General features: G+C 34.4%; 25 protein-coding genes and 4 long non-coding RNA genes across 51 annotated transcripts; 15 read left to right on the top strand and 14 right to left on the bottom strand.

The window, feature by feature from the left end:
- The first annotated feature begins 8,168 nt into the window (after positions 1-8,168).
- On the top strand, positions 8,169-9,940 carry LOC113516463 (mediator of RNA polymerase II transcription subunit 27). Its single transcript, XM_026900880.3, has one exon. It carries the CDS (start codon positions 8,411-8,413, stop codon positions 9,308-9,310), a length of 900 nt encoding a protein of 299 aa, XP_026756681.1. The 5' UTR covers positions 8,169-8,410; the 3' UTR covers positions 9,311-9,940.
- Positions 9,941-10,087: 147 nt separating this feature from the next.
- LOC113516458 (RCC1-like G exchanging factor-like protein) lies at positions 10,088-14,689 on the bottom strand. The gene is made up of 7 exons (XM_026900875.3): positions 14,465-14,689; positions 14,148-14,323; positions 13,286-13,477; positions 12,157-12,359; positions 11,840-12,012; positions 11,266-11,430; positions 10,088-10,452 (listed from the first exon to the last, which is right to left on the bottom strand). The coding sequence occupies exons 1-7, from the start codon at positions 14,589-14,591 to the stop codon at positions 10,115-10,117; spliced, it is 1,374 nt and encodes a 457-aa protein (XP_026756676.2). The 5' UTR covers positions 14,592-14,689; the 3' UTR covers positions 10,088-10,114.
- A 1,001-nt stretch (positions 14,690-15,690) lies between these two features.
- On the bottom strand, positions 15,691-19,644 carry LOC113516460 (centromere/kinetochore protein zw10 homolog). Its single transcript, XM_052894259.1, has 5 exons — positions 18,135-19,644; positions 17,510-17,716; positions 16,478-16,607; positions 16,113-16,254; positions 15,691-15,965 (listed from the first exon to the last, which is right to left on the bottom strand). The coding sequence occupies exons 1-5, from the start codon at positions 19,642-19,644 to the stop codon at positions 15,750-15,752; spliced, it is 2,205 nt and encodes a 734-aa protein (XP_052750219.1). The 3' UTR covers positions 15,691-15,749.
- A 1-nt stretch (position 19,645) lies between these two features.
- On the bottom strand, positions 19,646-20,207 carry LOC113516459 (protein POLR1D-like). Its single transcript, XM_026900876.3, has 2 exons — positions 19,981-20,207; positions 19,646-19,904 (listed from the first exon to the last, which is right to left on the bottom strand). Exons 1-2 carry the CDS (start codon positions 20,046-20,048, stop codon positions 19,646-19,648), a joined length of 327 nt encoding a protein of 108 aa, XP_026756677.1. The 5' UTR covers positions 20,049-20,207.
- A 185-nt stretch (positions 20,208-20,392) lies between these two features.
- Positions 20,393-22,318, top strand: LOC113516464 (translocon-associated protein subunit beta). The gene is made up of 3 exons (XM_026900882.3): positions 20,393-20,547; positions 20,698-21,074; positions 21,805-22,318. The coding sequence occupies exons 2-3, from the start codon at positions 20,703-20,705 to the stop codon at positions 22,003-22,005; spliced, it is 573 nt and encodes a 190-aa protein (XP_026756683.1). The 5' UTR covers positions 20,393-20,547; positions 20,698-20,702; the 3' UTR covers positions 22,006-22,318.
- Positions 22,319-23,726: 1,408 nt separating this feature from the next.
- Positions 23,727-32,909, bottom strand: LOC113516468 (CSC1-like protein 2). The gene has a single exon (XM_026900888.3). The coding sequence runs from the start codon at positions 32,659-32,661 to the stop codon at positions 30,427-30,429; it is 2,235 nt and encodes a 744-aa protein (XP_026756689.1). The 5' UTR covers positions 32,662-32,909; the 3' UTR covers positions 23,727-30,426.
- Positions 32,910-34,859: 1,950 nt separating this feature from the next.
- LOC128200533 (uncharacterized) lies at positions 34,860-38,502 on the top strand. The gene is made up of 2 exons (XM_052894247.1): positions 34,860-35,913; positions 36,438-38,502. Exon 2 carries the CDS (start codon positions 36,443-36,445, stop codon positions 38,312-38,314), a length of 1,872 nt encoding a protein of 623 aa, XP_052750207.1. The 5' UTR covers positions 34,860-35,913; positions 36,438-36,442; the 3' UTR covers positions 38,315-38,502.
- Positions 38,503-38,693: 191 nt separating this feature from the next.
- On the top strand, positions 38,694-45,132 carry LOC113516461 (scm-like with four MBT domains protein 2). The gene is made up of 7 exons (XM_052894246.1): positions 38,694-39,042; positions 40,657-41,067; positions 41,149-41,271; positions 41,570-41,698; positions 42,047-42,915; positions 43,243-43,418; positions 43,824-45,132. Exons 1-7 carry the CDS (start codon positions 38,968-38,970, stop codon positions 44,660-44,662), a joined length of 2,622 nt encoding a protein of 873 aa, XP_052750206.1. The 5' UTR covers positions 38,694-38,967; the 3' UTR covers positions 44,663-45,132.
- Positions 44,772-47,321, bottom strand: LOC113516467 (uncharacterized). Its single transcript, XM_052894248.1, has 2 exons — positions 47,153-47,321; positions 44,772-45,925 (listed from the first exon to the last, which is right to left on the bottom strand). Exon 2 carries the CDS (start codon positions 45,918-45,920, stop codon positions 44,772-44,774), a length of 1,149 nt encoding a protein of 382 aa, XP_052750208.1. The 5' UTR covers positions 45,921-45,925; positions 47,153-47,321.
- Positions 47,322-54,022: 6,701 nt separating this feature from the next.
- Positions 54,023-114,746, top strand: LOC113516451 (neuroglian). Of its 4 annotated transcripts, none has more exons than XR_008252763.1 (17): positions 54,023-54,168; positions 54,551-54,636; positions 57,286-57,412; positions 65,925-66,539; positions 69,273-69,463; positions 76,810-77,091; positions 91,630-91,771; positions 94,231-94,358; positions 95,194-95,475; positions 96,718-96,940; positions 101,060-101,204; positions 102,189-102,350; positions 102,440-103,406; positions 104,349-104,556; positions 106,313-106,410; positions 107,921-108,713; positions 109,824-114,746. XR_008252763.1 is itself a non-coding variant. In XM_052894279.1 (16 exons), exons 2-16 carry the CDS (start codon positions 54,579-54,581, stop codon positions 109,931-109,933), a joined length of 3,738 nt encoding a protein of 1,245 aa, XP_052750239.1. In that variant the 5' UTR covers positions 54,023-54,168; positions 54,551-54,578; the 3' UTR covers positions 109,934-114,746. The 4 variants fall into 4 exon arrangements, 2 of the variants coding, with proteins under 2 accessions (XP_052750239.1, XP_052750240.1); XR_008252764.1 differs by having other exon boundaries at positions 54,044-54,275; XM_052894279.1 differs by lacking the exon at positions 107,921-108,713.
- A 5,237-nt stretch (positions 114,747-119,983) lies between these two features.
- On the top strand, positions 119,984-149,011 carry LOC113509459 (protein shifted). 2 transcript variants are annotated; one of them, XM_052894277.1, is made up of 8 exons: positions 119,984-120,175; positions 133,388-133,566; positions 135,146-135,385; positions 136,009-136,173; positions 143,111-143,311; positions 146,515-146,610; positions 147,937-148,140; positions 148,770-149,011. In XM_052894277.1, the coding sequence occupies exons 2-8, from the start codon at positions 133,404-133,406 to the stop codon at positions 148,811-148,813; spliced, it is 1,113 nt and encodes a 370-aa protein (XP_052750237.1). In that variant the 5' UTR covers positions 119,984-120,175; positions 133,388-133,403; the 3' UTR covers positions 148,814-149,011. The 2 variants fall into 2 exon arrangements, with proteins under 2 accessions (XP_052750237.1, XP_052750238.1); XM_052894278.1 differs by having other exon boundaries at positions 119,985-120,175; positions 136,009-136,152.
- LOC113513089 (5-demethoxyubiquinone hydroxylase, mitochondrial) lies at positions 144,309-149,965 on the bottom strand. The gene is made up of 4 exons (XM_031913222.2): positions 149,806-149,965; positions 146,392-146,474; positions 145,255-145,483; positions 144,309-144,652 (listed from the first exon to the last, which is right to left on the bottom strand). Exons 2-4 carry the CDS (start codon positions 146,461-146,463, stop codon positions 144,375-144,377), a joined length of 579 nt encoding a protein of 192 aa, XP_031769082.2. The 5' UTR covers positions 146,464-146,474; positions 149,806-149,965; the 3' UTR covers positions 144,309-144,374.
- An 18-nt stretch (positions 149,966-149,983) lies between these two features.
- On the top strand, positions 149,984-173,597 carry LOC113513855 (DNA-binding protein Ewg). Of its 12 annotated transcripts, none has more exons than XM_052894266.1 (14): positions 149,984-150,104; positions 153,996-154,169; positions 155,232-155,397; positions 156,528-156,652; positions 157,531-157,704; positions 159,328-159,490; positions 160,132-160,244; positions 160,709-160,825; positions 161,814-161,987; positions 162,978-163,100; positions 164,245-164,389; positions 164,524-164,639; positions 169,627-169,764; positions 171,441-173,597. In XM_052894266.1, exons 2-14 carry the CDS (start codon positions 154,071-154,073, stop codon positions 171,483-171,485), a joined length of 1,698 nt encoding a protein of 565 aa, XP_052750226.1. In that variant the 5' UTR covers positions 149,984-150,104; positions 153,996-154,070; the 3' UTR covers positions 171,486-173,597. The 12 variants fall into 12 exon arrangements, with proteins under 12 accessions (XP_052750226.1, XP_052750235.1, XP_052750232.1 ...); XM_052894275.1 differs by lacking the exon at positions 149,984-150,104 and adding an exon at positions 150,324-150,462 and having other exon boundaries at positions 155,244-155,397; positions 159,352-159,490; positions 171,444-173,597; XM_052894272.1 differs by lacking the exon at positions 149,984-150,104 and adding an exon at positions 150,324-150,462 and having other exon boundaries at positions 155,244-155,397; positions 159,352-159,490.
- A 1,943-nt stretch (positions 173,598-175,540) lies between these two features.
- LOC113516456 (cytochrome c oxidase subunit 5A, mitochondrial) lies at positions 175,541-177,126 on the bottom strand. The gene is made up of 2 exons (XM_026900872.3): positions 176,921-177,126; positions 175,541-176,028 (listed from the first exon to the last, which is right to left on the bottom strand). Exons 1-2 carry the CDS (start codon positions 177,055-177,057, stop codon positions 175,707-175,709), a joined length of 459 nt encoding a protein of 152 aa, XP_026756673.1. The 5' UTR covers positions 177,058-177,126; the 3' UTR covers positions 175,541-175,706.
- Positions 177,127-178,296: 1,170 nt separating this feature from the next.
- On the bottom strand, positions 178,297-181,427 carry LOC113516455 (bifunctional arginine demethylase and lysyl-hydroxylase PSR). Its single transcript, XM_026900871.3, has 3 exons — positions 181,223-181,427; positions 179,320-180,023; positions 178,297-178,898 (listed from the first exon to the last, which is right to left on the bottom strand). The coding sequence occupies exons 1-3, from the start codon at positions 181,293-181,295 to the stop codon at positions 178,512-178,514; spliced, it is 1,164 nt and encodes a 387-aa protein (XP_026756672.1). The 5' UTR covers positions 181,296-181,427; the 3' UTR covers positions 178,297-178,511.
- A 565-nt stretch (positions 181,428-181,992) lies between these two features.
- On the top strand, positions 181,993-264,525 carry LOC113516450 (kinesin-like protein Klp10A). Of its 5 annotated transcripts, XM_052894283.1 has the most exons (16): positions 181,993-182,420; positions 215,004-215,197; positions 217,023-217,130; positions 224,381-224,417; positions 241,192-241,358; positions 244,229-244,417; positions 245,414-245,593; positions 247,015-247,160; positions 248,141-248,252; positions 249,108-249,242; positions 249,586-249,741; positions 250,054-250,207; positions 251,349-251,574; positions 252,628-252,760; positions 254,238-254,412; positions 258,873-264,525. In XM_052894283.1, the coding sequence occupies exons 1-16, from the start codon at positions 182,360-182,362 to the stop codon at positions 259,013-259,015; spliced, it is 2,316 nt and encodes a 771-aa protein (XP_052750243.1). In that variant the 5' UTR covers positions 181,993-182,359; the 3' UTR covers positions 259,016-264,525. The 5 variants fall into 5 exon arrangements, with proteins under 5 accessions (XP_052750243.1, XP_052750244.1, XP_052750246.1 ...); XM_052894284.1 differs by lacking the exon at positions 217,023-217,130 and having other exon boundaries at positions 181,994-182,420; XM_052894286.1 differs by lacking the exons at positions 181,993-182,420; positions 215,004-215,197; positions 217,023-217,130 and adding an exon at positions 216,241-216,958.
- LOC128200535 (uncharacterized) lies at positions 184,237-188,840 on the top strand. The gene is made up of 2 exons (XR_008252765.1): positions 184,237-186,926; positions 187,756-188,840. It is a non-coding gene; the product is annotated as an uncharacterized LOC128200535 (long non-coding RNA).
- On the bottom strand, positions 207,354-216,103 carry LOC128200536 (uncharacterized). The gene is made up of 3 exons (XR_008252766.1): positions 215,939-216,103; positions 215,723-215,825; positions 207,354-207,428 (listed from the first exon to the last, which is right to left on the bottom strand). It is a non-coding gene; the product is annotated as an uncharacterized LOC128200536 (long non-coding RNA).
- A 692-nt stretch (positions 264,526-265,217) lies between the features above and the next one.
- Positions 265,218-271,309, bottom strand: LOC113516462 (protein adenylyltransferase Fic). The gene is made up of 3 exons (XM_026900879.3): positions 270,138-271,309; positions 269,592-269,789; positions 265,218-268,620 (listed from the first exon to the last, which is right to left on the bottom strand). The coding sequence occupies exons 1-3, from the start codon at positions 271,163-271,165 to the stop codon at positions 268,491-268,493; spliced, it is 1,356 nt and encodes a 451-aa protein (XP_026756680.2). The 5' UTR covers positions 271,166-271,309; the 3' UTR covers positions 265,218-268,490.
- Positions 271,310-277,703: 6,394 nt separating this feature from the next.
- LOC113516449 (transmembrane protein 205) lies at positions 277,704-328,189 on the bottom strand. Its single transcript, XM_052894264.1, has 5 exons — positions 327,875-328,189; positions 296,982-297,151; positions 290,785-290,948; positions 286,002-286,124; positions 277,704-281,365 (listed from the first exon to the last, which is right to left on the bottom strand). The coding sequence occupies exons 1-5, from the start codon at positions 328,120-328,122 to the stop codon at positions 281,204-281,206; spliced, it is 867 nt and encodes a 288-aa protein (XP_052750224.1). The 5' UTR covers positions 328,123-328,189; the 3' UTR covers positions 277,704-281,203.
- Positions 328,190-342,430: 14,241 nt separating this feature from the next.
- On the top strand, positions 342,431-354,181 carry LOC128200534 (uncharacterized). Its single transcript, XR_008252762.1, has 2 exons — positions 342,431-342,597; positions 353,918-354,181. It is a non-coding gene; the product is annotated as an uncharacterized LOC128200534 (long non-coding RNA).
- Positions 354,182-357,509: 3,328 nt separating this feature from the next.
- LOC113510573 (uncharacterized) lies at positions 357,510-359,442 on the top strand. The gene has a single exon (XM_026894027.3). It carries the CDS (start codon positions 357,608-357,610, stop codon positions 359,249-359,251), a length of 1,644 nt encoding a protein of 547 aa, XP_026749828.2. The 5' UTR covers positions 357,510-357,607; the 3' UTR covers positions 359,252-359,442.
- A 24,547-nt stretch (positions 359,443-383,989) lies between these two features.
- LOC113519522 (zinc transporter 2-like) lies at positions 383,990-419,707 on the top strand. Of its 4 annotated transcripts, none has more exons than XM_052894189.1 (10): positions 383,990-384,137; positions 408,272-408,438; positions 409,686-409,790; positions 410,397-410,517; positions 412,391-412,570; positions 414,070-414,163; positions 414,853-415,020; positions 415,584-415,715; positions 416,709-416,817; positions 419,430-419,707. In XM_052894189.1, exons 1-10 carry the CDS (start codon positions 384,052-384,054, stop codon positions 419,573-419,575), a joined length of 1,308 nt encoding a protein of 435 aa, XP_052750149.1. In that variant the 5' UTR covers positions 383,990-384,051; the 3' UTR covers positions 419,576-419,707. The 4 variants fall into 4 exon arrangements, with proteins under 4 accessions (XP_052750149.1, XP_052750148.1, XP_052750147.1 ...); XM_052894188.1 differs by lacking the exon at positions 383,990-384,137 and adding an exon at positions 389,334-389,734 and having other exon boundaries at positions 414,856-415,020; XM_052894187.1 differs by lacking the exon at positions 383,990-384,137 and adding an exon at positions 389,338-389,734.
- LOC128200520 (uncharacterized) lies at positions 390,861-393,252 on the bottom strand. Its single transcript, XR_008252747.1, has 2 exons — positions 393,100-393,252; positions 390,861-391,116 (listed from the first exon to the last, which is right to left on the bottom strand). It is a non-coding gene; the product is annotated as an uncharacterized LOC128200520 (long non-coding RNA).
- Positions 419,708-423,939: 4,232 nt separating the features above from the next.
- On the bottom strand, positions 423,940-437,208 carry LOC113519593 (myrosinase 1-like). The gene is made up of 9 exons (XM_052894186.1): positions 437,077-437,208; positions 432,282-432,385; positions 431,330-431,522; positions 429,800-429,971; positions 428,985-429,192; positions 427,707-427,801; positions 426,684-426,986; positions 425,559-425,800; positions 423,940-424,434 (listed from the first exon to the last, which is right to left on the bottom strand). The coding sequence occupies exons 1-9, from the start codon at positions 437,121-437,123 to the stop codon at positions 424,281-424,283; spliced, it is 1,518 nt and encodes a 505-aa protein (XP_052750146.1). The 5' UTR covers positions 437,124-437,208; the 3' UTR covers positions 423,940-424,280.
- A 2,442-nt stretch (positions 437,209-439,650) lies between these two features.
- On the top strand, positions 439,651-440,507 carry LOC113513899 (protein lethal(2)essential for life-like). Its single transcript, XM_026897883.3, has one exon. The coding sequence runs from the start codon at positions 439,754-439,756 to the stop codon at positions 440,375-440,377; it is 624 nt and encodes a 207-aa protein (XP_026753684.2). The 5' UTR covers positions 439,651-439,753; the 3' UTR covers positions 440,378-440,507.
- A 5,456-nt stretch (positions 440,508-445,963) lies between these two features.
- LOC113520001 (protein lethal(2)essential for life-like) lies at positions 445,964-446,771 on the top strand. Its single transcript, XM_026905260.3, has one exon. It carries the CDS (start codon positions 446,117-446,119, stop codon positions 446,642-446,644), a length of 528 nt encoding a protein of 175 aa, XP_026761061.2. The 5' UTR covers positions 445,964-446,116; the 3' UTR covers positions 446,645-446,771.
- A 5,051-nt stretch (positions 446,772-451,822) lies between these two features.
- On the top strand, positions 451,823-452,606 carry LOC113516465 (uncharacterized). Its single transcript, XM_026900884.3, has one exon. It carries the CDS (start codon positions 451,860-451,862, stop codon positions 452,562-452,564), a length of 705 nt encoding a protein of 234 aa, XP_026756685.1. The 5' UTR covers positions 451,823-451,859; the 3' UTR covers positions 452,565-452,606.
- A 4,121-nt stretch (positions 452,607-456,727) lies between these two features.
- Positions 456,728-457,602, bottom strand: LOC113516466 (uncharacterized). Its single transcript, XM_026900885.3, has one exon. It carries the CDS (start codon positions 457,522-457,524, stop codon positions 456,829-456,831), a length of 696 nt encoding a protein of 231 aa, XP_026756686.2. The 5' UTR covers positions 457,525-457,602; the 3' UTR covers positions 456,728-456,828.
- Between the last annotated feature and the right edge of the window lie 3,999 nt (positions 457,603-461,601).

The following is a 461,601-nucleotide window of genomic DNA, read 5'->3' as shown; positions in this document are numbered from 1 at the left end:
AAAATGAGGAAATTCTCAATTTGAGTGTTCCTGTTTTCACATTTTCCTTATGAATATTCTTTCCGAATATTTTTTATCGCAAATTTAAAAAGATAAGTATTTTTAAATTTTTCCAAGAAAAATTATGAATGCACAAATAATTCATTCAGTCTGGCAGTAAGAATTTTTAAATATTTGGAATATTGGATTATAAAAATTAAATTAATTAATAACTAAATAAAAAGTCGATTGCTTGGGTACCTCTGTCCCATTCGTATTTCAACCGTGAAGCAGCTGTGTCTACACGGCTGTGTTTCGGTTTGAAGGGTGGGATATGGCGTGAATTTACTGGGTATAGAGGAATAACATCTGAGTCCTCAGGAATGGCAACGCATGAGGGGTATCATGGGCGAAACAGTATACTCTGATATGTCCATAGTACTGCTCATGTCTATAGGCGACGGTTACCACTTTCCATCAGGTGGACCGTCAGCTTGTTTGCCATTCTATGTTGTATAAAAAAAAACAATGCAGGTGGCTCTATTTTAGCTGGCCTATATTCATCAGTGGACATAATACTTGAGATGATGATGATGAGTTAAGTTTAGCAAAGTTGACCAAACTTTGCTTAACTTAACTCATTTTCTCAACTCAAGTTAGGCTGTAATTTGATTAGCTTAATCAAGTTTATGCAAGTTTGATAAAACTCAAATGAATTTGCTCAGTATAGTCAAATTTGACCACGTTTGCCTAAATTTGATTTTAATCTCTTCCTACTGCAACAACTTTACAAAGGTATCATGTCCATCCATATACCATACGATATACCATATTTTTTTATCAAACACCATAATATTATATATAAAAATCTTAATTTTTTGATCAACAAAACCAAAGTAATGTAGTAAAAAAAATGATACCCAAATAAAAATGTAAATATGTAATCTATATACACTATGTAATAAAAAAAGTAAATTCGATGATCATAAATGTCCAAAATAATAAACAAATAAATTAAGTAGTTAAAAAAATTTCAACCGAATATTTTACAATTTAAAAGTATCAATGTATATGTTTTTTTTATAATGGGTGATAATGGAATGGTATTCCCACCCGCGCTATCGGTATACACCGGCGTGGCACCAGTGAAGAATGATAGATGAGGGTGAAGCAGGTCAGTTAGCCCATCGTGACGAATTCAACAAGAATTGTTCACGATGGTTTCCAGGGGGAACCACGTGGAGGTCGACCTAAAAGGGCATATTGCTAGCAATAGGGCTGTCAAACTTCATTGCTAACAATCCCTTTCCCCCCTCAATGTATACGTTGTCAAGGACTAACACTTTTGAATTGTACCGTACCAAACAAATGTGTGGCATTTTGGTACCCTCTGCTCCAACCTCTTCTCGACCAGTTTCCTATCTATATAGACCCCTTCGTAAACGAGAGAAAGGGGATTATTAGTAATGAGGCTGTTAGACCCTAACAGCCTCATTGTGGGGGAGGAGCGTCATTGCTAGCAATATACCCTATCAGGTCGACCTCCACGTGGTTCCACCTGGAGGCCATCGTTGTTATTTCGTGTAGAATTCAACACGACAGGCTACTTACTGACCTGGAAACCACAGTGGTTAATAATTGCTGAATTTGTCACTATAGACCAATTAACCTGCTTCGCCTCACTTATCATCCCTCACTGGTGTCCCGCTAGCGTATATCCCGTACCGATAGCACAGAAAGGGTAAGAAATAGCCCCTTCATGTACTACAAGATCGTTTTTTATACTGTGGTTATAATAGTATGATTGACATAGCATAGGCTATGTCAATCATGGCCTTAATTCATAGATTAAGGATAGCATGAATAGATCTGTAGAGAATCTATTTGTCGAAAGCGCGGGAAACGTTTAAAAAAGCGGGAGTGTTTTTTGATCTTCTTTAAATTAATTTTATTTTTAATTATATAAGGATTAGTCTTATTTATATATTGTGTATTAGATTGTATATATAATTGTATATTTTGTAGTAATAGTGTTTGTTGCTGTAAATATTGGTAAGTAAATTACCTATATTAATTAGACATTATGGATCCACCTATAGACCCTGGGGGACAACCCCCAGGTGTCTGCAAATATAACTATCCCATTTAATAATAGTTTTGATATATTGGGTGAATCTAGTATGGACACAGATGGTTCTAGCGTTGCAAGTTCTAAACGTAAGCGAGTACGTGGCGAACGTCGCATTTGCAAACATTGCAATAAAAAACGAAGGAGGCACACCAAAGGTCTCGAATCTAAAATTAAAGATAGTGATTGTCAATGTATTGAGGATGAGAATCAAACTCTAGTATCAATACCAGTTGTAAATAATACCGAGTCTGTTAAACCTGCTTCTCCACCCAGTACTTTAAGTAGAACTTTGTACAATGCCGAGGATGTAGCTCCTTATGTCGTTCATGTACAAAAAAAATGAAATACATCCTAATGATAACACTACATTACATCCTATTGCATTTGGTCGCTTTTTACACACTAATAAGATAAATAATATAGTGAATGGTAGCCTCAAAAGAATAGGAAGAAACCGTTTATCGCTTTCTTTCTCAAATTTTGAAAATGCAAATGCATTTTTAAATAATAGTCACTTAGAAACACATAATTTTAAGGCATTTATACCTTCTTTCCATGTAACCCGTATGGGAATTGTGAGGGGTATTCCTAAAGATTGGACAGAAGAGGAAGTAATCCAAAATATATCAGTACCTATAGGTTGTGGGAGAATTCTAAAAACCAGAAGAATTAAGAAAAAGACCATTAATGAAGGACAACCAAGTTTTATTAATACTGAAACCATTGTTATTACTTTTGATGGACAAATATTACCAAAAAGAGTATTTATGTTTTACACATCATTAACTGTAGATTTGTACATTTACCCCACTATCCAATGCTATAACTGCTGTAGGTTCGGACATGTCAAGATGCAGTGTCGTTCAAATCCTCGGTGTTATAAATGCAGGCTAAATCATACAGGTGATAAATGTGAAGTAGATGAGGAAAATGTTTCTTGTATCTTGTGTAATGGTTCTCATTCAGCAATTAGTAAGAAATGTCCTGAATATGCACGTCAGAAAGCCATTAAAGAAACAATGGCCCACAGTTGTGTTTCTTATGCTGAAGCATCAAAATTTCATCCTCCCACTTCTAAACTATATTCAGATGTATTAACATCATCATCTCCGTCCAATAAATCTCATTTTCAATCTTCTTTCCTCAAAGAGAAATCATCATTACCACATATTCAATCATCACATAAAAAAACAGTTACACTTAAACCACGCTCTCCTCAAAAAGCACAACAAGGATATGATCGTTCTGCCCATGAAGCCATAGTTAAGGAATATAATATTCCTGCTCCCTCTAATGGTTGTGCATTATCATCAAATAATATTGACAATAATCAATCCATCTTTGATATTATTCTCATGCTTATTAAAGTGTTATCGCAATCGAAAATGATACAAACAACTTTACCACCGTCCAACGATGCCATTTACAATGTATTTTCTCAATTATTAACTTCTCACAATGGATTACAAAGTCCTAATAATTCAGTGGAACTGTCGTAGCATAACAAACAAGAAATCAGACTTATTTTATTTGATTAATAAATATAATCCTTTTATAATAGCTCTCCAAGAGACTTGGTTAAAGCCAGGATATCCTTTTAGGATTTCAGGCTTTACAAGTCTCCGTGATGATAGAGCTGACGGATATGGCGGTGTTGCCATATTGGTCAAAAACTCCCTTCCTTTTTCTTCTTTTTCGCTTCCTGTATATAGCGGCATTAATGCAGCTGCTATAATTATAAATGGTATCTGTTTTGTTACTTTATATATTCCTGATCCTACATGCCAAATATATTCACAACTAGAACAATTATTTTCAATTTTACCTAAACCTTTTCTCGTAATGGGCGATTTTAATGCTCAACACCAATCGTGGGGCAGTTCTACTTCTAATTTTTATGGTGGAAAACTCCTGACGATAATTGACACTTACAACTTATGTATTATTAACTCAGATGTACCAACACGTAGAACTGCACCGAATGAAGGGTTTAGTGCTCCTGACATTTCAATATGTTCTTCTGATTTAGCTTCTTCACTGTCGTGGTATCCTCATTCCTCTACTTTCGGAAGCGATCACTTTCCCCTCATTCTTTCTTTTCCAATTTCCATTCCCTCAAGTCGAAAGAGTGGTCCTCGGCTTAAATATAATTTATCAAATGTAGACTGGAATATTTACAAACAATATTTAGATAATAAAATATCGGAGTTACCTATTGTTTACCATGGAAATGAACATCAATGTTGTAATGACTTGATGATAAATATGAAGGAGGTTGCTGATTTATTATTTCCTGTTAAAAATAGTGCTTCAGGGAAAATTCCCTCGCCACCTTGGTGGGACAAAGATTGTACGGAAGCAATTAAAAATCGTAAAGAGGCTGAAAAAAATTATAATAATTACATGACACCAGAAAATTTTGAAATTTACACCGCAGTTTCACGTTCTACTCGAAAACTACTGAAAAAAAAGAAATTAGAAGGCTGGAGAAGATTTTGTTCTTCTATCTGTCCAGAAGTTAATTCATCAGTCGTTTGGAATAATATTAAAAGATTCAGATCTGCCTTTAGTGATCATACATCACGTTCTGCACTCGATTTAACTTTAGCGAATAAATTTTTAGATCGCCTTGCTCCTAGTTATGTGCCGGAATGCCTTTACAATATTTCTCTATCCGTCTCTGACGAATTATTCGAACTTGACTCTCCTTTTACTCTAGTAGAACTTAAAGGTGTTCTAGCTTCTATTAAAGACTCTGCACCGGGAGAAGACGGTATACCGTATTCCTTTTTTAAAAATGCTAGCGATGCGACATTAATTTACTTTTTAAATATAATTAATTCCATAATTATTTCGGGAAATATACCTACTTCATGGAAGTCTCAGATTATTATACCATTTCTAAAGCCTCATAAACCACCTTCTGAACCATCTTCATACCGTCCTGTTGCACTTTCCTCTGTCTTACTAAAGCTAGCTGAACATTTAGTGAAAAACCGTCTAGAATGGTTTTTAGAAAGTAATAACTTACTATCCCCGAACCAGTTTGGTTTTAGGAAAGGTAAGAGCACCTTAGATAATGTGAGCATTCTTATTTCAGATATTCATATAGCTTTCTCACAAAATTTGTCAATCCTCTCAGCCTTTTTAGATATAAATTCTGCCTATGATAATGTAATAATTTCTATTTTAAAAACTAAATTACAAGCTCTAAATGTACCGGTAATGCTTTCTAATTTCATTATTAATATTTTATCAGAAAGAACAATATATATGAATTTAGATGAAGATACCAAATTATCTAGAACAGTATGGAAAGGCCTTCCACAAGGATCTGTTCTCAGTCCAATCTTATTTAACATATACACATACGATCTAGAATTATTCCTTGATAAATCCGTCAAAATTTTACAATATGCTGATGATCTTTTATTATATTTTATTGCGAAGTCCATAGAATCTGCTTCTGCCAAATTATCTGATTCATTAGATTTGTTAAAAACGTGGTTAGATGCAAATGGTCTTAATCTTTCTGTAACCAAGAGTAGTGTAGTTTTGTTTTCAAGAATGAGATCACCGCAACAAATTAAGGTGCTTTATGATAACTCATACATTCCTATAAAGACTGAAATTAAATTTTTAGGTATTGTGCTAGATAATAAATTAACAGGTCTGTCCCACTGTAATTATATTTCTACGAAATGTGAGCGTAACCTCAACATTCTTAGGTGCCTTGCTGGAGTTTGGTGGGGAGCACATCCCGTTTCACTAAAACTTGCTTATAATGGTCTTATAAGGAGTGTCATTGATTATGGAACTTTTTTGTTAGCTCCAGGAAGTTCATTTGCTTTTAAGAAATTGGATTTAATTCAATCAAAGGCCTTGAGGATTATCTCTGGAGCAATGAAATCAAGTCCAATCAATGCTTTACAGCTCGAAGTCGGTGATCCACCTTTGGTTTTAAGAAGACAATATCTATCTGATCGCTTCTTTTTTCGTTGTTTACAATTATCTGATCATCCGCTTATTCAAAAGTTATCTCAACTACATATCTTTATTTCGTCTTCATCTTATTGGAAACATAAAAAACCTCCATGTTTAATACAAAGTTATGAAAAATATAAATCCATAGAATCTCCCACTTTTACATCGTCCTGTTTTCCCATTTATAAATGCTCATATCAATCTTTAGTTTTATCTCCTAATATTAAATATGATTTTGGGTTATTAAAAAATGATTCAGAATTGAATGCCAAATTTATGTTTATAACTGACATTGAATGGAATGAATGGCACTACATCTTTACTGATGCATCAAAACCAGACAATAGCGGTTGTGTAGGTGTGGGTGTGTTTCATTCACAATTTAATATCGTTCAAAAAATTAAACTTCCACCGGAGTCTTCAGTTTTTACCGGGGAATGTTATGGTATTTTAAAAGCTGTAGAATATATACTTTTAATGAAATTACATAAGGCAATAGTTTTCACTGACTCTATGAGCTCTTTGCAAGCTCTAGCCAAATATCCGTTTAAATCAAAACCAGTTTATCCCATTATTTGTGACATAAGACAAAGTCTTTATCTTTGCATGTTGAGAGGGTATTCCGTTTCTTTTGCCTGGTTACCAGGACACAGTGGTATTAGCGGCAATGACAAAGCTGACCTTATTGCAAGAGAGGCTGTAACTTGTGGTGATATGTATCCGTATCATAATTACTGTAGTGACCTAGCTTGTCTCCCAAAAATATATTTAAGGTATGCCTGGAAGGAATATTGGGAAAAAACAAGTACAATAAAAGGAAGATTTTATCGCCTTATACAACCCGATATTCCTTTCAAACCATGGTTTTGTAAATTAAAGCTTGGAAAGTCCGCAACAACTATTATAACTCGTATGCGTCTAGGTCACGTATGCACACCTTCTCATTTATACAAGCTTGGTATTGTACAAAGTTCGTCGTGTAATTGCGGTGCTGAAGTGGCAGACTTGAATCATATATTCTTCTCATGTTCTAAATTTGACCACACCTCCCTTTTTAATCATCTCCGATCCATCCGTGTTCCATTCCCAACTTCTATTCTTACTCTACTTTCTTCCAATGATCCTATTATCTATAAAATACTATCTTCATATATATATGATAACAATATTAAGATTTAGTTATATTACATGAATACATTTATAGTTGCATCAATTGCTTTTCCTATATATTTATAAGTATATTCTCATATGTACAAGTATATCCTTCATATCCTATAAATATCCTAGACCTAATCCTTATCCTTTCTAAATTCGTTTGTGTTAGATATTTTTATTACTATTATCGTTTCCCCGTTTTGTACTTGGCAAAATACCCTAATATCGGGGTGAACGCCACAAAAAAGAAAAAAAAAAAAAATCTATTTGTCACTGTCAGTATCAATTGTTAATTGAATACATATGTATACATAAACTCAATGTTGCTTTCAAAAATTTCCCTTCATTTTAGTAAATATTTAAATTATGGTCTATACAAAAAACGTAACAAAAAAAAATAATTTAATCGTTTATTGAATTAAATTGATAACATTGTTGCACCTATAATTAAAATTAAATATTTAAATATACCCAAATTCAAGTACATAAACGAAGTATTACAAAATTTTATATTTAGTCTTAAACGATATAAAATATCAATTTAAAGTTTATATTAATCTTCTATTGTATTATGTATAGTATACTGCATTTTTGTTAAATATATTTTTTTTATGAAAAATAAGAAATCTTGTTACAATAAGAAAGAAAGAAAGAAAACATTGCAAACAACAAATACAATAGTAAACAAACTTTACATTTGTTATTACCAACGTGACCGCCACTCAGCAATAACGCATTAACGGATAAAAAAGTTATCTCAAAATGGAGATTTAATTAATCTCTGAATAGATAATAAATACATAATATTTACATAATATTTACGGTACTTCGAAATTACCTAACAAAAATTATTTTATCCAACTTTTGAAACGTCTTTACTCTGGGATAAATATTATTAGAATCAAGGAACAATAGAATTAAAGTTGGCAACACTAACATAAACTTCAGTACTGCAAAAACTGCAGTTATTATATTCTTTGCTGCTTGTTTATCTGCAAACTGCAACTCTAATGCAAGCTTGTCGAGAAAAACAAATCTCTATCTCAAATTTTGTTTCGTCTTTGTAGAAATTTATTGCTAAGTTAGAATTTGTTTAATTTACAAATGGGCATTGTGTTTTATAACCTACAGCAACAACATAAAAAAAGGTGATTATTCAAAATGAATCAAACAATAAACGTAGATCAACTGAATTCTGCGCTTACTTCTCTCAGGACCCTTCGCTTAAGCGTCAGCCATGTTTTCGAAACGTTAGCAAATGGCCTCCGCGCTGACCACGGAGAAGACGGCAAGGAAAAGTTTCTTCTTGAGCTCCAGGAGCTCCTTACTAATGTTAATATCAATCTACGTGATTTGGAACAAACTGTCACCGGCCTCCCGATACCTACAGCGCCATTCAACTTGGGAAACACGACTTATCTAAGCCAAGAAACTACTCAAGAGCGGCAGGGATTATATACTCAATTAGTAAACAGTTACAAATGGACTGACAAAATACACGAGTACAGTTCCTTCGCCCACTCGTTACTGAGTCAGAATTCTTTAAAGCGGTCATATATCAACTCTGGAAGTACGAAAAGACGCGGCAAGTTACAGAGTACTCACAATGTATCGCCGCTGCAAGTGGACAATGTTATCAACAACATTGATAGATCATACAATGACATGAAAATCACAATTTCCCGTCCGTATGCTAGCAATGCTGTTGTACAGATAAATTTGAGCCATGTACTGAAGGCTGTGGTCGCTTTCAAGGGATTATTGATGGAGTGGGTTATGGTGAGAGGTTACAATGAGACACTGGAGCTGTGGACAGAGTCAAGGCACCATGTGTTCAGGAAAGTCACAGAGAATGCCCATGCAGCAATGTTACACTTTTATTCACCAACACTCCCCGAGCTGGCTGTCCGATCATTCATGACATGGCTACACAGTTATGTGAACCTATTTAGTGAACCTTGCAAGAAATGTGGGTGCCACCTACACCACACATCATTGTTGCCTCCCGCCTGGAGGGATTTCCGTACATTAGAACCATTTCATGACGAGTGCAAGCAATAGTCAATGTGGTATTGAATGGGCAAGTGCCATATATTCACAATGACACTATCTCCTTCAATAAAGTTAACATATACAAAGATATTATTATTTTTAACAGTATATTTCCATTATGAATTAATATTCTATATATTTTTTCTAATTAGTTTAAACATTTTTCTTATTTAAGAGTTTCCTCTTATTGGTGCAGCTAAATCTTGATTTCTTTTCCAGCCAGCTCTGTTCCAGGCCATATCTTTGGCCTCTCTATACAACGTGACACCTGTGAATTTACAGGGTGCAGAGGAGTTACATGTGAGTCTTCAAAAATGGTAACATATGAGGGTATCATGGACGAAACAGTATACTCTGTTATATCCATGGTACTGCTCATATCTATAGGTGACAGTTACTACTTTCCATCAGGTGGACTGTCAGCCTGTTTGCCATTCTAAGTTGCATAAAAAAAATACTACTGTTTCCTGTATTGGTCCCATATATATATTTCTGGGTCTTTCCCTTCCTCTTTTGCCCTATTTTTTTCTTCTAGTATGCTCTTTAAAGTTGTTGTATTAGTTGTAAAGTTGTGTTAATACCTAACAAGACAGTAACATAGTAATTTATACCAATTAAAATAAATTTATATAAAATTTATGTCTTTATTTAACAATATATCTACCTGAATATAATTAACTATCACATTATAAAATATACAACTTAAAAAAAAGCAAAAATCTATTCAGAACAACTTTTCTTCTAAATTTTGTACATATGTATGTAACTCCAGTCTTAACAAATAATTATATACAAATAGCACTGATTATAATCTCAAGTAAATGGTTTACACATAGCTATAGTATGATCAACACTGCATGTCACATTCAAGACGTGAGCTCCTATTGATACCCTCAGGGGAAAATGTTGATCTTTTGCATGTCCAAGGCCGAGGCATCCATGTCTATTCCTCCCCCAAGTGTATAGATCTCCGGTATTTGTTATCGCAGCTAAATGACCAATCCCACATGCGACACTTTCAACAACACATTCAGGGTTGAATTCATTCCGCCCAAATAGAGCTGGTGGAATTTGTTTTGGGCTGGCTGTGTGCTGAACATTAGGTCCTAGACCTAGTAAGCCAAAACCCCATACAAAAACGTCACCGTTTTCTGAAAAATTTCATTAATTGTAAGTTCATTTAGTTTAGTTACAAAGAATTGTTATAAAATATCAAAACTTAACCCTTCCTTGTATACTGGCAGAAATTTCCATCATAACATTGAATGCCTAAAACTTATATATAAGATCAAGTTCACTTTAAGTTGATTGTGTCTGGATAATTTTTTAAGGTCCATTGTAGAAAAAAAAAACATAGCTGTCAAATTTATTATTTTAACCATTTTTTTCTTTAATTTTAAACATGAATTATATCACTGATTATATGACGTTGATTTTACCAATAAAAAAATCATGCAAAGAAGGGTTAATTTGGTGAGAAATCATATATACATTCAAACTGTGTAAGTACCTATATGTTTTAAATATATGACGAGATTTTTCTAATTTTTTATATTATATAATTATTTATTTTTTAATATTATTTGTGTATTTCTCTATACGACACTAAAAATTAAGTATAAAAATATACATTTCAATATTTGTACACATTGTTTTCTAAAATATAAATTATAATAAACTGTTTACCACTGCTTTGTTTGCATGATTTATAGGGGATAGATTTTCTATGTCAACACTCATATACATATCTAGGAGACATATAGAAAAATTTAAATATATACTGATTATTATAATAATAATAATAAAAAGAGGCGACTCACTCCCGGGAAAGATGCAGAAACCGGTGCTCTTATATACTGCCCGCATTGTATGCCGGTTTCTCTCCCTGGGGTCCAGGTTAGTTTACAATCTCCTCTCCTTAAGTGGGGAGATATAAATTAAAAAAAAAATAGATTAATACAAACCATTAACTATCAAACAAAAGGATCCCCCAGCTGCTATGTCCATAATCTTTCCCAATCCTTTAGTAAAATTGACTAGGGCATATGACATATTGACTTGTTGCTGTTTTGTATTCATTGGCACTTGGCCATATTCAGAGTTCCCCCAACCAAATAGTTCACCTTTATCTACAAATATAAAATATATAAAACATAATTAATCAATAATATTTCACGTTACATTATATACATAGAACATTAAGCCTCAAAAACTAGTCAAATTTTTGTCAGCCATATAGTTGTTAAATTAGCTGACTCATTTTTTTTACCAGTGTTCTAGATACTTACGCATAAAATGAATTTTGACGTATTATTTAAAAAATTATAAAATGGATGTTTACACATTAAAAAGAAACAGAAATTATAAGAGAAGATAAATACAGGAGTTCTAAAGGAATCACTCATAACTATTTATCACGCAAAATTGTAAAAAGGTAAAAATAGAATTTTCCAAAGCGGTTTAGAATTAAAGAAGTTATGAGGTACGAAAAATAAAAAGTTCTTTTTGAAGTTGGTTAAAAATATTTAAAATACCTACCATTCAAAGCTAATACACAGTCGACAGTGGACGCGACTTTCACGATCTTTTCACTTGTTATGTCCCCTTTTACTGGTGCAGGTATACCCTGGTTTTCATATGTGCCAATACCTGTCTGCCCATCAGCACCCCAACCACATGCATACACTTTCCCAGATTCTGTTATAAATAGGCTAAAAATATAAAAGATATATATCATAAAACAACTCCAATTCATGACGTCATAGTCAAGAATTTCTATGCCGACTTTATTAGTTCATATTGTAAAAGAAACCTTACAAGTTACTAATTAAAAGTTTTTTTCTCACTACACTTACGTATGGTCTTGTCCACAGCATATACCGGTGATATTTTCTTTTCCCAGTCTCCTTATATTATGGGACGCCATGCTACCCCTGTATTCCTCATTGGGATTAATCTTCCTACCACACTGTCCATATGCATTATTACCTAATGTATAAACACCTTCATTGTCCGTCAATATTGCTGTATGTGCACGGCCTGCACTTAAACCAACAATCTACAAATTATTATAAATTATTTTATTTAAAAAAAATGTAAATTCAATATTAACAAAATTAATACAGAGACATGCATAGTGCTATATTATAATTTTTTTTTAATTTTTAATAATAAAAAAATGTAGAGCATTACATTATTAAATGAGGTAATTTAATAATGTAATTCTCTACATTTTTTTATTATTAAAAATAAAGAAAATATATTCTACTCTAACGATCTAGCCTGACTTCGCACAGGTAAATAGCATGTTGGAACATAATATATAACCGTTACTGATAATATAGTTTTCTATAGATGAAAGAATTTTTAAAATTAGTTGAGTAGTTTCTAAGTTTATCTATTACAATCAAATCTTTCCTCTTTATATTAGTATAGATGTTCAATAGCTATGTTGCACAACAGTAGTTAGTCTTGTCCTCTAGACACAAAGGGCTCCTCCAGTATTTTCGATTTTTTCCTATCCATTGCTGACCTGAGCCACAATGCACCCAAAACACTTTTAATTACATCTGACCACTTTTTGTGTACCTTGTGTCTCATTTTTCTTTTATACCACAAGATGGCAAACAAGCATACAGCATGTCTGATGATACAGTCACTGTGACCTATGGACACCTACGGGTGTCATGTACGCATCGCCAACCCTGAAGAAACTTTCATATACCCTTTTTAAAGAAACCCATACTGTATTTCCTAGTGTAAACCTCGGTAGAGATCTCATTCCACAGCCTAAGTGTTCACAGTAGTAAATTTCTTTGAACCCTGTTAGAATGAATTCCCTATAGATAGTAAACAGTGCGTCATATAGTATATGTCTCATATAGTGAGTTGATAATACAGCTTAAATCACATCATAGTTTTAGCAAGATTTTTAAGATGTAGCTATTTATTAAATAATGATATTAAAATTCAATAGAATTACACCTTAGTCTCCAATGATTTGTATGGAATATAAATAGGTGCTGGACTAAGTAACAGCTCTAATGGGTGACCAATGCGGGGTGCATGGTATCCTATCTGTGAGTCTGTGTTGATCCCTGTACCAAACACCTTGTGCTGCTCATTTGTCTTGATTGCTATCACTGTGAAACCATACCCACAAGCTACTTGAGTCACCTGCAATCAAATAATATAATGTATCTATTTAGTTTTTTTTCTGGTTATTTTTTTAATATTGGCAAAGGACTAGTATTGCCCATTATGCCATTAACAAACAGGAAATGAGATAGAATATTAAAAAGGAATACTAAGGATTTTGGTATTAGTAGTTTGACGTTATAATGTCGAATAAAAGAAGCTATGGAATTATAGATAAATTTTTACTAGTCTTACAATGCAAAGCTGTGGTATTAAAAATAATAAAGTAGATTTTGAAATCAACATTTAACTATAACAGTATTGTTACTATTAATTAATTACTACTGAATGACAATATAATATTAAATAGTATTAACAGTGTTACATCATTGGGAGACCGACAGATGTACAAGCACCATCCCAAAGACAAAGCTTAAGTTGCCTTCCCTTCTTATGAGTTTGTGCCTCATAAAATAAATGCCTTTATTGATTGTGTTAATAAATACTTATTTAATAAATATTTACATTTCACTGCTTATAATACATAAAACAAGCAAATACCTAAATTGAGCATGATTTTAATGACTTATACAGTATGAATGTTAAGAATATGCCTCTAACTCCATTGTCAATGTTTTTGTTCAAATCATTTGCTATGATTTGAACAAATAATATACTATTTAATAAAAGAAAGTTTAGAAAATCATACATCAAATCTTTCTGCAATACTGGATCTCATAGGGTGCCATGCCAACGAGAAGTCATTTTTGTAAGCTTTCTTGCCTCGTTTACCCCTTGGTAAATGTACACCGAGTGCACCGGTTTCCGCCAGTCCCCACACATATACGCGCCGGTCTGAACTTTTGCTCAGTGGATACTGGAATACTAAATTAAGAAAAAGGTTATAAAACTAATTTGTAAATTAACATAGAATTATTTTAAATAATAATAGACAATAATCATACTAGATGGCTAATTTATGTAATTAAAACCATTTTTAATGAAACAATGAAGATAATTATTTACTTGGCAACTGCTCTTCTTCACTTGGATCGTGCATTTTCTTCTTGGTAGTAGCATAGCGGCGATTTATTCTTGTAATACTACTTAATTTGATATTTCTTTGGCATAGAACTTTTATAATAGAATTCATTTTAATTTGTAGAAAAAATATTTTAGCATTTTTTATAACTTAAACTTTTGAAATTTCGAGGTTATCGTCGATTATTGACATTGACAATCTTTATGACTGATTGATAGAAAAATGACTGACATTTAATTTTTTTTTTATCCATTTATGGAATCGACGATATCGATCCAAATTTATGTACTCTTTCATAAATACTCCCTGTTATAAAGAAGGGTCCAGGTTTAGTATATAAGCATACAAAAATCGATACTATCTTCTGTTACTAACTAGGTGTTCATTCTAGTATTTTCTAAAAACATTATTTTAGATTAACATTATACTACGTCAATGACATATTATTATATATATACTGAGGGTCTACCATGAAATGTTTTCCGAAATTTCGGAGTCAAACGAAACAGAAATTTGATGTTAAAATTACATAATACATGCCGTTTGGAAATATTGAAAATGTTAAAATATTGTTCCTTTTAACTTTTATGATAGGATGTATGACGAACGAAATGTTAAACTCCATTTATTGATCCAATTTTGGTATAAACAAAAACACGAAATTGAGTCCGAAATTTCGGATTTTCATTTCATGGTAGACCCACTGTTATTTACTTATGTTCTATTATGTTCATAATTATGTTACAAATTGACAATAATTATTATTTAATCTTATTTTTCGTAGTAATAAAATACCAATTAAACCTTAGTATGTAGTACATTATACCAAGACTATATATTAAACCAAGATATGCCTTTTTTGTCAGCTTTTTATGCGACTTAGAATAACAAATTGATGGCCCAAGTGATGAAAAGTGGTAACCATCATCTATAAACATGAACAGCGCCATGGACAATAGAGTATGCCGTGTCACCTATGGTACCCTTCACAAGTTGCTATTTGAAGCGTGGGCATGAAATTTCATTAAGATATACCCACCCTTAAAACCGAACATAGATATGCAAACACAAGTATTTAACGGCAGAAACACGAATGAGATGTTAGTACCCATGCAGACGACTTTTATACAAAATGTTCCTCTGGTATGTCTCTTAATCTTGCTAAATTTAATCACGTACATAACAAAGGATTTAAATAATAAAACTCAAGAACCATTGAACACAATTATTATTATAATAAGAACAGCGAACGACTATTTAAAACTCGAATTATTTTATTTTTATCAGCAAGTTTGCTCGAAACTGTGTATTCTGGAATAGCGCTTTTATAAGGTTTCTTAGCTCTTCTGTTCTGAAATGTATAGCAAGAGGTCCTGTGCCATCTTTCCAGTGATTCTCTATGTCTTTGAGTGACCCGCCAAGAACAAATATCAATTCTTGCAATTTAATCCATGACTTCACATATTTTTCGACATCTGAGGGATTCTGCAATTGAAAATTAATATATATTTAGTATTGAAATAAAAGGATACAATATATAAAAGTAAATATTATTTTATAATTCTGTCAATTAAAATCAATAAAATTCATACCTACATTTAGAAATACAATAGTAACAATAATATTTGGTACCTGGAACAGTTGCGGTGCTTTCTGTACAACGAGCGTGTAAATTTCAGTAAGCTGTGTTGCCATCTCCATAGAAATGTCTTCAACTGTGCACACGCGATGTATCAGCTCATCAACAAACATGTTAACCAATGTTGCCATAAGTCTATAAAATAAAAAAATATTAGTTCTAAACTTTTTTTTATAATAAATAATCAGATTAACTGCTGCTATAGCCACATTAAAAATTTTATAATATATATTTAGTTTTAAATTACATGTCCTTTTGAGTATTAAAATATGTAGATGAAATTTATGGCGTTTGCACTTTGTCTACCTACTTTACATTTAGTTAATACAAATTTAAAAAAATATAAAAAAAAAAATACCTTGTAAAAACATTGTTAGGAAACACTCCAATCCACACATTTTTCAACAGATGCAATTGTCTCAAACACTGTCTTATAGCTGCCTCTGCATTCTCACTGAGCACATCTTTCACAACAATGCAGTTTAGATCTGAAAATGATTTATATTTGATTTATAGATGAACAATCAACACTACAGATATTACAGAATAAACAGGATGAAAAAGTAGTCATTAGTTATACATAAATATATTAATTGCAATGTGGTCCCGGCATAGAATGGGCCATTGCTTATTTCCCATGGATGTCGTAAGAGGCAACTAAGGGAACTTTAAGGCCGAGAGATGTGCAGCAGCATTCTTAAAGCAAAGCCTAACTGCGGTTGTCAAACCTCTTATCAAGGTAATTACCAGCAAAACCCTCTTTATGAAAAGTTAAACTAAGAATATACATATATAGCGCTAGGGAATATATTAGGAAACAAATTTCATAAACAAAATATTTCTATACTAAACAGCTAGATGCAGCATGTTAATATGGAAGGTAGCTTTGTTACTTTTTTACCCATATTTCTTTGATGTTCAGTTTCAATGATAGAACACTTCCTTCAAAGGTTGCTAACAATTGCGATTTCACCTTGTTGTCTATAATACGCCTCTGCATTGCGTATTTTGTTTAGAGGTAGCATTGTTACACAATAATGTATGAAGCAGGGCATGCTGTGTTTGCATGGCTGTGTTTCAGTTTGAAGGGTGGGATATGGCAATGAATTTACAGAGTACAGAGGAATAACACCTGAGCCATCAGGAATGGCAATGCATTGAAGTTATCATAGGCGAAATAGTATACTCTGTTATGTCCATGATACTGCTCATGTCTATAGGCAATGGTTACCACTTTCCATCAGGTGAGCTGTCAGCTTGTTTGCCATTCTAAGTTGCATAAAAAAAATGCTGTTTCACATTCTCATCACAGAAAGAAGTAAAACTGTGACATTGATAATACAATAGACTTTATATTGACAGTAGGATAATTTACTTGTTATACACACACCTGAAGAACGAATGTTGTCTAATATCTGTTTGCGTTGTTGTTGCATGTGCATGGTTAGGTGCTTGTAACCGAGGTCCCTGAGCTTATGAACCAAGTCAACAAAGCTGATAGGGTAGTCAAGCTCGCGGCCTTCCATCAGAATCAACCACTTGTCCCCAAATGTTTGCAAATTATGTGCTAGGTACATGCAATTGTTGTGGAATAGAGCTGGAACAAAAACAAGATTTTTTTTATAAAAAATTATATATATATATATATATATATATATATATATATATATATATATATATATATATAACAAATGTAGAGTCATTTGTTTGTTTATAAGAAATTGAAACTTATAAAAGTCTAATAGTAAAAATAACATGTTAACCTAACTTTTTTACAAAATTTTGTGTTTTTAATATTGCTATACTAATTACTATGTTACCAATCTCATTACTCAATTTACCCACAATAGAATAATAATCAAATAAGCTTTATTGCTTTTAAAGCATACAAACATGTTTAGAAAAGCAAAATAAAATTCCATTGTTTCTGCCTACCCTAATGGGAGACAGGCGTGACAGATATGTATGTATGTAAATAAAACTACAACTATGTGAGTTAAGTAATTAATACATACCAACATACTGTGGAATCGTTTGTAAATAATTTTCATGGTGATAAGGGACCACAGCATCATACAATTCAAAAACGAGTCTTGTTGTATTATAGAGCTTCTTACATACTACATCTGAACATTGAACAGCTTGCTCCATCATCATATACACCAAATCTAACAATTCCTGAGCTGTCTTTGATATCATGCATCTTGGGAAATAGAATAGACTCACTGGAATGGTTTCATCAAGGATTTTCAGAGCCCCCTCCACATTGTCATCAAAAGTGTCACTTGGCCCTTCATCTGATTCTGGTATGCTCTCTACACCAATAGACATAGTAACACTCAAATCCTTAAACATTATAGTCCGAGCAGTTTCCAAAAAGTACTGGCAGGACTTACTAGCAAACAATACATCAATGTTATTTACATAATGAAGTATAGAGAACTTGTCATCGGGAAAGAACTTGACTACTGTAAGAAAACGCTGAAAATCTTCAATTTCAACAGTTATTTTACCATAACTTTGAAGTTCATTAATATTATTAGGTATTGTGTCTATTAGACAATCCTTCACTATGACATCACTGAACGGTTGACATATTTCTTTGCCCAGCATTCTCATTATTGAGCATTCTCTATTGAACTTCACATTCAATTTGTTACTGAGATAATGGAATAATAACCGAAGGTTTGCTATAACTGCATCATATTCCGGTTTAAAATCCTGCTTATAGTTTATTGTGACAGTCATCAACTCCTCTGTTTCAGCAAAAACTGTACAATCATTATGAATAATAGGTATAAGGACATCCTTTAATAGGAACTGTGAAAATTCTGATACCTTTTCCTTCAACTTTTTGCTTCTATCTAGTGCATTTAATACATCAATAACAATCATAGAATCATCTAAGTTTAGTGTTATAATGACTACAGTTTTCTTTATGCCTGGCTTAACTATATAACTTACTAATCGGTCCCATTCTCCATATAAATCATGCAGCAAACTATCCAATATTAATTGAGCTGTATGTTTAGTGTTTGCGTACAAATCTAAATGTTTAAATCCTTCTGCAGGCATTTCAACATACTGCACCAAGTCATACACAGCCTCCACGGCCCGTGTGAAACTCTGTGCCTCACGCCCATCATCAAACTCTTTAACATACTTTCCACATTGCACTACATCATAAATTATATCTATGGCAAAATTCACACTTTGCAATTCTTTGGCAAGTTGGTCATGGTTCTCTATAGATTGTAATATCTCAGCCATTGTTTCCTGCTCAATCTCTTGTCTACACAATTCCATTTCATCCACTAATGTTTTGCTCTCTGCGCACAGCTCTTTTCCCTCATCCAATATTGATGCTATATCATAATCACTAGAACTCAAAAAAGATCTCATATCATTCTTTAAATGTTCTATTTCTTTAATTACTAATGGAATCTTATCAGTAGGCTTCCAGTTATTTGAATCATTGCTGTCAAAAATATTTTTTATAACATCATCAACATTATAGTCTGCCATTTTAATATCTATTTTTTGGTCTGTCTTTTTTTATAGAAGGCTCAGGGTACCTGTCACGTTTAGGTGATCTGTTATAGGGTTGCTTGCGGCTGTTTCTTGAACTATGGTACTTGTTAGAATTTACAGCATGCCTGAGCGTATTAACGAGGAATCGTTTATTCGTTTTTTGTTGTGGCACTTTAACCCAACCGGAGGGGCCAACTATTTCAGCTCTGGCAGCTCCTTGCACTGCTTCCCGCATTAGCTCCTCGACGGCTAGTCTGAAAGTTCGTTTTTCCCCGTTAATTAGTAAAATAAATAGAAAGTAACAGTCAATTTCAAAATAAAATACCGTACTTCTCTAGAGCTTCGTCGTCTAATGTTTCTGTATCAGGTTTTTTGGTGTCATCTTCTTTCTCTGTCATAGTTTAATGTAATACTTTATTCACTAATGTTACTTCGATAGACAACTACTTATAAAATTCAATAAATAATCAAGAATCTAAATAGAAATACATTTTCGCAAATCAAATCCAGCCCACGAACACGAAAACAAACATGTACGTTTGACAACCAAACAACTGCGTTCTGACAAGTATTAAAAATAATGAGTTTCTTTTCCATAACAGTCTTTTTCTTTATATTATATTGTTTAATTTTTACATTTAATAATTAATTTACTTTCAAATTCATTTCTGTATTTTATAAAATTACGGTAGTAAGTGACTTTTGAAAACCATCTTTCAAGAAATATTTGTAAGAAACGCATCGTTAACATTTTGTATTTCGAATTGTGGCAATTTTTTGAACGCGTGGAGTGAAATGTCAGCCACGTAAAAAGATCCGTCATTGACGAGATCAAATACTTAGTTACTATTTTTCCTTTCTCGTCTTTAAAAACTTTTATAATACTAAAACTAAAAGGTTCTTTTATTTTTAAATACACGATATTAAATTAGCTCTCATTTCTATTGTATATCATTTATTAATTTTCTTGATTTCATTCAAATTATGGCATAATTTACACTCGAATGTCGGTGTTGCGTGTACTAATTTTTATATAAAATATTTCAGACAGAATGGCTGCAAAATTATTATCCCTGATTCTAATCATCGTGGCTGCAGTAGTAGCGGACGATGAACCTACAGTGGCGAAGCTGTTGGTGTCAAAACAAGTGCTAAATAAATATTTAGTTGAAAATATGGACATTTTGGTGAAGTACACGCTATACAACGTCGGCAGTGCACCAGCGGTGGATGTGAAATTGGTAGACAACGGCTTCCATCCCGAAGTGTTCACAGTGGTGGGTGGGCAGCTAACCGCGCAGATCGACAGGATACCGCCACAAACCAATGTCTCGCATGTAGTCACAGTCAGGTCTAACAGATATGGTTACTTTAACTTTACCTCCGCTGAAGTAACATACAAAGCTACCGAAGATGCCACTGAGGTAAGTTTGTAAAATAAAATTGCAATATTATTAAACTAATAATACTAACTAGTGATCGACCCCAGCTTCACATGGATAAATAAAAAAATAAATTTTACATAAACTTTTAATAGGCAAATATTTATTACCTTAGGTTACATTACTGTAATGTGCATAGGGATCTCTTATTCCTAACTTTTAAATAATGTATAGCTTCTATTTATTTTTTTCTATATCACTATAGGTGAGAGAATTTTAAAACAATGTTTTTGATTCTATCCATTTCAACTAATCAATCTTTCCTCTTTATAATATTAGTATTGATGGTTGCACTACTAATTCATTTGATCTGTCAATCAATCTGGTTCACACTGAATTTCTGCACCCCTAGTACTCCAAGCTTAAGATAAGCTTACAAAAAATACATATTAATTAAATAAATAAATTGAATAATTAAAATACTGATATTTTTTTATTAGTACTAGTTTTTAATATTAGTTAAATGTTAATCCTTCCTAATATTATAAATGTAAAAGTGAGTTTGTTACTCTATAGCACCTTAATTGCTATACCAATAATTTTAAAATTTGGCATAGGTATACATACTGTATGGAATGGATTAGGATATAGGCTACTTTTACAGTCAGAAAACATATCTCAGTTACATGAACAAAGTCATGGGTGAAAGCTAGTCCTTAATAAAATATATATATGCTTGGTAAAATTAATTGAATCATTTATCCCTTTTCAGGTTGTGTACTCCATCAGCAGTTCTCCAGGAGAGGGAGCTATTGTTGCATTCAAAGACTACGATCGCAAATTCTCATCTCATATCCTGGACTGGGGTGCATTTGCAGTTATGACACTGCCATCCCTTGCGATCCCCTTCTTCCTCTGGTACTCCTCCAAAAGCAAATATGAAAAATTATCTAAACCTAAGAAAACTCATTAGTTAATATTCAATTAGTTAAGTAGACCATTGCTAATGTTATGTGTATTAAATGTACGCTTCTATTTCTTAAAATATATTTTTTTATATATTTTAAAAATATATATAAACCATGGCAAAATAAAATGGAAAATATGTCTGACATATAAGATATATAAGTAACATAGAATTTGAATTGTATTTGTATTAATTCAATATTTTTTGGTATTTTGTATACACATAACATTAGCCATGTAATTTCCACATTAATAAGTTATATGTTCATTTTTGTTATTAATAATTTATATGAACAATCAATAAAAAAGACTACTTTTTATATTGACTTTGTTGTTCACCTTAGACATCCACTATTCAAAAATATAGTTTTCTCCTCGCCATTCTATAGCTATAAAGGTTACCATTCCATTACTATCCATTAAAAAAGTTGTTAGTGTTGATCGGTTTCGAATTCACGACCTTGGATCTTCAAGTAAAAGTACCAATAAACCACGATGCTCTTTGAAATTTTTTTTTTTTTTTTATTATGCTGAACTAGGTGTAACCTTCCAGAAGTATATGTCACTGGTTATTTGATTACAATTATTGTGTTTAATTTCGCTACCATTAGTACATGTGTGACTCCCAACACTGAAAATTGACCTCCACTATTACTACCAGAAGTTCTACAACCATCCATATTAGCTTTCAATCACAGACTGCCATTTAATTTTTTTTTTTTCAAAAATACAGTATATGATGCAGTAAACAATTAGGATTACGGTTATGTACGCATGTCTGTAAACACGAAGGTGAAAAATACCTAAATATACGTATCTATCAGTAGAAAGTATGTGCTCATAATGATATTTTTATTTTTGGCCACAATACTGAAATTGGGAATATTTTTTTTATATAACACAGGAGGCAAAGAAGCAATCGGCTCACCTAATGGTGATTACCTTCACTCAGCACTCGCCACACAGGAATAATCGCAGATATGCTGCTAGCATTTTAAAATAAGTTTTTTTTCTTAAAAATTATGATTTCGAATCGGTTCGAAAATATGTTGCTGGATGTTGATTCCAAAGAATGGTTGTGCGTGTAAGAAAATGCCTTGAAAATGTATAGTGGAAAACCGCCCAAATATGTGGAATGGAACTTTATGGCTAATTGAATGATGGTGAAATTCAGCAGCAGGTATCAATCTGAACAATTTCTTAGATATTTTATTCGTTATTGCACATATTTTTATACCACGAAAATGGCAAACAAGCATACAGCCCGTCTGATGGTCCCTATGGACGCCTGCAGCACTAGAAGTGCGTGTTGCCGACCCTGAATAGACCTTAATATACTCTTTTTAAAGAAACGGGAAAATCTCGGCAGACCTTCATCCTCACCTATCACGCTTACTGGGGATATTATTACATTTTCACCAATAAAAACAATGCATTTGAGGTCGTTACTCCATCCAGTGAGGGGTCATCCTACACTGCGTTTGCCCGTACGGAGCGCTACTCAAGAATCTTTCTTCTCCTTTCATTGTCGGTTCTTTGAGTTATGTGACTAGTCCATTGCCACTTCAGTTTGTTTATCCTTAGGACTATGTCAGTTACGACAACAATGTTAACGCCAAAAACTATTTTACAAATTACGCGACAACTTAACATTGTCACCTGATACATTCATGAATTTCCACATTTTTCCTGTTTACGACGCAGAGGCGAATAAATATAAAGACAGTATTTTACAAAACAATTTATTAAAACATATTTTAGTTAAAAGCTTATTTACATATAATACTAAATACAAAATGTATATTGCAACAAAAATACAACTGTAGAATTGTTTTGCACATTAATGCAGTAATGTACATTTGAATTAGTAGGGATTTCTTTGATTTCGTGTAAGTACCCAGTAGTGAATGACTACAAAGTTACTCAAGCTTATTTATCACTATAATCTTTGTGTAAACATCAAAAGTTTAGAGTTAAATAAGAGAGGTATTTGTTCCAAAAAAAGAGCTATTTCAATCAAGACAAAATAATAACAATAATAATTCTTTATTTGGAACAAAAACATTGGTTACAATTAATATAAAACTAGCACAGGAATAAACCCTGTCGACTATACGAGTAAAATGAACGCCAAATGAAGTTATGCCAAGAATGGCAGAGAGAAAAAATATTCTTTGATATATTTGCTATATACATTGTAGTAAACAAACGGTTAAAGCAAGCAAAAGTGCATCATATTACATTCAAATCTAAATTATCAAATCAAAGTTTTGTTCACATTTCAAAACATAACATTTTGTCCTTTCTCTTAAAAGGGTACAAAGATAAAATGCACCTGGCCACTTTAATATATTAAACTGTGCTAATCTTGTTAGTAAATTGCAATTTAACTACATTGAAAAAAGCTACAAATTAACAGGAAATGACAACTATTTATAATTTACGAGTGCCTAATACAATATACTTTAAATTTCTTTCTATAATTTTACAACTCTTCCCACATCACGTAATATTAGGTACATCAATTCGTGATTCCGTCATTTCATGACAAAAATATGATATAGACATTAATTCTAATAATTAGAATAAATATAGTTACAACATAGGTAGCAAACAATGTTATTAACTCAATGTTATTATTATATAAATTGTTTTTAGTCACTATTAAAAAGCTTGACAATGACCAAGAACTAAACTCAAACTTTTGTCTTTTACATTAATACTTTTTTAACATAAACTTTATCAATACTGGATAATTTCAGATAATAAGATCAAGACAGGATCTTTTACGACTTTATGATTAGATAGACATGCGAGTAATTAATATAAAAATAATTTTCAGGTACCTTGTCACAATAATAATGTCTTGGTATATTTGATTGAAAAAAATATTTCACATTTTCACTAGCATTATTGTGGCAAAGCTCTAACACGTGTCTTGGATAATTCGTTGTATTTGGCCGCAATAAAAATGAACACTTTCATCCAGAAAGCTTTATTATTCTCTATTACTTACATCTTTATTAAATAATGACTAAGCCATCTTTATATTTTAGATATAACTTATTACATAATTTGAATACCGCCAATAATACAGACCACAGTATGTGATTACGCATTCACCGCCACAAGACCCAACAGAGCGAGACCCAGAACGAGTTTGGTGTACAATTACAAGGTTTAGTTTTAGGTTTTAGTCATTTAATTAAATAAACTAAAAATAAAGAATAAATGTATTTAATAAAATTGTCAATAACCTATCAAACTGTGTATGTTTTTGGGGGTAGTCTGGTAGCAGTCTTGACCTGCTTCACCATCTCAAAAAAAATTACTTGTTCTTGAAACGCCGAGCATGCTTTTTAAATGTGTTTATCTTAGGCTAAGATAATTTTGTAAGTATATGTTTGTTCTCATTTTATTATAATATGGTATAATTATGGTAAGATTGGTAAAATCGCCAAGCTCAAGTCACGATTGGCTCTCCTAATCCTTTTTAGAAGCTATCTTGACTCTCAGCGGTACTAATATTGGTATTTAGTAAGTTAATTTTCATTAGCATTATATAATGTAATAATTCACATTTGTCTCTGTTGGTCAAAACAGAAAAGTTAAGTTCTCAATTTCAATCGATTTTAACAGAAAAGAAAAAAGATGTCCCATATCGATTCGTTTACTCTTGTGTAAATTATGCAATATTCTTTACCAATTCTGGCCCAATATTAGTGATTTACTTAGTATTTTATGATTAGACGCTTGGTAATTATCAATTGACTAGTTTTTAACCCCGACATTGTCCGCGTGACCGAAATAAATGATAGCTATGTCATTCTACATCTCGAACACCATGTGTGTACTTTATGACGAATAGTTGAACAAAACAAAAAACAAACTCTTATTGTTAAAAGTTTTATAAGTAGCATATATTTCATTGCAAAAATAACCTAATTGGCTTACGTACTTCGAGTATTCTCTACAGAAATATATGTAAATCTATTAATTATTTTGACAATAAAAGACAAAACTATTTCCGTATTCATAGTATTATTAAAATATATTCTGATCCTGTGAATGACAAAATTTCGTAACTGTCCGAGTTTGAACCTGCATTATGCAGAGGTCAATAGCCCCTAATATTCCATATTTTAATTACACTTAAATACCTATTCATATATAATACATTATGTATATTATACAATAGTAAAAATATTATCTCAACAGGACATCCAAGTAAACATTAAATTTGAGAAAATATTTGTTGATAACCAATCCACATTTACTAAGCATTAAAATGGTGACAAATTAGATCTATTACGGTAGTATGAGTAATCGGCCATCGAACACTGATGCACTTATTTGCCTATGTGATTAAATAACCACAATAAAGTTGACAGTCTCACATATTTGTGGAGACCTCAATTTGAGACAAATATAACGTCAACCTTTAAAAAGATAGATAAGTGATATATTAAAGACAAAAAAATCTTCGACGACTGATATTTCAGACACAATAGATGTGCTAATTGGGAATGACTAATATTCTCTGTTTGCTCAATCGATATGAAAATTGTTTAGATGGGGCAGAGGACATTGATTTAATAATTATAGATAGTTATTTATAATTGACCATCAGTTTTTTTAGAAGTCTCTTTTATCTCTTTCATTGTATAACCATAATTTCTTATCATGAGATTAAACGACCATTTATCCATCAGATAACGTTATATTTAATTCCTAATGATGAAAATAATGCAATAATTCCAATTTTACAACAGCTAGTCGTAACGCAACCAAAATTAATTCAAACTTACATTAGGTAGACAGATTAGGTACCAGAGGGACTTTGTACAAAAGTCGTTTGCTTGGGCATCTCTGTGCCATTCGTGTTTATACCGTGAAGCAGTTGTGTTTACATGGTTGTGTTTCGGTTTGAAGGGATTTTTTGGATGATAATGGAATTGTAACCCCTTCTGCGGTATCAGTATACGCTGACGGGGCACGAGTAAGTTTAAAGGGTAAGATATGGCAGTAAATTTACAGGGTACAGAGGAACAACACCTAAGTCCTCAGGAATGGTAACGCATGGGGGGTGTCATGGGCGATACAGTATACTCTGTTATGTCCATGGTACTGCTCATGTCTAAAGGCGACTTTCCATCAAGTGGGCCGTCAGCTTGTTTGCCATTCTAAGTTGCATCCAAATAGCAGAATAACTAATATCAGATAAATTCACGGAAAAAAAATGTTAAAAGCTGAAATGATATTAATCGACTGTTAGGCGGTACGAGTGTCATCATCATGTGTAGCTAGTTAGACATATGTGTATAAACAAATAAATTTGGTCAATTTATTCCACTTTAAGCCTTATCTACATGAATACCACACTTGAAAAACACAACAGACAGGCTATCATGTGTTTGTTAAACATCTTTCAATGTGGACACAACTTGGATAAAAATCAATCTCGAAGTTAGGACATTAACCCTTAATGTAAGACTAACAAAATGTTCATATACGTAAAGTTATAAAAATAGAACATTGAATCAATACTAACAGCGTGGAATAAATTTGAGTAACGAAAATTAATGTCATGTAAATATTATGTACTCATTATTAAGGTAGGATATCTAAGCAGGACAATGGGGGGAAGGGATTGTTAGTAATGCGAACTACCAGTCCTATTGCTAGCAATATACCCTGTCACGTCGACTTCCACGTGGTCCCCCTGAAAACCATAATCCTGAACTCCATGTGTATTCATCACGATGGGCTAACTGATCTGCCCTTTTATCCTCACCTATTATCCCTTACCGATGCCCCGCCAATGTATATCGATAGCGCAGACTTTTAGCGGTTACCTTTTCATTATTCATTAAAAAACGGGACAATGGTCTGCCTGCCTACGTAACGTATGGACGCAACACTAGTTATTACAGTAGCGCAGATTCATCTTCACAATTTCACAACACAAAACATTTGTGTTGTGAAACTATGAAAACGAATGTACATATGGATGAAAAATAATTATCAATGTGAAAAATTACGTTTCACAACTTGGGAATTTATTGTTCTACCGTTCTGTTTCTGTGCCCAGACATAAATAATTAATAGGTACTTTTTACAACGCTCAAACCACAAATGATAATAATGTAAATTACATAACAAACAACACCACAACCCAAATATTTGATCGAATTCATAGCTCTCTATAATTATGTTTCCTGATTAGAAGATAAAAGTCCAGGGCTACAAACCATATAAGGTCACATGCCCGATATCGTTTGAAATTTTACTTCACAAAAAAATATTACATAAATCCTATCGAATGCGCAATAAATTATCGAAATCGATTCAAAATTGGCGAAGATATTGCGTAGCGTACAAAATTGAGAACAGGATGTTTTGAACAGGAGGAAACTTATTGAAGTTTCTAGAAATAGAATTGAGGGCTAATGGAATTTAACATAGTACACAAACAAAGCCTCTAGTCTCTAGTCTATGCAGACCCTTTAGAGAAGCATCTGCTTTATCAATAAATATGGCTACATCGTGACCTAATCACATTCCGATATTTAACATTATGTATGCACAACAAGTAAATGAAACAATGTATCTACCTATTAACGTAATAAATTATGCGGAGTAGAGTATTTGCATTAATAACATTATTCGCTATATTAACTAATTAATGACAGCCCGCAGCAAGATCTCGTTTCGTAAATTTTGCTAAATAATAAAAAATATAATAAAACAAAACTATATAGGCGAATAAATAATACGAAAAAATAATGGTACTATCACAAAGAGAATAGCGGCTGCGATGTTTGGAGTTATTACGGCCGAATAGCGTTCACTTGTGTAAGAACTGGAGTATTTTCTAGTTGATTTTATAATCACTACCTCGTTGTAAATCAGACATTAATGATTTCAATATGCGCCGTAGCACGTTTTATATAGCAATAGGTGTAACGAGAGCTAAAGAATTCACCATAGTCATACAACCATGACATAATTGGTTAGGCTCGTGCCATCCCATCATGCCTTGTGAAGTTGTGCCCATAACCGGTTTCATGTTTAGATCAATAAGTTCATGATATAATCACACGCGCAAAAAACATAAATACGAATGTAATCAAAATCCAATCGCCAGTGGTATGAAGTCTTATAAAATAACACCTAATTCAATAAAATACATCAACGTTATTAGTCAGCAAACAGTTCAGAGTCCGTTTAAAATCCTACCAGAAGAAAGAACCAATGTCCGACAAGCTAATTAAAACTAACTTCAACTAAAAATATGATTATTTAACTAATATGACTAAATAAAATTACTATGTTAAAAAAAGTTTTCAAACATGTAAACTAAGGCATCTGTAATATTTCTGAAGGGCAAATAAAATTCCTATTTGTTTTACGATGATAATGTTGTATCAGAACTTGCGCTCACTAAACAAAACAATTGTTAGGCAAAAGTTTAATAAAACATGAAAAAGCGCTTGTCGTCTCGCGAGCAATTTTGTATAAGATCCTTACGAAGTTTATGACGACAATAGTTTTGATGTTGCAACGAATAAAACTGAATAGTAAGAGTATGTAACGAGCTAAAGTGTTATAACATTTTAATATTATGAGAATAAAACGAATTAGACTAGAAAAGATGTTTTGATCGCGTATCCTTCATATTAACTGGTATTTCTTTTGAACTCTATAATAATGAATATCTAATATACAGCCCATTAACTTGGAGAACTACTTTGCGTCTATCTGAACTGAGTTGATCTTGAGTGTATAACGGTTATTGAATATCACTAACCACTGAATGTATTGAACTAGAAATTTCCAGATTCCTTACGTTTGATAATTCTGTTACTGACGACAACATATCTGGTGGTCTACCATGAAATGAAATTCCGAAATTTCGGGCTCAATTTCGTGTTTTTGTTCATATCAAAATCGACCCAGTAAATGAAGCTTAACATTTCGTTCATCATAAATCCTTTTCTAATAGTCGAAAGGAACGATATTTTAACTTTTTTAATAATTTTAAACAGCATGTATTATGTAATTTTAACATCAAATTTCTGTTTCGTTCGTTCCCGAAATTTCGGAAAATACTTCATGGTAGGCCCTCTGATCTAATGGGAAAACGTAATTCGTAAAATTCCAATCATCGGCCGCAATTATAGCTATCTAATATGAAAATATTGCATACATTATTATATTATTTACATTAATAAAACTACACTGTCGTCCATTATCACACAACAAAGTAACATAATGCTGTACATAATGACACTATAGATATATTAGATTATTTAGAGATACGAAGGCACCGTCGATACGGGGCTAACTGTAATCTTTTCGGTAGATGAAAAAATCACATTATAATGTTAATAATTGTTAGGTACCTAGATGTTATTTGTTGTCATCTTTATATATTTATTGTGTCTGGATTATAAGTGTGTTGACTTACAGGTGAAGATGCGCCATAGTCAGGGGTGGAAGGAGTCGAAATTGGCGTCGTGTCTATTGGCTTATTAAGAACAGGTGCCACGTATTCAGGGAATCTTATACTAGACTCCTCTTGCAGGGGCGCTGGGGGCGTGCAACTAGGGAACGGACTGAGTAACAAAAAGGTGCCAAACGCGACGATAGATGCCATTATCAATATTATAGTGCGTGCTTCAAAACCTGACCTCAATCCCGCCCAAGCAGCCATGTTCACTAGAAGAAGTAAGACAGATATGCGAATAAGTCGCACTGCGGTCGCATGGATTCGGCCTCCCCCAACACCACTCATATCAGAAGGACCATAAGCGAAATACAAGTTGTGTTTATCTCCTATATGTTTGAAAATTAGATAGATTAACCCAAATGGTGAAATCAATGGACACGCAAGACTATAAACCATTGCTATAGAGAAAATCGCTATACTCCATGCATAATGTACTCCAAATGGGAACTCGTATAAAATAGCTTTTTTCACATAACTCTTCTCCGCCTTTGACTTTGATTGTAACAAATACCAAACATAAAGGAAAAGTTCCGGAAAACGGATCAATTCTAAAGATGTACCAATAAAACCCGAGGTTATGACATAGTTAACGAAAAATGCCCCTTTGTTAGGATAAAAGACACAGTCCCACCGCATAGTATCGTTTTCGTGGTGTAATGTCCAACGTATGAAAGCGTCGGCACTGGCCAGTCCAAGTGAAGGCAAAATTAAGGTCATAAGAAGCAAAAATGAAACTGTCTTAGTCATAATAGAATAGTTTTGCTGAGACCTTGTCCAATGAGAAAGAAATTTATCAGAAAACGACACTATGGCTGGCATCACCGCTGCCATAGTCCATAGAAGCAAGGTGGGGAGGAAGTCAAACATTATGGAGCTAACTCTATCTGTATTTTCAGGTTTAACAACTACAGTATTAAAAAGATTAACAATAATCGCTGGAGTTGTTAGAAAGAACAGTACAATGAACAAGAAAAAATTAACACAAATGGCTCTTATATACCAAACACCAGGCTGGACGCTTAAATTCTCCCAAATAATGTCTGCTGGGTTTGTGGCATGAGTTAACACCCAACCACGGTGCAAGCTGAAATTATTGATAACATGCTCGGCTAATTGATAAGATGGCAAAGTCAAAAAAGCAATACTTAGAGGGTCATTGAGGACCAGTGCACGATTTCTCTTGGCTTCATCCTTCAGTCTCTTCTCTTCAGCTGTATAATAATCCAAACCATCTGCTTCAGGTCCGCACCACTTTGGTCTAACTGTGATACGCTTCCCTGTCTTTTTAAAATATGTATCACAGTAAACAAGTGCTTCTGTTACCATCTCCTTCTTTTCCTGTACTTCATTCAGTTTATTGATATTGTAAGCGAGTCGCAGATCAACAATTTGTATGTGAGGGAAGTTATGAGCAAAGTAAGCCCTTATTGTTGATTCATTTCTATCAGCCCTCGATATGTTTGTTATCATTATTGTACCTGTTAGTGATTTGGGTACAGGCTTGCGGCCAGTGCAGCGTCTCATTATTAAAACAGATACAGGTAAAAATAAGATACTTATCAGAGTATGAACCCACAACCAATCAGAACCTCCATTCAAGTTGGACAGTGTAGTACTTGCGAACGTTGAATTACTTCCCATATTCATTCCTTGATAATTGATGGGTAGAATAATACCTATAGAAAATATTGTAACAATGAACATGAGAGTTATCAAATGTCTCTGGAAGGACAGATAGTGCACCGCATCCGGGCCGCATTTAGCGAGAACTTGTTCGCGGGTCAGGCTAAACACAGCAGGGAGCCACGTAAAAAAGCCCTCATCAATATTGGTCGATTCATCGTTGCTTCTCCTCCTATCGACGAGAGCGTCACCGTCTCCGCCGCGGTAATAAAACAAATTTGTCCAACGACTTTTTGTCCGCTGTACAAGCGCCATTCGCCCATAGTTCCATGCTGTTCGTCGCAAAATAGTAAACAGAACGATCAAGCATAACCACGATATCAAGTTGAGTATCAAAGTCTGAGGTATACCGTTATAAACGTCTGTGATAATGACGCTGTGTGATGTGTTCACCAACATACAGTTGTCCTGATCAGGTGTTGCATTGTTCCATGTTGATATTTCGTTGAAATAGCTAAAATGAGACATTGTCAATATCGCAACACAATCACTCGAGCACGAAGAGAAAGTATTCACATAATGAACATTCAACAAAACACTGGTTTTTGCAACAGTTCACGAAAATTAATAACAACCACAATTTTCTAACAAATGAAAAAAATAAGGACTAACACCAGCAGTTAGCCATCTGGAAACGAAATTTTATTGTTATGAGACAGAAAATAAACTCAATCACAGTACGGAATGACGTATTGACTCGTCGTGTGAGAATGAGACAGTATGATGAGACTCCGCCCCTTGAATATTTACCTACTCTATGATTGCAATTAGGGCTAGAACAAGGAATTACTGTTCCGAAATCTTTGAATTAGGCGAAAATTGGATGACATTCGCTGTCGACATTTATTATAAAAAAAAGCGACCACAGATTAGAGCAATTGCGAAATCTTTGGATTAGAGAGACTAGAAAGCGATTAGTGAGCGAAAGTTAGTGCTGCTTCTACAGAATGATTTAGAAACAAATAAGTACGTACTATCTAAGGTGCTATCAGAAATTTCAACGATTTTTTCACTTAATCGCATATGACCCTCTTTATGAGAAAAATGTACAAACATACATGTCTCCCATGTCTATGAATGAATACACTTTTTATAAAAGTCCTTAATTTAACCTGTTTAGTAATCAGAGGTTAACAGATAAAATTAAAGGCACTCTAGAATCGGGCCCATTCGTCAACTTGTTATATATATATATATATATATATATATTATGGAACAAATTTTCAGCGTTTAAGTTTTTTTTAGGGTATTGATGTTAAATGAGAGCATAATTCTTCACCTTGCAAATGACATATCATTTTTATAATTGACATTTGTCGTTTTAGTAAAATCAATGCATATGTGCGCTGTCAAGGGTTGAGACGATTTGGTTGCTCGCGAGTGTATATTCATAACTCCTTAGCCTATCAAAATCCACACATTTCCTATGTATAATATGGTTGCTCTTTTCTTCTTATACAAATATAATTCAAAAATTAAAAAGAGGATGAAAGATACACAATCAGTTGATATTTTTCTCAATTCATAGCAGGGTAATGTGTAGAAAACGTTTGATATATCAATTATTTGTCAATGACAAATTTTATATTACTAGATTATATATTCGACATAGTTTACGTAGAAAGTATGCAAGCAGGTTGTATCTAAATTTGGCAGGGTTATACGGCCGTATAACATTTTCTAACACTAGGCTGCTATGAATTGATATTTTTATCACGTCATGTAATTCCTTGTTCTTATTTTAAAACTTAGATATAAAAAAATGAATAATAAAAGAAATACCATGAAAACGAATGCGACTAAACGAAATTTTATGTGATTAATAATATTATTTTCTATATAAACAGAAACAGAAAAACAAAACATCTAAAATTTAAAAATAATTAGTTGCAATAGCTTAAAATTCTACAATATTCGATGCACAGATATGATAATGTATTATTATTTAATTATATGTCTATGATTTGTTATCTAACTTTTTTTAACGAAGTGCAAACCTAAGATCAGGGATAGTACGACGTTAAATGGAACTTATTAATAAAAACATTAAAAGATAACGAAAAAACATGTATTAACAATTTAGCTAGTAAAAAAGAAAGTAGAAATTATAACTACAAGACTACTATGCTATTAGGAATAATGTTCATAGCTTATTATAAGCTATGATATATACAGATGGGCAAAGCACCGGGTTTAAACCCGGTGCTTTGGTAAAAACCCAATAAACACCCATAAACTCCCATAATCACCCAAAAAAATAGGTTTTTACGTATTTTTTTGAAAATATGTAAGTAATACCAATAAATTATTTTTATAAATTGTATTGATCAATTCTACAATATTAAATAAAACGTTAACTAATAATATTTCAGGAAATTTTAAAAATCTATATATAATAAAATGAAAGTAATTAATTTTCAGTGTTTTCATGTTGCAGTTGATCAACATGTTGGCCTTTTGCTTCCCGTAGATACTTTAAAATTTCTTCATAACACCTCGTTCGCACACATGGCCGTATATATTTAAATTCTTGAGCCACTAACAGTCCGAAATACTCATTTCTTTTATCCTCTTCTCCATAAATTAAGCATTTAGAACAGTTTGTTTCTTCTTTCAGTAAATTTTCTTTTACTTTATCCTCGTTTTTTTCTTTGTTGCGACGACGCTGGGTAAATCATCTGGACACTGGGTCTCACTATCGCCAAATATATTTGGAGATCGGCTTCGGCTACGGCTTGGCAGACATTTTTTTCTTTCTACAATTTTAAATTAAATTTATTAGAATAAATGCTTCGAACACACGCGATCTAAGTACCTTTTGTGTTTATTATACCTTACCTACCTAGGTATAAAAAGAGTACTTACGTAGATTTTCTTTTATTAACTGTTTTATACGAAGATCTTGATCTCTCAAATTAGCATCCATTTTACTTCCAGTGATTATCAACTAAATTAATAATCCACAAAGTATTAAATAACGTTTTTATGAAATATTTAGCACAAAAACAATACCCTTTAAATATCGATCGTCAGTAACTGTGGCTGACTTACCTATATTCTAGCAAGCAGGACTGCCAGATGTGAAGGGGAAATCCCCAATAAATTGTTGCATGTGACTGATGATGTGAGCATGTTCGTTTCATAATAAAAATGTTGCCAGGTAACCAAAAAGTCGTATGTTTTTGTGCGAATTACGATCATAATCTTTACGATCGTACATTAAAAAATAGACAAATAATAGTATGAGTACGATTTAAATCGTATATCTGTCAACCCTGCTAGCAAGACAGCGACAAAATCACGTTGCATAACAATGTAGCCCAAGCTTATATCTTATGAAATATACGGAAGAGATACGGACTTAGAAAAAACAGAAATGTTGTTCTTTGTGGAAGTCATTGATGAAATTCTATGTATTTTAGCCCGCAAACTTTCTTCAAACAAAAACAGTGCCATCTAGTATCGAGTTCTGTAATTATCTCTTTGTTTATGGATTTGAAGTAAGACCGCCACGCATGCAATACATTATGACTGGGGATTCCCCTATTCGTCGACGCTGAATATGAGGCGACGACAATCACTGTCAAACGTGTTCACTATTACTCTGACTCTGGTAACGTGACTTCCTGGTAACGTGTTAGGTAGGAAAAGCAGTAAAAAAGTGCATATTAAGGGAGCAGATTTGAAATAATATTTATACTTAACAAGAAATAATTAAAGGTAAGTGGATTTTTGAATGATACAATTATATCATGATCACTTAACAATTTTAACTTAAAATTAGATGTATTATTACAAGCTTTTATTTAGCTTGCGTTATGTAAATAAAAGTATGTAGGTATGTTCGTATGTTGATGCAATTATCCTCAATCCTCAACCGACTGGGATAAAATTTTCCATACACGTTTATTTTGGATGATAGTGCATAGTTAGCTGAGAGTCGTCATTGGATAATAATGGTGGATAGCCTAAGATGTGTACTAGATATTTATTTTTAACATAATATGCGTAAGTACCTAATCGAATTAAAGAAGTTGCTGAGAAAAATACAGAACAATACGATAATAAACTAGCGTCTGCGTTTAATCCTCCGAGGAGATGTAATTTTACAAAGGTTTTTTGTATTTATTTTATTATTTTTTTAATAAATTTATTGTAAATAACAAGAAATAATCATTGTAAAAAAATAGGCACTCTATTGTTGAATTTTCGTCAGACCAACTAATCATCGTTCATTTTTTTAGGTTCAATGGGGAGACCTAAAGATTTACGCATATGGGAGCACTACCGTACTTTACCAAACAAGTCTGTTTCTTGCAAGCTTTGTAATAAGGTCTACAAATTCAGTAATGCTGCCAAAATGCTTCAACATCTTATCACTTGTCCAAAATCTCCAGAAACATTAAAAGACTCTATGAAACTTATAAAAGATAGCTCGTCCAAAACCAAAATGTCTGGACTGTCAGAGATAGAGACAAATGATTCTTTTATAAGCCCCTCGTCGTCTGCTAACACTACAATAAATGCTGAGTTTCAAGACACCGATGATCATATAAAAACAGAATTAGCGAGAGCTATATTTGTAACAGGGACGCCATTATCGATGGTGCAACATCCTTTATGGATACAATTTTTCGAAAAATTGCAACCAAAATTTAAAATACCTTCACGTAAAGCTTTAGCGACAAAATACTTAGATAAAATATATAGAGAAATGCGTTTTGAGTTAAATGAGGAACTAAATGCTTGTAGTTACTTACACCTTCAGTGCGATGGCTGGTCTAATTTAAGAAATGAAGGAATAATAAACTTTCTTATATCAAAACCTCAACCTGCATACGTTAAAAGTTTGAATACAGAAAGTAATCCTCACACTAGTGAATACCTTAGCCAAGAAGTTGAAAAAGTAATGAAAGTGTATGGAGCAAATAAGTTTCTTGTACTTATTGGCGATAACGCTAGAAATATACAAAAGGCATTCGAATTAACAAAACTCAAATATCCACATGTTGTTCCTCTCGGTTGCTGTGCACATATCCTTAACTTGTTGTGCCAAGATATTGTAAAGATACAAGAAGTAACTGTGTTTATTATGCAAGCCATAAATATAATAAAAACTGTTAAAAGGAGTCAACGATTAAGTTCCTTGTTGATAAAATCAAGGCAGGGTGAAGATTCTACACAAACACTAAAATTGCCTTGTGCTACAAGATGGGGAAGTCATGTTACTTCGTTAAAAAGTTTGAAAGCAAATAAGATAGCTTTGCAAATATTAACAGTTAGAGAAGATGTGGTAATTTCAAGAGATATTAAAGATTTAATTCTAAGTGATGATTTCTGGACGAAGACAGGGGAATGTATAAGTATTTTGGAACCAGTCACTGAAAGCATATTTTACTTAGAGAGCGACCAGAATCGTTTGCATCGCACATACATTACATTTAGAGATGTACAAGCTAAGATACGTTTTGCATTAAATGAGATTTCGACATTGAGCGAAGAAAGCAAACAGCAGATTCTAACATCAGTATCTTCAAGATGCAATATGGCAATGAGGCCAATACATTTTGCAGCATATATTCTAGACCCCAGGACTCTAGGAGTCGAACTTACTCAAGAGGAAGAACTTAAGGGTATGGAGTTTATCTACAATTTAAGCCAACACTTAAGTTTGTCAAATGTAATGGCAGATTTGGCGTGTTATAAAGCTAAAGAAAACTTTTGGGCCAGAGGATTTGTATGGAGCTCATTAGATAGCATTGAGCCCCTAATATGGTGGAAAGGTATTTGTGGTTCCACTGAGTTAAGCAAAGTAGCGATTCGTATTCTATCAGCTCCCTGTACTTCGGCAGCCACTGAGCGTTCCTTTAGTATCCAAGGCTACATACATAATAACAAAAGAAATCGACTTACAACTGAAAGAACTGAAAAAATTTCATTCATTTGTTATAACTGGAATCTTAAACATAAAGCTGAATGCGAGGACATTCAGTTTAATGAAGAAAATACCTTAGAAGCTTTCATTGAGCAAGTAAATGAACATAACAGTTTAGACGAAATAGAGCCTATCGAACCTATACAATTCATCGCTTGTAATAACTCTGAATCTGACAGTGATTGACTGTAGTTTTACATTTTACTTTCATCTCTTTCTTAATAAACTCAAAATCAAATTAAAAGTTTTTTATTCTGTAGGCTGCATAATAATATTGTCTATGTCCAGTATAGTGGACGTCTTGCGGCTGAGATGACGATGATGAAGTACAAAATCATAAACACCCAAAAATTTGGGTGTTTATGGGGTTTAAACCCAATAAACCCAAAACACCCGGTTTTTACCCACCAGACTTTAAACCCACCCAGGTGGATTGCCCATCTCTAATGATATATGTTAATGTTTTCTATTAGCGACTATCAACTGCGATGATAAAATCTTATTATACTTTGATATCTAAGCAAATCCATTTATTCACTAATTTTACTTTGTATATGCTATACGATTATAGGGTTTAAGACCGTGTTGTTGTTTACTACATACCAAATACCTACTTAAGGAAAGTAGTATAAATTATAAAACAATAAGTGCGAAGAAGATAAATAAATACATTCTTAGGTTTGCTAAAGAGAGATAGATTACTATTGAAATTGAATTTCATAAAGTAGAAAAGTTCATTCAGCCAGCTGAGAGCTTCATGACCGTTTCATTTCTATTTAATTGTTGTGTTATGTGCTATTTATAATTTTTCTTGATGAACTTAAACACTATTTTGTATAATGGTGGAGTTTGACTGGAGTATTTTTTTGGAAGCTAATAAGTGCATTGCCGTCCCAGAGGAATTATTTTCTCATGTAAGTTTATCGTGTATCAATTGTTAAATAATAAATACCTAATATAGTTAATGCAAAAAAGTATTAATTGTTATTTCATTAAATTAGTCATCCAATACTTTATTTTTAAAATGCGTAAATAACTTTTCAAATTAATATTTAAATAATATATATTATTATATAGATAATAGAATAGAAAATAAAAATATTCCCACGCTACCTGTTACCTGTCTACTTTAGGAGCTTTGTTAAAATATACTAAAATGATAAATGAACTTTTCTTGATTTTATTTTTATTTAGTTCATCTATAAGTAAAAATCGTTGTTTTTTAATATTAATCAATAATCAAGGAGGATTAGATTTAAATATAATTCAGAAAAATAGGTTTCTGCAATAGAAAGATGTAAATTTCTAAATAAATAATTATATTTAATTGTTTGTCCATTTATATAAGTTTATAACTTACAATAGAATTGAGTATATTAATAAGCCATCATTATAACTTCATCACTGTACTTATTTCAAAAGTTGATAGCTATTTTGTATTAAATTATTAAGAATAGAATAGAATAAACTTTAATTGAGACAAAATTATGCTTATTAAAATAAAAATATGGAATAGATGCAAGAGCAGACCCTATTGCTTCCAAACTTCACCTTTTATACTATACTTGTCCCAGGTATAGTGCAAAAGGTGCATGTTCAACACCACCTTTTTATTGTTACCTTCATTATTAAAATTTAATTTTAAAATTTTAATAATATTTCTAATGAATTGTAGTGAACCTGGTTAATATATCAATAAATTTTAGATAATATATTAATTATTATATAAATAAATATTTGTCCTTTTGGGCATCAGTATATTTTGTTATTCTCATTATTTTTAAAAGTAAGAATGTTTTGATTTTTTTATATTTTTCTCAATTTTAATGTTCTCCTATCCATTGCTATTTTCCAAATATCTTAGTTTGTTAGGGTCAAATCCATTATTACTATGCATATGTATTATGTGGAGCAAGGTAGAAGTCAGGTCCCCAGTAGCAGATTTAATGATCAAGATTATTTATAGCAGCTCTAGCATATATATGATTATTTCTTGTAATTATTTATATTTATAATAAGTTTACTATTGTAATCTTTTGGAGGAAACAGTAAAAAGTATCTATCTATCTATCTATATTAATTATTATTAATTTAAGGAGATTAAAAGAAAGTACTAGACTTTTTAATAATATCACCATCTAGTTAGAGAGCTAACTAGGAGTGTAATAAATAAAAATAAAAAATTATCAATGATTTTTATTTGCGAAGAAATTTATAAAAATAAAGGGGTTTGGTAAAGGTAAGGGGACAACAAAGTTTGTGGGGTCAGCTAATATGTTTATAGACATCATCTGGTGTTCCCAAAGAATGGATATTGGGATGAATGTCCTAATATGGATAATAAAAGAAACAGATTTTTATATTAAGTTTTTATACAAAGAGGTATCGAACAAACAAAATATTTTCACAATTTTATTATTAGTAAGGATAAGGGATTCGTCTCATCTTAATTTTGTCATAATAGAAATAGTTTTTTTTGTGTTTTGTGGAACAAAAAGAATTGAAGAAAACTTTATCTGCGTTTGCAGGTGGAAGCAAGTCTTAACAATGGCATTAGACAAGGCATGCTGCTTGAAGTATGCCATAAAACGAATCCAGACATATACTGGATTGCTAAAATTACTATGGTTTGTGGACACCTCTTGAGGATCAAGTTTATAGGGGCTGACAGTGATTTTTGGTGTGATATATCTGGCACTAAGGTGCACCCTCTTGGTTGGTGTGGGAAGTATGATGAGTTAATAGAACCACCTGATGATATAAATGAAAGGTATGGAGATACCATCATAGACATAATGAAGAAAGTACTAATGGGTGGACAATCGGTGTCAATAGAAGCTTTAAATAACAAGGGGTTGTCACCTATTGATAGAATTATATCAGGGATGAAGGTGGAAGTGCAAAATATTCTGGATCCATACAAATATTGGATTGCAACAGTGAGTTTCATCATATTTTTATATTAATATTTGCAAGTGAAAATGAATTTTGTTAATACAAAAAGTAAATATATTTCCCAGGTATCTGAGAATGTGGGAGGGCGGCTTTTACTACGCTATGACGGTGCGGATGATGATCAGCAAGATTTCTGGATATTCTTCTCAAATCCGCGCTTGTGTAATTTTGGATTCGTCACTAATAAGGTAACCTTCTTTATAGACTTCTAATCTTTTTTTTATAACACAAGTGATAAATGTATGTGCGGCTCACCTGATTGTGAGTACTGCTGCCTATGAGCACTCACAACACCGGAGGTATTACATGTGTGCTACCAGTCTTTTAAAAAGAAATATGCGTTAATAGTCATACTTTGCATTAGACAACGACTGCGTAAATGTAAGACAATGTGGTTATTATGGTAACTCTTGAGTTTTAAAATTCTGAGTTAAATACTCTGTCAAACATTGTTCAAAAATTGATTATATTAAAATTTGTTTCAAGGGTTCGCCGTGGCAATTCAAATATCCAGGGAAAGTGAACAAGTTTTCATGCAAGAATAAACTCAGTACTCAATTGAGGCAGAGTGCTGAAGAATCCATTAAAGAGCCAACACCTGCTGATTTATTTCAGGTAATATAAACAAAATTAAAACCAAATAACTAATCTACAAGAGCACACTCTCTCCATTCCAATTCAAATCGTCTTAATCAAATATACTTGTTTACAAGCACTTTTAAATCATAACTTTTTTATGTATGCAGAGTTCGAAAACTTGTAATCTATTGAGAAGAACCTGCAAGAAACTCGACAGTTATTCTTTTAAATCCCTGTTAACATTATGTGTATTGATTGGCTTTAAAAATTGTAAAAGCATTATTTTTACAAAACTAAGGCACTTCGAATCATTCCCATAATAAAAAAAAAATAACAATCATATTATTATACATATTTTATTATTTTAGACATTATCTTTTACAGCCTACTCCCAGCTTAGAAGTGCACAACTTTGTCACAGGAATGAAATTAGAGGCTCTAAGCCCTCAGGACATGAAATCAATAAGGCCAGCCACTGTGACCAAAGTATTTAATAACTTTCACTTTCTAGTCATCATTGATGACCATCTTGAAGATTATGAAGAATCAAAAATGGCTTGGCTTTGTGATTCTATGCATCCATACATATACCCCATAGGTTGGGCTGAAAAGCACAACATTACATTCAAAACACCAAAAATTTGGAAAGAAGGCCCTTTCGATTGGGATGAATATCTGTCTATGACCTCGTCAGTGCCAGCTCCGGATTACTGTTTCGGGAACAAGACACCATTGAAAGGAATTGAAGTGAACATGATGTTGGAAGCTGTTAATCCGCAGAACCACGCAGAAATACATGTAGCTACAGTGGGGTCAATTGTAGAACACATGGTGTGTGTGGAACTTCTACCTATTGGGGAGAAAGTATGGTATGCACATGACAGCGACCTTCTCTTTCCCGTGGGTTGGTGTGATAGTAACAATTATGAACTCCACATCCCTGATACATCTACCAATAAAGAGTCACCAAAACTAGCAGAAGAAGTGAGGAATGTTAAAGAAGATATGAAATCGTCAGAGGAGTGGTGTGATAGGATTTTTTTCAATTACAAATGTTATTCTGGCCCATCAATCAGTAGGAACAAACTGTCTCAGCTACCAAAACATGTCGGTCCTGGGCCTTTATCTTTAGTTTTGAAAGAAGTATTAAACAAAATTATATCAGCATCTTATAAGCCAGCTAAGTTGCTTAAAGACTGGGAGACTGAGGAAGCTCCTGAAGAAGGCATGAGACTAGAAATGTTGAGGGCTAAGTAAGTATTCTTTTTTATGCTCTTCTTTTTTTTTCAATACTACATATAATTTGTATCTTTATTGTTTTTAAGTGGGACAGTATGAAGACATTTAGAATGCAATAATATGTAAACTTCCAATACAAAATCTACTGCTGAAAAATATTATTTTTTTATATGTGTGTGTATGTGTTTTACATGACAACACAAACATAATGATAGCAACAATTTTAAATGTAATATACAACTTACTTTAATTATTATTTAACTTGGAACTCGTGTTTTAGTTCTAGCAATCTGGTTTTGCGCAAGAACATATGTTACGATATTTAATTTTTTTTTTTTCAGATTAAAAACTTCCACTTATCATGCTTATGTTCCAATAGCAACGACTGCAGACCAAGTTATGTCGTTTTGCCGGGAAATGTGTATTAAGATGCAAGCATGCCCTTGTCTCTTTGGGCCAGTGGAATACCTCGAACACTGTCCACAGAACTGCCAGCAAGTTGATAAATCCATATTTCGTGAGTAATTTCCTCATTATGTTTTCATATAAGTAATGTATTACATACATTATTACTAAATCACTTTATTTTTTAAAATTTGACTATTATACTTATATATACTTAATACTTATAATTATTTTTCTTAATGTTTTATTCTGTTAATTTTCTTAATTATACAATACCTAGTTGTACAATAATTAGTCCATTACCCTAAGGTTGTCTTGAAAAGATTGCTCTCGGCAATAAGACCGCCTTACTGTACTTATACAATTGTATCGTTATATTTATTAATTGTCTTGCTTATTTCCTATATTGTATAATGTAAATAAAGTATACTAATTCATTCATTCATTATTTGGACTTCTGATTAAGTAATAGTATTTAATTTAAAAAATGGAAATTTGAATATTGAAAATATTTCAGATAATGGCACTGAGCGACGTGGTAGACCGAAAGGCACCTTTAGCAGTAAGAAAAAAAAGAAAAAGTCCACTCCTGAAAAGAGAGAAAAAGAACAGCAAATGAGTCAAGATATAACAAAAGATGGGGAATATATCGAAAGCGAGCACAGTGCTGGTTCCACGCCACCATCTGAGCCAGGAACAAGGCCAAATTCACCAGAGAGTGGAATCGAATATAAAAGAAGTAAACGTAAAAGGCAAGAACAAAAAAATACATATCCTAAAATGGAAATGAAAACGAGAGGTGCGAAACTACCAAATTTCGCATTACAGATGAAAGAAGCTCATTGGAACAAAAAAGATGTAGAGACAATGTACAATAATACCTGTGTAACAAAAAAACAAAACTCGCCAGATAGCGACACGGAAAATGATACTAACGAAAGCAGCTCTAATTCAAGAGATGCTAAAAATATTTCCGATGTATCAGATTCTGAAGAGCCGGAATTAAAAAAATTGAAATTTACTTCTTATGATCCTCTACCATCCGATAATAAAATGTTTGAAAAAGACACTTCCTTGCCGTGGATGAAAGATAAGCTCAAACTGTCTCCTAATCCATTGGAGTGGTCTGTTGATGATGTTTACTCATATTTAATTAATACAGATGATTGCAAACTAATAGCTAAAAAGATGAAAGAAGAAGAAATTGATGGTGAAGCCTTCATAATGCTCGATTTAGCAACCATACAAGACTTTTTGCATATGAAAAAAGAATTTGCTTTGCAGTTGTGCAAACATATTACAATGATTAGATGGTACTATATAGTCAATTATGAAGATAATGATGAATCTTTATGAATTTGTTCCTGAATATTTTATTTTTGTCTAGTCCATAATAAAATACTTGTTATTAATCAATTTTATTGTAATGTATTGTACATAGAATTTCACTACATTTTATAAATATTCAAACAAATGTATTCTTTCGGAATCTTTTACAAATGTAACTACAAATTTTAGCCATGAACGACTTATTGTGTTCCATGTTTTTGCTGCAAGTAAAATCTTCATCTAAATGTATATTTTTCTTAGCAAATGATACTTTTACGGGTATTTCTCTTTCTGGTAGGTCTTGCTGTAATTTAACGTATTTCTCTAATTCAATTTTCTTAGCTCCTACTTTTTTCATATTCTCTGCAGATGCTACATGGTATTCTGAACGTTCTTGGCCATTTGGATGTTTAATATTAATTTCGGATAATAAATTTCGGTCATTCATTTTAATCTGAACAAACGGTATACCACTTAATAAATAAATATTAAAATTTTCTTCTTTTTTATTACAAGATTTTACTTTAGAATTATTTTCGTCAAGAGTAGAATCGGTGAGATAATTTTCATTTTTAAATGCCTCTACTATAGAATGTGGACTCTCTAAAACTCTTCCGTTTTCGATCGAGTCTAAGCTTATTTCGCCAGACCCGTTATTAGAATTTGTTTGCTTATGTTCAGTTTCTAATTTGAAATTTTTATTAGACAGGGAGGATTCGGAAGATACAATATGATGTATCATATCCTTTATGAAGTCTTCCATCTCCGTAATTTGCTCAGTTTGGTTTTTTGCTAAAATTTCATGAAATTTCTTTTTATAAAGTTCGAAATCACGCATATTTGTTTTAAAATTGTCAAAAATTTCTTGGACTGTTATTTTGAAAAGTTTTATGTTAGATTCGAGGGTACTTGTTGAGCTTTCATCCGTTTGTAGTTCTTGTGATATGTTACTATAGACTTTCTTTTCAATTCTCTCTAATTCTGAATTAGTTAATGAGACTCGATCATTGTCTCCAGTTTCTAAGTCCTTCACAAAATTGGCGTCCAAATTAATAAATTCTTTGACTGGAATCTCGTCGTGATCATAACGTTTGTAATATTTTTTAAACTTGTTTATAGAATTTTGAGGAAAGCTCAAACCAGACTTGCTGTATTCAGCATTTGATAGATGCTTATTCTGAGCTAATTCAATATCAGATTTCCACGAACTTTCCAACTGAAATAGATCCTTGGGTGATTCTGTTCCATAGAAACTACAACTCATTTTTAATTGCGGGTCTTGCATGTTACCTGCCAGAATTAGATTTTTGTATATTTAGTCTAAAATACTATTTTTTTAATGGGTGTAAATGGAATGGTAACCTCGCTTTCGTTATCGTAACACGCTGGCAGTGCACCATAGATAGGTGAAGCTGAATGCAGATTATTTGGCCCGTCATGAATTCAATAAGAATTATCCGCGATAGTTTCAAGAAGGAACCAATGTAGGGGTCGCCCTGATATAATGATAGGGCTGTTAGACCTCATTGATAACGGTAATTATGCTTTAATAGGTTTTTTTTTAAATAGAATCACACCTGTGTTATTGTTATACATTGCCGGGGCACCAGTGTGTGATGATGGGTGAGATTGAAAGCAGGTCAGATGGTGCATATTGCTAAGAATAAGACTGTTATACCCCGCATTCATTATCGATCGATCGATATATACTGGGGTACCAGTGAATAATGATAGGTGAGGATAAAATTGTTCATTTGACTCGTCATGACAAATTTCCCAGAAATTAACTACGGTATTTTCCAGGCCGGACAACATGGAGGTCGACCTGATTGAGTAAGTACATTGCTAGCAATAGAGCTGTTAGTTCTCATTACTACGAATCCCTCCCACCTTCCCCAATACCTCGCATTTTTATATACTAGATAATAGGATGGTAATTCCATTTGCACTAGTGAGACATAATAGACACACAATGGTAAACAGAGGGAACCGCGTGGAGGTCGATCCGACAGGTTTTGTGGGAAGTGACGTCCCCATTACTTGCAATCCTTCTTCCCTACAGCACCTACTATCCCTGTAGTCTATTACCTGTATTGGTGCAAAAATGGCATATTCTCTAACTAGACTGGACATTAAGCTTTAGCTTTACTATTATTTATTATTATTATTTTTACTATAATACTTTAGCTTTAGCTATAGCCTTAGTTATACTAATCTAATAGTTATAATAATAATAGTCAGGACATAGGGGGAAAGGGATTATTAGCAATGGAGTTTGACAGCCTCATTGCTAGCAATATGCTCTATTAGGTCGACCTCCACGTAATTCCCCCTGGAAACCATCGTGAACAATTCATGTTGAATTTGTCACGATGGGCTAACTGACCTGCTTCAACCTCATCTATCATCCTTCACTAGTGCCCCGCCGGTGTATACCGATAACGCGGGCGGGGGTTACCATTCCATTATCATCCATTAAAGAATAGTCAGGACATCAAATAAAGACGAGATACCCACCTATTAAAAAATATATAAACAAAAATATTACATTACGCGTTTCATAAATGCCAAATTGTTTATGTGACAGATCTGTAATAAAAAATTTTATTATTACAGACTCGAAAAAAAGTATTTCATATAGAATATTGGAATATTCTTATATAGATTAAAAATTACTATCTACTAATTTAAATACAATGCTACGAGTAGATATCGGTACTAAATTTAACAAAAAAATAAATAAATAAAAAAATGCTGTGAATATTTATTAGGTAAAATTTCGTTTGACGTTACTAAAATATCAACTGGGCGATTAAGAGTCGTCAAGTAAACTTTGTCGGGAAATATTATAGGAATGAGGACATAAAATTTTTAAAAATGTTCAAGTGGGGCATGGCACAAAAAAGGTTGGAAAACACTGGTATAGAGTGATTTGTATTCTGATATTACTATTGTACCCGTCTAAATAGCATTCCAAATTCCAAATCATTTGTAATTTTTTTTTTTAATATTAAAATAGTTATAGATCTATCTGTATTTCTGTATACCTATCTGTAGTATAAAATAGAATGCATACGCTGACTTTTCTGTAGTCCTAAAAAGACACCAAGCAGTAGCAATAGGAATTAATATTCCTGATACTCAGTTTTTGCATGATAGAATCTGAAATGAGGATATCCACAGAACGAAAATGACCGATATAGCCTGAAAGATTTATTTATTTATTTATTCAATAAAAATAATAACAACATTATAACAGCAAAAGCCAAATCAATGTTATAAATCTAGTGTGCTAACATACAAAGTTCTAATAAATGTATTTAAGCCGACTCTAGATATTTCTGATAAGTAAGTTAAAGTGGTAATGACCTGATACCTCAAATACCTTGAAGGACCTCGGTTATACCGATGGGAAAGAAAAGTTCTTGAATGGTGACCCTGTATAACTAAACGCAGTGCAAGACGATTCCCACTAGATAGAGCAACGACCTCAAATGGATTGTCAGTGGACGCAAATGGCCCGGAACGGTTCCTTATTGCAGTCCATGGTGGAGGCCTTTGTTCAGTACTAGACGGTTAACAGTAATTAGTGACAGTGTCGTAACCCAATGGTGTCCTACCACGAATTCCCCTATCCCCTAATATAATAATATTCCGATCAAACTGTCTATGATAACCCCTCCAAACGTTGCCTCCAAGAGATCGCTTTTAGCGATAAGGCCCTGCATTGTTCTCTCACTGTGGTTATTTCTTGTAATTATTCGTATCTATAATAAGTTATAAGAAGGGAAAAAATGTTGGGGCACTTGACACGATACGACGAACTTATGAACATTATAATAGAAGGTAAGATAAAAGGAAGGAGTTGGTGTCGTGTCGTATCAAGAGGTGAAGAGACTCGCTGAATATCGTAGTGAGTGGTAAGAGCTCCATCGACAAGAGCGCAGCTCTTAAATAGGATAGATAGATAGATAATAAGTACCTAGTGTAATCTTTTGGAGGTATCTATTTATTCTATGGACCACAGAAATCTTCGAATGTAACCAACACCAAAACATTTTTTTGTGCCTTAATTCAAAATTCTTACAGACCACCTATGATGTACACTGATAACAAGCCTAAATAATCCCAATAACATCAGTGGCTCAACTTTCACGTTGCATTCAAATATATTATACTCAGCGAAATGTGAACGTATCAAGTGTTATGTTGACCGCAATATCTAATACGGATTATGGATAATTAAGGATTAATGGTCGTAAGCACGTTTTTTATTTTATGTTGTCTCTTTTAATGTCATTTAATTATCACTAGCGTTTACCTGCGGCTTCTTTCGCGTGACCAGATTATGTTTACAGATCGGGATAAAAAGTAGTCGATATTTTTCTCCATCTCATATAATAGGTAAGTATATTAAGGGCGGGGGGGGGGGGGAATGATACAGCAATGTATATATTAGTTACAATATCTATATATTGGTCCAATAACGAATATGTTAAAAACCTGATAATAAAAAAAAATACATTTTTTTGATTATCAGGGATCCCAGGGAGAGAAACCGGCGTACAATGCGGGCAGAAATTAAGAGCACCGCTTTCTGCATCTTTCCCGGAAGTGAGCCGCTTCGGAATCCCAACCGTCTGAGATGTTGTTCCAGACTAGTATATATATATACGAGATAAGATCGTTTACTGATAAACGATTGAAATGATTTAGGTGGACGTCACCCCCCACAGAATGTGCTTTCGGTAATTCTTCGTCTTAACCACCTGATCCTGTATGGCGCACACAAAACCCTCGGTCTCTCCGAAAAGATCACCGAATTGTAGCCAGTGCACGGATGTCTTCGCGTTGACGTACGGCCCGTGAAGGGCTTTGAAGAACCTTCCGTGCAACTCTTTCTCTTTCTATACGGCCTCCCGCTGAGAGGTACCCAGGACTTCAAGTTTTTGCCAGTCCTCTTTAGCCAGAGAAAGAGGGGTAAATCCTTTGTCATATTCTATGATTATTTTTATTATTTAACTCTTTATTGCACCATAAATAATAATCTTATCGCTAGGGCAATCTCTTACAGACAACCTTTGGTTAAAGGAGAACAAATAGAAGTGGGTAGGTGGCGCAAGAGTAAATTTATAATTTTTCATGCATATAATACAAAAACCTGTATATATATATATATATATATATATATATATATATATATATATATATATATATATATATATATATATATATATATATATATATATATATATATATATATATATATATATACGGTTTTTGTATTATATGCATGAAAAATTATAAATTTACTCTTGCGCCACCTACCCACTTCTATTTGTTCTCCTTTAACCAAAGGTTGTCTGTAAGAGATTGCCCTAGCGATAAGATTATTATTTATGGTGCAATAAAGAGTTAAATAATAAAAATAATCATAGAATATGACAAAGGATTTACCCCTCTTTCTCTGGCTAAAGAGGACTGGCAAAAACTTGAAGTCCTGGGTACCTCTCAGCGGGAGGCCGTATAGAAAGAGAAAGAGTTGCACGGAAGGTTCTTCAAAGCCCTTCACGGGCCGTACGTCAACGCGAAGACATCCGTGCACTGGCTACAATTCGGTGATCTTTTCGGAGAGACCGAGGGTTTTGTGTGCGCCATACAGGATCAGGTGGTTAAGACGAAGAATTACCGAAAGCACATTCTGTGGGGGGTGACGTCCACCTAAATCATTTCAATCGTTTATCAGTAAACGATCTTATCTCGTATATATATATACTAGTCTGGAACAACATCTCAGACGGTTGGGATTCCGAAGCGGCTCACTTCCGGGAAAGATGCAGAAAGCGGTGCTCTTAATTTCTGCCCGCATTGTACGCCGGTTTCTCTCCTGGGATCCCTGATAATCAAAAAAATGTATTTTTTTTTATTATCAGGTTTTTAACATATTCGTTATTGGACCAATATATAGATATTGTAACTAATATATACATTGCTGTATCATTCCCCCCCCCCCCCGCCCTTAATATACTTACCTATTATATGAGATGGAGAAAAATATCGACTACTTTTTATCCCGATCTGTAAACATAATCTGGTCACGCGAAAGAAGCCGCAGGTAAACGCTAGTGATAATTAAATGACATTAAAAGAGACAACATAAAATAAAAAACGTGCTTACGACCATTAATCCTTAATTATCCATAATCCGTATTAGATATTGCGGTCAACATAACACTTGATACGTTCACATTTCGCTGAGTATAATATATTTGAATGCAACGTGAAAGTTGAGCCACTGATGTTATTGGGATTATTTAGGCTTGTTATCAGTGTACATCATAGGTGGTCTGTAAGAATTTTGAATTAAGGCACAAAAAAATGTTTTGGTGTTGGTTACATTCGAAGATTTCTGTGGTCCATAGAATAAATAGATACCTCCAAAAGATTACACTAGGTACTTATTATCTATCTATCTATCCTATTTAAGAGCTGCGCTCTTGTCGATGGAGCTCTTACCACTCACTACGATATTCAGCGAGTCTCTTCACCTCTTGATACGACACGACACCAACTCCTTCCTTTTATCTTACCTTCTATTATAATGTTCATAAGTTCGTCGTATCGTGTCAAGTGCCCCAACATTTTTTCCCTTCTTATAACTTATTATAGATACGAATAATTACAAGAAATAACCACAGTGAGAGAACAATGCAGGGCCTTATCGCTAAAAGCGATCTCTTGGAGGCAACGTTTGGAGGGGTTATCATAGACAGTTTGATCGGAATATTATTATATTAGGGGATAGGGGAATTCGTGGTAGGACACCATTGGGTTACGACACTGTCACTAATTACTGTTAACCGTCTAGTACTGAACAAAGGCCTCCACCATGGACTGCAATAAGGAACCGTTCCGGGCCATTTGCGTCCACTGACAATCCATTTGAGGTCGTTGCTCTATCTAGTGGGAATCGTCTTGCACTGCGTTTAGTTATACAGGGTCACCATTCAAGAACTTTTCTTTCCCATCGGTATAACCGAGGTCCTTCAAGGTATTTGAGGTATCAGGTCATTACCACTTTAACTTACTTATCAGAAATATCTAGAGTCGGCTTAAATACATTTATTAGAACTTTGTATGTTAGCACACTAGATTTATAACATTGATTTGGCTTTTGCTGTTATAATGTTGTTATTATTTTTATTGAATAAATAAATAAATAAATCTTTCAGGCTATATCGGTCATTTTCGTTCTGTGGATATCCTCATTTCAGATTCTATCATGCAAAAACTGAGTATCAGGAATATTAATTCCTATTGCTACTGCTTGGTGTCTTTTTAGGACTACAGAAAAGTCAGCGTATGCATTCTATTTTATACTACAGATAGGTATACAGAAATACAGATAGATCTATAACTATTTTAATATTAAAAAAAAAATTACAAATGATTTGGAATTTGGAATGCTATTTAGACGGGTACAATAGTAATATCAGAATACAAATCACTCTATACCAGTGTTTTCCAACCTTTTTTGTGCCATGCCCCACTTGAACATTTTTAAAAATTTTATGTCCTCATTCCTATAATATTTCCCGACAAAGTTTACTTGACGACTCTTAATCGCCCAGTTGATATTTTAGTAACGTCAAACGAAATTTTACCTAATAAATATTCACAGCATTTTTTTATTTATTTATTTTTTTGTTAAATTTAGTACCGATATCTACTCGTAGCATTGTATTTAAATTAGTAGATAGTAATTTTTAATCTATATAAGAATATTCCAATATTCTATATGAAATACTTTTTTTCGAGTCTGTAATAATAAAATTTTTTATTACAGATCTGTCACATAAACAATTTGGCATTTATGAAACGCGTAATGTAATATTTTTGTTTATATATTTTTTAATAGGTGGGTATCTCGTCTTTATTTGATGTCCTGACTATTCTTTAATGGATGATAATGGAATGGTAACCCCCGCCCGCGTTATCGGTATACACCGGCGGGGCACTAGTGAAGGATGATAGATGAGGTTGAAGCAGGTCAGTTAGCCCATCGTGACAAATTCAACATGAATTGTTCACGATGGTTTCCAGGGGGAATTACGTGGAGGTCGACCTAATAGAGATTATTTTTATTATTTAACTCTTTATTGCACCATAAATAATAATCTTATCGCTAGGGCAATCTCTTACAGACAACCTTTGGTTAAAGGAGAACAAATAGAAGTGGGTAGGTGGCGCAAGAGTAAATTTATAATTTTTCATGCATATAATACAAAAACCTGTATATATATATATATATATATATATATATATATATATATATATATATATATATATATATATATATATATATAAATACATACATAGCACACACAAGGAAATATGATAAATCTAGTAAAAAAAAATAATAAAACAGTCTCCTCTACATTATCTCGTATGTGTATTGGTCATGTATGTCCTCCCGTTCATTTAGCAGAACTTCATAATATTTGAGATTGTGGTAAAGATGTGGCCGATCTAGATCATATTTTCTTTTTCTACTCCTTATATGATCATTTCTTATTCATTAAATCTCTCATTTCATTAAAAATTCCTTTTCCTACATCCATTCTGTGCTTGTTAGCTCCTTTTGACTATTTGATCTATAACTGTTTAGATTCCTTCATCAAACATTAAACTATAACTAATCGCTAATACCAAATTCCTTATTGTTCTTTTTTGATATCCCGTCTCGTTTTCTGTTAGTGTTTGTGGCATAATGGTCAATAACTGCCCTTTGCCACATTATAACAAAAAAAAAGAAAAATGAAAGTAAAAAAAAAAAAAAGATAAAAATCGACGGGACACTAAGTAATTCGTTATTTTAAAATGGAACAAAATAGACGCACAGTGTAAGTTATAGTAGTAGTTTTTATATTGTGATACAAGTGTAATTAACTTAAGTAATGAACGTGTACATTTAAAAAACATATGCAAAGATTTCGTATGTAGAAAGGACTATATGTTTTTAAAAGTTTTTACAGCTCTGTTGGAGTTATTTGTCTTTCTAACATAGATAAAGGTTAATCATTTGTATTCTCTATCTATGAATACGAACATGATTCAAGCCACTCACTTTCTATCAAATCTAAGTTATAGTGTTTATACAGACCAAAAAAGTATTAGATACCCTCAATATTCTAGTCGGTTTCGGCGTTAAATACTTAACAAATGTATTCCTTTCATGAAATTTCTTAACTATGGATACCGGCTTTATTTTTTTTAGTAATATTTGTCTATGATAAAATATGAGTGAGAGAAAAATATACTTTAATTGATGTTAGAAAGAAATAAAATTATGTCATGGACAGATTAGGTCATAGAATCGAACCGAATTCTAGTCTATGCCACGCCAGTCATTGAACCGTCAATTGCTGAACGAACGAACGACAGCGAAACTCAGAGGCCCCGCCTTTAAACCCGTGAATTTTATTATTTTAGTTGGTTTTGTCGCGATGTTATAATTATAAATAGGAATTTAGGTAATATTCAGTGATGTTTTAAAAATTCCTGCTATTAATTATGTTATAATGGTAGTGTTACAGTTAATCAAATGCAATTATTGATTTACCGTCTACATTAACAAATAGTGAGTGTGTGCGGTATAGTAGCGTTATTTTCATATGAATTTAAATAATTTTAAATGGTTTAGGGTTATATTATAATTTGTTCAACCACTATGCAAGTTTTTGTGTTATAACAAGACAGCAATTTAGTGATTTCTAAGATACTATTTTTAGTGGGTGTTGTCATTGTGGCAAGCTTTATTCGGATTAGGTCATCAAGTGCCGTGAACATGTGTGCCGGAGAAATGTTTTTCGTATAGTTTAGTTAATTAAGTTCGCTTGTTTCGTTTCTCGATAGATATACCAGACAGGAGACTGTCAGCATCATGGGTACCATCAAACTTTTAAGTGTTCTCGCGGTTATATCTCAAGCGGCCGCTCTATGTGAGTATTATTTACTTTCTAATAATTTAAATAGGCTTTAAGATATTAATAAACACTTTTTAATAGATTTTAACTATGTCTTATTTAATATATCATGTTTATGATGGCTGTTTATAAAAATTTTATATTGTTTATATTAGTTTCATATACCTGTTTGTCACAACAATACTGTTTGTGTCGATTGTTGGGATAATTCTGAATTCATAAAGTTGTCAATATTAAAAATGAAATATTTTTTATTATATTATTGTTGTACTTTTAATAAAATTTTAGTTTAAAAGTATGATTATATCATATTCAATAATTAATAAAAATTCTAATAAGATTGGTTGTACTACTTTTAATAGTATTTTAATACTATGTAGTTTGCGTAATAATCTATTTATATATATTTGTATTATTCTTAGTGTTAATTATTATGTTATAATAATCTACTTTTTATCTTATTGGATTGCTAGACTTCAATAACTTTAGGTCCATTTAATATAATTAGATTAAATAATCTTTTAACATCCCACTGTAATGTGTGGGTTTGTCATTGACCATTTACCATGCTGCCTGAATGGCATCATATTCTTTATACCAAGTCCTATCAAACCTGCTTTCATTCCCAGTAGTGATAATTTTATTTCCAGTTTTCACTGGTTTATTGTATTGCCTCTTCAGTAGGTATCCCTGAAAGTTTATAAAAAATTGCTTACAAATAAAAATGTTAATCGAACATAACATTTACCACAACAACAGTATGTTTTCTGTTGTTATGATATTATAATATAGAATCCAAATATTTCCATGAGTCATTTCTGGTTAAAAATGAAAAGCGATTTTGTTAGCTTACTATTAAATTTGTAATATTTTCTATAGATATCACCAGTGGGGTTGATTCTGAAATGACATTTATAAATTTATCTGTTTATTTAATTTTTATAAATTAACAGAGTTATTCTGTTAAAGATCACTAAGAAATAAAAATATTTCTGATTCAAATGTATTATGAAGTTAGGTCATATTGGTCCTTAGAATAATGATTCCAGTATAATATCGTTTCTAAACTTTACTGTTAGTGATAGAGAATGATTCTGAATCTACTGATATTGACTATGCCAGTCATTTGATATTCAACTTATATGATGAAGTAGGAATCATCTCCTCCAGATGCTGTAAAAGACATATCATGATATCAATCTTTAACTGTCTACTATTGCCAGTAGTTGCCACGCTTGGCAAGTAGATTAATCACCACAGTTAGTTTTTAAAAAATACATTTCATTTCATTTATTTATTTCATAACAATCATACAATTGTGTTTGAAATAAGTTACAATATTTTATAAACTAAAAATTAAAGAAATAAACAATAAGGTCAATTAAAAAATAATACAAATATAAAAAAAAATGATTTATTGATGATGATGATCATTAAAAGACTTATTAGTGACACAAAAATTATATTAAATTTTCTCGAAAATTAATTGAACAGTAGAACATAAATTAGTTGTTATAGTAATAATATGTAATAAATCCTTAATAAATTATCCTACTACAATGTCCAGTAAAATCTAAACTCGCCAGTCATTAGACACAATTACAGGATCGTGAATTCAATAAGACTGTTAGATTTGAAACTAGATTACTAATTGACAATATTATTTCGGCCTTGTCCCACTCATTGATATTTTGATATCATGATGCATTCATACAAGATCTTTACCTATGACCTATTTGGATTGTTTGGACATGTATATTATATGAAATTTTTAGATTAATATAAATCAATGATGTTGAAATAAGTTTTGTAAGGCCATACTAAGGTTTCTTCGGGATTGACTACTTTTGGTATTACTATGTTCATATGTTCTTGTAACCATTTATTATCAGTTGAGCTATTATGTTTATTAACCACCTTTATGGTACAAAATATTAAATTAATTTACTACTAGGAAGTAGAAGCTTAATAGTGAATGATTTACTCTGGTATCTCTGAAAAATTACTTCAAGTTAGACATATCATCTAATAAAGATTTATTTCTATTAGTATTTGTCAAAAGTAATTCTCCTTGTTAGCAATTGCTAAGAAAGTAGATAATATTAGGAGATATCCAATTTTACCTATGCTTTAAAAACTTTGTATCCGCTGATGATAGATTGATTGTAGATTGTTATTATTAAACCAAAATTATTGTGTAATATTTTTGTATGTATATTTAAAAATGTACCATTGTATAAGTAATAATAAGTGTAAAATTAAACACTAAGTGATTTTTTTATATGTTAATACACATAATTAACTATAATTTTTTTTTTTAATACACACATTGCTTATTTAAAAAAAAGTATATGTAATAGAATTTAATGAAAATGAAAACAAGCAAATAACTGAATTAACCAAAAGAGAGACAATAGTAGTACAGATAAAATATCAATTAATTGATATAATGTTTCGAATTATTACTACATAATTTCATTTAGAGCGTGTTTCTATCATAATTATAACAAAACTTCTTTATTTTTTCTTATTAAGTTCAATTAAAAGGAGCTAATAATGTAAATATTAATTCTGCTAATTGTCACATATACATTCATCCAACAATATTTAAAATCCTCTATGATCATTGTATTAAGATAATAATCGTAAGAAACCTGTCAACAGTGACGTCGCCCCCCAAGATAGTGAAGCAGCCCACACAAGAGGAACTACTCTTCCAAGTGGCGCTGCCAGGAGAGGTGGACAAGCCTTTCATTATCGAGTGCGAAGCTGAAGGGGAGCCGGCGCCTAAGTGAGTTATTTTGTATCAATTTCATACTCGTAGCATTATATTTCATGTTTAAGTTAGGGTGATGTGGTAGGCAGAGAGAGGAGGCGAAGTAGTAAACGTTACATACTTTTCTTAATTAATTTTATTCTTTTATAAGTTATATATAAATATGTGTAACAAGCAAAGATACTTTCGCAGTTATAGAATGTTTTAAGTGACATCCAAATAGTTTGCAGGTTGTTTTTAGCAAATGACACCAGTTCAAACTCAGCGCGAGAATAATATAGTACTGTAATAATTTAAGAGCTTATAAACTTTTTCTTGTTTTGTTTCTTCTTACATAACTATGTTTCCTGTATATTTTTGAGTGACTTTTAAATGACGAAGATTCTTAATTTTTCTTATATTTTTTTTTTTTGCGACCATATTACTTGATTTCGTTGTCAAATCAAAATCGATTGTGATAGTTCTTTTTGCAGTGAATAGGGTTTATTCCGGTATTAGTCCTATTTTAATTTTGTGACGACAGTAGTCGCCCTCTTCTATTTGTGGTGTAAACACTGCTTGTTGTGAAGTTTAGATTATAAGTGTTCCCACGTTCTAAATTTAAATACTATTTATATTTTAATCGGGTAACTATTTATTGATCAACTAGATAAAGCATTCGACACTACGCCCGCGGCGTCTACCGGCAAGTGTTTGTAAATGGAGTCTAATCCGCTTACCGTTCACATGGGGCTGCTAAACCATATCTTAGACAGTATGAAAAGATTCTAATACACTAATGTGTTTAAATACAATTTAAATACATAAAATACAATAGTAAACTGCAACAAAAGGGTAGAACTACGGCCTAAGCACGTTCTCTTCCTAATAATACTTATTCTGTGAAAATGTTTCACGTGTGGCTATTTTAAGTTTTTAGTTACCATTCGGACCATTTATTCGTATCATACTTATTTTTCATAAAATAGGATCGTCAGTCGCCGTTTATAGGCTTATACGAATCTAGTTTTTATCTGCTTTTTTGTTGAAGTTTCTTGTGATACCTATTTCTTGATAGATTTTTACTAGCTAAATTAAATATCTTTGGTGAATTGATACCTTTTTGAGTGTTTGTGTCAATTGATAAATATAATTATTACGGAGCGGTGGACTGTGATGAGGTGATGAAATGATGTAGACACTGAATTTAGTAGCGAAACAAATGTAATTAAACAGCAAGCAAGGAACAGAGCAATATGATATATGTCAAAAAATATAAAATTGAAACTACAAATAATAAGAACATTCTAAAAGTAAATGTATATAAAAAAGTATAATAATGTCTAAAGAGTTTGCATCGGTCGGTCACCACTAAATAATCTTTACTAATTGTTGACGATTGTAACCTTTTTGGTTTATTTTAATAGCCATATATTTGTATTTTATCTCACTAACCTTCTTTTGTTTTTTTTTATTCTATAATTTTCTATCAAATGTACGGAAGCAATTTATTATTAAAAGACAATTATTGATTTATTATTCACCATAAAACTGGGAAATCCATCATACTCCCCAACACTAATATTATAAATGCAAAGTGATTTTGTTAATTTGCTACTATGTAGCGCTTTTACGGCTCAATCAATCATTATGTAATTCAGTGTAAACGTATTACATGGGATGGAGAAGATTTACACTGCTTTTTATCCCTGTTAGTAAACATTATATCCCGGTCACGCGGACGAAGTCGCGGGTAAAAGCTAGTAAATTGATGACTGTAATAAAATGCAATAAAAAGTTTATATCTGGATAAAACGTCATATTTTAAAATAAACCACACTTCGTAAACAAAACTTCGTAAAAAGGAGGTTCCCAATTAGTTTGTATTTTTTGTTTATTACTTAATAACTCGTTCGTTTATAAACAGATTTAGAAAACTCTTTTTTTTATCTCCAAGGATATACTTACAGGATTGGTTTTGTAGTTTAAAATTGTTAGATCAAAATCACTTCCTTCTTTTTCAAATTCGGTTGAATATTACAGACGAATCGAGAACTTCCTTTATGGAGTCGCACCATTGTGCATACCAATAATTTAAGCCAATATCGATATAGCTGGATGACATAATTCAAGACATAATTAGTCGTAATATGGGTCGCGGACGCCTGCGACGGACGGTCGTCGCGTCTATAAGATCGATCGCATAACCACGAGTAGGCAGTGGACGGGCATTGTGCTTACCCGACTGTGGCGAAGCCAGAAAAAATGTCTGATCCCAGACTGCTTAACTATATGAACTTATGACGATAGTTGTGGGTAATTAAAATAATGCAAAATATATTAGATCATTGCGTAGCCAGTCATAAACTGACGCCAGCCAAGGTCTACTGCACTGGGTGAAGTGATGTCACTTCATGAATTTAATTTTATCTCTTACATACATATACATATATACATATCTGTCACACCTGTCTTCCATTAGGGTAGCCAGAAACAATGGAATGCCAAATGCTTCGATTCAAACAAATCCTCTTTCGCTTTTTCCACATTCATCAATCCTTTCATACACGCTCGCCGGTTACGGGTACTTTTAATTTGGCCCTTCTTCAGCACGTCGTCTATATGGTCGACATACGTCCGTCTACAGCGGCTCCTACCGACATCTCCATTCATTCTTGCTTGATAAATCTCTTTCGTAATTCTTCTTTCATCCATCCTTATCAAATGGCCAAACCAACGCAACATTCCTTTTTCGATTGTTGTTACTACATCGTCATTTTATCTCTTGTATTGATATATTGTGCTACATGCCCCTAGTCGCCTCTTACGAGACACTCCGGGGATAAAACGCAGTGGTGGTATTATATTCTTGTCGTGTCACCCACTAAAGAATAAGTAGTATATTACTATCGAGACTGTAGATGAAACGTGTAATGGAATATGAGTTGGAAGTGTAGAAATCACTACAACTGTCTACCATTTTCCATTTTCGTAGTGTTTGGAATTGCTGACATAATATTATATAAAGCAGGGGTGGGCAAATGTTTTGATAGTCGGGCCACATTGCAGATGAAAATTTGATCTCGGGCCAGTTTTTTTTTTTTCTAATTTTAAGTTTATTTTTGCTGAGGATATCAATTAATGAATTTTAAAACCAACATTTTTAAATCAAAATATTTATTAAGCTCCGAAAAGATCGGTTGTCCTGGCGTAAAAATTTTGACTCCCACCGGCCCTGATAATGTGTATAAGTATTGCTTAATATTTTATCTAAAATTTTTTATGCACCAATTTATGTTAGACAAAAACTAATATTTGTGTTAACTAATAATAATATATACAATGCTTCAGGGGCCAGACAAAATTCTACCGCGGGCCGGATTCGGCCCGCGGGTCGCCATTTACCCAGGTCTGATATAAAGGATGTTAAATAAAAAAAGAACCGAAAAGACCCAATATTATTTTTGTTTGAGATAAGATTTTATAACTCAGAACATTGTTAAAAGGCTTACACGAGTATCGACATACATTTTGGAGATTCGCAAACCCTTATATGTTATCGACCTAAAAAGTAATATATAAAAAAATAATGAAACATGACTTAAAATATACCTTTTGCTGTAGACATATTTAGTTTCAAATAGGTGTGTTGTCTTAGACATACGTCGGAGAAAGGGAAACTCAGGTTTCAATGCCCAACGATGTATTGACCTGCCTAGGCGAGGTTTTCTCCATTGCAGTAATAAATTCGCAGCCTTCTTGTATATTTGTAGTCGAGATTCCAATAATATTACTTTCGACGGTTCCGTAGCGAAATTGTAAATTATAAATACTTTATTGCCTAATGAAGGTTTTGTTTTTATTTAATGGATGAAAATGGGATGGTAGACCCGCTTGCGCTATCGGTATACGTTGACGGGTTCACTAGTGAAGGATGATAAGTGAGGATGAAAAGGCAGGTCTGTTAGCTTTGTTGAGTTCACTTGGAATAGAACACGATCGTTTCCAGGGAGAACCGCGGAAAGGTCGACCTGACAAGGCGTATTGATAGCAATGGGGCCACTAATCCCCATTATTAACAATCCCTTCTCCCCCCACCTAATAGAGTTTAGGTACACGTATTATGCTAAATCTGACGAAATGACTCATTCTTGTATGTATTCGTGAGCTTTAATTTTATTATAAGAATTGGCTATTCGAAGTAACATTCGAATGAATACCAAATTTAATATTTGTATCTTTAATAAATAATTTAATTCATATTCCAAAAGTTATTTGATTTTTTTTTATTTTATTTTATCTTTATTTGGTCTCCTAGCAATTGTTACACTGATAAGATTTAATATTAAAATTACTGTCTATTTATATTTAGTGTACAATCATTTTATAGGAAACACAGCATGCTAATTAACAAAAACAATAATATAGTATAACAATTTCTTGAGGTATTTGACATTGGTATGGTTTTCTAGATTCAATAGATGATTCATCCTATCAATTAGCAGATAAGAAACAATTCGATAATTCGACATCTGTTTATTTAAATTCTATTCAATATTGCAATGGTGATAATGACTGCTTGTTTCTGATATATCAAGTGAAAACAATAAGGATATTACTTCCTTCTAAAAACATCAAACTTCTTAAAAACATATTTTAGTTACTGAACTATTTTGTCTCTTTCTTTTGTAATAAATTCTCAGTTTGAATGAGAGTGACAAAACAGTGTAATAGTTAAAATAGGTTTTATATTTATATAAATAAAGGCATGATAGTCGGTAGAAATTACGCCCAAATAAACATTTACTATTGTTTTCAAATATAATCATAACATATTAAACTAGATATATTTTTAAATATGTAACACCACATTTTATCAATGTGTTTTTTTTTCCAAACACATTGGACTAAATAAATACAGAATCATATAAATATATACATATCGTCATCTTAAAAAATATCGCGATTCTAGGTCGAACTCGCTCAAAGGTCAAAGACATGATATCATCTCTCTCACATAAGCGACGCATACAAGTTAAGATTCTGTAAGCTTTTGTTATGCTGATAAATAAGTTAATAATAACTGTTTTTTTTTTTCGTTTTCAAATAATGTGTAATGTTAATTAAAGAAAAATGGTTTATGACAATAAGGTACGTCTAGAAGAAGAAGGTTCTGCGAATACCTAATTCTGATCAGATTTTGATAATTATTTATTTTTACAATCTATAACGTTTACTTTCTTCTTGGTCCTGTTTGTGAAGAAAAAAAAAACTATTTGTAAGCATACAAATTAGCGTTCTAAGTTAAAAATAGCAGTCTAATGTATCTACGAAATACCATTCATAAGTAGGTACATGTGGAAAGCACATATACATATTTTTGTTACAGTGTCACTGTTTGTCTGCGAAGCGAAATCTATTTGTAGACATATGAATCCGTGTTCTAAGTTAAAAAAAATAAGAGTGTAATGTGTCGAAACACCATTTATAAGTAGGTATGTGTGGAAAGCACACATAAATATTATTGTTGCAAACAGCGTCGCTGTTTTTCTGTAGGATAAAATACATTTGTAGTGTTGCATAAATACAAGCAATGGAAATATCATGTTTGAAAGACTAACATCTCTAAAAATAAACAAGATAAAAAATACGATATGAAAGCTTTATAGTTCCCAGGGTCACTAGATATGAGGTAGCTGTCAAGTACTCGCTCGGTGACGTCGTAAGGCCGTCAAGTTTAGCTTAGCTCCTAATAATGAATTCAACACCAAATTCATGTGTGATTTAACGGGCCCATACAAAAATTTATAATTGTATATTTACGACATCTTAGACGGAGTTGAAAATCACGTTGTTGCAATTATGGTGATAAATATATTATACCTGCCCTTAAGGCAATAATTTACCATAAACATAGATAGTTGGCTGGTCTCAGTGCGGTTATATTAAGTGCGATAGGCTGGCAACATTGCTTTTTTTTTTTTTTTTTCTATATGATTACCAAACCCATATAGCAATCATTTACCGCAATAATAGTGTAGTCTATAATTATGTTAGATTTGAACTGTGAATAGTATTAGTCAGTAACATTGTTTTTTTTTTTTATAATGATATATATGGTATAGAGATCCAAATGTTACATCAATTTCAGATATACGCCTTTCGAAAATGGAATTTTAATAATGTATTATTTCTTTTCAATTTTTATATATTCATATTTTTTAGTATATTAAAGAGACGTGAATTTTCTAAGAATTTCGTTTTGTAAATATAGAGATTTCAATACGGGCCTAACGCAGAAGCGAACCTTATTGATATGTAAAACAAGGCTCTCTAGATATTCCTCTAACCATTTCGCTATTTTCCTACGTTAAGTTGGCTAGAAGACATCTCTGACAGATATTAACCTAGCCTTTCTAATAAGTTCTATATATTTCCCTGAATATATTTTTCGCAAATACAATAAAGAAATACATGAAAATAATCATCAAAATCGGTTAAGAATTGGCGAAAACGTTACGTAATACACAAAAAAATACGAGTACAGGCAATTCGAATAGCTCCTCCTTTTTGAAATGCAGATTCATTTGTCATATTGTTGTTTCAATGTTGCCGATTAGAATGAATTATTCATATTTATATGAATCAGCTTTGATGACTGCATAGTGTTATCTACTAAAGTGACTCAAAAGCTAGCTATGTTTTTCTCTCATGCATTTGGGGATACCATCATCGTAATTGCTTTGTCCTTTCCCATTTATTTGGGGTCCGTTATGTGGGGATTGTGTATTCTTCTGTCAACTATCATTTCCGAGCTCACTTCTCTTTTATGCATATCATCTTTCACACAGTCCATCCACCTTTTATTCTTTAATATATATTTCTGAGCCTAAATTGTAATATACATCAGAAGTCAATTTAAATCTCCCTAAATTACGAACGTGCTTGAACTAAAAGATGTACTCGCATGACTGAGATATAGGCTTTTGATACTTGATTGCCTGCACGGTAACTAGACTGGTGTGAAAATTGATACACCTCGATAAGTTTTACTCCCGTGTTGCATCTACGAGTATATAAATTTTCTGGCGATTTTCTTTGCGGCTGCAACGATTTTTCTTTGTAGAGCAAACAATTGCTTGTTGCGATGAATATTTACTTGCATACACGATTCCGAGATCTAAATCTGAATATTTTCATAGTTATTTTTCTTATAAATATATCGTTGTTCATGGATGTATTTTATCACGTTTGAAGTCATTGTTTTTTTGCGGAGTAAAATATATACTGCTATAATAAAACGGTAGTTTGTTTGTATGAACACCCTGTAATACCTAGCTATAGCATATTAGCATTTAATTGTCCACTGCTGAACATGGGGCTCCCCCATAAAGGGGTTTTGCTAGTAGTTGTCACGTAGTAGTAGTGATGTTTTAAGAGACGCTGCTGCTCATCCCTCGTCCTTTATATTCCCTTGGTCATTCGAAAGAATGGGTGATCTATTCTAGGCTGGACTACACGGCAATTTCGGCGCTTAACCAGTCATATTTAAAAATTTCATTTTGCATTGATAGCTTATCTCTCGAAGAATGTTGTTAGACTATTCGACGTCACGTGATCACAAGCGAAGCAGCGGTATACGGTTACTTATAATTCCATCAATTAGCTGAAAGACTTACATTATTTACTAGTAGTAGATTGAAATAAATATGACCTATCAGCGCGGTACGCATGAATCACAACTGGTGATTTCATTAACAGCAGGTCCTCGTGTCTATTTATGTCGAATTAATGAGTTCGATTGCTACCAGGAAATAGTGGACAGCTTCTTAGATTTATTCATTCAAAGAGGTTTAGTTAATACTATAATTTAGCTTGATGATTAATTTTGTAACCTGAATTCTCTTATCAGTCAACTAGCTGTAGACCTCTGCTTTGTTCGCATGCGTCGACATGAAAAGCTTTATATGTGCTAATCCATTCCATCGACGTACCAAATTTCATACTCACCTGTTCAGCCATCTTATCGTAACTAATTAACAAACGTCCGAAGAAATTGAAAGACACCTAATGTACGTGTACTAAAGTATAGTTAAGTTGCTGCATCCTTAAAACAGTTATAAGTCGAATCAGCGCTTACCTATGCCGGTTTTAAATGCGCGTTCCGGTTTTGTTTCCTATAGACATCTACACCTAAAACTTACTTAGATAAACTATAATTTCATTAGGTATATCTTAAGTGGTCAGCTGTAGAGTACAGTAACCCCGAGTTTTTTATGACAGTGAACTGGTAACCCCGCCTGCGCCATTGATATGTGCTTATGGGGTACCAATGAGAGATGATAGACGAGGATGAAGTCAGATCAGTTGATCCAACATGATAGATTCACCAGAAATTATTCACAATGATTTCCAGGTCAAGAAATTCAATCTATCTGAGTTGCCCCCTAGTCTTCTCTTCTTTCACTCTAGATATCATGTATGTAATAATAATAATTAGTAAAAAAAAAATGCGTTTCTAATTCTATTTTCTGTTTTGTCCAAACAGATACCGGTGGATCAAGAATGGCAAGCCTTTCGAGTACTCAAGTTACGACAATCGTATATCGCAGCAACCAGGCCGCGGTACTCTCGTGGTCAGTAAGCCCAGGGACGAGGACCTCGGCCAGTACCAGTGCTTCGCCGAGAACGAATGGGGAACGGCCACGTCGAACAGTGTGTTTGTGAGGAAAGCGGAACTGAACTCGTTCAAGGAGACAGACGGCCAGCAAATCATCACGGCTGAAGAGGGCAAGCCGTTCAAGTTGACGTGCGAGCCCCCGGACGGTCACCCGAGCCCGAAAGTGTACTGGATGTTACAAGGCGACCAGGGACAACTGAAGACGATCAACAACTCGCGCATGACCCTGGACCCAGAAGGGAATCTCTGGTTCTCGAACGTGACGCGTAATGATGCTAGCGGCAACTACGCTTACACGTGTGCAGCTAAGTCAATCTTCAGGAATGAGTACAAATTAGGCAATAAAGTGTATTTGGAGGTGAAACCCACCGGCATATCGCCGGCACTCAACAAACACGAGCCAGTACGCCAGTACACGACCAGGAGGAACGAGAGGGGCCTGAAGGGGAAACGAGTGGAACTATACTGCATTTACGGTGGCACGTAAGTGTTGTTTATTTCTTTTTATACGGGATGGGGTGGGGAGATTGAGGGTTTGATAGGTAATGATGGAATGGTAACCCCGCCTGCGCTATTTGGTATAAGCTGGCGGGGCATCAGTGAGGATGTTAGGGGAAGCAAGTCAGTTACCCCATCGTGATGAAGACACCTGGAATTCAGCACGATGGTTTCCCGTGGTGTTCGACCTGACTGGTAGTCCGCGTTACTAACTATACCTTATTCATTAATCCAGATTTTTAATTCAAAATTTGAAACTAGTATTTCAGTCACTGTACTAATGAGTCATCTCAAACAGTTCAGTAAATTCCCATTATCCAGTTAAATACAAATGAATCACTATATTGTCTATTGTTATAATTAATATTAATTATAACAACAATTATAATAATAGACATAATTTGGTGTATATATAATTAATAAAGCTTGCGTCTCATGTATAAATTACATACCTAGTATATAGTATCCTACGGTTTCGTCCATTTGAATTGGTATGTAAAGTGGGTGTCGTATGTGCTAAGTTTTTTTTTTTTTTTTTTATTGGATGAAAATGGAATGGTAACCCCGCCTGCGCTAACGGGATACGCTGGCGGGGCACCAGTGAAGGGTGATTGATGAAAATGAAAACAGGCCAGTTAGCCCATCATGATCAATTCATCAAGAATTAATCATGATAGTTTCCAGAGGGAACCGCGAGGAGGTCGACCTGGTTGGGTATATTGCTAGTAATGGGATTCTCAGTCTCCATTACTAATAATCCCTTTCCCCCCGTATGTGCTAAGTTAGCTATCTACCCAATTTTATTCAATTTAATTCATTCACGTTTTTTTTTAAATTTATTTATTTATTTATTATATCCACTGGGTGAGCCTTACAGTCTTCCAATACGCTCACCCAGGAATGCATGAGTACAATAACATATAAAAAGGAATATTACACAAAAATAACAAAAAATAATTTAAAAAAGATTTAACTGAAACAAAAAACGTCTGAACACAAATACTCTGTGGTCACTCGACAAAACTTTAGCAAATTGGAGTTTGTAGTTTAGTAGTTTCAATGCAAGATATAATGGAATGGTTACCCCAATTAATATTATAAATGCAAAAGTTTGTAACAATGGACGCTAAGTTAGCTACCTACCCGTTTACAAATGGGGGAGGGGTTTGTTAATAATGCGGTGGTAGTCCTATTGCTAGCAATATACTCTATCAGGTCGACCTCCACGCGGTCCCTCCCGGAAACCATCTTACTGAATTCCATGTATAATCATCACAATGAGCTGACTGACCTGCCTTTTCATGTTCACCTATCATCCCTCACCGGTGCCCTGCTAGTGTATACCGACAGCTCAGACGGCGTTACCATTCCATTATCATCCATAAAAAGATTCAAACGGTATGCCCCGCGCGTTATAATATTATGTTTTGATGTCTATGGTATGGATTCATTATAGGCGATGGTTCCCATCAGGCGGGCCATCTGTTTGTTGATACTATAAATAGTATTATTTACAAAAACATGTCTACGTAACTGAATTTCTGTCATACATATTTTCGTCCTATATTTTTTTTTCTTGAAGCCCAAGATAGACATTGATCTTATTATGTGTATCAACACTAGTGAGTTCAATTCTCGTGAGAATAATACCTACGGCTTATACTGTCACAATAACAGCCATTATTGTATATAATATGGCGAGAGTGTGCCTACAAGTGAGATATGGCAGTGAATTTACAGTGTACAGAGGAATAACACCTGAATCATCAGGAATAGCATGGGGGGTATCATGGGCGAAACAGTATACTCTTATGTCCATGGTACTGCTCATGTCTATACCGCGACGGTTATCACTTTCCATCAGGTGGGCCGTCAGCTTGTTTGCCATTCTAAGTTGTATAAAAAATGACTATAAGATCTATAGACAAATAAACAAATTCTATTTCTGTTCTATATCTACGGTGCACTCTTTGAACTTTTTTTATAACTTGGAATGACAAGCTGATGGCCCATCTTATAGAAATTAGTGATCGTCGCCAATAGTCCTATTTTTTTTAATGCATAATGGTAACCCCGCCAGCGCTATCGTGTATATACTGGCGAGGCACCAGTGAGGGGTGATTCATGAGAATGAAAAGCCAGTTAGTCCAATGTGACCAATAGAACGATAAATTAGTCACCGTGGTTTCCAGGGGGAACCGCGTGGAGTTCGACCCGGTAGGGTAGACCTACAGTCGTGAATGGACGTGATAAAATACCCTGTAACAACCATGATACCCATCTTGTGTTGCCATACTGGTTGGCGAAAGGACTAAAGTTTAATCCCTAAAAAAATGAAATAGGTTTTTAATTCTAGTATAATTTATTTATCAAAGTATTTAGAATGCGATGTATTTTTTTTTTAATTTCGTATTCCATAGGGTTTACTTCCGTGTTAGTCCCATATAATTTTCAATTTAATAAAAACATTTAAATTGGGACGTCTGTCACGTCAACTATCTTTACACTGGAATCTTTACTCGCAATAATTGGCAAGTTCCTACCACGATTATTCATTTGTACTGAACGTGCCTAAATTTCGATCCTATTGCAATAGTTATTCCCGGTCACGACGTAACTGATGAAATACGGCTACGACTTAAGAGGAAACATCTCGCCTCGCTTAAATTAAGCTATTAGGTAATATTTGTATAATACAATAGTGTTTTCCCCTTTTAGGCCTCTTCCTCTAATAGTGTGGAAGAAAGACGGTAGCCCCATACTGTCATCGCAGAGCATAACGCAAGACAACTACGGCAAAACGCTAGTCATCAAGTCGCCCCGGTACGAAGACCAGGGCACCTACACCTGCGAGGTCAGCAACGGGGTCGGCTCGGCACAGTCGTACTCCATCAATCTGAACATCGAAGGTGAGTTTTATTATCATTATAATACACCTGAATCAAAACAGATGGCAGAGGGTCTACCATGAAATGGTTTCCGAAATTTCGGGATCGAACTAAACACTTTGATGTTAAAATTACATAATATATACTGTTTAAAAAGTTAAAATATCGTTCTTTTGGACTATTATGGTAGGATTTATGACGAACGAAATGTTAAGCTCTATTTACTGGGCCCATTTCAGTATGAACAAAAATACGAAATTGAGTCTGAGAATTCGGAATTTCATTTCAAGGTAGACTCCCAGACTCCCTACACTTGTATCAAGTAGTGAGGATGGGACGCCAACACTATTGTACCCTTAATTAAAAAAAAATTAAAGTGCAGTTTCGAAAGACATTATCACCGTATTTTGTCATGACGACAACCCATAAGGTCCATATCATAAGGCTCCCTTTTGAATGATATAATATGAGTGATTAATAAAATAATAAATAAATAAATATAGCGATATTGAACACATTTCTCCATAAGAGGTAGATTCAGGGTATGAGTTTTCTATTGCCACGTTTATATTTTGTTTTTCTAATATTATTTTCCGTCAAGCAACAAAGGAATGTTTGGAAATGAATGGAATAAATATTTCCAATAATGAAGTACCGTGTTCGTGATTCACTGTTCATCCCAAAGGTTGACTGGTAGAGAATGCTACTAGCATTAAATCCACCTTTTGTTCCATATTTTCTTTTGTTCAATAAACTTATTTAAATAAATAAAATAAATTATTTTTAGAATACTCGTAAGATTTTCTGATTTATAAATTGGATTAAAAACATTGTTCAAAATTGTTGTCTAATGCAGTCGAGTGACGATAGAATATTCTCAGAATCCTCGTAAAATGTTGTAAGCACGTTTAAAGTATGGAAATAGCTAGGATTCACTCGTTTGGCTTTAAAAAAAGATGTAACAATACTTTTGTGTGAAGATATATTTTGTTGTTAGAGAAAGTAGTTTGAAAAATGTATGGACGTCAAAGTCGGGACACTAAAGGGCGCACACTTCCGCAATCTGCCGCCAATGTATTCGTTAATTAACACACAACACGGGACGGGTATTTGTGTAACCTAAAACGTGATCGTTTACGTTACGTTTTGCTAACCAGTGACGCGCCGAAGCACGTTCAGTATCCAAACGAAGGTACAATGCCTCGTGCCAAATAAAGGGTCAGGCTTAAATGGAGGCGGCCCGGTTTTGGGCAGTCGCTTCCTTGGAAGCCTGTTGTAATCTATATTATATATATTGTCACGGTATATTTATGTGATATATAGGTACATGTCTATGGGCGATGGTTGTCACTTTCCATCAGGCGGGCTGTCGGCTTGTTTATTCAGTCTGAAGGACAGTCTATATTACCTCGAAGGTCGCTTATTTAAAACTTTGAGGTGTGTCTGTACATTCATTTATTTGTATAATAATATTTTATAACGTATTTAGGATTGTACTCCATAAAAAATGACTTGTATTGTGTTCAAAACTACTGAACCGATTTTGATAAAATTTCTAGTGGATCAATCTGTAAAAGTATATCCTTTCAGATTAAAAAAGGTTTTCTAAATCGGTTTAAATCTGACAGAGTCAGAGGTAACAAACAAAAAAAAAAATTAAAAATACATTACATGAACGTTACGAGATAAAATATTTTTTGTCTTTTTTTTTATACAACTTAGAATGGCAAATAAGCTGACGACCATCTGATGGAAAGTGGTAACCGTCGCCTATAGACATGAGCAGTACCATGGACATAACAGAATATACTGTTTTGCCCATGATACCCCCCATGCGTTGCCATTCCTGAGGACTCAGATGTTATTCCTCCGTACCCTGTAAATTCACGCCATATCTCTTCAAATCGAAACACAGCCATGCAGACACAAGTGCTTCACGGTTGAAATACGAATAGGACAGAGGTACCCAAGCAATCGACTTTTGTACAAAGTCTCCCTCTGGTATGTCTGTCCGCCATTTAAGAAAAATGTTAAGGCACGTTACATGGGAAAGGATTAAAAATTTTCAAAAATTGCATTAATACTTGAACGCACCTTTAGTCCTCAGGAACGGTAATGCATGAGATGTACCAGGGTGTCATAAATGTTATGTTCATTGTGCTGTAGGGAATAAGAGACTAACGGATAATTATTGCTTTCTATTAGGTGGGCCGATAGATTCTTTGCCATTTTAAATTGTATAAAAACATATATTGGACATATGTTTCTATGGAGAATTATTCAGTTTTAGTAGATATTAGAATATACTCATACAGAATGATAGTAAATTCTCTTGTATTAACCCAAAGGCTTAAAATATACAACTGCAAATACTTGTACCAGGTTATGATATCTCGAGCTATTTAGAGACGTCCCAGCGCAGTCATTCAATAAACCCTCGTTTATAATGGACGCTAGTTCTCGTGAACAGCGTCACAATCCCAGGACAATGTCGACGAAAACGCGTGCACGCGACGCGCATCAAACATTGCGCTACACTACAGTCCAGTGACGTCATACATTTGTCACGCACGCCAATATCTCGGTCACCCAGTTCTCACATTAATTGAGATATCACAATATATTTTTGGGTTATGTTTACCGGGGGGATGATGCGGTCGTTCGGACACGTTTACACAATAAATAATATTCGATTATGTAAATTCAAGCTGTAGAAATGACTATGTAAATAGGTTAGGGTGCGCTCGTTGTAAAGATATCGAAAATATTGCGATACTCTCCAAAAGGGTGGGTTTATACCCTAATAGCATTAAGATCTCCATTAAATATGGAATTTTAAAGAAACGTTTTTATATAAATTTAATTAATGTCTCAATTATGAAGTTGTAACTCTCTTAAGTGTGAGGACTTTTAATGAAGTATATTTGTCTAATATCATCATCATCATCATTATCATCATCTCAGTCATTACCTGTCCACTGCTGAACGTAGGTCACTCCCATAGATTGTCATAAGGAACGGCCCTGAGCCACCTGCATATTGTAATGTGATTGAGGATGTGTATATATGTATGTTTATCAGACGAAAAACGGTCAAGTTCTCATGTCAAACCGTATATTATTAAAATATACAGAGAAAAAGTATTATATATATATATCTCTCAAAAAGACTATTAAATACAAATATATAAAAAAAGCCTGGCTGGGCTATGTTGCTAGCAACATAATGGGTAGGGCAGAAACATCTAAAATTAAATATTTTGTGGTCTCTGTATAATCATCTCAAAGTATAACTTTTATATAAGTTTCATCTCCATCCCGTGAGCTTTTTCTGATTAATGGACACTCCCACGAGTGTTAAAATTTCAGTATCATTTCTCCTTTCGGCAACACGGGAAATCATTCCAAACATATGCGCCGTTTAATTTATTATTGTACATACAGCGTACTATGCAGCTATATATGGAGCCCAAAAATGCTACCTCAATAACCATTTGCATAGGAGGCTATGATTAAATTTGTTTATATATGCATTCAGTCGATTGACTTGAAAGTACTATCATTTAAAAATATGTTTACACATACTTTACACATCCCTCATTACATTTTTTAAAAATTTCAAATTAAAAAGGTTTTTATCTGTTTTCTTTTTTTTTATTGTGTGTATATTAATGCGCGTTCTAAATTTAAATATTTTCAATCCAATGTGTTTATCATGAAGTAAAAAAAAATTGTGTCTATGCTACATTACGTTGTTTAACAATGTGTTTTGGCGCTGTTTCTTTTTTTTTTAACAAATGTACATATAAAAAAAATATTACAAGCAATTTAATAGCGTAAAACATAACTGATTATCTATTAACACATTCAGAATTGAGACTGTTGACAATAAAATTTTTAAAAATTATAAATATAAAAAAGAATAGACATAGATATCTTTATAGTAAATTCCCGTCTTATAGGTAGGTATTTACAAAGGGATTGGATCACGTTGCAATTACCATTTGTGAATCTTGTTGGAAGCCGTGACGCGCCGGGAAATCCTTGTAGGGGAATATATTGCAACTTGTAGACATTGGGTAGTCTCGCATCCCGTGTTTACGTCTTATACGATACAGTGTGTGAATCGATCAGTAGGGTGAAGTTTTATATAGCAAAATCATCATTTCAGTCATGTAATGAGATCATTAGATAGGATCGTGAGCAATCGGCACCCATATCTAAAAGTGTTAAACTAAGTACGAGTAATTACTATTTGTATATATTTTTTTTCTTATACGCCACGTAATTTAGGAATTAGTTCACTGTTTATGAGATATTCTATTCATAAATGTGGTATACAAAAGAATCATCGTCATCTTCCTTCCCTTATGCTGGCCAGATACATGCGGGCAGCGGCCGGCAAAAGTTGTATGAAAATCCATATCTGTCGTGTTTTGCGGCCAGATAAATTACTATGTAAACTCATATCTGTCCTGTAATTTAAAAATGGAATGACCTTTTACTTCGAAACATGGCTACCAAGGAGGTAATTAATAAAAGGTTTTATTTAAATTTCGAACTGGCTTGCAAATAGAAAGCTGTTTATTGAAAAAAAAAAACAAAGGAACATTATGGCGCGTGAAAAATTGTTATTGTTCGTTATTCGTCATTGAACTTAAAAAGTAAAATTGTGTTTTTGATTTCCGCTCATTGTTTGAGAAAAGTACTATACAAACCTTGGCCACAACTAGGCATCGACGGAATCACGTATGTGTGCCTCGGCTACGCCTCGGCCCACATTTGTACGTTCGTCCATCAATGTCTCAGTTGCTGGCCGCTGCAGTAATGTACTATTCCCTTCCATTCTTCTCAAAAGAACAATAGAACACAAACAAGGAATATGGAAGAAAATACAAAAAAAAAAACAATTTAAAATAAAATCTATAAAATTACGAGATACATAAATCACAATAGTTATTATTGAACAAATGTTGTAAATAAATAGAAAATAATAACATTAATTTGCGGTTGTGGTGTGGTGGTCACAATTTATAAGATAAATGGTTGTGCATTAATATACATATGTTGCTCATTATATACATGTACTTCGTATATGGACAATGTAACTATTTATTTATAGAATGAAATATGCTCATACAGAGGAGGTAAAATAATTATCATGTTTTGTTATGGATGATAATGGATTGGTAGCGGCGCCTGCGTTAATGATAAACGCTGTAGGGCCACCAGTAAGGGATGGTAGGTGAGAATGATAAGGCAGATCAGATAGCCCACCGTGATGAATATACCTCGAATTCATCACGATGGTTTCTAGGGGGTACTACTTGGAGGTCGATATAACAGAGTATATTGGGGCGGGGGGAAGGGATTGTTAGTAATGGGGACTACCAGTCACATTGCTAGCAATATATCCTATCAGATCGACCTCAAAGTGATCTCTCTAGAAACCATCTTGTTGAATCTCAGGTGTATTCATCACGATGGGCTAATTGAGCTGTTTTTCCATCCTCATCTATCATCCCTCACTAATGTGGGGGAGGGATTGTTAGTTAGTAGTGCGGACTACCAGTCCCATTGTTAACAATATACATAGTCAGGTCGACCTCCAAGTAGTCTCCCCTGGAAACCATCGTGCTAAATCCCAGGTGTATTCATCACAATGGACTAACTGACCTGTCTTTCCATCCTCACCTATCATCCCTCATTGGTACCCCGCCAGCATATACCGTTAGCGTGGGATGGGTTTCCATTCCATTATCATCCATTATAATAACCCGCATGACAAGCATTTTATAGATTTGTGCCTTCACATTGTGTATGATCGCCGTGTAGGCCCATAGAATGGTCTGCCCCTTTTTCATGGGTGTCGTAAGAGACGACTAAGGGAGGGTGAGAGATGGGCAGCAACGCCCCTCTTGCAACATCTCTAAAAGCCTAACTACGGTTGCCAAGCGTGGCAATTATTGGCAAAACTCCCCTTATGAGGAAGGCCTACCTTCAGCAGTGGACAGTTAATGGCTGAATACAAGTACATACTAATAAATCTTTATAATTATTCTTTTATAAACACCGCCCAGTGTCCCAGGCTGTCTGTTTTATTGACAAATTAATCGATTTTTTTATGGTAACTAGTACAATTTCCACTATGGACGTTTCGAAGCTCGGCGGTCACTGTTATTTAGGTCAATTATGTGGGTTGAACGAAGCAATAATAATTACATATATGCCACTTCTGTGTGATAGTACAGTTTGTTTTTACAGGTAGTAAATAATTTTGGCACATGTAGGTGTATGTAATTACTCGTGTAACATGAGCAGTGCTTTAAATAAACAAATGGTAAAATAAATAAAAAAGACTCAACTCATTTTACACTTTACAAAAATGAGCAATACCACATGACGATCAAAATTTTTAACCACTTATCAAACTTAGTAAAACCCCTCCAGGACAATAACATTGAAAAAGAGGTTTTTTTTTTATACAACTTAGAATGGCAAACAAGCTGACGGCCCACCTGAGGGAAAGTGGTAACCGTCGCCTATAGACATGAGCAGTACCATAAACATAACAGAATATACTGTTTCTCCCATGATACCCAACATGCGTTGCCATTTCTGAGGACTCAGGTGTTATTCCTCTGTACCCAGTAAATTTACGCCATATCCCACCCTTCAAACCGAAACACAGCCATGCAAACACAACTGCTTCATGGATGACTTCTGACATTCCGTGAATGAAAAGGAGTGGTCAAATGGTGATATGTTTTCTTCCGTTACCGCACGTGGAAAATATAATATGTAGATGATAACTTCACGCTTTTGTCCTTTAGTGTGGGCAGAAAAGCGGCTCGGATGTTCCTATATATCTGTACTAATGTAACTAAACGAAAGACTTGGTTGAAAGGCGCTAATCTCTGAAACTGCGGGGAAAGGGGTTGTTAGCAATGGAGTTTGACAACCCCATTACTAGCAACATGCCCTTTTGGGTCGACTTTCATGTGGTTCCCCCTGGAAACCATCGTGAACAATTCTTATTGAATTCGTCACGATGGGCGATGAACGGGCTGATGGGCTTATTGAATTCGTAACTGATCTGCTTCATCCTCACCTATCATCCTTCACTGGTGCCCCGCCGGTGTATACCGATAGCGCGTGTAGGATTACCATTCCATTATCATCCATTAAAAAAAATCTCTGAAACTACCATTTGGATTTGAAAAATTCTTTTTGCATCTGATAGCTCATTTTTTTAGGAAGGCTATAGGTTATTCAATATCACAATACAACCAATACCGGCAAAGCCGCGAGATACAGCTAGTGTAATATAAATTTAGAATATATTTTAATTCTGAAATATGTTTACAGCGGCACCGTTCTTCACCGTGGAGCCTGAGATCCAGAACAAAGCTGAAGGTGAAACAGCTGAGATCAGATGTGAGGCCGGCGGCACCCCTGCGCCGCAGATCACGTGGATCCACAACGGAGTGCCGATCGATCAAACGCCGGGCAACCCCCGGCGGCGGGTCAGCAACGACGGCAAGTTCATCATCATCACCGACCTGGTGAAGAAGGACACTGGCAACTACGGCTGTAACGCGACCAACTCGATCGGATACGTATACAAGGATATCTACGTGAACGTGCAATGTGAGTATTCCTTTTAATTTATTAGTCTTGAGGAAAATTGCAATGTTTCTAGTTCTAGAGTCAAGATCCTGTTCAAGTCTGTAGATGACGATTACTACTTTCCATATGGTAGGCCGATTATATGCTATTTTAAATCGTACAATATTTTTTTATTTATTTATTCTTTATTGTACACAAAAAATTACAACATATAATATATATAAAATAAAGATGTACAACAGGCGAGCTTAACTATGTAAGAGTTCTCTTCCAGCAAACCCTGAGTGGAAAGGAGTATTAATTACTAGCGGGCAGTATCATATCATAATCATATTTATTATATGGTAATTAATTAAGAAAGACAGAAAAAAAATTATGTAAATAATTGATGTTATAAAAAAGATATGTGGGAAACTATGGATACCACAAGGTATTCTGTGACATCCATGGCGATTACTTTTTATACTTTTTGTCAGGTGCGTGTGACATTATGTGACATTCACTGTTATACTAAAAACATAATAATAATTATTCTTAATGACATTTATCAAATGGTTTAACATAATTTAACCGCTTTAATTAAAATAACAATGTAGCTATAGAGGGTCACAGTGGAAATAGACATTTTTAGAACCAATAAAATATATATTAACAAATATATTTGGTACGTACAGATGCAAGTCAAAAAAGAAAATTTGAAGAAAACTTAATACAGTATAAAAATAATATCCACATATAGATGTGACTAGACTTAAATTTACATGTTGATTACAAAGAAGTTTCAATAGACAAATTATCAAATTTCAATAAACAGAAAAACATCTTTACAAACTTTTACATTTATAATATTAACAGGACAGTAGGATACATGGGTACTTGTGTTAAAATAGTCAGAAACCATAAATAACTGATGTTTTCTCGTTCGTGAATGTAGACGATCTGGGCGCTAACCATATTATGATACCGACTGACCATAGACAAGTAGACAGACCGAGCAACAACGTGCCGGGAGACCATCGACTGATTACCTGTGTAATCCCGTTAAGGAATTACAACAACCAGTTTTGTGCTTAGCAGCGGAGACGACATGATTTGTGTACTAGTTTTTATTCAAGGTTCTGTCTTAATTGACTTTGAGATTAGTTCTACTGTGGGAATATTGCAAATTTAACTATTCAGGTTATGAACCGCTCAGATCTGTTAATTTTAGTGTTTTATTTTTTATTTTTTATTCGATGTCAAAGGAAAGACTTTTTGGTATATTTCGCGGCTCACAAATTACCAAAACCATAGACAAGCATAGTAGACACGTTTGCGTGTAAAATTATTACTGCGCTATTAAATTTTAATTCATGAATTTTTTTTTATACAACTTAGAATGGCAATCAAGCTGACGGCCCACCTGATGGAAAGTGGTAACCGTCGCCTATAGACATGAGCAGTACCATGGACATAACAGAGTATACTGTTTCGCCCATGATACCCCCTGGCAACGCATGGGGGACGCATTCCTGAGGACTCAGATGTTATTCCTCTGTACCCTGTAAATTCACGCCATATCCCACCCTTCAAACCGAAACACAGCCATGCAAACACAACTGCTTCACGGTAGAAACACGAATGGGACAGAGGTACCCAAGCAATCGACTTTTGTACAAAGTCTTCCTCTGGTCTAAATCACAAATGAACTTTATATTCAAAATTTTAAGTTTTTAATGTTATAAATAAAAATTGTACATCAGCTGTGTATTGATACGTCAAACATACATCTAAACTAATATTATAAATGTAAAAATTAGTTTGAATGTTACCTTACAGCGCCTTAACGCTAAAATAAATGTAATATTAGATTTTAGCAGAGGGAGACTGTACAAAAGTCGTTTGCTTAGACACCTCTGTCCCATTCGTGTTTCTACCGTGAAGCAGTTGTGTTTGCATGGCTGTGTTTCGGTTTGAAGGGTGGAATATGGCAGTGAATTTACAGGGTAACACCTGAGTTCTCGGGAATGGCAACGTATGGGGGGGGGGGATCATGTGTGAAACAGTATATCTACTTTGTTATGTCCATGGGTACTGCTCATGTCTATATAAATGCATAAAAAAATGTAATTGTGTTATGAAACCCCTAGGTTCCGCGAAACCCACTTTAGGAATTGCTAGGCTACAGTAATCACTTACAATCAGGTGGGTCGTATGCTTATTTGCAATCTCAGAAGTATAAAAAAAACAAAGGAACACTCATTTTTATGTTTATAATAATAGTAAGAATATACGGCGACTTCCTATACATTATATAAATAGTTCTTAATGCATATATTTTTTTTTACGAAGCTCATTACGAATGCAATGGACATAAAGTTATTTCCGAGTCATTTGTGATTTTACGACCACTCGTTGTATTTGTAAATTCAGGTCGTGGCGTAGGCGATGAAAAAAATTGAGGCGTAAGCTGACAGGCTATTACTAGCTACCGGGCTATATAAAGCCATGTTCTACGCCTGGCTGTATGAATTAGCTCTGCGTTTCTCTCTTCTCTCAAAAAAAATTGAGATTTTTCACTGCCATATTCCACCATTCAAATCAAATTGAAACAACCATGCAAGCACAACTGCTTGGCGGAAACACGCGTAACTAGACGATGGCTATACGTACACGTGGGAGATATTTAAGAAAAAAAAATATGATGGGTCTTAATAATATAATATTTAAAAAAAAATTGTGTGTGTCTATGTGTATGTTTGATCCGGCGTCACGCAGATATTGCTGCACTAAATTGAATGAGGTTTACATAGTTGTGTTTCTGAAGTTATAGTCTTGACATGTTATTTAGAAATTGTAAATTTAATTGGTTTTACTACTTATTAAATTTGCACGTACGAAGTAACGGGCATAAAGCTGGTATTTTATTTAAAATCGGGTCTATTTGCTGGCCTTCAGAGATAGATAGATAGATAGATAAACACTTTATTTGTGTCATCTATGACACACATAAATTTACAGCTAAAGTCAAATAAATTACATAATCTATACTTATTAATAAATCTGTAGAGAGGTCAATTCTGTACATGAAATATATTTCCAAAATAACTATCAGGGAGTGATTAGTGATCGATACTGATGCCAAAAATGCAATCAGTAAAATTTTTGTCTGTCTGTCTGTATGTTCGTTATAGAAACAAAAACTACTCGACGGATTTTAACGAAACTTGGTACAATTCTTCTTCATACTCCTAGGCAGGTTATAGTAAACTTTTCATTACGTTACGATCAATAGGAGCAGAGTAGTGAAGGGAAATGTTAAAAATGTCCACCCGTGCGACGTCGGGACGGGCCGTTAGTTATAAAATAAAACACAAAAGTTAAAATGCAAAATGTTTTCGCCATGTGATTCGCAGTGACCCAAATAGGCCACAGCTCAGAGATAGTTTTGCTTAAAAGCAAATACTGATCTTCTGCTGCAGCTTGAAGTTGGGTTACGCAGACGTGCAACGAACTCAGAGTATCCCAGTATAACTAGATCAATGTACAGAAAAAAATTGTATTATTTATTTATTTATTGAATTCATCAATAGAGTGAGCTTTACAGTTTCCCGATACGCTCAGCCAGGAAAGCATCAGTACAATAACACATAATTATGTATAATTAAAAAGAAATAATAATAATAAAATTTAAGAGACTGTACAGACTGTACTGTGTGTGTTCATTACATTTGCTACCGTTTGATATTTTATTCTAAATAAATAAATAAATAAATAACATACCATTAGAAGAGGGATAGAAGTCACTTTCTGTCACATTCAGTTCTTATTGGGTAAAATCGATACGTGTCTTATGGACAGTTCTGCAATATGTGCGATATTTTAATATTTTCTAGTAAATATCTTCACGTCCGCAAATGTGGAACTCGTGTTAATATAGGCAGTTACATATTGCACGTCTCAAGGCCATGTATTTATTTTTCTAAACTATTCTGTTATTGTTTGATATTGAATATTTGTTCAGAAATTATTTTAATGATGTCATTTAACAAAGTGACTACAATACGGTATTGTCACGCGATCGTAACTTGGTATTACTCTGTTTCTAATTGAATTTCTAATATATTGTACGTACATTACAAAATATTGATTATTTAATAAGCGCAGAATATTATAACAGTCCAAGAAGTATATCAATAGGTTATTAACTTTTACTCGCTACTTTATCCCTGTGATCGGGATATATTGATTTGACCCGGATAAATAGGAGCTCTTCTCTATCTCAATTACTACTTGTTATATCTGTGGTCCTGTCATAAAATAGGCCATCTTTCCCGTTGGTCTCGTAAGAGGCGACTAAGAGAAGGCGAGAAATGTGCAGCTGCGTCCCTCTTAAAACATCTCTAAAGCCTAACTGCGGTTGTCAATCCGTCTGCCAAGCGTGGCAACTACTAACAATACCCCCCAAGTGAGGGATTATGTTCAGCAATGGGGTAATAAGGGGTTTAAACGACGAAAGTGACAGTCTCAATGGTCGCGTACTGCGCGGTTTCAGAGATGTTTCCTCCCACGAACACTCAGGTTGTGGAATGAGCTCCCTGCCGAGGTTTTCCCAAGAGACTACAACATGGGGTTCTTCAAAAGGGCGGTAAAGAGGTTTCTTCAGGGTCGGCAACGCACGCGTAATACCTCTAATATTGCAAGTGTTCATAGGCTACGGTAACCACTTACCATCAGGTGGGCCGTATGCTTTTTTGCCACCTCAGCGATATAAAAAAAAAGTCTCGAGGTATAAAATCTTTTTATGCCATTATCATCATCATATCAGCCGTTATCTGTTCACTGCTGAATGTAGGCCTCCCCCGTAGATTGTCATAAGGAACGGTCAGGAGCCACTTGCATTCATTCACTTTCCATCTGTCACTCCATGTAGTGGGCGATCGTCTTATACTTCATTTAAACATACGTGGTCGCCACTCACTCAAAACCTTTTTTTCCCATCAGTAGTCGATTCTTGGAGCTGTTACCACCTTATTGCCATTTCAGAGCTTGCTTATTCTTCGGTATTGTTTTCTACCAAAGTCTAGCTAATATCAAGCAGCCTGCTTGCTTTGGATGCTGTGTTTTAAGGATGAGATATGGCATTAAAGTTACTGAGTACTGTTACTCAAGATCTTGCACAAATAATAGTCATGTTTCAAACCTGCTACTATTTTATAAGCTTTGCTTTCTAAATAAACCACAATTTCTTTCATTGCTCACTCGAACGTCGCTGCGCTACAATAGTAAGCTTTCATTAGAGAAGCAACTCTGACCATAACTGTCACTTATAATTTGACCGTCACACCAATGGGGATGGCCACGAGGCTATAAGTGAGGGACATGATAAATAAGTTTAACATATGTCGTAGACAAACGCAGTCTTATGCCTTACAAAATTGAGTTAGGAATGTATTGTAGTTCAACAATTAGCTATATTTAGCAGCACTCGGCAATTGTTCCGTTCGAAAGTAGAAATAGTTTCTTGGAGCCATATAGACACTGAAGTGGTCACGATCATTTGTTTCTGTAGTTGTAAATGTTTCTTTTTTTTTACATTATTTTTTTTTTTAATAATAAAAGGGTATATTCTGTTTTTGTTTATGTTCCAAAGCATATTTTAAAGTAAATGACTATTTATATGACAATAATCGATGGATTTGAAAAAAAATTATTATTGTGAAGTGCATAGTTGTCAACCGCAGTTAGGCTTTGGAGATGTTTTAATGGAACTCTGCTGTCCGTCCTTCGACTGTTAATTTCCCTTAGTCTCCTTATACGATATCCACGGAAAAGAAGTGGGCCGTTCTATACTCTTTCCCTTTGTATATACGGTAAACTACGTTAAATTTAACTTTAAATTACTAAGTAATACTTGAAAGTAAATGTATCGAGAGTCAAATATAAATTAAAAATTGTTGTTTCTTGTTTATTCAGTTTCCTATAAAGGTATACAATTTAGTTACATGACAGCTAGCTACCATGAAATAGTAGTGTTTATTAGACATCCAGCATTAGAGACCGTTACGCGTTACCTTGACCCGGTTATCCCGGAGACGCGCGCGCCTGCCGACTAAACTGACTGCCCGCTCGAGCCTTATTTATTTGATTTATAGCCTGTGTGACGAAGCCAGGAAATTAATTTATTTCCACTGATAAAACATTCTTACGTTTATTTTCCTTAGATTCGCATGTTATGAAAAATTTTTATCGGGTTTGCGAGACGCGAAACGCTAGGAACGAGAGAGCCCCGCAGTACTCAGAAAATCCTTATCTCGTCATTACTGATACCTATATTTAATTATATCGTGGAAGTAATAACAGTATAAAATAAATATGCCTCCATTGATTGCCAAATTTCACAAGCTTTTTGTAAAGTAGCAATAATTAAGATTGTGTTTCACAAAAAAAATTACTTTAATTATGGTAATACCCAGTTATTTTGAATTCAAAACTAAACTACTGAATTAATTTTGATAAAATTTCTATAAAACTCACCTGTAAATATATCTTTTCAGACATAAAATAATTTTCCAAGTCGGTTTACAACTGACGGAGTTATGAGGTAACAGACATAACAAAAACTACAACCAAATTGAAAATTTTCTTTTTGAAATCTATTGAAAACTATATTAATTATGATGTTTTATATATATATATATATATATATATATATATATATATATATATATATATATATATATATATATATATACAATTTGCATAATAAGTAACACTTATTACATTAAAAAAATTAAAACAAAAATATTAAAAATATATTAAGACCACTTTCTTCGATTCTTACTTGCCGTGTCCAACCAAAGTACTCAATAATGTTTACTTTATTAATACATATATTGTAACATTATCGCTGCAATATATGCAAATAAACAGATATTAAATAAAATCGAATAAACTTCACAATGCGAAATTTACTTCGGATTTTGTGTTAAGTTTTTAATAATAATTCGTTTCGGTCGCGTGTTTCCATCACGTAAATTGAACGACACGGATTTCCAAATCCTTTCGGCGCCATTATGCGAACAGTGACGCTCGCATTATTAATTTATTAAAACTCCTTTGTTAGTACGTGCCCGACACGTTTACGCTTTCAATTTAACATAGTGATTCTTATAAAAGACCTATTCTTCATGTAACGATTTAAATAAAGTACATACATAGTAGCTACTCGTATATGTGCTGATACTCTGGCTGCATCCCAAGATTTTATAGGACACATTTATACTTTATAACGGTATATATACGCTTGAATAGCAGTAATATTAGGTTATCAGGCCAAGAGTCGACTGCGATTACAAATAAACTCCCTGCATATAATCCAATGCGGGTACATGAATACCTAGTCGCGTTTACAGAAATACATATTCATGTTCTTTTGCACATGCACTTAAAGTACAGTTATAATTTACCAGAGGGAGACTTTGTACAAAAGTTTTTTGCTTGGATACCTCTGTCCTATTCGTGTTTCTACTGTGAAGCAGTTGTGTTTGCATGGCTGTTTCAGTTTGAAGGGTTGGATATGGCAGTGAATTTATAGGGTATAGAGGAATGACACCTGAGTTCTCAGGAATGGCAACACATGTGGGGTATCATGAGCGAAATAGTATACTCTGTTATGTTCGTGGTACTTCTAATGTCTAGGCGACGGTTACCACTTTCACAATCAGTTTGTTTGTCATTCTATGATATATGTAATTTCTTTTGTATGTAGTGCTAGGTGTATCCTGTCGCTTTACCTGCGTGAATTACTAGCTACATAAAATATCCTGTGTGCCAACTTAGAATATAACCTACGCGTTCCCAAATTTTATTCCAATCCGTTCAATAGTTTGCGTGAAATAGTAACAAGCATCCATCTAATACATCTATTCTAACAAACTTTCACATTTATAATATCAATAGGATTACAATAAATTGTTGATTCCTGTAAATAAAAATAAATAATATAAATACTAAAACTGTTGAATCATGAACAATTTATATCAGCGATTTCGAACTATAGCGGCCAGATTTCATAATACAGAGTCAAATAGGAAACTCGAACTCCATTGTGGAAACAATACGCCCGGATCTCACTAGAAATCGTCAATATCACTTCTGGTTAAATTGACAATTTGGTCGGTACAGATTGTGCAACACTTTTTATATTGTCAATTACCATGGTCGCAACGGTGGGGTGGTGAGAGATATCCGCGGGTTGACACCCGCGGATATCTCTCACCACCCCACCGTTGCGAATCAAAATGTCTACACGAAATTGTAGCCGCCATAAAAAAATAAACAGCTGCCCGCCCCCACAGTCGACCGCACTATTGCGTGTTTTCACAATGTAACTTTACCTGGCCTATAGAATGTAGGTATCTACCCCAACAAAGAGGGTGGGAGCGCCACGAGTTTGGGCTTACCGAATTTCCAAGTTCGATAACCTCCGCTTGACTCATCCTAGACGGAGATCGTACCTAATTCATTATTTTATTTGCCCACTCTCCAGTCTGCGCCCCCTTATTTGATACCCGTCACGAATCGGGGGTGGTTAAGGATCCCAGTAGGATGTTTCGGGTAAACGTAATATTGGGTGGTGGACGTGATTGTATGCGAATGTATGGTATTGCTAATGGATCCCCAAAAATCTTACTGCCACTTGATATTCTTCACTTTGATATAGGTACGTTTATATTTTATTATACACAGAAGCAGTCCCGTCGTTGTAATTCAGAGAATAATATCTTTATTGTATCGCTTCTGAATAATTCTATTGATACTGGAGGCTGTTGGTACTTGATGGTGTTTGGAATTCATCCTTTGAGTCATTTATATAATTATAAGTATTTTTACATTAAATTGTTTTACAAATCTTTAAATCATATAAAAAAAAACAAAAAAAACATTAAGCACTTATTGCCCGCATATGTCTGTATCTCCGTTTATTTTTTCTGAATAATGCAGTGGGCTATGATACGAATTTTACTGTTTTTTTATATTATTTTACGAAAGGGTAGAGTCCTTTTTAATTTTGGGTACGTCCGAAATATTCTCTTTTATTTTCGAGAACTCATTTGTGATATATTCTTATTTTCATAATTCTAAACTTATGAAAGGAGACGTTTTATATTTTTTTTTTGTTTAGCTCAAAATGTAATCATTGTACAATATCTCAAAATATTGAAAAAAAAAACCATGACAATTATCAAAAAATTATATAAAATATTTTTTTTCTACTTAGTTGAACATTATATTTATGAAAATAAGGCTTTAAGACAGTAGCTCTCAAAAGTAAGGTGACGTGTCACGGACGTAACCCAATTTCAAATTTTATTCGAACAATTTTACTACTTCCGTCAGAATTCAATAATGAATTTAACTGTTACATTCATATATTATTTCTATAGCCATTGAAATGCTAGTTCATTCAGGGTCGATGAGTATCTATTATGCTTTAATCCATACAGTATATAAAAGATATTATGGTGACTGTTAATCTCGAAAATCGCTGAAAGAAAATAGATACGGTTTCCAGTACTGATTTTTTATTGGGACATATTTAAGGGTTAAGGTGTGAAGGTGCTAAGGCCATTTTACTAATCTCTATATAGCATAGAACAAAGTCGCTTTCCGCCGTCTGTACGCTTAGATCTTTTAAACTACGCAACAAATTTGATTAACAAATTGTGGTTTTATCAATAGATAGAGTGGTTCAAAAGGAAGGGTCATACGTATAGTTTAATATTTTTTATTTTTATTTTTATATCAACCTTTAAGTGTTCACTGTTGAACATAAGTCTCCCACTTGGGGGGTTTTGTCAGTAGTTGCCTCGCTTGGTAGGCGGGTTTGCAACCGCAGTCAGGCTTTACAGATGTTTTAAGAGGGATGCTACTGCTCATCCTTCGCCCCCCTAAGTCGACTCTTACGACACCCACGGGTTAGGAAGATGTGGCCTATTCTACACCGGGACCACACGGCCTATAGTTATAGTTTAATATTGTTTTTTGTTAATTTGACGATAATTGATATATGGCGATAATTGTTCAAGACGTCGAAAGAAATCGACTACGAGCTTTCATTGAAAACGCTACGTAATCCTTTTGAGATCTCTGTTATAGGTCTGCAAAAAATTCGTGATGGTATTTAGCTATCATTTAAGGATAGTATACTATACCCATCTAATTAATACTCAACGCAACAAATTGATGAAAAAAATAATGTAAACCTATATATACTACTACATAAATTCATAAACGTGAAAGTTTGTTTATTTCTTACTTCTTATCGTCTTAAAGGCTCTGATTCATCACTACATAGTATAAAACAAAGTCGCTGTCTGTCCGTCCTTATGTATGCTTAAATCTTTAAAATTACGCAACAGATTTTGAAGCGGTTTCTTTTAGTAAATAGAATGGTTCAAGAAGAAGGTTTATATGTATAATACATGCATAATATAGTAGAGAAACACTGATAATTTTAGAGGTTTCTAATATGATGTGATGCAATGTGCACCCGTCCGAAGCCTGGGCGAGTCGCTAGTTCACTATAAATTATCATGAAATATGATAACGTAGTATTTGACTTGGAGAAGAACGTAGGTTATTTTTAACCCGGTGAATCAATATATCCAGGTCACAAAGTCAGAGGATGTTAGTTCTAAATTTACCTATTATTTGTTATACGTAATAATTCTATGCGTATAAAATTATAGACAGAAATTACATTAATGGATGCCCCATATTTGCCTTTACAAACGATGGACCAAAGTACAAAATGCCAATTGAATACGTTCAATTGTAAATTTGTTAAAATCTATCAGCCTAATTAACTTTCTCTTTTAAGACGTGGGTTGATTCCTCAATCGGTACACGTTCAATCAATATGTCCCACATCGAACATCTCAATCAGTAGGCATTAAGTAAAAAATAACTTTCGTTGCTCATGTGGTTTAAGTATGATTGCCTTATTGTAACTAATAAACCGCCAGGGGCTAAGAAACTTATTTGTCTTCAGAGATTTCTATTTGTATTAAAGAATTTAAAATATTAAAAGAAAACATCTCAGAGGGGGGAGACTTTGTACAAAAGACGTTTGCTTGGGCACTTCTGTCCTGTTCGTGTTTCTACCGTGAAGCAGTTGTGTTTGCATAGCTGTGTTTCGGTTCGAAGGGTGGGATATGGCAGTGAATTTATAGGGTGTAGAGGAATAACAGCTGAGTCCTCAGAAATGACAACGCATGGAGGATATTATGGGCGAAACAGTATACTCTGTTATGTCCATGGTACTGCTCATGTCTATAGGCGACGGTTACCACTTTCCATCAGGTGGGTCGTCATTTTGTTTGCCATATAAATATGTAGAATTAAAAATGTTAAAAAGATATTGTATCTTCCTTTTGGGTCTCTTATTGTTAGGTGGAGAATACCAAATCTATTTTGTAAAACAAATAATAGAACATATTTTAAATATACTATTGGGACTTAACGTAATGAAAAATTTACAGATAAATAATACCTACATACCTGCATCTTTATTGCCGTTTCATGTATATAAAATAGTGTATTTATAAAATGTGCAATCAACGCGAAAATTTAAAATCATTTAAAATCAACGGAGAACAATGATACAATTAGATGAACGGATGCAATTAGATGCATTTTTCAAAAATAATATAGGGAAAATTATTTTTAAATTAGATTGAGAAATTTTTGAGTTATCAATTACAAACAAACAATCACGTGTTTCCTTTTCACAACATTAGATAATTAATAATGCCAACCCTACTTTGCCTGCGTGAATCTATTCTACAAATGTCACTCTTAGATGTAAATCTCATTCAGAAATTGTACTAATAAAGTTTATAACATGTAATTCAGTTGTGTCCGTAATTTTACAGCTACAAGCATGTGCTCGTATCGTCGCTCACACGTCCTCAGATCTTTATATTCATGTACTAAAATAAAATTATGAATGTGTTTGAAGTTAATATACTAAGCTAGAGGGTAGGGTGAAGGGTCAACGTTCTCATATGATAAAATTCGGGAGCGCACCAGACTGACACCGTCCCGTTGGCGGGTCATCACCGGTTATGTAATTTTAGCTCCATTTTATTCAATGATCTTTAACTTTAATTTCACTTTGTATTTATTAAATATACTAGCTTTATGCCTGCTACTTCGTACGTGTGGTTTTAGAAGTAAAAAAAAACTAATGAAACCATTTTTAGAAGACGTATCAAGATAAAACTATGTATAGTAAATTGTTGTTATCTTTCAAAATAATTATTTAATTTTTAAATTTTTTTTTAAATCCAAGCACCACTATTTACTATCTGTTCAGCGTAACGGTTGACTGGTAGAGAATGCCATCGGGTATAAAATAGACATATTTTAATGTGTCCAAAAGTATAAATAAATAATAACCGTATTTTAAGTTAGACCTTTAGGAACGCATCTGTGAACCGCATCCAATTTGGAGCAGTAGTTTTTGAGTGATGTCGTAACAAACATACAGACAGACAAAATTTCAAAAAAATATTGTTTTACTCTCTATTGATCTTATTAAGATCCTCATATTAACTTTTTAATATTTCTCATGTCTTCTTCATCAGACGTTGTTTAGTTGCAATTTTATTATTCAATTAAAATAAAGATAATACACACATACATACAAACACACACACAAACACACATTACTTTTCTTAATTTTTAAAATTCCTAAAGTTAATTCTTAATATTTAAATACATTCTATTGTATGTTTCATTACCATAGATTAGTTGACAGAGTGCAAGTAGTCTAGTACTCTATTGGGCACATCCTCGCTCCATTGAGGTGGTACGTTTTCACACGCCTACTCAACAATCTACACAAAATGCCTGACGGATATGATTGTTTGTCGTATTTGTTTTTGACGTGTAGGACGCCGTACTGTACTGTGTAGTATACATTAAATTGATTTATACTATTTATACACGCAACAAATCTGTTTACGTTCGAAAGCGATTATATTAATGCACAAGCAATTAATACTATATGGACGTTGAAAAAAAGCAAGCCGTAAATCAGATTGATGATATAAATGAATCGTCTTATAAAAACTATAAATTATAAACGTTATAAGTTTTATCTATTGTTACATTTTTTTTTTAATAAAAAAATTTGCTCATCTACGGAAGTGAAGTCGCTTTAGTTCGATGACATAAATGAATCTTCTTATAAAAAACTAAAAATTATAAACATATTGTTACTTTTATTTATTATTTATTGCATTTTATTTTGAAATTAAGAATTTACTTCGAAAGAAGAAGACTAAAGATTTAATAATTTAAGATAGGTATTTTTATGGTTTATGTATTTATAAATATTATTGAATTTGAAAATTCAGTTATATATTGACCTGACTAGTTAAACATCATGCGGGCATGGATAGACAACATTTATTATCCTTTAATATTGAATGTATATTTATTCGTTTATATGTGTAATTTTAGTATGTATGTATATCAATAATTACTAGTACCGCATTCGAGTATTGTAACACTTCCCTATGGTTGACTGGGAGAGAATGCTTCTAGCATTAAGTCCACCACGTACATATATTTGTACTAATGAATAAATAAATAAACGTAGTCTAAAACGTGCCTTTTTTCTGATTCTTTTTAAATGAATAGGTAATATGTATAGATGATTATTCTCTCTGTAATAAATAGAGCTTGCATCAATTGAATAAATTGTAGAAACGAATAAATATATAAATATTTGGCCTAATAATACGTTGAGCTATTCATCTCATTGACCTAATTTTAGGTCTAACTAGGATAACTTGGCAAGTCTGTCTAGACAACTAAATAGGTAAGTATAGGCTGGGTACAAGAGGGAAGGTCAACACTCTAGTAATTTAAATTATACAGAGTTTAACCCGCTTAGTGTACCTGTTAACTGAACTGTTTTGCTCATTACATATAGTAAAAAATCCTGCAAATATTATAAATGTGAAGTTTTGTAAAGATGTTTTTTTTACTTTATTAAATGTTGCTATATAAATCGATTATAATCTCTCTGTATTTAATATAATATTTTTATTTTACGCGAGCAAAGCTACAAGTTACATACAACTAGTATAAAAACAATTGTTAAACCTTTCATACAAAATGCCCGGTCACTTGATAAATGCTGTATGAAATTAATAGATACTATTTTCACATTTTGTCGCATCTAAATTAAGAAAATGTTCGAAAACGCAATGCTGTTATTGTTCAAAGATTGAACTCGCAACCATTGTAATTTACAGCGGTGTTTTAAACCGCTATACAACCGTCATCATCATCACATCAGCCATTGATAAACATAAGTCTCCCCCTTGGGGTGTTTTGCTAGTAGTTGCCACGTTTTGGCAGCCGGGTTGACAACTGCAGTAAAGTTTGGTGATGTTTTTAATGGAAGCTACTGTCCATCTCTCGATCATTAATTAGACCTCCATGGTCGTCGATATTTATACCATATATGTATATACACTAAAAGATTGTTTACATTGGCAGCGCTCCCGCCGGAGATCAAGGAGGCACCAGAGAACGTGACCAAGGTGGATGGCTCCACGGCGGTGCTCAAGTGCCGCGTGTTCGGCGCGCCCAAACCCATCGTGAAGTGGATGAGGGACGACGTCGACATCACCGGGGGAAAGTGAGTATTGCCGCCCACAGGAGATGTATTTTTATATCAAAGGTTTTTTTTTTAATGGGCCGTGATGGAACAGTAACCCCGCTTGAGAGGGATGATAAATGAAAATTAAAATGCTTGTCAGGCCCATAGTGATGAATACACCGGGAACTCAACACGATGGTTTCCAAGGTGGACCATGTAGGTGTCGTCCTAAATATTAATCCGCATAGTAACAATCCCTTCCTCCTTTTACCACAAATGAACGCCTACGACCCTAGAGATCTTACGTGTGCGTTGACGACCCTGAAGAGACCTTAATATGCCCTTTCTGAAAAACCCCATACTGTAGTCTCTAGCTAGGGAGTTAATTTATTAAATTAATTTATCTCGATTGTATTTTCCATATAAAACGATTTATTCTTCTTTTATAATTCATTATACTCATTTATTCTCTATAATATTTTATACTCATTTATTCATTCATTTACTATATAAAGATTTTAGAATGATAACATATTCACGATAGTTTTTGATATATTCTTAATTGATGGAAAATTAAATTTGTATCATTTAATATATTTCATATATATATTTTATATATATATATTTTATATATATATATATATATATATATATATATATATATATATATATCCATCAGTATTATACGACTATACCGATATGTATGTATGTGTAAGATTCTGTTTACCTCCATAAACGGTATTTATTATAACGCTGGCCAACTGGCTCGATATAGGGTTTTATAAGTAACTTTCTTTCACTAGAACACAACTAAAGGTGTATTGCACACACCTTATCAATATGATGATTATTCTTATTTACGTTTTTCGATACCCTTGTTTGTTTAACCTTAAATAACTGAGCTTGTTTTATAAAGCCTATAAATAAAATTTGTACCATCACGCTGCCCTATCAAGACTCAATGATTATTAATTTATTTTCTATTAAAAGGTTATTTTATTATTAATATATGTTTTAATTTTAGACCTTTCGATTTAGGATTGGCCTTTCCAGGTGCTCTTTACGGGTCATTTCACATTCGTAAATTTAACCTTAGTCAACTATCTACGAGTATTGTTAATATTAGATTTACAGTTGTATGTCGAATATTTTCAACCGACTTTTAAAAAAGAGGCACAGTTTCAGTTCTACACGTATCTATGGAATGAGCTCCCTGTCGAGAGTCCTTTTACCAAGAGACTACAGCATAGGGTTCTTCAATAAAGGGGTTCATAGGCTACGGTAATTACTTACCGTAGCCCATGAACCCCTTTATTGGGCCTTTATTTACGTTGGGCCGTATACTTTTTTGCCACTTCACTAGTATAAAAAAATCTGTATTTTACTACATATCTTTGCTAATTGTGAACTGATTTTAAAAGCTTTTTTTATTTAGAGACTTAAAATGTCATAGGACCCTATATTAAACATAACATTCTTTAAAAATATAATATTGCAATTTACAGTCATAAAATTAAAAACTGAACTTTTTTTATGCAACTTAGAATGGCAAACAAGCTGACGGCCCACCTGATGGAAAGTAGCAACCTTCACCTATAGGCATGAGCAGTACCATGGACATAATAGAATATACTGTTTCGCCCATGATACCCCCCATACGTTACCATTCCTGAGGACTCGGGTATTATTTCTCAGTACCCTGTAAATTCACTGCCATATTCCACCCTTTAAACAGAAACATTGAATCACGAATGGGACACAGGTACCGAAGCCAACGACTGTTGTACAAAGTTTGCTTCTGGTAAACATAAATATTATTAATAACAAATACCAGGAATTTAGTAACAGGCAGGTCACTTATAGCGTTGTGAGAATTGAAAATGCACCTGGATTCTCTTATCTGCCTTGTTTATAGGAATTATGTTATCAAAGGTATCCCTTTATATACGGATAAGCGACCGTGTAGTTTAAATTTATATAAAAATAAATATAACAATATTTGACACTGATGTGGTGGGAATTCCCTTAAAACCAAATAACAGTAATAATAACCAGTGTAGTATTTAAACGTAGTTATACTATTTTCCTGATGAATCTTCAAATATGAGGGCGAAATCTGCCAAAATGTAAACAAAAAGTTTGGTTGGATACTGCAACGAGTATAATGAATGATATTGGTATGGTAACCCCGCTTGCGCTAACGGGATACACTGGCGGAGCTCCAGTGAAGGGTGATAGATGAGAATGAAAATAAGCCAGTTAGCCGATCATGATGAATTCATCAGGAATTAACCATAATAGTTTCCAGCCAGAACCGCGAGGAGGTCAACCTGTTTGGGTATATTGCTAGCAATGGGATTCTCAGCCTCCATTACTAACAATTCCTTTCCCCCCTGATCTGACAGTGTTAATTGCTAGCAGTGAGACAGGTAGTCCGCATTACTAACAATCCCTCCTATCCCCCACTGCATCGAATTTTAAAAAATGTTAATGTTCAGGTACAACATCACATCGGAGGGCGATCTCGTCATACCAGACCTGTCATTCACCGACGTGGGCACCTACCAGTGCTACGCCAAGAACAAGTTCGGGGAGAAGTCCGCGTTCGGCTCGCTCACTGTTAAGAGTAAGTTGAGAGTGTGTATAGAAACTGGTCTTAGCTGTGTAGGTCCCGGCATAGAATAGGCCACCCTTTCCTTTCCCGTGGAAATCGTAAGAGGCGACTAAAGGAGCTTATGGTGGAGGAATGGGCAACAGCGTCATTCTTAAAACATCACTAAAAGCCCAACCGCGGTAGCCAACCCGCCTGCCAAGCGTGGCAACTACTGGCAACACCCCCCCCTTATGGGGGAGGTTATGTCCAGCAGTGGACAGTTAACGACTAATACAACAACAGAAACTGGGCAGCAACGTGTCGGTGTACAAGGCGTTCTTATTAGTTACTGGTACTTTGATACTGAAGTGCTACTTCCTTTAAGTAGGAGGTTAGTTTTTAACACGATTATATTTTTTTTATGGTTTTTATTTTTTATGCTTTACTTCCCAAAGAGGGTTAACGTCAGGCAGACGGCCTGATTTACATCAACAACTATAAAAACTATAAAAAGCATATTTCATCGACCCCAAATAATAATTGGGATAAGGGTAGGAATTAGATGATTATTACAGAGTGGTGGACTGTGATGAGATGATGAAATGATATAGACACGGAATATCGTAGCGAAAAAATGTATTGCAAGAAAGAGTCAATAAGTCAAAAAAATATAAAATTGAAATTACAAATAATAAGAACATTCTAAAAGTAAACGTGTATAAAAAAGTGTAATAATATCTATAGAGTGCATCGGCCGGTCGCCAATAATGATGATAAATGATTTTTTATACTTTAAATTTTTTTATAGTTTCACACTGACTTTATTGAATTTTTTTTTTTATATACAAATATAAAATTATAATTACAGAGCACACGGTAATAACGGACGAGCCGGAACACTACGAGGTGGCCGCCGGCTCCCCGGCCACGTTCCGCTGCAACGCGAACGCCGACGACTCGCTCAACCTGGAGATCATCTGGCTGAACGACGGCCAGCCGATCGACTTCGAGAACCAGCCGCGCTTCCGCATGACCAACGACTACTCGCTCCTAATATCCGACACCATCGAGCTCGACTCCGGCGAGTACACCTGCATCGCCAGGACGGAGATCGACGAGGCGCGTGCGCAGGCCACGCTCACCGTGCAAGGTATTTATTTTTTTTTATTAAAAAAAATGCCAACAGCTAGAAAATTTCATTATTAAAAAAAGAATTAAAAACCAAAAGCCAATTACAGATTTTGACAAATAAAAATAAGATTTATGCTAATACACATGACATCTAACATTTACAATGAACTATATGAAACTTAGAATCTAAACCTACAATGATTTCATACCACGCCACTTACTAGTGAATTTTATTGGTTGTCATATCATGTACGTTTAAAAGTAAAAAACAGCCTCATACGTACATTTATGTCACGCCTATCTCCCATTGGGATAAGGGAAACGTCAAATGTTTTTATCCAAACATATCGCTTTCACTTCCTCCATATCCATCAGACTATTTATGCAATTTCGCCGGTTAAGTGTACTTTTAATCTGGCCCTTCTTCAAAACATCGCCACATTTAGTCGAGATACGTCTGTCTAAAGCGACTCTTATCGATGTCCCCACTCATTGCCCGATAAGTTTGAAATAAATTTTCATTTATTCATATTTTTTTTATTTTATTATTTTTCTTTCATTTATCCACCAGACCAATTAAAAATCCCCTTTTCAATTTTTGTAATTAAACCTCTTCATACAGTTATTATATATTATTACATTATTATTTTGTGGTATTTTATAATATATTTATGATACTGTTATCATGAACTAAAACGCCCAATGATACAGTGCTCAATCTAGCAGTTTTGTAGCTTTGGACTTTTTGTTTTAATAAAGAATAATGAAATGATAACCCCGCCTGCGCTATCGATATACACTGTCGGGGCACCAGTGGGGGATGATTGCTGAGGATGAAAAGACAGGTCACTTAGCCCATCGTGATGAACTCAACGATAAATTAGTCACGATAACTTCCAGTGGAAACCGCGTGGTGGTCCACCTGATAGGCTATATTAGTAGCAACGGGAACTAACCTCCTCATTACTAACAAACCTCTTTCCCCATGGACTAAAATAAAAATGTATTATGCCTTCCCGGTATAGAATAGAATAGGCTTCCTATCCCGTGGGTGTCGTAAGAGGCGACTAAGGGAGGACGAGGGATGGGCAGCGGCGTCCCTCTTAAAACATCTGTAAAACCTGACTGCGGTTGCCAATCCGCCTTCCAAGTGTAGCAACTACGGGCAAAACCCCCCAAGGGGGAGGCTAATGTTCAGCAGTGGACAGTTAACGGCTGAAATGATGATGATGATACGAGTGAGATGAGTGTTGGTGTGCAGACAAGCCGAACCCGCCGGCGCTGGACGGCATCTCGTGCAGCCAGCGGCAGGCCACGCTGCGCTGGCACTCGATGGGCGACAACCGCGCGCCCATCCTGCGCTACAGCGTGCAGTACAACACGTCGTTCACGCCCGACGCCTGGGACGCGGCCGCCGACTCCGTGCCCGCCACCGACGCCTCCTGGGCCGCGCAGCTCAGCCCCTGGGCCAACTACACCTTCAGGTACTACTCCTCAGACTATATCATCATTCACAGGAGAACCAACACCATACTTCATAGTGTCTGTACTTATTATTTGTCTATAGTTGGCAGTTATAATTTTTATAATTTTTTTTTCATACATATATACAGTGAAAGCTTTATATAAGCAACCTCTGTATAAGCAACATTCTTTATATTTTATTCTACTCAGCTTAGTTAGTAAAAGAAATAAGTAAAAATATTTTCTAGACTGTAAGTATTTTTATACTCCTTTTTCCTCTATAAGCAACATTTCCCAATAAGATTTTTTTATTGAAATTGGTTCAAATGAGTTGCTTATATAGAGCATATTTTAATTTTCTAAAATCCTATTTATATACTATGTCGCCCAATGACATATTTACACAGATGTATTATATTATAGCTTTGTATTGTCCGGAACCAAACCCTGAAAATATTAAAATGTAAGGCAGTGCAGACTACGAGTCTACAACACCAATATCATCAAATAAAGGACGTAACTTTGTATGTATTGTGATGTGCATAAGAATAGAATATATATAATATTTATTACATGGAAAACATATAGTTAACCCTTCTTTGCATGTTGTTTTTATTGGTAGAATAAATCAAGGTGATATAATTCATTTTCAAAATTAAATGAAAAATAGTCAAAAAAATAAATTAGGTATGTTTTTTGCGATGGACATTAAAAAGGTAGCTAGACATGATCAACTTAACTTGTTCTTTTATATAATTTTTGGGCATTCAATGAAATTTCCACCATTATGCTAAGAAGGGTTAAAACAGAAATATTACAGTAATATTATATATATTTTCTTATATTAGGTAAAAGGAAATGGCTCAGCTGATGCTGTGAGTGTCCCAGTGCAATGTGAACAACTGCACAGCGCTGGTTTTCAGCCAGTCCCTCTCTTAACAAAATACAACAAAAGTACAAATGTGTACAACTGCAATTCCATATTACAAGAATTATTTCTTAGATTGTTATACTAAATAATGCTGTTCTATATCCATTACTAATTACCACTTCCTATTTTTTTTTTTTTTTTTTTTTTTTTTTTTTTTTTTTTTTTTTTTTTACAACACAGGGGGCAAACGAGCATGCGGCTCACCTGATGGTAAGTGACTACCGCCGCCCATGATCACCCACAACACCAGCGGCATTGCAGGTGTGCTGCCGGCCTTTTAAAAAGGAATATACTCTTTTCTTGAAGGTTATGTTGTCGTATCGGTTCGGAAATACTGCTGCTGGAAGTTGATTCCAAAGAATGGTTGTGCGTGGAAGAAAGTGCCTTGAAAAACGCACGGTGGAAGACCGCCACTCGTCCAGATGATTGGGATGAAACTTTAGTTTGTGGCGGGTTGTACGGTGGTGAAAATCAGCAGCAGGTATCAATCCGAACAATTCCTCAGAACACTCCCCATGATAAATTCGGTAGAAGATGCACAGAGATGCAACATCTCTGCGCAGTTTCAGTGGGTCGAGTCGGACAGTAAGGCGTTGACTATCGATAATTCGAGCCGCCCGACTTTGAATGCGGTCTAACGGAAGGAGTTGGTACTGTGGCGCTCCTGCCCACAGGTGAGAACAGTATTCCATATGCGGCCTGACTTGGGCTTTATATAATTTCAGGCGGTGTTCTGGCATGAAATATCGTCTCACCCTATTGAGTACTCCTAACTTTTTGGAAGCTATCTTAGCCTTCTCCTCCAGATGACCGCAAAACTGGACGTCGCAAGATATATCAACGCCCAGAATTCCTAGACTCGACTTTTTATCAAGGGAAGTGCCCTGAAAGTGAGGAGATACGACAAACGGCGTCTTTTTTGCGGTAAACGCGCAGACTTGTGTCTTTTTGGGGTTAAATTGGACAAGATTTTGTTCACCCCAGATCGAAACTTGATGGAGTGAAGTTTCGATTTCAGACACAAGTCTATTCCGGCACTCATCGGTATGTGCCCGCGAGATCTTTGCATGACCGGTATATAATGTATCTCCTGTACTGTCGTCTGCATAGCAATGAATATTACTTATCTGTAACATATCATTGATATGCAGAAGAAACAGAGTCGGAGATAGTACACAGCCTTGCGGGACACCAGCATTCAAAGGTTTTAAATCAGAGCATGCTCCGTCGACTACGACCTTAATGCTACGTTCCTTGAGAAAACTGGCGACCCAAATGCACAGTCTCGCAGGCAACCCAAATGAAGGTAGCTTTGAAAGCAGCGCTCTATGCCACACCCGATCAAAGGCCTTCGCGATATCCAGACTAACTGCTAAGGCCTCTCCCTTACTCTCGATTGCCACTGCCCATCGGTGTGTTAAGTAAGCTAAAAGATCACCAGCCGAACGTCCCTGTCGAAAGCCGTACTGGCGATCACAGATCAGCTGGTGCTCTTCTAGGTACCGGAGCAGTTGACGGTTAATGATGGATTCCATAACCTTCGAGAATAAGGAAGTGATAGCTATGGGCCTATAGTTAGCTGGATCTGAGCGATCTCCCTTTTTAGGGATCGGATGCACCAGAGCAGTCTTCCAAAACTTTGGGACTATGCCCGATGAGTAGCTAAGCCGAAAAAGACGCGTAAGAACCGGAGCCAACTCTGGTGCGCACGTCCTAAGCACAATTGGAGGAATACCATCGGGCCCACTCGACTTATGGATTTCGAGGGAGAAAAGTGCTCTACGCACTGAGCTATGCGTGAATTTAATGTCAGGCATAGAGCTCCTACAACACGTGATGGTCGGTGGTGATTTCATCCCGTCATCCAATGTCGAGTTTGACGCAAAGATGGATCCAAGAAGATCGGCCTTTTCCTTAGCGTTCTGGGCCAACGAGTCATCCTCCCTGCGCAATGGTGGAAAAGATGACTTACAGAAATTCCCTTGTGCAGCTTTGGCAAGAGACCAGAAAGCTCGAGTCCCAGAGGGCAAACTAGCCAATCTCTTGCCAATTCTACTAATATGCTCTGACTTCGCTGTGGCTATAACTCTTTTGAAAGACCTAGAGGCAGAGTTATACTTCTTTTTGAGAGCACTGGTGTTAGGATCTCGCGACGCCACACCTTTAGCCCAGGTTAGGAAGCACTCCTGTTTCAGACGAGATGCTGTTCTACAAGAGGCTCCATACCAGGGCTGGGATTTCCCGCCGACGGGCACCACGGAGTTAGGAATAAATAATTCCATTCCCTGAAGCACCACATCAGCAATGGAATCGGCAATGGCGTCAGGATCATCCAGTGTGAAGCAAACCCGCCTCCATGGGTAAGATGCGAAAAAAATCCGCATCTCATCCCAGTCCGCTGACCTGTAGTGCCAGACACGACGTCTACCCGTGGAACGTGGTAGAATCGAACTCATAAGAGGCACCTCGCTCCGCACCAGACTGTGATCCGACGATCCAAGCGGAGCTTCGACGGAAATCACATAGTTGTCTGGGTGGGTGGTCAGCAGAAGGTCCAACAGTGAAGGTGAATGGTCCAACACATCAGGTATTCGCGTAGGCGAGGAAACAAGCTGCGTCAGACCATAAGCCAAAGCAAAGTCATGAACAGATCTTCCCGCATAGTCGGTTGTACGTGAACCAAGCCATTCGGTATGGTGGGCATTAAAATCGCCAAGAATCACGACTTCAGCGGAAGGAATCTGTTCGAGCAGGGAATCTGTAGCCATTTGGACGTGCTCAATGAGTTGGAGAAACAATCAGCTTAACTGCGTGCGAGCACGTCGACGGCACTTATTCGATGTTCCATTAAGAAGAACAGAGTTGGCTAAGCAGGCTCCTCTATCTCTTACATTGAAACTACTCGATGATATTTTGAGCCAGTATCCGCAATTGCCTCCAACTTGCTGGAGTTTCGTCGAGTGACCACAGAGTATTTGTGTTCAGACGTTTTTTGTTTTAGTTAAATCTTTTTATGTTATTTTTGTTATTTTTATGTAATATTCCTTTTTATATGTTATTGTACTCATGCATTCCTGGGTGAGCGTATTGGAAGACTGTAAGGCTCACCCAGTGGATGTAATAAATAAATAAATAAATAATTGCAAGTCAAGCCATTCAATGTAAACGTTTATCTATTTTTCTTCTAAGATGATACTTTGTACTGCAGAGTGATCGCGTGGAACAAGATCGGGCCGTCGCTGCCGTCGGGCCACTCGGAGCCGTGCACCACGCAGCCCGACGTGCCCTACAAGAACCCCGACAACGTCGAGGGCAAGGGTTCCGACCCCACCAACATGGTCATCTCCTGGTCGGTCAGTATCACAGCCATCCATACTTAGATTATTCTCTTACACTTGGTATTCCAATAGCGAAATGTAATTGGCTCTCAATATTTAGGGAAGTGGTATTCCTTAGCAAAAAAAAAAGTTTACTCTCTAACAACACCCACAATACATATCAAATTATTACAACAGCCTGCATTACATTATTGCATTTGCATGTGGCATCTGGCATGTTTGCAGAGAACAGGGTTAATGATTTTTTTGCTATTTTACGTAAATGTAAGGCAAAATTTCATGAAAGATTAATGACAATAAGTAATCATATTGTAAAGACTGTATTCCTTACTGCATACCTGACGACAAAAGATTTTATAATGAAATTATTTGGCTTGGTATTTTGTAATTAATGTATAGTTTAAAAATATAATAATAGTTTGTAAATTTTAATCATAATAACTGTAAACTATGGGTATATACCTGAAAATAAAAGATTTATTATTATTATATTATTGCAACTGTCCAAAAGTCTTATAATTGTGATGGAAAATATAACAGCTTTCTGTCGAATAACATTTCGCTATAAGTTAGATTTAAACAAATTATTTAAAAAAAAGAATTAGAAGTATTATAATATTTGCTTAGTAATGTGTTGTTTAGTAAAAAGTACATTTTTAAAGTAAATGTTTTTAAATTCATATTTTTCATTGCTATATTTTTTTCATTTTTCGAATCAAATTTCGACTTCAAGAAATAGGAGGTTCTCAGTTAGTTTTTTTATGTTTTATAACTGATTTTGTCACGATTGTATTTTTTTAATTAAAACTTTTTTACTTATTTACTTTATTTATAACATGTTTGTTTATTGTACTTTATTTATTTATAATATGTAATTAAAATAAAACATTATTGTATTATGGTAAATAATAGGTCTTTGACTCAAATGTATAAAGGCGATACAATATACCATTTGTACTAGATTAGAAAATTGAATCCTTACATCTTGTGTAAATGCAGAAAATGCCTCAAATTGAACACAACGGTCCCGGGTTCTACTACCGTGTGTTCTGGCGTCGCAACATCACCGGCGAGCCCTACCAGGACCACCACGTGGCCGACTGGCAGCAGGAACAGTTCGTCGTACCCAACACGCCCACCTTCCAGCCGTACAAGATTAAGGTATATTAACACACATTAAATTGGACTGTTTTAGTTTACACTGTGAATCTGAGATTCAGTTACTAATATATTTCCGTTATCCTGCATAGGTTATAGCTGGTAACTCCAAAGGAATATCTAATGTGGCCCCAGTTGAAATCATAGGCTGGTCTGGCGAGGACACTCCTCTCCAAGCACCCACCAACTTCAGTCTCGTCCAAGTGATCACTGGAACCACTGCTTTGTTAAACTGGAACCCGGTCCCGGCGGAATCCGTCCGTGGACATTTTAAGGGTTACAAAATTCAGACCTGGGTAGATGGAGAAGAGGATAGACTCAAGGAAGTTTTGGTGAAAGCAGACGCAACTAGCGTTCTAGTGTCCAAATTTAAACCGTACAAACGTAACAACGCGCGGATCCTCGTGTACAACGGACGCTACAACGGACCATCTAGTGAGATCTTGAGTTTCGTTACCCCAGAAGGCAAACCCGGAACGGTCCGATCTTTCGAGGTATACCCTATTGGGTCCTCGGCTATGCTGCTGAAGTGGGACAAGCCCATAGACGAGAATGGAGTACTAACAGGTTATAAGATTTACTATCAGAAGGTCGAAGGTACTGCTCTCGGGCCGCTGCGGGAAAGAAAGAAGGAGATAGACCCGTCGTTCGATAGAGCGAAGCTGGCAGGTCTAGAGCCGAATACGAAGTACAGGATAGAGATACGCGCGAAGACGAAGGCGGGCGAGGGTGACAAGTATTACGTGGAGCAAACCACGAAGGGGGGACTGGTAGCGAAGCCTGATACGCCGATGTTCGAAGCGGAGCGGCTGCCGACGAAGGATGGGTCAGCGCATATCAAGGTTCGCTGGTTGCCGTCACTGGACGGTCACCCCGGGACGCACTTCGTGGTGTGGTACAAGGTGCGCGGCCACAACGCCTGGCTGCACACCAACGAGATCACCGACGACGACTACGTCATACTCACCGGGCTCGAGCCCGGCCAGGTCTACGAGGTCAAGATCACCGCGCACGACGGCGACTACTTCAGCGCCAGTGAGATCAAGGAGGTCGATATCGGTGAGTGATCTTGGAATTTGTAACTGTTGCTGGCCGAAACTGGCATACGAATGAGCAGGTTGATCATCATCTATATAGGTTGAATGTCGATATATAGAAATAAATAGAAACACTAAAAACCAAATCAGCGAGATATTAGAAGTGAAATAGAACACATTCAGATTTTTTCGAATTTTTATACTCTGTCTGTCTATTTGTCTGTTTGTATAGGCTAGTCTCCGAAACTGTTGGACTGATTTAAATGAAATTTTGCTTGGTGGTACCTTACATCTCAGTTCAACATTTAGATATTTTTAATCACGGAGAATTAAAGAGTTCCCGTAGGATAGTTAAGAAACTATAGTAACTTATACAGCTTAGTACACGACCTACTTCAATAAAGTCATTTTAATCCAAGGCAAAGAGTGAGAACGACACGTCATTTGTTAATTTTGGTCCAGTATTCCCAGACATAATAATTAGGTAGGTACATACATCATCATACATATTAAACAGGAATAACAAACACCACGCGGACAAAGTCGCGGGCATCAGTTAGTTGGTATATAATACTCTTTCTCGATTCACTCGTTAACTATGTACTTACCTATTGTATTGTATTTGTGGATTTAAAATTTTGACAATTAATTTGTGTGGCTAGCGAGGTAATGAGACGTGACGTCACATAACCGATGATTATGGGGGGAAAAGGGATTGTTAGTAATGGAGACTGAGAATCCCGTTGCTAGCAATATACCCAACCACGTCGACCTCCTCGCGGTTCCTCTTGATAGTTTCCACGGTTAAGTCCTGATGAATTCATCATGATGGGCTAACTGGCCTGTATTCATTCTCATCTATCACCCTTCACTGGTGCTCCGCCAGCGTATTTCGTTAACGCAGGCGGGGTTACCATTCCATTTTCACTTATAAAAAATAAACCGATGATTATGTTGAGTGCAGAAGGGCCGACGATAACGCGCGAGGACAAGATGGCGACGGCGGGCTGGTTCATCGGCGTGATGGTGGCGTTGGCGTTCCTGCTGCTGGTGCTGGTGCTGGTGTGCGTGGCGCGCCGCAACCGCGGCGGCAAGTACGACGTGCACGACCGCGAGCTGGCGCACGGCCGCCGCGACTACCCCGACGCGGGCTTCCACGAGTACACGCACCCGTCAGTATATACCTTCACACCTCCACACATACATACACCACGAACATTCACAATATAATCTAGATACCAGAGGGACACTTTGTACAAAAGTCGTTTGCTTGGGTACCTCTGCCCCATTCGTGTTTTTACCGTAAAGCAGTTGTGTTTGCATGGCTGTGTTTCGGTTTGAAGGGTGAGATATGGCGTGAATTTACAGGGTACAGAGGAATAACACCCGAGTCCTTAGGAATGGCAACGCATGTGGGGTATCATGGGCGAAACAGTACTCTGTTATGTCCATGGTACTGCTCATGTCTACTAGGCGACGTTTACCGCTTTCCATCAGGTGGGCCGTCAGCTTGTCTAAGTCTATCTTTTTTTTTATAAAGATATGAGGCCTTTAAAATCAAAGACTGCTGTATCCAAATCTGTCAAATGTCGAAGAAACTACAAAAACTAATATTTTGTCAAGGATATAGAACGATAATCTATATTTTAAATCAGATTTAAGAAAATTAGAATATTAATAATAGTTTGAATTTTAATAAATACTGTTGGAGTTTTAATACTGGCTGTTGACATTAAGCTTTTTTAGAATAATGTATTATTTTTTTGTTTGTTTTAAGACATGTCTTGAACCTTTTCACTAAACTTATTATTTTATATCTCAAATTATTTTATATAACAAATACATATATGTTTTATTACTGCATCCTGCTATTTACAACAAATAGAACTTTTTATTAAGAGAAATATTTGAGTACAGAGTGAAAATGAAATCGATTTTATGGCGTTTAGTTGCCTTTGATTTTATAGGCCTCATATATAACAATACTACCAATTTCGGTGATTCATTCTTCATTCTCATTTGTACATCGCAATTGTTGCATCTTTATGCTTAAACCTTAGATTATATAGATAGAGCATCGAGCCTCAAAAACGGATCAACTTTTTGTCAGCTAATTATCAAATTAGCTGTTTCTTTTTTTTTTATTAGTCTTCTATGTACTTACGCACACAATTTATCTTGTTGTATCTATATTTAATTATCTTCTATACTTATAATAAATCTGTAGAGAGGTCATTTTTGTACATGAAATATTTTTCCAAAATAACTATCAGGGGGTGATTAGTGATCGATACTGATGCCAAAAATGCAATCAGTAAAATTTTTGTCTGTCTGTCGGTATGTTGGTTATAGACACAAAAACTACTCGACGGATTTTAACGAAACTTGGTACAATTATTCTTCATACTCCTGGGCAGGTTATAATATACTTTTCATTACGCTACGATCAATAGGAGCAGAGCAGTAAAGGGAAATGTTGGGAAAACGGGAGAAGTTACTCCATTTTTAAGTTTCCGTCGCTTGTGCAGCCTTAATGGTCAATAACGACAAAAAACTTCGCGATACTATTATATAACTATTATATGTCTAACTATTATCGTTATGTCACAATAACCATTTTATAAAATGTAAAAATGTCCACCCGTGTGAAGCCGGGACGGGTCGCTAGTCGAATAAATAAGTTTTTACGCATTCAAAAGATGCAAAAATTTTAAGACAAGTAAACATAGAAGTTATAAAGGAATTACTCGTAACTATTTATCACTCAAAATTGTATGAAAAAGTTGACTGGCTTTTTTGGAAGCATTTGTATGAAGACACGTATCTATATAATCTAAGGCTTAAACAAAGTATAATCTATAGGTAACCTTATTCGATCTTAAACCTTGCTGAATTTATTGTTTGAGTTTAAAATCTTTTTTTTTTTAGATTGGACAACAAGTCCCGGCATTCTATGAGCAGCGGCACCAAGCCAGGTCCCGAGAGTGACACCGACTCTATGGCGGAGTACGGTGAAGGGGAGACAGGTATGTGCTTCCACTATTGCCAAGGCTAAAAGTATGTATTACGTGTTAAATTTGCATACGCATCATATAATTAAATATACAATACGATCAAAATAAGTACAGGAATACCGGTGATGTCGGCTTGTCTATGGTCACTTGAAGGGTATGGTCAGCAAGAAAAATAAAATTATTTCCCATACGTAAATAATTCTAAGAACAAGAATATCAATGTCCTCGACTTGTCTACTGTCTAATCAAAAAGTACAGTTAGTATTAAAAACATAATTATACATAAAAAAAAAAATCTGTATTCTTTAAATAATTTTTGAATTAATTATAATAACAGGTGAAGATGTTACAATATGTCGAAAGGTAATTCCTGTAGTTATTTTGATCGCATTGTACAATATATGTTTTGTGTTACTCTATCTATATATGTGCAGCACGACAAATTATGTTACCTTTTGTTTTTTAATTTTCATTTAGTGTCATATAAACATTTTCTTTCCATATAACATAGACGCCATTGCAACAAAATGCATGTACTTGTTTTAAGGTGGAGTTAGACTGAAAGAGCACAGAATAAGAGCTAGAACAAAACCACGTTAGACTAAACACTACTATATGAAGTATCTATCTATTTATATGTATTTACTTATATATATTTTTATTTATTTATTTATACCTATCGGTCTTTTCAATTATAAAGACATTTTATTTATTTATTTTTAACTATAACATTTAAGTCGATTGGTACACGTGTATGAACTGTACCTACTAATGAACTGTCAGTTTTCTCATTATGGGTTTGCTGGAAGAAATCTCTATTGGAGATAAGCTCGCCTTTGTGCACTATTATGTTTGTTTTTACATTTTAATAACCTTTTGTGTACAATAAAGAATAAAGAATCTTACATGTTTACACTAAAAAAGTCGACTTGGCAGTTAGAAAAACACGACTGTTAGTTTTTTTTTTTCAGTTTATGACTTCCATATTTGTTTTATACTGGTTTCATGTAGTCTGTAGCACTACTATAATTAAAACTAAATTAACTATACGTTCACACTAAAGAATCGACTTTTACAAAGTCACAAAAAAACGATTGTCAAGTTTTTGCTAGTTTAAGACTTCATGACCCATATTTATTTCACAACGTTTTCATGTAGTCTGTAGCATTATTCCAATTAAAAGTAATTTCTATACACTTCTTATTAAAATTTGTCGAAAATGCTTATGTACGCTTGCGACACTAGAAGTATATCATATGCGCGTTGCCAACCCTGAAGAAACCCTTTTTAAAAAATCCTATACTGTAGTCTCTAGAGAAAACCTCGGCAGGATATTTCACTACTTAAATACACACTTTATATACATATACTTAAGAACTAGTATTACATCAGCAATCGGGTAAAAATTACATGACTACTTGCTCTACGGAAGTACCCAGGAAGGTTCGCTCGGTCGATCTAGCTCCACGTGTGTGTGCGTGCGCTCGCGTGTGGCTGTATGTGTATGCATGGTTACTTGCAGCGGGCATGAACGAGGACGGCTCCTTCATCGGGCAGTACGGCCGCAAGCGGCGCCCGCCCGCCTCCGGACACACAGACTCCGCCTCGCAGGCATTCGCCACGCTCGTCTGAACCCACCCTCACCCTCCTTCCGAACCACTCACCTTAAGCTGTATAAGCAGATTTCCTTTGCACGAACTATCTCAGTAGCTGCGTTCGCGTACGCTAATATTCAAAAGCGTAGTGCCATTTTGAATCACATTAAAAAAATAGTCTGGTACTGAGTAACCAATCGCCGTAGGCCTAGATGTGATCTTCGTTTCGATTGGTCCGTTTGACGGTGAAGTCGCCCGCCAAAATTTATTTCGAATACTTTTTTTTTATAGAATACTTTGTCTCTGGTTGTACCCTAGTTTCTTAATTTGTACATGACTGCCACTACTTTTAGGCTCCCCTACGGGCGTTCGATGTCTTTATTGCACTATTTATAAAATAGTTTTAATAAAGGCTTTATCACGTGTCTTTATATTGTGAATTATCTTTATTGTGAAATCTCAAATGCAGCGGCTTAAATTAGTTATTAAGTACACAAGCAAATATTTCTTTAAGTTAGATTGTAAAAATTAAGTTTAAAATTGAGTGAATTAGTGTGATTTTTTTTCTACTTATTTTACATGTTTTTTTTTTCTTTCGCTTTTTCGTTGTTGATTGACTGTAGTTAGGTGCAATATAAAATAAACGTTATCCTGTTTCCGTCCCTATGTTCTAATCCTTATGTTTGCCTATGCACGAGCTACTTTTTTTTTATTTGTAAGGTATGTTTTTTTTTCGTTTTTGTTTACTTTTATTTTTATTTCGCTACTAAGAGTATATTGCACTATCAAACATATAAGATTATAGATTATTTTTTTACAATGATGGACTTTTAATATTAATAATTTACAACATAATGTTAATAAACTTACTCAAGAATAATTTAGGAAAATTTGATTTTCATTTCTCTGCCCTATACTTATGGCTCTGAAATAGTATTATCCCACATTATTTGTGAGTGTAATATGCTTTACAAATACAATAAATTCGTTTAATGTGTATGAGTGTGTGAGAGAGATATTGTCAAAGGTTTCACTTAAGAAATTGTTGCAACCCGACTATGGCTAGATTTTTCTTATTATTTTGCACAGTTGAATAACGCTATCATATTAACGTCCCAATCTAATGAACTAGAAGTTTAACGGACTCATCTAGGCAGAGCAAAGCATTCTGAATTGTCACTTAATTTTCAGGACATACTTTGTATCGTGACAGTGACATTTTGTAGAGCATATTTTTTTTGGCATTGATATTTTTATTTTACATCGACATTTAAATTATATTGACATTGGCATTGATACTCCGCCTTTGTTATCTGTATAAGTTGGCGGAATATCGGTGAAGAGAATCATCTCTTTTAATTAATCGATCCGTTTTCATTCTCACCTATCAAGGTGAGGATGAAAACGGATCGATTAATTTATCATGACGGATTTATCAAAAATTAACTATCATATATTGGTATATTGTGGGCTAGCAATAAAATTGTTCTTTTTATATGCTAGATGGGCACCAGTGAGAATGGAAGCTAAGGATAAAAATAGATCTGTTACTTATTATGTCAAATTCATCAAAATTTAAACTTGTATGGTTTCTAGTAGATACCGCGTGGAAGTCGACCTGCTAGGACTGTTAGACCCCATTACAAACAATATAATCAAAATAAATATAGAAGTTTTAAAGGAATCACTCACAACTGTTTGTCGCGCAAAATTGTATGAAAAAATTTACCCGTTTTTCTCGAAGCATTTCTATGGAGACACTCTATTTATATAATGTAAGATACAGATAAGTGATGTGTTAGTACTAATTAAGAGTGCGTTGGTCCGCAGGCCGGTTCACGGAGGACGGCTCGTTCATCGGGCAGTATGTGCCGGGTGCACGCGTACTGCCGCCGCCAGCCGCCGCCGCGGGAGCGCCACAGCCGCCCACCTACGTGTGAGCGCTGTCTCCGCGCCGCCACGGTATCTGCCGTCTCCCTCTAATTAACCATCTGTTTTGCACCGTACCCGGTCAGGCCGTATCGAGCCGAGCAGCTGTATATTTCAGTTTTCTGTAGCAAACTCTACTGTAACCGTTTCAGTTATATAGTGCATATTTACTGTGTCAAAATTGTCACCCTGATACCGTGTACCGAGTGAGATGTGCCCTTCGTCCCCGCCCGCGGGACGTACCAGCTGTTCGTTATACGAAGCTGTCACCTGCTGGATATTTTTACTCTGTAGCTCTGGCAGCTAGTTGTAAAAAGACGGTATATACATTTTTTTAACACTATATTTAGTTGAAATTTATTAGTATAGGGCCAAGTTAGGATAAGCCGAGTCTAAGGAGCCTACTATTAATTTAGTTCGGCCCTGCAGTAGTGTCAGTAGTGAGGGCTATTTGAGACTTCTTTTTTTACGACTCACAAATTTTGAATTCGCGATTAAAACATAGTGAAACACTTTGTTCTGTGGCAATAACAATAAAAATAGGTTCTTTTCTTTATGAGACTGATTTTAAGTAATGGAATAAAATAGTCGTCATTTTCTGACACGTAACGCTCTGTTCTGGAAGGTATAGCGTAAGAGAACATGCGGTAGGTTTGGTATACGTAAGTAGGTACGAGAGAATAGCGATGCAATAAGTTGTTCGACTGCAGACGCATCAAGAACGTCAGTGTGAATTGACCCTTATTTCTTTTGCTCTCTCTACATACCTGTTGAGTTTCGCAGTCGATCAACTATCCATAAGGACATTTCAAACACGAGCGATTTATTCTTAGCTTGTAAACATATGTAGGTGATGTTTTGGCCCGATATCAATTACTTGTTAATTAAGGATACGGTAGCTGGAAGACTTGAAATTAAGAGAAGCTATTTTTGTCACAGAAAATAGGTAAAGAATAAGAATATTAGCTCTGGACACCGGTGGTCAGACTTGCTGTAGAGTCAATAATGGTGACTCTTAAACTGTGACACAAACTCGATCATAGATTAAGAATGATAAGGTAAATCAGACTGGACACATCGTAAAAATTTGGTGATTCAGCTTGTAAATTTTTGTCAATTTTATGCCTTGTCTGGTTTATTTTATTGTGTGAAATGTGATTACATAGATCAACAGCGAAATAAATTCTATAGCTACGATATTTTATATTGAATGCATATCTTATATGTAAATTACAAATTATTGTAACATTTTTGGACCATTTAAATATATTATTTTGTGAAAATGAAAATATGACTGTTACAAAGCGTCTGTGAAAGCTACTGTTAATTTTTTGACTCGTATGTTCTCTTATATACCTCTCGTTATATGAGGGTATATTTATATATTTAGACCAAAAAGCAACAAGACATGCTTGTTCGCTTTGCAAACGTATCCTCGCAAATAGTACATCATACTTTTGGGAAAAATTGTAAATACGCTGTGAAAGCTTACATTTATTTCTACAGTAAAAATCTTGTTGCTAGATCCTTTTCTATTAAAATATGGATCTCTCTCTAATATTTTTGTAAGACGTATTATTATATTTTGGCATCTCTGTTGCGTTATCACCTCTAGCAAAGGGCACAGCTGTACTGCAAATATCGATAGAGACATATATATTTTATTATAGAATAAAATATTTTTCTACGACGCAGTTTGACCACCGGCATATGTTGGTGCTTTGCGGGGATCGATTGAGGCGTGTTTAATATAATAAATGTTGTGATTGTTCGGAAAGTAGTGTTAGAGCACGGACTCGTTGAGAGTATTCACCTGTCCCACCTGACGCCGCCCGAGCGCTAAACGACACGCACGACCGTTCAATGTCTCTCACGCAGCGTTGCCAGATTTAGTGTTTTTTGTTTTAAAATTTTTGATAAAAAAAAATATTGTGTTCACAAAATTTTTAAGTAATAAAATGAGAAATGTTGGAAGAAAAATAAAATGGGTGTAGGTAAATTTAGAGATCTTTTTTGATAGTTTTAATTAATATTTGTAAACAACTGTATAGCAGTATACAAATCCGTAGAATATACCAATCAAGGTTAGTGGCATGAGGCGAAGAAGTATGTGTAAAGAACGGCGTTTTATAAAGAAATCGTATCAATTTAAGATAAAAATAAAATTGAAATTTAGGTAGAAATCGCAAATCGTATCTGGCAACACTGTAGTACTTGTTACTGTTTGGTTCATGTCGTCGAGTTGTTTGGTGCGTCGGCGCACCATATTCAATCTATCTGACTGCTAAATGATATTAGATTTTAATTATTAAAAATCTCAACTTCTGAATTAGATATTATAATATGAAACGATCATTAGAACGCAGTTATAAAATAAGTATTGATATACATGTTCTATATGCCGTTTTGTAAATCTCTGATGTTTCACTCGTGTACTTCCGAAGTTAGTTGAATGACAGCAGGGATATTGAAGTACATTACTCGAATATTTGTCAGTAATCTCCTGTCATAGTGTTTAATTAAGTCCTAAGGCTTTTTTGTATTTGTCTATTACATAATGTATATTTGACATTGAAGTTTGAACGCACTCACATCCACATTAACAAGTTATTCCAATTTGATGTTACTATTTTTGATCGGTCACGGGGTGGAGACGTATGTTCAGTGTTGCCGCACGCCAAATTCACAAAATATTTATCCATTTTGTCGACATAAAGTTATATGGCAATCGTCTTCAGCCTGTACTGTGGAGAATCAATGTATCTCGTGTTAGATTTAAGGCTAGGGTCTCGTGTTAACTAATGTTAGTCGGCTAACGCGTTCGCTTATCTCATCGGGCATCTCTATTGTAATATTTATTCTTTGCTTTCATTACAATTACCTTGCCGTATATCGTTTCCGTTACGCAAACACCTATATGTGTGCACTAGTATTGTGCACCAACTTTGTCTGTCAATGTTACCTCTTATTATAATTTGTGTATATTCTTTCTTCGCCTGAAAGGTGTCGGGTCCTATGAAATACATTCCACGCGGTCTAACCATGTTGATTTTTTTAAATATCCATTTATTTATTCAATGTTTCTTATTGTAAGCGTCGGTCAGATGTAATCTGAACAATGTTTTTAAAACTACGAGTAAGACTGTCGTTTACTATTAAAGCCCAGTGTACGTTTGATTTCATATTATTGTACTGTACTGTACGTTTCTCATCGGATCTAATCGACTGCATAATTTGCAAATTGAGGCGTTTTGTACAAAGACCCTGATCGTTCTAATTTAGAGTTTACACTGTAACCATGGGTACCTTATATACATTGCATTATATTTATATTTGAAGGCACTGTTATTGTAACCCCTTTAAGTTATTTGTTAAGGAGTCTTTATCATGTCTATTGTCTAGTAAGAATTTAATATATATTAATATTAATTAATGGTAGGAGAGCCTTGTTCGATTCGCGTCTATTTTGTCGCTTTTTATGCCGCGCTGTTAAACATTGAAAATTCTTCGTCATAATTTGTTACAACAGATTGGAGATTGAACGTAACGTTAAATTGTTATAAATGTCGGCGTTGTCACTGCCTTCCCTTAGGAGATCACGTGTTATGTCAGTGTACTTTATCTCCATGACTGTTAGGGGTGGGTAATATATATATATATATATATATATATATATATATATATATATATATATATATATATATTCTGATTATCTATATATTGGCTCAATAACAAATATGTCAAATATCTGTTATCCAATATACAATATCAAAATAAATATAAATATCCAACCTGTACCTGTGATTTCGAATAGATAATGATCAAGTTTCCCTCATCAATGTCGAGAGAAACCCAATATATAGATATCAGTGCAATATCGATATTACCCATGCCTAATGACTATATATCATTTGCCTTAAGTATTTTCAGTTTAATTCGTCATATTCGTAAGCACAATGTCTGCATTTATTTCTGTCCACATGTCACAATGTATGCAAACGGTCATAATGAAAAGACAGCTAATGAAACCAGACACAGGTTAGTTATGAATCAAATATACTATTATACAAACGGTTCAGCGTCGTGTATAATTTAGTATAAAACAACTGATGGAGTGAAATTAAAAAAGTAAGAATTTAAAATACCGAGTCGTAGCTGAAATATGTGTATGTTGGTTGCAAATGTGATTGTACTCAAAATTGGTTTGTTTATATTGTAAGGTACAATGAATGTGGAAAATAGATTGGCCCCTTCAATATTGTATAACGTACTAATCTCATTAATGTTTTACGATAGGTATGTATTGTTTGCAGCTATTATATTATATATGTTTGACAAAGTACCTACATGTTATGTATAGTTTAGATAATATGGTATGAAGAAATGGTCAAAGTGTACTAATTAAATTATTTTAATTAATTAAATTATTCTCGTCCCTGTTGTTTACCAATTTTAATAATTATTTTGAAAGGTCATATCTAATGTTGACTAGCACCATCTTGTTTTTATAATCTATGGGCGATAATTTTGTTTAGGAAAAGCGTTCAAATTAAATAATTGCCAAGCAAGCATTTTAACCGACATTGGAGGTATTTTGTTAAATTGGATAATAATATGTTGCATTTATGTAAATTAAAAGTTGAACCATGACAAAATGTAACAATGTATAACACGAATTTGGGAATTCTGACCTCATGCGAGAACGTTCTGTTCACGAATTATAATAATTTACCTTTTAGTTCGCATTAAGTAACTGTAATTTATTGTGTAACTATGATGAATATTTTTTTATGTTGCATAGAAAATAAATTTTAAGAAATTGTAGTATGTGTTTTTTTTTCGATCATATCATTGCTAAATCAAATATTCTGAGGCTACTCTGTGACCGTTTGTTTTTACCACAAATTAAAATGATATATACAAAAAATGGCAACACTACTAACTCACACACTCACAAAACTATTATTTTCACAGATTAAGTACATGTGATACTCTGTCTATGATTATTTTAGTTTGTAATTCTATAAAAAAAGAAGAACTGAACATGTTTTTGGTAATTGAATAATGTTACGTCATGTTTTTTTTATACTACTATGGTGGCAAAGAAGTATATGGTTCGTCTGATGGTAAACGGGGTTACCGTAGCCTATGGACGCCTGTAATACCAGGGATTTTTCCCCCGTTCCCGACTCATAGTCTTAATACGCCCTTTTTGAAGAACTCCATGCTGTAGTCTGTAGAAAAAAGCCTTAGCAGGAAGATCATTCCACTACCTGAGAGTTCGCAGGAGGAAGCTCCTCTGAAACCGCAATGTGTGTGACCATTCTTGTTCTAAGGTGGAAGGATGAATTCTCTATCGATAGCAAGTGTTACGATGGTAAAAGGTGCCTGTAGATATTATATTATATTGAAATTCTTCTGAACAATTCGTTATACAGGTTGTAGAAGATGCAAAGAGAAGCAAAGTCTCGCCTTAAAGGTCTCGATACCGCCTGTTAATCTTAGGTAAGTAAAATTAGTCTGGTTTCTTCTATACTATATACTATACTCGTCGAAGAACTTTATATGGGTTGTACATTAATATACCTTTGACACTAGCTATCTACCCAGAATTGTCTGGTGCCCAACCCAGGATTAGGAACGGAGATTTGTACTATAGGCACAGACATATAAAAGCCATAAAAAGACATAAAAAGGGTCTACCCTTCTTGATAAGTGATCTTAAAAACCTCAATTAGCATCGCAGTGTTTTCGTATTCTATGATATCAATGACATTGTTCATTTCTATAGCTCACAATTACCATTTTACAACGGGTGGGAAGTCAGCTTATTGCCCTTGCATTGTAACACAAAAAGTTAAGTACAATAAATTGGTAGTTGGAGTTTCAGTATGTATTTATTTATACTTTACTAGTGACCCGCCTCGGTTTCGCACAAGTGCAATACTGGTACTGAATACTAAATATACTACAGAGTGGTTTAAAAATTAACCTTAATACTGGCTAAAGTATGAACAATTTCGAAAAATTCGTCGCGTTGATAAGTATGTTTTTTCTTAAAAAAGATCACTTTAGTATTTAAGTAAATACTATCATACAATTTCGAATATATACAAAAAAAATGTATTTACGATATTACATTAGAAATGTCTAAAATTATCAGTGTTTCTCTATTATATTATGCATCTATTATACATATAAACGTTCCTCTTGAATAACTATCTAATAAAAAAACCGCATCCAAATCCGTTGCGTAGTTTTAAAGATCCAAATACCTATACATAGAAATAGGCAACGGGAAGCGACTTTGTTTTATACTATATATTGTAGTAATGATTGTACCTACTAGTAATAAAAAATAAATATGACAGAGGTAAGCATATGTATAAAGGTGAGCTTAAATTTAAAAGAGTACTCTTCCAGCAAACCTACTGGAAAGGAGCATCAATGTTAGTATACAGATAGGATCAAAGTGTCAAACATCTTAACCTCGGCTTGATCGCGGCGAGTGTATCTTTCAATTAGTCTTAATGACACTTCCTCATTAACGAATATTGATATGTGCATATTTATTACGGCCAATAAATTTTAATAATTCTAAAGAGGAAGGACACTAAAAAGAACTATATCCCTAAGTATCTAATTCATAGATAATTACTTTATCAATACAAATATTAACATTTAATTTTAATAGTTTTCTTTTTATTTCTATGATTTTTATCCAAATATAGCTCCTATTTGTTTATTCAATTCAATCAAATAGAAAACATAGTAAAGGTAAATTTCGTATGTACTGAAGTGTATTTTATTTTATTTTTTTATACAACTTAGAATGGCAAACAAGCTGACGGCCCACCTGATGGAAAGTGATAACCGTCGCCTATAGACAATGAGCAGTACCATGGACATAACAGAGTATACTGTTTCGCCCATGATACCCCCCATGCGTTGCCATTCCTGAGGACTCAGGTGTTATTCCTCTGTACCCTGTAAATTTACGCCATATCCCACCCTTCAAAACTGAACACAGCCATGCAAAACACAACTGCTTTACGGTTGAAACACGTCTATGTCCTTCCTCTCGGTTCAGTGGTTTTGATGTAATAGTCACATTTCCCTTCACTGCTCTGCTCCTATTGATCGTAGCGTAATGAAAAGTGTATATATATATATATATATATATATATATATATATATATATATATATATATATATATATATATATATATATATATATATATATATATATATATATATATATATATTTTCGTTAAAATCCGTCGGGTACCTACTTTTATTGCAATTGGAATGGTAAATAAGCTGATAGAAAGCGACTACCTTCGGTTAAGTATACCTACATAGACAAGAACAGCACAATGTGCTTCATTCTTTTTTTTTTCTTTTCCTTAATGGCAATCGGTCGCCATTTTTACGACCATTTCTGCCAGCGTCAATGTACAAGAGGATCGTAACTCAGAATTATTACTTTTCTACGAGTATTATAGCATTCAAAGCATACCACAATCATAACAAACAATTACGCATTGTCCCATCGTGTATTTATGTATACTCAATTTAAATGTTCACCCTTCCCGCCATTTTTTTCAATATGCTGTATTGAATAGTCTACTTTTTTTTTGCTGGGTGAAAATGGTGTGGTAACCCCGCCTGCGCTAACGGGATACGCTGGCGGAGCACCAGTGAAGGTTGATAGATGAGAATGAAAACAGGCCAGTTAGCCCATCATGATGAATTCATCAGGAATTAACCATGATAGTTTCCAGGGAGAACCGCGAGGTGGTCGACCTGGTTGGGTATATTGCTAGCAAAAGGATTCTCAGTCTCCATTTCTACAATCCCTTTCCCCCTGAATAGACTATTATCTCCTTATTATTGTTTGTTAATAAGTAAATAAAGATATTTTTAGAGTTAAAAGTAGAGAGTATATACTATTATTATAGAGTTAACAATAAAGAGTACTTATTTATAATTATTATAACACCAGTGACTCTTCAAATCTCAAGTGTTACGATTCCTGAGGATTGAGGTGTTATGCCTTTATATCTCCTAATCATTTTATTGCCATATCCCGCACTTAAAAATGAAATCTACCTATGCATCACACAATAATTGAAGGTAATGGTAACCGTTACCTATACTGTTACAAGAAAGTCCTAAAAATGGGGGAGGAAAGGGATTTTTAGTATTGGAGACTGAGAATCCCATTGCTAGCAATATACCCAACCATGTCGACCTCCTCGCGGTTCCCCCTGGAAACTATCATGGTTAATTCCTGATGAATTCATCATGATGGGCTAACTGGCCTGTTTTTATTCTCATCTATCACCGTTCACTGGTGCTCCGCCAGCGTATCTCGTTAGGGCAGGCGGGGTTACCATACCATTTTCACCCATAAAAAAAATCCTAAAAGTGGATCCGATTTTTATGTTTTTGGTTTTTATGTTAATGCTAGCTTTTACACGTGTCTTCGTCCGCGTGACTAGGATATGTTTACTGACCGGGATAAAAAGTGGCCTAAGTCCTCCTCCATCCCACATTATACTTTTTTTTATATATACAACTTAGAATGGCAAACAAGCTGACGGCCCATCTGATGGAAAGTGGTAACCGTCGCCTATAGACATGAACAGTACCATGGACATAACAGAGTATACTGTTTCGCCCATGATACCCCCATGCGTTGCCATTCCTGAGGACTCAGGTGTTATTCCTCTGTACCTTGTAAATTCACGCCATATCCCACCCTTATACCGAAACACAGCCATGCAAAACACAACTGCTTCACGGTTGATACACGAAACCAAATTTTATAGTGATTGGTTAAACCATTAAAGCACTATAAAGTAACTAACAGACTCACATTTACTTTTAAAATATTAGGATAGTTGCTCTTCAGGTTGCTTACAAACAAGCGACAGAATTGCAACAGTAGAAAAACTAATACAAGATTGCAATTACCTTTGACAGGTTCCGCCGCGCCGCGGCGACGCTGAAAGTCGGCTACCGTTGGTCAAGAATTTTTTTTCTGTAAGCATCCTTTTGAAGACAATGGTTTTTTTTTTGTTTTTAAGGTACATTCTAAAGCTGTGGTATTTAGTTACGCCCTTACATTACACTATTATATGATTCGTTTCAATAGAGCTTAATGACAATATAAACAAACAATTAATTGACATGAGCAAGCTCACTGTTGTCAAATAGTAGTACAAATGAAAATATAATCCAATGTTTCAATTTATTACCAAACTTCTTTTAATAAGTGCTCCTGTAATAATTTTAACAAAAAAAAAAAACACTAAAAAAATTTATTATATCAAACTAGTACTAGAAGCACAGTTGAGTTTTTTTTTTTTTAGAAATGGAGTTACGTTTAATACCTCTGTATTTTTTTTTGTGTATATGTAACGGAATTATCTTTGACATTTTAATAATTCTTTTAACAATCACTGGCGATTACTTTCGTGCTAATTTCATATTAATTTTATTACGACAGAAGTCGTATTTTAGTGGAATGTAATATTAAATCGATAAATCAAATAGGTAATTTTCATTCAAGTAAAGTTAATTCTCTAAGCATTTTAAATTGGAATGGTTTACGAATTTATCGCCCAATTCGGAGTACAATTTCAGCTTAGAAGAACGAATAAGAAACTCAGCTGTTTAATCTTAAAAAGAGCATTTAAAATTAAACAAACTTACAAAAGTCGAGTTTACGAAAGTTATATAACAAAAAAAATCATCATCACTACTACTACATAGATTTTATTAAGTCATTATGCAAAATAAACCATTTGTTAATTGCTTTAATTTGCATAATTTTATTTTAAAATGTTTTTTATCTATGTACATACATACTTAGATGCAAGGTCACGTATGTCCTGGACACAGAATAAATAATAAGTAAGTAGTACAGTAATCCCGAATAATGACGATCTACGTATTTATATTTATAAAAAAAATATTAGAATCATCTTGTAATCTCTGTTAGAAAGCAGCAACGAATATAATTGTCTGGCTTTGTTTGCTAGCATATTGTAAAGCAAAAGCACAAATGTAGACAGTCTGTGTTGAACCACAGTTGTGTGCAGACACGTATCGGTGTTTCAATTTTAAAAGATATAAACACGTTCGCGAAGTGTGCAGCAAGTGAAGTTTAAAAGTGTGAACGTATATGCTTTGTCTTCAATTAAAAATTAAAATAAAGCGTCCACAGATTAATTTATTATTTAAGGGTATGTATAAATCATATTTTCGGTCAGTCGCTGTCGCGAAATTCTTGCGGGATAACAGCTATCTGTAAATACAGATCATTGATCCCACTTAACAAGTTAATTGTGTGATCGATACGAAATCAAAATGATTTTCTCATCGTATGTGTCATTAAGTGAAAATATACTTAGCTTTATGGATACATATATTTCATGACTTTTTCGGTACGATAAATTGTAATAAGTGAATATGATAAAGTATATAAAAAAACAAGACTGGAAAATTTGTTTTGACAGTTTATAGTCGCCATATTTATTTTTAATATTGTTGTTACGTAGCATAAAGCTTCTACAATTTAGGATTCCCACAATTGAAAGGAATATAATGACACCCTATTTATTAATTATTATCACGTATACCATTTAGGCTATGCCCACGTTACGCTCAATATCCGGACATACATACTCGATAAACAGGACTCTCCTTTTGTCAACAGTCGGGTAATATAACAAAATCCATATATGTATCTAAGAATCGCTAGAAGCCAGATATTTAAACAAAATCAATAATACATGCATGTCCTCGTATGGGCTTAAAAAACGAAGATTAAAAAGAACGGTGAAAGTAAACAATACTATCTGGCGCATGTAAACATAACAGCAGCGTTATTAATAGGGGACCAGCACCGGGATCAAATGTTCAACGCACAATGCACGGTGCACCGAGCCGGTCATGTTAATTAATATCGTCTCGGCGAATATCCAGCCGAGTTCAAGGTGCGAACAGTGCAATTATAAAACCGGTTATTTACGAGTATCCTTGCCAAAATACAGATTTTTTTGGTGTATTCTTATACCTAATGACTAGTTAAATAATTAATTTAATGTATTCAACGAAAGAATTTGCTAATTATAGTTATTTATGATTTAAATTTCGTATATGTGTCTCATTAGGCACTTACAACAAAATTAAAAAGTTATATAAAAAAAAGTTGTCCTTGCCACCTATAATAATAATTTATAATAAGGATTTTTCATTTTTTTTTTCATAATGTTTGATGTCTTCAGTTTCTTTGCTTACGAACTTACTTTTCGAAAACTAAATAAAGTATATTTTTTTTTAATACGGGTGTAAATTTTAATAATACGATTTATAACAAAACAGTAAAAAAAAAGGTACAGGAATAGGGAGGGACCAGCCGTAGCGGCGCGGCCGAAACCCGCTGCGGACAGGAGCGGTCGCGCGCCGCGCCCTGTTGCCGGACATTATTTTTTTTTTACTTTTTACTCTGTTACCTGTTTCTTCAACGGGTATCGAATCGGCTCAGAGCGGCTGGTTAGCTTAACAAGTGCATAAGCCAGAGGTGCTGCACATTGTGTCTAAACCTTTTATATTGGGAAATTTCTAAGTTTACTGCTACAAAATTGCGTTATGGAACAAATAAGAGCTCTTGAGTTTTTTCTTAGAACACAAGATTAAAATCTTATGTTGGAAAAGATTATTTACATCCGACTTCAAAAATAAGGCGGTTCTCAACACAGAGAGACTATATGTTCTCAATTCCACTGTATTTTTTTTTTCATATATCATAACTTCATCATTTGTAAATTGAAGTGGTTTTTTTTATGGAATACAATTTTTTATTATGTTTAAGCGAAAAAGTAACTTCTCGATTTCACGGTGCTTTTTGATGCATGATATTTGCCAATAATTATCGTCGATTGACAATAGGTTTAGCAATTGATAGGATTCAGTATTACTCAAGCCCCATATCTACTTCGTAAAGTTTTAAAGTTCATTTATTTAAAAATAGCCATCTTAGGTTATGGTTAACCGATGAGCCTGCAACGGCCTGACGCTAACGGTATACGCTGGTGGGGCACCAGTGAGGGATGACAGGTGAAAATGAAAAGGCAGGCCAGTAAGTCCATCGTAATCGTACATCTGAAATTCAGCTTAATGGTTTCCAGACGGGACCACGTGGAGGCCGGCCTGATAGGGTATATTGCTAGCAATGGGATTGGTAGTCCGCATTACTAAAAATCCCTTTCCTCTCTGCGAGGTCATTAGATGTAGGGATTGACCGCAATAGAAGGATCATGATATGGCCTAATCCATGCTAACAATAGTTGACCCGTTAAGGCGCCAAAAGAAAATAAACAAACGTATAAATACATTTTGAATATCAGCAAAAATATTAAGATTGTTCTATATGTATTTTTCCAAAAAAAAAGCAGTTAATTTCTCTAAATAAACTACTATGACCAACACAACAATAAATCTTTCTGATTCAAAAAAAGAATGGCAACGTACAAAAAAATGCACATTCATTTTTGAATTCTTCCTTTTTGAAATTGGCTAATGATATGGTAGGTTGGATCCCAAAATAGAATTAATAATACCAATATGGGGAAAATTATTATTATAATGCAAATGTTAGTCTGACCGGCTGGACATCCTGCGATAACGGACGAAGTGCGAATGACCCCATGTGCAGTTTGCAAATCTCTCACCAAAGTGTTATTTATTCCACAATAATATAGATTATTGTGCATTTTTTTACAACACAGGGGGCAGACGAGCATGCGGTTCACCTGATTGTAGGTGACTACCGCCGCCCATGATCACCCACAATACCAAAGGCATTACAGGTGTGCTGCCAGCATTTTAAAAAGGAATATGCCTTTTTTCTTGAAGGTTATATTGTCATATCGGTTCGGAAATACTGCTGCTGGAAGTTGATTCCAAAGAGTGGTTGTGCGTGGAAGAAAGCGCCTTGAAAAACGCACGATGGAAGACCGCCACTCGTCCAGATGGTTGGGATGAAATTTTAGTTTATGGCGGGTTGTACGATGGTGAAAATCAGCAGCAGGTATCAATCCGAATAATTCTTCAGAGCACTCCCCATGATAAATTCTGTAGCATTTGATGAAACTTGGAAGTCATCCTTGTAAATGAGAACATTTTTGTACTCTTTCATAGCGTTTACAAATACAAACAGTAAATATGTCGTATAAAAATTTTACGATTCGTCAAAGTGCCCTTATTTGTAACTACAATAATTTTGTTATGATATTTGCATGATACAAACACAACAGTGAGCAGTGTCAATTGAAAAAATAGTCATTGAAATAGGTATAACTAAAATTGGTGGAAATATTGCGTAAATAGTACATAGTTTAGGATTGTCGTCCACAAATAAGCTCTACTTCATTTGTGTGATATATCTTTACCAGAAGGAGACTTTGTACAAAAGTCGCTTGCTTGGGCATCTCTGTCCCATTCATGTTTCAACTGTGAAGCACTTGTGTTTGCATGGCTGTGTTTCGGTTTGAATTTACAGGGTACAGAGGAATAACACCCAAGTTCTCAGGAATGGCAATGCATGGGGAATATCATGGGCGAAACAGTATACTTTGTTATGTCCATGGTACTGCTCATGTCTATAGGCGACGTTTACCACTTTCCATCAGGTGGGCCATCAGCTTGTTTGCCATTCTAAGTTGTATAAAAAAATCTGATTTTACAGTATTTAAAATTGATCATTATATGTATGTCAAAACATCAAAAGAAAATGTTTAATTATTTTCATATAAAAAACAAAAACTATAATTTTGTCCGTTATTTCGTACACGTGGTTTTCAGAAGAAGAATTTTTTTTATTACACTTGTCTGTTTTTTGAATTGGCACCTTAATAAAAATTGCTACTAAAACATCAGTCGATTCCTACTATTTATTTTCCTGTTATATTTAGCGTAAACTTTATTACACAAAAAAGCGCATTAGTTGAAAAAAATTGGATCGATTTGGCAATTTTTTAATATTCACAACGTCTAATATTGTGTTTTTAATGAGAGAAAAACAAATGTACAGTTTGGAGGGAACAAAGTCTGTCAGGTCAGCTAGTTCTATTAACAAATCCAATTGATATTACAGTTTTATAGAGATAAGTTTATAATTAGAATAATTTCGGTCAGTGATTCAATATTTTTATTTACTAAAGTGAGGTCGTATGGGTCAATATGTGTTGATGTCAAATCTCTTTAATGATGATGAAAATCAACGACCGCAGGGAGAAAGGGATTGTTCGTAATGCGGACTACCAGTCTAGTTAGCTAGCAATATACCCTGTCAGGTCGACCTCCACGCGGTCTGCCCTGGAAATCATCTTGATGAATTCCAAGGTATATTTATCACGATGAGTTAACTAACCTTTCTTTTAATTCTCACCTATCATCTGGCACTGGTGTCCTGCCAGCGTGTACCGTTTGCGCTGGCGGGGATACCATTCAATTATCATCCTGAATCGAATTACAGGTGTATTCATCACGATGGGTCAACTGACCTCCTTTTATTCTCACCTATCATCTTGTTAACTGTGAATACTATTCATAATCTGTGACTTGTAACATAGATTAAATATATATTACTTTATGGTAGATTGTATTTTTTTAAACTCTCTCTGGTTTCTGCTTTGTAACATGGTCAGCGGAATAAAGCTTGCTCTGCGTAATTACCGGGTTTAATTAAGATTATCCTATAAAATAATTGCTAAAACGTTCACACCTGGCACTGGTGCCCTGACAGCATATACTGATAGTGCAGGCAGAGTTACCATTTTATTATCATCCATTAAAAAAACTACTCAGTGACGGACTAACAGGGTAGAGAAGGGTTGGGTCACCCCGGGCCTCTGATCCTGGTGGGCCTTCAAACGCCTCCATTTATCCTCATCCACATTCTTTGTACCTATATTTATTTGAATTTTATATACAGTAAAAGCTCTTTATAGTACGTTCCGTAAATATGCCGCAAAAACAGGCCGTGAATATAGACGGCCGAAGCACTTATACAGCGGCGTTAGCATTTGACAATATACTTTAGGCATTGTTGTAATAAAGTCTATTTTAGTTTTTTATTAGTATATTTGTCAACACGTTTACAAAGGACATCTAATCCTATCTAATTTTAATAATATGTACTGAGAACTGCAAATACCAAAATTTTTAGCCGCGAATATAGGAATTGGGTTGCAATTTTTTAATCCGCGAATAGTGAAAACGCAAATAATGGAAGCATGAACAAGGATCTTTTACTCTAATAAATTATATTTCACTTGCAAGATTTTAATTATTTTTTTTTTTAATTTTAACATAGCTAAAAGTTTATAAAGTTACATCAACTTCTTAAACTGGAGCTTTGCCGCCCGAGGCCTCTGACGGGCTTAGTCCGCCATTGATACTACCTAGAGTGGACTTAATTTATTACAGGTTATAAACATCGAAAACTATTTATGTAAAATACATTATTTATCTATGGTATCTTTAAGGAAAATGTATAACTTATGATACACATAAATAAATAATTTATTTTTAAAAAATCTCTCGGGTTTTACCATAAATAACAATATAGTCTTTATTCTTGTGGTTTTACCTAAGGACATTACGAGACTTCGTAACTTCACGTCATAACTGTCCATTTATTTGCTCAACAACTAAAAGAGCACTATTCTAATAGCTTATCTATATAGGTACATACCTACCTTTTTTTTAATGGGTAAACATGGAATGTCAACCCACTTGCGTTGTCGGTATACGCTGGCAGGGCACCAGTGAGAGATGATAAGTGTGAGGATGAAAGCAGGTCAGTTAGCCTATCATGATGAATTTGATAAGAATCAACCACGCGGATTGTTAGTAATGGGGTTTAATTGCCCCATTGCTAGCAATATACTCTAACAGGTCGACCTCCACGTGGTTTCCAGGGGAAACCATCGTGGTTAATTCTAGTGGAATTGTCACGATGGTCTAACTGACCTACCTTTCATCCTCACCAGTCATCCCTCACTAGTGCCCTGCCAGTGTATACCGATAGCGCGGGCAGGATTACCATTTCATTATTATCCATTAATCCCTTCCCCCTCAGATACATACCTACGTTAGTTATCTGTGTTAGTTTTATTTTATTCTTAGGTTTTATTATTATTTTTATCTTTATATGTATTTTACCAGAAAATCGTACTTTTCAACCAACCTTAAAAGGAAGTTCCCTTCTTGAATTCTCGTTTGTATTTTTCTTTGTTTGTTACCTCATAATTCTGTCAGTCATAAACTGATTTAGAAAATTATTTTTTTATTTAAAAGGGTTTAATTTTTTTTTAATAAAATAACTGGTTTTGCTACAATTGTTTTTTTTTTGTGGAACTTTATATTATATATATGTATTAAATACTAAAATAATAATGGAAGGATGAGTAATATTTTTGCACAATAAAAATCTTTACTTATTTTTATCTGGTATATTTTTTATATTTATTTAGGTAGATAGATAGAATTTATTTGCATTACTTACAACAAACAAATAACGACAAATATATAGAGTAAAAAGAGACAAAAGAATGCATATACAAGAAAAAAAAACACAATATATAAAAAAGTAACAGTTTTATTCCTTCATGCGTGTGCCATAGTAACACAAAAAAAAAAAACAGTTTATTCTTTTGCCTTCAAAAGAGCAAAACACTTTCTGTTGTGGCCAAGAGCCAGTCGCGAAATTTCTTAATAAAAAAGATAAAAAAAAGAAAAATTTACTTATATAAGGTACCTATTTTTTAATAAGTAAAAATGGAATCGTACCCCGGCTGCACTTTCGGCTATATGCAGGCAAGGCATCAGTAAACAATGTTAGACGAGATGAAAAGTTGAATTCTTACGATGTCACAACCGTAACTTATAGGCACTTAACTATAATCGTCATCATCATATCAGCCATTATCTGTCCACTGTTGGACATAGGCCTCCACTATAGACTGCTATAAGGAAATGTCCTGAACATCCTGCATCCATGAGTCCGTGCAATACATTTGAAGTCCTCATTTCGTCTTACTAGACGAAATGAGGACATGATAGACGAGGGTCATCCAACACTACGTTAGCCCTTACTATAATATCTATTAACAGAGGGAGACTTTGTACAAAAGTCGATTGCTTGGGTACCTCTGTCCCATTCGTGTTTCTACCGTGAAGCAGTTTTGTTTGCATGGCTGTGTTTCGGTTCGAAGGATGGGATATGGCGTGAATTTACTGGGTACAGAGGAATAACACCCGAGTCCTCAGGAATGGCAACGCATGGGGGGTATCATGGGCGAAACAGTATACTCTGTTATGTCCATGGTACTGCTCATGTCTATAGGCGACGGTTACCACTTTCCATCAGGTGGGCCGTCAGCTTGTTTGACATTCTAAGTTGTATAAAAGAAAACTTTTAGAATTTTATTACTTACCAATATAATTGCAGGAGGTACTTACCTACATATAATTATCTCCACTCTATATTAGTTAATTATTATTTTTAATATTATTCGTATACGACATATTTATAAAATATATTTATTTATCGTCACACTAATATGAGGTTATCGTAAATTATATTGTTTATGTATTATATTATTATGTACTCCATTGAATACCTAATGTAATAAAATATCCACCTACGGATTTACATTAATTTTAATTGTTGACAAGTATTTAATAATATTCACCTCAAACCGATAATTTTATTGGAATAATATATCTATTTCTCTCTTTGCCGTGTGTTCCCAGCATAAGCCATCTCTTTCTTCCCCGTGAGTGTCGTGAAACGACTACGAGAACTATATGGTCGAGGGATGGGCAGCAGAGTCTCTCTTTCATCATAATCAAAGACTAACTGCAGCTGCAAATCCGCCTGCCAATTGTGGCAACTATTGCCAAAATCATATCAATATATCAAATAATCAATATTCAGCAGTAATGTTCACCGCTGAACGGCTGATATGATAATGATTTAATAACATTTACATTAAATTTATAATTTTGTTGCAATTGTATTTATTTATTTATTCAAACAACTTTATTGCTTTAAAGAAAATATATTAAGAAAAGATCTTAGTTATTTTAAGTATTACTGATTTTATATGTTTTTATCAATTTTTTTCAAGTATTGGCATTTATAATTAAAATGTATTTTACAAAAAAAAATTCAATTATGGCAAAACCAGTTATTTTGATTTAAACACTAAGCTACTGAACCGATTTTGATAAAATTTCTATAGGACCAGTCTGTAAACATATATTTGCAGACAAAAACAGATATTTCCAAATCGGTTTACAACTGACAGATTTATGACGTAACAACAACAATTTTTACTTTATGATTTATAACGGGAATTATGACTTGATAGTAACATCGAGTAAACCCAGGTAAAACATTATAGTTTACATAAACGATCGCGGTAATTCCTTTCTCATATATAATATAAAATAAATACGCTGGAATTTATAATATCCTTCTTTTTCAACCAACTTCAAAAAGAAAGAATCAATTCGATTGTATTTTTTTTAAGTTTGTTACTTCATAAATCTGTCAGTTGTAAACCGATTTGGAAATATCTATTTTTGTCTGCAAATATATGTTTACAGACTGGTCCTATAGAAATTTTATCAAAATCGGTTCAGTAGCTTAATTTTTAAATCAAAATAACTGGTTTTGCCATAATTGAATTTTTTTTTGTAATACACATTTTAATTTGAAATGCCAATACTTGAAAAAAAAATGATAAAAACATATAAAATCCATGTGTAACAAATTAAAGTAAAAAAATGAAAAAAAATTTTATCCATAAAATAATACCATACTTATACAACATAACTTTTAAAATATTGTCAAATAAAATCAAGTAATATTGTAAAAAATACTAGGTGTCATTTCCATGTAGGGACGTCAAAGATATGGCCTGGCATAGAGCTGGCTGGAAGAGAATGTATAAATAAGTAAATGTATAAAACTCTTAAATAAAAAGAGAAGAGATAATTTCTTTTTTTTTTTTTAGTTTTAACTAGATGTAACAAACAGCAATATTAAGACTAATAATTGATAGATGTATCTGTGGTATTAAGTGTTTCGTTGTACTTCGTGAAGCAGTTGTGTTTACATGGCTGTGTTTCAGTTTGAACGGTGGGGTATGCCGTGAATTTACTGGGTACAGAGGAATAACACCTGAGTCCTCAGGAATGGCAACGCATGGCGAAACAGTATACTCTGTTATGTCCATGGTACGTTACCACTTTCCATCAAGTGGGCCGTCAGCTCGTTTGCCATTCTAAGTTGTATAAAAAAAAAACTCTAAAAAGTTGTGACTTAAATAAATTTAAAAAAAAAATTAGAAATTGGAAATATTTCATATGTTATTGTTATAAATAATATTCGAACCTAACATATAATAGCCAAGGTTAGTTGTTACATATTGTTAAATTCTTATTTTAAATCGTTTGAAAAAAGGATTTTTTTTTTTTATTTAATTCTCTAACTGAATCGGTTCAATTTATATTTCCGTATTTCGTGATCCGATAATATTTGTAATACAATAAGCGCCAAACCACTACTGCTATCATGTACCGAGTGCAGTTTATCTGATGACCTCTATATGTATAATTTAAACTAATTTATTGCTATTATAACAATTATGTTATGACTTGTGTTTGTTATTATTATATAATTATTTAAAAAAGAACAAATTACAATTGTTTATACTTAGCAAAACGTCATGAGTACGGAGGGAAGGGATTGTTAGTAATGGAAACTAAAGGCCCCATTGCTAGCAATGTACCCAAGCAGGTCAACCTCCACGTGGTTCCCCCTGGAAACCATCGTGCTGAATTCCAAGTGTATTCATCACGATGGGCTAACTGACCTGCCTGTTTTTTTTCATACTCATCTATCATCTCTCACTGGTGCTCCGCCAGCGTATACCGTTAACGCAGGCAGGGTTACCATTCCATTATCATATCACCCATTTAAAAAAAAAACACGTACCTACTATAAGTGATAGGCATGGGTAACATTGGTATCATTCCAATATCTAATATTTATATATTTAAATTCATTTGCACTTTAAGGGACGAATAAAGGTCATCCCATTTCGATATCGCCCATATCAGTCAGATATCTATATTAATGTCGGTGGGATTTTTTATTATGGGATTAAATTGCAAAAGAAATATTAAAATATCCATTATTTGGCCAATATATAGATATGGGTGAAAATGGTATGGTTACCCCGCCTGCGCTAACGGGATACGCTGGCGGAACACCAGTGAATTGTGATAGATGAGTATGAAAACAGGCCAGTTAGCCCATCATAGTTTCCAGGGAGAACCGCGAGGAGGTCGACCTGGTTGGGTATATTGCTAGCAAGGGATTCTCAGTCTCCATTACTAACAATCCCTTTCCCCCCGAATACGGGAGTTAGACTGTATGATTTTTGTTACCGACAATTGTATTGTTCCATTTGAAAGTCTTCTTTACACAATTGTAGCATAAAATATGATAATAATGCAACACACACAACATTGAGCGTAAAAATCGTTTATAAAATCCAATATTAAATTTAGAAACCTTCCCTGGCCTAAACACTAAGCAAGACTTCCCTTCAAATGTTTTGGTAAATAACAATTACTAAAACTAAACTAAACTAAAGTTTCATCCCAATCATCTGGACGAGTGGCGGTCTTCCACCGTGCGTTTTTCAAGGCACTTTCTTCCACGCACAACCATTCTTTGGAATCAACTTCCAGCAGCAGTATTTCCGAACCGATACGACAACATAACCTTCAAGAAAAGAGTATATTCCTTTTTAAAAGGCCGGCAGCACACCTGCAATGCCGTTAGTGTTGTGGGTGATCATGGGCGGCGGTAGTCACTTACCATCAGGTGAGCCGCATGCTCGTTTGCCCCCTGTGTTGTAAAAAAAAAAAAAAAAAATTAAGTACTACGCTAGTACTTTAAACTAAATCAAATCTTAATAAATTTAGCATATAGCAAACACTGGAGATTTTTTTTTTTAACCAAACGATTAAAAATACATTAAAAAATGGACAATAAAACTCATATTTATATCTCGTAACACAAAGAAAACATGTAGACGAATAGATAATTATCTGTTTTGAAAGTCGTTTAAAAATATTAATTCTAATCTATTGATAGACAAAACAGTTGAGCATCCCTGCGCGCAGTCTTCTTTTTTGTTAACACCTTTCGTAACTATAATTAGACATCGGGAGCTTGAAAAAAAAAAAAAGTAGAAGACATTACTTTTGACAGGGGATATTTAATGAAGTTGTCGGTTTTTTACGCGCCACGCTCGGGCTTTTCTCACGATAAATACCTGTGGAGGCACGTCCCATAAGCGCCCAATCAATTAACTCTGATAATACTATTTTTTTGTTGATACCATTTCGAAATGCCCCTTGTATGGTTGACCAACAAATTTTATGCCATTTACACGGTTATTGTTGGGCGTTCCTTTTCTCTACAAGCCATGAAATTTGTATTTTAAAGAATTATAGGAGTTGACAAGTTGCATTCAATATGATATTCAATCTCTGGCTATTTTTAAAAACTTAGTTAAATCCCAATACCTATCCTTAAATCACTTAATCCTCCTTATTTCCTACCAGAATTATGTGTGTTATAAATGCATATTTATATGTATATATGTATACATTTTTGTATGTATATAATTGTGTTTATTTACACATGTTTAGATCTATTTTTATTTAACGTGCCTCCTACCTATTTATCCTTTAATTCTTTCTACCCATAAGTTGTCTGGAAGAGATTGTTTAGCAATAAGACCGCTTTTTGTACTCCACTATACTTATTGAAAATTCTTCAACATGTCCTGTAATATTGGTGTAATAAATTGTTGAATAAATAAATAAATATTTTTTCAGAAACGTATATTCTATAATTTCTGTGATGTTTATGATCTAATAGGAGATAGTGAGCTTGTTTAGATATCATTAATTCTACTAATATTATAAATACGAAAGTTTATAACGTTGAGTTGTTGGATGGATTTATGTTTGTTACACTTTTACGCAAAAACTACTGAATGAATTTCAATAAAATTTTATACACGAGTAGATTGTATCTTAACTTACGAATAGCATATTTTAGTACTAAATCTAAACCGATCACTATATATATATATATATATATATATATATATATATATATATATATATATATATATATATATATTATATATTATATATTATATATATTCTTTATTGCACTAAAACATACATACAGTAACAACAATAAGTTAATAACAATGTTAGCAAAGGCGAACTTATCTCTAGAAGAGATTTCTTCCAGTCAACCTAACGCAGTGGCATAGGAAGTAGTGGGTGAGCAGTAATAGAGCAAAACAGAAATTAAAATAAATATTTACATAAATTATAATTCATTATATACATATATTTGAAAAATACAATATTAATACATACATATACATATAAACCTACATAAATAAGAATATATTTATACATATATAAATGTTAAATATACTATGAAATTATAAAGAAAGTAAACGTACTATATGGAGTAGAAAAGTACATAGACATTTACACCTCAGTTAGTCAATATGCCCAAAAAAACTAGTAGAGTTGTGTGCTGAGTTTACCTTCCTTGCAGTGGTATAGGTACCTAATTAGAAATCAGGGAGAGAAGGGATTATTTATAATTAGGATTGACAGCCCCTTTTCTAGCAATATACCCTGTTATGTCGATCTCCTCGTGGTTATCATATAAATCACGAAGGTTTCCAGGTAAATAACGATAAATAAATCACCATGGTTTCCAAGTAGAAAACCATGGTGATTTATTTATCGTTAGACTTGTCACGGTGAGCTAACTGAGCTGTTTCATCGTCACCTATTATCCTTCACTGGTGTCCCGCCAGTGTAGGTGAGGTTACCATTGCATTATCATCCATTAAAAAAGAATTAAATCAGCCGAAATTACATAATTACTTCAACTTGCTTTACACTGACCATCGTATCTCGTCTACGCACGCCCTAGACTTCTACAGAAACTGGTTCGGCGACTCCAAAGAAAACCTTTTAGTATACCATGTTTTTCTTTGAAGGGTGAAAATGGAATGGTAACCCCGCCTGCGCTATACGCTGGCGGAGCACTAGTGAAGGGTGATAGATGAGAATGGAAACAGGCCAGTTAGCCTATCATGATTCATCAGGAATTGATCATGATAGTTTCCAGGGGAAACCACGAGCAGGTCGACCTGGTTGGGTATATTGCTAGCAATAAGATTTTTAGTCTCCATTACTAACAATCCCTTTCCTCCCTAGTACACCATGTTGCCTGTTCTTATTATTTTACCTATTGGTTGCAGGGCATCGACTGTGACAATGTGGCGGTCGGCATCGACAGGCGCGCGCTTGGTGGCGGGGCTCGCGCTTGCTATGTCGCTGACGTTAGGCGCCGGCCGCCGCGGGCATAGGGATCCAGAGGCACGCCAGCACTCCGACATATCGCTGTGGATAGACGAGCGACAAGTCCGCATGTTCAGTGGTAACTCATCGTATCCGTTTTATACAGCTTAGGTGGCAAGCATAAACTCTGATGCGTAGGGTCCTGGCCATCTCTAACGCTATCCTAAGGGTATTTTTTTAATAGGTGATAATGGAATGGTAACCCCACCCGCGCTATCGGTATACACCGGCGGGGCACCAGTAAAGGATGATAGGTGAAAATGAACTAGATCAGTTAGCCCATCGTGACGAATTCAACAGGAATTGTTCACGATGGTTTCCAGAGGGAACCACGTGGAGGGCGACCTAATAAGGCATATTGCCTATCAAACACCTAGAAATGGGGCTGTCAAACTCCATTGCTAACAATCCTTCCCCCCCCCCCCCCAAGGGCTTTTGCGGACCGTCCAAACTGCCAGTATTTGAATCGTTGCAGAATGATTCACATGCTGGCTAACATACAAAAAAAAAAAAGTAGGTTAGGTCAATGTTATTTATTTATAAGTGTAACAATTTAATTTAATAGTTTATACTCGTATTTGGTACAAATTGATATTGTTAAAATTTTGTGGGACCTGGTTGCCTTTTTTTTTATACAACTTAGAATGGCAAACAAGCTAACGGCCCACCTGATGTAAAGTGGTAACCGTCGCCTATAAACATAAGGAGTACCATGGACATAACAGAGTATACTGTTTCGCCCATGATACCCCCCATGCGTTGCCATTCCTGAGGACTCAGGTGTTATTCCTCTGTACATTGTAAATTCACGCCATATTCCACCCTTCAAATCGAAACACAGCCATGCAAACAAAACTGCTTTACGGTTGAAACACGAATAAAACAGAGGTACCTAAGCAAATGACTTTTGTACAAAGTCTCCCTCTGGGTAAGGCCTGCTTGCTGACAACTTTGATTGCTGACACAACTAAATACATAAAATATGACTATAACGAAATATTAACAGTATTAGAAGAGCAACTAAAATAGTAACTGACATTAATGCTCTTTTCCACTTTGGGTTTGCTAGAAGAAAACTCTATTAGAGTTAAGCTCGCGTTTGTACATTTGATTACATCTGTCATATTCTTATAACTGGTGTGTACAATAAAGAATTAAATAAATAAATAACTCAACCAGAGTAATCAGCAAAGTTAAGTTTAAAAGGAAAGTAAAATAATGTCAATAAAATTTATATGTCAGCCTTATCGGTGTTATCTATCTATCCCAAACAAAATAAGGAAATATTGTATTTGGTATAGAGTTTAGATAGCCAAAATGATTATCACAGTGAATATGTCTCTGAACTTGTAAGATACAGAAAAATGTCACAAATTATCACTATTTTATATATATTATACTTATATATTTATACGTAACATCTCTTGCACACATGTGTCCGTGTAACTCACGGATTAGGGCCTGCAGAAAACCAATGTTGTAGCTTCAGATATGAAACTGCGATATACTCGTATGCTGAGTTAGGTCCTTTGCACAAACACTGCTACATTCATTTCGTTATATATTTATTTATTATTATATTTATATGTTTTTCTTTTTAATCTAAAAAAAAAATCGTAACAAAGGAAGAATGATTCTGAATGTAATTAATATTACAGGCATATCAATGCAAATATTCGCAATAATGAACGGCCACATATCGCCGTACATACTGGACCCGAACTTCTCGCTGAAGCTGCCCGTCATACCCTCGGAGGTGGGTTACGTAAACTTCACGTGGAAGTCCAGGAAGAGATACGAGTACAACTTCGACACACTGACGTCGTCCGACCTCAAAGTGTTGAAGCCGCCGGTTCTCTCCATCAAAACTAAAGGCCGGGTGCCTAAAACGCCTAAAGGTATTGTAAATTATCTAATAAGTATTATAATGACAGATTTAAGGTACTCTTGTACTATTTATACCTAACTGCTAGTAATAGCGCTATGTTATTTGTGACTAACCGTTACTTTGTCGTGTACTCCCAGCATAGAATGGGTCGCCTTGTCCTTTCCCGTGGCCGTTGTAAGAGGCAACTAAGGGAACTCAATAGGTGAGCGATAGGCAACAGCATCCTATTTAAAACATCACTAAATTCTTACTGTGATTGCTAATCCGTGTGTCAAGCGTGTGGTAACCGTCGCCTATAAACATGAGCAGTACTATGGACATAACAGTGTATACTGTTATGTCCATAGTACTGCTGTATGCCCATGATACCCCCCATGCGTTACCATTCCTGAGGACTCAGGTGTTATTTCTCTATATCCCGTAAATTCACTACCTTATCCCACCCTTCAAACCGAAACACAGCCATGCAAACACAACTGCTTCACGGTAGAAATACGAATGGGACAGAGGTGCTCAATCAAACGACTTTTGTACAAAATCTCCCTCTGTCCTATTCTATGTCCGGGACCACACGGCCGAAAAAAAATCTAATACTGGATTTCAATTCAGTACTAATAGCAGTTTTGTTCACAGAGTTCAGTATATTTTTACCGTGTGTGGGCAACAGTAGCGGCGTAGCATCCTTCGGTATAAGTCTAGAACTCAAAACGGTACATAATGTATCGCTAAAAGGCACCCCATTAAAGTTAAGTCTAAAGAAGGAATGCGCACAGAGAGGTGTGTATTTAGAAAGGACAGGTATTGTATCGCCAACGCATTATAACACTTCTCGCCTGTGTTTTCGTATTTGTAGCTATGCCATAAAAAAAAATATTACCAAAATTTTTTTAATTTTTTATTCAATAAAACAAATGACGGTTGCCTGTGCAGTGCTTACACTATGTGAAAGATATTCGAACTATCATCGTATTTAGTAAGTGGTTATTTACTTTTCTTACTACTTACAAAAGTTACTTTTACGAGAACACATGTGTCGTGCTTTATTTATTTATTTTTTAACATTAATTCGTTTTCAAATATATATAAAGGTACAGGCAAAAATTATGGATGATTACTTATCTTATCTTATCTTATATTTCTCATATGGGGTCAGCTAAGCCGATGCACGTCGACTCATAAGGATCTTTTGTGTTTCCCCCTGCCTTATACCATCATTTTATAAATCCTATGTGTTACCCTAACGCTTTCCCGCGGTTTAAGATATCTGTAGTCCCCTGGCTCTAGATAAGCCGTTCCTAGTAGACTCATACGCATACTTGCCAACGAATCGCAGTTGCACATCAATTGTTCCATGGATTCCGATTTCTCCCCGCACAGTCTGCACAGTGTGTCCGAAGATAGACCCATCTTGTGTAGTATATGCCTTATTGGCATATGTCCAGTTAGGGCTCCCATAATGAGTCTTGCCTGTTGTCTGCCACCGCTGTAGATGAGTTTATCCCATCCCTCAACATTGTCATTTAAGAACTTTTTAGAATGTCTAAGACCCTTCAAAGTCCTCCATTTTTCCAATACTTATCTTACTGAGGCGATGACTGTACGTGGGAGATATTTAGGAAAAAATATGAGGGATTCCAATACCATCAATGGATGCTAAAAAAGAGATGTTGCATCTTTATGCATCTATTATCGAATATGTGATGGAGAGTGCTCTGAGGAATTGTTCGGATTGATGCCTGCTAATCACCATCTTACAACCCGCCACAAACTAAAGTTCCATCCCAATCGTTTTGATGAGTAGCAATCCTCCACCGTTCGTTTTTCAAGGCACATTCTTCCAATCTTTGGAATCAACTTCCAGCAACAGGAAAAAAGCATATTTCTTGTTAAAAGGCCGGCAGCACATCTATAACGCCTTTGATCTTGCGAGTGATTATAGGCGGCGGTAGTCACTTACCATCAGCTCAGCTGCATGCTCGTTTGCCCCCGGTGTTATAATAAAACAGTAATTTTTTGAGATTTTGTCTGTCTGTCTGCATGTTTGTTCCGGCACTACACAAAAACTACTGCATCAAATTGAATGCGGTATTAACAATTATATCCCTGAAGATCTTACTCATAATCTGGCATGTGTTCTATCATGATGCACAATCTAGGAGCAGTTTGTTTCGTTGGCTTTTCTATTTCTGAAATCCACGCGTATCAAGTAACTGGTAAAAATCTAGAAATAAATACATAATAAAACAATACTACATTACTGAATAAATAAGACGGAGTTTTTATCATACAGGTCATTAATTATAGGCGGGGGCTAATTACAATGTAAGATTAATTGTAATGTTTTTATCTCATTCGTTTATAATTTACGTTCAGTGATTGCTTTTTAAGAGTCTAAACATATCGTCATAGTCGTAGAATACTGACGGATCTATATATATGTAATCTTTGTCAGATCCGTCAGTATTCTACGACTATGACGATATTGTTATAGATAGAGTCATTCCATTTGAAATCGTCTAATCGGCAAAGCTGACCCATTTTAGATTTTAGTGTAACTTTGAGGGACTCTTCTCTAGGGTTCCTAAGAATGAAATTTACACGAATTTGATTTTTATAAGCGCTTGATTCCGCGCATTTAAGTAAAAACTTCAAAATATTGATTTTTTTTAGCTTAATTAATTTTTCCTCAAAGTTTTTTCTTTTTGAAGATTTTTCCATTATTGAACCGTAATTCTTAGGTGAATAGATAGTAGTTTAAGTATACCAAATAATAATTTGCTCAATAAATACCTACCATTAGCGACAGCGTGCTGAAAATGAGTGTTTTTTAGTCATTTTTCGTGAATTTTAAGGGACTCTAGTGTCTTAACTGTTTGGAGTTAACAACTTCTGGTCGGCAGGAATTAAGTACACATATCATAGATAAAATTCAGCCATTGATCGACTTGAGCCGCCCACTCTTTATGGAAGATAACTTTGTTTGAAGTTTTGAAATTTTGAAAAATCGCATTATTCAGCCTGTAAAATGAATGTGTCTACTGCGAGATAAAATTCTGAACTTCTCAGAATCTTTTGTTCTAACCTTCAACTTTGGACGACTGCATTGCTTGTTTTGTTATTTTAATGTTTAGTGCATGTCCCAGCTGTTTTTTGACAACAAAAATCACGTCAATTTTTTTTATATTATAATAAAGAATATCATACGACGAATCTAATAAAAAAGTGAGGATTAGTGAAAGTATTTTACAATGATTACTAGTTCATTATTTTTGCCTAAACCTTTAATAAAAACATCAAATAAATTGTGTTATCTCGTGACAATTCTAATACACCATACTGAAATGTATATATATATATATATATATATATATATATATATATATATATATATATATATATATATATATATATATATATATATATATATTATCGAACGTATATACTTATAATTTTTGGTCTGATTATAACATTTAAATTCTTTGCCTTTGTCCTTTTGTTTCATCGTTACAATGGTGTATTAGAACTAGGATTAGTATAATCCGCTTTATTAATGAAACATTTCATGCTTCTTAGCCATTTTTAGCCCATAAAGTGTGCAAATGTCAAACGGTGGCGTTTGCGAGGTACTAAAACATTGCATTTCATTTAGTCCAAGCTCAAATATATTTTGCTTATGCTACTAATAAAAATTTATATGGCTGTATACGAAGGTGTGAACCGCCATAACATTTGATGGCATAAAGAGTAGTCTTTGTATAGTTAGGTAGGTACTGTGGATTTGTGTTAACGTTGAACAATACGGTAATAGATATTTTATGAGTGCATTGTTTTCGGATTTATGATTACTTATATACCTATAGGGCTGCCATCCGTCCGGAATTCCCCGGATTTGTCCTAGTTTGAAGAGCGTCCGGGGGCCGTCCGACAGTGGTTTTGAAATGTCTTTTGTTGTCAAGGGAAATCCAATTTTTTTATAGGTAGGTGATCAATTGAAATAAATATTAGTTACAAATTCATCCATAATATTTTTTTTATACAACTTAAAATGGCAAACAAGCTGACGGCCCACCTGATGGAAAGTGTTAACCGTCGCCTATAGACATGAGCAGTATAACAGAGTATACTGTTTCGTCCATGATACCCCCCATGCGTTGCCATTCATGAGGACTCAGGTGTTATTCCTCTGTACCCTGTTAATTTACGCCATATCCCACCCTTTAAACCGAAACACAGCCATGCAAACACAACTGCTTCACTGTAGAAACACGAATGGGACAGAGGTACCCAAGCAATCGACTTTTGTACAAAGTCTCCTTCTGGTAGACCCGCATTCAAGAAGGCTCGGCAAAATAGTGTCCGGGGAAAAAATCATATTTCGTCCAAATGTCCGGGATTTTTGCCATGTCTATCCGGTGTTGGCAATTTAGGTGATGGTAGCCCTAGCTTATACATAAGAGATTGCATCTATATGTCGCCAAGTGAGTTCATTAACGTATTATTTTAGTATATTTCTGAATTAATAGGAAAATTCTGAATCATTGGTAGGTAAATTTTGTATCATTTTAGACATTTATAGTTTTTAGTAGAACATAATATCTTCACAATAGCCATCTATAAGAGACGGCCTTGAGCCATCATCACATGAAATCATAACTTCATCTAGCATGATCCAAATATTCCTAACAAAATTGTTAAGGGGAAATGGATTATTAATAAGGGGGCTTAACAGACCCATTGCTAGCAACATCTATCAGGAACTCTTCTTGATAGATTCTCTACGTGGGTGATATTTAAGGAAAAATAATATTGAAACTGATATGTAGGCGCGAAAACAATAACTTTTACAAATTTTGTCTATAGGTTTCTATCTTTGCTTTGGCATCAAACAAAAGTTATTGCACCAAATTGGATACGATTTTCACAGTTGTGTCCCTGAAGGTCTAAATTTAAAATTAAACTTTAATGTGTGTTATACGCTATTTAGAAGTGGAGTAATTCATTAGTATTTCAAATTTTGAAATCCACGCGTACGAAGAAACGAGCAAAAATTTAGTGATTACATAGGTACATAGAACAAAGATAGTACTTGCGGTATATGGGTGTCGTAAGAGGCAATTAAGGGAACTTATTGGTCGAGGGATGGGCAGCAGCGTCCCTGCTACAATATCATTAAAGCCAATATATTGCTAATCCGCCTGCATCTTATGCAGCAATCAATCCAAGCATGGCAGCTACTGACAAAACTTTCCTTATGGGGGAGGCCTATGTTCAGAAGTGGACAGCTGATGTGACGGCTGATGTGATGATGTTGCGGTATAGGTAGTATATTTTTAAAGATGGAACTTAACAAGCGGAAGGATCAGAACAGAAGGAAGAATTTTCTGAGGGTGACTGAAAGAAATCCCTTTATATATATATAAAGGGATTTCTGATGAATAGGGATATATATTTACAATAATATTACTATAATATAATCTTCATCGTGCTTCCGATCAAACTGTTTATAATTACTCCTCTCCATCCTAAGGTTGCCTGGAAGAGATCACTTTTAGCGATAAGGTCGCCTATTGTTTTCTCATTTTGATTATTTCATGTTCTGTTTACAACTGTAATCTTTTGGAGGAAACAATAAAGAGTATCTATCTATCTAACCCTTTAAGGGATAAGTCCGTCTGTGTACATTTTTGTTACATATATACTATCGATAATACAAGTCAAAGTAAAATAGCATATAAATAAATAAACATAATGGCGGTTCACACGGTAAACATTTATTATAGGCAGTGGCTATTATTAAACTGTGTCGTGTGCGTTACGGCCCGCCGCAAGCCTGAGCGTGTACACTCAGGCGGTATTAACACGAATGCATTGTTTTTTCTGGTGCCTTGTCGCGGAGTCCGCTGATTGGCTGAACTCACGGTGCCTCTGCTCACAGCATTTGCGTTTTTAGGTTTGTACATACATTCTGCTTGCTTTCTAGATCATGCTTGATAGAAACAAATCTTACTAATGTAATTAAATTGTAATTTTTGTTATGCAAATTTAGAATGGCAAACAAGATGACGGCCCACTAAATGGAAAGTGGTAACTGTCGCCTGTCGCCTATGAGCAGTATCATGTACATAACAGAGTATACTGTTTCGCCCATGATATCCCCCATGCGTTGCCATTCCTGAGAACTCAGGTGTTATTCCTCTGTATCCTGTAAATTCACAGCCATATCCCACCCTTCAAATTGAAACACAGCCATGCAAACAACTGCCTCACGGTAGAAATACGAATGAAACAGGTGTCCAAGCAAACGACTTTTGTACAAAATCTTCTTCTGGTAAAATGTCTGTACATAGAAGAAATTTAACAAAAAATTACATGAGATATCTTATTAAGAGCAATAGAAGTCAAAACAAAAAAAAAATTACATACGATTTTCTTCTTGTAAGTCGAACTTAAATTCTGGTATCATGTTTCATTTTAATATGCTTTAGGAATTGTCCTTCCGAAGGTCTGATTTAAAATCTAGTGTATATTTTACACGTCGTCTAGAAAAGGTTACCTACTTCCAAAATTGACGCAAAGTTGCGGGCAAAAGCTAGTGATATTGTGTTATTCTTGGTACCCTATTTAATGTTGGTACAATCATTAATACATCGTCTTCAACAATCTGTTTAATGATGAATTGAATGAAAAGAACAGAGAGAGATTTTATGGAGAATTATTTGTTGATTAGAATGGAATATAAATATCTACACGATTGTAGTTGGCGATGATGATGATGATGATGATGATAAGGTGGACCTGGTCTGGACCAGGCCTACTTCATGCACAGAATGGTTTAAACCATAAAGGCATTTTGTAACTAGTTTATTTTTTATGCAAATTAGAATGGCGAACAAGCTGACAGCCTACTTGATAAGGAAGTGGTAACCTTTACCTATAGACATAAAAAATAGCCATAACAGACTATATATATATATATATATATATATATATATATATATATATATATATATATATATACCCCATGATAGACCTCATACGTTGTCATTTCTGAAAACTAAGGGGTTATGAAGAAGGTTTTTGAGTGGCTACCCCGTACGGGTAAACGCAGTATAAGACGACCCCTCCCCCCACTAGATGGAGTGACGACGTCAAATGCATTGCAGGGAGTCAGTGGATGCAGTTGGCTTAGGACCGTTCCTTATGGCAGTCTATAAGGGAGGCCTATGTCCAGCAGTGGGCGAATAATAGCTGAAATAATGATTAAAATGAAGGGGTTATGCTTCTGTGCCCTGCAATTTCACAGCCATTGTAGTGAATATCAAAACATACTTTTCCATAATTTCTCCCAATAACCTAGATACTGTCGTCTCTTCGGATATTTAATGACATTATGTATGTATTAGAACGGAATCGAATTCACGTGTACTGTGAGATATAGTGACGATCGCAGTAAATGATTAGGTTGCACATTTTATTCCTCATTATTAGTGATTTACTTTCTTAAATTGACTGTCCCGAGAATTGAACCCAGGACCCACGATACTTAGCACTGGTAATTCCATTCCATACATAATTTAATTCGTCATTTATAAAAAGAAACAGAAATAAATAATACCAAAATAAAACACTTCAATTTTATTTTTTGGATGAATTTGAAAAAAAAATGTAAAATCTAAAAACAGAATTAATATAGCTATGATATTTATTAAGATAAAAATAAAAAATAAATTCACAGAACCGGATCCGGAATGCGACAAAAAATGTGCTAATCAAGGTCGGTGCAACCATGAAAAAATATGCCAGTGCCCCGATGGGTATATGGGGCAGCATTGCCGTACTGCGCTTTGTTACCCCCAGTGCTTGAATGGCGGTAACTGTACAGCACCGGGGGTGTGCTCATGCCCGCCGGGGTATCAAGGCAGGAATTGTGAAGGAGGTATGTGAATTTAATTGTACAGGGTCGTAGCTAGAACATATGTTTAAGGTTTAATTTTCTTGGGGCCTTCCATTTTAAGGTAGGGCATTGGAACTTTTAACATAGGACACATCGCCCCTCAATTCCTCCCCCCTTCCCCTAGCTACGGCCATGTAATTGTTAAATAATTTATCCTTAGTTTAAACCACGGCTTCGTCGTCTATGTATAAATTGTATATTTATTAATTTTAGTGTATTTGTTATTTAAATTATAACTTTTTATGACTGTAACATTGATTGTCGCAATGCCTAATTTTAACAGTACATAATAATTACATCAAAATTTCTTAAATTCAGGCTTAGTGTTGTATTCAATCATTTTAACGAAGAGTTTAATATTTGTATGCCTAATAACGGCGGAACATGGCGATCTAAACTATTTTTTAAATATATTATACTATATAACAAAATTCATACCTATATTTATGCAATTTTTTTTTATACAACTTAGAATGGCAAACAAGCTGACGGCCCACCTGATAGAAAGTGGTAATCGTCGCCTATAGACATGAGCGGTACCATGTACATAACAGAGTATACTGTTTCGCCCATTATACCCCGCATGCGTTGCCATTCCTGAGGACTCAGGTGTTATTCCTCTGTGCCCTGTAAATTCACGCCATATCCCACCCTTCAAACCGAAACACAGCCATGCAAACACAACTGCTTCACGGTTGAAACACGAATGGGACAGAGGTATCCAAGCAATCGACTTTTGTACAAAGTGTCCCTCTGGTCTCAAATACATGATTGACTTGACTATGTATTAAATTACATGTACAATAGAATATATATATATATATATATATATATATATATACATATATATATATATATATATATATATATATATATATATATATATATATATATATACATATATTCTTCATATTTACAATTGAAGATTAATTTTTTTAAGGATTTGTATTTTTTATATTTGATAAATAATAGACAAGTCTAAATAACTAGCAATATATTCTGTAAAATATTATGTAATTTTAAAAATATACTATATAATAGTAACCTATATGCGTTTCGATATCTCTATGGCCACTTTACAACCAGCTTTAATAACTTCAGTGAGAGCTCTATAGAACGGCGCTTGCTCGGCGCCGTGTTCGATCCCTGTGTCGTGGTGCTCCTGTTCCTCATCACGGAACTTGGTGATGGTCTCCAGAATGTCCTTGTCTATGTTGGGGTCCTCCATAAGCGTCCGAAGCTGGTCGTTGTAATGATCAACTATGACTGTTTCTACCGCGACAGTGCACGCCATTGCAGCTTCCTTGCCCAGAAGTGCCGTACCTGAAAAAAATAAAATGATGGATAGAGCGTAGTGCCCCTGATATTGTTGGCGTTCATATGCAATAGTAACCGCTTACCATCAGGTGGACCGTATGTTTGTTTGCCACCTCAATGTTCTAAAATAAAAAGAAAAAAAAAAAGAAAATCTCAGGATTTTGAGATACAAACTTTTTACTATATTATTTTAATAATATTATTACAAGTAATTATTTTAATTTTAACTAAATTTAAAGAGATTGCTTAGCAATAAGACCGCCTTTTGTACTTATATACGTATTGAAAATTGTTCAACAAATCCTGTTATGTTGGTGTAATAAAGTGTTAAATAAATAAAATAAATAAATAACAAAATAATAGTCATATTGGACTTTCTATAAAAATTAAACACTATTCTATTACCTCAAATAGTAAAATAAATTAGTGTCTATGCTCATTATTTTTCATAAATTTTTATAATTGCTTTAAATGTCTTTAAATAATAGAGAAGACCTAAGCCCAGGTTTATTATAATTGACAGCATATAACTGAAATTATTAAGATTATCAGGCTCATATCTCTGTAAAATGTACCTCTTAAATTTGTTTACAAGCAACTACACTCACCAGCTCCAAGTGCAAAACCAGCTATGTTCCATATCGGTGTGAGCGCGGTAGGGCGCACTCTGTACTCGTTGATAAGCTCTTCGAACTTCTCGCGGTGTCGTTTCTCCTGTTCCCACATATGCTTGATCAACGGCCCCTCGGCTGTGGAGCCCAGCACTGCCATTTGGCCCGCGTATATTCTGTCCGCGCCCAGTTCACCTGCGTGATCCACACGTATCATTTTATCCAACTGCAAACATGACAAATACATTTTGTTAGATTGCCGACGAGATAATATGACTTTCATTTATTTAGTTGCCAATAAATTATTTTTACAGATCTCTATTTTTATTGTGAAGTACAAAAATTCGCTTTATAGTCTTATATGCATGCAAGTGCATTGATGGGTAGGTACATAACTTCAGTTATGTTATTTCAGTTAAGTTTTACTGTTTCTTTTATATATATATATATATATATATATATATATATATATATATATATAAAGTAGTAAAATTAAGCCGTATAGGAAGAGCACTGCTTATCCTAAAGTACAGGATTTACCTAATTAGGGAGCAGGGTTTCACCTATATTTAAAAATGTTTGTAACATTTATTTCGATATAAACTTCTTATTATTATTATTATTAATTAATTACGATAAAAACTAAAAAAAAAGTCTTCAGTTATTCATTAGGTTGACAATAATAAAATCATAATAGTATATTAAAAAATCAATAAAAAAAATGTCTTTCTATCTCCTAAGTATATAAATATGATAATAAGATAATACCGTCTTTACAAAAAAAACGTTTACGCTCACTTTTTTACTTTATCCGAGCAGTAAGTACTTTATATTATTCTCAATTTCGTGTATAATATAGTATATGTCATATATGTATGTGTTTATATATTTATATATGTTTATTATTTATATATATTTATTCGTTTATATATGTAATTTTAGTATGTATGTATTTGGTTATTTACATGTCTGCATGTTTGTTACTCAATCACCCTTGAACACATTTTTAATTTTAATAAAATTTGATACACTGGTAAGTTATATCCTAACACAGGATATTTTATATACTAAGTCACACGGGTAAAGCCGCGAGAAACAGCTATTATAAATTATGATATTAACAAATATACTTACATGGGGATTTCTTTTCCAATAAGGTACATGTGGTCTCGTTGCTTGTAGCAACCGAACCGTCGGTCGAACCATTGTCACTTGGCCTGAAAGAGAATGCACGTCTAATGAAATAAGTTGTTCCAGGTATATGCTCACAGAAGTGTTTGAATGGTGGCAAATGCATACAAAAAGATACCTGCCAGTGCACTAAAGGGTATTATGGATTAAGGTGTGAATTCTGTAAGTATTGGCATTGTTTTCAACAATTTCATATTCCTTATTTACATTCTACTTTTTTTTTTATATATACAACTTAGAATGGCAAACAAGCTGACGGCCCACCTGATGGAAAGTGGTAACCGTTGCCTATAGACGTGAGCAGTACCATGCACATAACAGAGTATACTGCTTCGCCCATGATACCCCCATGCGTTGCCATTCCTGAGGACTCAGATGTTATTCCTCTGTACCCAGTAAATTCACGCCATATCCCACCCTTCAAACCGAAACACAGCCATGCAAACACAACTGCTTCACGGTAGAAACACGAATGGGACAGAGGTACCCAAGCAAACGACTTTTGTACAAAGTATCCCTCTGGTAGTCTCTACTTGCTTACTTAAGATATAAAATGGATAAATTAATACAGTTATTATAACTATAAGTAGACAGTTATATTATTTGCCTTGTAGACCCGGCTTCGAATAGGCTACCTTTTTTGCCGTGGAAATAGTAAGAGGCGACTAAGGGAACTTAATGGTCAAGGGATGGGCAGCAGCGTCCCTCTTAAAACATCACCGAAGGCTAACTGCGATTGCCAACTCGCCTGCCAAGCATGGCAACTAATGGCAAATCCCCCTTTATGTAGGAGGCCTATGTACAGCAGTGGACAGTTTGTCTGATATGATAATGATGGTGATATTATTTGTACATCGTGATAAGGATCCTATGATAACAACCTGTTACAGTCCTGTTACAGTCGCTGGGCACAGGTGCGGCCTTATATTAAGAGATCTTAGCAACCTTTTTCACCAGAGGGAGACTTTGTACAAAAAATTTTATATAAAAATTTGCTTAAGTACCTCTGTCCCATGCGTGTTTCAACCATAAAGCAGTTGCGTTTGTATAGCTGTTTCGGTCTGAAGGGTGGGATATGGCGTGAATTTACTGAGTACAGAGGAATAACACCAGAGTCCTCAGGAATGGCAACGCATAAGTGGTATCGTAGGCGAAACAGTATACTCTGTTATGTCCACGGTACTGGTCACGCCTACAGGCGACGGTTACCACTTTCCATCAGGTGGGCCGTCAGCTTGTTTGCCATTCTAAGTTGTATAAAAAAAGGAAAGCAAATATTATTCACGTAATTTACTACGTAGTATCACAAATTAATCAGGTGTTTAGATATAAATTTTTATATTAGTTTATCGTATTTTTTTAAGCAACTTAGAATGACAAACAATTTGACGACCCAATTAATGGAAAGTGGTGACCATCACCTGTAAACTCAACAATAGATATTTTAATGAAACCTTAGGAATATTTATAAGTGTTTCCCAATTTCAGCAAAATGTGTAATCCCATGTCTGAACGGTGGACGGTGCAAAGGTGTGAACAAATGCCGCTGCCCCATCGGCTTCGGCGGGGACCATTGCGAAGTGGGGATGCGCGGGGGTGAATGCACGCGACCCTGCTGGCACGGGACGTGCGTCGGCGGCGTGTGCCAGTGCGAGCCTGGCTGGTGGGGGCGGAACTGTCGGCGCTCATATGGTATTTCTTTATCGCCACCATAATAATCCATGAACATCCCACTGCTGGAGATGGATATTTGCCCACTACACCCATGGGGATCAGGCATCTTAGTTCAGATTTGAGTTTTTTTTTTCTAGCACTATACCTATACATTCATTATAGTATAATTTATAGAAATAAGCTTATTAACCTATATATACTTAGATCAGTAATAACAACTATCATTATTATTATCATCAAGAATTAGGTTATTAGACCCCATAACTAACAATCCCTTTCCCCCTTCAAAAATAGGTTAACAGCAAAAACATTTAATATCATTGAAAATATATTATTTTATTAATTCAAAAGCTACTTAGCTTACTTCTAACATAAAATAACATTCAAGACAGTTGGGAGATCTAGATGAGATATCAGATAAAGTTCACTATGTCATTTAATACCAGTATTAAATAGAGTAGAAAACTTCCAAATTAAAAAAAAAATATAGTTATATGGGTAGTTACTATAAAATTGGATGTTACAAAAATATTATAATAATTTATTTATTTTTTATAATATGGTCAACATTACAAAAGGTGGACTTAATCCTATATAATATTCTTTTCCAGTCAAACAGAAAATAATACTCATATTTTTTTTAACAGGCTCATCTGAAGAATCCAGTGAACGTAAACCCAGACCGCGATGATGAAACAAAATTATTGTTGCAAATAATATAACTATTTACTTAATAAGTAATGATGTGATTTCTTAATTTTATTATTTTAATTTTTATATACATAACTTTATGTAAATGAAATACTTATTAATAATTAGTCATTTAGATTGTAAGTTCTATGTCATTTAGGTTAAAAAAAATGCAATATAAAATGATAAGAGATTATAAGAGTGTTCTTTTTTTCACCCTTCAACAATGGCAAATTTATTGTGAATATATTTGCACCAGGGCCCTTGTGGTATAAATACAAAGGAATACAGAGAGAATCCACCATGAAATGTAATTCTAAATTTTCTGCCTCAATTTTGTGTTTTTGTTCATACTGAAGTAGACCGAGTAAATGAAACTTAACATTTCATTCATAATAAATCCTACAATAAAAGTCCAAAAAGACAATATATTAACATTTTTATAATTTTTAACAGTATGTATTAAATTATATAATAAATTTGTTGGTCAGCTCCAAAAATTTGAAAAACATTTCATTAGAGGCCCTCAGATAACAAATGTTTTATCGAATTAAAATAACTGATTCAATAAACAAATGTTTTTGTGCATACATATGATACATAATATTAATTTGATATTATCATTAAGCTGCTAAGTTTTCCTTTACATGTATCCTACTAAAACAAAATTAAAAAAAGATAAATATTGAAGAGAATAAACAGAAACAAGGCTACCCAATAGGTAACTAGGATTGAAGCAACACTTTATCAGGGATTATAATTATATTTTGGAGTAAAATTTGTCATAACCTATATCCAGTTTTACATTTACATCTCGATTTTTATTATGCTTTATAAATAAATGTACAGTTAATAGCAAATCTATAATTTTATTATAAATCTAATGTATGTATTTATTTCATTAAAAATAACAAGTATTAGAATAAAAAAAATGCTATTGGGACGATATTATTGATAGTCAAGTACACTATTAATAATTTAACAGATAATTACCTATTTTTTCCAAATGGTACAGAAATTAATGCAATTAACAACTATTACAGTGTTATTATCCCTAGAATTTGGGAATAAAATACTATTTTACTAGATTACACTTTTGTCAACAATAAAACTGACAGAAATTGTGGATATTGTTTACATTCGTATGTCAAAAATACTTCGTGAAAAGTAGGATAGATAGCGCCACTAGATGACAATTGATCAATGTTTTCAAAAATAAACTTGAATTTTTCTTGGACGTTCATCATATAAGACGTCATGATAATTTCTAATTAATTTCACACTGTAAATTGGTAAGTACAGCCCTATTAACAAACTCTCAGTATCATAATAAACTTACAAATTACTTTTCCGGTACCCCCTCAGGCAGAGGGGTAATTTCCCTTTCCATGCGAAAAATCACACCGCGCAGACTCGTACAAAATGGCGCTTTGTATCTATGAAGTATGTACTATTTGTCCACCCCGTTTACCGATCGATACTAATGGAGGATTCGGATTTTTCGGGGTCCCTTGTGCACTCTGTGATTTTTGTGAATGCAGTGTCTGGTTAAGTGAAAAAGTCTTGAAAAGTGTGATTCTGGAGCAGTTACATCACAGTGAGTCCAGAAGACTTCAATTGAAGCCGCAAGATGTGTTTCAAATCACGCAGGTGCGTACGCAGCCGTAGTCTTTCTATTCTGTCTGGGCCTGCTCGAACGCGCGACTCCCCTTCATGATGGCCATTCATTTGGGCTTATCCTTTACGCCGCCGCAAAAGAGTGCGTCATTTGTCTTCGAAACCGAGCCGCCGCAGTGAACCACCATGCAATGCATCCAATTAATACATACAAAAATATTGCGTCATTACGTATCATGCATCAGCGATGCATTTATTGCATCGAAATGAAACTTATCAAATGCAGCGACTGCAAGCTGTGGTGGCTACTTGATGGGGTAACAATCGTAACCCAAGGTTTAGTTTGGTGTCGCTATGTTCTGGGGCATCTGTGTGGGATGCTTGAGTATTGATTTTTCTGGGCTCGCTACCTACACAATAGAAAAGCGAAGTTCGTGTCTAATAAGTAGATTCATTTGAAATAGGGAGAAAGTGATTCAGCTTTTTTGCTTAAACTTGGATCAATAAAAAATTTTTTGTATCAAATTTGTCATACTTTCGTATGATGCATGTTTACTTTGTAGGGTGTTTGGTAATGTTAACTATTTTACTAACACTAGTAGTAATAATATCAAGCATTAGTGTAAAATCATAAACAAGTCTTCTATCTTATGTTGAAATAATTGTATGACTCTTTATATATCTATTAAAAAATATCCAACCAATTTTATAATAAGCTAGATAAATACAAATGGGTAATTCTCATGAAATCCCGAAATTACCTATTAATAAATTAATGAAAATTGTTTGAATTAATTGATCTTCATTTTCTCTTAAATTTATATTATTCATGTAATTAGGAGTGAAAAATATCATGGTCCCCAGAATAAATGAGTTTTGAACGAGTTTATGAACCCTTAAAATATTTAAATGTGAGGGAATGATGACTGAGGTGAGGAAATGATGTTTATATTCATTGCTCATATGAAATCGTATCATTTATTTTTTAAATACATTTAGAATTCTACTAGGTTATATTAACTTAAAAATTCGGAAGTAACATGTACGAAAATCAAGTTGATCCAGTCTGAAAGTAATTACCTCATAAATCATCATTCCCTCACTTTTATTCAAAATGAGGGAATGACAAAATAAACCATAACCTAAAAAATCTCGCAACATAACCTCTTGTTACCATCTAACTGTTTTCTCTACACTCTACCCCCAAAAACATACTTTACTACTTCATCAAAATTCAAATATTTTAATTACCTTGTTTATTCTACACTGTGATGGAATGATTGTTTAAAATATAATCTTTACAAAATTTCATGGATATTTATTTCCAACAAGTACTCTAGCAAGCGTGAGGTCAATTCACCATTCCGAACAAGTGACCGTACTACCAACTATCAAAAACTAATGATAATGTTATTGAAGTCATCATAAATATACCTACTTATCGACTGTTGATAATGATATGAGGGAATGATTATTTTTCATGGGACACATGTTGAGTCAACATTAGAGAACTTGTTGATGATTTATGATCTTAAATTCAGAGAAATTTTAAAAAGTTGTTGTATTTACAAGAGACTAGCCATAATTACAAACAGATTTTTTGAGAAATTTTCTATAATAACTTCATACAATGTTTTAATCTGTAGTTTGGGACATAGTGAGGGAATGATTTTCAATGTACTATATATTTTTTATTCCTCATAAATGCCCGTACGATTCCAAAGTTATTACCAAAATTTTTAGCCTTCATCATGTTCTTTCTGAAAAAATAAAATACCATCCTAAGTCTGTTAAGTTTATTGTAAAAACTACTAGGACTGGAATTTCGAGATTTCATGAGAATTACCCAAATAATACATAATAGCTACATTGTTAAGCATTAGTACTTACTGTAATGAGTTACCTACCTATGGCATTCTCATGAAATGTGAAACCCCTGTGAATTCCTATTTCAGTAGGTGTAATAACCTATATGATCATACAATTTACATATACTATACTTATGAAACACCTATATTGTCTATTAAACATTTATGTTTATAGGTAAAACTAACTATTTACAGCTCTTGCTGTTTACAACGTTTCCTATCTGTGGTGTGTCTATGTACAAAATTTCATTCAAATTTGCCCAGCCTTTTAATTATCTATCAACTTTTGTATTCACTAAACACAAACAAATTGAACAATTGTGACTCTGCTTAAACCTGTTTAACTAAGATGGCCTACACTACTTGCTTACCAATTTGATTTACCAACTTTATTCACTCTCCAATAGAAGTAATAGTTAACACAAAAATTTGATGTTCTGAGTATGAGAAACTTGTTGTATTTTTAATGACAAATAAAAAAAATAGCACTATTGTTATACATATGTCCATAGGCTACAGTGACTGTTTGCTATCAGATGGGCTGTATGATTGTTTGCCACCTCCACAGTGTAAAAAAAAAATATCTAATTATCCAGTGCTGAGATCTATGCAGATGCATAGATAAATCACATACCATGTGCTAATTAGTATATCTACTGTATTAATCATAAAGCGATCTTAATGATAGAATTACTACATTCAAAAGTTATGTAAATTGGGTTGTACCTCAATTTACTTTGAGACTTGAACAGAACTATGATTTAACTCTTATTATAATTGTTTAGGGTCTTTTTTATTGTAAATACAAATAATCAAAGGTAGAAATTAGAAGAAATTTATTATTTTCTTCAACTACATGAATACATGTTTGAACTATATAAGATTACAAAGAAATATTAAAGAAAAGAAGACTGGAGTATGTAAATGTTCTGGCATTCTAGCAGATTTACTTGTCTCAGGAGTATTGTCTGCAAATTAGTATTTATAAATTGCACAGAAGTAATTTTATTTTGGGTGAAAGATGACAATAGTACTTTTATTTTTAAATAGGATTTCAAATAGAATTTATAGATAACTTTAATAGATAGCTTTTACCCCCATTGATAGATAGTAGATAGAGAAGGATATAAGTAGCTTATATCCTCATCTACATTATAATCTCATATAGTATATATATATATATATAGACTATATAAAAGTCGATTGCTTGGGTACCTCTGTCCCATTTGTGTTTCAACCGTGAAGCAGTTGTGTTTGCATGGCTGTGTTTCGGTTTGAAGGGTGGGATCTGGTGTGAATTTACTGGGTACAGAGGAATAACACCTGAGTCCTTAGGAATGGCAATGCATGGGTGGTATCATGGGCGAAACAGTACACTCTGTTATGTCCATGGTACTGCTCATGTGTATAGGCGACTGTTACCACTTTCCATCAGGTGGGCTGTCAGCTTGTATGCCATTCTAAATTGTATAAAAAACAAATCATAGTGATTTGTTAAGTCATTAAGGCAGTATAAAGTAACAAACAAATTCACTTTCACATTTATAACATTAGTAAGGATTTAGAGAGTCTTATTCATAAGGTAACTTCATTGTTTACCACTTTTAAGCCACATATATTATAGGTATCAAAATAGGTTTTGATAGCTGTTTTAAAAACTTGTCTTAACTTTAAGTACAGTTTATTTTGAACCCACAGGTTTTAATTGGAGTATACTGAGCGTGTTAACTATAGGCGTGCGAGTTACGCTGCTAACCCTCAGTTTGTACTCCAATGGTCCTGGAGGTGAGGTGCCGCGAACAGGACCACGACACCGACTTTGACATCATGAACGCCGCCGTTAGCACAGAGTCTATGGATATGGCAGAGGAGGTAATGCTTATTGGCACTCTTCTTTTATAACTACCTTGTGCCCACAACATTGTGTGTGTAGGTTTTTTATAGTATTTATCACTTCTTGATGGTGTATGGAGATAAAATATAAATTAAATTTTAAGTTAGGCTTCACCAATACAACTGTTTGATTTATCAACTCTAACAACACCAGAACAAATATATCAACTCTTTATTTTCTAAATCATAAAATTTAAATAATCTAGTTATAATTTCATTTTTGTTTTTAATAATAATACCTGTTTTTATTGAATAATAAATTACATACATTTAATTAACTTCCTTTGACTTAAATATTTATAAAAGACATTACAATATTGAAATAAAATACAATATGGAAACACTTAAATTTGTAATCTTCAATTTACTTTTGGTGCAACATAGTTAAATGCTATTCACAGCATTATATTAATTCTCTTACAATTATAGTTTCCCCATCTAATATGATATATAATTTGCTGGTCATTATATTAGTAATATATCACTTAGCTAAATATTGTTTTAAATTAAAATTGCAGTTATTGTATTATTGTTACTGCAATAATAAACTTATACAAAATAGAGTGTTACTTATGAATGCACCATCTGGTGTTAAATCCGCCTCATAGTTCATATTTTTTTTTATGCAATTTAGAATGGCAAACAAGCTGACAGCCCACCTGATTGAAAGTGGTGACCATCTCTATGTATGCTGTGTTTTAAAGATTAAATAAATAAATTTAAAAAATGAATGCAGTATGTACGCATACACGCACGAAACTAAGTGGTCCAGGAAGGAAAGGGATTGTTAGTAATGGAGACTGAGAATCCCATTGTTAGCAATATACCCAATCAGGTCGACCTCCTCGCGGTTCTCCCTGTAAATTATCATGGTTAATTCCTGATGAATTCATCATGTTGGGCTAACAGACCTGTTTTCATTCTCACCTATCACCCTTCACTGGTGCTCCGCCAGCGTATCCCGTTAGCGCAGGCGGGGTTGCCATACCATTTTCACCCATCAAAAGAAAAAAAAAACTAAGTGGTCCATCGTAATGGCAGAGCTCTTCGCAGGATATGTCCCAGGTGGACGGGTGCGGGCTAAGCGGCGCGTCCGACGACGACGACGACTGCGCGTCGTCGCCGGCCGGCTCCAACTACGACGACAGCGCCGACATCATCAAGAACGCGATGAGCGACGAGGTCACCAAGCAGCTCGCCGCCGCTGGTCAGTCTCAAATGTATATTTTCAATACGCTATTAGGCCTTAATCACCTCGCTGACTTAAACACTTTGAGGGCTTCCAGAAAAGGCCTCTCATTTCAATCCTGATGGTGACCACGACGTGGTGCAATCCACGTCGAAACGACGGCAATAAAAATCTAGTATGTAGATACTATTTCCCTGCAATTGCGCAATTTAAGTCGCAATAGTGTATTTAAAATATGAATCAATGTTTTTTTTTTTTTAATTCAGCTTTTAATTGGAAAAATCTGTGGAAGTAGTGCAAGGGTTTTTTTTTTACTAAGAGCTAGTTATGCTGAAGAAAGCCACATTACCTGTTGAATGAATGAATGAATGAATATTTATTTGCAAGAAATATGGTAAATATACAGATAGATAAAATAATACTAAGTCCACATATTTCGCCACAATTAGGCATGCAAAATTTTAAATACTTAAATATTAAATTAACAATTCTTATAACAAAACAATATGTCAATTACAATTTCATGTCAATTAACGTCTAGCTCCATTTATAACGATTAACATATTATATCTACATTAAAAAAAAAATATTGCAATGGTTATTGACTAATCTCTCTGAAAATTGCAACATAATACATAAATTTATTTTTTATTTTTTTAAATTGTTATGTTTCTAAATTAAAATTACAAAAATAAAATCGAGGAAAAGATAACGTTAAGCATACAATAAAAAATACTTTATCCTAAATATCTAATCTAGACAATCTTTAAATACCTTTTTAGCCTCTAATGCAATAATAAGATATGATAAGCTTCTTTTTTTTTTTTTTCTCGTTGAAAATGGTATAGCAACCCCGCCTGCGCTAACGGGATACGCTGGCGGAGCACTAGTGAAGGATGATAGATGAGAATGAAAACAGACCAGTTAGCTCATCATGATGAATTCATCAGGAATTAATCATGATAGTTTCCAGGAAAACCGCGAGGAGGTCGACCTGGTTGGGTATATTGCTAGCAATGAGATTCTCAGTCTCCATTACTAACAATCCCTTTCCCCCCAAAAGAGCTTCTTTTATTTGAAGGCTAATTAAATAGTAAACTCTTCCATTGTATAGAAGTTTGGGCCTATTGATGAGTAAATGTTCCCAGGACCTGTGGGCATGGCCGCCGCTGCCGCTATCGCGTCGTCCAAGAAACGCAAGCGGCCGCACTCGTTTGAAACAAACCCGTCCGTCAGAAAACGACACCAGAACAGATTGCTCAGGAAACTTAGAGTAAGAAACGATATCACACCTTTCTCTTTTCAGTTGGGGTCGGCTCTCCATCATTCAGGACAGAAAGAAGTAGGCACTTCTGTCCTAGGTCGTCAACTTGTTTGTCAAGTCATTATGGGTCTTTCTCGACATTATACCTATTCATTATTTATGTATATATAGGGTGAAACCCTTAGCATCCTTTTAAGAAAGAAAAATTAGTTGTAAATCAACAGACCAAATTTTTTATAAAAATCTTGATAATTCTTGTAAGATTTCATATGGGTGTGCTGTACTAACATTTGTTAAATTATTGTAACATATTTATGTTACAAATGCTCATATCCATACACTATCGGACTTTATTATACAGAAACTAGCCACATAACCTTTAATGTTCAAAAGAGGTGCCTGTTTCCTGCATAAAGTTCTATTTGAACCCATATAGATAAAAAAAACAAACTGCATCCCCAGTACACATATAAAACTACAATACAAATGGGTAATTTTCTATGATTATAATCTTTGTCCAGCTTCCGTGCACCTTTCAAATATATCTTTCTATTTTGAGTCCCTAAAAAATCCGATATCCCCAAAATATAGAAGGAAACATTTCATAAAATACTTTCTGGGAATATCTATGTTAGTGAAAACTCGAAATTAAAAAGTATACCAAAATTAATCATACTTTCTTAAAATTACCCAAATTAATATGGCAATGCATGGGGGGGGGGGGTATCATGAGCGAAACAGTATACTCTGTTATGTCCATGGTACTGCTCATGTCTATAGGCGACGGTTACCACTATCCATCAGGTGGGCCGTCAGCTCGTTTGCCATTCTAAGTTGTATAAAAAAAAAACTGAACTGTTATTGATGGTCGATATTTATGTAAATAGCAAACGATAGAAGAGTTCGCGACCCGCGTGGGGCAGCAGGCGGTGGTGCTGGTGGCGACGCCGGGCAAGCCCAACACGTCGTACCGCGTGTTCGGCGCCAAGCCGCTCGAGGACGTGGTGCGCAACCTGCGCTGCATGATCATGGAGGAGCTGGAGAACGCGCTCGCCCAGCAGGTAAGCCGGCTCCTAGCCGCGCCCTCCTCTGCCAATGTTATCTCGCTCCTGCCGACTAACAACAATTCATTCAAATATATTATTAGAATTTTTAAAATAAGAACGATAAGTGTGGCGATTTGTTTGTGTCTACATTTAGGTATTAAAAAAGTAAATTAAAAAAGATTGTGAAATTTTTAAAAATAGGAACAATAGTACTTGTTATTTTTTTTTTTTTTTTTTGTTAGACATTGACATGTAAGTTTGATTGACATAATTAACATTGGCAAATGAGTAGGCGCGTTTCATAAAAAAAAAAAAAAAATAAATTTTCTCTTAATTTTTTTTTTATTATGAAAATGTTCAATTATTTTAGATTGGCTTCTCAATCCTCTAATATTAGTAAGGTAATAGGAGAGGCATTGTTTCATCAGTGTTATGAAACTATTTCTTATAATATTTATTTTTTTACAAAAATAATTAGAAGACTTAAATCACTTTAGTTAGACATAGATTTGAACAAAGTAACATTCCATTTTATTTATACCGATGTTAATAATGGAAAAATGTAAATTATATGAAATCCCATAATATGTTTCCTATTGACCGAGGCTAAATACCTTCAAATGTTTCAAATGAAAAACCTCATTTGTACCAATGTATCGGGCTACATCTTCGATGTCATTGCCATAATTTTAGAAATGATGGGAATAATAGAATCAAAATAAAATAATTGGAATAATTACGTAGTTTACGAGTCGATCTATTTTTTTTATTAATGAAATCGCTCATAGAATGTTACTTAGTTTCTAGAAATTGGAATTTTTTAAAATCGAAACGATATTAACGTGTATTTAGACTAAAGGAACAAGGAAAATAGAACAAAAACCTAGAATATACAACAAGATTGTACCCGAATAAAATTAAGTCACTAAATAATAATAAATCCGCGTTACATCTGTGACTAGATTTGCTCACATACGAATAAATCCCAAGAACTATTTGGCCATTTGGGTTTTGATGAATGAGGTATTTCTTCCATTTTTCTCTATTTACATATTTTCTATAGTCTAAATTCACGTGACCGACTGCTTACGAACGTGCGGTCCCCAGTAGTGATGTGCCGGGTCGACCCATTTTTGTATTCGAGTATTCTTTACTTGGTTCTCCTTATAAGAATCGAATATTGACTCGAGTCAGTGGACTTGGACAAGTGTTGTAATACTTGCTTGGGTAATCAAATACTTTATTATGATAGATAGATATTTCTGAAACTTACTTTTAATGAATATATTAAATTTGGCGTTATTTTATAAGAATACATTTTATTCAAGTGAAAATAATTATGAGCATTTTTGAATAATCGCTTTTTATGATTGTACTTTTTTTAATAATTAAAAATGTAATTTCTTTAATAATTAAAGAAAAATAAATAAAACATGAATATGAAAAATGAAAAAATCCCATAAAGACACGAGTAATAAACGAAACTTGTATTCGAATGTCGTCTATTCGTGTTCTGTATCGATTATTCGATAGTATCTGAGTACCCAGTAGGCATTCGAGTGAGGTCGACTCGGTACACGAGTAGTGCGGAGCGGCCAAACGGCATATGGCAAGTGGAGTATATATAACGAGCGTCAGTTCGGGCTGGGCGGGTGCCCGCAGGCGCCGCCGCCGCCGCAGGACGACCCGTCGCTGTTCGAGCTGCCGCCGCTCATCATCGACGGCATCCCCACGCCCGTCGAGAAGATGACGCAGGCCCAGCTGCGCGCCTTCATACCGCTCATGCTCAAGTACTCCATGGGTGAGCTGGCATATATTTTTTTTTTATTTTTATGTTACTTAGTATGGCAAACAAGCTTTTAGTGTATATATATATATATATATATATATATATATATATATATATATATATATTGCAGTCAAAACTCTTAACCAGTCAAAAGTACTTTTGACTGGTTTACAGTTTTGAATGCAACATATAGATTGAGTATCTCCATAGAAATGCTTCGAGAAAAACCGGTCAACTTTTACATACAATTTTGCATGATAAATAGTTATGAGTGATTCCTTTATAACTTCTTTATTTATTTTGTCTTATAAATTCTGCATCTTTTTAAAAGCTTGTATTACATCCTCTTCTTACGGAGAGATTGCCGTGTAGTCCCGGCATTGAATGGGCTACCTCTGCCTTTCGCGTAGGTGTCTTAAGAGGCGACTAAGGGAAATTAATGATTGACGGATGGAACCAGTTGCGACTACTACTACTAAATAATACTGCCAAAATCTCACAAAGGGGAGCTTTTTTTTTAACATTGGGCAGATAACGGCTGATATGGTATGGTATAGAGAGAAAACTGCTGATATGATGTTGATGGAGATTAAGCCCAGCACTGGGAAGTTGATAGCTTGTTATGAAGGTAGTGATGTTATGCGTGTGTGCAGTGCGCGGCAAGCCGGGCTGGGGCCGCGAGTCGACGCGGCCGCCGTGGTGGCCCAAGGACCTGCCGTGGGCCAACGTGCGTATGGACGCGCGCTCCGAGGACGAGAAGCAGAAGGTGACTGCCGCACCATGCCTTTGCATGTTTTTGCTACAGATGTATCGCTATGAATGTACTGAGCAAGCTGATAGTCGACCTAATTAATGGAAGTGGTGACTTAACACCACAGAGTATATTGTGACATATAATGGATATCTCAAACAAAACAGGCCGTGGTTGTTTCAAAATATAGGAACAGTTAAACCTACCAGTTATACTAGAGGGAGACTTGTATAAAAGTCGATTGCTTGGGTGCCTCTGTCCCATTCGTGTTTCAACCGTGAAGCAGTTGTGTTTGCATGGCTGTGTTTCGGTTTGAAGGGTGGGATATGGCATGAATTTACTGGGTACAGAGGAATAACACCTGAGTCCTCAGGAATGGCAACGCATGGGGGGTATCATGGGCAAAACAGTATACTCTATTATGTCCATGCTCGGATTCAAATAGGAAGTAATTTTTAATATCTTGTTTTATTACCCAGATGTCATGGACGCACGCGTTGCGACAGATTGTGATAAACTGCTACAAGTACCACGGCAGGGAGGATCTGCTGCCTGCGTTTACTGAGGACGACGAGAAGGGACCGCCCACACAGCCCGTTAGTATATGTTGTGCACATACTCTAATAGAAACTTGCATCAATTTCAATATTCATTAAAAAAAAAAGGTCCATATATTTTCCCCATTAATATTATACATAACTTTTCAAAATAGATTTTTAATTATGTTATAATAATTATTAATAATTAGTGCATTACTGCAGCGGCCGGCAAGAGAGGCATTGATGGACGAACGTGTGAATGTGGGCCGAGGGGAACCCGAGGCACACATACGTGAGTCCATCAATGCCTAGTTGCGGCCAAGGCTTGTATAGTACTTTTCTCAAATAATGCGCGGAAATTATTCAAATTCACGAACGAGTTTTCTATTACGGCTCTTGCTGCCTCTTGAATTTCAGGTGGCGTTAAAATAATTTCATTACACTCATTGTCTTCACTTGAACTCATTTTGTCAAATACAAAATTATTTAAATGACGAGGTTGACGAACAACTAATAATAATAGTTTTTTACGCGCCAAAGTATTATTTTTTTTTCACTAAACAGCTTTCTATGTGCAAGCCAGTTCGAAATTTAAATTAAACCTTTGATAAGTTACCTCTTTGATCGCCATGTTGCGGAGTAGAAGATCGTTCCATTTTTAAATTACACGACAAATATGATTTTACATAGTAATTTATTTGGCCGTTAAACACGACAGATATGGACTTTCATACAACTATTGCCGGCCGCTGCGCGACCAGTACCGCAAGTTCGATTTATCTCGAAGAAGGTTGTCAAAATAATGCTCAAATTTCCAAGCATGTTTGAGAAAAAATATATTAGTTATGTATTTAAATTATAAACCTGCATTTAAAAAATGTTTAAAAAAAAAGTGCATAGAAAATAATATTTATTTAAAGTATTTTTGTGTAATGTTAAAAAAAAAATGTACAATTGCCAAGTAATTTTCATCTAAAAATGTTTTTTTTATTGTTCACGTGTGCTCTCGCTGGGATTGCTGCTCGGATTCGGTAACTAACGGTAGATATCGGCGTGCATGCCGCCAGGGGGCGCGGGCGGCGGCTCGGGGTCGTCCCAGGGCGCCTCGAGCGCGGGCGCCGCCTCGGGCTCGGGCGCGCCGGGCTCGCGCGCCGCGCCGCACGCGGTGCTCGCCTCGCAGCAAGTCTGCATCGACCAGATGACGCTCGCTGATGTCGATGTACGACTGCTATTTGCATCTTACTAGTCGATTTGTCCACCACACAAACGGTGCAATTCCTCTCCATAACTACGAGTAGTATGGTGAAGAGGAATGGGTGGAGAACGTTGTATCATCTATTAGGGTCTACCCAGTCTGAGATGTTAATGAACATTTTTGACAGTATAGCGAGCAGTCTACCTTAGTCTAGCTAGTCTTTTTTACTGAAGATTAAGGAAAAAGACAAATTTAAAAAATTGTTGTAATCAGAAAGGAAGAAAATGTTGTTGTACACTTTATACGACACGACGAATTTATGTACATTATAATAGACAGTAAGATGGAAGGAGGAGGCGAAGAGGTAAAAAGAGAGTCGCTGAAAGTCGTAATGAGCGGTACGAGCTCCATCGACAAGAGCACAGTTCTTAAATAGGAAATGAACAAGCAGTCTACATTGAACAGTGGATAATGTACGCTGAAATATGATGACAGTATATGAGAATCGAATGCTGACAGGAAATTAAAATTTTATATATATATACTATTTCTTAATTCTTGCAATATTGTTTATGGTATTGAACCAAAAGAATATTGTTTAATTTGTTACGTCTGTCCAAATTATCTATAATTTTGTATTTAATTTGAACAGTAATGAAAAACAAATCTTATAATATCATAAAATAACATAGTGATTATTTACCCATAACTATATTTACCCATAAGACACACATACGATCTTCATAATGCTAATTAGTATCTTAATTGTACTTCCATACAACACATAATTCATCAAATACGTGCTACGCGTATTAGGAACCCTAATATTCTAATATTACGCTATCTGAGATCTAAAAAAAAGCAATATATTATTATTCTTATGGCAACACTGTTTCTAGAAGCGCCATATTGGAAATGCTTAAAACTTATAACTCTCGTTTTATACTTCAGTTGTATTGCGCGTACTGGATGACAGTAGGTGGAGAGTCAGTGAATGATATTGTTGTTGTACAGATGTCGCAGTATGCGCCGGCGGTGCTGCAGACCATCACCAACCCGGACGGCACGGTGTCGCTCATACAGGTCGACCCCAACAACCCCATCATCACGCTGCCAGACGGGACCACCGCACAAGTCGTGAGTACAACCTTACACTGTTTACTACGCTACTTAGAATCGCAAACAAATTACAACTACAACAACTCGAACTTCCTGTGTGTAGGACACATTTTATGGGCAACTCTTTCTCATATCGAGCTGTCCAGTTATGGAACAAACTCCCTTCCAACATACAAGAGGTAATAGAGGGACTATTACCTCTTTCAAGAAAAGGCTAAAATCACATTTTCTTTCCCTTGAGTAATATTTTTTTTTTTTGTATTTTTCTAATTGAACTGTCAAATCTCAAAATCATTAAACTAAGTTTCTAATTAAGAATAGTTTCAATTAGAAAAATACAAAAAAAAAAAATACTCAAGGGAAAGAAAATGTGATTTTAGTCTCATATCATAGATTGATATATATATAACCCATCTGACACCATATTTGTAGCGGCTTCGCTTGAACCTATAATATCAATTTATTTTTTTACTCAATACATTCTAGATTAAAAATTTCAAATAGCTGACCCTTAAGTTTTGTTATATTCCATCTGGGGAGGTAAGTCTTAGCTTGAACCCAACATCAAATTAAAAAATCTCTTAATAAATCAGTCCCATATGGAATATCTCTGAATCACTTGAGCTATTTAGGAAATTACTTCTTTCTTTTTACTTAAGAGGAATTATTATTTATTTTTATTTATTTAGTTATTTATTCATAGGAAAACCAGGGCTACACTAGAGCAAAAAAATACACTTTAGGATCACAAAATAAGCCACTAATAGGTTTTCACAAGTAGCAACAATATAGATACAAGGCGCTGTACACAAAGAAACAAAAATTGGAGTTAACAAAAAAAAAATATGAAAAACAAAAAAAAATGATGAATAAAATACAAAGAAAAATTAATTACAAGTATTTGATTAAAATATGGCCTTCTTGTCCGTACAATAGCTATGCAAACTGACTATGATTATACAAAATTTCATGTTTAAACACTTAATAATTTATTTGTTAATTTAACAAATTATATCATCTGGAATTACCTTAAAACAAATATTAAAAAAAAAAGAGATAACAATTTGTACTTTTATTTACTTTCATCTGTATCTTATATGAAACCTTCACCAATTGTGAACTTATTTCCATGATTACTACGACTGTGTGTTTGTCCGTGCAGATCCACAGCGGGGAGGCGGGCGGAGGCGTGGGCGTGGTGCAGGCGCTGGAGGGCGAGGGCGCGGTGGCCGTGGACCTCAACGCGGTCGCGGAGGCCACGCTCAACCACGACGGACAGATCATACTCACCGGCGAGGACGGACACGGTACGACCAACAAATGTGTATTAATTTCTCATGAGAGAACCACTTATGAAGTGACACTTTCTAGTTTTAACGGAATAAGCATTTTAGGCTGTCTCAGTGATATGGAGGCTACAGATGTGATGTTTACATTGCAGGTTACCCAGTGTCAGTGTCGGGCGTGATCACGGTGCCGGTGTCGGCGTCCGTGTACCAGTCCATGGTGGCCTCCATGCAGCAGCAGGACGGCGTGTGCGTCGCGCCGCTCGTACAGGTGCGGCCACTGCCCGCCCGCTGTCCCACCCGTCCACACCGCCCCACCCGTCCCCACCGGCCGCACATCCTCTCCCCGCACTCGCTACTACGAAGGCATGCTATAGCATAACTGACAAACTGAATTTAAACTTTTAACTTTTAAACTTTCGTGTTAAAGCTATGGCTTTGAACTACCATGAATTCGAACTAGTCTAATCATATTTTAAAAATTGATTTGTGACTCTGCTTTAAAACATGATTGCTATGCCAAAATATAAAATATTACATGGCAGTTAGGGGTGTCAAATCCTGCAGCTGAAACATGTTTACCCATTACCACGCACAAAGTGTTAAGACTGCATTTTTTCTGCAATATCTTCTATTATATGAATAATATTGAACTGCTTTGAACTTTGCATTATTCTCATAAAACTAAACAATGTTAAGTCAAACAATTAAACAAAAAGTTAAACAATGTCTAAATATGGATAATATATTAATTGCAATAACCTATCATTTATTTATTCAATACATGTTTTGATGCATATGTTATTTGACAGATTGTTTTTTGTGGTATTATTAATTGGATGTAAATTATTTTTATTATTGTCATATTTTTTTTTAATATTAAAAGACTACATTATATTATAATATAGTATTAAATTATTAAATATATATTTTCAACTTAATTAAAAAAGAAGGAAGGGGTTTCCAATTTTATGGTAATTTTAAAGTAACAAATCTTGTAACTCCAATGTTCATAACAGATTTGGAATTTTTTTTTTTTCTGAAAGAACGTTCTTTGTGATTGGTGGTCCTATAGAAATTTCATCAAACTCAGTTCTGTAGTTTAATTTCCTAATAAAAATAACTGGATTTTTTTTTAAATCAAAATACCTAGATGATTTTGCCACTATTGAAGCTTTTGTTTTTTCAAATCTCAAGTTCAAAATATCTTTATTCATGTAGGTCTATTACAGACTGTTATGTCAAATCTACCGTCAGTTCGGAATGATTTCGAGATGAGAAGAACTGACAAGAAACTTAGCTTGTATTCTTTTCAAATAAATTTTATACATGTTTATAATAATACAGATTAATTTTTAAATTCAAATTTAGGGGAATAAGGGGACCACCAACATACGCTATTGCAAAAGCAAATAGTCTATACAATTCAGTTATACTATAGCTTGTCACGATGCATGTTTGTGTTATAATTATTAGTCTCAATTGTGTTATATCCCAAAGTTATTCAAGTATTTTTTTTTTTGTTTTAAATGTGTGCCATGTCAGAATTTATGTTTAATTTCAACGAGTCATTGAAACCAAATGTGATATTTTTGTATTATAGTCAGTAAAAGTTTATGTCAATTAGGTCTCTAGCATATTCCTTACACAAATAATATGAAATGTTGCCATGTTCAGAGTTTATAATATAATAAACAACCTATATATACACATATGTTAGACATAAAAATAGTCATTTATTTTATAACAAAATATTTGCCAACTTACTACTAAAGCGGTTCTATAACCGCTATTATAACTATTTATTGGAATGTACGCTCCAAGGGCCTTAGGTTAGTTACAATTCAGATTGAACAGACAACAGATGTCGCTGTCTTATCCAGTCTCATTCTTGCAGTAGCATAAACTTATTTATTTCAAACTGGATCAGAGACCTCTGTGTAAATGACTTGGAATCTGTTGGCACTCGCCATCCCCACGCAGTAGTAGTTGCTAAGTTATTTTGTGTTTTTACCCAGTTTTGTTGCCAGTATTCATAAAATTGTTATTTATACTACGTTTGTAGGGTAATTTTAAATCTTTATTTTCAATATCGAGTAAGTTGTAATTTCCTTTTTAATTTAAGAAAGTTCGTGAAACGTGGTATATTTAACTAGATAATGCCAATTAGTGCATGTTGTTGAGCCATTGTTTTCTGTGTTGCCAGTGCAGATAGTATTTTTATTTGTTGCTTTTTATATCAGATATTAAGTCATTGTTAACAATGATATGTATAAATATATAGTTTGAAATGTGATTACAATAAATAACTAGAGTACAGTATTACCATGTTTATAAGTTACGACGATAATGCATGTAAAGTACAAGAAAAAGCCAGGTTTCTTATTTTCCATTTTTAAGCATATAAAGTCTACTTATTTGTGAATTATATTTAATTGATGACTTTAGAAAATGTATCTTATAAACATGGCAGGTTTTTACACACGTATATGCGGGTATGTACATAATACACCCATTTTAAGAGAATTGATTTTATGATAGGTTAAAGTTATTTTAATAGAGCACAAATATTTAGCATAATAGTTTTATGGTGTGTTTATGTTTTTAAAGTATTCAGTAATAATTGTGTAATTGAATATTGGCAAACATTTTTATTTAGAAAAAAAAAGGCTGTGCTGTAGTTATGTTTTTGCCTATAACCACTTGTAAAAAAAATAAAACAATTTTAGAAACATCAATACATAAATTAAGCATACTACCTGCCGCCTTCATAGCTATTACACGCAATAACTAATAGTTAAAACGAGACTTGACTAAAACAAAGAAGTGTGAGCAAGAATGGAAATATTCTTTTGTCTTGCTTTGCGTACGCTTTTATTTTTGTATGACGCCAATTAGTTGCTAGTCAAAAGTCAAATTATACGCGAGTGAATGGTCAATTAAAATTGGAAGTGTGATGGGAATTATTCTATATTTTGTACATAATGGGGCCGATTCTGAGATGCCTTTAAGTATCTTTTAACCTAATAATTTAATTTGATAATTTCACGAAACTACTATTTACTATGGGCCATTATAAGCTAGAATTATAATTATTTTGACTTAAATTAATTAGAATATTAGTTTATATTCGTCCTTACAATAAATATTTCACTGTGATACCAAATTTTAATTTTAAAAATAGTTGTCAAGACATGACCCCTCAGAATCGACCCCAATATTTCTTAATATTAAATATGCCCATGAAGCATAAATTAAGAACTAATGAGTAATCCTTTATCTAAGCTTCGAAGCCTTAGATAGGTAATTCTAGATTCAACAGGTAAATTTACACCTAGTGGTGTGTATTATATTTTACTATCCGTGTTTATTGCCACCTACAAAAAAAAATATTAAGAATATTCCAAGTGTTTAGTGCAGTGCATATTCTATTTATTGTGTCTGTGTTACCAAAGATTTAAATCGTCACATTATTCTCGTCTGTGTTGGTAATTTGAGTTTTGTGTTGCACGCATTAGTTATAATTTTTATTGAAAAAGGAAATTAATTTAGTAGAATTTTCACTTACCACATGCTCGTGTAAAAATAGTGGTTAACCTACTTAATGATCATAAATACATGAAAGAGCTTGTTACCAGGAGGAGGTTAACAATTTTTGAGAATAAAATGAAAATAAAATTATTGAAAATATTAAAATAGTCACAAAAATATCTGAGAGATACAATATTTCTAGATTCAACCATAATGTTTATTTTAAACGAGTTAAAGTGAATTAAAAATATTTAATTTTGAACTTAATACCAAACATTTATTAATATATAATATTTATAATGTAGAAGACGTGCAATTAATATTAATATTTGCAGTATTTATTTGCTTTATATTTTGTGTTGTGTTGTATTTGCCATATTTTAATTTTTAAAAATAAAGCCCATTCAATTTGACTATATTGAAATATGTTTTTAAAATTGTGGGCTTTTTTATACTATGACTCAAAGAGTCTGTTTTGCGTGAGACGCTACAATAAATGTATGTTTTATTATTTGTTTTGTTTTATTGTATTTTTTTTTTATTATTGAGCTATATAATGCATTACATATTTTTTTTTTTTTTTGTAATTTCTAATGAGCAAGTCCTATTCTAGTCTTTGTCCAATAATAAGTCCCTACCAAAGACAAGTCGATTCATGCTCATTTGTATAGAATCCAATAATTTGTCATTTGAGTTCCAGCTTGTGTATATTAGCTGCATGTTAAGGTGTGTATTTTTTGCTTTTTTTTTATTTTGCTTGTAAAAATTGCTACATATTTACAATATTTCTATTTTTATCATGCAGATGTAAATGTAATGGTTTTTTGTCACCTGATCTCTCCATAGAAGTTAATTGAACTATACGAAGGAAAATTAAAATTATCAATTAATCAATGTATGCCATAGAATAAGCCGCCCCTGTCTTTCCCGTGGGTGTCATAAGAGGCGACGAAGGGAGGGCGAGGGATGGGCAGCAGCGTCCCTCTTAAAGCATCTTCAAAGCCTAACTGCGGTTGTCAATCCGCCAGCCAAGCGTGACAACTACTGGGAAAACCGCCTAAGGGGAAGGCTTATGTTCAGCAGTGGACGGTTAAAGGCTCATATGAAATCAATGTACGATAAGCCGACATTTATAGAGTTAATAACAATCTTTTTCTTTTTTATGGTAATTTTTTTCTTTTATAATTATGTACTTCATCATCATCATCATTCCAGCCATTATCCGTCCACTGCTGAACATAGGCCTCCCCCATAGACTGCCATAAAGAACGGTCCTGACATCTTCACCACTGACGCCTTGCAATACATTTGAGGTCGTCACTCCATCTAGTGGGGATCGTCCTACATTCCATTTCCCTGTACGGGGTCGCCATTCAATAACCTTTAAATAAATTATGTAATTCTGTGGCAAATAGATATTTTCTATTTTATTCTAATTGTCTAGTTTTCTTAGTTTAGTCATGCACTGAATTTTCATTTAATGTTAGACATAGACACCTATATAAATATACATTGTAAATAAACTGGCTTTAAAAAAAAAAAAGTAATTCAATTGAGTTTCTTGCCAGTTCTTCTCAATTGGATCTATATACCGAACTGGACGGTAGGGAAAAAAAATAAAATTATAATGTAAAAATTTGACGTTCATAAGCGGCTAAAATGTCCTACATGAATAAATGAATTTTGAATTTTTTATTTAATATAATAATTGTTATTGTGATATGTAGGTAGAACAGAACGGCGAAGCGCTGGAGGCGATATCGATGGGCGGCGGCGTGGCCCAGGTGATGCTGCAGGGCGGCGGCGAGGCGCAAGTACTGCAGGTCCTCAGTCTTAAGGACGCCACTGTGCTCACCAAGGCCATGGTATGATAATTCAACATTTTTTGGAGAACATGCCTTATTTTTTTAATAGGTGATAATGGAATTGTAACCTCACTCGTGTTATCTGTATACACCGACGAGGCAGTGACGAATTCAACAAGAATTGTTCACGATGGTTTCCAAGGGTAACCACGTGGAGGTCGACCTGATAGGGCATATTGCTAGCAATGAGGCTATCAAACTCCATTACTAACAATGCCTTTCCTCCCAACATGCGCAGTCACACACCGATCACATCAAATTTAAAGTTACAATCCGATCACGTCAAAGGTTTGCTAAGTATTCTCCGAGGCTCCGATTTCAAGACCAACAGGCGGAACCTTTGAAGACTAACATATTATTGTCTGAGCTACTATTGATAGAAAAAATACCAATACATGCATATAGATTAAGTGAAGTTATGTTATAATTGATATTTGGGTGCCCTGATCGATCAATCAATAATTTACTTGCGAAACATAGTCGCAAATAGATTCTTAAAACACATTTATGAAGCTCTCTTTGATAAACCCAAAAGGTGTACAAAGAATTAAAGTAAAATAATGTAATTTGAAATACATATTAATTCATGAAACAATATTTGAAAATAGCTTGTACAATTGTAATACAATTATATGTACATTCAAATAAATTCCCTATAAGTATGGAATTACAGGCACGATCTTCTTTGTTATTATTTTTTATACAACTTAGAATGGCAAACAAGCTAATTAACCGCCTATACAAAATAGCAATATAAATAACGTGACGTTAGTTTTATATGATTTTTTAATACAATGATAACTCAGCTTATACTATTGATGTACGCTGACGAGGTATTTATGAAAAAAAAAATAATGATAGATGAAATCAGTACCTAGCTGGGTTTTTTTTTTTATACCACTGAGGTGGCAAACAAGCATACGGCCCACCTGATGGTAAGCGGTTACCGTAGCCTATGAACGTCTGCAATACCAGAGGTATTACGCGCGCGTTGCCGACCCAAAATTGTTGGGTATATTCGTATCAAAATCAATGGCAATCCATTCTCCCTCCCTCTTTCCCATTTTGTGTGTAAGAAAAATGTAGGCGCATATTAAGCGGTCAATGACAATTACGCATCTATGACGCTACAGAGCAAGAGCCCGTGACGGTCAGATTTTCGTTATATTGTAAAAGCTGGGAGTTTCTTTACGCATCACCAACTAACACAGTTGGGGAGGGGGGTAAGGGATTGTTAGTAATGGAGACTGAGAATCTCATTGCTAGCAATATACTCAACCAGGTCGACCTCCTCGCGGTTCTCCCTGGAAACTATCATGGTTAATTCCTGATGAATTCATCATGATGGGCTAATTGGCCTGTTTTCATTCTCATCTATCACCCTTCACTGGTGCTCCGCCAGCGTATCCCGTTAGCGCAGGCGGAGTTACCATACCATTTTCACCCATAAAAAAAAAAAAACAATGTTGGGGAGCAATTTTATACACCTTTGTTATTTGTTACCTGCCAAAGCCACGACGATCTAAACTACATACTCCCCGATCCCGTTGTTACCTGTATTGAGACATGCGCAATGAAACTCAGCTTTTATAATATCACAAAAGTCTGGCCGTTACGGACTCTTGGGCTACGGCTTACAGTGAGCCGAACGTGAATAGTTGTATTTGTTACGATAGCAGCAAGTGAAAGCGGAGCGGGACGCCGTGGTGGCCGACTCCTAGCTGCTAACGTTGGTGGCGACTTCCCCGCCACAAGAGGCCTCGCCCGACTGCCCCGACCTGCTCACCGAGAGGGCATAGCACCCGCGCCCACCACGGTACATTCTCCGCGACGCGTTCCTACACGACACGTGTAAGGAGGAGCCCGCTTCATGAAGAGTGTACTGCTACATCTTAATCACTATAACACTGTACAATGCGATCATTATAAGATTGGGAAATGACCTTTGACCAGGGCCGTAGCTAGACCTAAATTTAAGGTAGGGCAAAAGAACTTTTTGGTCGGGCAGAAGTCATAATTAGGTGATTTTGAAAAAGCGAATTTGTCTTATTTTTTTTGGGGCCTATCATTTTAAGGTAAGGCACTGTCGCTCAATGCCCCTCTCCCCCCAGCTACGGCCATACTTCGGACATTGTTATCTTTAACTCTCCAAATAATCCGGCTAATAGGATGAGCGAAAAAATCCTCCATATCCGTAATCCGTATTTCTACCCTTATTCCAATTATATAAATTTTGGAATCGGCGTAACAGCACGGAAGGAAAAAAGAAAGGGACATGAGCGAAAAATTTTGGCATTTTTTTTTAAATCCTGAATTTAATATTTCAAGTAATATTTCCATGTAAATATTTTTTTTATAAGTTATCTTATTGTGATCGCATTACACATATAGTTTACAAACTGTAAGTAGGTACACATTTTCTCAATTATTTTACTTCTCGTACGTGACGAATATTGTGTAGTTTTTTTTTTATAATTAAAAGTAATAATTCTAAATTGGTGTTAATGATGTTTAATTATAATAGATTCGCAAGTTGATAATCTATCTCTATTGTAAGTAATCTATTGAGAAAATGTGAACTAGATGTAGTGAATGCTACGAGCACCACCTACTTCATCGGATGTGTCGGCTGTGTGCGAGGTGTAATTAAAATTTAGTTGTATAGCAAAATGTCCAGTGATCTTTTCAGTGATTTCAGAGTGATTTTAGTCTGGATACTATGCAATTTACTATAGAATAAATTATTTAATTCTGGTCTGGTCATTATGTTGCCATAAATTATTTTTAATTTACTAGATTAATTTATTTTTTAAACAAATCGTTGTCACAGGATCAGATTTGTGCAATATACAATTATTCGGAAATAATATTTAAATAAAGTACTTATTATAATTTTTTTGTACAGTTTTCAAGTAGTAATTTTTAATTGAAAGTATAGAAATATATTCGCAATTTTACATGCATATTTATTATGATTAATACATTCCTTAATTTTATTTATTTAAGAATTTGTTGTGGAAAATTGTTGTTTGTTTAATTTATTTAATGGATTATGTTTGTTACTCTTGTCACGTATTCTAGTCGCACGAAGAGTACTCTTGTTACTCTTGCCAAGTATCCTAGTCACAAGCAGAGTACTCTAGTCTTACAAAGTAATGTAAAGAAAGTATTTCAAAATACAATTTTACCAAGTAACGTAATTCCGTGTAAGTTTTGTATTATACCTAACTAGATGAATTATTTAATGTAATAAAATAGTCCATTGTATTGTATATTCATGAAAAAAACAATGAGAATAATTATATTTCGTGCGCAGGGTTGTATTACAGTATGAAATTAGTACCTATGAATGTTTAATGAAAAGCTAATGTGTATAGATGTAACTTCAAATTTAGCTATATATCTGTACCATATAGAAATCTGGGATTTTAGATCTGTTTAGAGTCGTTTCAACGTCTACCATTGGCAATTTTTAATTGAAAATTCGCGTTAAACGTTAATATTAATTACGATGATATAATTGGGACTAGCTTGTAAGGTAGAAGTCATAGAAGAGTACAAAGTGAGCAAGTAATATACATATATATATATATATATACGAAATGTTTATTTATTCATTGAAAAGACAAGAAACGAGTATTATTTTGATTTTGTTGGTTGACTTCTGTATTATTTTATTTTAATGTTTATTTTTATTTGACCAAAGAGATTGTGTTTTATCCTTTATAACATAGAAATATAAAGCACAATTTTGTTGTTAAGTACAATGACTTGTGATTGTAAATAATGGTATGAATGTGTGAATATTGCAATCATTAAACTATTTACGGTAATTTCAAGAGTTTCAATTTGGTATTGTTATTAATATACTATTATATGTGGTGTTGCACAATACTGATATTGGGGAGGGGGGGGAGGGATTGTTAGTAATGGAGACTGAGAATCCCATTGTTAGCAATATACCCAACCAGGTCGACCACCTTGCGGTTCCCCCTGGAAACTATCACGGTTAATTCCTGATGAATTCATCATGATGGGCTAACTGACCTGTTTTCATTCTCATCTATCACCCTTCACTGGTGCTCCGCCAGCGTATCCCGTTAGCGCAGGCGGAGTTACCATTCCATTTTCACCCATAAAAAAATACTGATATTGGGTCATGTGGTCCCAACATAAAATACCCTTTCCTGGGCTTAAGGGATTGTTAATAATGGGGAGGTTAGTCCCCATTGCTATCAATATACCCTATTAGGTCAACCTCCACGCGGTTCCCCCTGGAAACCATCGTGCTGAATTCCAGATGTATTCATCACGATAGGCTAACTGACCTGCTTTTTCATTCTCACCTATCATCCCTCACTGGTGCTCCGCCCGCGTATACCGTTAGCGCAGGCGAGGTCATCATTCCATTATCATCCAATAAAAAAAAATACCCTTTGGATGGTGTAAGAAGCTATTCAAGTGACTTAATGGTTAAGGGATGGGCAGAAGTGTTCCTCCTAAAACATCACTAGTCTAACTGCAGTTAACAACCCAACTGCCAAATATTATGGGAGACGCCTATGTTCAGAAGTGGACAGTTAAAGGCTGGTGGTCTACCATGAAATGAAATTCCGAATTTTCGGGTTAAATTTCGTGATTTTTTTGTACCGAAATCGAGCCAGTAAATGGAGCTTAACATTTCGTTTATCATAAATCCTATCCTAATAGTCCAGAGGAACGATATTTTAACATTTTTAATAATTTCAAACTGCATGCATTATGTAATTTTAACATCAAATTTCTGTTTCGTTCGTCCCCGAAATTTCGGAAATCATTTCATGGTAGGCCTACTGATATCGTCATCTTTATTGATACATTACGAGCATCACATTTCAACTTGTTTATCGTCTAAACTGGTTTAAACATAGTATTCCCTAGATTTCTATACAAATAATGGTTTTAAGTATTCTTACAATAAATGAAATGCAAGTTTTAGTACCTTGGAGAATATATTAAGGATATTCCCTCGGATTCTATTTTTAGCAGAAAGGTGTTTATTGAAACAATAACAACTCCATATAAGACTAATTGAGTTTGTACAATATGTATGATAAATAATGCTATATTTGATAAAAAATCAGCATCATATTGCTGGGTAGTTCAATAAGCCATTGACTAAACGAGGGATTCTTTTTTGGATGTAAATCGATCGGTAACCCCGTCTACGCTAGGTATATGACAGCACCGGACCTTTAAAGGGCGATTGATGTAGAATTAATGTAAAAATAATCACTATGATTTTCAGGAGGAATTACGTGGATATCATTAGTTTCCATTACTAACAATCACTTTTCCCACCAGGAAGGTGTGTTAGGTTTTTAAAGTCTAGTACAAACTTATAAAATACAGGTCTCAGCAGGGGACTTTTGGAGAGAAAATATTTTGGCGTTGCAGAGAAGTGAGAGTGAAGAGTTTACGACTCGCTATTTAAAATTACCGCAGTATATAATATACGTAGTTATATTGTTGCAAACTGAATTATTAAAAAAAAATATCATAGGGCCATGGCCATGGCATTACACCATTATACTTTGTTCCATGCTGCCTAATGTGATGAATGAAAAATATTTTTTACAGATTTTGGAAAATGGTAAAACATAGATAACATCTAAGATGATAAGACATATGGGTAAATAAAATTGATACAAAAAATAAAAATGCTTTTTGTTGTATCTGAATGTATATAAAATTATAATTGTGTAATGGCATCTAAATTATTATAAATAAAACAACATTGTTCCTCCAACATTTTATACATTAGACAAAAGCATGTCGATTTTTATGGGTGGACCAAGAATACTTGAATTGCTTCACATTATTAAATGTAAAATAAATGTCGACAACAAAACTATTATACAAATTTTCTATCATTTCTATAATTTGATATCACTCTGAGAAGCTTATATCTCATAAACGTTCTGTAATGCTAGTTCTGGTTTGTCATAGCCAAGTTCCTCGGGCGTTTCAATGCCGAGCTCTGTGAGTGTAGGTTTGATTTCTTGGATAATGTATGGGTAAATTTCATTAACTTTATTGCCACATTTGTCTTTGCATGCCTCGATAAATCTAATTGCAAGCGCATAGTCATTAACCCGCCTGCAGGCATGGAGAGCGGCCTTGATGATTCGTGGGTCAGGTACCAAGTCCATACCGCAGAGGTCATTCATTCCCTTGCGGATTTCCCAACCATCAATGTCTTTTCTATTGAAGAATGCTTCATATCTGAAAGGGATATAGAAATTTAAATAAATAAAGGCATGATTTTTTTTTAATTCACATTTTTATTTTAGTTTAGACAATAAGAAATCAGTGTCAGTTCTTGTTAAAAACATAATTAAGGTTAACTATTGAACTGATATGGAAATAAATTGCAGAGTTATAATAGTATAGTGTGAAATCTAAGGAATTAGTTATATTTTTATGTTGTTAACATTTTTATATTAACAACATAAATATATTCAAAAATGAATAAAACTAGATAGTCTATGGAAAGTGTCTGTGGAGATGAGAAGCTCAACTTCAGGAAGGATTTTAGGCAAACACTTCAAGAGTAAAATGAGAATGCAGAAAAATAGTAATCACCTCAGCATTAGGTGGACCTAGTTCATACAATGAAGGCAGTGTACTCTTAAAATATATATTCTTTTGACCATTCTATAAAATAATTAGTATGAATATTGAATAGTTACGGCATAGCTTTAGTCACAAGTTCCTTTTTACATTTTGTTCTATTTGCACTCTTAATTTAATAATCGATTGAAACAAATAAGACAAACTTATGTATCTAAGTTTTATTTGAAAAATCAATACTGGTCACTTGGGCATGTATATTGGAATGGGAAAAATATAGAAAATTCTTATTACGTTCTTATTGTTCATATATTTTATATTAAGTAGAAAAAACTCGTAAAATTATATGGTACGAGGATAATCATGGACAAAGTCATTAAACACGAGGTAAGTGGTCATAATCTGATTTAAAGTAAGAGCCGAATTTTAATTATAACTGGTGGTTACATTGTCCTTCGTCGTTAGAAAACTTAGAGAAAATTATAGTACCAGTTGGACACAAATTAATCATTAATTTTCAGTTACATAACGTCAAAATGTTAACCTGGAGTCGAATTCTTCGTCGGATTCCACTGGACCTCCATGTGAGAGTCGTGCCGGGATCACTGCACTGACCCTAGTTGTGGGAAGCAGGGATCGTTTCAGAACGTTAACCAGTGTACCTGATGCTGATTTCAACATTTTGTTAAGTTTTTCACAGGAACTTTGGCAATGCTAAAGATAACAAATGGCTACTGACTGAAAATCATAGACAAATTAGATTCGTTTGTGTTGCCAATTAAGAGAATATTATTGAAAAATCACTAGTTCTTTAAACGATTGATTTAATATATTTTTGAATCTTACAGCTAATAAAAAGAAAATCATAGTAACGAAATAAATACTATAACGGATACTTAAGTTCATAGTAGTTATCCTAAATTATAGTAAGTCAGTTTTTTATTAAGTCCTATTTAAATAAATTTATTTAATTTTTTTAAATTTACTATAGGTATTTACTGTTACGTCTTCCTTATCGGGAAGTCTGACAATAATGATTTTAAAAATCTTTACAGATGTACCTATAACAAAGAATTGTAAAAACAATGGATAGAGATATATTGGATGGAGCCATATACTGTTATCTATCACTTCTTTTACATTTCTTCAGATAACCCGATTTTATACTGTTCTATTCTTAATATTGTTAAATAATAACTATCACAGAGTATATTATATATGGATAACTATTGTGAACCATACTATGATACTATGTTGTAATTATTTATATCGGCTTTTCACATTTTCTAAACAAAAAAAAACGAATTTTTATCTTACACTTAATTGTATATCGAAGTAGTTTAAAAGTTTTTAGAAGACAAATTATTTTTTATCTTGCTTATATTTGACAATTAGGTATAAGATCAGACTTAGCGTACGATATGCCTGGGTAAGTTTTTACAACGCCTGTCCTGACGACAAAAAAAGGTCAAGTGCCGGACGTTGCTCGACCCCCGCCCCCCCTCCATAAGGTCAGTACTTTTTTTTAATGGATGATAATGGAATGGTAACCCCGCCTGCGCTAATAGTATTCACTGACGGGGCACCAGTGAGGATTGATAGGTGATATGAAAGGGTAGGTCAGTTAGCCCATTGCGATGAGTACACCTGGTTTTCAGGGGGACCACGAGGAGGTTGACCTAGTAGGGTATATTGTAAGCAATGGAGCAGTCAATCAATGAATCAGTGAGTGATGACAGATGAGAATGAAAAGGCCGGTCCGTTAGCACATCGTGATAAATATACTTGGAATTTAGCACGCTGGTTTCTGGGGTACCGACTGGTTTGGTCTAGTAACTATGACGTCTTGATGGTGGGTCTTACACAGCTGCATTGATTATTCTTCATTTGTGGGTTATTTGGAAAATATGAATAACCACATTATTTTTCATAATAATACTTTATTTTCTTCATAAAGAATTGAGTAAGTTAACAAAAGAAATAATTACTGTTTTCTTTCTAATTTAACAACTGTAAAAATGATTTTAAATTAGTTATTACACCTAATAATACAAAAGAGGCAGTTTTACTATATAAATTCAATAAGAATACAAATCTTGGTACTTTATATCTACAATATGTGTAGATAAATCTTCTCACATTTTCCTTCTTTTCTTCTTCTTATGCGCCGAGATGCTTTCCTGGCCACTGTCTTCTTCACCGGAGCTATCCGAGGAACTACTCTCGCTATCACTACTAGACGAGCTGCTATTGGAAGAACTGTCAGAAGCTACGCCAGTACCCTGATTTAGGTCCATACTACTTGCAATTTTATACAAATCAGGCTCTTTGGTTTCAAGTGTTTTAATCCACTTTTTCGACAATTTAGGGCGCCCGCGTACAGTCTTATGCCATACCACAGGGAAGTTTGTGCGACTGCAGAAGTTTTGTGTCACAGCTACAGTGTCATCTAGGTTCAGAACAACGTGCCACCATCCCCCTGGCACAAATACTGTTTCTCCTGGCTTCTGGAGTATTTCAACCTGTAAATAAATAATCATTTGTTTTAGTATCGAAATGACAAAAAACTGTACTTTTTGTACAGTTACATATATTTGATTATTAAATATATATAACTTTAAAATAGGTGAGGGTATATATAAAAAGGGTTGTATATTTTTATATATGTAAATTTGAAAGTGGAATGAACTTGGTAGTTGAATTAAAAAAACTATAGTAAATGGTAATTATATAGGTAATATATCTACATCCTTCATAGGATAGAAGAGAAAACAATCAGGGAAAGCAGATGGCTAAAAATGAATGTGAACTTTATTTATTTATATCCCCTGCTTTTATTGTCACATGCATACACCCCAATTTTGGGCTTTGTTTCATAATCTTCAACTACAATTTATTTATATAATATTTATTATTGTAATAAATTAATATTTGGATACATACAGGTTTATATTCCTTTGGCCATGAGTCCATCTGTGTTTTGGGGTAAATAAGCTTGAACCAAGTGATCGCTTCATCCCTTTGTTTTCCACCCATCGCTCCAGTTACTTTGATGAGTTCTCTTGGAGTTTGTGTTGGGAACAAACACCATCTCTTGTGGCCAAAAACTAAAGCATTCCAAGCGCTTGTGCCTAAAGGATCTATATGGATCCCAGTCCCTGAACGTTGAGGTCCCATTACAAACCAGCGATATGGAGGTCTCCTTTCTTCTCCACAGTATTTAAACAGGTCATCTCTAAAATATTTTGGGATTTCATAATCTTCGAGGAGTTTCTTCCTTCTCAGGTGCTCTCCAAAACTACTATCAAAAATATAAAGTGGACTATCATCAGTCGTTGTCCGCATGTATTCTACATAATACTTCATTTTCATCTTAACACTATAACCCTCATTGTCTTCTCCACATTTGAATTTTTGGTTTCGATACTTTTTGGCAAGTCTATCTAAGGTCCATTTGTGATTCGCTTTCCAGTTTGTTTGTACATTAGTTATAACTACAGGTTTGTATATTTTTTCATATTTCTCTATAAATTCATCAGGTGATACTTCATTCTCACTTATTCTGTCAACATTATCGTTACATTTTAGAAATTCTTCAAAATTCCCCGCATACTTTAAAGCTGTCCATTGATACTTATCTGCTAATTCTGAAATAAAAATATTGTCCTTTATTTCCATTCTTAACTATGACAATAGCGCTGTCTGTAGGCAATGGTTACCACTTTCTATCAGGTGGACCATTCATCTTGTTTGCCATTCTAAGTTGCATAAAATAAATATAAAAGCAAAAATAAATTTTATAATCAATGGTGATACAATTTCAATCAATTCAATACTCCATAAAATATTACTACACAATGGTAGATTATAATGTGAAAAAACATTAGTTGTCATTTCTTTATAATAGTTTAAAAAAGTGCAAATTTTATATAGTTACCATACTAACCAGTAACTCTTACATTTATGTATTGCTTTGTTACTTTATATCTCTTATCACATTATGAGGATGAAAATGAGTGGTAATACATTTTTTTTATACTATTTCTACAAGGAAAATGGACATTGTTTCTTCACATTAGATAAAATGTTGCCATTTCACATGTAAGTACATACAATAATCACTGCTAATCATATTAAATAAAAATAACTTTGTTATCTTGTAGTGCCTTAAAAATTTAAATTATAACTATGATACCCTAGTATGCAAATATTATATGGGACAGAAAAAGAGATAGGCTACTTTTTCTCCTAGTCTATGAATATATCACGGTCATGCAAATGAAGTTGTGGGTAAGAGGTAGTATAGAATATATAAAGATGAATAGTATGAAAAATGTTACTAAACAATGTTTGCTTGATAAACTTCTGATGGGCTTTAACCTAGTTTGTACTATATTATATATATACTATATTTTGCCTGTTTATGATTGTGTTACAAGTGACTCATTTCAAATAGTAACAATGTTAAGCACTATTTGGAAAAAGTAAATTTACTTGGCCGGAATAGTATTAATGCTTATCTACTATCTACTAATACCTCTCTCATGTGGTGATATTATATTACCAGTTATTGTAAAAATGTAAAGAAGTATTTATTGTTTCGAGAAAAAATAAATAGTTTTCGTTACGATTGAAGGCGGAGGTCGCATGTGCAATGGATGCTACGGTGTTTAGTCGTCGACCATTTTAGAAGGTAAAGTGATATGCGTGTTATTTAATAAAAACAAGAAAACTTAAGATTGATCTATCATTCAACACAATAATTAACATTATAACGGTAATTATGCAAAGAAATAGCAGAATAGTATGAGGAAATGGGTTTTGAAATATTTAATTAACTACTTACCGGGGCGAGCTTTTCTTTTGACTTCCTTAATGCGTTTCTTTGCTTTATGTGATATTTTATGTTCGCTATGCATTTTTGATAGCTTTTTCTTGGAAAATTTAAGAACAAATTAAGTTACTACTATTACAGATTGGTAATTTAGTCATCGACAGTCACAACTCTGAAGCTCTAACCCCATTTAGGTTTCTTTTTTTTTTAATAACGAGTGTTGCCAAAAAGGCATCTGGTTTTAAAAATATTAATTTTCTCTATGGTTTGAATAGGTCCTACATTATTATAATCGATCGATTATTCGCCATATACTGTGGATATAAAGGAATATCGTTTATAATTATATATATTTTGCGCTCAATTAAAAAAAAAAAAACTACAGAAAAATAAGCAATGAAACTAGAAATTATGTAGTTGTCATTAATATTATTTTTGAGATAAAGACGAAAAGAGTAAATTAAGATGAAGTATTGAACATTGGGCTCGATTCTGAAGCGTCATTTTTATAACTTATCTTTCAATCTAAAATATATTTAATAGTTTCGTGAAATTACTGTTCTATAAACCTGTATAATAATTTTGAATTAAATGTATTAGAAATTTTGTTTATATTTGTCCTTAGAATAATAATGTCTATGTGTTATCAAATTTAAATTTTAGAAGCATATTTAGTAAATAAGGTCTCAGAATCGACTTCTGTATTTGCAATACATTTACCTTATTTATTCTGTGGTGGATTGAAAGTAGAAAAAAATTGCATACTGGCAATATTACATAAAAATTTTCGACGCAGTGTTCCTGGTAATTTTGTAATTTCATGTTCATAACCGAAATTATTTAAAACATTTCTGGTTTTTTTTCGGTTTTTATTTCTATTATACTTTACAATAATCAAATCAATTGTATTAATTAGTTTTTAGAAAGTAAAGTGATTGATTTGACTGTTGTAGTGAAACAAATTTCAAACGTTCCAGTCTGAAGTGTGAGCGCTAGCTCGATATAACTGTCAATCTGGGTGTAGAAATTTATTTTGTAATTTTCACCGGTTCTTATGTGTAATTTCCGAATGTGTTAGACTATTTTTAATTAAACCTCGATTGCGAAATAATGTTCTATAGTGTATGTGGTGTCTAAACCTGTGCAAAAATGGATGACGGTACTGTGAAGATTCAGTCTGGAATTAACATCAACATAAAAAGAACAGATGGTGAGTACGATCATGCTTGATCTCCCATACTTTATAGCTCCGTTTCCATCTAAGAACGATTTTATAGTTCTGTTATGAAGTATTTGTAGTCTCTACCGAAACTTCTTCACTGCTCCGTATAACTGACAATATTCACTAAACATTTAGTCCACGTATTCGATATCGAATTCTAATAACAAATATGATTTATTGTCTTTCTATGTTATCTGACCGACAGTTTGAAAATTTACTTCAATCACGGCAGTCAATACATAAAAGTGAAAGTAGGTAGTATCTGATTTGGTTAGGGCAATAAATATTAACATAATGTTTCAAATATTAAGCTAAGCTTGTTTCTGAATGGTCATTTTATTTGGTAGTTTATCTACAAAGTTCTGCCCCATGAAAGAAAGATTCTCTAATCATATTTTTATACTAAGTTGCTTATTTAATTTTGAAGATTGTTATTCATATGTACCATCCTAATTTCTATGTTAATCTATGAAAACATTAATATTATATGTCTAATTTAAAGCCACTCTTGCTCATGCTTGGAGTAAATACTATGAGAATATTAAATCATAAATCACATGAGACCATAATGCTAATAATAGATTTTTAATTTTATATCTCCTATTGTACCTACTGGGTTGTGTATAAAAACTTTTACATGCATTGAAAAATAACATTTTTCAATACACATTACTATGTAAGTGAAGCATTATTGAAGCATATCTTAGACTGTAAAAAAAAGACATGTTTAAATATATCTGAATTGTTATTATATTATTTCTTTTTCATCTTGTTATTGCTCAATTCATGATGAAAACAAAAAATTATTAAGTGAATAGGAATTCATAAGTTCACCAAGTGTAAATTATGTTGGCATACATGAGTGATAATTTAAATTTGATCTATTTTTCATAATTAGAACATTAATTATACTAATATATCACAGTTCATACATTATGTTCAGAAAACTGTATGTATATAGAAATTGATGCTAAAAAATTTTATATTACTGCAACTGGAAATATGCCGATGGTTCCACCATTAGAATAATTTTTTTTAATGTATGATTTAAAGTATAGTAAAAAAATAAATGACAAATTTTTTAATGGATGAAAATGGAATAGTAGCCCACATGTACTGTTGGTTTATTCTGATGAGGTATCAGTGAGATCATTATTAATCATCATTATTTTTGAATCAATTTTTATCCTTTAAAAAGAACAGCATAATATAAAAAATATATATACATATATATATTTTGCCAGTTCTGAAAACAGCTGTATATTTTAGTTTATAGCCTTTTATCTTTAGATGAGAAATTGCTTATCAAAAGTGTGATAAAAAAATGTGTGTGTGCTTGGGTATGGATATTTTTTTAAATGGATGATAAGTGAAATGGTGAGCCACCCAGTGGGGACTGATAGGCGAGGATAAAAGTGTGTCAGCTGGCCGATTGTAAAGAATTCATGAAGATTAATCACAACAGCTTCTAGGTGGAACATTATATTATTTTGGAGAAGTTCTAGCAATGGGGTTACTAGTCCCCATTACTAACAATTCTTTATCTCCCCTGGCCATGGAGTAACTGTTGAATTTCTTATGGGTTTTTTTCAACAGATAATAACATTCCAAACCTCATAGTAGATTTAAAAAAAATTATGATTTAAAAGTTTAGTTGTAAAAATAAAGAATATTTGAATTTGAAATATTAAAGATACTTAATGTGTCACCACTCTTTCAGTGGTGACACATTCAGTTTCTTATAATAATATAATAAATAAATCCATCAACAAATTTAACTTAACTATTAGAATGATAGATTAAAAAAATATTTATTTTAAATTACTTCAATACTCTAATGTATATTGAAAAGAATTTAATTTGTTATTTTTTTTTTTATAAATAAGATGTTAGCCTGTTATCACTTAGAGATGGTATGTAGATATAGTAAAGACACTAGCCATAAGAATTATTATTTCGTATGATTTTGTGTCTCTTGTTTTAATTTAATTATAAAATTGCTTTCAATATTTAAAAAAAGAATGTTGATGATTTCTGTAATGTGCAAAATCTAAAAATTTGTTTGCTTATTCCTGAAGTGTGCATGTGTGAGGTCATTACTTATTTTAGTTTTCAGCATAAATTTCTCTATAGCTTATGAATCATTTAAGAGTCATCTTGATGACAGGTATTTGTTGATAGGAGATAAGTACTACAGACTTGATGAGTAATTTGCTCATGTCTTTGAGTTTGCAATAAAATTTACAGCCAAACTATAGTGATTAATTCCTGGTGTATTTCTTACAATAGGTGAATTGACCAGAGAGCCTACCATGAAATGTTTTTCGAAATTTCTGAACTAAATGAAACAAAAATTTAATGTTAAAATTATATAATACATACGAGTACTGTTTAAAAATATTAAAATATCGTTCTTTTGGACTATAACTATAGGATTTATGATGAACAAAATATTAAGCTCTATTTACTGGGCCAATTTTGGTATGAATGAAAATACGAAATCGAGTCTGAGAATTCAGAACTTCATTTCAAGGTAGACCCCACTCCTTCATCATACTCCATCATCTCAAATATATTGCAAAAAGTCTTCCTGCAATATATTATATGGCGTTAATTTACTGGGTACAGAGGGGGTATCATGGGCGAAACAGTATACTCTGTTATGTCCATGGTACTGCTCATGTCTATAGGCGACGGTTACCGCTTTCCATCAGTTGGGCCGTCAGTTTGTTTGCCATTCTAAATTGTATATAAAAAAAATCTTATTTGTTTGATCGGCTCAGGCTAAATCGGCTCAGGCTAAATCGGCTCAGGCTCAGGAGTTATTTTAGGCAGCCTATACTTATTAGTGGACAGTTAACGGTTTAAATGATTGAAAAGCGATATCTTGTTATATATTCAATTCCACAATACTTTTATTCTCGTAGTCTGTATCGATAATTGGTCGAGTATTTATTTTAATTTTAACAAAGATCCATTATAATCGTCTGCCCATGATGAAGGTACCTAGTGACTGGCCTTGCGTCGTTGATAACCATATAAGGGCGCAGACGCCGGCCGTACGCATTGCTCTCTTGTTCATTCGGCGGAATCCCACAAAAAGTGTAATTGTATACTACTGTGGGTCAAATATTTGCCCTTCGTGTGATAATTTTAAAGTACCAGGAAGTCTGCTTATTGTACTATTCCCTTATTTATCGGCTTTTGATATTCCATATCAAAATAGGTATGAGACATTACTTATAGTTATTTTTTTCTCAAATTTTGTACGTTTGTTGCAAATTTAATTAAATCTCACTTTTTATTACTTCTCTTATTTTAAAAGCAGACTAAGAAAAATACGTCATCGTTAAAAAATATAATAATTATTTAAACTTTCTCGTAGCAATCTCAGGGACAGATATTTTACTAAATTGGATATTAGAAATTCAAATACAAAAAAAAAATACTACGTATTTAATGGACAGTCGTATGTTAAATAATTGTAGTCGCCACTACAGCGCCATATGTGAAACGGCCCTAACCAATTGGCCTTTCTAATACCTGTTTTCGGTCAGATATTTCCGACTTGTATTTTTAGCGACTAGTTTGATGTTTAAATAATTAACATGTTTATTAGAAGCTCTTGTTGCCAATGTCAATGGGCTTTGCATAGTGGGTTGGGACCTACTACAGGAAATTCTCAATACGAGTATAGCTAACGTGTGCTGCGCATGGTAATAAATTGACAAGGCTGTACGACATCGGATCATGGGAGTCATGCAGAATGTTTATTTTTAAACAACTTCCATCAGGAGGAGGTTCCTAATTTATTACGTCGTTAATTCTGAACCGATTTTGATACTTCTTTTCACAATCGAAAGGGCTTACTTCCCTATTGGTCTTATATAAATTTTACGATGATTAAAGCACTTATTTTTCTATGTGGTGTGCTTGTTGCTAAGCAAGATCGTGTACCTACAACACGCGATTCTGCATTCTAAATTTAAATATTTTAAATTTAGTATACCATACTTATGAAACGTCACGTTATTAATTGGTACTGGCCAATATGAACATGGTTACGACTGTAGTCGTTTTTAGACGTAATAAAATTTCCTAGTCATTAATGTATTAAATCGTCTGTTACTGTTTAAAAATAATTAGATGTTATTATTTAAGCTATAAATTTTATTATCTTCATTGTAATATTTTTGAATATTGTTCTTTGTTGCGATAAAGCAATTGTTCTTTTTCTTTGTAGAAAAGATACGACTGTCTGTCTATAGGTATTATTTTCTTATCAGTAAGGATGTTTAGCACGAGGTTACTCACTTTACATATGCGATACAATTATTCATAACTAATTATAATAGTAATTAGTGATTTCCCGCGATTTCAGTTGCTCTAAATTTATATCTCGCTCAACTGCGAATACCATAGACTTAACTAGATGTCTAAAGTTCTACATTCCATAACGAATTTACCTCCTGAATTTCAATTCCATATTAGTTGGTGAGTGTCTGATCAATCAATCAATCAATCAATCATCTTTATTCATATACATCTGTTACAGATTATTATGATACGTCACTTTATAATTATAATAATTACTATATAAAATAATATTGATTTAAAAAATATTACAATAATTACATTTACAATACAATTCACATTAATACAAAATTCAAATCCATGTAGTTTTGTCATTTAAATAGTCATTTAATTTATAATATGCTTTTGTACAGAGAGTCCTTTTTTATGTATATTTTAAATTTTCTTTCCTTTAAATGTAAAACGTCATCTGGAAGTTTATTATAAAAACGTATACATATGTTTTGCTTTTATGTATTACACTGTAACGTTTATGAATTGGGATAAAAAATGTATATGTGTTAATTTAGTATACCGTCCACATTTGAACCAACATCCATTCCAATCCAAACTCCTTCAAAACTTTCACATTTTTTTTATGGGTGAAAATGGGATGGCAACCGCGCCTGCGCTAACGATATACGCTGGCGGAGCTCCAGTGAAGGGTGATAGATGAGAATGAAAACAGGCCAGTTAGCCCATTATGATGAATTCATCAGGAATTAACCATGATAGTTTCCAGGGGGAACCGCGATTAGGTCGACCTGGTTGAGTATATTGCTAGCAATGGAATTCTTACTCTCCATTACTAACAATCCCTTTCCCCCCAAACTTTCACATTAGTATCTGTTTTCATATTGATTATTGGTAGTTTTTTTTTCAAAAACAAAAGTAGTGGCGGTATTATTAGATGTTGTCGTGTCGTAGTGTTCGTGCACGAGTTCATTTCCTGGTGCCGATTATGTTACAGCTTGGCCCACCGTCGCCCACAAAGCCAATCCAAGGTTGCGTCATCGATCTGAGGCCCTCAGTCGGACAGTGGACTCATGGAAACACCAAAACAATATGTTCATAGGTGTAGACATAAGTAAAGAGACATGCTCTTTTCGATCAATGATTTTATGTATTTGGTAGGTTATTTTTTTTCTCCCGTCAAGAATATAGGCGCCACATTATTAAATATTTTAAAATAGTTACTGCGAGGGTCACACCATTCATTTCTCTTTATATTAAAAAAAAAATGAATTAATGTATTTTAATAATTCATGTATCTAAAAATCTATATCAACTTCTAATTTTTTTTCACCGCATTATTAGTTTTTGTTTTGCCAAACGTTGACTGAAAGAGAATGCAATATAACATTAAGTTCTTCCTTTTGTACCAAACATATTTTGTAATATGGTCAATAAAGAATATATAAATGAAAAGAAAATAAAAAAATAGTACGTTACTCGAAGCAAATCAAATTTGAATAAATAACTATCGTGAGTCATACTAGTCGGACATTTCCGAATTTAAACGTGAGCAAAGCCGACTTAAATATACACGAATCAAATTTATTCACATATATTTTTTGTCACTCATGCACCTTATTCTTTTTAAAACGATCATTGAGTTTAGTAGCTAGATGACAGCATATACAAATGACTATATTGGGCATTGAACTTGCAACTACCGGAATGTGATGTAATGTGTTAAACCGCTACACTAGGTCGTCAAGGGCGTAAAAACGAACAGAGGGCCTACCACAAAATATTTTCCGAAATTTCGGGGACGAACGAAACGGAAATTTTATGTTAAAATTATATAATACGTGCCGTTTAAAATTATTAAAAATATTAAAATATCGTTCCTCTGGACTATTAGGATAGGATTTATGATAAACGAAATGTTAAGCTCTATTTATTGGGTCGATTTCGGTATGAACAAAAAGACGAAATTGAGCCTGAAAATACGGAACTTCATTTCATGGTAGACCACTACTTCAGATTAATCCAATTGGGTTAATAAATTTGTGCGAGAGTGTAATTGGTTTTATACTCAGCATGTTAAAATTGGTTGTGTTTTATTTGTCGGTTGTGCTTCCTAATGAAATCATACGTATGTTCTAATAATACTAGAATCGACTACAAACTCGCTCGAGGTCCTGCCGCTGTTTTGTAGTCGTGGCAAATAGCTTATAGAGTCGATTCGAGTGTTGTGTGAGTCATCGGCGGGTTCCCTCGCTGCGGCCGTGTGACGCGACCGCCTCACCGCATGCGAAGCGACGCGCTCCGAGTTCCACAGTCTTAATATCAATCGAGCATTGACATTGATACATATTTATAATTATTTCTTCTAGCCGTGCAATGTCTTGGCATCTATTTTGTGCCGTAGGAATTTTTAGTGGAGATTTTTACAGGGCACTAATTAGGCTAATTTACTGCTTCGCTACAGTATCGAGTCACTGTTTGACACTTTATTTAAGTATTAATTAAGCTACTGAATTGCTTACGCATTTTGTGTACGAACGTGGAGAGCTAAATAGACGTGCAACATCAGAAATGTTCCACTAAATTTCTCATGTTTTTGAAAGATTTGGTTTCTACTGTATACTTTTCTCGTTTATACATATAAAAAAGGATGCTGAGTGACCCATATATCAGTACAGCTGAATCCGCTGAATCTAGAATCTCGAAATTTTGCAATTAGGTTTTTATATAGCATAAATGAACAATAAGAATTTAGAAAATTCTACCTTTAAGAGGGTTGTAATAGGAGATGAAAGTTTGTATGTTTAGAAGTTGACACGTGAAATTTTAGAATTAGGTTCTTAGATCGAAACAAAGATTAATATGTTTAAAAATTAAATAAAATTTTATAAGCTACGTTTAATATATTTTAGTATTTCCACTAGGTACGTCTACTGTTAACGTACCTTCAAATTTCATAGAAGATGCGGAATTGTAGACATACATTATATTCGAACAATTATATATAAAAAAAGCGACTTTAATCGTGATGAAATTTTTGAATGAACGATGAGAGGTTTCGTATACATTTTAAATTAATAGCAAAATTTAAAATTATCAATGTAATGATAATTTAAAATTTTGTTCCACAAAAAATGATTGCAATCATGAGAAAGTAATTTATTTCGGTATAAAAATTAAACCACTCAACGGATTATGATAAAATTTTTATGGGACTCATCTAAAAGTCTACCATTTCGAAAAAAGGAATTTTACGAATTTATATATTAAATGACGGAGTTATAAGGTAAAGAATTTAAAAAAATTACAACCGAACTGAGAAGCGGCTCCTTTTTTTGGAGTCAGTTAACAACATTTGAAAATGGAATCATGTTGGAATCGTGTTGCTTAGTAAAGGAATACTATAGAAAATGGATACGAGACTAACACGCTAGTAAATCTTATCAATTGGAAAAATTATATAAGATTCGATGCAGATTTAGCCAAGCTTTTTTTTAATTTTTTTATGTTTTTTTTATGCAATTTAAAATGGCAAACAAGCTGACGGCCCACCTGATGGAAAATGATATCTGTCGCCTATAGACAAGTGTAAAATAAATAATAATAATGTTTAATTGTTAGTGTGAAGCGTTCGCGTGACATAACCACAGAAAAGAATAGACGAATTAAGGTATTCTTCTTTTGGAAGTCGATATACTAGAGGGAGACTTTTTACAAAAGTCGTTTGCTTGGGTACCTCTGTCTCATTCGTGCTTCAATTGTGAAGCAGTTGTATTTGTATGGCTGTGTTTCGGTTTGAAGGGTTTGTGGGGGGTATCATGGGCGAAACGGTATACTCTGTTATGTCCATGATACTGTTTATGTCTATATGCGACGGTTACCACTTTCCATTAGGTGGACCGTCAGCTTGTTTGCCATTCTAAGTTGTATAAAAAAAATGCCATTACTTTGGTTATATAACCTTGCTAATATAATAAAATTGTAACTAGAAAAAGTTAGTACACGATACATATTCCAAAAATAATATAATATAACGAGAGAGCTTAACTTATGACAAAATAATAATTTTTAAAAATTTTGTCTGTCTGTCTTTATGTTAGTTCGGCATAACGCAAAAATTACTGTACCAAATTAGAAACGGTTTTCATAGTTTTGATTCTCAAAGTCTAATTTAAAACTTGGTATATGTATCATCTTACCAGAGGGAGATTTAGTACAAAAGTCGTTTGCGTTTCAGGTGAACCGTCAGCTTGTTTGCCATTCTAAGTTGCATGAAAAAAAAATCTTGATACGCCATTTTAAAGTAGTCTATTTAATTGGTTTTACTACTTTTGAAGTCCACGCGAACGACGGGCAAAAAGTTTAGTTAGTTTTAAATAGAATTTAGAAGCGTTCTTCTGTTTAAATTCGCTTAAAATACTACTCGCTTTGCCTCGAGCCTATGTAGGTAATGAATACAACAAAAACAGGTTTATAGACTAGGTAGCCTTAACTACAAGCACGTGGGTGCCGTGACGTCCAAAGGCCGACCATCGAATCTAAGTTATTCTAAGTTGTCTATCGATTAACATTTGGGTACCGGCGCAGCGCGACTTCGAACTGTATACGCTTATTTGCACACAGAATAAGAAAAATCTAGAGTACCGCGTGTTCCACATTTTGACATTCGTTTGCAACGTCGTATACAATTAAATAAATTATGGGAGCATTAATCTGTAATATATATTTTTTAATTGAAATGTAATTGGAAAGTAGTGATTGTATGAATTTTTAATAGCACTTAATTTTTGTAAAGAATAAAATTTTTATCAAGATTATTTTTTGTAATTAAAGGATATAATTATGTTTTAAGTATAAAAGCTAGCCGTAACGACTTACGTGTATTTTAGTTGAGTATGCTAATAGGGAAAAAATAGTTATTTATTTACAAAACTCTTAACTATATAATTACAAATATTTTTAAAATTTTTCAAAATTCTTCATATAACTACAACACTAGGACCACTAGTTGACTATAAATGTTTTATAGTTAGATACCCTATAATTGATGTGACTGGATTTGAATTCCCATCTTCCAGCCATTGCGGCCAAATTCATTCCTAGTTAGATACATTTACACCGTGGTAGAAATACCATCAGGTGCCAAATTTAAATTATCTTTATTCAAATACACCTGTTTACAAACACTTTTAAATCGTCATTTTTTTAATCTACTACAGGATTCGGAAGGTTATTATCTATTGAGAAGAGCCCGCAAGAAATTGAACAGTTACTTTTTTAAATCTCTGAATGAATGAATGAATGAGTATACTTTATTTGCATTATACAATATAGGAAATAAGCAAGACAATTTACAAACATAACGATACAATTGTATAAGTACAGTAAGGCGGTCTTATTACTGAGAGCAATCTTTTCAAGACAACCTTAAGGTAATGGACTAATTGTTGTACAAGTAGGTATGATAGTGCTGTATAACTTATATATTTTTATATAAGTTTATATATGTTTAAAATTACATGGCCATTAAAAAGCCCATGCATAATCGACTGACTATCGAGTCAGTTTGACATTAAATTAAATTATTTAGTATGTAATATACTTTATTCAATAAGTGTTTTTTAATAACAGTTTTAAAATTTATTAATAGGTAGATCCAAAATATCTTTCAGTATTTTATAACATTTATTTATTTATTTATTCATTAGTACAAATATGTGTACATGGCGGACTTAATGCTAAAAACATTCTCTTCCAGTCAACCATAGGGATAACATTAAATGCCCATTCCTAAAAGATCTATTAACTTTTTTTAAACGATACTTCGGAACAGCAAGTTTGTATTTGTATGTAGTGTTAAGATTATTGAGATTGCAGTTTTTAAGGAACAGCCAAATATCTTAGTATTTTTCTGGGTGTTATCTATCTACAGGACATTTGTTATTAGACGAATATATAGTTTATTTACTTGCAAAAAGAGCCCACTTTCGATTTTACCACTGATGTCATCGACTGCCCGAGTGGGAGTTTGTTATTGGCACGACAAAAACTATTATAAACGACCTGTTCCATCTTAGCGGAAGCATCCGCTATAGAGTCAATGGAAACATCTCGATTGTGGTTTGCCGCTAGTTAGCGGAAGTTAGTTATTCGTTCAGTTGAACGAATCGATTATTTTGGATATTTTTATTAAGTTTTCAGTAGACGTTTTCTATTGTGTTATTGAATTTCACTAATGACTAGAAAGTAAGAATTTTGTTCTTTTTTCTTGCTGCAAATAAAAAAAATAATATTGTTGCAAAAAAGGTATAGCTGTATGGAATGATGCATAGATTAGAGGAAAATAGCAAAAACTTTCAATTGTCGATGGATCGTTAGTTTGTTTTAGCATTCCATTGTATTGTATTGATAATACTGCCTTTAATATAATATAAATAAGGATAAAATGTTTAAGAAATATTAAAAACAAAGACGACTTTAATAATATTCTGTAGTAACATTTATTGTTAATTCGAAATAAAAAAAGATTTTTTTATTATAGTTCTTTAGTGGTAAACAAGCATACGGCCCGTTTGAGCCTAGCAGGAAGATCATTAAATACATAAAAAACTCATAGATTAACATTAAAAAACAAGGAGTCTACTTTCTTCAATATATATTAGTGTTGTATTAGCCATTAACTGTCCACTGCTGTACATAGTATGCGGCATGTAAATTAACGTGATCCATTCCTGAAAACTAATATAAGTATTTATTTAAAAGTTTTATGGAATGGTTTTCGTTAATTTATATACTCTATAGATTACGGATTCATCACATCATCATCACAATCAGCTTACTGCAGTCCACTACTGGGCATAGTTCTTTCCGAAACGACCATCGGCTTTTTGCTGCCACTACGGGTTACTGGTTGCGTTTCCATTATGGATCAAATTTTTTCTTTCCTCTATTAAAAAATATTATATGTGTTTACTATAATAGATAAATCGATAATGGAATCCAGGCCGATCGACTTCAGGCACGTATCGTAGAGTAGGTATTTCTATTGTAACGTAAACTGGATTGTAGACACAAAAAACAGTGTTTGTTCCGTTTTCCTTTCACGGGCAGCTGGCCTAGTTGACGTGTGTTTATTTATTGGTAACGTCATAGATAGAATAATTATAGTAAAATTGGACTTGTGCTTTCCGCTTAACTACATTTGGGATATATGAACGATTAAATTATTTTTCCATTTTGGAGGTAGATAATTATATCATACCTCTTAATTTTGGTTATCTATTAATTTTCTCTAGAGCGATACTTTTTGCAAAAGTCGTTTGCTTGGGCATCTCTGTCCTATTCGTGTTTCTACCGTGAAGCAGTCGTGTTTGCATGGTTGTGTTTCGGTTTGAAGGGTGTGCAGGTAGTGAATTTACAGGGTACAGAGAAATAACACCTGAGTCCTCAGGAATGGCAACGCATGGGTGGTGTCATGGGCGAAACGGTATACTCTGTTATGTCTATGGTATTGCTCATGTCTATAGGCGACGGTTATTACTTTCCATTAGGTGGGTCGTCAGCTTGTTTGCCATTCTAAGCTGCATAAAAAAAATATTGATTCCCTAAAATAAATACATAAATAACATTAAAATAGTCAAGATATCTATCTCTGTTCCAATTTTCATTCAAATCTCTTCAGTCATTTAACTATTTAAATACTAAGCGTCCAAATATTTTATAAAATTTTCATTTTTTTTTAATATGAGGCCAAAACCGTGAGATATTACTATTAGAAAATTATAATAAGTATATATGAAGTCTTAAATATAATAATTTTACGAAGTGATTGAAAAAGCGACTTCGTGTCGCAACAAACTTTCTCCTATTGTAATATGCTGAAAACGTATACAGCGACAAAGTGGTTTGCGGTGCGAGCTCAGTAAGACAACATTGTTGAGATCATTTCTTTCTAATGGCTTGTGGTTTTTCTCATAGGTACCACATATATCTATATGCCATAACAATATTTACGTGTTCTTTTTTTCTAAACTAATAGTATTAAAGAAAGAACTAACGAACGAGGAAGTCCTAAAAAGAGGAAACGAGAAGAGAACATTGATTGAAATAATAAAGAATAGAAGAGGCAAAATGCTGGGCCACCTTCTACGACATGACGATTTTTTTAAGAGCATAATAGAGGGAGAGATAGAGGGCAAAAGAGGAAGAGGAATACCGAGGATTAACTACATGGGACAGATAAAGGGAACACTAGGTGTCATGTCGTATAGGGAGATAAAAGATAAGCATAAGAATTAGTTGCACCGACAAAAGGAAACTCTTAAATGAAAAAAAGTATTAGAGGAAAAATTTGATTTTTTGTTTGTAAGAGATAAATTTAAAAAATCCTTAACCTTAAAAATATATGAGTTAACTTAAAAAAAATCTTTCATCTATAGAAAGTTACTTTATCAGTGAGTACCATGCCTTTTATTTATTATTTAAAAACCGTGTAAGAGGGTCGCTAGTAGATGATAATGAAATGGTAACGCCGCAGTGCGCTAGTAATAATGAGGATGAAGTCAACCGATTTTGACAAAATTTCTATGAGTGCAATCCCTAAATATTACCTTTTTAGATGAAAAAAGAATTTTCCAAATAAGTTTACAATGAAGGAGTTATGAGGTAATAAAAAAAAAAACCGAATAAAGAACCTCCTTCTTTTTGAAGTCGGTTCAAAATATGACGCATATCGATCTTCTTGCTAATATTACCAATATTTTGCAAATTCATCTTGAAATATGTTTTTAACATACCTGTGATCCATCCACGTAAACAAAAAAAAAAACAATTGTAGATTAAATGTTTTTTACATTAAATACTGCGATCTCAACTCAAGATATTTCATGTACGCAATTTATCTGAGAATCAAGAAGCCTTCATTGCGCCCACGGACTTACAAATTCGCTACCACGTACCTAATGGGGACGACAGTACCAAATTATTGGTCATAGAACATGGTACTAAAGTTTGGTTTTAATTTAGTTTATTTCGTACTTGTATCAGTTTGGCGTCTTTTACTGATATGGCCGAAGTTATTTGGTGAGAAAATTTAATATTACCTCTCATTTATATTGACAAAACACCCACGGCACATGAAGGTCGTACAAGTAGGTAGGCAGTGTATTTTTGGCATTTGTACGGTTCGATGTTTATATATAGACATGCAATTAACTGGCCGAATCGATTTTGATGTGGTTTCTTTGTTTTACTAGAAGCAATTCCTTAAATATGTTTAAGCAGTCCTATAAGGAAAGAAACATCAGTTACAATGTATTTTGTTTGTAACCTAAATTCATATTATAAAGAAAAAAGCTTTGATTTGTTCATAATAGAGAAACTCAAACAATACTTAACCGATTTTAAAAATTCTTTCAGATGTAGATTGTCAGCGAGTAAAATAGGCTGTACTTTATTATGAAAAAGCCGTGGGAATTCGGGGCGGGTCGTTAGTTTGTTATAATTTAATATTTGATCATTAAGATTAGATCACAAAAACAACGACTTAAATCGTATTAAAATTTAAATAGGATTAATACGCGAGGAAATATTTACGATTGCAAAAATAATTATAAAAATTGGTTCAAAATTGGTGAAAATATAGTGTAACATATATACGTATATTCGCATAATATAAGGGAACTCCTTTAGCGAAGTCGCTTAAAAATTAATTCTAACTTTACCAAGTTCTATATCAAACAAGACATCTCCCGGGATCAAATCCTGGGTGTTTATCTTTTTCGGCATTATGTGTACCTAGCGAAACTCTAGTACCAAATTGAATGTGGTTTTGACAGTCGAGTTCCTATAGGTCGAACTTAAGATTTATTATATACATCTATGTCTTAATATGTTATATAGTCCACACGTGAGTACGAAGTTACGGGCATAAGCTAGTAATTTGTAAAGAACTAAGATAATTTCGAAATGTCTTTAAAATTCAATAAAATAAATTCCACATTGTCACAAGCATTGAACGTCAATGCGTGACTAGATACCGGCTGACGGCCGAGTCTGCCAATCTTTAATTCTTTCTTGCATTCCTAATGTCAATGCTGGCTTGGTTCAACGGCACGACACGTCACGACACGATACACTCGTCCAATTGAGAACTGTTTGCACGACCAATTATCGTGTTGTTCAAACTTGTCGTACCATTTAGTGTTGATTCATCGTTTTTTGTTACGCTAACTAGTCTATTAACGGTTTCAAATTTATATGTTCGATCATTGCTTTTGCTGAGTTTTTTTTTTTAATATGGAATAATTCTTATCATCGTCATACCAGCCTTTAACTTTCCTTTGCTGAACATAAGCCTCCCCCTTGGGGGGGAGTTTTGCCAGTAATTGCCACGTTTAGCAAGCGGATTGGCAACCGCAGTCAGGCTTTAGGTATGTTTTAAGAGAGACGCTGCTGCCCATTTCTCGCCTTCACTTTAGCAGCTCTTACGACAACCACGGGAAAGGAAGGGGTGGCCTTTTCTATCCTGGGACCACACGGCCAATAATGGAATAATTATGTAACCTATAAAAAATCTATATGTATGTTTCTATCTAAATGTATGTTTTTAGTATGTTTTCTAGTGTTTATGAAGGTATATATGATATACGATAAAATTATAAAAATATATGAAAGAAAAGCAATATGCTGTTGGTGTTCCTTTAAATAAATAAACAAATAAAAGGAAGGTCACTGCTTTTAAATTTGTTGATTTTTTTTTAAATGAGAAAGTTTTTGACTATATAGAGCATTACTTATTTTTGTGACACTGTTTTTTGACTTATTTGCTTTCTAAACTTATTAACGAAGATAGACATAGATAAAACTTTGATAGAACAAATTGTAGAGATTTGTTTCGGCATTGAAACCGAAAGTGACAATTTTATAATTGTTCTTTGGGCCTGCCCAAAGAAAATGTACATACTAGCTTTTACCCGCGACTTTGTTCGCGTAACCGGGATATGTTTACTGACTGGCATAAAGAGTGACCCATCTCTTGCTGCGTTTATACAGTACGTATATACTAAATTTCATAGTGATTGGTTAAGTCGGTAAGGAACTATAAACAAACAAACTCACTTTCACATTTATAGTATCAGTAAGGATAAATGAATATACGAAATAAATGCAGAAAAAACATTTCGTAGGTTTGTATATAATAATCAATCTATGGGCTTAACTGTACCACGTTATGACTATGTAATTAATGTGGTTATCTTTAACCTTCGAGTATGTACTAATGTCATACTTTCAGTTACAGAAGGAACAATGTTGCCTATTCCGTTTTATTGACTCAACTTGACATTGTAATTTTACAGTTAGTTATATAGTTTACACATCTGACTATAATCAGGCCACGTTCTAATCTAGTCAATTTTTCAGTCATGTTTTGAAATGAACGGCTGTGAAATATTTATAATGTTAAATTAATGTGATTTACCAGAGGGAGACTTTGTACAAAAATCGATTGCTTGGGTACCTCTGTCCCATTCGTGTTTCAACCGTGAAGCAGTTGTGTTTGTATGGCTGTGTTTCGGTTTGAAGGGTGGAATATGGCGTGAATTTACTGGGTACAGAGGAAAAACACCTGAGTCTTCAGGAATGGCAACGCATGAGGGGTATCATGGGCGAAACAGTATACTCTGTTATGTCCATGGTACTGCTCATGTCTATAGGCGACGGTTACCACTTTCCATCAGGTGGGCCGTCAGCTTGTTTGCCATTCTAAGTTGTATAAAAAAAAAAATAAAAAAAAATAAAAAGATTGTTGCAACTAGCATTAAGATTTTTTTTTTAAATAAATAAATAAATTGTTAATTAATTAGTGATATCCTTTTTGGTGCTTTTTAAAAGTATTTAGCCAATTTATCAAAGCAGGATGTGAGCCAATTTCTTAATGGTCAGAAATTAGTGAGCCTTGATTGTGACTGTCGATTTCCACCTACGCCAATCTGGCCAATAGATTTCGTTCTAAGATAAAACGAATGTCACCGAAGTAGCAACTAGCATAACGTAGATTAGAACGTGTAATAAAACTGTTGGATCAAATAATAATGCAGATAGTTTTACTTTGGACTTATTTGTGGACAACCAAAGAGATGTTGTAGCAATTTAGTCATGTCGGGAGTATGATATATTGACTAATGTTTACCCTTGATTTTGTCCAGATTTATTCCTGATATGTTAATAGACTAGGGCAGAAAAGAGACTGTTCTCCTTCATCTCAAATATAATGTATAAAATAATTGTACAAAAGTCGATTGCTTGGATACCTCTGTCCCATTCGTGTTTCTACCGTGAAGCAGTTGTGTTTGCATGGCTGTGTTTCGGTTTGAAGGGTGGGCAGGCAGTGAATTTACAGGATACAGAGAAATAACACCTTAATCATCAGGAATGGCAACGCATGGGTGGTGTCATGGGCGAAACAGTATACTCTGTTATGTCTATGGTATTGCTCATGTCTATAGGCGATGGTTACCACTTTCCATGGGTGGTGGGCCGTCAGCTTGTTTGCCATTCTAAGTTGTATAAAAAAAATATCATGTTTGATTTAGCGGATGAACCACCAAGACGTAACCAATAAATAAACACATATCTACATTCACATACATATTTCGGTATTACAGGCGTTCATAGATTATGGTAACCGCTTACCATTAGGTGGACCGTATGCTTGTTTGACACCGCAGTGATCTAAAAAAATACATTTATTGTATTAGTACGGATTGAGTAGAGAATATAGGCCAAGAGAGGTGCCAGATATTCTATGAGTAAAATTAATTTTGATTCTGGGTTCATTTACAAATGAAGTCAATACAAGGCAAATTTATTCGTCAGTTTTATGAAATAAAAATATTGTAATATGTTCGCGATTAAAATTCGTAACAGGCAGTGGTTTCTTGATTGATGCTATTGTGATGAACGTAGTACTCAATTTGTTCACATTTTGCCAATTGTATTTAAATGGAAAAGTTTACTCTTTCATTTGGATTAATTGGGATTGATAATTAAATTCGCTTAACCCATTTAGCCAGCAATCAACGTTAATAATTTTTTTTTTATTGAAACATTCTGATTCTATATTTCATGTATTATTAGTAAAGCATTGGCCAGGTGTCAAATAACTAAAACTATAAAAAATAACTAAATAATAATAAAAAAAAAAATACTAGTCCTTAATTTACGGATTTGACAAAACTTTTAATTTTAACAATACCATATTAAATTAGCCATTAATTGTCCACTGTTGAACATAGGCCTTCTCCCTAATTGAGGGGGGGGGGGGTTATTAGTTAGGGGGTATTGTTATTAGTTGTTACGTTTGGCTGGCGGGTTGGCAACCTGAATTAGGCTTTTGGTGAAGTTTTAAGAGGGACGCTTCTCCCTGTCCCTCGATTATAAGTTCCTTAGTTGTCTCTTACAACACCCACCCGCGATCTACATGGCGGATTTTACAATGTATGAGTTAAATTATTTTAACTTTAATAAAATTTAATACTACATAGAGGTCTATTACATATTAGTTTATTGGTTCTATTGTTATAGTAAAAAGTTTCAAAATATCGGATGTTACTAGAAGCACGCTAACAATATACGGCGAGTGTGATCTAAGTTCTATCTTGTAGATAACAACAAAACTCGATTATTCACGAAAAGGATCTTTATTGACCTGACGAGGGGGCCTACCATGAAATGAAATACCGAATTTTCGGACTCAATTTCGTGTTTTTGTTCATACCTAAATCGGCCCAGTTAATGGAGCTTAACATTTCGTTCGCCATAAATCCTATCATAAAAGTCCAAAGGAATAATATTTTAATATTTTTAATGTTTTTAAACGGTAAGTATAATGTAATTTTAACATCAAATTTGTATTTCGTTCGGCTCCGAAATTTCGGAAAACATTTCATGGTAGGCCCTCAGGTCACTATATACGGTTCGAAAATTATCATGTGCTAAAAATATACATAACTTGTTTCAATATATATAGTAATATCAACAAGTATATCTGATTAATATAACTAACAAGGTGTAGCAATCGTTATACGCGTAAACGTGACGCTGCGAGAGCCGTGTTCTTGTCACGCCTAGTATATCACCTTAAGATTTAGGTTGTGTGCTCAGTGATAGCACATCAGCGGACCTCTTCTAGTTCGGATATTTTTTAAGACGGATTTTTCGATAAACAAATGTAGCCTTTGTTCCAATGGTCATTTACAAGTAGTGCAGTAGATGGTACTATATTTTCAATTATATATTAAATTTGTATATATTAAGTTTTTTTTTGTGGAACATAATCTTAAAGTATTTACAATCAACATGTAGATTGTAGAATCGGGATTGCGATACCAGAATAGCTATCAAACTGTCGTATACATTATTTATTATTCATGAGCCGGCTACATTGATACGCTTGCGTGCTAGCTCCTAATTATATACCAGTTTTTTTTTTTTAATATTGGACACTGTTTTAACGGTAATGTATAGGCAGTTAGGGTTTCGTAGAAAAATAGGGTATCTAGCATTTATCATCACCATATCGGCCGTCAATTGTCCATTGCTGAACATAGGTCTCCCTTATAAGGGGCTGTTTTGCCAATAGTTACCATGCTTGGCAAAAAGGTTGGCAGCCGCAGTTACGATTTGGTACGCTGCTGCCTATCCTTTGGCCATTAAATTCCTATAGTCGCCTCTTACGACATCCACGAGAAAGGAAGGTGTGGCCCATTCTGTGTCGGAACCACACGGCAATCATTCTATCATTATTCATCTGTATTACAACATATGTGATAAAAAAAATATTGTAAAAGATGACGATGATCGTTACGACAAATGGGAAAAAGTGGAGTGAAAACTTAGAAGGAAATTAAATTATCTAAAAACCTGGAAATTATTATCCGGGAACAAGCTGCACTCCTACTGGGGGGCAAAAAAAAAGTTGGCGATGGTATATTTGTTTGCTCTACATATTCTTACACTTCCTATGCCCATTTAGAAAAAAAATCTATGGGTACGTTGTTTTTAAATTTCACTCTATTCTATTTGGATATATCATGATGAATTTTAAGGTTACAACAATGTTTACAATTCTCTGATTTTACTCTACGGTTACAGGTCCATTGCCTTTTATTTTAAAACGGTCCACTCACTTATTTCTTCACGAAGAATGTTAAGTTGTTATTACCCAATATGTATTTATCATCTTCTTGTCCTTACTCTAATTATTTATTTGGTATTAGTGTAATATGTTTTCCTCTTGCATTAATCTCTATTCGCAGTAAAGTCCGCATTCATTTCCAGTCTGATCATATCATCTTTAACACCGATTATCTACTCGTATATCTATTTATCTGTCTGTACTTATAATAAATCTGTAGAGAGGTCAATTCTGTACATGAAATATATTTCCAAAATAACTATCAGGTTGTGATTAGTGATCGATACTGATGCCAAAAATGCAATCAGTAAAATTTTTGTCTGCCTGTCTGTCTGTATGTTCGTTATAGAAACAAAAATTACTCGACGGATTTTAACGAAACTTGGTACAATTATTCTTCATACTCCTGGGCAGGTTATAGTATACTTTTCATCACGCTACGATCAATAGGAGAAGAGCAGTGAAGGGAAATGTGTCTGTTACATCAAAACTACTGAACCGTGAGGAAGGACATAGGCTACTTATTTTACGAAAACCCACGGAAACGCGGACGAAGTCGCGGGCAACAGCTAGTGTATTATAAAAAAAAAAAACTTAATAAAAAAGTGATAATGTCTACAGAACCAAGATTTTGTTTGAGATTAAGTATTTATTACTAATAGTGTGCATAAAAAAGACGACGTTACATAATTTATTATCGATTTAATAACAGAATCGTTTTCGCATCGAAAATTTATTATGCAATAATTTGTATACCAAACGATTACGATCCGCTATCTCTAAGTTTATGCTACTATGGCCTCTAGCTTACTAGAAGGTTTTGCAAGGCTCCGTGCCTGTGGGCGGCTGGTGGGCGACTTGTGGTTCCGTCTACTGATGTCATCAGCTCAGCTCTGTCCATAAGCTATGTGATATTTGGCAAACTTCTATGTCAATTTTAATTATATCTCATTGAATATATATGAGAGTGAAAAGGAGAGCTTCTTTATAATATTTTTTTTTAATTCTCATTTGCCATAGAAAGTTCCTGCATTCCTTAGATGGAGTCCTACATTGGCTATATAAATTAGATGAAATAAGTCGACTGTAAACTAACAGACGGTTTCAAAATGCATTCCTTTGCTCTGAAGTGTAGATCGATAAAATTGATTAGAAAGGCGTGTCAAGAAAGCGTCTATAATACAATTGAACCTAGAGCTGATTAGATAACAATCTTATTTGTGAAGATTTATCTGATTTTGTCGTGCAGCGTTTTTACCGTGGTAATAATGACAGTTTCTGTTAAGTGTTGCAATAATGAAAAAAAAATTTTTTTTTTTTTTTATACAACTTAGAATGGCAAACAAGCTGACGGCCCACCTGATAAAAAGTGATAATCGTCGCTTATAGATATGAGCAGTACCATGGACATAACAGAGTATACTGTTTCGCCCATGATACGACCCATGCGTTGCTATTCCTGAGGAGTCAAGTGTTATTCCTTTGTATCCTGTAAATTTACTGTCATATCCCACCCTTCAAACCGAAACACAGCCATGCAAACATTACTTCACGGTAGAAACACGAATGGGACAGAGGTGTCCAAGTAAACGACTTTTGTACAGTCTCCCTCTGGTAAATAATATAATGTTAGTAACTTAACAATTTGACTAGGATAAATGTAGCCTATTTTTAATGGGTGATAATGGAATGGTAACCTCGTCTGCGCTGTCTGTATACGCTGGCGGGGCACCAGTGATAGATGATTGGTGACGATGAAAGCAGGTCAGTTAGTCCACCATGATGAATTTGATAAGAATTAACCATACTGGTTTCCAGGTGGAACCGCGTGGAGGTCGACCTAAGAGGGTATATTGCTAGCAATGGTGCTATTAGACCTCATAACTAACAATCTCTTTCCCCCCAATGTAGCCTATTGTCATGTGGTCCCGGCATAGAATGAACCAACCCTTTCTTTCCCGTGGGTGTCGTAAGAGACGACTAAAGGGACTTAATGGTCGAGGAATGGGCAGCAGCATCTCTTAAAATACCACCAAAACCTTACTGCGGTAGCCAAACCTGCCTGCCAAGCCTGGTGTCTACTGCCAATAGGGTGAGGCCTATGTTCAGCAGTGGGCAGTTAACGCCTGTTATGATGATGATGATGATGATTTGGGCATTGTGTTTGGTGCAGATTTAGCAAACTATGAATTTCTTAGGATGGGTCTGACATTAAATACAATCACATTATGCGATTATAATAAGGTGCTTGATGATGTAACATCGTCATCTAGGGATAAAGGGATTGTTAGTAATGAGGATCTAACAGCATCATTGTTAGCAATATACTCTATCAGGTTGACCTCCCCATGTATTTCCCTTTTTCCCTTTTGGTTATTTTTTTTATGAATTCGCCTCTATTTTCTAACTGATCTGCTTCTAATTTCATGTTCACCTGTCATGTCTCACTGGTGTCTCGGCAGCGTAAACTAGTAACGTATGCAGGGTCAACATTCCATCTTCACTTACTAAAAGAAACACTGTCATATGATACGTCAAAAAAGGCTATTATCTACAAAAAGTATTAAGAAAATATATAAAAATAGCTAGCTCTTGTCTTTAAGGAAAAGAACCATAGGAACAGTTAGCTTTTCTATTGATTAGGTGAAATGTGGAGAAAAACTGCAATAAACTTAAGTTTCTTGTTGATTAACTCCTAAACATTACAAAGAAATGACATTTTGAAGCAGTATTATCAAAATAAACTTTATACTTAATAAGTTTACTTAAAATCTATATTACCAGTAAGCTTAGGTTTATTTGTAGGTTTCGCTATTAGCATACCACAATGACTAATGTAAACCTAACAATTTAAATAGCCCACACAAATGTTTCGATGTCAACCCTTTGATATAATAGTGAATTATTGACCGTTCCAATCAATACGGCTTGACTATTCATTCGGTTACTATTCTTAACGTAATTTGATGTAAGTGTAGTCATATATAAATTGTCCTATGACGTCACATGACATTATCGATGATTTATTTCTTGCTGAAAGAATGGAGAATGTTCTTTTTTTGTATGTATATTTTCACAATTTAATGAATATTTGCGATTCGATGCTGATGAAATCTTATTTTAGAATTCATAGAATATACATTACTTGTTAACTGTAAATATAATTAATTAACTGTAAAAATACGGTACTTGTGTATTTACTGGTTGCCAACCCGCCTGCCAAGCGTGGCAACTACTTGCAAAACTCAGCCTTATGGAGAGAACATATGTTCAGCAGTGGACTGATGATATGATGATGATGATGACGGTATTTGTAAAATTCTAATTCTATGGGGAAAGGTTGTATATATATATTCTTTATTGCACTAAAACACACAGTAACAACAATAAGTTAATAACGATGTTAGCAAAGGCTAACTTATCTCTAAAAGAGATTTCTTCCAGTCAACCTAACGCAGTGGTATGTGGTAGGAATATGTGGTATATGTGGTAGAAATTAAAATAAATATTTACATAAATAATTAATCATTATATATATATATATATATATATATATATATATATATATATATATATATATATATATATATATATATATATATATTATATTTCAAAGATATAATATTAATATATACATATGAATATAAACCTACATAAATGAATGTGTTGTGATTTTTCTGATCAAGACTGCTCTGCTTTGCTCTGGAAATCGGGAAATTACGAGAAATCGGTCCTATGAGCATTTCGTAAAATATTACAGTATACGGAGCTCCTGTGCAAAATTACACGTTTTTATTAAGTTTTTATTAGTAAACATGGATTACTTTCTGTATGACGAAGATGGTTATAACCAGAACACTTGAAAAAAGTTTATTACGAGATTTTTTTTGGTTTCATTCTTAGTTCCTTTAGTCTCCTCTTCTCGTGGTAAGTGGCGAGCATCTTACTCCGTCACATGGTAGTTATTAAGTTATTTATTGTAAACAAAACCTTATTATCTTGCTGACACAAATTTGAGAGCACATTATCTTACTGAGACATTTCCGTGTGTTGTTGCCCTACACTGAGTGTAAATGTCAATATTGATTGCACCACACTAAAGCCGAGTGCTATAAAATATTACCTCCCAATAGTATACAATAGCTGGCTTTCACTATAGGATATTTGCGTGCATGTCTATTCAGGATTTGCATAACAGGACGACTGCGATTTGATCGCGCCTAATATATTTTGCATAGCTGGTGAAGTTGTCTTCTATGCACTACTAAATATGTATGCGATTATTAACAATTTGTGCATGTATATTAATTTTATACAATTGTAACATTATTGAAAATATTTAACTCAATATAAAACTATACTAGAAACTTTGTTTTAGCTATTCTTTTTGTCAGTTTTATATTTTACTAGCGACCCGCCGCGGCATCGCACGGGTGCACATCACATCACATCAGATTTGAAACCTCTAAAATTATCATTGTTTCTCTACTATATTATGCATGTATTATACTTATAAACCTTCTTGAATCACTATATCTATTAAAAAAAAAACCGCTTCAAAATCCGTTGCGTAGTTTTAAAGATTTAAGCATACATAGGGACGGACAGACAGCGACAGCGACTTTGTTTTATACTATGTAGTGATATTTGTATAACCTACACAATGCTTGGCCTTAAACATATCCTAAGATAAGAATATCTAGAAATTAAATTAACATAATTACCTATATTTGGTTCTCATTCCAAGGATTACATACACGTAATGCCGCCATTGGTCACGTCACGGTCTAAGTCATATTTGTTGTATGTATCCTGTATTTTTCACGTAGTAATAATGATATATTAGTAAAAAATATTATATTATTATTCAAGTGCACATTTAATTATTAAGCGTGTTTTACACTTAATCTAATTGTTGTGAATTCTATTGTGGGAAGATTGCAGGGTTGTCTCTTTATGTTCTGACGTATTGTCATATTTCTCTTATAGTTATTATAACGATATTTTAATGTCTAACTACTAAATAGATCTATATCATCAGATAATATTGTATTACCATGCTGTGTTAACAGCTTGGAAGGTATAGGTTTTTATTTCACAGATTTATTCTTGTTCTCATAGCAGCTTCTTATAAAAACTCAAGGGTCATCCCTAGGTTTTTGTAAAAGGCTACTTTATGATGAAGCATTGTAGTTTACATATTTCTATGAAGTATTTTTATTGGTAGTAGATATATTTAATGATAAACATAAAGAATTTATAATCATTAAAACAATTTTCAAAAATGAGTTAATATATATAACTTGTTTTGGTGTCAAGTGGTCGCAGAAAGTCCAGTATTACTGTCGCCTTGACTCGATTATTTTACATAACAACCCTAAAAGGCATACCGTCGAGGTGCGCGGGCGCCGCTAGTCTAGCCGGTTACAACTGGTTGTGCTCTGAGTCACGCAGGTCTGCCTTGTCGATCGTCACTGGAAAAAAAGTATTATAAATAATTGATCAGCAGAGATGGGCTATTATTATTTGCAGGTTATCGACTTTTTGCCTTAATTACAATTGGGTAAATGCCGTTAAAAGAGTAGTATGTTTTTGTTTGTATGTTGGCAACTTTTCGTTAACCTCATACTCCAAATGATTATGAATTTTTATGAATATAACATACAATTCTTGAGGTCCAGTTAATCAAGTAGAGAAGAAAAACGATAAAAATAAAGTACTTAAACCATAAATAGTAGAAATAATTAAATTGATAATACCTATATGTGCTGTATTACCTTAGTATTGAAGCATATCGAAAATTTGCCTATCAGTTTTTTGTCGTACAAACTGAAATGTTAAATTTTAAATTTAACGCATAATTTAATTTTTTAGAACAGAAACTATTATAGTTATATGCTTATTAATTAAAAAAATATTGTGTTATGAACGTTGTGCACGATGAATAATAAATTGTAATTGAAATGTTATATTTGAAGTTATATTTGTTTTTGTGTGTAAAGATTCATTAAACAGACGTTATAACTATAAAATGTTGATTGTGTTTCACTTTATTAGTTGTTTTATGATAAATAATAAAACAATAGTCGTCAATACAATCGTCAATAACATTAGACAGATGCAAACTAACTGTGCTCCTCTCAAAGCTCCCAACGAAAGTGGTTGCAAAAGTTAAAAAACCGTAAAGCGGAACAACCGCCTGTCCGCAGATAATGATGTATTAAACATACGATTGTTGTTTTTATGTGGGCCACGGCCGTGGACTGACTGCGAAATTGCTATGCGAGTAGCTAGCTCATTACTCGTATAAGAACCTACTTTTACTCTGCACAATCTGTGAGACACTTTTTTTTATAATCGAATTGTGTTGTGTCTAGTTATATTTGGGATTGGTGCACTGAAAACTGTGTTTTTGCTATCTGTGATCTAGCCTAGCTTTACATTCTCCTGTTATGGTTTATGATTTACTTTGTTGTTCGCAACTTCCACTTTGTTTTCAAAGTCAACTATTAGTTTGCTTAATTCAACTTTTATAAATGAATCGTGATGTTTATCTTAGAAAACTTAGCATTCTACTAATGTAATTTCATGCAAATCATTTTAACAACCTGAACTTTTAGACCCTTCGTTTGAACCGTAATTGGATATGTTACAGCGAAAGCAATGTATTAACCCTAGTCGCCACGAAATTGACCTGCACGGAGTTTAAACATTTACCTTTGTGCTGTTTGATTGTTGCACTGACAGCCTGCACGTCCGTTGCTTTCATTTATTATCTACTAACATTATCTTGCGTATGTGTTATTTAGAACATAGCTCTTAAAGCTTCTTTGAGAAAATTAGTGCTAACAATTTTATATTTGTATATCTTGTCATTTATTTAATGGAATTTTTAAGGAATTTTAGTTTAATATTTGATATTTAGAAATAAAAAAATTGTCTGAGTTAAATTTTGCGTTTCGTCGTTTTTAACGATAAGTTCTCTTTCGTATATCTGTAAAACGAGATCTGTGATTTCGGTTTTTACACTTGTAAGTACATACGTGTTTTGTGATCGTTTAATCTGTCCCAATTCAATATTTGCTTGCATGATTTAAATATTTTTAATTAAATATGTGTATTATCCATTAATAATGCGACTACCAGGTATCTCTTATATGTGTCTTGATTATGTCCTTTGTGTCACAAAAGTTGGAAGAGACGGACAAATAAGCTTAAGGTTACATTATAGATTGCTAACTTTTCCTGCAATTTCCTTCGCGTTTAGAAAGTAGTATAATATCCTCCTCCATGCTAAAAGTATATACCGGATTTCAGAGCTCAGTCGTCAAGGTGCTCATTTTCACATTTGCAATTTTAATTTTAATATGTTTCACAACATTACCCTTCCTAGGTAAGTTTCCCCCTGGAGACTTTGTACAAAAGTCATTTACTTGGGTACATCTGTTCCATTCGTGTTTCAACCGTGAAGCAGTTGTGTTTGCATGACTGTTTTTCGATTTGAAGGTTGGTATATGGCAGTGAATTTACAGGATACAGATCCATAACACCTTAGTCCTCAGGAATGCCATCGCATTGGGGGTATCATGGGCGAAACAGTATACTCTGTTATGTCCATAGTACTGTTCATGTCTATAGACGGCGGTTACCATTTTCCATCAGGGAGGCCGTCAGCTTGTTTGCCATTCTAAGTTGCATAAAAAGAAAAATAAAATATGAATAGGTCTATTGTGTCAGATATTGCACCTTATTTCCTTACCTGAATGAGCAATTTACGTATTGTTGCTTCATGGTACAAATACGAGAAAATCAGTGAAAGTTGAGAATACGGTAACAGTTTATAATGAGGCCAGTCGTATGCTTGTTGATCACTTCACTTAGTAGCTCTAAAAATATTTAAGTTTTGGAGTGAATTCTATTATTGACCTAATTTAATTAAGCCAGTTACACAAAGCTACCGCCATTTAGGATGCCAACTTTCGTAGGATGTATTTAACATTTATTTGTATATAGGTAAAGAATAGGTAATTTCAGTTTCTAGGATACTTTGCCTCTCGAATCTCTGCTCACTCCGTAAGAGACTTCGTGAAGATAGTTAATTTATCAACGGATTACTTGTTGGTCAATTAAACTATGTATTTTTTATTTGCAGAAATTACAGCATTCACTAGTAATTGCCTCCCATTCTCTCCCTTGTTGCAAACTTGACCGTGGGAAACAGTAGCGTAATTTAGTTTCTAACAACTTTTACCTTATAACGTTAATTATAGGTTGCATTGTCTAATTTTTATTTCCTTTTTATTGTTGTGGCTAATCGCAGTAAATATATTATCGTCTTTGTTTTAATTGATGCGTGTTTGTGGTAGTTAGAAATCAACTTATTTCTTAAATGCAGTAATAGAAACAATAAAGTCTATAAGTGATCGTAGTAATCGCGTTTAATTGTCGGAAGATCAGCTCCGTTACTGTCCGTTGATTTCGCGAGTCGCGGAAATGTTTGTTTGGTCTGTGTCTATGAACACATAAGGAAACGCAACCGAATTATAATTAGCTCAGAGTGATGCGTTAACGGGTCAATGACACTCGGTCCGAGACCGAATAAAACTGTTACGGGCGTGCACCTCACCAGTTTGTGTTGATCTTTTCTCTGAAGTAAGTTCAGGCGAAAAGAGTTCAGGGAACGTTGGTGTCGCGATACCATACTTTGGCGCTTGGCCATATTCCTTGCTTCGTCAAGCGACATCTGATAGTATGTACTTATAGAATTAGCATTGTAAGCTATCCGGATGTGTTCAATTGAAAATTTCTTCGATTTCATTGAACCTCATTTAATTATGCTCTCAAATTCTAATAATAAATTTGTATCAGTCAGTATAATTTCAATTATTACTTGAGTATTATGAACATAAAAATTATTAAGTATAATTTTGTTTCAAAAAAGAGATTTAAAGAGTTACAATCGTGAAGCGCAAATCAAGTCACGGATAACTCGGTCGTCCCACTCTCCGCATATTTTGGCCTATTCGCTAAAATTCCTGGTCTCTACATGTCTATTTACATTTATATTTATCGTTTGCAATTTAGAAGTTGTTAATACTAGAGTGTCAATGTCCTCGATCTGATGTTCTTATCAAAATCGTAGTTTGCACCATTGCTTCATTCATTACCTTTTTTTATAACACCTCTATTGTCTATTAAATTGAAAAATTTGAAATAATAACATTTTTCTATTGTATTCCTTTCTTTCTATATTGAACATACATACATATCTGTCACGTCTGTTTCCCATTAGGGTAGGTAGAAACAATGGAACGCCAAATGCTTCGATTCAAAAACGCCTCTTTCGCTTCCTCCACATTTATCAATCTTTTCATACATGGTCGCCGGTTGCGAGTACTTTAATTTTAATTTATTTTATTAAATTTAAATGTATTGAATAAAAAAAATATACATCATTAATACGTAATATTTTTTCGACATGACCGAAATGGTAAAAAATATCAGAAAAGAGAAATAAAACAGCCATGTCGCAAATCGTATTCCAAATAACAACGCTATGTATTCCGACGTCATGTTCCACTTTTATTGATGCGGTGCTGAAGTGCAACCATGGCGACGGGCGTGTGTTCAATACGAAATACTTATGATTGACAGACTTATACTAGCATACATTAAAGCATCATCACTGTAATTTGTTAATGCTGACATTGGATGGGCGATTGATCACTAAAGGGAAATCCTACGATTTTATCCGCGCGCAATTTTGCTATTTCCCTTCCTTCTTGCAAAATTATGTTGCAAGAAGGTTCTTTAATCCCAAACCCAATAGTTTTACATGATATACTTGTAAATTTACAGTGTTCAATCAATTTATCTTTGCCTAATACATATGTAATTTCAAAATTTCTATTTACCTAAACACTACCGATTTCTACACAGAATGCCCCTCAAAATTAGTCTGAACGTCACGAGAGCGCAAATGATTACAATGACGCGCTACTTTCGCTGGGCATTCAGAACGTTTGGATAATTTATCATCCGCTACAAGTCTGCGTATATTCCACCTCTATCTTGTATATTTTATACTTATTTTAATTATAGGATCGTACTGTTTATAATTTCTTTTCACGGCGGTCTGAAGTCTTATTATAGCATCGTTTAGTGCCGACAGCTAGCATACATTATACGTATACCAAATGGTACATTTTATGATCATGTAAAGCAATAAGTTAAACATATTGTTTAACTTCATTCTGCGTAATCTTTATGCGATAGAAAATAAGAGTTATAATGGTTTATGAATCTGATCAACACTAGAATTACACACAGTGTTGTTCCCTGTTTGGATAGACAATAATAAAGGGGAACGCAGGTCGTGCGAGGAAGGTCGCCGACCTTGCCCTTTGCTGGTTTAATTTAACACATTGATAGGCATTAAAAATCTCAGGACCTCCTTGGAAGCTTTTGTTCTACATTTATTCATTTTATGTATAAACTGTAGTAAAATGTTTATCTGTCAATATATTGAATGTTATATGAATTCGAAAGAGTTTAGAGAAAAATATTGAAGAGGCAAACATTTGTGCAGTGGGTTATGGCCGTATTATTACTTTAATTGTTTCGTAATGATATCAATTAATTGTGTACGCTGATAGTGAGAGTAGTTATAGTTGTTCTACTAATGTAAATTACTACTTCGCCAAGTGGATATCGAAACGTTAATGTGGTAATAATCCTGAAATATTCGAGATTCTTGGATAGATCACGTTTCAATTATTCCTAAAGAATATTTCAGACTTTGCCCCATATGTTCTGCTTGATTATATTGATAAAGCTCGATACTTTTCTCCTTGTTGTCATCTTTTGAATTAGCTGGGGTAGAGAATGGCCAGTAAAGAAGACTAATGACTCCCCTTGCAAGCAATATGTTCTATCAGATCCATCTCTATCCTTTTGGGAACCATCGTGATTAATTCTTGGTGAATTCGTTACGATAGGCTAACTGAACTCACTACATCTTCACCTGTTATTACTCACTGACACCACACCAGTTTAAACCAATAGCGCAGGCGAAGTTTCTATTTCATTTTTATAATTTTTTTTAATCAATGTCAATTTACAAGGCCAGTGCCAGCTGTTTCGGCCGACGTCACTCTGTTATATTTTCTTGGAGTTTGGCAGTAGTTAACCGTTTTGTGTATTCGAAGCCAACCGCGACAACAGTCTGTTTATTTATTTTACTACGTATTTGAAACCGTGAACGCGTTGTTGCTTTCATATTTTTAACTGAAAAATTTGTAATAATCCTAACCTATCAATACCTGTTTTAAAACACAATTTTCCTGGATTTGGGTTTAAAATATGCAAATTTATAGATTTGATTATATAGCTTTGAATTTTTGTTCTCCAATGTAAAGTAATTCAAATATTTCTAAAGATGCCTTTATATAATTCAGGTCATGGAGACATATGGATATTTTTTTTCGCTTTTGAGATGTCTGTATCATATCTTAATCTTTAGTCTTTTGTAAATGTACGAAATTGCTGTCCTTGTAATATAATACTAAGGTTAGATTAATCGACATTCTTTGAATTACGAATTTGTCATCAGTGACATGTTTTTTAGCTCCTTTGTATTAAAACATATTGCTTTTCCTGCATTACTTACTTTGCAAATATAGTTAATTATATATTACTTTTCATTAATATTTTTTAACAATTTTAATGACAATGTACATTTTCAATCTGTGCAGTTATTTTCTGGCTTGCACCCACCTCTTTCTAGTCTTCAGTATCAGTATTATGTATTAAAGCGTTCGATAGACAGACAAACATTATTTGATTTTTAAAAGACATCTTTATTTAGTTATTGATAGGGCACTGTTTTCCCCTATTCATTGTCTTTCTCATACTGAAATTTTAATATTTCTAAGAACCATGTTGATTTTAACCAGATATTAAATTTAACAGATTGAATAAAATATCTGTTTACATCTGAAGAAATGAAGAACCGTGCGCGAACGCGATTATTTTGGAAACAAATCGATGTAGGAACATCTGTACAAACAAATACGCATTACATGTTACACGTAGCTGGTAAACGTGTGAGTTCTGTTCACTTGGTAACTGAGCTGCATGCTCTATTAGAAATATTTGGTGAATAATTTATTGAAAGAACAATACATGCATACATATCTGTTACGCCTGTCTCCTATTAGGATAGACAGAAACAATAGAAAGCCAAATGCTTTGATCCAAACAAACCTCTTTCGCTTCTTTCATTTTCATCAATCTTTTCATACACGCTCGCCGGTTGCGGGTATTTTTAATTTGGCCCTTCTTCAGTACGTCGCCTATTTGGTCGAAATACATCTATCTAGGGCAGCCCCTACCGATATCTCCATTCATTCTTGCTCGATGAATCTCTTTCGTAATTCTTCTTTCATCCATTGTCTCCAAATGGTCTAACCAACGTAACATTTCCTCTTCGATTTTTGTCACTACATCTGCTTTCAGTCCACATTAGTAACAAAATATTCAATTAATCCTACGTTTATTAGTTATAATTTGAGCCTTTGCCCACGTGAATTGGGATACTATGTATTAATCGTCTATGTGTCCTAGTATATGGTTTAATATCTATCCTGTCTCAAATGTAATTCAAATCGGTTCATCCTATTAACTGTGATTGGGTAACTGTCTTTAAATTTTTACATTGTATTAGTAGAAATATGATTGCATGATTACTTTTAGCTATAAGACCACCTTGCTGTACTTATATAATTGTATCGTTACATTTATTAATTGTCTTGTTTTTCCCCGATATTGTATAATGCAAATAAAGTATACTTATTCATTCAAATATTATATTAAATGCTATAATTTTTATATATCTACTATAAAACTACTTTAAATTTTAGGGTTTTTACCTTATCTAAATGAATTAGTTCATTCTATGTTTTATCTAGAATCGCTTTTTACCAATAAAATTTTATGAATCCTATTTAGAAAAAATAACATTCCTAACGAAATAATTGTCTAAATTCCAGGCCGGATTCACTCGGCCATCGTGTCGGGGGTCAACCAGGAAACGAGGTCCGTCACGGTGGAGTGGTACGAACGCGGCGAGACGAAGGGCAAAGAGGTGGAGATCGACGCCATTATCGCCCTCAACCCCGAGCTCGCCATCGGACCCCGTCACCACACGCCGCATCTGCAGCCCATGCCCAACAAACTCGCTAGGGTATGTATAGTTTATGCTACCCTAGTACACATCTCTCGAGACGCAAGAAAAAGTTCCGTATTCGTCCTATGATATCTCATTCTCATTTGTCCCAAATTGTTACCCTAACTCATGTGATTATATTATTTATAAATTACTTATTAGAACTGAAACGTGTTCCGCGAAGTAACATTTTTTTCTTGTCAGATTTTAACTTAGAATTTTTTCAAATTATGAATTAGGGATACTCAATGGAGGCATACAGAGAAAAAAAATCAGTTGAGACAATATGTTTTCTTATCTCAACTAATTTTCTGATCTGAACTGATGTGTGGGATGAGACATAGGATGGGTACAGAACAACAACACATTGAAACATCTACACGCAGTTCTTATCAATGTTATGAACATAGCGCAACATTATAAATAAGGTTCAACGCCACAAATAGTGCTTGCTTGTAGTAAAACAATTTGACAATTTAAAATTGAAATATTCACCACAAAGAACGTGCTATCATCTAACGCAGTGTGACAATTGTAACTTACAATTTAACTGATCTTATTCCTTGTATTCCATTCCATTATCTAATACAAATTGCTCGTACTAATGTAAACTTGTAATGTGCCGACTTATCTCTGACCATTATCGCTATAAATTAATAAAACCTTTATTAATCCAGCTTGACTCCAATTGATGCAGGTAGCCTTGCTTTAATACCAATTTATGTGAAATGAACCATTAAAATAATCTACGTTACGTACTCGTAAATTCTGCAGCCGTGCAGCGGTAGTTGTTTTCACTTAGTACAAAGGTCAGTTCGACCCAATTTGCTGAAAGCCTGCAGTCGCAGTTCGCTTGCTTTCGCCAACAATGTTTTTCGTGGTTACGATCGATCGTGTATCACATTAGCGATATAATCAAACGGAAGTTTCATTTATGTTTATCGATTAGCAAGGGCGCTTGAACTGCGTACCAAGCCGCGATCACTCTCATTGTTTGGGTCGTGAAGCACGTTGCTAATCTACACCACGACACAGTTGTACTGACATATCCGCGAAAGGCGAATGTGCGTTTGGCTCATGACGCCCTTGTATATCGCTAAAAATTCAATTTTCAGTATGAAATCAGTATCATACAAAATTATTTAGCAAATACAACTGTAGCTCCCTAGTTTACAATATGAAGAGCACCTGTGAAATTTAAAGTGAAAGTATTTAACAATCGATCTATCGATGAATGGAATTTATCACCGCATCGGTGTCACGGCTGTTGCGTACTTACAAGGGAAAATGTAGAAAATGTTCCCATACATCATCAGCTGGCAGGTGATCATTTTGCAGTCGGCACGTAGTGGCTTGGCGAACCATTTATTTTAAATTGCACCGTTACCGAGGCAACGCCGTTGTTCGCGCACGACGCTCACCACACAACACGACACCTAGCTACAAATCACATAGCATTAGGAAACATTAAAATATAGGCATCAAACGAATTGAATTTATTATAGGGAATACATGTGACTATAATGTCTGTGTTTATAAACATTGGCTATAGTCTCGTGTCGCGTAGCCTCCTATTGGCCGATGATTGATGGCCGGCCGACCTTCCAACTTGTATGGGTACGACGTCTGACACGCGCCGGACACCGGGTCGCATCGATTTTCCACGCTCAGACGTGTTAGCATTCCAGTTTCACTTTCTACTCGTAAAACAATAGGACTGCACGTTGTCTTATGCGATATCTGAACATGAGCGAGTCGGACGATGAGGCGACGGAACCAGTAAGTTGTGCACTGTGTATTGTCTTGTATGATTGGCACGTGATTGTTTGACATGGCGCGCAAGGACCCCTCGGGCTCGTCGTCGGACGACGGCGGCTTCCTGCGCGAGGGCGCGGAGGGCGAGGGCGCCGGCGACTCCGGACATACGCTGCCCGTGCGCAACTCACGATCGGTACAGTCCTCCATACTGGGCTTTGGCTGCAACAAAGGTGGCACGGTGTACCACTTAGCTTGTAATTAATCATTGACCAAGTAATTTATTTAACTGGATACAGTTCAGTCGTGCTACTTTTGATGTGGCCACAGCTCAATCATTGGCACGTGGGGACCCCAGCGCGCACAGCGCCGGCGGTGGCACCGCGTAATGCACTCGTTTCCGACACTTTCCGATTACGTTGCTCCACGCCACAATCTATGATTTGCACACGAACAGCTTGTTATGGTGGTATGTCGTTTGGATTGGGTTTTTGTCACGGTAGCAATAGCTTGCCAACAGTGAATCGATTTACACGATTGCATTACACGTAACGAAAACTCAATTCAATCACTTTGATGTTGTGTAGTTGTGTACTGTAATATTTAGAGCACTAGAGTACAGATTAAACCTTTTGTTGAGCGTCCACAATGGTTTTTTTTTTTTTATTTTATGTAGAAATATTTTATCAATAGTTCTGTTTGTTGTATAGATTTGTTTATGCGGAGGAGATTAGATCATCGGTGATCATATAGCTGTACTAATCATCCACATCTGTATTACGAATAACATGTAATCGATTACCATAAATTAATATACTGTAGATTAACACATTTTCATATATAAATGCAACATTTAACTTGATAATAAATAAACATCGTACATGGTCCTTTCATATGTTTATTTGATAATTATACTTATTGTCTTGTTATATCCACATTTGTCGTCTTTATTATTGTGCATAAATTAATATACGAGTATATTAAGGTTTCCCTTCATCATTATTTATAAGTTTGGAATCGAACTTTAAAAAGTTTCCATTATTTTCCGTGACTTCCCATTTACATATTGATAGGAAATGTTGCAAGTTAATTGAAAAACTTTCACAGTGTCAGTTTTTACAACAATATTGACTAAAGAATATGAATATATGAATAATTACTTATTTATTATTGAACTTAAAAAAATACCTACATCATTGAAGTCTAAAAGCCCCCTTTCTTACCTATTTCTAGTTCGTATTAAATTGTATTGATTATCTTCATAATTGACAATAATAATGGATATTTGTCTTTCTGTAATTCCCGGAAATGGAAATGTTTCTTTAACGCTATTCCATCTTGGGAACACAGCATGTTTTTTATATCCATCAGTTTTAAAATAAGAAACCGTTGTAAATCATTAAAAACTCCAATTTTGACCAAGAATTCTTGGACTTGATATTACATATAATATAGTAATTCAAATTCAAATTCAAAAATCATTTATTCATGTAGGACATTTTAGCCGCTTATGAACGTCAAATTTTAATTAATATTTTGTTAAAGTAATATAGTTTTTAAGAATTTACATATATTATCTCTAATAAAGTCAGGTAGCTGTGATGGCTTGAAGAATGGTATATAGCGGTGAAATTACGAGGTCGGAGGCATAACACTTTAGTCTTTAGGAGTGGAAAGGCATGAGGGGTGAGCGGAGTGGTACTTCTATGTACCCAAATGTAGAGTGGCAATCAATCTGGAAGAAAATATGCATTTTATTAAAATACTTGTCCAACTAGGTCGTTAATAATATTGTGACATGGGTTTGTATTTTCCTTGTTCGCATTTCTATTATGATGGTTGTATGTCAGGATGAATCAGAAATTTGCAGATATTGGTAATAATATTCGAATTAGATATACTACTTTATGAATTTGTTATTAGTGGTTTTTTTTATACCACGAAGGTGGCAAACAAGCATCAAGTCTGACTGATGGTAAACGATCATTGTAGCTTATAGTGGTTTTATAATTTTGTCGATTCCTCGTGAAAGTTATGCGATTAGCTGAGCTTGCGGCTTAGCGTAAACTTTAGATATCCCCGGGAGTCTATTAATGGGTATCTTATTCTAGGTAATAGTCTAATAATAGCTTGATTATATAAATTCGTTTTGTCTCTTATAGGTACATAATTGGATAGTAAATTATGTATAAGACCATATCATGAAATGCCCTGCTATATAATCTCCCTAATGTTGTAGATGTCAAGATGCTTGGGAGATTATTCAATATTGTTTATTTATTTATTTATTTATTATTACCTACAGTTTACAGATGATCAAACTCCAACACACTACACCCAATTACAATTCTTATATATGTCAAGTTATTTACAATAATTAATACTAATAATTAGCTATAAAAGATTACGATTATATTCAATTTTCATAAAATGTCAATTCTGTAATTTAATATATAGTACTATAGTAAAAAAAAAAAAAAAACATATAATGATCATATATAATACAATGTCAAAATTATTACTTCATCAGGCTTAAATAGCTTGACGCATTGAATAAAATTTGCTACACAGACCACATCCCAGTTTAACGCTGGCCAGTAGTAAAAAAGGTGTGACAAAGGTATAGATAAAGGTTATATAATTTCCCTGTGGTGAAACTCAACTATGTAGTTACCTGTTAATAATCGTCACAAACATAACCTCCGCAGTTTCTCACGCCAATGATTTTATAATGGCCAAGAGTTGTAATGTATAATAGTTTCCTGATTTTCTAGCGAGCTCTGAGTTGTACTTTTTAGGGTTTTGCTGCCAACTGCCGTCAGCTTGTTTGCCATTTCAAGTTGTATAAAAATAAAAAAAAAAATAAAAAAGGTAAAGAGGGTTCCGTAATAATTTTAGCATGACAGATTAGTGAGAATGTAAAATTTTGCTGATAAGAGATATTCAGCGTCTATAGGTAGACACTGTGTGCTACCGTTTTTTTTATGCAACTTAGAATGGCAAACAAGCTGACGACCCACGTGATGGAAAGTGGTAACCGTCGCCTATAGACAAGAGCAGTACCATGGACATAACAGAGTATACTGTTTCGCCCATGATACCCCCCATGCGTTGTCATTCCTGAGGACTCAGCTGTTATTCCTCTGTACCCAGTAAATTCACGCCATATCCCACCCTTCAAACCGAAACACAGCCATGCAAACACACTTCTTCACGGTTGAAACACGAATGGGACAGAGGTACCCAAGCAATCGACTTTTGTACAAAGTCTCCCTCTGGTCTCCCTAATTACTATTACGATAGAAAAGAGCATTCTATATTTTATATTTAATTATATGTAAATGTATATCTTTATTTGTTGTTTTTAAATAAAATAGAATTAGCACAAAATAGTTCGTATTACGGGCCCCTCAGTTGGCATCTACAAGACGCACTCGACCAGTTTTTTATAATGCTCATTAGGAATTGTTCCCTGTGTGTAAATTGTTCGTAATAAAAGGGCTAATCGCCTGGAAGAGATTGCGGTTCCCAGAAGCTATTCAATGTCGCGTCCAACGGTAATTTACAGTTAGACCTTTGGATTTACTCCAGAAGATTTGTACGGAGATAGGCGAAAACGCCGATCGCCATATAAGTATATAGACTCCGACATTGGATTTAGTGTAAGTGTAGTCAATTATTTATTTTTAACTGCCTCCCGTTCCAACTCTATTCGGATTATTTCTGATAAATATATTTTAGATTTTCTTATAAATTTGATGCTTTTGGATATTCTAGTTTATTATATCTATCGCATATATCAATAGAACTATATAAAAATGTAAACAAAAGAGTTATTGACACGATAATAAGACTGTTATTGTCCAATAAACGTACAAAATAAAAAAAAATAAAAAGATTCGTTGAATGATTGTGTCGGTTTATTAATAAACTCATTCAGAGAGTGTTTCTGTGATAATTTGGTTACAAACTTTTATCGGAATAAAGTATAATTGTGTAGTTTTTTGTTTGTTTTGTTTCCAAATATAGATATTTTGAATCAAATTGATATAACTTGTATATATCAAATAGTTTACGTCCTTTGCTGAAAGGAGACGCATGAATGAGTGTTAATTTTCTACGTTTTTGTTAAAATATAACAATATTTTAAAATATATGCCAAATAAACACGATTGACTGTGGTAAGCGCGCCCCGAGTTCATCGAGCATACTGGAAGAATCCAGCGTCTGCTATGTTGATTTTCAATTTGCTCGGTAAACTGTGGTCAAATTGAATTATAAATTTTTCATCAAATAGTAATATAAAAATAAATATAAATAAAAATTATAAAGAAATAATAATTTATGTTGATAAATAGTAATATTTGTAGACTATTACAATGGTAACAGTCTACTGATATTACGATACAATAAATGTCTTTGACTCTGACTACGCCATCAGGGATTACAATATTATTTTTTTGTGCTTTTATTTAACTTTACTTTTATTATAAGGTGTACTGGGTGCGTTCACTCTTCTTTCTATATCAATGGATTATTTCCCATCCTTACCAGATCACCCCGTTATGTGTTGATACTGTGAAACTCTTGAAGGGCTTCAGGAATTTAAATTCAAAATTATTATCACCTTGAAGTTCGGTCAAAATACTACAAAAATATGTTTTATAAGAGACGGGAATTAACGTGTATTACATGTAGTGAGAAAATTTACCAGAGGGAGACTTTGTACAAAAGTCGATTGCTTGGGTACCTCTGTCCCATTCGTGTTTCTACCGTGAAGCAGTTGTGTTTGCATGGTTGTGTTTCGGTTTGACGGGTGGCAAATGGCTTGAATTTACAGGGTACAAAAGGAATAACATCTGAGTCCTCAGGAATGGCAACGCATGGGGGTATCATGGGCGATACAATATACTCTGTTATATCCACGGTACTGCTCATGTCTATAGGCGACGGTTACCACTTTCCATCAGGTGGGCCGTCAGCTTGTTTGCCATTCTAAGTTGTATATAAAAAAAATTTAAAAGTTAATACCAAAATAATATGTATTAACTAACTAAAACTATGAATATAGTTGGAAAGTTTTAATTAAATACATTTATTTTTGGGGTTTAACGTGACGCGTTTATAAATATGTGTAAAACAAGAAATTTTAAATTTATTATATATTGTTATTTTTATCACAAGTGAATTTTGGTACAAGGTTACAATATATTGAATCTTGTCTGTTTACCATTATACATAATTGTCCTATCCTTATATGGCTTGTGACTAGGGTTGTCAAAACACAAATAAGGATACTAAATTAAACCATATAATTATATATTATATGGTTTAATTTTTTTTATTGTTTCGTATATATTTTATTTGTGGGTTTAATTTTTTTTAACGACTTTAAAAAAGGTATAGTTTTAACTTTACATTTTTTTGTATTTTATCCCTTGGCTTCCAGTTTTGATTTTAGTTTATTTGTTCGTTACGTACATTACGTTGAAGTTTTTTTTATAACCTTAAATTAACTTATATTTCAATCTTTTTATGTATTGTGTACATTAATTTTTGTTCTTTGGATATTAACTGATATCTGACAACCCTATCTGTATTGCACTTGTGCGTAAGACCTACTTGGCAATCAATGCATGCGTTTGCGTAATCAACTGAATATTATAATATCTATTTATACCGCTTAGTTTAATGTTAGGATATGTCTATTCGTACCTGTCGAACCTAGGACAGTTTTTGTGAAAAAAAAAATCTATAATTTTGATTTATAGAACATAAACTACATGTACATATTTTAAAAGATAAGTTACTTGAGTATCTATCAGTAAAATATCATAAATGGATAATTTATACTTCCATGTGTTTAAGACGTTTAAAAAAATCGCAAATAAGGCCAAGGTACAACATACCTTGTGTACCTCGGCCAGTACCATATTGTACCTAGAACACGTTTAAGATTCGGGGATAAAACTTACGTATTTAAGAAAGTTATAAACTTTTTTTATCAACATCGTTTTATTAGGTCTAGTAAAATATATAAATTGAAAATTTTTAAAGGAACAAACTTAATATTCGTAGTTCTTTTTTTTTTTTTTTAATTAAGAAACTAAGTCTATTTTAGTTAGTTTATTTTTATACTTGTACAAAGTACAAGTATAAAAATAAATAAATACCTACTTAACTTACGAAACTTAAAATAATTTAAGCAGTAAAAAAATTAGATTGTCATACCGGCAAGACGAAAATCCCTAAAAAATATTGTAAGCAAAAGAAAAGCAATTCCATTGTAATGGGCGTAAAAGATGTCCTATTCTGTAGATATTAGAATCCAAGTGTTTCTACACAGTCCTAATAACGTTTCCGACAGTAAAACTATCAGCTACAGCGATTGCATACAGGATAACGCAAATTGTTTCCACATCAAATCATTACGATTATTGTCCTAACAGCATACAAATGACGACCGTATAAACGGCACAGTTCCCGGCGACGGTACCGTTGTAATTCTTAAGTCGTATCGTATCTAAACAAATTAGCCTAACATTCCCTCGCCTCCTGGACCAATCGACGGTAATTAATATGCATGGACACATGCATATTAATTACCGTCCAACTCACGTTTTGATCCTTGATTTCTGCTGTGAACTTAATTTGACGATTTTAGTAAATAATGAGTGGATCTCTACTCAGGATATCTAGCTATGTATATCACGCTAAATTCTATTCTAAGAAGGTAGAAGGTCTGAGTGTTATTTTTGAGCTAAGTTTTAGAATTTTCTTCTCGAAGTACCTAATAATATACCTTATTTGAGGATTTAAACTGCAACGTATTTTAACTGAGAGCGTGCAATTTGCTCGGTTGTTCTATAAATAAATCGATGTGATGGTCGCTCGTAAACCAATTGCAGATTTCGTGTAACACACATCAACAATTTCTCGCGGTGAAACACGTTCGCTCTGTTTATTTATGTTTGTTAAATTCTGAACTGTAACGCTTATAATATTTTACGTAACATTTATTACAGTGTACTTCGAAATGGGTCACTACAACCCGCATATTTATGTTAGGATTTGATACATTTTCGAAAGTCTATTGCGAAATCACCGCATTTTCTAATGCGGGTTTGTAATCGTTTTAAACAAAATACCAGCCACTAACATTATTATTTCCGGTGTCCCATCGAAGACACTTGTGTATACTAAATGATACCTTTCATATTCTGGAATTGCTTTAAAAAAGTTAGTCACTTCTATGAATAGTATAAATACCTAACCTATCTCGCTAACACTCACTCCGGGCTTTCAGGTCTATCCATAGTTCTTTGTAAATAGTTTACCTTTAATATTTTATTTTCATTTTAATCCTAAGCTTCTTGGAGTGTATTATTTTGCTTTGTATTGTGTTTTTATATTTGAAATGTGATTAATTTGTTTTTTCCATTTTAGGATATGACGCGACAATCCATTCCTGTGGCGACGAAAGGTGAGTTGTTTATTTTATTACAGTTTTAATTTAATTTAGAGAATATAGAAAAAAAAATTAACATATAAATTAGGCTCCGATGGGGTAGAACTTAGAGATAAATTTGTAAATTACCAAACTTTTTAATTTAAAAATTAAATATCCATGTTAAATATAATGTAAAGGCAAAGATTTAATTTTATTTACGAAACAATATAATTGAGCAATTAAATTTTATGAACTTGATGTACTTAATAGAATTTTCATATATTGTAGTGTTTATTTTAAATTTATTAAATTTCAGTTGTCCCAAATAAATATTCTTAATACATTTTTATATCTTGAGCTTCTACCAAATATTGTTTTTTGATGTTGCCTTTGTGTTATTCTATAATTGAAAATTATATTTTATGAAATCTAAAAATGCTTAGACATTCGTGAATCAACAGGGAATATTGTCCGATGTTTCATTCCGTTAAAAATAGTGACAAAGACGGCTAATGATCGCACATTCGTACTAACGGTTCTGAGCACGCTTAGATGCTATCAGAACACGACGCGAACGGTGTAAGCACCGCCTTTGTCTGTCCATATTTAGTTTTTGTCATCATGCGAGTTATTGTCTATGCTTTCTTCTTTGTATTTGAATCTCTTCCGTCTTTATTATCTGGTGATTTGTTTTTTTTTATACTGACGCAAAAAGTTTGAAGCCTTTGTATCGTCTGTGACTGTTGCATCCGTTATTTGATATTTAATGCGGTTTATTTTTATTTGATTTGGATTGTCTTGAGATTTCGTACATATCAGTTTCTTTATCATACGAGTAATAGCTTTGTAGTAACTTTAGAATAGAGAAAAAAAAAATATTGTAATCTACAGGTAGCAGTTTAATTGCCAGGAAGTAAATTGGAGAATAAATGGTGCAGATTTATATTGGTAGTTTTTGTTAAAATATAAAATCATTCTCTATAAATAGTTAATTAACCATTTTTTTTGGGAAAAATACTCAAAAATTACCATTATTAATTACTTACTGACTTATAATTGACAATCGGCAAAATGAGGGCACTTCGGCTTCGGCATTGGCTGAATATCGAATCATCATGCTATGATTCACCGTCGACCAAACTGTATTGACTTCTAGTATCGCAACGCGTCTCTCTTTGTCAGTTGTATATGAATAGAAAGAGAGGTAAATGTTAATTTGAACACGAATACGGTAGCATTACGGCGGGTTAACGGTCGCGGGTCAGTCGTTCGGCAAACAGGTGGATGGGTGAGCTATTGTCGCGGAATCGAACTTGATTGCTATTTCATTGTTTGCAGATATTCGATTTAGACAGTAACAAAGGTGTGATAAATTGCGTAGGTAGGTGATGATGATACGGAAGTAATTGGGTCATATATAAAAAAAAATCCAACTTTTGGCTTTTATTTTTCATACTGAATGCGCAGATGTTCAATCACTCATTCGAGTTTACAGAAGTCTGAATGTAAAATTAATAATATAGTAAACTAGCGATTCGTTCCGGTTTCTTACGTGGGAAAAAATTATAATAAAATATTGAATTTATATACTTATTCATAAGTTTAATAACATGCAAACATTACATTAAAAAATCTGAAGGACAGGAAAACTCGTAACAAAGTCTGTTGCATGGTTTACAAGAAATAAATGGAGTAGTAGATGCCGATAGCGATCATAACAAAAAATTAGGTTATGAAATTAATAAAATGATTTTTTTTTTCAAATTTTTCCTGTTCGTTATATCGCTATAGATATACTAATCTATCGTTTTACAACATTAGCACAGATAATAATAATAATTTTATTGCATAACCATGATTGTAACAAATTCAGCACTGGAAATTACAGTAAAAGTAGGTACGCAATCATTTGTACATTTGGATCAGCCTAAACAGCTCTATCAGAATTAGGTTATAAAACCTATATCTCAGACAACAGCGCTCAACCCTCATTAAATACTATAATATTAGCTCAGCAAAATGTTTAGTGCTACATATAGATTGTTGATTTTGTATAAAGTTAATTCATCTAATTATAATTATTAGTTGTAATGAAAATTGTTATAAAAAAAATGTGCTCCCTATGCGTAGAGTGTATTTAATATTATTTAAACAATTTGAAAGCTGAACTTGAATTTAATTATACAATATTATTTTAGGTTTGTATGATAGTCACCAATTGCAATATTGAATGGGAGATATTTTAAATAACATTAGATTCCTTTTGATAAAGTTTTTGTATACCTCTGTACATATTGTTGATCTAGAAGAAAAATTTGTTTTATTGAATTAATCATAACGTATTCTTTTTAATTCAACTGTGGCATAGTCAATAAGCCAATACGTATGCGGTTAGAATAAACGATAGAATCAACTATTTTCCTGTTCCGTTCATTCTATTATTTTTACCAGTTTTGTTGGAATAATTATCTATACGTAAATTTATTGGACGTGTTTAGCAAAATAACAGCGTCTCATCGAAGTTACACCGGTAAAGTGAAAGCCGAAGCGGGGAAAGGCAAGGCGTAGTGTGACTGGCTCCCGTACTTGACTCTGCTAAATGTCTCTCACTGAATCGACAGTTAAATATCTTACTCAATACTGTACTATTTTATAATACCTTTTATTCGTAGGTAGATCTACGAATAAATGGTAACTGGACTATAATTTTTACACCGTACGTTTGTAGGATGATTTATTTATTTAGGTTCAACAATTGTTTCCACAGAATAATTGTAACAATTTTTTATAGGCAAACAGCATATATTGATACATTTATAACAATTTTTTTTTAATCATTTAAGAGTTTCCTCTTGTCGGTGCAACTAATTCATGCATCTTCTTCCAGCCAGCTCTATCCCAGGTCATATCCTTGACCTCCCTATACGACATGACACCTAGTGTTTCTTTTATTATAAGTATGGAGAAATATATATAGCTTGTTGTTCATCTATTTCCTCTAGTGTCTTCGATGCATCGTTTGAATTTTCATAATTGTTCACGTATTAGTCCTATTGTTTTTTTTTTTTTAATATTATTATCCATTTATTGAATGGAAAAATAATTATAAATACCATATTTTTAATTAAAAAATATATTGTTATCTCACGGAATATCTAATACCTACTAATAATAATAAAACTGTAAACGTCGATTGTCTGTACATAGAAAAAAAAAAACGCTAAAAACTTAGTCAAGGGTATGTTAGAAGTGAAATAGTAACACATCCAGATTTTTAAAATATTTTGTTTCTCTGCCTATTTGTCTGTTTGTACGGGCTAATCTCCGAAACTATTGGAACGATTTAAAAGAAATTTTGCATGATGGTACCTTACAACCCCGGTCAATATTTTAAATTTTAATCATGGAAAATTAAAGAGTTCTCGTGGGTTAAAATTAAAGAGTTAAAAACTATAGTAACATGTACAGCTTGGTACACAACCTACTTAAGTATATTCATTTCGACCTAAGTCAAAAAAAGAGAACGACACGTCATTTGTTAAATTTGGTTTTATTCCCAGACATAATAAATAGGTAGGTACATACATCAATACATATTAAACAGGAATAATAAATACTACGCGGACAAAGTCACGGGCATCAGCTAGTACCTACTAAAAATGTGTCTGTTTACCGAAACTAATATCCGAAATGTTAAGCTCTGTTTTTTATTATACTGATATTTTATTATATTAGATTGATATACTGGAAGAGGTCTTTCTACTTTGAGAAATTCACTTCCTATTTTGAGAAATGTAAGTCATTCTTTCGAAATAGAGCTGAATTTAGCTAACAAGGTATTTAAAATATTTCCGCAAGACAGCAAACCCACCGTGCACTGATAAAAGCACATATCACAATCTAGTGGGTCAGACTATCTCTCAAAAAGATCTATTGATATCTATGTTACGACCCCATCCGCGGTCGTCGCTCGCGATCCGCGAGGTCAACGCACTTGTAATTGTGTCATTATGAAGTAATTATATATTTATATATAGGACTGTGGTGCTTGTCCACCGAAACAGTGTTGTTTGCTGTCTTAGCATGTTGGTTTTTGGCAGGCAGGTACCTAATTATTTATCCAAAGTCCCCTTTGTTAGTGGTTACATTTTACAACTGACTGCACTCCAGGGATCTCAACATTGATTCCGAGCCTAAACTACTAAAACGTATTTCCTAAGCAAAATACGCTATTTTAATCGTGAAAGGAACACACTGATGAATGGCGAGATTTTTCGGACACGAATTGGATTTAAAATATTTGAATTTAGAATGCGATGGATTCGTATCTATAAGATTTTGGTTGGCAAATAAAAATGGCTTCAGCCGTTAGAAAATTTATTTGCGGCCAGCGCTATAGTTAAACCTTATTGATTGCAAATTTTTTTGTGAATATCGGTTTAGCTTTTAGTGATGTAATTGCGTAATATAATCACACTAAAAAAAATTACGAATTAATAACTTTTCCTTTTGGAAGTTGTTTATTAATTTATTGTCTCCGCGCTTCAAGAGATGGCAACATAAAAATGTTGAAAAATTGGTCTACTTTAAGTTGGACTGGAAAGTTTTGACAGTAAAAGCACTCAGGACAGATGTAGTCATCACACGGTTTCTTTTTCCGTTGGCAAAGCACACAGTGTAGTAAGAACACGTCTGTAAAAGGGCTTACCACACCAATATCACTGTGTGTGGTCTTATAATTATTTATTCTATGGTACGATGTTTATTGCTAGTACTTCCATATACATATGGTTCAACGGAAATACGTGCTTACATTTTAATTTGATTATGTTTACTTAAAAACCCTAATAGGTTAATGATTAGTAAATATACTAATTGTAGGGATATTAAATATGTTACGACCGTGGGACTTTTCTTTAATGAGGATTTAGTGTTTATAGCGTCTACTCTTGTTTTAACTGCTATATTTTTATACTCAACAGGCAATGGATGGATTGGCACTGAATTATGTTAATTAGATCTCGTAGTACAAACATTTGTAATAGACATTTTAAAATGATTATTTTTTATATATATATTATATATAGGGCATATTACCCTTCTATTCTCTTCCGTTCCAATCCTTAAATGGCATTAGAGGCGTCTTAAAAGGCAAGATTGCAGGTTTCCGTCATTATTAATAGTTGAACGATCTGTTGATGCTGAAGATCGTTGGTTGTTGGCATTTGGTGGAATTTTGAATTCATTATTAGATTAAACACAGGTAGTGATTACTACTATTTTCACAGGTTTTTTGAAAAACTTGGTGAAGTAATGCAAGTGGTTTTTTCATTTATAGTTGAACTCGTTTACATTATTATCTTCACGTTGGAGCTCTTACGGTGCTGACACATTGTTTTATTTTTAAATTTTCATGCATTTTTATAGTTTACAAACTACAATTTTTTGTCCATTTTTAAATGCCACTTATATATAAGGGCTCGTTAAACATCGGACTCGAATTACAAGAGTAAGAGTTATTCGCACCCGCCACAACTAGAGCAACATCTTCGCGTGCTAGATTGCATTCACTCCCGGTTACGTCGATCCAATGATATTGCGTAACATTAATTTGGCACCGATTGGATACACTCTCCCGCCCTAGATTGTCACGACACTGATTGGCCTCCGGTGCCTAAGATATTCTAGAAAATATATCTATAGGACCGTTTGGAAGATCTGTATTCCCGAAAAAAAAAAGACATAAAAAAAAAGAAAATCATTATTTAAAATTCTTCCTGAAAATTTTCATTAAGACTTATTTTAATTACTTATGGCTAAGCTAAAAAATCATTATAGCAAAAGTAGTATAGATTTTGTAAGATACGAACAAACAGTTATCATGAAATTGTAAGGATTATGTTTTTTCGTTTAAGGAATCCTTAAAATGTTCGTAATAATTAGCATTAAGTTCGCTTTTTGCTACTTATTTTATTTTGGTCAATATAGTTATTTAAATAAATAATAAAGCATTCGTCTATTTTCAAGTTCAAGATGTAATTGCATAATCAACGTCTATAAAAACATTTAACAGACTTATTTCTAGTTGTTTATATTATTATGTAAACTACTGTTACGTTTATTCTTATCGTCACAGGCAGTGACCGAATTACGTGAAACATAGTTGTATTCAAATGTTGAACTTTCGCCGGACAATCCTTGGGTCACGGCTGCTTGCTAATATAATCTTGACATTGAGTCGAGGTTGAGGCCGGTTCACGAATACACTTCCTATATGACTTACCTATAATTAAACTGTCGTTTGGGAAATTTTAAAAATAGAACACATTTTTCTAATAAAAGCGCTTTTGTAATAATCCTATTGTTCGAAATTAAAGTTATAAATTTAAACTCGTTAATGTTCGTATGATTATTGGTTTGGAGTGATCAGAAGCTGGTAAAGATTTCTTGGTCAATGCATCATTAGAAAGTGCTTTATGGCTTATCAAGGTGTTTTTTTATTCTTCAGCTATGTGATTTATTCATTCATGTGATTATGATCATTCCCATTTCATAAAAAAGAAAACAGTACAAGTTTTAAGAGTAGCCACATAACAATGAAATTAATTAATTTTATTAAATTTAGAGGAGGAATCGATATAAACTAACTCGGGTATGAACTAAGCATCCCCTTGAAATAATTCATGTAAGGGAAGACATGTCAAATCTAATTTTAGTTTTGTTGTTTCCTTAAATAGCCATTTCTGTCATAATTTTATAATTTTCTATAGTTCCATAAAATTCGAACTTAATTACAAAAGTTACTAGGAAGAACAGACGAGCAGAGAGACGGACTTATATAATGAAATTATAATTAAGTTTTATCCATTCGACTACACGATTTAAAAGTCTTGCTAAATCTCAATGGATTAAAGCCTCTAATTCTACAAGAATACATTTGCCTCACAAGTGCGTTAAGTTGTCCCATTCATGGGTAACAAAACATAATAGATAATTAGTATATTTTATTAATTCATTATTGACATTAATAATCTGTTCATGTTATTCCATTGTTCTATAAAAATAAAAAGGAGGAAGTTAACATCGTCAACGATGAATGTTGTCCAAGTGTACTGGTTCCAAAACACGATTAACTATGTTAACCGCTTTTGTTACTACATTAAAAGTCATCATTGACTTCTGAGAGACATGCTTTATAATGTTATAGTTTTCCTTATAGCGTATAATAAAGGTTTATATAAAGAAATGACCGGTTAGTTGATTAGAATTATTTTGTTTAATTCCCCTACCATTAGTATGCGTGCGGTATGTAGTTTACATAATTTCCTACTCCTAGTTGTCTTCCGTTGATACTAAATTTCTTATCTAATGATAATCTGAATTAGTGTTATGTCAGTTCAGAAAATGTATTTATTGTATCTGAGATTGTTTTAAAAATAATTGCTACATACATACATACATATCTGTCACGCCTGTCTCCCATTAGGGTAGGCAGAAACAATGGAACGCCAAATGCTTCGATTCAAACAAACCTCTTTCGCTTCTTCCACATTCATCAATACTCTCATAGTATAGATAATATACATTTTGGGTCTGAAAACATTGATTTAATCGTGTAATATAGAAGAAATCATGATCTTTCTTTTGGAAGTGGCTTAAAATTAAAACAATTACAGCAACGTGGTATGTAATTTATTTTTATTTCATCGTATATTTCAATGCATCCTAAAGTATTCAGTTATTGGATAATAAAAATTCCAATTCATAGTTACTGCAGTTTATTACAGCCGCAGTCCGATGACTGCATTCTTATAATTAAACTTGCCATTAATGAATAATATTAAACGTACCCACAAACGAGGTTCGAAGTGCAATGCACCTGCAGAATACCTGAAACCTTTGTGTATTGTGTGTCTAGCTTTATAATATTGATTAATGTTGGTAGTGTTATTAAATTCATTAGATATATACATATGTTTGGAAAACAAGATCTGTATGTTTAGATTAACACTGTCTATACCTTACTTGAATTGGGTTCTTTCAACTAATAATATTCCTTCTATTAAGTGCTCCTTGTTAAGACTCTAATAGATAGATTTCTATTTTATTGTTGAACTTTGTAGCATCATGTTTTTTTAGCTGGATACTTCAACCTTCTGAATCTATGCTTCTTGTCTCTCTATATAGGATCAGTATTTTAAGTATATTATTAGATTATTAAAATATATTGCGACGCTGTGTAGTACGTAAGTATTTTGGGGTTGCTTGAATTTTTCATGGGGCGGTCAGCCGGGTTTCGTTAGTTCCATCGCCCCGCTATAAGTGTAGGCTGGTGGCGCGCGCGGACAGTGTGCGGCCGGCCGTGTAGCACAACACTGGCTGGCACCGGTGTTTTTGAAATTCAAAATTACGTTCAGACAAATGGATTACACACAATAGTGCTGTGAACCTGACCTTTTACCTTAAAGTTAGCTTTGACTAAAATTTTTTATTTACAAATTTCGAAAACCGGATTTTCGTAATGCCAGTGTTGTACGAGAGATGCTCTCAGCCGCATCTACAGCCGCAACGGCGCACTACCAAAGTTTTAGTCAGTAAGTTTCACCACGTCTTGTATATCTGCGTCGATGTTCAAGCCAATTTGGAGCTTAAGATAATGTGTAAAGTCTAGGTTTTTATGTGCAGCAGATTTTCCTCTGGGAATCGAATTTCTCGGTACCGGTATCGCATATTGATAATTCAGAAGGGACTGTTTTCATTCTAGGATATTGACGTTCAAGGTTTCACTATTCATTAACGGAATCATCAATTTCCAAGTTTGTAATCGATTGACCTTCGAGGGCATGAACTTGTATGATCGAATTGCTTTGTTGCAAGTAACATGTAGTGGGGTGCTTTTAAAATGACAATGGGGAACTGTCGCAATTCAATTAAGGCACGATAGGTTTTACAGGGATTTCGTACATAATAATGGAGTAATGATTCGGTAATATATAACAGTGACGTAATTATTTTCTTTTTCGATATTATAAGTCTGAGTTTTTAAATTAAGTTTATATTTCTAAACGAACTGAAAGTTGGACTCAATTGAGTCTTGTATTATTAGCATTAAACCCACGTACGTCTTTAATGAAATTGATACGCTTATTCTCTAGATCCTTTTCGACTTCATTAATAGCTAGTTTATGAATCACTTTATACGATGTATGTGCTAGTTTTCATGTATGTGGAAATGGCGCTGTAATTTATAAGTATTTAGATTGGATATTGGTATTCAGTGGGAGATGCTGATAAATATAATAATACAATTCATGATCACCCACGTCCATAAGTAGAGAAAAAATATAGATATGAGCATAAACCATTGATTTGGTGAATCAATGCATGTGGGTGCTGGGTAATGACCTGCGACCGTGCAGGACTTCTAGTTCATCGATGTTTTAATTGTTTATACCAAAATCATGCAGACTCGTAATGCTTTCGTATTTGAATATTGGAACGTTATACGATTTGAATAAATTAAACTTTATGTCAAACGATCAAGCATTGATTTGGTTTGATCGAATTCAGATATAGTTCCTTTCTCTCAATGCGTTTTGTCGTATATTTTAGGTGGCGTATCATGTTACCGTCATCTTATATCGGTAACCAGATTGATTTTCAATTTAGGAGTATTCATAACAAAGTAAGGCAACGTCGCAATTATCTGTCAATTTTTAAAAATAATCAAACAAATAATTTCCATTATTTCTGTTTGAATGTTTAAAAAGTATTCAGATAGCAAATTAAAACTTTAATCATAGAATAAATATAAATCTACTACTAAAAATTTTGCAGCAGCTTCATATTCTGCTTATATATTTAATAAAAAAATGTATATTTAAGAAAAATTGCCATTTTTTGCCACAGAGTATAAATTTTCAGCGACAGTATCATAAGAATGTTATTGCATGATTAACGTTTTAAATAACTATCTATTTAAATATTGATAATTATTACATTCTTTTTAAAATTGACATAATTGCAACGTTGCCTCACTTTGTTTAGCTAAAGTTATAGACGCTTTTAATTAAATATCTCTATAGCGTCTTGGATCCTGAACGCTCTCTAGACAAGTGACAAGCGAATTCATCGATAGAATAGACACTGCTAGCGAGTCTGTGAGATAGAATGATATAGTAATGTCTAATGTCTCATTCCAACTCATGGACTCACTTTGGATAACGATTCCATGGATGGATTCGTTTCCACTTGTCTAGAGGGACTGCTATCGATTACTTTATTAACATCGTTTTGTGCAAAAAGCACGTAGTCTCTTGTATGGCTGATAACAATACTGAGTTGTCTTATCGCTACAGATTTAGCCATTTAATATTTTTTTGTCGTTGTATTAAAAGTCTTGGAATACGTGAGTCGCTAACGTTTTCTTAGTACGTGTCAGGTCGAATTCGTGTCATAATGTCTTCTGAGTTCAATGAGATTAATGCATGGTTATTTATCGTTTATGTTTGCTACACTATTTTGTCGGCCTCTTGTGTTGTTGACCTCATATTAAATGATACGAATTATAAAGATGTCTATTATTTCAACAATTAATTGTTGTCATTTAAATATATTATGAAGGATCTCTGTAATTATTTTAAAATTGTCCAAATATACATTTCAAATGATGTTCAGATGCTTAAAATCGTAGTCTATAGGGTTTACTTTGGAGTGATCCGATTTTAATTTGTCTTTGTTGAAATATTTTTTTTTTGGATTTACCTAATAAATATTGTTGCATTTAATTTTTATTGCTATGTTAATAATGATAATTATGTTACGATTTCGCCGTGTGTGGTCCAGGCATAGAACGGGCCCCTCTTTCCTTTACCGTGGCTCTCGTAAGAGGCGAATAAGGAGGGCGAGGGACGGGCAGCAGTGTCTCTCTTAAAACGTCTCTAAAAGCCTAACTGCGCTTGCCAACCCCTCTGCCAAGCGTGGCAACTACTGGCCAAACTCCCCTCATGGGGAAGGCTCATGTCCAGCAGTGGTCAGTTAACGGCTGATATAGTCATAAAAAATAAATAACGTATAACTACGTAGTGACACCATGTATATCGTAGTGTTTGTCTTGAGTAATTATAGTGTACAGTCTTTTTGATTTATTAGTTTCTATGTATCATTGTTTATTTAACTAACAAATTTCGTTTCATTGGCCGGAATGAAATTTATACTTATAATAAATCTGTAGAGAGGTCAATTCTGTACATGAAATATATTTCTAAAATAACTATCAGGCGGTGATTAGTGATCGATACTGATGCCAAAAATGCAATCAGTAAAATTTTTGTCTGTCCGTCTGTATGTTCGTTATAGAAACAAAAACTACTCGACGGATTTTAACGAAACTTGGTACAATTATTCTTCATACTCCTGGGCAGGTTATAGTATACTTTTCATCACGCTACGATCAATAGGAGCAGAGCAGTGAAGGGAAATGTGTCTGTTACATAAAAACCACTGAACCGTGAGGAAGGAAATAGGTTACTTATTTTATGAAAAACGACGGAAACGCGGACGAAGTCGCAGGCAACAGCTAGTTGTTAATAAAATTAATAGGAATATTGTATCTGTGTTCCTATAGGACAGAATGGTGTAATAGATGTGTGATAACATAGAGTTCAAAATTCTTGGGTGCATGGCACAAGTCCTGTCAGTGCATCCCGTTCATTTCTACCTCGTATATCTAGAAAAAGAAGAAGAACTAGAACTATTGAGGACAGAAGGGAAAAATGTTGGGACACTTGATACGACACGACGAACTTATGAATATTATAATAGAAGGTAAGATAGAAGGAAGGAGGGGGAGAGGGAGACCGAGACATAGTTACATCAGGCAGATCAAGGAAGGAGTTGGTGTCGTGTCGTATCAAGAGGTGAAGAGACTCGCTGAAAATCTTAGTGGCAAGAGCTCCACCGACAAGAGCACAGCTCTTAAATAGGATAGATAGATAGATATCTAGATTGTGGAATGAGCTCCAGTCTTCAGTTTTCCCTTTACAATATAATATGAGAAATTTTTGAAAACTTACCTACAAACATTTAAAAGGATGTTCATGGGTGACGGTAGCCGCTTTCCATCAAGTGGACCGTCTGCTCGTTTGCTTCCCTAACCATAAAATATATATATATATATATATATATATATATATATATATATATATATATATATAAACATGCATTCAGCTACTTTATTGTATACTTATATATTGTATACTTCCTATTTATGCCTAGGAAATATAAAGTGCTAAGGTAGCCAACAATTTTTCAAAAGTTCTTAAAGTTTAGTTTTCTTTAAAAAAAAACTTCAGTTATAATAAAAAGTGATATAAACGTCAAAGCAATATGGATAGATAGACACGCGATTTGTGTTCTAAATTCGATATTTTCAAATATTGTGTGTATGCTCACGATTAAAGTAAAATTTTTGGCGGAAGAAAAAGTGCATAATGCCATGGGGAAAATAAAAAAAAAAAAACATTAATAAAGACAATATCAGATGATGTTGTTCCGTTATTTTACTTACAAGTACCGACCCTATTGTGGCTTGGATTTGAAAAGATCCATATCTGGTATGCTATAATATCTCTTAGGTAATAAATTCACGTTCGCTTCTGTAACGTTTCCAATGTTATTAAATGAATCTATTTTGTACTATTTTTAACCGACTTCAAAAAGAAGGAGGTTCTTAATTCGGTTGAATTTTTTAAATGTTTGTTAACTCGTAACTCCGTCAGTTGTAAATCTATTTGGAAATTTATTTTTTTATATGGTAAAATAAATATATTTACAGATTGATTCTATAGAAATTTTATTAAAATCTGTTTATTAGTTCAGTTTTCAAACTAAAATAACTGGTTTTGCTACATTTAAAGTTGGGTTTTTTGTCATCAGGAAAATGTATCTCGTATTGTGCAAATTACAATTTGAGTTCGAATAATATAAAGTTCGTGTAAATATGAATATGCGACCAACAAGGGAGTACCAACCCCTAACAATTGCAAAAATCAATACCAAATTCTGTATTGGCGAATGTATGTCTCATAACATATATATAAAAAAAAAAAAAATTGCGAATTAAGTAATAGAGACTCTCTTGATTTTTAAAGTAAAATTTTTACGTCAGAAAACTTGAGGTTTCATAAAAAATGTGAAGGTTTACCCGCGAATTATATACAATATTTATTTTATCGCTATGTAATCTTTGTTAGTAGTAGTATACAAATAAATAGTATAGTGAAACGGAAAGAATGTATAAGTGGGGGTCGTACGTGGGTAAGCCATCGTAAACATTGCAAGTTGACAGGGTAGCGGAGCAATGTAGCGAAGGAATGGTAATATGCCTAAAATAAGCTCTCCACAAAAATATGCTAATAACACTGAACGACACGTGTATTGATCTATGCTTTAGTAAAATAAATTCATTAAATTTTAATAAAAAAAAAAAAAAAAACTTTAGTATTTTTGTCTATGTGCATAGTAAAGCGTGAATTTGAAATCACTACGAAAATTTGGTATAGTAAATGTTTTAACATTTTTTCGGTTCATAATCAAAAACGTTTAGTGTTGACTAGTAGAGAAAGGATTACCATCCTAGTATAGATAATAAGCACCTTTAAAAGGATATTAACTGAGTTACCATTTTCTATTACTATAGCACACGCATGAAGGAAAGGAAAGAAAGGAAATTGTTGGTTTATATATTTTGCTTTTTGGTTTTTTTTTTTTTGTTTTATTGCTTTTTTATTTTCATTCTTTTATCTCTTTTACTGTGTATTATGTGTACGTTTTTATTGTAATTTGTGTGCTGTAAGTAATGTAAATAAATTATCTATCTATCTATCTAATGATCTCTATTTTATGCGAACGTGTAACCACCCATTTGTTTGTTTTAATTGTACAATCCAAGTCAGGATATAATTCCGATAAGGAATCGTTTCGTTATTGGAAACGCATTAATATCACCATACCAACCGTCGCCAAGGCAGCTCGCTATGCGCCAATCGACATAAAAGCAACCATAAAAACAACTAGGAACATTCCGCGCATGGCACTCGGAGCACGTGGCCTCGGCTCTAGACTAGACAAATCCATTGTGGAAATAAGTGTACAGACGAATGAAAATGTAATTACAAATAACATACTTCCAATTGTTGCGGGTGCATCCGGGAAAACGTATGGAACAAGTGTTACTTTTCACGAATCATGGAAGTCGCATGCAAGGTTTCAATAATATACATTTTTTAGATTAGTGCGAATAATTTGAGCAGCTTTTAGGTCGATGTAGCGCTTTTTTATCAAGTTAGATTAAGTTCTAGTCTTCAAACCTCAATGGAGCAGTCTTCAAACCGCATATTTACGTATGCAGTGTAAACTTAGCTTAATCTTAATGTATAATCGTAAGGTCAACGTCACGATGTTCTTTTACGCTAATCTCCAAAACGGTTCAATTGATTTTAATGAACATTTTAAATGGTATATTTTAATTAATAATTTCATTTTATTGTGGTAAGAAAACATTCCGGTAGATGACGGGTAGGGGGGCAAAACAATTGCAGTGTCAACTAGTGTGTTATAAGCGGAACACAGCATTTGTATTAGCGCTATTGGGCAAAAACATTGGGGGTAAAATTTGTATAGATATTTCTATTAAAAGAACAATCACAAGAATCAAGCAATCGTTCGAAGTATAAATTTTATATAAACCGTTCTCCGCTACGAAATTGGAATTGCAAATACAAAATATGAGTTTTAAAGTTCATTTAAACTTTACGCATCGAACTACAAAGAAATAATTATATTGGGGTTGGCATAAGCTTTTGAATAGTCACGTGGTAATTGTGTATTTTCACTTGTCTTTTATCGACATGCCCAATAAGATTTACTTGTCGACCCTTGTTTGCCAGCACACGGTGAGGTCAGGACCGCCGTTGCAACGAGGGTCCGTCCGCCTTCTCTTTAAGGTAACTAGGACAGTATGGACCGTTTGTTCCAAGTTCGGGTGTTGTGATGTCACCACTTGTTGTTACATTATGATCTGAAAAAGGCGCCGCTCATGTAGGCGTCCGAATGCCAAATGTTCGCATTGATGGCATTAGCAAGTGCTACCATCTATTCACCAATCGATGCAACTACATTTCGATATTGGGCAACTTTTCTTTTAAGATAGGTCTATGAAAAGGCGTCAATTGTAGAAATGTCGGATTTATATTTCTTTGTTTAATTTCAGATTTCTTCGCTATTTTTCTTGAAAAAGAAATCTCACTGTATATAACTGTAATAGTTGATTTTATTCATACAATATTTTTATAATAAGATGTGGACGATTTTTATTTTCCCTTTGAATATTTAATAGGTATCTTTTAGATCAAGAGTAATATTACTCATTACAATAATTGTTCAAAAGGTTATTGTTATTTTATATTCCCTAGGATTCTTTGCGTATTATGTACAATGTGTTTAACAAATCGCATGTCGTATGTCTTTGTAAGCCATTGTCAACTTTGAAAAGCCGTCATACGTTATCTATCGATCGGAGCTCGCTTCAATACGCTTGACGTCATCATCTACATTTTTCATCAGATAGGGACAAAAGCGTTCTAATGTCATGGATCGACTATTATTACCAATTTTCTTTTTTCCAAGCAATTGTAATTAATTGACGAACGTCGTTTATCGTTTCAGCCACAGTTGAAGTTTTGCCGCTGTTTCACAACGTTGTATCGTGTGACGGTTAACAGTTTCCAATAGAAATTTTGTTATCTCCAAATGTTTTTTTTTTTTTTGTTATTGAAACAGTTCTTTGGAAGTTTGATTGTGATCTGATATAGTGGTGTTTATCTTTTGACCACAGATTTAGTTTCATCACGTTATTGGGTTAATTTATAAGTAATGATCGAGTTTTATATGCAATTTCACCTTCGCTCACGACCGTACTCGGTGCGCGTGCGTCACGGTTCATTGCCTTGAGTACGGAAAGAGATCCTAATATGGCGGTCGGCGCAGGCGCAGGATTGCCTTGCGCCAACGCAGATCGTGCAGCCATTTCGAATAATCCGTCTGTCAGAATAGTACATGTCATTTTACGTTAGATAGGATCAATACATCAGTGTGATAAGATGCGATAGACACTTTAATCCGAATGAAACTCCATACAAAAAGAAAATGTGGAGAACAATGTAAAATATCCGTAAAAGTAAACATAGAACAAACTTAGAGACTGAGGAATTGCCAAATATGTGTTGCTCATGGTTGAGATGTCGGAGACGTGTGGCAGATTCAGCTGAAGCCACCACTCCTATGGAAGCGTTCGAAACGCCAGAAACACCCACTGAAGATGTACAGGAAGAGGAGCATGAGCAAAAATCACGTAAGGCTGGCACCAACAACAGTAAATCTTGCACCGCGTTATGTAGGGTTTGTTTATTTTGGCTTCACGCACTCTTGTCGCATTTGCTTGCGCCGGATACCTTTTGTTTTAGCTTAAATGGATCTAGTCGTTTGCATTTAGACATTGCGTCACCCCTGTATGATTCACGAACATTGCAAATCATTCTAATATTGCGGCAATTCAATTTCTATTGTATAACCGGTCGATCAAATTGAATATTTTATAACAAAACTTTATGTAACTACAGCAGATTATAGACAAGCGAAAATAGATTACTTCAAATACGATGTTATATGTTTTGTTTAGTTTAGCATTGCTTTATAGTAAATATTTCAATTGATGACGATCTACAGGTTTTGTTTAATAATATTGCAGCGCCATCTCGCGTCACCCGCAACAATCAGATGCGGTTGTCGAACGCAGGCGGCGCGTACACCAATGGCCATGGCGGGGACACGACGGGGCGGCGGGGGACGGAGAACGTACCACCACCGCAGCAGCCGCCGCAGCAACCGCCGCCGAACTCCAGGGTCACACAACAGGTGGGTGATCGGGGATATATTTAAACTGTCTATGAACTATTTGGTATGCTATCAGTAGGGTAGGTATCAAATCGGCGTGTCAACGGAATTGGTCTTTTTGAAATGATAATGGAATGGTAACCAGGCCTACGCTATCACGATGATTTTTGGGGTTTGAGATAGCGTAGAGATCGATCTGACTGCCTTTATTGGCCTTTCTGCTTACATTGGCCATTTTCTAGAAGTCTTTCCAAAAAAAAATTGCAATGTCTATCAGCATAGTACAAACTTTTCATTTCAAAGGTATTTCCTCCCGCAAACACTCATGTTGTGGAATGAGGTCCCTGCCGAGGTTTTATCAAGAGACTACAGCATGGGGTTCTTCAAAAGGGGGGTAAAGAGGTTTCTTCAGGGTCGGCAACACACGCGTAATACCTCTGGTATTGCAGGTGTTTATAGGCTACGGTAACTACTTACCATCAGGTGGGCCGTATGCTTGTTTGCCACCTCAGTGGTATAAAAAAAAATTTAGACTTATTTGCAAGATTAGGGAGCATAATCTTGGTACCCCTTTTCCTGTACCTAATACCTTCCAGCCTCCAACGTCTGGAGGGCGCAGTCGAGCGGGCAGCACGCCCAGCGCTTCCTTCGTACCTCAAGGGTTACAGCAGCCGTGCATGACGCATTTGCAGCGGCGGACCCACAAGGAGGTTCCTTTGTCCTTTCCCTGCCCTTCCTCTTATCATACTATAAAAGATGTATCTAAGTTCAGCGTAATATTTAAACTTTACTAGAATATTTATACTTATACCATTCTAAGTTGTATAAAAAAAAATATGATTTGAATTTAGAAAATTTTACATGTTCCTTGAATATTATCGTTGGTTTCGAGTTATTATAATTTGTATAATGATAATAGAATATATGTAGTTACCTGTATAGATCTTGATTAGATGCCACATAGTTTTATTTGTTTATTTTTACTAGAGTGGTTCTTGAACTTTTTTCACGCGGTGAAAGGAGTTTAGAGAATATTATATAGTGTATAAAATAGGAATTTTTTATTCAAATTTATACCAGAGGGAGACTTTGTACAAAAGTCGATTGCTTGGGTACCTCTGTCCCATTCGTGTTTCAACCGTGAAGCAGTTGTGTTTGCATGGCTGTGTTTCGGTTTGAAGGGTAGGACAAGGCGTGAATTTACTGGGTAAAGAGGAATATCACCTGAGTCCTCAGGAATGGCAACGCATGGGGGGTATCATGGGCGAAACAGTATAGTCTGTTATGTCCATGGTACTGCTCATGTCTATAGGCGACGGTTACTACTTTCCATCAGGTGGACCGTCAGCTTGTTTGGCATTCTAAGTTGTATAAAAAAAAATCAAGTATTTTTTAAAAGTTTTTTTTTTATATATTTACTGCCCGAGCTCAAGCTTGCTTAGTCGACAGTATATCAAAGTTTATCAGAAATTTGAAAAAGCTAAAGAAATTGATTTAGCAATTTTATTTATAAAAGTTTCCTTAATGCATATATTATATTTTAATGTAAGAACAATTAGATTGAATTATGTGTATTTTAGTCTACAATATTTGTTTAGTTTCGGCATCATCCGGGACCTTTCGTCATGAGTGGTCACAACGCCACCGCTAGTTGAAAGTTGTCGAGCGTTCTCGACTAAACCACACGTTAGTCATTCCGGTTATTTCTTACATTATAATATGATTTAGCGTTTATCAGATTCGCAGTCCATAGTCAGGTTGTTAATATGTGACAGAAATCGATCACGACCGAGTGGATACGTCTTTTTTTTTATACAACTTAGAATGGCAAACAAGCTGACGGGCCATCTGATGGAAAGTGGTAACTGTTACCTATAGACGTGAGCAGTACCATGGACATAACAGAGTATACTGTTTCGCCCATGATACCCCCCGTGCGTTGCCATTTCTGAGGACTCAGATGTTATTCCTCTGTACCCTGTAAATTCACGCCATATCCCACTCTTCAAACCGAAACACAGCCATGCAAACACAACTGCTTCACGGTAGAAACACGAATGGGACAGAGGTACACAAGCAATCGACTTTTGTACAGTCTCCCTCTTCACAATTCGAGTTATTTATTCTCATGAAACACTTGATTACATATATATTTATAAACTTCATAGAACTTATTGAAATTGTTATTATCGATTTTCAATCGCTATTCAAAATATAGTTAATATATTTAAAAGCAATTTGTGGTTGCAGTTGAGTCCACAGTAATAATGTACTTTTGTGCAACATATTGAATATAACAATTTACAATGTAACAACAAGTATTATAATTGTCCATTTATTTGTACTTTTGTATCTGGTATCTACTTGTTAGTTTCATATGTATAGTCTAGATTCTTTTCCATTCATTGTTTGTTAGTAAAACGTCGCTTATTTATTTAAATTATGTCATATTTTAATGTAACTGTAATATTTTAGAAAGGATTGCAAAATGTTGCCTGATAATCAATACCAGCTTTTCCCATAACGCCCCCTTGAAGGCGCTGCAGGCCTAAAGAGGGTACGGTAAGAGACCCAGAAAAAAACTTTTAATTTACACAATAATTGATTAATTTAATTTGAAGTAATAGTGGTTTTTAAGTAGGTGAAGGTGAGGTTTGGGAACCCCTGATCTATAGTTTTGATGGGTGAAAATGAAAATAGGCCAGTTAGCCCATCATGATGAATTGAACAGGAATTAACCATGATAGTTTCCAGGGGGAACCGCGAGAGGTCGACCTGGTTGGGTATATTGCTAGCAATGAGATTCTCAGTCTCCATTACTAACAATCCCTTTCCCCTCGGAAGGGTACATATTGGTAGCAAGTGGTTGAACTGTCATTAACGTGTTCCAGTTCAACCCGCCAGCGACGGTTGGCGGCGTGAACGCGCGCGGCGCGGCGGCCGTTTCGAGTACTGTGTCGGTGCCTCATGCAGTCGCCTCGGGCGCCGTGCGCCGCTCCAACGTCGTCAAGGAGGTCGAGCGGCTCAAGGAGAACCGCGAGAAGCGGCGCCAGCGGCAGGCCGAGCTCAAGGAGGAGAAGGTATCAGACACGTCTTTGGAATCAACTTCCAGCAGCAATATTTCCGAACCGATACGATATCATAACCTTCAGAGAGCATATTCCTTTTTAAAAGGCCGGCAGCACACCTGCAATGCCTTTGGTGTTGCGGGTGATCATGGGCGGCGGTAGTCACTTACCATCAGGTGAGCCGCATGCTCGATTGCCCCCTGTGTTGTACAAAAAAAGAAAACGTCGGAATGAGTATTACTGTTCCATTCGTCTGCCGCTGAACAGTAGCCGAAGCGCTTGTCAGATTTAATGGTGGGAAATGGTGAAGTTGTAAGGTACTAAAATTGTAAATCCTGAGTAATAGAATAATTGGAATTATGGAACCTAGATTGCTCGCCATTTAAAGTTAAATAAACAATGTAACAATTTATATAAAAAAATGTTAACCCTAAGTTACTCGAATATACTTAAAGCACTAAACGGATTCATTCTAACTATCATATCATAGATGGAGCATCTCTCATAGTCCAATAAATAGAACTTACTTATTATACATGTAATAAAATTGTAATTGGTTGCTGTCTGTACATGGAAAATATATATAAAAAAAAGGAATATAAGGAGTCTTTATGAACGCAATAGAATTTAAAACAAAGATTTTAGAATTTTTCCCTGTCCGTATGTCTATTTGTCTGCAGATTTGTGCACGTTAATCTCTAAAACGGATTAACCCATTTGAATGCGGTTTTCTCTAATGCGCTGCGGTTTACTCCGCTTAACATTTAGTGTTTGTTTTATTTCAATCGGTTAATAAACGAAAAAGTTATACGAATGTATGGAATCATATTTAAAATGCTATAAAATAGCCGATCAGTTGAATTGGCTGAAACTGTTATTATATGTATAGATTTTTGAAAATTCTCTCTACTCATGCGAAGTCGGGTCGGATCGCTAGTCGTATTATTTAATGAAGATAATAAATATAAAGAGCAAGGACATAGGCTACAATTAGTATGTATCTTGCAGGAAGCACTTATGAACATGGACCCTGGCAACCCTAACTGGGAGTTCCTAGCAATGATCCGCGAGTACCAGAGCAGCATCGAGTTCCGGCCGCTGACCGGCAACGAGCCAGTAGAAGACCATCAAATAACCGTATGCGTGCGGAAGAGGCCGCTCAACAAGAAGGAAATAACCAAGAAGGAGGTATGCTACTTTATATGAACTAAGCTTGTAGGGCTAAATAATAAACCTTTATATATATAATAACGAGTAGGGATATATTATTATATGTATCACATCTCCCATATTTAGAACTAACAAAATTTTTCATCATGCCTCCCACCAAATTGTTTATAATTACTCCTCTCCATCCAAAGGTTGCCTGAAAGAGATCACTCTTAGCGATAAGGTCGACCGTTGTTTTCTCATTATGATTATTTCTTGTAATTATTTATATCTATAATAAGTTTACTATTGTAATCTTTTGGAGGAAACAATAAAGAGTATCTATCTATCTATCTATTTTTATTATCAAATACAGGGTTGCACTGTTACACATTTTTTGCCCTAGCTTACAAATTAGAGTAACATGTGCCTTGTAAGCCAGTTTCTTCCAACACACAAGGACTAATACTTTGTATTTGTATATGTAGAATTAACAATATTAAGCTACAAACATAATAAAGAAAAAAAAAGAAATAATGTTTAACTAGAAGATTACAGTTAATAAAAACTTTAAATCTGTAACGTTCAGTGTGTGGTGTGAGAGAAGGTGAACAGTGTATGTGTGTGTATGTTTAAAGTGAGAGGAAGAGTGGTATTAATGTGTATATAAATGTTGCCCATTATTGCCTCTTTGTCTTGCTTCTGGTAGTGCTCTTTTCGTTTAAACACTTGATCTAATTGTATCTTTTTTTGAGGCGAACAATAGTTTTTATTAATTCCTTCCCTTATTCATATCTCATTTTAATTTCTCAAGATCAAGCAATCGTGTTACATAATTAAATTAGTTACAATTTAAAAAAAAATCTTTTTCTATTGATGCAATTAAGAATGGAACCTATATTCTCATTTAAGTAAAACATTCCTCATAGCGGTCACTATTATATTGTATGAGTTATTTTGATATTGCTCCTAACAAAATTAGTTAAGAACCAATAGTTTGTATCTATGTTATTTTTATTATTTTTGTATGGTAACATTGGACACTTCTCCCAAAACCACAGTGTATATATTACATTAAAAGTTAAACTAATGCTTTTTATCCCTTCTTTGCATAATGGTGGAAATTTCCATCATAACATTGAATGCCCAAAAATTATATAAAATAACAAGTTCTCTTTAAGTTGATCGTGTCTGGATACCTTTTTAATGTAGATATAGCTGTCAAATTTATTTTTTTAACCATTTTTCCTTTAATTTTGAACATGAATTATATCACTTTGTTTTATTTTACCAATAAAAAAAATTATGAAAAGAATGTGTTTAGTTGATTTATCATCCTAATTAAGATCTTTCCAATTTTTTTTTTTATAAATTATCAGCATTAACAATTTTCACCAAATCATCATACACAATTATTTTATACCCACTTATTCTATCATCATAGGCGATGTGTGTTCCAGGTGGACGTCATCAGCGTGCCGACGAGGGACCAGATGATCGTGCACGAACCCAAGAACAAGGTGGACCTAACCAAATATCTGGAGAATCAGAAGTTTCGCTTCGACTATGCCTTTGATGACTCTTGCACCAATGAAGTTGTTTATAAGTAAGCTTTGATTTATTGTCTAACCACTGCTTTACGTCCAAGCATCATTTACGTTAAAGCATCAATGTATTTCTATACTATATTTTTTTTTTAATGGGTGATAATAGAATGGTAACTCCACCCGCGCTATCGGTATACACCGGTGGAGCACCAGTGAAGGATGAAGCAAGTCAGTTAGCCCATCGTAACGAATTCAACAAGAATTGTTCACGATGGTTTCCAGGGGGAACCACGTGGAGGTCGACCTAATAAGGCATATTGCTAGCAATGGGGCTGTCAAACCCTATTGCTAACAATCACTTTCCCCCCGTTTCTATACTATTTGTCTATGTGATTCGCTATAAAGACTGTCTAATTCATTAACAATTAATTCTACACACTACAAGCTGATCTGACTGTACTGTGCAGAACAAATTATCTTTCTTTGTCTAAAAATCTTAATCAAACATCATTGCAACCCCTATACCAAGCTAGCATTTATCCATAGGGGGAGGGGACGGATTGTTAGTAATGCGGACTACCAGTCCCGTTACTAGCAATATACCCTGTCAGGTCGACATCCACGTGGTCCCCCCTGGAAATACTAGGACTACCTTTTTATTTTCACCTATCATCCCTCACTGGTGCCCTGTCAGCGTATACCGTTAGCGCAGGCGGGGTTATCATTCCATTATCATCTATTAGAAAAAACAAAGCACTTATCCACAGTCTGTAATACGTAGTACAGGTTTCTTTGAAGTGAAAATGAAATGGTAACCCCGCTTGTGCTATCAGTATACGCTGGCTGGGCACCAGTGATAGATGATAGGTGAGGACGAAGACAACTCAATCACCCATCGTGAAGAATTCGACAAGAATTAACAGTGGTTTCCAGATGGAACGGCGTGCAGGTCACCTTAATAGGGTATATTGCTAACAACGGGGCTGTTAGAACCCATTACTAATAATCCTTTTCCCCATGTACATGTATGGTTTTGCAGGTACACGGCCAAGCCGCTGGTGCAGACGATATTCGAGGGCGGCATGGCGACATGTTTCGCGTACGGGCAGACGGGCTCGGGGAAAACGCACACCATGGGTGGAGATTTCCAGGTTATTGATTATAAGTTATTATTCTTTTTTTTTTTATACAACTTAGAATGGCAAACAGACTGTCGGCCCACCTGATGGAAAGTGGTAACTGTCGCCTATGAGACATGAGCAGTACCATGGACATAACAGAGTGTACGGTTTCACCCATGATACCCCCCATGCGTTGCCATTCCTGAGGACTCAGGTGTTATTCCTCTGTAGGCACCCTGTAAAATCACTGCCATTTATTTATTCCCAATTGAATTTCTAAATTACTTTGTAAAGTTATTTGAAAAGAGTAATTATTGATTTGAGGTTATTAGGTAGATAACTATGTTCCGAAACTAATGGTGACCTTATAAATAAAAACTGTTATTTTTTTTTATACAACTTAGAATGGCAAACAAGCTAACGGCCCACCTGATGGAAAGTGGTAACCGTCGCCTATGGACATGAGCAGTACCATGGATATAACAGAGTATACGGTTTCGCCCATGATACCCCCATGTGTTGCCATTCCTGAGGACTCGGGTGTTATTCCTCTGTACCCTGTAAATTCACGCCATATCCCATCCTTCAGACCGAAACACAGCTATGCAAACACAACTGCTTCACGGTTGAAACACGAATGGGACAGAGGTACCTAAGCAATCGACTTTTGTACAAAATCTCCCTCTGGTAAATTTTGTTTTAAGTAATAATAAATCTTAAAGACAGTTTGGTCACCTTTTAATGATAAACCAACTTTTAACAAATTATACATCATTAGGTAAACTATAGTATGAACTGTATGACCATCTTGAAAGTAAGAAAGTGAACAAATTATACAGTTTCTAGAAATGTTACATAGAAAACATTTTCTGATGTGTACTGCAGGGTAAGACCCAAGATTGCAAGAAGGGCATATATGCGATGGCGGCACGAGATGTGTTCGCGTACCTCAAGTCACCCAAATACAAGCCGCTCAACCTCATCGTCTCAGCATCATTCTTCGAGATATACTCCGGAAAGGTAAACACTTTTATCATTGAAAAATCATAGCTTCCAAATAATTGTATAAAAACTAGCGCCCTTATTAATAAATATGTTAAACCTCTTATAAACCTATTTCAGCTATTCTTTTGTCTTATACACTAATTTCTTAATTTGAAAAACAGTGATGAGACTCTAATAATAAAATAGGTTTGTAGGATATTTTATTTTTTTATGAATGTTGGTAATAGAATTATCAATATAGAACTTTATCTGGTTCAAAGGATCAGAATTTTTACTGGCATTAATGCTCATTGTTGTTATGAAAGTCAACTACAACATTCTTAAGCTACGAGTACTAAAATAGTAATTCGGTTTGCAGGTGTTTGATCTACTAGCAGATAAGGCGAAACTGCGCGTTCTAGAGGACGGCAAACAGCAAGTTCAAATCGTAGGACTCACGGAGAAGGTGGTTGACAACGTTGACGAAGTTCTCAAGCTTATACACCACGGAAACGCAGCTAGGACTTCCGGACAGGTAAGCTTCTTTATATTGTTGACTTTTTTCCGGCTCGATGGACCATTGTTAATGTCAACCATTCACATATTATTTAGTTGCTTCAATGGATGACTAATTGATTATTTTAGTTATGAAATAACATCTGATCCTGATATGGCTCATACATGTCAATTATAAGCTACAGAAAGAGTTTTGAATCCATTAGAATCTTTTATTGGTCTACTTGTTTTTTTTTTAACAATTTTTCAGGCTTTCTTTCGACACCCTCCCGTACGTCTATAGGCTCCTTCCTACTCGTGACGCTATCATGTAATAACGATATTGTTGCAGACGTCTGCGAACTCGAACTCGTCGCGGTCGCACGCGGTGTTCCAGATCATCGTGCGGTCGCCGGGCATGCACCGCGTGCACGGCAAGTTCTCGCTCATCGACCTCGCGGGCAACGAGCGCGGCGCCGACACCTCCTCCGCCAACCGCCAGACGAGTACGCCACGCATTCTAATATACACTTCATATCAGTAACACTACGCTTCATTTTTTTATACAACTTAGAATGGCAAACAAGCTGTTGGCCCACCTGATGAAAAGTGGTAACCATCGCCTATAGACATGAGCAGTACCATGGACATAACAGAGTGTACTGTTTCACCCATGATACCCCCCATGTGTTGCCATTCCTGAGGACTCAGGTGTTATTCCTCTGTACCCAGTAAATTCACGCCATGTCCCACCCTTCAAACCGAAACAGCCATGCAAACACAACTGCCTCACGGTTGAAACAACTATGATAGACAATTGCTGTTTTCAGATAATGGGTAGGCTTATAATTATCTAAAATTTTATTTCCAAAGTGGTTTTAAAACCATGAAATATATATTGATATAATTGGATAAAAGGGAAAAATCTAAGAAACATATACATAGTTGTATAGTTTATATCTAATATACTTGAAGAGTGTAATCTGTTATTTTGGCATTTGTAGATTATGACGCTAGGATTAACCGACAAACCAGTAGGTATGAGGTTAATTTTTTTATTTAGAAAAGTATTATTTAAAATTTAAACTATTAGAGTTCTGTATTAGTTTACATTGGTTTTTTTTAATGGATGATAATGGAATGGTAATCCTGTTTGCGCTATCGGTATACGCTGGCGGGGCACCAGTGAGGGATGATAGGTTATAATGAAAGGGCAGGTCAGTTAGCTTATTATAACGCCTGTAATTCAGCACGATGGTTTCCAGGGGGGATCAAGTGGAGGTCGACCTGATAGGGTATATTGCTAGCAATGGGACTGGTAGTCTGCATTATTAACAATCCCTTTCCCCTCGTTTAGATGTTTTTTTTATGGGTGGAAATAGAATGGTAATCCCGCCCGCGCTAACGGGTTACGCCGGTGGAACATCAGTGAAGGGTGATCGATGAGAATGAAAACAAGCCAGTTAGCCCATCATGATGAATTCATCAGGAATGAACTATGATAGTTTCCAGGGGGAATCGCGAGGAGGTCGACCTGGTTAGGTATATTATTAGCAATGGGATTCTCAGTCTCCATTACTTTCCCCCCCGTTTAGATGGTGTTAGGCCATGTCAGTATAGTTTTCAATAAGGACGGCATGTTTCCAGGAATGGAGAGCGCGGAGATCAACAAGTCTCTGCTGGCGCTAAAGGAGTGCATCCGCGCGCTGGGCATGAAGGGCAACAATCACCTGCCGTTCCGCGTGTCGAAGCTGACGCAGGTGCTGCGCGACAGCTTCATCGGCGACAAGTCGCGCACCTGCATGATCGCCATGATCTCGCCCGCCATGTCCTCCTGCGAGCACTCGCTCAACACGCTGCGCTACGCCGACAGGTGCGCTTTACCGCTCGCTAGGGTTTTTTTTTATCTGTGGTAATGGTATGGTATCCCCGTTTGCGCTATCGGTATACACTGGCAGGGCACCAGTGATAGATGACTGATGAGGATGAAAGCAGGTCAGTTAGCCCATCCTGACGAATTCAACTAGAATTAGCCACGATGGTTGCCAGGGGGAACCACGTGGAGGTCGACCTGACATTGCTAGTAATGGAGTTATTTGACCCTTACACTAACAATCCTTTTTACCCAACTGCCCGCTAGGGTTGAACTCTAAACTTTACATAGCGAAGGTATATTAAACGAAAAACACCTTAAAATGTAGAAAGTGCTAAGGTTTGGTTTACATTGTTACCTTTTTGTTGAAATACTCTTTATAGCATTCCAACCACTTTCAATGGCGAATAATTGGTTATTTAGATCCCAATAAACATTATTTTCATTGACCTTTAAATAATACTGCCACAGAGTCGTAAATATTTGGTTGTTGTCAGAAAAAAAAACTTTTTATTTAACGAAGATCATTCCACTATATCGCAAGATATGATGAAATACAACGAAAAATACAATGAAAATGGTTATAAATTTATGTAACTTTTTTATTTTTTCATTTTATTTAATCACAACTAAAACGTACTTATTCGTGAATTTATATTGTATTTTGTTTTATTCTCCGTTTAACGAAAACTTTTTATAACTTATTAATATACTTGGTCCTTTAAATTTCGCTATGTAGAGTTTTCACTTTCACTTACCTTACATATGTAAGGAGTTACTGTGAAGAGTTTTTTTTTGATGGGTGAAAATGGAAAATGGCCCACCAGATGGAAAGTGGTAACCGTCGCCTATGAGACATAAGGAGTACCATGGACATAACAGAGTATACTGTTTCGCTCATGATACCCCCCATGTATTGCCATTCCTGAGTTCTCAGATGTTATTCTGTAAGAAATTAGTTTTTTTTTAATGAAGTGCCATTGTGCATGTAAATGTGTACATGGTGGATGAGTGTCGATGAGCGTGACGGGCTGTACGTGGCGGCGGTTGCAGGGTGAAGGAGCTGGGCACGAGCGAGGGCCGCGCGCGCTGCGAGTCGCCGGCGGAGGCGGCCGACGTCGCCGACGTCGACATGGAGCCCGCGCCGCGCCACCGCGACCACCTCGCGCAGCTGCGCTCGCTCAACGTCAGTACCTGTGTACCAGCCCCGCCCTGCCCCGGCCCTGCCCCCGACCTGCCTCTGGCCCTGCCCCGGCCCTGCCCTCGACCTGCCTCTGGCTCTGCCCCCGACCTGCCCCTGACCCTGTTCCGGCCCTGCCCCCGACCTGCCCCTGGCCCCGGCCACGGTCTCTGCCCCCGATCTTCCCCTGGCCCCGGCCCCGGTCCCTGCCCCGACCTGCCCCTGGCCCCGGCCCCGGTCCCTGCCCCCGATCTGCCCCTGGCACCGGCCCCGGTCCCTGCTTCGGCCCCAGTCCCCCACCCCAATTCTGCCCCCGTCCCCAGTACCCCCCTCTGTGTCCCTGTCCCTATCTATACCCCTACCCCTGTCCCTACCTGTGCCCCTGCCCCTACCCTCTTTCTTCCCTGCCCCTGCCTCTACCTCCGACCTGACATCAATCCGTCATTAATTACAATCCCTTATGAAACAACTTCTCATTCGCTCGCGAGATTCTCGCTTGCTATGTAGTATGTCACTGGTATCGTACGCCAAAGGTCAATGACCCATACACAAATATTGTACGAAAAATTTTTGTAAAATTGTTTTAAATTTATTATACTAAATGTGTTCTAATTATTGTTGAGAAATTTTGGTTGTGATTATAGTGTTGCTATATTTATGTTGCTAAACAGCTGAGATAGTCATAACAACAACTGTACACACGCTAAAATAATAAATACTATAAAAAATAACCTAATTTTGATATTTTTAAGGTATATTTTAAATATACTGTCGAGATTTAATGCGATGAAAAATGTGTACTTTTTTATTGTTTTCATAAATGTGTGATCAGTAATGGCAATACAACCACATCCTTCATTTTGACCAGTTTTTAAACTTACACTCTATATTTAAAAATTCCAGACAAGCAATAAATTTTGTAATTTATTTTAGACAAATCCACCATTTTTGTAAGTGTATTTAAAAAATATGTTAATACTTAATCTTCTATACTTATAATAAATCTGTAGAGAGGTCAATTCTGTACATGAAATATATTTCCAAATTAACTATCAGGGGGTGATTAGTGATCGATACTGATGCCAAAAATGCAATCAGTAAAATTTTTGTCTGTCTGTCTGTATGTTCGTTATAGAAACAAAAACTATTAGACGGATTTTAACGAAACTTTCTACATTTATTCTTCATACTCCTGGGCAGGTTATAGTGTACTTTCCATCACGCTACGATCAATAGGAGCAGAGCAGTGAAGGGAAATGTTGGGAAAACGGGAGAAGTTACTCCATTTTTAAGTTTCCGTCGCGTGTGCAGCCTTAATAGCAACTTTTTAAAATGTAAAAATGTCCACCCGTGCGAAGCCGGGACGGGCCGCTAGATACTAATAATGATTTAGTTCTCTCGGCAAGCGTTCTCAGGAGAGGACTATCAAATTTATTTATAAACATGTAAATGTTAATGTATACTTAAATATTGTGTCAACCAGGAGGGTGACATGTCAGCGGAGATGTACACGTTCCACGAGGCGATCGACGAACTGCAGCGCGCCGAGGAGGAAGTGCTGGACAACCACAAGGCCATCTCCGACTACCTGCAGCACGCGCTGCAGCGCTGCAACCAGCTGCTCTGCATCACCAGGGACGTCGACTACGACCAGGACGGTAAGGCTAGCGCTACGCTGACGTGACATCACTGACAAACTATCGTGATAAATGAAAATGAATGATGACCCCTCTTGTTGGTTTACGCCAGTGGGGTATTAGTGAGGGTTTTGTTTGGGATGATGATGAAATGATAACGCCGCCTGCGCTGTCGGTATACGCTGGCGGTGCACCAGTGAGGGATGATAGATGAGAATGAAAAGGCAAGTTACTTAGCCGGGTATATTGCTAGTAATGGAGCTGGTAAATCCCCATTACTAGCAATCTCTTTCCCCCCTACTAGTGAGAGTTGTTGATAGGTGGTGATGAAGTCTGATCACTTGGTCCAATGTGAGGAATTGATCAGGAATTACCATAACAGTATACTCTGCTATGTCCATGGTACTACTGCCCATGTCTATAGGCGATGGTTACCACTTTCCATCAGGTGGACCGTCAGCTTCTTTGCCATTCTAGGTTGTACAAAAAAAAAAATATGATGTTTTTTAAAAGGAATGGCCTCGTGGGTGTTTTAATAATATGTACTGAAATAAAATTTAGTCGTTAGCAATTGAGTTGCTAGGTACTTAACACTTAACGTTCCGCTGCTGGACACGAGTCTCTCCATATCATCATCATCTTCTTTCTTTTGTGTTGTGGTCGTTACGTTAGTAACTTCTTACGATACCCTAGTTACTAAGTAGAGTGAGGACATGTATTCTTACTCAGTGTCAACATTCTGAGTTGAATTAAAAAAACTATGAAATGTCAATAATCACTGAGAAAATTGAACTACACTGAGTTTCTGTGTATTGGTCTACTAAGAATATAACGTATCATACTGCCAGTGTGTTGCATAATTATACTAATATATTAAGTCGCCTCTTAAGGCGATAAAGTATATTACCTTAATAAAGTATATAGTATAAAAGGAGGAAGTCTCGAGATAAAATTATGCCAAATCCAATTTTCTCATATATATATATATATATATATATATATATATATATATATATATATATATATATATATAAGCAAAAGCGGAGTTACTATTTCATTTTCACTTCAAAGAAACCTGTACTACGTATTACAGACTGGATAAGCTTTTTTTTTTCTAATAGATGATAATGGAATGGTAACCCCACTCGCGCTATCGGTATACACCGGCGGGACACCAGTGAGGGATGATAGATGAGGATGAAGTAGGTCAGTTAGCCCATCGTGACGAATTCAACAAGAATTGTTCACGATGGTTTCCAGGGGGAACCACGTGGAGGTCGACCTAATAGGGCATATTGCTAGCAATGGGGCTGTCAAACTCCATTGCTAACAATCACTTTCCCCTCTATTCTCGTATATTGTGCTCAGCAGTGTTTATTTTTGTCTGTCTGTGTGAACGCATCAGGGGTATTTATTTTGAACTGATTTTTCAAATGTTTGGATTGGAAATTATTTCTAATTTAAATTATTTAACCTCTTCACTATGTATGGAAAAATGAAATGTGCGTCCAAAATTGTTTCCAAGTACTATATGCATGTTGTGTTAGGTCGCGCAGTTTGCTGTATTGTTTTGTTTGCGCATGTTTATAAGTTACGCGAAATATGTATTTTAACATTGGAAAATCAAAATATATGCACATGTTACTTACTTTCCTTTCGCCGGTTGAGGGGTGGGATGTGACAGTGACTTAATATCTTGTTAGTTCCCGAGGAGTGGAACTCGTGAGTGATACCATGGGCGTTATAACGTATTCCGTGATATCTATGCTATTGCTACTTTCTGTACGATTTGTTTATCATTTCAAGATTTATGAAAAAGCATGTGAATTTTGATAATTAATACTACTAGAAGTCTCCGTCAAAACGACAAAAACGACTGACAATTGGGATAATTTTTTTTTTTGTGTTTTGCATTAATTTGACATAAACGAAACTGAATTTTATCGTTTATCATAGCAATCTCAACTTTTTTTATATTTTTCATATGGGTTTCGTTCTTAGAGTTAAGTCATCGTATGTTGTTCTTTATTTGAGGAAGACTTTGTACAAAAGTCGTTTGCTTGGGCACCTCTGTCCCATTTGTGTTTCTACCGTGAAGCAGTTGTGTTTCGGTTTGAAGGGTGGCATATGGCAGTGAATTTACAGGTTATAGAGGAATAATACCTGAGTCCTTAGGAATGGCAATGCATGGGGTGTATTATGGGCGAAACAGTGTACTCTATTATGTCCATGGTACGCAGTGAATTTACAGAATATAGAGGAATAACACCTGAGTCCCCAGGAATGGCAACACATAGGCGGTATCATGAGCGAAACAGTATATTATGTCCATGGTACTGCTCATGTTTATAGGTGACGGTTACCACTTTCCATCAGGTGGGCCGTCAGCTTGTTTGCTATTCAAAGTTGTATAAATGAAAAAAAATAGTATACTCAGATGATGGGATGTTGTTGTCTTATCTGACGGGGAGCTACCTAGTTAGTGTCAGCGGCGGAGGCAGTGCATAGTGCGCGGTGTTGCAGGCGCGGGCGGGCGGCGCTTCAAGCGGCCGCGGGGGGCCGCCCCCGCCGGCCGCCTGCGCACGCGCACCTTGCTAGGTTGGCAGCGCTCTCTCTCTCTGTCGCCTCGTGCGCTACTCGCTACACGCCTCTGGGTCGGACTCGCCCTCGATAGGCATAGTTTACAATTATAATGATTTAGGTTCACTAAAACATTTGTTAATTTTTGTTACTCTTAATTTACAAAATAATATTATCTTTAGTTTCGTCCAAAAAATCCACGTACACCGGTTTGTTTAACAGTATTTTTAAAGAGACCCTGGCCCCTTGGAACCTTCTAATGTAAGTTTTAAATGCTAGTTGCTAGAAAAAAAAGTTAAGAGACTTAAATTACTTAGTGCACTATATAGGCCATGATCCGGCCATGCTTCGATCAATAAATCGATTCCTTATTATCGTATTAATGTTTCATTATGTATATTCTAATCTATTGACTTAAAAAAAAAAAGAAAAAGGTTCTCAATTCGGCTGTATTTATATTCCTTATAACTCCGTCATTTATATTCATGTTTATTTTGTCAATTTAGAAATTTTTTTTTTCTTTATCTGTTATGACGTACTTTCGAATTGATTTTTTTTTAAATTGGATTTATCAATTTCGTTTTTTAACTCAAAATTACCGTTTTTGCCAAAACAGAAGTCGGTGTTTTTTTTTTCGTTAAATAAAATAAAATATATTAATTTTGATTATTTTCATTAACCTTCAAGAACCCTTGTTACTAGTCGAGGGTCCTCGGCTGTTCCGTCTAACTCCAGAGGCGTTTAACCGCGTTTAATATAACCCGTCATCGCGCACCATTCCGCATCGCTTTGATACGTTAACGCCAATGCTGTCACTCATGGGTGTGAATGTGCCTATTGGGATCATTTATCAAAATTTAATTAATATCTAAGATGTACCTCGAATTTGAGTTATATATCTATTTTATATATGCCTATATATATATGTGTAATGAAAATTTTATGAATTTACTATGTTTTGTTATTGTCGACAATTATTTCGATTTCATCCGGAACTCTTATATATCTTTTTTATTTATTCTTTTACACATATTAAAACATGTCTACAGGGTAGACTTAATGCCTTATAGCGTTCCCTATCAGTCAACAGTTACATTTAACAGAGAGAGAGTAAATGGCGGTTCTTTGATCTGACAAAATTAAAATGTAAAAAAAAAAAAAAATATTTGATAGATAATAACTTTTTAGACCTTAGAGTATTGAGGTTTGTGATGCGCTATTTTGTATATCTTTGATTGTATTTTCTGCTGAATGTATTTGTTATTAAAATCTTTAACAAACAATTTATTTAAACAGTAAAAACATAAAGATCTCTCAGTGAGACATTGTAAGAACTAAATTAGTTTAATTGTATAGTCTCAATCTTAAAAAAAAAAAAAAAAACTGTTACAGGTTGTCTGTAAGAGATTGCTTTTAGTGATAAGGCCGCCTTTTGTATATGCACATTCTGTATAAATACTCCTTGTGTACATCTCTACTGTGCGCAATAAAGAGTTTATTATTATCAATATTTCAATTTCAAATCCAATAGTTTAATCAAATAATACCAATTTGATATTTTTCCATAATTGCGTACACACAGACTGACGCAACAGTTTGGGATTGCTATATTACACAACGCCTGTATTAATTTTACTACTTTATAAAAAAATATTCTATAATAATATATTATTTCATTAAAACCTTCAGCATAATACATTATAATTTTAACAAGCTATTTGCAAAATGCAACTTATACCCATTAGATTTAATAGCCATCCTAAAAATCTTATCATGTAATCTCCATTTAATTATTTAAGCTTATCAATAAAACTCGAACTATTTACTAAACTTACCTAATCCTAATCAAGTACTTGTCTATAGTAGTATAAATATTTAACACCAAGAAATATCTCTTCCAGCTTACGCAACGCAGTGGGAGGAGCTACTTAACGAGCAGTTGGCAGTACTGGCCCAGTCGAGGGACCTCGTCGCCGAGTTCAGAGCTAAGATGCAACAGGAGGAACACATCTCGCGCCGCATACAGCCGCCGCGACATCACTAGCCGCCCACTGACCGGCACACACACGGCTGCCCATTCACGTACAGAAAGCGTTTGGCTCTACGGACTAGTATCCAGGGCCGTAAAACACTTTAAAAAAAAAAACAGAGCGTGCGTGCCGCCATGTAGCGTTGGTGTTTGCGAAACGATTGGACCTTTGTAAGTAGGTGATATTATTTAAATTAATTTGCAAATATTTTGAGTCGCGAATACAGGGGTTTTATGTTCAGTTTTGGCTATAAATATGTACAGATAAAATAGTGTATGTGATCTGTAATACTTTCGGAGGCGAAGGAAATGCGTTTTCGGTTCTCCTAATTTAGAATCTCGCTAGTTTGGGTTATTTGTAAAGTGATCTCTAAATCATGACAATTAGGATGGTATTTTGTATGTACGCATCGACGCTACGTGCGCGCACGCATCTGCGGACTCGGCTGACAATATGGCGGCGGAATGTCAGGTCACAACTTGAAAGTAAATCATTGTTTATTGTGTGTAAAAACTACATAATCAGTATTGAAATTTAAATGTTCATATTTTAATTGTGGAGTGAAAGTGTCGTAGCTGGCCTACTCTTGAATATACCTTTCAATAAATATGAATTACTCTGGAATTATTTGGATCGTTCCCCCAAGTTGTGACAGCGGTTTTTTTTTGTTACGAGAAAATATTTTGCTACATGTAAAGCTTAGTATAACAATTGACATTATTGGTGTAACGTGTGCCGTCGTGTTATTACGAAACGATAGACTGTTTATTGTAGTGTGTGTTGAAAGCACAAAGTCCCGTTGTTTTTTTTTTTTACATCGAAACGGGCGTACGAATACGTGCCGTAGGTGATTACTAATTGTCCTTTGTTAATTTACAATTACTACGACAAATAGTAGGCGCCTACTTAATCTCGTGTAAATTGTAGAAACGCAGTGAGGTGCGATTATTTTTTAATTTATATAGTTTTTTTTTTCTTTCGTCATTAACATTGTGAACCTATTTCTCGATGCATTTAACGTTTGCTGAAGGCCTACTTATAAATTGTAGATATTTTGTATTGAACGGGAGATTTGCAAGTACAAAATGATGGTGACCTCGTTCCCAAGTGATGTTATGACTTTATTTTGCATTACGGTTTAGGCATTCGTAAAAGAGAAATACTCGTAACGTTGTGAGGATATTGTTTGTCGGTTGAATATTTGGTAATAAATGTACGCTGGCCCATTCCGCGGTGTACGGCGGTGCTTCTGAAGCGAGTCGACATCCGCGCGGAACGTTCCGAGCGTTAGATTTTAGCATTTGTTGTATAACATATCTTTTGCCTTATAAATCGCTTGTTATTACTGTTATTAGACGTTGCTTACATATTACCACAGATAGAACATCAAATCTGTTGACAGCTGTCAACAGTATTGGCGGCAAAATCATGATTTGTCTATGGCCCTTTTCTGTATCTAAAGTTTTGTGATATTTTCCACCTACTATATTGTATAAGGGTCATAAATGGAGGAACAAACATCGTTATCTTGCCAATAATAATCCTTCAGGGTTTGGAATTATTTAGACAAGCGTCCTGCCCATCTTTTTTATTTCTCTACAATTAGACAAGGATGGATGATTACCAATTTACTTTCGTCACTAACGGTACTCTATCTGCTGATGTAAAATTAAAAAGTATTTGCGAGAGATTAAATTCATTCCATGGTTGAGATTAGAATTGATATAAGTTTCGAATCAGTTTGTATTAGTGTACAGTTAGTTAAAATGTTGGACTGGTCTACATGTCTAGGACTGGCCCATTTTTTTTTTCGATATTTGCTGATTTTAATTTAGCGGCGTTGCAGTTTGTCCTCAGCGTGGTTTCAAGCATTGGCATGTAAGATTACGATTGGTTTCAACAAAGCGTTATGATGTTATATGATACGTAATTAATATTGTTTCTAACATTTCGCCATGTCTCTAACAACTAATATACATATAAAATTTTGCATGATTATGATCATAGTCTACTTGACACAATTTGTTACGGCCAAGAAACTTAAATCAGTTTTAGATTGCATCGTAAATACAAGATTGATGATAATAAATTTGGCTTTGAAAGACTTTGAATGAAAGATGTGATTTAGACAAGAGGCAAACGAATCTATTTGTAGATGTCATAACCTTCAAGAAAGCATATTCCTTTTTAAAAGGCCGGCAGCACACCTGCAATGCCTCTGGTGTTGCGGGTGATCACGGGTGGCGGTTGTCACTTACCATCAGGTGAGCCGCTTACTCGTTTGCCCCCTGTGTTATTAAAAAAAAAAAAAGATATGTTTATGTTACCCCACGTAAGGGTAACATCTTATTTTTTTCTCATGGTGCAAGGTACTATATTTCAATGTATGTACAAATAGATTAATATGCCATTTGTTGAGAGAGTCACGATAGCTCGCTGTTTAGCGTCTCTTTCTTTCGCCTATTCCTGTGTAATGTCTCTACTGTGGTTGCCAGTCGTGTAAGCGAGATAGAAGATATACGAAATATACTGCTACTTCATATTTATTGGCGTCAATTATGCATTCACGAAGGGGTCTTAATTTGATTAGAAAGTGTCATACTCGGTCACGGCTGTGCGTGCCACTGTTGTGCTGACGTTTTGTCATGTAATGGCCATGCGTATGTCATGTGACGACATATTGATTGGATTTTTTAGCTTACAATGGCTGTGTAGTAACAACGTTCGATTGAGGGAAAATATGGATGCTAGCTTAGACTTTTAATCATGAGCCGCTGAGATAAATTTCTATACGTTTATTTGTCTCGTAAATAGTAATAAATAATTTATTTTTATTCTTTATCATGTCATAAAAACTTTTCATCTCATCAAAAAATCGTAAAACGTGATCATTTTTTTTTATTAAAAAGATAAAAAAAAACGTAAAACTACTTAAAAGACTTTAAATGTTAGTGCCCGGTACTGTTCTAACACATGTTTTGTTTAATGTAACTTTTTAAATGTAATAATTTTTTAAGGTGATTTAAAATGAGTTACAATTATAGATCTTATAATTTTAGATGGAGCGTCCACTGTAGAAAGGTGTCAAAAATATAATTTTATATGAAGCGTTCAGTGTAGAAAGGTCCAAAAAAAAAAAAACGCTTAGACAATTGTTGGCCGACTCGAATTTTTTTACCAAAATGCGCTGTAAAGTAGTGATTGTGAAATTGTGCTGTTCCTATTTATTACAGATACTGACGAATGCTATGTGTGATCTGTGACACAAATTCCATTTACACAGGAATGAAAAATTGGGTCTCTTTTTGGCGAAGCAATTGTAGAGGGACACTCCATCTATATATTATTAATGTATTACAATGTACAATAAGATATCTCAGCTGTAAACTTAACATATGTAAATTATATTTCGGTGCTTGGTTGTTGATGTTACTGTTCTGACAATGTTACAATAGCTTGGACGTTATTATGACTCATTTTAAATAATCTTTAAAATTATAACTGTAAAAAAAAGCGTTGTCATTCAAAATGTTTGTATGTGACTTAATAAAGAGTTTACAATTTGTACAATATAATAAAGTTTTATATTTGAACACCAGGAGTTTTTGGTTCTCGCGTGGTGCTAACAGTAAGAAACCTCGCCTGATTATTGACCTATCTACGATACCACGAAGCCTATATGCAATCAAATAGTTTTGTTAAATTATTTAGATTTAATAACAAAACTATTTTATTTCACGCCTTCTAGAAACCTTCATTGTCACAGTGAGCCAGTGGCGGACTGAGGGGCGGAATGGGCGGCCCTCTCCGGACCACTGGTCCTGGGGGGGCGGGCTCCAAAACGACTCCATTTTCTATGTATGTTCATTTATATCTAATTTTATATCCACTTCCAAGATTTTAACTAAATGAACATAAATACTTATATAATATATGTGAGTTTATATTATTACATCAACTTCTTAAACAGGGGGCTTCATTTAGCTTTGCCGCCCCTGGCCTTTGGTGGGCTTAGTCCGTCCCTGCAGTGATCAGAAGCGAAGTTTTGTCGTAGTCAATGGAGGTTTGATGAAAAATACTCTGGTTTCTATAGGTCATTACGCCTATTCAGATCCCGAGCCTGTCGCTGTATTTAGACTTATTTTATGGTAACTATGTATACTATAGCTTATGGAGATATTAGGTAGTGCTTACTAATAAATATTGAATCGGTACTCTGCATCAGAGTCACTGTCTGCGCCGGTGTTTGATTGTACTGAACGAAATATATGTTAAACATTAACGCCATATATTGTATGTTTACTTTCCAAATGCCACATGCCAACCGTTCGATCCCAATTTTTGACATCACGGGATTTTGGTTAACAAAATAATTTGTCAGTAACGAATATCAGTGTTTTTTTTTATGTTTATCGCGTTATCTGTTTGAACTTAACGTGACGTCATTACAGGTAATACTAATCTAGTTTGTCTACGTTAACATGGCACGTCCTTCCAACTTTTTACTTCAATATGTGTAACCTTATACGAGGTGGTGCTCTGTATGTATTCGTGAGATAATATCTTTAATAGCGGTCCAGCAAGAGGAATATATTCCTCGGTCGAAACCCTTGTAATATTTTAATGTAATATTTACAATTTTTTTTTTTTTGGATTTTGGGGCGTTCTATGTTAACGTAACGTAATAATAAATGTTATATTAGGCTGTGAGAGTACTAAATTAAAAATAGCTATGAAATGATTTTTTTTTATGTATAGTAGACCGCCATTTCAAAGATCGGCGGTTATTTTCCAAAATTACTTTGTATTTGTAAAAACAGTGCGACTGTTTTTTTTTTTTTTTTTTTTTACTGTAAGAAGTGAGAATATCGAAAATGGGCTAATGTTAGCAAAAACTTTACAGAAATATTTCTTTGAGATATTTCTATGTATTAGTTGAAGATATGTGTATTATATTTATTTTCTATTTTGTACAAGCATTAATAATCACTCTGATAAAATGTATAAAGAATCTATCTAATTTCTTGACAAATTATTTTGTTGACGACTTAACTAACCTCTCACAAGAATGGTAAACGAATATTGGTAGCTACTCTATTTCGTATGTATGAGAAAGAATAAGACACCGAATATTGCTGTCTCGTTTAATCTCATGTATGTGGTAGCGAAAACGTATCGGTAGATTCGTTTGCCATTTGTCTGTAGGTGGTGTTATCGACAATGAGCGGTTTAAACACGATTATTTACAATTAATATTTTCTGTTTGTTACATTATGGCCGAGGGTTTCAGGACATTCAATCGTGGCGGTTGTAAGGTAAACGTTTGTAAGATAATCAATATTGTATTAAATATTATATTTTTTTTGCCCTGATTAAAATGAATTCGGCCCTGTATAGTGGTTTTGTGTTAAAATGACAAGTGTCGGAGGCGAGGTGCGGCGGGCGCGGTCGCCCTAGTTGTCTAGTTGAAATGCTTTATTATAAACATATTTTAACATCGCACATAATAAATTAATCAAAATTGTTGTTTTGTTTCATTTCTAAATCCTACATGATTATAGCATAGCATAATTAAACAACATAATAAACTCGTAACTAATTTATAAGAGGCTTGTTTGAATCGAAGCATTTGGCATTCCATTGTTTTTGTCGGCCCTAATGGGAGATAGGCATGACAGATATGTATGGATGTATGTATAATAAACTCTTATAATTGGATTATAATTTCTACTGACCATTCATAATTATAACTTATACGAGATGATATGGATTACTTCATCTATATAGAAATTACATTATGTTCGTTTGTTAATGATTTTCTTTGAATGTAAAAATTCATTTGAAAGTTTTATTCAAGTCTCGTCAAATTTCTGCTGCAGGTAAAAATCATAAAAAGGAAGTTTGTTGATGTTTGCTATGTTTGCTTTAAAAGGTAAAAATTTTATATATTTTTTTTGATGGGTGAAAATGGTACGGTAACCCCGCCTGCGCTAACGGGATACGCTGGCGGAGCACCAATGAAAGGTGATAGATGAGAATGAAAACAGGCCAGTTAGCCCATCATGATGAATTCATCAGGAATTAACCATGATAGTTTCCAGGGGGAACCGCGAGCTCGACCTGTTTGGGTATATTGCTAGCAATGGGATTCTCAGTCTCCATTACTAACAATCCCTTTCCCCTCAAAAAATTTATATTTATAAAATGATAAACAAATTGAGTTAATACACTTTATTTTGTACTGGTAACACCATTGGAGTGTTCTGCATATAAATAAGAGTAAAATAAAAAGGAAGACTACAATAATTTAGGGAGACAATACAAAATAGTACTTGATTAGTACTTATCACTGGAAATAATCTATAATTATGCAGTGTTTGACGAAAAACAAATCCCTTATAAATATTTCATTTGTTCCATTTGTTTTTGAATTAAGATAACTAGTAATTTTTTTTTAATACAACTTAGAATGTCAAACAAGCTGACGGCCCTCCTGATGGAAAGTGGTAACCGTCGCCTATACACATGAGCAGTACCATGGACATAACAGAGTATACTGTTTCGCCCATGATACCCCCATGCGTTGCCATTCTTGAGGACTCAGATGTTATTCCTCTGTACCCTGTAAATTCACACCATATCCCACCCTTCAAACCGAAACACAGCCATGCAAACACAACTGGTTCACGGTTGAAACACGAATGGGACAGAGGTACCCAAGCAATCAACTTTTGTAAAAAGTCTCTCCCTCTGGTAAATTATTTTAATTGTAATTATCTTAATTCAAAAAGAAATAGCCAAAGTAGAAATAGATCAGTTGTTATTAAGTGATAACACTTGGATTTTCAAAGATTTGTTTGAAAAATTTAATATGTACAACAGTAGAAGTGTTCTCACTCTGTACAGATGTATTCCAAATTACTCCAAATGCCAACAATAAAAAAAATTGCTTAGTACAGTCAGCACCAGAAGTCGACCAACACTGGGATATTATTATGATTCTGCTATTGTCGACAATTGAGTATTAGCTAATTTTTAATTTCTCAAGTCCATTTAGTTTTTATGTATGAAATATATTTGATTGTTGCAGGGATTTTCGGAATTTGGATATTTTCATTGATTTTTGTATGTTACTGATTCTACCTTGGTTTATACAACAATATATATATATATATATATATATATATATATATATATATTAGAGTGGCTATTTATAAATATATATCTATATAAACATAGGAAACAACTAGTTTGTATATATTATATAAAAGCTACTTTACGTTATCCATTTATCTCGAGTAAATGGGTAATATAAATTGTCTTTTTTTACATATTTGTTACTGATCCAACACAATTACTGAATCTTAATTATATTAACACAACAAATTATTATAACAATAAAATACATATCTATACAAATATACATGAGAAATAAATAACTTTATCACAGCGTTTCAAATGATTCTTCAAAATAAATAGGCACAATACGATTTTCTTTGGTTAGTTTTAAATTGAGAAAAAAAATACACTCAAGGCGTGTTTCATAACACACTTAGTACAAATTGTGCACTTTAAATACACACTCGAACAAATACAGTCAATATTTGACAACAGTATTTTTATTATAAGAACAATAACTCATAGTGAAAATGTCCTTGTTAAAATTAAAAATGGATTCTAATTGCTTCAGAATGACAGCACCATATCGTCATAGTCGTAGAATACTGACGGATCTGACAAAGATTACATATAAAGATCCGTCAGTATTCTACGACTATGACGATATCTAAAGTGCTAGTAGATATAAAATAACAATAACAGGGAATATAATACAAAACGATAAAGTAAGATACCTATCTTGCTTTCCAAAAGACTGGTAAGTTTTGGTTTTGTATTAGGCTAACAAATTTCCAAGAAAAATTATTTTATACGAGTATTTCAAAGGTCCTTTCTTCTTTCCGAGGGTATCGTAAGAGACGAATAAGGGAATTCATTGGTCGAAGGACGGGTAGCACAATCCCTAATAAAACATCACTAAAGCCTAACTACGGTTTCCAGCCCGTCTGTCAAGCGTGGCAACGACTGGCAAGACCCCGCAAGAGGGGGAGCCTGGAGTAAAAAAAAAATTAATGACCGTATTGGATATAAAACAACAAATTTTCAAACTTTTTTACTGTCGATTTGAAAGTTCAAAGTCTTAGCCAAATAAGTAATTCATGTATATAATATATTTTAGTCCATTTCAATAATTTAATAATTCTAGTAATGTAATTACTAACTTTTTAAATCTGGATTTTGCTTTTAAATAATAACAATACAGTACGACTCGTGGTAGTTATTTTTCAACAATTTTAATAATAATTCATTTCAATCTACGATCTTACCTGAAGCAATCTCTTAAGATGGACGGAAATCCATTTTTTAAATAATAAAATATAAAACACTGAGGCGTTTTCATACTTGTCATTATTTGAATAGTTAACAAATTAAGAATTGATTTAACACTTTCACAAATGCCTGCCTGCAGGCAACTGTAACATAAAATGGAAGTAAGTATTGATTTGTTTATATAAATACTAGTTATGTACATAAATTAAACAGGGATTATTTACAAGAGTCCTTATTTACAAAATATTTTGTCAACGCAATAAGCATAAGTTTTCTAACAAGCAGATCATTATTAGGTTTGATTTACACGCTCACTACATACAAGTTTTAAGAGTTACACGTGGCAAATGCTGAAGCGTGAATTACAATTGGTATGGAGACTATTGCTGCAGTTTCTACTATTTGAGCACAAAAACCGCATTGACATGTTTATATTTGTGCGCGCTTGCCGAGTTCTGGCAATTGTATAAACCCAGCATTAAATAAAAAAATTGCATACAATCAACTAAGACATATATACAAAAATGCACTTATTTGTATATAAATTAAGTTTGTGCTCATTTCACGATATTAAAAAGAGACTTAAGTTTAAGAAGTACCAATATTTTCATACATATATATTAGTTTTCTATTATGTTGTAATTTATACATTAAAATGCATTGTTGCTAAAATTTGAGCACCAAATACAATAATAAAACACCATACTTCCTATAAAATAGGCCACTCCTTCCTTTCCCGTGGGTGTCGTGAGAGGCGACTAAGGGAGGGCGAGGGATAGGCAGCAGCGCCCCTCTTAAAACATCTCTAAAGCCTAATTGCTGTTGCCGACCCGCCTGCCAAGCGTGGCAACTACTGGCAAATTCCCCTAAGGGGGAGGCTTATGTTCAGCAGTGGACAGATGATGATACTTTCTATAGTTCGCCTTGGTCATTGAGAACTAGCAGACAAAGGCATACGCCTGTGAGGTTTTGTATGAAACATCTAAATTAAACCTCTCAGTGGTAAAGGCAGTATATGGAGGAGGCCTATGTTTTTAATAGTGGACAGTTACTAGCTAATACGATGATGGTCTAACTTAAACCTAAGTATTAAGTACAAGGTCATAGTATGTCATCGTCGAATGCTTCAGTAAGTATGTGCGGCTCGCCGATCGCGGGCACCATATGCGAATATTCGCTTGTCGCCCACAGATACAGGTTCAATGTGCGCTCAGTACATTGCGCTATAAACCTGTAAATATTTTTTAAATTTTATTTTATTTTATACAAAAATCCACAGCTCTTAAAAATACAACTTACATGCTAACTCTCTTATGAATACAGCCAATAACGGATTTTATTTATACAAACAAAAATTATAATTCCAAAGCAAGGTAGGCAAGTTAGAGTGGGTGTATTCAGGTAATATGAGTGCATGGGGGGAAGGGATTGTTAGTAATGGGGTCTAATAGACCCATTACTAGCAATATACCCTCTCAGGTCGACCTCCACGCGGTTCCTCCTGGAAACCATCATGTTTAATTCTTGTCGAATTCAACATAGTGGATCAATTAACCTGCATTCATTCTCACCTACCATCTTCCACTCGTGCCTTGTCGGTGTATACAGATAGCGCGGGCGGGGTTACCAATCCATTTTCATCCATTAAAATATATAAGTGCATGTATGAAAGAAACTATGTATAAATAATGAGTGTCCATAAAGTCAGGTTACGTTAATATATTTTATGTTTATTGGCGTTGGATGAATTGCAAATATGAATCGTTCTAGGATCATACTAAACGACGACCCTTCATTAAGTGACAATTTTAGAGCTTCGTAGTTTTATCATAAAAGTAATTTAAAACACGAATGTTTATCAAACAAAACTCTGCTTAACTGATAAAAATACGAATTTAAGAAGTTATTTAAAAAAAACAAATGCGATTGTGGCAAAAACCAGTTATTTCGATTTAAATACTAAAGTACTAATTCGATTTTGATAAAATTTCTATGTCACCAATCTGTCAGTGATATACTTACTTTCGGATAAAACAAGAAGTTTCCAATTGTCTTCCACCATCCACTTTTTTTTTAATTAAAAATTAAAATAACAGCTGATATAACAAACGGCATAACTTACAAAGTTGCATTAAATAGTTTGGTAAGAATTTGACAAGGTCATAAAACACAATTGCTACATTCCCAGCTGGTTAAACTCACCTCACAAAAGGCCTGACGTCACCCTCATTGGCCGTCTGTAAGTGTTGATAATACAGGTGACGATGTTGCTTAGCGATGATCACTGGGGGATAACCAGCCTGCATCAGGAGAAGGTTCATGAGGAGCCGCGACGTTCGTCCGTTGCCATCTATGAATGGGTGTATGTGGACTAATTTATAGTGAGCTAATGCAGCATATCTGAAATGATATATAATTTTAAATTTGGTATTTGGATTTTATTTAGATTTTTTTTATATTAGCTAGACATGTGATGGTACAAGAAATGCTTGCAGAAGTAAGATTCAGTGTGAGTTAGAAATTCAGGAGGTAGGTGAACTAATTGCCTCCATGTCGGCTAAAAATAAATTTATTTATTTATACTTTTGCAAACACCAAAATAGACATATTTTAAAGTGTGCAATTTAAAAGTATTTATCATAAAATACCCAATTTTTTTTTCATTTAACAATATTAAACCCTTGCTTCAAGCATGTGTAGCTATAAAAAGAAAAAGAAGTAACAAAATAAATAGAAAGCATCACAAACCTTACTGGATGAAGATCTAAAGCATCTTCTGAATTTAGCCATTCTAAAAATTGGGCCATCAATTGCTGTATCTCTGATGGTCCTGGTGGTATGTGGCCACCCACATACACCTGAGTTCTTCTAAACTGTCCTCCTTCTATAGGATCCACATGCCCTAGCACCCGTTTGTGGATCTCTAGTATATCCCCCATAGTGATACCTCGTAACCTATACAACAATGTCGAGTTTATATATTTCATAGCTGCATCTAGCCCAAGAATCTCATTATGTTCATCTATACTCTTCCCTGAAACAGCTATTCGTGTCTCCAATATGCTCCTTGTCTGTTGCAAAGTCATAGTATTACCTTCAATGCCCACTGTGTGATATATGTGCTGGAAATAGGCTTCTTTTTTTGCTCTACGTAATGCAGAGTTATTTTCCGGTATAGAGAGCAAGGCATCTCTCTTGTCATCAATCTTTCTCAGCATTTCCCTGTCTAAATTCTCTACAATGCTTGCTGTTCGCTGCCTGTTCATTAAGGCGCCAGTGTGTTCTGGGAAATTTGATAAGGCCAATGTGTAGAGCTGATCTGCCTTTACAATATCCTTTTGCGTATCCTCTAGGAACTCCCCATAGTGGTTCAATATATCAGCATGCTTTGGAGACAGTGCAAATGCATGTTGGAAGAGTTTCATTGCCTTGTCTGCCTTACCATTTCTTTTCATTTCTAATGCTGCGTTGAGAGACACTACTGCCTCGGAATCTCTGGCTTTATCTTGTTTTTTTGGATTATTATTTATTGGAGAAATTTCTTCAAATGGTTCTAAGTGATTCCCATACAATCCCATTGGTATGGGAGAGAACGGCCTGATAAGTTTGACTTCATAATACAATAATTTATGTAAAGAGATAACAACAGCCAACGTACACACCACACTGGATAGCATTAGAACGGTTTTACACTTGTCCAAAATCATTTTTGTGTTAGAATGGTTTTGATTACACTTCATCGTCTCTGTATCGGTGGGCCTACCTAGTAATAGCATTATTGTTTCGATCAACACATATGTTCACAGATAAACTTTTCGCTCTAATCACTGACAATAATTTAAATTGCATTATGTATTGCAATAAATATTTCTAAACAGTGAAAACATACAAATAACGTGAGACCACGTAAGGCCACTGCTGTGACGTTTGAGTTTTTTTTTTTTTTTTTTAGTACGTTTGTTCCGTTTGGAACAGGCTAAGGTCGGAGACCATGCTGCCTAGTCTTCAAAAAGATAATTTGTCTGGAATTTTATTTTTCTAATGTCGCTTCAATTATTGTCATAATCTTCAATATTTCATTTGTCAAATCCGGTAAGTACATTTTCATAAATATCTTTTCTTGAGTTTTCTTAAACCAGTGGATTTATCAAATTAAAAATAAATAATTATAAAAAATCATTGTCTTGCAATTCAATAAAAGTATTCTTATAGCTCCTTGAATGTTGTAGTAATATAAGTGAAAATAGCTTTGAAACAAGAAGGAAATCTTAAGAGAAGCGGGATTGAGTGCGGGATATTTTCGGGTTTTTTGAAGATAATCCTAAGTTCGTCAAACATAATGTGTCTTTGAATGACAAATTCAGAGCAATCAAAAAAAAGGTGATGTAGAGATTGGGCTGTATTTGAGTTACACCATGTGCATGATGGGGAAGCGATCATGCCCATTCGGTGCAGGTGTTCGTTGAAATGTCCGTGGCCGATTCGTAATCTACAAATATTGGTGTAAAATTTTCTGTTTGTGTCCTTTCCTTTGCAGAACCACGTTTTTCCAATACGCCAATTAATTTTGCGGTACCATTTGCCTTTAGTCTGTAATATTTGAGTCCAATGCTCCTCCCATTTAGTTGTAACGATTTTATGTATTCCAATACTACAATCTGAATAACAAAGGGGTAAATCTTGAACACGAGCAGCACTTGAATTAATAATTTTAGCCAAAGTGTCTACTTGTTCATTCCCAAACACTCCAATATGTGAAGGGGTCCAGATGAAGATAATATCTTTTCCATATATAGTACAGAGATGATAATATTTATTACGAATTTCTTGAATTAAGTAGTTTGATGATGAAATGAATGTGTTATTTTTTAATGCCATAAGAACACTCATACTATCTGTAATTATAATCCATTTCGAATATAGTACCTGTTTTTCTATGTATTCTAATGCTAAAAATATAGCTTTTGCTTCTGCTGTGTAAATACTAGCCAAAGTTGAAATTTTATAACCGTGACCAAATCTATTTGACAAATCGTAAAAAGCCACTGAAGTGCTAAGTGCATTTTTGGAACCATCTGTATATATCTGCCTGTAGTCAATAAATTCTGATAAAGTCTCATACATATCGTGCTTTTCTTTTATGTCTTTACGTATAACAATTTTGATCTTACAGAACTTACTCTCATAAAGGCCATTATAACAAGGAAGTATCTTACTACTATAGATGTTATATTCATCTCGTAAATTCAAATCATTGACAATAGTTTTATTCAAAAACATAGAAATGGGGCAATTTAATAATTTGAGTATGAGTGGGTTATTGGAAACTGAAAAAACTTTGAAGAGAAATTTGAGTTTTAGGTATTCGAAACGAAGAAGGATAGGAGGCAAATTACATTCTACTTGCATTGAGATAATTGGAGAAGTATACATAGCACCTAAAATAAGTCTTAAATTCATATTTTGAATTTTTTCGAGTTTTTCTACTAATTTATGTTCTGAGGCATAACAAAAGAAAGCGTAATCAAAATTACTTCTAACAAGAGATTTGTAAAGTAAAAGGATAATTTTAGGATCAGCTCCCCAGTTACGACCAATTACAGATCTTATTATATTAGTGGCTCTTAAAGCACGATCTACTAAGCAATCAACGTATAGATCCCATTTTAAATTTTGATGAAAAATTACCCCCAGAAATTTAACGCTACAGTCTGTTGGAAGAGTTTGATTATTATATATAATATTCATTAATGGAACATATTTATGAACTTGATGAAAAACAACTACTTTACTTTTGGTTAAACTAATATCGAGGGAAAGAAGAGAAAAATATTTCTCAAGTCTTTTTAATGACTCATTTAACACTAATTGCATATCAATAATATTCTTTCCTTTTATATAAATTAATAAATCATCGGCAAATTGCAAGTTGTTCACACTGTTTCCTAAAATTGAATTAAGTTTATAGATATATAAAATATATAGTAGCGGGCTTAGAATACCACCTTGACATACTCCTTTAGAGCTTAACCTAGGTCCTATTAATTTACTATTTACTTTAACATACACTTCTCTATTACTAAGAAAATTATAAATCCATTCGATAAGTTTCATTGGAAGAAATGAGGATAAAATCGAAGATAGAACTGTTAAATTTACATTGTTAAAAGCTCCTACGACATCTAAAAAAACAGATAGAACATATTCATCGTTATTCAAAGCAGTACTAAGGTCGACATAGAAGTTCGCTAAACTTTCGCGCGCTGAATATCCACGGCGAAAACCAAATTGATTCGATGGTAATATACTATTACTTTCAATAAAGAACTCTAAACGCTGTTTAATTAATTGTTCGAATAATTTGCCTGCACAGGACGTCAATGTTATAGGTCTATAGGAGTCGAAATTTGTAGGATCTTTACCGGGTTTAATTACTGGAATCAAACAATCCATTTTCCATTCTGGTGGGATAATACAGTCCTTCCATAAATCGTTAAAAATTTGTAAGAGTTTAGTAAGGTTTATTTTATTCAGCAATCGAAACATATTGTATGTTAAGCGATCAAGGCCACTAGCTGTATCTTTTCTAGATTTTACTGCACTGGATATTTCATCAATTGAGAATGGGTCAGTGAGAAATTTTGGGCATGAATTAACAGAATTAAACTGTTTGTCATCAAAAGGTGAGTGTACAAAATCAGGAGTATATTTGCGTAAAAAATCATTGACCCATGATATATCTTTAAAATGATTTTGACGATGTTTTGAATTTAGTTTTCTCATATTTTGCCAAACAGTGGAAATTGGTGTTAATCTATTAAATTTGGAACAAAATTCCTGCCACCCCTGTTGTCTTACTTGCTTAATTACTAACTTTTTAACAGCTTGAACTCTTTTAAAATTTATGTAATTATCGAGAGTTGGATTTTGTTTAAACCTAAGGTAAGCCGCTTTACTATCATTGACAGCTGTCGCACACCTGTTATTCCACCAAGGTACTGCAATATGTTTGTGCCTCTTTGAAGTATTTGCACCGCTATTTGATAAGTTCCTACGTGGAACGGAACGTTCCACAGCTGTCAAAATAATTTTACAGAACCTATTGTAATTGTTTAAGGGTTCATTGACATCATACTCGAAATCCAAAAGTAATTGATTAACAGTTTCAGAATAAAGATCCCAATTAACGAGACGTAGGTTTATACGATTTAACAAAAGTTTATTAACTTCATCTATAGGAGCATGTTGTTCACCTGACGGAGTTGATGAAGAGTTCTTTGTGTTTATTTTAGTAAAAGTCGGCAGGTGATAACTTCCTAACGGATCATCATGAACCGACCACTCGCATTTTAATGATATGGATGGGGATACCATAGTTAAATCAAGGCCATTGGGTCTCCAAATATGAGAGCCAACAGTAGTAACTTGCTTATCATTTAATAGTACCAAATTACATTCATCTAAACAATCAAGAATGTCTTTACCTCTTGTATTAGTGGAGGTACAACCCCACATAGTATGATGTGCATTTAAATCTCCAGATATGATAGTGGGTTTAGGAAGAGACTCCAAAAAGAACTTAAATTTGGCTTTAGTAAAACTAGGTGTACTATTGGTAGGACAGTAAATACTGGCAACTGAATACCAAGAATTATTAACTTCAATACTAATAGCTATAGTTTGCAAAGAATTGTCGAAAAAAGAGTGAAGTTTTTTATATCTAATACTATTATGTATAATAATCGCTACTCCATTGTGGTTATTACCACAATCATTTCGTTCTATACAATAATCTTTAATTTTTAATTTGTAATGTGGTTTTAGCCAAGTTTCTGAGATGAGAGCAATGTGAATATGATGTTCATTTAAAAATTGTGTAAAAATATGTCGATTGCTCAGTAGGCTCTGAGCGTTCCACTGTATGATAGTTAATTGGTCTCGATTGAATTTTGTGAAATAGGTGTATTACCAAAAGTATCATATAACACATTCAAAACACTTTTAGTGTTAATAGATGTGTTCTTTGTGTTATGTAGTGAAATAAGTTTGATTATGCTTTCTATTAAAAGTGATAAACTCTTGTTATCAGAATTTAGAATTGAAATTAGGTCTACATTTTTTTTAGGTTTGTTACCCAGTTTAGGAAATATTTCAGTGCTAAGTATATCTCCAAAAGAAGCAGGTCTGAATTTAGATCTATTTTCAGCAATTTTCTTTTGTTTAACAGGGCATTGCGGTGATACACTTGTGTGATTTCCATTGCAGTGTACACAAATAGCGTTTTCCATTCCAGTTGTACAAGTTTTATAATTATGCTCACCTTTGCAGATGCTGCAACGCTCAGAATTCTTACAGAATTTAGCTAAATGTCCATACCTCAAGCACCGGTAGCATTGTTTAACTGGTGGTATATATGGAGTGACATTGTGGCGCCAACCTCCAATATCCAGATATTCAGGTAATACAGATGCAGCAAAAGTAATTGTCACGGTTAGAGTTGGCTGTAACACATATCCATGAGTCAAGGTATTTTTTCTTAAAATTCTTTTAATAGCAATAATTTTCTTAGAACTCGATATCATAGTATATATTTTTTTATTAGATATATTTGTAGGTACATTTCTAATAACGCCTGTAACTTCTGTTGAAGAAGCAGGAATACTGGCCTTAAAATGGTAGTCATTTAAAAAAGTTTTATTATTTAAAAAAGCATTGGCTAAGTCTGGCTTTTGAAAGTATACTCCGATTTTGAATTTATTTATAGATCTAAGATAAGTTACCCCTTTATTAAATCGTTTTAAACAGGAGGAGAGTGAGAGCAAGTCTCTGGATCCAATGGTTTTCTGACTATCTGAGGATTCTACAAAGACAACAAATTCTGTCCCAGGGGATTCCTCGGGATATCTTCTAATATAATCTGTGACGTAGTAAGGTTTATACTTATCGGCCTTATCAATTTCAGATTCTGAGTCAGTAGAAGTATCTTCCGAATATATATCTTTGTCATTACAAGGTTCATGGTCTACATCACCTGAATCGTCATCTTTTTTTTTCCTTTTTCTACAACTGCGCTTCCCCATGAATGCTAATTATATTACTGTCGCTGAATTTAGTGAAAATATAATATTTTATTCAATAATAAGAATTGATAGAGATAGTTTTAATAAATTAATAAAAAAAATTTAAAAAACCCGCTTGTTCTTATTCGAGTTTCCCGCCTTTTTTTTGACGACGTTTGAGTTATCAATATGTCATTCAAATGTCAGTCTACGTATATTGTCATTCTAAATTTATAAGCCAATCAACTTTCATTTCCGTCAGCTGTAGTAGCTGAACCCTAAAAACAAGGGTAGTAGATGTGTATGTAAACCATCTGTATAAATGACAATTGGATGACTTGAGTTGCACTTTGGCGCGAACACCAAAACTTTTGAAATAAATAAAAGTTTGGGAAAACTTAGGAACAAGAATGGAAAGATAACATTGTTGTTTATATAAAAATTATGTAACTCATAATGTCTTTTCGATACTAAAGCCTATTCCCATAGTCTAAGGGACACAGTTAGATTGAAGAGACTTTTAGTATTGTGTCAGCTTGTGCTATAGCTTTCTTTGTGCTCAATAAAGTTACAAATAATTAACTATTATGGTCTGTTCTTATCTACTTTTTCTTCTAATTTAATTATTATTACTATATTTCTCAGATAATTATATAAATGAAGGATAGATAGCAGTCTCCCTCTTAACATTACCAAGGCCTAGTTGTAGTTGCTAACCCGCCTGCCAAGAATCCTCCTTATGAGAAAGGCCTATGTTCAACAGTAGGCAGTTAACGGCTGATATAATGGGATTGCTAGTTCTTATTATTAGCAATTCCTTTCTACAATAATATGTGTCTACTGATAACTTTTGGTGTAAGTAAGTGTATGATAACTTCAGGTAATGGCATAATCATTATTTTTATGAGAATTATGTATTTGTCTAATTAGAGACTATAAAATCATACGCATGGCTATTTCTATCTGACTCTTACACTATTGCTAAACGCCTTGCTTATGATAGCTCTATCTCGGTTTAAACGATACGATCATGGAATAATTGATTTTCAATGTGGTTATTGTCCATGGGCTGTGGTGATTACTTATCCTTTAGACATAGTCTCTCCAATTCTGTTCACTAACCATCAGGTGAATCGCATGCTTGTTTGTCGCCCTCTCACATAAAAAAGCTGATAAATTACGTATGAAGATCAATCTAATATAAAAACCATAAAATGTTAGATAGACAAAAGGTATTGTGAAATAAATAACGCGGTTAAAATTATTTATGTGTATTTTCCATAATTTCACTTCTCAGCAACAATCTCTCAAATAAATAATGAAATATTTCTATGATATCATTCAGATCATTTCCTGATAATGTAAAAATATTAAACATTAAATATAAATAGTTTATTAGTTACATAAATAAAACAGCTACCTAGAGTAAGTATTATATCTACAATGCATTAATTTCACTATATTTTATTATAATGTTGCCCACCAAAATTGTTCAATTTTTAAGATCGACAGTGGCAACCAGAAAATTATAAAAAAAAAAAATTAACCGAACGATTGACTAATGTCATCGTTAAGAAATCGATCATATTTTTAGGCATCATTATTGTTATAACACTCTTCCATTGAAATTCGAAAGCATAAACTGCTTGACTGCTTCGCTATATCACTATTATTATTATAAATATGTAATCAATACAGCGTAGAATCTACAACGATGACGTTGACTAGATTAGCCGTAGCTTGATATAAAAAAAAAAAAACAATCACCAACCGAACGCGATTGATACTGGCAGTTTCCGTGGTTTGCAGATTCGAGAGAAAAGCTGCAAGTATTTAAATATTGTGATTTCTACGAAATGCGTTGTGATTGTGACTGTTAGTATAATTCCATAGATGCTCTTGCCTCATAATTTCCTGCGGTCGGGAGCCTTATATTATTGTCCATTGTCGGGCATGAGTCTTATTTTATATTAATTATTTATCACTACACTTAGCACTATTTTATGGCAGTATACAGGAAATTATAGAGCATACAACACGGATATCTCGTAATCAAGCAGCTTATGAATATTGGCTTTGATTGTCTATGCCATTAAGACGAGACTAATCTTACGGTCGAAAGAAATTGCTTATTGGTTAATTCATTAGAATCATTTTGTTTAATTCCACTATAATTAGTATGCGTACGACTGCTAATAATTAAGGATTGACTACTATTATTATTAATAGAAGTTTCACGATCATTCATATCATTCATCAAGTTCTGACCGTTATTGCGTCACTTGTGTTACCTTTCAACACAAGTGACGCAACATGTGAAGATGCCTTGTAACATTCGTTATAAGGCATCTTCAGGTTAATTGATAGATCGCGTTTGGCGCCCAGACTAGTTTAGCGGAATATAAAATATGATAGCGGAATTAAATAAAATAATTCTAATTAACTAACCAGTGATATGGGTCTCAGCAAATTGACACCTAGTTCAGTTAAATATTAAAATTGCTTATGTACATGCATTCGCATGTTATATATAAATATTACAATCAAGTGCATGTAATATTTACATGCGAATGATTTCAGTTTAGATCTATTTAATGTTTAATCCATGTATTTATTTAGTAAAAAAAGTCTAAATTGCATATAATTTCGGCATAGTAAATAAATGCCTTTACACATTTTTCTTAAAACTAAAATAAAAACGTTTATTAAACGCAACTATAATTCCGTTATACGAATTTAGTACATATTAATATCTATAGATATAGGCACTTATTTATACAATGTGCAATGGATAGGGTACAACAGTTTCGAATTCAACGATAAATAAATATTTTTTTTCTATGAAATTAATTATATAAGCTATGCTGTCGCGAAACATAAAGAGTCGTAAATATGAAGTTCACGACATTGTTATTTTATTTCCATCCATGTTATTTGAAGTTCAGACAAATACAGATACTCATGAATGCAAATATTTGTATTGCGAGGGCACCGAACCCACACAACGGACATGAGGTAGTGTGTGGGTTTACCAATTAAAAATCTTCTAGGTGCATAACCTAAGTACCTACTAACACAGAATTCCGAATGTTTATACCCCTTCCATTACACTGTTTATAATTTCACACGTTGTGTATACTATCTATAATACTAATATTTATAATTTGGAATTTATATTAATACATTTAATTTAATATGCGCGACCTGCGTCCCGCGCAGGCATTCCTAATCAAAATTCAATTGATACAATATTAGATTTATCACTCGAAATGACTAAGTTTCAAATAACATAATGATCGATCCAAATTAGCAGATTTCACATCTTGAGAATTAAACTTAAAATTAATGAAGTCATGTTTTCTATCTGAACACAGAAAAAAAGTAAAAAAAAAATATGCCATTATTGGCGGCAATATTTAAAAATTATATTAATGGTTCCTAATTTGAATTATTGTCTATGAACTATTTAAGATACGTGTCGTTAAAAGAATTAAAAAAAAGTAATTTCTTAATTATTCCATTCTTAATTTTTATTAATATTTAGTATTAATTAAAATTCCATTAGTTTTGCGGAGATTTGTCATGGAAGAACTTAGGACATGTGATAACTTATTTTCTCCAATGATCTGACTTCATCAATTTGTTCAATTGAATTAGGCATAAAAAATGCTGTGAATCTACACCTTAAATATTAGCTGTAAATGCAGTTAATATTATTGCATTTTATAAAAATAAATATTCAATCATTTACCTACACAAAGACAAATAAATTTAATTGTGTTTCTATAAATCAGAGTTATGTCATGACATGATTGAAGTAATCGATACATATTCGAGTACATATTAATCTAACATATGTATAAAAGATTTAATATGTATATATGTATTGAAATATAATATTTAATTTATAACTTACAAAATTATGTTTGTGACATAAGGTTACGATTATATGAAATCTTGTAGTACAAAAATGACAAAAAATCACTATCTACTTATAATTTATTTAAATATCTACAATAGGGTCGATTCTGAGACGCGATTTCTCTAAACCAGTCTTTAAATTTAAAATATCAATTTGATAACACAACGAAATCTTTCTTATAAGTAACCAATATGAACTAAATTTATAATAGAATTAAATGAAAGTTTTTGTAAATTTAGCTTAGGATGGTCTATAAAATTATAATTTTCCGAAACTATCAAATTAATCTGTCCGATAGGTTTTGAGAAATAGCGCCTCAGAAACGACCCCAATATAAACTCCATAATGTATGTATCTGTCAATTCGCTCTACACGTCACGTAGGAACAAATGAGCGGATAATATTGTAGGGGAAAATCTCCATTGAACAAATAGAGAGATTGTATATCTTATGATGTTCAAGTCTTTTTCTGATGGTATCGATGAAAATTTTAATAAAAACATTTCGGACTATGGTAAGACAGTCGGTACAATGAGCGCTATGGGCAGCGCAGTACGTTGTGTGTCCATGGACTAAAAGTCACGAAAAAACAAACCGATCTTTAGTTTTTCCATTGAAACTTGAAACGGTTTTTTACAAATGGGGAGGGTCGATTAAAAAAGCCCACATTGTAAAATGCATTAACCTAACATTTCAAGTAGTTACTCTTAAATATCAAAATAGACATAGTATTGATATGTCTGTAGGAAGTATTTGTGAATACTTCAATAATATAGAACCTGAGCTTCAAAACGTACACTTGTGACAAAGACAAGTGGGTTTTAATATTAGGATCAATTACATATAGAATCGACTATGATCATTATTGAGTAGAGTGAGCAGCCAAAAGTGATCATGGTGCCCATAGCGATGCTGGAGTGGTACATCCGGAACGCCTTCAGAACACGGATGTAGCGTGGACAGTGCGCCAGTTCGCCGAGAATCAGTTGGCCAACCTGAAACAAAAAAAAAATTGAATTATTTTATTTATTTATGTACATTTTATTGCAGCATTTTATAAAATAATAAATTTAGTAAATTTTAATGAGAAGTGATACAAGTAAAAATTTTTTTTTTAAGTTTTTTTAACAGTTTTTTTTTTAAGTTTTTAATTACAGTGAACACTCTATATAAGTAACCTCTCTATAAGCAACATTTTTTTATATTTTATTTATTCTACTCAGCTTAGTTAGTAAAAGAAATAAGTAAAAATATTTTCCAAACGGTAAGTATTTTTATACTCCTTTTTCCCCTATAAGCAACTTTTCCCAATAAGAAACTTTTTTTTATTGAAATTGGTTCAAATGAGTTGCTTATATAGAGGGTTCACTGTATTGTATATAAAAAAAATCCTAAAATCCTATTTATATACGATGTCGCCCCCTGACATATTTAGATGTAATTAATATGCTAGCTGAAATGTTGACATATAGAGTGTTATATTTTTCAGTTCGTCACAATATAATAGTCGATAAATATATTTGATTACCCATAAGTAATTGTAGTTTAGTTTATTTCAAGAGAAATTAATGAAGATGTGAACAAATGAACTTCTAAGCTGTATGAAATCACAATTAGGGATTAGGGTGAAATTCGAATCGATTTGCATTGATAATTTACACAAATATCCATCTATCGGAACAATATGGAACCATTATGTCGCTAGTGTTGCAAGTGTGCGAAACGTCTCAATTTTAATATCGATTTATTGGAATTTATTTCAAGAGAGACCCCACAGATAAAATAAATAGTTTTTTGAATAATTATAAAACTGACTATAATACAACAAAATACAATAATAATAACGATTAAAAATCGTTTGATTAATTGAATGCGTGGATTTGTTACTAATTTCACTTAGAGAGTGTTTCTGTGCCAATTTCAAAGAAACTTGGTTACGTTTTCATTGCGCTGTATTAAAAAAAAAAAAACAATAGCAAGCTTATTTTTTTATTTTTGAGAATGCCGACATCGATGTGTCAATTACTACATGATAAAGGAATTATCTTACAAATTTCAAGTACGTATCTAATTAGGCACTTATGGTTTCGTAGATTATGTCATTGATTATTTGATAGTGAATAAGTGGCATTTATTTCACTTCTATATTATACTTAAAGATTATTTTTTTATTATTTCCTCATTTCCTAAAGATAATAATAATGAGATACGTAAATTATTATCTTGTGTTTTTAGGTCGACCATTAAGGCAGGCATTATTAATCATTCACAATTAATGTTCAATTTATTGTTTCAGTTACGAATTCTTTATAAAATTAATCAATAATTTTAGAAAAGTAATTAATTGCAAAAAAATTATGTCAGCATTTAATATATAGTTTATTATTATGGTTATTTTTGAAACCTTAAAAATTGTGGATTGAATTAAAAAATAGTGGACTGGATATGTTTTCCTGTATCAGAAAAAAAGAGACAAGGGACAATATTATAGTTAAGTGACTGTAAATTAATTTGATATTAAATCTATTTCGACTATTATGGTTTCATTGCTTTGCGAACTTAAAAAAATATTTCATAAACATATTATCTATTATATGCTCAACGAAGGCCAAGAATAATAGAATAATTGCATCATTATTATTAGCATTGTCTAATGGAGAGTAGAAGGTTTTGTTACAAAATACATAACATTGCAGAAATTGTGCATTCGTATGACACGTCTTTTATCTTAGTATTGTATCTACCTTTACACCTAGTACTGTATATATCGCATTTTCGATAAGACAAGGGCACATCATACAAAAAAAAAAACGCAACATTAGTTAAATATGCTAAAGAACTATAAAAACATTCCATTTTCTGGTCGAAGCAAAGCCTCGAAATAAATACGGATTATTTGCCGCCAGACAGCAATAGTGTCTTTGTCATTTTAGATGAATTTGGTGAAAAACACGATATTAAATGTAAAAAAAAAAATAGCTGTCCTGTAAAATCACAAAAAGTACAGTGTGTACAGCGATATGTAGGAAGCATGCTCTTTGAAATGTGGTATTTCGTAATTGATGAATACCAAAAAATTTTAATGTTAGAATAAGAATATATATGTTTGTTTATAAGCATAGACCGACACAACACACATACGACACGTCAATATCTCGAATTACACCATAATACTATAGGACTACCTCATTAGGGATATTTATTTAACATTATTTTTGTAATATATATCTTATCTATGGAGTACTTAGTGTCGAATTGCTTTCTCTCTGGCCCAATAAAAGACAGATGTGACGTAAATGTGTGTGTATTTAATTAGCATGTCTACACACGCATGCGTTGAAGGTTACACTTTTTATTCTATGACAAATATATAGCTATTTATAAACTATTAACATATATTTTTTGCTGTGTGGTCTCGGCATAGAATAGGCCACCCATTCCTTCTCCGGGGGTGTCGTACCAGGCGACTATGGGAGGGATAAGCGATGGGAGCAGCGTCCTTCTTAAAGCATCTCCAAAGCCTAACTGCGGTAGCCAATCCGCCTGTCAAGCGTGGCAACTACTGGCAAAACAGAACCAAGTGAGAGCCTTATGTTCAGCATTGGACAGTTAAAGGCTGATATGATGACGATGATTAGTTATTACATTCATTAACTAAAACGGCAAAAAATAGAAACTGAAGGAATTACTTTTTTCTCGTTTCACTTTTTTGCACATGGCAAATTACGGAAATCGTACTGATTTGGAGAAAAAATAACGTTTGGGTACAAAATCAAAATTGGCATCTGGCAACCCTAATTTAAAGTCATAGTACCCAGTATTTTTACTTCACTAATGATATTATATTAATTAATCACTGCACTAGAGTGTTAGTCGAGTCAATCTTATACAAACATCGTCCTATCCACTTCAAATAACTAGAACATACTGTCTACCCAATGTCTAGAGGCCATTGTAACATTGCAGTTATCTTTAACCTCGTTGGCTGCACTTAAATATTGAGAGTTATCAAGTTTATCTAAACAATTAAAGTAATACTCATTAATTACGAAAAATAAACATAAACGACAATAATTTTATTAATTTATAAATTATTACATTAAAAGATAGAGATAGAGTAAGAAACAGTGTGATTAGAGAGAAGTGTGGACTGAAAGACGATGTAGTGACAAAAATCGAAAAAGGAATATTGCGTTGGTTTGGTCATTTGGAGAGGATGGATGAAAGAAGAATTACGAAAGAGATTTATCGAGCAAGAATGAATGGAGATGTCGGTAAAGGCCACCCTAGATGGACGTATGTCGACCAAATAGGCGACGTGCTGAAGAAGGGCCAAATTAAAAGTACCCGTAACCGGCGAGCGTGTATGAAAAGATTGATGAATGTGGAAGAAGCGAAAGAGGTTTGTTTGAATCGAAGCATTTGGCGTTCCATAGTTTCTGCCTACCCTAATGGGAGACAGGCGTGATAGATATAAAAATATATAAAATAATATAAAATGTTTTTATTAAAATCTAAGTATTTTGTTTTCTACTGCAGACTTTATTGTTGGATGTCTCATATAATACAGGCAATTAGCGAAACTGTATTGGAATTATCATTATTATATATTAAGAAAACTATAAGGCGACTAAAGGAATTTAATGGTCGAGGGATGGGCAGCAGTATTCCTTTTAAAACATCTCCAAAGCCTAACTGCGGTTGCCAACTTGGCAGGCGACTGCCAAGTAAGGCAACTATTGCCAAAATCCTCCAACAGCTGATATGGTATGGTAAGAAAGATATAAGAGAACGTTGACTTTTTAATTTTGTTATTTTAGAGATTTTTTTGTGTTGTTGGTAGATTATCGTCTCGAATATAATACTAAACTACCGATAAATGTTACTAAGATAAAAAAAAATACGTAAGACGTGTCTTACGAGATGATCGAGTCACAAGGTCGAGGTGACTTCAGAAGTTAAAATACGTTGAATACTCTGCCTACACAATGCCAACATTTGATAGATTGATATTTTACTTCGTGATAGTTTTCTTTTTCCTTAGAATACTACGTTCCATTAGAATGAAAAATGACTAATTAATGTTTAGCATTTAGCTTTAACTATGCTAAAATCTTAGATACATAACTCTCTAGTGCTATATAGAGTTATCTATCTAAAGCTGCAAGTAACGTGCAATTTGCAATATCTATAATATTACTTGTTTTATATTCTCTGTCTACTCTATGGGACGCTGACACTAAGAACAAGGAATGACATAGAAGGAGTGATAAAATTGTCAATTCATAGCAGGCTAGTGTATAGAAAATGTTATACGGTGATATAACCCTACCAAATTAGGATACACCCTGCTTGCACACTTTCTACATAAACTGTGTCGAACATATAATCTAGTAATCTAAAATTGGTCATTGACAAATAATTGACATATCAAACATTTTCTATACACTAGCCTGCTGTTAGTTGACAAAAATGACAACTGATGGTGTATCTTTTGTCCTCTTTTTACTAATTATGTTTGCATAAGAAGAAAAGAGGCAACCATATGATTTACAGTCTTTATTTTATCATTCCTTCTAAATAATTCCTTATTCTTAGGGCTGATGTGGTGTTTAAGTTGTATTTACTTACTTCCTGGCCGCCACCGGCTGCTTCCTCCATCTGTGTTTTGATGTGCTTGGCGACTATCATCGGCCTCACCAGTCGTAGCCTAATGAATGCTTCTATACTGAGTGTCGCGAGCAGGAGTGCTACCTGCAATTAAAGGAATGGAACATTGTAAATAAGTTTAAAGTAATACATCTAGTTATATAATAATATTGTCAATTACAATCTGGCTGGCTCTTGGCCACAACAGAAAATCAGCGTTTTGCTCTCTCTCTCTTTCTCTCTCTCTCTCTCTATATATATATACATACATACATACATATATATATATATATATATATATATATATATATATATATATATATATATATATATATATATATATATATATATATATATATATATATATATATATATATATATTTCTACTTTTGTGCAAGTCTATTGTTGTTAGTATGGTGTAAGTGAGGCAAATAAATTATGGTATCTATCTAGTCGTATTATGTGAATAGTTATATATCTAAAAACGACCTCACGAAGTAACCATACTAGTGGTTACTTCATCTCTCGTGGATAAATGGACACAGGTAGATTGGAACAATTCTTTGTGATGAAATTTAAGGGAAATCTACTTCAGCAGTGGACGGGTTGATTAGTTAATAAGGTAATGTAGATATAATATTAATAAAAAAAAAAAGTCAGTTTGTCGTAATGGACGAATACTATATATGCCATTATAGTGTTTATATGGGCGCATCATAAGTATAAAAAAATATGGCACATTTATCACAGATAAATTTACTTAGGTATTAGGTCATAAAATGGAATTTAACCGATGTTTTTGTTACTATTTTATCAATATCTTGCATAAGGTAAGACATTTGTATGAAATAAGTCGATCGCTGAAATCAAATAGGACAAAGTGCAATGCCTATTATAAAGAATTGTCATAGACAATACGGGTATATTTTTACCACTATGAGTTAAGAAAAATAGCAACTGATTGCATATATTTCATCCTTTTTTTACTAATTATATTTGCATAAGAAGAAAGAGGGAAACTATGTAATTTACTGTTTTTATTTTATCATTCCTTCTACGTAATTCCTTGTTCTTTGGTTTTTACTTCTGCAAATGGTTACTTTTCCAATGTTTGAACGTTTTTAAAGTTTACATGTAATCAGGTGTTATCATACAATCACAAAAATGAAATCACAAAAAAAATCTTAACATGTGATTTTATAATTTAATTATATTCTCTATAAAGATTAGTCGCAATTAAATGTCATGAGTCTAATCAAAATGAATGTTCGCTTAATCTGTTTATTTTTAAAGTATTAGATTTAATCTATGTATTATTCATTATTTGTTATTCTTTATCTGTGAAAGAGGTAAAATTAGTTCCTTTGTATGTTATGTATCTTTGTGTTTTTGTTGTACGTAAGGTGACTATTCCTAATCTATGATTGGGGGTAATCTCAATGATCTTTGGAACTAAGGAACAATTTTTTTTTCATTATAAAAGTATTCTTTTTTTTTAATTGACGGTTAGATTTTTAAAGAATATTTTTATAGGATCTAGAGGTTAAGAATTCCACATCGAAGGTGTTGTTCGCGGTAATTTCTAATGTTGCAATTGATTTGCCAATATGTTGTCATCGAAATGTAGGGTGATATAATTATTGCGTATGTATCTACATAGAGATGTATATAGATGGAGCATTACTCCGTTCCTTATCGGGCATACGTCCTACCTAATTGATTACCTAATTCTAGCCAAACGTTTTTATTGATATAAATGGTCTCCGATCTATGTTACTAAGGGGACATTATGTTATGGAATTTTATCAATTAACTACAATAGATATTGTGTATATTATATATATAATTTGTTATATATTTTACATATAAATAAATAATTTATGTTACATTAACAAAACATGTATGTCGTTTAAATAGGTATACAGTCTTATTTATGTAAAATAGTTACATTTAAAATAAGAATTAATTAATACCCAATAAGACGCTAAGCACTTATAGACTATCTTAATAATAGTAAATATTTTATAAATAAATTTTATATCCTTAAATAAAAATTGTTTTCTGAACGTATTTTATATTTTATGTAGTCGCTAGATAGTGATTTACTTTTAATTTATTTTCCATAATATTCAATTGGTTTGAAACTGAAAGTTTTGGACATCAAAAAATACTAATATTATAAAGAGAAAAATTTATTGATTGATTGTTTGTAATGGAAAAACGCAAAACTACTGAATCCATTTTAAAAATTCTTTGACCTTTAGAAAGCTTCATTATCAGGGAATAACATACATTATATTTTTATTTAAAAGTTCTGTCTACCTATGCGAGTCCAGGCCAGATCGCTAGTTGTAATCAAATAAATCTTCTAAAAATCAGGTATATGAATTATTCTTTTATTTATATTAACCATTTAATATATCAGTATTGCATAAATAAATAAAAAAAGTTATAATTAATTGTAGTTTCTAAGACAAAAGTTATAGTTCCAATTTTCTTAAATAAATACTTCATACTTCCTAAATGAAATTAAGTTCCGCTTTCATGTTTGCTAATATGTCACCTTTATCTCCTTATAACTGCTGAATGGGATTAAAGGACAGGTAATTGGGAGAATTGCCTTGAAATTTGAAAGTACGACTTAATCCGTGATACCTACATATAGATAATAAAACTTAAACAACAATTAAGGTCGTATTGGTTTTGTTTCAATATATTTTATCTGTGACAAGTGTCACTATCTTGGCTCTGGTCATTATGGAATCTTCAATCTAACATTGTTATTTACTTATTTCTTTTCGAGAATATTAACAAATTGTAATTTGTTTTATTTAATTGGAGATTCATATAGAATAAAACCATAGGTAACTTTGCAACATTTTTATAAAATTTTATATGCAGTCTCTACGTACATATGTATTAAAATTTTATTATTTATGCATGAATCAGTGTTTCATAATTATAAGTGCACAATGTTAAAGCGAAATCTTTATATGGGCAAGTAATTTGCAAATCGAGAATTATTATCTACACTGAAACCATCATTAATCTTTTAGGCAAGTATGTCAATAATAGCTTAATTTTAAAATATTAATAGATATGTTAATGCCTTGAAATAAAAAAAAAAGAAAATATAAAGGGGTTTATTAGTCTATGGTAGATGAATAAAATAATAGAGAAAACCTTGAAAAAAAAAATTAACTATATTTTTTATGCATCCGAATGGTATTGGCGGCAATTTGCACGCGTTTGGCGGAACGATAAATTGATCGTTGCTTAACTGCAAATAATCGATTAGGCAGTTGATTTTCCTGTAGGTTTTTTTTTTAGAAAAAGGAGAACGTTTATCAGCCTTCTAATTTTATTGTCTGAACCTTAGATGATATAGATAGTTTCTCTAGAAAAGTTTCCCTAAAAACGGATCAACTTTTTTTTCCGTGCTGCAAGAATAGGGTTACCATAATAGGTTAAATTAAAAAAAAAAGCTATACAAAATTGTTCCATATATTCGTTAACTCCATAAAATAATTTAAATACATACAATGCAAAAAGTTGCTCCAAATTGCTCTTAAATTGAATAATAATGTACAATTATTTTTAATTGTAGGAATTATATTTAATCGATTGTCTCACATCGATTAAGGTCAATAACACGAGTGACGTGTAACTGTTAATATATCGATGCTGAAAAAGCAAAATGTATTAAACGCCATTTAACGTTTTGGCATTTGGCATTTTGCCTTACGATAATATATCGCTGTATTTTTGACATGTTTTATGTTTAAAATAGAAAACAATAAAAAAAAATGGAATATAAATCGAAGCAATTTCTGTGGTTGGTCATTTTGTGACTTGGCTAAATTCAGTCAGAAATTGCTCAGATTAAATATAATATTCAATGAGAAAAAAAAGTGTGAATTCATTGATAATATATAATTCAATATTTGTTAAAGTGGCGCTTAATACGTTTTTGCCGTTCCAGCGTCCATATTGCAAACGAGGCAATACGCCGGCGCCATGTGCGCTCGTGTAGACTCGAACTGCAATGCACCTCGGTGCAACATGATCTTTTTAATATCTCGTTAACCATGACCTTTGCTGTCTATAGCTCAATCGCATTTTCGAATTATGTATCTACCTAACTACAATTTGTAATTGCATAATTTTTGTTGGTTTAGGCGTTTCAATGCGTTTGCCCAAGCAGCGAACGAAAAAAAAAACTATTTGAAAGAAAAAATGTTTTTTTTCCTTTGATGACTAATGAGGTTGTATAATCATTTCATTAAAAAGTAATTAGGGAATACTGATGTGTTTCTAAATTTAAATATTTTACAAATATACTTTTAGGACCTACCTATGCAAACGAGGGACAGTGCTCGGGATACTTTTTGTTTTTTCGTCTACGTATGCTATTGAAGCTAAATAAAGGTAATTTTTTATGACACAATATAATGGCATAAAGGCTGATGGAAAGTGGTAACCTTCACCTATAGACATGAACAGCATCGTGGATATCGTTGGATACACTATGGCCCCTCGTGCATTGCCATTCCTGAGAACTAAGGTGTTATACCTCCGTACCCTATAATTTCATTGCCATGTCCCAACATTCAAACTGAAACACACCAATGCAAACACAACTGTTTCACGGTAGAAACACGAATGGGACAGAGGTACCCAAGTAAACGACTTTGGTATAAAACCCCCCCCTCTGGTGAAATGTGAAATGTAGTCAGGAAATAAAGGACATTAAGTATATACTGACCTGTATCCAGGAGAAATGTTGGAAGTTGGTCAAGTACTGCGTCCTGGTGTATGCGAACAGGCCCATCAGGCTCATGCTCGCGTTGAATGTATAGTACAGAGGGAAGAGTACCGTCTGCACGCGCCCGAAGTCGTGCCGAGGGAGTGAGAAGTATAACACTATGCCTGTAAGAAAGAAAGAGATGGGTTAGTGTTTTGTTTGTACCTAAGAACAAGGAATTACATAAGAGGAATGATAAAATAAAAACTGCAAATCATATGGTTGCCTCCTTTCTTTTTATGCAAATATAATTAGTAAAAAGAGGACGAAAGATACACCCTCAGTTGCTATTTTTCTCAATTCGTAGCAGGCTAGTGTATAGAAAATGTTTGATATGTCAAGTATTTGACAATAACAAATTTTACATTACTAGATAATATATACTCGACACAATTTATGTAGAAAGTATGCAAGTAGGTTGCATCTGAATTTGGTAGGGTTATACGGCCGTGTAACATTTTCTATACACTAGCCTGCTATGAATTGACAATTTTATCACTCCTTCTAAGTAAATTCTTATTCTTAGGTTTGTGCGTAATAATTTAGTCTATGGTTTGATTATTATAGTTCCAAGTATTTAGTCTATGTATGGATATTTAGACTTATCTAAAAGAAATATGTTTTGTAATATATAATAATACATTTTTATTTTTTTTATTTAAAATAATTTTTGCAGTCTATTAAATTATTATGATCAAGGATATGTAATCCTATTAAGGATGACTGTAAGACTAGACCAGATTGGACTATGTTATTGCCCTGTGGTTCCGGGATAAAATGGGTTACCCATTTTCTTTCCCGTAGGTGTCGTAAGAGGCGATAAAGGGAATTTAATGATTAAGGGATGGACAACAGCATCTCTCTTATTACCAAACCCTAACTGCAGTTCAAATCTGTTTGCCAAGAGTGGCAACTACTGGTAAGGCCCCTTTATGGGAGAGACCTATGTTCAGCAGTGGACAGTAGACGGCTGAGATGATGATGATGATGATATTATATTTTTATTTTATTATATAATGTTAGCAATGATTCTTTTATAAATAAAGATGTTTCCCAGCATAGGGATTTAATTATTCAATTCAATTTAATTTATTCTATAACATTGTGTCGAATATTATAGGATTTTTATATTTAATTAGATGTTTATGTAAATTAATTTTTATTCTTTATTGTGCACAAAAAGTTATTGTAATGGAAAAACAAACATAATAGTGCCCAAAGGCGAGCTTTCTTCTTCCAGCAAACCTAATATGAGAAAACTGACATTTTCTTAGTACAAGAGTTACAGTCATACATGTGTACCAATCGACTTAAATGTTATAGTTAAAAATAAATAAATAAATATAGATATCAGATTATAAAATAGGATTCATCCATATATGGGTTGTTATTTAATTGAATTCCTTACTGAATGTATAGGAAGTAATGTATGTTGGTGGCTTATGATAAATACTAGGAAGTCGACTCGTTAATATGGTACGTAAAATAATACATTGAACTGATTAGATAAAACATTACATCTGGGTTTACAGAGAGCGCTGTTTTAGAAACGCAAGGTTTTATTATATGTATATGATATGATAGGATGCTTGGTCCTCTCTGTTTACTCCGTAAGGAGTTTAATGTAAATAGATAAATAGATATGTAGTTCATTTTCTCGTTCATTTATTCATTAAAATATTCGAAATTAGTCAAATTATTGTAAACAGTTGTTCCTCTACAGCGTTTTATGTTCAGTATTTATTTACACATCGTTTTGTTATGTGAATCTTTTCACGAAGCTTTAATAGTTTGACGTTTGACGATTTGACATACGGACAGACAAGCAGACGTCCAAATAAAGATAGACAGTGACAGAATTATAATATAATCATAAATTGCTCCTAGCAGTATATATATTATTAGAGTGTAACTATATAAAAAGTAAATTACAATAAAATAATTCTGGCTGTGTTTCAGTTTGAAGAGTGGGATATGACAGTGAATTCACAGGGTACAGAGGAATCACACCTGAGTTCTCAGGAAAAACGCATGGGGGGTATTATAATGGGCGAAACAGTATACTCTGTTATGTCCATAGTACTGCTCATGTCTATAGGCGACGGTTACCACTTTCCATCAGGTGGGCCGTCAGTTTGTTTGCCATACTAAGTTGCATAAAAAAGTCAATCGTGATAGTGTAAGATGACTTTCCGCTAGATGGCGCGTTGAGTTCAAATGTAGAAATGATTAAATGTATATATTTAATCATTATTACAACAGTAATTGAAGAAATTTAATTAAAAATTAAATGCCTATCCATTGCCTGCTTATTTTGTAAGCTTAGTCCTAGATAAGTTTCTAATTTTATTACTGGTCTTCTGCACGTTCAAACACATTTATATCCTATTTCCTATGCAAGGAATATCGATATTTAATAACTTGTATTTACGCGCTGTCAATTCAGTTTCCAATATATTGCATACTGGTAGTGGGATGCATGTAAATTGGCATTAATTTTAAAATTATCATTAAACAAATGGTTTACATAAATTGACTTCATTATTAGAAGCAGATAAGTAAACGATGGTTTGAAATTCTCTTTAGAAGTATTCGAGTATTCATGATTAACCTAGCTATCTAGGTACGACGCTGTATTTCATCATTAAGTCATTATTTCTTTTGAGAATCGTTCTATTATACGTCGACTAGCTGTTAATATGTTTTACAGTTAATATCATTGCCGTCAATTGCATTAATATTTATCATTCTAGATAGATCGAGGTCGTGTAATGATTTGCAGTATATAATACTAATGGTAAACGTTACGTTTACCATTCAATTCAAATCAATGGAAATGTTATGTTTATGTTAAATTCATACCTTTTTTGTACCACTACTACAATTGTATCAATTAATCTTCATGTTGTATTCCTTACAGAGTAGACAAGAGAAAAATAGGGTAAAAAACTCATTTTACAATTAGTATGTTTAAATTAAGATTTCAACAAGAAACGACTATTAAATATAAATATATATAAATATACATCATCTTTACTGGTTCATCATTTCATCATCATTTCAGCCATTACCTGTCCACTGCTGAACATAGGTCTCTCCCATAAACCGCCATAAGGAACGGTCCTGAGCCACCTGCATCCATTGACTCCTTGCAAATGTAATGTGAATTGGACTCTAGTTTCCACGTTAAGCCTCTCATTTGGACCATTGTGCCTGCCAAGCCACTTGCCAAGCGTGGCAACTACTGGCAAAATCTCTTAATAGGAGGAAACCTATATTTAGCAGTGCAGAATTAATGGCTGATATCATCATACGAAAATATAATAATAAATGTAAAAATTGCCTTTAGAATACATATATTCTTTATTGCACTTGTAAGTTACATATAAAATAATATATTTATAAATGTTGTGAGCAAGGGTGGACTTATCTCTGACAGAGATCTCTTCCAGTCAACCCAGTACAGTAAGAAAGCATTTCGTTAGCGGGCAGCTGAAGTGCTACAACTATTAATACATAAACAAATATACAGTTAGATAAAATATTAAAATATATAATAAAATATTACATAAATACATACACTATAAATACATATGATACCTACTTATATAATAAATGTTAAAATAAATGAATATACTACTTACGTTAGAAATTTCGTTTAATGATTTTAAGATTTGACAGTTCAATTAGAAAAATACAAAAAAAAAAATATTATAAATACAAAAAGAATATATGTTTTATATAATATCAAACAAAAAAAAAAAAGACGAGCGGCATTCAATAAAACAAAGTATGAACACGGTGCCGTGAGGTCATCGTAGTTTCGCACGGCGAACGTCACGGGAAGGTCATATCAATGTACGTAATCGAACTGAACCGAATCACATTAGTAGTACCGGTGTCATAACAATTTTATTAGTCACGTTACATTCAATGTGCGAATTACACGAGGCTGTGTTCCTATCTCGGGTACTTTTAAATGGATGATAATGGGGTAGTAACTCCGCATGCGCCATCAGTATACAAAAGCGAAGGACTAGTGAGGGATGTTAAGTGGGGATGAAAGTAAGGCTTTCGGGATAACTATGAGTAGGGACTACGTGGAGGTTGTCCTAACAGGGTATATTTGGGGGAAAGGGATTGTTAGTAATGGAGACTGAGAATTCCATTGCTAGCAATATACCTAACCAAGTCGACTTTCTCGAGGTTCCCCCTAGGAACTATCATGGTTAATTCCTGATGAATTCATCATGATGGGCTAACTGGCCTGTTTTCATTCTTATGTATCACCCTTCACTGGTGCTCCGCCAGCGTATCCCGTTAGCGCAGGCGGGGCTACCATACCATTTTCACCCATCAAAAAAGAAAAAACAGGGTATATTACTAGCAATGGGGTCACTAGTTTTCCGGCTCACAATCCTTTATCCCCTAATTGGGATCTTTTCGATATATTTCTAAAAGAAATATCGATTGACTAAAACACGTGGTATACAAATTTCAAGCTATAGTTTAACTGGTAAAACTTTCCTTTTAAGAGATAAATATACCATTTATTGATTAGCTACGTACTAAATGTCAGCCTTTAACTGTCCACTGCTGTACGTAAGCCTGCCTCTTAGGGGGTATTGCCAGTAGTTGCCACGCTTGGCAGGCTGATTGGCAGCCGCAGTTAGGCTTTGGAGATGTTTTAAAACGAGATGTTGCTGCCTCTCCCTCGCCCTTCCTTAGTTGTAACATCTATACACTTACTATGTTTCTTGTAAATAAATAAATAAATTGGTACTTTGTCAACGCGGATTCATCATGATCATGATTGATTGTTGTATCAGTGTGTGTGTGTTGTTATTAGTTTATTTATTCATATTTATATTACGCACGTGTATTTTAATTATCTGTTTTTATACGTAATCTAATCTGTTATTTGTTTTATGTTGTATCCTTTATTTGGCCAACAGCACTTTACACCCGGAACAAATGATTTTTTTTTACAACACAGGGGGCAAACGAGCGTGCGGCTCACCTGATGGTAAGTGACTACCGCCGCCCATGGTCACCCACAACACCTACGGCATTGCAGGTGTGCTGCCGGCCTTTTAATAAGGAATATGCTCTTTTCTTGAAGGTTATGTGATATGCCGATAGGGTTATTTTTTAAGCACGCTGTGTAATCCATCAATGTAAAATTAATATCAATATATTTCCAACAGATAGTAATACATTTATGGCTGTTTAAGGGGGGGGGGGAGGGATTGTTAGTAATGCAGACTACCAGTCATATTGGTAGCAATATATCCTGTTAGGTCGATCTCCACGTGGTCACCTCTGGTAACCATCGTGTTGAATTCCATGTGTATTAATCACGACGGGCTAACTGACCTGCTTTTTTATTCTCACCTATCATCCCTCACTGGTGCCTACCCAGCACATACCGTTAGCGTGGGCGGGGTTGCCATTCAATTAAATAGCTACATTTTATGTTAAAATATTGAATTTAAATGATTTAGCGGAAATCGATATATTTGTGTTTTTAAAATTAGAATATAAAAAGAATGATTAAAAAAGTCCATAACGAGTACCAGTACCAGTTCCCAGAAATACACATGCCCCAGGCGACTGCTTGGCATGAACGGACGGACGCACAATTAAAATCATATTACGTAATGTGCACGTCCAGTTTTTGTATGAATGTATTCGCCACTTAGTATTTTGGGAATGCTTTCCCAGTATATTTGTGAAGACTGTTGAAATGAATATTCTTCGTATTGCTTAAGTGCTTACTAAGTATAATCAGAGTACTTACTTTTTAATTGAAATTGAGTTACATTATATTAATTTGTTAAATATATATCTATTTTTTTAAAGTGCCACCTACGTATTTATTCTTTAATTCTATCTACCCAAAGGTTGTCTGGAAGAGATTGCTTAGCAATAAAGCCGCCTTTTGTACTACACTACACTTATTGAAAATTGTTCAACAAATCTTGTAATGTTGATGCAGTGAAGTGTTAAATAAATAAATAAATATATACACATAATTCGTAAATACCTAGCTATTCAAGTGCACAATTTTCAAATTCAAGATCCGACTGCATAGATTTCATACAAGCTAGATGTTTGTCAGTAGAATTGACAGTTGGTCATAAAGTAATACAACTCACCAGAGACTAGAGTCATCCAGATCTGTGCACCGAGATGTGTAGCTACCGATCCCACGTAGACAGCCCTCCAGAGCCGTATACTGGCGTTAGGGCTTGGTTTACTCAGCCAGGTCAGCAGCATGAACATTGCCAACGCTACGTGGAATGGTTGTGTTGTTTTTGTGACGACACTGTGGAAGAAAACATAATAATTAATTATATTGTTTCGTAATCAGTTCATTTTCTATAAAATATCTATAGAAAATGAAATACATATGTTCAGAAAGTGAACACGAGCCATAGAAATAAGAGTATGGAGTGATGCGGTCAATTTTAACACATAATAAGAAATATTTACTAATAACACAAAAAAAAATTAAAAAAAAAAAACTAAAAACTGTGGAAATTAATAATGAAATTGCATTTGTAATTGCATGTAGCGATAAAAACATTCTCTTAATATGTCCATCATAAGTAAGTACCAACATCAAGAAAAGAGGCAGTTATGTTGGATTCATAGTATTTTCATCATTTGTTGTATCATAATAACTAGACCTCGCAGAGGCGGCAGTCTCGTGATTAGGAAAAAAATGACATTTTAACGTAACATCGTGTCGGCCGTGACGGCAGTCATAAAAAAACATATCACTGTATCTCTACATGAATGTGTCATGACTTGATCGTTTAATTTTATGACAGAGATATATCTATAGTAATGTTGGTATTACAATTTATTGTTTGAATCATACATTTTGTTACGTTATATTTATTAATTGTCTCGTATAATGCAAATAAAGTATACTGTATTGCTAATAAATGTATACGCATTCAGTCAATAACTTATTTTTGATTTTTGTTTAATCAATCAATTAACAAAATATTCATGAAACATAGTTGGAAATAGATTGTTTAAATACATTTAGCAAGCTCCATATGACCACTCCAAAAGTTGTATAAATAATTAATGAAAGTAAAATAATGCCATTTTGAAATATAGACGTTGATAAAATAAAACCAGCGGGCCTATCATGAAATGAAATTCCGAAATATTGGACTCAATTTCGTGTTTTTGTTTATACCAAAATCGGACCAATAAATGGAGTTTAACATTTCGTTCGTTATACATCCTATCATAAAAGTCCCAAGGAACGATATTTTAACATTTTTAATTTTTCCAAACGACACGTATTATGTAATTTTAACATCAAATTTGTGTTTCGTTTGGCTCCGAAATTTCGAAAAACATTTCATGGTAGACTCTCTGGTTGTCTATAAGAGATTGCTTTTAGCGATAAGGCTGCTTTTTCAATAAAATTTTATTATAACTATAATTAAAATAAAAATATTTTGATCAGCAATATAAATAATATTATATTTAAAGCGACTCAGATTTTTAATTTTTTTTTGTTGTCGAGTGATGAGAAAAAGTATTATTTGGGGCTACTGGATAATTTTAAATTTTGATTCGGTCATACATAATGACCAATTTGACATTTTTTATCACTTTCATACAAAAAAAAAAATAATTAGTAAGTAGTAATCTAGTATTTACAGGTTGAGATTAGTTATCGATCTAAAGTCACAAATCTGTAACTTAATTAAAACTTAGATAGATAAACAAGTCATCGCAAAATGACTTGTTTATATTAAGCTATAAATGTACATTGATACAAGCGGACTTTATTTCGACCTTTGATTAAAATATAATTTGAACATGTCCTTAATCTTCGTATGATAATGTATCGCCTAAAATTGGTTATTGTTACATGATAAGTGATTATCAAGTTAGTAAAATTAATTAAAGTAACTGGTTAAGTTAGTTTAAAATGTTTATCTGATTATTGCACATAAATTTAATAACAAACTTCTAATTCTTGTCTATGATATTTTTTTTATTGTTAGGGAGACAAACGGGCATACGGCCTGATGGAAAGCGGTTACCATCACTCATGAAAACTTGCAACACGAGAGAAGTTGCTTTTGCGTTGCCTACCTTTTAAATGTTTCTAAGCACGTTTTTTGAAATTCCCCATTTTTTTTTTAATGGATGATAATGGAATGATGACCCCGCCTGTGCTATCGGTATACACTAGCGGGGCACCAGTGAGGGATGATTGGTGAAGATGAGCAGGCAGGTCAGTTAGCCCATCGTGACGAATACAACGATAAATTAATTACGACGGTTTCCAGGAGGGAACCGCGTGGAGGTCGACCTGGTATATTGATAGCAATGGGGACTAACCTCCCCATTACCAACTATCCCTTCCCCCCATTCCCCATATTGTAAAGGAAAAACTGAAGACGGGAGCTCATTCCACAATTTAGATGTACGAGGTAGAAATGAATAGTATGCATGGATAGGGGGGAAAGGGATTTTTAGTAATGGAGACTAAGAATTCCATTGCTAGCAATATACCCAACCAGGTCTCCCTCCTCGCGGTTCCTCCTGGAAACTATCATGGTTAATTTCTGATGAATTCATCATGATAAGCTAACTGGCCTGTTTTCATTCTCATCGATCACCCTTCACTGGTGCTCCGCCAGCGTATCCCGTTAGCGCAGGCGGGGTTACCATACCATTTTCACCCATAAAAAAAAGTATGCATGGATAGTAGTGTTATGGCATGTACCCAAGGAATCTTACGTTATTAAACTAGAAAGTGTACGAGACGTCTGTCACGAAAGCACACATTAATTGATAGATTGTAGGCTTCTTCAAACGATTAGATATTCAACAAGTTCGCACGTCCACACGTGTTATTTTTATACACATACCTTATGAGATGTGACGATTACAGATAATCTATCGGGGCGAGTCATTAACCGCTAATACAGTCATCAGGCAGCGGAGGCGCCGCGGTCCAAAGGTAGGTTTTAATAAAAAAAAAAAAACATATCGTAATTATTGCAAATCGAACGAGTACTATCTCACGATAAGAAGTTACAGACGTGCGCCACTCCACGTTCCGTTCGTTAAGCGTTTCTGGAAGCTTTTTTCGTGGTTCCATTGGGTATTTATTTGTAGATTTTTTTTAATGGATGATAATGGAATGGTAGCCCCACCCGCGCTATCGGTATACACCGGCGGGGCACCAGTGAAGGATGATAGGTGAGGATGAAGCAGGTCAGTTAGACCATCGTGACGAATTCAACAAGAATTGTTCACGATGGTTTTCAGGTGGAACCACGTGGAGGTCGACCTAATAAGGCATATTGCTAGCAATGGGCCTGTCAAACTCCATTGCTAACAATCCCTTTCCCCCCTTATTTGTAGATTAGGTGGCGTAGATTTTTTGATATAAATCAAATCAAACAATAATATTTGTACAATTACATGAAGACGTAAGAAAATAATAATAATAATAAAAAAAACATTTATTTATGTCGTAATACATAGGACATACAGATAACAATGGATCGTAAAACGAGATAACTCCTCTATGATCAAACTCATACTAAAAAAAACAACGAATCTCAGACTAATTTTTGACCGTTGCTTTACATGTATAATCGTAACAGTAAACATGTTCAAATTAATCCAAATTATATGGGATTGACAAGCCAGACGAACAAGATTGGAGCGTAAGCTATCGAAATTAGCGTCAATAACTGGTTATTTGTTTAGAATTATTTTGTTTAAATCCTCTACCATTAGTATGGCTATAGTAGTTCGTCTGGCTTGTCAATCCCATATAATTTGGATTAATTTGAACATGTTTACTGTTACGATTATACATGTAAAGCAACGGTCAAAAATTTGTCTGAGATTCGTTGTTTTTTTTAGTATGAGTTTGATCATAGAGGAGTTATCTCGTTTTACGATCCATTGTTATCTGTATGTCCTATGTATTACGAAATAAATAAATGTTTTTTTTATTATTATTATTATTTTCTTACGTTTTCATGTAATTGTACAAATATTATTGTTTGATTTGATTTATGTAAAAAAATCTACGCCACCTAATCTACAAATAAGGGGGGAAAGGGATTGTTAGCAATAGAGTTTGACAGCCCCATTGCTAGCAATATGCCCTATTAGGTCGACCTCCATGTGGTTCCCCCTGGAAACCATCGTGAACAATTCTTGTTGAATTCGTCACGATGGGCTAACTGGCCTGCTTCATCCTCATCTATCAATCTCCACTGGTACCCCGCCAGTGTATACCGATAGCGCGGGTGGGGATACCATTCCATTATCACCCACTAAAAAAAAAAACTTTTGAAATAATAATAAATAATATTTTAAGGTCTTGTTATATAATACTTATTTAAAATGAAATACTTTTTTTTATTTTTGAAAATAGGAATTTTTTCATTAATATCTTCGCTAATAGGGAATAGTATTTCAATATTTATATTTTACTCCTATTTATTTTCGGTGCATGTGTCAACCCTATAGCTACATCATGCATCACCAATTTCATCTCTAGAACATTCGATCATGTCCTGAATTGAGTTTAACAACCCCTTTACGAATTGTACAGTGCATAGACAATACGAAGATGCGTCGCGTTCATCCAATCGCTAATAGTCGAATGGAATATTATTATGTTAATCAATTCATGACTGTAACCCGTCGGGAGTAAAGTTCAGTTTAATATTGTAGAATTGTGTCATTCATACAATGTTGGTTATGTAAACCAAGGTTGATAGGCTACAGTGTTAGCGTGTCGTGACTATATTTATTTAGGATTTTTATTAGGGATGTCATCGTCATCTCAGCCGTTATCTGTCCACTACTGGACATAAGCCTCCCCCATAGACTGCCATAAAGAACGGTCCTGAGTCCACTTGCATTAATGCAATAGATATTATTTATCACTATTAAATAATTAAAGAAGAAAAAATTGTTTAAAAAAATTTAGTTTTTTATAAATAATGAATAATTATCTTGTAATGAATTTACTGGGTACAGAGGAATAACACCTGAGTCCTCAGGAATGGCAACGCATGGGGGGTATCATGGGCGAAACAGTATACTCTGTTATGTCCGTGGTACTGCTCAAGTCTATAGGCGACGGTTACCACTTTCAATCAGATGGGCCGACAGCTTGTTTGCGGTTTTAAGTTGCATAAAAAAAATTGTGTATCGAACAGTTTGTTTGATAGAGATATTTTATAATAAATTTTACGTTATTATGCACATATAAGACACAAAATAAATCTGTGGAAAGATAATTTTGTCGCAATAAGTAGAAGTATTTCAATTATTCTTATCAATATGGTTTCAATGGGTCTTTATTTGATACATTATCTCTATTGAGTGTGGAAATCATACAAATTATTGAATGCATTTCATTGATTAGATAAATTAATTAGTACAGATATACTCAGATGTACACAAAAATAAGGACGGATATTTATATGTATATGTATTATAAAAAGGGAAAAATTATGTCTAGACATTTAGAATGATTTATAAATACTAAAAAAATAACTAGATAGTATATTAATGTCACTCATATGAAAACTAACTCTAAATGCCACTTATATAATTAACTATATTTTTTTTATAAGGTAAGTAAAATGTATTTCTTCTAATATTATGTATTTTAAGACTGTTACTAATGTACGTGTAAGTATATATTTATATCTTATGTATGTACATGTGTACATAAACGATTAAATATGATATAATGAATTATGTATAAACTTAAGTTTCTTTAATATTTTTGTTTGAAAATTGTCACATGTTTGTACACCTTTCTACCCACTGACATTGATGCTCCTTTCCACTTTATGTTTGCTGGTAGAGTACTCTTTTAGAGTTGAGTTCGCCTTTGTACATTCGTGTACATCTGTCATATTTTTTATGTATTATTATTGTGTACAATAAAGTATATATAAAATAAATAAATTATAAACTAATACCTTGTTTTTTGAAAATAAAATGTATATATGTATAAATGTATGTACGTATAGTATTACTGGATATACTTATCGTATACTATTGTATTTTAATCAGTATTTTAGGTATTTTGTTTTCAAATTATAATGGGAAAAAGAGTACGAAAACTTGCAATGAATTATTTATTACCTTTGAGAACAATGCACGTTTATAATGAATGCATGCTGTCGTGGTATTGCCAGAATTCATTCTACGATATATGAGCATCCAGTGTCTGTTAGACACCAGATATTCAGAAAGATATAATACAGTTTTCGACTTACAAATGTATTTAATTTTACTGTAATTAAGAGTGAATTTTGATTGTACAAATGTAGATATATTAGGATAAATTTATTTGCAATTATAAACGTATGACAGACGTATACTTATGTCGAAGTTATTGCTTAATTGTAATAACAAAACTTTGATAAAAATGAGTTTTTTTTTTTTTCATTTAAGAGTTCCCTCTTATCGGTGCAACTAATTCATGCATCTTCCTCCAGCCAGCTCTATCCCAGGCCATATCCTTGATCTCCCTATACGACATGACACCTAGTGTTTCCTTTATCTGTCCCATGTAGTTATTCCTCGGTCTTTCTCTTCCACTTTTGCGCTCTATTTTTCCTTCTACAATGCTCTTAAAAAAATCGTCATGTCGTATAAGGTGGCCCAGCATTTTGCCTCTTCTATTCTCTATTATTTTAATTAATGTTCTTTTCTCGTTCGCTCTTGATAAAATGAGTAAAAAGATAGAATTTATCAAATTTACACGTATAGTGCGGTTTTAAAGGAATTTTTTCCCACGAACGTTCAGGCTGTGAAGTGAGATCCCTATCGATGTTTTTCTTAGAGACTATAGTATGGGGTTTTTCCAAAAGGGTATATTAAGGTTTCTTCAGGGTCGGCAACGCGCACGTAACAACCCTAGTGTTGCAGGCGTCCATAAGCTACAGTGACCATTTACCAGCAGACGAATATGATTGTTTGCCACCTTCGTGGTATAAAAAAAATATATGTTTGGATAATTTAAAAATTGGTACTTGTCTCGTGCTAGAAGTATACATGTAAAATATAGTCGACGTAGAAACTACAATAGAGGTCGCCACTTCCATACAAGTAATCAAATTAATAAAATAAAAAGTAAATCGAGTAGTGCGTAATGACGTCTGAGGTTTATTGAATAAATAAAGACAAACACTTTAAATGAATGGTTATATATTAAACTATTAAAATCCCATTAAGTCTACTCCTAAGTCGATTACAATACCGTAAAACCATAAAATTAATTGCTAGACGGTAGTTAGCCGGCTGAATCTTATAAAGTGGATTGATCTAGCTGTTTCTTGTCGTTTCCGCTATAATCTAGATTCCTAGACTGACTTCAGTATAAATCTGTCTATTTGCAATTTATGTTCAAAATTAACCTACGTTTAACATCTCGTTATACCCTGGTGGTGCAAAGTAATAATAGTTAATATATGTACATATTAAATAAACTGATATATAATGTATCTAGATTATTTATCTCCATCATATATTATATCTGAGGGCGGAATCAGAAGTAAATGAAACCAGCCACTAGTTATGAAAATAGATGCAATGTTTATACAGATGAGACTCTTTTATCTCTGACTAGCGTATAATGTAGATAAATATATTTTAATAAATGGGTTAAAGCTGAAAATCAGTGTTTTGTTCCTTGAACAATGTTACACGCTGAGCTTCCACCTTTTTGTATTGCTGCAGATCACACATAATAATACAATTTTATAAATCTTATGTTGTTTTATGTATTATCTATTCTGATGTACATGTTGTGTGTGATTAGTAATAAACAAATAAACGATATATCTATCTATCTATCTATCTAATAGTAGGGCTGCCAGCAACTCTTTTTTATTATATAACATTGTTAAATAATACTTGTCGTGTGGTCCCGGCATAGAATGGGCCACCTCTTCCTTTCTCGTGGGTATCGTAAGATAATTAAGGAAGGACGAGGGATGGGTAGCAGCGTCCTTCTTAAAACATCTCCAAAGTCTAACTACGGTTGCAAATGTGCCTGTCAAGCGTGGCAACTACTGGCAAAAACCTCAAGGGGGAGGCTTATCTTCAGCAGTGGACAGTTAAAGGCTGATATGGTGATGATAATGATTGTTGAATATACATATGTTTATATCATTATCATAATACACAATACACACAATTGTGGGTAAGGGATTGTTAGTAATGGAGACTAAGAATCCCATTGCTAGCAATATACCCAACCACGTCGACCTCCTCGCGGTTCTCCCTGGAAACTATCATGATTAATGCCTGCTGAATTTATCATGATGGGCTGACTGGCCTGTTTTCATCCTCATTGGTCGCCCTTCACTGGTGCCCCGCCAGCGTGTCCCGTTAGCGCAGGCGGGGTTACCATTCCATTTCATCCAATAAAAAAAAAATACACACATTTGACACAAAATATACAAATAAAATAAAAATTTGATATGATATTTGCTATTTATTATTTTTATTGTAATTAGAATTAATATTGTTATTGTAAAATCAGAAATTATCTAAAATGTATCTATTTAAATAAGACTATACATTTTGTATGCCTTTAAAACAATCTGGCTAAATATGTGCTTTTATAACAGTTAATTTTAAACTTTCGCGTTGTTTACATATCTTTTTTTTTATACAACTTAGAATGGCAAACAAGTTGACGGCCCACCTGATTGAAGGTGGTAACCGTCGCCTATAGACATTAGCAGTACCATGGACATAACAGAGTATACAGTTTCGCCCATGATACCTCCCATACGTTGCCATTCCTGAGGACTCAGGTGTTATTCCTCTGTACCTAGTAAATTCACGCCATATCCCACCCTTCAAACCGAAACACAGCCATGCAAACATAACTGCTTCACGGTTGAAACAGAGGTGCCCAAGCAATCGGCTTTTGTACAAAGTCTCCCTCTGGGAATATATTTTAAATACACAATTATTTTATCGCATTAAGACCCGATTGTGTATTAAAAATATTTGTAACACTCGTTAAGATTTATTACAACCATATGTAAATATAATTGTTATTATTATATACATATATGCACATACGAACAATTAATTGAATGCGTAAAAGATAGAACTTGATTTACGCGACGCAATTTTCTAATGATACTGTACTATCTAAGTCTACTGGGGTTATTGAAGTTTTCAATATTGTTATAAATATTCAATGTTGACAGTTGATCACGTGCGTTTACTATATTTACAATATGTACCTAATGATATTTACAATGAGTCGGCTGTGAGTCTTGTGACTTTTACATCATGATTGCCCACTCGATTATTTTTGAGAGCTACATCTATTAATACTACCGTGACGGAATTACACTGGTCGATGTTTTATTTAGTTTATCCTTCTATATAGATGGATAGATACTCTTTATTATTTCCTCCAAAAGATAACAATTGTAAACTTATTATAGATATAAACAATTACAAGAAATAATCACAATGAGAAAACAATGGGCGACCTTATCGCTAAAAGCGGTCTCTTTCAGGCAACCTTTGGATGGAGAGGAGTAATTATAAACAGTTTGATCGGAGGCACAATAAAAATTTTAGTAAGTAGTTATGACACTTCCGTCAATTCACTAATAATGTAGCGTCCATTGCATTACAAAAAAATGTTACACTGAGAAAACAATGGGCGACCTTATCTCTAAGAGCGATCTCTTCCAGGCAACCTTTGGATGGAGAGAAGTAATTATAAACAATTTGATCGGAGGCACGATGAAAATTTTAGTAAGTAATTATGACACTTCCGTCAATTCACTAAAAATGTAGCGTCCGTCGCATTACAAGAAAATGTTACACTGAGAAAACAATGGGCGACCTTATCGATAAGAGCGATCTCTTCCAGGCAACCTTTGGATGGAGAGGGGTAATTATAAACAGTTAAACTAGAGGCACTAAACTGTTCGTTTTTTAAATACATATAGATATACATATGTATACGTACAATAAAGTGAATATATAAATGTACATTTTAAGTTACTCAGTTTAGTTATATCATTAATTGATTAGCTACGTACTAAACATCAGCGTTTAACTGTCCACTGCTGAACATAAGCCTCCCCCTTGGGGGGTTTTGCTAGAAGCTATCACGCTTGGCAGGGGGATGGCAACTGTAGTTAGGCTTTGGAGATGTTTTAAGAGGGACACTGCTGCCTATCTCTCCCCCTCGCTTAGTCGACTCTTACGACACTTATGGGAAAGGAAGGGGTGACCTATTCTATGCCGAGGACCACACGGCCATACTGGTATTCATTTAAATATATGTATGTTTTGTAATAAAAGCTATATATAAATTTGGTTACAACATACAAGGAATGAGCAAGACCTATAGAGACAAGACAGAGACAGGCAAGTCTTGATTGTGGCAGAATGTCAAAAATTTATAAACACTGAGTCATCAGCTAAAGTTAAGTTACTTTCATTTCTAATTAGTTCGGAGTTGACACAAATTATATGACACTTAAATTATGATTATATCATCAGAAATTTTATAATTAATAATTTATATTGTGAAATATTTTCATCAATAATTGTTTTTCTTATTTTTATTTTTGTAAACAATTAATATTATAAACATAAACAGGAAAACAAAGTTTTCGCTCGGGACTTTTAGTTTTCCTGTTTTATTAATTGAATATAGTTTATTTGATAAATAAAATCATAAATTTAAATGTCTTGACACTGACTTTTTTATTACAATGATGTACATACAAAATGTTTTGATTTTTTTATTTTAACTGTAATCTCTGCTGCTATTACGAGTATTCTTGAGACACTTTCTAAACTGTAATATAATTGCTGTGTTTATATACTGTGGTTTTATTTCAATTGTGTAAATAAATAAATAAAAGGGTATATATATATATATATATATATACATTTATATTAATAGGTTCACTGCGAAAACGTTTCGTAAATCGATAAACACAATGTGCCATTTAATTCCGTTAAATCTTGTTCATATTTGCAAATGACGCAAATTGACGTATTACGTACGTGCACCATTACGTAAGTAGATGACAATCGCGTCGCTAGCAAAATAATATGGAATGAAGGGATTATTATACTTTTTGACTATAGAATCAATCTGTAAGATAATTATGCCCAAATAAAATAAAATTAGGTTTCTAGGATGAACCGCGTGGTGGTGACAGGTTTTTTTTTTTTGAGTAGTGTAAACGGAATGGTAACCCCGCCTGCGCTAACAGGACACGCTGGCGGAGCACCAGTGAAGGGTGATAGATGAGAATGAAAACAGGCCAGTTAGCCCATCATGATGAATTCATCTGGAATTAACCATGATAGTTTCCGCGCGGAGGTCGACCTGGTTAGGTATATTGCTAGCAATGGGATTCTCAGTCTCCATTACTGACAATCCCTTTCCCTCCAAGGAGATGACATGTTATATTGTCGTATAGAAGACGGTTACCGTCTTTTGCATTAAAATGTATACTGTGTTTGGTCCGTTTAATTGCTTCTTATTGTTTCGTTAAAATTTTGATTACTTTAATTGCTCTGTGGATGAAATGGATGGTGATACATATATTGTATTATTACGTTATTACTTCAAAATTATTCTTTATGGGTAGGTATTTATTTTTAAAATAAATAACTATGGGTTTGGTATTTTTTTTCTCACATTAACATTTCATTTTGAAGAAAGATATGAAATTATGAATAAATATTTTATGATTACATATTATTATTCGTATAAATTTTCTATGTGCACACGTTATACGGAAGTTGGCAGATATTGTTTATATCCCAATTTTTTAAACAATTAGTCAATTTGTTTATAAGTTTAATTTCGAAAAATAAGTCCACGGGAACACAAACGCATTAGCATCGACCTAAAAAACTTATTTTTGATCTGGATAATGATTTGGAAGACAAATGAACATTTTTATTAAGCTCTCACCTCGACCCAAATCACATTATAGTAAGCATATAAAACTTTCTTTTATACTAAACGAATGCAGTAATATATATATATATATATATATATATATATATATATATATATATATATATATATATATATATATTAAAAATGGAGTAGAAGAGATTTATGTTAGCAATAAATTGTTTGGCTTGAAGCTTTTCCAAAGTCATTTGAAAGCAGGACATGAGATAGCAACTGTTAATTTATAGGTAATAATGTTTATAAATATTTAGACTTATACATTGGGTAGGGCGTCGTTTGCTTGGGTATCTCTATCCCATTCGTGTTTCAACCGTGAAGCAGTTGTGGGTTTGAAGGGTGGGATATGGCGTGAATTTACTGGGTACAGAGGAATAACACCTGAGTCCTTAGGAATGGCAACGCATGAGGGGGGGGGGTATCATGGGCGAAACAGTATACTCTGTTATGTCCATGGTACTGCTCATGTCTATAAGCGACGGTTACCACTTTCCATCAGGTGGGCGGTCTGCTTGTTTGCCATTCTAAGTTGTATAAAAAAAAAATATTTGGGATTGTTCAAAATTACCGACTAAGTAGGTACATTATAATTATACAAGACTATTCGTATTTTATTGTCTATGGGTTTAATAAAAATACCATATTCATATACTAACTGGAATATGTGCTAATACTAATTGGATTTAAAGTACAATATAGTTTTTGCTAACAGTACAGTGGTTTGATCTCTGTCCAAACCAGATTTTATTTTAACTGTCTTCTAAAATGAGCGACAAAAAATTGGACTAACGGTTTAACTGGCTTTTTTATACCAAATTGGACAGGACAAGCTCCGTATTACTTGGAAATAGATAATGCTGTATGACATTCATATATTATTATATTATATATATAGAAATATATGTATATTTAGAATGCACGAAATGTTTGCTAAATCGGATGTTAATAGAATAATCAAACTATTCGACCTCCGCGCACCGCACAGCTGCGACGCGACATTGCGCGGGCGCACCGCACGTCACCACAAGGTCACTCGACGTGATGACTCGTCGACAATTCGCACGAACAAATTGATTGATGTTTACACATTAAATAAGAAACTGTCAAGGACCGCAGATAGGTCATCGGCTTACCGAGTTAATAGGTTAATGGCTTTATCTATTTATATTATATATATAAATAGAAAATCGTTCCTTTTGACCGACTATCAATGCATAGACAAAACTACTATGTCTAGAAAGCTGAAATTTGGAACATAGCTTGATTTTATAACGTAACGTATAAGCATCCGCTATGGAAGGATTTTTGAAAATTTCAGCTTAAAGAGGAGAGACAATTTATTTTGTAATTTTGAATTATTTTATTTTCTTGTATTTTTTTTATACCACTGTGGTGGTAAACAAGCATACGGCCCACCTGATGGTAAATGGTTACCGTAGCCTATGAACACCTGCAATACCAGAGGTATTACGCGTGCGTTGCCGACCCCGAAGAAACCTCTTTACCCCCCTTTTGAAGAACCCCATGCTGTAGTCTCTTGGGAAAACCTCGTAACCTTTAAGTTACGTTGTACCATCAACGTAACTTAAAGGTTTTGTTGTGACTTAAAATGTTAATAGAAATAACTTTTAGATATTTTATTCTAGTTCAAACAAAAAACATACGAACATTTTTTAAAGCTGTCATAGCTTTAAAAAATGTTCGTATGTTTTTTGTATAAGTATCTTATCAAAAGTTGTCAACGTCGAAGCGCTGATTAAAGGAATTTAGTTCTTTCCAACGTCTTGAGCGACGGACGCTACATTATTATTAAATTGACGGAAGTGTCATAACTACTTACTTAAATTTTCATCGTGCCTCCGATCAAACTGTTTATAATTACTCCTCTCCATCCAAAGGTTGCCTGGAAGAGATCGCTTTTAGCGATAAGGCCGCCCATTGTTTTCTCATTGTGATTATTTCTTGTAATTATTTATATTTAAAATAAGTTTACTATTGTAATCTTTTGAAGGAAACAATAAAGAGTATCTATCTATCTATCTATGCAAAAGCTACAAGTTACTCAGCGGGTTTTGGAGAGGGCTATGCTCGAAGTCTCTTTGCGTGATAGAATCCGAAACGAGAATATCCGCAAAAGAACCAAAATAACTGACATAGCCCTAAGGATAAGCAAGCTGAAGTGGCAATGGGCTGGTCACATAGCTCGAAGTACCGACAACCGATGGGGAAAAAGAGTTCTTGAGTGGCGACCACGTACGGGTAAACACAGTGTAGGACGACCCCCCACTAGATGGAGTGACGACCCTGAAATTCGTTGCAGGGAGTCAGTGTATGCAGGTGGCTCAAGACCGTGCTTTATGGCAGTCTATGGGGGAGGCTTATTTCCAGCAGTGGACGGATAATGGCTGAAATGATGATGACGATGATCTGTCTTTCTAGCTAGTCATTGCTCTTATGATTATATCATCTCTCTGTACTTTATATTTTCAGTCACAGCGACGCGACGAAAAATATAATTACGCTGTTATTTCAGCGCGCATGCGTCAACAGTACACATTGTCGCATTTTCACAAACAAATCGTCATTGAGTACGTCGATTGTGTATTTTGAATTCGATTCAAATCGCACATCAAAACGGTGAACTGTTATTGATTGTTGCCTTCCTTTTTATTTTGTTAGTGCTTAATCTTTCATATAAGAAAACACAAATACGTCCAACAGTGGACGGAGAATGACTGAAATTATTATTATGATAAGAATACATAAAATATTTGGCTCAGGAATATTTAAATCATGAAATGAAATTCAGAAATTTTTGGACTCAATTTCGTGTTTTTATTTATAACAAAAGCGGGCCGATAAGTGAAGTTTAACATTTCTTTCGTCATACATCCTATCATAAAAGTCCAAAGGAACGGTATTTTACCATTTTTAATATTTCCAAACGGCATGTATTATGTAATTTTAACATCAAATATGTGTTTCGTTTGGCTCCGAAATTTCGTAAAACATTTCTTCTCTTAGTCTTTTTGAATCTTTTTGAAGTCGGACGAAAAATGATCGTATTTACTGTTCTGATATGACGATAAAGGTGAAATAATGCCAATAAATAAGATTATTGCAAAATTCAAGACGCACCAAATGAAGTAGGACGCGGCGTGTTCAATTAAATTGCTTATCGGAATGAATCGAATGTGCGGTGTACGTATATGTATGAGTATATTGAGAATGCCTACAGCACAGTACACTTACATATATGGATTAATACTCGTTTTTAAATGGCGACACAAAAAAATGTGTTCCTGATAAAAATTTATGACGTTATTTATCAGGCAAGTTGCTACGAGGACGCTTAATTCGATATTCAGTTTGTCTAGCCTGTTGAAACCATGATTTGTTGTACTTATATAATTGTTTTCTACGGTTTCCATGGGAATTTAGGGAATTTTTAAGTTTCATATTATAAAAAATGACTTATAAAAAAAAAAATTGTCACTTGCTTTTTTTACCATATTAAATGTTTTTGTTAGAGCTTATGAAAGACTATAAGTATGTTTCAAGAAAGGTTCTTGAGTGGTGACCCAGTATGGGCAAACATAGTGCAGGACGAGCCCCTCCTTACAAAATGGAGTGTTGACCTCAAATACATTGCAAGGAGTCAATCGATACAGGTGGTTCAGGACCGCTCCTTATGTCTATGAGGGAAGCCTATGTTCAGCAGTGGACAGATAATGGCTAAAATAATGATTATGATGGATATAGATAACTATAAATAAATAAAATGATAGTTCGAAAATACAAACACCGTTCATAAAAATAATACAACTTTAAAACGCACTATTTTTAATAAAAAACTATTGTGTCTCAGACGAAAATATTTTTTACAGACATACAAAAATATCTGGATGTTTATGTACTAAGATAGAAGGAATTCTAACGTTCAGCTTCGATATTCTATAGTTCCTTTGTCAGATGAATTTGAAATTAAAAATATTAAACAAGTTCAATTTAATTATACTAGATGGAGTTGTTATTTCACATTTATCAAAATGTTTTCATTTCTATTACAGGAACCGCTATAAATAGCATCTTCAAGCAAAAACAAATATCGAAATAAAGAGCGTGTAAATTGTACATTTCCTTTTAAAAGGCAATTTTGTATTCCTTACTGGGTTTTAACCAACTTTTCACAGCATCTATGACAGGTTTATATGCATGAGACCACATGCCGGTGCATGGTTACTTCGTTGTTGCGACGAACATTGTGTTTACTATGAATGTTTCTTTAAGAAAGCGTTTGTTTTCGCTTATTTACTACATTGGTATACTTGGTTGGTTGGTTGGTAATAACTTACATTGTAAATAAATCAGTAGAAAGGAGAAACAAAACTCGTCAGTTAAATAAAACCCGCCAGGAAAGGTCATAAAATAACTATAAACGAACCAGAATACAGGAAAGGTCAACTTTACGTTAATATTCCTCTGGCTAACTCTTAGTTTGTAATTATTTAGTCAGCTACTTATAACAGATTTTAGAAAAGTATTAAATATAAAATTACTACTTGTTTTTTTTTAATGTTTTTTAAGTTTTTTTTTATACAACTTAGAATGGCAAACAAGCTGACGGCCCACCCGATGGAAAGTGGTAACCGTCGCCTATAGACATGAGCAGTATCATACACATAACAGAGTATACTGTTTCGTCCATGATAGCCCCCATGCGTTGCCATTCCTGAGGACTCAGGTGTTATTCCTCTGTACCCAGTAAATTCACGCCATATCCCACCCTTCAAACCGAAACACAGCCATGCAAACACAATTGCTTCACGGTTGAAACACGAATGGGAAAGAGGTACCCAAGCAATCGACTTTTGTACAAAGTCTCCCTCTGGTAAGTATTATTATTCCTGTAAGTAAGTAAGTATACCTGTTATTATAATTTTCTTCTAATAATGAAGTACCACGTTCGTGATTCACTTTTCATCCCAAAAGTTGACTGGTAGAGAATGCTACTAGCATTATGTCTGCCTTTTGCACCGTTTTTTTTTTTATTTTAATCAATAAAGTTAGTTAAATGAATAAAAGTAACAAATTATGTTACAAACATTATGATAAATGGAAATTAATGAAGTATAGGGATGGAAAATATTATTTCCAATGGTTCGAGAACTGTATGAACATGTAAAAGTACTTTTTAAACATTCAATAAGGAAAGTAAATTGATTTTTTTTAGCAATATTTATAGTATTGGGATACTAGTGTTGATAGGTTGCAAATTGTATGGTATCAATATTAAAAAAAAAATATCAAATATGAAAGATTATTTTCCTTAATATGTCCTCGCAGTAAATATTTACTCTTTAAAGAATATGTCAGCAAACAAATATTTGGAACTGTTATACTTTTTATTCATAGGTAAATAGCGGATACAAAAAGTGATCAACGTATTTTCGGTCTGTTTCAAAAAGTAGTCGTGTGCTGCGATATATGTAGCTACATAATAACGAGTATGCCTATTTATTTAGCCGTGTGGTCCCGGCATAGTGTAACTAAAGTAGATATTGCTACATTTTACCTACTTTTAGCAGACACTTGATTGCCACTCTATCTAAGATCATAAATTTTGCTGCCTGTTGTATATGTTGCTTATTGCTTTATTCTCGAGCTCCATTTTGCTCTGCAGGCTTGCGGTATCACTGTGTTGTAAACCACAAAATTGCCCTGCGTTATAAAATTTTAATAGTCCACATTCTTGCCTATCTAGCTGGTTTTAGTACCCACGCTGGGAAAGTACTCGTTAACTTTAAATTCCCATAGGAATTACTGTTCGAAGTTGATATGTTTATAAACGTAAAGGCATTATATATATATATATATATATATATATATATATATATATATATATAACATATCAATTGATGAGGTTAAAAATGAAAAAAAAAAACTTTGTCGATATTCTATCTTTAAATTATTATTTTTAATGTCTTTATTTAATATTTTTTTTTATTTATTTCTTCACAGCCTTCTATATTAGCCATCAATTTCCGATTATCATTTTGTCCTCGTTTATAGGTGAAATACATTTCGCAAAACGTGCATTATGCAAACTATGCGGACTACCAGTCCCATTGCTAGCAATATACTCTATCAGGTCAATCTCCACGTGGCCTTCCCTGGAAACCATCGTGCTGAATTCCAGATGTATTCATCACAATGGGCTGACTGACCTGCCTTTTTATTCTCACCCCTTTTATCCCTCACTGGTGCCCCGCCAGCGTATACCGTTAACGCAGGCGGAGTCACCATTCCATTATCGAGCATTAAAAAAAAATCCCGCGGACACAATCACATGACCACACAGGTTTACTTTTAGTTCGTCACCACACTCCTGAGTCGCGTAAACATCATTGTTTCCAAGTATATTTTTAGTTGTTTCATGTTGTACCTACGAGGTCTGTCCGGAAAGTTCGTATAAAAGTGTTCTGGAATGCGAGAAAGAGGAGTGGGGAGGCCAGGTAAGCGCAGGACCCCTTCCTTATGTCCCTAACAATGCTTCAGTTCTGGTCTGACCGCCGTGCGGTGCGAACTGGCTTGTCACGCCATCTGTGAAGTTACCTCTTAACGAAACCCCGTCGGCATGGAGCCCGCTTCCGTTGAAGAGCAGCGCGTCGTAATCAAGTTTCTCTCGAAACTCGGCAAGAATGGCCGTGAAATTTTTGCCGATCTCAGAACAGTTTATGGGGATGATGCTGTGAAGGAACCAACCGTCCACAAGTGGCTAAAAAGATTCAGAGAGGGCCGAGAAAGCGTTCAAGATGACCCACGTTCAGGACGTCCTTCCACTTCACATTCCGACGAAAACGTGGAAAGAATTCGAACTTGTGTTAATGGGGACCGTCGTTTAACGGTCAGACAGGTGGCTGAAGAGCTTAATTTGGGCAAAACCGTGGTCCACGAAATTCTAAGAAACGAACTTCAAATGAAAAAAATTTGCGCCAAGATCGTTCCGTGAGTTTTTGAGTAAAAATTCCATTACGGTGACCGAACACCCCCCTATTCGCCGGATTTGGCCCCGTGTGACTTCTTCTTGTTCCCAAAAACCAAATTGGTACTTCGGGGGCGGCATTTGGGGGACATAAATGAGATAAAAAAAGCTACGACGGGGCAGCTGAGAAACCTACAACCAGAGGACTTTCAAGGAGCCTTCTCACAGTGGAAACGGCGTTGGCACAAGTGCATTATGTCACAGGGGGAGTACTTTGAAGGGGATAAAATTGATTTACCTGAATAATTGTAAAATAAAATTTTTAAAAAACTTTTATACGTACTTTCCGGACAAACCTCGTATAGTGAGACATAGGCATGAAAATAATTGAGCGTTTCCCGCCATTTACTAATACGAGTATTATTAGAGTGACCGTGACTACTGACTCGATTCATGTAAAGACAAATCTTTGAAGTTAAGAAGCCGTTTTATGTAATTAATAATGTTTAGAAAAGATTCACGAAACAACTCAACGATTTTGGAATCGGCACTATTCGAATATTGCGAATAGAATCAAGTCGGTTGTGATTTTTATTATTGGAATTGAAATATAAATTTAAATAGTCAGGGCTGTTTTTATATAATTAATTGACAATTATTTACTTTTTTTTTGCAAGTAGTGCCATTCTAAACTTTAAAACAAAAAAACTTATTAAACCTACAATTTTAAAAATATTTAGAAATAATCATGTGTTTCTATGATACCTTTTTATATAAATAAAATGGTTATAGGAATTATTTTGACATTTGCTCTATCAAAACACCATAAATATTGTTACACCAATATATCAGATTACATTCCACGTCAATGGACATACAAAACCATCCAAAAAGCTCATCTATGAGGTATTTCGAATAATTTTATTTCTTATTGCTATATAATTCTGTTTTTCTATACTCTATCTAATCTTAGACTTTAGCACTATTAATAATTTTAACATGTCATTTTTATCAAAATAACAATACACAAAATAAAGAAATAGCAAAATTAAAAAGATTTCTTTGAAATATTTTATTGCACAGTAAAATCTTTTATATTACTGAATACGGAATCCTTAAAAATTAAAATTCTCAATGCAAACAATGGCGGACTTATCCTATAAAAGGTATTTCTTCCAGTCAACCGTTGAATGTCTGACAGGAATTATAAATTGGCGGAGCATAATAAGGTCTTTTTTTGTATTAATTGATTATATATTATTACTTTAGTCTTGTTTTATTTTTAAACGATGAAATTTGATAAAAAAACACAAAATATATACAATTATACATTACATTAACAAATGGTGCACTGTAGAATTCAATTATCATATACAATTTCGCTTTCAGTGCCAAATGGTTTGTGGAATTTGAAATTGCATTATACATTTTGTAGTCCCTTCAAAACTATTTACGTGCGCATTACATTGAAATGGATAACAATTATTTTAATTTTAGAATTATTTTTATTTTTCCACTTATTAAGAATTATTTTTATTTTAGAATTATTTTTTCACTTTTACTGCGAGATTATTTATGTATGTACAGAATACATTTCGTACAGTTTGTTTCTGTGATTTTAATATTACCCTGTGAAGAATAAAATAACCTATTTGCCGTATATGTAAATCAAATAGAGAATTATTATAATTTTAGAATTATTTTTCCACTTTCACTTCGAGATTATTTATGTATGTACAATCTGTAAATCAAATAGACTATATGCTATTAGAGAGAGAAGTCAAGAATCTTTAAAATAGATGTGTATATAGATGATGAATCTTTAAAATAGATGTGTAAATAGATGTGTATCTATAAAATAGATGTGTGTATATATATGTGAGGAGTTATGAAAGTGCATAAAACAAGAAATTTATGTATGTAGGTGTTATAAAAATATAGATAGATTTATTTCTAAGCTTCATACTAAATATATATTCTGTTACATAAGAGGAACAATATTTTAGTTAAAAACATAACATATATTAATAAGTCTGCGTGACCGGAACAAGAAGTAGCTTATGTCCTTCTCCATGCCAAAGCCAAATGCTATGCCAGTGCTGCATGCCAAATTTCATGATAATTATCACAGATGGCTGATATGGCTGAGCCAAGAGGTAACAAACAGATAAAGTAACAAACTCACTTGTTTACTAGTTATCATTATTGTATTTATATACTTAGTTAGATAAGGCCCCTAACTCCATTATCTATATGGCATATTATTAGATATATACATAGTATCTGTATAATCAAGGAAGGACCAATATTGACTTTATCTATGCTTGAATGGAAAAATTGACATTTCGCACGTGTAACGTCATTTGTTTACGAACAGAAAATCAATTGAACTAGTCTATCATCGCGGCTTTTCTTGCATAACCCCTTGCTACTTGTTTTTGTAGAAAGTACGAGAAATCTTTATTTATATGTCTGGTCCTAGTTTCATGTGATTACTTCTTGCCTATATCTTTCTATTCCAACTTCTAATATTATCATCACAACAGAAACTTCTCCTTGAGGGGTTTTGCCAGTAGTTGCCACAATTGATAGGCGGATTGGCAACCGCATTTATGTTTTGCAGATGTTTTAAGAGGGACGCTGCTGCCCAACTCTCGCTCTATTTTAGTCGCCTCTTACGACACCTACGGGAAAGGAAGGGGTGGCCTATTCTAAGCTGAGACTACGCGGCTACCTCCTAATTCTAATTTCCTAAATTATTTTAAATAAATTGATAATTAATGTAACTTGTTTTGTTGTTGGCAATAAATGTTTTCTTTCTTCTTCTTTCTAAATATCGATTGTGTTATATATTTTTGTAATCTCCAATTTTAATTCTTCTAGATAATTATCACGCAATACTGGCTATGTCTTACGTAACCTCACATAATTTAAAATCCGTATTATCATAGGGCAATACAATGATATCTCGTTTATCAACATCGTTCAATTAGTTTGGTTGCTATGAGCGGTTAAATATCAATAGGTACACTATTTTTATTGGACAGTCGAGTAAAGTTCAGAGACCTGATAAATATAAAGATTTTCTGGCAGCTCGTTCCTAACTAGCTACGGCGATGTCGCGTACGTTTGTATCCGCGTAATGCGTTTATATTACTATTAGACAGACAACATTTTTAGTTATATTTTAATGCATCAAATAGTAATTAGATAGATATATAATTTATTTGCATCACTTACAGCGCACAAATAATATTAGGTAAAAAAACAAAAAAAAAAAACAAGAAAAAACAAAAAGAAAGTACTTAAAAGAGGTAACATGATGCAATTTTTTTTTAATGGGTGGTAATGGAATGGTAACCCCGCCCGCGCTATCGGTATACACTGGCGGGGCACCAGTGAAGTGAATGATAGATGAGGATGAAGCAGGTCAGTTAGCCCATTGTGACGAATTCAACAAGAATTTTTCACGATGGTTTCCAGGGTGAACCACGTGGAGGTCGACCTGATAGTGTATTGCTAGCAATGAGTTCATTAAACCCCATTACTAACAATCTCTTCCCCCTAACATAATGCAACTAGTGTTATATAGGTTTTTATTAATGATTAATCAGGGTTAATGATTTATTTGCTATTTTGTGTGAATGTAGAGCAAAATTTCACAAAAGATTAATGAAAATATATAATTTTACTGTTAAGAAAGTTTTTCACGCCGCTTACCTGATGACCAAGGAATTTATTATAAAATGATTTTGATATGTATTTTATTTATTGTTTATTTTTGTCTAATGTCAAAATTGTAGTAAATTAAAATTAAATTATATGCACTAATAAATTGAATATAATGTAAACTATGAATATATATTTTTTATGCAAATTAAAAAAGTAAATACTTGAAGCAAAAGGACATTACTTTATATTTTATTTATAGTTGTATAATTATAGGTTTCTTATTTATTTTTAACTTTTAGTTATTTAGTCTTTTAGTCATAAAATTGTACCGCCAATTACAATTTCTGCTAGAAATAAAGTAAATAATATCAGCTATAATGCTCCGCATTGATTTCCAATAAAAAATCTTAATACAAAGGTAATAAAAACTATTTATGATTGAGTAAAAACTATATTCAGGTAGGATTCTCGATACAGTGTTGTGCATACTATCAAAAATCAATTATCTGTCAACATAAATAAAGTATAATTTAGATTGATGTGTATTTAGAATTGTAAATTTATCTCGCGAATCCACATCTCGAACACGTTTCATTCAAGGCGATTAACCGACATAAAAATTAATGAATTGAAACCTATTGCGAAGATTGAATGTTGAAATTCAAAGTTGTAAGAAGAGATGGTTAAAACAATAGTTGTCGGAACAGAAGCGGAATAAACAGCGGCGTTCTATGGAAGTTACGTGCAGTTAGACAAGTTTCACTTAACGTCATAGTAATAATAGGACGGTGGCAAGCGAGCTTAAGGCTGGCCTCATGATAAACGCTTGAACTGCAACATCATCTGTTGCTGACTCTGATAAATCACATAATGTATTATTATTTTTAAGATATTTCCCATGATGTATTTTTTCGAATATACATAGTTCAACGTGAAAGCTTAATTCACAACCTCAGGGTTTATGGGGGAGATTTCTATGAAATCTCAGAGTCGTTTAGGTTTCAAGGTGTCGAAGTGAGATATGAATTGTTTTGAAAAAATCTCGCTATCTCGCTCATTTCATAACTTGAATGCTTCCAAGTGGAAACTCTTCTGAAACTGCACTGTATGATATCATTTAAGTTTCACGGTATGAGATTGTTTTCTGGGTAAAAATAGTATGGTAACCCCGCCTGCGCTAACGGGATACGCTGGCGGAGCACCAGTGAAGGGTGATAGATGAGAATGAAAACAGGCCAGTTAGCCCATCATGATGAATTCATCAGGAATTGACCATGATAGTTTCCAGGGGGAACCGCGAGGAGGTCGGCCTGGTTGGGTATATTGCTAGCAATGGGATACTTAGTCTCCATTACTAACAATCCCTTTCCCCCCACGGTATGAGATTAAGAGAAATGATTCTATGTGAATAGTGAATTACAATATGATTTTACATTCTATGGTGACTTGTCCCAAAACTGGGATTGGCTCCTCTCGTTTCAATTATGTAGACTACTTTAAAACTTCTACCTACGCAATTTGGGAGCAATCCAAACCTTCAACGCGCTCTCAATATTTTTGTTTGTTTTTAGACTACAAATCTTTTAGCTTCCGTAAAGGAAACCGGAATAGTAATTCTTTGAAATATACCTTAGTTTTTATCTAGAGCGGGCATCAGTTGTTAAACGTGAGGTGGTTTAGAGGAACATAATAGATATGCTGTTATTTCTTTCAGGTATTCGTTTGAAATGAAATGAAATGAAATTTATTTGCTAGAAACATTGTAGAAAAGGTGTTGCATTTCATTTCATTTCATTTCATTTCATTTTTGTTTAGCCTTGTCCAAGGTAAGTTTTTGTTTCAGTCGATACTGTTTTCAGTTTTTCTGTTTTCAGTACATTTTCTTTATTGTAGTATGCAAATTACCATAGGTTAAGTTAACTATAGTAACACTAATCTAGGTTAGCTGTTAGCAAGTGCTATTAGCTAATTTTAAATTTTCATATTGTTTACACATATTTTAAATTCACGATCAGGACTTAACTCTGCCTTTCCTAAAGTGGGAGATAACGCCCCCTTGTGGGCACTGCAGGCCTAACGGGCGGTAAGAGACCCAGAAAAAAAATGTGGGGGCGTTGTGTAGAGGCTTGAGGGGGTGATTTGTTGACCTTGAAGTAATAGTGGTTTTTAAGTAGGTGAAAAAATGTGGGCGCTAAAAAATAATTAATATTCAAAGTGAGCAGTAGACAAAGTAAGTTTGGGAACCTCTGACTTAACTAGTTACATGTAATCGCGTCACGATAGTTAAGAATAAAAATAAGTTATATTTGTAATAAATTCGTCTTTAGTAAAATTTAAATGTTCTCTTTTATTATTAGACGTAATAAATTGTTTTAGCGACTGTTTTAAATCAACATAATTTGTTTTCGTCACTTTTTTTTATATTACAAATGTGGTAAACAAGCATACAGCTTGTCTGATGGTAAATATTATAGTTACTGTAGCCTATGGACGTCAGCAACACTAGGGGTGTCACGTGCGCGTTGCCAATCCTGAAGAAACCTTAATACACTCTTTCCTAAGAACCCCATACTGTCACTATTTGATATTTTTGTTTGATGGATGATAATGGAACGGTGGTCTCGCCGGCGCTATCGGTATACGCTGGCGGGACACCAGTTAGGTATGATAGATGAGAATGCTTTTCATTCTTTTCAGGTCAGTTAGCCTATCGTAATGAATACATCTGGAATTTAGCACGGTAGTTTCTAGGGGGGACTACGTGGAAGTCGACCTGACGGGGTATATTGTTAGCAATAGGACAGGTAGTTAGCATTACTAACAATACTTCCCCCCACTACTGTTTGTTATTATCTACAGATGTATAAAGATGCAAGACTTCTGTCAAGTTTTCTAATTTTTCTAGCATCAATATTGGTGTACTCAAATACGGGATTTGTGATTCATTTTTCTTAAAAAAAAAACTTTTTGTGCCACGATTTTTAATTTTAGACCTGACGAGTGAGACGCTAGTATATCAGTTTAAAGACTCTTACCACCCACTTGTTTGTACTCGTATGTTTGTATGCGTATTGTATGAACTGGTGGGAGTTTACGAGCATATATGTATATATATCACCGTGTTTTTAATTTTTTTTATATTTTCAGACTGTAAAGTGTCCATAAACAAACTGATTCTTTTTTTTTTATACCACTGAGGTGGCAAAATTTAAAATATTTGCGACTTGGAATTTATTTAAAAATTTGTCTATTATTTCTTTGAAAATAAAGTATTTATAAAGATTCATAATAAGAAGTATAATATTTATTTATTTAAACTTCAACGCACAATTATATAATGTAAATAAGTGTACATATGGCGGATTTAACACCTAATGGCGTTCTCTACTAGTCAACCACGAGGTAGGTAGAAAATTAAGTAGGCGGTGCATTTCCTACTAAAATACGACTGGAGCAAAAAGTACAAGTAAAAAGTAAAAGAAAGGAATAAAAATAAAAAAATAAAGTTATTGAAAAAAAAATGTGTTACAAGTTTTTTAGGAGGTGAACACCTAATTTGTATTTGAAGGTAGATTTGTTTTTAATACATTTTATATTAAGAGGCAATGCCTTCTAGTCTGATATCACAATATCAAGATTGTAAGCGGAAAAGATATACAAAAATGTCGATGAAATAATAGAGTTAGTGGTGATTACGAGAATTTACATTAAAAGGAAATAAAAATTTGATTCAAATTAAAAACTATTTGATAATAAGTTTGAATTAGTTTATGTCGATAATAAATTTTGCCATTTTTTTTATGCAACTTAGAATGGCAAACAAGCTGACGGCCCACCTGATGGTAAGTGGTAACCGTCCCCTACAAACATGAGCAGTACCATGGACATAACAGAGTACACTGTTTCGCCCATGATACCCCTCATGCGTTGCCATTTCTGAGGACTCAGGTGTTATTCCTCTGTACTAAATATAATATGTAATAAAAATAATTGAAAAATATTTTTATTTCATATAGGGTCCAAAATTGATATTTAAAATTTCAAAAACTGCCTATTTTTATTTTTAAAATAACACAATTAATATGGAAAGGTTTTGCTTCAAGAAATCTCTTATTAGAGATAAGCTCGCCTTTGTACATTATGTTTATAATGAATTGTAATTAACAGTATGTCGTGTGTACAATAAAGAATAAAGAATATTAGTTTATGTCATACCATATGATAGGTTTTCATTAGAATGTTTTAAAATTAATTTATATTTAATTTTATAGTTCGTATTTTCTTACTTAAAAATAGAATATGTGAGAAAAAAGTAATTTCTTTCCTTCAAAGTCTCTGAAGCAAAAAATCTGAAATAATTACAATTTATAAAGGTATATATGATTATTTCAGGAAAAATAACAACGACGTTTCTAACTTGCACCGTTTTTGAGAAATTATGAAAAAAAAAAACCTCCAAAAACTTAGCTATGGCGTCTAGTTTTGAACCACAATTATAGTTCAAAATAACAAATTACTAATTGTTATATCAATATTAATAAATATTAGGTGTCTATTTCGTATTATAAATGCATTTCTATCACGAAATAGACATCTTTATTGCAATAAAGGTTATTTTATGTCATATATATTTATGTACGGAGTTCTCGGCGTGTCTGTTGAACTTGATCTGACCGTTTTGTTTGTGGGTACGAAGTACACTGGTTGCATATTAATGTATGATATGCTATGCATATCAGTTTAGCCTGATATTTTGTGACATAGATTGTTTGAGACTTTAATATTCTGAAATATGAATATTTTGAGTTTCATTTGTGCTCAATTACTCCTCTTGATCCAAAGGTTGCCTGGAAGAGATCACTTTTAGCGATAAGGTCGCCCATTGTTTTCTCATTGTGATTATTTCTTGTAATTGTTTATATTTATAATAAGTTTACTATTTGTAATGTTTTGGAGGAAACAATAAAGAGTATCTATATATCAATCTTAATTGTAAAGGTCTGATGGAAATTGTGCAATTGGATACCAGCTTGGTCCTTTTGACTCGAGCTATTGCAACGTGTACGTGACACCCCTAGTGTTGCAGGCGTCTATATGCTACAGTGACCGTTTACTATCAGACGGGCTGTATGCTTATTTGCCATCTATGGCATAAAAATCCTAATCTTATGATCATAAATGGTGCGTTTATTTAGAACACTGATTAGAATAGAAAGTACAATATAAGTATTGTTTAGTCAAGAAATTATTACTCAGTAAGCCAAATCTTCATTAAAAACATAAGTTTAGCTTTAATATTTATTTATTTAACTCTTTATTGCACTAAAAACATAAAAATAAACAATGACGTATGTCAATTCGACTACTACTAAATAATTAATTGGGTTATAAATAAACATTTTATCAATCTCACACATTTATAATTTTAAAATTATTTTAACTCATGACAATGTAATCACACGAAAGATAAGTTGGAGATGTATTGGGAATGCATAACCTATTTAAGACTTCTTATCATATTTAATTGTAACTTATGGTATGGTCGCATGTCATTACTTATTTGTACACGAGGTCAAATCTGTCGCTTTGTCGTTTAAATTCTTGTTAATGAGCGGGTTAAACCGGTGGTAATCTACAAGTAGTAATACTTTCTACAAATTGTAGCTTTCTCTTTATTTAAAAAATAAGCATAATGAATAGTGGATTATATATAATTTATTTATTTATTTATACTTTGTTGCACCACAATAATAAAAAATATACAAAAGGCGACCTTATTGCTAAGCAGTCTCTTCTAGATAACTTTTGAGTAGTGAACATTGGGAAAAAAGACGCAGGGTAGGTGGCGCACTATTATATACATACGAATATGTACAATCAGGGGGGAAAGGGATTGTCAGTAATGGAAACTAAGAACCCCATTGCCAGCAATATACCCAACCAGGTCGACCTCCACGCGGTTCCCCCTGGAAACTATCATGGTTAATTCCTGATGGATTCATCATGTTGGGCTAACTGGCCTGTTTTCATTCTCATCTATCACCCTTCACTGGTGCTTTGCCAGCGTATCCTGTTAGCGCAGGCGGAGTTACCAATTCATTTTCATCCAATAATAAATATATATATATATATATATATATATATATATATAGATATTTTATTATTATATATTTATTTATTTTATACATATTTTGTATATATATATATATATATATATATATATATATATATATATAGAAGAGGTAAAATGTTGGACCACTTTATACGACATGATGATTTATTAAAGAGTATACTAGAAGGAAAAATAACTAGAGGGTGAAAAATGTTTTTGTGGAACACAGTTTTATACTAATATAAATAATAGTTAGAAAACGCTAAAGCGTTCATCAGCAAATTCATTAATAACAAACGCCAACTATAAAATGAAAGGTGTTTACCGGTAACTGGTTTTACTAACAGCTGGAACTAAGTGTTCTCTTATTTGATTCTTCACGTACATATTAATTTTTTTTTTATGTAAATGAAAGTAATTATTGATTAGTTACCTCTTAAAATATTCTTGTTATTTCATAATTTTTTTTTTTATACAACTTAGAATAGCAAACAAGCTGACGGCCCACCTGATGGAAAGTGGTACCGTCGCCTATAGACATGAGCAGTATCATGGACATAACAGAGTATATTGTTTCGCCCATGATACCCCCCATGCGTTGCCATTCCTGAGAACTCAGATGTTATTCCTCTGTACCCAGTAAATTCACGCCATATCCCACCCTTCAAACCGAAATTGTATATCTATAATTGTAAAATTTTTTTAATGAAATTTTAAACTAAATTAGATCACGGTAAGAATATGAAATTTGACACATAAATACGATCATACTGTATACTATATCAGCCTTTAATTGTTCAGTATTGATCATGGACTTCTCCCATAAGGGGGAATTTAGCCAGTAGTTGCCAGGCTTGAATGGCGAGTTGGCACCCACAGTTAGGCCTTGGTGATGTTTTAAAAAGACGCTGCTGCCAATCCCTCGACCATTATGTTCATTTAGTTGCCTATTACGACGCCTACAGGATAGAAAAGGTGGTCTATTCTATGTCGTGACCACGTGGTAATTATGAACATAGTAAATCGACAAAATATATTAGCAAAATAGGCCTACGACAACAAAAAACATATATTTACCACAAAAATATCCAAAATAATCCTTAAGAAATTTATAAAAACTTATATTTGGAGCATAGAATTGTATGGGTGTGAAACATGGACAATGACGCAAAAGGAAAAAAAAGATGCTTGAGGCATTCGAAATGTGGACGTGGAGGAGAATGGAAAGGATAAGCTGGAAAGAAAAACTAATGAATTTTTTTTAATTTATATATTTTTTTAGTATAGTAGAGGGAAAAATAGAGGGCAAAAGAGGAAGAGGAAGACCGAGGAATAACTACATGGGACAGATAAAAGAAACACTAGGTGTTATGTCGTATAGGGAGGTCGAGGATATGGCCTGGGATAGAACTGGCTGGAGGAAGATGCATGAATTAGTTGCACTGACAAGAGGAAACTCTTAAATGAAAAGAGAGAGATATTGAATCTATTCCCGAGCTAAGACTGTCTACTTACAACTGAGGAACGAGTGTTAATAAACAAACACATCAAAGGAAAGGAAACAGACTCTGTTACGATGGAAGCGATGTCCTGTTGTCTTCTAATACTTTTTTTATACCACAAAAGTTGTAAAGTATAGATCCTGTTTGATAATAAACGGGTATCGTAATTTTAGATGCATGCAATACTAGGGGGGTCATTTGTGCGTTGGCCCTAAACAAATTTTAATAGATTGATCCTTTTCAAGAATTCCATACAGTACGGTTTATTTAATTTGTAATTTCTTATGTTTTTTAGCAATTAACTGTGTGTATGTGAATCCAATTAAGTCCCGACGTACAATGAAGCGGCAAGCGTGAAGTTTTTCATACGCGGATGCCCGTAATATTTTTAATAATTTCTCATTATTTCACGTATTGTTTCAGTATATTTTGCTATTCAATGACAATTTGAAAGAGATAGCGGTCGAGACTAAGGTCAAATCGCCGATTGTATCGATAATATCGACTATTACGACCGGATTTACTTATTAGAAAATACAATTCTGTTTCGTATGATACAACTATTGCAATTTTTATGCAGTTTAATTAGGAAATAAAGTGAATGCGTATTATCAATTGGAAATATTGACTGTTTCGAATCGAAATGCAGTTTTAAACACCATGCACTCTTACTTCTATGGTTTACATGTGATGTGAAAATAATATAAGAATTACATTTTATGTAAGCATCAAATAAAAAAAATATAGGAAGCAAAACTCACACAAATGCCTTGGACTCCTGCAATCGCGTTGTACATTGCTTGAACACATCGTATGCAATTTTGGTGTACTGCGTGGACACAGCGAGCAAATCTGGCTGGTACTCCACTTCCTTCTGCTTCTCCGGATTAGTGGGGTCCGTCACTATGTTGTGTTTGTTCTTGAAACGTTCCAGTGTGCAGTTATTTTGTAGCGGGGGAGGCGTCGGTGCCTCCGCGCTCATTACATCGCGTGTACATATGTTGCACATAGTTTTTTTTTTTATTTTAGACACGTCCGCGACCGAGGCCCGATGTCGTTTGTGCGGCTCGGCGCCGCGATCAGAAATATAAGTCGAGCAAATCTTATCCCCACCAGTGCGGGCTGCGCGTGCGCACGCCGGCGCCTGCCCATGATAAGGTTTTGGTGAAAAATCACCGCTGGCTTTAGGGCGTCTATGGTTTATCAGTAGGTGCAGTCTGGTGCATCAGTATAGTAGTATACTACGGCGTTGCTCGCATGAATTCGTATGAAATATGGCTATGTTAGATTTCTACCAATTGTTAAGAAAAGGGCGATTTTCAATTGTTTCTTTTAATTTTTTTGCCATATCTTCTATACATCTGTTTGTTTTATTAATTCTTTTACATTTTGGGGTTTACTTTCGTGTTGATGTTATATAAATTTTGTCGTGCCATATTAACGCAGTGCGTTCAGCTGTCAAGTTAGTGTTGGGTTTTTCAAAATATTTTGACTCATATTTTTCACCACATCTTCCCTTCATACGCTTTCTGTTCTTACCTAACGGTTAGCTGATAGAGAATGCCATATGGCATTAAGCTCGCCACTTGTACAAAGTTTTATTGTGCAACAAAGAATAAATAATAATAATAATAATATTTCTTAGAAAACTTTCCAGTTTCACTAATAGAAAACTAATGATTTTGTATTCATAGATATTTTAGTGAATATAGAAATATAGACTTAAAATGAAAACTGTTCTAATCTGTTTACCATCAGACCGGCTATATGTTTGTTTATCACTTTCTACTTCTAGGACTGTAAGTGTTAGCACTACGGACACCTTAAAATAACTGTGACACCCATGGTATAACATGGTTATACCGTTGTTCCCTATAATTTTACTATTTTTATCCCTTTAAATCGAAACACAGCCATAAAACCCACCCAAGAGTGACCTATTATGCACAATCGTACTCTTATGAAGCTAAATATTTTTTATACAAATAAATATATTAAAATATAGCTGAATGTATATATATATATATATATATATATATATATATATATATATAGTTGATGAGATATGTCACAATGTAACTTGGCTGATCAGCACGGCATTCTTGTTAGATTGTCATTGATCTCTAACAATAGTTAAGTGAGGTTGACTCACTGCGTTATCTGAAGTAATTCATAGAAATATTACGGAACATTTACGATACTGTCGGTGCATGGACCCCATAAAATGAACTACTGAGAAACAATGCATTTTAAGTATTTAATAATCTTAAGTCTGTCATTCTTTTATCTTTGACGTAAAAGAAACACCTAAATTTGTTTTAATTTAAATTAAAAATGTTTTTCAGAAAGAATATTCAGTTAAACAGGTTGTTTTAATGGATGATTAAATGGTAACCCCGCCTGCGTTAACGGTATAACGCTGGCGGAGCATCACCACCATTGAGGGATGATAGGTGAGTTTATATTTCTCGGTGAACAAAATCTTAAAATTATACGCATTCTCTAATGGATAGATTTTAAATTATTACTCGTATCAATAACCAAATATTTATGTCACCTTATTTTATAACAAATATTTAGTGTCATTACGCTAGGTACCTACGTGGCCCTGGACACGAAGCGCGTCAGTACGGTATCCATTATCCATTATTATAATATTAGGCTGCTATAGTAATAGTTTACTTCAGTGTCTACAACTACTACAATCATCCCTAAGCATAGTAATAATATAACAAATATCCACTGATTATTAAATCTATAATAGCTATTCTTTTAACATTAAAATCCTCAATCTATAAACATTTATAGTAACGATAAGACCGCCTAATATTAGTATTATTGTTTATTCTTTGTTGCACAATAAAACTTTGTACAAATGGCGAGCTTAATGCCATATGGCATTCTCTATCAGCTAACCGTTAGGTAAGAACAGAAAGCGTATGAAGGGAAGGTGTGGTGAAAAATATGAGTCAAAATATTTTGAAAAACCCAATACTGACTTGACAGCTGAACGCACTGCATTAATATGGGACGACAAAATTTATATAACATCAACACGAAAGTAAACCTTAAAATGTAAAAGAATTAATAAAACAAACAGATGTATAGAAGATGTGGCAAAAAAATAAAAGAAACAATTGAAAATAACACTTTTCTACCCATTAGCAATCTAACATAGCCATATTTCATACGAATTCATGCGAGCAACGCCGTAGTATACTACTATACTGATGCACCAGACTGCACCTACTGATAAACCATAGATTTTTTTTATGGGTGAAAATGGTATGGTAACCCCGTCTGCGCTAACGGGATACGCTGAATAACGGATAACTGTCTTTTCCCGTGGGTGTCCCCCGGAAAAAAACAGGGTGGCCTATTCTATGCCGGGACCATACATCCAAAAATCAATAAATATATTAATATATTTTTTTATAATGTTTCTATGTACACGGTAATGTAGACATTAGTTACAGATCGATTCTCGGCGGAATTAATATAGAAATAACGGAATTTTTAAATTAGTTTAGGTCCGAATGTTTTATCTACTTGTATAAAATTACAAAAAAAAAAAACCGAAAGAAATGGTATCAAAATGATATAATTTTGGTCGTTCGAACAGTTACAGTGAGGTTTATGACGAACGAAACGGTATTATTAATTTGAGATCTTGATTCTGTAGGTTTCGGAGTTCCGGTATAATGTTCGATTTAACCGAATATTCATCTTTTGGATCTCAATTATCGATTTTTTTTATTGATCTTTTTAAGAGACGTCTAATTTAATGATCTATACAAGAAATGAATAATTCGATATCGATCCATTCATTTTTATTGTATGTGTTTGTCTAAGATTTAGTTTAATGGGAACGCTCCTATGAACACCGATTGATTGACCTAAGAACGTCAGTTGTAAACCGATTTGGAAAATACATTTTTTAATAATATACTTTCAAATAATAATTTAAATTTAAATCATAATGCACATAGAAATTTTATTAAATTCGGTTCAGTAATTTAGTTTTTTTTTTAACTCAAAATAACAGATTTTGTCACAATTGAAGTCTTTTTTTTATTTTAATTTTTTTTATACAACTTAGAATGGCCAACAAGCTGACGGCCCACCTGATGGAAAGTGGCAACCGTCGCCTATAGACATGGGCAGTACCATGGACATAACAGAGTATACTGTTTCGCCCATGATACCCCCCATGCGTTGCCATTCCTGAGGACTCGGGTGTTATTCCTCTGTACCCTGTAAATTCACGCCATATCCCACCCTTCATACCGAAACACAGCCATGCAAACACAACTGCTTTACGGTTGAAACACGAATGAGACAGAGGTACCCAAGCAAACGACTTTTGTACAAAGTCTCCCTCCTTTATAAAATACAATCTTAAATTTATATATACTAAACTTTTTAGTTCATGTAGTTTTATTTTTTCTTATAAAATGATCATGTGGTCTCATTAATGTGACCCCTTGACGTCAATGAACTGTCTGTGACGCAGGTGTCCGGGGAAGCCCTAGATTTTAAAATCTCTGCAGGTAGGAGAAACCATGATTCATTGAATGGATATAAGGCAATTAATTTAATCTTTTATCTTTATGAATTAAATTGATAATTTAAAATTTGTAGTGTATTTAATTAACTTTAGATATATTTCTATATCTTTTATAAAGTTGATTGAATTACCTTCAACTTAATAATCTAACTGTTAGCTGATGTCGATTAATGAGGTTAAGCAACCTTTGAGTGTGATCTTCAATGTGATTGGTGACCTTTGATGCTTTTTTTTACTCTTCAGAAATTACGATATACTTATGTGATTCTATACATACGAGTATGTATTAATTTTTTTTTTGATGAGTGAAAATGGAATGGTAACCCCGCCTGCGCTAACGGGATACGCTGGCGGAGCACCAGTGAAGGGTGATAGATGAGAATGAAAACAGGCCAGTTAGCCAATCATGATGAATTCATCAGGAATTAACCATGATAGTTTCCAGGGGGAACCGCGAGGTCGACTTGGTTGGGTATATTGCTAGCAATGGGATTCTCAGTCGCCATTATTAATAATCCCTTTCCCTCATTGTATTAATATTAATTTGTATAAATATTAACGTCAAATTAATTAATTAATAAAAGATTAATGTCCCCATTACTAACAATCCCTCTCCCCCAGATCAGAAAGAGTGTTTGTTTTCGTTAAATTGTGTACAAATAATTATTTTATTACAGTATAAGTTCGCACTGGTTGGGGGGAAGGGATTGTTAGTAACGGGGAGATTAGTCCCCATTGCTATCAATGTAATCTATCAGATCGACCTCCACGTAGTTCCTCTAGAAACCATCGTGACTAATTTGTCGTTGAATTTGTCACGATGGGCTAACTGACCTGCCTTTTCATCCTCACCAATCATGCAAGCGCAGACGGGGTTATCATTCCATTATCATTCATAAAAAAAAATCTTCGCATAAGCAAGATAACCAATAGAGAAGAAAGGTTTTTGAATGACAGGCAAACACAGTATAGGATGGAGCGACCTCACTAGATAAAACGACGTCCACAAATGTGTAGCAGGAAGTCAATGGATGTAAATGACTCAGGATCATTCCTTATGGCGATCTATGAGAAGGCCTATGTTCAGCAGTGAATAATTAACAGCTGAAACGATGATGATGACGGTAGAATAGAAATTGCGTACCAGACTTACTCTTGCTTCTACTTGCTTCTGTTTTTGATGATCCGTATCAAAATAACTACCAGTAGGTATATCCTTAATATAACCTTTAAATAAATTAATGTAAATCTTATTTCGTAGTACATTAGGTGCTGTAAAAGGCCACAGCAATGATACAGCGAATAAAAATAGGAAACATACGTGACTTAATCCTAAATTTAGGTTCGTATTTTTATATCAGCGTCAATACCATATACCGTACCGTAACAATGTGGAATGGTTAATTCGTGACGTGCTTCCTTCCTCCTAAAACCTCGGATCCTTCAAACGTAGCTAGAAAAAGCTCCTAGTCTGCCAACCGTTGAGACTGGAACATTCTCTTTTCGGTTGATTTGTCTTTGATTTTTAACACCATCTGATGATGATATCAAGAGATTTTAAACTTTATCACCTAAATAATAAATTACAATTAGTAATGAAATTATACCATAGTCCTTAACAGTGCTAATACATGATACCATAGACCTCACTTTTTTTTAATGGGTGATAATGAAATAGTGACCCCGCCTGCGCTAATGGTATACACTAGTGGGGCACCAGTGAGTGACGATAGGTGAAGATGAAAAGACAGGTCAGTTAGCCCATCGTAACGAATTTCATAAGAATTAACCATGATGGTTTCCAGGGGGAACCACGTGGAGGTCGACCTGATAGTAATGGGGTTGTTAGATCTCATTATTAACAATCCTTTCCCCCCATGGGCCTCACTGTGCATATACAGAGTACAGAAGAATAACACCTGAGTCCTTAGGAATGGCAACGCATGGGTGGTATCATGGGCGAAACAGCATACTCTGTTACGTCCATGGTACTGTTCCTATATATAGGCGACGATTACCATTTTCCCTCAAGTGGTCTTTCCGTAAGATCTCTCTACTTCTCACTTCTAAAGGCCCTGTTGCTAGTAACATCAAGCCGCTCTCCACGCTGCTATCACTAGAAATAATATTCCTGTGAACTTATTATGATCTAACTAAACAGGCCTGGGGGAAAGGGATTGATAGTAATGGGAAGGTTAATCCTCATTGCTATCAATATACCCTACCAGGTCGACCTCCACGCGGTTCTCCTTGAAAATTTATCGTTGAATTCGTCACGATGGACCTGCCTTTACACTTCATCAATCAGCCCTCATTGGTGCCCCGCCAGTGTATACCGACAGCCCAGGCGGTATCATTCCATTATCATACATTAAAAAAAAAACTATACAAGCGTTATCTTCATGTGTACCTCGCCAACGTATACCTACAGCGGAAGCAGGCATTACCTTTTCATTGTTACCCATTCAAAAATATTCGTAATAAGAAATGAACCCTGGAACAGGTATATTAATTGGACCTTTTAATCGCTCTATCGCTATAATACCGTACTTAGAGTGAAAGGTACGGGGATCGTTAACAGTTGTGGTGGCAGATTACTACGTTTACATATGTGCAGCATACGGCGGCCATACACATTGTTTAGTATGCGCGTCACACTTGATTGCAACGTCATGTTGCGATGCTCATTTGTATAGGACACACTGCATAGTTATTGGTATAGCATTATATTGTCTGTGGCATGGATATAGCTATAACTGATGGAAGTTTCTTTAATGTATGAAAATGTAATGGTAACTCCGCCAGAGCTAGTAGTTTACGCTGGCGGAGCACTAATGGGAACGAAGTCAGGTTAGTTTGATGATTTTAAACTACTATGATTTCTAGGAATTTAGGCGTGACAAATCTAACAGTAAATCAATCACGATGGTTTTCAGGGGCAACTACGAGGAGATCGACCTGATATAGTACATTGCTAGCAATAGGGCTACTTATCCCCATTACTAACAATCTCTTCTCTCCCCGCGTAAGTGGGGTTATCATTCCATTATGATCCATTTAAAAAAAAAGTATTTATTTATATTTATATCATCATCATCTTTTCAGCCATTCTCCGTCCACTGCTGGACATAAGCCTCCCCCATAGACCGCCATAAAGAACGGTCCTGAGCCACCTGCATCCACTGACTGTTATATACATATAACAAAATATATATATTACATTTATATACATATAATAAAATTGTAACTAGATTATATTTAATAAAAATTTTATGGAGGTCTCAGTGCGAGAAATTACAGCCAAAACAATATAAATTTTAGATACTTTTCTGTCTGTATGTTTGTTACGGCATCAGGTAAATACAACTGCTTCAATTAGAATGCAATTCACGCAATTGCATTCGTAAAAGGTCATTATTTAAATCTGGCATATGCTTTAGCTAGAAGTTTTCTTTATGCAACTTAGAACAGCAAACAAGCCTATAGACATGAGCAGTGTGATGGAGAACAGAGTATACCGTTTCGCCCATGATACTTCCCATGCGTCGCCATTCCTAAGAACTCAGGTGTTATTCCTCTGTACCCTGTAAATTCACTGCCATATTCTACCCTACAAACTAAAACACAGCCATGCAAACACAACTGTTTTACGGTAGAAACACGAATGGGACAGAGGTGCTCAAGCAAACCATTTTTGTACAAAATCTCCCTCCGGTGAAGCGGTTTATTTCTATGATTTTCCTTCTACTTATAAAAAAAATAAATATTATTAATACATTTTACTAGGTATTTAGTTCTCAATCTAATTGGTTAACGAGGTTAGTCGGCCATGTTGGGATATGTTCTCGTATGTTTCTACTCCATTGCGAGGGATTACCTTCTTTTGAGCACGTAGGCAATACTAAAACAAAACTTAGCGCCGGCTTATCATTTCAATACATACTCATGGTTAAATGTTCAATCTAATTATCTCTTACTAGCGCCCGTCCCGGCTTCGCACGAGTGGACATTTTTACAACATTTTAAAAAGTGGTTATTGTGACATAACGATAATAGTTAGACATATAGTATCGCTAAGTTTTTTATAGTAATTGATATTTTCTTCAATGTTGTAGAACATACTTTTTGTTCTATCACCAATAGTTTCCGTAGCGCACGCGACGAAAGATATTTTATAGCATTTTTTTACACCTTGAGATACGCTACTAAAGTTTTAGTAAGGATCCTTAATCTTTTCTAGCAATAAATATAGGCTACGTTATTCAGGGTGAATGTAGCTTTTTAATGATGAAAGAATTTTTAAAATTGGCAAAGTAGTTTTTAGGTTTATTCATTACAAACATACATACACACAAAAATACAAATCTTTCCTCTTTATAATATATTATTAGCGTAGATTTATAAGTGGGTGATTATTTCTTATGTCGTATATTTAAAATACGTATTTTCCTGTATAAATTCAGTATAAATAAATTTTTATTAAGCATCATACGTAATAACCTATGCCCACTTATCAAAGCTAGATAAGGGATAACATGTAATAAAAAAAGTAAACAAGTGACCCTGAGATATATGTATGTCACTTTATTTCCTTAAACTAGATCAAGAACTGACTGTACTCACGATAACCATTTTTTTTTTGCGACGACGAAATCTACGTTTATAAATATAAACATATTTTACTTAATAAAACTGTTTACGTCTTACGTTTGTCTTCTTTCTAAGAAAATATAGTGATATCACAAGGTATTTCTTATTATTTTGTGATAATATAACATTAAAATTATAATAAATAAATATGACAGTCTATAGGCAATCAGGGTGGGCATCAAACAATTCTGGGATGGGTACGGCACACTCGGCCTCCTTTTAAATACAGCTCACAAGGTAAGTATAAATATAACTCTCCAGTTATTATCGTAAACATAAATTGAGCATAATATCTTTTTATGAATGTATTTTTTTATACTATGTGGCAAACAAGCATACAGCTCGTCTGATGGTAAACGGTCACTGTAGCCTATGAACGTCTGCAACACTAGGGGCGTCATGAATGCTTTGTCGATTTATCTTATAAGCCTGTTAAGCACCCCGAGCTTTTTGGACGCCAGTTTGACCCTATCTTCTAGAAGACTAAGGAACTCTATAGTGCTCGAGATGTTGACACTGTGGGTTCCGATACTTTTAGAGATGGTAATAGATGTGTTCTAAATTTTGCGCAGCCACGGTAAATGGAGTTTTTAAGGGTAAAGGAAGACCAAAAAAGATATGGAAGGCCTGCGTGAAAAATGATACGGCCAGAATGGTAGTGAATGCGGAAATGACTGGGAATAGAGAAGAATGGAAGAGGAAAACATTTTTTTTTAATGGGTGATGATGGAATAGCAACCCCGCCTGTGCCATCGGTATACGCTGGCAGGGCACTAGTGAGCGATAATAGGTGACAATGAAAAGACAAGTCAGTTAGCCCATCGTGTTGAATACACTTGGAATTCAGCAAAATGATTTCCAGGGGGGACCACGTGGAGGTCGATCTATTTGGGTATATTGCTAGCAATGGGGTCCTAAGTCTCCATTATTAACAATCCCTCCCCCCCCCCCAAGGAAATCATATAATGCCGAACCCAAATAATAAATCGTAGTCGTAGAATACTGACGGATTTTTATATGTAATCTTTGTGAGATCCGTCAGTATTCTACGACTATGACGAAATAAGAAAAGAGTAAGAAGATGATCAACGTACTAGCTTGTGTCTTAGATGGGTTAAATTGGGCTAAGTTTAGTCGTCCCCAATCGGAGACTAGCAAGAGTTCTCTTGATTTCAGATACAAGCTGTTCATAGTTTTTTAGTTAGTGGTCTTCACAATGGAGCAAGGGATTTTAATTTTGATACAAAAGAGTTTTTAATCGAAGATTCATCGAATCGAATTCATAATAAGGAAATATAAAGATACCATCAAATTTTTGCTAAATTTAGATTTTGTTACATTAAATGACGTATCTTTGGGTGTATTGAAATATTTTATCATATCGCTGCATATTTTCAGAAACAAAACGTAATTGATTAGATTATTCAATGGCTTCCGTGATGTCGTAATATTCTGAAGCATTTCATAAAATCCTTATTAATATCATACAAATCAATATTGAACAGGGGTTTTTTTTTAAGGGATGATAATGGAATGGTAACCCCACCCGCGCTATCGGTATATACTGGCGGGACACCAGTGAAGGATAATAGGTGATTATGAAGCAGGTCAGTTAGCCCATCGTGACGAATTCAACAAGAATTGTTCACAATGGTTTCCAGGGGGAACCACGTGGAGGTCGACCTAATAGGGCATATTGCTAGCAATGGGGCTGTCAAACTCCATTGCTAACAATCCCTTTCCTCCCTATTGAACAGGGGTTTGTTTATTAGTTGCCTCTTGGCGTTTTAATGGCTATATGAATGGCCAATCACTATATTTGAGGGATTGTTAGTATCATGCTAATGCGGATTAACAGTCTTCTTGTTAGCAATATACCCTGCCAGGTCGACCTCCACGTAATTCCCCCTGGAAACTATCGTGCTGAATTCCAGGTGCATTCATCACGATGGGCTAACTGATCTATCTTTTCATTCTCACCTATCATTTCTCACTGGTGCCCCGCCAGTGTATACCGTTAACGCAGATGGGGTTACCATTCCTTTATCATCTATTAACGAAAAAATCAAACACTATGAAATTTAGCTCATCACCAAATTGTTTATAATTACTCATTCATTCTCATTCCAAAGGTTGCCTGGAAGAGATCGCTTTTAGCGATAAGGTCGTCCATTGTTTTCTCATTGTGATTATTTCTTGTAATTGTTTATATTTATAATAAGTTTACTATTGTAATCTTTTGAAGGAAACAATAAAAAGTATCTATCTATCTATCTTATCCTTTGATATAAGCTACTTTTAATTCCTGTCAGTGATCATATCCCAGTCACGCAAACGAAGTCACCGGTAAAAGTTACTGCCCAATATTTTCATTTCCTTGGGACATATCGTCATAGTCGTAGAATACTGACGGATCTTTATATGTAATATTCGTCAGATCCGTCAGTATTCTACGACTATGACGATATATGGAAAGGAATATGAGTCATTTAGCAATACTGTAATCGTCAACATTCCTCGTTTGTTATACTAACGAGAGGTTTATTTTCATTGTGAAATAGGTAATGAATGTCCCTCGTGACCGCTCACATGACCGGCGTGGCATCGACTACGATACAAAGCTGTTACTACAGTTCTAAAATTAAAAATTGTTAGTGAGATGAAATTGGCATGGCGACGAGTGTAATTCATCTCGCTTTACCATTAATGACACTTGCAACAGTTTAGATAAACACGTAATATTTATTATTACTTTTTAAATTTTTTTTTAACAACTTAGAATGGCAAACAAGCTGACGGTCCACCTGATGGAAAGTAGTAACCGTCGCCTATAGACATGACATTTTCAGACATTTTCTTCCACGCACAACCATTCTTTGGAATCAACTTCCAGCAGCAGTATTTCCGAACAGATACGACAACATAACCTTCAAGAAAAGAGTATATTCCTTTTTAAAAGGCCGGCAGCACACCTGCAATGCCGCTGGTGTTGTGGATGACCATGGGCGGCGGTACTCACTTACCATCAGGTGAGTCGCATGCTCGTTTGCCCCCTGTGTTGTAAAAAATAAACATAATAAGATAATAAAACTTCTATGATACATTTATATAGATAGATATTGTTAAAAATTAAAATAATATATTAAAAATGATTTAATATATATTAGAATATAATAATATATAATATAAATCAATATACATATTTTAGGTGAATTATATATGTTACTGTACTGTGGTTTGGTCATTTGGAGAGGATGGATGAAAGAAGAATTACGAAAGAGATTTATCGGACAAGAATGAATGGTGATGTCGGTAGGGGCCGCCCTAGACGGACGTATGTTGACTAAATATGAGACGTGTTGAAGAAGGGCCAAATTAAAAGTACCCGTAAACGGCGAGCGTGTATGAAAAGATTGATGTATGTGGAAGAAGCGAAAGAGATTTGTTTGAATCGAAGTATTTGGCGTTCCATTGTTTCTGCCTACTCTAATGGGAGACAGGCGTGACAGATATGTATGGTATGTATATAGGTTACTGTATTTCACTTGAATTATTCAATTGTCATTGTATATTTTCGTTTATGGTGCAATATAGAGTTGAATAAATAAATAAATAGTAAATAATTTAATGGAAACGTAAATAAAAATATTATTTACCAAATCATATTAAAACCGCATAAAGTGCCTTTTTTTTGGATGAAAATTGTATGGTAACCCCGCCTGCGCTAACGGTATACGCTGGCGGAGCACCAGTGAAAGGTCATAGATGAGAATGAAAACAGGCCAGTTAGCCCATCATGATGAATTCATCAGGAATTAACCATGATAGTTTCCAGGGGGAACCGCGTGAAGGTCGACCTGGTTAGGTATATTGCTAGTAATGGGATTTTTAGTCTGCATTACTAACAATCCCTTTCCCCCCCGCATAAAGTGCCTCAGTAGAACTTCAATAAACATAAACAGTTTTTTTTTTTTGTTATAAATTATATGTATTCAAACATTTTGTTAAATATATATAAAGGAAGTCATGTTTTATTTATTGCACAATTTGAATTATTGAATTACATAACGAGTTATCACGTGCTCCGTAACCGGTCGCTGAGTACTCGATGATCAAGTCCCGAGCTTGTTTTTTCATCATTAATAAATTATGACGGTATACGTAGAATTTTAAGGTAAGGCTTGTAATTATGTTCATTGTTTGGTCTTGTTTTTTTTTTTATTTTTATTTTTAAGTCGCTGTTTGCTAGGGTTTCGCTTGCAGGAATATGTACGTTACATTGTTTCTGTCTCAAGAGTACTCATAAGACGGCCAGTGTTTCAGGAGTTACGTTAGGGGTGACACAGTGTATCTTGTGGCGTCTTTAGTCATGTTTATGACTGTAGCTGGTAGTATTTTTCTGCTATATGAATAAATTACTTGTTTTCTATTTCTTTTTATATTACTGAGGTGACAAACAAGCATACGACCTACCTGATGGTAAGTTGTTACCTGATGGTAAGACTTTGTATAGATTCTTTTGTTAAATTCATTTATGCATGTATCATTGCACATATGTATAGATTATAAGTGTACAAATCTTTGAAATTTAAAATATTACTGTAGTCTATTTATTATATAACTAGTATTGTAGTTTTTATAAATTTTCTTAATAATAATTATATATTATGAATACGCATGTCGTGGCGGCCTTTAATTGAGGCAGCATTTTATAATGTAACCATATTATCATGAATTTTTTAAGTAGATATAAATGTATGCTTTGTTGGTTGTCCTTAAATAAATAAATAAATAAGAGTTTATTGTGTCCTATGAACAATTGGAATACTACGAGCAATACGCGCGCGATGCTGTCCCTAAAGAAACCTCTTTACCACTGTTTTGAAGAACCTATGCTGCGATCTCTTGTCAAAACCTCGGCAGAGAGCTCGATTCTTACCCTGAGGGCCTACCATGAAATGTTTTCCGAAATTTAGGAGCCAAACGAAACAAAAATTTTATGTTAAAATTACATTAATACATACCGTTTGGAAATATTAAAAATGTTGTTCCTTTGGACTTTTATGATAGGATGTATGACAAACGAAATGTTAAATTCCATTTATTGATCCGATTTTGGTATAAACAAAAACACGAAATTGAGACCGAAATTTCGGAATCTCATTTCATGGTAGACCCGCAGAGCGTTCGTGGGAGTGGGAGTTCGTGAGAGTTCAGTTGCATTAGTTTTATCCAGTAAAGTAAATTTATAATACACACCATACATCATCATTTCAGCCTTTAACTGTCCACTGCTGAACATAAGCCTTCCTATAAGAGGAGTTTTGCCAGTTGTTGGCACGCTTGGCAGACGGGTTGGCAACCGCAGTTAGGCTTTTAGAGACGTCTTAAGAGGCTGCCCATCCCTCTACTAAATTACATCTCTAATAAATTACAACTATTTTTTTTATACAACTTAGAATGGCAAACAAGCTGACGGCCCACCTGATGGAGAGTGGTAACCGTCGCCTATAGAGATGAGCAGTACCATGAACATAACAGAGTATACTGTTTCGCCCATGATACCCCCCATGCGCTGCCATTCCTGAGGACTCAGGTGTTATTTATATAAATTTATTAAGTGTTATTTATTTATATAAAATTATATAAATATATATATATATATATATATATATATATATATATATATATATATATATATATATATATATATATATAAATATATATAAATATATATATATATATATATCTTATATATCTATCAAGTCAATTATAATAATATTATTGCATTCAACAGTTTTTTTTTTAATTTGGTAATAACATGCATGTTTTGCCAATCAAGAACAATTATGTTAGTTTATTTGAGATTCTCAAAAATTGTTGAATCAATTCTTGTTTATAAAATCTAAAAGACCAGTCTCTAACGAAGATAAGTGCTCAATTAGGGTTGCCACTACTAAGATTGTTAGGTATAAGTTGTATTTTTGCGCATGCAAGGCTTACAAGGCCTGGCCACACATATCATTAACAATAATTGTACTGTGAGATCGTTTTGTCCTAACATAAAAACAAAACGTACTGAGTTTGATTCTGGCTACTTTAGAAGAAAATCCGGTTATTTGGGTACCCAGCAGCAGGATTTCCGAACCGACACGACATCATAACCTTCAAGAAAAGAGCATATTCCTTTTTAAAAGGCCGGCAGCACACCTGCAATGCCGTTGGTGTTGCGGGTGATCATGGGCGGCGGTAGTCACTTACCATCAGGTGAGTCGCATGCTCGTTTGCCCCCTGTGTTGTAAAAAAAAAAACTTTCAGCTACTCAAAGGTTTTTGAGAGGTTTGATGTTTTTATAAATAAGGGTGTTATGCTTTGTTTTTTTTTTATATAACTTAGAATGGCTAACAAGCTGACGGCCAACCTGATGGAAAATGGTAACCTGCGCCTAGAGACATGAGCAGTACCATGGACATAACAGAGTATACTGTTTCGCCCATGATATTCCCTAGAGATCCCTTTATGGGATAAGTCCGCCATTGTATATTAAATCATTTAATGTATTCAGTATGAATTATGTAGAATAAAGATTTTACAATACAATTTTACACTCATAAATTTTCCTTGATATTTTTTCCTGTTATTAATTATGGATTCAAATATTTTACTATCAAATTCATGGAATTGCCACTTAAGTTTTCTCAATAAAATGTCTATAAATAAACAAAATATATGTGTGATTCATTGGTCTACGCGACTCCGGTCAGTGCACCCATTGCAAATATTAGGCGTACTCGTGAAATTGCACAAAATTATCTATATACACATGGGTGTTGTTTGAATAAAATGAATCTTATGCGTTGGGAAATAGCGTAAAAATTTGCATACACTTACCTTAGTCCCCTGTACATAAATAGAGTTAAGACAAATCAATCAAAATTAAATCATTCTCGTAACAAGATAAGGTTAATATTTGCATAACAATGATGAGATTCGCGAGATCAACTTCACGTTGTAATTGAAATCTTCCCGCTTCGTCCCTACCTCGCGTATGTCATTCAATATAAACAATACTGGGAAATACTCATAATGGAATGTGCGGCAGGTTTTGTAGTTTCTTTTTTTAATGGATGACAATGGTGTGGTATCCTCGCCTTTGCTAATGATGTACGTTGAGGGGGCCAATGAGGGATATGATCTGAGTTGAAAAGTCAGGTCAGTTAGCCCATCGTGACGAATACACTAGGAATTCAGCACGGTGGTTTCCAAGGGGAACCAAGTGTATATAATGAACCAAGGAACCAAGGAACAAAGGAACCAAGTGTGTATGTGTGTACCAAAGTATATATATATATATATATATATATATATATATATATATATATATATATAAAATTTAGGAATTTCATTAACATTTACATATAGTTTATATTTATATATTTAGTTCATAGTGAAAAATTCTGAAATTAAATGAAAGGATTAGAATGTTTTTATTCCATTTCTTATTCTTATAATATTTTTTTTAATGGGAAAAATCTTTTCAGGACTGTATAAATTAGCTTTTTTTTGGAACAAAATGTATTTTATGTTTTTTTTTTTTTATTATAACAATAGACATCCGTTTGTTAAACATTCAGATTATAGTATTTGTGATATTATTGTATAAGTTATCATGATAGACTTACTTACACTGATAAATTTTAATATAATATTCACGATGACACGCGAAGGAGCTGGATTTAGTTCACATTATCATCATGACCCAGCAGTTTCTTAGAATTACGCATACTACGTACATATATACATATATATCCTGTATTTTTAATATATCGTAAAACTAAATAAGCACGTTGATTTCTGCGAAAAAAAATAGCACCTTTAGTGATAATAAATAAGGTACCTAGATATAAATTTCGAATATTGTGATATTTTTATATATATAATATAATTCCTAAGTGTTATATCATTGGAAGTACAAAATTGTCATTGGAAATAGATCGGATTTATATTGATATTCAATACAAGAGTTATCCTATTGTTTATTTATTTACTTTAATTTAGAATTAACTTGAGCAAAAAATGGTAGACGCTTTTTATTTGTATACTATTGTTTTTATTGTTTTATTTTTGTTTCTTTTGTTTTGTGTGCTTCTGTGTGAGTCGCTTATTCCTTTTTATAAATTATTTCTTTCTTCTTTATATTTTTTTTTCAATTCACACGGTAATAAATGCTATCGATTTCAAGAAGAGTTAGGAGTTAATAATTAATTTAGCCGTGTGCTCCCGACATAGAATAGGCCACCCTTTCCTTTCCCGTAGGTGTAGTAAGAGGCGCTAAGGGAGTGCGAGAGATGGACAGCAGCGTCCCTTTTAAAACATCTCCAAAGACTCACTGCGGTTGTCAATCCGCCTGTCAAGCGAGGCAATTACTATCAAAACCCTCTCAAGGGGGAGACTTATGTTCAGCATTGGACAGTTAAAGGCTGACGATGAATTCATTTAGAAACTACTTCCTCTGTTTCACGGTAGAGACACGAATAGGACAGAGTTAGCCAGCGTTTTGCCCCTTGTGTTGTAAAAAAAACTTCTTTCCACTTGTTTCTTTCCCATTGGTATCGTAGGAGGCAACTAAGGCAGTTGCTTCCTACGATACCATTAATGGTCGATAGATTTTGCCAACCGTAGGAACTAATGGCAAAATCTCCCAAGGAGGTTTATGCTCAGCAGTGGACGATGAACTTTAATTATATATTATTGTTTTTAAGTCTTAAATAAATGGAATAGACGCTAGTATTTATAAATTACGCGGCGTGTGATGTAATGCCCTAATGAGTTACAGTATGTCCATTAATACAAGTTATCGTGCGATATTTGTGAACATTGATATTGGTCTTACGTATTGATATTAAGCACTCGTTACTAGCAAATATTACCAATTTTTTTTTGTTATTATTGTATCAGCCATTATGTGTCCACTGCTGAACATAGGCCTCCCCCATAAATAGGGGGTTTGCTAGTAGTTTTTTTTAATGGATGATAATGGAATGCCGCGCTAATGGAATACGCTAGGAGGCACCAGAGAGGGATGATAGACGAGGATGAAAGAGTTCAGTTAGCCCATCGTGACGAATTCAACAATAAATCTATCGATCCACTGTCGATGGTTTCCACGGGGAACCGCGTATAGGTCGACTTGACTTGAATGTACCCTACATTGCCAGCAATAGGGACTCGTGAGCCCAATTACTAACAATCCCTTCCCTCTTTTTTGCCAGTAGTGGTCACGCTTGCAAACTTTGCAAAGGAAGTGGTGGCCCATTGTATGCCCGGGACAACACTGCATTACCTAGGGGTGGGGGGGGGGGGTAATAATGAGGATTAGTAGCCCGATTGCTAGCAAAACACTTTGTCAGGTCGACCTCCTCGCGGTTTCCCCTGGAAATCATTGTGTTCAATTCCAAGTGTATTTATCACGATGAACTAACTGATCTGTCTTTTCATCCCCACCTGTCCGATACTGCAGGCGGAGTTACCATTCCATTGCCATCCATTAAAAAAACATATACGTGGTATAACGTCGTAGTACGTTATACTACGTGTATGTTTTTTACTGACAAAATGGCAATATTATAATAGAAACGAGATAAAAGAAACACACTAGTGTGCGTGTTTTGTGAATGTTGCAAAAATAGCAATTAATCACGTATTTGTAAAATGTGTATTGAGATTTCTTCAGAGTCGTCAACGCACGTTGTATTATTATTACCAGTAGTAATATTTTGAAATTGGAATTAGTAAGGACAGGAACAGAGATCAACGACGTCTAGATGGAGTCCACAACGTTTTTTGAAATGATATTCTTCTAAAATTATATTAATCTTGTAATTAATTACTTTTATCATTGGAAAAGGTAATTTTATTTATTTATATTCAAATACGACCTTCGTACATTTTGACAAGAGATTGAAGATTAATACCTATGTTTACGTAAATGTTGTCCGATTGGTAAAACGATTGCTGTTGCGATAAAATCAGCTATTGTTCTTTCAACTGAGTTACTTAATAATCACGCATGGGTATATAGGAGTTTATAATTTTTTTTATTGATAATTTCGGTATGAAGGGTGGGATATGGCGTGAAATTACAGGGTACAGAGGAATAACATCTGAGTCCTCAGGAATGGCAACGCATGGGCGGTATCATGGGCGAAACAGTATACACTGTTATGTCCATGATACTGCTCATGTCTATAGGCGACGGTTACCACTTACCATCAGGTGGGCCGTCAGATTGTTTGCCATTCTAAGTTGTATAAAAAAAAAGTTGCCAACCCAGTGATATTTGCCAGTTGTTACTGGTAAAACCCCTCTTGTTGGGGAGACCTATGTCCAGCAGTGGACAGTCGACGAATTAAAAAGATGTTTTGTTTATAATTTGAAGTCTGTGTGTCAGTTTAGGTTTTGTTCGTTCACTTTTTTGCTTCGTTGGTTTGCTTTGTATATTTTTTATATAGTTATATTATCTTTCTAAAACACGGTGTTTCCATACCAGCATACACTCCTTTCGCCCACAAAAAAATAAAACGTTTTCTCTGTATGATACGAGTATTAGGTTATATTTAGACTAGTTCAACTTTTTTTATTTTGTATTTATTTATTTTGGACAACTTGGGTCCATTTTTGTTAGTAAGTGTACCTAAAAAACTATGTTAATATTTATAATAACATACGTATCATCTTAATTCTATAAAACAAATAATAATTGTAATCTATAAAAAATAGCAATTTGATTATTGGGGAAATTTTGAAGTGGACGATGTTTGAAGTTTATCGTAATGAAATCATAGCGCAAATGGTAAGAGTCTACAGAAAATATGTAATTTTCAGAGGCATTGAATTTAAAAAAAAAAGAAAAAATTTAATAAATGAATGAATGAGTATATTTTATTTGCATTATACAATATAGGAAATAAGCAAGACAATTATTAAATATAACGATATAAGTACAGTAAGGCGGTCTTATTGCTGAGAGCAATCTTTTCAGGACAACCTTAGGGTAAAAAAATTAAATATACAAAAATTTGAAAATATGAGTTATGTATTTTAATTATATTTCCTTTAACAATGAATTTTTCATTATTATATGTTACACTATAATTACATACTTACAAGTTTATCATACCAAATACCATAATGCTTAAGAAATAATACATAGGTATATATTTTCTTTTCTGATTTTGCAATGCAATGAATCATGGAAAATCAATTGATAAATCTGTGCCTCTAGTGAGAAAAGGTTCAATTCAAAATGGCCACTTTTCAGGAGAGCCAAAAAACTATTTTAAATAAAGAAAAAAAATTCTGCTGCTTTTATTATTTGCTAATTGAACAAGTCAATGATTGCATTTATAGTAATTTTTTCTCCTCTTTCTTATGAAATTGTCGGTTTTTGTGTAAAACCTATAGTTTTAAAAATAATTCTATTATACCTAATCACACTTAACAAAAATATTAAAATTATCATGTGAAAATAGTTTTAAGTTGAATTAAAACTATTTTATTGAAGTATTGAAGAAAAACAATGTTGTGTATTTTACGCTATAAAAAAATAATTGCTATTAAATGGTGTAAAAGGGTTCAAATCGAACTGATTCATTTTACACAAAAATAAATTTTAATATTTAAAGGGTGGTTCTAAGTATCTTGTCATTTTTGGCACTATTTTTGTAAAATATTGTAGTTTTATTTCTAATTATGACTTTTTTACCACAAATATTTTGTTAATTGTAGCCTTTTACATGTTTACTATCTCTATTGTTTTTAAAGATATCGTTACGATTCTTATACCATTCGAAAGAGAAAAATTTGTTTATTTAAAGTAGCCAAAAAAAGAAAAAGGCTATAACTTGAGTTATACCCTTTCTCACTAGAGGCACAGAAATATCTCAATCAATGCACCGACGCGTTGATATCTTTTCCTTGGCACACAATATTTTTATCAATTTCTAAATGTCTATCCTCAATCCGCGTTGAACCCGCGCCCGAGTCACGCCCGCGACGCGACTGCGGTCATAAAATAGCGGGTATTGCGAATAGCGGGCAATCGAGCCGTCCGGAACTGTGGGCTCGTTTCGCACACAACGAGATAAAAGCGCGTTCCCGTTGTACGTTACGGCACGATTATTATTGCTTAGCGACAGTGTAGCGAGGGAAAATAATAATAATAATATCGTATATAATAATAATTATTAAAATATAATATCGTATATATGAGAAAACAATTTATATTCATATTCGTACTTCGATTGTAAAATTGCTCTTAAAACATGGTTACTGAGTCTGATGTATGATGACACGGAAAACTTACTAAAGGTTACGTATTAAATTTATTTGTTTACATTACAACTTATCAAAATATTATTAAAATAATGTACGTTGTGTAAGTGTGTGTAGGATATACCTTAACTATATATATTAATATTGTTATTATATTCATAACCAGAGCAAATTGTATAATAGTGCCAACACCGTGGGGTGAGAACCTGGTGATCTGTAACACAGGTTTTTCCTACTTCAGACACCAGTTCTTCACAATACATTAACTTATGGAACCTCCAAAAATAAATATATTAGAATATAATAGATGTACAACTGGTATTGTAAAGAGAATAAACTTTATTATTATTAAAAAAAAAATGGGCGACCTTATCGCTAAAAGCGATCTCTTCCCGGCAAACTTTGGATGGAGAGGAGGAATTATAAACAGTTTGAACACGATTGAAGGCACGATGAAATTCTATTATTTTTTAATATAGAATTATTACTTAGATTATAACTTAGAACATAAGATTGTACTGATTCGCTAAAATTTAAGAGATTTAACTAAAACAAATTTTATATATATACTCCGTTGCGCAGTCTATTATATTTTTTGTTATTCTTGTCTACGATCGTCTGACGGATAACACCATATGGGGTTAAGTCCTCCATTGACACTATGTGTATTAAAGTTTAATAAATAATTAATATTATTCTGTTTATACATTTATAAATCTATAGGTGACAGTCATCATTTTCTATTAGAAGAGCTAGTATACCGTTCTAAACAGAATATAAAAAGCAATCTTTAATTTGTTAATATCGTATTGCGGGGGGGGGGGGGAGGGGAGAAAGAGATTGTTAGCAATGGAGTTTGACAGCCCCATTGCTAGCAATATGCCTTATTAGGTCGACCTCCACGTGGTTGTCCTTGGAAACAATCGTGAACAGTTCTTGTTGAATTCGTCACGTAGGGCTAATTGACCTACTTTATCCTTACCTATCATCCTTCATTGGTGCCCCGCCGGTGTATACCGATAGCACGGGTGGGGTTACCATTCCATTATCATCCATTAAAAAAATATATCATGTCGTACCGTCTGGTAAAGGACACGCGCCGTGCCCGATGGCGTACGTGCAGGCGCGCACGTCTCTCATAGCGCCGGCTCCGATTGCAGCTGGGAAGAATTAAAGTGGTGCTATCTATTCCTAATTAGCCAGTGTTCAATTAGTTCTAAATATATACTTAGAATTTAATATTTATAATAATAATTAAAATTTTATATTTTTTAAAATTTCGTAGTTATGTGTGCGGCGATCTCTCTCTTTCTCGATACTGAAGTGAAAAGATTTAGGCACCTCGGCCCCCCCACACGAGTCGTTAATGAAATGAAGGAATAAAACGCTAGATATTGTTGTCTCGTTCTCTCTCGTGTGCATGGCAGCGAAGGGAAGAAGCGAAATATCTGTTGGTAGATTCGTTTCGTATTATGTGACAGTGTTAGTGACAATAGGGACTTATGTTCAGGAGTAGTATTTATTGAATGGTCAATTTGGTGTAAACCATCACCATACTGGGGGGAAAGGGATTGTTAGTAATGTAGACTAAGAATCCCATTGCTAGCAATATACCCAACCAGGTCGACCTTATCGCGGTTCCCCCTGGAAACTATCATGGTTATTTCCTGATGAATTCATCATGATGGGCTAACTGGCCTGTTTTCATTCTCATCTATCACCCTTCACTGGTGCTCCGCCAGCGTATCCCGTTAGCGCGGGTGGGGTTACCACATCATTATCACCCATTAAAAAAAATTAGTAAGAACAATGGAATGTAAATAATCAAATATGATAAATAATTTATGATTATGATGATGGGGGAAAAATTAATAAATAAAACTCATGTACTTTTCCTAATGTGACAGTGAAATATTGCATATAATACAGTTATTATCTATGTAGTGATAAAAATATAATTTATGAAAGCACCTGCAGACAGCGTCTCATTCAAGTATTATATACAGATAGTGTTATTAGAGATTAGGTCTACGTATCTAATAACACGGAAATTTGCTATGATGCAATACAATTATTATATTTCATAGCGGGAATGGATTGTTAGTAATAGGGAATAGTGGCCCCATTGCTGAAAGTATTTTTTTTTATACAACTTTGAATATCAAACAAGCTGACGGCCCACCTGATGGAAAGTGGTAACCATCGCCTATAGATATGAGCAGTACTATGGACATAACAGAGTATACTGTTTCGCCTACGATACCCCCCATGTGGTGCCATTCCTGAGGACTCAGGTGTTATTCCTCTGTACCCAGTAAATTCACGCCATATCCCACCCTTCAAACGTAAGTAGTATAAAAATAAAAAATATTGTTCATAAGTGGGCAATTAATTATGATCGGTTTGCGATCTTTACGATTCGTTGAAAACTATCTTTGCTTCTATCTAGTTAATTGTTTTTTAGAAATATTAAGTATAAATCCTCTGATATTCATGCTTCTTTCCACTTTGGGTTTGCTGGAAGGGAACTCTTTTAGTGTTAAGCTCGTCTTTGTACATGTCAAATTTATATGTGTTATCAGTATGTATAATACAAATCTATACTTATACGAGTAATAAATCTGTAGAGAGGTCAATTCTGTACATGAAATATATTTCCAAAATAACTATCAGGGGGTGATTAATGATCGATATTGATGCCAAAAATGCAATCAGTAAAATTTTTGTCTGTCTGTCAGTATGTTCGTTATAGAAACAGAAGCTACTCGACGGATTTTAACGAAACTTGGTACGATTATTCTTCATACTCCTGGGCAGGTTATAGTATACTTGAGCAGAGCAGTGAAGGGAAATGTTGGGAAAACGGGAGAAGTTATTCAATTTTTAAGCTTACGTCGCGTGTGCAGCCATAATGGGCACTTTTTAAAATGTAAAAATGTCCACCCGTGCGACGCCGGGACGGGCCGCTAGCTAGTAAATATATAAAATAAATAAAATGCAATAATTTTTTAAGGTTCGACACACAGTGCGGTCCGTTAACATTCAGAAATCCTCGGGACAGTGAGGTTGCTGCGTGAGACCTGTGAAGATCCCAGGAAGTATTTGTGCTACTGGGTAAAGCTGGGCTGACTGTACCAGTCACGACTCATGCGCACAACGGCCTAAACGAGAGACTTAGCACGGAAAAAGAGTTTAATTATTATTTTTTAATTGACCTTATTGTTTATTTTTTTAATTTTTAGTTTATAAAATATTGTAACTTATTTCAAACACAATTCTATGATTGTTATTGAATAAATAAATGAAATGAAATTAAATTTACATGTTACAATTTAAATTTAAATATTACAATTTACATGGGCGAAACAATACACTATGTTATGTCCACGGTACTGCTCATGTCTATAGGCGACGGTTACCTCTTTCCATCAGGTGGGCCGTCAGCTTGTTAACCATTCTAAGTTGTATAAAAAACAAAAAACTGCTTAAAAATATAAAAAAAAAATGTTAAAATATAGTTTCTTTGTACTTTCACGGTAGGATTTATATCGAACTAAATGTTAAGCTTCATTTACTGAATTTTTTTAGTTATAAATAAAAACAGGAAATTGGGTCCGAAATTTCCGAATTCGAATTGAGTCGAAAATTTCCGAAAGTTCCGACAATTCGAAATGTCATTTCGTGGTAGACCCGCAGATTGGATCATCGAAATATTCTCAATATTCCAACACCAATACACCACGTGCTAGAAAGAGATAAGATTGCATCAGTCGACGGTGTGGTCGGCGCATGATTATTGTTATTTTTTGTTTGATTTTCAATAATACACTTTATAATTAAACGGATAAATACTAATCTTTCTTATTGATCGTGCACCAATCAAGGGGCTTTCTTCACCGGTAGTTCGTTTATCAGTGCGTGGGTACTTTAATCAAAATATTAGCAAATACTATTATTTTCCATGTAATGACGTAATTAATCTTGTTTACAATTGGTATTAACGCTTGATTATTATGTATATATCTATGGGAAATCCGTTTACATTATTTGACAATTATTTATGGTATCTTGATTAATTGTATATGTATATTATTTAATAATTTATGCAGCTGATTACTTTGTAGATATATTTTTTTTAACTTGGAATTTCTCTAAAGCAGTTTCAATTATACGGAATGATCAATTGAAAATTAATTAATAAAAGAAGATACCTCTAAGAGGGTGCCTCTGTCCCATTCGTGTTTCTACCGTGAAGCAGTTGTGTTTGCATGGCTGTGTTTCGGTTTGAAGGATGGGATATGACGTGAATTTACAGGGTTTGCTCTGTTATGTCCATGGTACTGCTCATGTCTATAGGCGACGGTTACCACTTTCCATCAGGTGGGCCGTCAGCTTGTTTGCCTTGTTTGCTTGCTTGTTTGCATTAAAGAATAAATTAATAAATTTAAATGAGTGAATCGGTTCTCAAAAATTGTTAGTTGTAAGGAAATAAAAAAAAAATGTATTATTAATCTGTAACTACAGATAATATAATACTATTTATCACTATATACACGGAATTGACAATATAACATAAGCTGCTAACGATAATTCAGCGGATTGTTTTACTAGTTTCCATTTCACGTTAATCTATGTACTTAATGTCAACGTACTAATGAACTACCAATCTGATAAGGTTATGTCAAAGAATCTATACTTAATCCGTAAATTAGTAATAACTGGTAAAAAATATGTTGATCCACTCTTTAATACCCACAATTATAGAAATTTAAAAAAAAAGAACTTTTTTAAGGCTCTGCCATCCTTTCTCTCTCACTGAGTACTGGAATTATGTACCAGTGGGAGACTTTGTACAAAAGTCGTATGCTTGAGTACCTCTGTCCCATTCGTGTTTCTACCGTGAAGCAGTTGTGTTTGCATAGCTGTGTTTCGGTTTGAAGGGTGGGATATGGCGTGAATTTACAGGGTACAGAGGAATAACATCTGAGTCCTCAGGAATGGCAACGTATGGGGGGTATTGTAGGCGAAACAGTATGTGTGTGTACTGTTATGTCCATGGTACTGCTCATGTCTATGGGCGACGGTTACCACTTTCCATCAGGTGGGCCGTCAGCTTGTTTGCCATTCTAAGGTGTATAAAAAATCTCGTGATCGCAGTTCATTTTACTTAAATATAAACTTGCGGTTTACATAATAATATTTATAGAATGCACGTTTTTCTGACGTAACCGAACTGACCTTCGTGTGTTCTCAGGGGCGCGGTTGCTACGCGACGCTACGTCACACTTCTAATAATACAGATGTCGCTGGCTACTCGTGTAATGGCGGAAATTAATCATAGTGTGTTCCAATAAATTTTAACAATTATATTCAAATCACATATATATTTTTTTTCACTTTATTCGGAATAATAAACAATTGTACAGTATGTTACTTAAAAATTTACTTAAACATATGAATATTTGTACAATAAATACCATTATCCTTTAATTACTAATAATAAAAATATGGATGTATATAGATATGTTTTTTTTTTACAACACAGGGGGCAAACGAGCATGCGGCTCACCTGGTGGTAAGTGACTACCGCCGCCCATGGTCACCCACAACACCAGCGGCATTGCAGGTGTGCTGCCGGCCTTTTAAAAAGGAATATACTCTTTTCTTGAAGGTTATATTGTTGTATCGGTTCGGAAATACTGCTGCTGGAAGTTGATTCCAAAGAATAAATATGGTAGTATCATAAGTATTCTGCTCGTACTTTAGTTAGTTTAGTTCCATTGCTTTTTTTTTTATAAGAAGTTGCTGACATTGTAAATAAATTAAAATCAGTAAAAAACTTCTGGAAAAATCAAAACAATTGTCAGAAATGATAAACATGGTAAGTCCATAAAATTCCCGTTGTACATACCTATATAGACATAATTAAAAAAAATGAATATAAGTTTTAAAAATAACAACAATCTTATCTCTCAAAATGCAGGAAATAATACGTATTCGCAAAATTTCATCATAATCGGTTGAGTTGTTACGGAGAATAGCGTACACAAACATCGTGACATGGGATTTTTTATCAATATTAATATAGGTATAAAATTATTATTAATATTATGAACAAGCCGCTCGCCCCGACTTCGCGCACGTTTTCTTCTTCCGTACGATTTTTATAAAATGTTATATAAACATGCGTGCTTACATCGCTTGAGGTAATTAAACAGGTGTCTAACTTAATACTACGCGGATTTTGTTTATAATTTTAAGACTGTTTAATGTAAATAAATTCATATTTAATTTGAAATATTTTTCATACAAACATTGCCTTGAAATATTAATTTGTTCAATTGTTTTATTATTATGAAAATTAGCCGAATAGGTGCAGTTCCGAAATGATAAATATAAATATAAATACAAATAGTTTTATTTTGTTTGAAAAATGGTATAAAAGATGTTATATAATACTTAAATATTGTTCACATTTGTCACCAGAATCTGGCGTACAAAATTTATTTAATTGTGCCACTATGCTATGCTAATACTATTTTACTTAAATCGTCATATTATATAAATGTCAATATATTTACGTATTAATAATAAATTATACAGATTACAAATTACAATCATTTTACAATTTACAAATTACATTCATATATATGATAAGCTTCAATACATTCAGCAGGGGTAGAAGGGATTGTTAGTAATGGCGAAACCCATTGCTAGCAATTTGCCGTGTGGTCCCGACCTAGAAAATAGGCCATCTCTTCCTTTCCCGTGGGTGTCGTAAGAATCGACCAAGGGAGGTCGAGGGATGGCAGCAGCGTCTCTCTTAATACATCTCTAAAGCCTAACTGCTGTTGCCGACCCGCTTGCCTAACGTGGCGACTACTGGCAAAACCCCCTAAGGGGGAGGCTTATGTTCAGCAGTGGACAGTTAACGGCTGATGTGATTGTCAGCAATATGGGTATATATGAGATCCACCTCCATTCATTTTCCCCTAAAACTATCATGATTGATTTATTGTTCAATTCATCACACCTTACTTGCTTCATCCTCACCTATCATCCCTCACTGATGCTCCGCCAGTATATACCGATAACGTAGGCAGGGTTACCAGTCCGTCACCATCCATTAAAAAAATACATTCGACAACTGATTTCTATTTATATAGATGTGGGTTTGTTTGTTTATCGGTGCTTTAACGGCTTAACCAGTCGTCACGAAATATGGTATCCGGGATAATTTTTTTTACAACACCAGTGGGAGACTTTGTACAAAAGTCGATTGCTTGGGTACCGCTGTCCCATTCGTGTTTATACCGTGAAGCAGTTGTGTTTCAGTTTGAAGGGTCGGATGTGGCGTGAATTTACAGGGTACAGAGGAATAACATCTGAATCCTCAGGAATGGCAACGCATGAGGGGTATCATAGGCGAAACAGTATGTGTGTGTAGTGTTATGTCCATGCTACTGCTCATGTCTATAGGCGACGGTTACCACTTTCCATCGAGTGGGCTGTCAGCTTATTTGCCATTCTAAGTCGTATAAAAAAAAAAGAAAAAAAACACAGGGGGCAAACGAGCATACGGCTCACCTGATGGTAAGTGACTACTGCCGCCCATGATCACCCACAACACCAGCGGCATTGCAGGTGTGCTGCCGGCCTTTTAAAAATATACAACATAGGTCATATTTCACCCCGGCAAATCAATATATCCCGGTCACACTTAAAAGTAGCGAATTAGTTCTTATCAATAGTAAATTGAGTATGTCGGATTTTTATAAGACTATATTAAAATTGCAGACCGGATCATCGTATTTAAAAATAACTACGCTAACTTGCAGTCAGTATATGTACGGTTAATTTTAACTAAAAAAAAGATGCACAGATATTAACTAAACACAATCTAATTATAACTCATTTATTTCTGATGCAATTTGTCTGTGATGCAACAGTATGCCTGATCAGTAAGTTTTAATTAAGCAAATACTTATTAATATTTACTTAAACTTACATATACTTTTGTTATACTTATACTTATGGGCGACACAGTATACTTTGTTACGACCAGTTTCCTAGTGGAAGGTGGTACTAACAAAATGATAGTCCACCTAATTGGTGAGTTTGTTTAACACTTTAAGTTTGCTTACAAAAAAAAAAGAAAATATTTGTCCGTTAACAAAATATTATATAAAAAAAGATAATGTATCGGAATAATTTTAATTAAAATTTATACATCTTGAATTCATTGTATTCTATCTAAATAAGATATAAATTAAAGTGTAGGCCTTATTAAGGTCAAACCTAAGGGTTTAACCAAGGTAACAATAGGTCCTTAATCTGTGGAAACAGTGGTAAAGTTACTTCATATGTATATATTCAAAATCTATAACAATTAGTATTTGCTAAATGAATCGCTAAATGTGTTGCTAAGCGCAAATCTCGAGAACAGCTGAACCGATATCGCTAATTCTTTTTTTAGAATATTTCTTGAAGTACGAGGATAGTTCTTACGGAGTGAAAAATTTAAAAAATTACCTGAAAAAGTCTAATAACAACATTTTTCTGTACAAAGGATTCGTAATAATATTTAAAAATCTATTTTAACTTTAATACGTATGGTATTTAAATAAAGTTCAAGTGTTAGCGGAGAGGTTCCGAGAAGGCAAAACAATTGAGTGACGTTATTATCGTATATGGTAAATCTAGCTGACCCGGCGTTCCGAGTAGCAGAATAAGTAAAAAAAAAACTAAAAAATTAAAGACCCGACTGTCAGGTGGTACGAAGTTCGCGGGGTAAGCTAGTAATATTATAAATTTAGGTAAAAACTATTTTACAGTGCACATGGAATTTGACATAAATTTTGACACAAATGACATTTGCCAGTGGTCAGTGTCAGTACAAACTAATGTCTTTTTTAATATTATTGAAATAAATTTGATAATCCCCATGGCGAAAAAATACGACGGCACACATAGATTTAGTAAGAGTCATAAAAATAGTGTAAAAGCAGATGTTATTATACTGGGATGTAGCCTCCCGGGGATTGTTACAGCTCACAAACTCAAGAGAAAATTCGGTGACACGATGGTGATCGTTGTTCTAGACCTAGTCGGCCCTACGAGGACACCGTCTAAATGTAATGTCGCTTTTTTAGAAGAAGTCGATGATGATACAACGGAAGTAGATGGAGAGGAAACCACAGTCAAACAAGTAGTAGATAATGTTGCTAGGCATTATATTAGTATGTATTCAAAAGAGTTCAATATACCGTTGCCAAATGCTATAATAATGCCAGAGAATACTAAAACCAACCTGAGCAAACTATTTCAGCACCTAAATGGAAATATTGTGGAATGTTTAAGTGATTATCATGATTTCAATTATCTGAGCATCATGGAGAGGTTTGAACTTAATCAGTATCAAGCACTTCTTGATCAGACCGTAATCGATGTCTTTCATAAAGATAAATTAGACAGTGAAGTTGACAGGAAAATGTTAATGTACTATGACAAGACTACCATGGAACAGCACATTTGTGATGTCTTATTATTTTCTACTTCAAGAGAAATTATGCGAACTGTTGTTGGACTAGTTTGTGGAGCACCAGCAAATACAATATCTGTTCTTTTTTACCTACATCAGTGTTACAGGACTAGCAGCGCAAGAAATCATTTAGACGGAGACAATACAAGGTTCCGTGAGAAACTATTGGGGTATTGTAGACACCGATTAGCTAGCAAACTACAGAAAAGTATAGCTGATATTACAATGGCTACTAAAAGTATTAAAGAAATTCGCACCTACTCCAATGAACAGGTTATTTTGGAAACGATAAAAGGTGAAACGAATTACGTATGCAATTTATTAGCGATGGCTTTGAGACCTGACCAGCTTCTTAAAATTAGATTTGACGACCAGTTAATGTCGAAAGAACAAGCTTCTATAACTAGCAGAATGAGTGCTGGTCGGGCAAAAAAGTTTTTGATTCAATACGAGGAAAATATTTGGAATGACCAAGGTTATAGTGGCGATATTCTAAGCATACAAGGTCCCATAATATGGGCTATGGAAAAGCCAAAAATGTCTACAACTGGAAGTACTGAGAAATATGCGGCTATTGTTGGTTATTTGATGATAAGAGATAGTGACGATAATTCCAAAGATGCCGTGATTGCTCAACTGGTCAAGCTATTTGGCGAGAAAGCAGCAAATCCTGTGAGCTACAAAGAGACGAATATAGCCGACGTGTTCATTCCACGTTGTGGCGATTATATTGCGCTGAGGAAATTTACTGGAGGAACATGCAATGGGTTTCTAGAATGGGGTGCTTTAGATATTTTTGCAGATGGTGATGTGGCCGCTGCGTTGGAAGCAGGTCACGCTGCGTATTTACATTTGTTAAGTATATTGCGACCACAAGCTCAAACGTACGAAGATATCAGCACTGCGGAGTGGCCTACGTTACTGAGGCACAGTCCTTTCGAAAGGTGGTTAGCTGAACTGAACTGCAAGTCTGGTATACGCTTCGTTGTATACACAGCTGCGATTAGCATTGGTGTGCATTTAATACGCACTTACTTGAGAAGGTAAAATAATATTAGAAAAAGAAGCGATTAATTTAAAAGATTTTTTAATACAGTTTATATTTTTTTTATAGAATATTATTTATTTATTGAGAAATAATTTTGTGTTTTCCTTTAGTTCAAATCAATAAAGATGACTCCTTTTCAATTATATTTTTGTATAAATTACCTATATATGTTTGAGGATAATATTGTTGATTCTAAGGACGTATCTGATATTTTAATAGGTGCCCTCAGTTGGGCCCTTATATGTACGGTGCAGGTTGACCTTCAGCGAGGTTAAACCATCATTATTTTATCATCACAAGGTAATTTTGCAATGATGTTTTGTTTGCCTTTTTTAATTATATGTATAAATTTAAATTATATTAGACTATTAGCAACGTACGTTGATGCATTACATTCGTAAAAATATAAAACATTTTATCCACTGTACCTAAGTCGACATGTTGATTTTTTTATATAACTTAGAATGGCAAACAAGCTGACGGTCGACCTGATGGAAAGTGGTAACCGTCGCCTACAGATATGAGCAGTACCATGGACATAACAGAGTATACTGTTTCGCCCATGATACCCCCCATGCATTGCCATTCCTGAGGACTCAGGTGTTATTCCTCTGTACCCTGTAAATTCACTGTTATATCCCACCCTAAATATTTCTAGATCGTGTGAAGTTAAAAAATAAAGGTTTTAAAATGATTATTTTTGTAATCATACACGGCGCGCTATTTTCGTATTGCATGTAATAATTATAATATTTATATATATATATATATATATATATATATATATATATATATATATATATATATATATATATATATATATATGGTATTTTAGCACTTACTAACGGATTTGTGATCTGTCATATAAATTTACTATATACATAGAAAAAAATTTAGAGAATAATCACTGAACATTTTATATAACTATAATAAACGTTTTGCAGAGCGCCTACAATATTACAATTATCAAAATTGCATATTTATTTATTTGCTTCATCTTTTTCATCATCATCATATCAGCCGTTAACTGTCCACTGCTGAACATAGACTTCCCCTATAAGAGGGGGGGGGGGGTTGCCAATAGTTGCCATGCTTAGCAGGCATGTTGGTAACCGCAGTTAGGGTTTGGCGATGTATTAAGAGGGACGCTGCTGCCCATCCCTTGGTTATTAAGTACCCTTAGTTGTCTCTTGCAACACTTACGGGAAAGGAACTATTGTATACCAAAAGTGTTATTAAGACGTATTTATTGTATTGCCCAAAAGCACTTATGACATGAAATATGGCTTACCGTCATTTATAGAGAGAGAGGGAGCAATTTATTTAAATAAATGTAGTTAATTTTTACAGGTAGCCAATAATTTTCGTTTTACGAATTAGGCTTCATTTTGTTAAAGGTAATTTTCAATGTATCTCGAAAAGAAAAAGGTTCTGAATTCGGTTTGTTTTTACGTTTGTTACCTTATAATTCCGTCAGTTGTAAAACCGATTCGGGTTATTCTTTTTTTTGTTTGAAAGGATTACAGATTAGTTCCATAGAAATTTTATCAAAGTCAATTTAGTTTTTAGAGGGAGACTTTGTACAAAATTCGATTGCTTAGGTACCTCTGTCTCATTCGTGTTTCTACCGTGAAGTGGTTGTGTTTGCATGGCTGTGTTTCGGTTTGAAGGGTGGGATATAGCGTGAATTTACAGAGGTACAGAGGAATAACACCTAAGTCCTCAGGAATGGCAACGCATGGGGAGTATCATGGGCGAAACAGTATACTCTGTTATGTCCATGGTACTGCTCATGTCTATAGGCGACGGTTACCACTTTCCATCAGGTGGGCCGTCAGCTTGTTTGCCATTCTAAGTTGTATAAAAAAAAGTTTTTAAATCAAAATAACTTGTTTTGGCCACGATCGGAGTCGATATTTTTATGGAACATAATCTTCAAAAACATTATCGTTATCTACAAAAACATAGTGCGTGTTAATTCACAAAAAAAAAAAAACTTATTATTCTAAATCTAAGAGTTTGGAATTAGTTAATTAATCAGTTAAAACCGGCAATACTCGTATATTACGGAATCATTACCTATTTTTACAGAGTACATACTGTAGCGATTCATTCCGCTACCTTCTTTTAACCGCACCAACAATTTTTACGTCAATATAATATTAAGACTCTTTTTCGTTTGCATAATTTAGAAACTTTGTGACTTTCGAGTTTTAGTTTATCTTACATCTCTCTTTCTGTCTTTACGAATCCTACCTAATGTAAAATATTAAATACTGATTAAATGTTATTGTCGATTGCTGTATATTAGTTTCCTTCTGTCTTTCAGCTGCAAGATAAATAGAATCTTTCTGCAAGCATGGTTTTTTTTTATACAACTTAGAATGGCAATCAAGCTGACAGCTCACCTGATGGAAAGTGGTAACCGTCACCTATAGACATGAGCAGTGCCATAGACATAACAGAGTATACTGTTTCGCCCATGATACCCCCCATGCGTTTCAATTCCTGAGGACTCAGGTGTTATTCCTCTGTACCTAGTAAATTCACGCCATATCCCACCCTTTAAACCGAAACACAGCCATCTAAACACAACTGCTTTACGGTTGAAACACGAGTGGAACAGAGGTACCCAAGCAATCGACTTTTGTACAAAGTCTCCCTCTGGATGCAATAGATATCCTTAGTCATTACACATACCATATCATGTATGGACTAATATAAGCATCATTTATATATAGGTATCTATATAATACAATTTTATTTTTGTCTGCTAATTTGGTCATACAGGGTTACACTCTGGGTTCGTTGTACGCGTCCGTATAGCCTAACTTCAGGCTGCAGATAAAAATCTGTGTCTTTTTTTAAGCAAAACTATCACTGAGCTTTAGCCTATTTGGGTCACTGCGACACATACGGCGAAAACATATTTTCATATTTTTTTCTTTTATATTTAAAAAATGTAATTAATTTGATTGTATAAACTTCTTTGTTAATTTACGTGTGTCATAAATGGCTCAAATAAAGTATCTGTCTATCTATTTATCCATGAGGGTCTATTTTGTATACATATTACAGCTCTAATAGGGGGCCGCCTGAAAATCAGCGCTATATAGGTACTTCTAGCTGGACTTGTACATATATAGCAACAGCTGAGGCGGCTCCTATTACCAGCAACATTAATTGTTTTTTTTTATTGTTTTAATTTTTTTTTCTTAATACTGGTAATAAAGGTTATCTATCTATCTATCTAATGGATTTTTTTATGTAACATGACAGACAGAGTGACAAGTGAGCTGATAGTCCACCTGATGGATAACATAGACACCACAGTATATACTGTCATACCATGGTACCCGTCATGTGTTGTCATTATCGTGGATTAAGTTTGGTAGTTTTTTTCATTAGTAATAAATCTAATAAATGTCGGTAGGCGCCACCCTAGACAGACGTATGTTGACCAAATAGGCGACGTGCTGAAGAAGGGCCAAATTAAAAGTACCCGTAACCGGCGAGCGTGTATGAAAAGATTGATGAATGTGGAAGAAGCGAAAGAGGTTTGTTTGAATCGAAGCATTTGGCGTTCCATTGTTTCTGCCTACCTTAATGGGAGACAGGCGTGACAGATATGTATGTATGTAATAAATCTAAATAAAAATTTCAAAGTCACAATTGGATAATATCTAAGAATTACTGTTCAGATCTTAGAGTATCATTTATCATCATCATCATCATATCTGGCAATAACTATCCACTGCTGAACATAACTATTATCGGTTGCTCAACGGTGGAATAGACATTCCTGCAACTCTCAGCCGTTGTTCTTTGTACGCACCCCAACGCTGCATGCGATTGGGTGCTTGTCGATTACTATCGGCACCGCCGGTTCGTACCTGTACTGCTCAGTTTGCTCCCACTTATCAGGCTATTTCTCTGCTCAATTCTCTGATTGCTCAGCAGCCAGATATTGACATATTTAATGACAAAATAAATATATTTTTAAAACGTTGTTTAAAATTTTTAAGTTTGCAAAATAAATCAATGGCTCACTACACGTTTTGGGATTCTGTAAGTGTGGTGAATAATTTATAAATAAATAAATTAATTAATAAAATAAATAAGCCTCCGCCGTAAACTGTCTTTGCCATTGGGGGGTATGGCCAATAGTTGCCACGCTTGGCAGACGGGTATATGACAGGTGTTGTGAGTAGTTACCATACTTGGCAGGCGGGTTGGCAGCTTTAATGATGTTTTAAGACCATTAAGTTTCCTTAGTCGCCTCCTACGATACTACGGAAAAGGAAGAGTTTTTTTAATGGGTGAAAATGGAATGGTAACCCCGCCTGAGTTATCGGTATATGCTCACAGGGCGACAGTGAGAGAGAGAGAGATCAATTCCACGAGAATTAACCACGATAGTTTCCAGGGGGAACCGTGTGGAGGTCGACCTAATAGAGTACATTAAAAGGAAGGGTTGGCCCATTCTATGCTGGGACCACATGGCCAATATTATTTATATATACGCATTATTTATATTATATATATATATATATATATATATAATTATTATTATTATTTATGTAATGCATGACCAAAGTGGCACTTGGTACTAATAGTGATTTATTGTATATGTAATTGAAAATTAAATATATGATGTACCTGTATAAAATAGCCAATGGATAAATTCAATAATTAATATTTGCATGCCATTTGATGTGGCGAAACATAATGGACATCTTATAAACTTCACAAATGCAACACCTTTTCTACCATGTTTCTAGCAAATAAATTTCATTTCATTTATATATACGCACTATTATTTATATATTTAGTTATACATTATTATCTTATCTTTAAACATGAGTATATACTGCTTATATAGTGACATTTCACGCATCAACTTTCTAACCCTTAAATTTTTAAAGATAACTCGCATACTAAATATCTCACGTATACATCGTGGACAATGATAAGACGATGGTATCTATGTAGGTGATTTTACATAAAACTACCATCTATCTATTGAATACAAATCATTACAAAAAAATTGGGTTTCTATAAGAAAAGATATTGAAATTATATATATATATATATATATATATATATATATATATATATATATATATATATATATATATATATATATATATATTAAAACAAAATTACTAATTAGTATTGTTTTTCAGAAATTATTAAAAAAAAAACCTCCAAATACAAACTTAGTTATGTGGTCCACTTTTTAACCATAATCCTAAGCCACTACATAGTACCGATTAAGAAATTACGAATTATAATATCAATAATAAAAACTATTATATATTTATTTTGTTTAATAAATGCTATAAAGGTAACTTTATCTCATAATTATCAACCTATTTTAAAAAAGAAGAGGTACTGAATGTGGTGGTATTTTTATTTTGTTTGTTACCTCATAATTTTGTCAATTCTAAACTAATTTGGAAATTTCTTTTTTTTATCTGAAAGGACATACTTACAGATTGATCTCACAGAAATTTTACCAAAATCAATTCAGTAGTAGTTTAGATCAATATGACTGGTTTTGTCACAATTGAAGTTGATTTTTTTTGTGAAACATAATGTTTAATTATCTTGTGCCATTATAGCTCCAAACAAGAAATTATGAAATGAAATTAAATTAAAGGAAATGAAATGAAATGAAAGGAAATGAAAGGAAATGAAATGAAAGGAAATGAAATGAAAGGAAATGAAATGAAAGGAAATGAAATGAAACGAAATAAAAGAAGATGAAAAGAAATTAAAGGAAATGAAATATTTATTTGCTTTAAACGAACATTTGACATTATAAGGGCCTTGTGACAAAACTTTTTGGCATCTGTTTAATTGCCTTAATATTGTAGGCATGCAAATCTAATTAAGAATTGCTGTATCAATAATAATAATTATTATTACGTGTCCATTTTGTATGATAAATGTTATAAAGTTAGTTTTATCTCATTACTCACATTTATATATTTATGTATGGAACGCACGGAGTGTGAGTTGAAATTGCATCTGACCGGTTTCTTCACAAGTACATTGAAAATATTTATATTCAGAACGCGGAGTCGTATGTCAAGTAGCTTTTGTTTCGGAGCAAACAGTTTTTTATTTTGAAATATACGATTAAAAAAAAGAATTATCAAAATCGGTTTAGAATTGACAACGTGATAAAGCGTAACAAAAAAAAATACAATTTGAAAGTAATCGATTCTCAATTTGTCTGATTGAAAACTTTCTTGTTTTGGAAGTTATTTAAGACTACAGCATGGGGTTCTTCAAAAGGGGGGTAAAGAGGTTTCTTCAGGGTCGGCAACGCGCGAGTAATACCTCCGGTATTGCAGGTGTTCATAGGCTACGGTTAATCACTTACAATCAGGTGGGCCGTATGCTTGTTTGCCACCTCAGTGGTATAAAAAAAATCAAAATTTCATGTCAAAGTAAAAATACAAGAGTGCACAGTTTTATTTACATATATATATATTTATGTATATTAAATACAAATAAATATTTGTAGTGTCAAGTTCTTTAATTGTACAGCAACAATATTATATGTATAGTGATTACGTATGTATTGTCTACATTGTAGATGCTATGATAGGCACTGACGTAGCGACGTAGTCCTGATAGTAACTGCATGTCTACCATGAATATATGATTGACACTTCAGATTCGAATGAAACAAAATAAATAAATAAACAAAATAATAAATAATTCCTGTGTGAGTGTATTGGAAGACTGTAAAGCTCATCCAGTTGATGAAATAAATAAATCTATTTTTTTTAACGCGCCATCTACCTATTTATGCTTTAATTCCTTCTACTCAAAGGTTGTCTGGAAGAGATCACTTAGCAACAAGACCGCCTTTTGAACTACACTATACGTATTGAAAATTGTTTTAACAAATCATGTTATGTTGGTGCAATAAAGTGTTAAATAAATAAATAATAAATAAATTCGAAAGTTTCTAATGATAGATGAATGGATGTTTATTATTCTTTCACACAATAATTACTGAACGGATTAGAATGAAATTTGGTACGCAGACAGGTTATATCCTAACTCAGCACATAGGTTACATTATGTACTAATTTACGAGGGTAAAGCCACGGGATATAGCTACTTTTAGACAATATTAATGAACAAACAAAATCCATTCTTTAAAACTAGCTAGTGTTAGTAACACTAGCTAGTTTTAAAGAATGGATTTTGTTAATTACCATAAATATCAGATAGAATTATATTTTTCAATACCTGTTCTTTTAGTCTAGACTCAGGTTATATTATATATTAAAGATATATAAAATATATTATATCAAAGGAACACTTTGTACAAAAATTTTGTTTCGAAGTTAAAGCTACTCAGGTACCCTTAGGCATACGTCGAAACCCATCTTCACGAGTAAGAGTGGGTATAACAATATTTATATATTTTAGTTACAATATCTATATATTTTAGTTACAGTATCTATATATTTAGGATATAATATCTATATATTTAGGATACAATATCTATTTATTTTAGTTGCAATGTCTATATATTTTAGATGCAACTTTTATATATCTTAGTTAAAATATCTATATATATTAGATACAGTATCTATATATTTTAGTTACAATATCTGTATATTTTAGTTGCAATGTCTATATATTTTAGTTACAATATCTGTATATTTTAGTTGCAATGTCTATATATTTTAGATGCAACTTTTATATATCTTAGTTAAAATATCTATATATTTTAGTTACAGTATCTATATATTTTAGTTACAATATCTGTATATTTTAGTTGCAATGTCTATATATTTTAGATGCAACTTTTATATATCTTAGTTAAAATATCTATATATTTTAGTTACAGTATCTATATATTTTAGTTACAATATCTGTATATTTTAGTTGCAATGTCTATATATTTTAGATGCAACTTATATATATCTTAGTTAAAATATCTATATATTTTAGTTACAGTATCTATATATTTTAGTTACAATATCTGTATATTTTAGTTGCAATGTCTATATATTTTAGTTACAATATCTGTATATTTTAGTTGCAATGTCTATATATTTTAGTTACAATATCTGTATATTTTAGTTGCAATGTCTATATATTTTAGTTACAATATCTGTATATTTTAGTTGCAACGTCTATATATTTTAGTTACAATATCTGTATATTTTAGTTGCAATGTCTATATATTTTAGTTACAGTATCTATATATTTTAGTTACAATATCTGTATATTTTAGTTGCAATGTCTATATATTTTAGTTACAGTATCTATATATTTTAGTTACAATATCTGTATATTTTAGATACAATATCTATGTATTTTAGTTACAATATCTATATACTAATCCAATAACGAATATGTTAAAAAATTATTATCCAAAAAGTAATATTGGATAACAGACGTTTAACATATTCGAATATTTCTATAAATCCACCCGATATTGAAACGGGTGATGAGCTTTTTTCACCCAATTTATAGATGTTAGATCGGCATCCATATTACCCATGCCTAATCACGAGTCGACCTTCAGTCGATCTCCTCTCGCGGGCTTGTAGTGCCCTCTGCACTCATCCCTGCACCCCGTAAAGCTGTACTGGCCTAGCTTATTTGCAATTCAAAGTCGCATTTAAATTCTCGTATTTACGGTACCATTTCCAAGAACGTTTTTCATTTGTATGCATGAAATTTGAATTCGGAACTCTCATAGTAGCCCTCCAGTTTTTATTTGATTTACGTACAGTGACAAATGGATTGGCATATATTTTGTCAAGAACCCGATTACTTTGTATTTAGTAAGTAATATTCCAATGTATTACATCATGTCTTGGAAATATCCTATTGATCAGGATCAATATTGATAATATCACATACAATGATAAATCGTTTCAAATTCGAGAATGGCGATTGTTTTCAAAAAAACGTTGGCTCAAAAATAAGTTTTTTTTATAGAACTTAGAATGGCAAACAAGCTGACGGCCCACCTGATGGAAAGTGGTAACCGTCGCCTATAGACATGAGCAGTACCATGGACATAACAGAGTATACTGTTTCGCCCATGATACCCCCATGCATTGCCATTCCTGAGGACTCAGGTGTTATTCCTCTGTACCCTGTAAATTGAATGAATGAATGGTTTATTTTCTCTTCACAAAAGGTAGAATAAAGTGACAACTTGAGGTACAATTTGATATGAAGACCAATTCTGTGTGAGTATAATTGCATGTTTTATACACACGTGATTTATGTAAAATTAAATTTCTTATCATATTAATAGGAAATATAAAAAATTAAGTTAAATATGTAGTATAATATTTATGTTGACATTTATTTCCTAGAACGAATGAATTATATTCGTTATTATGTTCATGTAACTAGGCATGAGGTACTTATAACAAAATTAAGTTAATACCACTTAAATAGAGATCAAATTTTAATCCTTTATTTGTGTATTAATTTTTTTTTTACAACACAGGGGGCAAACGAGCATGCGGCTCACCTGATGGTAAGTGGCTACCGCCGCCCATGATCACCCACAACACCAGCGGCATTGCAGGTGTGCTGCCGGTCTTTTAATGGAATTAAAGGAATGTATTCTTTTCTTGAAGGTTATGTTGTCGTATCGGTTCGGAAATACTGCTGCTGGAAGTTGATTCCAAAGAATGGTTGTGCGTGGAAGAAAGTGCCTTGAAAAACGCACGGTGGCAGACCGCCACTCGTCCAGATGGTTGGGATGAAACTTTAGTTTGTGTTTATATAATTATTTATGTTAATTTGTTTTTTCTTTTGTTTGTAATTATATATTGTGTATTGCATGACTTGTATAACAGATTAACTATCAAGGAATAACTACGTGGGGCAGATAAAAGAAACACTAGTTGTCATGTCGTATAGGGAGGTCAAGGATATGGCCTGGGATAGAACTGGCTGGAAGAAGATGCATGAATTAGTTGCACCGACAAGAGGAAACTCTTAAATGAAAAGAGAAGAGACAACAGATTGTGTTCTGAAGTATTATTTGAAATTATGTCTACAATTGTCTTGGTTGGTAGCGGAATCTCTGTCGAAGATTTTTAGCACTCCCTGCTTTTTTTTTATTTTATTTTTTATACGACTTAGAACGGCAAACAAGCTGATGGTCCACCTGATGGAAAGTGGTAACCGTCGCCTATAGACATGAGCAGTACCATGGACATCACAGTATACACACATACTGTTTCGCCCATGATACCCCCCATGCGTTGCCATTCCTGAGGACTCAGGTGTTATTCCTCTGTACCCTGTATTTTCACGCCACATCCCACCATTCAAACCGAAACACAGCCATGCAAACACAACTGCTTCACGGTAGAAACACGAATGGGACAGAGGTACTCAAGCAATCGACTTTTGTACAAAGTCTCTGCTCCGCCGTTACCGTGACCTCTACCAACCAGGAATAGTGGAGCCGTCGTGGACTGAGAATACTACAAGCTATTTATTATCATCGCACCACTCGCCATCGACAGGAAATTCATTTCCACACTCTGGAAACTCTGAATGGTCACGTACAGTGTGGTTTTAAAAGAATTTTCTCCAGTGAACGCTCAGGCTGTGGAATGAGCTCCCTGTCAAGGTATTCCCTAGAGACTACAGTATGGGGTTCTAGAAAAAGGGTCGGTAATACGCAAGTGACGGGGGAAAGGGATTGTTAGTAATGGAGATTGAGAATCCCATTGCTAGCAATATACCCAACCAGGTCGACCTCCTCGCGGTTCTCTCTGGAAACTATCATTTATTTATTTATTTATTTATGCTTTATTGACCACATTACAAAAAAAAATGTCTGGTACAAAAGGCGGACTTAATACTATATAGCATTCTCTCCCAGTCAACCTTTGGCTAAACAGAAATTTTAATATGCGGTGAAAAAAAAATTACAACACATACAATAGAGATTATATAAATATACATACATGAATACATTAAACAAATATTACATAAATATACAAATATGTAATAAAAATACATACATACAAATATAAATATACATATATAAATATACCTACTTATAGATTATATACGATAACACTAAACAACGATAGAGATCAAAAGTGATGATGATGAAGGTGAACTGCTTTCACAGTTTTTTCCAAAGATATTCGTAGACTTTTCTCTTAAAAATAAATTTGTTAGAAATTTGTCTTATGTCCATGGGTAGCGCATTCCAGAGTCGTGAGGCCTCAAGAGTAAAGGAATTGGAAACAAAAGCAGAACGATGTAGAGGAATAGAGAGAACAAGAGAGTCGTTAGAACGAAGTTCGCGTGTATGAGAATCACAGAGATATTTGAATCTACATTTCAAGTATTCTGGTGATAAGGGACTAATAAGAAGAGAGAAAATGTTGCAAAGCAACCTCAACTGTCTGCGTTGGCGTATAGGGAGCCATTTTAACTGAGATCTGTACGAAGATATGTGATCATATTTACGCAGACAGAAGATGAAACGAATAGAACTATTGATTAGACGATCTAATTTATTAAGAAGATCTTCGTTAAGATCAGGATAACACACATCAGCATAATCAATAATGGGGAGAATAAGTGTTTGAATAAGTGTAATTTTAGTTTTAATAGGAAAAAAGTGCTTAAAACGGTTAATGTACTGAAGTGTGGCTACGACTGAACGACTAATCTCAGCAATTTGTTTGGTCCAGCTCAATTTCGAATCAATATAAAGGCCAAGATTTTTAACGCTCGTACAGTAAGTAATAATCGAATTATTGTATGTTACAGGTAAGAGAGAGTTATAATTGATCTTTTCCAACTGTCTCGAGCTACCAACGATTATTGCTTGGCACTTTCTTGGATTTACTGGGATGCCAAATTCATGAGACCAAACACTGATTTTTTGTAGTTCATCGTTCAACTGTGCAACAGCTGAATTTATATCTTCAACAGTTGTCTGTACATACATTTGTAAATCATCTGCATATAGATGGTAAGAACAATCAATTATCGTGGAAAGAAGATTAATAAATATTGAAAACATTAAAGGGGATAAGATGCCACCTTGAGGAACACCTGATGAAAGACCTTTCCAGTCAGACAACTCACGATCTATACGGACAGCTTGTTGTCGTCCACGAAGATAAGACGTGAACCAGTCCAAGGCAGAAGGCGAAAAATTATGATGATTAAGGATCGCAAGTAAGATATCGTGATCTACCATGTTAAAAGCATTGGAAAAGTCTATTAAAATAAGAATGGTGACCAACCTATTCTCCATGCCTGAACGGATATCTTCAGTAACTTTGAGTAGGGCAGTAGTAGTACTATGTCCAGGGCGAAAACCGGATTGAAAAGGAGTAAGGATATTATTTGCAAAGATAAAGGAGGATACTTGCTTATGTGCCACAGCTTCAAGGACTTTGGAAAGGAAAGGTAGAATTGAAATCGGTCTAAATTGACTTAACTGTTGTGGTGTGGAAACTTTAGGAAGAGGTATGACAAAAGCTTTTCGCCAAAGATGAGGGAAACTCCCTGAAGAAAAGGAAAAATTGATAATGTGGGTTATGGCAGGGAGAATTACGTCAAGGATATCAGTGACCATTTGCCAGCTTACATTATCACAGCCAACAGCCTTGGACTTGATTGATGAGGTAATTTTACGAATCTCATCTTCAGATACAGATGAAAAGGAAAAAGAATTTTTATTAATAATGGGTAAAGACGTAATTTTAGTGATTGTGGCTGATTTAACAGAGGGATTAAAAACACTGGTTGAGGAAAAGTGATCATTAAATTCATCAGGTGTAAATAAGGGCACGTGAGACGAAACAGGACATTTGCCTATGCCAAGAGATCGAAGAAACTTCCAAATATCAGCCGTGGAGGAATTTGTAACACTGTCGTGAAAATAATTTTGTTTGGCTGTTCTTACCATTCGATTACAGAGATTACGCGCTTTTTTGTAAGTGTCCCAATTCACGTCACATCTATTACGCTTAAAAGTACGAAAAGCCTTATCACGACGAGTCATCGCCATGCGGACTCCCTTACTGATCCACGGTGCTGGTGGTCGTTTTATTCTTACTGGTTTGAGTGGGGCGTGGGCATCATACAATTTCAGAATAGCTTTATTTAATTCTGAGATTTTCACATCTACTGTACTTGCCGTAAACATGGGGGTAAAGTCAATGTTGCTAGCATCTTCTTTTAACTTATCGCGGTCTATACTAATGTAGCTGCGTATCCACATTGTTGCAGGCTTGGCTCTAGGTGGTTTTAGCTTATACAAAATATATATAAGGTCATGTCGTGAAAATCCGGGTGCTGGTAATTGACCAAATTTTATGACCTTATCAGTAGAAGATGTTAAAATTAAGTCAAGCCAAGTATCTTGTGACGACAAGTTAATCCCATCATGATTAATTCCAGATGAATTCATCATGATGGGTTAACTGGCCTGTTTTCATCCTCATCGATTATCCTTCATTAGTGCCCCGCCAGCGTATACCGTTAGCGCAGGCACGGTTACCATTCTATTTTCATCCAATAAAAAAAACATACGCACGTGACAGCCCTAGTGTTGCAGGCGTCCATAGCCTAAAGTGACTGTTTACTTTTAGACGGGCTATACGCTTGTTTGCTACTTCAGTGGTATTAAAAAAAAAATGTTCTAGTATAAGGTACATATTTAAAATATATGTACGCTTTTATATATGTATATAATTAATAGTTTTGTTTTTAAATTTAATAACAGGTACTTGTAAATATTTTCCTCAATGTTTTACGTTGTTATTCCAAACTTGCTTAATAATAAATCATTAATCAGTGCTTAATTTGAATTATGTACAGTAAAGATTTTACAATACAATACAATACAAAAGAATATTATCATGCCTACTTGTACAACAATTAGTCCATTACCTTAAGGTTGTCTTGAAAAGATTGCTCTCAGCAATAAGACCGCCTTACTGTACATATACAATTGTATCGATACATTTATTAATTGCCTTGATAATTCCCTATATTGTATAATGCAAATAAAGTATACTTATTCATTCATTCGTCTAATTTCAGAAAAAGAGAATTTATCTACTGTCTACTTGTAGACAGACGTTGCAGCGTTGCCGCGTTTTAAATTAAAATATTTTAAAAAAGAACAGTGTCACCACAGATAATAGAATACTATATTGTGTGTTTTTTTTATTTATGCAATTTAGAATGGCAAACAAGCTGACGGCCCACCTGATAGAAAGTGGTAAGCGTCACCTATAGACATGTGCAGTACCTTGGAGATAACAGAGTATACTGTTTCGCCCATGATACCCCCCATGCGTTGTCATTCCTGAGGACTCAGATGTTACTCTGTACCCAGTAAATTCATTGCCAGATCCCACCCTTCAAACCGAAACACAGCCATGCAAACACAATTGCTTCACGGTAGAAACACGAATGGGACAGAGGTGCTCAAATAAACGACTTTTGTACAAAGTCTCCCTCTAAATTGTAATACTACAAACAAACTGACGGTTTACTTCATTTGAGATAATAATTTACTTTATATAATATAAAAAAAAATGGAGGAAGTTAATTTATTGAGGAATGGCAAGCTTCCTATTCAAAAAAAACTGCGACTCTGGCGGGAAATAAGGAAACTCAGTTGGTATTGTTCTCTGCGAGTATCTGTTCCGCTTGTATAATTCAGTTTAGTGTTACAGTAGATAGTTTAACACAATTTTTTTTTTGATGGGTGAAAATAGTATGGTGGCCCCGCCTGCGCTAACGGGATACGCTGGCGGAGCACCAGTGAACGGTGATAGATGAGAATGAAAACAGGCCAGTTAGCCTATCGTGATGAATTCATCAGGAATTAACCATGATAGTTTCCAGGGGGAACCGCGAGGAGGTCGACCTGGTTGGGTATATTGCTAGCAATGGGATTCTCAGTCTCCATTACTAAAAATCCCTTTCCCCCCAGTTTAATAGGTTATCAGTACTTATATTAGTTCAGTTACTAACACAAAAGACAGTGGTAATGTATAAGTAATGATATGGACGACACAGTATATACTGTGGCGTCCATAGTATTGTTTATACTGGGTGACATCACTGGCATCTTTTTTATGGAGAATTGGTTTAGAACATTTTTAACCGATTTCAAAAAATGACAAGTTTCAATTCGGTTATATTTTTTTTTGGGTTTGTTATCTCAAAACGTATACTTATAAATCGATTTCGAAAATTCTTTTTTATTTAAAAGGGTCTCATAGAAATTGTATCATAATCGGTTCGGTAATTTAATATTTATACCAAAATAGACGGTATATTATTTTATTTGCTCTTTTTATTTAATTCAGTTAATTCTTTGTTATAGTGATATTTATGTATTTATTTATTTATTATATATTTTTTTATTTAATATATTATGTGTATGTTTTTATTAGTCTATATATGTTTATAATATATGAACGTATTAAGTAATACTTTTTATATTTCCTCTATTCAATAATGCACCGCCTACTTATTTCTCGGTTCGTCCAATGGTTGACTGGTAGAGAACACCGTCCGGTGTTAAGTCTACCATATGTATCTACATAGAATTTTACTGTGCATTAAAGTTTAAATAAATAAATAAATTCTATCGGCCCCATCAACTGTTCAACCTGTAAATCGTAAAACTCACAATGATAACTCATCGCCCATCAATCCACATCAGAGAGGGGAAAGGGATTGTTAGTAATGGAGACTAAAGATCCCATTGCTAGCAATATACCCAACCAGGTCGATCACCTCGTGGTTCCCCCTGGAAACTATCATGGTTAATTCCTGATGAATTCATCATGATGGGCTAACTGGCCTGTTTTCATTCTCATCGATCACCCTTCACCGGTGCTCCGCCAGCGTATCCCATTAGCGCACGCGGGGTTACCATACCGTTTTCACCCATAAAAAAAATGGTATGGTAATCCCGTCTGCGCTATCGGCATACGCTGGCGGGACACCAGTGAGGAATGATTGATGAGGATGAAAGCAGGTCAGTAAGCCCATCCTGACGAATTCAACTAATACTAATACCATTCCATTTTCATCCATCAAAAAAAAATAAAATAAATATAGTTTAGAGAATGTAGATGTGCATTATTTATTATCAGCTCCCTTGTATAATTAATTAATTAATACTAATATAACTGTTTAATCATAACACATGCAGTTGAGCTGCTACTGGCGAGCAGTAATGGCAGTGTGTTTGTAGGTCAGTATCGAGACGCACGCAACCCACAATGAATGGTGCGTAACAATTGAATATGGCGATCACATTAGCTCGCTTCTTGTGAAATTCACTTTCCACTACCGTTGTAACTTAGCTAATGTATGTATAATAATGTTGTATAACAGCTATGTTTTATAATTGTTTTAATGAACAACTGTGAAGGTCGATGGCGGCGCACGATTTGACGCGGCAAATTTATTTTTATTAGTAAGTCTAGCTTTAAAAAAATTCTTAACTGAGAGTCAAAAGTTAGATATTTCAAGAACTTACCTCTTTGTTACATTTGTCTGTTACATAGACTGTCATATCTGTCTGTTTACTGTATGGATAATCGGATAGTATTATTTTATTGTTACCCTATTCCCTTTGGCCGCAACAGAATATCAGTGCTTTGCTGTTTTGAGGGCGAAGCAATAAACTGAGTTGTGGCCATTTTGTATTGTTATGGTACACGCACAATTGGAAATTGAATTGTACTTGGCTTGTTATATATATATATATATATATATATATATATATATATATATATATATATATATATATATATATATATATATATATATATATATATTTATATGATATCTCGCTATTTATAATTATATTAAATTATAAATAGCGAGATATCATATATTAAATTAAATTATAAATATTCCAAAATTTCGGAAAACATTTCGTGGTAGGCCCTCGTGTCCCTAACTCGAGAAAGAAGCGATCTTTGACGTATCAGTGTTTAAAACATTGATATTCATATGATATGAATTTAATACATTGATAACCGAGAGATGAATGACACGTACGCAACGCACGTACCTGTCGTGATAATTAGAATCTTGATTTTATCATAATCCAGATTATGGCGTTTCGGTTTCAATGGCGAGATATGATTTTCGTCACATAGCGGTCGGCTACTTGACACTTCGACAACACGCGTGCTTCAGCTCTACCTACCCTACTTAAAAGATTAACAGTTGAGATTTTTGCGGATTCTTTTCAGTATTTTGAAGGGTGGGATATGGCGTGAATTTACTGGGTACAGAGGAATAACACCCGAGTCTTCAGGAATGGCAACGCATGGGGGGTATCATGGGCGAAACAGTATCCTCTGTTATGTCCATGGTACTGCTCATGTCTATAGGCGACGGTTACCACTTTCCATCAGGTGGGCCGTCAGTTTGTTTGCCTTTCTTAGTTGTATAAAAAAAAATATATGGGTGATATCAAAATGGGTGATGACCTTTTTCCGCCATCAATGTCCAGTGAAACCCAATATACAGATATCGGATCGGTATCCATATTCCCCAGACTTAATACTGACCTTCTTCAATTTATTATCCGTATTAAAAACAAGGACAATGGTCGTATGTGGGTTGTATTTATTTATTTATGATTGTTCTTACACTTGTATGTAGTTATATTAAATAAGCATTTATAAACTAAAACAAAACTTCTATGAAATATATTATAGTCACTGGTAACCACCAGTGATTGGGGGGAAAGGGATTGTTAGTAATGGAGATTGAGAATCTCATTGCTAGCAATACACCCAACCAGGTCGACCTTCTCGCGGTTCTCCCTGGAAACTATCATGGTTAATTCCTGTTGAATTCATCATGATGGGCTAACTGGCCTGTTTTCATTCTCATCTATCACCCTTCACTGGTGTTCCGCCAGCGTATCCTGTTAGCGCAGGCGGAGTCACCGTTACCATTTTCACCCATAAAAAAATATCAATTTTTTTTTAAAAACACTGACTTTGTACTCTGTTGACATGTAGGTACAGTTAGTACTCAATAGGACATCGATAGCAATGTTATCATTCCATAATGGCACTCGCGTACGTTGCGCACGCGCAGCGTCATTTCATTGTTTACTGATATTACAGGCAATACTGTACTGACCACAAATGTATGGTAGCCACCATGTAGTTACACTCTGTTTCATTATAAAATACTGAAAATGTAAACAAACAAATATTTGCAACTGTTTATGCAGAGATCTGAATATTTTTATTTGTTTATTTATATGCTTTTGTATATTCACTTATAGATATATATTTTTTTTTATGTGTGAAAATAGTATGGTAACCCCACCTGCGTTATTGGTATACACAGGCGAGGCACCAGTGAGTGATGATAGATGAGAATGAAAACAGGTCAGTTAGCCCATCGTAACGAATTCCACTAGAATTAACCACGATGGTTTCCAGGGGGAACCGCCTGGAAGTCGACCTGATAGGGTACTACTACTACTAGTAATGGGTTCATTAGACCCCATTACTAACAATCCCTTCCCCCCATAATATCGATATTAGGTTATAACAAAAATGTACACAGACGGACTTATTCCTTAAAGAGATTTCTTCTAATCAACTTTGAGAACCCGAAACCCGGTTTGTATATTTTTATTCTTTAATGTATATAATTATAAAGGCTAATATAATTATTAGAATAATAATTAAACATATTTTTTTATACCACTGAGGTGGCAAACAAGCATACGGCCCACCTGATGGTAAGCGGTTACCGTAGCCTATGAACATCTGCAATACCAGAGGTATTACGCGCGCGTATATATATCCCACCCTTCAAACCGAAACACAGCCATGCAAACACAACTGCTTCGTTTTCATTAAGACAATTAAAGGTAAATGTAATACCCCTGGCATTGCAGGCGTTCATATGTTACGTTAATCGCTTATCATCAGGCGGGTCGTATGCTTGTTTGCCGCTAAGCAGTATAAAAAATATTTCGGTCATTGCATCAATATGGATGGTTTACGTATTTTGTGGAATCACAAGGTACAAAAACATTTCTTAGTCATCAGGAATGACAACACACGAATTATATCATGGGAGTGTCTCTATTTTATGTGGTATTTATGTACAGATAAAATTTACCATATTCATCAAGGGAGATGTCAGTTTTTTTGTTTATTCCAAGTTGTATAAAAATTGGACAGTTGTTGAATATTTCATTGTTTTGGGTATTGCATTGTCTAGTAGACGTATGTTAAATGACAAACTTGAGTATGCACATAATTATGCCGCCAGCTGTACTTACATACAGACTGTAAACAATTCTATTATGCTTTAATTTCCAGAAATTGTATTAACTGATGAAGAAGAACATGCGATCATCTTAGCTTGTTTTTTTCCTTTCATTTATCCTCAGAATAAGGATATGAGTACCTTTTTTAATATTCAAAGGTATTGGATTAAATGAAATCTTATTTTTGAGAAGTGTTTTTTTTTAATGGGCGAAAATGGCATTGTAACGTCGCCTGCGCTATTGCTGGGTACCAGAGGGGTGATAGGCGAGGATGAATAGGCAGATCAGTTAGCCTATCATGACGAATTCAACGATAAATATAAGTCGCTCATAATACCCCCCATGCGTTGCCATTCCTGAGGACTAAGGTGTTATACCTCTGTACCCTGTAAAATCACTGCCATATCCCACCTATCAAACTGAAACACTGATTGAAATATATGTTACCAAAATATATGAAATAATATAATAAATTATATAGATAAATATCAATTAAGGCCAATTAGTGAACACAATGTTATCGGCCGTTAATGAGAGATTTGTTTATAAATTTGTGTAACCATTATCTGTAAGTAGTTATGTATGTATTACAATAATTACAAAACACTTTAATATAATCAACAACAACAATCTTACAATTAATTTTTTTTACTTATATTATTAACAGATTTTTATAAAGGTGATAATTATGTTTACGCGTGTGAATATTTATTTATTTATTTCTTTATTGCACAATAAAACTTTGTACTAGTGGCGAGCTTAATGCCATATTGCATTCTCTACTAGCTAACCATTAGGTAAAAACAGAAAGCGTATGAAGGGCAGATGTGGTGAAAAATATGTGACATAATTATAGCAACATACTGAAATAATTATACATAATAATACATAAGATATACACATATAACACATAAATACTATTTATATTAGTAATAAATTAAGTAGTTATACATATGAAATATATACACACATATACACATACATACATATACATATATACACACATACATACATATACATATATTCATACATACACATACATACATAAAAACTATGGTAAACATTATAAAATATTATATAGTAACTATTGTGTAACCTGTAACTAGAGCTGGTTTTGTTGACTCAACAAGTAATTAAGACTTCTTTTATTGTGTATGTACTTTTTTTTTATTAGTCGTTAACAGTCCACTGCTGAAGGTAGACCTCCGCCATAAAAAGGAGTTTTTGCCAGTTGTTGCCACGCTTAACAGGCGGGTTAGCAACTACAGTTAGATTTAGTAATGTTTGAACAGAGACGATGCTGCTCATCCCGTGACCTTTAAGTTCTCTTAGGCGGCTCTTACGACATCCTCGGGAAAGGAAGGAATGGCCTATTCTATGCCGGGTCCACACGGCAAGATGTGTATACGTATATAAGTAATAATAGCAACTACCCACCTTGGCTTCGCCTGGGAAATTAGAAGTCTCTTATTTTTTTTTTTAAATTAAAATATAGCTCTTATTTACTGATAATGTAGCTTTTTACAGGTAATATTTTTTTAAATAGGTAAGTATTTTTTGAGTTAATTCATTACAAACAAAAAATAAAATCATTGTAATATTATCTGGTTTAGAAAGATTTTTTCAGAGTTTCATAGGCCGAGTTGGATGATTCTTTTTGTTAGAATACTTGTCAGTTGATCAGCATGAAAAATATTGATTGTAGTGTGCCTACTGTTATTGTTGATTACTATAATCAGAATAAGACAAAAAGATAATGTAAAAAGTTCCCTTGATGTCGACCGTGGTTTTTGTCGGTGCTTGTGATCGGAGCTCAAGTCTGGGCAATGGTCTGTAAGCGGTACCATAAGCGTGGTTCAGTGTAATCCCTATCAAATAAATAGGAATATGTATATTAATTTTTTTCATTAAAATCCACGAAAAAAAAAAGTAACTTCAACTGTAGCAAAACCAGTTAATTTAAAATAATTTCATAGATACGTTAGATTCATATACTGAATCGAGAGTTTACAATTGGGTGATAAACACTAATCAATAGAAGTAATTTTTAAAATCATTTTACAATTGGCGATGTAATAGTGTAATATTACAATAGACATATACTTCGTGCACGTCTTTGTATGTGCATGGAAATTAGTTCTATATAAGATTGTAAAATTTAATATTTAATGAAATTATTATTTTTAGTCACATCTTTATCACATGTGATAAATCACAATTGTGATTTTCGCACACAAGGACTTAACACCCGCTATTATTTGCTATTGATTGTGAAATATTAATATAAATTATTATTTTTATTATAGGAGAGTGATAAAGACTGTATTTGCTTGCTCTGTATGACCCAGACGGTTGTCTGATGCAATTTCACTTCACAGCTATGTTAACCGAGTGCTACCAATGACTAACGAATATATCTGAAAGTAGCGACTATCTGCGATTTCATATAGAATGATTTGTAGCATACTTTGTAAAGCTATGTAGCAAATGTGACGTTAAATTAACTACCTGATGTAGTATATGAAATTTCACATGTGATATATTCTAAGGCTATATAGTGCCCAAGTAAATGAGTTTTGCAAGAATTTTGCCTTTTACTTTTATTATTGCTGCTATTTTTGCATGATTGTTTTAGTCTGAAGGATGAAATGCAACAATGAAATCTATCCTGTGATGGATACGAACTACAATGATGTAACACCTTATTTCTCACGAATGTCAACGCACGATGGTGTCTTGAGCGTTACAGTTAATTTTATAATGTTAATGTGTCTATACGCTATTGTTTATTACCTACAAAAACGTTGTGAGGTTCTTTGCTGGTGAACTCGTCACAACTAATTTTTAACTCTCGAAGAATCGAAAGCCATTGGAAAAGAAAGGTTTTTGGGTGACGACTCTAAGAAACGCATTGTAGGACACCCAGCTCGAGATGGTGCGACGACCTAAAATGCATTGTAGTAAGCCAGTGCAGATGCAGATGGCTTCTTACCGTTCCTTATGGCAGTCTATAGAGGAAATTTATGTTCAGCAGTGGACTATTATTGGCTGAAATGATGATGATGATTGATGAGGTTGAAGAGGAGAAACTATTGTCGGAAACGAAAAAAATACTGTGAGTTCATAAATCTCCCATATTTATATAAATCCTGTACATATATAAGTAAGGAGTATTCCTATTTTGTACCGTAATACTTGCATACTGTGGGTTAATATGTAAACAATGAATGAAATAATGGCGGTGTGTGATTCATACAAAAAAAAAAGAGTGGAGCGCCGGCGTGGGAAGTAGAATGGCGGTCGAACATATCTGACCACCAAATTATCAGTGCAATGATGACCTTTACTCGTGACATCCATAATATTTTTTTTTTATCACAAAAAAAAAACAGACTTTATTGTGGCAATACTATTTTAATTTCTAAATTAAACTGCTGAACGAAATTTTATAAAATGTCTTCCAATTCAGATTGGAAGACACTTTATAAAATAAAATGTATCTTTTCAGATAAAAAAAGAACTTTCCAGATCGGTTTACAAATGACTGTGTAGTGACATGACAAACATAAAACATATATCTATCTATCTATCTATCTATATATATATATATATATATATATATATATATATATATATATATATATATATATATATATATTTACAATGGAATACATATATTTAAATAGTTAAAGATAAAAAAAAATTCTTTGAGATCACTGCCAGCTGGTAGGGTACCTAGGAGGATTGCTGCATTTCCACGCTGAGTAGCGTTGACCAAAGTATAGGCCAGCCTTCTGATCATCAGTAATTTCTACCAGAAATATAATATATTTATACTGAAATTAAATTTCTCGTACCTACTGAATGTCTTCATTCATTTTTATTTGGCTTTATCTTCTCATGTTTTAGGAGATAAAAAATATCTGAATGACTAAACGGTAAGAGTATTTGCACACAGCACATTAAGATTAGACAATGTTTCGTATATAAAAATTTATTACAACTCCTATTCATGACGCATGTAAAATTTGATTGACGACCTGGTATGATAACGTTACTATTGCCAAGGGAACTCTAAAATATGTTGCTATCAGATGTCTATGGACGTAACCTTAACAATTGACTGCAGGTCTTTCTTTATAGTTTTTTTATGGGACTTAGAATGGCAAACGAGCTGACGGCTTACCTAATGAAAAGTAGTAACCGTCGCCTATAGACATGAATAGCGTCATGGGGATCATAGAATACACTGTAATATCCATGGTGAAGTCTAAAACCACTTTTCAAATTAAACCATAGTCATGCAAGTACTTATTTCATGTAAGTACTTCCTTCCCCTTGCCTTAAGAGGGGGGGGAGTTTTGCCAGTAGTTGCCACGTTTGGCAGGTGGATTGACAACTGCAGCCTTTGGTGATGTTTTAAGAGAAACGTTGCTGCCTATCTCTTGACTATTAAGTTTGATATGATTTAAAGCTTAACTATTATTATTATCACTAGAAGTTCTAACCCCTTACATATTAATCATTAATCTCCGACCGTTATTCAGTCCACGCATATCTTGCGACACACGTTTTATTTTTAGATGAGGCATCTTCAGGCAAATTAAGGTAGGTCGCCGCTCGGAGCCTAGTGTTGACCATTCGACACTCAAACTGCGAATAAATCGTTGGGCGCTCATCGTGACAAAATCTACAAGAAATAACTACAAAGGTTTCCACTAGGAGGAACAGTATAGAGGTCGACTTGATAAGGTATTTTGCTAGCAATCGGGTAGCTAGATTCCTTTACTAACAAACCTTTTCCCCCCAAGTCGAGGGGCAGGCGGACGTTGTGTTTACGACAGTACTGTATTCTTTAATATTATCACTTTCTTGTCTATATTGACTTAGTGTAAATGCTTTGAAGGCTTCTTTCTACAAACAACTTCGTGGGTTATTGATACTCGTTCGAGTACTAGCAAGTATCTAACCTCTTCATTCAAGTACAACAAGCCTTTAAGAGAATAGACCACGATTAATTGGAGACAATGTGCCGCGTGCCGCGCCAATATAGTCTCCGTGGAACAAAGTGAATTTTCCAAACAATCGTCAACATTCCGCAAACTATTTACCGTATATACTTTTACAAGTGTGTAACGAATCAGCAATGAAGACGATCCGTGGCCTGCAAATTTATATATATAACATTGTTATATTTATTATATCTTTTAATATTAAAGCAATAAGAGTTATTAAGAATAATTTAATTCATATTTCGCTAATGTAGACTGCGCATTACTAATTTACAAGTGAGAACGTCGGTAACGTATAGTACGAATTTGGTAGTTTTATTTTGTATAAAATAAAGTGTTAATGTATAAGAAATTTAGTTGTGTTATAGTTTATGCCTGTTATGGTTCTATGGGCTATGTGAGACTAGGTTTGAAGTTGTTAATGAAAAGTGAGAATAAGAAGTGACTATAGATGGCTCGGTACAGTGAAGGTAACATAACTCTCATTAGATGTGACCAGATTGAAAATTATTGTCTTGACAGTGACATAGTTGCTAGGTGAGTCATAGTATAACAAAACTAATAATGTAATAGATCACTGTTTCCCAACCTTTATTGTGCCATGTCCCGCTTGAACATTTCTAAAATTTTTATGCCCCCATACATAATTTTTTCCGACAAAGTTTACTTGACGACTCTAATCGCCCAGTTGATATTTTGGTAACGTCAAACAAAATTATACCTAATAAATATTTACAGCATTTTTATTAATTTACATTTTTTTTTTGTTGTTAAATTTGACACCGATATCTACTTGTAACATTTAAATGGTTCGGAGCAAGAGGGTTAAAATCGCTTAGAGTCCATTTTTTAATTGCCCGCCTGTGGGGCGTGGGACCCACGTTGGTAAACAACGTAATAGATGATTGTGTAAAAAAAAAAACAACAGTTTCATGTAATTTGTATAGTTACGGAAATAACTGGGGAACTTTCTAGATTTTTAACCATTATGAAATGGCGAATAATATCCGTTGCCTATAGACATAAAAAATAACATAATATACTTTTTTATGCCCATGAAGGGTATCATGGGTGACACAGTACACTTACTGTGCCGCCTAGGATACCCTTCATGCGTTGCAATGTTTCCGTGATCTGAAATTTTACTGGTCAAATCAAACCATCTCCAAGCAAGGACAATTGTTTGACGGTAGGAATAGACAGGGATATCCAAGCAGACTACTTTTGCATACAAATTTCCTCTGATAACAGGTAACTCAATAGACGATAGAGGATTTATATACAATTATTTTTATCGTGGTCTTTTCTCAGGATGAGAAAAGATTTTCAGGTTTAGAAGGGAAAAGTTTTTAGGCCACACTTTTTTAAGAAATTTCAAAAAGAACGAATTCCTGATTTTCTCTTCTTCCCTTTAGTTTGGACTGATCTGCTTTTTTTTTCTAAATTCTGGTTTAATTTTGACCATTATAAACAATATGGTTTATTTGCTGTAATTTAAAGCCAGTAGGGCTAATTCTGAGGTACTATTTTATTAATCTTATCTCTTTACTTAATACCGTCATAGTCGTAGAATAATGACGGATCTTTATATGTAATATTTGTCAGATCCGTCAGTATTCTACGACTATGACGATATCTGAATTTGATAATTGCCCAAATTACTATTTTATGGACCATCGTAAACTAAAATTTTAATTTTAATTTATTAAAAATTTAGTTCATATTGGTCTTTATAATAAAGATTTATAGAAATGTCGTCTCAGAATCGATCCCAATATTTTTTCGTTCTTATACGCTTCAGCCTCATGTACAGTGCAGTTTCAGAGATTTTTTTCCCATGAACGCTCAGGCTATGGAATGAGTTCCCTGCCGAGGTTTTCCCTATAGTATGGAGTTCTTCAAAAAGGGTGTATTTAGGTTTCTTCTGGGTCGACAACGCTCACGTGACACCTTTAGTATTGCTGGTGTCCATAGGCTATAGCAGTGTTTTTCAACCTTTTTCATGACACGATCCCCTTAGTATGAAAAAATGTGACTCCCGCTCTACTACTTTACTGGGTGAAGTTTTTTTTATTTGTGCATGGACGAGTTTTTTTTTTGATGAGTGAAAATGGTATGGTAACCCCGTCAGCGCTAACGGGATACGCTGGCGGAGCACCAGTGAAGGGTGATCGATGAGAATGAAAACAGGCCAGTTAGCCCATCATGATGAATTCATCAGGAATTAACCATAATAGTTTCCAGGGGAACCGCGAGGACGACCTGGTTTGGGTATATTGCTAGCAATGGGATTCTCAGTCTCCATCACTAACAATCCCTTTCCCCCCTGCATGGACGAGTTTGGTTTTTATTTATTTGTTAATTGAAATTAACATACAAAAATAAAATGTTTTAATTATCATTCTATTCTTGATAAATCTATCTTAATAACTTTTTTTACTGCGGTACTTTTCGCGACCCCCTTATAGAGGCTTTGCGACCCCCCAAAGGGTTTACACTTTAGAAAACACTAGGCTACAGTGACCGTTTACCATTAGACGGGCTGTGCTTGTTTGCCAACTTTGAGATATAAAAAAAAAATATTTAATTTGGATTTACATTGAAGTACGCAAGTGTTCGATTTAAAATGGCATCGTTGAATGGTAATTTTTGTTTTAAACACCTACAAAGAAAAATAGGGCAAGGATCTTGTATAAACTTATAGAATACATAGCAACTAAAACAATATATGATTAATTTTCATTAAGTTACTATGCCAACGCCAATCACGTCGTTTTGAGGTCAAGTGTCCAGCCTCGGAAACTACGCTACGGCATTTTAATATTCACGGTAAATGGTTACGTGGAACTTATTTGATAAGATGGACAGGTGCGAATGTAACTCGATATCATCCTCAACATAACACCATTTAACATTCCACCGTTGGACACGTGTCGCTTCCCATAAGAGGAGCATATTAGCCCATAATTAAGTAGGCTGATTGAATTTTATATACAAGTTATCCTCGTCTTGCCTTAATTTTTTTTAAATGTTTAATGCTGAAATAAAAACTATAGAGCTATGTTCTAATTTATGCTTCTCAGATAAAACTGCTTTCCGAATGGGGTAAATTTATGATAAAAAAATGAAGTTTAGAATAAATAATTCTAGCGTTAAAGATTAGAATTAGACTTTATACTACTGTGTAGAGATGGGTAACATATTACAATATCTATATTTTAGTTACAATCTATATACTGGTATCATTACGAATATATTATAAGTCGGTTATCCAAAGAATAATATTGGACAACATACTTTTGATCCATATTATCCATGCTTACTAATTTGAATTCGCAATGTACTATGGTGTTTTTTATTCTCAGTATTTGTTTCGGTATTTTTTATACAACTTAGAATGGCAAACAAGCTGACGGCCCACCTGATGGAAAGTGGTAACCGTATATTGTATTTTTATTCTGTGAGCACATGCAAACTGTAAAGGTTCTTTTTCGCAATATATTTTAACTCCCGTTTGCATGTCTATTATGTCATGCCTTTTAGTCTATTTTCAAGATTTTTTAAACATTCACACAACACTCAATTTTTTATTCACCTTGTTTAATATGAATAAAATTATACCTCAAATATTAGGAAAAAAAAAAAAAAAACAAAATTAAAGAGGGCTTGGCGAAAATTAATAATCTTTCAGATTGTAGAGGAATGTCACTGCACAATATTGTTGTTAGTTCGACAGAGAAATACCCTGATTGAAGGATAAGCAAAGTGACAATAGACAATAGCTGAAAGAACCATGCGGCCAACCGCAGTGAAATGGAGTGACGACCTCAAATACATTATAAGGGGTCAGTGAATGAAGGTGGCTCAGGACCGCTCTTTATAGAAGTCAATGAGGGAGGACTATGTTCAGCAGTGGACAGGTAATGTCTGAGATGATTATGATGATGATATATTGATTATATCATAATAATGCCTAACGGCTAGATAACTTTTTTTTTATACAACTTAGAATGGCAAACAAGCTGACGGCCCACCTGATGGAAAGTGGTAACCGTCGCCTATAGACATGAGCAGTGCCATGGACATAACAGAGTATACTGTTTCGCCCATGATAACCCCCATGCGTTGCCATTCCTGAGGACTCAGGTGTTATTCCTCTGTAACCAGTAAATTCACGCCATATCCCACCCTTCAAACCGAAATACAGCCATGCAAACACAACTGCTTCACGGCAGAAACACGAATGGAACAGAGGTACCCAAGCAATCGACTTTTGTATAAAGTCTCCCTCTGGTAACTCCTACCGTCTCGCCTCAAAACAAATTTATACGAAAGTATAAAAGCATTTTGCATCACCTGAAAAATCATTTTTTACCATATCAATGATGAAAACTGCAGTAGACCGGGAAAATCTATATTTGGATTTGAATTCATCTTCTTGAAGCTCTTCCAATGGATTCTTACGATTTCTATATAATTGTCTCATTAATTTATTTATTCTGATTCGATACATACAGCACGATTCAAGTATACACATAGATCTTACAAAATGTGATGGCTTAACAACTAGCACATATTAAATCTTAAAATTAGACCAAAAAATAAAAAAAAAAGTACACTAGTTATTCTGTGAAACAAATAAGTGACAATAGCCACCTAGCAAAGTTAGTTTTTACATCAAAATAGACAGTACAAAATGAAATGAAATGTATCTACTTTGTAACACCAACGCCAAGTAATGTGAGGGTAATTTAGGCAACGAAAATGTTTTATGATTCTGAATATATTTTATGTTTATCGTACCTACTCGTAAAGATTCTGTTTTATATAATGTAAAGGCAATAATAGTATTTTTTTATTATATTTTCTTAATCTACAAACTAATTAACGGAGTCCAGTTTGGCAGATTCGTAATCCCATTTATTTTTTCTATAAGCCTCAAATCATTGTAAAATTAATCTCTAGCCATTTTATTTAACTTAAACAAATTACAGCACGTCATAACGACAAATTATAAAAAGTTCCTACACAAAGACTGAAAACTAAATATGCGAATATGCGACCGGGCCATAAAACAACTGATCCTTTAAAAGTACACCCTTATTCCATCGCTAAACTACCTGGTGACCGGGTTTAACTTTTACTCCGAGAGTAACGTTGGACTAACTTACTCAATCGTTATTCCGTGTTTATTAATATAAAAATTGGCTAATATTGTTTTGTTACTTGGAATAAAAATAATCCGGTTTTACTTTGTGTTTCATACGTGTATAAGAGGGCTAGTGTATACTGTTAACGCAGGCGGTATTAAAAATTCATAAAAAAAAAACTATTAGAAAAAAAAACTGCTTAGTAGCTTTGATAACCCAATAGTTAAAAAACCTAAACATAGTTAATTTGTGGTTTAGGAAGTAAATAAAAGCTAATAGTTTTGTGTTCCTTTAGTTCATCAATCTAAGAAATTAAGTTCCGCTCTTTTTTTTCAATACTTCCTCATTTAAGAAGTCTAGTTGAAGAGAAACGTCATTGTTTATCTGCCACAATAGATCTATGAATGTATCACAATAGCCCGAGTTTAACACAAATTTGTAAAGAAGTCTTTTTTTTTTATCATATAATGCCGTTGGCGATCGCACTACACGAATATTTAAAATAAATAGTAGGTAGGCCTGAACACAATAGGCGTCAATGTCGCCGCGGATCGGTCGAATGGAATTGTTTTGTCAGCGCCTGGCAAAACATTTGGATTCAGCTTCGTAACGTCAGTGCAGTGTGATCAGTAGTCGAGATTGACTGCTCCCACTGCGGTCTGAGGCTCGGCGTTGTGTTTTTATACACGCGCGCTATTTGTTTAAGTTTAGCGAGATGTCAACTAATATAATGTGCGATAAATATCAGAACGATACGAAACTGAACGGTCTCACAATTAGTGCATTCAATGATAAGAATTTAGCTCCTATAAACGCAAGGTACAGATCGAAGAGTTTGTCCAGTGATAAATTGAATAATAGTAACGCGGATCGTGCCGCTATTTTAGAAGATGCCGAGGACCATCACGTAACAGAAAAAATGGAGACGCCCAGTTGTTTAGTACAGAACAGAATTATGGACCAGGGTGTACAGTCGGCGAACGGGTAAGTAAATTATTGTTTCACGAATTTTTTTTTTCCACCTGCATGACCTTTTGACAGACGTAAGAATGCGTTCAGAAAGGTGTGGAATGATTTAAATAAATGGAATACGCGTTCATACTATTTTAAATAACAGCCATTATACTTTTAAATATTCTTAGCTATATTGTGTGTAGACAAATAGCAGTTTTACGTATTTACTATGTTATCTACATATGTTATTTCAATGTTAGGAAGAATGATTTTTAAAATCATAATTGGGATAGATTTTTTTTTAAAGCAATGCAATAATTGTAAATGCTTTAAGAATATATATTAACCTAATCATAGTTGGCAAAGAAAATATATTTATTTATTCGTGTAACCTAATATTTTTATTGATTGAAAATATATGTTATTCAAATTCATTTAATTGGGGGGAAAAGGATTGTTAGCAATGGAGTTTGACAGCCCTATTGATAGCAATATACCTTATTAGGTCGACCTCCACGTGGTTCCCCCTGGAAACCATCGTGAACAATTCTTGTTGAATTCGTCACGATGGGCCAACTGACCTGCTTCATCCTCACCTATCATCCTTCACTAGTGCCCCGCAGGTGTATACAGATAGCGCGGGTGAGGTTACTATTTCATTATCATCCATTAAAAAAAATACATTTAATTCCAGACAACAAGATCTATTTCGTTGGTACTTAAAATTACATTAGTGAAAAAGGTTTAAAAAAAAATTATGGTCATAATATTTTTTGTGTACAAAATTGACATTAGAATCTTTTAATCTACTACTAGGTTATAGCTAGGTATGGAATGGGTCTCTACCCTGAGAAAAATATAAGCTTGCTATTACAATGTAGGTATGACATTACAAAAAAAAAAATTTACGTTCTCTTGCTCTGATCTTATACTTTCATTATCTTTTGCTTCCCTTTTCGTTTAATTAACTATTCGAGAATGTAAAAGAAGCGATCACATATCAGTTATCTTTACTCCATCAAAATCTCCATTACTGGTATGGGGTGGGGGGAGGGATTGTTAGTAACGGGTTCTAACACTGTTGCACTGCGGGTATATATCGATAGCACAGGCAGGGTTACTATTTATTTTTCAGCAGTTAAAAAATAAAATAAAATTATACATTTCATATTTATTTTATTAGCCATTTTTGACACGTCATGTGTTACAATATAGTAAATATAATACAAGTAAACGATCAATATTATAACTAAGTTACCACAGTTTCAAAATATATGTTTCAAACTATTTTCCTACCATTTGGACGAGTTGTAGTCTTCCATTGTGCGTTTTTCAAGGCCCTTTCCACGCACAACCACTCTTTGGAATCAACTTCCAGCAGCAGTATTTCCGAACCGATACGACAACATAACCTTCAAGAAAAGAGCATAATCCTTTTTAAAAGGCCGACAGCACACTTGCAATGCCGCTGGTGTTGTGGGTGATCATGGGCGGCGGTAGTCACTTACCATCAGGTTATTTATTTATTTTTTTATATACAACTTAGAATGGCAAACAAGCTGACGGCCCACCTGATGGAAAGTGGTAACCGTCGCCTATAGACATGAGCAGTACCATGGACCTAACACAATATACTGTTTCGCCCATGATAACTTCCATGTGTTGTCATTCCTGAGGACTCAGGTGTTATTCCTCTGTACCCAGTAAATTCACGCCATATCCCACCCTTCAAACCGAAACACAGCCATGCAAACACAACTGCTTCACGGTTGAAACACGAATGGGATAGAGGTACCCAAGCAATCGACTTTTGTACAAAGTCTCCCTCTGGTAAAAGTGGTGAGCCGCATGCTAGTTTGCCCCCTGTGTTGTAAAAAAAAATTATAGTCACAGCAAATTTACAAACTAGACATGTACATATAAGTCCAATAATTATAATACTAATTTAAACGGGCAAAGTTACAGCTGATAAATATAATGATCATGACGAATACCAGAGGGAGACTTTGTACAAAAGTCGATTGCTTGGGTACCTCTGTCCCATTCGTGTTTCAACCGTGAAGCAGCTGTATTTGCATGGCTGTGTTTCGGTTTGAAGGGTGGGATATGGCGTGAATTTACAGGGTACAGAGGAATAACACCTGAGTCCTCAGGAATGGTAACGCATGGGGGGGTATCATGGGCGAAACAGTATACTCTGTTATGTCCATGATACTGCTCATGTCTATAGGCGACGGTTACTACTTTCCATCAGGTGGGCCGTCAGTTTGTTTGCCATTCTAAGTTGTATATAAAAAAAAGTTATACATCATCATCGTCATTATATCAGCTGTTAACTTATCACTGCAGGGGGGAAAGGGATTGTTAGTATTGGGATCAAATAGCCCCATTACTAGCAATATACCCTGTCAAGTCGACCTACACGTGGTTCCCCCTGGAAACCGTCGTGACAAATTCTAGTTGAATTCGTTAGGTTGGGCTAACTGACCTGCTTTCATCCTCATCTATCATTCCTCACTGGTATTCCTCTTATATTATTGCATTAAAACATACAGTAACCGATAGCGCAGACGGGATTACCATACCATTTCTTTTTATTTTTTTTTGATGGGTGAAAATAGTATGGTAACCTCGCCTGCGCTAACGGGATACACTGGCGGTACACCAGTGAGGAATGATAGGTGGGAATGAAAAGGCAGTAAATGACGTGCCCACCGTGACGAATGCAAGTCACGATAGTTTCCAGGGGGAACCGCGTGGAGGTCGACCTGATAGAGTATATTGATAGCAATGGGGACTATCCTCCCCACTACTAACAATCCGTTCCCCCCATTACCATACCATTATCATCCATTAAACAAACTGTCCACTGCTGAACATAGGCCATACATAGTTATACATACCTAATATATTTTTATTTATCTATGTTAATAAATAGGTAAAAAAAAACTAAAAAAATGTTTAGCCTCAAAATAAATTATTTTTTCTAAATAAATATATATTATACATAGACAACTTCCAGACCAGGGGGGAAAGGGATTGTTAGCAATGGAGTTTGACAGCTCCATTGCTAGCAATATGCCTTATTAGGTCGACCTCCACGTGGTTCCTCTTGGAAACTACCTTACCTACCTCATCCTACTTCATCCTCGCCTATCATGCTTCACTGGTGCTCCGCCAGTGTATACCGGTAGCGCAGGCGGTGTTACCATTCCATTATCATCTATTAAAAAAAAAAACTTCCAAACCAATACAAACAGTCACACTCATCAATACAAATGTTTGGATTGTCCGGCGATCGAAATTCTTCTTATACTAATTATTATTTGACTAATATAAGTGAAATAATAATATATACATATTATTACATGGTCCCGGCATAGAATGCGCCATACCTTCTATTCCCGTAGGTGTTTTTTTTTTTATGGTTTGCGGTACAGTATTTAAGGCATCCCGTCCTCGCTATTGGATACGGGTGACGGAATGCCTATACAAGAGGGTAAACCTACCCTTTGTTTTTCTTTCTTTTCTCAATGTTCTCTACCCAAAGGTTGAGAGAAGGTCTGGAAGAGATTGCTTAGCGATAAGGCCGCCATTTGTATCATTTCTTATTACAGTTAAATGTGTTTACTATTTTATAAATGGTACAATAAAGTGTACATAAATAAATAAATAAATGGTGGGCGCAGTTTAGACGCAATATTTGAGGAACATTAGGAAGGTACTACGGCCGGATACTGCAACAAAAGAGTATGTGGTCGGCCCCCGAACTGGCGACCTCTGCTGTCTACCGGTCCCCAATTCGAGGGATTTCCGTGGGTGTTGTGAGAGGCGACAAAGGGAAATTAATGATGGGCAGAAGCGTCCCCCTTGAAACATCACCTAAGTCGGTTAACAACCCGCTTGCCAATTACTACAGTAGTCACTTATTTATTTATTTATTTAACGGCAAATATAATAATAATAATAATATGTGAAATACCATAATAATAATAAATGAAAATTTAATGAAATGACTAAAATGTTGTTAGTTTCAATTCGATTATTTTTTCATTTTTTTTTTATACAACTTAGAATGGCGAAGAAGCTGACGGCCCACCTGATGGAAAGTGGTAACCGTCGCCTATACACATGAGCAGTACCATGGACATAACAGAGCATACTGTTTCGCCCATTATATTATAGTCTTTATAACGAATTAATGATTATTTAGGTATTTTTTATTACAATATCATTGCAAATAATGCGTATTTTACGTCATCCATTTATGTGTATAATGTCTTTCTTATGTATTTACTTAGGCTTATTCATTTGTTTATTTCCTTTCGTGTGAAGGATTTTTTATCGCGGCTTGGTGAATCGGTTTTTTTTTTGGAAATTTTTAACGGCTTTGGAAACTAGTCTTTTCTTGTTCGAATTGAAATAAACATTTCAATTAAAAATTTTTACACTAAAGTTATTGAACATATTTATTATAGGGAGATTTTGTACAAAAGTCGTTTGCTTGGGTGCCTCTGTCCCTTTCGTGTTTTAAACGTGAAGCAGTTGTGTTTGCAAGGCTGTGTTTCGATTAGAAGGGTGGGATATGACAATGAATTTACAGGGTACAGAGACATAGCAACTTAGTCCTTAATAATAGCAATGCATGGGGGGGGGGGGGTATCATAGGCGAAACAGTATAATCTGTTATGTCTATGGTACTGTTCATGTCTACTCGTATAGATGACGGTTACCACTTTCCTTTATGTGGACCGTCATTTTGTTTGCCATTCTATGTTGTATAAAAAAATCACAAGTTAATATCACATTATAATTTTTCAACCGTACTAAATTAAAATTTAGTAAATTCTGAGACACTCTTTTGCATATAGTAAAAAAAATATGGCGAACGAATTAGAAAATTAGCTTGCCATAATTTTTGTTTGATGGATTCGTTCCTCAGAGAAACAGGCTAAGATCAGAGACCATGCTGCCAAGTCTTAAATGTAAAAAAATTGCTGCTTACCATAAATTTGTCAATTCCAAACCGTTGACACTTTAACATCAGAGAATGATTTAAGATTTATCATCATTATATCAGCCTTTAACTGTCCACTGTTGAACATAAGTCTCCACTATTGGGGGTTTTGCCAGTAGTTGCCACGCTTGGCAGGTGGATTGGCAACCGCAGTTAGGCTTTGGAGATGTTTTAAGAGGAAGGCTGCTCTTTATTAGTGATGAAGTTAGATATTATATAAATACAGTGTCTTCATACAATTGCTTCGCAAAAAACAGGTCAACTTAGTTGTCCATGCATGCTTGATGTGATACCACAATGTACATTTTAAAAAATATAAAGAATAGTCTTGTGAATATAATTGATAATTAAAAAGAAAAGGTCGCGTTTCGATTTAATTAAAAAAAAATATGTGTCAAATTTAACCGGTCATTTAATCACTTTTTCTGATTAAATGTTGACCTGTTTTTTACACTCAATGCTTTATGTATATAATCTAAGTATATCCCATATTGATTTCATGATTATTTATGATGCAGTTTTTTTTTGCAGAGTAGAAAGCTGTTTAAATAAAAAAAAAACTGTCTAGAAGGAATTTAGAACGCGAGATTATATGTTTTAATTCCGCATTCTAAATTTAAATTTACGTCACAATTGTAACGATAATTATTTTATGTATCAGAACCTACTTTATTAATATCATAATATATACATATGTAGATAAGTAGGTAAGTAACATATTTATGATCTAGTTGTTATTCAATGCAACTTGTTTACATACTATGTAAATAATATACAATTATCATTAGTAATATATACTCACTTTGATATTCATAGTACGCTGCATAAATGTAGGACAGTAAAATCAATGATTATTTCTAAAGGTCTAACTAAAAATCTGATATATATTTTATCTTAATACGTTATCTAGAAGTAGTCTCTTTCATTTTTTTTTAATGGATGTAAATAGAACGGTATTCCCGCCTTTGATAACGGTATACGCTGGCGGGGTACCAGTGAGGGATGATAGGTGAAAATAAAAAGGCAGGTCAGTTAGCCTATCGTGATGCATACATCTGGAATTCAATACGTTGGTTTATAGAACTATGTAGAGGTCGACCTAACAGTGTATATTTTTTTTATGGGTGAAAATGGTATGGTAACGGTAACTCCGCCTGCGCTAATGGGATACGCTGGCGGAGCACCAGTGAAGGGTGATAGATGAGAATGAAAACAGGCCAGTTAGCCCATCATGAATTCATCAGGAATTAACCATGATAGTTTCCAGGGGGAACTGCGAGGAGGTCGACCTGATTGGGTATATTGCTAGCAATGAACAGCGTATATTGCTGGCAATGGGATTGGTAGTTCGCATTACTAGCAATACCTCACCCTCAGTCTATTTCGTAAATTCCTACTTCCAATATCCACGTGTACGGAATCGCAGGCAAAAGTTAGTTAATGAAAGAAACCAGTAGAAAATTGGTTATATAATTTAATTTTGTACGAGGAACAGTATATATAGTTACTATTGCGTTTCATTTCTTTATCACTAAGCGATTGATGATTATTTACCAACATTGATAAAGTTGTTTACTCAAGATAGGAACGTGTGCGCGGTTGCTTCGGCTTTCATTCATGAATAACTTCTGTAAATGTACACACATTTTCCCAGACCAATAAAAAATTCCAATCTCCAAAGTAAATATAACTCTCCGATTGCAACTTCAGCTTGCTTGTCTTTCGGACTGTGTCGGTCTGTTACTATTTATGTTTAAATAGTTTTTTTTTAATGGATGATAATGAAATGGTAACCCCACCCGCGCTATCGGTATACACCGGCGGGGCACCAGTGAAGGATGATAGGTGAGGATAAAGTAGGTCAGTTAGCCCATCGTGACGAATTCAACAAGAATTGTTTACGATGGTTTCCAGGGAGAACCACGTGGTCTACCTAATAAGGCATATTGCTAGCAATAGCGCTGTCAAACTCCATTGCTAACAATCCCTTTCCCCCCTGTTTAAATAGTATTTATTTTTGTGATTTTATTTTATGCAACTTAGAGTGACGAATAAGCTGATAACCCACCTGATGAAAACCGTCGCCTATAGGGATAAGCAATACCAAATACCATGGAAATAACAGAGTATAGCATAGTAGTAACTGTTTCGCCCATGACACTCCCCATGCGTTGCCATTCCTGAGGTCTCAGGTATTATCAGGTCTACAGGTTGCAGGTATTGTGCAAGTTCAAAGTCGAGCAATAAAACCAATATAAATTTAGGAATTTATTTCTGATTATATGTTGATATATTGTATCTTAAATAATCTCAGGTGTTTTTTTATGGATGATAATGGAATGGTAACCCCCTCTGCGCTAGTGATATACGCTGGCGGGGCACCAGTGAGAAAAGATCGGTGAGGATGAAAGACAGGACAGTTAGCCCATCCTGACGAATTCAACTTATACTAATACCATTCCATTTTCATCCATCATTTTTAAAGTCGGGAACTAAATTACAATAATACATACAAAACTCATAATTCATACTAGCTAGTTGTTTAGTGTATCGTAAAAGGTAATATTTAGTCTTCACATGGAAAATTATTATTTTTAACTAGCTATATCGCGCGACATTGCCCATGCAAAACTGTATATAAAATATCCTATGTGCTGAGTTAGGATATAATCTACCCGTATACCAAATTCAATTTTTTTTATGCAACTTAAAATGGGAAACAAGCTGACGGCCCACCTCATGGAAAGTGGTAGTCGTCGCCTATAGACATTCGGTTCGATTCGACGGTTACCACTTTCCATCAGGTGGGCCGTCAGCTTGTTTGCCATTCTAAGTTGTATAAAAATAATCACGAGTAAATATCACATTATAATTTTTCAACCGTATTTACAAGAAACTTGTACAAGTATTTAAAGAATTTACTAAATTAAAATTTAGTAAATTCTGAGACACTTTTGTTGCATATAGTAAAAAAATATGGCGAACGAATTAGAAAATTAGCTTGCCATAATTTTTGTTTGATGGATTCGTTCCTCAGAGAAACAGGCTAAGATCAGAGACCATGCTGCCAAGTCTTAAATGTAAAAAATTTGCTGCTTACCATAAATCTGTCAATTCCAAACCGTTGACATTTTAACATCAGAGAATGATTTAAGATTTATCATCATTATATCAACCTTTAACTGTCCACTGTTGAACATAAGTCTCCCCTATCGGGGGTTTTGCCAGTAGTTGCCACGCTTGGCAGGTGGATTGGCAACCGCAGTTAGGCTTTGGAGATGTTTTAAGAGGGAAGCTGCTCTTTATTAGTGATGAAGTTAGATATAAATACAGTCTTCATAGAATTGCTTCGCAAAAAACAGGTCAACTTAGTTATCCATGCATGCTTGATGTGATACCATAACGTACATTTAAAAAAATATAAAGGATAGTTCTTGTAAATATATTTGATAATTAAAAAAAAAATCATTTTATTTAAAAAAAATATGTGTCAAATTTACCCGGTCAAATATCACTTTTACTGATTAAACGTTGACCTGTTTTTTACACTCAATGCTTTATGTATATAATCTAAGTATATCCCATATTGATTTCATGATTATTTATGATGCAGTTTTTTTTTTGCAGAGTAGTAAGCTGTTTAAATTAAAAAAAAAAAAAAAACTGTCTAGAAGGAATTTAGAACGCGAGATTATATGTTTTAATTCCGCATTCTAAATTTAAATTTACGTTACAATTGTAACCATAATTATTTTATGTATCAGAACCAACTTTATTAATATCATAATATATACATATGTAGATAAGTAGGTAAGTAACATATTTATAATCTAGTTGTTATTCAATGCAACTTGTTTACATACTATGTAAATAATATACAATTATTATTAGTAATATATACTCACTTTGATATTCATAGTACGCTGCATAAATGTAGGACAGTAAAATCAATGATTATTTCTGAAGGTCTAACTAAAAATCTGATATATATTTTATCTTAATACGTTATCTAGAAGTAGTCTCTTTCATTTTTTTTTAATGGATGTAAATAGAACGGTATTCCCGCCTTTGATAACGGTATACGCTGGCGGGGTACCAGTGAGGGACGATAGGTGAAAATAAAAAGGCAGGTCAGTTAGCCTATCGTGATGCATACATCTGGAATTCAATACGTTGGTTTATAGAACTATGTAGAGGTCGACCTAACAGTGTATATTTTTTTTATGGGTGAAAATGGTATGGTAACGGTAACTCCGCCTGCGCTAATGGGATACGCTGGCGGAGCACCAGTGAAGGGTGATAGATGAGAATGAAAACAGGCCAGTTAGCCGATCATGATAAATTCATCAGGAATTAACCATGATAGTTTCCAGGGGGAACTGCGAGGAGGTCGACCTGATTGGGTATATTGCTAGCAATGAACAGCGTATATTGCTGGCAATGGGATTGGTAGTTCACATTACTAGCAATACCTCACCCTCAGTCTATTTCGTAAATTCCTACTTCCAATATCCACGTGTACGGAATCGCAGGCAAAAGTTAGTTAATGAAAGAAACCAGTGGAAAATTGGTTATATGATTTAATTTTGTACGAGGAACAGTATATATAGTTACTATTGCGTTTCATTTCTTTATCACTAAGCGATTGATGATTATTTACCAACATTGATAAAGTTGTTTACTCAATGTAGGAACGTGTGCGCGGTTGCTTCGGCTTTCATTCATGAATAACTTCTGTAAATGTACACACATTTTCCCAGACCAATAAAAAATTCCAATCTCCAAAGTAAATATAACTCTCCGATTGCAACTTCAGCTTGCTTGTCTTTCGGACTGTGTCGATCTGTTAGTATTTATGTTTAAATAGTTTTTTTTAATGAATGATAATGAAATGGTAACCCCACCCGCGCTATCGGTATACACCGGCGGGGCACCAGTGAAGGATGATAGGTGAGGATGAAGCAGGTCAGTTAGCCTATCGTGACGAATTCAACAAGAATTATTCACGATGGTTTCCAGGGGGAACCACGTGGTCGACCTAATAAGGCATATTGCTAGCAATGGGGCTGTCAAACTACATTGCTAACAATCCCTTTCCCCCCTGTTTAAATAGTATTTATTTTTGTGATTTTATTTTATGCAACTTAGAATGACGAATAAGCTGATAACCCACCTGATGAAAACCGTCGCCTATAGGGATAAGCAATACCAAATACCATGGAAATAACAGAGTATAGCATAGTAGTAACTGTTTCGCCCATGACACTCCCCATGCGTTGCCATTCCTGAGGTCTCAGGTATTATCAGGTCTACAGGTTGCAGGTATTGTGCAAGTTCAAAGTCGAGCAATAAAACCAATATAAATTTAGGAATTTATTTCTGATTATATGTTGATATATTGTATCTTAAATAATCTCAGGTGTTTTTTTATGGATGATAATGGAATGGTAACCCCCTCTGCGCTAGTGATATACGCTGGCGGGGCACCAGTGAGAAAAGATCGGTGAGGATGAAAGACAGGACAGTTAGCCCATCCTGACGAATTCAACTTATACTAATACCATTCCATTTTCATCCATCATTTTTAAAGTCGGGAACTAAATTACAATAATACATACAAAACTCATAATTCATACTAGCTAGTTGTTTAGTGTATCGTAAAAGGTAATATTTAGTCTTCACATGGAAAATTATTATTTTTAACTAGCTATATCGCGCGACATTGCCCATGCAAAACTGTATATAAAATATCCTATGTGCTGAGTTAGGATATAATCTACCCGTATACCAAATTCAATTTTTTTTATGCAACTTAAAATGGGAAACAAGCTGACGGCCCACCTCATGGAAAGTGGTAGTCGTCGCCTATAGACATTCGCAGTACCATGGACATAACAGAGTATACTGTTACGCCAATGATACCCCCCATGCGTTGCCGTTCCTGAGGACTCATGTGTTATTCCTCTGTACCCTGTAAATTCACTGCCATATCCCACCCTTCAAACCGAAACACAGCCATGCAAACAACTGCTTCACGATAGAACCACGAATGGGACAGAGGTGCCCAAGCAAACGACATATATTCAAAGTCCGCATTTAATCGCCAGTCACATTAGTTTAATCGGCATGTTTGCATTGGTATATAACGTTACTGTACCTATATTAATATTTATTAATAATGCTTATATACGTCCGTTATCTACCCATAGTGTAAGCGAGGAGCGCCGTGCAAGACATTCGAAGTGTCTAGTGATAAGGGAAATAGTCGATTTCATTTCTAGTGAACACACTGTCCCGGAGAGACGGTGACTCCATACGGCGGGTTTCAAGGTAGCACGGAACATTAGTTGTGTTGGAAAACTTGTGACAAATGTGATATTGTGTTGCGATTGTATTTTTTTTTGGACAGTTCACTTGATTTTTGAACGATATGGCCGAGAACGAGGATACCAAGCCGTTGCTCTTGTAAGTTAACTTGCTTTCATTCAATTGTTAATATACTTTTAACCCCTTATTTATGGGAGGGAAAGGGATTGTTAGCAATGGAGTTTGACAGCCCCATTGCTAGCAATATGCCTTATTAGGTCGACCTCCACGTGGTTCCACCTGGAAACCATCGTGAACAATTCTTGTTGAATTCGTCACGATGGGCTAACTGACCTGCTTCATCCTCACCTATCTTCCTTCACTGGTGCCCCGCCGATGTATACCGATAGCGCGGGTGGGGTTACCATTTCATTATCATCCATTGAAAAAAAATCCCTTATTTATAGAAGCGAAAATCTACAAATCTCTATTAACTATTACACAGACTTGTCACTTTCTTTCAAATTGGGAATTTAGTTTGAAAGAAAAAGACAAAACATTTCAATAGCTAAAATGAGTTTTACGTTTTTATCAATAAGAGCGTTAATATATAAAATTCCGTATCACAATGTTCGTTTACGCAGAATTCCGAATCTCCGAATGAATGAATCTCCGAAACTGCTTAATCGTTTCTAATGTAATTTTGATGTGTATAGTTCGTACCAACTCGTGAGATAAGATAATTTTTAATCTGATAAGAAAAATAGGCCCGGTAGGTGGCGGTGGGAGGCAAAACAACGCTTGCTGGGCTGGGTCAGTTAGTATTTTTAATTGATAAAAATAGATTTCAACTCGTCTGCGAATGGTATACCCTGATGAGGTACCAAAAAGATCAATAATAAAACATAGTTTAAAAAAAATAGTAAACAAGGATAAAAGGGCAAGGTGAACTCTATTCAATTAGCCCATCATGCCATCAAAAGGGATCGTGTAAGGTTCGCTGATCAGGGTACATTGCTAGCAATTAAGCGGCTGGCTTCTGCTAATAATAATATCAGAATTTAAATTTTTTATTATTATCGAGTTATTACTACATATATCAGAAAAGACTTTGTACAAATGTCATCTACAGAGTAGAGGGGGGAGGGGGGATTATTATGAATGAGGTTTGCAGTATGATGAGGGAATGATTACCAATAATTAAATTGTTTCACAAATAATTTACGTATATTACAAATAATTTTTTTTATACAACTTAGAATGGCAAACAAGCTGACGGCCCACCTGATGGAAAGTGGTAACCGTCGCCTATAGACATGAGCAGTACCATGGACATAACAGAGTGTACTGTTTCGCCCATAATACCCCCCATGCGTTGCCATTCCTGAGGACTCAGGTGTTATTCCTCTGTACTCAGTGAATTCACACCATATCCCACCCTTCAAACCAAAACACAGCCATGCAAACACAACTGCTTCACGGTAAAAACACGAATGGGAGAGATGTAGCCAAGCAAACGACTTTTGTACAAAGTCTCCCTCTGGTGATATAACCACAAATTTCATTAAAATCCGTGCAGTAGTTTATGCTTAGTAGTTCCTCCATCTACCCACAGTTACAAACTTTCGCATTTATTATATTAATAGGATTGGAAATTATACATTTACCTCCTAATTCATAAAAACGTCAAACCTCTCCTAAACGTATTTTAGCTATTAAACTGTTTTTTCCTTTTCTTTTATAATAAATTCACAATTTTAAAAAAAAGTGACAGAATAGTGTAATAGTCCTAATCGACTGGGGGGAAAGGGATTGTTAGTAATGGAGACTGAGAATCCCATTGCTAGCAATATACCCAATCAGGTCGACCTCCTCGCGGTTCTCCCTGGGAACTATCATGGTTAATTCCTGATGAATTCATCATGATGGGCTAACTGGTCTGTTTTCATTCTCATCTATCACCCTTCACTGGTGCTCCGCCGGCGTATCCCGTTAGCGCAGGCGGTGTTATTTTTACCCATCGAAAAAAAATCACAATTCCAATACATTAATATATACACAAGTACCCAAATTGAAAAAAAAAGAAGCACTGATTTAATTTAAACATACAAGTTTTTGAGCTAATTTACTTTTCAATATATAAAGGGATACATAATATACAAAGAGAAGGCCGTATAGTCCCGGCATAGAATAGGCCAAATTTCCATTCCCATAGGTGTCGTAAGTGACTAAGGAGGGCGAGGTATAGGTCGCAGCGTCCCTCTTAAAACATCTCCAAAGCCTAACTGCAGTTGCCAATTCGCCTGCCAAGCGTGGCAATTACTGGTAAAAATCCCCCAAGGAAGAGGCTTATGTTCAGCAGTGGACAGTTAAAAGCTGATATGATGATGATGAAAGGGTTACACAAAAGAGATTTAATTCATGAAATGATTGTAGTAACTATATTAAGGAAATCAGGCCAATAAACCTTAGCACCTGTGATACAATATTGAAATTATCAATTTATCAGTGCTGATAAATGTTACTTAGTTAACTTGGCGACAAGTTTGATATCTAATTACATACATGGTTTGCGGCCTAATGGTAGAGACTTTAAGATATCAAAATTATTTATTCATATAATGTTTTTTTTTTATACCACTGAGGTGGCAAACAAGCATACGGTCCACCTGATGGTAAGCGGTTACCGTAATCTATGAACGCCTGCAATACCAGAGCTATTACGCGCGCGTTGCCGACCCTGAAGAAACCTCTTTACCCCCCTTTTGAAGAACCCCATGCTGTAGTCTCTTGGGAAAACCTTGGCAGGAAGCTCATTCCATAACCTGAGTGTTCGTTGGGGAAAACATCTCTGAAACCGCGTTGTACGCGACCATTTAGGCTGTAAGGTATAAGGATGAACTCCCTGTCGATGGTGAGCCGTACGATGATAGAAAGTGGCCGTAGGCATCATATTGAATAATTCCTCTGAGCACAATCCGTTGTATAAGCGGTAGAACACGCAGAGTGAGGCAATTTTTACACATATTTATCACTTAATCGTGTAATATTTTTACTAATTATTTTTCTTTTTTCTAAATTTACCTCTTACCCTTAATAGCCTATGAAGTTTCTACTACTAACTAATCCTAGAAGCTCTCCTGAGTAGTTACATAGTATAAGTACAGTATGAAGACTCCTTACACTGTGGAATACAATATCACTATATAGTATAAAACAAAGTCGCTTCCCGCTGTCTGTCTCTGTGTATGTATGTTTTTATTATTACGTATAAATTAAAAGTGACAAAAACGCAATCTTTTCCTGAACGAATTATAACCCATACAAGTAGTACGTGTTTTTACGAAGTTGTACAATACAAGAGAATAAAGACAAAAATTATGATATGTTACTACTATATCGGTAAAAAATAAATAAAACTACACGCCAATTTAGAAATTCTGCTCCAATTTGTCTTTAATTACCAAATAATCAACAAAAACCACGAGTCTCAATTCTAACGCCATCTAGTATTTAGTGTCAAATTTTGTTTAGTAACCAACCACTTTAGGAGGGTTAAGAACAAGGAATTACATAGAAGGAATGATAAAATAAAAACTGTTACTCATATGATTGCCTCCTTTCTTCTTATACAAATATAATTAGTAAAAAGAGGACGAAAGATACACCATCAGTTGCTATTTTTGTCACTTCATAACAGGTCAGTGTATAGAAAATGTTATACAGCCATATAATCCTACCAAATTCAGATACAACCTGCTTGCATACTTTCTAGGTGAAGTGAGGTGAGGACGAAAAGGCAGGTCAGTTAGCCCACCGTGATGAATACACTTGGAATTCAGCACGATGGTTTCCAGGGGAACCACGGGGAGGTCGACCTGTTAAGGTATATTGTTAGCATTGGGACTAATACTCAGCATTACTAACACTCCCTTTCCCCCAACTTTTGAATGAGGTTATAGGCTGTCCAACATTACGGTACGACCACGGACAAATCCGCCAGGTACAACTAGCAGTCAATAAAGAGATTGTGTATTTGGATAGCCTTTGTTAACAGTAACTATGGTATCTACACTGTTATTATATAAATGATAAGAAATTCATTATTACAATTGCCTTGAGAATAATAATATCAATTTACAACTTATGAATACATAACCAGAGGGAGACTTTGAAATAAAGTCGTTTGCTTGGGTACCTCTGTCTCATTCGTGTTTCAATCGTAAAGCAGTTGTGCTTGCATGGCTGTGTTTCGGTTTGAAGGATGGGATATGGCGTGAATTTACAGGGTACAGAGGAATAACAGCTGAGTCCTCAGGAATGACAACGCATGGGGGGTATTATGGGCGAAACAGTATACTCTGTTATGTCCATGGTACTATTCAGTGGGCAGTCAGCTTGTTCGCCCTTCTAAGTTGTATAAAAAAAACTTAGCACATAGGATTTACGCAAGCAGAGTCGTAGAATACAGCTATTCACAAATAAAAAAAAAGTATAAAAATAAACATGTTATCGACCACAGATAAATAATGTCCCTGCGTGAAGTTGCGGGTAGCGAACTAGTTAATGGCTAGTTTGATAAAAAATATAATATTTAGTTATTGTTATTAAATTACTAACTGTTTTCCACGGCTTCACTTGCTTAAATTTGTACATAATGTGTTAAATTTTGGTATAAACTCAAATCCAATCAATCAACTTATATATATATATATATATATATATATATATATATATATATATATATATATAAGTATACAAACAAGCTGACAGCCCACCTGATGGAAAATAGTAGCCGTTGCCTATATACATGAGCAGTACTATGGACATAACAAAGTATACCGTGTGCTCCCCGCATAGAATGAGTCACCCCTTCCTTTCCCGTGGGTGTCCTAAGAGGTGACTAAAGGAACTTAATTGACGAAGGATTGGCTGCAGCGTCCCTCTTTAAACATTAAAACGCCAAAGGGAGACTTTGTACAAAAGTCGATTGCTTGGGCGAAACAGTATAATCTGTTATGTCCATGATAGTGTTCATGTCTATAGGCGACGGTTACCACTTTCCATCAGATGGGCCGTCAGCTTGTTTGCCATTCTAAGTTGTATAAAAAAAAAGCCTGTGATTGCAAATTCGCCTACCAAGCATGGCAACTACTGGCAACGCCCCGAAAGAGGAGGTGTACGTCCAGCAGTGGACAGTTAACGGCTGATATGATGATGATGATGACTCTGATCACTATGAAATTACGTAGCAATCGAAGAAATAATCATATTAAATAGTTTGCTTACATACATACATACATACATATCTGTCACGCCTGTCTCCTATTAGGGTAGGCAGAAACAATGGAACGCCAAATGCTTCGATTCAAACAAACCTCTTTCGCTTCCTCCACACTCATCAATCTTTTCATACACGCTCGCCGGTTACGGGTACTTTTAATTTGGCCCTTCTTCAGCACGTCACCTATAAATTGTTAAATTAAACACCATGGTTAATGTAGTAAAATATCGTTAAAGCATCACTAATCGTGTTTCCAGCGTATAAATTATATGTAATATATGTTGTTTACGCGTGTATGACGTGTTTTTCATAGATTCACAATCTGTGTGACCATTATGGCCGACGTAGACGGTGTTAGAACATTGCCTTTCCGCTTTTGTTAACGGGTTAAGCGTATATTTTTCGCGTTTAGTTCATTATTTGTGATAAAAAATTAAATAAGAAACGACGAGAGCAATTTTCTGTTACAAATTGTAGACGCGTATGGAATAAGTTGGCAAGTAATAGTACCTTCATACAGTTAGCATTAATAAATCAATGATCACATAAAGATTTCCAAAATATGTATAAAACTCGAGTTTTGGGGAAACATTGTAAAAGGTCAAAGTTGGTTCCAGTATTTTTCTGATTGCCAAAAGATTATTTATTTTTATATGCAATAGAAATTAAGGAAACACTATGCCATGTAGGGAGTCATGCCATATAGGGAGGTCAAAGGGAGACTTTGTACAAAAGTCGATTGCTTGGATACCTCTGTCCCATTCGTGTTTCAACCGTGAAGCAGTTGTGTTTGCATGGCTGTGCTTCGGTTTGAAGGGTGTGATATGGCGTGAATTTACAGGGTACAGAGGAATAACATCTGAATCCTCAGGAATGGCAACACATGGGGGGTATCATGGACGAAACAGTATACTATGTTATGCCCATGGTACTGCTCCTGTCTATAGGCGACGGTTACCACTTTCCATTAGGTGGGCCGTCAGCTTGTTTGCCATTCTAAGTTGTATAAAAAAGATATGGTCTAGAATAAAGCTGACTGGAAACGAATGCATGAATTAGTTACTTCAACAAGAGGGAACACTTAAACGAAAAGAGAGAGCAATAGAAACTGCGACATTTAATTTTTTTACTTTTATTTTCCAAAAACAAAAACTATTTCTACGTATGGTGCTAATGTTTAAATTTCAACAATTTAAGTCTAATGTATCTACAAAATATCATATCCAATGCGTACTTTTTTAATTTTTTAAATAGTAAGTTTAAATTATTTGCCAGTAATAATTTTACTAATAAAATAAAATTGTAAATATAAGATGTTTGTACATGAGTGATATTTAAATTAACCCTGTTCGCCGCACTATAACTGTTAAATTTCTAGCTTTGACTTCCACGAGACAGGCTTTGCCTAGTGTGGGGGGTAGTGGGGGGAATTTTGTTTAAGGAAATAAAGTTATTATTATTTATGAAATAAAATGAAATGAGTTTATTTGCATTAAACAGTTTAAAATTATTACAAGCCACGTGGTATTTATTTTGGCACCTGTTTAATTGCCTTCAAACATGTAGGCATGCAAATATTTTACATTTTATATAAAATAAAACCGGCTAACTGGCCTGTTTTCATTCTCATCTATCACCCTTCACTGGTGCTCCGCCAGCGTATCCCGTTAGCGCAGGCGGGGTTACCATACCATTTTCACCCATCAAAAAAAATCTTGTTAAGTTAGTGGACAGTGTGAAGTGACATGTTATTTTTTTCTTTACTATTTCGTTTTAATCGAATTACTAATTAGTAAAATTATTCCAATACGAAAATTTGTATATTCATAATTTAGTAGTCGAATTATTAAATAAGTAATGACTAATTATTCGAATGACGAAATCATTCAGATTCGCGCACAGCTAGTATGAAACCGCTTTTAATTCACAGATAATAAGGTGCATTTCTGCTTATTTACAGTTTCAAAGAAGGCAAGGCGTCATACGGCACGGATAGTCCTGCGAAGGGGCGGCGGGTCATATTCTGCGTTCACGGCAACCCATCCACCGGTTGCTGCGCCGTGATAGAGACCACAGCTGACGGGGACGACCCCGAGAGACGGAATGGCAGCATCACTGAGATCGAAAGTGAGTTACTGTAGTTTTTTTTTAATGGATAATAATGGAATGGTAACCCCGCCTGCGCTATCGGTATACACTGGTGGGGCACCAGGATAATAGGTGAGGATGAAGCAAGTCAGTTAGCCCATCGTGACGAATTCAACAAGAATTGTTCACAATGGTTTCCAGGGAAACCACGTGGAGGTCGACCTAATAGGGCATATTGCTAGCAATGGGGATGTCAAACTCCATTGCTAACAATTCCTTTTCTCCCGAGTTACTGTAGTTTGTTTAATAGAAATTAATGAAAATATAAGCAAATGTATCCAACCATATCGATCCAACCATATGACAGTTTGCCGATTTCTAACAGAATAGAGTCCACCAGAGGGAGACTTTGTATAAAAGTCGAAGGATGAAGCGCTTGTAGTAAGCGCAAAAAATGTATAATATCCATAAGCCAATCAAATCACCATCAGCCATCCAAAAAGTTTCGTTTATCATTAAACGGTTGTCACAAAACTTTTTTATCAACACAATTGTGTACAAAATATTTTGTTAAACAAATATTTTGCTTGCAACGTCCCGTCCGGTGGTTTACATTAGATATGTCAATTCTCTCCCGGTTTTTTTTTTATATTGTATAGTTAACCGGAAATGTATATGGGCATACAATGTTTTCGTATCAGTTTAGAAAGATATTAATAGATTAGTCTTCGTATTACCAATAATTATACCCTATTAGATTAACATCCATATTTTTTCTTATACAACTTAGAATGTCAAACAAGCTGACGGCCCACCTGATGGAAAGTGGTAACCGTCGCCTATAGACAAGAGCAGTACCATGGACATAACAGAGTATACTGTTTCGCCCGTGATACCCCCTATGCGTTGCCATTCCTGAGGACTCTGGTGTTATTCTTCTGTGCCCTGTAAATTCACGCTATATCCCATCCTTCAAACCGAAACACAGCCATGCAAACACAACTGCTTCACTGTAGAAACACGAATGGGACAGAGGTACCCAAGCAAACGACTTTTGTACAAAGTCTCCCTCTGTGTGCGTGTTTTTACATGTACGCGTGTGTAAATGTGTGTGGCTAGGTTAAGTGCGTTGAGTTACATTTTTGTGAAGTTATATTTAATAAAATAGTAGTAATTCTTACGGATTTTAACTATTATAACGTACTTTTAATGCGATCATTTTTATCGTCTTCTGATTAAATGAGTCAATATTATTGAATGATAAAATTTGTTTTCCATGTTTCCAGGGCACTGTCATAGATCAAGAAACGAAGAGATAGACAAGCGAGCTAGAAGAAAACTCATCATAGCCAGTATTTTATGTGTCATATTTATGATTGGTGAAATTGTAGGTGAGTGATATTGCAAAACCTTTTTTTTTTCTTTGAGATTATTTTGCAATATAATTTGTACCAATAAGATAATCCTACCTTTAATACTTGGTTTATTTAATTTCATTTCTCATTTTGTATGGTACCCTCTGTTTGTTCCCTTATATATATATATATATATATATATATATATATATATATATATATATATTCAAAAGGACTTTAAAAAGAAGAAGTTGGAAGGGCCTAAAAGCAGTTGTATTTTTTCCTTCAAATAAAAAGCGCCAAGACAGTTAGGTACTTCTTACTTAAGATACTTCGAAGCCATAATTAAGTGACTTCAAAGTAGTTTTCTTAAAGTTACTTCGAAGTCACCTAATTATAGTTTCTGCCCTATCAAAAAAATTCTTTTGCCCTACCTTAAACATGGGTCTAGCTACGGCCCTGTAATACATAAATTATTTAATTATTTCTTTCAGGTGGTTATTTATCAAACAGTTTTCTTAAAGTTACTTCGAAGTCACTTAATTATGGTTTCTGCCCTACCAAAAAGTTCTTTTGCCCTATCTTAAACATGGGTCTAGCTACGGCCCTGTAATACACTAAATATTTATTATTATTTTACAGGTGGTTATTTATCAAACAGTTTGGCGATCGCAACGGACGCGGCGCATTTACTTACAGACTTTGCTAGTTTTATGATATCCTTATTTTCACTATGGGTTGCAAGCAGGCCAGCAACACGAAGGTATATCATATATTTTTTTTTTATTATCTTAACCCCTAACTATCCACTGATGAACATAAGCCTTCCCCATAAGGGGAGTTTTAATAAAATATCAGTTAAAATTATTTATGTTTCGTTTAAGAGTATTCATAATTTCGACTTAACCAAAGTTTGGAAATATCACAGTTATCTGTAAATTTTAAAGATAGTTCAACAATTTTCAATGATGATGATGAACTGAACATATAATAATAATAATAAAGTTTATTCTCTTCACAATACCAGCTGTTCATATATTATATATGTTTCCCTTTTGGAGGGTTTGCTAGCAGTTGTCACGCTTGGCAGGCGGGTTAGCAACCGCAGTCAAGTTTCGGTGATGTTTTAATAGGAACACTGCTACCTTGAATATTATGTTCTCTTAGTCTCCTCTTACGTCACTTACGGGAAAGGAAGGGGTGGCCTATTCTATGCCGGAATCACTCGATACAATTTTCAATGTTTGTGACAAATTATTTAAACAGAGGGCCTACCATGAAATGTTTTCTGAAATTTCGAATCCGAACGAAACAAAAATTTTATGTTAAAATTACTTGATGGATACCGTTTAAAAATATTAAAAATGCTAAAGTACGTTCCTTTTTACTTTTATGGTAGGATTTATGACAAATGAAATGTTAAGCTCCATTTATAGGGTCGATTTTGGTACGAACAAAAACACGAAATTAAGTCCGAAAATTCGGAATTTCATTTCATGGTAGACCTCCAGTTCTCTAGTAGCGAATTGAAAGGTTTTTTTTAGGATTAAGTTCGCCTTGTAAACATATATGTACTAATGAATAAATAAATAAAAAATTCGCTAGCAGAACACTTTTTAAATGTATTTAATCAGAAATATTGGAAATTATTAAATAAAAATATTGTTTTCTTTTCAAAAATATAATGTTTTTTTCACAAAAAAAAACTTACATTAATGATCAGTAGTATTCATAATCTGTACCCGACCCAAAGGTCTTCATGACACTTGTGGCATTTGCACGTTGTATTGCCAGAGATATCTTTTGAGCCAGATACGAACCGGAACGGCGACTTATTAAATTGTTATTAAAATTTGACATATAATTACGTCACTATCATACTTTAGTAAGTTAAAATAACGCTTTTATTTATTAATGATTATCATAATATCCCTTTTCCTGTTCATTGCTAGACAAAGGTTCCTTTCTATCGTCATGAATCATTTTAAATAACAAACATTGAAGAATGCGTTTGTTGTTTCAATGACATGATAACTTTATTTCTTGTTATTTATTTATTTATTATTTATTGTATACAAAAATTACAAATATTTAAAATATCTACATTTCTACATCTACACTAATATTATAAAGAGGAAAGATTTGTATTTTTGTGTGTATGTTTGTAATGAAAAAACTCAAAAACTACTTTGCTGATTTCAAAAATTCTTTCACCATTAGAAACTTACATTCACCCTGAGTATATATTTATTGTTAGAAAAGATTAGGGGTCCTTACTAAAACTTTAGTAACCTAACTCAAAATGTAAATAAAAATGCTATAAAATATCTTTCGTCGCGTGCGCTGCGGAAACTATTGGTGATAGAACAAAAGTATGTTCTACAATATTGATGAAAATATCAATAACTATAAAAAACTTCTCGATACTATATGTCCAACTATTATCGTTATGTCACAATAACCACTTTTTAAAATGTTGTAAAAATGTCCACCCGTGCGAAGCCGGGACGGGCCGCTAGTATTAAATAAAGACGTACAACAGGCGAGCTTAACTCTGTAAGAGTTCTCTTCCAGCAAACCCTGAGTGGAAAGGAGCATTAAATACCAATAGCAATAAATGTTATATTATTTTACAGAATGCCTTTCGGCTGGTACAGAGCTGAAGTGATAGGCGCCCTGACATCTGTACTGCTCATATGGGTGGTAACCGGTATCCTGGTCTACATGGCCGTGCAGCGAGTCATATACAAGTCATTTGAGATCGATGCCACTGTCATGCTGATCACGTCCGCTGTTGGAGTCGCCGTGAACCTTGTGTACGTTTGTATTATAATATTAGTTGTTAACTATCCACTGCTGAACATAAGTCTCCCCCTTAGGGGGGGGGGGTTGCCAGTAGTGGTCATGCTTGGCAGGCGGATTAGCAATCACAGTCAGGCTTTAAAGATTTGCCAGAGGGAGACTTTGTACAAAAGTCGATTGCTTGGGTACCTCTGTCCCATTCGTGTTTCAACCGTGAAGCAGTTGTGTTTGCATAACTGTGTTTCGGTTTGAAGGGTGGGATATGGCGTGAATTTACTGGGTACAGAGGAATAACACCTGAGTCTCAGGAATGGCAACGCATGGGGGGTATCATGGGCGAAACAGTATACTCTATTATGTCCATGGTACTGCTCATGTCTATAGGCGACGGTTACTACTTTCCATCAGGTGGGCCGTCAGCTTGTTTGCCATTCTAAGTAGTATAAAAAAAAAAAAGATGTTTTAAGAGGAACGCTGCTGTCCATCCCTCGCCCTCCCTTAGTCGCCTCTTACGACACCCACGGGAAAGGAAAGGGTTGCCTGTTCTATACCGGACCACACGGCCAAATATGAGTATATTATATCAATATTTCCTAGGTGAGCGTATTGGGAGACTGAATAAAGCTTACTCAATTGATGAAATAAATAAATAAATAATAATTTTTTTTCGAGTAGTAAATCAAGCAATATAAAGATCTGGAACACTCAATGCCATTGTCATATCTCGTAATTCAAACTGGAACACAGCTGTGCTTATAGTTTCTTGGCAATATATAAATGACTAGACGAAACAGACATACTACCTACTGGTATTTAAAATATCTCTTGTGTAATAGAAAGAGCATCTATAATCCAATATTTATTGATAGGGTTTTGCAAAATCAAACAAACTTCCTCAAGGAAGTTTGTTTGATTTTGCAAAGTATGAATCAAAGTATGAAAATAATTTTTAATCCGAGTTCTTTATAAACTCGATCAAAACTCACAGTTTAGAACTTCTCTGGATAATCATTGTCTTCCTTAAATCCCAATTTTTTTGAGTTTATTTTTATACAACTTAGAATGGCAAACAAGCTGACGGCCCACCTGATGGAAAGTAGTCACCGTCGCCTATAAACATGAGCGGTACCATGGACATAACAGAGTATTCTGTTTCACCAATGATAACCCCCATGCGTTGTCATTCCTAAGGACTCAGGTGTTATTTCTCTGTACCCTGTATATTCACGGCATATCCCACCCTTCAAAACCAAACACAGCCATGCAAACTCAGCTGCTTCACGGTAGAAACACGAATGGTACAGAGGTACCCAAGCAATCGACTTTTGTACAAAGTCTCCTTCTGGTAAAAGGCAGTAGTAGAGTGAGTAGGGCGTAATTTGTTTTTATTCATATTTTTACAAGGTTTCAGCTTTGATTTTACGACCAGCCACCTGCCTGACGTTAACCTTTGGACCACACCAATATGTATTGTAAAATTCTTTACTTAACACTGTAACTAATTGTTTTCCAGCATGGGGTTGACGTTGCACCAGCACGGGCACAGTCATGGTGGTGGTGGACATGGCCACTCTCACTCCAGTGCCAACCCGGTCCTTAATAACAAGGTAGGTTGCTACTTACCATGCTCATGGTGTTTTAAGCACGCAATTTGGTAAATATCAAATAGTTACCATTGATGCTGTATGCGAATCCAACCAAACATCAATTGCAGTTATGTAGAATTCTCTATAGTTTTTACTTACTCTCTCGCTTCTTACACCGAGAACTCTTCGTTACTACCTTAAAAAGTAATATAATATTAATATATATTATGTATCTTAATATTTTATTTAACTGTATATTTGTTTATGTACACTAAATATTAATAGTTGTAGCACTTCAGCTACCCGCTAACAACATGCTTTCTAACTGCATTAGGTTGACTGGAAGACATCTCTGTCAGAGATAAGTCCACCCTTGCTCACAATATATATTCTTTTTAAAAGGCCAGCAGGATGCCTGCAATGCCGCTGGTGTTCTGGGTGATCATGGGCGGCGGTAGTCACTTACCATCAGGTGAGCCGCATGCTCGTTTGTCCCCTGTGTTGTAAAAAAAATTAAAGTTACAACAAGGGGCAAACGAGCATGCGGCTCACCTGATGGTAAGTGACTGACCAAGAGGGCCTTCAGATTCGATTGTAACGGTTTACGTCTATAGGCCTCGGATGGTTTTCCATCAAACGAACTCTCAGATTCTTTATTATTACTAGCAGCATAAAAAAAAACAGAATTATATAACAGGCTCTTGTTTTAGAAGGAGCGTTCAGAGTCGGACGTGGAGAGTACAACGTCTCACCAGCATAACCACGATCACCAACCGCAGACCCAGAATATTAATGTCCGCGCCGCCTTCATCCACGTGCTTGGTGACTTCTTGCAAAGCTTCGGCGTGCTTGTCGCTGCCATCGTCATATACTACAAGGTATTTTTCTTTCCAATTATCCTCAAAAACAACTTATTTAAGTTCCACAGCTGGGCATAAATTTCGCAAAAAGTCATGGCTATACATCTGTGTTTTTTTAATGGGTGAAAATGGAATGGTAACCCCGCCTGCGCTATCGATATACGCTGGTGAGGAACAAGTGAAGGGTGATAAGTGAGGATGCAGGACAGTTAGTCCACCGTGATGAATACACCTGGAATTCAGCACGATGGTTTCGGGGGAACCACGTGGAGGTCTACCTGATACGGTATATTGTTAGCAATGGGACTGATAGTCCGTATTACTAACAATCCCTTTCCCCCCGGTTATACACCTGTTTTCACCATGCAGGCCAAGCGGTTTGCTATTTATTTATTTAATCGATTACGTGAGCTTTACAGCTTTGATTTAAGTATACTTACCTAATGGTATGTAAAAAAAATTGGAGAATAGTCCAGTTTAGTTTTAATTCCTAAAATAAAGAAATTTTATTTTTACTTGATTGCAACTTATTGAGAGCTGTCTGGTTTTATTCTTTAAATTAATTTGTTTTTTTTTTATAGCCGGATTGGAATTTAGTGGATCCGATCTGCACGTTCCTCTTCTCAATCCTCGTACTTATCACCACCTTCAACATCATCAAGGACACGCTCCTGGTGCTAATGGAGGGATCGCCTAGAGGAGTGGACTTCCAGGTATGATTTACTAATGCATTGTGCGGTGTGAAAAGTACGTTAGGTAACACAATAAATGGTTTTTAAGTCATAAGAATTAAGCGATTATTTACAAAAATTTTTTACCACACATTAACACAGTAACCATGCAAATGTAAAATTCTTTTGCACATATTAATATTTGAAAAGAGTAACTGTTGAGTTTCTTGCTGGTTCTTTTTAGCAAATAACATCATCCTGAACCCAGCAGTACAATCATAAAAATTGACCATTTAAAAACAGCTTGTAAACAAGTCCATTTGGATAAAAAATTATTTCTATTCTGGTTTATTGTACCTCGATGTTATATCGATGATGATACCAGAGGGAGACTTTGTACAAAAGTCGATTGCTTGGGCACCTCTGTCCCATTCGTGTTTCTACCGTGAAGCAGTTGTGTTTGCATGGCTGTGTTTCGGTTTGAAGGGTGGGATATGGCGTGAAATTACTGGCTATAGAGGAATAACACCTGAGTCCTCAGGAATGGCAACGCATAGGGGGTATCATGGGTGAAACAGTATACTGTTATGTCCACGGTACTGCTCATGTCTATAGGCGACGGTTATCACTTTCCATCAGGTGGGCCGTCAGCTTGTTTGCCATTCTAAGTTGTATAAAAAAAAATGTTTCGATCAAGTTTCATTGACCGTGGTCACGAGTCGACTGAAATAGCGATATCACGTTTCTATTTTGAGACCGACTTATTTTTTCTTCTACCCAATCGTTGTTATTACACATTACACTAATTATTCTTTCTCTATACAACATTATCCTGTCTTTACTTTGTACATAAATCCTTTATTAGTACAAATCTGCTTGTATTTTATTAAACTTAAAATGGTAAACAATCTGACGGTCCATCTGATGAACAATGGCAACCGTCGCCTATAGACATGAATGCGCTATTCATTCATGGGCATATCAGAATTAGGGGATGTTCGAGTATTACATAACGCAATTTGTGCGCACACGCAGGATGTGGCGAACACGTTCCTGTCGCTGCCGGGCGTGCTGCGCGTGCACAACTTGCGCATGTGGGCGCTCTCGCTGGACAAGACCGCGCTCGCCGCGCATCTAGCCATACGTATGTCACTTCAAATTCAAATCTATTTAATATCAGACAATAAGATCCATTTTATTTGCAATCAAATCTACTCGTATTTACTATCATTACATAGTATAAAACAAAGTCGCTGTCGCTGTTTTTCCGTCCCTATGTATGCTTAAATCTTTAAAACTACGCAACGAATTTTGAAGCGGTTCTTTTTAATAGATAGAGTGATTCAAGAGAAAGGTTTCTATGTATAATACATGCATAATATTGTAGAGAAACACTGATAATTTTAAAGGTTTCTAATGTGATGTGTATGTAATGTGCACCCGTGCGAAGCCGGGGCGGGTCACTAGTTAGGCAATAAAATATATATTTGTTATTAACATACTTAAAATTATGTTAGTAAAGAAAGTGTAGCAGAAAATATTCTCAAATATATTATAATAATATATTATTCCGCCACGCCTATGGATATTGCGCCAATACCTTAAATGAAGTTTCGCATGAAGATAGCGGCCGACTGCGGCCGCAGCGCTTTGTAGCGCGGCTAACTTCGTTGTGACATTTCATGCGCTTATCACGTACGCACCGTACCTACTCATATAAAAATCTTATTTGTATTTTTACTTTATATCATCTCATATTAGATCATAGTGTATGTGTCTGTAATCATCTACATCTACACTTATATTATAAAGAGGAAAGATTTGTATTTTTGTGTGTATGTATGTTTGTAATGAATAAACACAAAAACTACTTTGCTGATTTCAAAAATTCTTTCACCATTAGAAAGCTACATTCACCCTGAGTAACATAGGTTATATTTATTGCTAAAAAAGAATAGGGATCTTTTCTAAAACTTTAGTAATGTAACTCAAGGTGTAAAAAAATGCAATAAAATATCTTTCGTCGCGTGCACTGCGGAAACTATTGGTGATAGAACAAAAGTATGTTCTACAATATTGAAGAAAATATCAATTACTACAAAAAACTTCTCGATACTATATGTCCAACTATTATTGTTATGTTAAAATAAAATTGTAAACATGTAACATTTTTGTCTCTTTCTTTTGCGCTAATTTCTTAATTTGAAAGACAGTGACAAAACCTCGTTATAGTTAAAGTAGGTTTATAGAATATTTGAGTTTTTATGAATAAAAGGCTTATCCCCTTATTCATAATTAATTCATGCCATAAAATATTAGTTTAATACTTATTAGTATAGTATACATTGACAACGATGATGACGATGGCGTGAATTTACTGGGTACAGAGAAATAACACCTGAGTCCTCAGGAATACCAACACATGGGGGGTATCATGGGCGAAACAGTATACTCTGTTATGTCCATGGTACTGCTCCTGTCTATAGGCGACGGTTACCACTTTCCATCAGGTGGACCGTCAGCTTGTTTGCCATTCTAAGTTGTATAAAAAAAAATATTATTTCATAACAAAATTGGTACAATACAAAGAGTATCGTGATCTTGTAGTAAGTGTATTATAACTATTAGAAAGCTGAATTGTCATTTATATAGATTATTATTCATTTTTAGCTGTATTTGGAGGAAAATGAAGGTACTTACATAAAAATTGTATATTTACATTATAAATCCTGTATTTTTCAATTGACTCCAAGAGGGAGAGTTTGTACAAAAGTCGATTGCTTGGGTACCTCTGTCCCATTCGTGTTTCAACCGTGAAGCAGCTGTGTTTGCATGGCTGTGTTTCGATTTGAAGGGTGGGATGTGGCGTGAATTTACTGGGTACAGAGGAATAACACCTGAGTCCTCAGGAATGGTAACGCATGGGGGGTATCATGGGCGAAACAGTATACTCTGTTATGTACATGGTACTGCTCATGTCTATAGGCGACGGTTACCACTTTCCATCAGGTGGGCCGTCAGCTTGTTTGCCATTCTAAGTTGTATAAAAAAAAGAGATTCTCAATTGATTTATCTCATAACTTCGTCAGTTGTGAACCGATTTGGATTTTTTTATCTAAAAGTCTTTACTTACAGATTGGTCCCATTGAAATTTTATCAAAATCGGTTCAGTAGTTTAGTTTTTAAATCCAAATAACTAGTTTTACCACAATTGAAGTCGGTTTTTTTTTGTGCGACAAAATGTTATAAGAAATACAAAACGTAACCATCGTCTAGACTCCACTAACCCCCATGTCATTCAAAATAAGCAAAGCATCTTTACCTATTATCCATCATTCATTTCCCGTCAGCGTAAACCAATAGGACACGCGGTATTTTTTTTTAATGGATGAAAATGGAATAGTATAGCCCTGCCTGCGCTATTGATATAAGCTAGCAGGGCACCAGTGTGCGATGATTGGTGAAGATAAAGCAGGTCATTTAGCCCATCGTGACGAATTCACCTACAATAAACCATGGTGGTTTCCAGTCGTAACCACGTGGAGATCGACCTGTTCTGGGTATATTTTTTTTATAAGCCCCCCTTCCCCCTCTAGGAGTGCAACTAGTACCCGGGTATTAAGTTCCAGGTTGTTTAGTTCTGGGTATATTGCTAATAGTGGGTCTGTTAAATTTCATCCCTTCAATCTCTTTCCCCCTGGTATTACCATAAACTAAATGTGTTTGATCAGCTGAACTTATCCATTAACTTAACAGGTACCGGCGTCAGTCCACAGAAGGTTCTAGAACAAGCCACAAAGCTAGTCCACGAGAAGTACAACTTTTTCGAAATGACACTTCAGATTGAAGAGTTTAACGACGGTATGGAAGCGTGCAGCCAGTGTAAGATGCCGCAGTCTTGAACGGGGAGTATTTATTAGAAGGCTGATTATGAAGAAGTTAGAATGAGTAAGTTAACTGAGCGGCTGTAAACTTAGCGGCACCACGGATTAAGTTTAATTTTAAATAATAAAGCATGTTTCCGATAATGTTGGCGATTACTCTTTTAATTCGAAGATATTTTTCTTTTCTGGGTATTATAGGCCGTAATTCTGCAATTTTTTGATGCAACTTAGAATGGTAAACAAGCTGTTGACTCACTTGATGGACAGTGGTAATCGTCGCCTATACACATGAGCAGTACCACGGACATAACAGAGTATACTGTTTCGCCCATGATACCCCCCATGCGTTGCAATTCTGCACCGATTTCGATGTTACTTCTAGTTAGACTTTATTTTTTAAAATGGCCTCCAATCGATTAGTTAGTTCTACATTATATATTTTTGCATTATCCAAAACTTTAACTAAAATTGAGTAGAGATAAACAAATGTCAATTGTATTTAATTATTTTAAATTTGACCAAGATTTTTACATACCTTAGATGGATAGATAGATATTCTTTATTGTTTCCTTCAAAAAGATTACAATAGTAAACTTATTATAGACATAAGCAATTACAAGAAATAATCACAATGAGAAAACAATGGGCGACCTTATCGCTAAAAGCGATCTCTTCCAGACAACCTTTGGATGGAGAGGAGTAATTATAAACAGTTTGATCGGAGGCACTATGAAAATTTTATTATTTCTAAATATGGAGATGTGATACATGTAATAATGTAAATGTATATCCCTACTCATTATTAGTGTTATAAAAGTGTTTAACAATTTCATATAAATGATATATATAAGTAAAGTTAATAGGTTCTGATTTCACCAAAAGTAGTTTGTACCGAATAGTTCGAATTGAATATTTCATTTAATATTTAATAACTTATTCGTTTTACTAGTTACCTTTACAATTATTATTAAATTTAAGTAAAACCAATTTAGGATTTTTGCAGAGCATTATCAAATATGGTCCAACATTAGATATAATTATGTAGTTAAATTAAGGCCGCTAAGTTAGTGTATATATGCCCTCAAGATTATTCCAAAATATAAAGTTACGGGTATATTCGTATTTTGTAACTTTATTATATACATATTCCTAGCACATCCTGATCAATTACTATGGTTAACACATGTAATATATATATATATATATATATATATATATATATATATATATATATATATATATATATATATATATATATATATACTAAAAATTAGCAAATCTTTTTTTCAGGATATACAGGTAGATAGATAAACAATTTACACAGGATGTGCTTAAGTTACTCACATATCAAATTTAATGCAAGAATTAGAGTTGCAAATAGTTTTGTGTTAAATATAATTATTAATTCTATCGTTATAAAATTTTGTTGTTTGTTTATTTATAATTTTTTTTTTGTATATAAACATTCAAATATTAATATTTCCACAATGAGTTAGTAACAGTGAGTTGATTTTAAAGTAACTTTTATTTTTAATAATGGTAAATTTTTGCTCATGAAATAGTAAAAGGTCGTGTGAAACAGGTTCTTAACTGCCAAATTTTAAATTGTTATGCAATTTGCAATATCTTTTAATAATATTTAAAAATGGAACTTGTGTACCCTGTGAGTTATTTAGTAGTGACAAATTTTGATTATTAATAGTCATTACTAAATTAAAGATACGCTTTGTTCTTGATGATTACATATTACATTAAACAAAAATACGATTTAGTAATTGTTTATTATTATTATATAGTATTCCCGTAGGTATTACATTTTATTACAATCAAATATTCATTGTATGAAAGTATTCTTACAGCATTTATTTATACTAATATATACAGCTGAGTATATTTTTTTAAAAATTGCATGTTATTCTGTGCAGTTGTTACACGTTTGTACATTATATTTTTTTTTTATTAATGATTTTCAACATTAATAATAAATAGTATATTTTACAGTAAATTTAATTTAAAAGGTAACATGCAGCCCATTTTACGGATCGCCTTAGAAAGCTGTCAATTACATTAATGGTAAATTGTTTTAAGATGCTATAATGAACCATATTAATATGTGGTCCTTTTAGTCCCATTTAAATGAAATTTATATTATTATAATATTGCATGATTTATAGTTTATAAGAGATGGGAATAAACAAATGGATTAACGTTCACACTAAGTTACACTGATAGAGATAAACTTATAAAAATAATAATATTACCCGCAGGCGGGGTTAACATTCCACTTTCATCCCATTATTCATCCTCCCACTCGTTCTTTAGTTTGGATATCTCTTAACTTGCTATAAATGTAATAGTAATAATAAGAAATAGTAATAGATGGTAGTCACTTACCATCAGGGGAGCCGCATGCTCGTTTACCTCTGTGTTGAAAAAAAAAGAATTAATCCTTACTCCTCTTCTCAAACTAAGCTCTACTCTTCTGTGATCTGGATATTTTGCTTGCAAATTGAACTCTCGCTTTTTACATACATTTAAATATGTACAGATGTTTTTTTATATAGAAGAGATAGCTACATATCATGCCATTTTACATGGCAAGCCAAAAAAGAATATAATGTTTTCAGAGTTCATGTATGTGAGTCTCTATATTCCATCATAACTTCTGAACGCCTAAACAGATTTGCATACATGGGGTATTGTTAGAGTCCTTACATCATCCAATTTTAGCATTATTAACTGCAAATTTCTTGATATTACAGTGAACGCTCTATATAAGCGACTCATTTGAACTAATTTCAATAAAAAAAATTTTTATTGGGAAAAGTTGCTTATAGAGGAAAAAATGAGTATAAAAATATTTACCGTCTGGAAAATATTTTTACTTATTTCTTTTACTAACTAAGCTGAGTAGAATAAATAAAATATAAAAAAATGTTGCTTATATAGAGCGTTCACTGTATTTCCTTATATGGAAAAATTTGTGCTTATTAATTTACGGACCAAAACGTACATATTGTAAGATATACCAGTGTGCCTTAGATAGTTAATTCTCTTTAATTCTTGTCTTAATTCTCAAATCTCTTATAAACAATTTATACTAATAAGTTCACATTAAGTGATTGCCGAAATAGGAATAATGTATTCCAGAAACGAATATTGTGTGATGATTTAATTTATATGTGTTACACCTAGTTGTATTTAAGTATTCCGGAAATCCGAATTTATCCCAAGTATTCTAGTGTTATTTTTTAATGTAAAATATACAACGAAATACATTAATGTTTACAGCAAAGAACTGTATATTATTACTAGCATCCCGCCCCGGTTTCGCACGGGTAGATAGAAAGGTAGTTTAGTATTTTATATTGGCTTTAATTGGCAAAATTTTTGATACCTTTGGTTTGATATTATTGTAATTTTTGTACGGGTCTCTAATTTCTTTTTTTTTTAAAGAATATATAGTCTATGTAACTTGCTGATAGTGGACTTTGTGATAGGTGAAAGAATTTTAAAAAATTAAGTAGAATAATTAATACTAGCACCTAAAATGTGTTGCAGGCAGTCGATAGAAGCATGTGGCTCAGAACGGGTTTTTTAGGTAGTTTTTTTAATGGGTTATAATGGAGTGGTAATTCCGCCTGTGCTAACGGTATACGCTTTCGAGGCACCAGTGAGCAATGATAGGTGAGAATGAAAAGGCAAGCCAGTTAGCCCGTCGTGATGAATACACCTGGAAATTAGCACGATGGTTTCCAGGGGGCCCACAGTAAGATCGATTTGACAAGATATATTTCTGGCAATGGAACTGGCAGTCTGCATTACTAACAATCCTTACCGAAATCCTCTTATGGTAGTTTATAAGGGGTGCTACTCTTAACAGTGGATAAAAAAACCGACATTGTAACCTTTAAAAAAGAGCATATTTCTTCCTAAAATGTATGTAACGCACATGCGTTTTATAAGAGGAATTTGCGTGATATAAAAGGAGTTAATCTTAAAAGAGGTGTTCAATACATATTTAAACGATTTATTTAAAATACCTCTGATATTGCAGGTGTTCATAGGCTACGGTAACCGCTTACCATGCGGTGGTCCGCATGCTTGTTTGTCACCTTAGTGGTATAAAAGCGATTCTGATATCTCTTTATAACTAGACCTAAACAAATGAAGGGCTATGTTATTAAAAACAAAAATAAAAGGACTGTGACATTTTGATTACGACGTATTGCAGGTTTTCATAGGCTACAGTAATCACTTATCATCAGGTGGGCCGTATGCTTGTTTGTCACCTGTGGTATAAAAGCGATTCTGATATCTCCTTATACATAAACCTAAACAAAAGAAGGGCTATGTTATTAAAAACAAAAATAAAAGAACTGTGACATTTTGATTATAATTTATTACGTCTTTTAAAGGAAGAATGGGAAAAAGACGGTTATATTAAAATTGAATATGGCGGACGAAGTTGATGATCATATATAGAATATCGAAATGAAGCACTCGATTGAATAAATAGATATACGACTAGTACGGAAAATATTTCCGCCATTATAGTTTAGAGGAACCGAATATATAGATATTGGAGTGATACTGATACCTATATATATATATATAATTACTAGTCAGATTTGAAAAAAATAATTATTCTTACAGGTTATTTTTAACATGGCGGTACAAATACGAGCGAAGCCGCGGGATATAGCTTGTTGTTTATATAGATTTATTTATTGGTAAGTGTATATTCAACGTAATCGTCGGACGACGTCGGCAAGCAGCCAGTAGTGGCTACATTATTGAAGTAGGAAGCGGAGAGGCGCGGGCTACGGGTGCGCTCCGCTGATTCGTAATCAACTTCGTAAAGTCCAAATCTCTCACTGAAATAAACATTTTAATTTATATAAATAAATTAACTAACAGATATATTATCGAACAATAAACTATACTAAAGCCACGTGGTCCGGGCATAGCATGGACCGCCCCTTGCTTTCCCGTGGGTGTCGTAAGAGGCAACTAAAAGAATGTAATGGTCGTGGGGGGGGGGGGGAAAGGGATTGTTAGTAATGGCACAGTCAATATAATACTATTGGTAATGGAGACTGAGAATCCCATTGCTAGTAATATACCCAACCAGGTCGACCTCCTCGAAACGGTTCCCCCTGGAAACTATCATGGTTAATTCCTGATGAATTCATCATGATGGGCTAACTGGCCTGTTTTCATTCTCATCTATCACCCTTTACTGGTGTTCTGCCAGCGTATACCGTTAGCGCAGGCCGGGTTACCATACCCTTATCACGAATAAAAAAAAAATGGTCATGGGATGGACTGCAGCATCTCTCTTAAAACATCATCAAAGCCTAACTGCGGTTACCAACCTGCCTGACAAGCGTGGTAACTACTGGCAAAACCCTATAGGGATCCCCCCAAAAGAGGACAGCCTATGTTCAGCAGTGAACAGTGAATGGCTGATATGATGCTGATGATGATGATGATGATATCTTTTGCTTACACTTTTGTGTGGTAATTATAATTATATGTCAATTTTCAAAAACAATTCAACATTTTTCAATGTGCCTGATCGATTTTTGAAAATGGTCCTTTCTATGTTTTTTTTTAATGGGTGATAATGGAATGGTAACACCACCCGCGCTATCGGTATACACCGGCGGGGCACCAGTGAAGGATGATAGGTGAGGATGAAGCAGGTCAGTTAGCCCATCGTGACGAATTCAACAAGAATTGTTCACGATGGTTTCCAGGGAGAAGCACGTAGAGGTCGACCTAATAGGGCTAATTACTAATAATGGGGCTGTCAAACTCCATTGCTAACAATCCCTTTCCCCCCGTCCATTCTATATTAGGTCCACACAGTCTATTATTCTAGCTTTATTATGAACTCTCTTAATAACTACATTAGCAACTTCATCAAATATAAATAAGATCTTTGCTATGAACTTTTTTAAATATATTTTTTACGAGTTATACCAGGAATACTCACGAGAATCCTCTCATCCACTCAAAATTGTCCAGCAGACTCCAATACGTGTACCCTATGACCCTGCATTTGTCTTTATAGATAGCGTCATGTAACGCCCTCAAATATCCATCGATGTAGTTTACACGTTTCGGATCGTGTAAACCGGGCTTTAGCGAGATACCGTTTTCAGTTACCAAAATGTTTGGGTTGTTGTATGTAGTCTTTACCCAGTTCAAAGCTTTCCTGAAGCCCCACGGGACCACCTGTAAAGATATTGAAAATTTAGGGGTTAATAAAAAATATTTGATTTCGATTGTGGCAAACCCAGTTATTTAGATTTAAAAACTAAACTGCTAAACCGATTTTTTTTAATTTCTTCAGGAGCAATAAGTAAGTATATCCTTTAAGATAAAAAAAGAATTTTCCAAATCTATTTATTATTGACGGAGTTATGAAGGGACAATTATAGAAAAATACAACCGACTTGAGTCTTCTTAAAATTGGTTGAAAAATAATTATATAACCCTTTCAGACCCAAGATTTTTTTTCTTTCAGATTAAATATATTTTCGTGTTTTGGAGCCAAGCCATCTTGCCGGCACGCACGAGACTACTGCACCACCTAACCGCTAAAATGATTTTTTATTGGCTGGTTTAAAATCTCACTATCATGTTATTTCAGCTTCGTACGTAAAAATGAATTGCGCGCGGTTTTAGAATTTTTTAAAGTTACACCTCACGTATCGTTCAGGTCTGAAAGGGATAAAAAGTTAAGTCCTGACTAAAGCATTCACAGCTACTTCCCCGAGTCATTTCATGTAACTTAGAACGGCATTAAAGCTGATGCCCCTCTTAGTGGTATGTGGAACTGCCATCAAAAGACATGAAAATATAAAAAAAATGAAGTAAAAAAATATATATTCGAAGTAAAAAAAGAAAACATCGCCGATTCTAAGACGCAATTCAAACGCAAAAAAAAGGGGGGAGGCTATGTACAGCAGTGGACACGTAAAGGCTGAGCCAACATAATCTTGAAACGTTAAGTTCGACAACTTTACTACGTACACTTTGGCTACTACAACTTCCTTATCTATTGGCAATAAACTGCCAGGATCTAATAGATCCTATGCACAGAAAAATAATTTACCTTCAACCAAGAGGAATTCGATTTAGGCCACTCAGCTTTCTGACTCATACTGACACCCATGTCGTTATTGAACGATGGCACGGCGCTGGTCTTGTTGTCTCCGGGGCTGACCATGTACGTGGTGTAATGATTCAGCCCGAGAAAATCGAAGGAGCTTCTGATTTCCTGTACTTCGTCACTGGTGAAGTGCGGTAGACGAGATCGAGCGAAGTTCTGGCGTTTGGAGTTTTGGTCTATCCGTTGGCGCATGATCTGGGGGTAGTCTCCCTCGTCTGTGAGAATTGGATGTGCGAACCAGCCATACTGAGAACAAAAAAATCGACATAAAAAGAAAAACATTTGTACATTTTCTATTATTGCCGTGGGTGTCGTAAGAGGCGACTAAGGGAATTTAATAATCGAAGAATGGCCAATATTACCAAAGCCTAACTGAAGGGAACTTAAGAGTCAGGGATCTACTTGCTAAGCATGAATCCCTGGTGGAGTGTTGGATCCCCTCCAAGGGGAAGGTCTATGTTCAGCAGTGGATAGTTAACGGCTGATATGATGATGATGATGAAGACTTTGTACAAAAGTCGATTGCTTGGATACCTCTGTCCCATTCGTGTTTCAACCGTGAAGCAGTTGTGTTTGCATGGCTGTGTTTCGGTTTGAAGGGTGGGATATGGCGTGAATTTACAGGGTATAGAGGAATAACAGTCCTCAGGACTGGCAACGCATGGGGGGTATCATGGGCGAAACAGTATACTCTGTTATGTCCATGGTACTGCTCATGTCAATAGGCGACGGTTACCACTTTCCATCAGGTGAGCCCTCAGCTTGTTTGTCATTCTAAGTTGTATAAAAAATAAATATTATGAGTCATAATGAATTGTCAATATTTATATAAACTTGATTTACATTTCAAATTCGGGGATTCTCGACTAGTTTGGAACTTAATAGGAGTTCTTATTCAAATTTTAAAATATATTTTTTTCAGGTTTTTACTGCTGCCCTAGTCTATAATTACAAAAGAAGACTTACAGTAAACTGTCTCGCTGTTTCGGCAGCATCCTGGTCCTCCTTAGAAGTGGTGGCAGGTTCCATCCACGCTATGTCTAATGTGATTCCAATAGAACCTATAAACAACATTCCATTATGATCAAATAAGTTAGCTAATGTTTTCAACTATGCAAGTATGAGTTGCCGTGTGGTCCCGGCATAGAATAGGCCATCCCTTCCTTTCCCGTGGATATCTTAAGATGCGACTAAGGAAGGGCGAAGATGTGCAACAGAGTCCTGTAACTGCGGTTGCCAATCCGCCTGCCGAGCGTGGCAACTATTGGCAAAACACTTCCAATGGTAAAACACCATAAGATGATGGTATCGTATGGTAATTACGGGTCCTATTAGATAATATTTATTAAAAACGATCAAGCGTGAATCGGAGTTAATATGATCTTTAGGTGATCGATCCAAAAAAGTTTAGGTAGTTTATTCAATCGCGTCAAAGTAGTTGATTAAGATAAATAATTTTTAATAGTTGATCCGAATTACTTTAGGAAGTTGATCCAAGCGCACTGTAACTTTAAAACTGTTACTATCTATAGACGAAAAGATTACATTGAATTTTTCCATTGTTTTTTCTCTTTTATTTATATTTAATTACTCATTTACATCAGAGAACAGTATATAGTTTCTGGTATCTATATATCTTAACTGATTTACTGAAGGTTAAAAAAGTTTTTCCTAACAGAATGGGGTGGGGGAAAGGGATTTTTAGCAATGGAGTTTGACAGTCCCATTGTTAGCAATATGCCCTATTAAGTCGACCTCCACGTGGTTCCCCCTGGAAACGATCGTAAACAATTCTTGTTGAATTCGTCACGATGGGCTCATGAGTATAATAAGCACACACCCCATCATGGGATCATGATGGGGTGTGTGCTTATTTGCCATCTTCTGATCATGGATCTTTATCACTCTGTAATATATCTGTGACTTGTAACACAGGTTCTTCAAAACCTACCGCAAGCACCAGTCTCTCACAAAATTGGTCTTACATATCAAATTGTACCTCAAGTTGTCACTTTATGCTACCTTTTGTGAAGAGAAAATAAACCATTCATTCATTCATTCATTTATAAAAAAAATTGTATAACATTTTGATTATTTATTATATAATATAAATAATGACCGCTCTCTGCTACATACCATACTTCCTTAATGGACAAATATTTTGAATGTTCAGAGAACAGACCTAGGCTACATACCAAGATCTATATTTATATTTTTTTTATTTACATATGAGAATAAACTTACCCTGCTGTTCATTCCTGTATTCCTTGCTGTAAAGCGTATAGACCTTTCCATGTGCTCTAAGGACGTTGTGCCCACACATATAGTCCTCGAGGCCACTGGCCTGGCCGCCAGGTGCATCGTTTCCGCCGTATCCATCGTGACAGAAGGACAGTGGCTCGTTGAAGGTCAACCAGAAGCGGACTTTGTCGCCGAACTCTTTAAATAGCACCTGAAGATTAAAATTGCGCTTATTATGATAAACAAGCTGACGACCTACCTGATGGAACTAAAATGTATTTAAATGAAGTGGTGACCGTCGCCTATAGACATGAGCAGTACCATGCGTTGCCATTCCTGAGGACTCAGGTGTTATTCCTCTATATCCTGTAAATTCACCGCCACATTCCACCCTTCAAACCGAAACACAGCCATGCAAACACAACTGCTTCACGGATTGAAACATGAATGGAACAGAGGTACTCAAGCAAATGACTTTTATACAAAGTCTCCCTCTGGTAAAGTGACATTGAGATTCTTTGTGACTTGAAGTTCTTAAATCCTATAACCCATAATTTTATTTATCATCATCATCACCATATCAGCCTTTAACTGTCCACTGCTGAACATAAGCCACCCCCTTGAGGGGTTTTGCTAGTAGTTGGTTCGCGGATTGGCAATCGCATTTAGGATTTGGAGATGTTTTAAGTGGGACGCTGCTACCCATTCCTCGCCCTCCATTAGCCGCCTTTTACGACACTCACGAGAAAGGAAGGGGTGGCCTATTCTATGCCGGGACCCCATGGCTATGAGTCTCGTATTACAGACCTATTGCTAACCTTTGCGTAGTCCACGAAGTAATCTGCTATGATGGGGTTTGTCCAGCCGCCAAGGTCCTGCAGTACCTGCGGCAGGTCCCAATGGTACATGGTCACTACTGGCTCGATATTGTTACGGTGCAACTCATCGATCAGCTCGTTGTAGTATCTGATACCATCTTTGTTGATGTCACTGGAACGTACAGAATTGTTTTTTTTTGATGGGTGAAAATGGTATGGTAACCCCGCCTGCGCTAACGGGATACGCTGGCGGAGCACCAGTGAAGGGTGATAGATGAGAATGAAAACAGGCCAGTTAGCCCATCATGATGAATTCATTAGGAATTAACCATGATAGTTTCCAGGGAGAACCGCGAGGAGGTCGACCTGGTTGGGTATATTGCTAGCAATGGGAGTCTCAGTCTCCATTACTAACAATCCCTTTCCCCCCTGTAAAGAATTGATTGTAAGATAATGTACTCTAAGTATACCAGTAGATTTGATACAAATTAGAATAGCAACATGCAGGGCCGTATCTAGACCCAAGTTTAAGGTAGGGCAAAAGAATTTTTTGGTAGGGCAGAAGCCGTAATTAAGAGACTTCGAGAAAGCAAATCTGTCTAATTTTCTTGGATCCTTTCATTTTAAGGTAGGGCTTTAAGCTTTTTAAAGTAGGGCATTGCCCTTCAATGCCTCCCCCCTCCTAGCTACGGCCATGGCGTATTAGCACATGTATGGCAACATGCCAATAATCTGGATGAGTGCATTTTTAAGTCATTTTCTTCCACGCATAATCAAGCTTTGAAATCATCTTCCAGTCGTAGTATTTTTGAACCAATATGGCATCGTAACATTCAAGAAAAGAGCATATTTCTTTTTAAAAGGCCAGTAAAACACCTGCAATTCCTTCGATGTGCACATGATCATCATCATCGTCATATCAGCTTTTAACTGTCCACTGCTGAACATAAGCCTTCCCCTGGAGCGTTTTGTCAGTAGTTGTTACGCTTAGCAGAAGGATTGACAACCGCAGTCAGGCTTTGGTGATGTTTTAAGAGGGACGCTGTTGGCCATTTCTCGCCCTCCCTTAGTAGCCTCTTATGACACCCACGGGAAAGGAAGGGGTGGCTTGTTCTATGTTACGACCATACGGCGAATACATACAAATATCACAATGGTATAATCATTGCCTTGTTTTTCTTATTCATTGCAGAGCAATATGTCTTTTTCTTCCACAAATGCTTGTCATCTTTTTTTTAATGGGTGATGATGGAATGGTAACGCTTGCGCTATTGGTATACACTGGCGGGGCACCAGTGAGTAATGATAGGCGAGGATGAAAAGACAGATCATTTAGTCTATAGATGAATACACTTGGAATTCAGCGCGATGATTTCTAGGGGGGACCACGTGGAGATCGACTTGGTTGGATATATTGCTAGCAATGGGGCCCTTAGCCTCCATTATTAGCAATCCCTCCGCCTCAATCCCTGTCATCTGTCGTATCAGGGCTCATTCCTCTTCTATGTATAAATTTCATAATATACTCACTTGATAAATCCAGTCGGCAGTATTCTGGGCCATGATATAGAGAAGCGATAGAAGTTCACTCCTAATTCCTTCAGTAGCTTCACGTCCTCCTTGTACCGGTGATAAGAGTCGTCAGACACATCACCGTTCTTGTGATCGAACACCCTTTCGGGATACTGATGCGTATAACGATCCCATATGCTTTCACCTTTGCCTTTAATAATCAATTTCTGTATTATCTAGTATAATATTGTATACTACAATGGTGGCAAACAAGCATACGGCCCGTCTGATGGTAAAGTGGGTTACCGTAGCCTATGGACGCCTGTAACATTTAAAAAACTTTAATACGTCGATTTTTGAAGAATTTCATGCTCATACCTTCATTTTGTACAAAGTCTACCATAGGGAGACTTTGTACAAAAGTCGTTTACTTGGCTACCTCTGTCCCATTCATGTTTCAACCGTAAAGCAGTTGTGTTTGCACAGCTATGTTTCAGTTTGAATTTACAAGGTACAGAGGAATAACATCTGAGTCCTCAGGGATGGCAACGCATGGAGGGTATCATGGGCGAAACAGTATACACTGTTATGTCCATGGTACTGCACATGTCCATAGGCGACGGTTACCACTTACCATCAGGTGGGCCGTCAGTTTGTTTGCCGTTCTAAATTGTATAAAAAAAAAATTTTGTCTCTAGAAAGTCTTGGCAGGAAGATCACTCCACAACCTGAGCGTTCGTGGGAGAAAATTTCTCTGAAACCGCACTGTACGTGAACATTTAGGCTCAAGCGTGTGAGGATGTATTCCTTCTCGATAGCGAGCGGTGCGATGATGAAAGATGACTGCAGGCATCATTTCAAACAATTTCAATAAATTGTCTATAGAAACTCATAGTAGCGGTGCTGTATACGATCCGGCGAACCGTATGCTAGTCTACCGTCGTATACATAATAGGTGTTTAGAAGTTACCTGATACGTTCCATCCCCCTTCGATCTGGTAGGACGCGGTTGCCACACCAAACATAAAATCTTCTGGGAAGCATAGCTTAGGATATGCGTCTGATGAGTCTGTCCTGCAATAATAAAATATGATAAAACATTTTGAGTTATCGAATTATAAATCTTCTGAATGCGAAGAATCTTGTAGTTGCACTAATATTTGATATGGGGGGAAAGGGATTGTTAGTGATGGAGACTGAGAATCCCATTGCTAGCAATATACCCAACCGGGTCGACCTCCTCGCGGTTCCCCCTGGAAACTATCATGGTTAATTCCTGATGAATTCATCATGATGGGCTAACTGGCCTGTTTTGATTCTCATCGATAACCCTTCACTGGTGCTCCGCCAGCGTATCCCGTTAGCGCAGGCGGGGCTACCATACCTTTTTCACCTATCAAAAAAAAATACATATATAGGTATGTATAAATTAATGTATAGTTTCATTTTCTATGAATAAATAGTTATCATAAGAGATAAATATAATCATTTTGATGATAAGAATGATCATTTAATCATCTTTATATCATATTATGGATTATGGATACAAAATGATGCTAGCATTTATATTATCCAATTTAGGTATAAAAGTATAATAATATATAATAAACTATATATATATATATATATATATATATATATATGCAAAGAAGGGTTAACAATATATACCCTAATAAAACAATGTTAAATATGATCACTGTAGGTAGATTCATACTAATAATATATATGTGAAAGTGAGTTTGTTTGTCTGTTATCTCGTAGGGCTTTAATGGCTGAACCAATCATATGGAACGGAGGAAGGATAAAGGCTACTTTTTATCTCAATTAGTAAACATACTCCACTCACATGGACGAAGTCGCGGGTAAAAGCTAGTATTTTTGTAAATATGAAATTATTTTATAGGTATAAAAAAGAAAAAAAAAAGTCATTTTGAAAAGAGTCCCTAAGCTTATTTCGGGTTCTCAGTGAACAAAAACATTCCAAACTCAGCGGTGGGATCTTAAACAACTAAAAAGATTTTTTTTATACAACTTAGAATGGCAAACAAGCTGACGGCCCACCTGATGGAAAGTGGTAACCGTCGCCTATAGACATGAGCAGTACCATGGACATAACAGGGTATACTGTTACGCCCATGATACCCCCATGCGTTGCCATTCCTGAGGACTCAGGTGTTATTCCTCTGTACCCTGTAAACTCACGCCGTATCCCACCCTTCAAACCGAAACACAGCCATGCAAACACAACTGCTTCACGGTAGAAACACGAATGGGACAGAGGTACCCAAGCAATAGACTTCAAAGTCTATTTAAATACTTACATATATTAAGATTTATTTATCTGATATGCACAAAGGTATTTTAATTCTTAAAGCGAGTGAGTCATCGCCGTTGATAAGCATTTTCGAAGAATGCTACAAATATCGCTCGTGATTTCTTTATTTGCATATACAAACAAAAAAGCCAAAAGATATCAGTACTTTAAATAAAATAAATAAGTATACTCATGACTGTTGTCCCTAACGGGGTAGTCAGAGGCATTCATTACCAACATATCAGCCTTTAACTTCACCACTCCACTTCTGAATGCAAGCCTCCTCTTATGAGGGGGTTTTGCTAGTAGTTGCCACGATTGGCAGGTGGATTGGCAACCACAGTTATGCTTTGGACGTGGTTTAAAAGGAATGCAACGGCATTCTATTAATAATTATTATATATTTTTATTATTTACTTCATTTTCTCGCACTGTATAACTATGTTAAAGTGAATGCTGTGAATACCTATAATAGGCGTGTGCATTAATATTGTATTGTATTTAATGTTTGTTATATCTATATGTTATAATGCAATATGTTGTTGGTGTTTCTTAAATAAATAAATATATGAAACGGCGACTACCCATACTAGTTTTTTTGATGGGTGAAAATGGTATGGTAACTCCGCCTGCGCTAACGGGACACGCTGGCGAAGCACCAGTGAAGGGCGATAGATGAGAATGAAAACAGGCCAGTTGGCCCATCATGATGAATTCATCAGGAATTAACCATGATAGTTTCCAGGGGGAATAGCGAGGAGGTCGACCTGTTTGGGTATATTGCTAGCAATGGGATTCTCAGTCTCCATTACTAATAATCCCTTTCCCCCCAGTTACCCATTCTAGTATATATGTACTAGTATGTGATATTCGAAATGGGTAATTTTACCCATTTTATTTATATTTATTTCGATCCGGTTCCTCATTCCTATATTAAATACTAGCTGTTGCCCGCGACTTCGTCGGCATTTCCGTCGTTTTTCGTAAAATAAGCCTATGTCCTTCCTAACGGTTCAGTGGTTTTGATGTAACAGACACATTTCCCTTCACTGCTCTGCTCCTATTGATCGTAGCATGATGAAAAGTATACTATAACCTGCCCAGGAGTATGAAGAATAATTGTACCAAGTTTCGTTAAAATCCATTAAAAAATTAAGACATTCCAACGATCGGGTCTTTTTTATGTGTGAAGATGAAATGGTAACCTTGCCTGCGCTATCGGTATACGTTGGCAGGGTACCACGGAAGGGTGATAGGTGAGGATGAAGGCAAGTCAGTTGGCCCATAGTGATCAATTGAACAAGAATTAACCACTATGGTTTCCAGGGGGAACCGCGTGGAGATCGATCTGATAGGGTATATTGCTAGCAATGGGGTTGTTAAATCTCATTATTAACAATCCCTTTCCCCCTCCCCCCAACGATCGGGTCGACTCGGCTATGTTCGTATCCATTCGTACATCAACGACTACTAACGAATGATATTAGTAATCAAACGACATTAGAAGTCGGATGAATTAAATTAGTAATCGATAAATTTGAAAATCATTCGAATAGTCCGAACGATTTGCTCACTCGAATAATTAGTAATTATTCGAGTGAGCAGTCGGATTAGTAAAGTCGCGCATCACTAATGTTATGAATATAATTCAAAATTCAAAATTCAAAATTCAAAAATCATTTAATCATGTAGGACATTTTAGCCGCTTATGAACGTCAAATTTTTACATATAATTTTAATTTTTTCCCTACCGTCCAGTAATTAATATTAACAAGGGCAATAAGTACATTGTCGTTATCTGTGACCGCGGCATAACATATTTTTTTTTATCTGCTGCATTCACTTATTATGTATACAGCTAATAAAATATCTAAATTAAATAAATTTTCGTGCCCATGACACTATTCATGTGTTGCCATTATTGAGGACTTTTTTTTTAATGCGTGATTAATGGAATGGTAACCCCGCCTGCGCTAACGGTATACGCTGACGGGGCACCAGTGAGGGATGATAGGTGAATAATGAAAAAAGCAGGTCAGTCAGCCCATCGTGAAGAATACACGTGGAACTCAGCACGATGGTTTCCAGAAGGAACCGCGTGGCGGTCGACCTGACAGGGTATATTGCTAGCAATGGGACTGGTAGCCGGCATTACTAACGATCCTTTCCCCCCTTCTTGAGGACTATGGTCTTATGCCTCCGTACTTTGTAATTTTACTTTTATATCCCATTCTTTAAACCGGGGTGAGAGGGGATTGTTAGTAATGGGGTTTAAATGTTCCAATGCTAAAAATATACCCTATGAGTTCGATCTACACACGGTTTTCACCCTGGAGACCATCGTGATAAATTATTGTTGAATTCGTCACGTCAATATGATCATATTTATTTATGCTTATATACGTATGTATATGTGTATGTATGTATATATATTTATATATGTATGTGTATGTATATAAATGTATATATTTGGATGTCAGTGTTTATTTATGTATGTGTATATGACTATGCTGTCACAGAAATTATTTTTTACAGATCTATTTCTTTTAACGCGCCACCTACCTATTTATGCTTTAATTCCTTCTACCCAAAGCTTGTCTGGAAGAGATTGCTTAGCAACAAGACCGCCTTTTGCACTACACTATACGTATTTAAAATTGTTCAACAAATCTTGTTATGTTGGTGCAATAAAATGTTAAATAAATAAATATTTCAATAATCACTTATTACATACTAGAAAAAATAAATTCGAGTACTAATAATTAATAACGGCCGTGTGGTCCCGGCATAGAATGGACCACTATTTTTTTCCCATGAGTGTCGTGAGAGGCCACTAAGTAAAAGGTCGAGGGATGGGCAGTAGCGTCTCTCTTAAAACATCACCAAGGTCTTACTGCAGGGGGTAAGGGATTGTTAAAAATGGGATTAGTAACCCTATTACTAGTAATATATCAGGACGACCTCCTCGCGGTGCCCCCTGGAAACTATTTTGATTGATTCACTAGTGAATTTGTCACGATGGGCTAACTGACCTGCGTCATTCTCACCTATAATTTTTTTTATACAACTTAGAATGGCAAACAAGCTGACGGCCCACCTGATGGAAAGTGGTAACCGTCATCTATAGACATGAACAGTACCATGGACATAACAGAGTATACTGTTTCGCCAATGATACCCCCCATGCGTTGCCATTCCTGAGGACTCAGGTATTATTCCTCTGTACCCAGTATCATCCGTCACTGGTGCCCAGCTATTGTATACCGATAGTACAAAGTTACCATACCACTATCGCGCATTAAAAAGAAACTACGGTAATTAAAATGCCTACTAAAAGTGGCAACTACTGGCAAAACCCCCCAATAGGGGGAGCCTATGTCCAGCATCGTACAGTTAACGTCTAAAATGGTATATGTTAATTAAATATAAGTTAAAAAAAAAAACAACTAACCGTCTCCAGAGCAATATAAAAATCGACACGAAATATTGTACGTCCATAATTCGTTGTCACAATGACGGACGGCACACACGGACAATTAGCAATGAGTGCGACGCTATCTCATAGTTTATTGATATATAATAATTATATATTATTCATATATACAGGATGTAGTTGTGAGTCATCGTCATTATTTACGCAAGTGTCCAAAAAGGATGCTATGTTTACAGAGGTTATATCTAAAAATATTGCACCGACTATATGTAAGTAGCTGTAATTTGGGAAGCGGGTGAAGGACACACGCTTTGTTAAAAGCAACAGCTGTTTCTTGTCCGTTCTTCTCAGCTGATATTGCATTTCGAACTGGGTGGCAAATCCATAAAAAAAAAAAATTAAAAAAAAATTATTATAGATAAATAGATAGATACTCTTTATTGTTTCCTCCAAAAGATTACATTAGTAAACTTATTATAAATATAAACAATTACAAGAAATAATCACAGTGAGAAAATAATGGGCGACCTTATCGCTAAAAGCGATCTCTTCCAGGCAACCTTTGGATAGAGAGGGGTAATTATAAACAGTTTGATCGGAGGCACAATGGCAAATTCTTATTATTACATTTTTTTTTTATAAATTTGTGAGAGGTAATAAAATAAAATTTTGCCCGACTCCTCTCCTTTCGTTTTTTTTTAAGATGACAAAGACTCCTCACATGAACTTCCCTAATTGACTTAAAGTATATATACTTAAAGTATGTATATATATATATATATATATATATATATACGACGTTACATTACACCATATGAAATACAAAAGATGGTCTTATTGCTAAAACAATCACTTGCAGACAACCTTTGAGTAGAGGTGTCCTTTTGGGGTCAGGCCAGGGTGAATCAGTGATCCTGACCTGACTCCATTGTTAGCAATAGGGCCGCTAGTCCCACTATTAATAATCCCTTCTTTAACTTAGGTATTTCTTATTATCATTTGGAATGAACGCCTGCCTGTATGATTGATACGTATTATGACCGGCCATTATCAGAAGCGAAGGACAGGGCAACGACATTAATTTATTAAGTCTCCCTAATTGTACACATATTAATTTTATCTTTATTGTCATTAAATGTATTTAACGTATATGTCTACTTTTTTATGCAACTTAAAATGGCAAACAAGCTGACGGCCCACCTGATGGAAAGTGGTAACCGTCGCCTATAGACATGAGCAGTACCATGAACATAACAGAGTATACTGTTTCGCCCATGATACCCCCCATGCGTTGCCATTTCTGAGGACTCAGTTGTTATTCCTATGTACCCAGTAAATTCACGCCATATCTCACCCTTCAAACCGACACACAGTCATGCAAACACAACTGCTTCACGGTTGAAACACGAATGGGACAGAGGTACTCAAGCAATCGACTTTTGTACAAAGTCTCCCTCTGGTAATGAAAGGGATAACTAAGGAAGGAGTGAAATGTTTTTTTTTTTCAAGTAAACTTAGATTTAAGCATTTATAAACAGTAATTTTTCACTTTTTACTTACTTATAACATTGTGTATTGCTTTACTGTTGTGAGCATATTGTTGGTGTGTCTTTTATAAATAAATAACTAAGGGATAAATACTGGGTTGAACGGTGGGATATGGCAGTGGATTTATAGGATACAGAGAAATAATACCTGAGTCCTCAGAAATGGCAACGTATGGGGGTATCATGGGCGAAACAGTATACTATGTTATGTCCATGGTACTGCTCGTGTCTATAGGCGACGGTTACCACTTTCCATCAGGTGGGCCGTTAGCTTGTTTGCCATTCTATGTTGCATAAAAAAATTTCGTTGCCTGGATACTCATAAGAGATTTTTAATAATGGGGGTATTAGTCCCCACTGATGGCAGCATACTATCTCAGGTCGACCTCTACGCGGTTCTCCCTGGAAACCATCGTATCGTGTGAAATTGCGGCGTTAGGGTAACTGACCTGCCTTCATTCACATTGCTTCATATTTCACTGATGCCCCGCTATTATTAGCATAGGCATATGCATCATTCCATCTAATAAAAACAAATAACAAATAAGTGACTCACGGTTTAATAATCAAACGTTACGTACGTTTCACAAATCACATAAATAATTATCGTTTAATTTTGTTGAAATTCTTGGCAAAAATAAGATAACATAAATGTATCACCAATTTGCTTGTTGCTATAAATTTCTCCATTTCATTCTAGATTATTGTATGCTATTTTATGCTTCTTAACACTAGATGGTGCAATCTGTGAAATTATAGAAGTTGTAATCATACATAATTTCCACTAGTTTGAAACGGAAAACATAGTCGGCAATGATGGTGTATTAATATTTTTAACTCAGTTTTCGTTAAAATTTAAATATGAAATTTATTAGATAACATTTGAAATGCTATATTAAAACTTCACTATTGACCACTAGATGGCGCAATTTCTATAAATACAAACATTGGGCATCGTATGCTTTGCGACTTTTCTAGAAATGCTTTCTAGCATAATATATTTGTTCTTGAAATTTCTAGTAGATGGCGTTGTAAGACCTCCACTTATATATAAAGCGAGCGAGTAGTCAGTAAAGTATCATACCTACAGAGAATACAAAGTGACTAGATTGTTATTGTACAATCGTAAACAAATTAAGACGAGCAAGATGTCAATTCTACCGTATTTGTACGAGATGGAACGGCCATTGCGTCTAATGGAGAGGGAGATGTTCATACCAGACGACTTCTTCGGCTTCCCGCCATTTCAGTTAGCGCACAAAAATTTCTTCGGCCCGCCACATTTGAGACATTGGGAGAATGTTTTCCAACCATTGGAGAACCTAATCAGACCTATGGAACAGCTGTCCGCGGCGATAAACCGGCTTGCTTTAAATGAAGTCGGCACTAAAATTACCGCGGACAACGAGAAGTTTCAAGTGAACATAGACGTGCAGCACTTTTCACCAGATGAAGTGAGTGTCAAAATCGTGGACAACCAAGTGATTGTGGAGGGAAAACACGAAGAGAAGCGTGACGAGCACGGATATATATCTAGGCAGTTCGTGCGAAGGTACACTTTGCCAAAAGAGTGTTTACCAGATACAGTGGAGTCCAAATTGTCATCCGATGGAGTGTTAACCATTACAGCGCCGAAAGTGTTGGCTTTGCCTTCAATTGGTGAACGTATTGTGCCAATCACTCACACTGGACCTGTACAGAAAAATATTGGATCTCAGGATCAGGATCAGGATCTTAGCATCGTACAGGAAACGGCCAAAGAAGCCAAGTAAATGTATAAATACCTACATTTTTTTTTAAATTTTCAAGACTGATTTTAATTATTTTTTTTAAATGCTAACATTATGTGCCTATTTTTCGTTAAGGTTCTTGTGATAAGTAAATAAATAATTAATAAGCAAATCCTTTTTGTATTATTAATTCTCTTTTAACATCTAGCCTACCTACCCGCATATAGAAAATATTAACAGATAAGATGTACGATTTGTTAGTCAGCATTTTATTTGAGCCGTTAACTGTCCACTGCTGGACATGAGCCTTCCCCATATGGGGAGCTTTGCCAGTAGTTGGCTTGGTAGCCAGGTTGGCAATCGTTGTTAGGTCAGGTCGACCTCCTCGCGGTTCCCCCTGGAAACTATCATGGTTAATTCCTGATGAATTCATTATGATGGGCTAACTGGCCTGTTTTCATTCTCATCTATCACCCTTCACTGGTGCTCCGCCAGCGTATCCCGTTAGCGCAGGCGGCGCTACCATACCATTTTCACCCATAAAAAAAAAAAAAAAAAAAAAATCGTTGTTAGGTTTTTAGAGATGTTTTAAGAGGGACGCTGCTGTCCATCCCTCGCCCTCCCTTAGTCACCTCTTATGACACCCACGGGAAAGGAAGGGGTGGCCTATTCTATGCCGGGACCACACTGAAATAACGTTAGTATAGTAACATTGAATGACGAAAAGTAATATAGGTAGATACTTATTTATATTCCAGGATTTACTTATTTAGTTAAACTATAAAAAAAAATTACAGCGTTCCTGTAGTTATTATAGTAGGTTTTTTTTTGTGGATGAAAATGGTATGGTAACTCCGCCTGCTCTAACGGGATACGCTGGCGGAGCACCAGTGAAGGGTGATAGATGAGAATGAAAACAGGCCAGTTAGTCCATCATGATGAATTCATCAGGAATTCACCGTGATAGTTTCCAGGGGGAATCACGAGGTGATCGACCTGCTTGGGTATATTGCTAGCAATGGGATTTTTAGCCTCCATTACTAACAATCCCGTTCCTCCCTATTATAATAGGTAGGTAGTAGTATAAAACTAAACATAAGAAGTGTGAAATTATTAGTGTAAATTAATCCCACAGACGTCATATTCGATTTATTTTTCTTTAAACCTTAATTAAACAATTACAGGTAGAAAAAATCGGTCTAACAGCTGTTTATCAAGCAGGTATGTCTATGACCGGTAGTGTTTAAGCCCTATGAGGAGGATGAGAGAAGGATCGCCAGTAATGGGGACGCTATTCCCATTATTAGCATGTCAGGTCGACCTCCGCGCGGAATTCAATCCTCAATGTTTATTTTGCTGCAAATAATTTTTATGGAAGTTTTGAAAAAGTTCGTTCACTATAATATGAAAAAAAAATAGACTCCGCGGGTACTATTCAGATTAGAATTAATAATAGTATTCCAGGTTGTCTGTAAGAGATTGCTTTTAGCGATAAGGCCGCCTTTTGTATATGCACATTCTGTATAAATACTCCTTGTGTACATCTCTACTGTGCGCAATAAAGAGTTTATTATTATTATTTCATTTTTTTTTACTATGATGTGGCAACATTGCAACTATCGGTCAATTTTCAAAAACAATATTATATTTTTCAACATCTCCGACTGACTATTAACAAAGTTCTCTGCTAGCGAATTAGAACGTTAAGTATGCAAATTATCTAATATATAAAATTCTCGTGTCGCGGTGTTTGTTACCAAACTCCTCCGAAACGGCTTTACCGATTTTTATGAAATTTTGTGTGCATATTGGGTAGATCTGAGAATCGGTCAATATCTATTTTTCATTCCCCTCAATGATAAGGGTAATCCAACCCTGATTTTTTTTTAACAAAATTTTTTAATTTCATTTTTTTATGATTTAGCATAAAAGAAAGCAAAGAAAAAAAAATCATATTTTCAATCATATTATAAAATAGAAAACAAGTTCTTCCTACAGAGCAAATATTTTGTACCGAATATGTCGGTTTTTTTTAATTGCAGTCATCAAAAGCTGGTAGGTACTGTATGTATAGAATATTAGGTAAAAAGGCTAAAGAAAGTTTTACCGCTTTTTTTTTCTTTTAACTATAAATTGAGTACTTTGTCTACTTTATTCTCCGGGTGAAAAAAAATAAAATCTGGAAATAAAAAAAAAAAATCTATAAATTATAAAAAATGTTATTTGAGGAAAAATAAGATTCAAAATTTGTTCTTTTACATTAAAGTAAAAATTCAGTTTTACTTATTTAAAAAAATTATTTTTAACTTTATATAGGCGACGGTTACCACTTTCCATCAGGTGGGCCGTCAGCTTGCTTGACATTCTGAGTTGTATAACAAAAAAAATTTGCAATAGCCAAATAGGTTTATTTTAGTTTAGGTGTACTTACTTTTCATAAGGACATTGTAACAACACTATATTATGTATATGAATGTATTATAGTAAATAAACGTATGTTTATATTGTTTTTTTTTATGTGTGAAAATGGTATGGTAGCCCCGCCTGTGCTAACGGGATACGCTGGCGGAGCACCAGTGAAGGGTGATAGATGAGAATGAAAACAGGCCAGTTAGCCCATCATGATGAATTCATCAGGAATTAACCATGATAGTTTTCAGGGGGAACCGCGAGGAGGTCGACCTGGTTGGGTATATTGCTAGCGATGGGATTCTCAGTTTCCATTACTAACAATCTAAGGGGTATTGTTTGGAAGTCGAAGTTTGAAGTTTTTTTTTTTATCAGTGATAAAAAAAAACTTAGTGGCAATCCCGACCACACTATCGGTATAAGCAGGTCACTTAGCCCATCGTGACGAATTCCACTAGAATTAGCCACGATGCAAATGCATTCCCAAAGTGGGTTGACGTCAGGCAAGCGGCCGGTCGTATAACTATAAGCCAAATCTTTTTGTAGTATGGATAAAACCATATTACGCCGACCCCAAGGTCTCCCTCTTCCCCTTCTTCCCTCTATCTTACCTTCTATTATAGGCAAGTCAAAAACTTAAAATTTAATTTTGATAACAATAGGTACAAGTAAAAAGTGGGTATTTTTATTAATGTACGTAAGTACTGTATTCAAAAATATTTATTCTATATTATTCCTGAGTTCCCAGGAATGGCAACGCATGGGGGGTATCATGGGCGAAACAGTATATTCTGTTGTGTCCATGGTACTGCTCATGTCTATAGGCGACGGTTACCACTTTCCATCAGGTGGGCCATCAGCTTGTTTGCCATTCTAAGTTGTATAAAAAAAAACTTAGAATTCAGCACGATGGTTTCCAGGGGGGACCACGGGGAGGCCGGCCTGTAAGGGTATATTGTTAGCAATGGGACTGATAATTTGCATTACTAACAATCCCTTCCCCCCCGGACCTGATAGGGTATATTACTATCAATGGAACTCTATTACAAATAAGCCCTTTATCCCCAGTATTATAAAGGTTTACCCATTGTTGCTAGCTATCTGCTATAACTAGGTAGAAGTGGGGGGAAAAGGGATTGTTAGTAATGGGGACTAAGAATCCCATTGCTAGCAATATACCCAACCAGGTCGACCTCCTCGCGGTTCCCCCTGGAAACTATCATGATTAATTCCTGATGAATTCATCATGATGGGCTAACTGGCCTGTTTTCATCCTCATCGATCACCTTTCATTGGTGCTCCGCCAGCGTATCCCGTTAGCACAGGCAGGGTTACCACTCCATTTTCATACAATAAAAAAAAAAACTAGGTAGAAGTTAATGTTTAAAGTATTGCTAGTAAATAAATATTGTTATATTTGATTAATTGGTAATATATAAATAAGTTTTTTACCTAAATAATTAATAATAATGATCAATTGCCTAGTTATTACCGAATCACAAAAAAAAAACTCTTTTAAGAGGTAGAATAATTAAATACAATTCATGGTGTGGATTTACTACATTTATAGTATAATATGTGTATATATGTATATAATATAGGTAAAAATATTTACCAGAAATAAATAGAGTATTTAGGTATTTAGTTTAGGTATTTCGTAGTTATAAATAAAATTGTAAAAATTGGTTGGTATAACTAGCGCCATCTATTATTTAGTAGACTTACTATTCTTCATTACCTTTCCTAACAGATTTACACACCTATATTAAAAAAAAACGGATTGTTTTGTCGTTAATTTAGACGAAAGTACCTTTAAAAGTACAATTTTAAGTATGAAAAAAGTATAGTTATAAATTTATCTGATAGAATTTTTAATTAAATTATAAAAGATTATTCTAGAAACTCGTAGATTTTCTAAATAGCTCCATCTAGCGTTGGCGTCATAACGTTGATGACAAAGAATGATGAATCAGAAGCAGATCTTTAAAACATTTTTTAAGCTGTTATTGTACATATGCATATAAGTTTTATTATCATCAAATTAATATTAAGAGGTACTATTTGTTTGACAAATTACTGAAATCCCCATCAATTAATTTTTTCGATCATTAATTATTGGTTTCGGTTATTTATTATTTGTAACTGTGGGGTCAATTCTATGGCACTATTTCTTTAAACCTATCTTTAAAATTAAAATTTCATAAATTACTATCAATTTAGATTATGATGGTCCATAAAATAGTAATTTCGTGAAAGTATTAAATTAAAATATTAGATTAAATAAGAGATAGATATAGAGAAATGACATTTCAAAGTGGACCCCAGTATCATTTGTAATCTTTAATTATATACATATATCATTAGTAATAATATGTATGTAAATTATTATTTTTATGAAACGAAAAGAACGAAAAACAATTTGCAAAAGGAAAATATGTTTCATCATCTTGGGGGTGTTTTGCTAGTAGTTACCACGCTTGGCAAGCTAATTGGCAACTGCACTTAGGCTTAGAGATGTTTTAAGAGGGACGCTGCTACTTATCCCTCGACTGTCAATTTCCCTTAATCGCCTCACACGACACTTATGGGAAAGGAAGGGGTGGCCCATTCTATGCCAGGACTACACGGTCGATATGCTTAGGTATTAATTTACAATGCAAAAATAAATAACATTGCATTTTACATTGATGATAAAAAATCTTTTTTAATATTAAAAATGTATTTGGCTAAGTTCAATGTGTAATATATATTATAATAATAGTGAATTAAAAGGCTTTTTTAGGTTTTTAGAAAGCGAAAAAGCTTTTTCAATTGAATAATGAATTTACGGTTAGTTATTATTAATAATATAAAATATTAAAATAGCAGTATAGTCATATTTTTTGTACCATTTTAACAATAAGTATAGCAACATGTCATCTATGGCGTGGAGTACCTAAGTATTATATATATTTATACTGTAGTTTTATTCTGGTAATTCTATTCTAAAATAATTAAATAAAATATTAAGAAAAGTTGACCTAAAAAGTATAGATTTACTTAAGAAAGTATTGAAAATATGCCAAACAAAACAACAGGTTTACAACCACTGCTAGAAGTTTCTACTACCAACCAGTCGGTGCAGCACATGCGCAAAGGTGCGCGACGCTTCTAAAGTTCGAAAACGTCACATTCTCGATTATTCTAATAGCTACTAGATGCCGCTTTTCTCACATAAATAGCCGGCATGTAAATACGGAAGTGCATTCTTGTCACTTGAAGTGTTTGAGGAGCTAAGTGCATTTTGTGCATTGTATTGTGCATTTTTCTGACGCAAGATTAAAATACTGTTTCTTATTTATTTAAAATTAGTGTCTTAAAGATTCAGTGAAAATGTTTAGATATCCTTATTACTTTGAAAGCGAACGTCAACGACCGAGGCAATTGTTGGATCAGCATTTCGGCTTGGGTCTGACCCCTCAAGACTATTTGACCATAGTCACGATACCTCAAGGCAACCAGGATTACTATAGAAATTGGAGAAACCTTCGTGCAGCTGCTAATGATTCGGGATCAACGATTAAAGAGGAGAAAGACAAATTTCAAATTAATTTAGATGTTCAACATTTTGCTCCCGAAGAGATCTCAGTGAAGACAGTGGATGGATTTTTAGTCGTAGATGCTAAACATGACGAGCGACAAGACGAGCACGGTTTTATTTCAAGGAGTTTCTCCAGGAGGTATCCTCTTCCGGAAGGCGTGGAAGCCGAAAACGTAACTTCTAAATTATCGTCTGATGGTGTTTTAACAATAACAGCACCTTTGAAAGCACCTCCAAAAGTCGAAGGCGAGAGGATTGTGCCTATAATCCAAACGGGGCCGGTTAAAAAGCAATTCGAAGGCAACCGAGAACAAAATTAAAATGTTAAGTCTTTGACAACAACATTTTAAGGTTATGTATTTATTTTGTAAACTTAAGCATTTCTTGTTATGTATTAGTGAATTTTGTCATTATTGTGTCTCAATAAATGACGTTATAGTCATTTGATTTCCTGGTTTTAATTTACCTTAGATTAAGATTTTTATAGATTTTTTTTGAAGATTTTCGAGACTAATTGTATTTATGAAAATAGGTACCAATAGATATTCTCAGTATTATTGTTTAGAAATGGTATAGGTATTAAAGCTAATTGTGCCCATCTCTTAGATTCATGTCTATTCCTAGTTTATGATGAAGTAAGAAATATTTTCTCACTTGACCATAGTATTGAGGTGGATAAATGACACTTTAAAAATTATTAATACCATAATTAGATTATTAAAAAAATAAGTTAACAATGCCATCTACTGTCGTATAGTGACATTACTATACTTCGAGTTTATACTGTACTTTCTATGCTTTCGATTGAAATGTGAAGAAGCATTGAGTAAAATATACACTTGTTAATTAAAAATAATATAGGAACTGATGTAGTGCGACAAGTACAGTTTCAAGCATCGACATTATAAACCTATAGGTAGTGAAAAATTTAAATTTCTTCTAGAACATATTTAAAATTACTAAGTACAAAAGCAAAAACATAAAGAATTAGTAGTTCTTATATTAAATGTTAGATGTCTCAATTTTCTTCGAGGTAGAAATCACTGTATTTGTATTATTTTATACAACTTAGAATGGCAAACAAGCTGACGGCTCACCTGATGGGAAGTGGTAACCGTCGCTTATAGACATGGACAGCACCATGGACATAACAGAATATACTGTTTCGCCCATGATATCACTCATGCGCTGCCATTCCTCAGGACTCAGTTGTTATTCCTCTATACCCTATAAATTCGCTGCCATATCCCACCCTTCAAACGGAAACACAGTCATGCACACACAACTGCTTTACTCAAGCTACTCTTACCGCCCCTTTTTAGGCCTGCAGCGCCCACAAGGGGGCGTTATCGCCCACTTTGGGAAAGGCTGGACTACTGATATCATTCATTAATAGCCGTTGATGTGCGAGTCGACACGAACATAGCCGATTCGACCCGATCGAATTGGAATGTTTTATTTTTTAATGGATAAAAGGGTGTTGCCAATTTAATTTATAGTAATGGAGATACAGACTGTGGAACGAAGTTAGTAGTAATCAGATTCAGAGAAAGGATTTTGTTGTAATTAGTTACTAATTAGTAAAATCATTCGAATACGGACTTTGAGTAGTCGAATTATAAAATTAGTAATTACTAATTATTAGAATAACAAATACGTTCGGATTCGCGCATCGCTATTATAGTTGCACGGGGTGAACAGCAATTCATTGTCGAACAGTATTGCTTTGCGTATATTAATATTTCTACCTATATGCGTAGACTATATATATATATATATATATATATGAATTTTATCTGACTTGTCCACGCAAAAACTACTGCACCAAATTGGATGCGGTTTTCACAGTGCCATACCGGGGGGTATGCCATACATAGTGGGGGGAAAGGGATTGTTAGTAATGGAGACTGAGAATCCCATTGCTAGCAATATACCCAACCATGTCGTCCTCCTTGCGGTTCTCCCTGGAAACTATCATGATTAATTTCTGATGAATTCATCATGATGGTCATCCCATGTTGGGTTGGCGTATCCGTTAGTGCAGGCGGGGTTACCATTCCATTTTTATCCATAAAAAAAATACACTTCCGCTAGAAAAAAATGAAAGCAAACTATATATATATATATATATATATATATATATATATATATATATATATATATATATATATATATATATATATATATATATATATGTTTGTATACTTACCAGAGGGAGACTTTGTACAAAAGTCGATTGCATGGGTATCTCTGTCCGATTCGTGTTTCTACCGTGAAGCAGTTGTGTTTACATGGCTGTGTTTCGGTTTGAAGGGTGGGATATGGCGTGAATTTACAGGGTACAGAGGAGCGACGGTTACCACTTTCCATCAGGTGGGCCGTCAGCTTGTTTGCTATTCTAAGCTGTATAAAAAAAAAAACTATGTTTGTTGTTGTATGTCTTGTATGTTTGTAGTATCTATACAATAGTGCGCCACCTACCCTTTGTCTTTTTCTCAATGTCCTCTACCTAAAGGTTGTTTGGAAGAGATTGCTTAGCAATAAGGTCGCCTTTTGTATCACTTCTCATGAAAATTTATTGTAATCATTATTTTTTACTTGCAATGAAGTGTAAATTAATCTCTCTTTTCATTTAAGAGTTTCCTCTTGTCGGTGCAACTAATTCATGCATCTTCTTCCAGCCAGTTCTATCCCAGGCCATATCCTTGACCTCCCTATACGACTAGACACCTAATGTTTCTTTTATCTGTCCCGTGTAGTTATTCCTCGGTCTTCCATTTCCTCTTTTGCCCTCTATTTTTCCTTCTACTATATTCTTACTACATTAAACTTATATAACACGACGAAAACCGATATGCTTTTTTAGAGATTAAGGGCCGAGAAGAGATATAGACATAATGTTACCATGGGAAGACACTTCGTTTCCATGGGAAAAATAAATAGGCAACTACATCCAAGATCTACACGAGCAAAGATGAGGAATAAAGATAGTCTTACATGAAATAATGATGTTATTTGAAATGTATATCTAATTTGTAGTTTCCCAGTAACAATTACACAGTTTTCTAATGTAAACAAGTATAGTAATGAATAAAAACAAATGAGTCACCATATTACAAGATATACAGAGAAGTATTTTTTTTTAATGGGTGATAATGGAATGGTAACCCCGCCTGCGCTATCGGTATACGCTGGCGGGGCACCAGTGATAGATGACAGGTGAGGATGAAAGCTGGTCAGTTAGCCCATCGTGACGAATTTCACAAGAATTAACCACGATAGTTTCCAGGGGGAACCACGTGGAAGTCGACCTGATAGGTTATATTGTCAGTAATGGAGCTGTTAGATCCCATTATTAACAGTCCCTTCCCCCCTGCCCCCTGTGTTGTAAAAAAAAAAACATTGCATTTTATTAATATGTATGTTTATTTGTGTAGTTGTTTCATTTTCACATAATATATAAATATCTATATTTTTATAAACTGTAATTATTTTAGATTTTTCACTTCGCATGCTTCTGAAATAAGGAAGTTGAATGGTATTATTTAACATATTAGGCTGCAAGTCGGGTATTACATGGTATAAAAACAAATAAAAATAGTTTTAAATTGGTCAAATGTATTACATTCAAATCTCACTTGGATTAGTTGTATGAGTTTAGTTTTCTAGTAAAAAAAAAAAAAAAAACTTTTTATCAAATTTTTTAATACAATGTAACACATAGAACTAGGGGGGAAAGGGATTGTTAGTAATGGAGACTGAGAATTATTAGAGAACCATACCATTTTCGCCATCAAAAAAAAATAAGACATAGAACTATGTTCGATCGAATTGGAATTTGGAATACTTTGACATATTGTCAAAGTATTCCAAATTTAAATTCAAACCTCCTTTTAGTTAGTTCGATAGAAAGGAAACACCTTTGTACCTTTTTGGTACGGAACCCTATTATAGTTATGGAACGGTACAAATGTTTTACAATAATTACCTAACAATGTTGAGTCACAGTACCCAGAAATGTAATTAAATTGTATACAAAAAAAAAATTAATTCAATTCTGCACAATGAATACCTACACGATACGATAGAATAAAGTAAAAAAAAAAAACAGAATTGTTTGTTTCTGTATTCTGCGAACACACTGTTTTTCAGAATGGCAACACAATTAGTCATTAATTATTCGAAAATATGTATCTAATTTCCGCTTCGTTTCCATAAAGCTGGTTGGCTCTATCACTCGACATTCTTTTGTGTTTCATCACACATTTTTTATTTTATTTTATTTTAAAAACTTTATATATGAACATGTTAGTTTTATTATACATATTTTAATATTAACTGTTTCCCGCGGCTTTGTCTGCGTGAGAGTGTTAAGTTGGGTATTTTTTTTTATACAGCTTAGAATGGCAAACAAGCTGACGGCTCACCAGATGGAAAGTGGTAACCGTCGCCTATAGACATGAGCAGTACCATGGACATAATAGAGTATACTGTTTCGCCCATGATACCCCCCATGCGTTGCCATTCCTGAGGACTCGGGTGTTATTCCTCTGTACCTTGTAAATTATTTGTCATATCCCATCCTTTAAACCGAAACACAGCCATGCAAACACAACTGCTTCACAGTAGAAACACGAATGTGACAGAGGTACCCAAGCATACGACTTTTGTACAAAGTCTCCCTCTGGTATAATCTATGCTCCAAATACCACCTACATATATCCAGTCTATTCTGAGGTCTAATGTTACCTTCTACCGTAGACTGTCATTTTTGATAGAGCCCATCAAAATGTGTATTTGTTTACACTTACCAAGTGTAATGGATACTACCTACAGTTGTATTAATAGGGTAATATCCTCTTATTGAGAGAAGCTGGTGCCCAGTTGTGATAACAATTTGAAAACACAGTTAACCGTTTTATTATTTTGATAAACAGAACGTTTTATCGCATTAAAGTAGGAAAGAGTATTTACATATACGTAGTATCATATAAATGTTTATAAATGTATTGATAAGTAACGTGTCAAAACAGCAGTGAAGTCCCGGCATTGAATAAGCCACCCATTCCAATTCCCGTGGCTCTCGTAAGAGGCGACTAAGGGAGGGCGAGGGCTCCAAAGCCTAACTGCGGTTGCCAACACGTTTATAAACTACTGGCCGAAACCTCCCCTTATGGGAGAGGCCTATGCCCAGCAGTGGAGAGTTAAAGGCTGGTATGATGATGATAATAATCATAACATAAAAATAAAGTCAAAGCAGTAAATGTACACGAAGAAGAAATAATTTAGAAAGACAAAAAATACAATGATAGTAATTTTGTTTCACTAATGAAATCATTACTTACACAAATTCCACTGACGCATCGGCGTCTTATCGCTTCTGAGAATAGCCGGCCCCAGTGTAAACGCAGCGACTCCAGAATATACTAAATGAATAGACAGTGATAACCTTTCGACCCTCCTTGTCGAGACGCACGGACCTATAAATGGTCTGAAATTGTACATCGGCGACAGTTATAAAGTAGAAGCAAGACAATGTACGCGATTGTGATTCTAAGTATACTGGCTGTTGCGACAGCAGCCCCTCATTACCACCACCATCATCAGGGATTCAACCATGGATCTTCACTCGACCGTTATCGAGGTGTCGAAGAAAATTTATTCGACACTAGAGCATTTTGGGCCGAACTAGAAAATGAGATGAGACAGCTCGATGAAATGCTAAAGGATTTCTATGTGAAATTCCCAAGCAGTGTGTCCAGTGAGGGTGTTGTCGACAATCAGTACAAAATCGTAATACCATTAAGTGGTTATCAGGAACAAGAAATAGCTGTGAAGGCGCGCGAAGGCGTTCTTATGGTACAAGCTGTACATAAGTACAATGATGTCAGTCAGCGTAGTTATCTCGATGTCAGAACCTTGCCAGAGTCCGTCAACTTAACTGGAACATGGACTTACGATAAGGATCTATTGACAATTGTTTTCCCTCTTAAAGAAGGAGCGATCAGCACCGAGAATCCTGTAACGGTACTGCCAACTACTGATGAGAGTGAAGAACACAGTCGAGAGGAGATGGGTAATGATAATGAAGATGCTCAAGACGCGGATGTTGGTGCCAGAGGTGATAAGGACGCAGAAATTCTGACCAATGAAATTTCTGAAAAGCAGGCTCCAGTAGAAGCGACAACTTATTCGGTAGACTTGAATAACGAGGTGGAATTTGTACCTATACATTATTAATATGTGAAAAAGTTAATTTTTATTAAATTATTAAAACACTTATTGTGAGTTTTGTATTTATTATGAACTGTGTTGACAACTGCAAATATTTATTATTTCTGTCCATTCTTTTGTGTGACTCATAGAGTTTTTTTTATTTTGTCTAGTTTTAATCTTTTATCTAATTTGGCTGTAAAGCAATACGAGTATTGAATGCTTTATTGTGCGTATATTTTCCTTATTTCTGATTTTTTGCCCAGTTTTCTAGTTGTCTTTATCAGATGTATTTAATTATAATATAATTTTGGTTTTATTGTCTTTGGAATAGAAGGCACGTTTTGAAATTTCAAACTCCTCTTTTAAGCCGTTTTTGCAATATGGTCATGTTAATATATTTTTAAAACTTCTAGTTTCAAATACATACTAACAGAGGGATGGATGAATCATAAGGCATATAAATAAATAAATCTAATTATACGTTTCATCAAAAGTAGTTCAGTAATCAACAAATTTTCTATATAATGTAGTACAATAAAACGTCATTTATTTTTGTCAAAGCAATTGACGGTTTCTTTATCTATATGAGGTAATGTTTTCGAAAAATAAACATCGTACGTATAACCCAGTTATAGAATTGGTTGTGTACAAACAAATGCTTTAAATAGAACTTGCCCTATGATACTACTACTTAAGTTAATGAATAACGACTTTCATTAGCTTATTGTTGTTTTACAATGAGACTTTGATTTTATATAGGACGTAAAACTATTTTTTTATGTATGTGAGGGATCGCATTAGATTGCAGGGATCAGGAGTATGTATTAAGAAAGATATTAAGTATGAATGTGGATAGCTATAAGGGTAGAGGCAAACCAAAAAAAAAAATAGACAGTTAAGTGGAAGATGATATGGCCAGAATGGGATTGAATGCGGAAGTAACTACAAATACAGAAGTATAGAAGAAAAATACATATGATGCTGACCCCAAATACGTAATTGGGATGTTGTATAATATTTTTACTAAATTTGTAATTTTTTCTTATCACTCTAATCTGGCATGTTGTGATAATTTCATTCCTAGGAGGGAAGGGATTGTTAGTAATGAAAGGTTAGTCTCCATTGCTGTCAATATACCCTATCAGGTCGACCTCTACACGGCACTGCATCTGGAAACCATCGTGACTAATCGTTGAATTCCTCATGACAGGCTAACTGTCCTACTTTTTTATCCTCACCATTCATTTCTCACTGGTGCCCCGCCAGTGGAGAATGAATGATGGGATTACCATTATCATCCATTAAAAAATCATTTCTATCAATGTGTTGACAGCAGTAAAGCAGTATGCCTACTGCTGTTCCACAGGAGCTGTCAAGTGTGATCGCATCAGTAGTTACTATAGCGACATTATAAAACTTATTTTAAATTATATATTTTACTGAACAAGGTATTATCTTGCGGAAGTCCATATCATTGGTTATTAGAATTATTTTGTTGATGTTGAACAGTTAATATTAGACTTTAAGCAGCGATCTAATAATTTGCGTGTACATGCCTCGTTTAAAGGCGAAACCCGTGTCGCAAAACGTGCATGAACAAAATGGCAGTCGGAGGTTGATAGCTAATGTGGAAGGTTGTGAAACTTTAGATAGTAATAGCGGTGGTCAATCTTCGAGTTTTTTTTTTGTTTGATGGGTGAAAATGGTATGGTAACCCCGCCTGCGCTAACGGGATACGCTGGCGGAGCACCAGTGAAGGGTGATAGATGAGAATGAAAACAGGCCAGTTAGCCCATCATGATGAATTCATCAGGAATTAACCATGATAGTTTTCAGGGAGAACCGCGAGGAGGTTGACCTGGTTGGGTATATTGCTAGCAATGGGATTCTCAGTCTCCATTACTAACAATCCCTTTCCCCCCAATCTTCGAGTGTTGGCAATCACACAGACACTAATGGTAGCGAAATTAAACAAAATAATTCTAAACAAATAACCAGTTTAATTTAAATTAAGTAAGTTATGATTACTTTAATACATTATTTAATATATTTACAATGCACGAGCACAGAAGGCAGGTTTGATAATGTCTCTTAATCAAGCTGCTGATAATGCTATAAACACATTCGTTTGTTTGCGTTTCTCGCCTGAGTGGACAGATAAACGGTATCGCCTCTGTGGACTATCACTGTACATTCTGTGTGATTACCATTGGTAATTCTATTGAAAATCACTTCATTGGGGAATCACTTCACTCCATCTTGGTTATTTATTTAAAATAGGCACCCCAACAACATACATAAATTGAATAACATTCTCTTTGCAGCATGCTAATATGCATAGCTATAGCAGATGTACACAAATTTTTTTACAGATTACATGAATATAAATGTCACAATATAATTAATATAATAAATTATATTTACTTTTCCATATTTATTATTATAAAATTCGAATATAAATATAAAGCAAGACTATGCAGTACTATTAAACCTATTTGGTCTTCAGTACTTCAACGCGAAACACCGCCAATCGCCAAATTACTGGTGAACTCGTCACGATGGACTAACTGAATTAACTTCATCTTCAAATATCAAATCAGCACTGGTGGCCTGGCAAAGAAATTTTTGGAAAAAATGTAATGGTCTTGCCATTACATCTTTTTCCAAAAATTTCTACAAGTATCTAATTTTTCCAAAATTTCGGGAACATAAAATTTTTACTCAAAATTGTGAAAACGTATTTGATCTGGCAACACTGCGCGAAACAATAGTAGTGGATTATCTAGCTGATAACTAATATACGTAATTAGGTATCAAGGGACATTGCATACTATTGTCTAGCTAACTGTGAAGCGATAAAGTACGGTTATTGTACTATTCGATCTGATTCATGATGAAGCATTTCTGCTTCATTGAACTGTTTTTGGACGATTCATTATTCCATTTTAGAATTGGTATTGTCTTTATCATTATATTTAGGTATGTCAAAATTATTCATTGAAAAAAAATCTTTAAAGAAAATATTTGTTAAATATATAAAATAATTTTTAATCAATCTTTAACATTGCAACTATTTTTTTAGTTATTATTTCTACTTGTTAACTCTTTCCATATGCTCTTACTTTGGTTTTTTTATGCAACTTAGAATGGCGGCCAAAAAACTGACGGCCCACCTGTGGGAAAGTGGTAACAGTCGCCTACAAACATGAGCGGTACCATGGATATAACAGAGTATACTGTTTCGCCCATGATACTTCCCGTGCGTTGCCATTTTATATTTAGGAAGTTCCTGTACAAATCAAGATTCTAGCAGTTTCGGATATGTTTCTTTTCTATGTATGTTTTTCTTTTATAAAGTACCAGAGGGTGACTTTGTAGAAAATTTGTATGCTTGGGTACCTCTGTTCCATTCGTGTTTCTACTGTGAAGCAGTTGTGTTTGCAAGATTGTGTTTCGGTTTGAAGGGTGGGATATGGCAATGATATACAGAGGCCTTACATACCTTTGCCCTTAGGCACGGCAACACGTGAAGGGTGTCATGGTATTACTCATGTCTGTAGATGACAGTCACCACTTTCTATCAGGTGGGCCGTCAGCTTGTTTGCCATTCTATGTTGATATGCTTATATCATATGCTTGGTAACAACAGGTTATAAATCATCTTCTTAGCCCTTTCAGACCCAAGATTTTTTTCTTTCGGATTAAATATATTTTCGTGTTTTGGAGCCAAGCCATCTTGCCGGCACGCACGAGACTACTGCACCACCTAATCGCTAAAATGATTTTTTATTGGCTGGTTTAGAATCTCACTATCATGTTATTTCAGCTTCGTGCGTAAAAATGAATTGCGCGCGGTTTTAGAATTTTTTAAAGTTACAACTAACGCCCGTATCGTTCAGGTCTGAAAGGGTTAGGGGGAAATAGTTGTGCTTAATATGGGAAAATATTTGGGTTAATTATTACTTTTTTTTTCTAAATTATTGTATATTTTTTTAAATCTGTTTTATAGTTTTTGCGTGAAAGAGTATAAAACATCCATTCGTTCATCCACCTGTCCTGGATGGACAGCATCCTCATCCATCATCTATCGTTACAAATTTTCACATTTTAGTATATTAATAGGACAATAGGATATTCATTTCAGACTACTTTCATTCAACAGACAGTAACAAACAAAGAGACTGTAATTAATTTACATATTTTAAGTATTTAATTGAAACAAAATAATTACGTAAGCATTGTAATCACTAATGAAGTAAAAGCGTTATACAAAATTAATAGTAACACGTCAGTAAACTGTCTCGCTCGCAGTTTTAACAAATTTATTCGTATCTTCAGGCACATTATTAATATTATTTATACCATTGTCATTACCATCTGTTTGTGAATCAGATTCCTCACGAACACGATCTGGGTACACTTCAGTTGTGTCTTCTCGATCGATTCCTTTTCTTAAATCGATAACCGGTTCATAATTTTCAACTACAATCACCGAGCTATCAATATCTTGCTCACAATTTCTTATATATTCATCAACTCTATTCATTTTGTACTGAATTATTATTTCCAAGTCACCATCGTTGTAATTCCAAGTGGCTTTATGCACATCAACAATTTCCGGCAAAACTCTAAGCTCGAAATAATTGGATTTCGACTCGTCCTTTTTCTCTGCGTATATGTACAAAACGCGATATTTAATTTTGACCACAATGCTCTCTTTTGCGTAATCTTCCAGTGACACTTGTATAGTATACTCGTCTGTTTTGAATATCTCTTTGCTTCTGTTATTGTTATTGTCGGTACATAACTCGTTTAGACTCCGATCCAGGGAGATGACGCTTCTTGCTAAACTGTCGAAGGATCTCTCATGGTTTCTCATGTGACGGTCATGGTGTCTCCTGTGGCATAGCGATGTGTGCCTCCCGCAGTGGCGATGTGACTCGATAGATATTAGTAAAGTTAGAAGAATTATAAGACGGTACATTTTGATTGCGATGTTGTATTAACTGCGTTGTCTGATGACTGACTGTGGTTTAGTCGAGCGAACGGTTATATGGCGATAACGCTATTTATAAATATTCCTATAGTATATATTAATTAAAAAGTCTGTTTGTTCATTCTTTGCGGTTGGTTTAATGAGTATTAGAATATTATTAATATGGTTTTCCTCTTCGGTTGTATCTATTAGTTTAAATACCGGTTTGAAGCCTCGAATTCGGGTTCTATCCATTGATCAATAATAGCTAATAGATAGTAACTTATAAACTAAATCAGAATAATTAGAATAGGAACTTATTTGTTCTTATTTTAGAATAAAAAGTGAAGCATTTAATGAAGCCTTTCAAATTAAAATTAAAATTACAAATAGAATTAAGTTAAATATTTAATATAAAAGAATTTAAACGTTTAACCATGTCGATGTATAAATCTGTAATGTTAATGTGTGTATATGTGGTAAATGGCAGTTTTTAGTTACTACTATAAATTTTGAGGTCCACATGTATAAACTTACTTCATATGGGCCTTTCTGGGTTTACCATTTAAGATGCTTCGACTGGGCATCTATCAACGTATTGTTACTCGAAGTTTCTTTTATAAAAAAGGGAATGTTGCCTTTTTTATATGTAATTTAGTTAGGTATTGATGGTCGGCAAACATGATTAACTATCAAATTGTGGTAATTATGTATTAATATTTTTAATGTTCTTTTTTCCTTGTGTAGTAGTGTATCTAGTAGTGCATTTACTATCTCACTCTGGACCGACCTCCATTCTCCTTAGAAACCATCACGATTATTTGTAGTGAATTCGTTAGAATAAATGACTAATTTGACTTCGTCTTCATCTATAATCATTCACTGATGCCCCTTCAGCGTATACTGCTAGTGTAGACAAGGTTACCATACCATTATTCTCTAATTAAGAGAAAAATATACTCCATCTGCCGTTGGATGGCCAAACCGATCTGACTTGAATAGGAGTGATAGTCGATTAAATTAATGTTTCCTGTTAGTACATTGTTGTATTGTATGTAGCAATGTGTATGACCTTCAATGTAACTGATATAATAACAAAATACGTACTTAATTTGATATTTTTTCATGTTTTACTTAATATAATAAACATGTAATTAGAAGATATTTGTGCATGGGAGATATTTTAGAAAAAATGATTTTTTTGGAGTTTTGTTTGGGTTTTAGTAGAAGAACTCAAAATCACTTATTATATGAGTAACATAAGATTTAACTTATATACCTAAAGGTATCTAGAATGTCTAGGTTTCTATTCAGGTTTGTATCAGCTTGCTATCGAATTTGGTATCGCACATACCACCCAATTTAATGCGCTGTCTAAATACAAGCTACTGCATACAAAGCGATTCTACGCTGAATGAGAAGGGAATATGGAGAAGGCAAATAAATGGAGAACATATTGGGACGTATTGAAGTTAATTGGAATATAAATCGGTCAAATGTATAGTGCAGTTTTATTTTGGAAGGTTCCGTACAGTATGTAGAATGAATGAATATAGTCAAGGCACTGTCAAAGTGACAAATGTCATCTACGCATGGATGACAATTGTAACTCAGTTTTATCTATTATCATATAATTATTATTATTTTATAGTTATTTTCTTTTAAATTTTAAAACTTATGTTAATTTTTTGTTCTATATTATATACATATATGGTTAGTTCTTTATTAATTATTTATTATTGTATAATCAGTGAGTATTGATTAGGCAAATAATTATAGAAAATTTAAAATTACGGATATTGTAGGTACGCTTGACACTTGTTGTCATGTCCTCACGTATATATATATTTATGTAACTTAGAAAAGCAGACAAGCTGGCAGGTTACCTGATGGAAAGTGATAAGCATCGCCTTTTCTCTTATGGAATATTACTATGGGGAAAAGCGGCAGATATTAAGAATATATTCATATTACAAAAACGTGCCGTTCGAGCGATCTACTGTACGAAGAGTCGTGACTCATTAAGAGAGAAATTCAAAGAGGCAAATATTCTCACCGTTGCTTCTCAATTTATATATTCAAATATCCTATATGTTCATAAAAATCTTGACTTATTTCCAAAAAACAGCAATATTCATAATATTAATACTAGATTTAAAGACAAACTTGCTGTCCCCAAGTATCGTTTAGAAAAAGTTAATAGGTCTTTTATGGGAATAGGTATAAAAATTTACAATAAGATACCAAAGGATATGTTGGAATTACCCTTAAATAAATTCAAAACATCTGTTAAATCATATTTACTGAGCAAAGCCTATTACTCACTAAACGATTACTTGAATGACGAGTGTGGATGGCAATAGTTGTTCATGCACTGAATTTTCATTTAATGTTAGACATAGACACCTATATAAATATACATTGTAAATAAACTGGCTTTAAAAAAAAAAGTAATTCAATTGAGTTTCTTGCCAGTTCTTCTCAATTGGATCTATATACCGAACTGGACGGTAGGGAAAAAAATAAAATTATAATGTAAAAATTTGACGTTCATAAGCGGCTAAAATGTCCTACATGAATAAATGATTTTTGAATTTCGAATTTCGAATTTATAGACATGAACAGTACTATGGACACAACATATACTGTGTCGCCTATGATACCTCTCATACGTTGCTACTTTTGAGGACTAAGGTGTTTTTTTTTTGGGTGATAATGGTATGGTAACCCCGCCTGCGCTATCGGTATACACTGGCGGGGCACCAGTGAAGTGTGATAGGTGAGGATGAAGCAGGTCAGTTAGCCCATCGTGACGAATTTATCAATAATTTCCATGATGTGGAAACCGCATGGAGGTCGGCCTGATATTGCTAGCAATGGGGCAGTCAGACCCCATTACTAACAATTCCTTTCCCCCCGACGGTTACAGGTTATTCAATTTCACGCTACAATTGCGGGCGAAACCACGAGATACAGCCAGTATAGGATATTTTAAGATACTTATATACGTATGGATAGTGCTCTTTGACACTTTGTGCTTGCTTTCTGTCCTCTTACACCGCAAGGGACTTGGTGTGAAGATAGATAAATAAATATATACTGCCACAGAAATAGGGGTTGCAATATTAATTTTACACGCGGAACTCTAATAAACCGCTTGTACGCCCAAACTGAATCAATTAACAGCAGGTTTGTGGACTTGAACATACGCGTGGTGAGTTACGTTTACGATAAATTGCCGTGAATTCTACGTATAACAAACTATATAGGAGTGGAATCGAGACCATTACCATCCTTTTATGATTTATTTCGTGAAACTGAACATTTTTTGCAATGAAAAATGGTTCGAATAACAATTAAAAATGTTGAAGCTATCATACCGGCCGTAGACACAGTATAATTTACTATGTATCGACAGAATGGCAATGTAATCACAAAAACGAGACAATTTGTACTAGTGTGCGTGTTTTGTAAATGTATGCACGTCACAGATCTGAATTTATGTTTTTGTTTTACAATACAAGAGGCAAACGAGCATGCGGTTGATGGTAAGTGACTACCGCCGCTCATGGTTACCCACAACACCAAAGGCATTGCAGATGTGCTGCCGGCCTTTTAAAAAGGAATACGCACTTTTCTTGAAGGTTATGATGTCGTATCGGTTCCGAAATACTGTTGTTGGAAGATGATTCCAAAGAGTGGTTGTGCGTGGAAGATAGTGCTTTGAAAAACGCACGGTGGAGGACCGCCACTCGTTTAGATGGTTGAATGTGAATGTGAAAAAAGACTCTGTTTTCCGCGCTTAGCCTCTCATTTGGGCCGTTGTGCGTATGAGTCGTGGCTAGTACAGCCAACCTAGCTCCGCCCAGAAGCGCAGAAGCTTCCTGGGTTCTTCACAGGCCTCACGGAGCGACCTTACCGTTCCGAGGATTTCTAAACGTTGACGGGCCACAGCCTTACATTCCAGGATTACGTGAGCAGCCGCGCAGAGCAGTAAGTGAGAGCATATTCGAAATTGCGAGAACGGAAGAGGAAGGAGTGGATACGGGCCTACCACCCTCGTTCCTGAGCCTTTTCTAGCCAGTT

The sequence above is a fragment of the Galleria mellonella genome, unplaced genomic scaffold, assembly GCF_026898425.1.
Source record: "Galleria mellonella isolate WM207_F2 unplaced genomic scaffold, CSIRO_AGI_GalMel_v1 utg200, whole genome shotgun sequence".
Classification (NCBI taxonomy): Eukaryota; Metazoa; Arthropoda; class Insecta; order Lepidoptera; family Pyralidae; genus Galleria; species Galleria mellonella.
The sequence above is the reverse complement of the archived record's forward strand: the minus strand, read 5'-3'. Positions and strand labels throughout refer to the sequence as shown.

Excerpts from the sequence above, each read along its gene's own strand:
- LOC113519593 (XM_052894186.1), bottom strand. The coding sequence starts at position 437,123 with ATGGACGTACAATATTTCGTGTCGATTTTTATATTGCTCTGGAGACG. Across the intron at positions 429,972-431,329 it reads CTGCCGACTGGATTTATCAA|TGACATCAACAAAGATGGTA; the intron begins GTGAGTATATTA and ends TGTACGTTCCAG. Across the intron at positions 429,193-429,799 it reads ACTTCGTGGACTACGCAAAG|GTGCTATTTAAAGAGTTCGG; the intron begins GTTAGCAATAGG and ends TTTAATCTTCAG.
- LOC113516465 (XM_026900884.3), top strand. The coding sequence starts at position 451,860 with ATGTACGCGATTGTGATTCTAAGTATACTGGCTGTTGCGACAGCAGCC.
- LOC113516449 (XM_052894264.1), bottom strand. The coding sequence starts at position 328,122 with ATGTGCAACATATGTACACGCGATGTAATGAGCGCGGAGGCACCGACG. Across the intron at positions 297,152-327,874 it reads CAGGAGTCCAAGGCATTTGT|TGTCGTCACAAAAACAACAC; the intron begins GTGAGTTTTGCT and ends TTTCTTCCACAG. Across the intron at positions 286,125-290,784 it reads AACATTTCTCCTGGATACAG|GTAGCACTCCTGCTCGCGAC; the intron begins GTCAGTATATAC and ends CTTTAATTGCAG.
- LOC113516464 (XM_026900882.3), top strand. The coding sequence starts at position 20,703 with ATGGCTGCAAAATTATTATCCCTGATTCTAATCATCGTGGCTGCAGTA. Across the intron at positions 21,075-21,804 it reads CTACCGAAGATGCCACTGAG|GTTGTGTACTCCATCAGCAG; the intron begins GTAAGTTTGTAA and ends ATCCCTTTTCAG.
- LOC113513855 (XM_052894266.1), top strand. The coding sequence starts at position 154,071 with ATGGTCCTGGAGGTGAGGTGCCGCGAACAGGACCACGACACCGACTTT. Across the intron at positions 163,101-164,244 it reads ACGGGACCACCGCACAAGTC|ATCCACAGCGGGGAGGCGGG; the intron begins GTGAGTACAACC and ends TTGTCCGTGCAG. Across the intron at positions 169,765-171,440 it reads CTGTGCTCACCAAGGCCATG|CAGCAAGTGAAAGCGGAGCG; the intron begins GTATGATAATTC and ends TTGTTACGATAG.
- LOC113516468 (XM_026900888.3), bottom strand. The coding sequence starts at position 32,661 with ATGTCTCATTTTAGCTATTTCAACGAAATATCAACATGGAACAATGCA.
- LOC113516456 (XM_026900872.3), bottom strand. The coding sequence starts at position 177,057 with ATGTTGAAATCAGCATCAGGTACACTGGTTAACGTTCTGAAACGATCC. Across the intron at positions 176,029-176,920 it reads GACGAAGAATTCGACTCCAG|ATATGAAGCATTCTTCAATA; the intron begins GTTAACATTTTG and ends TATCCCTTTCAG.
- LOC128200533 (XM_052894247.1), top strand. The coding sequence starts at position 36,443 with ATGGGGAGACCTAAAGATTTACGCATATGGGAGCACTACCGTACTTTA.
- LOC113516467 (XM_052894248.1), bottom strand. The coding sequence starts at position 45,920 with ATGCAAGACCCGCAATTAAAAATGAGTTGTAGTTTCTATGGAACAGAA.
- LOC113516450 (XM_052894283.1), top strand. The coding sequence starts at position 182,360 with ATGGATGACGGTACTGTGAAGATTCAGTCTGGAATTAACATCAACATA. Across the intron at positions 245,594-247,014 it reads AGGAAATAACCAAGAAGGAG|GTGGACGTCATCAGCGTGCC; the intron begins GTATGCTACTTT and ends TGTGTGTTCCAG. Across the intron at positions 249,742-250,053 it reads CAGCTAGGACTTCCGGACAG|ACGTCTGCGAACTCGAACTC; the intron begins GTAAGCTTCTTT and ends ATATTGTTGCAG.
- LOC113513899 (XM_026897883.3), top strand. The coding sequence starts at position 439,754 with ATGTCAATTCTACCGTATTTGTACGAGATGGAACGGCCATTGCGTCTA.
- LOC113516451 (XM_052894280.1), top strand. The coding sequence starts at position 54,579 with ATGGGTACCATCAAACTTTTAAGTGTTCTCGCGGTTATATCTCAAGCG. Across the intron at positions 66,540-69,272 it reads TACTGCATTTACGGTGGCAC|GCCTCTTCCTCTAATAGTGT; the intron begins GTAAGTGTTGTT and ends TTCCCCTTTTAG. Across the intron at positions 91,772-94,230 it reads GTCGACATCACCGGGGGAAA|GTACAACATCACATCGGAGG; the intron begins GTGAGTATTGCC and ends GTTAATGTTCAG.
- LOC113516462 (XM_026900879.3), bottom strand. The coding sequence starts at position 271,165 with ATGCTATTACTAGGTAGGCCCACCGATACAGAGACGATGAAGTGTAAT. Across the intron at positions 269,790-270,137 it reads TTAGATCTTCATCCAGTAAG|ATATGCTGCATTAGCTCACT; the intron begins GTTTGTGATGCT and ends ATATCATTTCAG. Across the intron at positions 268,621-269,591 it reads GACGTCAGGCCTTTTGTGAG|GTTTATAGCGCAATGTACTG; the intron begins GTGAGTTTAACC and ends AAATATTTACAG.
- LOC113516466 (XM_026900885.3), bottom strand. The coding sequence starts at position 457,524 with ATGTACCGTCTTATAATTCTTCTAACTTTACTAATATCTATCGAGTCA.
- LOC113516455 (XM_026900871.3), bottom strand. The coding sequence starts at position 181,295 with ATGCATAGCGAACATAAAATATCACATAAAGCAAAGAAACGCATTAAG. Across the intron at positions 180,024-181,222 it reads CAAAAGAAAAGCTCGCCCCG|AATTAGCAGATAAGTATCAA; the intron begins GTAAGTAGTTAA and ends TTTTTATTTCAG. Across the intron at positions 178,899-179,319 it reads GGCCAAAGGAATATAAACCT|GTTGAAATACTCCAGAAGCC; the intron begins GTATGTATCCAA and ends ATTTATTTACAG.
- LOC113509459 (XM_052894277.1), top strand. The coding sequence starts at position 133,404 with ATGTGGCGGTCGGCATCGACAGGCGCGCGCTTGGTGGCGGGGCTCGCG. Across the intron at positions 136,174-143,110 it reads TGTGTATTTAGAAAGGACAG|AACCGGATCCGGAATGCGAC; the intron begins GTATTGTATCGC and ends ATAAATTCACAG. Across the intron at positions 143,312-146,514 it reads AGGCAGGAATTGTGAAGGAG|GTATATGCTCACAGAAGTGT; the intron begins GTATGTGAATTT and ends AAGTTGTTCCAG.
- LOC113520001 (XM_026905260.3), top strand. The coding sequence starts at position 446,117 with ATGTTTAGATATCCTTATTACTTTGAAAGCGAACGTCAACGACCGAGG.
- LOC113510573 (XM_026894027.3), top strand. The coding sequence starts at position 357,608 with ATGGCGAAAAAATACGACGGCACACATAGATTTAGTAAGAGTCATAAA.
- LOC113513089 (XM_031913222.2), bottom strand. The coding sequence starts at position 146,463 with ATGGTTCGACCGACGGTTCGGTTGCTACAAGCAACGAGACCACATGTA. Across the intron at positions 145,484-146,391 it reads ATTGGAAAAGAAATCCCCAT|TTGGATAAAATGATACGTGT; the intron begins GTAAGTATATTT and ends TCATGTTTGCAG. Across the intron at positions 144,653-145,254 it reads TGGTTTTGCACTTGGAGCTG|GTACGGCACTTCTGGGCAAG; the intron begins GTGAGTGTAGTT and ends TATTTTTTTCAG.
- LOC113516458 (XM_026900875.3), bottom strand. The coding sequence starts at position 14,591 with ATGAATTCTATTATAAAAGTTCTATGCCAAAGAAATATCAAATTAAGT. Across the intron at positions 14,324-14,464 it reads TGAAGAAGAGCAGTTGCCAA|TATTCCAGTATCCACTGAGC; the intron begins GTAAATAATTAT and ends TTCTTAATTTAG. Across the intron at positions 12,360-13,285 it reads ACAAATCATTGGAGACTAAG|ATTGTTGGTTTAAGTGCAGG; the intron begins GTGTAATTCTAT and ends AATAATTTGTAG.
- LOC113516461 (XM_052894246.1), top strand. The coding sequence starts at position 38,968 with ATGGTGGAGTTTGACTGGAGTATTTTTTTGGAAGCTAATAAGTGCATT. Across the intron at positions 41,699-42,046 it reads CACCTGCTGATTTATTTCAG|CCTACTCCCAGCTTAGAAGT; the intron begins GTAATATAAACA and ends TATCTTTTACAG. Across the intron at positions 43,419-43,823 it reads AGTTGATAAATCCATATTTC|ATAATGGCACTGAGCGACGT; the intron begins GTGAGTAATTTC and ends AAAATATTTCAG.
- LOC113516460 (XM_052894259.1), bottom strand. The coding sequence starts at position 19,644 with ATGGCAGACTATAATGTTGATGATGTTATAAAAAATATTTTTGACAGC. Across the intron at positions 16,608-17,509 it reads AGACAACATTCGTTCTTCAG|ATCTAAACTGCATTGTTGTG; the intron begins GTGTGTGTATAA and ends AATCATTTTCAG. Across the intron at positions 15,966-16,112 it reads AAGCACCGCAACTGTTCCAG|AATCCCTCAGATGTCGAAAA; the intron begins GTACCAAATATT and ends TTTCAATTGCAG.
- LOC113519522 (XM_052894187.1), top strand. The coding sequence starts at position 389,466 with ATGTCAACTAATATAATGTGCGATAAATATCAGAACGATACGAAACTG. Across the intron at positions 408,439-409,685 it reads CAGCATCACTGAGATCGAAA|GGCACTGTCATAGATCAAGA; the intron begins GTGAGTTACTGT and ends CCATGTTTCCAG. Across the intron at positions 416,818-419,429 it reads CGCCGCGCATCTAGCCATAC|GTACCGGCGTCAGTCCACAG; the intron begins GTATGTCACTTC and ends TTAACTTAACAG.
- LOC113516459 (XM_026900876.3), bottom strand. The coding sequence starts at position 20,048 with ATGACAGAGAAAGAAGATGACACCAAAAAACCTGATACAGAAACATTA. Across the intron at positions 19,905-19,980 it reads GACGACGAAGCTCTAGAGAA|ACTAGCCGTCGAGGAGCTAA; the intron begins GTACGGTATTTT and ends ACGAACTTTCAG.
- LOC113516463 (XM_026900880.3), top strand. The coding sequence starts at position 8,411 with ATGAATCAAACAATAAACGTAGATCAACTGAATTCTGCGCTTACTTCT.